The sequence below is a fragment of the Leptidea sinapis genome, chromosome 9 (genome assembly GCF_905404315.1).
Source record: "Leptidea sinapis chromosome 9, ilLepSina1.1, whole genome shotgun sequence".
NCBI lineage: Eukaryota > Metazoa > Arthropoda > Insecta > Lepidoptera > Pieridae > Leptidea > Leptidea sinapis.
Window position 1 is genome coordinate 6,347,494 of NC_066273.1, and position 487,587 is coordinate 6,835,080.

The window sequence follows — 487,587 nt, forward strand, 5'->3', positions numbered from 1 at the left end:
CTTGTAGGGGGCCTACCAACACTGTGTCTTCCGGTACGTGGTCGCCATTCGAGGACTTTACTGCCCCAACGGCCATCTGTCAGTCGAACTATGTGCCCTGCTACTTTGGTTCTCCTATGGATCTCCTCATTTCTGATTCGATCTAAATATGTATAGATACATATAAATAATGTCAAGTAGGTACATGATGAAATAGTTTCGGAGGAAGGATAGAAACCCCCTTGTCTTACATATTTAACTAAAATCAATATAATTTAATAAAAGTTCATGAATGGGGCCTTTATACTTTACTAGCTGACCCGGCAAACGTTGTTTTGCCATATAAAGTATAATTCACGCGATAGTTTTATAAGTAATAAAATATTGCCTATATTATAGCCTGTACATCATTTTGTTCTATTGTCAATAGTTTTTGCAGCGCACGCAAAAATAGGTTTTCGATTTTACACCTTGTGTTACAAAATAGCAATTTTATTACGGATCCCTAATTTTGAAAAAAAAAATAGCCTATAGCCTTAGCCTATAGCCTATAGCCTTCCGATAAATGGACTACCCAACACTGAAAGAATCATTCAAATCGGACGAGTAGTACCAGAGATTAGCGCGTTCAAACAAACAAACACTGGAGCTTTATAATATTAGTATAGATGGGCGACTAACTGACTCGACAGACGTTGTTCTGTGCATAATAAATAATCTACGGTATTTTTATCAATTTGTCAATATTATTTCATAACATCAAGAATTATTTCGTAAAATATGCTCCCTGTTGTTGTAATGAAATTGTTCCTCAGCAGAACTGTCTAACCGTGCGTCTATACAAAACAAATATTGTAAATAAATATAATTATGGATCCCAAATCGAAATAAAAACTATCCTATCTCTCAAGTTGGACTAAACTGCACTCCATGAAGTAACCCCCATTAAAATCCATTCATTAGTTTAGGAGTTCACTAGAAACAAACATCAGGACACTGGATTTATGTATATTGAGATATATTCCGTATTAATCTTTCTTTCATACTTGTACGAATATAATTATTCAAATAAATGTAACTAAATGGGTATAAAGGTGTTCAAACAAAGAAAAAATCACTCTTTCGCTTTATAAAATTTTGTATCTATCGATTTTTATCTTTTAAATTATACCAACTAAGTAATTACTCACAATACTTGGAAAAATGGTTTAGCTAATTAGCAGATAACAGTTTGTGACCAATAGTCAATTAATAAATACTTATTATGTCTCTCATCAATGACTATGACTCATCTTGGCTAAATAACAATTTGAAGGTAATAAGAAATAGCAATTAACTTGATGACTTCATCAACTAAAATGTTATATTGAGTGATTTTATCATTATATTGAAAAATACTCTCATGTTACATGAATTTTGGTAAATTAAAATAAAAGTAAACATACCCGTTGATTATTTAATAAGCTAGTTTTAATACATACATAATGACAAATATATTTATAGACAATCGTTCATTTTTATAGTTTTGCACCTTATTTGCATTATCATGAGAGAGTCATGAGATGTATTTAGGCCTGGTACACATTATGTTGCGAGACGAGTCAAAGACAAGGAGGACCATAGACTTACAATATAGCGTTTAGACAAAGAAAGTGTGGAGTAGAGAGAGAACATTTCTTATGGTGATACAGCAAGAGAACTTAGAATAATGACACTATTTCTAAGCAATAGAGGATAAAAAAAGAAATAATAAAGATAGAACAGTAAAGCCAACCTTATTGTAACTGTAACCGATTTTCATTGACAAGTCGTAAACAGTCAGCCACGCTTGACATTAGCTCCTTAGTAGTTTAAATATTAAACCACTAGCTAACTAAGAAACAAATCAAAATTTGATAGTCATTCGGCCCACCAGTTTTGATTGTCGTCTGTACGAAAATTTAGTTGGCAGGATAATTTAATAAGGCAAAAGTGTCAAATTTACCGCCATTTTTTGCGCGCGACTTTATCCGCTTTAATTTAATTACTTTGTTTGTGACCCCATTGGAATGAAACATTCATTACACAAGTGCAAATCGCATAAGGCGTTTCTGAGATTAGCATCCACAAACAAATAGATAAAAGTTAAAAAAACTACTATTTTGTTAAAAATACAGAAATATAGGTAGGTACCACAGACATAGATCCAAGTAGATAACGCAACTCCCTCCGTCTGTATGACAACCAAGCGTGCCCCTTTTTTGTGTACCTACTGAGGCGTCGTTAAAAATGCCAGTGCACTGAGCTTAACGTTTAGCCACTCACCTCATCGTTAGTTGACGTTTTCAGTACATCAATAGTCGTTTTTTACTAAAATCGGCAATGTATTATAAATCATAATAAAAAATAAAATAAAAGCGTCAAAGGAAGAGCATTGCTCCTCTTTTTGACACGCGAAGTACATACACTCGCGGGATCTATTTAGATCCTAGTCTGTGGTAGGTACATTGATTTAAGCTAGTCGGTTACGCAACGCAGAGTATTGTGTGTGAGGGCGAATATACTCGCTCGCAGGTTTGCGCGTTGTTCAAACAACGTTAAGATAACGTTGTTTCGAGCATGTTGCATAAGTTTTTACACGTGTGGGCCGGGTAGACCAGTGGGAGACTCCTTTGCACGGATGCCGGCTAGATTATGGGTACCACAACGGCGCCTATTTCTGCCGTGAAGCAGTAATGTGTAAGCATTAGTGTGTTTCGGTTTGAAGGGCGCCGTAGCTAGTGAAATTACTGGGCAAATGAGACTTAACATCTCATATCTCACGGTGACGAGCGCAATTGTTTCTCAGAATTTTTGGGTTTTTTAGCGGCATTGCATTGTTATGGGCAAAACACGCAAAGATCCTACATCGCCCTGCGCGTCCAATATAACAATGCCTTCAGGGGTTTCATCGTATCTGTAATGCGTTGGGGATGTTTGCGACGGCGAAATTAGATTGTTTTATCGCAACTGTGCGCAAAAGATGTGGTTCCCTGGTGCGCAAAATGAGGGGCAGCGCCAACGGTATCCTAAAGATCATTGGTAGTAGGCTACACTGCATATATATATTATATGAGTCACCGTTGCTCTATCTCAAATGGAATGAAAATAAAGTGACTCAAATAATTGTAATAAGTAGTTAAGATTAAGATATTTATTCTCATAAAGAATCTTACAATTCACTTATATGAGAACTAAAAATCTAACAAAGTTGTACTTAATATTCGCATATGTCGAGAAACGTATTGAACAAGACGGTAGATCGCATTTGCATTGGGCGTAGATGTAATTTGTGCCAATGTTAATGAGTACCTACTTCCGTAACAATCGTAAGTTTAAAAACAAAAATGGATTGTTTTTTTTTATTAGTCAACTTATTTCCTTTGAATTTGAATTTAAAAGAGCGCAAAATACGTAAACAAGTTATCTTCTTCAATTATTTTCCACTTCTCAACACTTAAGTAAACGTCACCTTATTTGTATGTAAGGACGGATGACTCACAAGCAATGTGACACATATTTAAATTTTGTATTTTTAGCAGGAAAACAATAGAATATATACGATAATAAGATGTCAACAGTATTTTGACGTAATGTTTAATGAAATGGGAATACCCATTAACTTTCAATATACTGACAAAGAAATCGTGCGAGTGAGAATAACATCTAACGGAAATACAGGAATATAGAAAACGACATTAGACCCTCAGTATTTTGAATATGGAACCACTAACGCAGACATTGACAAATATACAATTCTAGAACATTCGCTTTATGTGCCTGTGTAGTAGTATGAATTACTGACTTCAACTTGAGTCAAAGATTGACGGGTGAAGAGCGATTTGACCGGTCGCGGTGTCGTATCAAATCATGCTTTATGCCAATAAATCGAATAAGAAAATTTATACCCTTGAATAACAATTAAGGCAATATTGTTTATTTTTCAGGCGAAGGAGTGAGATGTTGGTCCTGCTCTACGGACCTGGACCCAACCAACCCTGAATGTAACGATCCCTTCCTGCCTGGACAGACCTTAAACCCAGGATACTTCCGTCTGGAGAACTGCGATGCTAACGCTGGGGCCACCTATCCATACCTAACATCTTCCAAAACGGCTTGCAAGAAACAGAAGAAAATTGGTACGTACACGCAATGATATTTAATCGTTGTCAATCACAGACCTGTATAAATACATACCACTGGACAGGCAGTTTCCTAAGTTTGACGGCAAATTTTTTCTGCCTATTTGAAGCGCCACTCGCCAGCGTCCAGAGAACTAATTTTGACGTATAATACAAATGGCTGTGAGAGAAACGAAAAAAAAAGAAAACAGTACTCTGAAGTATATTTGCATTTTTAATTAATTTCGTTCCTATTACGTGTTATTTATAGTTCAGGAATCAACGTTATAAAGTACACATTTGTTTTTGTAAATATGTTTCCCACCGATGGTTGTTTAGCTGAGATAGTCGGTCATCACTAGTTTTAGTACCGCAGACTCTCACTATGCCCAATAGCGCCATAATAGCGAATATCAAACAGGCACAAAAGTATTTTGACAGCCGCCAGTCCAATGGTAACTAGTAGAGGTCAGTGGTTACAATATATTTTATACATAGCCTCAGGACTATTGGTGGCATATCTCACAGATATCTCTGAGCCACCGCGCGCGCGTATTGGTCAAGTCAAATAGCTCGCGTAACATATTTCCGTCCCTTATCACGAAATCACTAAAAATATCCAGCATCCGAGAGGAAAGATGTTACACGAGAGAAACTGCACGTCATGTTAGACCAGTTTTAGGTGTTTATTACTCACAAGACAAAATTACTCGCTATTCCGATGCAAACTACATATTATTATACATGTACGTGAAACGGAAACAATTCTTTTGTTCATATATAATTGCTCCGATTACTATTGTCGTCATTATCTATATATAATCCATAAATTCAAAAACTTTGTACCTGCTCGATGGACATTACGCACGGAGCAGTGAGAGATTTGGCATAATAAAAGCATACATAGAGAAGTGCAATAATTTAGTCATTTTTAAAGTTATTTTTTACATTGTTAAACAAAAGTCAACATGACAGATAAATCCCAAATTTTGACAAACTAGACTTACGACCAATGGGCCACCTATTTATTGTATTTATAACTAGCAGAGTCCAGACTTTACTCAGGTCGACTTTGTTAAGCCTTACGTTGTTTATATGCACAAGATTTTCTTGTCAACATAAGACGTTAACTTTAGCGTAACACCCGTTTTGTTAGGGCCCGGCCACAACACTGCGTTGTGGCGTCGTATCGTAAAACTACGACGCCGGCCTGGCCCTTAGTATTATGTAGACTGGTTAATAATTTAATAAAGTACATACAAGTAAACAAAAGCTTTCGTTTTTTGAGTTGATTTTCTATTTTGTAAGTCGTATTTGCATTTGTAAAAAACATCGTAAATGTTGTTTTTGTGATACGACGCCGCAACGTAGTGTTGTGGCCTGACCCTTAGAGCGCTAGATGCGTCGAGTCTGGAAGCACAGATTCGAATCGTCGCGTCAAATTTTTGTACAACTTTGAACATTATGGATATTAACTATAAGGATCTTATATTGTTGTAAAAATTCCGTATTCTGCCATTAAAATCATTCCTCTCGTAACATTTACAGGTTATTATAATATCTTATAGGTAGACAGATTGTAAATTGTAATAAACTCAGGGTCATGCATACTACGTAGTGAACGCGTTGAGTAATGGACACTACGTCCTTGTGTAGCATAAGTAGTAGGTTTCGTAATTGTGTATAATGGCCAACATTTATGTACCTAGTAGCAAAGATTACATAAGTACCTACATAGTAAGAAAAATCTGTGCGGAAAATAAGAATTAGAGGAGTTTTAAACAACTTAGGATCGCGATATCTAGGCGTAAATACTTTATGTTTCGTTGCACTAATTATAGGTTTTTAGAAAAATATTCTTTCTTACTATTTCATCCGGCATATTCTTAAAAAAAAAACATGTGAGCTATTCACACGTGGTAGAAGTGAAATCTATAAAATTTTAGTTTCAACCATAGTCTATGGTGTCTATGTAGTAATACCTCGAGCGCATGACGTTAGGATATATTAAGATATACTCTTGTCATACATAAGACAATCTCCTCTTCAACTATGATCGCCTGGTACCAAAACACTGTATAATACTTCCTATATCATTATCTCGCCAGCTGAATCCTATACATTTACCTGTATGTATCGTCTCGCTTTTTCGTTTCATCGAGTTTCATATTACAACGATTCTAAAGAAGTTTCACTTCAAAAACATACCACGTAAAACATATCATGAGAAACATGGCATCAACAAAAACAATAGAGTACCTACCTAATTAATATAATTTGAAGGAGCGTTCAAATAAACATGATCTAGGTACATTGTACGCCCACACGAAGTAACCTTCTCACCGCCAAATGTTGCGTCACGAACATTACTCATCGTCATATCTGTACATAATGACCTGTTTTCTCACATTACAGCGTGGAACAACTAATAAAGGAACTAATAAAACCCTAATTTACACGAACGCTCACGAACGATAAAAATAGCTCGTAAATGTAAACGCGACTGTCAAACAAAATCGCGGACGGACAAATAGAATCAGCTTTGACAAATTATGGAAATTTAATACAACATATTGATATGCGTTACGTAGTATTTCAGATTTAACTTTCTAGAAATTATACGGTCATTTTTCAATTCAAAATATCAATAAAAATGTTTCAAATCAACTTATTGTTTAACACTACACTTTGATTTCTTTTAAACAGTTAATAGTCTAACATTTAATTTTACATTGAATATTTATAATTGCATACAAAAGTTATAATTAAAAATGTCTTCATTAACATAATAAACATCCAAAAAAGCAAAATTATATCTTACCGCCTAAAACCTACTTAAAGAAAAGCGCGCAATTATTAAGACTCGAGAAATCCCCGGGAAAATCTTCTCGTTCTTCATTTAATTAGAAATTAGTAAAAAAAAATACAAAATATTCACAATTACAATGAAGTGATAAAAATTAATTATTATTTACCGCAAATAAGAAGCTCCAACCCATTTTGTGTTCTAGAAGTGTGATTTTTATACCACTTTTTAAAGGGCGGCTAACGTTCCCACGTTGGCTGTCGTTCGACCATAATAATATGGCTACCAAATACGAATACAAATCACATGACTAATGGTTACAAGTATTTGTGCCCATGTAATATTTCTGTTTACTTTTTACCTAATCTAGTACCGTTTTTATGAAAATAAGGGATGAGACGAGCAGGATGTTCAGCTGATGGTAATTTATACGCCCTGCGCATTACATTGCAGTGCCGCTCAGAAATCTTGAAAACCCCAAAAATTCTGAAGACACTACAATTGCGCTCGTCGCCTTGAGACATAAGATGCTAAGTCTCATTTGCCTAGTAATTTCACTAGCTACTGCGCCCTTCAGACCGAAACACAGTAATGTTTACGTTAGTATTTATACTGCTTCACGGCAGAAATAGGCGCCGTTTTGGTACCCATAATCTAGCCGGCATCCTGTGCAAAGGATCCTCGCATTGCTAAATCCTAATCTAGTACCTAATATTTAATCCACATATATTAATTTCGCATTTTATTATTCCAGTGAACGGTCAGCTGGTTGTATCTCGTGGCTGCACATGGAAAAGACAAGACGACTACTCTACCACATGCCCTACCACGTCTAACGGACCCAATGAAGTCACAACTTTCTGCGAAACTTGTGATTATGATGGTTGTAATGGAGCCGGTGCTATCACCACAACCCTGGCAATATTCTTAGTTCCCCTCAGCGTTCTACTCTTTAAGTAATCATAAGTAATTAAACCATAAGACCTCGTGCACTAATGATTCATCTAATACGCCAATTAGGTGCCCACCGTTGCTACCAAGGCCATTCTAAATATAAAAATTACAACGACTACATGTACACTAAGAAAATGTTGAGTTAAAAATATAATTTCCGGGCTCAGCCATAAAATTGATCGTTAAATTTCAAACGTGATAGCAAAACTGCACGGTTGCTTTTTTAGACTTCATTGGTAAAAATAAGAAAAAATAAGTTTAAATTTTGAAATAACAAACAACTATTTGTTGTAATAACTATAATCTTAACTGTACTATTTTGAAGAAAGAAATGTAACATATATTTTGTATCGTAATTACAATCAGCTATCTATACAAAACCATAGACTAAAAATATTTTTTTTTTGTAATACGAGATATCAATGGTTCTATTCAAATAAATAAAATGATACGAAAATATCAATAATACAGAATGAATCAGGAACAATTTATTATATTTAATAAATGACTGGTTTATTTCTATACACTCGATTTTTTTTCTTTATTGAACGAAATCATTGCTAATTTGCTTTTTAAATTTTAAATTTAAACACACGGGGAAAATGCCGCGAAATTGCCGGAAGCTTGCCGATCTACAGTGTACAGCGAGATCCGGAGCGCGCCGATCCGGAAAGGTTAATCTAAATATGTTTTGAATCTAGATATTATTACACTACGAAAATGATTTAACACAGTTATATGGGTATAATACTGATGTATCATATGGGTTTAAATGCCATCTGAACAAATATTGTTCATTCAAGACAGGTTTTCGCTATATAGAGTTCACACTGTTTACCTATTATCTGTTATATTTCCAATAGGTACTATGTCCTCTGTAACTGTATAATTATATTATAATTACCTAGATATTACATTTTTTTAGTGCCTTCGATTCAAGTAAAATATAGTATTAAAGTTTATCTTTAAATTTAATCTTAAAAATCTCTGTCTATTTTTGCACCTAAATTTTCAACTAACAAAACTAATGTGGGAATTCGGACAATTGTTCTTTCTTCTATTTCTTATCTCTTTGTATATAATATTTACTTTAGAAACTAAATTCGTTATTCTAAGTTAATGATAGTGTGGGATAGGTTTATTAATAATATTATTTTATATAGATTTAATGAACATCTTTTAACTTGCAATCTCGTTATGTTTATCTGTAAAGTACAAATTTGAAACTGTTCTTGCTAATTTTGTTTTAATAAAATATTTCACATCATAATTGTTTTATTTTACTATAATAGGCTGAGTGAAACATTTGTTACATATATTTGTTTATGAAAATAAGGGACGAGACGAGCAGGGCGTCCAGCTGATGGTAATTGATACGCCCTGCTGATTACAATGCTGTGCCACTTAAATTCTTGAAAAAATCCCAAAAATTGAGCGGCACTATAATTATTGCGCTCGTTACCTGGAGGCATAAAATGTCAAGACTTGCCCAGTAATTACACTAGCTACAGCGCCCTTCAGACCGAATAACAATAAAGATTACACATTACAGCTTCACAGCAGAAATTGGTACCGGAAATTTGTAAAGTGAGTACTTAGTTTTATCTTACAAACGTATATACGTGCATACGGATCACCTGATGTTAAGTGTATAGGCCGCTAGCAACACGAGAGGAATTAATGTAGCGTAAATGGCCTTTCATTAGAGTGTACTCACACTTTCAGGTTTTTTATGTAAGAGGATGTTAATAGTTAATACTACGTTATAAGAGACGGGACTGCCTAAGTAAAAATTGAAATTAGGGTATGTTTTTTTTATGATAATAAGGGTCGAGACGAGCAGGACGTTCAGCTAATGGTAATTGTTACGCCCTGCCCATTACAATGCTGTGCCGCTCAGGACTCTTGAAAAACTCAAAAATTCTGAGCGGCACCACAATTGCGCTCGTCACCTTGAGACATAAGATGTTAAGTCTCATTTGCCCAGTTATTTCACTAGCTACGGCGCCCTTCAGACTGAAACACAGTAATGCTTACACATTACTGCTTCACGGCAGAAATAGGCGCCGTTGTGGTACCCATAATCTAGCCGGCATCCTGTGCAAAGGAGCCTCCCACTGGTTCCGATATGCACTGCGAGCACTGCACAGCGCTATCACTGTAGAAAAATTCGTTCCGTTATGGACTGCCAGTATACTGCCGCAGTACCCTAGGGAAATATATGACGTCATAAATCGCCGCCATATTCTACTGTGAGCACTGGCGTTTTCGAGGTAAGGTACTCGCAGTACTTTGATCACGTGATCAGTCAAAACCACTCGAGTGCCTAAAATATTAATAAAAATATGTTTAATTTTACAGTACTCCAATAAAAGTTTTTTTAATGAACTAGAAAAATTTAATACACTCATTTGAATGCTACGTTAAAAAATGCGGCTGACAGTACACGGGATTGCGTTCCGTTTTAAATAGTAACCAATATAAGTATAAAGGAACGGCTTCACAGTATAGTAAATTGACGTCACACTGTACAGTGGTCGCAGTGCATATCGGAAGATACCCTTAGTTAAGTATGAAACGTGCAGTCATTTGACATGGTAAGTTTGAAATAGTAATTACAGTATCGCGATTGGACACGAAGTGTAAATTACACTTCTGTGTAATCTGGCCAAGTTTGAAAGCGAACAGCTGCATAAAACTTCGGCGGATTTGCGGATTTCGGCTTCGCTCTCCTTTATGTAGATTATAGCCGCCATCTGTCAATCTGTCAGTGACTGTACGTTTCATACAATCGAGTGAATCGCTTTTGAAGTTATACTTCTTTAGGCGCGTGATGATGAAAATGATGACAGTGAAATTTTAACACAAACGTACCTACCAAAGTTGGTTTCTAAATTTTTTCTGACGTTTGCGTCTTGCGATATTCGTTATTTTTTTTTTTGGTTTCTTCGTCCATTATTGGGATAGGCAAAGGGTTCTAGCCCGTACAGCCGTATTCGTTATTTAATAATGAATTGTCAAAGCCATCGTTGCAATATTTTTACAATATTGTTCTTTCTACAAACGTAGAATAGCACGAGGAATAAATAATTTTAAGGATTTTTGCTTTGTTAGGCAAAATAGTAGTATAACATCTTGCTTGCATATAGATGTACTCACACACCTATTTTTTTGAGAGTTTCTCTAGGCTGTAAAGGGCCTTCAATACGTAAATCTATTTGCCTCCACTCGAAAAAAAAAAACGGGCAAGAGACATCCGTGTTGGGAAGTCGTGAGGAAACCGCCCATGAACAACCGCAAATCCAATCAAGAGAAGCGTTGCCGTCCTATAACGTATGCTTCAAGGTTCTCAGTCGTATCACTTAGGGGAACTGCAGTCGGATAAAGTGAGGGAGGTAAGAAATTTCTCGCAACACTCACGGCTGTAGAAGGCCGGACATCAACATGATGCAGGATGAATTTCGCAATTCAACGGTACTATTAACCGTAATTAAATGTATATACTTACGTTTATTATAAAGCTCTAGTAGTTATATCTATAAATAAATGTTAAAAATATTTTATTAAGAAATGGATCTGTCGCAAATCCTGCTAGGTACTACTCCACAGCTACATATCTAAGTGATCGGACAGCCTTCGACTAGATTATGATGATAGCAATAAGAATGACAGTATAATATATTTAATTAAAAAGAGCGCAAAAAAATAATGCTGGGAAAGTTTCTTCCGCTGTTTTTCTCTTTCAGAGCATCATTTGTTTTCGAAGCGGTGGTAGTGTTGAACTGATATCAAAAAGAATTCTAAAGGAATCAATTTTGAGAAAATAAATGCCTTTTATATCTATCCGAACAACTGCTATGAGCACTCCCGTGATAATTGCACACTGATTGATGACATTATCGTTGGTCATTCGAGCCGCTATTCGTTGTATGCGGTCAAATGGAAGAAGCTGGTACTAGAGTAAAAATGTGTAAACTGTTTATTTTAGGGCATGGTTGTCATCTGTAAATCAAAGCCAATCTGGCTTTCAAGAAAATGGAGTTCATTGATATAGCGACACAATACGTCCACTTTCCCATTTCTGGCCATAAATGAAGTAATTCTTCTCATCTCTGGTCTGGAGTATTCCGTATCAGTTTGAGTTTCTTGACCACAAGCAACGCAAAGCTGCTCGAATTCATAACTATTTTACTGCCCAGAGACGTCTTTTAATTTTCAGAACTGACTTAGCCTTGTCCCCAAATTCCACAATCGCACTACACGCCACAGAGCAAGGTATCATGTTCAGCATCTGCAGTGTGTAGCGTTCCTTCACTGTACAATTTCTAAGAAAAATTCTTCCACGTAAAGCCCAACTGTAGCATGAAAATCCTTGCTCAGTGTTCCCAGGTACATACAACGTGGGTACCTTCAATCAAACTATACTATGGGTATAGTTATGATGAATTTCACGACTTCGAATATTGATTAGCAGATCTGCTAAAAGAATGTCAAACGCTCAAAACCCCATTTTCATACAAATTACTAGATGATTTTTTCACGTGTTTACTGATTTTATGCATTCTGCCTATTTATTTTTCTTTTAAGAGACACATGTTAACCAATATCCCACCTTCCCTCTAATGAAACTCACATGCCGAATTTTACGTAAAATTAATCATGTGATAACGGATCACAGCTCCATTAGCAAACATCTGATGATAGGTGTCACCAACAGTCTATGCGTAGTCCAGAGACACATAGTTTGGGAGTGTAACAGCCACAGCTGGGGTCACCAAGTACTCTGCTTGAAGTGATGGTAGACATAAAGGTGATATAAACTATCTTGAGGAGTTGGTATGTTGATATAACTCACCCACCCAAAGGAAAGCAAACAATACAAAAAGCATACCAAAAAAGAAAAACTGATCCAAATCAGCTAAGCCAACTTTTAGTTCTAGTGACAGTAAAAATAAATTAGGATATCATCCCCACCTGAACATGTGGCGATCCTCCACAGTGCGGTTTTCAAGGAACTTTCTTCCATGTACTACAAAGCTGTGGAATGAACTTCCTTGTGCAGTGTTTCCGGGAAGATACAACATGGGTACTTTCAAAGAAAGCGTGTACACCTACCATAATGCTGGCAATGCTACTATGATTCCTCTGGTGTTGATCACTTAACACCAGGTGACGCGTACATTCATTTGTCCACATTTTCCATAAAAAAAAAAGACTAAAAGAAACAGATTTTTATAACCAGTATCATCAGTAGTAATCTTATAGATCAAATTTCAATAAAAATATATTTCAAATTCAAAATAGTATATTTAAAAGAACTCTTAATAACTACATACATGGACGAATTTTCAGTCTTTGAATATGGCTCTTATAGAGTATTTGTGCAAAGTCTGTGAAATTATTTATTTTCAAATTAAATAATTTATGAATTGCCTCTATTGATAATAAATTATTATTACAGCAATTATCCTTCTCTATTTTCCGTATTTCATGAGTTGATTTCATTTCGATGAGTTGATTTAATATAATAATGTCTTTTATGCCAAAGTTTCAATAATAATTTTAGAAAACACAAGGGTCTTATTTTGAACATCCTTCATATAATTCCTTTAAAATATATAAACAATTGGCCCTTGAAAAATTTTTATGCGCATGATGTCTTCTTTACAGGAGATATTACAAACAGTTGTTTTTTTACATTATATATAATGCAGTATGTGAAATTGTGACATGCAATTTCAATTAATGCAATCATATAAAAATGTTGAAATAAATGCCATCTTGGAAGTCAGAAAAGAATTCACATGATTACTAGCAAGGCAAGCTAATAAGTACCAAGTTCCATAATTAGGGCAACAATTGGATAGATTTATTGAAGTAGGTGTTACTTTGCGGAAATCCATAATTATCCAAATGTTTTGAGTTCTCTTTATTGTTAATTCCGCTAATATTTGTACTTTAAACAATTCGACATGTGTTTCGACTCAAACTCTGAGTCTCATGCCAGATTTTGGCGTTATCCTGAGGAGGCCTTGTGTAGAGGCGAAACACGTGTCGAATTGTTTAAAGGACAAATATTGTCGGAATCAATGCTAAGGAAAACTCAAAACATTTGGATAATTGGATAGATGTTTTTCAAAGACTGTCACTAACTTTGTTGTGTCAGACGTTAAAATACAAGAACAACTGGTAATCCCCATTATAATTACTAAATAGAAAAACTTTAATAATAATGATTAAAATTACAGTATGGTTGTTTCATAGCACCAACATATTGATTTTCAAAATTCGATAATAACTATGATTTCTTAGTCAAGTGTGAATTGGCACATCAATAAAATGTACTGAGATGATTTTTTAGATGGACTTTATAAGTAAAATTCAAAAATTTATTCAAATTATGAAGAAAAAATGTACTCAGTTGGCTTATATTGAAAATTAAATTTACAGTTATTGTTATTTTGGGTTTACAGGAAAATATTTTTTAGATATATTTTATTGAGGGTCTACTTAATGACACTTTAATGAATACAGTTTAACAATGATTGATGGTTCAAGTAACAAAATATTATAGTATGTACATGTATCTGAAATACCTGTAACTATTTTAAGGGTGACTTATCCATACCATCTCTAAGACAGCATTATCAAATAATATCTAATATTATCTTTAAGTGAATTTTAACACAACCACATTTAAAACTTAATTTTTATGAGTCAAAGTTACTGGGTCCAAGCAATATTTAGATCTAAACCAAACAACAAAATGACAAAGCAGTCAGAATAGATACACATAATGATATTTTGGAGAAATTCAGCGATGCTGAGTTGCATCCATCCTTGCTTTTACAGGTGCAGTATTCCTCAAAGATATTGTAAGTACCTGTCCTCATGAGACAAAACCTTTCATCACCTTGAATACCAACTTCTCCGAGATAAGCACAGTCTCTGAAATAGTGCCACTCTCCATTTACTGGAACACAAAAAACCAAATAATTTACAACAATTAAATAGTCAACTATAGGCTCTAAAGCCACCCATTACTTAAAATCTAAATACTCTATAAGTTGAAGTAATTACACACTACTACAAAACTATGTTATACATATTTTCTCCCTACATCTGAATAAATTTAAGTATTTGAGCTTTCTAATAATAATAAAATTAAACTAAAATGAGGCCTGAAACAGATTACTTTCATCAAAAATGTCAAGAAGGGTAAGAACATAACTATCATTGTGGCTAGAACAGTTATATGTAACAAAGTCGCCCGTGAAAGTAATGGGAGGAGGGTGCATAAATTAAAAGGAAAATAATATCTGCAATCACACTCTAATGGGGATGGGAGATAATAACCACCATACATAAAAGAATATACTTCTGTTAAATATTGGCATTAAACTAGGCTAAAATAGCTCTATTTATTAATATGTTCAATAAGTACATATTAATCGCAGGTCACACATCATAATAACTACCAACTGACCTTTTTATCTTTACTACATTTTTCAAGTAGTATTATTAGCAGATTCAGTTATGACTTTTATACTTGATTCATCACCATAATATTATGTTCTGTTTTATAATTATCCAATTGAAAATATACCTTTTTGTCTAATTTTTCGGCACATAGATGGCCTTATTCCTACCAAATGTGACAATCCTCTTTCTTGATCACAATCGGTAATTGGTACGGTACTATTATCGAATGGATCGGCGCATTTTGGATCATTGCTTGATCTGCAATTCCAACATTTGATACTAAGACCTGAAAATGATACATTTTTTATACAAATCTTTGATACGCAAGCGTGGGCGTTACCGGACAAAAAGGGAAAGTTACACTTACCGACCGATATATAATTTAAAATAAACATAAACACAAATATGTACTTCAGAGCCATTGCGCAAAAGAATATAATACCATTCAATAGTTATTTAGTATAGGTAAGTTGATAAGTGGTAATAAGTATGTATTTCAAAAAAATTATGAAAGCAATAACAATACAATCTCAAACTGACAGTAGACCTTTTTTTTTGGTTCTGTTCGTCCATCTGGACAGGCAAAGGGGTCAAAAGCCCATACAGCCAAGTCTTCATTTTTATTTTTCTATTCTTCAGTCTTCACTTTACACAGCTTGTTCAAAGTCAAGCTAAGTCTTTATATCATCTTCATCTTCAAACATAAATAGTACAATTTCATATAAAAGTAGTATTTCGTGTTCTTCATGTTTCATTTTCTTCATATACATATAGGTTCGCATGAAAGGCCGAAGCCAAGTCTTTTATTGATAATATTTTTGTTTCAATGAAGATCAAGCTTAGCCCGGGGTTTAATAATAATAAACTTTTATGATATAATACTAAAATATAAATCTCATATACGTTATAAGAAATATATGTACATGAATTATAAGTAATAATGATGAATATTAGTTGAATATAATTATAAGATAATATGAAACTAATTTAAGGTATAACCACAAATATAATATTTACATTTATACATTAAAATTTACATTATAAACACAAGTCCAATAATAATTTATGGACGAATATGTTTTAAGTCTGTGTAAGGGATTGTTTCAAAAGCCAAGCCGTATTTTCAAATTTCGCCTACCGTTGAAACTATAAATTTGTAAAGGCCTGGACACACCTGTCATGCAGCCTTCCGATCCGACTCCGGTCCGATATTGCTTAAAGAATCTGATCGGTGCGGGATCGGAAAGGGGTGAGCACACATGTCATGCCCACTTCCTGCTCTTTTCAGATTTGACACTCAGTCTACTCAAAATCGCCAGTTGAAACGGTTGCGAATATATTGCGCGAATGTTGAAACATTTTAGCAATCGTGATTTAGCTATTGTGGCTATCTGTTTAGATGAAGAAGATCGACTTAATGCGAAGTCTTCGATGAAGAGTAGTGGAAAACGTAAATATTGGGTTCATGATGCGTGGAAAACACGAGACAAAGAAGGAGAGTTTGCCACACTTTTACCTCACCTGTTGGACGACGAAACAAAATTTTATCATTATTTTAGAATGCCGATGGATACATTCAATCGGTTGGAACTTCAACTCCAAGAAAGATTAGCCATGCAAGACACGTATTTTAGAAAAACTATCACTCCTAGACACCGTTTGGCTACATTTTTAAGGTAAGATACTTTGTAATTTACATAGTTGTCGAATCATCCGTTTATAAATGCCGGTCACTTAAAATCTGTTAACAAGCCTATCTCTGACTCTGTTTAAGATATTGACATGACACTTAAAAATTAGGTAAAATATTAAACGTAGTTATAATAAATTGTTATTAAAATTATTCAAGCCTTTTTAAGATAGTGGCCATTTTACATCAAGATATTGTCATAAAATAAAATTAATTACAATCATAGTGTGTCAGTAAATCTTCATAAAAAATGGTTCAGCCGTAACAAACTATAAACTATAGGGATGTAAAATGCTTGCTAATCCCCTTCACACCTAAGTGTATTTTACTTTTTTGAAAGTGCTTTTTCCTTTAAATCAACAAAGTACTATATTGCGGCAAAGCAATAATCATTGGTACAGGGACAATACATTACTGTTTTTTACTGGAATCAGAGCATAGTAGACACAAGGAATTTTTCAAAAGAGAATTTATTAATATGTAATTACATAGTTACATCAAAACATAGATTTATTAAAGTTGAAAAAATGTTACGTTGGTGTACGTGTCAGTATTGACAGCAGGAGATGATGATGTTTGTGGTACACCACTCGAAAGATGTCCATCTAAACACGATCCTTCTTCTTCTGACAGTGTGAAAGATGTTGTGTCAGAGGACACATTCCTTGTAACAACCATAGCAGTTTGTCGGTTGTTATTTTCACGAAGCTGCTCTAGTTCATACTCTTGAACAATATTAAAGATCTTCCCTTTGGCAGAATGTAAGCGCAGAGGATCCAGTGATTTCAGAGATGCAGCAATTCCAGACAAAAATACATCAACGGGATGCTGTTCGTCATTGTCACTAGGTTTTTTTTTCTTCTCAGCTTCTTTCTCAGCCAATAAATATGCCATTAGCTGAGATGATGAGATGAGATGCAGATTCTCCAGGTTTCATTTCGGTATGTGGGAGCTTTCTTTTGCGTTTTGCAGATGGAGTCCTGTTGTCGATAGAAACTCGACTAGCTGATGGAGTTCTAGGTGGTAGCAACGACTCGGATTCTGCAGTCCCATCAGAGACATACTCATTTATATCTGCATTTATATCATTGTTTAGGTTCTGCATTTGGGGGTCATCAGTGGGTTGGGTTTCATTATTTTCTTCCGCTTCATCAGGAATGTTACCTATACCTTTCCGCTCGGCGAGGTGAGGAATCAGAAATTCAAGAATGGTCTCAAATTTGTATTTATTTGAAGATATAGCCGCCTGTCCAGATTTGGTTTTCCGTTTTTGTCTCGCTCTTCGCAGACTGTCACGAATTCCGTTCCACTTCTTTTTACTACTTTTTTTTTCAAAAATGTATAATTAAAACTATTATAATTAGATAGCATCATAGCAGGAAAATAAAAAACCTTATTAAATTATTAATAATTATTGATTAAATATAGTTTGTATGTGTATTAGTATAAGTTGTTTGTTACAGGTTTCTTGCTACTGGAGATTCTTTCAAGACCATCTCATTCACTTACAGAATGGGAAGAAGTACAGTTGGTTCCATTGTTCATCGTACAAGCAGAGTTGTAATTGAAGTACTTTTAAACGAAGTAATGCCAGCTCCGACAGAGGACAGGTGGAATGAAATAGCAATCGAATTTTGGGAAAGGTGGCAGTTTCCCAATTGCATTGGTGCTTTGGATGGAAAACATGTGACAATACAAGCTCCAAAAGCATCAGGAAGCCTCTATTGGAACTACAAGAAAACATACTCCATTGTTCTTTTAGCGCTAGTTGATGCTCGTTACAATTTTATTTTTGTAGACGTGGGAAGCTACGGAAGAAACTCTGATGGTGGTGTTTTGGCGAATTCCAATTTAGGTAGAAAACTATCTCGAAACCAACTTAACATCCCAGACAAAAAAGGCCTCCCAGGAACAAACATGGAACTTCCCATGGTTATAAGTGCCGATGAAGCTTTCCCCCTCACAAAAAATATCATGAGGCCATTTCCTGGAAAGAACTTGTCTAACGAGCAAAGAATTTTCAACTACAGATTGAGCAGAGCTCGAAGAATGTCAGAAAATGTCTTTGGCATTATGGTGCAAAAATTTCGAATGTTCATGAGGCCTCTCCAAGGAAATCCTGACAACATAACAAGGGTAGTTCTTGCAGCATGTATCATACATAACTTCATTAGAATTAACGAAGACTACAAAGTGCCAGAAGTAAGTGACAATACTGACACAACTCCAGTGGAGAAATCTCGTCTTCAGGATTTTCCTCGTCGCCGAGGAGGGGAAAATCGTGAAGCATTCAATGTAAGAGAGCAGTTTAAGCAATTCTTCAACTCTGAAGAGGGTAGTGTGGAGTGGCAAGAACGCCGGGCTTTAATAGGTTAATAAGTTAGTTGTTCTTCCTTGGAACTGTTCGAAACTATGAGTATTTTATAGCTCTTCTTGTGTTACTTACAACTAAACATTATGGTTTTATATTTTAAAAAATTTGAAAATTTGTGAGAACCTGTGTACAATAAAGAATATGTTTGAAACTTACTTGCACAAAATCAATGTGTTGAATTAATTATAATGCAAAATAGCAAAACAAATTGAAATAATACAAGTACAAAAGATAGCAAAAATTTGCCGAATTTCAAGCCGTTATCTTCAAAATTGCGGCCGGTATCGCGTGACAGACATACGGACAGACAGACAGACAGAAAGAAAATCCAAATGCAGATCGAGTCTACTCTCTAATCATAGACTCACTTACGTTCGTCAATTACTATAGATAAGAATAAATACCGGGTGTTTCAAAGGTCAGTTTACCAAACTAATTGAGGTAAACTGATTTATTAAACACAATGCTTTCGTAACTAATGTTGCACAACCTGTTTTTGAGCAATGATAAAATCAACTGTGAAGGTCATTGTTAACATTTTTATATTTTAACTCGGTAAACTGACTTTTGAAACACCCGGTATATTCCTAACGAATAAATCCCTTGAATATTTTCGGAATTAATTAATTAATTTATTTTAATTCACAATTCCAACAGGAAACCCCTTCCCTAGAAGTGGAAGTGGATTTAAATATTGTTATTATGACAAGATTTTAATAGCTTAGTTTAAAACACAACAACTTAACAATAAATATACAAATGTTTTTACCTTCTACATTTAGTTTCTTCGCAACTTTTTTCCACATAATGTCCTTGTACTCCGAGTTTCTATATTGCTCTTGTGCCTGATCATGGAAACATTCGGACAGTTTCAATAAGCTCCTCCGCTTTTATACCCGCCATTTCACTGAATTTTTCTTTTACTCAACGAGGTATAGACAGAAAACTTTTGTACAGCCTATCGAAAGTCGAAAATTGCGATTTGCTCGATTGTATGTAACATGCAGTCATTGATAGATTTACAGATGACGGCTATAATCTTGTAAAAAACGGAGATGGCCGCAATCCACTACGTTTTATGCAACTGCTCGCTTTCTAACTTACCCGGGTTATACTTCGTCGCCAATCGCCATAATGTAGTCTGTAATTAAATACTATTTCAAATAAAGGGCGCTGGTGTGGAAAGCTACTTGCGTCGACACTCTGGCTCCTTCTCATGGCCAAGTTACATCAGTTGGTGCTGGGGTTGCTGCGTCGACTGCCGAAGACAGCAAGCGTCGCAATTATGTTGGTATGGTGTCGAGACACTTGGCCCGTGGGGCCCAGAGGCGCGGAGAATGTCCAAAATACTATCTTCGCGCCTCAATAAGGCTACTGGAAACCCAAGCGCTGGCAGCTATTTCGGTCAACGGATCAGCCTTGCTATCCAACGCGGTAATGCTGCCAGTATTCTTGATACGCTTCCATGTAATGATAGTTTTAATTTTATGTAGTCGTAGTATTGTAAATATAGTTATAAGATTTGTTTTATTAATAATATATTTAAAATATTAAGTATGTAATATAAAATAAAAGAAATAATTTCAAACTTATGTCAAATGACTGCACTAGCACAATTTTGCTTAATTTATCTAGTCTGTGTTTGGGCTTGCCGGGCTGTCGCCTGTCAAAATGACATCCGTAATCCGTTTACAATAGCCAAAGAACAATAGCGCTGGTTGCTGTTAGGTGTTTACTGTTGTGCTTTTGAAATTTGAATATTATTCTCAAATTTCAGTTTATGTTTTTGAGTGTTTTTACGCAAATATTACCCTTCACTTCAATTAAAAATGAATAGTCCTATTATATTCATGTTTACCGTGTGTTTAATACCAGTAGGTGTGTAATGAAAGCAAATAGAAAATAAAAAAATTAACATAGCATTTGCAATTATTAATTTAACAATTAATTTTACTTTATTTTTATTTCAGTTTTAAGTATAAGGTGTTATCAATGTGCATCATCTGAAAATCTGGCTGAAGATACATGCGGTGCTTACAATAAATTTGATACAGAGAGTCACATAGCTGTGGAATGTAACAGTGACGAATCTAACATGCCTGGCTCCTTTTGTATGAAACTAACACAACAAGGGTCAAAGGGATTCATTTGTAAGTTTATTCTTGAAGTATTTTGTAGGTTAATTTCTTGACCTGCTGTACTTAGTTATTAAAACCCTTAGATATTTAACCCTAAATAATATTGCTCATGGAACAGCAGTACTAAAAAGTTTTAATTCACTTGATGGTTGGTTTGTAATCATAGCTGCCAATACTGTGGAACCAGACCAAAGGTTTGAAAGAACATTGCCATCCTTTGAGAAGTTGTACATAGTTTGTGTACACTGGTTAGAATAGAGGTTTCTACCTGTGTAGTTAAAATAATAAAATTAATCTTTCCATTATAGTAATTGGTATATGTCCATATATGTATTATTACATTTTAAAGAACATTGTAATGACATAAAGTACCTGAATCAAATACAAACTCTGAGCCTGAGATCTATAGACTGAGTGTGATGAACTGCAAACTTTAACCTTTCCACATGGGATGTGCCCGCAGGCACTGGAAATTCAAAAAACAGAGAGAGCAGCAGTGCCCCAAGGCACTCTTTTACCTCACCCAGTTTTCACCCTTATTAGGTGTACAAGATGGCTTATTTGCCTACGCAATTATGAACGAGTGAAGTCTGATACACATTACGATCTGTTATGATTCAAGGCCAATATTCAACGTCATAGCTTTATGGACGTAGCATTTTTGTGTTCACTTGTTCCTGGGCGGCGCAGCGAGCGTTTGTTATCAAGACTTTGCACGAAGATTGTTCTTTGTGTTTATTTTATAATGAACATATAATGTTCATTACAAAAACATAAAAGGAAATAAATAAAACAAGTAATTAACATTGAAAAATCAACATTTATTTTAAAATATACCTATTTTTACACTTATTGTCGAATGAAAAGTCTGTGTGAAATAAAATAGAAACACAATATGAATAATTTATACATGGTCTTATAGCTTGTTTCAATAGCCTTCAGTGACAGTCACTCAAATCACCCTAAATATAAGCATTTTATAACTACACATAAAATAATACGCACGGGGGAAAACGCTGCGCGAGCGCCGAACACTTGCGGATCTAAGGTGTACATTGAGCGGCGGAGAACGCTGATCTGGAAAGGTTAATAATTATGCATTGGGCTGTCTTAGCTTGTGCTAAGCATAATTTCAGCTGTCAAATAACTAAGTCTAAGTATGCTCTATAGATTTAGAGGCCTTAATGCCCACTCTTAGGCTAAGTAAAATAGATAGATCATTATTTTATAGACTTCAATTTATATAAACCTTCCTTATAATGTATTGAAAACGTCTCTCAACAAGTTCAAAGCTTATATCAAATAAAAACTACAAAGCTGTATGTAGAGGTATTTTATGAAAATTTTACGTTATTATTTTCACAGGCTTATCATGCTTGTGGTGACCTTTTAAGAATGGATTTTTAGCTTCCCTATAATTATATTATGTTTCAGGGATGTGATGGCTGCTCCATATGTAATGCTCGAAAACGGGTGTCACTTGTGGGTGCTAAATGTTCCTATCATTGAGAACCTTGCTATTGTTGTTAAATTTAAAGCTATATTTTTTTAAATAGTTCATCTTCTTAAAAAGTGTTATTTATTACCTACATGTATTAGTAATGTTTGAGTTGAGTTTGAAAATACAAGAATAAAAATATATGTTATAATATTATAAAAGATGAAAGGTTCAGCTAAACAATGAGGAATTGTGACGAAGAAATTTGAATGTTTCAGGGGATGGTAGATGGCGGCAAGTGATAAGGCGTTGTGCGTCTGTTGCTGAAACTGGAGTGACAGGAGTTTGCAACTGGGGAGTCAGTGAGAATGGAGTATATTGGGAAGAGTGTTACTGCACATCAGATGAGTGCAATAGTTCCATATCTATAAAATCATGCATGGTCATGGTAATCTCTGCAATTGTGACTGCATTTTATGCAAATTGGTGACAAAATTGTAAATAATAATTGTATATGTACAACTTATGTGAATTTTTAATAAGAAATTATGTAATTAAGATTAGAGATTTGCAAAATAAGAATCAAACATAAAAATAATAATATAACAAAAAATATTGTTAGTGTTTAATCAGTTAGACATTAGAATTGATGACATTGTGGCATACAAGATTGCTGCTGCCCAATAACTAGCTGTATAGTTTATTATAAAATATTTATGATGACAATCTTATATCTTTGATGATAGTCAAGAGTAAGTAATACCACAAAATAATATATGATACTACATAATGCATTGGAACATTAATTATGAATATTGTTAACTCTATTATTCTAATGTGTTTTTAATTATTGCAATCTGATGATGTGTCAAATCCGTCCGAAGTAATTAATTCTGTCCGATATTATTTAAGATATAAATATAAGTTATACACAGTTTTAAAAATTTTACTGCTATTTATTAGTTAATATCCGGACGACCGAGCCTTGCCATTTTTAAGAATGTACAAAACTTGAACAAAAAAAAAACTAATAGGACATCTGGATTCGAACCAGGGTCTTCTGCTTTCCGGATCACCCAATGTCCCATCTGAGCTATAATAGTCTTGTATATAGTGGTGAAATTTACCTTTGTATTCTAATGTTTTGTAGCTGTTTCTCATTCAAACATGGATAAAACCATTTTTTTTAAATTGAAACCTAGCTAGATCGATTTATCACCCCCGAAATCCCCTGCATACTTAATTTTATGAAAATCGTTGGAGCCGTTTCCGAGATTCAGATTATATATATATATATATACAAGAATTGCTCGTTTAAAGATATAAGATATATTAAAGTTGCTTATTATTAGCTTAGCTAGGGACATTAGCTTTCCAATTTCAATTTATTGTAATTCCATGAATACATTAGTTAAATATAACATTTGGAGTAATTACTATAATTTTACAAAGCAGTATTATGAATACCCTGTTTGGGTGTCATAATTTGGTTTTATTTATTTTTATTTGAGTCGTTAAGAAAATAATTTTTTAGCATAGTAGCACTTACAATTTTTTTAATTTCCTTGCGGTTGTCATACTGATTCATTACGTTTTGAGTATTGTCTGGCATATTATATATTTTTATAGACGTTATGTAAAGTCTCGAGGTTTGCAGTTGTTAAATGATAGCTCAGTTTGAACTTTTTCTAGAATGACTTATTTGATTGTTATATGAAACTTCACATATACACTTGATCTATAATTATAATATATACTAACATCAATAACAATAGAACTATTCTAGTTTCTAGCTTCCAGCTTATTATTACAAGTTGCTAGCCTTATAAACAAAAACAATATTAAATATAGTCACAATATCTAAACAAATACTTAAGTCGCGTGTTAAGTACATACATTCTGGTACTAGCGTCATCTATAGGCAAACAATGTAGACATTCATAGTGCCGATATTGATTCTGCGCAATCTATCTCGAACAGCAGTATTAATTTTGATTTGCAAGGATTTGTTAATTAACGAGGTTGTTCCTAATATTTGTTGCTGTTACAAGTGATTTTTGTATTTAGAAACAGACAAACTTCTTAACACTGCAGTCACCTTATATTATGTGCTGGAACTATTTAATAGTTATTACATGATAAAGCTAGCAACTCCAAACAGTGCAAAACTTGTGATTATAGAAATCTAAATAGGATGGTACTAATAGCCAATATTTGCGTAAATATAAATCACCTGACAGCGAGTTTTGCTTCGGTGTGAAGGGCGCCATTACTAGTGAAATTACTGGGTAAATGAGACTTTATATCTTATGTCTCAAGATGATTATCACTTAAGTGAGAATTTTTTGTGTTTTTCAAGAATCCTGAGCGGCACTGCATTGTAATGGGCAGTGCGTATCAATTACTATCAGCTAAACATCCTGCTCGTCTCGTCCCTTATAGTAAAAAAAATCCCATAAGTAACTTCTTAAGTGTAGTATTATGAGTTATCTAATAAGTCACATAATCACACTATAATCACAGCTTAGCATAGTCTCTAAATGTTGTTTATATTATGTTAAACTGATATTGAACTGTACAAATACTGTTTCTGTATTTTCGACTTGTATTTTTGACCACTTGTGTTATTGTAAGGTGGTTAAAAATATTATTTTCAACTTATAAAGTTATCACATTATGTCAATCGTTTGAGTGATTGTCTTTTCAGATATTTGTGAATAATAATCGAAATAATATCAAATGCGAGATATTCTGTATTTTTTATACTTATTGAATAAAATATTATCACATATTTGTTTTTTTTGGTTTAAGATTAACTTAAATAAAGTTAATCTCCGTTCCGGAGCAAAATTATTGACTGACCGAAGTAGTCATAGTATTATTTGTGTGAACGCTCGCGAACTGCGTCCGAACCAAATACGATATTCCAAGCTGCGTTCGAGAACAGAGGCACCGGGGCGGTATGATAAGTAGCCGGGGGGTGCAGCAGGCATCCAGTATAGTTTGTAGGCTTGTTCAGCTATCAGTTACTCCCAACTTAAGGGCAGGTTATCCCGTTTTTGCCACTTTTGGAATTAATTTTTGATAGGTAAATAATAACATTCAGATACTGAAATAAATATAGATTTTAGGATCCACTCTTTCATTTTACAATGTACACGATACAATACAATTTTCTCTATAGAAAAATATCCAGAACGCACTTCGATTTACAGTTTTTTTCAAGCCAAATTCCCTTCCCAATTAGTCGACAGAGTGCAACGTGGGCACTATCCGACTTCATTGATAGCTATGAAGGAGTGACTGAGCCATACTTTTGTGAAAAAGGTATTGAACATTGGCATAAGTGTTTCAAGATACCATTCTTGAGAAGATAGTGTAGCCTCATAGCAACACCATGTTCAATAACCAAGAATGGTACTTTCAGCAAGACTCAGCGCCGGGTCATAAAGCTCGGTCTACGCTGTCTTGGTTGGAAACGAACATTTCGGACTTCATCAGAGCTAAAGACTGGCCGTCGTCTAGTCTCGATCTTAATCCACTGGATTATGATTTATGGTCAGTTTTAGGGAGTACGGCTTGCTATAAACGCCATGATAATTTGGAGACCCTAAAACAATCCGTACGATTGGCAGTGAAGAATTTTCCCATGGAAAGAGTGCGTGCTTCTATTGATAACTGGCCTCGACGTTTCAATGATTATTGCAGGATGTATTGCAGGCAATGGAGACAACTTCGAATGAGCTTTTTATATTTTAAATTGTTTTATGTTTACGTATTAAACTAACACACTGTAAAAATAATAAATGTTATTTGCAATAAAAAAATTGTTTTAAAAGTAAACCATAGTGCCGTAAATACAAAAACAAAGGTTTTAGTATTTATGGCAAGACGAAGATTTATATAGTATTTTCAATAAAAATATTTGATTTTATTAATAATTTATTTGTGCACAATGTGAAAGTAAGTCTCCGTGTTTATATGTATAGGTACGTGAGGTCTTGAATAAATTGTGAAAATTATGTCCAAACTCTTTAGCTACAATATTGATTATATTAAAACAAAGAAATAGTTTGCATATCTCTTGTTTTTTAGAAATGAAAGTCTTTTCAACCGACTTCAAAAAACGAGAAGGTTCTCAGTAATAATTTATTTTATGTTTGTTACCTCAGAACTTTAGACTGGGTGAACCGATTTAGATGATTCTTTTTTGTTTCAAAGCTGGTGCTTCCCGGGTGGACCCATTGCAGTTTGGTTCAGATCCAGTTCAGTAATTGTCGTAGTCGAATATGATGATCAATGGAACTCCTTAACGACTTAAAGTAAGGGTGCCATCTGTGGCAGAATTTCTATCTGTAACCAAATTGCAATGCGCTTACGTTCATTGCTGCATTGCAAAATTTAGTAGATCTACACATATTTAGGCAATTTATTATTTAGTGTACTTCAGATTCACTGAAAACCAAAAAAACAACCGACTTCAGAAACACTATTTCAAAACAATAGAAATTATATGCACTAAAAAGTATAAAAATAATCGTATTTTTATACAGATTACAGTCTAATTATGTAATAAATCTAATTCTAGTTACGATTATTGCTATTTTTTATTTTATTCCTTTTAAGTACAATGGGTTCCAACTTCCATCCTAATATTATATTTTTTTCACTTTCAATCAATTTCAAACGCTTCGGCGCTGACCTATACAGATTTATGATTATAAATTGAAAATAATTGAATACCTACTAATTATAAATATTAATTATCAACTTTCCCACTAGGGGTGAGACGTATTTATCGTCACAGGTATTAGAATATCACTGGTTGTCGCTGTGACAAGATATCAAAGTAACAGTGACAAGTATTAGGAGTATTTTGTAACAACTAGTATTTTATAACACCTAGTATTTTAGTTACGACTGTTATTTGAGTAACACCTGTTATTGAACAAGTATTTGATAACTAGTATTTTAGTAACAACTGTTACTGAACAAGTATTTAATAACAGCTAGTATTTTAGTAGCAACTGATATTTGAGTAATACCTGTTATTGAACAAATAATTAGGAGTATTTAGTAGGTGTTTTTTTAACAGTATTTTGATACAGCTATAATTGTGTGATTTGTAGGTCTGTTATATTATTTTTAATTCAATAGGTAATAAAATAGTTATGGTTCAACTATTCTTTTAAAATATGTGGGATAAGAAAAACCCTGTTTACTTTTATTGTTTACTGAATATTTTTCTTTTAGACACATTTGTAAATAAAAGATACTTACAGCACTTTCATACATTTATTTAACATACTATTGTTAAGATATGATAGGTAGGTACCTAATTAAAATATTGAAGTAAATTTCAAATGGAAGACCCTGTCTCTGATATCATTTTTCGTAATCGTATTTATTCACAGTTCTGTTGTGCCTACGAGCAGGAAAATACGGCTCACCTCTTCGAAAGAAAAAACCTTTATTGGTAATTTGATAGTACCAACTGAATAATATATTTTTATGATGTTTATTTCTACTTTATTGTTGAATTATTCATATGATAAGGGCACATTTTAATTGTGTACTAGGTAAGGATCACTGTTTAAGCATAGGTAGTATTGAAACATAATGAATACGAAAGTATAATGATTATTTTTATTACATCAAAACTATAAAAATAATTAATTTGTCTGTACAGCTTTACCTAAACAGAACTTTTGAAATTCGAAGTTACCACAAGAGAAAGTACTATGTAATACGTATAGATGGCGCTAACAAGTAAACACCAAACAACGAAAAATATACGCCTCAGTACAGTAGCTAGTATATTATCACATTAGTAGAATTAAAATAACAGCTAGTATTTTGTTACAGGTATTTGTCGCTGTTACTTTTGAGTCACAGTCACCGTCATACCTAGTATTACATTTTGCCTAATACGTCTCAACTCTATTTCCCACAATTAAGTTTTATAATTTATGTATAACTTGGTAAAGTGATACACCATCATACGTATCACTCTTCAAAAATACTACACATAGTGTAAGCTATATCCATGTAAGAATGCTTTAAAATTTAAAGTTGACCTACAGCAACTGAAACTGATTTAAATATAATCAGGGTGATTGAAAGGATTGCTTTCGCCATCTATGGTTTCTCAACGAAAGTGCAATCAATCGGCTTGTTCTGACTTCTGTCCATATTAATATGTTCGGTCACTATAGTTAGTTATATTTATATTATACTAGCTGACCCGACAGACGTTGTTCTGTATATTATAAATAAAATAATGTTTTTGTATGAATTTGTCAATAATATATCATAACATCAAAAATTACTTCGTAAAATATGCACCCTGCTGTCGTAATGAAATTGTTTCACAGCAGAACTGTCAAACCGTGCGTCAATAAATTCTCTCATAGAAATTATATATGGACACATCAAAGGAAAAACAAATTTGTTGTTTTTATTTAATTTAGCAGCATTTTCCTATTTATTCACCTTTTAAACCTTCTCTGGACTTCCACAAATAATTCAAGACCAAAATTAGCCAAATCGGTGCAGCCGTTCTCGAGTTTTAGCGAGACTAACGAACAGCAATTCTTTTATATATATAAGACTAGCTGACCCGACAGACGCTGTTCTGTATATAATTAATAAAATAATGTTATTATATGAATTTGTCAATAATATATCATAACATCAAAAATTACTTCGTAAAATATGCACCCTGCTGTCGTAATGAAATTGTTTCACAGCAGAACTGTCAAAGCGTGCGTCAATAAATTCTCTCATAGAAAATATGTCCATACAAAACAAATATCATAAAAACAAAATTGTTGTTTTTATTTAATTCCGAACACTTTCATATTTATTCACCTTTTAAACCTTCCCTGGACTTCCACAAATAATTCAAGACCAAAATTAGCGAATTTGTGTAAAATAAACATAAAACAAACAAAAGGAATCCTTTTTTTAAAGAAGCAAATAAAAAAAATGCATGGTATGAATGAAATTTTATTATTTTCAATTAATTACACATGATGTTGGTTACTTACAAAACAGAGTTTTCCTGAAATACTGGCTATTTATAAGGACACACACTTATGATACAGTCTGTTAATCAATTTAAAGCTTTCTGGTAAACTATATTTTTTGTTTTGTTTTGTGGTGCGTAAATAAACAAAGATGACGGTTTTCCGACGCGCGAATATGCGACGTATAATTGTCCATGCGCGGTCAAGTTGATTCCACAAACTTCCAACGACTGGCCTTGCGATTTATTTATGGTCATCGCAAAGGCCAGACGTACTGGAAATTGTAAACGCTTAAAATCGAATGGTGAATCCGTTGGAATCATTGGTATACGGGGGATCAAGACGTCCTCTCCTTTGTATTCTCCCTTTATGATTGTTGCCTCAATGACGTTATTCATCACCATTTTCACAGCCAGTCTTGTTCCATTGCACAGTCGAGGTTGATTAATGTTACGCAGCATGATAACAACTGATCCTACTTTTAACTGCAAATTATGAGGTGGTAACCCAGGCAATTCCAGTGATTTTAACAACTCCGTGGAATAGTTGACTACGTCATCCTGGTTCATCACGGTGTTGACTGATTTGAAGGAAACAAGGAAGAAAATTCTGAATTGTCGCATTGAGATCGTCCGCATCTTTATTTTTCGCCGCCAATTGCTCGTTCACCCAGCCAATTATGGTAATTCAACTGGTGTGCTATATCAGGGCAAACACGCTGAATAAGCTCCTCTTTGAGTCTGTGATGTGACAGAAATCTGTAGGTAATCTGAAGACACTGGTCAAGGTGTCCACTGCAACTTTATTATTTCCAATGTCTAACAACTGCTTCGCAAACACATTTGCAGTTTCATCTTGTTGCAAAGATACTTGCATGTTAGTTGTTAATTGGAGTGTCTTAAGTAACGCCACAAATATGACGATTTTGGGCATGCGATTAGTTCATCAGCAACAGTTGATCGGGGAATAACTGGAAGAGTCTGACGAAAATCATCTGACAACAGAATCATGGCTTTTTTTTATGGTATAGGAGGACAAATGAGCGTACGGGTCACCTGGTGTTAAGTGATCACCGCCGCCCACATTCTCTTGCAACACCAAAGGAATAACAAGAGCGTTGCCGGCCTTAAAGGAAGGTGTACGCGCTTTTATTGAAGGTACCCATGTCGTATCGTCCCGGAAACACCGCACAAGGAAGCTCATTCCACAGCTTAGTAGTACGAGGAAGAAAGCTCCTTGAAAACCGCATTGTGGAGGACCGCCACACATCCAGGTGGTGGGGATGATATCCTAATTTGTGGCGTGTCGTGTGAAGGTGGAATCCCCGTGATAAATGCGGCAGAAGACACACAATGAAGCGACGTCTCTACGCAATGCCAAGTGATCCAGCCGTTCACAGAGCACCTGGGTCCCCGACAATTCGGGCTACTCTAAGTTGCACGCGGTGAAATGGGTCGAGCTGATATTAAGGTGCGCCAGACCAGAGATGGCAGCAATACTCCATGTGTGGCCGGATCTGCACTTTGTAGAGCGCTAGAATGTGGGCCGGCTTGAAGTATTGCCGTGCTCTATTAATGACGCGTAGCTTCTTCGAAGCCATTTTGGATTTGCCCTCCAGATGACCACCCCCATACTGAGAGGAGTCCCGGGAGATCTCCTGCCATTCACGTTGACCCTCTGAATTCTATTGTTTAGATATGAAGTCAGAAGATCGAGCTCAGTTCCTTTTATGCCATAGTGGTATAGCTTCCTGACCAGCGTTGAATGTTGAATACAACCAAAAGCCTTAGATAAATCACAGAAGATGCCAAGTGCATTCTGCGATTCCTCCCAGGCATCAAAATATTCTTGATTAGCTCAACAACTGCATCCGTTGTTGAACGTCACCTAGTAAAGCCAAATTGTGTCAAATGAAGTAACTTATGAGAGTTAAAATAAGTAAGCATTTGGCTTAAATTTATTTTTTCAAAAAATTTACTAAGGGTCGGCAAAACCGACACAGGACGATAGTTATTCGAGTCAGAAGAGCATCCCGATTTAAATATTGGTGTAATTTTACTATGTTTCAGAAGGTCAGGAAACACGCCACGATTAATACAATTATTAAAGACTATTGCAAGATACAGTGCTATGTCATCATCATCAGTGTCGAGAGACTCAAAAGTTATAGTTATTTCTCCAGGGCTAACAAAACTAAAATCGAAAGTTTGTTGGCATTCTCTAACATTTTCCAGAAGAAGTGACTCAGCAACACTGGTGGAGGATAAGAGTGCTTGTCATAGAAACTGGAATGTCAGCAAAAAAATTCTCAAAAGCAGAAGCAGCTTCCTGCTGAGATTAAATTATAGTATTGTTTATTGATAGATTGTATTCAATGTTTATGTTATCGCGTTTATCACATTCCAAGTCATCTTTATTTTATTCGGTGCATTTTTAATTATCTGTCTGATATACTTTGCAATAGAACAAACACTTTTAAATAATTTAGAGTATTTTTTAACATACTCGAGAAAAGATGCATCATGAAAATAGTGAAGACACCGGTCAAGGTGTCCACTGCAACTTTATTATTTCCAATGTCTAACAACTGCTTCGCCAACACATTTGCAGTTTCATCTTGTTGCAAAAATAATCGCTGAAACTGCAAGTTAGGTGTTAACTGGAGTGTCTTTACGTAACGCCACAAATATGACGATTTTGGGTATGCGTTTAGATCATCAGCAACAGTTGATCGGGGAATAACTGGAAGAGTCTGTCGAAAATCATCTGACAACAGAATCATGGCTTTTTTTTATGGAATAGGAGGACAAATGAGCGTTCGGGTCACCTGGTGTTAAGATGAGGTAAGATGAGATAAGGTTCTTCATGATTATATTATAATGATCACTATATTATTCATATAGCCTTTGTCTGCTCCTATGAATACCAGCTGTTGCCCAATCATTAAATGACAAGAGACCACCTGATTTGACTGTCTTAGAAGTAAATATAGAAGCAAACTCTGTTTTAATTATTTGAAATAACATATCATACATTTTATTGGGATTAATATTATATTTCAATAAATCAAAATTTGAGAGTTTAACTGACACATTCACCTCTATATTTCTCCATTCGCCTATTATTCACAGGAATCAATCATTGCCAATCCCAGAAACTAAGGAGCGTAAAGGATCTGGTGGTGGGACCAACTGTGGCAATTTTACTTTCCCTCTAGCACAACATATCCAGTAGATTAATCGCTGTATTTTAACGACTTACAATATTTACAAATTATTGTCATTTCCCCAATTGTTACCGATTTGTCGGCACAATAATCTATTTCCGGATCATAGTGGAATGCAGCTGGTCTGCGGAATCGCTCAATTTTATTATGTCGTGCTCGGTGTTGCTGTGTTTGATGTGCACGAACTCGTTGCATTCTAAGCCTATCTAGTTCATTGTCACGTACTACATAACGCAATTCTGACATAGCAATACGACTATTTTCATGAGCTGTCTCTCTCTGGTCATCATTGAGGTTAGCACGTGAGGTAGCTCTTCGCACATTGGATTGACTGCGACGACCTAAGTCAGGTCGCCTTCTCCTCGGCATCGTTAATTTTAATCAATTAAAGTGCGAAAAGTTTTCGCGTACTTAGCAGTAAAGATCAACAAAAAAGAGAGCACATAAGTTTAAATTTTCACAAAGGCTAACCGAGTTAAAGAAAGTTCTCGCGCACGTAGCGGTAATCGTCACTCTTTGTCTAATTTATCGATCGAATGGATCGACATATCTTTGTTGTCAAATGTTAAATATTATGGTTAGGTTCAGAAATTTAATTTATGACAAAATTAAGATTTATCAATCTCCATAAAAATAATCTGATAAATAGTTAAGAACTGTAGTTAATTAACCAATTAAAGTTAGCTAAAATTAAGTTTCTTTTTTACCTCCGGAGAAAGTAAGAAAGATTAAACAAATCTAATTAATTATACATTTTAAACTATTCTTAAAATAGAATAGAATTTGCCCTGTACTTTTCCCGGGGCGTAAAAAGAATAGGGGAGTCCCAGGCCCATGGGTGTCGTAAGAGGCGACAAAGGGCTGTTTAGAAGTGGGAGAGTCACGCTGCCGTCTTTTGACGTCAGCACAATCGGGCCAGACTCGTCCGGGTTAATTACCACACTCGCACAGAATACCGGCCTAGTGCCGCTATGTTTCGCATAGGTTAGTGTCGAGGACCGGTGGCCATCCCCCCCCCCCCCCCTCCACCCGAATATGACAGCGGAACTAAAAAAGATTTTACCCCAGGAGGGTACCGGCTCTACCAGAGTTGGAGAATCCCTCCCCGGGCACTCTAGCTCGGGCTGCCCTTCGTATTCTGGGGAGGGCACAGAACCGCGCATGACCAAGGACAAACGAGGCAGTATCACCACGGTACCCCGCTCCACACTCAACGTGGACTTTTGCAATATCAGGGGAATTCACTCCAATTTAAACGCCGTCCACCACCACTTTGAGACGGCGCAGCCGGCCTTGTGTTTCCTTACTGAGACGCAGATATCTCGACCTAGCGATACGTCATATTTAACGTACCCCGGGTACAAAATTGAGCACAATTTTTTGCCTCATGCCGGGGTATGTGTATACGTTAGGGAGGATATCTGCTGTCGCCGTCTCGGCAATTTTGAGGGTAGGGACCTGTCCACTCTCTGGCTCCGCGTAGATTTAGAGGACCGCTTCCGCATCTATGCGTGTGTCTACAGGTCCCATAGTGGTAACGCAGAAACCGATCATCTCATGGGCTGCGTTCAAGCGGCAATTGACGACGTACTTGCACAGATCCTCTCCGCTGAAATCGTAGTCTTGGGTGTTTTCAACGGGCACAATGCCGAATGGCTTGGATCACGTACCACAGACTACGCAGGGCGATCTGTACATAATTTTGCATTGGCGTATGGTCTGTCCCAATTGGTTGAGTCGCCAACGCGGCTCCCGGATGTGGATAGCCACATGCCGTCCTTATTGGATCTTCTGCTGACTACACATCCCGATGGTTACCAGGTCTTTGTCGACGCCCCTCTCGGAACGTCCGACCATTGCCTGGTCAGGAGTGTAGTGCCTATCCGACGCCAACATCGCAGACCACCAGCGACCCGCCGCGTTTGGCACTACAAGTCAGCAGATTAGGATAGGATGCGTTCCTTTTCTGCATCCTACCCTTGGGGCAGGGTTTGTTTCCCTTCGGATGATCCTAGTGCCTGCGCCGTTGCAGTAGCCGATGTGATACTACAGGGTATGGATATTTTTATAAAAAACTCTGTAGTACCCATCGGTGGCAGATCACAGCCCTGGTTCGATGCGTCAGTTAAAGCAGCATCTGACTGCAAAAAACAGGCGTATCGACCTTGGGTTGCGGCGCTGGGCACAAAGGATCCGAACTGCACAGTTCTTAAGAGGAAATACAACCGTGCCTCCAGATTTTTTAAGCGGCAAATCGCCCGTGCAAAGTCAAAACACGTCGTCAAAATCGGCGAGCAGCTTTCCAGTTACCCGACCGGAACACGCAAGTTCTGGTCGTTGTCGAAAGCTGCTCTTGGTAACTTCAGCCGGCCGTCCATGCCGCCGTTGCACATGAGGAATGACACCCTGGCCCATACGGCAAAAGAGAAAGCCGATCTCTTGTGCACTCTTTTCGCCTCTAACTCGACTCTTGACGACAACGGAAAAACACCGCCGACCATCCCGCTGTGTCAGAGCTCTATGCCTGAAGTACAGTTCAGACAGAAAACTGTTAGGCGAGCTCTGTTTTCGTTGGACGTCAGGAAGTCGAGCGGGCCGAATGGCATTTCTCCAATCGTGCTTAGAACGTGTGCCCCTGAGTTGACGCCGGTGCTAACGCGTTTATTCCGGCACTCTTATTCTAAAGGCGTAGTCTCTGACTCATGGAAGTCTGCCCTTGTCCATCCGATCCAAAAAAAAGGAGATAGTTTGGATCCGGCAAACTACAGGCCTATTGCTATTACCTCCCTGCTCTCCAAAATCATGGAGAGCATAATTAGCTGTCAGCTCTTGGTATACCTAGAGGGTCACCAGTTGATCAACGACCGACAATACGGGTTTCGCCATGGTCGGTCGGCAGGTGACCTTCTGCATACACATAGATGGGCTGCAGCTATTGAAAGCAAGGGGGAAGGCCTGGCAGTTAGCCTGGATATAGCGAAGGCCTTTGATCACGTATGGCACAAGGCGCTCTTCTCCAAACTTCCATCATTTGAGCTTCCCGAGTGCATGTGCAAGTGGACCTCCAGCTTCCTCACTGGGCGTAGCATACAGGTCTTTGTCGACGGATATTGCTCGAACCCGAAGCCCGTGAATTCTGGAGTGCCCCAAGGCTGTGTGCTGTCTCCCACGCTGTTTCTTCTGCATATCAATGATATGTTGGACACCTCCAACATTCATTGCTATGCATACGACAGCACTGGTGATGCCATATACACGGGCCATGCAGGTCTCTCTCGGGAAATCGCCGACCAGTGCCGGGAGAAACTTGTGTCTTCTATCGAGTCCTCTCTCGAGAAGGTCGCGGAATGGGGAAAATTGAACCTTGTCCAATTTTACCCCCAGAAGACTCAAGTTTGCGCGTTTACCACTAAAAAAACCCCATTTGTAGTATCACCGCTCTTCGACAACACTTCCCTCAAAGCCTCGCCTAGTATCGGAATACTGGGCCTCGAAATCTCGAGCGATTTCCAATTTCGTGGTCATCTGGAAGGCAAAGTCAAATGGGCTTCAAAGAAACTGGGCGTCATTAATAGAGCACGGCAATACTTCAAGCCGGCCCACATACTAGCGCTCTACAAAGCGCAGGTCCGGCCACACATGGAGTATTGCTGTCATCTCTGGTCTGGCGCACCCCAGTATCAGCTCGATCCATTTGACCGCGTGCAACGCAGAGCAGATCGAATTGTCGGGGACCCAGTGCTCTGTGAACGGCTGGATCACTTGGCGTTGCGTAGAGACGTCGCTTCATTGTGTGTCTTCTACCGCATTTATCACGGGGAGTGTTCCGAAGAGCTGTTTAAGCTGATTCCTGTCGCCGAATTCCACCTTCGCACGACACGCCACAAGTTAGGATATCATCCTCACCATCTGGATGTGTGGCGGTCCTCCACAGTGCGGTTTTCAAGAAACTTTCTTCCACGTACTACAAAGCTGTGGAATGAGCTTCCTTGTGCGGTGTTTCAGGGACGATACGACATGGGTACCTTCAAAAAAAGCGCGTACACCTTCCTTAAAGGCCGGCAACGCTCCTGTGATTCCTCTGGTGTTGCAAGAGATTGTGGGCGGCGGTGATCACTTAACAACAGGTGACCCGTACGCTCGTTTGTCCTCCTATTCCATAAAAAAAAAAAAAATTATTGCAGTACCATATTACTTATATAAATTTACAAAATATCTGTTACAAAGTATACGTTGGTTTAAAGTAAGTAACTTTAATTTTACAAGTATTCTGGCCTCACACTAGGATTCCCTGTGTCGTGAGGTCCAGTCTCTTCCCGTTTAATAGTACAAAATAAAAATAAAATAAATTTGCGTGTATGTGTGTGTATGGATGTGTGTGTATGTGTTTGTGCTAAGTAAGAAAAGAAAATTGCTAACGTTGGTAATTATACCAATAAGTATTATACCAGTAAGTTACTTATAACTTCTTGGTTTATTGTTGCTTATTGTCTTAACCAAACGCAGTTGTAAAAAAGTAATATTTGATTGGTTAAAAGTTTTAAATTACAATGATACAGAAAATCTTATAAATGTACTGAACTAAAAAATAATAATTAAAATTTTATAAATTTGTAGAATTTTAGTTCTAAAAAACAATAATTAAAATTCTTACCATGAAGTGCCTTTCACTGAATGGCGTTTGGATCGCTAATGAAGAATGAACGAAATTAAATTGCGTTTCGAAACCTAAAATGATATGATTTTAGCGGTTTTTTTGCGTAGAAAATACTAAAAATACATTTTAAAATTGCGCAATTGCGTCAAATTATAAACCATTAAGCCCTTTTTTATACTTATTGAATAATAGTAATAATAAATAAATATAGTTCTTTGAATTACAAATTAAATGTTTTGACACCTACATGATTTATAGACTACAACACTACAGCCGATATTAATACCGTATAAGTAACATAATAATAATTTGTGCTGCAAAAGAGAAATTTTTGCGCTATTTACAACCTAGTTCCTAATACTAAAGAACCATAAGATACTTATGAGAAAAATTTAAATAAATAAACAATATAAGTATTCTTGATAATGTTCTTATGTTCATATGCACAGGAATTTGCTAGAAACTGCGACAATCATAATGTTAACACGAGGAATAAACATAAACTTGTTGTGCCTACTAGTTTGTAAGTCTTCGATCAAAAATAGCTAATATTTGCTACTGTTGATCGAAGTTGTATGTCTTTTATTGGGCGATGTATATGCTTTTACAACATGATCCCAGAAAATGTACGAAACAAATGTGTTACGAAATATAAAATAATTATTAAAAGCGTTTCTTTGGTAAAGGATATTATAACATTAATGATTTTATAAATGATATTACAGACTGGGAATGGAGCCAACACACTCAAGCTATTTACTTAAAAATGTTTATTGTACGATATTATATCGTTACCATATTATCATGAAAAAAAACCCGCTGTGTTTCTTACGCCCGTTCTTCTCAGGTCTGAGGCACACTATTTTGAATGTGTGGTAGTTTTTGACGTTCAATAAGTTGTTGTTTTTAGCGTTAATTATGCGATTTCCAATTTTGAATAAAAATATTTGAATTTGAATAGTTTCTCTATTTTGTAGTAGAAGATCCTGTTCCTGTGGAGGTGTAAATTAACGTCGAGCTTCTAAAACAACCAAAATAAAACATCATGAAGTTATATGCTTTTTTTTCTTTTCGTACATCGACTTAACCCAATGACTTCATCTACTTGAAAGTTTCGATAAGTCTCATTATACTGTATTGATACTAGTACATAGTACCTACCAGCGCATGGGTTTCAGATAATTTGGAATATTAATTTATTATTTCACTTGTTAAAGTTTTGAGAAACAAGGATTTTTATAAGCACTACGTGATCAATAATAATAATTAATAGCAACTGAACAGCAAGTAATGGGAAACCGTTACTTAATAAAACTTGAATTTTCACCATTAAATAGAATAACTGGTTTGCAATTACAAAAATCTGATTCTTTGGTGGCCTCATCCAAATATCCATCTTATCTTCCACACTGAGCGCAGCCAACAGGTCGTTGTCGACGCTGTAGCCTGTGAACCTAAGTTCCCCAACGTTGTGGGGTGTCTTCTACAGTACCAATGTATGTATTATTTTTCCATGTCTATGTTCCCTTGGTACTAAAAATGCCTTATGGGCTCTGACATCGTCAGCCATTGCCGGAAGAAATTTGTATCTTCTATCAAAAATATTTTAATGAGAAGTGGCAACAAACTCTTTTAAATCAATTTAAAAAAATATTTTTTGATATTATGGTCTATGCAAAATAAACAGAAACAACCCCAAGCATTAGGTACTGAGAACGTACAGACGAAGCATCGAATAAGACAAAATGTATAGTAATAATGGTATTATACTAACATTTTATGACCATTATAGTCACTGACCTCTACTAGTGGTATTTATACAGGTCAGTGATTATAGTACTTACCTATTTCACAAAATATAACAACAAAATCCAGTTTCTTGTTGTCAGGGTCATCCATTCACAAGTAGCGCAGGTTTAGGGCCTGGATCGCCGATGATCGAGCATCATCCCTACTGTCACTCTTTAAATGACATCATGATTTTGTAGCCCAACCCACATGTATGGAATACACTAATATTTATTAAACTTTAAACACGAATTCCTTAAAATGTGATGTTTATGGCTTGGCATGTTTTTCAGGAACTACGTCTAGATAGACTATGACAGTTGTGAAAACGTCGAAAAAAACAGACTTTCGAACTGACCTCTATTTTGAGCAATTCACGCACACTAACACAAAGTGTCATACAAATCGCGAGTCTAAGACGTAGCTTTTCACGCACACTAAACTAATATTACTGGCCTGTTTTTATCGGTTGTCTAACAGCAAGAGACTCTATCTAGACGTATTAATTATCTAAAGTACAAGCTACAAAAATTGTTGATTCAAATTCAAATTCAAATTTATATATCAAACTCTATTGATACTTATACACTTTATTATTAAGTAGCTTTGATATATCAATTAGAAAGACTCAATTAACGTTGAGATATTTTTGATAATCACTAATCACAAATTTTCGTTTCCAATTTAAGTTGAGTATTTTTAGAGGTGCTGCAAACTCTTCGCGTTGTGTCGAGATGGCCCTACATTATGTTTTTACATTTTTACGAGAAATGTTCTGAAGAGCGGTTTAACCTGATTTAACCACACGCCACCAACTATATCATCGCCTTAAGCACCTGGATGTATGACGATCTGAGGATTATACCTTAAAAACCCTATTCGGCAGTGATCACTCACCATCTTGTGACCTGTATGATCGGTTTGTACTCTAATTCAATTTAAAAAGTTCCATTTGACAGGTATATAGAAAAAAAAATATAAGAATTGTATAAAAATACAAATTATCTTGACCCAAACTAAGCATAAGATCATACATAATACTCGTATGTTATGGACGCAAGACAGAGATATTATATATTTTATACAATATGCATACTAAACATACATATATATAAACATCCATATTCATCATAATATGAATATCTCTAATATATAAAATTCTCGTGTCATGGTGTTAAACATTGAACTCCTCCGAAACAGCTTGACCGATTCTCATGAAATTTTGAGTGCATATTGGGTAGATCTGAGAATCGGACAACATCTATTTTTCATCCCCCTAAATGTTAAGGGTGGTCCACACGAATTTTTTTTTAATTTTTTTTGAAATTGGTTGATTATGAGTCAGCATTAAAAATGACCTACAACTGCAAATTTTCACTCATCTACAATCAACAGTTACATTTGTATCGCGATTTTAATATCGGCAATACAACGTTTGCTGGGTCAGCTAGTTATATTATAAATGTTTACACCTACGGGGATTCGATCCCGGGACTTGGGGGCAGGGTTACTAGACACTGGCCTGTATGGGTCGTAGAAATAAATTATTATAAATAATTTCTAACTCCTCAGATGAGAAAAGTATTTTCGCATAAATTTCTTATTTAAAGCATATTTTGTTGTTACATTTGAATCACGTATGAACCGATAGGTATTAATACCAATATTTTAAAATCCCGATTGGATTCGGTGAAAATCGTGAAAATCCGACACACTTCGTTCTTGACGCAAATACATTAAATACTGAAGCGTTTAGCCCGTTCCTGCTTACGTTTGTTATGCATGTGGGAGCGAGAGGGATGATTTTCATTCCCATTGAAATTGAATAGAGTCCCGGTGAGGCTCACCCGTATGAGCCTTCAGGCAGTAGCCAGAATGCCGCGGAGGGAATGTGTTTTGCAGTGTCGTCCATGACATGTTTTATAAAAACATAACGTTTTAATTGATGTGTCTCACGCCTTCGAACCTATTTTATACAGTGTTTAGACTTTGTGTATTCAAAAACTCTATGATTTATTTGTTGAAGGAATAAATTTGTTTATGGTAAGTTTATTGTAAAATTAAATACAATTTTCTTTTATTAATAAAACACTCGTCAATTAGATACGGTCTAATAACAATGGAAATATAAAATGAGACATAAAATATTTTTTTATGAGTATATTTAATATTTTATGTTTGTTATTTAATGTTTTAATATTATGCAAAATAAAAAGAGATAAGTTTATGAGATTTTAGGTTTCTAAGACATTTAGTTGCTTTATCTCGATTCCCTATTAGCCTCTTGACATTACGTAAGAACTTAGCAAAATTATTTACACAGCCTATTTTAAGCCTTAAAGGTTAAACTGAATTAGATTGTAAATTTTCTTATATGAAAATTTTAATAACCTGTACTCTTTGTCAGCTATGATTTTATTATGTTATAAATAGATATGTTGCCATCTATATAATTACAAAAATATAAAATAAACAATATAAAATATAAATATGTTTTGACTAAAAACATATCTTATAGGTCGTATTTCATACAATTTATGAATAACTTGTTGCTAATGTTGATGAAAAACGCATAAAGATTATTCTGCGCGAGTCGAGATTGCGCCTATCGTATCCCTTATCTTTGCTATTCTAAAATATTCATTAGTTTTAACGAGCGATTATTGTTAGTAATGTTTATCAAACTGCTATTGCTTACCATAGATTTAAAGGATTAAAACGCGTGTAATTGTAACTGTGATTTAACATTATATTTTTGCGTAAAAGTTACATTTTTATTATTATTTTAGTTAACCCGACGTTTCAGGACCTTTCCACATCTCGTTTTCAGGGAGGACCTTTCATAGTGTTTTATTTAAATGTGTAACACTCGCGTTATATCAAGAAAATATTAAGCTTACCATTGCTTGCGATGATTTATATATCTCTACTAGCTGACCCGGCAAACGTTGTTTTGCCATATAAAGTATAATTCACGCGATAGTTTTATAAGTAATAAAATATTGCCTATATTATAGCCTGTACATCATTTTGTTCTATTGTCAATAGTTTTTGCAGCGCACGCAAAAAATGGTTTTCGATTTTACACCTTGTGTTACAAAATAGCAATTTTATTACGGATCCCTAATTTTGAAAAAAAAACATAGCCTATAGCCTTCCTCGATTAATGGACTCCCCAACACTGAAAGAATCATTCAAATCGGACCAGTAGTACCAGAGATTAGCGCGTTCAAACAAACAAACAAACAAACACTGCAGCTTTATAATATTAGTATAGATTTATATCTCTTTACAACATGATGATATATAGTATGATAATTTTAAATTTTAATTGAAAATTTCGTATAGTATTTGTTTTAATCTTAATGTATATATATTACGTGACACGTTGTTTGTCCACGATGGACTCCTAAACTAATGAACGGATTTACATGGGGATTACTTGATGGAGTGCAGTTTAGTCCAAATTGAGAGATAGGATAGTTTTTATTCCGATTTGGGACCCATAATTATTTTTATTTCCAATATTTATTTTGTATGGACATACTTTCTGTGAGAATTTATTGACGCATGGTTTGACAGTTCTGCTGTGAAGCAATTTCATTATAACAACAAGGAGCATATGTTACGAAATCATTCTTGATGATATGAAATATTGTTGACAAATCCATAAAAAACATTATTTTATTTACTATGTACAGAACAACCTCTGTCGAGTCAGCTAGTAATATATAAATGTTGCTTAAATTCAGTAAGTTTTCGTTATTTTGGTGGTTTCTAACTAAGTCATACCAACTGGACCAGACCTTGAATGTTGAAGGGAATATCAAAAAAACAAATTTGTTTCTTGTTCTCTTGTAACAGACTAGAGGTCAGAAGGAATTATTTTTATTACTTGACCAGTTGGGATACTTTTGCTGTGATAACACATAGGATGGACCGATTTTCAGGATATTTAATTATTTGGATTTCAAATCTAAATTAATTAATATAAAAAAAATGTATTTTTTACGAAATTCCACCTTCGCACGACACGCCACAAGTTACGATATCATCCCCACCATCTGGATGTGTGGCGGTCCTCCATAGTGCGCTTTTCAAGGAGCTTTCTTCCTCGTACTACGAAGCTGTCGAATGAGCTTCCTTGTGCGGTGTTTCCGGTACGATACGACATGGGTACCTTCAAAACAAGCGCTTACACCTTCCTTAAAGGCCGGCAACGCTCTTGTGATTCCTCTGGTGTTGCAAGAGAATGTGGGCAGCGGTGATCACTTAACACCAGATGACCCGTACGCTCGTTTGTCCTCCTATTCCATAAAAAAAAAAAGAAGAAAAAAATACTTTCTAATAATGATAATCTCCGGATCTACTTAACTGATTTTAAAACTTCTGTTACCAGGAAAGCCATATTTTTTTGAAGGCCATAGGCTATAGAACATAAACACGGTTGAACACTAAAATCAATTTAGGTATATTATGGCAAAACAAAGTTTGCCGGGTCAGCTAGTTACATAAATCTGAATATATTCGAGTGACAGTTATAAAGAGACGACAGTTAATTCTAGTCGGAGGCAATAAGTGGCCAAGCACCAACCAATTTGGGTCAATTAAAAGTGAATCATTTCTTAATAGAGCCCACAGTAAACAACATCTACTTATTTTATGTCCAGAGATAAGAGAGTTGTACGATAAATAATTACCCTCGTTTTCAAACCTATGCTTTTTTTTATTAGAAACTAGTAGGAACTCCTGCATTTTTGTGCCCTATGCATGAATACTTCGCATATTGCAGATTTTTTTCCTACTTACTGACACGTATCCTAATATTTTGGATAATCCTCACTATATCTTCATAAATTATAGCCTATGTGTTATTCTGATCTATAATCTATATTGTTGTCAGGTTTCATTAAAATCCATTCAGTAGTTTTTCTGTGAAAGAGTAACAAACATACATCCATACATTTTTACAAACTTTCGTATTTATAATATTGAGTAGGATAATACAGAATGTATGTCGTTTAAGTGGTAGCGAATATTTGATAACATATATATATTAACTAGGTGGTGATCGGTGAACTTCACTTTAATATAAATTTAAAATCTTTTTTTTTTATTATGTTTGTAAACGTTCAATTATTACAATAATTATTTCGTTCCCTGTTCTTGTAATGACAATGATAATAATGTCACAACAGAACTGTCAATTGTGCCTCGGAAATTTATCTCATAGAAATACAGAAAAATAATTAAAAATTAAAAAATATAAAAACCTCGTTTGATCCTTGAGAGATCTCAAGTTGTATCAAACTGTACACGGTGTGCAAAATTTGATTAAAATCGGTTGAGTAGTTTAGGAGTTCATCGAGGATAAACAACGCGACACAAAATATATACATATAAAGATAACACAGACTATAAAAGTAAAAAGTTGTAGAAATTTACTTTTAATAGTTTTATTGCAACCGTCATCCATGAAAATGACACACAAATTCACTGCATTATTTGAAAAATAACAAAAATATACACATTTACCAGTGGCAGGCTCCTTTGCACCGGAAGTCGGCTAGATTATGGGTACCACAACGGCGCCTATTTCTGCCTTGAAGCAGTAATGTGTAAGTGTTTTACATTACTGTGTTTCTGTGGTCTGAAGGGCATAGTAGCTCGTGAAATTACTGGGCAAATGCGACATACCATCTTATGTCTCAAGGTGACGAGCGCAGTTGTAGTGACGCTCAGAATTTTTGGGTTTTCATAAATCTTGAGCGGTGCTGCATTGTATCAATTACCATCAGCTAAACGTCCTGCTCGTCTCGTCCCTAATTTTCATAAAAAAAATACAAGTTAAAGCCTCACATTTAAGGTTCTCCAAGGAAAGTCAGCAATTTCGACTTGTCAACTTATTCACGCTTGGCGTGGAGAGAGGATTTGTGTGGCGTAGCAGAAAAATACCCGATTCGTGTTGGGTTGCGGAGTATTATCAGGACCAAGGCCAAATGCCACGGTCATAGTCATGCACGATGCTTACCTTCATTGTCACAGTTACAAATAACGTTGTTAAGGTGATATGTGATATGTACCTATGACTGTACTTATGTAGAAGCTGTGGTTACTTATTAGCAATGGCATTGTATATTGTATGGCCACATACACATACACACACATTTACCTCTATCCATTGGAATTTCAAGCTTTTTAGTCACTGTGTAAAAGTGGAATCCTGGTGACAAGTAATACAGGTATTTTATTACCTACCACAGGAACCAGCGATCCACGACCAAAACTTATGTATCCCCTGTATTTTTAAGTTTTCCCTATATTGTAATTTTGGTTGTTGGTGAGAAATAAAAAGTTTTATTTATTTATGGATATACACGTGGTTTAAGAAATTCAAAATAATTGTTAAAAAACGTTTATGTGGTATAGGTTACTTTAACATAAATGACTTTCATAATGATACCACTGATTGTAAATAGAACGACCTCCCACAGGCTATTTTAAATAATAAATTCTATTGTACGATTTTACATTAAAACCATATTTTTATTAAAAAAATTAAGCCCGCTGAGTTTGCTGCGCTCGGTCTTCTCTGGTCTGAGGCATACATTTTGGAATGGGGGTTGACTTTCAATAAGTGGTATTATATCTTTTTTTGAATAAAAATATTTGAATTTGAATTACGAACTCCTACGACTCTATCGCCAGTAAGGACGTTCTGTTTTTTTTATAGTGTTCAATAAGTCGAGCTTTGTTTGAAAAAAATTGTACCAGGTATCATTCAATCTATTCAGAATAGCCTCTAGATGATTTTGGAAACTCGAAAAAAGAGAAAAAGATATTAATAATTTACTTTCCTTAGGTTCGGGCATTGCTGGTGTCTTAAAAATCTAATTAAGTGTTTTAAAAATTTCTATTTCAATAAAAATTCATGATGCAACTTAATTATGCATTAAGTTTTCTTTGTTTCTTTGTATTTGTCTTAATTCCTTAGGATTAAGGGGATAGAAACCTAAAAAATATACAAAAAGAGGAGGGAATCTTCAACTCCAACAATAACACCGATATTTGTTTCTTCCCGGAGCGGTGAAAATTTGGTGGAAAACGGGTACTTCAGCAATAAATAGTAGATTGCTAATCAAGTAAGAATTGATTATTTTACCCGTGTTAAACACTTTACTTTTCATTTCGAATATGAGGAAAATAATACTAGTTGTTTATCTAAACTATTTATTGATAATATATCATAATATTACCTAGTAGTACCTATTTAAAATTAATTGTCAAATTAGGACAATTTATGTCGACTTTTTAAATATTAAATATGGACCTCACTGGCTGTTTAGAAAGTCACATGGCCGCAGCATTTTTTTAGCAATTAGGTGTTTTTTACATAAAACTCTTCACATCTGAAAGCCGTTCTATTTTTGAAGTTCATTCCGGCCCTTAGGTGGGAAGTAATTTGTATGAGTTTTTCCCTCTCTATGGAGGGAAGCAGTATTTTCCACCCAATAATCAGACCAAGACAACATTACTTTCCGAGTATGAGAAATGAAAAAAAAATAACATATAAATAAGAAAATCAATAAATTAAAACATTCAGGCTCTTACTAGATAGATAATATTAATTCGCTGGCAGAAAAAAGCAGAGCAATTTTCAAGTAATATGCAATAGTTAATTAAATTACTTTCATACCGCACTGTCATTCGCATATTCTCAAAATCGTCCAACGTGCCGCATTCCACATCTCTATAATACATAATTTCCAGGATTAGATATTTTCTATCTAACCAAAAATAAATTCATCCAAAATATTAAATATATATTATCAAACAATTACGACAGTCAAAACAACTAATGTTGTGATTACATTTCCGTCTATAAAATTCTCATCATAATACCCAAATGCCCCACATATATACACATACCCACACATACCCCACATACCCACACATCCCACACACACACACGTAAGTAAACTGAATGTTAAACGTACTCAATTTGTTTTACTTGTTTCAGTTTATCTTTAGGATGCTATTTAAGAATTTTGTCTTGCCTAAATAATATAAAATCTCTGTTGGCCCATGTTTTTTTATACATTACTTTAGCAAATAAGTGATATTTTGTGCTATAGATTTTATGAAAAAAATAAAAAAATGTACTTCTGCTGAAAATGATCGCTAATTGAAATTGCTAACTCTCGAATCTAATATTTTTCTTTGTAGTTTTTCTGATGGGCTTCGGAATTAGTAGGGCTCCGCTGGAAAAAATGGATAGAATTAGTTTTTATTACTATAATCACTTTTATCCATTTATCTATTGAACATAATCTAATATCTTCCTAAAAGGATAGCAACGCTCCTGTGATTCATCTGGTGTATCAGGAGAATCTGGGCGTCTCGGTGGATACTTACTGCCTTATTCATAATAAAACGCTTTTCGAAGGTATAAATCTATATAAGTTAAGACGTGTTTTAAACCTATCGAATGTTCGATAAAATTCCTTATTCATATTCGTTAGATAAATCTCGCATAACTGATACGTCTCTATAGTACGCAATGTTGCCATTTCTTACAAAAAAACATGATTTTAACTACTTTAATGAGAAACTGTCAATGGAAACAGGCATCTTTTCAATATCAATGGTTTGTCAAGTCGATGTCAAAATAATTTCAAACTTCAAAAATCAAAAGTTTTGAAGTTTGGTTGTCAATCTATGACGGATATCCTCAATCCATCAACAACTTTGAGCGGGAAGCTATTTAACACATTATTTAACGAACAGCTGATCGATGTCGGCCATGTTTTCTACGTTCGAGTGCTTAAAATAGGTTTATAGAAGGGTCCTAGCTACTATAAGTCACGTCAGTTTTATCGAAAATATAATGAGCGTTTTAGCTCTAATATGCGATTATGAATACCATTTTTTAACAAGCGTATATTAGCGATGTTTTAAATCTCCGCTAAGTCATTATGAGTAAGACACTTAACATCAGCTGCTAACGCTTGTTTGTACTCCTTTTCAATAAAAAAATAACATTATCAATTAATTCAAATAGAGGATTCCTTAAAGTCCAACTGATTTCTAAATGATGAAATTTTACTAACCAACATTGACTTTATGTTTTTTACCAACAAAATAATTAACTTTAGAAAACTTTTTTAGCAAAAGTACGAACAAGTTGTACGCATTGTTCAACTGTTAATTATAAAATTTCATACAATAACTCAGCGAACATTGTAACCAAGGCATCGTACACCAAGGTGCCGTAATAAATTCATGTTAATTAACAGATTAAAAGTCTGCATTGTTCCTTGTAATCAAAATGAATATTTCCATCGTAATTTTCATATTATGTAGTCAAGTCTTTATTCCCACATACCTACTTTTCCTTTGTCCTTAAGACTTGTTTGGGTTTTGTAATCCAAGCTTGCTTGTTTCAGGATTACTAAATAGATATACTGTATATCTAAAAATACTATGTTACTATAGAATATATTGGCATCATAAAAGTAGGGGTGTTTTTTTTACATTTAAGTCGGTTCGATTCCTAGACGAGGCAAGTAATTTTTAGAAAATCTTTGAATGCAGAATTACTAACTTTTAAAAATAACATAAAGTCTTCTTTCAGTAAAATAGCCTATCTTCGATATTTAAGATACTTTCCCTTCATGTCCCGTAACTTTGGGACACCCTGTAGAGCATAGTTTACCGAGTATATCGTATATTTTATTTTAATGCTCTTCCTTCTTCTTCGTTGTTATTTTTATTTTAGTGTAAAATAAATATATCTTGATAGATGGGTGCGTCTTATAACAATTTTAAAAATTATAGTAAAAATGATTATAGAAAATTATTTAAAATATGTTAAGTATTGCCAGTAACCCTAAAACATACCTACATTTCACCATCGCACGACACGCCACAAGTCAGGATATCATCCCCACCATCTAGATGTGTGGCGATCCTCCACAGTGCGGTTTTCAAGAAGCTTTCTCCCTCGTACTACAAAGCTGTGGAATGAGCTTCCTTGTGCGGTGTTTCCGGGACGATACGACATGGGTACCTTCAAAAAAAGCGCGTACGCAAGTGGTGTTGCAAGATAATGTGGGCGGCGGTGATCACTTAACACCAGGTGACCCGTACGCTCGTTTGTCCTCCTATTCCATAAAAAAAAAAAAACATAAGTACCTCCTTATTAGCCATTAGTAATCATGGCAATCAAGAACATAACCCATCTCCAATTAAATACAAAAACGATACTCGGTCGATATCCACTGGTAAGTTCAAGGTATCTAGAGTTAATAACTACTACAGTGATCGAGCTTTGAAAAAACGCCTACCGTGTTTATTAAACATTTTGCCTCAGGTCATCAAACTAGAAAGCAATAAGAGAAAATTTAAAACTCAACTTAAGAAATATTTATTGTCAACACTGCCTTGAAATTTGATTTTTATCAATATCTGTTAATTACACTTGTATAAAATTATCAATGTACTAATATTCTTATAAGCATCAATGTATTTATTACAAGAGACTTGATCCTGCAGACAAACTGTCCACACTGTTTTGCGGGACTACTCGTATGTGAGCTTAAATGTCTTCCTTTGAATGATTAATAGTTTAAATAAATAATTATGTATAACGGCGAGATTCTTTTTACCTGTTTGATTATTATTGAATTTGATTTCACTTACAAGTTTGTTATTCTCATTAGTCCCGAGAGATATTGGCATGGCTGGTGTTAGATTTGTACCAAGTGTTGCTTTCTGCAAAGCAATAAGTGCCGCTGATTTGCAGCATGTCAGTTATATACAGAAGAAACTGTGTGGGGAATAGCACGTAGTCTTGCAGGACCCCACCGTTTATTCTATTACTAAGACTCTGCCGTCTGTCTGTGTGTCAGTTAATTGAATCTTATAAGCCACAGCATTTTATTAATCATCATTAGTAGGACCTTTTGGTGACCCAATGTTTGATGTTGGGCTCTTCCGTTTTCCTCCATAGTAGACTATATTGTGCCTGTCTCATCCAACCTCTACCTCCATGTCGTCGGATGTCATACCAGTATTACCGTCGTCTGAACCCTGTTTACTGCTAACTCACCTAGAGATATAGTCAACTCAAGGACACTTACCGATTCTCATAATGAGGCCGATCCACGTCCCCTTTTTCTATGCTATGATTGGCATGACATTTCTAACTTTTGCCTTACCTCGGCCAGTCATTAAGTTTTCAGTCGCGCAGGGTGTTTCCAAAGAATTGCTCTGACCATGTGCATCTGCACGTCTCCTACTTCTGGGTAAAATAAGGAGGCCTTTGTTTCTATAGGCTTGCCTGAGCATCTATTGCTTGAAGATTTTAATTTTGAGTTATATTGGTGAGCAAATCACATCGAAGCAAATCGCAACAGCAAGAGAGCTGAATTTTAAGGGAGAATGTCTACAGATCGTATTCGTGTGTAAGTTCGATTCACACTTCACTGGTTTTTGACATTGAAACCCATTGTTCAATGCCAATAAGGCCAAGCATGTAGCACCTACAGTCAGGAGGAGCCCGTTTATTTACTCTGGCCCTAAAGATAACCAGATTTTATTTTTCTGCAAAAATAATTCGTATTCACAGTACTTTATGCTTTACATCGTTGCGTGATTGATGCGTTAAGGATCACTAAATTAATAATATTAACATAAGGCCAATGCCGTCGCTTCTTGCTAAAAAAAAATGAATGCGCAAATCTGTGCGAATGTTTTATGCATATACCATGAAAACAGGCATGTATTTCAAACATCATCATCCATTTTTCCCCTTTAACATTGATCGGTATGGATAAAACCTAGATTATCTATTTTTAATACGGTACGCACTGAATGCCCACCACGTTATTGAAGAATTTTGCTCGCATGAGCAATGACGAGTGAAGCAACTCATGCCAGCAACTAAATGTTAACGCTTCATTGGACATTCAAGTTTAAAATAATAGATACCTTAATAAACAAGTTATTTTTGAGTTATAAGGGATTCGGTAATTAGGTCAACAGGTAATTTGAGTCGTGACCGCAAAAAGACTAAGAGTTCGAAGAAGTTAACTTTCTTCTGATTCTACTCGAGCGTTAAATACCTTTATAATTACATTAAATATATTCCTAAAAGACTGTGGAGTTCCGTATGCTTTGCAGTTAATTTATATAACATTAACATGATAATAACGCTAAATTTTAAGTCAAATATTATGAAATTAATATTGTAGTCTTATAATGCACCAGTTCGCGCCAAGGACCAAAACTGGGACCTTTTTAAAGTTAAAACTTCTTTATGCGCTTTGAGCACTATACCTTGTGGTATTGTATGGGACTGAGGTGTAACGTTCTGCTGTGTAACTCTCGTTTGGGTAAAGTCCGCTCGAAGCAACTAAGCAATAGTTATCAATAATTTCGAGCACAAGAGTTTTAATTCGAACGATCGAAACTCAGAAAATAGTCAGGTAATAGAAAAATAAATAACTTCATGAAGTTATACTAAAAACCAATGAGTTTTATTATGGCTAATAAAACTGATTGGTTGACTAAAATACTTTTTTCCAAACCAAATTTTAAGTAACTGAAAATCTATGTAATAAATAATGAAACATTTGTATTAATTCAATTTTACTCCGGACCTTTCTAGAACTTTATAACGATTGCAGAAAATTAGATTCAAGCCATAAAAATGTTTGGCATCATAATGTGAAAGTTTTAATTGTGTAAAATGTGCTCCGCGGCTGCCTCTTCATACAAATAAATAAAATTGATGGGTCTGTTAGTAACATCACAATTAAATCATTGAACTATAGTTTTTATCTACGATATCAATTCTGTCTTTCAGTTTGGTTCAGCTGATCCCGAGATGGCGTGTCCGATTTATACGGAACTTTAAACCTGGCTTTTTTTTTAGAAAATGAGATAGTTTTCCGCGAAAAACATTCAAATTTTTAAAGTTGTAAACAAAATCCGATTCAAGTATAAAATTGCCACGATAATTAAATGTACGCGGGAAATGTTGCGGGCGTTTGCTTGTATTTAAATAATACACGTTTATTTATATTACAAGTTTATTTTTTTTGAATTGATTTGAATTTGAATTTTGAATTTATAAATTTAGAATTGTAATTGTTGTCCTGATAGTTTTGAATAATAGTTTTGTTTTGTCTGCACACATATCGAGCTTATAAATGTAAGTACTCATTTATATCCATTACTGTATTATATTTCTACGTTTCATTTTCAAATAAATTCGAACCAAAGTAAACATCATTAGAATAAAATAGCAATTCAACTTTCAAAGTCATAATAAAAGAAAATACAACGTTATTTTCCTAATAATCCTACCAAGGAAGATCTTTGGAACTTCCTCTTTTACAAAGTTTGACTTGAACATCCAAATCTCAATGATTATCCAAACTTCGTAAATCAAGTCATCGTATTTGTGACAGCTAAATCTTTTGCGAAGTCGTTACGCATCAAATGAATTGTTCATGGGAATCGAGGTCAAATGTATTGAATATTTATTTTATTTTTTATGGGAGTTATTAACTCCCCGTTATATCCAAATGTTGTGAGTTTTTTTAGTGTTAATTCCACCAATATTCGTCTTAAAACAGTTCGACACGTTCCACCTCTACACGAGGCATCCTCAGGACATGTTGACTCGCCAAACTCTGGCACGAGACTCAAAATTCGCATTGTTTTAAGACAAATATTGGCGGAATTAACATTAAAGAAAACTCAAAACATTTGGATAATTATGGATTTCCGCAAAGTAACGCCTACTTCGGCCTTGGAGACTCGAACCTCGGACCGGCTGTGTGCTTGTGGGTAGGAGAGAAAATCACTAACGATCTACATGTAGTATGATCTGATAGTCCGATTGACTTTAGAAAAAAGAGATCACACTCGGCAAGTGCGGTGATGTATGTGTGTGTGTATGTATATGTATATAAGTAAGTGTGTGTTGGTACGTGGTTTTGTTTATTTGTGAAGTGTGTTTGTGATTGTGTATGTGGAGTATGTCAGTCCGTGTGCAAGTATGAGTGAAGTGAAACGGTTACAGGACTCGTCCTGTATTAACTACGTCTCGTCGGGTATCAAAACAATGTGTGTGCTTGGTTTTTTCTAATTTGCGGGCAGCTAGCCATCGTCAGAGTGACGAGTGCCAGCGGTTTGCTGTGTTTGACGGTGTTTGAGTAGGGTATTGTATTAACGTAAAGTGCTGAAACTAAAATATTGATACAACAGAGTGGCATGAGTTTCTTTCCACTACTCACCTAAAGCTCACCTTTTCCGAAGTGGTGGGTCATGGTAAAACACTTATCATGTGTCTATTTTGTTGGCCTAAGTGAATAAACGAATTTTTGTTTGTTTGTTTTGATTCAAGCTGATGACCGCAATTGCAACTTTGTGTTGTCAAGAATCATGATGTTGCAATGTATAATTGGAGGAAGTATCGCTTACGATCATAAAAATTTGATTGGTCTCCACTGCGCTCCAGCTAGATAGCGCACTACCTAAGAACAATAGCTTTTTTATTGCGGCAACTATTAGATGCTTGTGTGCGTGGCATCTTGACACTCAATGCCATCTTTAAAATTTTGTAACATACGCTTTGTGTTATTTTATATCGAAATTAATAAAATACATAATTCTTACTGATGATATGTGATCCCAGTGTCTTTCTTATTTCTTGTAGTATTATTTTTACATAGTTTTACTACGCAACCCGGTATTTTAGTTTCAATTATAGAGTAAACTGTGGCATGTCAACGTCATACATTGTTCGAGGCTGGCTCGAGTACATCCACTCGGGCATAGTATTAGTTGCCGCACTTTGCCACTACGCCTGAGGTATCTAGTTGGAGCGCAGCGGAGAACAATCCTTAATCTAGGTTAGCAGTCTTATTGCATTAGACATACACGTAGCAAGTCTGCGAGTGGCAGATGCAATAAGGTGCAATCGAGGCCGTATAATTTTTAATGGTTTTGTATGCGATGTGACTCCAATACTGTCAGCATACAAAACTAAACCTAACCTAACCTTCCTAGGTTATAGAAATATTTTAAGGCGATATTAAATGTCAGCGACCTTGAGCGATATGAGTTCATTTAACGGTCGCCCGCCCGCCATCTATGTAACAAAGTAGACAAAACAAAAGCCTGGACCTAATATAGGTAGACGAAAACTAATAATAACTAATAGGTGAAGAATAGGCAGACAGTCTGTCTGTGCACGTGGACGCTCTGACAACGTCGCAGTTCACACAGCATCATTCATAATGAAGCGACTGTTCATATTTTTGAGCAAAATTCTTGCGTGGATCACGTAGCATTTTGTGACATTTTTACAATTACAAACTGTTTATATTCTCACAATCCCTATTATTGATTACTAATCTCTAGAGTGTTCTCTAATCTCTAGAAGACTTAAGGGTATGTGGTAACAGAATAAAGTAGTTTTCATACCTCTAAATGCTATATTTTCACCATAAAACTTGTCTACAAACACCTTGTTTGCGTGTTTTCACCTTAAGTCCTAATTCCTTGCGGGACGGCTGATGCCTCCATATTACCTTACATTGTAACGTACGCTTGCAACGCTGCGGATATTCAGGTACTTGTACAGTACCTAATGGTGTGAAAAATGACAAATAGCAATAATTTAAAAATGGCTTACCGATTGTTATTTTTAACGCTCACTTCTGGGATTAATTACACAAATTAAATTTGAAAACAAGATTTATGAACGATGCGGGGCTGGAACCCGCGACCTCTCGCGTTTTGTGCTCGCACGCAAATTTTGTTTTCAAAATTTGTGTAAAGGCTTACCGATCCATGTAATATTTTGATTGGTATAGTTTCAGGTTGTAGAATACTGAAATACACCATATTTGATAACGATTTTCGATTAATACTAAAGTCAATACCTACTCGCTGGTAGTCGGAACATTTATTATAAAAGATCTCTTAACTATTCAAAAATGTTTACTAGCGCGAGATGTGATTTGACTGGAATCAAAATACGTGTGATTTAAAGCAGATAAATAAAGTGTGTTTGACCACAGATTATTATTTCCCTTATGTGATGTCAAATTTCAATGAAACCAAGGGAAGAAGGTTAACAATTACTACGTTGTAGTAAGTAGGCATGAAGCGAAGTCAAGGGCCTCAAAACACCCTGTAGGAGTATTTCTCACGAGTGTCTACCATGTAAGTACTTTTCTTACATATAAGGATAAACACAAGTTATTTTAATTTTAGAGAATAAATTGCAAATATCAGTTTTATAAATTGAACGCAAAAACCAACTTGAAGTCGTTTTGATAATCTTAAAAAATTATGACTGAAGTAAGGCTTTTTCTAAAAATTGTTATTGGCCAATACAGACAGATTGCCAATATATTCAACGTCCTTATAAACAGCAAATGAAGAACGCTGATTTCAATCTCTTCCACTTGCATAATTGCACGTAACAAACGACTCACTTTCGGCCCAGTTGTCAAAAATACGAAGACACTTTCAGAGAAGATACAGTAGAAATATATTTATTGTTACAGCTGATGTTTTCATGTCGGAATCATTAGTGCAGACATAAGGAAGGGCGCTGGTGTGGGACGCGACTTGCATCGACACTCTGGCTCCTTGTCATGTCCATAGTTATAAAAACCCCATTTGTCGTATCACCGCTCTTCGACCCTTACAGCCTAGTATCGGAATTCTGGGTCTCGAAATCTCGAGCGATTGCCAATTCCACGGATGGCCGCAAATGGCTGGAGAGCAAAGCCAAACGGGCTCCGAAGAAACTGGGCATCATAAATAGTGCACGGCAATAGTTCAAGCCGGCCCACATTCTAGCGATGTACAAAGCGCAGGTCACATATGGAGTATTGCTGTCATCTCTGGTCTGGCGCACCCCAGTATCAGCTCGATCCATTTGACGAATTGTTGGGGACCCAGTTCTCTGTGAGCGGCTGGATAATGAGCATACGTAGAGACATCGCTTCATTGTGTCCTCTACCGCATTTATCAAGGATGTGTGGCGGTCCTCCACAGTGCGGTTTTCACGGAGCTTCCTTCTAAGTACCACAAACCTGTGAAATGAACTACCTTGTGCGGTGTGATATTCTGTTAAATTTCTGCCAAAATATATTGTGCATGAATTATCCAACTGTTTTGACAAAATAGACCATCCGATTCTATTGCAGAAATTATTATTAGTTGGAATTCGCAGATGTTTGTACCGCTGGTTTTTGTTATATTATTATTATTTATTGGTTTAATAAAAGTTTTAAGTAATATAGTGTTTCAACTCTCACTGTCATATTATAATGAAAGACTTAATTAATATCCATCAATTACTAGAAAATTTATTAAGAAAAACTATAAATTATGAAATTTCTTAAGAAAATACCTTATTGTTAGATTAAATCTTCTAATTTTTTTATAAATTTAATTAATATAAGTCGAATAAATTAGATAAAAAACTAATGAGACGTCGAACGGATTCGACATTCTACGGTGTAGTAGATGGAAATTTGAGTGTAGGAAGCGTATTCTATCCATGCAGTCGAGTTTATCTTAAATATTTATGTAGAATGCAGCTTTCTGCAATAAAATTTACACATTTGCCATTTGCGTGGCTTGACATTTTCTATAATAATCTTACGATTCTCTACCATTTCTTTTCGTTATTGAACCCTTCGCTCTACGACCTCTTCTTTTACAAATATTATTTCACGAGTGGAAGGCTCCTTTGCACAGGATGCCGGCTAACTAGCCCATAAACTTATGGGTACCACAACGGCGCCTATTGTTGCCGTGAAGCAGTATTGTGTAAACATTATTGTGTTTCGGTCTGAAGGGCGCCATATCTAGTGAAATTACTGGGTAAATGAGACTTAACATCTTACTTAATACTAGGTGACCCGTTGTACGCTCGTTGTTTAAAAAAAAGTTTATTGTTGGTTGAAGACAGCAAGCGTCGCAAATATGTTGGTCTCAGTGAGTCATACATCTTTGTGCCGTTTGGTGTGGAGACACATGGCCCGTGGGGCCCAGAGGCGCAGAGATTGTACAAAGTACTACGAGTGTATCTTCGCGCCCCAATAAGGCTACTGGAAACCCAAGCGTTGGCAGCTGTTTCGGTCAACGGATCAGCCTAGCTATCCGACGCGGAAATGCTGCCAGTATTCTTGGTACGCTTCCCCGTAATTATTATTTTAACTTTATGTAATAATAGTATTTTAAATATAGTTTCAGATTTGTTTAGTGCAAACTATACTCGAAAATCTTAAGAAAGAATTTCCGACACTGAAGTTTGATTAGGGTCACGATGAAATGAACGAATGAAATGAACGAATTAAATGAACGAATGAAATGAACGAATGAAATGAACGAATTAAACTTCTTTATCAGTCCCGCTCATGATCAATAATAATATGAGTAGACAAAGCAATCACTAAGTGTTCATGTGGTAGAAATCCAATTTCCTTAATGCACTATGCACTCCCTTCTCGGCCCTTTGACGTAACGTCAACAATATTGCATGAGCAAGACGTTTTACGTAACATTATGAATAATTGCCTCACGTTCTAAAAGCCATATATTACACTAGTTTCAATAAAAAAAATCAAAATATATTGATATAAAATTGAGTTACTGTCAAAATATGCAGCTTCTACTTCGGAAATAAATTCTGAATAATGCATATTATTTGCATATTCGAATGAACAGATGTTTTTTATCTCTGTATTTTGTAAGTATAACGAAAAAGAGTGGCCGTTGAGTTCCAGTGGGAGGCTCCTTTGCACAGGATGCCGGCTAGATTGTGGGTACCACAACGGCGCCTATTTCTGCCGTGAATCAGTAATGTGTAAGCATTAGTGAACACAGTAGTGTTTCGGCCTGAAGGACGCCGTAGCTAGTGAAATTACTTGGCAAATGAGACTTAACATCTTATGTATCAAGGTGACGAGCGCAGTTGTAGTGCCGCTCAGAATTTTTGAGTTTTTCAAGAATACTGAGCGGCACTGCATTGTAATGGGCAGGACGTAGTAATTACCATCTGCTGAACACCCAGCTCGTCTCGTCCCTTGGCATAAGAAAAAAGTTTCTTGTATGTTCTTCTCACGAGCTCAACTTTTTCTAAACATATGGTAAATTTAGTAATTAATTTAAAAGAAATATTTATATTGACGATTCGAAAGCGCTTAATTTAGGCCTCATTGAATAAAGTTTATTTGACTTCGACTTTGACTTTGAACCACAGAGTAGGGATAGATATTTGGTATTATAACACGTAAGTATCCATCCCTACTCTCTGGTATAACATTATATCTAATATATAAAATTCTCGTGTCATGGTGTTAAACATTGAACTCCTCCGAAACGGCTTCATCCCCCTAAATGTTAGGGGTGGTCCACACGAAATTTAATTTTTTATTTTTTTTTGACATTTTTTTTTAAATTTGTTTGATTATGAGTCAGCATTAAAAAATACATACAACTTCAAATTTTTACCCATCTACGATCAACAGTTACTTTAGTATCGCGATTTTAATATCGGCAATACAAAGTTTGCTGGGTCAGCTAGTAATATATATATGTTATACTTAAATTGTTAACGTTTAACGTTTAAATGAACCAATTGGTAGTAATTACGGTCTGGGGACAATACAATTAGCATTGGTGTTACATAATTAAAGTGTGTTGTAACCTTAGGTTAAGGATTGGTGTCCGCTGCGCTCTAACTAGACACCGCAGGCGTAGTCGCAAAATGCGGCAACTAATACTTCCCCCTAAGTGGACCTTCTCGAGCCAGTTTCGAACAATGTGTGTCGTTGACGTGCCACATATTCTGTTGAGCTATGCTAATAGTTGACACTAAAATGCCGGGTTGCGTATTAAAACTTGAAAAAATAATACTACAAGAAATAATAAAGACACTGGGATCACACAATTCTTAATGGTTAATTAACCTGACTAATAAGCTAGGTCGCGGGTTCGAATCCCGGTAGGTGCAAGTTTATATGATGAACTAGCTGACCTGGCAAACGTTGTTTTGCCATATAAAGTATAATTCACGCGATAGTTTTATAAGTAATAAAATATTGCCTATATTATAGCCTGTACATCATTTTGTTCTATTGTCAATAGTTTTTGCAGCGCACGCAAAAATAGGTTTTCGATTTTACACCTTGTGTTACAAAATAGCAATTTTCTTACGGATCCCTAATTTTGAAAAAAAAAACATAGCCTATAGCCTTCCTCGATAAATGGACTACCCATCACTGAAAGAATCATTCAAATCGGACCAGTAGTACCAGAGATTAGCGCGTTCAAACAAACAAACAAACAAACAAACAAACACTGCAGCTTTATAATATTAGTATAGATATGTATGTTTGTTTCCGTGTCATGGATGTTTTATATGTTTGTTTAAGTAAGTATATTGTATCAAATATATCGTTGTCTTGTTCCTAGAGTACAGGCTATGCCTAGTTTGGGGCAAAATAATTTGTGTAAAAGTGTGTTAATATTATTATTATTATTGTATACATAGTATACGCCAGCCCTATTTACTTAATGGCTTACCCGATGATATGAGAAATTCCCAATAAAAATAATTTTTTAAGTTTTTTAATTAAAAATTCTTTCAGAAAGTCTTCGTTAATTAAATAATGTGCGACTATACGATCCCCCAGTCAATCCGTCTAGACGGCTTTGGAGGACATTGTTCATTTATCAAGGGTTATATGTGTGAACATACTTACTAAATAATAAAATTAATATTATAAGTACTTTTACACTCATTTCTTTAATTTTTAAAAATATTTATTTTTAAAAAAAAGTATATACACTGGCCTTCAAAAGTAAGTATCACACTTTTAAAATTGGGATAACGTTTTAAGTTCACAAGATATACTTTCGAAATAAAAAGGACTCCAAAGAGATTAATTTTGTACATAGAAACTTTATAGTCGCTAACCTTCTCTTAAGAATTGGCTGAAAAAAAACTTCAAAAACAAAACCATTCCTTTTTCAAAGTGGACGTTTCCGAATTACAACTTTACCATTCACATTTTTCTTTCTGTTTTAAATTTTTTTCAAGATCGATGGATCTTGTTTTTAAAATTTATGCTAAAAAGCACATAACATTTATTTATCATGCCTCTTTCAGTTGAAGAATGTGCTAGGATCATGGCTTTTCTGGAACTAGGCATCAGCATGCGTCGAACTGCAAGAATGGTGGGTGTGATGGTACGAACGGTCCAGAAGGTAAAGCGAAGGTACGAAGAGGCTGGACACCATCTGAGGAGACCTTGTAATGGCAGACCCAGGTGTACCAGTGCCCCAGAAGATCGTTATATTATTTCCACTGTGTTAAGAAATCGCCACCAAAATGCAGTTGAAGTCCAGCAACAGCTACTTCAGACACGGAGGGACTACATTAGTGACAATACAGTGAGAAGAAGACTTGCTGAAGCAAATTTGAAACCCCGAAGACCAGCGAGTGGCCCAAAACTCGAGAGACAGCATCGAGTAGCGAGACTGCGATACGCCCGTGAACACATGCAGTGGGATGAAGAAGAATGGTCAAGAATTTTGTTTGCAGATGAGTCTCGATTCTCCCTTTACACTTCTGATGGAAGGCGAAGTGTTTACAGGCGACCTGGTGAGCGATGCCTTCAAGCCTGCATCTCAGAAAGAGTCCAATACGGTGGAGGCAGTGTACATGTATGGGCTGGCATATCTTCAGAAGGTCGCACAGAGCTAGTAGCCATAGAAAATTGCACCCTCATGGGCAAAAATATGCTCAAGAGATCCTCAATGAGTATGCAGGGCCGTATGGGTGATGGATCGATGCTGATGCATGATAATGCGCGGCCACACACGGCTCATATCGTACAAGAGTATATTCAGGAGGTCGGTATCAGCGTGATGGCTTGGCCATCAAGAAGTCCTGATCTCAACCCGATTGAACACGCCTGGGATGAGCTTGGGAGGCTAGTCAGAAATCGCAGACCACCACCTACTACCCTCAGGGCACTAAAGCAGGCCCTGGTAGAAGAATGGGAAAATATTCCCCAACATCGGCTCCGAAACCTAGTGTTCAGTACGTAAGTATCAGAGCTCGAGGAGGCAATACCAGTTATTAAAAATTAAATAACATGTAATATATTTGAGTTGAATTTTTTTACACTAAACTAAATATGTCTATTTTCATTGTTTTATCTTTTTTTAAGTTAAAAATGTCACTAATGTATAATTTTAGTTTCTATGAATTAAAGCCTATAAAATTTGCAACAAAACGTTTTTAATCTTAAATCTCTACCTTCTATAGTTAAGAAGAAAATTTAATTTGAAAAGTGTGATACTTACTTTTGCAGGCCAGTGTATAATATTTTTTGGAGACTTCGTTCTATAGCGATATAAAGTTCACTTTTTCAGTTTTAATAAAACTCAAAAGTTTTAACTCAATATTTTATTTATTTATGACTAGTTGACCCGACAGACGTTGTTCTGTATAATATAATAAATAAAATAATGTTTTTTGGAATGGAAAAACAAATATGTTGTTTTTATTTAATTGCGAGCATTTGCCTATTTATTTACCTTTTAAACCTTCCCTACAGGGAACACTTCCACAAATAATTCAAGACCAAAGTTAGCCAAATCTAGCTCCTTGAAAACCGCACTGTGGTGGTGGAGGTCGCCACACATCCAGATGGTGGGGATGATATCGTAACTTGTGGCGTGTCGTGCGAAGGTGGAATTCGGCGGCAGGAATCAGGTTAAAAAGCTCTTCGGAACACTCCCCGTGATAAATGCGGTAGAAGACATTATAAATTGCTCAAAATGGTTTCTTTCCATTGACTACAATGCATAACTTTACCCGTCTCCCTAATGACCTTACTTTATTTAATATCATGACAGGATTTATCATCGATAGAACATCAACAAAAAAAGTACAATTTCTAACAAAAAGTTTGGTGAGTTTTCTTCCGTGTAAAAATAATTAAACAATCATTTTTAGAAATACATTTCTTTGCAAAGATTAGATCAGCAACAAAGTCCATTGTTCAAATAATACAGGCTGTAATTTTTTTTTTCGATATTACATTTGGGTACGATTTGCGCCAAAAGTTCAAGAAATTAAAAAAAATTATGTAGTTATTGTTTTCTTATAAATCGAGGGCATGACTCCTTTCAGGCTTTTCTCTAATACTCGTAGATTCCAAATATACAGTCAGTATATGTAATGTATTTTAACAAAAATACTCACCGCCTTACAAAATAAATGTAAATTAATACGTAAAAGCAAGAGTTATCGAGTACAATAAGATGCATCAATCCACACACACCCTAAATAAATAAAGGTATTTTGCGAGCATTTTAATATCGATAATAGCATTTAATTTTAAAACCTTATTATAGTTTTAAAATTAAAGAGTTTGCAGAGTTTCTGGCGACGCGTCCCAAGTCGCCGCCACAAGCAGTGAATATATGAATGAAAGAAAATACTATTTGAAGTAACAAACAAAGAAGTCATTCACCTGTTCATGGCAAGTTTAATAAAAAATTGTTATAGAATACTTTAATGCTGAGCACTACAGCAGTTGTGTTCGTCACGTGGAATTGTAGGATTCTAAGTTTCAGTAGTGCAATTATTCCATTACTATCTACAAGTGTCCAGGCATCTTTTTTTGTTTCGCCACATGGCGGCAGGAAAACGAGTTCGAGAACGAGACCAAGCTACAAAATATTTACAACATACCTAAGCATAACCTTAAAAAAGATAAAATAAAAAAAAAAACTAAAAAACACGCATTGTTTGAAAAGATAATGGTTGAAAAAATTCAAAATTAACATCCATTCCTGCCTTAATGTCGACAGATAAAAAAACTATTTAAATTAATATAAATCTTATTTTACAAATTGAATAATGGAATAATTTTGTCAAATTAATGTATTGTCATCGGTCCTCGATATATCTACGAAATTTGAACGAAATCTGACCGTTTGAGTTGGGTCAAAATTGCGCCCAAATCAGTCGGTTACAAACAAACATACATACAAGTGGAGATAATAAAAAGGATTTAACCAGAATTGTTACACGAAGAGCTAGTCATATTGAGCTGCCAATAGTAGGTAAGAAGTAATTATGGAAAAGAGACAATATATAATAACCTTTGAGGGAGCTCAGAAATATAACAACCTCAGACATAAGAAATGCCAAAACATTGATTTCTTTTAAGATAAGCATTCAATTGCATATACTCAATAATTATTAAACGTTTCAATAACATAAGTGGGTTGTTATAAGTTTTATCTATTTGCCTCACATTCTATACCTACCATAATCATTGTTTGTAAGTACCTTAATTGTTAAAATGTTAATTTCTCATGTAAATGACAATAGGTCTTAATTAGAATAAAGTTATTTAAATCTAACCTAAATGGTATTTATTTATTATTTTACTTTAAAAGTCCTAACACAGTAAATTCTGTGATTTTCAGTAAAACCCAAAGTTTTCCGACTTTTAAAGATAAAAGTATGAACATATCTGACATCATCGGTCATTTTGAATAGGATTAACATGATAGACATTCATATGTTGAAATAGACATGACGTCGGTCGTCGATTAAATGTGGAAATTGGTTTTGACCATAAGTTAGAAACTGAATGCTCTAGATTTTGATACTCGAAGATGAAGAATGAGTTAGGTTTGTTCTATTCTTTGCAGCACTATTAGTGTCTTTGTAGATTGTTTGAAAAATAACTTATCCACGACTCGACGTTCTGGAGTTTCCTGATTGAGCTATTTCAAACTGGTTTATGTTCCCGGGGATCTAGTGACGTGAATCAAACCAGACCACAGTCTATATTATAATAAACCTTACGATACAGAAATTGGTAGAAACAAGAACGCGGGTAGATTCAGACATATGCCAATACTACTAAATACTGCCAATAACTTTGCTCGGACTTTTACGGATTTTAAGCCTTGAATTAATTAAAAATATATCTGTTTATACAAATATCGTAACAAAACTAATCTTAGCTAATGCAAATAATCACTCCAAACTAAACGTAGACGAGAGAGAACACAAACTCAATAAATAGCAGCATATCAAGCTTTGCTCCAACTTTGAAGATCACTTCACAAAGTTTGCTGGAAGGGAACCCGAGTTTCCTACACATTCATTTTGGTGCTAATGTTTAATGTGATACTAAAACACTCACCCGTAAAACAGTGTATTCACAAAATACTTCATTTATCTCGAGATGTCTGTTGGTTGCCGAACTGATGTTAAACTTATTTTAGAGCTATTTTCATTTATATATAAGTAATTCTACTACGAAAAGCATCTATTTATGATCATAATAATATTGTAATTACAGTAGGTAGAAAAATGGTTCACTTTTACAATAAATGATTGTCTTTCTTCATAACTAGAAAAAAAAACAATTCAATAGATATTAAAATCCCTTTAAACATACGCAAAGTTTAGAAATTATTTATGCACTAAGTTGTTTATTTTCTTTTCTTGTCGCACTTTGTGTCAAGAAACGTCAAGAAACGGCACACGAAGGTTGAAATATAATCCAAGAAATCTTCGTTTTCATCCAAAACTCAGGCTCTTGGAGAAGAGATAATTACCGGCTATCCCCTTTATTCATACTGTTTGGACGGTCACACTGGTGGCCTTTTTAAAAAAAGCTAAAGCTTTTTGACTCCCGAATTACTTTAATTTCCACACACAATTTTATACAGAACTTACTCACAAGACCGAGTGTAGCCAACTCCCCGCACCGCGTGGCGGTTATCGCTTTTATATAAAACTTATATGATAACTCGGCATTTTACCTTATATGACAACTGTTCATAACAATACGATTCCATTTTTGTTCACCTAAGTAACCTTTTATTATTCTAAGGTCTGAGGCATACTTTTTCGAATGAGTGGTAGATTTTGACTATCAATAAGTGATATTATATCCTATTTTGAATAAAAATATTTGTATTTGAATTGAATACAGTCCACTCAAAATTCCCTGATACAACTATCATACTATAGTTGTGTTATTATTACTTTTTCGACCCCAAAACTGAAAAGAAGTAATGGAGAATTTCGAATAAGAATGACTTATTGGGTATATTGGGACAGCTTCAGATTATTAACAGCTAATTACTGACAGTAGAAGGTAGTAATCTCTATCTGTAGATAATATATTGGGAACGGTCGTTAGCTAGGAGTTAGAGCTCAGCCATGTACTAGTAGATTGTTGTCATAATGTAGACTACATACCTTCTCTCCAAATAAATAGCTATTTTGTGTAATAAGGAACCAGCTTTTATGTCTGTTTCACACAAACCTATTGTCCGTATGTGGTAAACTACTTGTCTAGATGCATTTAGGTACCAAACTTAATATTTGTACCTAATGGTTGTGAAGTATAATTATGTTTTGTAGTAGTATTATGAGTATGTAGTAACTAGTTATATATCCTATCCCATAGTGCAGCAGAGCCTTAAGCTCTCACGCTGCGGTATAGCCTAACGCAGCACTTCGCTTATCAGTCGGCCCTTCCGGGCGACTTGTTATTATAACAGTAGCTGGTAAGATAGTTTTAAGTTCCATTCTGCATTTATATTTTAGTAATTAAGAGCAGTCTTGCATCAAACTCTGTAAGCTCCGGTCGTAAATAATAAACTCTTATTTCGATTCTAAAATATTAATTTAAATTTCTATTTTTAAAAACCCAATCGCTCGCTCCCGAAATCTAACTGGCGCAGCCGGTAGGATTGCCAGTTGTTGCCTTCGCGAAAGTTACGCGTGTGAAAACTGTGAAAAGTGGAAAGCTCGTGTAGAATAGTGTTTCGCGAGTGGTGACTATACATAGAGTTGTTGTTACTTAACATCAAGGCAATCCTCGAACCAAATAAATTAGTTTAGATATCGCGTAAGATAACGCAAGTGAGCAGAGATGGTGCTAGTTTATAAGGCGGTTGGACAGTGGTGTCTACTCCTGGCGATATGGATAACGATGAATCAGGCCCTTCAAGCAGTAAAGATTAATCAAAATCCTGGTATTCTACCCGTGAAATTAGGTCAATCGTATAAACAGCACGATAAATGGTCAATAGTTAAAATAATCAACCTTAGAGGCATTAGTATTCGATCCGATCATTCTTTCAATGTCCAAAAATATTCTGAATTTAGTAAAAAGATACACCCGAATAAATCATGTGCAGATGAGTTCATGAGCCTTAAAACACAAGTAGAATATATTCATAATGAGACTCTAGAAAAATTACGAGAATTAGTCCCTTCCAAAAGATACAAACGTGGGTTAATAAATCCCTTAGGCTCTATAATCAAAGTAATTACCGGAAACCGTGATCACGAAGATGCAGTTAGGTACGATGACATAATTAGTAATATTCAAACCAGAGAACAAGCAATCTCTAACAAATTTACTGTGATATCTGATATGTTGGATCACTTTCTGAACTCTACCAAGACAATTGATGAAAACACTAAGAAAATGAATACACGCATAAAACTAATTGAAAATCTTGTAAAAGATTTTACAGGCAAGGATAATCATTCCATCTATATGACTCTTGTATCTGGATTACTTAATCAGTTTATAGTAAACTTTAGAACCATCTATGTAAAACTTAGTGAAATAGAAACAACCTTAGCATTCAGTAAAGTGTCTGTTTTACACAAGTCTGTCATTAATTCTGCTGAATTATAGGAACTGTTGAAACATATTAGCAAATATGATAACTTGATGTTTTCTGTAAATGAAAAAAAATTATTGAATATAGAGGAATCATTGTCTGTAAAATCTTACTTTAAGCATAACAAAATAACGTTTATTATTGAAGTTCCACTTATTTATAATGTTACTTCTAACTATTATAAATTGTACTCCCTCCCTATGTCCAACGATTCTAATAACCACACATTTATTATTTTTCCTGAATTTCCATACATATAAGTAGAAGGTGTTCGATACCGCCCGATAGAACAACCGTGCCAGGAGATCACAGCTAAATAATACCTCTGCTCTGAAAATAAATTCGTTCAATATGCGGAGGAAAAGGTGTATCGAGCAACTCATGAAGTACCACCATAACCTACCACGCTGTTCATCACGCCAGGTAGAGTCTGAAAACCTGAAAATTGAAAAAATCGCCCCAAATAGTTGGAATATTACAAAATCATATCTCAAACTTATGACAATGAAGATTCAAAGGAGCGTATACGAGGAACATACATTATAACCATAGGAGAACAATGCGATGTCGGCCCTTCCGGGCGACTTGTTATTATAACAGTAGCTGGTAAGATTGTTTTATGTTACATTCTGCATTTATATTTGAGTTATTAAGAGCGTCTTGCATCAAACTCTGTAAGCTCGGGTCGTAAATAATAAACTGTTATTTCGATTCTAAAATATTAATTTTAATTTCTATTTTTAAAATCCCAATCGCTCGCTCCCGAAATCTAACTAACTTGTACATGGTTTGTTTACGTTTTCTTTTGAGACCAAATAAAATATTTGTATTTGTAGTTTGGATGTACGCTTTATAAAGGACTAATGGTTATTATTAATTTTGTGTTACCTTGAATGCAATTAATTTATAATGACGCAATAATTAATATAATTTGCACTTAAATCTACATTCAATTAGCAATAAGATTAGAGGTTTTAGAGGATAAGATTGACTGAACGAATTGTTATTCTTAGTCTAAGGGGAGAGATGTTACGACTAGGCGTAAACTCTTATTAATATGATTCGATTAGATCAGAAAAGGGGAGATACTTACCAAGGGTAAGGTCAAGTGTACCAGCAATTAGAGGTCTTTTAAGAAAGCGTTCATAATAGGGAATGAGGCTTCCGAAATTATTTTAGGATTAAGAAAATGATATATATATATTGGTGCATTGAGAAATACGATGCTGTTATATTTCTTATAACTATCATTAGTTTTAATTTTTATCATGCCTTTTTGATAAATTTATGAAATAGCACTTTTGTATTAGACAGAACATAATATCAATCCAGTTCGCTAGAATGAAAGGTAAAAAAGTGGCTGTGACATACACGGACAGACAAACAGACAGACATGACGAATCTATAACGGTTTCGTTTTTTGCCATTTGGCTACGGAAACCTAAAAATATAGTAATGCCTTGATTTGTGTAAATAAAGTTATTTTAGTAGCTAGTAAAACACCTAGATGTCTTACATTTAGAATATTAATAAAATTCTTAAATTCTTGAGAAAATAAGAATCATCATTATTATAAAATGAATAAGCACTGTCCGCGGCGTGATTCTTTACTGAAAAGAACTCCGTGTATAGTGGTTTTAGTGCAGAAGACACCAACATAACACTGGCTATCAGCAGACCCTCCCGACATTTGGACTAGGACTTCCAATCTCGGTATTGCGGGATATCGATCCCGCATTTCCTTCATTTTCAAGTCCTGCATCATTATGCAATTTCAGTATTTCGAGTGCGGGACCCGCGGGATTTGCGGGATTAACTGTTAGTAAGTAACGTACAAATTTTGAAAGAAGCCATTGAGTGTCAAGATGCCACGCACACGCATCTAATAGTTGCAGTAATAAAAAAGCTTTTGTTCTTAGGTAGTGCGATATCTAGTTAGAGCGCAGCGCTGACCAATCCTTAATCTAAGATTCTAAATTACTACGAATGTAACGCGTTCGCGTGGCGGCAAAAGCTAATATTTATATAATCTTATTCAACTGATACTTTAAATATTTCTTATTATTTTCTTCTAAAACAGCCATTTGTTCGTTATATAAAGTCTGTATAAAAATATTCTCAACAACATCATTTACCTTATCTTTTCAACTTAAATATAAACTTGCTTCAAAGAGCGCCTTGATACTTCGCTTATTATTTCGAGACAAAGTTAGCTTCTTTCAACGTTTCTGTGCAAGTGGGTCACTGTGGTTTGTTGTATGGACAGGTGCCACAACTGATTCTTTCATAGATACTAGCATAAAAGAAACCGCAATAGCTCAGATTCAAAAGTTATGTTTTATAAATTCTTATCTAAAGTGCAATTTCACCTAAGGGGGCGTCCATAAATTACGTGAGATGTTTAAGGGGGGGAGGGGGTCGAGCCAAATCTAATCTAATCTTACGTTGGAGAGAGGGGGGAGGTCTTAGCAGATATCACGCAATTTTTTTCTGATTGAAACAAAAAAAAAATATACTATTTTGATCCATTTTATCATATGTACATGTTGGTTCCAATAGTCTCTCTTGAGACCGTGCATGATTCTCCATGGACTGAATTAGAGTAGATATTCTTTTTTAATTATCAATAGTTACGATTTAAGTTAGTATTCTATTGTTAAATTTTTATTATACTTATCAGCTCTCAGCAATATTGATTACTAGTCTTAACTAGTCATAAATAAAAGCACGAAGCATTTTTTTTTCTTTTTACAATAACAATGCAACGCGTTTACGTAACCCCCATTAAGAAAAATCACACGTGAGATTGGGGGATGGGGGAGGGTGTTGAATAAAATCTCACTACATCTCACTAGGGGGGAGAGAGGGACAGAAATTTCAAAAAAACACCTCACGTAATTTATGGACGCCCCCTAATGCATTTGTAGGCTGTAAATGTTTTATGGCTGTTCTATAAATATAACCATTAAGTAACTATAGATTGTATAGTACATGACTTCTAAACCTTATTAAATTAGTCGTTGAGTTTCTTGTATGTTCTTCTCACGAGCTCTACTTTTTCTGAGCATATGTTAGGAATTTAAAACAAATATTTTAAGTTTAAGCCTTAGTCTGATAATTTGTTATCAAAATACACCTTATGTATGTTCCAACAAATATTTATGGGACTTTCACTGGACTTTTTACTTCACACAATACTATATAAGTTATTCTATTACGACCGTTCCCAATATTCAGTCTATCTTTTACTTGAGATAAAAATCGTAACGGTAACTCAGGGTGTTACCGTACACGCTGTCTGTCAATGGGACGACGATAGCTTACCAGCGATAGAAGTTTGTATAAAAATTTCAATTCACGCGACCCAATATAAGGCGATATAAATGAGTTATCGGGTATATTGGGACAGCTTCCGATTATTGACAGCTAATTACTGACAGTTGAAGGTAGTAATTTATCTCTATCTGTAGATACTATCAATCTATTGGGAACGGCCGTAGCAAGTTATTTATATATGCCTAATAACCCTTAAATCCCAAGCGATGGAAACTTTTTTGGTGAACGGATCACCCTTATTATCTATCCAACGCGGAAATGCTGCCAGTATTCGTTGTCCAGTTCTTACTGTAAATACTTCATGTAATCATAGTAAGTATTGTAAAAGTTATAGGCTTTGTTATGTTGGTAAGCACTCCCTTCTTTTCTTACTTTGTTCATTACCAAACAAATAACAAAATCATTTTTCAATTAAACCATTCTTCTGTCTTGTAAAGCACATTGGAAATAGACACAATACAACATTTCCGGGATATAAATGAAACAGTTTCGACCGAGTTGTCACGGAGGCACTCTCGTAGAAGGTGTAGTATACTTGGAAACGGCAGTTGTCCAAAAAACACACAACCTTTTCCTTAACCCCTTACACCTTTATCCTAACAACTTAGCCGGTACAAGTTAAGAACAAACCGCAAGCCGCAACATCAGATGTCGTATGGCGTAACACACATTCCGTCAAGTAACCGCACGCGAAAGTTGAGGACTTTTTTATTTTGATTTAATTATAAATCCAGGAAATACTTGTATTCCTGTTGATTTGCCGTCGTGAGATCATAGTGATTTCTTCGTTAAGTGTCCCGTGAGATATAAATTGTGATTCGCCAGCACACTCTGCCCTGTACTTTCCCCGGGGCATAAAAAGAATAGGGGAGTCCCAGGCCCATGGGTGTCGTAAGAGGTGACTAAGGGCTTTTTAGAAGTGGGAGAGTCACGCAGCCGTCTTTTGACGTCAGCACAATCGGGCCAGACTCGTCCGGGTTAATTACCACACTCGCACAGAATACCGGCGTGAAGTAGCGGCCTAGTGCCGCTATGTTTCGCATAGGTTAGTGTCGAGGACCGGAGGCCATTTCCCCCCCCCCCCCTCCTTCCCCAACAAAGATTATGAAAGCGGTCCGTAAAGAGATAGTACCTCAGGAGGGTACCGGCTCTACCAGAGTCGGAGAATCCCTCCCCAAGCACTCTAGCTCGGGCTGCCCTTCGTATTCTGGGGAGGGCACAGTACCGCGCATGACCAAGGACAAACGAGGCAGTAACACCACGGCACCCCGCTCCACACTCAACGTGGACTTTTGCAATATCAGGGGAATTCACTCCAACTTAAACGCCGTCCACCACCACCTTGAGACGGCGAAGCCGGCCTTGTGTTTCCTTACGGAGACGCAGATATCTCAACCTAGCGATACGTCATATTTAACGTACCCCGGGTACAAAATTGAGCACAATAGGGAGGATATCTGCTGTCGCCGTCTCGGCAATTTTGAGGGTAGGGGCGTGTCCACTCTCTGGCTCCGCGTAGATTTAGAGGACCGCGTCCGCATCTATGCGTGTGTCTACAGGTCCCATAGTGGTAACGCAGAAACCGATCATCTCATGGGCTGCGTTCAAGCGGCAATTGAAGACGTGCTTGCACAGATCCCCTCCGCTGAAATCGTAGTCTTGGGTGATTTCAACGGGCACAATGCCGAATGGCTTGGATCACGTACCACGACTACGCAGGGCGATCTGTGCATAATTTTGCATTGGCGTACGATCTGTCCCAATTGGTTGAGTCGCCAACGCGGCTCCCGGATGTGGATAGCCACATGCCGTCCTTATTAGATCTTCTGCTGACTACACATCCCGATGGTTACCAGGTCATTGTCGACGCCCCTCTCGGAACGTCCGACCATTGCCTGGTGAGGAGTGTAGTGCCTATACGACGCCCACGTCGCAGACCACCAGCGACCCGCCGCGTTTGGCACTACAAGTCAGCAGATTGGGATAGGATGCGTTCCTTTTTTGCATCCTACCCTTGGAGCAGGGTTTGTTTCCCTTCGGATGATCCTAGTGCCTGCGCCGTTGCAGTAGCCGATGTGATACTGCAGGGCATGGATATTTTTATACCTAGCTCTGTAGTACCGATCGGTGGCAGATCACAGCCCTGGTTCGATGCGTCAGTTAAAGCAGCATCTGACTGCAAAAAACAGGCGTATCGAACTTGGTTGCGGCGCTGGGCACAAAGGATCCGAACTGCATAGTTCTTAAGAGGAAATACAACCGTGCTTCGAGATTTTTTAAGCGGCAAATCGCCCGTGCAAAGTCTAAGCACGTCGTCAAAATCGGCGAGCAGCTTTCCAGTTACCCGACCGGAACACGCAAGTTCTGGTCGTTGTCGAAAGCTGCTCTTGGTAACTTCAGCCAGCCGTCCATGCCGCCGTTGCACATGAGGAATGACACCCTGGCCCATACGGCAAAAGAGAAAGCCGATCTCCTGTGCGCTCTTTTCGCCTCCAACTCGACTCTTGACGACAACGGAAAAACAGCGCCGACCCTCCCGCAGTGTCAGAGCTCTATGCCTGAAGTACAGTTCAGACAGAAAACTGTTAGGCGAGCTCTGTTTTCGTTGGACGTCAGGAAGTCGAGCGGGCCGGATGGCATTTCTCCAATCGTGCTTAGAACGTGTGCCCCTGAGTTGACGCCGGTGCTAACACGTTTATTCCGGCACTCTTATTCCAAAGGCGTAGTCCCTGACTCATGGACTCTTGTCCCTCCGATCCAAAAAAAAGGAGACAGTTCAGATCCGGCAAACTATAGGCCTATTGCTATTACCTCCCTGCTCTCCAAAATCATGGAGAGCATAATTAGCCGTCAGCTCTTGGTATACCTAGAGGGTCACCAGTTGATCAACGACCGACAATACGGATTTCGCCATGGTCGGTCGGCAGGTGATCTTCTGGTATACCTAACACATAGATGGGCTGCGGCTATTGAAAGCAAGGGGGAAGGCCTGGCAGTTAGCCTGGATATAGCGAAGGCCTTTGATCGTGTATGGCACAAGGCGCTCCTCTCTAAACTTCCGTCATTTGGGCTTCCCGAGAGCTTGTGCAAGTGGACCTCTAGCTTCCTCACTGGGCGCAGCATACAGGTCGTTGTCGACGGACATTGCTCGAACCCGAAGCCCGTGAATGCTGGAGTGCCCCAAGGCTGTGTGCTATCTCCTACGCTGTTTCTTCTGCATATTAATGATATGTTGGACACCTCCAACATTCATTGCTATGCAGATGACAGCACTGGTGATGCCGTATACACGGGACATGCACGTCTCTCTCGGGAAATCGTCGACCAGTGCCGGGAGAAACTTGTGTCTTCTATCGAGTCCTCTCTTGAGAAGGTCGCGGAATGGGGTAAATTGAACCTTGTCCAATTTAACCCCCAGAAGACTCAAGTTTGCGCGTTTACCACTAAAAAAACCCCATTTGTCGTATCACCGCTCTTCGACAACACTTCCCTAAAAGCCTCGCCTAGTATCGGAATACTGGGTCTCGAAATCTCGAGCGATTGCCAATTCCGTGGCCATCTGGAGGGCAAAGCCAAATTGGCTTCAAAGAAACTGGGCGTCATTAATAGAGCACGGCAATACTTCAAGCCGGGCCACATTCTAGCGCTGTACAAAGCGCAGGTCCGGCCACACATGGAGTATTGCTGTCATCTCTGGTCTGGCGCACCCCAGTATCAGCTCGATCCATTTGACCGCGTGCAACGCAGAGCAGCTCGAATTGTCGGGGACCCAGTACTCTGTGAACGGCTGGATCACTTGGCGTTGCGTAGAGACGCCGCTTCATTGTGTGTCTTCTACCGCATTTATCACGGGGAGTGTTCCGAAGAGCTATTTTACCTAATTCCTGCCGCCGAATTCCACCTTCGCACGACACGCCACAAGTTAGGATATCATCCTCACCATCTGGATGTGTGGCGGTCCTCCACAGTGCGGTTTACAAGGAGCTTTTTTACACGTACTACAAAGCTGTGGAATGAACTTCCTTGTGCGGTGTTTCCGGGACGATACGACATGGGTACCTTCAAAAAAAGCGTGTACACCTTCCTTAAAGGCCGGCAACGCTCCTGTGATTCCTCTGGTGTTGCAAGAGAGTATGGGCGGCGGTGATCACTTAACAACAGGTGACCCGTACGCTCGTTTGTTCTCCTATTCCATAAAAAAAAAAAACACTCAAGCGAAATAGAAGAACCCAGGATCTCGCAGAAGAGGTGAGTACCGGCTATTCCCTTTAATCCAATGATTCCTGTTCTGTTCACCTGAGTACCCCTTTTTATTAATACAGTCCACGCTAAATTCCCTGGCGCAACCAATACTAAAAGTATAAAAAATATTTAGCTTCTTATTAATAAGATCAATCATAGAATATCAAACATTAATTACAAAAGCGAGACAGCTGTGATTGATATTTCAGAGAACGGAACTATGGTAAATTGGGGCTTACTGTAAGGGAAGTGTACTTCCCTTTGGCACCGCGCATCACATCTAGTTATTAGATAACGTTACTAGTTAGCTTGGCTTACATCTATTTATTTATTTTCATGTAATCGGCGTATATGTACAGCTATATATAATGTACAGCGTCACAATTTAATAATACTTATCGATTTGCTCAGTTGGAAATAGCGCTCGGAGGTCGTGGGTTCGTTCATAAATGTTGGTTTCAAAATTAATTATTTGTATAAATACATATAATAGGTAAAGCATAACAATATAAAATGGCCGTTATATTCGAGTTCTCGACTGTCGAAAATCGCTCACCTGATTCCTGATTTTCGCACATCACTTAAACAATGTTTTTCTGACGACGTTAGTATAGAGATTCATTAATCTATGCCTATATTCTTAAACGTAAGCAACACCAGTGGGAGGCTCCTTTGCACAGGATGCCGGCTAGATTATGGCGGCGCACAACGGCGCCTATTTCTGCCTTGAAGCAGAGTGTCTTCTGTCGAGCGCAATTGTGGGGTTAATCCTGAGCGGCACTCTATTGTTATGGGCAGGGCGTATCAGTTACCATCAGCTGAATGTACTGCTCGTCTCATTCCTTATTTTCATAAAAAAAACAATAGTTAGTTTACAACTATTCACCAATATGGGTACCACAACGGCGCCTATTTGTGCCGTGAAGCAGTAATGTGTAAACATTACTGTGTCGCTCTGAAGGGTGCCGTAGCTAGTGAAATTACTGGGCAAATTAACATCTTATGTCGCAAAGTGACTAGCGCCGTAGTGCCGCTCAGAATTTTTGGGTTTTTCAAGAAACCTGAGCGGCACTACATTGTTGGTAGGGCGTATCAATTACCATCAGCTGAAGGTCGTGCTCGTCTCGTCCCTTATTTTAATAAAAAAAATGTATATTTTTATTACCAGTCGAAATAACTAGGAATCTATAAAATAATACTACATTATGCTTACAAGCTACAGAGAGATTGCTTCCAAAATTGCTGTAAAAGTGTATTTACATAATAATAGAACTGAATAATGCATATAACGATGAACAACCTGAAGGAACTGAGCTTTGAAGGTTTTTGCAAATTTTGTCCTTAATGAATAATTCTCGAGTATTATAAAGACGTCGAAAATATAACTTTTTAGTAATCAACAGATGTCCGGGCTGTGGCGAATAGTTACAAGAGTTTTTTATTATGACAATAAGGGACGAGACGAACAGGTCGTTCAGCTGATGGTAATTGATACGCCCTGCCCATTACAATGCAATGTTCAGGATTCTTGATAAACCCAAAAATTCTGAGCGTCACTACAATTGCGCTCGTCGCATTGAGACATTAGATGTTAAGTATCATATTCCCAGTAATTTCACTAGCTACGGCACCCTTCAGACCGAAACACAATAATGCTTAACACATTACTGCTTCACGGCAGAAATAGACACGGTTGTGGTATCCATAATTTAGCCGACATACTGTGCAAAGGAGACTCCCACTCATAAATAATACGCAGTCAGATTTTTTCGTACTAGGAAATAATAACACGTAATAAATAATTTTAACATGAAAAATTGATAGTTAAGATTAAGGGCTATATTACATCCGAAACACCACGGTAGCGCAACCAGTCGCCCCTACCAGCAAAATTTATACAGATGTATTCAAATTCAAATTGAAATATTTTTATTCAAAATAGAATGTGACATCACTTATTGAAAGTCAAAAATTACCTCCCATTCCAAAAATAATGCCTCAGACCTGAGACGAATGGGCGCAACAAACTTAGCGGACTTTTTTTCTTAAAAAACTATGTTTACTAAGTAATATCGTACAATTAAACTTATTATTTAATAACCTGAGGGCTGTCGCTCTTTTCCCAATCTGTGGTATTATTAAGAAAGTAAACTTTACCACACAAATGATTTTTAACAATTCATTTGATTACCGTAATACTTTTGTTTTGAACATTTTCTGGGATCTTGTTGTATAAGCATATACATCGCCCCACAAAAGACTTACTAACTCAACTTAGCAGAGTAATAGGCATTATAAGTTTATGTCTGTTTCTGGTGTTAACATTATGGTTATAACAGTTTCTAACAAATTCACTTATGTGCCTGTGAACATACATTACATTATCAAGAATATAAATAGAGAGTTACTCACCTGGTGTCCGTTTTGTTGTGCAAACCCTTTGGTGTCGCGACAAGCTCGGACCCGTCATGACTCTGGTGTCTGTATGGTGTCTAGTTTGGTAGCTTACGGACACCACGGTGGTGGTATGGTGAAATATAGCCCTGAGGCTGCGTTGCATCATATTAGCTGTTATAGATTAGGTTTAAGTCAAATTTAACGTTAACAGTAACACTGAATTTAACATAGACTACGCAATGTGAATGCATCATCGTTCCCTTAAAATTGTTAAAGTTAAAAAGTGAAATATCAAATCAAAATCGAAAAATTATGAAATTGACTTGCAAATCTAAACAATTTGTTATGTTTTAACGTGCGTTCCGTGTGAGCGCACTATCAAAATATTGGGGTTGAGCAGGTTATGAACTGTAAAGTAGATCCTGTAGATGAAGCCACAACCTGAGAGTTGAACAAAGCAATCGATTTTATCAATGATACGTCACTCGAACGGTTAGCTCAGTTGGTTAGAGCACAGGCACGGAACGCCGGAGGTCGTAAAATATTGTTTTCAAATTTTATTTGTGTAATTAATCCCAGAAGTGAGGGCGTATAATAATTGTTCAGGTGTTATAAACTAACGAACAAGGAGGCCTCCTCTAATGAGAGGTCATTTAATACTTCTGCGCATTCAAACTCACCGTTCCAGGTATCGTTGTGACTCTTAAAACCAGCACACAATTGTCAAAACGAGTAAATGTTTGCGCTACGGTTTTTATGACTTCACTCGTTCATAACTGCGTAGGCAAATAAACCATCTTGTACACCTAATAAGGGTGAAAACTGGATGCGGTAAAAGAGTGCCCCGCGGCACAGCCGCTCTCATTGTTTTTTGAATTACCAGTGCCCGCGGGCACGTCCGATGCGGAAAGGTTAAGTCAACAATAACGGGTTGCACTCCGGGAGTGCCGGCAGAAGTGAAAACTTGAACATTAACGTTGTGCAGTTTTGAATATTTTGGAATGTTTAGGGAATAATTTCGCACGAATTACTTTATTTATCAGTATAAAGTATGTGGTTAAATACAATATTCATTAATTGCGCTATCGTACACGAAAATGACAATTTATATTATATAAGAAATTTAACACTTCAGAACTATTACAATTATCTTACATTTAAATTTTGATATCTCAGAAAAATCAACTTTCAACGACTGTATTACGAAGTTTCGCTTAGGTCACTTGGCCTGACGCGAGTTTAACATTGTATATCCTTGCCAAGAAAATTGCTCAACGCCGCTGAAGAAGTTTTCACATCTGTAAAGTTATTTTTGTATGACAGAAAGGTACAAGACGAGCACTACGTTCAGCTGATGGTAATTGATACGCCCTGCCCACTACAATGCAGTGCCGCTCAGTATTCTTGAAAAATCCAAAAGTCTGAGTGGCACTACAATTGCGCTCGTCACCTTGAGACATAAGATGTTAAGTCTCATTTGCCCAGTAATTTCACTACGGCGCCCTTCAGACCGAAACACAGTAATGTACTGCATTACCGCAGAAATAGACGTTGCTGTGGTACCCATAATCTAGCCGGCATCCTGTGTAAAGATGCCTCCTACTGGTAAGTTGCTAGAGACTTTAATTGGTATTTGGTGATGATGTTCCATCTTGTAGCTCTATGTAGGTATTCCAGGATCAGTGAAATCAAACGTGGACTTGATCATCTCTATGGTCACCCGGTAATTTCGTAATTAATATTGATACCATACGACAACAGAAGTTCATAAAAAAATACATATCAGCAAATTCGTACTGTTTATTTTATTGGCATGAGCCAAGTGCAAAATATTTCGCACAAGCAAAGATTCGGATGCTATGCACTCGATGGATGCACTATAATTAAACGGATGACCAGAAACCACTGCGTATAGAGTGGTGTAGAAAAATGATAAAAAATATAACAGGACAATCATGGCCTGGATATAATACTGTTACAGGTGACGAAACCTGCCAATGAAAATTTTGAAACGTCGAAACATTGGTAAGAAAATTGCTCCTTTTTTTCGACCAATAGATACTCTACAGTAACGCTTGAAAAATAAAAGACAGTCACTGCAGATTGGTTTGTAGATCGTCCTTCATTATGACAACGCATCTCACATCCCTCTATTTAAAAATATAACATATTAACAATTGTTGAATTATACATATTTGAGTGCTGTATGTTTGTTCGAAAAAATTTTAGCGAATTCAGTAAACAGGAAAACACTAAACTACAAGTACCTTGCTGTAGAACTACATTATTTCAGAGAAACTGTTTTTGTATGTGCATAAAAATCTATTATCATGGGATTATAGATTTTTATGCACACCCAAAAATAATAAGAGAGGTATCGTCAAATAGGAATTTCTCATCTAAATTGAAAATATACCTTAGTAAAAACTGCTTATATTCATTAGACGAATATTTTCAACTAAAAACTTTACTATATACTATATAACACTGCTACTAATCTTTTGTTAAATTGATATTATTGTTACAAATGATTGAGAAATGTATTTTATAAAATTTGCACATCATAAATGTGGCAAACATGTACTTTATAATATTTATGTAACATCAATCTAACATTTTTATGCAAATAAAAACTTTGACTTTGACTTTGAATACATCTCGTAAATGTAACGAGTATGTTTTGAAACTCAAATATTGAACTGTTGACGTGCTGTTGCTTTCGAATAAAAAGCCCTGAAGAGACGCTGAATGCGTTTATAGAGGCCATTCACGACTCTCCTCAGGAGGACTGGAACAAATGCCAACCTTACGTGAGTCAGTAAGAGCAGAAAAAATATTGTATACTGAAGGTCAAATTCTCTTTCGCATGAGCTGAAGTTACATAGCGGAAACGCAGTGTTGGTAGGTCCCCAACAAGATGGACCGATAATTTGGTAAAGATCACCGGAATGCGTTGGATGAGGGTAGCGCAGGACCGATCGTCGTGGAAATCTTTGGGGGAAGCCTTTGTACAGCAGTGGACGTTTCCAGCTGACGATGTTGAAGTTGCTCAGTTATGAGTAGCCATAGTACTTTCTTTACAAGTACTCTATATTCTGGTTTCGTTGGTACTATGCTTAGTAAATTAGGGGCAGTGGCAGCAGAATCTTGAGGAGGATTGCAGACAGGCCTACACCCGCAGGTGAGGGAAGGCATATAAGCCTAAATATTTATCGAATCTTAACTAACGTAATTTTAGAAAATAAGTGCAGTACCTAGTAACATTTATGGACAAGTCTATTTTGTTATAACATCCCCTAAGTTGCTGAAATGAAGGGAATGCAATGTAAAACTTAATTAAAGTAATTATTTTTGTACTCGACTCTACGACCCTGCAAAGTAATTGTTATGTTAATTAAATAATTTGTATAGACCTACTGTTTTATGCTGTTCACATCCTCTTTTATGCTTAAATAATTATTGTATTTTGTGTTTAGATGTACAAGTAAAGTATGAACCTATATATCTGGTCAATAAAAAAAGAAAATGGTCTTTGTTTGAGGCATAATCACGCCTAAACCACTGATCGTATCGACATGAAACTACCACCATTCGATGCGAAATTTATCCTAGATGGTTTATGGCTACTTATTTTTTTTATTGTATTTGTATTAAGATGAATAAAATTTAATTTATTTCCTTTTGAAATTGGCCCAGCGAAGCGGGCGGGAACGGCTAGTATATTATATAAATTTGAGGTTATAGTAATATTGGGGCCAACATGTTTTCAGGTTCATGGTAATCTAGTTTAAGTAGCCATGTTAGTATTTCTTTTAGCATGAAGAATATGTTTCATTAATCACTAATGGTATGATAAACAATAATTAATTATCATAATTTTTATTATCTATAATTTACGTTCTATTCCTTAATTTAAAATAATATATAGATCGTACGAAACGGACAATACAAATGCATTATTTAAATTATAACTCGTTTTTGTTGATCATTGTTATAGAATGTGTCATAGATATAAATGCATTTTTATTACATCATCTTTAGAGAAATAATTAAAAATGCTCCAAATAAAATAAACATGACTTGGAAAGTTATTAACTGGGAATCTGGAAGAGCGAAAGACTGCAAGTTTGAATATAATCTAATAATAAACAATACAAAAATCCACTCTGAGCAGGAAGTAGCTTCTGCTTTTGAGAAATTTTTTTCTGACATTCCAGTTTCCATCTCAAGCACCCTTGTCTCCTCCACCAGTGTTGCCGAGTCACTTCTTTTGGAAAATGTTAAGGAATGTAAACAAAATTTCAAATTCAGTGTTGTTAGCCCAGCAGAAATAATTAAAACTTCCAGATCCTTAGAAATGAATAAAACTGCTGATATATGGGGCATATCTTTAAAAATAATAAGTTCTGTTATTGACGTCATAGCACCATATATATATAGCACTAGTTTTTAATAGCTGTATTGAACATGGCGTGTTTCCTGACCTTCTGAAGTATAGTAAAATTACACCAATATTTAAATCGGGACTCACTTCTGACCCGAATAACTATCGCCCTGTTTCGGTGTTGCCGACCCTTAGTAAAATTTTTGAAAAAATTATTTTAAGCCAAATGCTTACTCACTTTAACACTTATAAGTTACTTCATATAAAGCAATTTGGCTTTACTAGGGGACGCTCGACTACGGATGCAGGTGTTGAACTTATCAGGAATATTTTTGAGTCCTGGGAGGAATCACAGAATGCACTTGGTATCTTCTGTGATTTATCTAAGGCTTTTGATTGTGTTCAGCATTCAACGCTGGTCAGGAAGCTATGCCACTATGGTATAAGAGGATCTGCACTCGATCTTCTGATCTCATATTTAAATAATAGGATTCAGAGGGTCGAGGTGAATGGCAGGAGATCTCCTGGGACTCCTCTCGGTATGGGGTACCACAAGGGTCTATTCTTGGACCCTTCCTCTTCCTAATTTATATAAATGATCTACCTAACCTTTCTTACTTACCTTAAATTCACCACGCCAAATGTCAAAAATGTAGATGCGAATATTTTATTAAATGGAGAGGTGGTAAAACCAGTGGAATCTGCTATATTTCTTGGCATTACTCTTGATTCCAAATTGCAGTGGGGCCCCCATATTGAAGGATTGGCGAATAGGCTTAGTTCTGCAGCATATGCGGTTAAGAAAATTAGACGGTTAACTGACATAGATACGGCGAGATTAGTATACTTTAGTTATTTTCATAGTATTATGTCCTATGGTATATTGTTATGGGGCAGTGCGGCCGATATTAATACTATCTTTGTGCTGCAGAAGAGGGCTATTCGCGCGATTTATAACCTAGGTCCTAAAGAATCATTAAGAGAAAAATTTAAAGAAATAAACATTTTGACTGTTGCTTCTCAATACATTTTCGATAATGTTTTGTATGTTCATAAGCACATTGAGGAATTTTCTAGAAACTGTGACATTCATAATGTTAACACGAGGACAAACATAAACTTGTTATGCCTACTACTCGGTTGGGTCGAGTTAGTAAGTCTTTTGTTGGGCGATGTATATGCTTCTACAATATGATCCCAGAAAATGTACAAAACAAATGTGTTACGAAATTTAAAAGAATTGTTACAAAACGTTTGTGTGGGAAAGGTTATTATAGCATAAACGATTTTCTTAATGACACCACGGACTAGGAATAAAGCGAACACCCTCAGGCTCTTTAATTATAAATGTTTATTGTACGATATTACATTGTAATCCATATTTTATATTAAAAAAAAAGCCCGCTGAGTTTCTTGCGCCCATTCTTCTCAGGTCTGAGGCAGTCTCTTTTGAATGGGTGGTAGATTTTGACGTTCAATAAGTGATTTTAAATCCTATGTTGAATAAGAATATTTGAATTTGAATTTGAATTTAAGCGAGCAATTCTTGTATATATATCTGAATCTCGGAAACAGCTCCAACGATTTTAATTAAATGAGAATGGCATCTGGTGTACCGCCCTATTAAAAGAATGTTTTGGGTTTATATTTTCCCAACTTTAGTATTTCGCAACTGGCTCTTTTTTCAGTTTTTCAAATATTTTTTTAAAGTAGGGGGAAGAAAATAATTAAATAAATCTCAATTTACAAACAGAAACGGAACGCCATTATTTAAATTATTTTACACCCATTTTCGGGGATGCCCATCGATTGTTTTAAATCTTGCAAGACAAAAAAATAAGGCTGAGTCTATTGATACGGGTACTGGACAAATAATTTATTATTATTCGTACATAAGTCGGACGAATAATTTTATTTTAGGCTGTTGCTATTCGTCCGGCAACTGGACGAATGAATTTAATTAGTCGTCCGATTATCGGATTAGAGAGAAAAATGACATTATTGAATAAAATTTGACTGTTCTAACATAACCATCAATTTGGAAAATGTCTTTAATTGTCCCCATTTTTAAAAGTAGTGACAGACATAATATTAAAAACTATCAAAGATATCGGTCATCCTAAAATTATTTGAAAAAATAATCTATGACACTTTATTTCCTTTATTACGACCACTAATTATTCCACGGCAACATGGATTTGTAAATAAACGCTCGACGGAAACTAACCTTTGCGATTTTCTAGATGAAGTATTGGATGCCTTAAGCAATGGATTCCAGGTACACAATTTATACCGACTATTCAAAGGCGTTCGATAAAATTTCGCATGCCCGACTATTATTTAAACTTGAGCGTATCGGTATTCAAGGAGACCTTCTAAGATGGCTGGAGTCGTATCTCCGTAACAAAACACAAGCGGTAGCTGTTAAAGGATTTATTTCTAGTTTTGTCCCTGTTACACCTGGCGTTCCTCAGGGCTCTCACCTTGGCCCATTGTTATTTAACATATTTATTAATGATGTTTTGCAATCTTTTCAAAATTCTAATATTTTTCTTTATGCGGATGACACCAAAATATTTAAAAAAATAAAATAAAAACAGGACTGTGTTGAACTACAAAGCGATTTAATTGAGTTAGGAAACTATTGTTCCGCTAATGACTTATACCTCAATGTTGACAAATGCTGTATGATAACATTTTCGAGGAAAATAATTCCAATTTTATTCAAATATAAAATAAACAATGAACCCCTTAAAAGGGTGTCAGAAATAAAAGACCTTGGGGTAACGCTAGATTCGGCTCTCTTATTTGAAAATCATATAGACAATATGACAGCAAAAGCTTATAAAATGCTTGGTTATATATTCAGACAAGGAAATGACTTCAAAAATATTCATACTTTTAATCCTTTATATAATGCTTATGTCAGACCATATTTAGAATATGCCTCGACTGCTTGGAACCCACGTTATACAAAATATATAGATGCTATAGAAAGTGTACAAAATAAATTTATTAAAAGATTAAATTATAAGTTTCAAAATTATAATACTCCTCAATTTAATTACCTATCTTTACAACAGCGTAGAGAATACAGAGATCAAGTTTTCCTTTTCAAAATATTACATGACTTAATTGATTCCAATCGTATTTTAAGTAACATTAAACTTAACTGTCCAAAACATTATACACGTTCTATAGATACATTCTTAATCCCAGAACAAATTATACTAGCAATTGTTTTATTATAAGAGCATGCAACACTTATAATAATAATTATAGTCACTTAGACATTTTTTATAGCAGCTATCCAACTATTACTAAAAAAATTAAAGAATATCTTAAACATTCTTAAAATATGTCCAACCGATAAATTTGATAAATTTTGTTTCATTTGTATTTTTGTGTCCTTTTTTCGCCTTATGTTTAATCTATACTAATATTATAAAGCTGCAGTGTTTGTTTGTTTGTTTGAACGCGCTAATCTCTAGTACTACTGGTCCAATTTGAATTATTCTTTCAGTGTTGGGTAGTCCATTTATCGAGGAAGGCTATAGGCTATGTTTTTTTTTCAAAATTAGGGATCCGTAATAAAATTGCTATTTTGTAACACAAGGTGTAAAATCGAAAACCTATTTTTGCGTGCGCTGCAAAAACTATTGACAAAAGAACAAAATGATGTACAGGCTATAATATAGGCAATATTTTATTACTTATAAAACTATCGCGTGAATTATACTTTATATGGCAAAACAACGTTTGCCGGGTCAGCTAGTTGTATATAAATTCGTTATATTTTGTATTATATTCACTCCTACTTTGTTTAGATTTAAGTGGAAACTTTATTGGCTTGTGTAATATAAATTATGTGTTACAATGTGTATATAACTTAAACTGTTTGTTTTCCAATAAATAAATAACGTAACCAATTTTAATGAATTGTAGTTGATAGAGCTTTGGTCCACGATTATAGTGCTACCACTCTTATAACAACGTAATACACAGTTTTCAAGAAAAACCAATATAAAAGTCTACCCTCCCCCCTCACTAATTTGTTAATGGCGGGAAACGCCTATAATTTGGTTCTGGCACTCGCCGGCCGCTGCCTCGGCACGCTACGCTCGGCTCGTGCGTTGTTTTAACTGTTCTAACATAACCTAACCTAACCAATTTTTATAAATCATAGTGATAGAGATTTGGTCCATGTTTATAGTGCTATTAATCTTATTACAATACACAATTTTCAAAATAACGAAAAAAAATTACAACCGCTGAACGGGTAAACACTTAAATAAAACACAGATCATACATTTGAATAGGTAATTAAAAATCAGACAAATGTGTTATTATAAGTTTTTTAATAAAAACATAAAAAAGGAATCATAATATTAAAACCACTTTCCGACTGAGCTAGGTCATGAAATAAGTAAATAAAAATTCACGGAAATGTTGAAAAAGTTTACGTTTTAATTTAAAAAAAAATGGAATAAATGTACGAATAAATATAATTTATTCGTCCAGTAGCCGTACAAATAGTCACTTCGAAAAAATAACAAGTGTCATGTCAAACTGAAAATCAGGGTATTTGAATTTCACATTTGCAAAAACGTGAAAGTCTATTTACTAGCTGTTTTATGTCGTGTACTGTGTGTTTTTTGAAACATTGGCTTATTTATTACTACATCTTTTCCCAACGACTTTGAGTTTAGTTTGTGCTCCTTCGTTCAAAAAACTGTACAGTTTGCGAAAGGACGCTTATTACATTGCTTTGATTTTGCGAAAAGAACGCTGTGTTGTGTTAATTTATTTTGTGCTGTGATTGTGGAGTCGAATCTGAACTATTGCAGCAAAAATGCCGATCGTGCGTATGAGAGAGAGCAAGTGGCAGCAAAAAATTCAATTGTTGCAGATGGTACTCTTGGGGACCCTGATCTTCGGTCGACGCAACATACTTATACACTCAGAAGAGTTCCAATTATTTGCTTCAAACTATGGCCGACTTGATTCTTTTTGCTTGTGGCACCTATCAAATAAAGCAGGCGCGTGTCGGTGAACATTTCGGGTTTCACGGTATTTACACATTAGAAATGAGCTGTGACCCAATACCTGGATTGCAGGGAATAAATCCAATGCTGCTTCGGGCAAAAATAAAGTCTCGCCACTCTTCAGGAAAAACATACTTTGTTTTTATTGTAACTGAACGAGGTAATCGTGGCAGAGAAGCAATAATAAGTTATTATTGCAACTGCATTGTAGGGCTGAGAACTGTGGGGTGTTGCTCCCATGTGATGAGTATCATCTGGTACCTGGGCTATGCTCGCCATGAGGGAGTGACGCGACCAGCTAACTTCTTGGATGACGTTATTTTAAGAGTGTAGTTGATTGAAAAATCGCCACTATCCATACGTTTCTATACTACATGTAGATAAGAAATGTCTCAATAAACACCATTTAATGAAAAAGTTGTTTTTGTTATTCAAAATATGCAAGTATACTACTTATGTTGTAGTAGTAGACTGCCTGGGAGTTCTAAAGTATCATAGAACATGAGAAAATTGAGGTTTTACACGAAGAAAACCGCTGTTGCTAGTTGAGTGGTAGTATGTAACAGACTACAAAAAAGGAGGAGGTTTTCAATTCGACGCGTATATATATATTTTGGTTCAATTATGTTTTTTGCTTTTTTATCTGACCGTTTATTTATACATATACATATGTATGTACGTGTGTATATTAGAATGATTTTGTTTCAATTATTTGTGTAGGTATTGATCTCTAACAGTCAAGCAAACGGGGTCGTAACATAACCCAAAAACTTCTTAAAAAAACAAACTTAACTTATGACTCCCAATTTTATAAAAAAAAGAAAATTAATGCCACATATTCTTATACAATGATTTATTAAATGTAAATATTTCATGTTTCAACACGACTTTTTTTTGGTGTACGAGACTTCCACTGACACCTGCCATTCGCCTTTACTATACAGGTAGTTTCGGGGGCGAGAAATCGATCTAGCTAGGTTTTAATTTAAAAAAAAATAATTTTATCCGTGGAATAACATTTGAATACAAACGTAAATTTCACATCTATATACAAGTCGCTTTAATCGCTCAGATGGGACATTGGGTGATCCGGAATGCAGAAGACCCCGGTTTGAATCCAGATGTCATATTAGTTTTTTTTTTTGTTCAAGTTTTGTACATTCTTAAAAATCCGAGCAACACGGTCGTCCGGATATTTGTAATTTATCTATGAAATAGAAACGAAATAATTGACCTATATTACCTCTGTAGAGACGAAACTATCATTCTGTGCAAATATTAAGAAAAGTTTAATCAGTATCAATTACACGACCCACCTATGTGGGTCTGGTAATTGGTCTGGGCTATCCCAGTCCCGGGTTCGAGTCCCGGTAGGTGCAAAAAATTATATGATGAATATGGATGTTTTTTTCTGAGTCATGGATGTATATGCTTAAGTAACTGTATTATTTTATTAAATATATCGTTGTCTTGTACCCTTAGTACAGGCTATGCCTAATTTGGAGGCAAAATAATTTGTGGAAAAGTGTGTCAATATTTATTATTAGTAGAGATATTGGGTTTAAATGCATATTCAGTATACAAGAGACAAGTGTCATACAAAATATTGTTGAAGATACTTTTCTATTATACTTTTTGCTACGTTACTTTATATAGTCAAATTTGTAACAAAAATATATTAATTTCAGTTCCACGTAAAATAAAAATTTGGACTTAATAATGTGTTAAGCTGCCAAAGCTAAGACGTAAGTGAAAAAAATAACTACGTTTAAAAAACCGACTTCAAAGACTGAAAAGTATCAAATAACTAAAAATTTAATACTAATACTACTAATAATAGCCGTACACAAAAAACAATTAAATCATCGAAATATACAAAAATGTTCATAAAATGAAAACTACTGGACCAAACTATGTAATATTTTTATGGGACCAAATGGCATTGAACTAAAGAAAAATTACTTAAATCGGATCATGAATCTCATGATCAAAAAAAATTGATAGTCTCGTCCTTTTTGAAGTCGGTTAAAAATAACATTTTAATAAAAACGTTTCCACTTTACTGTATCATGTTGTTATAGATACGTAATACGGGACCCGATACGTAAAGTTTTTCGAGAGCTCTCTCCTCGAGAAAACTTTTTCTTGTTTCAAAGGTTATATTGTAGGAAACTTTTAGTATATGTTGTTGTTACCGATTTTTGTTTCAATACACTCACCAAATAGATGCCTCGCGACAGCGTGTGCTTCCATCTGCTACGGAACAAATGCTTTTCGTATTTCTTTTAAACTTCTTTTCACCCATATTTGATTTTTATTTTTTGGTTCATATGTACCTTTACCATTATGACATTTATAATTTGTTATGCTTTTATAGTGATAAGCCTCACTTCTAGGATTAATACACAAATAAAATTTGAAAAACAAAAATTTTATGAATAATGCGGGACTCGAAGTTGAGCAGGTTATCAACTGTAAAGTAGATCCTGTAGATGAAGCCACAACCTGAGAGTTGAACAAAGCATACAAGATTTTATAACGATACGTCAATCGAACGGTAGCTCAGTTGGTCAGAGCACCGGTACGGAACGCTGGAGGAGGAGAGTGGGTTCGAGTCTTATTTTGGATTAAAAAGAATCTTCACTTATTTAAATGTAAAATACACCTACATTTTTTTTCAATGTTATTAGAAATCAATTTATTCATATAATTAAATTAAACAAAAACATTCATTCTATACTTATTATGAAAAAAATCAATTGAAATTCAAATATATAGTTTCCGAGATGTAAAGAATATTTGTCTCATTTTCGTGATTCGATCTGCGTTTATAACATTGACAAGCTCTAAAAGAAAATCGTAAGGCTTAATGATACAGTTTTATGACAAGACGCGACATAAATACCAGAGAATGTATCTCTCATCAAAACTCTTTGTTTTATTTTGACATAACTGAATTGATGGTTTTGTAAGTAGGTGGTAGGCACTAAGGGCTATACTTCACTGGGACGCCACGGTGGCGCAACCAGTCGCCACACCGCACTAAGTCCGTAAGGTACCAAACTAAACACCATACAGACACCAGAGTCATGACGCGTCCGATCTGGTCGCGTTACAAAATTGGCTGCGCAACCAAACGGACACCAGGTGAGTAATTCTCTATAGAGCTGTATAAATTTTGTTTTAGTGGCGACTGGTTGCGCCACCGTGGTGTCCCAGTGAAACATAGCCCTAATTGTCTGATGTCATTTTATGATTAGTCATGGATTCCCATCGTCTTTATGGACAATCGGGCTGACAGCGTAGATTAATATAAGGTTTACGTACGGGTTTTACTAATGGGTAGGTAGTAGGTACAGAACCTTTATAGTTATAATACGAATAGCTTATACTTTTCAATACTAGGCTAGTTCAAGGAGCCTTGATAAGTGATAATATTTCAGAACTAAAATTAACCTAAAACCACAAAATCTTACCTCTAAAATGCCAGTTACATCTAATAATGAACTATTAATTTCTATAAAAAAAAGTTTTTTGATGAATGAAAATTGTGACTTGCGTCATGATTACGAAAAGTTCGAAAAGATACTGTGAACTAAACAAATTCTTTATCTAAGTACTAAATAAACGAACAGTGAGTGTTTTAGTATCACATTAAACATTAGTATCAAAATGAATGTGTTGGTAACACGGGTTCCATTCCAGCAAACTTTGTAAAGTGATCTTCAAACTTGGAGCAACGTTTGATATGCGCGCTGTACTTTATTGACTTAGAGTTCTCCTCGTCTACATTTGAATTGGAGTGAATATTGACATTAGCTGAGAATATTATAAATCGATATAAGGCATTTTACAATGTAATATCAATAAGTAGTAGTGGGAATTTATGTTCATCCGAAGCCAAGCTGGTAGAAATAGTTGCGGTGGTTTTACCGCAAACCACAGGTAATCTTAGATATTATTATTTATAATAAAATTAAATATTGATACAAAACGTATCTTATAACTATATTTAAAATATTACAATTAATTAAAACTATCATTACGGGGAAGCATACCTACTAAGAATACTGGCAGTATTTCCAAGTTCGATAGATAGGCTGATCCGTTGACCAAAATGAACCGCCAGCGCTATGGTTTCCAGCTGTAGCCCTGTTGACTATTGAGGCGCGTAGATAGTAGTTTGTACATTCTCCGTGTCTCTGGGCCTCACTAGCCAATATTTTATTTATTTGAAGCCGATATATCGATCCAGTGGCATGAAACTTGGTCACGGCAGGACTGCGGAGGCGGCGACAAAACTCTTGACAACTAATAGTTAGTTTCGGTCTTTGATTACCTAATTCATGAAACCCACAGCAAATAACGATGTTTATACATTCAGGTCTTTCATTTTATTTGTACGGCAGAGTAACATCACTGGATTCCATTCTTGCGCTAGTCTTAGACAATACTTATTAATTTAATTAAGGTGGGAAAAATGAGATAAGAAGTGATTTGGTACCAGGCGATCATAGTTGAAGAAGAGATTGTCTTATGTATGATGCGAGTAAACCTTAATATATTGTGACGTCATGCGCACGTCGTATTACTACATAGACACCAGGAGAACATAAATATGGTAGCGGTGATAGTAATGACTATCATAGCGGTTGAAATCATGTGTCATCCTAGCAACATGTACCAGGACTTCATATTATGCTGTTTAGAGGAACATTCACAAAGCAGGTTTCACTTCTGACATGTGTACTTTGTATCAATTTTTACCAGTATTTAATTACTATATTTTTATAATCCAATTAGAATTTTATTCATCTCAAGAGAATTCGAAGAGAATCAAATCACAAGGTGATAAATGATGTTTATATTGGGTGGTCCCTAACTCGTTTATGTTTAACGTGATCAAAAACATGTGACCTAACAAAGTAATTAACCTTTAGCTTCTAAGGCTGGCCTAACACATCCGGAATGGCTCTCTGGATTCATAATCTAAATTCCAGCACTTTGGCTCACATATATCTTGAAAATCCAAAATGATCAGTTGTCGCGTGATTCCCGGCACATGCGGACGTCTGTATGGAAAAGGAATTAAAACTAATCACATTGCTTAAAAAAATCAAAATCTGATTTCAGTATGTGCCGCTCTTAAATTATAATTGTGGGTTTCTTCGGAAGTAAGTGTTCAAAGTTGAAATTCGATAATTGAACAAAACAACGTGAAAGGTTATACAAAGTTCGTTAGTGAAATACTTTGTGTAATCTTCTTAACTAATTAATCATGTTTGATATTATCTACATGACTTTCTAATTAGCGCTATAATAGCAAGTATTGAACATTATTTCTTATGATATATAAATGAGGTTAAAGCTTCATAAATATGATGGAGCTATAATGATGAAGTTCGGCTGACGAATCAGGGCTTTGTCGGTGTGAGTTTTGCTGTTATTATTCGAAGATTACTTCTAATGAAGTAGACTTCTCAGACATTATCCGCCGGGCATTTGCTGCTCTGAATATACCAACCAGCTCTTTTAGCCAAATGGGATTACCCGCCACGATGGCAAGCGTCCTGAAGGAATGACCCTGGTGGCTTAGGCACGGGGAAGGGTGCTTGCGTGAGACCCAACTTGCGTCGACACTCTGGGTCCTTCTTATCAGCAAGTGGCGTAAATATGTTGTCTCAGTGAGCCGGCCATCTTGACACACTTGGCCACACCCAGTGGCGCGAGGCATGTACAAAGTACTATCTACGCGCCTCAATAGGGTTCCTAGACATTCTAGCGCTAGCTATCCTAGCTATTTAAGTCAACACATCAGCCTGGCTATCCAACGCGGAAATGCTGCCAGTATTCTTTGTACACTTCCCCGTAATGATAGTTTTAATTAAATGTATTCATAGTTTTGTATATATAGTTATAATATTTGCTTTCTTTGAATAGTCATCTGTTATTGCTTGACCAGAGCCGAGGTGACACCACGAAGTGACACTCAAACAGTTATCATAACTTTTCTACGGGTAAGCTTCGATTTATGGTTCCCTATCACTTCTAAATAGGGATTTACTAGAGTGTCGTGGGCCAAGACCTATTTGATTGTGAAGGTTAGATGCTAAAAAGAAAAAAAAATAATGATGTTATACCCTTTCACTGGTAGCGTGTACACTGTACAGATTTTCAAAAATGTAAAAAAAAAAACAGTTACAAAGAAATAGTCAACATCATCAGATATTAATAGTGTATGCGCCCCACGTGATTTTGATTACGGAAAAATATTAATCTGCCGCTTTGCATGGTGAGGTTGGCCATACAAAGATGAAGAAAATAGGAAAAATATTTTTTTTTCGCGCGCATCAGACATTGAGAGGGGATGTGAAGCGAACCCTCTTGTAGCTCCTATTCAAAATACTGATGATTTGGACGTGACATTTGGTCATGTAGTAATGACAAATTTTTAAAAATCATGACCTTGAAATACGCAACCGTTTTAGATTATTATACAGATGGTTCATATTAATGTCCTTGCCATCCTGACCTGACATTTATGTGGTGGAATTTCCTTAACGTTAAGGTTTGAATTTTTTTATTTCATTATTTTTTTCTTTTAAATATTGAATGTAATGCATACAATATAACATTTATAGTTTGATTCCGAGTCATGGATGTTTATATGTATTTATGTATGTTTAAGTAAGCATATTGTATTAAATATATCGTTGTCTTGTACCCATAGTACGGGCTATGCCTAGTTTGAGGCAAGATAATTTGTGTAAGAGTGTGTCAATATTATTATTATTTTTATATTTATACAGGCAAAATTGTAACGTTTTTGTAGAAAAATAGTAGTCGTTTTTAATATTTTCTATCTTCATCTTCAGTGGAATCATCTTCATATTCGATGTTCGTTTCGACTAGGTCGTCTTCATCAACACCAAAAAAAAAGGTTATTATACTTCAAAATCTTTCACGCATTTCATAAAATTGTTAGTTTTGAAATAAATCATACCTAAATCAGGAGTATTTTCTAGAACATCAGGTATAAATGACAATCTCATTTGAGGCTTCGTGAAGTTGATTACTAAATAAGTAATTCATAGGTGTGCAGGATGAAGATTTTTTAAAGAAAAGTATTTTCAGTTTCGAAATACGATTTCCAAGTGTGTTTTACTAAATAGTGACTATAACGAAAAATAGAATTAGATATATAAATAGTTGCTTTTATTTTATAATTTAATTAAATTACTTTTTATTGAACGCCCCACATATTTTTTTGTATTTTCTTTTACAGAAAACATACTATTTGGTAAAATTTTTGTCAAATTATTTTTTAACTTTTTGTTTGGAATGCAACTTACACAAAATATTAAAAGCTATCTAAAAATACATTTGAGAAAACTGCATTTATATCGGTTTAGGCTTTTACTGAGATTACCGTGCACAAACTGAAAAACATACTATTTTTTTTTAATTTATTGCTCTTCGCTACATCAACGTGTTCTTCCTACTCAGCAATATAATACAGATTATGTAAAATATGTTTTCATAGAATATTTAAAGCTAAAACCTTTAACAGTCGTTCCCAATATACTATATACAGATAGAGATAAATTACTACCTTCTGTCACTGTCAGTAATTAGCTGTCAATAATCTGAATTGTCCCAATATACCCGATAAGTCATTCTTATGGCCTTATATTGGGACGTGTGAATTGCAAATTCCATTCCAATTTTAATTCCACGCTATCCGTCGTCCCATATTACATTACATACATACATACATTACATACAAGGTGAGTTACCGTCGATAAGTTTATTGAGACAGAAAAGTCAACGATAGTTACGATTTTTATCTCAAGTAAGAGATAGAATGAATATTGGGAACGGCCGTAAGCAGTGTCATTACAATCTATCCAACTCATTCCAATATTACTCAGCATAGTTGTATTGCAGAAACATAATAAAATGTCTGGTCCATTAGCTGCAATGGATGTTGGTTCAGTCGTTAAATAAAACCTTAACGATATTCTTTTAAGACTTGTCAATGTCGTAAACGCCAATCTTTACTTATTTCCTTCATTTATGAAGAAAGATTTCTAAGACAGTCGTATGATCGTAAAGCGTACAAGTGGTAGATATACCCACGCTTCTTCTATCGAAGAACCAGTTGTGAGCTAGATTATGAGTACCACAACGGCACCTTTTTCTGCCGTGAGGCAGTAATGTGTTAGCACTATTGTGTTTCGGTCTGAAGGGCGCCGTAGCTAGTGAAATTACTGGGCAAATGAGTCTGAACATCTTATGACTCAAAGTGACGAATGTAAATATATCACTAAAATTGGGAAATTTTGGGTTTTTCAAGAATCCTGAGAATTCTGCTTGTGGCAAGGCGTTTCAATTACCATCAGATGAACGTCCCTCTCGTCTTGTCCCTTACTGTCATAAAAAAAGATCATAAAAGATCGGGACAACTACGTGCTATTAGAACTAAAAAAGCTCTATAAGGACACAAATAAAATTATCGCCAGAAATGAAGATTTTCGCTGGGACTCTTTCGCGTATAATTAGATTAGATCTGAACATTGGTGCTTCTTGTCGCGTTTTGGCTTATATACAGGATATGCTCTAAAATCTAGATCAATCCATTTAGTTAAAGAAAGCGGCACGATTTAAATACTTGAGCGGTCCCGATAGTCGATACATGGATGAAAAGTAAACATATAACATTTCCAATGATGAAGCAGTACTTAGAAACAGAACAAGAAAATGATAAAGACTACGCAAAGCTTAATTTTTATAAAAAAGGAGTAGTCTTTAGATAAAGTGAATAAGTGTATAGTATATGTATATAGTGCAAGAGACAATATCCTTTTTATAAATGTACCTGAACTTTCAGGCATGACTGCCTGGTTACAAAGCCAAATTGGGTATTTCTGTTGACTTGTTAGCCAAGCCTACCCAAGCTTGGCTTCCGAAGTTAATAAGAACTGAACACAGGCCTTTTAGAAGACATCGGAACCCTTTGGACTACAAATTATGGTCAGTTTCAGAAGACATGGAAACGACATGCTGACATCAAGTCACTTAAAAACTCCAGTGTCTCAGAGGCTTTTCCATAGAAACTGTGCGTAAATCCAAGAATTCGTAGCGAGACGGATTAAATTCTGTATTAAAGCAAAAGCTACTCACTTCGTATAATAGAATTTTTATTTTATTTTACTGCTGACACTTCATACATATTTTTTTTTCAATTATTTATTTATTTTTATTAAAATTATATTAAGTTAAAAAATTTAGAGGTATTTCTATTTGTAACAGAACTTATGGTCAGACTAGATTGTAGTTATAGTCGTATTGAGGAAGCAAAACACCAAGAAATACAACATTTTATAAAAATCGTTGGAGCCACACACACAAGTATGCAAGAATTGCATTTTTTTGTAATACCTAGGTAACACTGAAAATGTATAGAAAATGAAAAACGGATTAATGTAGAAAGTTGCCAATACTTTTATTGTTTTTCGAAGTAATCTCCGTTCCTCTCTACACATCGTCGCATTCGATGGAACCACTGAGAAAAGCAGCTGATTCTTCCTTAGGGGTCTCTTATATGGCATTATCGTACGCTTTCACCGCATCTTCAGGGCTCGTGTCAAATACAGCATTTGAGTCAATGCCGTTGAACTTATATAACATTTGGCGACACCAGTCCATGCGAAGGTGTATCTGGTCGTCGGTTAAATATCGGGAATCCATCTGGTACAAAGCTTCCTGACGCCTAAATATTCGTGTAATATTTTTTGAACTTGACTCATACCAATGCATAAGCTTGCCCGTATCTGCTGATAGGTCACTCTCTTATCTTCCTCTATTATGCGTCGCACAGCACTGATGTTATCTTCAGTAGTCGCTGTTAAAGGACGTCCCTCACGCGGATCATCATTGAATTCGTTAAACCAATTGTAAATAGTGGCACGAGATGGGGTTTCATTAAGAAATGCTAATCGCAGCCTATCATAGCTTTTTTGTTGAGGAAGCCCACAACGAGTCATAATAAATCATTTACCGAAAATTTTCTCGCGTTAGGTTCATGTTCACGTGAACCAAGAGTTTTAGATTTGCCGCCAATTCACAAAAACAAATGACAAATGAATGCAATATACTACATTAGGTTACCAAAGAGTTTTAAAATTGAAATTCAAAAAAGTTTTCAGTAGCAATGTTTGTAACTGGCCAGTTCTAAACATTTTTAGTGTTACCCACGTAAAACACAAATGAATACACCAGTACCAACTAATTCAAATACATTTAATATTTGCATGATTACTAAGGGGAGGAGTATACCAATGAGGCTTCTTTGCACAGGTTGTCGGCTAGTTTATGGGTACCACAACGGCGCCTATTTCTGCTGTGAAGCAGTAATGTGTAAGCATTATTGTGTTTCGGTAACTTTTTTAAATTGAAATTTAAAAAAAATTCATTAGCAATGTTTCTAACTGGCCAGGTCTAAACTTTTTCAGTGTTACTCGTACCCGCGTACCACAGAGCATAGATGGATGCCTGTAACCTGGTCTTATGGTCATCAACATAATGTTTCAATTGTGAATTTTGTAATTGAAAACTATAACCGATCATGTCATAGTCAGTAAGTTATTATGTGTGCCTATTGTTTTTATTTTTTGTTTTTCCCTTGCAAAACAATATCTTTGTTTGTAATCAATGTATGGTAATTCGGACACCCTTGGGGAAACATGAAACAGTAAAGTTGTCGTTCTTGAACAATTTACCAGTGAGTGATCTAGTATCACATTAAACATTAGCATCAAAATGAATGTGTAGGAAACTCGGGTTCCATTCCAGCAAACTTTGTGAAGTGATCTTCAAAGTTGGAGCAACGTTTGATATGCGCGCTGTACTTTATTGGCTTAGAGTTCTCCTCATCTACATTTGAATTGGAGTGAATATTTACATTATCGTGCGTTACAATGTATGTTTCTTGTCATTATATTGTCTTTTTTTATTTTAAGGCTTGTTTCTTTTTCCCTTCAAAATGTTGATATGGGAACGATGCTACAGAAGTCAATAATCTCATCTGTGTATCAATTACCATCAGCTGAACGTTCTGCTCGTCTCGTCCCTTATTTTCATAAAAAAAAACACTCACAGACGGATCTGTTTTGTTGCAATCAGGGTGAATTCATGAAAGTCGCGTTATTTATAATATTATGTTATTAAATTTAAATTTAAACATGTAATGCATTGGACTATTCTTTAATGATAGTGTGTATTTTGATATAAAAAAACTAGCTTATTTCAGCCACCCTTTGATATTGCTCAATCTAACAGATCTAGATAGAAGTAAACCGAAAAAATAACTTCTCTCCGTAAACAGTAGTTCTTGCGTGATTCCGTCTGAAAAAAAAACATTAAATTTTATTACACCAGGTGACCCGTACGCTCGTTTGTCCTCCTATTCCATAAAAAAAATTGAAAGTAAAAAAAACTACCACCCATTCCAAAATGAATGACTCAGACACTACAATTACAAATCTCATAATTATTACTTCACTTAATGTATGAATATGGTATTAGAGGGCAACCGTACTGGACAACTGTTGTAGATCAACTGGCTTGCTGATCGTTTACAACTTACTGAACAAAGAGGAGGTTAAGTTGTCAGGAGGCAGATTAGAGAGAACCAACATTATCTATGGAATTAAGTTTTAATATTTGTAACAGTAGTAACAGTAGTCATTTGTAACAATATCGTATTAAATAGATATAAGTCAACCTGTTAGCTCAATGGATCTTGGCCTCTGACATCGAAATCCAATTTCAGTAGGTACCAACCAAAAGGTTTGTTTGATGAAATATAATATAATGATAATATGCCTAAATAATGGCGACGACACTTGAAGTGCTCATATTAGCTAAGAAATGGAAGGTGCAATATTTTAGCAATATCATACTCATGAGATGTATAAGCTGATACAATTCATTATCCAGGGCAGGCTGCAAGGCATACGGAAACCAAGGCGGACATAATGAATGTAAGACCTGAGAGAGTGGTTTGGCGTGAGCTCTGGATCCCTGCAATCTCCGCCGAGGAGAAGGCATTCGAACAAGAGGAAGATTGTTACGTAACGTATTATGCTTGCAATAAAACTTTTCTATTGATCGAAACCATTCGAATGCAGCAAAAGTTTTGAATCACGATGCTGTTGGAAAGCATTGCAATCTAATAGTCATGTTATTGAAATATAAAACTTTTACAAGACATGGTAAAATTTTCAACTTATGTATATGCTGATGTTGAGTTTTATGGATATTGTAGTTTCACAGGAATCTAAATAAGAAGTCAATTAATATGTTATAAGTGGTAATTACTTAGGGGACTACTGCTAAATATAAAAACGTAATTTTCTTAAGAAAAAGCTTAAAGCTTTCGTAACGTTTCAGACATTGAGGGACAAAATTAATGTAGTAACTACTAAAAAATTAAGAATCTTATAGTGAACAATTAGTGCCATATATTTTGTTTAATAAGACAGAAGTTCAATTAAAAAAGGCTTTCCGATGAAATTTTATATTTTAATTGGTTTAGCTGCAGGTTATGGAAGACTTTCTGCAGTTGAACTGAAATAAGCCTGATATTTACTCGTTGTTTCACTCGTTGGATATATCTATGAGTCACATGCGGATATCAATTCTAGATTTTTATGAGTAGCTTGATAATAACAAATACACAATTTATTCATTCATTTGATCACAATTACACACTGACTCACATACACTTCATCATAACTCTCACACCTTACCAGTGGGAGGTACCTTTTTTTGCTCCTTTGCACAGGATGCCGGCTAGATTATGTGTACCACAACGGCGCCTATTTCTGCCGTGAAGCAGTAATGTGTAAGCATTACTGTGTTTCGGTCTGAAGGGCGCAGTAGCTAGCGAAATTACTGGACAAATGAGACTTAACGTCTTATGTATCAAGGTGACGAGCGCAGTTGTAGTGCCATTCAGAATTTTTGGGGTTTTTCAAGAATCCTGAGTGGCATTGCATTGTAATTGGCAGAGCATATCAATTACTATCAGCTGAACGTCCTGCTCGTCTTGTCCCTTATTTTCATTAAAAAAAGACCTTACTCACAACACACCCAACGCACACATACATCTTATTTCTTAGTATACATACTTCTTATATATATATCTTAGTAATTAGAATATGTTTGATTGTCTGCAAATAATGTAATAAGTATTAATAAGCTTTGGAAGAGCGGAGTCTTCTAACACAGGCGCTTAAAAGGAGGCTCCAATCATGAGTATTGATTTGTTTACATACTTAAAATACATATAGAAATGATGCCCGGATGATTTCGAAACTCAAGTGGCAGTGGACAGGGCACATAGCCGTTGGAGCAGTAAAGTCCTCAAATGGCGACCACGTACCGGAAGACGCATTGTTGGTAGGCCTCCCATAAAATGGATAGAAAATATGTGCAGCGCAAGACCGATCGTCGTGGAGATCTTTGGAGAAGGCTTTCGTCCAGCAGTGGACGTCTTACGGCTGAAATGATGATGACGCAGATGAAATATTACCGTATCTGCGTGGTGTGTGATTCCCTGAAGAAGTCAAAGAGTAAGTAAAAAGTAAACTGTAAGTTAAATTAATATTTACGGTCTAGTGTAAGGAGAGATGAAGCGCTCGTATGGCTTATTTGTCTCTAAAGGCGAAGAATAAGCGGAAAACACGCAAACATGGTGTTTTAAGACAAGTTTTGTGGTGAAAGTATAGCATTTCGAGCTATGAACACTACTTAATCCTGTTACACATATCCTTAAGTCTTATTTGTAGGTTGCTAATGCTTGCTGTTGGTTATAGTTAACACTGCCGAGCCTTTTTGAACTACCATTTTTCTTTGAAGTTAAACAAGTTTTTTGGCATGGCGTGACGCATTTTTTTGGTACTTCTCTCAGAAAAGTTATTCTCATAGCTTGTACTTTTTTGTGTAGGTTCATTTATTCAGATTAGTAGTGAATAACGAGGATTGTATGATGATATGAATACTATACTATGAACACTACTTAATCCTGTTACACATATCCTTAAGTCTTATTTGTAGGTTGCTAATGCTTGCTGTTGGTTATAGTTAACACTGCCGAGCCTTTTTGAACTACCATTTTTCTTTGAAGATAAACAAGTTTTTTGGCATGGCGTGACGCATTTTTTTGGTACTTCTCTCAGAAAAGTTATTCTTATAGTTTGTACTTTTCTGTGTAGGTTCATTTATTCAGATTAGTAGTGAATAACGAGGATTGTATGATGATATGAATACTATACTATGAACACTACTTAATCCTGTTACACATATCCTTAAGTCTTATTTGTAGGTTGCTAATGCTTGCTGTTGGTTATAGTTAACACTGCCGAGCCTTTTTGAACTACCATTTTTCTTTGAAGATAAACAAGTTTTTTGGCATGGCGTGACGCATTTTTTTGGTACTTCTCTCAGAAAAGTTATTCTTATAGTTTGTACTTTTCTGTGTAGGTTCATTTATTCAGATTAGTAGTGAATAACGAGGATTGTATGATGATATGAATACTATACTATGAACACTACTTAATCCTGTTACACATATCCTTAAGTCTTATTTGTAGGTTGCTAATGCTTGCTGTTGGTTATAGTTAACACTGCCGAGCCTTTTTGAACTACCATTTTTCTTTGAAGATAAACAAGTTTTTTGGCATGGCGTGACGCATTTTTTTGGTACTTCTCTCAGAAAAGTTATTCTTATAGCTTGTACTTTTTTGTGTAGGTTCATTTATTCAGATTAGTAGTGAATAACAAGGATTGTAAGCATATAAACTGTTTTCCACCCAAGAATTTTGAAAATATTGGCTTTTTTACATAGATGGCGGGCCGGCAGCCGTGAACTCATATCGCTCAAGGTCGCTGGCATTTAGTGTCGCCTTAAGAATAGTGATTGGTCCACGTCAGTCGAATTATCTATACATCATTGTCTGGTCCGTCGAGAATGTTTAATTTAGTACGAGTACCTCTCATTCTGTTCTCACATAAAAGCACGACTTAATATCGTTTCTATTGAATTGCAGCGTAGGACTAAAATAGTAACGCTGATGCCTAGATTGACACAAAAAATGAAAATAGGTCAGCAGTCGATAGCAAAATGCAGCGTGGAATTGTGATCAATTTATAAAAGTCGGAAATAGCATAAATCAGAATGAAAGCCAATGTTGCCTACAGTCGGCTGAAAATTAATTTGATGTACTTACTGGAAGAATAACTAGTTGGGCCGTAGATATTATACAATTTGAAAACTTCTATTTTTTACCATTTGAATTTAAATTTGGAACGCGTTTATTATTTCAGACCGAAACACAATAATGCTTACACATTGCTGCTTCACGGCAGAAATAGGCGCCGTTGTGATACCCATAATCCATAAGCCAGCATCTTGTGGAAAGGAGCCTCCCACTGGCCAAGTTATAAATTTTAAGCATTATTCAAACTTTATATTTTACATGACCAATTAACATTAAGTAAACATATTGAAACAGTATTCAAATGAACATGAATAATATTTTAGCACCTCGAGCAAGCATACGACGAACCTTATGTCGTAGCGAACCTCACGCCCAAAAATCCTTTACGAGCCGCGGTTTGATCCTATTCCTGGGTATACAACTTATGTACAAAAATATAAAACAAGACATTTAGTACCTTACGGACAAATACTGGTATTAGTAGCTAATTAACTAAGTTATTGATTGTTTTATGAATTATATATACTTTTCTTTTTTTTTTTTTATTAACAAAATTAAATAATACTTAAATTATCCATTAAACAATTTAAAATAAAACAAATATTATAACTATATTTAAAATACTATGATTACATTATATTTAAACTGTCATTACGGGGAACCATATCAAGAATACTGGCTGCATTTCCGCGTTGAATAGCTAGGCCGATCCGTTGACCGAGATAACTACCAGCGCTTCGGTAGCCCTATTGAGGAGAGAAGATAGTACTTTGTACATTCTCCGCGCCTCTGGGTCCCACGAGCCAAGTGTCTCGACACCAAACGGCACAAAGACGTAAGACTCACTGAGACCGACATATTTGCGACGCTTGCTGTCTACAGCAGTCGAAGCATCACCCCCAGCACCAATTGACGTAACTTGGACATGAGAAGGAGCCAGAGTGTGGATGCAAGTTGCGTCAATTTCTAATTATAAATATCATTAAGGTCACAGTCGGCAGGCAGGGTGACCATGATACAAAGGTACCTCTCTGGGTGGCCAATATTTTCCTTTGATAGAGGTACTTGGGCTACATTTCATAAGTAAGGCGTCTGATATCGGCAACAACGGGTCATGCGAGCTGGAAATCAGGCGTCGCATTGGAATAGCCAAAACTGCAATGTCTCAATTACGAAAAATATGGCGTGATCGTAGCATCTGACGCATAACTGAAATGAGGCTAGTCAACACTCAACAATTATTTTTCCATCTTTAGCTATGGAGCTGAGATATGAACACTAAAAAAGGCCGACAGAGATCGTATTGATGCTTTTGAAATGTGGTGCTAGAGGAAGCTGCTTTTAATCCCTTGGACAGCATTCCGCACCAACCAATCCATCCTTACACTCTAGGTATAAAAAACAGACTCTCATCATCATCAGTAGAATCTTAAAGATCTTTGGACATATCGCCAGAAAAGATGGGCGAACAACTGATGGCTACCGGGAAGGTAGACAGAAGACACCCCAGAGGTCACAGCCCTATAAGATGGTTTGACCAAATCCGCACATCTCTGGATACCGGACTTCATAACGCTCTGCACGTAGCCAAGGACAGAAGCAGATGGCACGCTATTGTCAAAAAGTTAAATCCTCAGAGAAATCACGAGCGAGATGGAGGAAGGCGTCTGAATAAGTCTGTGATGAGCTTTTGTGCTGATGAGCCCAAGGACCCATCGTCTCCATCCCAAAGGGAACAAACATGTATCCATCACCGAGTGATGTATATTATTTTCTCCGCATTCTGTTTTTAGCAGTTTCCGCCGCTGCATGTGACTGTGATGATGATGTGAATGAGATGTTTATTTAAATAAAAATCTTTAAACTAAATAATAAATGTAAGTGTACGTTTTAACAATATATCGCGTTTAATTTAAATTCCAGGATTTCATGTGTAAGGCCAGAACGTGTCCGGAATTTGCGGCTGGCGTCAATACTCAATTCAACATTCGGGACATTCGTAATTCGGGAGACTTGTAATATTTTTTTCATATGGAAAAATATGCAAATTTCCCTGCGTGGATCGCACCTGTTGCTCGATAGGGTTTATACGGGTTGCGATCAATATACATACACATAATAATATTAATTATCGTTCTCATATGCTGGTTGTTCCTCCACTCAGCGGAATTCTAAGAACTTTATTTTAGGTGCAACCAAACTGTAGGCAACACCCTACACAATGTGTCCAGAACGATGCGTGATTCCTCTGCTGTTGCAGTTTTAATACACAGGAATAATAAACTTCCAGATTTCACGGGGAGTGTTCCGAAGACCTGATTCCTGCTGCCGAATTCCACCTTTGCATGGCACGCCACAAAATAGCATAACATCCCTACCATCTGGATCTGTAGCGGTCCTCCACAGTGCTGTTTTCATGGTACTGTTTTCATCGAGTTCTATCTTGAGAGGGTCGCAGAAATGGTTTCAATTAGAGTTAGCACGTTACCAAGAAAAACACCTATTAACACAATATCGTATCACCGCTCTTCGACAACACTCATACTTGGTATTATAACATACCTATTTTACAAAGATAATATGATAATCATCTTGTTTATTTATATTTCCTGTGCGTGAAATTTGTTGAAACCTCGAAATTTTATATTCACCTCAATATGCATAATTTAGCCCTATGTAAAAACACATTCATGTGACCCATTACAGCAAGCTCTCCCAACTCTTGCCTTTGAAGCTAGCTTAATGAAGTACATTCAGAGCTTTAAAGTACTAGCCTACCTGTAATTTAGAATCAACAAAATACTTATGAATATTAACTTTAATTGGAATAAAAATTCTATTTTATTTTTGTTTTGCATAAATATTTATTTATTTATTTATTAAATTCCGCCAACAAGGTATACACTAATATAAACACAGTATAATACAAAAACAATAACATTCACATGGTAAGTGATGCCTCAATTATAGACGAAAATGACATGCTATTCAATTAAATTAAGCCACAAAATAAAATAAGAACTATAAATTATTATATATCTATGAATACAATATTAATATAAATTTACACAAAAAAGAAAAATAACGATTGAGGTCATCCCTCCCTTGAAAGAACCGTTTTAATATATTTTTTAAATTTATGTAAGTTATGATCAAATATGTCGACTTCATCGTGATGACTATTATATTCCCTGGTAATTCTGTTTAAGGGAGAGAAATAGCCTAAATTAGATCCTGCATAATTACAGAGAAATGGATTATATTTCTTACACGCTCTCGGTTGAGTTTTTGGAACAGCGAGGTTTAGTTTCGATATAAGATGAGGAGAATCAATAATATTATGTAGTAATTTAAAGAGGAACATACTGTCGAGCAAAGTTCTACGGGACTTAAGTGAGTTAAGGTGGAAATACTGCAGTCTACCTGTATAAGAAGGAATTTTTTTCGCTAGATTACAGCTATAAGATAAATGCCAGAGAAACCTCTTCTGAACTGATTCTAAGCGTTTGTTATATACATCGTAATGCGGGTTCCAAACGACCGTACAATATTCAAAAGTGCTCAGCACTAGAGCATTATAAATGGTGACTTTGTTGTGGGCCTTTTAAAGGGCTTGGAGTTGCGTAACACAAAGCCTAAAATCTGAAAGCTTTTTTTAGTAATTGCATCGATATGGGAATTAAACCTTAACCTGTTGTCGATGATGACCCCTAGATCCCTAACGAGGTTCACTTCAGCCAAAACAATAGCATTAACATAATATGTTCTCGTGGGTAAATTATTTTTTTGTCTACTAAAGCGGATTACGTGACATTTATCAGTGTTTAATCTCATTCCATTTTCCTGACACCAGATTACTAGATTATCTAAGTCATTTTGAAGAAGAAAAGCTTCATCGGCCGAATTAATTTCTCTGAAAAATTTAAGATCGTCAGCGAATAAATAAAACCTAGAATTTTCGAAGCAATTGTATATGTCATTAATAATTAAGTTAAAAAATAATGGTCCCAAATGGGAGCCTTGTGGGACACCTGACAGAGTAGTAAAAGGCTTAGAAGAATAGCCTCCAATGACAACAGAAGATTTACGGTTAGTTAAGAAAGACTTGCACCATTTTAAGAACATACCGTCGATTCCAGAAGAATAAAGCTTGTAAATAAGTAGTTCATGGTTAACTTTGTCAAAAGCCTTGCTGAAATCGGTATAAATAGTGTCAATTGAATGACCATGATCCATTTCCTCAGACAGATTACCGACAAAGGACATAAGGTTAGTAGCTGTAGATCTCTTTTTCATAAACCCATGTTGTTGAGTTATAATAATTTGTCTTAAATGGAATGACAGAATTGGATACACCAGAACCTCAAAAACTTTAGCAAATACGGGTATTATTGTTATAGGCCTATGATTTATGACGTGCTTAGGGTTGCCGCTCTTAAACAATGGCAAAACAAGAGACTCTTTCCAAGCAGATGGAAATACACCAGTACCGAGAGATTTATTTATGATAATAGTTAGAGGCAGTGCTAAAGCACTAGGACATTTGACTGCAAAGACTGACGGAATTCCATCTGCACCGGCTCCTTTTGTAGTGTCAAGTCTTTTTAACACTCTAAATACTTGAGATGTTGTGACGGAAAGGGCCATTAAGGTATTGGTTGCAGTCGGCTCATGAGACCCAGTTGGAACAGAGATGGTATCCATGTTATAAATAGAAGAAAACTGTGAGGCAAATAACTCACACATATCGGGGCCATTTGTTGCATTTTTGTTGTCTGAAAAAATTTCAGCTGGAAAAGTACTGCTATTACCTCTTTTTTATTTAATGTAAGTCCAGAATAATTTAGGATTACACTTTAAACATGATTCTAAGCTTTCCAAATATTTTGCATAATTTAAATTCTGTAATCGTGCGCAACGATCCCTCAACATTGTAAAAGTTAAATAGTCTCGAGGGTTGCCGTATTTACTGAATTTCATTCTAAATTTATACTTTTCTCGCAAACTGTTGATTAATGTAGTAGAAAACTATACAGGATAGTTATGCTTATTGCGTCGTTTGTATTTAAGAACATGTTTCGATATCAGAGTCCTCAAAATTTTGTAAAATAATGCTAACATATCATTAATTGTTGAACAGTCTTTGAACACAGTATTCCAGTTTATATCATTGATGTCACTTATAATTTTAGTATAATGATGTCACTTATAAGTTCAGTCTCGTGCCAGATTTTGGCGAGACAACACGTCCTGAGGATGCCCCGTGTAGAGGCGAAACACGTGTCGAATTGTTTTAAAGACAAATATTGGCGGAATTAACACTAAAGAAAACTTAAATAATTTTAGTATAATCCGCTTTGTAAAATTGGAATCTAGCATCACACTTTGTTTGTAGATTCTCTGAACATTCAAGAGACATGTTAACTACAAGTGGTGGATGCAGCGGATCTACTATCGATAGAGGGTTGGAGCACACATACAATTGTGTAATAGTAAAAGAACTGAGAACAAGATCTAGAATTTTGTTTTTTATGTTTGAGTGATTATTGTTTTGAACCAAATTATTGAGCGATAAAAAGTCTGTAAATACATAATGAAGTAAGCTGTTTGATGGCATAGGTAGGAGTTCATTTTCAGAGGACCGACACCAATTTAGACTACTTAAATTAAAGTCACCTAGTATTATGAATTTTCCCTCCGGGTTTTCCATTACATTACTAGTGTGGTTAATAAAATGCTCAAAAATATGTAACTGGACTGGAGGTGGTTGATATGCACCACAGATATATAAGTATTCTGTCTTGTTTTTAGCGTTTCGCAACTCCAAACCTACCCAGAGATCTTCACAGTTAGATTCGTACTCATAAATTCGATGGGATTTGAAACATTTTAAAACTGCGACTAACACACCTCCTCCTTCTTTACCTTTGTGTAATTCGCTACTTTCACGGTCGCGTCTGTAAAGTATGTATCTATTATCAAACAGGTCATTATCTAAAACACTGCTATTAAGCCATGTCTCCGTAAAAACTATAACATAAAAATTTGAACAAACAACGTTATTGAAAAGCTCAATGGTTTTGGTTCTTAATCCTCTAACATTTTGATAATAAAAACTAATATTTTTTAAGGTGCCCTTAAGTAATTATAATAAATCAACTTTAGCGGAACTATGACAAATTATTTAGAAAGTCTATATTCTTGATATGTACATACTTAGTTTCGTCGTTCTTGCGCACAAAAATTCTTCCGTCACGTACCCATACATATTTGTAGTTCAACTCCTTCGCTTTTCTACGTGTCATTGCGTGGAGATACTTATTCTCAGGAGTGAGATGCTCAACCACAAAAACAGCAGACTTCTTGTTTGCTCCAATGCCCAGATGACTACTGTTCAATTTGTCATCCCTGTTAAGTTTGTTAAATTTACTTGTAGCTGCAAGAAACTCATCCCGGAGGCGCGGACTGCTGAATTTTACAAGTATGGAGCGAGGACGAGGATTCTTGCTGTTCTGTTTAGCTAGTCTAGAGAAATAATGGATATTGTTATCAGCGATAGGACAACTGATTATATTACCAAGTTGCTGGATTAACTTAATAAGATTCTCCTCACTGTGCTCTGGAACGCACTGTATTTCCACATTAGTTGAGCGAGATTGTTGATCTAGCTGGGCTATACGTGCGGAGAGTAGTTGATTATCAGCGTGTAAGGCTTGATTCTCAGTGTGTTGTAGATTAAGATCACTGCGTAGTAAGGTAACCTCCTCCGTCCTTTTATTAAACATTTGTAATAGTTCCTCATATTGTTTATTAATTGATTTAGCCGACTCTTCTAGTGCCTGAATTTGTAATCTAAAGGGTTCCAATTCGGTCGCCAACATCTGCCTAATAATGCACGGTAGTTCCTTTTTAATAGCACTAGAAAGACTTTCTTCTATTTTTCGTAATAAATTTTGATCCACGGAACACGTAGCATTTGGTTGTCTAGCGTTTGGCGAACAGCTAGAACATATCCACTGTGCTCTCGAACGAGTATCGCCACTATATTCAACGCAATCAGTGTGATATTGCTTACTACATTTCGTGCATTTTACTCGTTTTTGTGTAACTAATATATGTAGTTACGAAACATTTGGCACAATCTAAAGGCATGATGAGATTCTAGCAATGCAGTAAATTCAATCCTTCACAGTTGTATTATTAACTTATTATAATATAATTATTATATACAAAAACAAAATTATTTTCGGCTGAGATTCGAACCCGGTTCAGGCACGTAGCGTCACAAGTAATCGCTCTAGGTATCCACCACGCCACGAGGATCGTGACGATTAAATTAAAATATTCGTTCAGTACTTGAATAAAGAGTGAGTGAATGAACGCTGGACTGCTACGACAAACCAAAGACAGAGTTTTTTCACACTACCCACAATTTTTTCTCACTAAGAACCACAAAAACAATTTTGTAATCTTAAAAATAACTGTAAATTTAACTTTTTAAGAACCACTTTTCCACCACTGTTTACTTTAGTTGTAATATATTAATATTTTCAATTTCTAAGTTCTAATATCAGGATTTGACTATTTTAAAATTTAAAACAACACGGGGCTTTCACGGAACGCGGTATATATAAATTATTTCAAAATTTTCTTCACTACACAGCCTAGCGAAGCTCTCTTAGAAATAGCGATTCCCTCGATTTTATGAAACGTGTAGTCATTGATAGATTGACAGATGACGGCTATAATCTAGTAAAAAATAGAGATAGCCGAAATCCACTACGTTTTAAGTAACTGTTCGCCAATCGCCATACTGTAATTAGTACTATTTCAAACTTATGTCAAATCACTGCACGTTTCATACTAAACGAAATTTAAATTTTTACTTAAGCAGTCCCGCCTCTTATTACGTAGCATTTACATCCTTTTGGACTATCCATTCATTACCATAAACTTTCTAACTTTCTCTTATTATTGTCTAATATTTCTTCACATGGAAATTCGAAAAAATGTCCTTGTAAAGGAGTTTATAATCAAGCCAGCCGTCCAATGACGTTCTTTACATATGGACATACAATTCGCAGTCTCATAGCGGAACGGCAAAAGTGTGCTTAAAGACAATGCAATCACACTTTTCTCCTTAGTCGAGTGTCAACTGTGTATAAATCAACAAGTCTAAGTGTGCTTTAAAAAAGTGCTCAAATAATATGTTAAAATGGTGCAAAAAAATGGTGTGACTTATCACCGGCAAGTTTATTTTATTTATATAAGATGAGTTGGAAAAAGCGCACATTTTTCATTAAATATGGTACAATTCTTGACAAGTATTCACATTCCTTCTTTTCCCGCTTGTCTGAATGAGACAAATGAAAGGACGCGACAAGCACAGTCAGAAATGAAAACTATATATTCGCTCTTTTTTAAAGGCCCAGTGACAAAATTGTATTTTGTGTTCGGAAATTAATTTTTTTAAAGGCCCTTAGATCTATGATAATAAGATAATGAAAGAGAATTGGCGCCAGTTGGTAGAATTTGACAAACCATTATCGAGTGTCATTTGCTTGAATCATTTCCTCGAGGCTGATTTATGTATCACGAGTAAACGCAGAAATGTATAGATGTAGTATGGCAGTCAAAGCTTATAAAGCTCTGTTCAAACTGAGGCTAATATCGCGCGGGACGCGGGACGGAAGTCGCTCGCGCCTATTGTGTCAGCTAAATTGTATGGACGTGTTCAAATTGACGCGAGTAGTCGCTCAAGTTGAAGCGAAACAAGAGCGAGACGCCCGACGGGATTGTGTTATCTCAATCTCAACAATGCATGATGATTCTCCAATGAAGAACCAAAAATGACAAGCGGGAAGTTTGAGAGGCTAAGCGAGCGAGCGAATCGCTCTAAAACGCGTCCCGCGACCCGCGCATTATTCGTCTCAGTTTGAACAGAGCTTTATGGTGTAATTTGTGGCAGATAGTGCCATATTTCGTGTTTTTTTGTTTTTGTATGACGTGAACTGTTAGAACTATAGAACTGTATAGAACGTCATTGCTTACGACCTAAGTTTTAAAGTGTTGTATTAAATCATAATAGTTCCAAATTATACCGATTTCTACATTTAATTGGCATCGTAATTTGGCGACCCTGGAATCTGGGCTTAAAATTATTCTATAATGGAAATCGGATCGGAAATTGTAGAAAACCCCGAGAGGGAATTCTAACTTAGAGAATATAAAAGCCTTGACGTTTTGATGTTCTCAACGATACGTCCAGATTTCGTCTTGTCTCTTTTATTACATTTATGAAGACAGAGACAATAATATACTTTATTATACGTTTTGCTTGCGTTAGTTCGTCATTATTATGTGATAGCTCTAATCAATACATAGTTTACGAATAAAATAATTTACAGCTGCTCTTTCAAGAGTGAAGCGATTATAATAATGATTTTGTTAAGCCACTTTAAATGTTAGATATTAAGGATACCGCTCAGAATAGCTTAATTACATTATATCTGAGCTTATCGGTCGCACACACAGCTGAGCAGCATAATCAAAGCCGTTCAGTTGAAGCTAAACTTAATCTGTTATCGATTTCCATAACAATAAGCTTAATAACTGCCAACTAAGAGCACTCTGTCGCAGCCATAGACTTAGAATATATATAGACTGAACACAGAATACACTGGTACAAAATATTAACACGGGAGTGTGTCAGGGAATAGAAATAAATACTCCCCTTAAAGGAACGAGCCTAAATTTGTGTTCACTTTTCGAACTTGCCCTTCGTCGGACTGCACCGAGCACCAGTTTTCTTCTATCTTCTTGTCCTGAATCACTTTCAACTTTTCACTACTTCTTCTCTTCCTTTTTTTCCCTTTTTACTTCTGAGTGTGAACTAAGCCATGCTTAGTGCGGCTTATATACCCCCGGATCTGTTCTATATTCAAAATGATTCTCTTCTATTCCATCTTTAAATTTAAATTGTACTAGAAATTTCTTTTAACTATTTTTATCCTGTTTACACATTTTCCATACCTTTATCTGTTCGATATGATGCTGAACTTACTAGAAATTTCCTTTAATTTTACAAAACCCAAAGAATACCTTACACTGGTAGGTGTATCGAACCCGGGTCTACAGCGTCTGAAGTAAACACTTTTCCGCTGAGCTACGAGTATTGTTGACGGAGCTGTCGAAATAATCAATAATAATTTTCTTTGAAGTTTGACAACTCTCGTCTTGTACGTCGAAACGTTGTTATACACCTGACAGCGGAATGCGTAACTAATTTTGATTTGTCAAAATTATGTGCATTAGGTAGTTGAACAATATTCAAACAAATATAGCTACAAGAACACAACAAGCATAAATCAAGAGATCATATACATGTAGACAACATTTGACAAACAATTTCATCAGAAAAGTTCGTTACAAGTTTTGTCTACGACAAATTTTATATTTTTGTGTTTCGAAAACATTACATACAACTTGTATTTGAAATTTGTATGAAACTCGTCAAATACATGTATAATAACTTGGTGTAAACGAGGGGTAAGGAGCTTATGAACTGTAAAACAAAATCGGTAACAGTGGATTCGCTTTCCTTTTCTATCTTGTTATATCTCCGTTTAAGACGTTTTTCATTCTCGCAGTCTTTGTATATACCCTAGTGTTTTAATTAATAATTCAAATAAAATAATATTACAACCTGATTATATGCTTCACTGATTACAACAATTTTTTTACATTTCAGTTTGATCAAAAACCCATTGCTCTATAACAAACAGGTAAATGGCACTAAACTTTTAACAACTATGACAAATTATTTCTTAACATGTTGCCAGGAGGTGAATCTTGGTCCCCCTGAAAACGTTGCTGCAGAAAAAAAAACAAATGGTATTATTTACTAAAACAATCAATAAATTCACTAATTAATAATAGCGTTTTAATACTCTAAAAAGTATTTTATTTAAATGTGATACTTTCATTAAAGTCACTGTAAACAATTTCCAAAGTGTCCAAATCGGAATTTATTTTATACTAAACTAAAGGCTAAATACGCTCTTAAGCCTTGCGTCGACTACTGCAGAAACGCATCGAATCGAAGCGAGTCGCAATTATTCCTAGTGCGTCCATCTCTGAAGAACCGAATCGAATTGTTCATTCATCGTTTATGCGTCATGGACAGCTCGGAGTAAGAGATACTTTTATTTCAAATGTTTTTTGATGAAGTGGAGGAGAAAAGAAAAAGGAAACGGCGTGCGTGTACACGACATCAATATGAAAAGAAATAACTATCGAAATAATAAAACGACGAAAGGACGCTTGTCTGCGTCGGCTGCGGTGCTCGAATCAAGACATTCTGCTATTCCTTCGACTTGGCTCGGCGAGCCAGTGAACGCGGGCCTTTACATCACCAGTTTTAAAATCTGGTTGAAAAACTTTTTATTCCAACTGAATATGGTTATCTTATTCGTCCTGAAATGTTCATATTTGTACTTTCAAAAATATAATGGACTTTATGTAAAAAAAATCTGCTTGAAATTTTATAGCGCTAATATTAATTAATACAATGACTTGTTGGGCTTGCAGATTTTTGAGTTGAAATTAATATCAAATAACTGACAATTGTTATGTCTTGAACATTTATAAATATCAAGCAGCTAATCAATCCAACCTTCCGCCGTTTCTTGCGCCGCTTCTTCTCTCTCAGAGCGCCACTTGTTTACGAAGCTGTAGTAGTATCTAGTATGCTAGAAATGACATCAAAAAGAATTCTAAAGGAACAATTTTGAGAAAATAAATACCTTTTAATCAAAGCGTTTTCATGATCCAAAAAGTTTTTTTACTTAAAGCAATAGGTATTTGCTGTAATAGTTAACAAGTTTATGCAGGTTGCAAATTTTACTACTTTCGTTATTAAATCAATTTCAACGAGGCTATCTGTCTAGGCTCTCATAAAATTGTTGAATAGAATTTGCTTATTTTCTTTTTCATTTGTCTAGACGACATGTTTGCTCTTTGAGCGACATAATAATTCAGGTTGTATAATCGGTCTATGTATTATATGTTTTTTATATTGATCCATACAGAGATAAACGTGTGATTTTAAATGATCTTTATCAACTTCATTGATGAGTGTCATTATTCTTATTTATTAATTTTGCCCTGTGCTGCCCCGGGGCGTAAAAAGAATAGGGTAGTCCCAGGTCCAAGGGTGTCGTAAGAGGCGACTACGGGCTTTTTGAAAGTGGGAGAGTCACGCTGCTGTCTCATGACGTCAGCACAATCGGGCCAGACTCGTCCGGGTTACTTACCACACTCGCACAGAATACCGGCGTGAAGTAGCGGCCTAGTGCCGCTATGTTTCGCATAGGTTAGTGTCGAGGACCGGAGGCCATTCCCCCCCCCCCCCCACAAAAATATGAGAGCGGTATTTAAAGAGAAATTACCCCAGGAGGGTACCGGCTCTTGTAGAGCCAGAGAATCCCTCCCCAAGCATTCGCGCTCGGGCTGCCCTTCGTATTCTGGGGAGGGCACAGTACCGTTTATGTCACAGGACAAACAGGGCAGCAACACCACGGCACCCCGCTCCACGCTTAATGTGGACTTTTGTAACATCCGGGGAATTCACTCCAACTTAAACGCCGTCCACCACCACCTTGAGACGTCGCAGCCGGCCTTGTGTTTCCTTACGGAGACGCAGATATCTCGACCTAGCGATACGTCATATTTAACGTACCCCGGGTACAAAATTGAGCATAATTTCATGCCTCATGCCGGGGTATGTGTGTACGTTAGGGAGGATATCTGCTGTCGCCGTCTCGGCAATTTTGAGGGTAGGGGCCTGTCTACTCTCTGGCTCCGCGTAGATTTAGAGGACCGCGTCCGCATCTATGCGTGTGTCTACAGGTCCCATAGTGGTAACGCAGAAACGGATCACCTCATGGGCTGCGTTCAAGCGGCATTTGATGACGTGCTTGCTCAGATCCCCTCCGCTGAAATCGTAGTCTTGGGTGATTTCAACGGGCACAATGCCGAATGGCTTAGATCACGTACCACAGACTACGCAGGGCGATCTGTGCATAATTTTGCATTGGCGTATGGTCTGTCCCAATTGGTTGAGTCGCCGACTCGGCTCCCGGATGTGGATAGCCACATGCCGTCCTTATTAGATCTTCTGCTGACTACACATCCCGATGGTTACCAGGTCTCTGTCGACGCCCCTCTCGGAACGTCCGACCATTGCCTGGTCAGGAGTGTAGTGCCTATCCGACGCCAACGTCGCAGACCACCAGCGACCCGCCGCGTTTGGCACTACAAGTCAGCAGATTGGGATAGGATGCGTTCCTTTTTTGCATCCTACCCTTGGGGCAGGGTTTGTTTCCCTTCGGATGATCCTAGTGCCTGCGCCGTTGCAGTAGCCGATGTGATACTGCAGGGCATGGATATTTTTATACCAAGCTCTGTAGTACCGATCGGTGGCAGATCACAGCCCTGGTTCGATGCGTCAGTTAAAGCAGCATCTGACTGCAAAAAACAGGCGTATCGAACTTGGGTTGCGGCGCTGGGCTCAAAGGATCCGAACTGCAAAGTTCTGAAGAGTGCGAAATCAAAGCACGTCGTCAAAATTGGCGAGCAGCTTTCCAGTTACCCGACCGGAACACGCAAGTTCTGGTCGTTGTCGAAAGCTGCTCTTGGTAACTTCAACCAGCCGTCCATGCCGCCGTTGCACATGAGGAATGACACCCTGGCCCATACGGCAAAAGAGAAAGCCGATCTCGTGTGCACTCTTTTTGCCTCCAACTCGACTCTTGACGACAACGGAAAAACACCGCCGACCATCCCGCGGTGTCAGAGCTCCATGCCTGAAGTACAGTTCCGACAGAAAACTGTTAGGCAAGCTCTGTTTTCGTTGGACGTCAGGAAGTCGAGCGGGCCGGATGGCATTTCTCCAATCGTGCTTAGAACGTGTGCCCCTGAGTTGACGCCGGTGCTAACGCGTTTATTCCGGCACTCTTATTCAAAAGGCGTAGTCCCTGATTCATGGAAGTCAGCCCTTGTCCATCCGATCCCAAAAAAAGGAGACAGTTCGGATCCGGCAAACTACAGGCCTATTGCGATTACCTCCCTACTCTCCAAAATCATGGAGAGCATAATTAACCGCCAGCTCTTGGTATACCTTGAGGGTCACTAGTTGATCAACGACCGGCAGTACGGCTTTCGCAATGGTCGGTCGACTGGCGATCTTCTGGTATACCTAACACATAGATGGGCGGCGGCTATTGAAAGCAAGGGGGAAGGCCTGGCAGTTGGTCTGGATATAGCGAAGGCCTTTGATCGTGTATGGCACAAGGCGCTCCTCGCAAAACTTCCGTCATTTGGGCTTTCCGAGAGCTTATGCAAGTGGACCTCCAGCTTCCTCACTGGGCGCAGCATACAGGTCGTTATCGACGGTTATTGCTCGAATCCCAAGCCCGTGAACGCTGGAGTTCCCCAAGGCTGTGTGCTATCTCCCACGCTGTTTCTTCTGCATATCAATGATATGTTGGACACCGCCAACATGCATTGCTATGCAGACGACAGCACTGGTGATGCCGTATACACGGGCCATGCAGGTCTCTCTCGGGAAAACGTCGACCAGTGCCGGGAGAAACTTGTGTCTTCTATCGAGTCCTCTCTCGAGAAGGTCGCGGAATGGGGTAAGTTGAACCTTGTCCAATTTAACCCCCAGAAGACTCAAGTTTGCGCGTTTACCACTAAAAAAACCCCATTTGCCGTATTACCGCTCTTCGAGAACACTTCCCTTAAAGCCTCGCCTAGTATCGGAATACTGGGTCTCGAAATCTCGAGCAATTGCCAATTCGGTGGCCATCTGGAGGGCAAAGCCAAACTGGCTTCAAAGAAACTGGGCGTCATAAATAGAGCACGGCAATACTTCAAGCCGGCCCACATTCTAGCGCTCTACAAAGCGCAGGTCCGGCCTCACATGGAGTATTGCTGTCATCTCTGGTCTGGCGCACCCCAGTATCAGCTCGATCCATTTGACCGCGTGCAACGCAGAGCAGCTCGAATTGTCGGGGACCCAGTACTCTGTGAACGGCTGGATCACTTGGCGTTGCGTAGAGACGTCGCTTCATTGTGTGTTTTCTACCGCATCTATCACGGGGAGTGTTCCGAAGAGCTGTTCAACCTGATTCCTGCCGCCGAATTCCACCTTCGCACGACACGCCACAAGTTAGGATTTCATCCCCACCATCTGGATGTGTGGCGGTCCTCCACAGTGCGGTTTTCAAGGAGCTTTCTTCCTCGTACCACGAAGCTGTGGAATGAGCTTCCGTGTGCGGTGTTTCCGGGACGATACGACATGGGTACCTTCAAGAAAAGCGCGTACACCTTCCTTAAAGGCCGGCAACGCTCTTGTGATTCCTCTGGTGTTGCAGGAGAGTGTGGGCGGCGGTGATCACTTAACACCAGGTGACCCGTACGCTCGTTTGTCGTCCTATTCCATAAAAAAAAAAAAAAAAATTAATACGGCTTTACTCACGTTATGTCGGTGTCGGTACCGACTAGTTTCGGACCATTCGGAGCTACATCTGGGTGAGTGTAGTGGGTTCGCGAAAACGTCCCGTCTCGTGCTGCCGACTTGTGCTCGTAGTGCACGGCTGGACACGGCGGGGTGTGCCGGTGGTGATTACGATCACTGACACTGTGTCACTATTGGTGTCCACGGGTGCACAAAACGTACTCACAATGTCCACTACGTGATCATCGGCACTATGGGTCTTATTGCGAGACGCGTTTTGTAACACTGGTTTCCAAGTTGGAGGCAGAGCTCAACCCTTATCTTTATTAAAATTAGGTCGACGGCCGATTTCTATGGCTTCCAATAGCTTGAGAGACACAAAGTTTTTATTGCGAGCCAATACTTCCACCCTATCGAACCTACTATAATGTGATGTGTCGGAGCTTAGAGCATGCTCTACCACTGCCGAGGTGTTGCTGTCTTACTTAACTTTCGTACAGTGCAGATATGCTCGGTACGTCTACGGTACCCACACCGATAAAACGTGACTAAAGCCGTAAATAAGTGTATAATGTCTCACGAAAGTTTGAATAATTTAATGAGTATAATTTATCATAAATTTTCCACATTTCATTATCAATTTAATAAAGTCTAGTGAAGAAGTTCAAAAATGTTTTAATTCTTGATAAAACTCTCATTTGATTTGTAATGCCGTCTAGAAAAATATTGTCGAAAGTATGTATTAGCTTATAAAAAATTGCAATTGTTATTAACAAATAAAGATGAAAAAAAGATAGCTGATACCAAAGATAGGGGATACACCCCAGCGCTTGCCAACCATCTGTGAATTCACTAAAAATTAAGAAATTTACTATGGACTTTGCCTAAGTAAAGTATGTCATTAAATTAATAATATTAGATCTGTACAGAAAAATTGAAATTCGTTTTTTTTTAATTTAACATATTTATTTACTCAAAATAATTACAATTGCTGCCATCTAATAGGAAGATCATTTATGCCTTTGTGATAGAACTGTGGTGATCTAGATTCGATAAAATGTGAAAGCATTTTGTACTGCCTGTTGAGAAGAAAACTTTTTATCGCGTAGAAAATTGTCCAAATCAAGAAAAAAATGGTAGTCCGTTCTAGCAATGTCTGGCGAATACGGAGGGTGGTGAATCGTTTTTAATTGCAGTTCCTGTAGAGGTGCAATTAAACGGTTTCTCGTGCTGTATGAGGTCTCGCGTGGTGAATGGTGAAGATCGATTTATGTGTCGGGGCTGTTTCACTGCTAGTTTTGCTATCATTGTTCGGAGTTAGGCACAGTAGACATCTGCCGTTATTGCTTGACCAGATAGAAAAAAGCTATAGCGAATAACACCATACTGAGACCACCAAACATTTACCATTACCGTTTTATTGGTAAGTTTTGTTTTAAGGCACTGATGCGGCGTTTGTCCTGGGGCCAGCCATTGCATTTTTCCCTGTTATTGTAAAATATCCACTATCATCGCATGTCACAATTCGATTCAATATTCTTTCATTTCTGTATCTATTCAACAAGGCAACATAAGTTTCAACACGCGTTTCTTTCTGCAGATCAGTCAAATTATGAGGCACCCATTTTTCATAATTTTTTATTTTATTTTTTATTTTGACGTAAATGAGTCACATTTGTGACAAAAAAATCGGCTTCCATCATATCTTTCAATTCATGTTATTTACCTTTCCGGTATTCCACGTGCTTCAAATCAAAGTTTTCACCACGAAAGCGTTTAAACCAAAATCGCATGATGCTTTTATTTACAGTCACCTCTCCAAACGCAACATTTACATTGCGAGCTGTTTCTGCCGCGTTAGTTCCGCGTCGGAACTCGTATTCAAAAATCACTCGAATTTTCGAAGTATTCATCTTTCTTGTATAAGCTGAATATCAAAACAACTGAAAGTCGATAGACGAATTTAACATTTAAAAGAAGAACTACATAGGTACCATGTGAAAAAAGTTTAACTGAAAAATCTCAAAACATAAAGGTTCTATGTCAATACTATATATGTATAATTATAAGTATATTAGTTATAAGTGTATCTTAATCGTTAATTCCGCTAATAGCCTAAACACATGACCGGACTTGGTACGACCGAAATATCGGATGCGGTCCGGTAGCGGACCATATTCGGTGGTATGTCTCATTGTCCTTCGCAAATTATTATTACTACCGTCCTGACAGTATACGATGCTGGACTAATTGGTGTGAGGCGCCTACCGGACGGTCCGATGGTCTGGCTGTATTTTTAGGCTAATTTAAATAAAACAAAAAATTTGTTAATCTACATGCAGAATGTACATACCACCCACTCGCACGGCCTGGAGTAATGTTTAATTAGGTAGTTGATTAATTAAAATAATTGTTTTCAAAGCTTGGTCATTGTAATTTTTTTTTATGAAAATAAGGGACGAGACGATCAGAACGTTCGATATGCTCTGCCCATTACAATGCAGTGCCACCCAAGCTTCTTGCAAATTCTGAGCGGCATTGCAATTGCCCTCGTCACCTTGAGACATAAGATGTTAAATCTCATTTGCCCGTAATTTCGCTATCTACGGCGCCCTTCAGACTGAAACACAGTAATGCTTACACTTTACTGCTTCACGGCAGAAATAGGCAACGTTGTGGTACCCATAATCTAGCCGGCATCCTGTGCAAAGGAGCCTCCCAATGGTAATGTAATTGTAATACAATTGAGATTGTTTCAGGTAGATCGCGAGTCTTCGCGGATGTGTTCCAGAGATGCGAGGAGCAGGGGTGTGCGGTGCTCGGCTGCTGCCCTTCGCTATCATACTGCTGTCAGTACCTGCGCTGCGAGCGACCAACACCACTACATACCGAGTAACTATGCCCTATTATATTTAGACTGGCTATAAATACAATTCAAAATAAACAAAATATTACATTTGAATTTGGAATCTGTCTTTTTTATATTATTGTTCATTGAGATATCTCATTTTGGCGCCAATATATTGTACAATATTTTGCGATATTAAAATGGAGTGGGGTGATAAAGAGAACCGAATCGCTGTGATTGCATTACACAAAGTAGGTATAGAGCCAAATTCAATTTGTAAAACTCTCCATACCCTTGGTATTAGTAAAATGTTTGTGTGCCGGGCTATTAAAAGGTACAATGAGACCTCCTCTATTTGTGACTTCATCAGAGCTGAAGACTGGACATCGTCCAGTCCCGATCTTAATCCGCTCAATTATGATTTATGGTCAGTTTTAGAGAGTATGGCTTGCTCTAAGCGCCAAGATAATTTGGAGTCCCTACAACAATCCGTCCGTGGCAGTGAAGAATTTTCCCATGGAAAGAGTGCGTGCTTCTATTGGTAGCTGGCCTCGACGTATAAAGGACTATATTGCAGCCAATGGAGACCAGTCCGAATAAGCTTTTTATATTTTTAATTGTTTTATTTTTATATATTAAACTAACAATACTACTGTCATCACCCTTTGACAATAATCCCCTCAATTCCTCATTGATACTTGTATCAGAATCGATAGATACAAAAATAACAAAATAGATGCGAAGAAACTTGGGGAACTTTAGCAAAACAATACTTCATAATAACACATGTAGTAGTAGAAATGTCATCGAATGGCGACCACGTACCGGAAGACGTAGTGTTGGTAGGCCCCCCACAAGATGGACTACTGATCTGCTCAAGATCGCCGGAGTAGGTTGGATGAGGGCTGCGCAGGACCGATCGTGAGAGCGATCTTTTGGGGAACTCTTTGTCCAGCAGTGGACGTCTTCCAGCTCAAATGATGAAGATGATTATGATAGAGTATACATTGCTCTTATCTCTCGCGCATCACAGAATCAGTTTCAAACCCAATGGTTTGCGGTCCACTGATCGAGAATTGCTCAAAGTGTCGGGAATACAGTACTCTATAAACCCTTCAACCCCCTGGCGTTTTGGTGAGACGTCTTGCCCGTTAATGGTTGATAATAAAAATATTGATCTTCTTCTAAGACATTCTCAACCAGTTTGGTATAGACCTCCTTCAGATTGCACCATTTTTGGCATTCGTGGTCTACCTCAAGGAACGCTTCACGAGCGAATTTTTCGGGCTACGTGTCATGCCCACTGCCACTTCAGACGTGGACGTACTCCAATGATAGCATCGGTGATCTTACTTTCCTATCTAAGTCATTTGTTTGTCTCGCGTTCGCGTTTCTATGAGTTTCCTCTTTATATTTAGTTATACTCCTATACCAAGAATATTTTTACGATCTATTGGTGCTGGTACAATATACTGATCAAACAACCTAGCTTTCTGTTCAGGTGTAAAACTTTGTTTACCATATACGTGAAGTACTTACACTAAGTCGTCGTAGGCGAGTATTGACTACCCAACTAACTTTTCAAATATAATAATAACTCTCATAGTGCTACTTGAACCACGAATCAAATGCATCTAAAAAAATTACCCACTGCATAAGTAGTTTTTTTTATATTAATTGTAGCCTACATTACAATTGCTTTATTTATTAGTATAAAAGTACTAGCAATTATGTACTTAAATACAATATTCATTTATTGCGCTATCGTACACAAAAATGACAATTTATATTATAAAAAAATTGAACACTTCACTTTTTCCAATTATTTTACATTTAAAAGTCAACTCTCAGAAAAATCAACTTTCATCAATAATTTCAACGACTGTCTTACGAGTCGATCAGGTCATGACGTGACGTGTCCTGACTTGAGTTTAACATTTTATACACATCCCAAGAAAAGTGCTCAACGCCGCTAAAGAAGTTTTCGCTTCAAAAATCCGAGGGACGCAGAATGAAAAATAGGCAGACCTACCACCAGGTGGATCGACGAAATAATTGCCTTCGAAGGAGTACTCAGGACCCGATCAACAGCCGACAAATTATTGTAGAAGGCAAAGGGGAGGCCGGGATAACATATAAATAGATATTAAATATGACTAACAGTTTTGTATAATTAAAAGTAGTTTAAGGCATAAATAAATAATTCAAAATTTATAAAAATTATATTGCTGAAATCACCCTTGTTAGTGAAGCCTTAAATATGAATGCATATATTTTACTGAGCAAAACCAAGCAAAAGCTCGCCACGAAGGCTTTGTCGATCTAAGCCGTATACTTAATGATATATCGCTGACCGACTTTAAGCTGGTATTTATAATACGGCGTATAAATTTAAATCTCTTTGAGATAGTGCTGAATTCAAGATTAAATAAAGTTACTACCTATTTTAGATTGTCGTGGAAAATTTCATTTTCATAAGTCTTAGATTTTTTTCTATTATTTGCATGCCTGCTTGCTATCTGTAAATAAAACCCATTATTCGGTTATTTTTATACTCTTTATAAATTATTAGAAGAAATTAAAATAACTAAATCAAACTAAAAGTAGTTTTTGTAATATCACCGATAACATTGCAATAGTTACACAATTTTGACTATAGATGAATCAACACCACCTAGATAATACAAAAATATCGAAACATGTTTAAATCTAGATACTACATATACATATGTAGGATCTGTCTGTAATTACATAATATTTTTCTGAAATTTCGCGATAAATAAACATGTTACGGCTAAATAATTTTCCGATTTTCGAAATTTTCGCCTGTCTGTCCGTCCTTTTATAACTCAAGAACGGCTTGAACGATCTTGATTAAAATTGAAAAAGAAGAAGAATAGCAGAGTTGGAAAAGGTATTGGGGCCTATGGGTAGTAATGAAATACAAAAACCTTCATATATCAACAAACAGCAAATTATTCAATGTTTGGATTCTACCAATCTTCATGTATGAACATAAAAAAACATCTAATAGAATTGTTACGTTAGCAAGTAACAAAGGAGAGAAGCATGATAGGAGCAAAGAGGGGGAGAATAAGAAACATCAACATTAGGAAAAAGATCAAGGTAAAGGACGTATCCATAAAATACAAAGGCTAAAATGGAAGTGGTCGGGACACACGGTCAAAGGAAAGGTCTAATGAAGCAAAATAATTACGCAAGAGAAGGAAAAGGGACAGAAAACAAAAAAGGAGGGTCGATAATAGCATAACATAGGAAACATAAGAAAATTAGAAATTCATGTGTAATTTTAAAGAGTTGCGCTTACAGTTTATGAAAGACTTTGGTGTTGTGAAAGCTGTGACCGCTACCTTTGTCAGACTCACAGAGGAGATTATAATGTACGAACGTCAGGCTGAATGTAGATCTATCAATATCGTGGCGGACAATAAAGCCACATTTCGATCTTTTAAATATTAACACGCCGAGATTTAGATAGAGTAGATTTTAGTTCACGCTAACGGAGTAGTAGGTATAACGCACCTCTTGACACCTGTTGTTGCGGATGTCCATGGGTGGTTGCCTCTTAAGCATCATGCAATGCATCATCAGAATTATATATACATATTTAAAGATTCAATGATGTGCATAGAACAAAGAACAATACTTACCAAGATTTAGAAAAAAATAAATTCCCAGCGGGGATTGAACCCGTAATCTATAGTTCCATAGATATACATAGCAATCGAGTCGAAGATGGGTTTGCCAAAATATATCTCAGTATAATTTTAGTTTTTAGTTATTATATTTTATTTAATCTATATATATAAAAATGAATTGGTGTTCGTTAGTCTCGCTAAAACTCGAGAACGGCTGGACCGATTTGGCTTATTTTGGTGTTGAATTATTTGTGGAAGTCCAAGGAAGGTTTAAAAGGTGAATAAATATGAAAATTCTCGGGAAAAAAATTATATAAACAAAAATTTTGTTTTGCGATTGATGTGTCTCCCGTCGTTCAGAAATAAAATTGAAAGAATAATTTAAAATAAATAACTAATTTGATTTTATATACCTTTCTTTCTAAATGATACTAAGCACTTCTTGGCCAACATTTAGAAATATAACAGCTGTTTCCCGATGACATCCATTTTGCACACCCGTAAATGATTAGCCTAGATAATTATAAAATAACTATATAACCTGAATATTATATAGTCTGAGAATGAAATTTTAAATATTAATTTTGTTATTACTTTATATAGCAATACAACGTTTGCTGGGTCAACTAGTCGCTTATAAAATTCTCGCAAAATACCTTTATTTATTTACGGTGTGTATGGAAGATGCAACTACTGTACTCAACAATTTTTATTGTGTTTCAATTTACATTTACTTTTTTGACTCACTCGTGTAAGGCATTGACTATTTGACGTTTGGGGATTTTTGTTGCATCACTTAACATATTATATTGTAATTCAAATGATATGTAAAACGATGAAAATGTAAATGTTGATTTAAAAGAGTGGCAATGAGTGTCTTGCCAGTTCTTCTCATCAACCCTGTACTAAGTGGTGGTATCAATATGGCGGTGGGTTCAATTAGAAAAAAATACATTCATAAGTGTATTTTCCGTGACCAATATGAATAAAGTGATTTTGATTTGATTTGATTTAATATAACATGTTTGTATATAGCTTCAATGATATTATTTATAAGCCACACTTTCACATAATATTCAGTCCAGTGCACACCATCAACCTCTATCCGACCCATTTTTATTTTCACTTTATGGAGCGATGCATATCATCAATAATAAATTCACTTTGTAGGAAACGAATTTTAAAGAGAAAACTTTTGTACCGTCTTGAACGATTTTTGATAGGGAAAGTTAAAAGTTAAAGAAATCCGATATTATTGATTTATTGTCTTACAAATTCTAGTTTTTTTTTGAAGTGCGATACGAAATTGTAATTTTTATGTAGTATACCATATATTTTTATGTAGTAAAGAAGTATATCTGAGAGTAAGTATATCTGAGAGTGAGATAGTTATAGCCTAGCGATACTCTCTAAGAAAAAAGCGATTCACTCGATTGTATGAAACGTGCATTGACAGATTAACAGATGACGGCTATAATCTTGTAAAAAAAGGAGATCCACTACGTTTTAGGCTCCTTTGCACCAGATGCTGGCTAGATTATGGGTACCACAACGGCGCCTATTTCAGCCGTGAAGCAGTAATGTGTAAACATCACTGTATTTCGGTCTGAAGGGCGCCGTAGCTAGTGAAATTACTGGGCAAATGAGACTTGACATCTTATGTCTCAAGTTGACGAGCGCAGTTGTTGTACCGCTCAGAATTTTTGGGTTTTTCAATAATCTTGAGCGGCACTGCGTTATAATGGCCGGGACGCATTAATTACAATCAGCGTCCTGCTCGTCTCGTCCCTTATTTTCATTAAAAAAAATTTCATTCAAACTTAGCCGGATTATACTTCGTGACCAATCGCGATACTGTAATTACTACTATTTCAAAACTTATGTCAAACGACTGCACGTTTCATACTAAAGTAAATTTAAATTTTTACTTAGTCCCGCCTCTTATTAGCGTAGTATTAACATCCTCTTTGGGTAGTTATATAAATTCTCTCAGGGCAAAGAAACCATTTCATTTCATCATCATCTTTGAAGTCTCCCTGTATTTAAGCCGGTTGCAGACCGAAAACTAAGCTAAGCTAGGCTAAGCTTAACTAGAAATAAATAGCGTGCACACCAACAGCTAAGCCAAAGCTGACTGACAAACAAGGAACACTGGACAGCACTGGTGCAGGATGTGCAAAGGGTGTGCGGGGTAGTGGGAGGGGCTTAGCTTAGCTCGTGTAGCTGCGCATCGGCATACACAACTAACTTAGCTTCGCATATTTTAGTTAGCTCACATAGCTTAGTTTGCGGTCTGCACACAAGTATGGAAAACTGCGTCAGCTATGCGAGCTAAGCTAAGCTAACTTAGCTTAGCTCTTGGTCTGCAACCCGTATTACAATAAACTTGATTGCGGTGAAGAGCATTAAAGTATCAAGTACTACATGCACTATGTGAATAATAAGACTAAGTTTGGGTTGGACTTAGTATCCCGTACCACGAATTAGGAGGTAATAAATATTGTACTTAATAGAGCTTTAGTCCACGATTATATTGATACCACTCTATTACAAGGTAATGCACCGTTCTTAAGCTTTATCAACTATAATTTATAAAATTGGTTAGGTTAGGTTATGTTAGAACAGTTAAAACAACGCACGAGCCGAGTGTAGCGGACCGCGGCAGCGGCAGGCGAGTGCCAGAAACGAATTCTAGGCGTTTCCCTTTCTTTCCTCCCCATAAAAATGTCCCAATCCTTAAAAATGTCATAATTTGGGGTTAGGTTATAATACTTATAATGATTTTTTGTCAGGAACGGTGCATTCCCTTGTAATAAGAGTGGTAGCATTAAACTCGTGGACTAAAGCTCTATCGATTACTATACATCATAATTCGTGTACGGGATACTAAGTTTTAACCCTAAATTTCTCGCTGGTAACCTGATGAGAAGTGGTCGCCAACTTACCATGTCCTCTTGCAGCATATTCTGATAGCAATAGCTAATTTACGTAGAAAGGGAGGTAAGGGGTAATACGGAAGTAAGGAGTAGGGGTGGCATAGCCACATACCAGATCAGAAGAATCTTCAGCAACTTTGGCAGCAAAGCAGCAAATATCCCCAGAACATAAAGTTGTAGTAGGCGACGGGAACCTGCAGCTATTTTTCCCAAGAGAATAGTCATGCAAGTTATCACACAGGAATAAAACTTCATAAGAACCACAACTCTGTCAAAAGAGTATTCATCGAGAAGAAATGCAATCAGATGAATGTAGAACCTTGACTCCTCAATAAAACATATTAATAACATTTTGAAGTAATTGCTAACGAATAAGTACAAAGCATTGCCTTAAAGAAATTGCTTTAAACTCTCTCTCTAATATTATTATTCATTTTTCTTTTAAACAAAAACATTATATTATAAGTTTTTATAATTTCTTTCTAGTAATATTAAGGTGTTTTGAACATGTACATGAGTTGCATTCGTTTGTTTTATCAAACATATCATTCATCTTCTCGCGGGAAATAAGGACCCTAACAAAAAAATCAAGGAATATCAATTTTACTAGAAACAACTTTTATAAACAAATATTTGATTAGTATTTTGAACATTTGACTTCGCCTCGTGTGATAATAGTATCACATTAGTGTTTTAATACCTAATTATCAACAGTTGCATACAAGACTTTATCTATACCCAGAATATGAATCTCTAAAAGATTCTGAAAAAGTTAGCTTACTGCTAACATTAAAACACCAGTCCTAGTAGTAACCTAATATCATTCATTACAGATTATATACATATAAACTAAGTATTAATGAAACAATTATTTATTTTAGTAGTAATTTACATTTTGTATGGTGCAATAATTAAAATTCACTCGAATAAAATGTTCTTTTGCAGCGTTTAAAATGAATGAATAAAAATGGCAGGGATTAGAATAACCTACTATTTTTTACGGCGCGCGACTTCTGGTAGTGTGGAACGCGCGTAAACGAAAATGTTCTTTTTTTTTTAAATTCATACAGATACCAGGCATCGAGCACTAAGAATGTGGCTGTCTGTTGAAATTCTTTGCGCATGAGGGGATCGAAAAAAAAAACAGGAGTGGTGTTATGAAATTCAGTACAACATTACAACACTCGTTTGGATGACGTGATGGTTATTAGAACATTGGGTGTTTTAATGTTGGCAATAAGCTAAGTGTTTCAGAATCTTTAATAGAGGATTTAAAGCAAGGGTGTAGATAAAATAGTAAAGTTTGCTCTGTTTCAAAATAACAACATTTTATTAAATACTTACCTACGCTAAAGCTTAAAAAGTATATAATCACAATAAGCGGGTATAACTTATCTAAAAGGCCGACAATGCTCCTGTGATTCGTCTGGGTGATGAAGGAGAGTGTGGGGAGCGGTAATCACTCACCATCAGGTGACCCGTAGGATTGTTTGTCCTCGTCTTTAATAAAAAAAAACATCCACTTTTAATATTTTTATAAACTGTTTCCCAAAAAAAATACAGACAAATTGACTACCTCTTCCTTTTCTAAGTGAGTTGAAAAACACAAAAAATGGTGTCAAAGCGCATTCCTGCGGTGGGGTGAGAACAGTAAACTGAACTTCAAATTAGAAAGGAGAGAAGAGAGAAAGTCCGGCGCGACCTTTCTCTCTCATCACGTTTCACACTTGGCCTGTAGTCCCTCTCTGGTCCACTGCCCCGAAGGAACAGTTAGGGACACAGTCAATCACAAGTATAACAACATTAGCGCATGGTTGTTTACGCCTTACCGAGGAATGCTGGACACCGATACTAACGCATTTTTAAAGTAATATGAATCAACTTATAAATAAACTCTGTCAGCGCGATTCAGATTTTTGAGGGTAGTTGAATTTAAGTGACGTCATTGCGCAATGTCTGTAGCCAATGACAATCGAGTTGGATAAGTGGACGAAGCAATCGTGCTATCGTACTAAGAATTTAAAAATATGAAAAGTTTTATAATATTTATTTATACTCGTAATTCCAATTCATGTGAATGTGAATTCAAACGGTGGATGTTTGTAAATTAATATTTCCTGTTTTATGTGAGGTATCAAAAGAAACGGTAAATAATGGTGAGTGTTGATGTTGGATACATTACACTGTCACCATTTAAAAACAATTTATTTTAAGGCTGGGGACTGAGCCAATGGCCTTGAGGAATCGAGCGGAGCTAGGTTACCTAGGTTTCGCACAAGATCGCCATAGTTTTAATTCAGAATTAGAAGCATTTTTAATTTATTACAAACATAGTAATATTTTCTTCAGAAGACTACGTCATGTTAAATAGTATTTATTGGTGTACAATTTCCGTACAATTTTTATCTAGATTGAATTATTAGAATAGCTGCAACTGTAAAAGTTAAGTGTGTTTCACTGTCTATAAGAAATAGAAATATTAATAAAATATGAATTTTCTTTTCGCATTCTGTAGATATATAATTATGTTTTGTAAAAATACAAGCTGTATATAAGCCGTCAAGAAATGGTTTCAATTATGCGCTATTTTGGCGATTCCTTGGGACAGCTGCCTTAAGATAAATTTTTACTATTCAGTATATGAATCATGTTTTCGTTAATATTTTGATTTCTAAACATTGTTGCCTGTTCCAAATAAAACATTGCATACAGAATAGACTTTTGAGATAGGTAAGTACGAAATCCATATGTATGATGAAGTAATGGAGATATGATAATAATAATTTGACATACAGACATGACAGACATTTACATAAGTTATCTTGCCCCGAACTAGGCATAGCGAATGCATGCTATGGGTGCAAGACAACGATAATATTTTATACAATATACATAAATACATATGAACATTCATAACTCGGAAACAAACTTCCATATTCATCTTATAAATGTTTGCACCTACCGGGATTCGAACCCGGGACCTCTAGCTTAGAAAAGATGTACAGTGTAGAAAAGGTCTTCATTTGAGAAAAATAACAAAATGGGATCTTATTGGGCAAAACATAAAACATAATTTAAATAGGTGCGCTCCACAATCAACACCAATAAAGCGTAGAATATATTATTTCAATATCAGATGTCACTTTTATGGATTAAAAACTAATACTGTCAAAATAAATTAACAAAAACTCTCAGGTTAAATAATAACATATTCAAAACAGGGTGAGCACCTAGCCAATTCCTTAACAGCTACGACAGATATATCTATTTAGGTGACACCCCAATTATAGTTGCAAATCGAGATCATGTAAGAAAAACGGACATAAACAGAGCATTACATACGTTTTAGCAAATTAATATTAAAACATTATTAAATAAGAAAAGAAATAAAGAAGAAAGAGAGAGGAGAAAAATTGTAGTATATTAATGAAGTAATGTAAAAAAAAAAATGTTAGTATTTTAAAATTTTAAATTACTTAAAACTATGATTTATATCCAATATAAGATTTTAAAATCGCTTATTGAAATTAGAATCTAACAAACCGTTTGATAATAATATCACAATAAATTAATATTCCATGTAAAATACATAAAGAGATAAATTTATTCTAGTATGTACAAATAGTCACGTTATTTGAAACAGTAATACGGCTAGCTATAATAATGTAGCTTATTAGCGCGGAATATTCCAATGAGCTGACGTCAATTATTTAGCTCTTCACTCGTGCATAGATAATATGGACATTGTTTGAGTTTATAATAGCTATGCTACTTCTAGTCATATTTGTTTAATATATTTATAATTTTATTTAATTATAACTGGTTATATTAAAAGATGGGATTAAAAGAAGAAAGAATAATATAGTTAGTATGGTTCTCGCTCTCGATTTATTTAAGTCATATCTGCAGTTCAAATTATAAAAACTCAATGTCAAAATCATCAAATTTCAAAGCAAAAGCCATTATTTATTTGAAACCAAAAACTCAAAATTACAAAGCTTCTAACTGTCTAAGTAATGGCTGCATTTTAAAAAAAGCCAAAGATATAAGAATAAATAAGACCTTGAGCTAACCCATGTTTTGCTGACCCATGCTTCACTAAGCACTAAAAAAATGAAACCTGTAGCAAAACATAAACTCAAAATTACAATGGTGATGACTCGACTTGAAATTGTAAAAACCAAATGTCATGAAATCATCACTTAAGCCGCTATTGGATTATAATTAGCGTGACAAGTAGGTGAGATGGCTGAGGCAGACTCGAACTTGTCATATTACATATTCCTTGGCGAAGCAAAGCTCATGTGACATGTGCTCAAGCTCAATTACTTCCGCCCGACCCCTCTCTCAGTGCAGATTCGATTTTTGTCAGTTAACATTAAAAACCTGTAATTTTATTGGTTATAATGAGATGACTAGAGGGGGTAGTTAATTAACCCACTTCAAAAAATTTTCAACAAAAAAAAACCGACTTCAAAAACACTATTTCAAAACAATAGATATAATAATATGCACTAAAAAGTATAAAAATATTTGCGTATTTTTATACAATCTAATTAATTAATCTAATTCTAGTGACGATTATTGTCATTTTTGGAATCGGTGTCCTTCCGCCGCGACTCGCTGTCGCCTCTCGCCTCCTCACAACTCAAGCACATCTCACCTTTAACTATGTGTGTAGTTACAAATCTATCTTGGATGACACCGACTTCAAAAATTACAATAATCGTAACTAGAATTAGATTAATTAATTAGATTTTATAAAAATACGTATTTATTTTTATACTTTTTAGTGCATATTATTATATCTATTGTTTTGAAATAGTGTTTTTGAAGTCAGTTGTTTTTTGTTATTTTTTTTTATTTTATTATTTTTAGTGAATATGAAGTACACTAACTATCAATTCAATCATGGATTCCGTAATCAGAATCTAACCAAACTATCTTTGAAGTATATCCTTTCCTATAAAAAAAGAATCATCGAAATCGGTTGACGCGATATTGAGTTATTCGTAAATTTATCATCCACTTTGCTATACGTATGTATCGCAAATTTAAGACTTCTATGGTTTTCTCATGGATGCCATATACAGATCTGGACCAAATTACAATGGGACCACACGAGAAGCACCAGCTTTCAAATAAAAGAATTATCAAAATCGGTTCACCCAGTCGAAAGTTTTGCTCTTAATAGTGATTTTCATTATTATAACACTAGAAATAAGGGATTGCTTGTAACTAATTCTAGTAGGCTTCATAAGATACATAATAGCTTTAAGGGTAAATGTATACACTTCTACAATAAAGTCCCAGCCACTGTTCAGGCATTGTCTATAAATAAATTTAAATGTTTTATAAAAAAATGGCTCTGTCGTAAATCCTATTACTCCACTGCTGAATATCTAAATGATCGGACAGCCTGGGACTAGATTGTGATTATTTTATAGCAACTGTACAATATTGTATATTTTTATTGAAAAGAGCGCAAAAAAAAAGAATGCTGGGAGAGTTTCTTGCGCCGCTTCTTCTCTCTCAGAGCGCCATTTGTTTCCGAAGCGGTAGTAGTATCTAGTAGTATAAGAAATGACATCAAAAAGAATTCTAAAGGAATCAATTTTGAGAAAATAAATGCCTTTTATGCCTTTTTATGCCTTTTAACAAACACCACACTAGGGGTGGATTGATTCCTTCCCTAAAATATGGTCGAAAGAGGGGATGGCGGGTCCATGCGTCATACTCCTAAAGAGTAGCCGTTGGCACAAATAAAATTATTACGAACAAATGCAGACTCCAAATAAATTTAATAACAATATATTAAAATAAAATAAAAATAATATTCTCTAGAATACTTTAACTAGACCTTTTGTTGGTGGATGGTAATGTATACCATAACGAAAGTATAATACATTTTATAATATCATAATTATTTTTGTTAGAATAGTCATATTGAAGTAGGCCCTCTTCAAAATTTCGTAGCTGAGTTAATTGTTTTAAAATATGTTCGATATCAGGTTGTTGTTGTTTAACGATATTTTTACTGAGATCTTGTTATCGAATATCATGTTCCTTGGTCGAAAGTTTGTTTTGACTGTGAAGTGTTTTAGTTAAGTTTAGTTTCTTTTCACTTTCGGTATGGTTTATTTAGATGCTAGGTTTTTTAGATCTTGTCGAAGCGGGTTGACAGACGGACACATAGTGAGAGGAGTGAGGTAGTTATTCAATGAGATCTAATTCCTAGCCAACGTACGTAACAGATATGTTTGAAGTGTTTAAGCAAAAAGCAATCATATATCGTGAGCTTATAATGTCAAATAATAATGTCAAAATATTAGTAGGCAACTATTAGTCTCACACTGGACGGGGTAATAATTCAACAAAGTTATGATATCATTTGCCTAGTGCAAAGGAAACCATATTTAATTGAAGCATGTAGGATGGAAATTATGCCTCGGCAAACTTTATTGCTAAAGCAAATTGGAAAATTCTGTTGTGCATGCATCGCACCATGAAATTTGCGTGCAGAATTCAGAATGGAACATCAATTAATTTCTCTACTGTTAAAATATGTATCGTTGGATTGTATCTGCTATGTTTATTGCAACCGACAGTAGGCTCTTTATTTAACAACAAGTTTATATTTCATCCACATTACCAGAGGAAGATAGGTATTAAATAGATCGTGTCAAATAAAAAAATATTAACAAAAAACAACTGACTTCAAAAAAAGCTATTCCAAAACAATAGATATAATATGCACTAAAAATTAAAAAAATAAATGCGTATTTTTGTACAATACTAGTTATTTTTGGAATCGGTGAAGCACCAGCTTTGAAATAAAAAAATTCATTACCCAGTCGACGAATTGAAAAGCTCCTTCTTATTCAGTTGGTTAAAAACTATCGAGATACTAATTGTATAGATATTGTTGCTATCAAATCATTATATACTTCTTGACTTGAACATGAGAACACACTTAAATATATCTACATTAATACAATAAAATTTCAGTTCACGTATTTCCTAGAATGTAACATTCGAATGATGTCTAAACTTTAAGTCCAATCCCCAATCAGTATTCAATTCGTTAGAACGACATCGAAATGGATGCCTGTTTGATCACGTATGATCATTGTATGATCACGAACAGATTGAACATTTATGGAAACAGTAATACTGATTGATGACTCGTAAAAGTACCGATGTTCATATAGTAATCATATTTTAGCTATTTCAGTTGATAAGGCGTAATGATTGCGTATTCATTTGATTTAAATCCCCCGCGCGTTGGAATAGGAACGGGCCTTGTCATGTTTATATCTGCCAAAGAGGATGTAAATACTACGTTATAAGACTGCCTGAGTAAATATTGAAATTTATTTTCGTATGAAACGTGCAGTGATTTGACATAAGCTTGAAAGAGCAGTAGGTAACTAATTACAGTATGGCGATTGGCGACGAAGTATAATCCGGCTAATTTTGAAATCGAAACAGTTGCTTAAAACGTAGTGGATTTCGGCTATCTCCGTTTTTTACAAGATTATAGCCGTCAGCTGTCAATCTATCAATGACTGCACGTTGCACACAATCGAGTGAATCGTTTTTTTCTTAGAGACTTTCGCTAGGCTGTCCTCTGCATTACGACAGCATTCAGTCGTCTGTTTGCAACTGGTTTTGTATTTTTAATTGGTGATATATAAAATGTAATCTGATATCACTATGACTTCACTAACATAGCGGTATATCCCAAACTCATCTCACGGGACCTTACTTCTTAAAACATGAATTATTCCATTACTAACATTTCTAGCTAAATTAGTTATGAATATTCACATTTCGATGTTCAGATGTACGATTATCGCGGCTTTGGACTTTGGACAATTTTATTCAAAATTTGATATAATATTTCTTATTGTAAGTCTAAAACAAATCTCTTAAAACACTTGAAAAATTTATTTTCAATATTTTTGCAAACCATACCTCACCCTCTCGTGTGATGTCACACCTCGATGTGCACAGTTCAATTATACCTAATATCAGATGTGCAATCTGAACGTTCCATCACTTATTCCCATGAAAACGTAAATAACTGAGATGGGTATAGACTTTTAGATAACTATCCATTAATGGAAGGAAATAGATTTTTGCTTGTTAATTACTTGAAGCAGTTAACAGAATAACGCGTTTATCAATAGGACTAGATACAAAAATATAGTAGTTAAGTAATTAGTAATCAATAGATAGAGATTTATTTTTGATTTGTTGATTGTTAGAAGTAGTTTACATAAACACACATTTAATCACTACATATTATAAATCAAAGTCCTCGGCCACGTCTGTCTGTCTGTCTATTCACGATAAACTCAAAAACTACAGCACTAATTTTCATGCTGTTTTCACCAATGGATAGCGTGGTTCTCGAGGAAGGTTTTAGTATATGATTTGTTAAGTTTTTGTGTATATGAACGGAATTTCTTGGAGGTGTCGGGAAGAAAAGCCCCCTGGGAGCTTTCAACAAAAACGCTGTCTAAACCCTATGAGATATAACAGAATAATGTATGGTCGAATTGTGTATCTTATATAGGTCTACAGAAAAGTCTTTGATGGTATATTTCTATCTATTAAAGATAACATACTATATTTATTTTATTTTTTCTTCTATTGATAGAACAGCGTCTGTCGGGTCAGCTAGTAAGAAAAAATCTGTATTAATAAGTTATTAGTGTTACTTATCTTTAATCTTAATTCCAAGTATATTTGAAAGACGATTAGTTTGAAAGCCTTTGTAAGATTTATACTAATAGGATTTAAATATCACTCTTGCAGTGCTCCGATTTGAGTGCGGTTTTCTTTGTTTGCTATTTGAATGCCAGTTTGATCCTTCAGGGGTCTGAGTGGGTTGGAAATCTTTCTAGTCTTTGAAAGATTATTGGTTTGTTTTACAAACGATGAGGTATTCTATTTAATGTTCTCTAGTGGTTAAAATTAATATTAAATCAGCCCTTTATAATTGTCTGCTAAGTTTTTCTCAATGTTGGCTGTCATATTGTAATCACAATATATAACCTGGAACCACAGTACCTAACGCTTCGGGATCCGAATTGGCAAAGAAATAAGTTATGAAATTGGATGAGGGTGATTTCTATCTTAGAGTGCCTTATAGATCGATGGATCGAATTATATTAAACAGCTATTATATAATAATTGAAGCTATAATAAATAATATAATAAATCTTATATGCTTTGTTCTACTCTCAGGTTGTGGCTTCATCTACAGGATCTACTTTACAATTGATAAACTGCTCAACCCCAATATTTGCATATTAGGAAATTGACTTGAGATGTCGCTCTTGCAAATCTAAACAATTTGTTGATTTTATGACAATACGTCACTCGAATGGGTAGCTCAGTTGTCAGTTGGAAGAGCAATCGCACGGATAACGCGAGAGATCGTGGGTTCGAGTTCCGCATCGTACATAAAATTTTGTTTTCAAATTTTATTTGTGCTATAATAATAATTATAAATGTTCCGTATGGGCGGCAAAAAACTAAGTCATGGAATGGTTGTTGCGTTGTCTTCATTGGCTTTATCAGAATTCTCATGACTATATCTTGTGACCCCATGTATAAACAATAGATATCTGTTCATGGAGAATAACAAAAAAAAAGTTTAACTTGTTGCAACAAATATTATTTCATTATTATATTTTGGACAGCCTTTCCAGTGATTGGTTTTTGTTTTTTTTAGTATTATTTTTAATTAGAATAAGCTTACTGTGGGACAGAATGACCTGAAATTAAGAATTATTAGTAATATTGCTGTCTCGCTATATCTGTGTGAATTTTCTATAGATGCATCAATGAGCACTTCATTGCAATTACAATCAGTTTTTATTTAAATTACCAACATCTCAGTACGTCTGTAAGGTATCTACAGCTTTCCCTAAAACTTACCGAGCAAAGAAGGAATTATGACGTGGTCTACTATAGATATCTAGTCATCAGGACGTATCATTCTCGTATTCTTCATCTACTGTTAAGGATCCGTGCACATCATCCAACGGTTCAGTTATCAAATGTGGATAATCTCAAATTTTTCAGTATAAACAATATATTTTTTCTTGACACGTGCCTAGTACGGTCCTTTTTTATGTAAATGGAGGACAAACGAGCGTACGGGTCACCTGGTGCTAAGTGATCACCGCCGTCCAAATTGCAACACCAAAGGAATCACAGGAGCGTTGCCGCCTTTAAAGTGTACGCACTTTTTGAAGGTCCCCATGTCGTATCGTCCAGGAAACACCGCACAAGGAAGTTTATTCCACATCGTTGTAGTAAGTGGAAGAAAGCTCCTTGAAAACCGCATTATGGAGGACCGCTACACATCCAGATGGTGGGAATGATATCCTAACTTGTGTGTCATGCGAAGGTGGACTTCGGCGGCAGGAATCAAGTCCTCACTCACATCCAATATATTTTTCAGGAGGAGTTGGAGTCATCTCTTCGCCTTGTCCACGCGGTCGCCACGGGGGCTACCGGTGCCCTCTGCGTCACCCACCACTACGGCAGACTTCGGGCACCTCTGCACACCACCCGTTGGGACTCCATCAGAGCGCGAGCTGATCTCTCAGCACATATATTGCACCAGCTTGGATTGGAAAAGGATGGTTAGCTAGCAATGCTTGCATACATAGGAATTTATATCTATACGTAAAGTAAAATTGATAGTGTTTTTAATATCGAAGGAACAGCTTTTTAGTATTGAAATTGAATGCATTGTTATGGAAAGGGCGTATCAATTACCATCAGCTGAACGTCCTGCTCGTCTCGTCCCTTACTGTCATAAAAAAAATAGAAAATTGTTACTACACAGTTCGTATAGTTGAATCGATATTTTTAAATTTTAACAAGACTTTCATTGGAAGATAGCTCACAAGGAAGGAGCATTGATGGTGAAAGTATAGGTGTTCCCCAGTATTATGGATATATGTTAGTTAATATAGGTTTTATTAATACTACTTTTTATTTTAAAACATCTAAATGTTTTACTATCGACTATTTTGTATTGAGTTTTATGTATATATTATTATTAAGACCCGACAGACGTTGTTCTGTTCATAATTTATATTAAATGAAGATTTAAGAATTTACATAAAAATAATCTGATAGATAGTTAACAACTGTAGTTAATCTATCAACTATAGGTAGCTAAAATTAAGATTCTTTTATCCCTCCTGAGAAAATTAGAAAGATATAAAAAATCTAAATAATTATTCATTTGAAACTATGCTTTCAATTGGATTTCTGAACGACGGGGGACACATCAAAGGAAAAACAAAATTGTTGTTTTTATTTAATTTAGCAGCATTTTCATATTTATTCACCTTTTAAACCATCTCTGGACTTCCACGAATAATTCAAGATCAAAATTAGCCAAATAGATCCAGCCGTTCTCGAGTTTTAGCGAGACTAACGAACAGCAATTCATTTTTATATATATTATATGATTATTTACTATATGTCGAGCGCACTGTATCTCCAGAGTTAAACGGGCACCGCTGAAAATCAGTGCTGTGTCATAGCCACGGCCGTGTCACAGATAATCCTGAGTCGGTGACCCATTTCCTGCACTGCACAGGAACATTAAATCTATTACTATTTAAATACGTTCTTTTTTAGTTTGTTTGTACTTTTATCTTTTTATATTAAGTGTATCCTTTGAGTGTTTGGTGAAATAAATGTTTTTCTTTCTTTCTTTCTATGTTATGAGAAGTAACTAAGAATAAATGTTTCTTTTGATAATTTATTTGGGCTCCGGAATAAAAATCGTAAAAAAAACTTGTATTTCTCGCGCTAAAGACAGTAGCTGCTTTAAATTTTTATTTTAATCTCGCCACCCTTAGTACATACCTATCACCAGTGCAAGGCACCTTTGCACAGGATGCCGGCTAGAATATGGGTACAACAACGGCGCCTATTTCTACCGTGAAGCAGTAATGCGTAAGCATTACTGTGTTTCGGTCGAAAGGGCTCCGTAGCTAGTGAAATATACTGGGCAAATGAGACTTAACATCTTATGTCTCAAGGTGACGAGCGCAGTTGTAGTGCCGCTCAGAATTTTTGGGTTTTTCAACAATCGGCGGCAATGCATTGTTATAGACAGGGCGTATCAATAACCATCTGCTTAACGTTCTGCTCGTCTCGTCCCTTATTTTCATAAAATAATACCTTAGTGTAACAGCTGGTAGGTATATTTCCAAAAGTATGTAGCGCTGGTCAACTCTTTTATTCGTTTTATGAGACTATAAAGTTTCTATTATAATGTTACCATGTACCATCTATTGAAAGTTATATAAAAGGCTTAGATTGAGGATTTGTCTCCCCTGCGCTCTAACTAGATACCGCACTACCTAAGAACATTAGCTTTTACGGCAACTATTAGATGCTTATGTGCGTGGCCTTGAAACTCAATGGCATCTTTCAAATTGTGAATTAATAAAATACAAAATACTTTGCTGATGTTATGTGATCTGTCTTTCTTATTACTTGTAGGTATATTTTTACAAAGTTCTACTACGCAACGGCGTTTTTTACGGTATTTTAGTTTATATTATTAGCAAATCTTAACAGAACATCCGGCATGTCAACGTCACACATTGTTCGAGACTGACTTCAGTACGCCTACTTGAGCGTAGTATTAGTTGCCGCACTTTACGACTACTCCTGCGGTATCTAGTTGGAGAACAATCCTTAATCTAAGGAATATCCGTTTTGTAGTCAGCTTTTAAACGTGAATCCTGTTTGTTTTGAAGAATATTATTTTCGTCTTTGGCACTGGTAAATCATTCGAATATTGTATTTATTATGGCATTAAGAAGAAAATTGTATTTCCTCAGTTCCGCTTCCAATTGACCCCGTTCGTGCCTGAGGCAAGTAAAATGATTATTTGCCTCTTTTCAATGTTTACAGTTTGTGCTAGCGATTGTTTTTATGGCTTTGTTGTTTTGTTTCAGACCAATTACATCGTCTTTTCATTATTTTTTAACCTACTTCAAAAAGGAGGAGGTTATCAATTCTATTGGTATTTTTTTTTGTGATTGTTTGGTGATTCTTCTTTAGTTTGATGCAGAATGTTTGCCATTTGGTCCCATAAAAATTTGACATAGTTTGGCAAAATAGTTTTTATTTACGCCAGTTAGTCCTTCATTTTAAAATGGGTGGTCACCTAAAACCAATGTGCACATTACACACACCACAGCTGGCAAAATAATTTCCAGTGAATCCCCTAACAAAATAGACCCTGAGCCAGACTCAGCGTGCGTTGGAGCGAATGTATCGAGGAAGACATTAGAAAACTGTGACAGAGTGACATGTAAAGTAATTGTTAATTAGACCACGGTCCGAGTCTCTTTTATTAGTCCTAGTCCAAATACGCTGAAGGAGTATGTAAAGTATGTATTCTACATAAATTTGTATTCGTCGTAACGATATGTCGCAACTAGCGTTCAAACGTTTACCATTGTATTTCCTTTGTTGCTCCTGTTCCATTGAATGTGATAGGTCAACACAAACAAGAACTGAGATGCAAATTCCCTGGCGATGTCGAAGGTCTATAGGTGTCGAATAGTTTTATTCTCATATCACTACACATGTATGTGTGTTTATATTCTTAATTATATTCACTATCGAGTATTTTGATGATTTCCATTCGATTTTTATTATCGTCTATGCGTACGCAATATAAGCGCTAATCTTTGCATATTCATATTGCAATGGAGTAACCCAATCACGTGTTTACACACGAATGGGGTACTCCATTGCAACGTGTTTGCAAATGACAGCGATGTCTGAAATTGTTAACGTGACCTGTACAGCGCCCCTGGTAGTTATAATGTGAAACTATTTTTGAATATATATTTTAAGGCGACCGCTAGCAATTCTTTTATAGGAAAACAACCTATGAGGATTGGTCGTCGCTGCGCTCAAACAAAATACCGCAGGCGTAGTCGCAAAGTGCGGCAACGAATACTACGCCCAATCGGGCGTACTCGTGCCAGTCTCGAACAATGTGTGACGTTGGCGTGCCACATGTTCTGTTAAACTGTGTTCTGTTCAATTGTGTAATAATTGAAACCAAAATGCCGGGTTGCGTAGTAAAACTTTGTTAAAATAATACTACAAGAAATAAGAAAGACACTGGGATCACATAACAATCATCAATAAGTATTTTGTATTTTATTAATTTAAATGTGAAATAACACGGAGCGTATGTTACAAAATTTGAAAGATGCCATTGAGTGTCGAGTAAGTGTTCCATTGTAAGTGAAGCGTTGATATCAACAAAATGCCTAATGCTTGATGCTTAAAGTTGCGTTCAAAGCTTGAAAAGTCGTAAGACTGCTATTCAAAAGTATTTTAAACTATAAATGTATTTTATTTGTAATTAAATAAACAAAAACCAACTTGAACAACTTTTCAAAGTTCTTCCACTATTAAGATCGCTATATTATCAGTGAGTCACATGGATTGTTTAAATACTAATATTATTATATTTTAATATTCCTCAACGTCATCTTCAAAGCTGACCACCGGTCACCGGGGACGATCGTGACCAAAACTCTACATAAAAAGAGAAAATAAACCAACAAATCTATAAAAAACAGATTCAGTGTCTACCTACAATCTAAAAACACTATCGTCATACATAAACATGGTGAAATAATAGAAGCTATGAAAAACGTAAAATTTGACATTATAGGCCTATCATAGGTAAGACGTCTTGGGCATGGAATAGAAAACTACGGGTACATAATACTTTGCTACACTGGAGAAACAAAAGGACAATACGGAGTCGGCTTTCTTGTCGAAAAACATCTAAAAAAAATACTTAGAGAGCTAAATTCTAATTAATTTTAGAAAAAGTAGCTATTCCAAATCTAAAGGTTAGGTTTGGTATAGCCGTTCTGATTCTGAACATACACAATTACAATACAACAATATTAATACAAGCTAACGCAGTAACTGAATCAGCCAAGGATAATGATATTGATAAATTTTATAAGGCCCTCAATAAAGCAATGAAAATAGCAAACAACGATGTCTCAGCAAAGGGTGACTTCAATGCGAAGATAGGTCAACCCAAGTTGAACCAAAATAGAGTTTAAATACAAAATAATGTACTTTCGGTCGCTTTTATATTTCCCTACAATTAGAATGACTTCGTGAATACGAACATGTTACACGTCTACATAAGTCCGCTGACGCAACCACCACAATCGAATCGCTGCCCGCGTGAAACTCGCCTCAATTTGAACAAACCTTTAGTAAATCAGACTTTATATTACAATTCATAAATTCAAACCAGAAGACTCAGAAAAAACGAATATGCAACGTTTACCTCTATCAAAAGCTGGAATAGATATTAACGTTCAACGTTGAATTTCTTGTGAAATAAATTTCTGATTGGTTGGTGTTTTTTGGCTTTCAATAATTGATTCCATATGCTGTTTTGAATGTAAATATTTGAATTTGAATGCATAAGTTAAAATTACCGGCAACTTAAACCCACTGGGCGACTTACATCACTAAACATTTCAGACGTGCTGATGGCAGTGTCTCAAGGTTTGGTCATGGGTTCCGTGGACCGTACTGTGGGCTCTCGTGCTCTGGCGCTCAGGTCTGATGGCGCAGTCAACAGCGCTGTTGTGTGGGAGCGATTTGGAGCAGAACCTGTCCCGGTGATGTCACCTCCAGCAGAGAAGCCTCCGGACCCTGAGTATCCTTGGTAAATGTAAAAACATAAATTAATCTAAATGGGTGTGCAGTTATCTTAAATGCTATAAATGTTTTTGTAATTCCTCTAGCTTCCTTCTACCTGGGAGGCTCCTTTGCACAGGATGCTGGCTGGGTTATGGATACCACAACGGCGCCATAACTAGTGAAATTGCTTGGCAAATGAGACTTAACTACTTATGTCTCAAGGTAACAAGGCAATTTTAGTGCTGCTCAGAATTTTTGGGTATTCTAGAATCCTGAGCGGCACTGCACTGTAATGGCCATGACGTATCAATTACCATCAGCTGAAAGTCCTGCTCGTCTCGTCCCTTATTTTGATTTAAAAAAAATTCTTTGCATGAGAGCATTGACGGCTGTGATCTTGCCAGGCATTTAGTACCGTGTAAACGCCTCGATTGCTTGGCCATATTATATTTACTACTACCGACATACTTGTGTTCTGAAGATGTGAATTCCACCGTTACTCCATACTCAATAAATGAAATATCATCCTCTCCATCTGAACGTGTAGCGTCCCTCGATAGTTCAACAAAACTGTGGAATGAGCTTCCTTGCGCAGTTGATACTAAATTTTCTTCAGCATTAAAGAACTGAAACCTAAAAGGCCAACTACATTTTTTATACCACGATACTACAGCGCGTTGGGTATGTTTGCTAAGGCGCGCGTAGATTGTTTTTACGCGACTATGCGAAAACAGTGTTCCGGTAGGATCCGAGCTAGCCCCAATGGTATTTTGAGGGCATTTTCGCACAGGTTCGATTCGATACCTGAACCACTGCTGTATTGATACAGCTTACTCTGACAAGTCGGCCCTGTCCGAGGTTAGGAAGGTTTAAATTTTAAGATATCTTCTACTAACAGTAGGTTTTAAGTTATTTTCTCAGAGTGCCTTTAAATTTTTTTTAGTTTCATTTGTAATTCTTATTGTGTACAAATTATTTAAGTTTTCTTTAGTGTTAATTCCGCCAATATTTGTCTTTAAAACAATTCGACACGTGTTTCGCCTCTACACGAGGCATCCTCAGGACGTGTTGTCTCGCCAAAATCTGGCACGAGACTGAATCAAATGAGCCGGAAGCCGCTCTTTTATACCCTCGCCCCATGAAATGACGCGCTGTGATTGGTCGGCTGTTGTGACGTATTACCCCCGGAAGAGACACGTAACAAAGGTGATGGGACTAAATTTGTTTGTTCATTCAACAATGTAAACATATTGTTATTTTTGTGTTTTATTATTTCTAATTGCTCTAACACATTTAAGCGAAATCCTTTTTCACATGTATGCAAAATATTAAAATTATTATTGTTTCCGAGTGAGTGACCTGTATCAATTAAATGTTTCGCGAAGTTTGATTTTTCGGGATGATTATTCGTAAATGCGGCAATATGTTCCTTTAATCTAATTTCGAAATTTCGACCTGTTTGACCTATATATACCCCGTTACAAGTGTCACAACTTAGTTTATAAACGCCGGATTTTTCGGAATTATTTAATCGATCTTTGCCATTACATATTCGACTGACATTGTGATTCGTTCGGAAGGACACATTAATATTGTTTTTCCTAAATATTTTAGCTATTTTATCCGATATTGGACCAATATATGTCAAACTACCTACATATTTAGTATTTGATTGTGGTGGGACGGGATAAAGTTCTGAATTAATTAAACGTTTTTGTTTATTTTTAATTAATTTGTTCACTAACTGTTTTGTATAGCCGTTGGAAAACCGCGATTTGGTATATTGTATTAAGTAAGAATTAAGAAACACGTGTCGAATTGTTTTAAAGACAAATATTGGCGGAATTAACACTAAAGAAAACTTAAATAATTTGTATAATTATGGATTTCCGCAAAGTAACGCCTTATTCAATAAATATTCTTATTGTGTGTAAGCTATTTCTGTATATTGTGCAATTTAAATAAAGGATTCGTCAGATTTTATTTAAATTACTTTAGAATTAGTGCCAGGAGCTCACTCCTAGAGAAAACCCTCAGGTTATTACTTAAAAAAAATCAACAAATTGTTATATCGGGTATAATATTGATAATAATAATATTGACACACTTTTTACAAAAATTATCGTGCCCCAAGTTAAGCATATATAGCATGTGTTATGGGTTACAAGACAACGATATATTTAATACAATACACTTACTTAGACATACATAAATACATTTAAACATCCATGACTCGGAAACAAACATCCATATTCATCATATAAATGCTTGCACCTACCGGGATTCGAACCCGGGTATGTCAAATCATTGTCCTACATTAACAAACAATTTACAGGATTTCCAAAAACTCGTTGTTCAATAAAATTAAAACAGGTTCACTTAGCCATTTATTGGAAAATATTTATAATTTCGTGTTTCTTTTTTATCACGTCAAGTTAATCTATAACAACAAATAACCAACTGTACTCGATTGCGTTATTTATGACCAAGATCATAAGATATTCTAAAGAAACTATCATTCCCATGAAATACAAAGGAATATGCGCATATATTACTTCCGACATTCGACATTAATATTCTCGCAGGATTATAAATTAAAAAAAAGATATAAAAATCATATGAATGTACTAGTAGATGAACTATTTAATAAGTTTCTTGTAATACTATCGAAGAACAGAACAATATTAAAACCAAAATACTATCCATGTTATAGAAACGTTAACAAAAACACGGACGAGTAAAAAAAGAAGGACTCCGCGCCGTGATATTAGCAAGTGAAGCACCGTTATGCTAGTGTGTGTGCGGTTACGGATGATACTAGTTACACAATTTTTTCTTCCTTAAATAATCATATATGGCTACAAATATTTATATTGTATCGTTTTTACACTTTTTCACAACGCACTACGGCATTTTTAGAATATTTTATTGAGACGCAAACTGATCTGTCACAGACGATGACAATTCTCCTAATGGCCGCCTATAGGCCTGTAGTAGTGTAAGTGTGTGCGTGGGGCCTATGTATTTACACGTTAATCGGCTAGTTTTGGTGCTACACTGTTATGTAAGGTGACACGGGGTCCTTATTATTTTAACTAGTCCGTGAACAAAAATAGCCAAACGACAAACAATTTCAAATAGGTTGAATGAAAGTGATTTCAAATAACATTTTTTGAAACAAGATAATATCAAGAAAGTCCCTTATTTAATTAGCATTTATACAAAGGGATTGTGGAGCTTTTTCACAAATTCGCCACATATGTTTCGGAAATACTTCAAACGTTTACCCATATCGATAAAAAGTTTTAATTGGGTAGCCTTTGTAAATAATCCCACTTAAAAAGTTATAAAAAGGCATAAAAGGCTTTTATTTTCTCAAAATTGATTCCTTTAGAATTATTCTTGATGTCATTTCTAACACTACCAACGCATCGGAAACAAATTGCGTATTGTAAGAGAAGTAGCGGCGCAAGAAACTCTCCCAGCATTTTTTTATATTGAGATCGAAATAATCATTAATTGGATTATATGAACATAACAAAAATATTATTATTTCGTACACAGAACATTTGAATGATACAGCAACTCAATTATGTACATACAAAAAAACTTTTATCAGAAGGTGCTAGAACTAGTATTAACACAGATTGCTAAGAATTTTCTTCCAGTAGAAATACAGAAAATAGTACTGGTATTAAATATTTGTAAGAAGTTCCAAAACTTTTGCTCAAAGTAGCAAATAAATATTGACACAACAAAGCTATAAAAATCTTTGAGATTTATTCTAAAATGTTAACTCAACTCAAAGTACCATTGCAGAATAATAAACATGAAAATACTGTAGCAATAAACTCGAAACTTTTTGTATATCTTTCACTGAAACTTGATTGATATTCAGTAAAATGTCAAAAAGTTTCTTATAAAATACATTATAGTATAGTCTAGAATATAGTTATATTTACTATAGGCGTCGAGATCCTTATAAGGCTTTTTAAGGAGATAGCAAAAAGGTTAATCGAAATCACAGGAGACCGAAGAGCTGACAGCTTCCTCGGACAAAGAATTAGTCTAGCTATTTAAACCTTTCCTAAAGGGACTCCTTTTAATACTATAATATTTAAGTTATCATATTATATTTTTGACCTACTTGAAAAGAGGAGGAGGTTCTCAATTCGTCAGACAAAAAAGATAAACAAAGATAGTTCGGTGAGAATTTGGTTAGGTTCTGATTACGGAATCCATGACAAAGTAACGGAACTCTTCAATTCTTAGGAGCAAATTAACGATACTTGGCCGAATCTTTTTTATGCTATCCGGATATGTAAGTCATCTACCATAACATAGTTATGATCAAGTCATTGTCGTAGTCGAATATGATGATCAATGGGACTCCTTAACGACTTACAGTAACGGTGCGATCTGTGGCAGAATTTCTTACTGTCTGTAATCAAATTGCAAAGCGCTTACGTTCATTGCTGCATTGAAAAATTTAGTATATCTACACATATTTAGACAAATTGTTATATAGTGTACTTCAAATTCACTAAAAATCAAAAAAAAACAAAAACAAAAAACAACCGACTTCAAAAACACTATTCCAAAACAATAAATATAAAATGCACTAAAAAGTATAAAAATAATTGCGTCTTTTTATACAATCTAATTAATTAATGTAATTCTAGTTACGATTATTGTTATTTTTGGAATCAGTGTTATCCAAGATAGGTTTGTAACTACATACAGTTTAGATTTTACATACATTAGATGTAGATTCTGCTTAAAATTGTAATTATTATATATATCATGTTAGTTAGTTATTTAATGAAATGTGCATTTTTTTAATTTTTTTTAGATTTTTTTAAAAGACCTCACGAAAATTATATAATATTATGAAGCTGTTCAAGCATGTCCTCTCCCCGGGCGTTGTTCGTACGTGCACGACACGTGGTAATGTTCGTGAAGTTTTCGGATTAGGTTCGCGCTGCTACGGCACGGGTATGTTCACATTACCGGGGCTACGGTCTAGCATAATTAATCCTTTATCGGAGGAAATCACTTACTCCGTTTACAATATACAGACATAGCATAAAGGCACAGCTGCAGGGGCATAGATAATTTCATAAGTAATTTAATAAGATCTTGACCAGATCGTCGGTCCATCTTGTGATGGATGTATGTCGATGATAAAATAATTCTAATAATTATTCCAGTGGGAGTCTCCTTTGCACAGGACGACGGCTAGATTTTGGATACACATCGGAGTCTATTTCGGCCGTGAGCCAGTAATGTGCAAGCATTATTGTGTTTCGGTCTGAAGGGCGCCGTAGCTAGTGAAATTACTGAGAAAATGAGACTAAACATGTCTCAAGGTGACGAGAGCATTTGTAGTGCCGCGCAGAATTTTTGGGTTTTTCGAGAATCCTGAGCGGCACTGCATTGCAATGGGCAGAGCGTATCAAATACCATTAGCTGAACACCCTGCTCGTCTCGTCCCTTATTTTCATTAAAAAAAAAATACTTACTACACTTATGTCAAACACTCGTTTCCCGCATTGCCATAACTGAGTGGCGTCCTTGGCCATTGAATATTTTGAATAAAATAATTGGATACAGTAATAATATTTTTCAGGTATGTTTCAGCCCATGAGAGTGAATCTTTGAGATCGCCAAAGTTTATGCCTTCTCCCCCAGGCACCGCAATGGAGGGCTGGTGGACTTATCCCTATTACAGTTGCGAAGCGAAACGATGGCTTCTGTCTTACACTGTTCCTGTTTCGTCAATACGCGGGTAAGAATTTACTCGCAATACTTAAGCGGCTAAATAAGATTAGGATAGGAAACAGTAATTGTGTTTGCGACCACTCATGAAATAATTTATTTATTTATTCAACAATTCTACAGCTGTGAAAGCTCCAAATTATTATATTTTTCTCGAAGTTATAGCTAAGAATATATTATAATAGTATAAGTACGGAAGTCCCACTCCGCAAAATCAATTAAAGAAATAAATACTCTTGCGGTCATACAATAAGGTGTAATTCAGGTCGCACAGCGCTACTAACCTTCATTTTTATTCACCTAGAAATTGCCTCTCTTTCTATCGCGTTCCTCTTACCTCTTCTGACGACATTAGGGTTGACTTCTTTTGCTGAAAATGTACCTACCTAGTATAAGGTCAACTTATAATATGACGACCTGTATAGCCGAATGGTTAGCAATCCTACTCTACTAAGCTAGAGGTCCCGGGTTCGAATCCCGGTAGGTGCAAGCATTTATATGATGAATATGGATCTTTGTTTCCGAGTCATGGATGTTTATATGTATTTATCAATGTTTAAGTAAGTATATTGTATTGAATATATCGTTGTCTTGCAACCCATAACACAGGCTATATATGCCTTATTTGGGGCAAGATAATTTGTGTAAAAAGTGGGTAACTACTCGCTCATGAGCCCCTACTGGCTAGCCTACTCTGTAGAGGCCGCCGCACGTACTTACGATTTCGATACCTACACGGGGAGTTAGACAGGCCTGTTTATAGCTGAATTGCGAATAAATTCTTCGAGTTTTCTGAGAATTGGTTAAATTGAATATGTTAAATTATGAAATAATGTTCTCTTTCAGGCTAAAAGGTGTCGTGTCATTGGACATAGATATATCAAGTCTAGAAATAAATCAGTGTGAGTCTGAAATCGCAGAGGAGAATCATAATCAGATTTATTCGTTCCACGGAACACATAAATGTCCTAATGAAACTACTTATGTGAGTATTTGATGTGCTTCCGCGACATTTCTGTAAGATATATTATGTTTGCTTAGATTAGAGTTAGTCTAGATACCGCACTACCTAAGACCAATCAAGCTTTCTTATTAAGGCAACTGCTTGTTTGTGTGGCATCTTGACACTCAATGGTATCTTTCATTTTGTAATATACGCTTCGTGTTATCTTACATTGAAATTAATCAAATACAAAATACTTACTGATGATACATAACCCCAGTGTCTTCTTTATTTCTTGTAGTATTATTTTTACAAAGTTTTACTACGCAACCCGGCATTTTAGTTTCATTTATTAGCAAAGTTTAACAGAACATATGGCACGTCAACGTCACACATTGTTCGAGAATGGCCCGAGTAAGCGCACTTGGGCGTAGTATTAGTATTAATCGCCGCACTTTGCGTCTACGCCTGCTGTATATATTTGGAGCGCAGCGGAGACCAATCCTTAATCTAAGCTGTTACATACATGAATGTTTGATATAATTTCATGACGTTTGAAGGTTTATTCGAACATCATCTTCTGTAGGTTGGATGGGTTTGGATGTGTAGCTCATCCAATTGTGTATGTGAACAACATATTGATGTCTACATAAAATATTATGAAATTTTTAGTCCACTAATATTTTAAATGGTGACTTCAATGAACGAGCTTTTCTAAATATATCTTCTTTGAATCACAATAATCACATTGATCAACGGATTATTTCTTCGTTGTTATCATGATAAACAACCAATAAACGCAAATAAAAAATGGAAGCGGTCTTGTCATACTATCTACCGTTGATCACTAGCGCCAAAAATTCATACAATTAAATTACAATATACTAAATTATCACTGCATAAAATAAAGAGTGTTATACATATTGAATCTAATGATATTAGAAATTTCTTTGTCAGTTACATTTTCATGTACGCACAACCCTATTTAAGTAAGTAAGTATATCTTTATTTGGAACAAACACTACAAATACACGTGAACATTTACAAATAATATGAAAAAACTTATCTAAAAAATTACTATAATATGCCTAATCTAATTAAAACTAACATACATGAAAAACTAAAGTAAGGCTTATTCTATATCAACATAATAAGGTGGTGTTTGCAGTGTTTTGTCCCAAAAAGGTTTGCTACTCAGCATATTAGTTGGGTATCACCCAACACTGATTTTCAGTAGCTACCTTCAATAAGGCGGCCGTCGCGATTACAGCCACAAGTGCTTCCATTATTAAATACAATAATTATGTAATAAATAATAAATAAATAAATGATAGTACTCAAAACATAAGGTAAAAAATAATATTATAGTAGACGGCTAGGTCGTAACAGTTATTAATTAGATATATATTTATTATATAATATACTAGCTGACCCAGCAAACGTTGTATTGCCGATATTAAAATCGCGATACAAAAGTAACTGTTGATCGTAGGTGGGTGAAAATTTGAAGTTTTATGTATTTTTTAATGCTGACTCATAATCAAACAAAATAAAAAAAAATGTCAAAAAAATTATAAAAAAAAAATTCGTGTGGACCACCCTTAACATTCAGGGGTAAGAAAAATAGATGTTGGCCGATTCTCAGACCTACTCAATATGCTCACAGAATTTCATGAGAATCGGTCAAGCCGTTACGGGAACGAACATTGTGACACGAGAATTTTATATTTAAGATAAAATTCTCGTGTCCCGGTGTTTTTTATTTACGTGATTGGTTCTTGGTATGACATGATTACGGTAACAAGGGTAACTGGTTCGCGCGTTTGACATATTGTCAATGTTTGTCAGATCTATGGACGATGTATGCGTTATGTATGAGGGGATCAGTCATGATAAAGAAATGAATTTTTGAACTACACATATTAGCTAGATTACTGTATACCTTCCAAAAAAGGCGTACACTTTTCTAAAAGGCCGGCAACGCTTCTGTGATTCCTCTGGTGCTACAGGAGATATGGCCGGCGATGGTTTCATTTTAATTTTTGACGATTCAATTTTTAAATTATAAATGAATTGTCAATAATAAACTCAATTTGATGTTTCACCAAATGTTGATAAATATTAAAACACAAAAAGAATGCACACAAAATTACTAACAAAATTGATATGGTTAAAAAGAAAAATATAGAGAAACTTATTGTTACGCTCAATATATTTTGATATCAGAAATATTTAAATGACACACTTTACTACAAGCATTTAATTTATATATCGTTAAAAATCGTAAGTTAAGTTACTGGCGAGATGAGTATATCAAGCCGTTTCGTCTTGCATATGGGTGCTTACAAACTCTTGAAAAACTGATGCTGTGTATTTTTCTAAGGAATTAAGTATGTCATCAAGAGAAATCGTATTGCCATCGTGCCAAATAAATACTCCTCATACAAAATGGTAAAGCACTTTTAGAAAACATCGTGAATTCCATATTGGATAAATAGAAGTCTTTTTTTAAATTGAAGTGATTACATTTGAGATGTCTTTTTAGGTATCAGTAATCATTTCCATGTTTCTAATTGAACAGCTTTTATCCATAATCTTCACGAACCATGTCTTATAGTAATCTAAATTAAAAATAACGTGAAATAAGAAAGGCACTAGCACGTAGTCAATTTTATATAGGTAGATAGAAAGAGTCGAAAAATTTGAACATTACCGAAAAACAAAATAACACAGCGGAATACCATCCCACAAAAAAGCAAAATTAAAACCAAACCTGTTAGTAACTTTAAAAATTTTAGTAAAATATTAAAAAGTTTGTAAAATGCGCTACTACAGTATGCATAATGCCGTCCCTCAAATAAAGTACATTTTATTGTATTTCTAAGTAATTGGTCTACTGACACCTGAAAAGTGATTCAATTCCCCTTGAAACGACGAGGTACATACGGTACATTATGTAAATTCGGTAGATTAGGTACATTCGGTAGATTCGGTACATTAGGTACATTCGGTAGATTCGGTACATTCGGTAGATTCGGTATGTTGTATACTGTATAGGATTAATGCTAGAAAATGTTATTTGAATGCACTCAATTTGTTGGAATACTAAAATTGTAGGGCCTATTATAATTGTGTGACAATGACTTTTGAAATAATGGCTGTGTTCCGATATGCACTGCGATCACTGCACAGTGCTATCACTGTAGAAAAAATCGTTCCGTTATGGACTGCCAGTATACTGCCGCAGTACCCTAGGGAAATATATGACGTCATAAATAGCCGCCATATTCTACTGTGAGCACTGGCGTCTTCGAGGTAAGGTACTCGCAGTACTTTGATCACGTGATCAGTCAAAACCACTCGAGTGCCTAACGTTTTATAAACAATACCTACAGTTTAATCCCAAATATTTTTAATTTGACAGTACTCCAACAACAGTTATTTTTTAATGAACTAGAAAACTTTAATACACTCATTTGAATCCTGCGTCAAAAAATGCGGCTGACAGTATACGGGATTGCGTTCCGTTTTAGATAGTAACCAGTATAACTGGCTATAAAGGAACGGCTTCACAGTATACTAAATTGACGTCACACTGTACAGTGGTCGCAGTGCATATCGGAACATACCCAATATCACAACACCTTGGGAATGACGTCATCGCCCCCAGACTATTTCGGTATAAACCATTTGAGTTTGATTCATAAACTTATACAGGAACTGAATATTATTATTTGTATAATTATTTTATTCATTGGGCCTTTCTATTGGTGTTGCTTTTTTAACTTTATTGTAGCGTGGTTTTATAGGGATTATACAACCTTTTTCTGACGGAATTATATAGGAACTCTTTTTAATGACAATAAGGGACGGGACGAGACGAGCACGACGTTCGGCTGATGGTAATTGATACGCCCTGTCGATTATAATGCAGAGCCAGTACCGTTTAGGATTCTTGTAAAACCCAAAAATTCTGAGTGGTACCCATAATCTAGCGAGCATCTTGTGCAAAGGATCCTCCAGTTTACCAGTGTAAAATTAAATGTAACATCTGAAAATGCTGTTTTTCTTTAAACCCCAAATGGTGTAATAAAAAGCGTTATTAAGTATAAAGTTGACAAAATTTTATTCTTTAATATTTTGAAAGACTCGAATGAATATCAGGCTCAAATAAATTTAATGTTTGCATTACATTGTTGTGGATACAGATTGGTGTTCCGCTGTTTGATTGATAGCTGTGCTCGTAGGCAACTAATTTGATCGTGTAAAGCGATATCATTCATTATGTCAACGAGAATTGCAGAATATAATTCAGCGACCACGGCTAAGTTAATATTGTTATGTTTAAATGTTCCACCAACTTTTGTAATGTTTTTCAATTTTCATCGACAACAGTCTTTTAATGATTCTTTATAAGAACGTACGTTTGATGTGTTTTTTTTTTTTTCAATAATATATTTGCTATTTGCAAGGCCTTTTCCTAACGTGAATTACAAAATATTTTAGGTAATCACGACTCCTATCAACTTTAGTTCCTCTGATAACATTATCATGTGGAGGTCACGATACGCCGATTAAGTAATAAAATGAAATTTTTACAAAATTACTGGCTGACCCAACAAGCGTTGTATTGCCACATAAAGTAATAAAAAAATACAATAATTAAAATTTTTGGGTTATAAAAAATTGATGACGACCGATTCTCAGACCTACGAAATATATCGATCAAAATTTATTGTGCAACAATAATTATTATATTCGATTGCCATCTTACACCATATTGCGCATCTGTGGATGGAACAGAATAATATAAAAATCGCGATACAAAAATAGGTGTTGGTCGTAGACGGGTGAAAATAAGTTGTATGTATATTTTTATGCTGAATCAAAATAAAATAATAATAAAAAAATATTTAGGGGTGGGTCACTTTCTCAGACCTACCCCATGCACACAAAATTTCAAACAAATCGGTTTAGCCGTTTCGGAGGAGTTTGGTAACAAACACCGGGACACGAGAATTTTATATATGAGATTTTATTTTGCAAAATTACAGTTACAATAACAGGCGTTCCAATTCTTTAAATGTGTTTTAAATAATTGAAACAAATAATACAACAATGAATTAAACAAAAAGAAAATACTAAGAACCTCTCGTCAAAGCAGCAACAAGTAAAATGCCCTATATGCGTGCCCTTCATTTTGTCCTTGATACAACTAATAAATTAAAGGGAGGGAGTTTTAAAAGGGAGTTTTCAAGAGGGGGCAAATGGGCAAGATTCCGATGTGATGAGAAGTGGCAAGGCAATCGCGCATGGACTTCCGCAAAACCAGGGGTCATGAGATGCGTTACCGGCATTTAAGGTGGGAATATATATAAGGTATGTGGGATATGCTCCGAGTTTGTAGGTCCCTGAGAAAATTATTAATTACACGCCCAATCTGAATATGGGTCAAATTAAAAAAAAAACTTTACAATGTCCTAAAATATTATATACTAGCTGACCCGACAAACGTTGTTCTGTAGATAATAATAAAAAGTACTATTTTATGGGAATTTGCCAATAATATTTCAATGCATCAAGAATTATTTCGTAAAAAATGCACCCTGTTGTTGTAATGAAATTGTTTCACAGTGGAACTGTCAAACCGTGCGTCACTAAATTCTCTCATAGGAAATATGTCCACACATAACAAATATTGAAAATAAAAATAATTATGGGTCCCAAATCTGGATGTGTCCTCCACAGTGCGGTTTTCAAGGAGCTTTCTCACACTACAAAGCTGTGGAATGAACTTCCTTGTGCGGTGTTTCCGGGAAGATACGACATGGGTACCGTCAAAAAGCGCGTACACCTTCCTTAAAGGCCGGCAACGCTTCTGTGAATCTTCTGATGTTGCAAAAGATTGTGGGCGGCGGTGATCACTTAACAACAGGTGACCCGTACGCTCGTTTTTCCTCCTATTCCATAAAAAATAATAGAAATAAAAACTATCGTATCTCTCAAGTTGGACTAAACTGCACTCCATGAAGTTATCGCCATTAATATCCGTTCATTAGTTAAAAGTCCATTGCGGGCTATAATTTTTATACAGACGACCTGTATAGCCGAGTGGTTAGCGATCCTACCTACTAAGCTAGAGGTTCCGGGTTCGAATCCCGGTAGGTGCAAGCATTTATATGATGAATATGGATGTTTGCTTCCGATGGTTTGCTTCATGGATGTTTAAATGTATTTATATATGTTTATATGTATTTATATATGTTTAAGTAAGTATATTGTATTAAATATATCGTTGTCTTGCAACTCATAACACAGGCTATATATGCTTAATTTGGGGCAAGATAATTTGTGTAAAAAGTGTGTCAGTATTATTATTATTATTATATATTTTAAGATAATTACAATTCCTTTAGCATCCATTTTCCTGTCAGGGAATAGTTAAATTATCTGACAATCTGTACCTAATTAAATTTAAATACAAATTGAAGTATACATTATATACTGCAACCGACGCAACAGAAAAATAAGTAAAAGCGTAAGAGAATAATAGGATTTTAGTATTTAATGTGCGTGATGTTTCAGTGTGAATATAAACCTAACCGTGCGGTGAGCACCCGTCACTCAGGCTGGGCGCGGGGCTCATACACATGTAAATGTCGACCAGGGTTTTACTCTCTTCAGCATCCCGAAGGATTCAATGGATCACTCGTTGAAGGTAGCATAATAGTGATAGATATAGAGAAAGCACAATTGGTTTCATTTTTTTTATTTCTTTTGTAAGAAACAAATGATTATCTATTATAAATAGTGATTCTTTTTTTAGTGTGAATGCATCTGGTGATCTATAGATATTTTCTGTGAAAGTACGAAGAAGAGGAGAATGAAACCACCGAGCCATTGAGCTATTTAGCCGTAATAATTCATCATCATGATTAAAAGAAAAATTGAAATTTATAAATTTTCAAACAAACAAATTATACACTTAGAAAACAAAAAATCAATCAGGCTGTATAAATACCACAGGACAGGCTGCTCCATATGCTTGACAACAAATTTTTTGTGCCTATTTGAAGTGCCACCCGCGAGAGTCGAGAGAACTAATTTTGTCGTATAATACAAATGGTTGGGAAGGAACGTACAATACTCTGCAGCATGTTTGCATTTTAATTTAATTTGGTTCGTTGTCCATGTTATGTATCCTTCAAGAATCAACGTAATAAACACATTTTTATTTCAAATACTTTCCCACCATCTATCGATGTTTGCTGAGGTTGTCATCACTAGTTTTAGAACCGCAGACTACGCTACATGGCCAACAGCGCCAAAATGGCGAATATCAAAAAGGCACAAAACACATACCGCTACGACGCGGCGTGGAAGACATAAATGTCAGTGCTACGATAGCTCGCGGCTACTAGATTGCTAACAAGATGTTTCAAAATGATATTATGGAAAATTGATTTAAATATGTGAATTATGTATTTTTATTTTTTTATGATTACGCTTAAGTAGTTCTACCCGTATGTTCATTTAATGTCGCCATTGTAGCGCCACACTGTACAAATATAATAATAATAGTGTAAATTACTATATTAGTTTTGGCTCTTTCTGATCACGTTCTTCTCGTTGAATCGAGCTGAATTTACCTGAACTAGCGTTACATATCTGAGCGTGGCAGCTCAGTCTCATTCAATGCCCACAAAATAAATTTCTTAACGCGCCTAAAGAAGTTTACTCTCTGAACAACATTTGCATATATAATATAATGATACGTTTTCTTCTCACTAGACTAACAAACTAATTTCTTACAGTTGCATATCAGGAATATGAAGAAAACAATGTAGAGGATTGGAGTGAGCCGTACGAATGTGCTCGTTGCCAACCAGGCTGCGATACTTGTCGAGGTCCGGAGCCGTGCCTGGCAACATACAATTGGCCATTTCGGTAAATATTACAAATTCAAAAATCATTTTTCGGCCATGTTTGCCGAGGCCAGAGTAACGGATTTCTTTGCGATCATGAGATCGCGTATCGCAACATTCTGCAGCCGGTTACGAGAATCCAAGAATGAGATCCTGAGCTCGCCGGCCGAGAGTCCGGCGTTTAATTTTTATATTTAATTGTATTACTTATACTTTAACTGGGTGCATACCTTTTAATAAAGATATTATTATTTATATCTAAGGTCACAAAAAATCACTAAGGAAAAGTGTGAAAATTATTGAGAAGTGGCGAAAAACTTATCACCACTTATTTAAATAAGTAAATACCGTTGATTTCCCGTTTGCAATGAATTATTAATTAATACCGATGGTAAGTTTTTGCGAATGACGCATTCGGTAAGACAATGTCGCCTATACCAGTAGAGCCACACTCAAATGATGGAGGAAATTATATAAACTGTTCTCTGTGATCAAACTAGTGAAATAGAAGAGTCCGTTTACTTTAGAGACGGCTTTAGAGAAGCATGTGCTTTTGACAATTTAAAAAAAAAATAACAAAAAAACCTATATAATATATTATGCCAATCTTATATTTAGCGATAGCCGTACTACATATAGCTAAACGATTCTAATTAAACATTGTATATTATACTATGATTCGGTCTGAAGGGGCGCCGTAGCTTGTGAAATTACTGGGCAAACGAGACTTGACATCTTATGTCTTAAAGTGACGAGCGCAGTTGTAGTTCCGCTCACAATTTTTGGGTTTTTCAAGAATCCTGAGCGGCACTGCATTCACTATCACATGTCACTCTTACCAAGTTCTTTATGTTTATTATTAGTTATGTTTCTAATTTATTTTGTAACGAGATTAATTTATTTCTTTGTTTAGAATATCGCTTCTTGTCATATCGGTGAGCTGTGCGGTTATGACTGTTTTGCTGACAATATACACCAGGCACCATCGACGAGTCAAGGTGTTTCGGGTCGCAAGTCCCGTCTTCTTGTCCATAACCTTACTGGGATGTGCTATTATGTATATGGAAGTAAGTAGCTTTCATGATTAAAACAAAACAACTTATGCGTTATTTTTAAAGTGATATGAGGACAAAGTAGTGCACGGATGTACCTGATACTAGAGAATAGGTATATGCATGATTTTTAAAATTCTTAAATTTGATTTTTACATCCTAAAAGTCCTAAAAGACTGTTTTATCTATATTTAAATATAAATATTGATAAAACAGTATTTTCCGTTTCCGGTATTACAACAGTAAACATCGAATTCTTGTCACTCCGTAAAGTATATCATATTAAAAATAAATAACGATTGCGTGTGGTTATATCACAGTTTTCACACAGTGTACATTAGTGCAGCGAAGAGATCTACTAAATTAGTTGCACATATTTCCCCGAAATAACCGAAATAAAAGAAGATTTGTAACAACAACATTGGGAGGTTAGTGATTTTAGTAAACACAAATTGATTTTAGTAGGCTTCAGAAAATTGATTGTCATTATTAAATTGTCAATGTTAGCAATGACAAGCTCAAGCCACAGATAAACTTGTATACATAGACGACATTAGCTGTCATTGTGCTGCCACTACAAATAACACCTAACGATCGTAGAGGGAGTACTCAGTCTACGCTAATTATAAAGAAAAGCGTTTGAATTTTTACCGTCGCTGAATATGGACGAACAATTTCAACAACTTTTTGATAAATTAAAAAATGAAATGAAAATTCAATCCACGGAGGTAACCGCCAGTATAACGAAAAAAAGAAGAAGTTGAAGGAAATATATATTGTGGAGGACTATTCAAAAGAAGTGTTACAAAAGAGAAAGGAACTACAGCCAAGACTATAACAAGAAAGGGACAAAGGAAACATAGCATATTTAAAGTACGATAAACTTATTGTCAAAGAAAATATATCCAGTAGGGATAAAAGAAAACGGGAGGCAACTACTTCGCCAAAGACTGAGCCTAGAAAACAACAATCCGTTTCAACAAAAAGGTCGAATGTCCTAGATAGCATGATGAAGGGTAGATCTAACTCTCTTCCGAAGATCATATCATCAAATAACCAATAGCAACTAACTACCGGAAATCGGAAAATGGAAATAGACACACAAACAGAAAGCACATTAATAAAACAAAATCCTCCCCCAAGCCGACCGGTCCTGGTGGGGAAAAAGACCAAGACCCTCTAAAGACAAATAAGTTCAGATAAAGTTAAGATAAAACAAGAAACAACCTGTTAATTGCAACATTAAATCTAAGATCCCTAAGAACGCCAGAAAAACTTATAGAATTAGAAGAAGCAACAAAATATTTAAAATGGGACATCATAGGTTAAAGCGAAGTTAGAAGATTTGGTGAAAGTATACAAGATTATGGTGACTATATTCTACATCATAAAAGAGAAACTGCAGGAATGTATGGAGTAGGATTCTTAGTTAAAAAGAAACTTGCAAGAGGCATAGAAGAAATAAAAGGTGTTACGGAGCGAATTGCTATCTTAAATATAAAATTACCACTGCAAAATGAGAAATATAGCATGTGGTCCATAATACAGGCCTATTCATCAACCGAATCATGCAGAAAAGATGATGTCGCAAAGATAGATATATTTTATAAAGATTTACAAGATGTCTTAGAAACTTCACATAAGAATATTATTTTAATGGGAGACTTTAATGGACAAATTGGACAGAGACATTTAGGAGAGCAATATACAGTAGGAGAACACGGGATGGGTAAACGCTCTAAAAATGGTGAAAGACTGGTTACATTCTGCATGCAAAACAAATTAAGCATCTTAAATTGTTTTTATAAAAAGAAGGAGAATAAAAAGTGGACATGGCATTCTCCTGATGGAAGCTACAGAAATGAGATTGATTTTATAATTACAAATAACGCCAAAGTTTTTAAAAATATCTCAGTTATTAATAAATTAAACTTTAATACAGACAACAGAATGGTTAGAGGTGCTATATCTTGCACATATATAAGAAAGAAAAGAAGATACCAGAAAGAAGCAACAAGCTTAAATTGCACGGGTAACGCCAATAACCTTCTTAAAAATTTAAATAATCTATTAGCTCAAGGCATTAATACAGAAGATAAATATGATCATTTGGTAAAATTAATTAAAACTGAAACTTTTAAAACAAATAAAGAAAATAAGACAGTAATTTCGGATAAAACAAAAGAATTGTTGGATGAAAGGAAAACCTTATTAGTAAACAAGAAAGACAATAAGATAAAAATAACTGAGTTGAGCAAAAAGATTAATGAGAGGATACGAAAAGATAGAAAGGTGAGAAGAGAAACAACCTTAACAAAATATATTGAAAAGAATGGTGGAGTAAAGAAGGCTTTCAAAGAACTGAACAATAAAAAGGATTGGATGTCAAGTTTAAAAAAAAATTAACGGAAATCTTACTAGCAAGAGACCAGATATCCTGAGAATCGCTACGGATTACTACCGGAAACTTTATAGCAGCAACCAAAATGCAAAAAGTGATCGTTGCTTCAAAGACTTTACAATCACAAAACCAGTGCCTAGCATTTTTCAGAAAGAAGTAACAAATGCTATTAAAAGCCAGAAATTAGAAAAAGCTCCAGGGCCAGATCAAATCACTAATGAGCTCCTTAAAACCATATCACCAGTTATTACACCACACCTGACAGATATTTTAACAATATAATGGAAACTGAAATGATACCGGCCGATTGGACGAAATCTACAATAATTTTGTTGCACAAAAAAGGAGACAAAGAAGATATTGGGAACTACCGTCCTATAAGCCTTATGTCCAATATTTACAAAATTTTCTCGAAACTATTATTAAATCGTATCTCACCCATTTTAGAAGAAAATCAACCTAAAGAACAAGCAGGCTTCCGGAGTAATTTTTCAACTGCAGATCATATACACGTATTAAGACAGGTTTTACAAAATTATAACGAGTACAACAAAATATATTTCATAGGATTTATCAACTTCAATAAAGCATTTGATTCTCTGGAACATGATTACATTTGGGATGCACTGCGAAAACAAGGAGTAAACAACAAGTACATTCGTCTTCTCCAAAATGTATACCTGAACAGTACTGCACAGGTCAAACTGGAGACAGCCGGAGAAGAGTTCCGCATCGAGAGGGGTGTCCGTCAAGGCGATCCTATTTCTCCTAAGCTCTTCACAGCAGTCCTAGAGATGATTTTCAGGAACCTAGAGTGGGAATGTTTTGGCCTAAATATAAACGGCGAAAAATTGAACCATTTACGATTCGCAGATGACATCGTTCTATTTTCGGAGAGTGAAAACTACCTAGAGCAAATGTTGCAACAACTTGCAAACGAAAGTGCTAAAGCCGGCTTGCAAATAAATGCGTCCAAAACGAAAATCTTGACCAACTCATCCGGCACAGCTGGTCCGATAGTAGTTAACAATGAAACAGTAGAATATGTCACAGAATATATCTATTTAGGACAGTTAATAACCCCTAGAAATAACATGAAAAAAGAAATAGACAGACGCATTTGTAATACATGGAAAAGATACTGTTCTTTGAGTGAAATTATGAAAAACCCCGAAATATCTATAGGAATGAAAAGAAAAGTCTATAACACGTGTATACTCCCATGTCTAACATATGGATGTCAAACTTGGGCTCTAACAGACCATCTCTCGGAAAAAGTAAAAGGGTGCCAAAACTCCATAGATAGAAGCGTAATTGGAGTTTGGAGACGAGACAAAGTAACGTTAGAAAACATAAAGAGTCAGACAAAATTCAAAAACGCACACAAGCTCTGTCAAAAGCAAAAGTGGAAATGGACTGGACACATTCTGAGGGAAAAGAAAGAGAAATGGACAAACACCGTTACAGAATGGTATCCAAGAGACGGGAAACGAAGGAAAGGTAGACAGATTAGAAGGTGGGAGGACGATTTTAAAAGAATAGCAGGACCGGACTGGATGAGAGTAGCCAGAGACCGAATAAGGTGGAAGTCTTTAGAGGAGGCCTTTGTCGAGAGACAAATTACTAGTTAAGATAATTTAAGTTTTTTTTATAAGAAAAAAAATTAAGTCACTAGTAATAATAAAGGCTATTTTATTTTATTTATATTTATTTAAAACAGTCTTATTGAATCCTATTAATATTATAAATGTGAAAGTTTGTATGTCTGGATGTATGTTTGAAATTCTTTAACGCTACTGATTGGATTTTGATGAAACTTTACAATAATATAGCTAACACACCAGAATAACACATAGGCTATTTATTATTTATAAAACTATCACGCGAATACTTTATATGGCAAAACAACCTTTGCCGGGCCAGCTAGTTAAAAAATATATATTATTTCTGGGCAATATACATATTCCAACAATTCAAACGCGCCATTTTGCGCGGGGTTTCTGTGACGTCAGAGTCTATATCAACATGTTTCGGAGGATTCAGCGTGTTTCGGAGAATATGTGAGTGTATGATAATATGTTGGTGGTTACTAATCCGGAACCTTTATTTATTTTACGTAGAGAAACCTATATTAGCACAATGAGCGGGCACGGGGTAGGTACTTAATTTACCTATATGGCAAAGAAACGTTTCCCGGGTCAGCAATTGTATTTGCTATTTCAATTAGAGGTCTGCAATAACATAGTATAAAAATACTAAAATAGAAAATCTCGACGCTTGGGTTGTCCTGTATTTCTATTTTATTTTTAATATTGCATTACTTTTATTAAAACTACAGTAAATGTATTCTTATTTGCCACAATAAATAAACTATGACTATTTCCAGATGGCAGCAATATTCCCAGTACTGGATAGATATTCGTGTATAGCTACAAAGTGGACTCGCCACATGGGGTTCTGTATCACCTACACCGCTCTACTCATGAAAACTTGGAGGTAAGTATGTGTGTATTGGTACTTTATTTTATTGAAGTTACGTATACTTCTTTAGGCGCGTTATGAAAAAATAATGAGGGTGAAATTTTAAGATGCGCGCGCATCACTGTAACACAAGAGTAACAAGTTGATGTTGGTTATTAAAATATGTCTTTAAAACATTGACAAATGCCAATTTTTGACATTTGACACATTTCTGACAAATAACATTGCTTGTTTGTTTTATTTATGTAGAGCATTTTTTTTTTCTCCTTTTGGCAAAATGTAGAGCATTAGTAACAAGACTATTTAAATAATTTAAAAATTAATAATTTCTGAAGTTTGCGACATTAATTTTTTTTTTTGTTCTTTGTCCATTATTAGGACTGGCAAAGGGTTCAAGGCAATACAGCCGTATTTATTAATTTAACATTCTAAAAGTTCTAGTGAAATGTTTAAATCAATTTTCATTTCTTCGCTAAATTTTAAGAGCTTGTTTACGAGAAGAGAAATAACAGCCAATTTGCCGCCGTGAGCTACGTTTTCACTCTTCGGGGTCAAAGTACGTTGTCTAAACAGACTGTTTTCTTTCTAATTCAATTTTGATATTTATTTTCTTTAAAAATTTCACTTTTATAATTTAGGGATATTTATTTCATATATATGCAAACCATACTGTATAAGCGACTCCTTTCTTCGTCCCATAAAAATCTTTAAAGAACTAAAACTCTCTCATCCCCAGGGTATCCCTGACATATCGTGTGAAATCAGCCCACAAGTTGAAGCTGACAGACAAGCAGTTATTGCAATGGATGGCACCAATACTGCTGATCATGTTGGTTTATCTCGGAACATGGACCCTGTCTGCGCCTCCTGATGCTGAAGTGGTACGAACTTGATTTTGTACTATAATATTTTCTATGGTGAATTTAATGTTAAGCTCCTCTGAACCTCAAATAAATTTTATTTTTGTAACTCCGTTAGAAACTATACATAGGTACTTACTATTAATATTCTTTTGTTTCAGATAACAGACAATAAAGGTTTAAAATTTAAACAATGTTCTTACAATTGGTGGGACCACAGCTTAGCTATAGGTTTGTTTAATTAAGATATATTTCTCGATTACATGATATATTATATTCACTGCATACAAGACACGTTCAGTCAAATTTTGTCAGAGTTGTTGCATTTACTGTAATTTGGAAAAGGCTGGTTTAAATAATATAATATATAGCTAACACATAACAATATCCAATTTAAATATGGAACTGTTAGAAAACAAAAAGGAAAATTATTTAAAATACAATAATTGCCCCTATAAAGAGGTAGCCTTATAACGATAGTAGGAATATATTTTCATAACTATTTTTGTTCCCAACTTCCAAACTGTCGATAATAACTCATTGACATTTTACAATTTTTTGCAAATTAAAAATTAATTAAAATCCATCAGTTATTTACACTTTGATCATTGCTGGGATACAATTATGGCTGTGTTCCCAACTTCCAACCTAGATTGGAAAGCTAGGTTGGAAGATAAGTCGGCAGAATTTTCAAAGTTGAATAATCCAGCGCGTCACTGCGTTGTAGTGAGAAGTCATATTATGTCTGCCATCACCTTGCTCGTCTCGTATGTATCAAAATAATTTCAAACAGAACACAGTTAATAATTTTATATGTTTTAGGAGAAATATTATTTCTGCTGTGGGGTGTCCGAGTCTGCTACAGAGTTCGTCACGCTGAGAGTCTCTACAATGAAGCGAAGCTCATATCATTTGCAATTTACAATATCTTCACTGTTAATTCATTGATGATTGCATTTCAGTAAGTTCTTTCTAACGTTCTTTTCTTCTTCCATTCTCGGAGTATCCCTGCGAGATCGAATCAGAAATGAGGGGATCCGTAGGAGAACTGAAGTTACCGACATAGCCCAAATGACTGCGAAACTAAAGTGGCAGTGGGCAGAGCACATAGTTCGACGGACAGATGGCCGTTGGGGCAGTAAAGTCCTCGAATGGCGGTAACGTACCGGAAGACGCGGTGTTGGTAGGCCCCCCAAAAGATGGACCGCCGATCTGGTCAAGATCGCCGGAATACATTGGATGAGGGCTGCGCAGGACCGATCGTCGTGGAAATCTTTGGGGGAGGCCTTTGTCCAGCAGTGGACGTCTTCCGGCTGATGATGATGATGATGGTGAAGTTCTTATCAATTTATATTACTTAAATACGAATAATAGTAGTAGGATTTCTTTTAGTTTTACGACTAGGTGAACACTTTGCAAAAAATAGGTATATCTATCCCTCTGAGGTAATGCGAATGTTTAAATGCTAAATTCTTATGGGACAACAATCCACTTTGCAAGCTCTAGAAGCCATAATTGCAAATCGTATTTTTTTTCAGTTAATGAAATTTTTTATAATCATGAAAATTCCCCGTCTGGGTGTTTGTAATGTTTTCCATAATAATTTCTAACAAAGTGTAGATTTTAATTTTGGTTTATTAACGTTTTTCCTTTTCAGTTTACTTATTTTGCCTCGGGCTGGTCCAGACATTAAATATCTTCTCGGGTTTATAAGGACGCAGTTATCAACATCAACAACTGTACTCTTGGTATTTCTTCCAAAGGCAAGTATAATCATCTATGTAGGTGTATCAGAATAATATAAATTAGTTTTTTTTAAACAGAAAGATGTAGTAATATATACAGAGAAGTAGATAATTTAGAGAACACATAATACGCAAATCTGTAACCCACTTACAACTAACTAATACATACATAACAAACAAAGTAATACATTATCTAAAAAAATATCAACTTTACTTGAGCGGGATTTTTTTTTTTTGAGATATTTACAGGAATTTCTGAATTAAAGTGCTCAAATATTTTAGCCACATCTAGTTCACGTTATTTTATCGAATCTTCATTAACTTTAAAATAATTGTGTCCTTCTATTTTACTTCTTAATTAGTATTTTCCACGCGGCTTTTACTTTATTATGGAAATTTCATCACTACTTTCATTTATTGCTTTTTGACATTCTTCATTCATTATACTTATATTGTTGAGTAAAACTTAATAACTTCTGACCATGTAAAGAATGACTACTAATCAGTACCAGTGTTGTTATGGATATATAATTTCGGATCCGGATATGGATATGGATATTGGTAAAATATAATATCGGTTTTGGTTACGGTTATGGATATTATGTCGCATTCCAGCGGAGTGCACAGTTAATTCGAACGAGTGTAGTATTTAGTTAGACTCCGTCCTATCCGAAACTATCCAAAACTTTTGTTTCGGATTCGGTTACGGTTACGGATATTTTTTTATTTCGGGTATCCGATAGTATCGGTTACGGTTATAGACATCCGTAACAACACTGATCAGTACTTTTCGATATCCATAGGTGTTACGCGTAGTACGGGGTACAGGAGACACCTGGGACAGCAGAGCGCGTGCCAGAGGAGTGACAGCTTCATCGTCCTTGAATGGCATCGGCCTTGTGCCAGATGACCCGCCTGATCTTTTCCAAGAAAACGAACAACTAAAGGTTACAACCGCTTTAATTAAATCAGTAAAAAGTTCGTTACTCCAACAGTACCTTTGTTTTGCGTAGGTTTATTCGGCCATTGAATGCTCAAACAAAAGGTATCGTGTAGAAATTGATATACGGATAAAATTGGCTCTAATTTATCTATTGAGTCGTCGAATCGTATGCAAATCAGATAACCAAGCGCGGTTAACGTTGATGACGTTAACGATTAAACTTAAGAATTTAAATTGCCACAATGGAAACACCCATAATTCCAAATTTGGTGAAGTCGCGTTTGGGCCTTCATTTGTAAATCACTCCAGTTCTCGACCATTAAATGAAAACCTTATCAACAGCACACTAAATATAAAGACATAAAAATTCAGTTCTCATCATGTAAGCCTTCTTAACATAATAATAATATGTCATTCATAAAGATAACTTTTCCAGGAGGAAGTTCAAAAGCTAGCTGCACAGATTGAATTCATGAAAATAGTGCAGATGGAAATGAACAACCGGCACCTGCGACCGAAGCCTGGTGGATACTTTTCGGCAAACACAGCGATTCCTCAAAGTCCAATGCATTCTAAGACTGTTAATATTTCACAAGTAAGATATTCAACTCAAAACCTGAAATAGAAAATATCCGTAAAGTAGCGTTTTGATATCAAATTACAAAAACGCAGGCAGCTATTTTGATCAACGGATCAGCCTAGCTATCCAACATAGAAATGCTGCCAGTATTCTTGGTACGCCTTCCCGTAATGATAGTTTTAATTTAATGTAATATAGTTATAAGATTTGCTTTGTTTGAATAATTATAATATTTTGTGAACAAAAATATATTATAACATTCAGGAGTTCATTATAATGGTGCTTAAAAAAATTGTGGACTGTTATTATTGTTTCGTTCGCTGAGTCGTCTCAGGACGAGACATCTTTTTCGCAGAGCATGCCAGCTTAAATAATTTATACGTCTAGATAGAGTCGCTTGCTGTTAGGCAACCGATAAAAACAGGCCAGGAATATTAATTTAGTGTGCGTGACAAGCTACGTCTTACACTGGCGATTTGTATGACACTGTTAGTATGCGTGAACAGCTCAAAATAGGGGATAGTTCTAAACTGAAATTGACGTATAAACGACCTAAGCATGCCGGCTAAACAGGATGATAGACTACAGTGCTGCCTTTTCTGCCGTGAAGTAGTAGTGTGTTGTTACGTTACGAACAGCGCCATAGCTATGAAAATTACTGGGCTAATGTTACTTAGCATATTATGTCTCAAAGTGACGAACGCAATGCCACTGCATTGCAATAGGCAGTGTGTACTACCGTTAGGTGCGCAGCTTACTCGTCACTTTTTCTCATAAAAAGGTTGATAATATTATTTTTATAATATATTTTTTCTGCCTATAGATATTATTTTGGGCCATCATCCAAAAATCATCCAAGCTAGGTCCATTGCTGGCTCAGTACCTACGTTAGGAAATAATTGATTAGAAACCTACTCTTAGATATTTACCCACACATATTCACACAGTATCCTACCATATTTTTATGAAATCGAAGAAACGCCAAGAAATTAAGGATGATCGACTTACTTTGCCTCCGCAGATCTCATCCGTACCCGCAAAATCTTTAGTACCCCGTCCCCGCCACCGACTGTCACCCCGTGGGACGGTCACGCATGAAGTTATCGGACTATAGTCACCTTCAATTGTTTATTTTTTTGCTTTGTTGCAGGAGAACACGGATTGGGTTGGACCCGTTTGACTGGTAGCCATCAGTGACGGCGGGTGGTCGTGGCCAGGTCCCGCTTCGCGACGGGTCCTCACAACTATAGATATGAGACCTCCTGCTTTTGTATAAATTTATGTATTTTTTAAAAACCATCAGGGATAATAAGAAACCTATATGAAATTAATGAAACTCCATACTGTCACTGACACTGTCTCGTCAACTTATAGCGCAAGTATAGTTGAATTTAAAGTTTGAATTTGGGTGGTGTAAAGACCGTTGACTTTCATCTGGTAGGTACGTGTACGTTTATTTGACGCCGATGAAGGAAAACTTTGTGAGAAAATCTACACACACCTAGGAAGAACTTTAATATTTGTATAGAAAGTTCACCAACACGTACTGGGCCCGCATGGTCGACTAAAAGCTACAGGCTGAAAAAGAGCTTGAACCCAAGGCCGTCTTGATGAGGGCACAGTAGATGTCAAACTGCGGAATATAATATGGCCCGAGACTATCCATATCTAACGTTATAATTTTATTATATATGATCATACAAATTATTACGTATGTCAGTATCGAAATTATACATTTTTAATAATATCCAGAGAACACGCATAATCTATATATAATACATCAATAATTGTTGGAAAGTTCACTGGTGAAAGTGTGAGTTTTAAGATTTATTAATATTTATCATAATACTATTTGTTTCCTATAAGTACATTAGTAAATAAATAAATATATAATACATCACAGCAATGGCAGCGCAAAGAGATTAAATGTCTTTGGGAAAATAAAGATAGTAAGTCCACTACCAAGTTACTAAAAGTAAAAAGATTGCTGTATAATTTCGATACCTATATACTATAATAATAATATGAATTTGCATGCATAGCCGGCGAATATAACCGAGTTTAATTTTACACTTACACTTAGAGTATGCATGCAGTTTTGGGACAACCATTCAGATTTATTTGATACACTTGGAGTTGGAGCTATCTACTTGATTGTGTGTGTATGACACTTATTTAAACTACTGTGAGCGGTACACTAACTACGGGCGACGAATTCTATACAACGGAAGAAGAAAGATTGCACGGACTGGTTTAAACACTGTTAAAGATGCATAAGATAAAGCCTGTCGGTTACGCATGCAACACTTCAACTGCATAGCATTGAAAGTTTATAAAAGATCATGCAAAATTTAAATGTATAGGTATAGCATTGTTAGGATATTTAGGGTTTTAATTTGATATTTACCAATAATCATTAATGTAGGTAAATAAATGTGGTAGGTAGGCAAGAAATTTGTTGGTTTGTGAAATACAGAAAAATGTTATACCTACTTTTGAATAAAGATAATATTAATTATTATTGACAAAGCTATGACGTAATCTCAGACGTAATATATCTAGTATGCTGCCAGTTACGAATAGTGAATAGAAATAATTGATGTGTATTAACCATGTAAAATAGGCAGTAGATTAGTTTGTTTAGGTAAAGAAAATTTGATCTAGTCATTTTTAGTCCATTTTTTAGCCTTGTGTACCAGGTTTATTCTTCATTAAGCATAATAATTATTAATTATTAATAGTTACCTTATACCTACCTACACAATAAGACTTAGGTGTCAAAGTAACTACCTACATGAATACATATTATTATTAAATGAGAAACCATTTTTTACATATTTGTTTATGTCTTAAGGTTTAGGTAAGTACCTAAGGTACTTGTTATAATACAATTTATAAATTACAAGATCAGCGAGACAATTGTGGGTCCGTTATACAAATTAAATCTAAATCCACAGAGACATTTATAACACTTACATACATAATTTAGAATTTTAAGATATCAATTATTCAGTACCTACCTACTAGGTTTCGCCTGCTATGTCTCCATAATATTCAAAGATACCTATTTATTTTTTACCCGAGGACACAGTGCTACTTGGGTAGGTATGTTAATAACAAAAAAAAATCAATGAGTTTACCTATGGCAGTTCATGGCAAAACAATGTCTACCTACTGGCAAAAGAACTGCAAAGAAAAACCCAGCACATCACAAATTTATTTTACAGGTTAGAATTACAATAAGTACCTATGTCAGTTTTTGTTGATTGACTATGTTGGGCTGAGGAGTAAATAAGTAGGTATATCTACTATAAATATAGATAGGTCTTACTCTATCGCATTCTTTATGTACCTATATTTGACCAGACAACTTAAATTAAATGAAATTCAGAGAGACAAAATATACTACTTACTGTATTTGAAATGATGTAAATATTCTCAAAGAAGTTAAGTTGGTAGGTACTAACAGAAAATTTTGCTGATTTTAACAGTCCTTTATGTAAGTACATAATTACTTACTTTTAAATTGTGAATAAGTATATAGGTTTGGTATCTACTAGCAATGTTATGTTTTCAGTAGCTTTAATTTTTTGAATAATTAACCTAGTAGTTATCTACCTTTATTATGTGTCTCGTAAGTCATAATTGGTTAGGTAGGCATCTTTAAGTACAAAAATCTATGAAAAGCTATATATATCTATAGATCAAGAAGATTCTATAGGACGTTCAATCAAAATTGTTATTTGTTTAAGACTTTAAAAAAAAATGTTCAATGAAGTAGGTACTTCTTAGGTATGAAAAAAATCTTTCAAAACAAGATAATAACGAACTATGAAATCTACATATAGAGAAGGCCTTTGATAGCACATGGCGCTTCTCTCAAAACTTTCATCATTTGGGCTTCCCGGGTGTTTATGCAAGTGGACCTCCAGCTTCCTCACTGGGCATAGCATACAGGTCATAAATGGTTATTGCTCAAACCCGAAGCCTGTAAACGATGGACTGCCTCAAGGTTGTGTGCTATGTCCTACACTTGTTTCATCTGCATATCAATGATATGTTATACACCTTCAACATACATTGTTATGCAGATGACAAGTAAACCAAATGGAAGCCGAATATCTTCTATCCTTACATAAACAAAGACACACTCTCAAGCATACATACAATATTAATACAGTTAATATTTGTTTAGTTGAAGTTTGAACTAAATTAGTAAATTTATTTTACTGTCAGCTTGTTGTCACTTACCTTCATTACATTCCCCATGACACAGGCAACACCTAGTGGGGGGGTCAGTATCAAATATTATTGTATATAGGTTATGTATTTTTATGAATGTTTTGTATTTATAATGTTCTATCAACAATTTTAAATGCAGATCAATTTTGAACTATAAAATGGACCCATCAAAAAGAAGATATACCTACCTATTGTTCCACAAATTATTTATATATTTTTATTTTCGTAACTATAGTAAAATATCAATAAATAATTATTATTCAGCAGCATAGGTGCATTAATGCTCATTATTTTTGTAAATTTAATGTTTTAATGTAAAATAACTATTTTTAAGTGATAAATGTGATATAGAGTTTATATTATTAACTTATTAAGATTTATAAATTATTTTATTTTTTAGTAAGAGTGTAAATGTTATCCTGGTTGATGTTGTGCCAAATTCAAAACCTTTTGAATGTAAATTTAATTTGTAATAATATATAGAAACTAAGATGTAATTTCAAGCTTTGCAAAAGTGCTCTATGTGAATCTGTTAATAATTTATAAATAATATAACTAATGTTATTGTTCTATGCTGTTTTAGGTGATGTATGTTTTTACATGAAAATGAATAAATAACTGTTGTCAATTTGTTTAATTTCAGAATTCAGTTCATTTTAGTGTGTCATTTTCAGTGGTGCCAACCTAACCACAGATTTACACATACACATAATAATACCATAAATAATTATACCATAAACTAAATAATTAAATAGGTAATTGGCTATGTCAGCAGAGTTGTTCAGTTGGCATGAAAAATTTGGCCTTAGCATTGCATATTTCTGCATTTTAAGAATTAAAAATAAAATAAGTTCAAATATCATATTTTGGTTCGGAGTCTCAAGGATACTCAGCAGTTAATTACCTATTTCCGAAGTTAGCTTCTTAGGCCATTTCTATTCTTTCTTTGACGCCAGTGGAGCTCTCTCACTGCTGATATAGAATGAGTATTCAGCCAAACAAATGTAGTCAAAACCAAAGTAATAGAATGGTATCCAAGAGACGGGAAACGAAGGAAAGGTAGACAGATTAGAAGGTGGGAGGACGATTTTAAAAGGATAGCAGGACCGGACTGGATGAGAGTAGCCAGAGACCAAATAAAGTGGAAGTCTTTCGAGGAGGCCTTTGTCGAGAGACAAATTACTAGTTAAGATAATTTAAGTTTTTATTTATAAGAAAAAAAATTAAGTCACTAGTTTGAAAAGGCTATTTTATTTTATTTTTATAAGTATTATTATAAATTTTTATTATACATTATATAGAAATAATAAGGTATCAGTTACATCTAGCTATGGAATATCATTGTTTTTGTTTGTTGAAGGCACTAATGCAGTTATGAATTGAGTATCACTTTGCAAAACCTTGAGTAAATTGTCTGTGTTGGATAAATTTTTCTGAAGCAGATCAATGACTTCTATATCTTTTCTAGAAAGTTCATATAATTTCTGGACTGATGCCAATTCTTCTTCCTCTGCTATTAACAATGATTCCATCATAGCCCCTCTCTGAACTATTTGCTGAAGATTACTTACTTCCTCCTTGAGCTTTTCAAATTCTTCATCCGTAACTTGATCAAATTGTACTTCATCTTCTGGTAAAAGGATGTTGTGTGGTATTTTAAGTAACTTTTCTAATTCATTATCTATAATATCAAGTGAGGGTCTAGTTCTCTCACAATATAGATGGATAAGCTTGTTACATGAATTTGTTAATGTTTGTTTATCCGTATCGTTTAAGTTTAGGGCACTCTGCAGGGCAGTTACCATTTCCATTACACCACCTGAAATTTTTTCTTCCACCATTTTTCTAAGCGCGATTTCAAATCTTTGGCACCCGAAGCCAAAGTGCTGAGTCTCATATTCTTCGTCAGTTCCTCCCGTCCAGGGTTCAGTTTGAATCATTCTTATTACAATTTAACTTATGACAATTAAACATAGAATTAGTGTGTGTGTGTCTTACACAACAAGATACGCGTCCTAAACTATAAATTAGTATGCACTATTTATGAACGAACTATATAGCGGTTGACATATTTTAAAAATTGATTGCAACATGCAAATCGGCGACTAGCGATTTTTTATTATTTTCGTCCAATATTAGGACAGGCAAAGGGTTCAAGCCCATACAGTCATTTCTTCGTCGTTTATTATGCTTTTTTTTCTTTTAGTTTCTTCCCAATATCATGTCAAGTCCGATCATATTTTTTTAAAAGCCGTATCCAAGTCTCTTGTTTTGTTATCAGTTTATCAGACCGAAGCCAAGTCTCTAGTTATATTTTCCCGTCCAGGGTCTCAAACAATTTAATGTCATTTCAGTGTTAATACATAACTCAAGCGAGTTTCGCTTCTGTTTCTGACTTTCACTGTCATGTTTCAAGTCAATGTCATGTCGAATGTCGATATAAAATATACGAGATATGAATATAACAAATAGGTAACAATTTATTATTTACTAGATTGCTACGATACTATTATTAATTATATGCTACTAATAACTATTTAGCTATACTACTTAGTACCTAAAAGGAAACTTGCCAAATGCTGGACCAACTCTCATGCAACTTGGGTTTCAGGATGGTGCGCAAGTCATGGGAGAAAATTTTTGAGTATTGGAGGGAACCTGTTGCAATAGCTGTCTTCGCACAGGCATCTGCATTTTCGTTACCAAGAATGCCTGAATGACCTGGAATCCATGCTAAAACGATGTTAATATTGAGGTCATAGCATTCTTTCAAAGATTCCCTTATTTTAAATATAATTGGAAAATGACTTTTAGACCTAAATGGATTTGACAGTATTGATTGAAGGCAACTTTTGGAGTCTGAAAGAATAATAGAATTGTTCATGCCATGAGCCTTAACAAATAAAATTGCTTCAAGAATGGCAATTGATTCCCCAGTGAAAACAGAAGTGATAGATGGGCAGCTGTAACTGAGTATAATTCTTGTTGAAGGAATCAGCACCAACAGGGCTCATGTCTGTTTTTGAAGCATCAGTGTAGATTTTATGCCAATTTTGAAAATCAGAGTACATTATCTGAGAAAAAGTTTCTCTCTCAGTACCAAAAGAATCAATAACTTACATAATATTTACATTGTTAATTATTTTACCTAACTTACATGTACAAAATCATCAGAATACAGTTAAAACTAAAGTTGTTTCTTATTTATATATACTAAATATTATTTATTTATATGTTTTCAGAGTGAAGTCTCTTCTCTTATGCAAACCTTCACCTTTAAAATTAATAAAATACTATTATTTATATGTGCTACCTATTGATAGGTTTTAAGTCAGTGCCAAGCCCTAAACAAAATATACCTAATATTATAAACAGGTTACATAATGTTTTTATTTAGGTTGTCTGGCCTTGCGTGTCTGTCCGCTTGTGTTGTTTTTTCTAGATGAAGTTATCATGCTCAAAGTCATGCGTGGCGAGTGTACCTTTATTACATATTTTGGCTTGGCACTGACTTCAAAGCTATCAATATGTAGCACATACAAATAATAGTATTTTATTAATATTAAAGGTAGAGGTTTGCATAAGAGGTGTATGAAATTAAATTTTTAATTATTTGATACTTTTCAGTTTTTGAAGTCGGTTTTTTTAAACGTAGTTTTTTTTTAATTTTTACGTTTTAGTGTCAGTGAATAATAATATGTAATCAACTTGAATGAAAATCTCCAAAAAAAGCCGTACACAGAAAACAATTATGTCATCCAGGTAGACGAAAATTTTTAGATAAATGTTCATAAAATGAAAACTACTGGGCCAGACTAAGTAAAACTTTTATGGGAAGAATTACGTAAATCGGATCATAAATCTCAGAGTAATCGGTGTACATACATAAAAAACCCGATCGAATTGATAACCTCCTCCTTTTTGAAGTCGGTTAAAAAGTCATGATGCCACTTCTACTAGTTTTTTCTGTTCTGTGGTGCCGTACGTATAACTTAAAGCCATTTAAATTTGTTTTGATCACCAGTCTAGTGACCATTGCGTATGTGACTTATAGTACTGCTAAAGCGGAAAAAATTATATTTTTGCTTATATTGTTCATTTCCAAAAACGCATTTAAATTAGAAGTAGCAAGGATTGCGTTGCTGATGGCTGTCAAAGCCGTAGCAGTGAGAAATCAAATGAAGAAAGGTTATTATAGTTCTCAGGCCTATTGCATATCTTTGTCAATATCAGTGACTAACTGACACTGGTTGTACACCGAACTTTGATGATAACTAACAATTTTATAACATTGGTATTGCGTATCACATTCGGTGGATATCCAGTTACGGTGATTAAGGATGCGTTTACGAATCCGACAAAAATAAGATATTTTTCGGTAGAGTTTGTGATGAAATTAAACTAAATCTAAGAAAACTAAAAATTGCCACAAATAGATTACGTCTTTATCTCCAATTAGCGGGAAATTTTTGCTTTGATATTTTATGTCGTAAAAACGATTATCCGTTACCTATTCACACAAAATTGACGAAATGGGTCTTCATTCAGGATCAGTTTTCTGCTACTACTTACATAATTTTGTCTCTTAAAAATTACGTAAGTACATAAAAGTACGTAATATTTTCAAAAACACGGGAAATAAATTAATAAATATGTTATAAATCATCTCAGAAAAAAAAATGAATCGTCTAAAATTCATATATTTTTCTGATAAGCATGAGCTTTAAAGTGTGATATCAAGCGTTATTTTATTGCGCAGCAAGATCTATCGAAACAACGTCAGTCCGCGCTCGGCCGCCGTCGTGGGTAGACACTGTGTCGGTTGTAAGCAGCAGCTCGTACTCGGAAAATTCGCTGTACGAACATGAATATTTTTTATACGCTCTACAATACTATCTTTGATACTTTACATATATTGTACGCAGTCAGATTTTCAAAAAATTCTGTTTCTGTATTTTTTTAAAGAATTAGTGATTTATAAGTTTATCTCTAAACATAAGTTGAAAGGTCTATATTAAATCGACATCCAAGATGGCGCCTATGAAATTTACCAACTTCTCTTCATGGGTGTCATTTTCATGGTTTTTGGGGTCAACGATAACGAATATCGGATCAAAATGTAAATCCAAGATGGCGCCTATGAATTTTACCAACTTCTCTTCATGGGTGTCATTTTCATGGTTTTCGGGATCAACAATAACGAATTTCAGGTCAAAATCAAATTTCAAGATGGCGCCTATGAAATTCACCAACTTCTCTTCATGGGTGTCATTTTAATGGTTTTCGGGGTCAACAATAACGAATATCGGGTCAAAATCGAAATCCAAGATGGCGCCTATGAAATTTACCAACTTCTCTTCATGGGTGTCATTTTCATGGTTTTGGGGGTCAACAATATCGAATATCGGGTCAAAATCGAAATTCAAGATAGCGACTATGAAATTTACCAACCTCTCTTCATGGGTGTCATTTACATGGTTTCGGGGTCAACAATAACGAATTTCAGGTCAAAATCGAATAAGTTCCAGGATAAATATGAAATATCCACATATTACCCATCTAGCAGATAGACTCAGCTCTGCGGCATATGCAGTTAGAAAGATTAGAGAGTACACAAATGTTGCGACCGCTAGATTAGTGTACTTTAGTTATTTTCACAGCATCATGGCATACAGTATATTACTATGGGGTCATGCTGCTGACATTGATATAGTGTTTGCACTGCAAAAGAGAGGTGTTCGTGCTATATATCAGCTTGGTTATAGACAGTCTCTCAAAGAAAAATTTAGAGAAATAAATATTATGACTGTTCATTGTCAGTACATTTATGAAAATTTAATATACGTTTACAAAAATCGTCACCTTTTTGCTCTTAATAGTGATTTTCATTATTATAACACTAGAAATAAGGGATTGCTTGTAACTAATTCTAGTAGGCTTCATAAGATACATAATAGCTTTAAAGGTAAATGTATACACTTCTACAATGAAGTCCCAGCCACTGTGCAGGCATTATCTATAAATAAATTTAAATGTTTTATAAAAAAATGGCTCTGTCGTAAATCGTATTACTCCACTGCTGAATATCTAAATGATCGGACAGCCTGGGACTAGATTGTGATTATTTTATAGCGATAGAAATGACTGTATAATATTGTAAATTTTTATTGAAAAGAGCGGAAATAAAAAAAGAATGCTGGGAGAGTTTCTTGCGCCGCTTCTTCTCTCTCAGAGCGCCATTTGTTACCGAAGCGGTGGTAGTAGTATCTAGTAGTATAAGAAATGACATCAAAAAGAATTCTAAAGGAATCAATTTTGAGAAAATAAATGCCTTTTTATGCCTTTTCATAAGAATTAATAAAAATAATGATTAAAACCATACATTTCTTCTCAATAACTATCTTTTATTTGTCTAAATTCCTACATGACTTATAGTTTATTTATTTATTTATTGCTCCAACAGGGTGAGCACCAATACAATTCCTTAATAACATAGATATAACTATTTAAGTGACACCCCAATTATGGGTGCAAATCGAGAGCAATCAATAAACAAACACAAACAAAGCATTACTTACGTTTTAGTAAAATAATAACAATATAAAAAATATATATCAGAATTTCAATATTTTAAATATATTAAATTAAGACCTAGGGAAAAAGAACTCAACAAATAAATCATTGTTAATACATTAGTGACTAAATTGCAAAATACGACATATTACACATATAAGCGAAAGCTAGTACATAACAGGGTGTGAGGACATAACAGAGTGCAGTATTTTTCTTTTGTAGGTGTGGATGTGATCTGAGAAGATATCAATAGCTTGGTGTCTTGTCGACATCCCACCACCCTTAATATAATTATCATCGCCATTGACAGTGCAGTTAGTTAACAGTGTTGTAAGTACTTGTGATTCTGTTCAAACGAGAATGGAGGCCCAGATTCAACCGATTTATCTAACATAGGGTTTATAGTGGGGTCCGTAAAGAATGTGCTAGGGGTCCGCAGCAGCTCAGTAAACATAGAATATTATACATAATATTTATTTTTAATAATCTGCTCTAACAGAATATAATGATTTATATTACCATTAACTATGAAAAATAATTTGAAATAATTGAATTCCTGAGTACAAAACCAGATTCAGTATCAGCTAATTCATTCATGTGGTCTGTATTTTCTTCATCTACTGTAGGTGCAGGCTCGTCAGTGTCTTCTATAACATCATTCAGGTGAATAGAGGTTGTGGAGCACTGCACAAGCCACTATAATATTGCTCACAGTTGTCAGCTTGTTTCCCAAACCCCTTTGTAGACATGGAAATCGCCTTTTCCAGATGCCAAATTTTCTCTCTACAATATTACGGGTCTTAATTTGTGCTCTGTTATAGTGCACTGTTGGCGCATCTTCTGGGGTAGGTCTTATAGGGGTTAACATAAATGTTAAAGAAGGATAACCATTGTCACCTACTAGTCTACCAGTTAAAATGTTTTGCCTGTATTTCATGTGCACAAAAGACATTTGAAAAATTCTTGAATCGTGCATGCTGCCTGCTCATCTGGCTACAATATCCAAAAATGTCATTCTTGGGCCCACAATTGCCTGTATATTAATTAGTGTTTAGTTGGTTATCTATTCATTAAGTTATAATGATACCTACATGTTACCCACATAAACAAGAACTTACTTGAACATTAATGGAAAAGTAAGATTTCCTGTTATGATACACCTCATGATGTCGGCATTTAGGAGTGGACACTATCTTTACGTGGGTGCAAGCGATAGCACCATCTATCCCTGGTAGACCAGGCCAGCGTCCATGCCTTCCATTTCTTGGAACATTTCCCTGTTTGCCATGGCTTCAGCTCCTTGAGGAAATTTGATATATTGCTGGATGAGTTTGGCTAGCAGTTCAGACACTTTGGGAATGATATTCGACGCGGTTGGTTGTGATACCATTAGCAAAACGCTGCACACCGTCTAGAAATAACAAATAGTATATTGGCTAAATATTTATTTCACATAAACATTGTCATGATTATAAAATGATTCTTTAGGTTCATGATAGGGAAATGAGGCCGTGGCATAAAATCTCAACGTCAGTAGTACAGCTATTTCAGGAGCAATCGGTAGGCCTCTATTATCTTGTTTTTGCAAATCGTTCTGTATGAGAGACACAATAAAGAACACAGATTCTTGATGAAACCTGTACTTTTTCTTAAAGTCACGGTTTTAGAAAGGATTACTGGCATCTCTGATATACCGCTTAGGCAAACGAATCCACCTAGGCCATAAAATATCTTTATAATATTCGAAATCAGCAATAACTTCGTTTATTGACATGTTTTCGCTTCAAAATAATTATTTTTCAGTGTTAAAACAGCTACTCAAGTCGTGGTCGAACCGCACTTGACTTGACAACTCAAAATACGCAATTACGCACTTGAGATGCGTCTTAAGCGCCGAGTTTGATTTATGGAAGTTTTTTGACAACTCTCAGCTGAGATTGAGTTTGAGTTTAGTGACTCAAGTGCAATTTATTAATAAGAACAGAGACTTGAGCACGATCTTGAGCTCACGCTCGAAGCTGAGATTCGTTTATTAATACGGGCTTACGTATTAACAGATCAATCTCAAACTAGAACTTGAGTGCGTCTCAGATGAGACTGACTTGAGGCGTGAGCGACGCCTCAAGTCTGTCGCTAATTAATAGACGCTACTTGAGTTAAACTCGGCTGAGATTAGTCACAAGTAGCAGCTGGAGACGAACTCATGTTTCTTTGTTTTTTCTCGGCCTAATTACCAAAATTGAGCCTAATTTAATGAGTTGAGAGTGAATTGTTGGCAACGTTTCGATATTTACAAATTTAAGACAATGTTTATACTTTATTCAATTTTAAATGAATAATCTCATTATCGAATTCAAGAATTTATCTCATTTTAAGTCGTTTGGTAAATTATCAGGCATTAATGAAACAACAACGAACAAATAGCTACCTGACGCTAGACGTAAATGACAGGACAAACGGACGACATTCAAGTCCTACAACATCGGTTTGTTCAAAATGCCACAAGAAACAAATCGTTGTTATTGCTGCGAGAATACAAAATAATAGTTTAAAAAAACACGCTATATAAAATTCAAGTAAAAAATAGAAAATAAATTTAAATTGAAAATAGTGTAAAAAAATATATTTTATTGTACAAAAAGCGTGGAGGGGTGTAGAAGAATTATTATTTTAATAATATCTTAAAAAGCACCCCACGCTTTATGTATAATAAAATATATTTTTTTCCACTATTTTCAATTTAAATTTATCTTCTTTTTTTTAAACTCTTATTTATGTTTCATTTTTTAGTTAAATTTTCTATAAAAGCGTATTATTAAACCTATTAAGTACTTTAACATCAATTCCTGCCTTATCGACTATAGACCTGCCTAATCTGACCGTTTAAAGTGGGTAAAATCGCGTCTAAAGGAGTCAGGTACAAACATACATACAAAGATACAAGTGAAGCTAATATAAAGAGTATAAAAACGATATGGTTTGTTTTGATGATATGGTTTGTCTTTTCCCCTACGGCGAAAAAGTTACTTATGGAAATTTAAAAAAAGTATAGCTCAGTAGTGGAAAACATACAGACGGGCGGGGCTACGCTTAGGAAAAAAAATGAAGCGTGGGATTCCATAACCCGGGAGTTTAATGCAAGCCTCCTTACTGTGCAACACGTCAGTTCACAATTTTTTTTAATGCCATGAACATGGAGAATGGAGAGGTCTAACCATAACCTAAATTAGTAAATGAATGCAATCATTAATTATATAAATCATTAAGTATGTATAACAATGAAAAGACATCAATAAATATTATTGTTTTTGAAGATGATGAAACCTGTACTTTTTCTTAAAATCACGGTCTTCGAATGTACTACTGTCATCTCTGATATACCGCTTAGGCAAACAAATCCACCTAGGCCATAAAGTATCGTTATAATATTTAGCAATAACTTCGTTTATTGACATGTTTTCGCTTCAAAATAATTATTTTCTGGGTTAAAACAGCTACTCAAGTCGTGGTCGAACCGCACTTGACTTTGGCAACTCCAAATACGCACTTGAGGTGCGTCTTAAGCGCCGAGTTTGATTTATTAATATGAACGTTTTTTGACAACTCTCAGCTAAGATTGAGTTTGAGTTTAGTGTCTCAAGTCCAATTTATTAATAAGAACAGAGACTTGAGCACGATCTTGAGCTCACGCTCGAAGCTGAGATTCGTTTATTAATACAGGCCTAAGTCCAAATATTTTCCAGCATATGGCCTCATCATATTTTCACTGAGGCCAAATGCTTCATCACCAACAAATGTATAGTTCAATGGTTGTCGATTACCGACCTGTCGTGGTGAGGGGATATTTAATGTCTTTGTGTGTATTTTATTACACAGTTCACTTTCTCTAAATATTGTAGAATCGGATGCTTTACCGTATGCCCCAACATCCACGAACGTAAAAAGTAAATTCGAGTCGCAAGTTGCTAGAAGTACTATTGAAAAAAAATTTTATAGTTAAAGTACAAGGAGCCGGTATCGAATGGATGAATAATTCTTATGTTTCCCATCTATGGCGCCTAAACAATTAAGAAAATTAGTATTTTGAAGAAATCCGCTGGCAATTTCATTCCACATGTCTTGGGTCGGTTCTGGAATACAAACGGCTTTTAAATAGTTCCAAATTAGTTGACATGTTTCTTGTACTATTTTTCTTGCTGTAGTGGCCCCACGGTGGTAAGAGAGTTCAAAATCCTCAAACGAGCATTCAGTTCCTAGATACCTGAAACAATGAAGTATTTTTTTGTTGTTACAGTAATTAAATTACAGAGGAAGTGGAAGAGTCTTCGTGACAGTTTTAATAGAGAAAATGCAAAAAACAAGAACGTTGCGAGTGGTTCGGCAGCAACAAGCAGTAAACAGTACATTTATTTCAATCATCTATCTTTCTTGAATTCCTTAAAAGAAGTGAGACCGCCTACCGATGTTACTAATGCAACTAATGATGCGGAAACACCTCGTCCGAAAATAACAGAAACATTAATATAAAAAGGGCCGAAAAATCGGAAAATGAAATTCTCAGAACACTTTCGGAAAATTTAAAACGTAAACATGATCAAATAAGCGACCAAAATGACTCCGATAAGCAATTTCTGATGTCGCTGCTTCCACACGTAAAAAAAATTTACGAAAATTGTAAACTTGATTTTCAATCAGAAATATTACAGTTAATTAGAAAGTACACGCATAATCTAAATTATGAAACCTATTCGGCACAATATTATGGTTATTCTTCAGGAAATGACAACATACACTCGATACAAGAAGCTTCTACATCTGCCCAGCCTTCTCCACTTCATTCACATTATTCCGACAAGTCTATGCTTGCCATGTCATACTCTACACAAAACGCTTCTACATCTATCCCGTCTTCACCTATAATTCAGCCTTCTCCAACTCATTCATATTATTCTGACCAGTCTATGGACAACAGTTCCGTTATCGAAGACATGTTCCGTGATGATGACGAGTGATACCAAATTATAATAAACACACAATAACTAAATACAAATATCTACGTGTGTTATTTGTTAACTAGCTATTCTCTAGTAGAATAAAAAATGCATAGTGATTATAAATAAAGTATAGATTATTTTACTATAGTGTTCTGTCGAGTTTTATGCTAGTGATTATTTCCACTTACCTTAATGTGATAGCTAGTCTTTCCGCAGGTGCGATGCTTTTCCGCATGTTGGTTGGTAAACGAAAATGTTTGAAAAACTTTTTAGGATGGTTTAGAAGATTATCGAAATGTTCGTTGCATTTGTGTACATTCGTTAAAATTGGATGTATCCAATTCGGTTTCGTCTTCTACGACGACGTCTTTTTATCAAAAGTAGCGTAATTAAACCTTCTTCGTCAGAGTCCATTAGAGTGATACTGCACGCAAGGGTTAAAAAAAAGTAGCAGCCACCGACCGCAAGTGTCGACCACCGGCCACAAGTGGCTGTCGCGCGCTTCAGCTACCTTTGTAGCCGCTTCTAGCTTCTCGTGACGGCGTTTGTGGCTGTCGCGTGTGGCCCGTGTGTGGCGACCCTAAGAATATAATGTTCCAGGTTAAATATGAAATAAGAATTAATAAAAATAATGATTAAAACCATACATTTCTTCTCAATAACTATCTTTTATCTGTCTAAATTCCTACGTGACATACCGTCAAATACGCCAACTTTGCCTGTTTTTTTATAGTCGAATAAAACATCCTGTTTTTCTATAGGAATGTATAGATATTTTTATTTTTTTAGGTGTATTACGATTATACGAATACATTACTTATAAAATTGTAAAAATATATTACAAGTTAAAACGATTTTTCTTCGATTTTGAATACGGGCAAAGTAATCTGTGTTTCTTGCCAACATTGCCCACGCCTATTTTTTGACGAAATTTAAGTCTTTTTAATACGTAATATAAATCACAAATAGAAATATATGAAAACTAGGCCTAGGCTTGATAGTTTTATATGTAGCTTAAGCAGTTTTGTAATAAAATCAGTGGGCAATGTTACTTAGCGAAAAAGCGGCAAATCGCCCGTGCAAAGTCAAAACACGTCGTCAAAATCGGCGAGCAGCTTTCCAGTTACCCGACCGGAACACGCAAGTTCTGGTCATTGTCGAAAGCTGCTCTTGGTAACTTCAGCCAGCCGTCCATGCAGCCGTTGCACATGAGGAATGACACCCCGGCCCATACGGCAAAAGAGAAAGCCGATCTCCTGTGCGCTCTTTTCGCCTCCAACTCGACTCTTGACGACAACGGAAAAACACCGCCGACCATCCCGCGGTGTCAGAGCTCTATGCCTGAAGTACAGTTCAGACAGAAAACTGTTAGGCGAGCTCTGTTTTTGTTGGACGTCAGGAAGTCGAGCGGGCCGGATGGCATTTCTCCAATCGTGCTTAGAACGTGTGCCCCTGAGTTGACGCCGTTGCTTATTATCCGGCACTCTTATTCCAAAGGCGTAGTCCCTGACTCATAGAAGTCAGCCCATGTCCATCCGATCCAAAAAAAGGAGACAGTTCGGATCCGGCTATTGCTATTACCTCCCTGCTCTCCAAAATCATGGAGAGCATAATTAGCCCTCAGCTCTTGGTATACCTAGAGGGTCACCAGTTGATCAACGACCGACAATTCGGGTTTCGCCATGGTCGGTCGGCAGGTGATCTTCTGGTATACCTAACACATAGATGGGCTGCGGCTATTGAAAGCAAGGGGGAAGGCCTGGCAGTTAGCCTGGATATAGCGAAGGCCTTTGATCGTGTATGGCACAAGGCGCTCCTCTCTAAACTTCCATCATTTGGGCTTCCCGAGAGCTTGTGCAAGTGGACCTCCAGCTTCCTCACTGGGCGCAGCATACATGTCGTTGTCGACGGACATTTTTTTTTTTTTTTATGGAATAGGAGGACAAACGAGCGTACGGGTCACCTGGTGTTAAGTGATCACCGCCGCCCACACTCTCCTGCAACACCAGAGGAATCACAAGAGCGTTGCCGGCCTTTAAGGAAGGTGTACGCGCTTTTCTTGAAGGTACCCATGTCGTATCGTCCCGGAAACACCGCACAAGGAAGCTCATTCCACAGCTTCGTGGTACGAGGAAGAAAGCTCCTTGAAAACCGCACTGTGGAGGACCGCCACACATCCAGATGGTGGGGATGATATCGTAACTTGTGGCGTGTCGTGCGAAGGTGAAATTCGGCGGCAGGAATCAGGTTGAACAGCTCTTCGGAACACTCCCCGTGATAAATGCGTTAGAAGACACACAATGAAGCGACGTCTCTACGCAACGCCAAGTGATCCAGCCGTTCACAGAGTACTGGGTCCCCGACAATTCGAGCTGCTCTGCGTTGCACGCGGTCAAATGGATCGAGCTGATACTGGGGTGTACACCAGACCAGAGATGACAGCAATACTCCATGTGAGGCCGGACCTGCGCTTTGTAGAGCGCTAGAATGTGGGCCGGCTTGAAGTATTGCCGTGCTCTATTTATGACGCCCAGTTTCTTTGAAGCCAGTTTGGCTTTGCCCTCCAGATGGCCACGGAATTGGCAATTGCTCGAGATTTCGAGACCCAGTATTCCGATACTAGGCGAGGCTTTAAGGAAAGTGTTCTCGAAGAGCGGTGATACGGCAAATGGGGTTTTTTTAGTGGTAAACGCGCAAACTTGAGTCTTCTGGGGGTTAAATTGGACAAGGTTCGACTTACCCCATTCCGCGACCTTCTCGAGAGAGGACTCGATAGAAGACACAAGTTTCACCCGGCACTGGTCGACGTTTTCCCGAGAGAGACCTGCATGGCCCGTGTATACGGCATCACCAGTGCTGTCGTCTGCATAGCAATGCATGTTGGCGGTGTCCAACATATCATTGATATGCAGAAGAAACAGCGTGGGAGATAGCACACAGCCTTGGGGCACTCCAGCGTTCACGGGCTTGGGATTCGAGCAATAACCGTCGATAACGACCTGTATGCTGCGCCCAGTGAGGAAGCTGGAGGTCCACTTGCATAAGCTCTCGGGAAGCCCAAATAATGGAAGTTTTGCGAGGAGCGCCTTGTGCCATACACGATCAAAGGCCTTCGCTATATCCAGACCAACTGCCAGGCCTTCCCCCTTGCTTTCAATAGCCGCCGCCCATCTGTGTGTTAGGTATACCAGAAGATCGCCAGTTGACCGACCATGGCGAAAGCCGTACTGCCGGTCGTTGATCAACTGGTGGCCCTCAAGGTATACCAAGAGCTGGTGGTTAATTATGCTCTCCATAATTTTGGAGAGTAGGGAGGTAATAGCAATAGGCCTGTAGTTTGCCGGATCCGAACTGTCTCCTTTTTTTGGGATCGGATGGACAAGGGCTGACTTCCATGAATCAGGGACTACGCCTTTTGAATAAGAGTGCCGGAATAAACGCGTTAGCACCGGCGTCAACTCAGAGGCACACGTTCTAAGCACGATTGGAGAAATGCCATCCGGCCCGCTCGACTTCCTGACGTCCAACGAAAACATAGCTCGCCTAACAGTTTTCTGTCGGAACTGTACTTCAGGCATGGAGCTCTGACACCGCGGGATGGTCGGCGGTGTTTTTCCGTTGTCGTCAAGAGTCGAGTTGGAGGAAAAAAGAGTGCACAGGAGATCGGCTTTCTCTTTTGCCGTATGGGCCAGGGTGTCATTCCTCATGTGCAACGGCGGCATGGACGGCTGGTTGAAGTTACCAAGAGCAGCTTTCGACAACGACCAGAACTTGCGTGTTCCGGTCGGGTAACTGGAAAGCTGCTCGCCAATTTTGACGACGTGCTTCGATTTCGCACGGGCGATTTGCCGCTTAAAAAATCTGGAGGCACGGTTATATTTCCTCTTCAGAACTTTGTAGTTCGGATCCTTTGAGCCCAGCGCCGCAACCCAAGTTCGATACGCCTGTTTTTTGCAGTCAGATGCTGCTTTAACTGACGCATCGAACCAGGGCTGTGATCTGCCACCGATCGGTACTACAGAGCTTGGTATAAAAATATCCATGCCCTGCAGTATCACATCGGCTACTGCAACGGCGCAGGCACTAGGATCATCTGAAAGGAAACAAACCCTGCCCCAAGGGTAGGATGCAAAAAAGGAACGCATCCTATCCCAATCTGCTGACTTGTAGTGCCAAACGCGGCGGGTCGCTGGTGGTCTGCGACGTTGGCGTCGGATAGGCACTACACTCCTGACCAGGCAATGGTCGGACGTTCCGAGAGGGGCGTCGACAGAGACCTGGTAACCATCGGGATGTGTAGTCAGCAGAAGATCTAATAAGGACGGCATGTGGCTATCCACATCCGGGAGCCGCGTCGGCGACTCAACCAATTGGGACAGACCATACGCCAATGCAAAATTATGCACAGATCGCCCTGCGTAGTCTGTGGTACGTGATCCAAGCCATTCGGCATTGTGCCCGTTGAAATCACCCAAGACTACGATTTCAGCGGAGGGGATCCGAGCAAGCACGTCATCAAATGCCGCTTGAACGCAGCCCATGAGGTGATCCGTTTCTGCGTTACCACTATGGGACCTGTAGACACACGCATAGATGCGGACGCGGTCCTCTAAATCTACGCGGAGCCAGAGAGTAGACTGGCCCCTACCCTCAAAATTGCCGAGACGGCGACAGCAGATATCCTCCCTAACGTACACACATACCCCGGCATGAGGCATGAAATTATGCTCAATATTGTACCCGGAGTACGTTAAATATGACGTATCGCTAGGTCGAGATATCTGCGTCTCCGTAAGGAAACACAAGGCCGGCTGCGCCGTCTCAAGGTGGTGGTGGACGGCGTTTAAGTTGGAGTGAATTCCCCGGATGTTACAAAAGTCCACATTAAGCGTGGAGCGGGGTGCCGTGGTGTTGCTGCCCTGTTTGTCCTGTGACATACGCGGTACTGTGCCCTCCCCAGAATACGAGGGGCAGCCCGAGCGCGAATGCTCGGGGAGGGATTCTCCGGCTCTACAAGAGCCGGTACCCTCCTGGGGTAATTTACTTTTTAGGACCGCTCTCATATTTTGTTTGGGGGGGGGGGGGGGGGAATGGCCTCCGGTTCTCGACACTAACCTATGCGAAACATAGCGGCACTAGGCCGCTACTTCACGCCGGTATTCTGTGCGAGTGTGGTAAGTAACCCGGACGAGTCTGGCCCGATTGTGCTGACGTCATAAGACAGCAGCGTGACTCTCCCACTTTCAAAAAGCCCGTAGTCGCCTCTTACGACACCCTTGGACCTGGGACTACCCTATTCTTTTTACGCCCTGAGGCAGCACAGGACATTGCTCGAACCCGAAGCCCGTGAATGCTGGAGTGCCCCAAGTCTGTGTGCTATCTCCTACGCTGTTTCTTCTGCATATCAATGATATGTAAGACACCTCCAACATTAATTGCTATGCAGATGACAATACTGGTGATGTACCGTATACACGGACCATGCACGTCTCTCTCGGGAAATCGTCGACCAGTGCCGGGAGAAACTTGTCTCTTCTATCGAGTCCTCTCTTGAGAAGGTCGCGGAATGGGGTAAATTGAATCTTGTCCAATTTAACCCCCAGAAGACTCAAGTTTGCGCGTTTACCACTAAAAAAACCCCATATGTCGCATCACCGCTCTTCGACAACACTTCCCTAAAAGCCTCGCCTAGTATCGGAATACTGGGTCTTGAAATCTCGAGCGATTGCTAATTCCGTGGCCAAAGAAACTGGGCGTCATTAATAGAGCACGGCAATACTTCAAGCCGGCCCACATTCTAGCGCTGTACAAAGAGCAGGACCGGCCACACATGGAGTATTGCTGTCATCTCTGGTCTGGCGCACCCCAGTATCAGCTCGATCCATTTGACCGCGTGCAACGCAGAGCAGCTCGAATTGTCGGGGACCCAGTACTCTGTGAACGGCTGGATCACTTGGCGTTGCGTAGAGACTTGTGTGTCTTCTACCGCATTTATCACGGGGAGTGTTCCGAAGAGCTGTTTTACCTAATTCCTGCCGCCGAATTCCACCTTCGCACGACACGCCACAAGTTACGATATCATCATCACCATCTGGATGTGTGGCGGTCCTCCACAGTGCGGTTTACAAGGAGCTTTCTTCCACGTACTACAAAGCTGTGGAATGAACTTCCTTGTGCGGTGTTTCCGGGACGATACGACATGGGTACCTTCAAAAAAGCGCGTACACCTTCCTTAAAGGCCGGCAACGCTCCTGTGATTCCTCTGGTGTTGCAAGAGAGTGTGGGCGGTGATCACTTAACAACAGGTGACCCGTACGCTCGTTTGTCCTCCTATTCCATAAAAAGCGATTATTGCTCATTTCCATACAACTTCTAACAAACTGTTGTAATTATTTAGGGTTGTCGCACGTTAGTAATGAGTCTCGAGTTTTGGAGAACATTTAATTTTTTTTTTTTATTTAAAAAAAATATATATTCAAAACATGTATTTAGAAAAAAAATGTTTTCTCAAAGTTTGACAAACTACGTAGGTACCCTGTTTTTCTAAAACTATCTAAAAATTAGAACGAATAAACTATATTTAGTGAATTCAAACGTGGCGCTGTCAAACCATCCTTATTTAGTGAAATTGTACCTTGTACCCGGCGGTACACTAGTAATCCATTCAGAATATAAGTTTGTAGCTTTATACACTACATACAAGAGTAAGGATTGGCCACTCGCTAATACTGTGAACATAAAGGATATATTCCTTTAGTGGAATTGGCAATCCTTTCAGGATATCTTACCCCGCGTCGGAATATACACTGTGATGATCCTGGGTCATCCGAAAGATTAGTTTCGTCAAAATTGATAATGTTTGTTGCTGGGATGTCTTTCAAAGTTATACTTAAATTTGCAAAATAATCAGCTATTTCTTTTGGCCCCTTTTCCGCTCGTGCTTTTGATTTATTTTATGTCATTCTTACTCTTAAGTTATTAGCATGTTTAGCTAAATAGCTTTGCACCCATTCATCTCTTGGAATTTTGAACATATTCTCTCGAGAATTCTAAATATTCATAAACTATTAGTTTAAGATCCAATTTAGTGAGTGCGTAGCCGAAATCGCTAGACGCTTGTAAGACTCGCACAAGTTTGTTTTTTTCCTCCTCTCTTAAATGCGTAGGATGTCCAACAGACTTCGAATGCAGTTTCTTAATTTTGTTTACAATAGTGCGTCTTGGGATGCCAAATTGTAGTTCAGCATCTCTTGAAGATATTTGATTGGAAGAAACTGCTTCACAAGCTAGCTGTAACATTTCTTCCGAGTAATTTTGTATCCAGGAGATCCTATTACGCGTCTTGATTTTCGCTATCTAATTCTAAACTTGTGCTTGTTTTTTCTGTAATGTAAAATATTTAAATGAATGGCACACTGATGTACATTATTTTGAAAAATCCATATAAGCTTACAACTAACAGTTTGCATTATTTTAAGCACCCAATGTGAATAAAAAAAACTTAAAGAGAAAAATTTAATAGATATTATATTTATAAGGCAGGGAGAATGTTTCCTTACACAAAAAATATTGAAATCAGACATTATCATTGATTATACATAAAAAAAAATCGATAAATTGGGAACATTAAAATGAAATTTTGACAACCCTACCTGCTTTTTGTTGATGGGCAAAATTGACAAGAATGGGTCTGAACAGTTCAGGGTAACTTTGCCCTCCGTCCTAACTGTTGTATTTCAAGGCATAGAACACTGAAACCACGTTTAAATGCTTTTAAATTGTAATTCTTTATCATACAGGACAATAAACTTACCTGCGTTTTCGCCATGACATAAAATTCACCTAAAAATAACGGTAAAATTTGCCCGCAACAAAACACACTATGTTCGACAAGTCCTGACAGGTGACTGAACGAAGGCAATGCTTAGTGTTGTTAGACACATAATCTACTTTCTCCCAATTAAAAAATGTTTCGATTAGGGTTTCCAATCCCACACCATTTTCCAATCCCGGGAGATGCGGGATCCGCGGGATTTGCGAGACTGAAAAAAAGCGTGCATGCGATGCAAAATAGGATAGTCTGCGTGAATTATTATTAAGTTATTAACTGTTTCGTATTTTCGTGATGTTTATTGATACATCCTTTTAGAATAGAATAAAAATTTAAGGGAGTGTTTTTTATTCTTAACTTTACAAGCCCTTAAAAGGAATACCGCCCACAAGTGTGGAAGCAGAAAGGGCATTTTCTGGCCAGGCAATAGAGTAAAATACGCAGTAGTTTGGCAGACGACAGTTTGGAATTGTTGTATTTCCTTCGCAAATATTTTCAGTTAATATTTTAATATTATAGCTTTTAAGCTGAAAAACTAAATAATTAAGTAATAATTTATCAGTTTAAAATGTGTTTTTTTTTTTGGTTGATTTTGTAATTTTGCGTTGCGTATTTTTTGAAAACGATTTGTTTTGTTTTGCTGTTTTTCAAGAATTTGTTATTGTTTTTTTTTTGTGAAAAAAACCAGTATACTTTGATTGATCTCATTTTAATAGTAATATGTACGTAAATTACTGTGGAGTTGATAAATTCATTGTTTTAAAATGTGCATATTTTCAATATGCGGGATCCCGCAAATACCGAGATCCCGCGGGATTGAAAATTCGTAGTCCCGCAAATGCCGAGATTGAATACAGGCCGCGGGATTGGAAGCCCTAGTTTCGATAAACCTATTTTTTTTTCGATTTTGACATATTTGCTTAGAAACTGCTTTTTGGGCAATGTATTGTTAGTTGGCAAAGATGGCGTATTTGACGGTATAGTTTATTTATTTATTTATTGCTCCAACAGGATGAGCACCAATACAATTCCTTAATAACTTAGATAAAACTATTTAAGTGACTCCCCAATTATGGGTGCAAATCGAGAGCAATTAACAAACGCACACAAACAAAGCATTACTTAAGTTTTAGCAAATTAATAACAATATAAAAAATATATTAGTATTTCAATATTTTAAATATATTAAATTCGACCCACGGAAAAAGAGCTCATCAAATAAATCATTGTTAATACATTAGTGACTAAATTGCAAAATAAGACATATTTAAGAAGAATAATTTACTAATTATTTGTACTATATCATTTAAAAAAATAATTATTAATCAACAGACAACAACAGACAGAATTATTAATAATTATTTTTTACAGACAGTCTGTTGATGTTGAAAATTCAGCCCCCAATCCTATTTTTTCCCATTCCGTAGACCCACAAGTGTCCCTAAGTCCTCAGTTCTTAATCCCATATCCTCAGGACCTGTGATCTATGAAGAATGGCTTGAATGTGAAATGAAAAGAAATAAAATGCTTTATTTTTATATAATGTTTTAATTTTAACAAAATATAGAATACTTGGTAAACAAACTAATATTGATAAGAATTTAACACCACACACAATAAAAAACCATTTTCAATTAAAAATAGAAAAATTAAATTGTGAAAAATGGTATATTATTCAGCACCGTAAAACGGGGTGATTAGGGATCCAGGGGCGAATAGGGATAAAATCAAATTTGAACCTGACACGAGAAATTAATTTGCTTACCATAGATTACTACATACTTTTTGGAAGAAAATCGTAGTAGAATATGTACTCTCTAGGCTGGCAGCATTTGTTTAAGATGAAGTCAAGCAATTCGGCGTAAAATTCACTACTGAAGTTGTTGCTCTGTTACCGGTGTTTTTTTGTGGTTCTAAACTTTCGAGATAAATATATTTTTTTAGAACTATTTGAGCTAGTTCAGTTTTATTACGGTATATTAGTTATTTCTAGAGGTGGCCTAAACTGTTATAATTTTTCAATGAATTATACTGTTGTGTTATATTTTCCTAACTGTTGTTGTAAACTGTTATAATATATATTAGATGTTATAAATTTTAGATAGGTAGATGGTATTTTTTGTTGTGCTTTTTAGAAAGCTTTTTCTTACCTGTGTAGGTACCTACACAAAACAATCTTATCGACTAATGAGTTAAAGAAAGTATTAACTAAACGTATATTTACACTATTCACAAAACTTTTATTTTTACACTAACACAGTCTTGTCTATACATACCTACATTACATAAAAAAAATAACTCAAGACGTATTATATATTTCACATATCCATTTAATTTGCTATTCATACTATACTTTTTAAAAACATTTTACTTCAAAATGATAATAATAATTTTCAAAACACAACTAGCAGTTTGTCAATTTAAAAAATTGCAAATAATGATTCTCATTGGAAATATAATTAATGACAGTGTTGTTTTAACCAAAATGTTATTTATCTTCGTCTCATCGCAAGTCAAAATAGCTCTAATGTTTATAGCAAGAGTGTTTACAATACTTTTCAATCTAAAACAACAGTGTTATAATTTTATATTTGTTCGTCGCAAGTAAAAATTGCTTTTATTGTGATATGCGAAGTGTTCACATTACTTTGATTACATAAAGGGTGAGTACAATTTAAGCGCTTATTTGTAAATTTAACGGTTAAAAGTGGGTGGAGATACTTTTTATAGAAATTTGAGGTGAATAGGAACGCCGAATGGGGTGTATGGTTAGTAAGTCATAAAGGGACGCCATTTTTGGTTAATAGTGACGAGCTTAGTGACTCAATGGGAATGTAGAAGGGTCAATAGGGACAGGGTTGTCACCACAATGTTCTTGTTTTTTATCATATAAATAGTTACAAAATTAAATATCGGCTTTAAACATGCAAAGATTATTAATACATGATAACTAAAAGGTAAAAAATAAATTATGACGAGTAGTAATTATGAGGGGGTACAACACCTTTACAATTCAAAGAAATCGTTACTTAAGATGTGGATATATAGGAAGAGCATGTGTTATGATAATTCTAATAAGCACAAGCTCAGCTTGGATAGTTACATGGTTCCATTAAGAAGTTCCTATGCCCACCTTCCGACTTAACCACCAGATAAGTTTGATGGTACTATTGTGATTCCATGTGAATTTGGTTAGTTATAATATATTTTTAATGCAATAGGTAGACAAACGAGTTTATATTTGTTGAACAATAATAAGAAATAAGTGCAATTCTATCATTAAATCTCTTTCTTTTTTCAGATAACATCTATTTTTGGACAACGCCGCGTGATTACCAAACTAGTCGAAACACAAATTATAAAAAATATGACGATTCTGTAATAGAAATGGCACTACACGAGTACAATAGCTCTAACCTTTCCTTTAAAGATGTTTCACGGAAATACGATATACCGAAATCAGTCCTGCATTGACACAACACCCGTGTCATGAAAAGACAAGGAGGCCAAACTGCCCTAAGCCGGGCTGAAGAAGCGTACTTAGTAGAGTACGTAAATGTATGTTCAGAATGAGGATATCCTCTAGAACCCATTGATTTTAGATTGCTGATAAAAGGAAACCTGGATAAAATGGGAGTTGATATCAAAAGGTTCAAAAATAATTTGCCAGGTCCTGATTTTATGTCATGTTTTCTTAAAAGGCATAAAAATAAAATTAGCAAAAGACTCATTAAAATAAAATTTGTCATAATACAAAGAGAGCAAGAGCAGCCGTTTCACCAGGAACCATCGATGAATATTTTAGAAAACTTGAAACGTCTCTTCGAGGCACACCACCAGCTAACATTGTTAATTACGATGAGACCAAACTCAGCGATGACCCAGGACGTCAGAGTGCTGGTTAAGAGAACAGTCAAATACCCTGAAAGGGTAATGAACCATACAAAGGGTTCCACATCTCTTATGACTTCTGCAGCCGACGGCACTCTTCTACTCCCATATGTTGTATATAAATTACAAAATATGTACAATATGTGGCGGCAAAATGGACCTAAATATTGTAGGTACAACTGCACACCTTCCGGCTGGTTCGATGGTAATATTTTCCAGGACTGGGTTTCAACTATTGCAATGCCGTATTTCAGTGATAAAATTGGATCTAAAATTTTTATAGGTGATAACCTGGCCTCTTATTTATACTTAATATAATAATTAATATGTTAATTATAATACTTTAAGTATAGTATGTTGATTATAAAAAGATTTTAATACTTCTATAATGTTGATTATTACAGTGATTTTATATTTTTGAATTCATTTGTATTATTTAACCTTAATTTTTTTAATTTTACCCGACTGCAAAATAATGGTAATATTTGACCTTGCTCTGTGACAACCCGACTGTTTTTTTCTATTGTCCCATAGCTGATCCCTATTAACCCCTCTAAGAGTTTAAATAGGGATGGGCAACATTTTAAGCTATCATGAGTAATTCGTAAATTTTATAAGTTCTTTCTACATTTTATCTTATAGAGATAGTTTTAACACAAGTTTTTAAATATAAATAATATAGGTTTTATAGAAAGAAATCAGAGAAAATGTCATCTAAAATCTTGTTTCGTCCCCATTGACCCCGTTTTACAGTACATGTCAGCTTCATTTACTATCTTTCGGCCTTTGACATAACAAACTAATGTAAATTATATGTTTATAATTTTATTGTTACAATATTATGTTATAAATAAAATGCTATAGTAACATTTTTGGGATTTATGTCATATAATTAACAAATAATGATTCTTACATTATAAACATTATTTGTTAGCTCTAAGAACAACATTGCCCAACAAAAGACTTACTGACTCGACTTATTTGGTAGTAGGCATAAAAAGTTTGTTTCTTCCTGCTGTTACATTATGATTATTAGTTTCTAGCTAGTTCCCTTACATGCACAATATACACAACATTATCAAGAACATATTGAGATGTTCTTGATAATGTTAAGATGATACAGTTAATAATACAGTTAATAATAATATTACTCTATTATTACATAAATAAAATATATTCAAATTATTGCATATTGTTCACTATTTTCCCAGCTTTTACTGTGTCATAGAAAATTACCCTGTGTAACAACAGGCCTCACGAACTCTGATGCTCACACAGTATTTTTGACCATGGTATTGAAGTTGAGTGTAATATTCTTCTGATGAACTTGGAGCAGCAATTAAAACAGGTGTCATCCAAGTGCATTGTACATATCCAGAATCACCTAAAATATCAAAATATATAAAATAGCGTTTATAAGCTGAACCAGTTTTCAATAAAAATATACACCTTATAAACATTGAGTCCATTATATATAAATCTTTAACAGTTAATTTGTTATATTTAAACATACCTAATAACTAACAGCATGCACGATTTCTTTCCCAAAGCCATAAATGTCGTACTAGTAAATCATTAAAGCCAAGAACTCATTGTCATTCGATTTGCAAAAGCGCTTTTCTTCGGCAAATGCCGTAATTATATACAGGTACGAATATAATTCTCCCGGAATAAACACAATCAAAAACTACAAAAGTCTCAACTTAAATCGGTGTTAATCACTATAATCTGTAAAAAATTTAGCAGTTCACAAAATAATAAATTATTATCACTTTGGTCAATTTTAAAGGTTACCTAGACAACATTCGGTGTTTGTAATTGATACACTACCGGTACCGCACACATGAATAATTTAACATTGCAATAGCACACTACATTACAATTACACGTCAAAGAAGGATAGTAAATGCAATTATCGCAAAAAAATCATAGAATTACATACCACAGTTAAGAAATCATGAATTATAACATTTTATTTGATTTCATTATTTATCTAACAAAATAATAATGTTGCCATGACAACGCCGATCGCCGCCAAGCCGAACATAGATTAACGTACAGAAATGACAAAATATTGATGCTGTCTGTTGCGGGATGATCGAGGTAAAATATTTAGGAAATAATGTAAAAAAGTCATTGTTGCAGTGAATTAATAAACAAGTGCGTATATAGGTAGCTGAACTATCAAACTACTAAAACAAGTTTTAGGGTAGGTAGCAGATGTAGACAGTGAGAGCTACTTGTTTACGTAGGAGTTTTTTCAGTATATCCCTTGCTAACTGCAGAAGAATCAATGGTTCATTTTCTTCTTCTCCCATTACCTTATTGTAATAAACCCTCAACCAAAAGACATTAATAAATAATATAACATACAAAAAATAATAATTGTAATCTTAAAACTTTTTGGGAGCCGTTGTTAGTAAAATTGTAAAAATGAGACCCTTACTGTAGATACCTTTCGGTTTTGTTTTGGTGTCTGTATATTTTTTTATTATAATATATATTAAAAATTAATATCATCAATGTGGCTATATATTATAATCAATATTAAATTATTTTTTTATAAAATCAATGATAACAATATAAAAAAATATATTAGTATTATCTACCTAATTTCAATGCAGTTTTACTACTTTTTAGCTTTAATAATCATTGGTGATGATTTCCTTGCTTATTATCACCTGTTGCCAGACTGCCGCGGCCAGCACCATCACTTTTTAGCTTTTACTACTTGAACTCATGTATGAATCGTAATTTAGGCATAAATCACGGTGTACGGTAAAAAATCATATCTGATGAATTAACTGTATCTTTTCTATACAAATACGAAGCAATTAGCAAATTAGAGTTATCTCTTTTCCACTTGCGATAATTGCATTTACTATACTTCTTTGACGTGTAATCGTAATTTAGTGTGCTATTGCAATGTTGAATTATTCATGTGTGCGTTAGTGTATCATTTTAATACACCGAATGTTGTCTACGTAACCTATCTATACTTTTAAATATCATTGGCTGACTGTATATTTTAATTGGCATTGATAAGTGTGTGGCGATTGCATCCACATAAGTTGGAAACCCAGTATTATTTCGAGTGCGAACTGATCACATAAGAGAGAGGGAGACAGATATAGACGCCACCCACTTGACAACAAAGGACGCGAGTGGCGAAGAGAGACGCTAACTTTATACCCGCGAGTGTCATAGGCTTTAACTTGCATTATATAAATTATAACTAATAAGTCACGTAGCTAAACTTTATTCTGTTAATATTCACGAGTGCAAACGCAATAAACAAAAGTAAAGATCAAGTCGGTGGTTTAATTTACAAGCCCCGACACGACATTGGTGACCCCGACGTGATATGCAGAGTAAGAAACGTAGATGCTGATGCCGTCTACATCCGAAAAACTACAAGAAGCCTGGAGCCGCTGATATCTTTATAACCTGGGTCGCCTACAGTCTGGATTTTTATTGTTGCAATGCCCAGTCTAAGATCTAGCAAGAGCCCAAGCATACAACTGCCTATGGATCTGTTTCTTGCGTAAATAAACATACAAATCTGGTGAGCAAGCTCATTAACAATATCATTGCCGTGCAAGTTGTGTGTTAGCTACCTCAACTCATTTCATCGGGATACCTGGTTCACGAGGTGTTGGATTCCCTTGCAAATACCACAGTGATAGTTACAAAGTGCATTTATTATATGGTGATGCACAAAGTGCAAGTGAAGTATACCTAATAATCAAATGACCATAACTTTTTGAATTGTTTCCCCCTGTATTCAGGAACAACCTAGTATTTAGTTTTAACATCAGTTTACCATAGCTCCAACTTATGTCTTATAACTTAAGACTACCTTTCAATGTTTGATAATTTTAAATTAACTGAGGTGTTGGTCTATAACAAATTAAAGGTGAAGTTATTTAAATATACTATTACTTTACATCCAAGGTTCAACTTATGATTAAGATAAATTGTTGCTATCAAGAACATAATATAATTATTATGTTATGTTGTTGTTATTGTATAAGTTAAAAATAACTAACAACAAGTAATTTAATAATGTAATACTTAACCTCAATTATTCAATTTCAATATTTAAGGTTATTACTGAAAATTACTGAAAAGTAATGAAATTCTGAAAAATTGTAACCAAAAAAAGTACAAATTTGACTTCAATATATACTTAAACCTGTAATATATACTTAAAACTATTAAACCTAACTATTGTTGTGATAATTTCATAAGTTGGATTTTGAATTAATCCATTTTATCTGTTTGCGTTATATGATGTATGTTTGGCAACTAAATATATTGCATGGAAATTTACTTTATACTGTAACGTAACTTAGTGAAGATTTGGTTTATATCTGGGTAAAATTATTATTATTGACATTTTTCTGTCTGTGTTCTGTGGTTATTGGCTACTTGTATTAATAATTTATTATATATTGATATACTTTATTTTTTAACTATGTTGCAGAAAGAAAGCATTTTAAAACAGAAAGTGATGGAGGTTGAACAACAGCTTGCCCGGGTACAAACACCAAACACAACTCCTAGCATTGCCGGTGTGTCCATAAAACTACAATTTTTTTGTAGAAAAGCCTGTTATTTGGTTTGCGCCGGCAGAGGCACAGTTCCAAATTTCTGCCATAACACAGGATGGCACTAAATATGGGCACATATTGTCTGTATTAGAGGCCCTAGTTGCTGAAGAGGTGGAGGATGTAATAGGAAACCCACCAGCAGAAGGCAAGTATGATTCCTAAAAAAGGAACTTAGCAGACGCTTGTCCGACTCAAAGGTACAGCGTCCACGACAACTGCTGATTGAGGAACAACTTGGAGACCCAAAGCCTAGTACATTTCTCTGCCTCCTAAGATCCTTGACTGGCACCTCTGTTGGTGATGAATGTATCTTTCGGGAATGAGAATGTCGATCTCCCTCTCAACAAAGTTGCTGAAATTGCAGACAGCATAGTTGAGACCTCACATTCCCCTTCAGCAACAGTTCCCTCAGCTACTGCCTCTCCTGCTGACAATCCAAACCTCATGCGCCTCATCGAAGATTTGACTAGGAAGGTTAATGCCCTTGCTACACGTAACAATATACAGTCTCGGCATCCCAGGTCAAGTTCAAGGGTCAGGGTACAGTCCAGATCCAGGTCCCAAACCGGTGATCTGATGTGTTGGTATCACAAAAGGTTTCGGGAAAAGGCAAGTAAATGTGTAAGCCCTTGCGCTTGGGAATCCAAACACAAGGGAAACGCCACGAGCAATCAATAGTGCCGGAAACTGATTGCACCTTAACTGGCCGCCGTTTATTTGTTTTGGACTCGGAATCAAGACGTCGGTTTTTTATTGACACTTACTCCGATCTCTGCTGTTTCCTACGCCAGTTCCTGAAGGGGCGGTACCAAGCATCCAATTATGAGGTGCGCGCGGCAAGCGGTAGTTTAATAAAAACTTACGGCACCACCATTATTTGCCTAAATTTGGTTCTCTGCCGAGAATTCAGGTGATATTTTGTGATAGCGGATGTTAGCACACCAATCATTGGTGATGATTTCCTTGCTTATATCACCTGTTGCCAGACTGCCGTGGCCAGCGTCTCATAGATGGCAGCACTAAGCTTTGTACACCTGCCACAATTGCTCAAGTAAACCAAGCCAGCGTTAAGACTGTTTCCGCTGAGGATTCACAATTTAGCAGGATCATGCAGGAATTCCCTGACATCACTCAACCACCGGGTTTTCCAAGGACTATGAAGCATTCGACAGTTCACATTGTCATTGCCGATGGGCCACCTGTTTCTTGCCGCCTTCACAGACCACACGCTTGACCACCTGGCCCGCATATTACCGTGAACTTCTCGCTGTATATGAAGCTGTGCAGCATTTTAGACATGTTAGAGTTGCAGCATGTAACTATTTACACGGACTATAAGTCATATTTAATTTATGCTTTCCTGGAGGAGCGCTGCGAGAAATTACCACCGGTTAAACCAATTAAACCAGTTGTCCTTCATCTCCGAATTCACAATGGGTATCGTGCCCATTAAGGGGAAGGAGAATATTGTGGCTAACACCATGTCTCGCGTTGAGTCGCTCTCTCTTGAAGAGGATTATGCATGGATGAGGAACTACGGAAAATGCAGTGTGAGTCATCTCTTCAATTGGAAAAGGTATCAATACCCGGAACTGATGTCACCATTTACTGTGACACTTCCACGGGCAAGTCAAGACCTTATCTTCCAGAGTCTTTTCGACTACCTGCTTTCCAAAGACTACATAACCTCAGCCATCCTGGTGGGCATGGAAGCGTTCGCCTGGTAGCTGATCGCTATGTCTGGCCTTTGATCCGAAAAGGTTTCACGGCATGTCCCATCCCCTTAGAGTGATTTTCTCATGCCGACAGTACGTTTTCGACACATACACATTGACATCATTGGCCCTCTTCCGTATTCCAATGGGTTCTCGTACTGAATTACGGCAGTGGACACGTACACCCGCTGGCCGAAAGCCTGGCCGATGACGTCCTTTACATTAGAGGAGAGGTTTGGCGTTCCCAATATGTTGACAATCATCAATTAAAGGCTGCTTTGATGTGTCACGATGAAACATGGTCCAAGGCACTCCCGCTGGTACTTCTTGGTATGATGTCAGCTCTTAAAAAGGACCTAAAAACTTGTGCTGCCGAAATATGTAACTTGTTGTGTCGCCGGAAGAAATACTAGTGACATGCTAGATTTTGTGACGCAATTGCGGATCAAAATGGAGTCCATTAGACCTAAACCAGCAGCTCGCCACAATAAGCTTTCCTCGTTTGTTTTCAAGAACCTAGCATCCACAACTCATGTCTTATTGAGAGATTAAACTGTGAGACATCCTCTACAACATCCTTACACAGGTCCTTATAAGATCTTAAATAGAAAGGATAAAACAATAACGTTGGATGTACGTGGCAAGCAGCTTACCGTTAGCATAGACCGCGTCAAACCTGCCTGTTTGGATTCACCACCTACAGATAAAACAACCACAGGTCAAGAAGATCCTCTCTTTATGCCTCCAATATCCCCTCCCACTCTTTCAGAACCCTCGACAGCTGTTTCTCCTGCTCCTGTCATCACGAGGACCGGGCGGAAAGTAAAATTTAGAGATATTCTAGTAGACCAGTGCCGAAGCCTTTGAAAATTATAAAAAGTGAAACACAACTAATCCTAGTTAATACTAGGATGAAACGCATTGGAAAAGGACGAGAATATAACAAAAATTAAGGGAAAAATAAATTACGTGCGATCTGAGGTCGGGAAGTGGAAAAGGGGGGGTGTTTTAGGGTAAAAAATGGTTTATCTCGATTTCCGACAAAACATCAAGTCCTCAAACCTCACAGTTTATGTGAAAAATTCAAAAAAACAAGTTTTTGGTTTTTTTTATTTTTATCTTTTACAAAAAAAAATTTTCACTAAATATTGTAAAAAGTGACCTTTTTATGTCCCAAATACACTGTAATTTATTTGAATTGAAATATTTAATTCTTCACCTTATTTTGACTCAAATATCGGAAAAGAACCCTTATTTTCAATCAAAAATTTACCCATCCAAATATCAGCTTTTTTCAAAAAGTTTATGTGCTTTCTATTCGTTGAAATCTTTACTTTCCAATGGTGTAAAAAAAATATAAATTACAATAGTAAATGTTCGGAAAATTTATGGCCATCAAAAGGCATTTCATAAAGAATTCACACCTGTTATTAAGTAGCAGCAGAAATATGGATTTTTGAATTTTTCACATAAACTTTGAGCTTATGTAAAACAAGTGTAAATACAAAAGTTGTAGATCTCTTTGTCTCTCTTGTAATCCTACAACTTTACCGATCAACTTTTTGCCATAGGACTTGTAGTTTTGCCGGAAATTGAGATAAACCGTTTTTTACCCTAAAACACCCCCCCCCCCCCCCTTTTCCACTTCCCGACCTCAGATCGCCCGTAATTTATTTTCCCTTAACTTTTGCTATATTCTCTTCCTTTACCAATGGGTTTCATCCTACTATTATTTTTTTTTGGTTTCAAAAATTATCGACCCTGGTCTATAGTTTTATAATTATAATCTGTGTTCGTATACATTATTTTTTTCATCTCTTATATTCATTACATTTTTTGTTGTTCTTTTCGTGTATCTTTTTAAATAGGCAGATATACATTTAATTTTTTTGTGTGATATGTTTTTAATATTGTTTAATGTTATTAATGTGAATTTTCTTAATATTGTGTAATGTTATTAATGTAATTTTTTTTAAATATTGTGTAATTAATTAATTTTTGCTTTCCTTGTGCAAGCTTATTCTCTCCGTTGGGGGTGGTGTGGCGACTGCATCCACATAAGTTGGCAACCCAGTATTGTTTGGAGTGCCAACTGATCACATAAGAGAGTCATAGGCTTTAACTTGCATTATATAAATAATAACTAATAAGTCACGTAAATAAACTTACTTTTGTTAATATTCACGAGTGCAAACGCAATAAACAAAAGTGAAGATCGAGTCGGTGGTTTAATTTACAAGTTTCCCGACACGACAAGTGATTTTATAAAATTATTTTTGTTATGTTATGGTACTTTATTATGTTTAATTCATTAACATTCCCAATCATCTGTTGCGTATGTGACATTATGTCATAAAAAGGCATTTATTTTCTCAAAATTGCTTCCTTTAGAATTCCTTTTGATATCATTTCTAATATACTAGATACTACTACATACGATTTAATTCCGTGAGGGACATATTATAATAATGATATGACATCACCCTGAGACAACTACAGTCAAAACTATTGCTATCTGAAAGGTGCACGTGGCGTCTACTTCTATAGAGTCAATATTCTAAGGTATGTTCTTTTAAATTAGTGATGTGGCTGTATAAATGACAGATTTTAGGGAGTAGAAAACATTATTTCAATGTCTTTGTTGATAATAAAAAATAATCAACATTAATTAAGCAATCACTATCAACACCCAAAGTAAAATAAGTTTGAGGACTTAACACTTTGGAAGAGAGTGTGGCACGTTTATTTAGCAAAATTTTAAGACCATATTATTTTCTTACATGGCATCCCTGATATATTTTGACACGCATAAAAATATACATAATCAGTGTTATTCTGTAATCGGCCAACCTGTCATATGTCAACCTCACCGTTGTCAATTGTCATATTTGTAGCTCTAAGTTATCAACACGGTAGGTAAGTAAGATACAGACAACTTTGAACTTAATGTCATGCCTCACCAGTTTAATATTCTCTGCATCTGAATTCTGATTCAGAGTTTAGAATTCAGTATCAAATACAAACAGGATTTGAGTGTTTGTGTAGCTGAGGTTTGTCGTGCATTTTAATGTTTTTGTGGAGCATAAACATATTAAGTATTGTCATTATCTATCTTTTATGAATTAATGTAAACTTTAATCGGAATATAACTATTTTATAAAACAGTTTCCCATTACATTACTGTTAAATTGTGTTATTTCAAAAACGCGAACTTGTTCACGTTGGCAAGGTGTGTTTACAAAAGTTTGCATTTTTTGCGCAGTGTTTTGTTTTGTGCATTTTATGTAGTGGTGGTGAACTTGTTCGAAATTATTGTTTTTTTTTCTGGATTTGAGGTATGTACATAATGCGATTTGTTTTCGTATATATTTACAAGGAATCCTCTTAATTTATTTTTATAATGTCGTGCTTTTACTTTTTAAAGGTTAACAACTTTTGTAAAATTCATTTAGTTTAATAGATATGTAATATGTTAACTGTGGTTAACTATTTCTGTGAAATTTGAAGGTCTTTTATTTTGTGTTCGAATGTTTTGTACTTTACTAAATGTAACATGTAGACTATTTTATGAATAGTTATGCTGTAATAATACAATATTATTCTTATTATTCACGATAATAACCTTAAAAATACTAGTTATTTTTATAATATTTGAAATGACGTGATCTGCTGTCCTGTTAGTAATTAGAATAAGATTTTTAATATACCTAGGTATAACCATTTTTGATAAGCTATATTATCTTATGTAAGTAGGTATTACAAATGCTCAAGGCTAACAAGGCTTCATTAATAACGCTTTTTTAACACAGGTTTTTTACTGTTTTACTATAAAACAAGACACAATGCAATATTTCAATGTAATTCTTTTACCGCTATATGTTCTACTGGCGTGAAAAGGATTGATTGACATGCTACGTCCCACGGACGAGTAAAAAAAGAAGGACTCCTTGTCACCTTACATAACAGTGAAGCACCAAAACAAGCCGGTAAACGTGTAAATACATAGTCCCACGCACACACTTACACTAACACAAGCCGATCGGCCGCTATTCTGGGATTTGCCATCGTCTGTGACGGATCAGTTTGCGTCGCAATAAAAATTATTTAAAAATGCCGTAGTGCGTTGTGTAAAAGTGTAAACACAATGCTATAAAAGTATTTGTGGCCATATATGATTATTTAAGGGAGCAAAAATTGTGTAACTGGTATCCCCTGTAACCGCACAAACACTAGCATAAAGGTGCTGCACTTGTTAATATCACGGCGCGGAGTCCTTCTTTTTTTACTCGTCCGTGGCCACGTCCATGCAGTTTCAATTTTTTTTGAATACTTTTAATATTATGTCCATATATAGCTACCTACTGAGGAGACTAACAAAAGCGGGCTGAAAATATGGCACCTCACTGTCACGATTTATACCTACTTTGTAAATAACTGTAACGGAATTCGCAATCCGCGCCCACCGGACCGTTCAAATCCGATCGTGAGTTATTAACTTGCCGCGTAGAGAAAAATATTCTTTAGTGCGAGTTGGACAGGTATACGAAGGGTTCCGTGCCATCGCAAAAGCTATTATAACACTAACTACCTTTTGAATACCTACTTGTGTAAAATGGCGGCCACTTTGGAATTCGCAACAATGTTTAAACAATTGTTAAGATATACGGCATGCATAATAATTATTGTATTAATTACAAGGCTTTAAGCGAAATTATTCATATTAACACATTTATTGTAATGTAATTCCAAGGCGGTGATATGGGTTATAGGTAATCAGTTAAAATAAGACGCCCGCGCCAGGAGCCCCCATTACGCTAACTTATAGCCTAAACACATGGTCGGACTTGGTACGGCTGAACCATCGGATTGTCATTAAAATACTTTTGTGCGATTCATACGACATACCATCGAATATAGTACGGTACCAGGAGGTCTACTCGCAAAATCGACAACGATTTATTCGGAACGATACGATAATACTCCGAATATATCGCACCTACCCTAACTCCAACAAATGTATTCCATATAGTTTATCGTAACAACATCGTAACTATAGACTAATATTTTGATTTTTTTACGATGTTAGAGCGAATGAATTATGCGCAAACCTTGAAAAACTAAATATTATCTGTGCTATGTCGCTGTTAATTGTCAAAAGTCAAAACATAGTTTAGGCACTAAGGACCATGCCAGACTCTGCACATACTCTGCAAATAAAAAATACAAAACTTGCGGATAACAAAATGTAAAAAAAGTACCTCAACCCTTCTCGTCGACTTCTTATTTATCAGGCGGCCATTAGCATTACTTTCTACGCATAAACGATCAACAAAATGACTTAAATAACTTGGTAGTAAAAAAATCCTGTTGAATAGTGAATCAAATATAATTATTTTAATAATATTTATTAAGTATGTATATTGTATGGTCAATATATCTATACAACTTGAAACGATAATAGCAACAACAGCCTAGAAGGTGTCGGTGAGATTATCGTAATATTGAAGTTTGATTATTTGTCCAATTCGAATATTCGTTTCTGACATTTTCAAGTTAGAGTAGGGTTTGGACCGATAATATCGAAAAATTTTTCGTCCGTTCAATCATCGTTTCGACATTGAATACGATGTAACTAAGAGTAGGATTCGACACGACTAATGCCACGATATATCGAGTATCGATTTTAGGAGCAGGCCCCGAGAACGCGTCCGATAGTTCGGCCGTACCAGATCCGATCGTGTGTTTAGGCTATTAGCCTTGTGTGTTATGATTTTTACACATCAGCGCAACCTTAAACTATTTGTTGTGCCGACCTATGCCATATGATAAGAATGTTACAAACTCGGCTGGTCTCTTTTTAAGATAATGTTGGATTGAGTACGTTAAATATTTATTTCATTAAATACCCTGTTGGCGATTATCCCATTGCAAGGTGGCAAGTATGGGCAGCGGTTCAATACATTCATATGCGTACGTAATAAGAGGCGGGAATGCCTGAGTAATAATTGAAATTTAGTTTAGTATGAAACGTACAGTGATTTGACATAAGTTTGAAATAGTAGTTATTACAATATTATGGCGACGACGTATACTCCGGCTAAGTTTGAAAGCGGACAGTTGCTTAAAACGTAGTGGATTTCGGCTATCTCCATTTTTTACAATATTATAGCCGTCATCTGTCAATCTATCAATGACTGCACGTTTCATACAATCGAGTGAATCGCTTTTTTCATAAAGAGTTTCGCTAGGCTGGTCGCTCACAACGCTCTCGTGATTCCCTTCTTGTGTGATGTTAAAAGTGAGTATGGTCACATCTACCAACAGGTGACCTGTATGTGTATGCTCTCCTCTTTCATTAAAAAATAAGCAATACTTATTAATGGATTAAAACACCAGTGGGAGGCTCCTTTGCACAGGATTCCGGCTAGAGTTTCGTGCGCCGCTTCTTTTTTCTCAGAGCGCCATTTGTTTCCGAAGCGGTAGAGTGTTGTTGAGAGACGATTAAAGAATTAATGAATTTTGAGACAATAAATGCCTTTATGCCTTTTACACTACCCAGCAAGACTTACTATTTCGACTTAAGAAAATTTATTGAAGTAGGCGTGGCGTTACTTTGCGGAAATCCATAATTATATCCATAAAATCTGGCACGAGACTAACTTTGGCGAGACAGCACGTCCTGAGGATTCCTCGTGTAGAGGTGAAACACGTGTCGAATTGTTTAAAGACAAATATTGGCGGAATTAATACTAAAGAAAACCCAAATATTTGTATTTCAACTTAAGTAAAATCTGCTTTATTTGGATATTATTGAATTCCAGGTGCCACACACTTTCAGTCCGTCTTCTCTATTAGATTTTGAATGTTTTATATAAATTTCAATCGCTACACTTACCACCCTTACCACGGATTGTTTTAACATGGTACTTATTAAAATATACAAAATATTTAATCAGATATTGTGATATCGGCGGTACCTACCTGTCAAACAGGTTCGACCGACTTGCATTGACCCGAAAGTCGAATATCGAGAACGAGTTAACTAAAAGACAAACGCGTGCCAAATTTTTATGTTTTCATTTAGACCAATGACATTCTATATATACCTATACGCATACTAGCTGACCAGACAAACTTGGTTCTGTATATAATAAATAAAATATTGTATTTTTATGAATTTGTCAATAATATTTCATAACATCACGAATTATTTCGTAAAATATGCTCCGTGTTGCTATAATGCGTCAATGGAAAATATGTCAGTACTAAACAAAAATTAGACATTAAAATAATTATGGGTCCCAAATCGAAATAATAACTGATCCTATATCTCAAGTTGGACTAAACTGCACTCCATGAAGTAATCCCCATTAAAATGCGTTCATTAGTTCAGGGAGTTCATTGAAAACAAACATCAGGACACTAGATTTATATTTATACTAGTTGATGCCCGCGACTTCGTCGGCGTAGATAAAGGGTTTTTAAAAATAATAAGCAAGTTTGGAATTGAAGATTATCTCATATTCCAGTTCCGTTTCCCGTTTTCGCTCCCGTTCCCAACATTTTATATGAATCGTATTTCGATGAAGATTGCTATGATAAATTTAACCTACTATTGGTATCGCTATAGCTCATCGACGTGAATTATAGTTTTTCACAAATCCCGCGGGAACCTTGGTATTTTTCCGGGATAAAATGTAGCCTATGTCCGTTCCCAAGCTCTAGTCTATCGCTGTACCAAATTTCATCAAAATCGGTCCAGTAGCTCTGGCGTAAAAGCGTAACAAACTTTCATTCATATATATAATATTTGTGGGGATATTATATTATTAGTAGGGATTAAGGGGATAAAAATATAACATCATTGATACACGCAAAAGCTTAGCTACGTTATTCTAGCTTTGTATTTAAAACACTTTATAAGATTTTCAAATAAGTAATCATTTATTTATTTGACTTATAGTAGCAGTAGGATATTTACCACAATATTTACCCAGATTTGAGCATCGACTCGGTCGCCTTGTGTTCATGAAGTTTGAAATAACTTCGAAACATCAATAACCCTGCAATCATGTTCCAGTATGGAGTAACTATCAATAAAACGTTTCATACATTGTTCAGTAATTTCTATTAAATTCTTTAAAATTCTAAAAATCTATTAAAAATTTAAGAAAATTGATTGAAGTAGTCGTTACTTTGCGGAAATCCATAAGTATACAAATGATTTGAGTTTCCTTTAGTGTTAATTTTTTTTTATGTAATAGGAGGACAAACGGGCGTACGGGTCACCTGGTGTTAAGTGATCACCGCCGCCCACATTCTCTTGGAACACCAGAGGAATCACAAGATAAGAGGAAGAGCGGTGATACGACAAATGGGGTTTTATTAGTGGTAAACGCACAAACTTGAGTCTTCTGGGGATTAAATTGGACAAGGTTCAATTCACCCCACTCCGCGACCTTCTCGAGAGAGGACTCGATAGAAGACACAAGTTTCTCCCGGCACTGGTCGACGTTTTCCCGAGAGAGACCTGCATGGCCCAAATACGGCATCACCAGTGCTGTCATCTGCATAGCAATGTGTAAATTCCGCCAATATTTGTCTTTAAACAATTCGACAAGTGTTTCGCCTCTACACGAGGCATCCTCAGGACGTGTTGTCTCGCCAAAATCTGGCACGAGACTCAAAGTTTTGTTTTGTTTAGTGGCGGAATTAAAACTAAAGAAAACTCAAATCATTTGTATAATTCTCATTTATGTAAAACCGACACTGTTTACTGATGAACTAGGAAATTGTAAAAGAGATAAGACTGAGATAGTACACTCGTGATTACATTATTATATTAGTGAAACAAGGTTATCGCTTCAATCATTAAAATTAAACGTTTCAATGTATTAAAATACAATAATAAACGAATATATTATATTATAATGTACGTGATATCCTTGAATGTCAACCTTGTATTCTATGCTAGAGGTAATTAAGCATATTTTTGAGTGTTTATTATCGCAATAAAAACCGCTGCTGCTCGGGGTGATGAGTGGTTTTGCTCGTTTTCGCTTTCGATAGAACTAGTCGGGCCATTATAACATTATGTAAGCCGCGACGGATGCCTAATTGGTTATATATTATTATATGCATGATTTTTAAAAATATTCTAACATCTTGACTGTATCCAAATGATTTGAGTTTTCTTTAGTATTCATTCCGCCAATATTTGTCATTAAACAATTCGGAATTGTACAAATCCCAAAAATATCCCACTAACTAAGGTATTAAAACACTTAATAGGGGCGTACCAATCGTATATTCACCAGTTACATAATAAGTAAGGTCACAGTTCTATAATAAACTTAGATAATGCGTCCTTGATGGCTTAGGGCGACATCTATGAACAATATCAAACTGTAATCGATTACAAACCCTAACAGGAATTAACACTAAAGGAAACTCAAATCATTTGGATAGTTATGGATTTCCGCAAAGTAACGCCTACTTCAATAAATTATTTTGACTGTACCTTCTCAATATATTCTTGATAATGTAATGTATGTTCATACGCACATACGTGAATTTGCTAGAAACTGTCATAACGATAATTTTAACCAGAACAGGAACCAGGAACAGACATAAACTTAAATTGCCTCGGCTATGTCGAATTAGTAAGTCTTTTGTGGGGCGATGTATATGCTTTTAGAACAAGATCCCAGAAAATCTTCAAAACGAAAAGAATTACGTTATTCAAAAGAATTGTTAATAAACGTTTGTGTGGTAAAGGTATAACATAAATGACTTCCTTAATGATACCACAGATTGGCGATGGGCTTTTAGAACAAGATCCCAGAAAATGTTCAAAACGAAAAGAATTACGTTATTCAAAAGAATTGTTAATAAACGTTTGTGTGGTAAAGGTATAACATAAATGACTTCCTTAATGATACCACAGATTGGTAATGGAGCGACCGCCCTCAGGCTATTAAATAATAAGTTTTATTGTACAATATTACTTTCTAAACATATTTTTGATGAAAAAAATAGCACGCTGAGTTAGTTGCGTCCATTCTTCTCAGGTCTGAGGCATTCGTTTTGTAAATGGGTAGTTTTTGACATTCAATAAGTGATGTCACATCCTATTTTTAATAAAAATATTTGAATTTTGAATTGAATTTAAATTTGATTTTTCACATCCAAAAACTTATCAAACACATCAAATTATTGATAAAAACATTCTTATTGAATTAAATACTAAATATTCTTTTCGGGAAATATATTTCGGCAATTTAAATTTTGCGCGGGGTTTCTGTAACGTCCGCGTCGGAGTCTACATCAAGAATCTATATTGTACTAATAAATGTATGGCTGTTTTTTTCTTTCGGTTAGATATACTGCGAAAACTACTGAACCGATCTTAATAATTCTTGTACCATTAGATGCAGCGTATTTCGAAGATATGATATGTTGGTGATTACTTATCTGGAACCTATATATTATATTGTGAGTTAGAAATACCATATAACCAAATTTGTAATAATTCTGGTGAAATATATTACATTTCGTGATTTATAAAATAATTGAATTGAATTGATAAATCGTCATCAGATAATAAAAATAATAAAGAATATTTTTATCCATTAAAAACTTACCCCCTTATTCATAATGGTCCGCTATTTCTTCTCCTAAAACCTCGACCTTTTTCGAAGTGGAGGTACAAAGCAAAATGGTGAATGGATTATAATTTTTGACATTTTATAAGTATGTATCACTAGCTTTTATCCGCGACTTCGTCCGCCTACAATAATTACTTTGGGCAGCATTTTAAATTTTTTAATATACTCACTGCAAATAATACACATATAAACTGCTGTGGTTACATGTAAGCTACAATTTTAGAACTTTCATCGCACAGGTGTAAATTCTAAAAACGCTAGAACAGATATTTATTTATTTTTTATCAAGTGCTTAAATATACGTTTCATGGCGTTATCTTTGATAATGGCAAACTTCCATACAAACTTCTACCTTTATTTCAACCCCGCCAAGCCTTTTATTCGCGATAAAAGTTATGTCCTTACCCAAGCTCTTGTCTATTACTGTACTAAATTTCATCTTCATCAAAACCGGTTCAGTGGTTTAGGGGGTGAAAGGGTAAGAAACAAACTTAAATTAACATTTATCATATTGACATATTAACAGAATCGAGGGCAGCGTGTGTTAATCAGTCCTAACTCCACACATCGTATTCAACTTTCGGTGATGGCAGACGTCGATAAAATTACAGCGCATCCCTTAGGCAGCACTAATTGAGCGCAAAAATATTTGTTATTGAAGTTTTATGCTGCTACTTATAATCTCGTTCTCGGGTACTGCTAACTTAACGTAAAAAAATACTAATGCTATCTTTTACAACGGGGGTTGAATGTATACGGGGTATATTTATCGATAATTAAGACTTTCAACACAATCCCGGTGGGTGAAAACATTTAAATGTGATAATGGATATTTGTTTGCAATTTATGCACGTTAGTTTGTATGTTTATGTATTGCACATAGTACAGTCGTTCTATCGCTGTGTCTTTCATTACCGTCAGCTTACTTATTCGTAAATTAATTAGTTCCCAGTGATTAGTTTATTATTGAATTTGTCAAATCTTTAATCGATTGTTAAAGACTTGTACTTATTAAGTTTATCATTTTTATCTACACCCATGCTTTAAAACCTCTATTAAAGATTCTGAAACAGTTAGCTTATTGCCAACATTAAAACACCCAATGCTCTAATAACCATTACATCATCCAAACGAGTGTTGTAATGTTGTACTGAATTTCATAACAACACCCCTATGTTTTTTTTTCGATCCCTTCATGCGCAAAGAGTTTCAACAGACAGCCACATTCTTATTGCTCGATGCGTGGTATCTGTATGAATTTCAAAAAAAGAACATTTTCGTTTAAGCGCGTTCCAAACCAGAACGCCGCGCGCCGTAAAAAAAAGTAGATTATTCGAATCCCCGCCATTTTTCTTCGATATATTTATTGTTTTGTTTACAAAAATGAGCGATTCATTTTAGACGCTGAATATTCGAGTGAATTTTAATTATTTCACTATATAAAATGTAAATTACTACTAAAATAAATAATTGTTTCATTAATACTTAGTTTATTTGTGTATAATCAGTAATGAATGATATTATGTTACTACTAGGACTGGTGTTTTAATGTTAGCAGTAAGCTTACTGTTCCAGAATCTTTTAGAGGATTCATATTTTGGGTGTAGATAAAGTCTTGTATGCAACTGTTAAAAATTAGGTATTAAAACACTCATGTGATACTATTATCACATTGATGAATCCACATTCGTGTTTATAATACCCCTTATTACACAACAGTTGCATAAATAACTATTACAGACCCATTAGATTTAAGCTTCTTTGTTAGATAAACTGCTATTATGCAAGTGTAAGCAATGCACAGAATCCGTTCCTTTTAATCTTATTTTTAGAAGTGTTTGTACAAGGCGATCAACAATGTTGACTGACAGCAGTTTTCTTCAACACATATTGACGCGGCTTTTAGCGTGAAACGATTGCCAAATTTCAAGTATCGCAAGATTGACAAGAAGTTCCTATTTTCTTACTTAAAAGATGATCACATAAACTGATTTTTTCTTTCACCTTCCTCACTCACTACTTAAAGTAGTGTCTGAGGTATTCTTCGCTTCACAGTGGTTTTAATTTCCCTCCATCTTGCTTAGATTAGCCGGACCCGCTCGCTCCGTACTCCCTCGCGTGTCTGTAATTTTTGGCACCTGTTAGTAAAGAAACTTCTTTATCAATGTAAACCTATGGGAAATGTTTGAACCTTTTACTCCCTAGAAACCCAAACTCAACGATATCATATGAAGCTTTCTCATCAAGACCTTTTCAACTCATAAAATAATATTATGGGGGTCTATTCTTTTTTTTATGACAAAAAAGGGATGAAATGAGCAGGATGTTCAGCTGAGCAGAAGGTAATTGATACGCCCTGCACATTATAATACTGTGCCACTCAGGATTCTTGAAAAACCCAAGAATTCAGAGTGGGACTACAGCTGCGCTCCTCACCTTGAGGCATAAGATGTTAAGTCTTATTTGCCCAGTAATTTCAATAACTACGTCGCCCTTCAGACCGACACACAGTAATGATTACACATTACTGCTTCACGGCAGAAATAGGCGCCGCTATGGTACCCATAATCAAGCCAGCATATTGTGCAAAGGAGCCTGCCACTGATAATATTTACGTCTAGATAGACTGTGACAGCTGTGAACACGTCGAAAAAAGAGCGCCGAACTGTGAGCGGGTATTTTCAGCAATGCACGCACACCTGTGCATCCTGTGCAAAAAAACAAATAGTAATATGGGTATTTAGTTTAATTTTTAGGGTTCCGTGCCTCAAAAAGAAAAAACGGAGCCCTTATAGGATTCCTTTGTTGTCCTTCCTGTCTGTCCCTTTATCTCGGGAACGCGTCAAGTTGAAATTAAAACAATATACTCAAGTCTACCGTCTCTTGGAGCTGTCAAAAATTGCTGGAGTTGGAAGATGCGGGCGTTTATGACGCAAAAATCGTTATTTCGACACTCTCAAGGGAATTAAATTTAATAGGGTATTTTCCGTTAGCCTAGAATTGTGATATTATTGTAATACCGTTTTATGCTACAATATATACTTGCTAAACATTTTAGCTAAGTAAACTGGATAAGCATAAAATTGGATTGCTTCAAGTTTTTTTTAGCCAATTTTTTTTCATATTTTGGAATCCTAGTTAAAGGCGCTAACTTTTGATGGCACTTGAAATGGCACTCTAATACATTTTTTTCCAGGAGTCTTGGCTATAGTCGATATATTTTGTAAATTTTGGATTCATAGTTCGGCTAAAAGTTTTTATTTAATGAAAATATGGGACGAGATGAGCAAGACGTTCAGCTGATGGTAATTGATGCGCCCCATACATTACAATGTAGTGCCGCTCAGGATTATTGAGAAACCCAAAACTTTGCTCGTCATCTTGAGACATAAGTTGTCAAGTCTCATTTGCATTTGTAATTTCACGAGCTACGTCGCCCATAGACCGAAACACAGTATTGCTTACACACACAGTATTGCTTACACATAGGGCGTTGTAGTGCCCATAATCTAGCCGGCATCCGGTGCAAAAGAGGCCTCATTTGGGGCAATTGCAGTAATTTTTGATTGTAATTAAAGATGTAATTGTGACACGTTTGAAATTGGCAAAAATAATCTAATTAATTAATCTAATTCTAGTTATGATTATTGTTATTTTTGGAATCGGTGTCCTTCCGCCACAACCCGCTCTCGCCTCTCGCCTCTTCACGACTCAAGAACATCTCACCTTATAACTATGTATGTATGTAGTTACAAACCTATCTTGGATGACACCGATTCCAATAATCGTAACTAGAATAGGATTAATTTATTCGATTTTATAAAAATACGCAATTATTTTTATACTTTTTAGTGCACATTATATCCATTGTTTTGGAATAGTGTTTTTGAAGGCGGTTGTTTATTTGTTAAATTTTCTTTTATATTATGATTTTTAGTAAATTTGAAGTACACTAACTAAAAATTTGTGTAAATATGTGTAAATGTACTAAATTTTTCAATGCAGCAATGAACGTAAGTACTTTGAAATTTGATTACAGACAGTGTTCCGTTACTTTGTCATGGATTCCGTAATCAGAACCTAACCAAACTCTCACCAAACTATCTTTGTAGTATATAATACTAAATATATATATATATATATATATATATATACTAAAAACCAACAAAAAATAATCATCGAAATCGGTTGACGCGATATTGAGTAATTTGTAAATTTATCATCCACTTTGCTATACGTATGTGTAACAAAAAATTACAACGGGACGACTAGGGCAAAAGCACCAGCTTTCAAATAAAAAAAGAATTATCAAAATCGGTTCACCCAGTCGAAAGTTTTGAGGTAACAAACATAAAAAAAAAACCACGAATTGAGAACCTCCTTCTTTTTTTGAAGTCTGTTAAATACATTACTTAACCACAATAACTAAAATGTTTAATGCCCATAATATCTAAAGAACACGGGATGGTTTATTTTTTCCTGATTTTTCTGATAATGTTTACTATCTAGCCTATCGTCCCGTTTCGTCTTGACGGTGATTTTGGGACACGCTGTATAGGGAAAAAATCTAAAACCATATATTTTAACACATACATTTGTAATTAAATAATAAATTACGGAACCGTCGATGTGCCAGTCCGACTCGAACCTGTCCGACTTCTAGTAGTAAGAAGCAAATAAAATTTGAAAACAAAATTTTATGGATTATACGGGACTCGAACCCACGACCTCTGGCGTTCCGTGCGAGTGCTATGCCAACTGAGCTAACCGTTCTAGTGACGTATCGTCATAAAAATCTTGTATGCTTTGTTCAACTCTCAGGTTGTGGCTTCATCTACAGGATCTACTTTACAGTTGATAACCTGCTCAACCCCAATATTAGCATATCAGGAATGGAAAAGAATGTGCTCTGATAAACAACTTGCCAAAGGAATAACCGTTCTAAACCGATTTATTAAACCAAATCTAAATTTTCAAAATCCGTAGAGTTTCGGTTTAAGGTAGAATAAAACCGAATGATAAGTTCTGACGTATTTAAACGTCAGATTATATTACATATACATCACCAATTATACCAATAATTATCAATTTGTTTAATTAGGGCATTGAGTGTTTGTTATTCAAATATGCAGAAACGTCAAAAGTCGTGTTAATGCCATTGTGTGCCGTAGTTCATTGACCTCGATGTCTGTTTGTTACTAGTCGCTAGCTCCGAGCTAGATTAGGCTGATTTCGAGATAATAAGAAAAAACTAGGTAAGTAATATTGCAAACCAACATTGTCCATTGTTTACGAATTTTACATTATATAAAGTAACGAAATTTACCATTTACATACTTATTCTCTTATCGAGCTCTTTTAATATAATATCTAGGTACACCGTTGTACCCCACGCCAAACTTCTAGATCGCTCCGACGTTGGTGCTAATAGTTGCGCACTAACAAAGTACAGGGTCTCGGAGGGGCATTTCGGGGCTGAATGTATATCTGCGCAAACATGACGTGCGCGTGGTAACTTCTGAGCGATTTCATGATGACAAAATATTTGATTTTTTGATTCTTTGTTACAATTTAATTCAAAAACTACTCGTTCGATTTTAAGAATTCTTTCATCGTTAGAAAGTTACATCTTTGCCGAGCATATACGAAAACATACTGTATATTTGGTAAATATTTGCCTTTCGCAAATTGGAACATAGTAGGTAATCCAAGGTATCAAAATGTTACCTATAAAATTATTATTTTGTTTAATAATTAATAGTACTCATGAATAATTTAATTTAAGCCAGAATAATAGTTTCTTTTTTAATTTATATCTCTGTACTAAATTTTATCAAAATTGGTTCGGTGGCTTAGGCGTGAAAGAGTAACACACAAACTTACATTCACATTTATAATATGACAGGCATTATAATGAAGACAAAATTTGTTTGAGAGTGAAAAAACTTAACGTATCAACACGAAACCGCTGAAGTTGTCGTAGTTGGATACCATTTACCGTTTGCCATTTTTTTTATTTGACTCACTTTTTCCACTTTTTACTAATACTTTAAGATTGAGTTACAACGAAATTTGCATCGGTTTAGCTAGTATATTATACACTGACCTCTACTATATACCACTGGACTGGCGGCTGTCGAAGTGCTGTTTTGTGCGAGAGTCTGCGGTACTAAAACTAGTGATGATAACCTCAGCTAAACAAACATCGATAGGAAAACTGTTTACAAAAAAAATTGTGTACTTCATTACGTTGATTCCTGAAGTATTACTAACACGGAAAATAACAGAAATTAACTCAAAATACACAAATAGTGTATTGTACGTTTCTCTCGCAGCCATTTGTATTATACGTCAAAATTAGTTCTCTGGACGCTCGCGAGTGGCGCTTCAAGTAGGTACAAAAAATTGCTGTCAAACATATGGAACAGCCTGTCCAGTGGTATTTATACAGGTCAGTGATATTATAAGTATGAACTGCCTAATTAAATGTTGGATGGAAGCCAGCATGAGGTTAACAATTCACCGCGTGTAACTTTCGAAGAGATGTTACTGAAATACGATGATATTATAAGCTTTAGTTATTTGTAAATTCAAAATTTTTATTTAAATTTATCTATTTTTGTATTTTTATCCAGCCACCACAAGTAACGCTCGTTCACGAGCATGACGCATGGATCAGCCATCGAATCTCTCATACTAAACTGAATTGCGAACCAATACTATTGCTACATATCTAATTATACATTAAAAGTCGTCGAATTCATAAGCTAAGTGTTTTTTAAAATTAGTATAGGTTTTATCGCTTTTTTTTGACAGTTGGTATGCACGCCGTTCAGACCGAAACACAATAATGCTTACACATTATTGCTTCACAGCAGATATAGGCGCAGTTGTACCCATAATCTAGACGACATCCTGTGCAAAGGAGCCTCCCACTGGTAAATAGTTGTGATTATAGTGAAATTATTGAATATATCATATTCTATTCAAGTGGATAGTAGATATGTGTATTATTATATTTCTAAATAATTATTTGTACCAAGATACATTTATAAATTGATTTCTTTTATATTTTTAACTTATTGAATCAGAACAAACCGATTTGATGCGGTTACAAGGTTGTAACGGACAGAAATACTATTTACTTAACGGCACTGTAATTCCGGATAAAAAAACTTTCCCAGTATCTTTTTATTAATACTGAAAACGAGGTTTTTTGCAGCGTTATTTCAGAAGATTCTCGTAAGAACAATGGGACAGATTATTGGTCCTTTTTTTATGGAAAAGGAGGACAAACGACCGTACGGGTAACCTGGTCTTAAGTGATCACCGTGTCCCACATTCTCTTGCAGCACCAGAGGAATCACAGGAGCGTTGCCGGCCTTTAAGGAAGATCTACACGCTTTTTTGAAGGTACCCATGTCTTATCATCCCGGAATCACCACACAAAGAAGCTCATTCCACAGATTAGAAAGCTCCTTGAAAACCGCACTGTGGATGACCGCCACACATCCAGATGGTGGGGATGATATCCTAATTTGGTCCTTGATAAGTTTGCAAAGTTTCAATTCAATCTGACATTTAATCACTTCTTCTTATACAAATGATTTAAGATTTCTCTAGTGTAAATTCCGCCAAGATTTGTTTATAAACAATTCGACACGTCCTTCGCCTCTACACGAGGCATCCTCAGGACGTGTTGTCTCGCCAAAATCTGGCACAACACAGATCATCGTGTAAAGGCGACGCACGTGTCGAATTGTTTAAAAACAAATATTGGCGGAATTAACACTAAAAACTTAAATCATTTGTATTATTATGGATTTCCGAAAAGTAACGCCTACTTCAGTAACTTTTCTCTTCTTCTTAGTCGTTCCCTCACTGCTGAGGATCAGAGGAGGTGACTCACATTCAATTGGTCAACGAGCTGTCTCCATCGGTTTCGTTCCTTCGGCTGATGGAGTGCGGCGCTCATAGCTATCTTCAGATTTTTCGAGATTTGATACGACCACCATTTAGGAATACCGTCATTTTATATTCGGTGAAAATCGTGGCCAATGTTTCCGTTACATATACAGGTCAAGCTTATAAAAAGCGTATAAAAATATTTTTATCCCAACTTAGTTAAGTATACATTGTATAGCCGAGTAGTTAGCAATCCTACCTACTAAGCTAGAGGTCCCGGTTTCGAATCTCGGTAGGTGCAAGCATTTATATGATGAACATGGATGTTTGTTTCCGAGTCATGGATTTTTATATGTATTTATGTATGTTTAAGTATATTGTATTAAATATATCGTTGCCTTGCAACCCATAACACAGGCTATATATGCCTAATTTGGGGCAAGATAATTTGTGTGAAAGGTGTGTCAATATTATCAATATATATAATTGTATCATTAGTTCAAGCATTATTATTGAAAGACCCTACACATGCGAAACATCTTAACCTGAATCGGAGGCGTCCTCACGCTTTTCTTGGCTACTAATAATATTATGACAATAATAAACGCACTAAAACTCGGAATAATTCCAGAATGTGTGTCAAGTGTATATAACGAAGCACAACGTAAACAATTTAATATCGGGCAACCTTTACGACGGCAATAACGTCGCTGTTAGAAGTGTCTTAAGTAACACGACCGATTTTATTACGTTTCCGAGTCGCTCGTTTACGATGTATTTAGAGATTTAAGGTGACTCGTATGGGCACTGATAATATTACTCCGTAGATACTTATTATTTTATGGGCATGGTTCAGTTAGAGTGTCTAGAATTTAACAGAACGCGGCCAAACCAGTGGTGACAGACAGGCGGCAATCAGTCCTCAATCCTGTTGCCAAATTCCACCTTCGCACGACACGCCACAAAAAGGATATCATTCCACCATCTAGATGTGTGGCGGTCCTACACAGTGCGGTTTTCAATAAGCTTTCTTCGCCGTACTACAAAGCTGTGGAATAAGCTTCCTTGTGCGGTGTTTCGAGTGCTCTTTGAACAGCTAAATCATTTATTACGGGAAGGGTTCCCAAGAGTAGTTTGACCTGATTTCTGCCGCCGAATTCCACCTTCGCATGACTCCCCACAGATTTGGATATCATCCCCATCATCTTGATGTATGGCGTTCTTCCACAGAGTGGTTTTCAAGAAACATTCTTCCACTTACAACCAAGCTATGGATTGTGCGGTGTTTCCAGGATGATACGACATGGATACCTTCAAAAAAGCTCGTACACTTTTCTAAAAGGCCGTCAAGGGTCCTGTGATTCATCTGGTGTTTCAAGAGAATATAGGCGGTGGTGATCACTTAACATCAGGTGGCCTGTACGTTCATCCTCCTCTTCCATAAAAAAGAGTTTACTTCTATTGACGCGCCAAGATGTGGACCACAAAGGGGATTGTAAGCCCAACGTCTCGATACACCTGTTCGCCTGAAAGACACTCCTCGTGGACAGGCGCACTGCCTCCTTTTAGTTTGTCACTCCTGAACCACGATCTGCTTCAGGGAAATATCCCATGTTCCACAGGAGTGGTTCAAGAACACCCAGACCCCTGTGGGATACCGCAGGTCATGGACGTGACAGATTTCCATCTCCTACAGCTACGCTACGAGTTAATGTAGCACTCCGTTATACAGGAGTACTTCCCTACTACTGGCATACTATAGATAGATAGAGGGATACTATTGAATGTCCAACGACACCGCCAACAGAATGCTTCTACAGCTTGCTAGCTCTTGGGTCTCGGCTCTTAGGCTTAGTCGGCCACGTTAAAGAACAAAGCAGCCGCTGCGACCGAAAATTCAGAGCCGACCTTGCCCAGATCTCTTACGATTTGCGCAAACAGCACGCTTTAAACAATTTACCCGCCACGTCCAGCAATACAAATATAGGCCTGTCGGTTAGCCCCAGTTTGGTGAAGTACCCAGCATTCCGCTCTTCCAGCAGTCAGGGAACCGTCCGGATGCCTGGCTCGCGTCGACCAATTCGGGGATTGGGACCAGCACTAGGGCCAGTCGGTATTATCGAATCAAGCACTTGTAAACGAAAGAGAGCGCTTACACCAACACGACCGTCATCTTCCGATGAAGCAGACATGATGAGGAAGGCAGTCCGCAGTCTGCGGTGCGAATTAATACAATCTACAGTGCAAATTAATATATTCATTAAAACACATTCTAAAATATTCGAAGAACTTGATGGGTTGTGATTTTAATTCTGCAAAGAAAATAGAAATAATTATATTTTCAGTATTTACTCAGTTGTTTTCTGTACATAATCTTTTCATTAACACGGAAACCATTGACGGAAACACATGTTGCTGACGTTGACGTCGACGAATTATATTGCGGTGTGGATTTTCTAAAAGGGTTGCCGTACTGTTAAAATAAAGTATTGTACTCCATATCATGCAGACGGTCTCTATAATCTATTTTTACCCGTGGGAGGCTCTTTTGCACAGGATTCCAGCTAGATTATGGGTACAATAACAGCGCCTATTTCTGCCGTGAAGCAGTCATGTGTAAACATTACTGTGTTTCGACCTGAAGGGCGCCGTAGCTAGCGAAATTACTGGTCAAATGAGACTTAACATCGTATGTCGCAAGGTGACGAGCGCAATTATAGTGTTGCTCAGAATTTTTGGATTTTTCAAGAATCCTGAGCGGCACTGCATTGAAAGCAGAGCGAATTAATTACCATCAGTTGAACGTCCTGCTCGTCTCGTCCCTTATTTATATAAAATAAACTATTTCTTCTAATAAAAGTTTGCAACCCTAAGTGTAAGCACATGTACACGTCCGAGTTACTCATCCGGGTAGTTCTATCCGCCATCGGTTGACTAGCGGCCGTTTTCAATAACCTATTTATCCTTAGTTTAACTTACTAGAGGTAGACAAATCTATCCTTTTACGCTTACTTAGATTTCAATAGCCTATCGACATAAAGCTATATTGGACATAACTATGGATATATAAGATCTTGTTATTAAACGGTGACAGCAATGTATCTGTAACTAGAGATACGTTACTGAAAACGGACGAAAAGTGTACGCGTAGCGTACAATCCGACACAAATCTAAACTGCCATAACTCGACAACAATTTGAAGGTTGACCTGTGTAATCTTTGTTAACTCACATTAGAGGAGGAATAGTGCAGTAAAGTCTTAAATCGACATTTTTTTCGGAACTTTAAATTCTCGATCATATTTTCAGTTTTTATGTAAAATAAGGATACAGAGTCAAAACAGCTTTTTGGCGATACATTTTTTTTTCACCCACAAATCTCTTTTGAACATTTATCTTTTATGTTCATTCATTTCAAAAATTTTTTTTCTTAATTTTAATGATAAAAAATTTAAGTCGAAGAATGCAATTTAAGTTGAAGAATGAATTTTGACTCTGTATCCTTATTTTACATAAAAAACTGAAAATATGATCGAGAATTTAAACTTCCGAAAAAAGTGTCGATTTAAAACTTTTCTTTACTGGACTAGAAACACGAAATACGACCAATGCATACAAATAATCGCATCAATAATGTATCATAATATATTCGTGTACCAATTTAAATATTAAATCAATAAATTGTTAAGAAACGAAGGTCATGGAATGCGAATTACAATTAGTAATCTTATCACTTCTGGTTACGTAAACGGCACACAATTTGAGAGGGTTCTTATCAACTAAATTACTTAACCGATAAAAATCAATGTAATCAATCAATATATTGTATACAAAATGTTATGTTAGTTACATTACATTAGATTTACGTAAAAGTTACATTTTAAATTTTATTGTTAAAAATAGTTACAATTATAAGCCTGTTAATCCTTTTAAAAGAGTTTTAATTAAATGTGTAACACTCGCGTTAATTAAAGAAAAAAAATCAATAATGCACGTAAAAAATACTTCGTCTTCAATAGTATATATAGTACCTATCTCAATAGTATGTGAAATCTTTTTAGATGTTAATTGTATTTTTTATAATCATAGCATTTAGGGTCTAGATGTATGGTAATCAAGCCAAATGGAGCAGCAAGCAAAACCGACCCGTGAGTCATAAAACTATAACTATATATATACTAGCTGACCCGACAGACGTTATTCTGTTCATAATAAAAAAAAACTTTTGCGGGTGGAATTTCTTAAAATCCGCTCTTAGCATACCTCTACTCGACGAAAGGAATTTTCGTACCTAATTTCAAGTCTCTACGCCTTATGGTTCCAGATATATATATATAGTAACAAGCGACTAAACTAAAGACTATAACCCTTCTGTGAGCAGCGCAGTCGGGTAAAAAAGGTGTTGAAAGCAATCATTTCTACAGAGTGGATTAATTTGTGTGGGTGTTGTTTTGTCCATTCTCATCTATCAGTGTGACAAGTCGTAGATAAGATCGCGTTCGTGTTTGCCATTTACGTCATCATACGCTAGGAACCACTCACATGACGGCTAATTATTATAATTGCAGTGTGACTGTTACGTCTACAGTGTTGATAATGGAATCATAGCGACATTTTCTTATACGCGATGAGGATTCATCGAAGGATCCGAATATAATTTATCATCGTTTTTTTTTTGCATTTTTAAACATATTTTTAGCTACCTACAAATAACCCCAATTTGCTGTTAGGCAAGGCGTGACAAGCTACGTCTTACACTGTGTGTGACATGTGTGTCACTTTGTTTTAGTGTGCGTGCATTGCTGAAAATACACGCTAACAGTTCGGCGCAATTTTTTCGACGTGTCCACAGCTGTCACAGTCTATCTAGACGTAAAAATTATCATTGGCAGGCTCCTTTGCACAGGATGCCGGCTGGATTATGGGTACCACAACGGCGCCTATTTCTGCCGTGAAGTAGTAATGTTGTAAGCATTATTGCGTTTCGGTTGAAGGGCGCCGTAGCTAGTGAAATTACTGGGCAAATTAGACTTGACAACTTATGTTTCAAGGTGACCAGTCTAGTTGTAGTGCCGCTCAAATTTTTTGGGATTTTCAAGACTCCTAAGCGGCACTGCATTGTAATAGGCTGGGCGTATCAATTACCATCAGCTCAACGTCCTGTTCGTTTCGTCATTTATTTTCATGAATAAAATAATACTAATTCAATAATATAAACAAATACCAATTCATAAACACAATCTTTTATACGAAAAACCCATAGTAAGCAATTCTGAGGCTTCCAGGTACTACTGACTAGCTGGAACACGACCTGGTATGGTAATTTATAGTAAATTCGTATACGGCGAACATTTTCACTATCCCAAATATATTGACAAATTCAAATATTTTTATTCAAAATAGGATGTGATATCACTTATTGAAAGTCCAAAAACTACCACCCATTCCAAAACGAATGCCTCAGACCTGAGAAGAATGGGCGGAACAAACTAAGCGGGTCTTATTTTTTTCATCGAAAAAATATGTTTACAAAGTAATATTGTACAATTAAACTTATTATTTAATAGCCTGAGGGCTGTCACTCCATTCCCAATTTGTGTTATCATTAAGAAAGTAATTTATGTTATAGGTATAATATAATAATATATGTTATATGTATACCTCTACCACACAAATGTTTTTTAACAATTCTTTTGAATAAAGTAATACTTTTGTTTTTGAACATTTTCTTGGATCTTGTTGTAAAAGCATATACATCGCTCTACAAAAGACTTACTAACTCGACTTTGTCTGTTCCTGGTGTTAACACTATGGTTATGACAGTTTCTGGCAAATTCACTTATGTGCCTATGAACATACGTTACATTATCAAGAATATATTGAGAAGCAACAGTCAAGATGTTAATTTCTTTGAATTTTGCTCTCAATGATTCTTTTCCTATTTTTCAACATTCATATAACGATTCGAAAGCCTTTATTCGCCGAGGATAAACTTTTATTACTCTACATTGAGAAAACAACTTCTTTTTCATGTTCCTTTCTACTGCACGCACCGCACGTAACTTGGATCTGTTTTGTGCCAAGTGAAACTTGTCTTCCATCGCTGTAAATACATTCCCAATCCCGGATGTTTCGTAGCCATTACATCTTTCTACTTCCAGCATCTTGCCCTCACTTTGCCCATTATAAATTTTAAACATGGCCTACGCCAAATCTAAAGCTGCTCCGTCTAATGAATGTTTTTGTTATTTTTCTTTAGAAATGTCGACTTTGTAATTTGACGTAGTTCCTGAAAAACGTTCAAGCTACAAACATCACATTTTAAGGAATTCGTGTTTAAAGTTTAATAAATATTAGTGTATTCCATACATGTGGGTTGGGCTACTAAGTCATGATGTCATTTAAATAGTGACAGTAGGGCAGCTATTTTTTGTCAGTCCGTTACTATGACTCACGTGACCATTTTTGTGTTCTTAACTCAATTTCGACATGATTGTGGTTTGGAACGTTTTTCTGAACTAGTGTGTCATCACACAGTTAAAACTTCTCACTAGCATTGTATGCACATGATGGAACAGCATTTAGAAAATTTCTAAATGTCGTGTCTCGACGTATTCAGTTCCATCAATTGTTACGCTCGCCTGAACACTTACGGCGTAATGAAATCTTGCCTTATCTCCCTTAGCGTGTTTGTGTTGTATTCGTCATAAAAACCAGACTGTATGTCTTGAGAGAAGTTTTTAAAGATCCCTCTTCATATTGGCTGAGTGGTCTCGCACAATTTTGTTTGAGATTTTTGAAGTGTTTAACTGCTGTAGGGCCGGGCATTGAGCACTATATTTTGTGGGCTTTGTAACTACACCCTCGGTCAGCATATTTGTATTTCGTAATATTAAGGCGGGTGGGAGGCGAGTGGGAGGGTCCTTTGCACAGGATGCCGGCTAGATTATGGGTACCACAACGGCGCCGTTTTCTGCCATGAAGCAGTAATGTGTAAGCATTACTGTGTTTCGGTCTGAAGGACGTAGCTAGTGAAATTACTGGGCAAATGAGACTTGACATCTTATGTCTCAAGGTGACAAGCGTAGTTGTTTTACAATAATCTTAAGCGGCGATGTATTGTGATGGGCAAGGCGTATTAATTACCATCAGCTGAGCGTCTTGCTGGTCTTGTCCCATATTTTCATAAAAAAATGTAATGGTAAACAAAATAATCTTATTAGCTTGGTAAAAGAATTTTTAATTTCTTGGCCATTTTAAGATTTCGGTTGCATACAGAAAACTGCTCATAGTAAACTCGATAAATTCGGATGTAGCAACAAATCACCACAAATGTAACATAAGTGAAATAATCCTTTGATTGAGTGCGGGGATGATCATCTGCCTACCATCAAGTACCTCTCACTCACTCTCCCATAATTCAATTCGAAAAAAAAACTACGTTTAAAAAGAAAGACTTCAAAAACTGAAAAGTATCAAATAACGAAAAATATAATTTAATACACCTTTACCTTTAATATTAAATATCCGGACGACCGAGCCTTGCTCGGATTTTTAAGAATGTACAAAACTTGAACAAAAAAAACTAATAGGACATCTGGATTCGAACCGGGGTCTTCTGCTTTCCGGATCACCCAATCTGAGCTATAATAGTCTTGTATATAGTGGCGAAATTTACCTTTGTATTCTAATGTTATTGTAGCTGTTTCTCATTCAAACATGGATAAAACCATTTTTTTTTAAATTGAAACCTAGCTAGATCGATTTATCACCCCCGAAATCCCCTGCATACTTAATTTTATGAAAATCGTTGTAGCCGTTTCCGAGATTCAGATTATATATATATATACAAGAATTGCTCGTTTAAAGATATAAGATAAGTGCTCTAACCAACTGAACGGTTAGCTCAGTTGGTTAGAGCACAGGCACGGAACGCCGGAGGTCGTGGTTTAGAATCCCGCATCATTCATAAAATTTTGTTTTTTTAAATTTTACTTGTGTATTAATCCTAGAAGTGAGGGTTATCACTTTAAAAACATAACATATTGTTTAAAATGCTATTATTTATATGTGCTACCTATTGATAGATTTTAAGTCGGTGCCGACTATTTACTGTAAATATGTTGGTATCCCCAATTCGAATCTAATGTGTATATAAATATCAGTTGTTGGTAGGGTTGCCAGCCGTACTCTAAAGTAGAGTATTGTACTCTATATCATGTAGGCGTATTCTATAATCTATATCACTAATAGAGTATGCTAAAATACTCTTTTTTACACAATATTTACTATACTAGTGCCAGTAATTTTATTTTTATAATTATATTCTATTTAGAAATATAAAGTGAATGATACTCAGGGGCGTGCATATCATATAGACAATTTGGCAATGCCTACCTCGCTATGAACCTAAATAAATATAGCATTACCCCCATATTCATAATGCTCCGCTAACTTTAAACAGCCGCTTTGGAGTGTTTTTTCTCATTCTGACTTAGGTCAATAGAAGAAGACAGAGTGAGAATTACACACTAATAAAATTATTCCTTACACTAGATACTAAATACTTACGGTAAGCAATCTTTTCATATTCCAAAGCTCAAATACGACTAGTTAGATCCACAGTACTTACCTTACTAGAAAACTGATGATACTCTTATAATATGTACTCTATTTCTTCTAATAAAAGTTGGCAACTCTAGGTAGTTGTAGGGCTGAAGGTAAGTAAGTACGTCAGAAGTGAAAATTTCCAACGTTGTATCTTTTAGTTTTTTTTGTTTTATATTAACCCCCTTATTCATAAGGGTCCGCTAACTTTAAACAGCCGCTTAGGAGTGTTTTTTCTCATTCTGACTTAGGTCAATAGAAGAAAACAGAGTGAGAATTAGCAATGCTTTAAGTTAGCAGACTATTATGAATAAGGGGGTAAATATTTTAGGAAGTATTTTGTTATTAGAATTATTTATTTGATAAAGTTTATCTACAGCCCTACTTTAATCTCTGGCGTCCCCAGACCCCAGTGCCTCAACAAGTTTTCGCATCTTAATTGCATATAAAGAGAGGTACTTAAATAATTGATTAGCTCAATTATTCTGAGTGCAAGCTATTACTCGTTGAGTATAGCGTGATAAAGATTCTTTTTGCATACCGCCTGAAAGGAGGGTAAGTAATTAAATTTGTTCGCGGAGTCATTCCATCGTTAAAGAACGGTTTCTTCTTAAAACAAGTCTGAACATGTTAAATTTGTAAAGCTAACATTGTATACTTTTTTTTTGTCAAAAGTATTTTTTTTTATGAAAATAAGCGACGATACGAGCAGGACGTTCAGCTGGTGGTAATTCATTTGCCCTGTCCATTACAATGCAGTGCCGCTCATGATTCTTGAAAAACCCCAAAAACTCTGAGCGGCACTACAACTGCGCTCGTCACCTTGAGACATAAGATGTTAAGTCTCATTTGCCCAGTAATTTCACTAGCTACGGCGCTCTTCAGACGGAAACACAGTAATGCTGACACATTACTGCTTCACGGCAGAAATAGGCGCCGTTGTGGTGCCCATAATCTAGCCGCTATCCTGTGAAAAGGAGCCTCCCACTGGTAAATGTATATGAGAATTTGTTTTTTGTTGAATGTTGAAAGTTTGGTTGGGTTTATTTCCCGCTATTGATTTTCGATAAATTGGTATAAGGTGTTTATGAAAACCTCGTCTTGCGATTTTGTGTTAAAGCGACAGAAGTATAGCGAAACTAATTTGTGCTATGGCTACTACAAAAGCTGCTAAAACCCTATAAAATAATGATATCAAGAGAAATTTGGTATTTCGTTTGGACGCCGCGAGTCATCCAAAAGATAGAACTAAACATAATGTACGGGTTGAACCACGGGCTTGAACATTGCACCTCACGTGGCGCCCTGTCAGCGGCTTCTTAGCGCGTGTCGTATTTCAAAATTTTATTTATAGATAATGCCTCAACAGAGGCTGGTACTTTATTATTAAGTGTACACATTTACCCTTAAAGCTATTATGTACCTATCTTATGAAGCCTACTAGAAATAGTTACAAGCAATCCTCTATTTCTAGTGTAATGAAAATCACTATTTAAAGCAAAAGGTGACGATTTTTGTGAACATATATTAAATTTTCATAAATGTACTGTCAATGAACCGTCATAATATTAATTATTTCTTTAAATTTTACTTTGAGTTTAACTTATGAACATAATTAATCAGCACGGCAATCATAAAACCGTACACATAATATCGATTTGGCGATGAAAAAAAATAAAAGATTTCAAGACGACTTAAGTAAGAGCAACAAATCAAATAGAACTTAGACGCTTATAGCTCGGAGACCTCTAAGCGATATACTTGAAAATATTTGGTGGGCTTTCCTTGTCACAAGTCCTGGTCTCAAGGCGCCCAAACAAACCTAGCTACAAGCCTGGACTTAATAACGGCTTAATATGGCTATGCTGTCTGCTCTAAACAATAAGCCTAACTCAATATGAAAACAGAGCTAACATAAAGAAGACTGCCCATCTCCCATACATCATTGAACTCAAATTTTGATGAATCTGATGAAGACAGTAAGAAATATTGCCACAGATCGCTCCCATACTGTAAGTCGTTGAGGAGTCCGATTGATCATCATATTCGACTACGACAATTACTTGACGATAACTATGTTATGATAGATGACTTAAATATCCGGATACTATGACAAAGATTTGGCCGAGTATCGTTACTTTGTCATGGATTTCGTAATCAGAACCTATCTCACCAAACTATCTTTGAAGTATATCCTTTCCAATAAAAAAAGAATCGTCGAAGACGGTTGGCGCGATATTGAGTTGTTCGAAAATTTATCATCCACTTTGCTATATGTATGTATAGCAAATTTAAGACTTTTATGGTTTTGTCATAGATGCCATCGTCAGATCTGGACCAAATTACATACGGGAAGCACCGGCTTTCAAATAAAAAAAGAATGATCAAAATCGATTCACCCAGTCGAAAGTTTTGAGGTAACAAATATAAAATAAAATATGGACGAATTGAGAACATCCTCCTTTTTTAAAGTTAGTAAAAATTAATAATTTTTTACGCTATATTTTATTTCTGTATCAACTGGGCCTAAAATGGTCAGTCCCCTTTAATAGATTCGTGGCTAAATGTCGAAGATAACTTAGCCCAATAAAAAATAAATTCACTTTCATACCTTATTACTATAGTAATGTTTAGTATAAGAATCATATAACAATGTATATTGTGTGGCTATAATAGTGTTTTAGTATGGCCAATGGTCGCCTTACATTTTCTAGAAGTCTCAGAAGATCATGCTTCATCAATTCATTTATATATTGTATTCATATTGTGGGTGGACGCAGCACGCGCAGTGTTTCGTAAATGTTCAGAATTCATTCATTATTTTGGCCGGCATTCTTATGATACAGAATTTAGTTGAAAATGTTATCCATTTGTTATGTTTTTATAGTGATAACCCTCACTTCTAGGGTCGCCAGAGGTCGTGAGTGCGCGAGTCCCGCATCATTCATGAAATTTTGTTTTTCAAATGTTGTGTGATAATTAAGTGACAGTTTAGCATAATGTTTTGTACTAGTCTTTGATCCGAACTAATGTTCGGTCCTTTTATTTATTTAATTCAGAGAGATCTCCATATATTATATTAGTAAATATATTAGTAACAATATATCTTATGAACTATGTTAGTATTATTAGTACAATATATTCGTAAACCTAGAGCTGATCCAGATCCAGAGTTTCTGGAAGGAACAGTCAGCTCTGGCAGCAATCGTCTTTAGGATGCTGTAACTGCTTACACGTAGACGCTGCAACATGGAGACCGCTTTTTTGCGCATTATGGCATGGAACCATCCACAGATGCATCAGCAAACATTCCAGAAGAACTACAACACCACGGTAGCCCCAACAGCTTTTTTTAATGAAAATAAGGGACGAGACGAGTATGACTTTCAGCTGATGGTAATTGATATGCCCTGCCCATTACAATGCAGTTGCCCGCTCAGGATTCTCGAAAAACCCTAAAAATTCTGAGCGGCACTACAAGTGCGCTCGTCACCTTGAAACATAAGATGTTAAGTCTTATTTGCCCAGTAATTTCACTAGATACGGCCGCGGCGCCCTTCAGACCGAAACACAGTAATGCTTACACATTACTGCTTCACGGCAGAAATAGGCGCCCTTGTGGTACCCATAATCTAGCTGGCATCCTGTGCGAAGGAGCCTCCCACTGGTAAAAGCCTCCTAAACGCATAATTATTTGTGACACGTAGAACGCTATAAGCCCCGCGCGAATAGGACACCCACAAGCAGCTCGAGTAAAAAGACTGGCAGAATGCTTTGAATAATAGCACTTTAATATTTTTTGTGCTTCGTGCAAACCTGCTGGCGAGCATATTACTCCTCACTGACATCGTTCTACGCTCCCGCCTATATCATAGTCATCTCTTAAGTCATTCGAAATTATGTGACCTAAACATTGAACTTATCAACTGTCTTTAGTAATCTTTATTATTACACAGTATACTGTGTAATAATAAAGATGGTATGACAGAGAGGTCCGAGGTACACCTCGGACCCCTCTGTCACTCACACACGCGTTGAAATTTAAATCTTTAATATTCACGAACCTCTATCAGGACTTTTTTGCACATAACCCTATATCAACATGTTCACAATGAAACAACGCTTATGCTGATATAATTTTTTTATTATTTTTCTATTATTCTATCAAGTAAAAGTAACAGGCATCGACATACCTGTGACCCAGTAGTTCGTCCAGGTATATAATAGACAACTCTACGACTGCACATTCTGACCCTCTTATTCATAATAGTCTGCTAACTTAAAGCATTGCTAATTCTCACTCTGTCTTCTTCTATTGACCTAAGTCAGAGAATAAACACTCCTAAGCGGCTGTTTAAAGTTAGCGGACCATTATGAATAAGGGGGTATATGTTTTATTCTTTAATTTCAGCATAAAATTTTCTTATTATCTTGATGTTGCAACATTTAATGAAAAATCAAGGCAATTGGCAACCCATTTTGAATGTATTTTCTAATGCGATAAATTTATTATAAAATAAGTTTTATTCTAATATTAAATCGGCGAATGTCGATTTCGCTTCGGATGTTCTACTATACTATTTTTGTGGAGGTTAAAATACTCGGAATGTGAGATTTAAGTAGGAGCCAATACACTAACCCTTCACATACGCTTAGCTGAGCAGGGTCACCCAGTTGCCAGTTGTAATATATGCGGAGATCGAAGAACAATGTTTAACATAGTGACGTCATAAGGTTACGTAAGTTTATTCATATAAAATATAAATTGTATTCCTTTGGAAATCCACTAGATGGAATGAATGTTAGTATGTCAATAATGAGTTAATTACTTAAACATGTAAAATTGAATTAAAGAAACATCGTAACTACTTCGTTTGGATAACTCTTCTACTGTTTGATATATTTCTCTTTGAAATGAAAGCTTCTTGAGCCACGCTGCTCATTTTATTCGCGGATATTCTTTTTTTTTTTATGGAATTGGAGGACAAACGTGTGTACGGGTCACCGCCGCCCACATTCTCTTGCAACACCAAAGGAATCGAAGGAGCGTAACAGGCCTTGAAGGTCGTATCGTCCCGGAAACACCGCACAAGGAAGCTCATTCTACAGCTTTGTAGTACGTGGAAGAAAGCTCCTTGAAAATCGCACTGTGGGAGACCACCACACATCCAGATGGTGGTGATGATATCCTAACTTATGGCGTGCCGTGCAAAGGTGGAATTCGGCGGCAGGAATCAGGTGAGACAAAATCAATGCTAGTAGTGTTAGAAGTGACATCAAAAAGAATTCTAAAGGTATCAATTATGAGAAAATAAATGCCTTTAATGTTAAGTTACCTGTCAAGCAAAATTTGCCAGAACTATATATTCACGATTATAATATTTAATAATAGCAGAATAGGCGTCGTTGTGGTACCCATAAACTAGCCGGCATCCTGTGCAAAGGAGCCTCCCACTGGTTAATAATGATAATCTACTGGCAGCGCACAATGGTCTCGATTCTCGGATGACCTAGCCACGATATTATTGATAACATTAATCACTGTTTACTCATTCCTTATATGTGTACGTCAAAGCACTTCATGAACTACGTCACAACCCGTGTGATGGATGACTGATAGTAAAAATTAATACGTAAATATCTCTACTCTATAGTGAAATACATAATATTTAGTAATATATATACTTAGATTAAGGATTGGTCTCCGCTGCGCTCTAACTAGATACAACAATGTGTGTCGGTGACGTGCCACAAGTTCTGTTAATCTTTACTAATAATTGAAGCTAAAATACTGGGTTGCGTAGTAAAACTTTGTAAAAATAATACTACAAGAAATAAGAAAGACACTGCACATATAAGTAATTATTTTGTATTTTATTAATTTCAATGTAAAATAACACGAAGCGTATGTTACAAAATTTGAAAGATGCCATTGACCATAAAGAAGCTATAGTTGAGACCAATCCTTGTATATGTATATTTTTACGACTGAATTAAATACTTCGATATACCTACAATTTTTATATCGAAATACAGCTGAAGTAATAAAAAAGACTTGACGAGCATGAGGTTCACTTGATGGTTAGTGTTGCCCATTAACTAGTTATCAAACCCAAAAACTGAGCTATTGCGCTCGTCACTTTGAGACAAAAGATGATTAGACCAGTAATTTAACTGGCTGCGGCGCACTTCAAATTGAAACCCAAACAGTGCCTGTACACTTCTTCTTGACTGCAGAAATAAGCGCCGCTGAGGTGTGTATGTAACGGAATCTTTGAACAGGATTTTCGACCCCTTCAAAACGAAAAAAGCAAAAATAAATAAAAGTTAGAGTAAAAAACAGGTTTTTAAAGAAAACCAAACGAAAAATTAGATAATATTTTTTTTAATAAGCATTAAATAACATAAAAATGTATTTTATTGTAAAAAATAGATAAAATCTTAATTTTTTGCAGTTAGAACGCTTTTATTACGTATTTATTATAAATTTGTATGATGTGAACTAATTATTCGTCCAGCTGTGCTCGGGATCGAGAGCTTACAAAGTAATTTGTTCCCGTGTCAGCTTGGGAAACATTCCTGAAAGGCAATTGAAGTTATACTGGGAGGGATTAGGGTTAGAGGAAGCCTCGTGGGATCGATATGCTGATACTGTTATTAGTCTTACTGCTTTGAAAGTAGCTACTTATGTAATTGAATACTGTGAATAGAATTTTAAAACTAATAATTTTCCTACAGTAGACGTTACCGTCTATACAAATCAATAATTTTTAAGTAATTTGTAGGGTTCTGTATTTATATGTCTCTAAATAATACTAATCACCGGACAAGTGCGTGTCGAACTATTGTGGAAATTGTTCCGTAGGATAAATTTTCTTTTTTTACAGTTTTCGTTTCGTTTAATACAGGGTGGCACAATAGAACGCGCATTTATAAGGTATTGGTTAAAAAAATAATACTACATGTATTAATACGTAATAAATGGAGTTTATTTTTGTAGTTTTTTATACTTCTATAGGCGCGTTATGAAAAAATGATGAGAGTGAAATTTTAAGATGCGCGCGCATCACTGTAACACAAAAGTAACAGGGAAGTTAGTTCCTTAAATTTTGTGTTGTTTGCGACATTCGTTATTTTTTTTTTGGTTTCTTCGTCCATTATTAGGATAGGCAAAGGGTTCAAGCCCGTACAGCCGTATTCGTTATTTAATAATTAATTGGCAAGGCCATCGTTGCAAGATTTTTACAATATTGTTCTTTCTACAAAAGTAGAACAGCACGAGGAATAAATAATTTTAAGGATTTTCGCTTTGTTTGGCCAAAGAAGTAAAACTTCTTTCGTGCATACATAAGTACACACACACATTTAAAAAAAAATATAGTCGAAATAACGGCCCTCTAAGACGGCACTCATGTAACGAACGAAGATTATTGAAAACTCTCTTCAATAATTCTGGTGTGATTGGTGCCATTTCTGCTGCTTGATGTTCCTCGAATTGTTCATGTAAACATTATGTTTGAGGTAGCCCCACAAGAAAAAGTCAGGAGGCGTTAAGTCCGGGCTACCTGGGGGCCATAGGACATTACCTCTTCTGGAAATGAGGCTTGTTGGGAACATCTGTCTCAAAACCGCCATGGAGTCATTTGATGTGTTACACCGTCGCTAGCTCCATCTTGTTGGAACCAAGTCTCCGTTTTTCTTGATCTCAAAAGTGCTGGAGCCAAAAATCCTTTCAGCATCACAACATAGCGGTCGGTGTTAACAGTGATGTTTCGTTCTCGTGAATCTTCAAAAAAGAAAAGACCAATAACTTCTTTGCCCGAGATTGGTGTCCATTCTTTTTGACAATGTAATGGTTTTTGGTGATTCATTATTGGGTTTTAAATGCTCCAATAACGACAATTTTGGTTTACGAACCCATTTAGATGAAAAAGAGCCTCGTCAGAAAAAAGGATATTGTCGAAACTGGAAAATGGACAAAGCATTTCTTTAGCAAATGCCAACCTTGCTCCGACGTCGAATGAATTTTTTTTGGAGAGCAGGAAAATACATTTACGTATTGAAGATCCAGAAATGGGGCCCATATGTCAGGCTCGGGTGTAAACACCCCCTACCGACTAAAACCTCCTCTGTGCTGATAGCCCTGATGGCTTTTACAGCGAAGCCGGGCCTTGGAGGCTGAAAAGGCAGCTCACAGGTGCGGGGAGAGAGAAAGAGAGAGGGAGATACCCCAGTATTAACTTTCATCGAGTGCAATGCAGAGATATGACGATCGATCTCCAAATAGAATATTTTTCTTACCATCTGGATGTGTGGAAATCCTCCACACTGCGTATTTCAATAAAGAAGTGGTAAGAAACTCATTGCCACACTTTTAAATGACTATTTACGGCTTCAACGTTTCACAAATCATTTTAGTTATAATCTATGTACAGTATTGAAACAATAAATAGAAGTTTAAAAAAATCTAATAAAACACACTTTTCATAAAAAAATTGTTTTATTATATAAATTTAAAAATAATTTATAAAAGCGTGTTTTGTTACTTTCTTAAATTTGCACTTCATTTGCATTGTTGAATTAGTAATTCTCCTTGGTATTCGAAAATTTCAAATTAACATCAATTCCTGCCATATAGATGAAAATTATATAAATTACAAAAATTTTGGAAAAATGGAATTATTTTATCAAATCAAATTCATGTATTGTCATCGGTCCTTGATAAATCTACGAAGTTTGAACGAAATCTGCCGTTTTAAGTGGGTCAAAATCGCACCTAAAGAAGTCGGTTACAAACAAACAAACATACATACGAAGCTAATAAAAAGCGTGTAAAAGTAATCAAACGTCAAATACTCAATGACTTCACGAGTATGTGTAAAATAAGTGTAACTTAATAAACTAAAGATCACATGACTTATTGAGTACAATAGATGCACGAATACACACACACTCTAAATAAATTTCGTGTCATGTTGTTTGTCCGCGATGAACTCTTGAACCGATTTTAATAATATTTTGCACCATGTGCGCAGTTTAATCCAACTTAAGACTCCAACTTTAGTTTATATTTTAATTCGAGACTCTTGATATTTTTTAATTTCATAATTTATATCTGTATCAACAAATATAGGAGATAAAATGACGCACAGTTTGACAGTTCTGCTGCGACATTATTTCATTACAAGAACAAGGGAAAAACAAAATATTATTGTAAGGATTGAACTTCTATAAATTTCATTTAATTTCTAATACCACTTCCGCTTCGGAAACAAATGGCACTCTGAGAGAGAAGAAGCGGCGCAAGAAACTCTCCCAGCATTCTTTTTTTTTGCGCTCTTTTTAATGAAATATACAATATTGTACTGTAATTTCTATTACTATAAAAGAATCATAATCCGATGCTGTCCGATCACTTAGATATTCTGTGGATTTACGACGGAGCCATTTTTTTATAAAAACATTATAAGTTTTTTTTAGGTGCCTGAACAGTGGCTGGGACTTTATTATAAAAGTGTATACATTTACCCTTAAAGCTATTATGTTTCTTATGAAGCCTACTAGAATTAGTTACAAGCAATCCCTTATTTCTAGTGTTATAATAATGAAAATCACTATTAAGAGCAAAAAGGTGACGTTTTTTGTGAACATATGACAATGAACACTCATAAAATTTATTATGTTTCTGTTATTTATATTTCTTTGAGAGACTGTCTATAACCAAGCTTAATTAAGTAACACAAAGATTTTAATTTTTTTATGTGAAATTGTTTATATATGTTTAGGTGAAGCGAAGCTCACGGTCACACATTATTTATTCATGTGATCACCAGCTAGTAAAGATATATTTAATACTTGCTGATCCGACAGACGCTGTTCTGCACATAATAGATAAAAACTGTGTTTTATTAATTAGTCAATAATATTTCATAACATCAAGAATTATTTCGTAAAATATGCTCCCTGTTCTTATAATGTAATTGTTTCACAGCAGAAAAATCCGTTCATTAGTTTAGGTGTTCACTGGAAACAAACATCAGGACTCTGGAATCTATATACATAGTACCGGGACGACCGAATCTTGCTCGGATTTTTAAAAAGTTACAAAACTTGAACAAAAGAAATTTAATTAATAGGACATCTGGATTCGAACCGGGGCCCTCTGCTTTCGGGGTCACCCAATGTCCCTTCTGAGCTATTATAGTCATGTATATATTATAGTGGCGAAATTTACCTTTGTATTCTAAATAATAGCAGTGTCCCATTAAAACACGGATAAAACTAAATTTTTTATTAAATTGAAACCTAGCTAGATCGATTTCTCGCCCCCGAAAATATATGTATACTATATTTCAATCTTATTAAAATTATTGGAACCGTTTCCCAGATTCAGATTATGTAATATATATATACTAGCTGCCCCTACAGACGTTGTTCTGTAAATAATAAAAAAAATACCGTTTTAAAAAAATTTAAATTTGCCCATTATATTTCAAAACATCAAGAATTATTTCGTAAACAATGCCCCCTGTTGTTGTAATGATATTGTTTCACAACTGTCAAACCGTGCGTCACTAAATACTCTCATAGAAAATATGTCCATTCAAAACAAATATTGAAAATAAAAATAATTATGGGTCCCATATCGAAATAAAAACTATCCTATCTCTCAAGTTGGACTAATCTGAACGGATTAGTCCAACTTGATAGACAGGAGGTCTTAGTTTAGGAGGTCACTGAAAACAAACATCAGGACACTAATATATGTATATGATAACATTAATTTTGACAACATGAAGCAGTATGCCATAGTAGAATCATTCAGCCATCATTAATTACATTAATAAATAAAACAAAATTTTATTTAGGCCAGTCTAAACGTTATAAATCGCAACTCTATTCTTACAAAATAAAATTCCCACGAATGCCGTTTCCATTTCATTCATTCCAAGTGATACGAATTTAGCAGTTGATTTATATTACGCCTAATGCTCTTATATTTCAAATTAGCATCGCGTTGTTAGCCATGTCTTATGTAAATAGCAAGTGTTCGCGCCTCGCGTAATAGTAAAGTAAACACAAGCCGTGAGTGGTAATGGCCCACGACCCGTGACCTGAATCCCTTAATACTTCATAATGTCTCGATAAGTAAAGTAATCTTCATTAAGCCGCTCAGTACTTTATATACTTAAATTGTTTATAACTTTATTAGTTGACATCATTGACTTACTATCAACAACTAGACTCAGAAGCTAAACTCTGCCTACGTGTCTATTAGGCAGAGTTTTCGTTCAGCTGTGTTTTGACCGCGTTTTGAATACATCGCCGCGCAATGATAGTGTTCAGTGAAAAACTGTCGAAATAACAGCATATCCAAATTTAAAAAGGATTGAGTGTCGTATTTTAGGTAAGTGCCCCTTTAAATTAACAAAACTGTGTACTAAACTGACGTCTTTAATCATTTTGCTAAAAAAATACATTTCATTTGCTAAAACAAAATGTTCTTGCCACGTGTTCGCGTGACGTCGTGTTACAACTTTTAATTATGGTATACAATAGACTTTCAACATTACTGCCACGAAATAAGGTGTAAAGTTGAAGTTATTTTGTATTTTAATTTTTGCTTACATCCAATTTTTTTTTTCATTTTACTTAAATAAAGAACTACTAATAGTTTGAAACTTTACTAACACTTGAAAAAACACAATTTTCTATTGTCCGCTATTATTTTATAAAACAAAACAGCGCATATCCCCATTTTTGTGATAATGTTTCACTTTGAGATCTCGCATCATACCGACAGCGCCATATTACTTGCTGAGGCAATACGGCACAGTAAGTGACTAGAATCCAGTGTTATGATTGTCAATGATAAATAGAATCTTATCAAATGTGAGTTACTCATTCTGCGGGGTTAACTGACTGTTTCGCGTTTTATTTTCATCGCTTCCGTCATTTTGTAGGATTCCACACACACACATGGCCACTGGTTGTATTATTTGAATGTAATTTCAATAGCTATATATCATGTGTTTTAATAGAGCTTTGTCTGTTTCTTAGATTCTCACGAATAATTTAGTTGCAATTTAGTATAACGTTAATGCGTCTTAGTAGTGAGACGCTGTGCGTTTTATTACATGCTTTTTATTAGCTTCACCTGTATGCATGTTTGTTTGTAACCGACTCATTTGGGCACGATTTGGACCCACTTTAAACGGCCGGATTTCGTTCGAATTTCCTAGATTTATCGAGGATCGATGGCAGTAAATTAATTTGATAAAATTATTGTTCAATTTGCAAAATAAGATTTTTTGTTAATTTATATAATATTTTCATCTTTCGTGTATAAGTCAGGAATCGATGTTCATTTTAAATTTCAATCATTATCTCTTTAGTCAAAGCGTGTTTTTTTAACTATTTCTATTTTGTAGGTATTCATTGTGACTGAACCGTTACGCTACTTAGATATAAAATAGAAATAGAAAAATCTTTATAAGTAATAATTTAATGCCACACACTTATCTTATCTATAAATTACATCTTACAATACTAAATCACATTAGAGAAGAAAAATAAAATTATATACATTTAATTAAAGAGAGATTAAAAATAGCAATATAATATTTAAAATGTCAATATTTATATGAAACAGGTAAAGAAACTGTGCGGCGCGTGATTCATTAATCATAAATTCATCATAAAAGGAGCTGACTCAGTACTAAGTTGTGTTGAGGTTTTTTTTTTTCGAAAGGAGTAAAATACATTTACGTATTGAAAACCACGAAACGGGGCCCATATGTCGGGCTCGGGTGTAAACACCCCCTACCGTGGTAAAAAACCTCCTCTGTGCTGATCGCCCTGAAGGCTTTTTCAGCGAAGCCGGGCGGGGGCCTTGGAGGCCGAAAATGTAGCTCAAAGGCGCGGGGCGTCTCGGAAGGAGACTCGAACCTCGGACCGCCTGCTTACTAGGCTGGATGGAGAGAAGATCACTAACGATCTAATATATCTGTTAGTTTTGAGTTTTCAGCTACCCCTCGTGTCATTTGGAGTAGACAGTAATTATTGTAGTCTTCCCATTGGACTTCACGGCCACATTATCTCTGTACCTCGCTTGAACGTGAAGCCTCCTCCCGTTCCCCTTCCACCTCCTCGCGCTCGTATCGTTACGTCAGTACGGTTTTCAGTTTCATTACCATTAGGTCATTATTATTTATTATATGTCGTGATATTTTCGTGCTACCAATGCTTTGTTTTCGAAGTTTTCATTGTATTTCCAAATATTTAGTTACCAAACAAATATTTTCACACAAAAATTAGACCTTACTAGGTAATTTTGATATCCATTAAAACAGTACTTCCAAAGGTACTAATTATGAATGTTGCCATATAAATGATACAATTATTTTACCTTCGTCTTCAAAACCTGTGGAATTTGTATTTGAGCCTAATTATCCATCATTAATTTAGTTAACCATACACCTGCTGTCAGGTTCTGCTGTGGACAAACCCGAATACATATTTATAATAAACAAAGCGAAGCTATGAAATATTTTTCTTAATATTATAGTGAAGTGAATATATGTATTAAATATATTTTTTTTGTTGTTCCAGGTAATGGCCTCATCTGTTTCCTATATACCTACAGCAAAGTACGCATACATTTAGTTCTCGCTACTAACAGGAAATATTATAGATTTGGCATTAGCTTATCATTTTCTTGACATTATTTGACATTATAGTTCACGATATATGATTGCTTTTTGCTTAAACGCTTCAAACATATCTGTTGGCTAGGAATTAGATCGGCTCCTTGCCAGTACCGACTTACGTAGAAGCTACGGACCCTTAGCAAAAGCACACTTAGAATTTATTGCATTTATCACGAGGAGTTTCGACGAGCTGTTTGACATCATAGAGCAACAAGGCCCACCGGTGAATCCTACCGCCTTATCCTACTTCTGGGATTTATTACACAAATAAAACTGAAAACAAAATCTTAAGAACGATGCGGGACTCGAACCCGCGATCTCTCGCGTTCCGTGCGAGTGCTCTTTTCAACTGAGAGAGACCATTCAAGTGACGTACCGTTGATAAAATCTTGTATGCTTTGTAAAACTCTCAGTTTGTGGCTGTTTTCAGTTTTAATTGTGTGGTTTGACATACATAGAATACTGCAGTATTTCTCCTTTCAAGATATTAAATGAAATAACTGGTTTATGGTTAAGACCACAGCACAGATAAAACCTCATCAAGGCGATCTTTATAATACGAAATACAGATATTTTTTCCAATAATCCAAATCCAATAATCCAATTTACACAACATGCTTAATTAACAAAATCCAAAACAATGGCGTAAATTGTCATTCTCACGAACAAGCAAAGACATGTTGCCTTTTTATCTTTAATTTGTTGGGAAACATTTAAGACCTAAATATCGATAACGTTTTTCGGGCGTAGTTTGGGGCTTTAATCCGCGGAAATTGCTATGAGGATTGGCTGCTATCTGCATCCAGGCTGACACAAAGAATCAGTTCCGTCAGAACAGTAATTGTAGTGAAAACACGCAATACGAGTAGGTAGCCAATTTGATTGTAAACATATCTACATTGTGAAATGTCAAACAAGTATCGGCTCAACAAGTTGTGTGTGACAATGTCAACACATTTCGATACATTGGTAGAAAATGGAGTTTTTAACATTTTATTATTTATTTATTTATACTATTAATGATTTCAAAACAGTTTGGACAGTTTGTCTGCAGGATCAAGTCTCTCGTAATACATTAATGCTTATAAGAACATTGATTTTATACAAGTGTAATTAACAAATATTGATAAATATATAATAAAAAAAAAATCTAATTTTAATTTTAAGGCAGTGTGGACAATAAATATTTCTTAAGTTTACTTTTAAATTATGTTTTACTGGTTTCTAGTCGGATGTCCTCAGGCAAGCTGTTTAATAGATACGGTAGGCGTTTTTTCAAAGTTCTATCACCGTAGTAGTTATTGATTCTAGGCGCAGTAGAAGACCCAGAGAAAATTAGAGGGCATTGAGATGCCGCAGATCTGGCGTGGGTAGATTAGTCTAAAAAGGCAAAAAAAATACACGAAAATACTCTAGAAAAAACATATTCTCAAAGTGGCGGTGAGCGAAATAAGGTTGAGAAACTATGATCTACAAGATCTACTTTACAGTTGATAATCTGCTCAACCCGAATATTTCCATATTAGGAAATTGACTAGAGATGTCGCTCTTGTAAATCTTAACAATGTGTTATGTTTTTTTTTAAAGTGATAACCCTCACTTCTAGGATTAATACACAAATAAAATTTGAAAAACAAAATTTTATGAACGATGCGGGATTCGAACCCACGACCTCCGGTGTTCCGTGCCGGTGCTCTAACCAACTGAGCTAACCGTTCGAGTACCGCCTCGTTATAAAATTCTGTTTGCTTTGTTCAACTCTCAGGTAATTGTTTTGATGAAATAAATATGTTAAATTGAAACAAAAGAATTTTCAATTTTCCAGTACGAATCGGCAATTTCATTCTTGAACCACATTAACATGCTGATCACAATGACGAAGTACCGGGCACAGCAAGTGTACCTTAAAGAAGTATAAATTAAATAGCAAAAAATATGTGTTCACCTCTCTCCTTCAAACATGGTGCCTTTGTTGCATTAAACCTGTGAGGTAAAGTCATTATTGGCCACTCAATCTATCTATATATATAAAAATAAAAATGAATTGCTGTTCGTTAGTCTCGCTAAAACTCGAGAACGGCTGGACCGATTTGGCAAATTTAGGTCTTGAATTATTTGTGGAAGTCCAGGGAAGGTTTAAAAGGTGAATAAATAGGAAAATGCTGCTAAATTAAATAAGAACAACAAATTTGTTTTTCCTTTGATGTGTCCATACATAATTTCTATGAGAGAATTTATTGACGCACGGTTTGATATTAGGGTGCATATTTTACGAAATAATTCTTGATATGAAATATTATTGATAAATTAATAAAAAACATTATTTTATTTATTATATAGAGAACAACGTCTGTCGGGTCAACTAGTGATAAATAAAATTCCTATACTTAACAATTGTTTATATTATAGCTAAAATTACACCTTATTGGCAGGTTTCATAACTGTTATAGGATCAAATAATGCTTGCATGTTCATTAATAGGGCAATCACAACTTGTGGGTTTTCAATTAGAACGAAGTTATACATTGTGGACGGATTTTAGACGACAGTAAAAATTAACATCTAAATCTTGTTTAGTTATGAGCTTCCTTGCGCGGTGTTTCCGGGACGATACGACATGGGTACCTTCAAAAAAAGCGCGTATACTTTCCTTAAAGGCCGGCAACGCTCTTGTGATTCCTCTGGTGTTGCAAGAGATTACGTGGGCGGCGGTGATCACTTAACACCAGGTGACCCGTACGCTCGTTTGTCCTCCTATTCCATAAAATAAAATTGTTATTATAAGAATTCTATGTGAAATTATGTAAATAGTATGGAGAAGCATATTGAAGTTAGAATGAATAGCTGATGAGGTTACAGAATATAAAAGCAGTTTTCCTGTTATATATTTAGATTAATTAAATCATATTAAAATACTCAATAACAGCTACAGGTATTTAATAAGTAAACTACAAATTTAATATAAATTAGCCGCTTAGAATTTTCGGGTTTTTCAAGAATCCTAAGCGGCATGCATTGTATTGGGCAAGGTGTATCAATTACCATCAGCTGAACGTCCTGCTCTTCTCGTCCCTTATTTTCATTTAAAAAAAATGGAGAAAAGAGGGATCGGTAATTGCGATATACTCTATTAATAACAGATAGCCCCGATCTTCTATGGTCTTTAACAGAGGATTTGTCGGTATATCTATCTAATGAAAGCAAAGTTTGATAAAGACAGCGTATAATTTTTATTCTATAGAAACGAGCCGATGTTTAAAATCATTGATCGTCCCTCAGGGGTCTATCCTAGGTCCCTTATTATTTACTCTGTACTCAGCGGATGTGGTTCAACATAGTAAATATTGTAACTTTCATATGTATGCTGATGACATACAAATTTACCTATCTTTCAAGCCATATGATATAGAAGCTTTCAGTAAAATTACCTCGGACCTTAATCGTATATTTGACTGGTCGAAATCCAATGGATTGCTATTAAATTTAAATATAAACGAAATATATGATTATATGTACTCGGCATCAAGTTGAAAAAGTAGTTACTGGAAAACTATACATAAAAATTAATAATGAGCAAATAGCGAGGGTAACCGAGGCCCGAAATCTTGACTTCGTCATAGACGAAAACTTTCGCTTCGAAAAATAATATATACTTCAGATTGTACGTAGTTGCTTTTATAGACTTAAAGTACTAAACCGCATCAGAAACTCAATAAAGAAAGACCGACGTGTACTCTTCTGTGAATCCTTGATTCTTTCCAAATTTAAGTATATGGATGCAGCCTTATTAGAGCGAACTAAACGTGTCATACAACATATTCAAAACGCTTGTGCAAGAAATTGTTTCTCCATCCCACGGCGAGACCACGTTTTTTCCTTATTTGAATAGAGAATCTTTATTAAAAATGGGGAGTCGTATGCACTTTGCTCGTAACAATTCGGTATCATAAAGAACGAATTCCCTATTTACCTATTTAAAAAGCTAAAAAATGGAGAAGTGACATTCCACATAATACTCGCGCTTCGCACGACACTAATAATACCCATCTTCCACACTCCGGTGTTTCGTGGTAGCTTTCGCTACGCAGCCACGAAGTTATGGAATAACCTGCCACTGAAGCCTATAACACTCGGGGATAATGTAGCTTCCCAACAGTGAAAGAATTATTTAAATCAGTTGCGGAGCCTATTCAATGCAAACAAACAAACAAACAAATATTTCCTCTTTATAATATTAGTATAGCTAGTTATTTTTTCACGCATTACTTACTAGCTTTAGCCACGATAGCTTGCACGAAAAAAATCTAGGAAGTTCATAATATCAGTCTTAGGAATATACGTCCTAACATTTGCTGAGAACTTTCCTTTTTCCGTATCGCGCTGCTGCCTCGTTTGTTATCAATCTAAGTTATTAAAATAATCCTTCCATGTTCATATAGTATTACAATCTATCTCTATTTTTATTGGTTTTTACCATTTGTATTGTTATCTTTTCTTTTATTCATTTAATGTTAAATGTTCATATCTATTGCATTTGTGGAAAAAATTTATGGCAGTTTTCGCAAATAAAGATTATTATTATATTGTGCCGCCATTAACATGCCTATTTCATTAGGCAGAGTTCCGTACATCCTCTCACTCATATACCTCCCCATAGCATAACTAACCCTTCATCATATGCCGGTTTTATATCTATATGTATTTTGTATTTGTATCTCGGGCTTCTCCCCGCTTAAATTCTTCTATCGTCTGGCTTAAGGTAAAATCTGGACTCGTTTGTGAATAGAACTTGAATCTAAGCCTCGAAAAACTTGGAGCTTCGATGTTACCTGGAAGAAGTCAAGGTCTTGTTTGAAGAAATACACTGCTAACGATAAAACGAGCATCTCTGGTCACAGTTTACCGTTTACGTCCGTATCCTTCTAGTCTCGTAAGCTGTGCGGTTTGAAGATCCTCTTGACAATTTGATTTATGACATATTTAGAGACTTGTAATGTCGGAGCCAAATGTTTGTAGGCGTGCCCAGTTTCAATTAAAGTAAAAGCTGTAGCAACTTGAGGAGCACTTAAATCTGACATCTCAGCAAATGGAATTCGTAAATAGAAACGTTATGAAACTTTATATTTTTATAGGATTTACTAGCTGACCCAGCAAACGTTGTATTGCCTATATTAAAATCGCGATACAAAAGTAACTGTTGATCGTAGATGGGTGAAAATTTGAAGTTGTATGTATTTTTTAATGCTGACTCATAATCAAAATATTTGGCGTGGACCACCCTTAACATTTAGGAGGATGAAAAATAGATGTTGTACGATCCTCAGACCTACCCAATGTGCACTCAAAATTTCATGAGAATCGGTCAAACCGTTTCGAAGGAGTTAAACTACAAACTCCGCGACATGAGAATTTTATATATTAGATTTATGTTTGTGGCTAGTACACACAATAAATACAGCAAGAAAAAGCTATGCTATTTTTTGCGTTCCGCTAAATTTGGGTGTGTATATTTAGGGAACTATACGTCGTATTTTAATGTTCTAAATAGAACATACTATAACTATAAAATCAAAATTTAGTGATATTTTTCATTATGACTCCGCTACCGTTACGGAGTTATTTGCACAGTGCTAGTAGGTAAATAGGAAACCGTGCCATTTCATGAGAGACCGTTGTACTAGCTGAAAACGTTCAAGGTTCGAGCAAAGCAAATATCATGTTTGCTCAGTTCACTTCAATGCCATTCCTTACGTAGGTACATTGCTTCAGGGTTCAAGGGTTAGGGTTGGCGAGTACTGTTTTAATCTATGGGATTTTAGCCATTGGTGTATGATTGTCCAAGTTGATTTTTAACTTGTAGTTTTACAAATAAGCGGTGATAATTTAACATTAGGTGATCCGGAATTCTTAATAGTACTCCAATGTCATCGAAAAAAAAAATTGCACGCCCCCTACCCTTTGTGTCTAAAATATCAATTGAATTGTAGTTTACGAACCGCGGGTTTTGCAAGAAATTTCTTGCCTCGCACAGCCACTTTGTGGAATTAATTACCGGCTGTTATTTTCCCGAACCGATACGACTTAAGGGACCTTCAAGAAAAGAGCATACTCTCACCTTAAAAGGCCGCCAACGCCTGATGTAGCGGATGTCGATGGGCGGTTGCCTCACGTCTCCCCATCCCGTGAGCATCTTGCCCGTTTGCCCCCTCGTATATAAAAAAAAATTGTAGTTCTTACTGAAACAGGATCTGAAAGTACAGAATTACAGAACTGTCCAACAGAATACCTCAAGCTCGCACCTCATCTTATGAGTCATGTCCATACAAAACTAGCAATTTTGATTGTTTTACATCTTTGGTATTTCATTATTTTAATTCTTTTTGATCACTCCTGTATTGAGACGAAAATATATTTAAATAAATATTACAATCAGAGAATTGTACGGACTGTTGTTCGAATTCTCGATTTTTTTTTTCTATACACATGCTTCAATAATACCCAATTGAAATGAAATGCTTTTTAAAGTATTAAAACATCGTATTATTAATTTCGTCTTGATGAAGTTTTCTACTTCTGTCATGAAGCCAGTTTTGCTAGGCCGTTATAATATGCTCTGACTCAGATATCTACAATGTATCTATGTTTATAGACGTTAATGTCACCAAGCGGTGACATAAATCGGCAATAAATAGTCTATACTAATATAAAAAAGAGGAAACATTTATGTTTTTGTATGTATGTTTGTAAAGTTATCACACAAAAACTGCTATACCGATTTCAAAAATTAATTCACCATTAGAAAGCTGCATCTTTACTAAATGACATACTTAGGCTTTTTTACATTTTCATAAAAAATAAGGATCCCTAATGAAAATGCAATAATATAACCATTGATGTGAAAAAATTTTTCATCAAAAATCTGTTATTGGGTGCGCTGCGGAAACTATTGTTGAACTAAAAAATGTTCCACAATATTATAGAGCTCATCAATATCTACATAAAAGTCCGTAATTCCATCAGTATCCATCCCTACTCTGTCGTAATTCCATATGTCCAACTACTGTAGTTATGCCACTATAATTACTTTTTTAACATTTTAAAAGTTGATAAAAGTGCCGACCATAATCAAACCATATTATTCATACCATTATATTTATTCTTATCCCATGATATTTTAAAAGACCATTTTAATACCTACCTGTAAAACACTTTTTAAATTTTTAAAATCTGACATGGTATTCAACAGATATAACGAATTTAAAAATGTCTAAAGAAAATAATGCAATAATGAAATGATAATTAAGTAAAATAAAACATTTATGTTCACAAAAATAAATCTATACTCCGACTTAATAGACTTTCCACTACCACGAGATCGGTATCTACGCGAGTGTAACTGCGGGACATTGCTAGTCTTATAAGAGTATATAACTATTAACTATTACAATAAAACTCAATTTCGCCTCTACTCGTGTTATTAAAATTTGTAATTGATACCGACTGGTCTTAATGGAAGGGAATACTAATTGTGGTAATATTTTCTTCAGACGGAGAGTGAAGCCGTTATTAGATATATCATGTATTGTTAACTATAATGTAGTGCTGTTTATATTTTTTTATTTAAGAATATTTCTTTCCAAAATGGCATATTCTTTTGATTACTTCTCATTGTATTCAATTATTTGAATCCTTATATATTAAAAATTAATAAATAATCACATTACGCAGTATGAGGGAGAAACTCGCATGGAGTTTAGTAAATGGCAAAATGAACAAATATAAACTATTTTCTATCTCTAACACTCTACTTTAACTCTATACTACTAACTACTTATCTACTTAACCTATTAATTAATTAATCATTGAATCCGAAATGATTACATTCGCATTTAAGGATTTGCGAAAAGTAGTTTGGTAGTTTTGGAGTGAAAACTTATTTAGGCGAGCTGAACAATTTGTGAGTTTTTTATGAAAATAAGGGACGAGACCAGTAGGACCCCTGCCCATTACAATGCAATACCGCTAAGGATACTTGCAAAATTTGAGAGATAAGATGTTAAAGTCTCATTTGCCCAGTAATTTCACTAACTACGGCGCCCTTCAGACCGAAACACAATAATGTTTACACAATACTGCTTCACGGCAACAATAGGCGCCGTTATGGCACCCATAATCTAGCCGGCATCCTGTGCAAAGGATCGTCTCACTGGTAAATAATATAATTAATAATAATCCGTAAAACATGGTAGCGGTGAAATCACCAGGAGACACATGAGCGTTGCCCATGTAAAAATAATTCCAAATTAAGCTTAATAAAATAAATTGTATGTTCAAATATATTTCCCACATAATAATTTTGATATTTATTTGACTCAAAATATATCAAAACAAAAAATGCCTGCAAGCCTTCTTCGATAGTCTTAGCCGACCAAATACATAATAAACTCGTCCATTACACAGGAAGTACAAACATGGTACACGCGTGCAATGAATCACTGTCGCTTACTTGATAGATCCTTATACATCCCTTGAACAAGTAGTCCCTAAAGGAGTGCGCATCGGGAATGACATTGAACTTATAGCCAACGTTATATTTGATTCGGAAAGAAATTTACTGTTGATAGTAATGTCACAATTTGCAATTGTATTAAAAAACATAGCCGACCCAGCAAATGTTGTACTGCCATAAAAATAATTAAAGGAACTTTTTTGAGCTTTAAAAAATAGATGTTGGCCTACCTGATGTGCACTCAACTTTCATAAAATCGCTTCTGCCGTTTCGGAGGAGGTTGGTAACAAATACCTATAATATATATAATAGTAAAACCTATATTAGACTAGCTGTTGCAAGCGACGTCGTCCGCGTAGATAAAGGGTTTTTTAAAAATAATAAGCAAGTTTGGAATTTAAGATTATCTCATGTCCTATTCCAGTTCCTGTTCCCAACATATTATATAAATCTTATACCTACTAATTCTCTAGAAATAGCTCATCGATGTGAATTTTTCCGGGATAAAATGTTGTCTATGCCCTTTCTCTAGCTCTAATCTATCGCTGTACCAAATTTCATCAAAATCGGTTCAGTAGCTGCGGCATAAAAGCGTAACAAACAAACTTTCATTCACATTTATAACATTAGTAGGGATTAGTTGGGATAGGGATATACACGCCACCTTACAGAGCGGGAAAACTGGTGTGATTGATACCTCTAATTTTTCAAAACGCATAATAACATTTCCAACCTAGTCAAATTGATACGTGGGTATTATTAAAGGAAAAAGAACAGTATAGCGGTAAATCTTCTATGTTAAGAATTTCAATTAGTTACGTACGTGTGAATACCACGTATTATATTATAATAATATTCTTTTTCCGTTAAAAGATATATTTTAATATATCTTTGAAATATAGCTTCTATCAAAAATCGCACTTGAATTCAGATAAATGTATAAACTATATGAGTTATATGTTGATACCTAACTATTTAGGTGACCGATAGTCGTAGATTAGGGGACATTGAACTTAAGGTCGATATACTATCAGTTTTATATTCTGGTTCAGTTACTTTTTAACGGCTACATCTCATAATTTGCGATAAATAGCTATACTTAAGAATAAATTATTGTATAAATTGATCGTTTCCTCTTTTAAATTGCGTTAATAATATGTAATATTTCTATCGCCTATTTCTGTCGTGAAGCAGTATTGTGTAAACATTACTGTGTTTCGGTCCAAAGGGCGCCGTAGCTAGTGAAATTACTAGGCATAAATGAGACTTAACATCTTATGTCTCAAGGTGACGACCGCAATTGTAGTGCCGCTCAGAATTATTGGGTTTTTCAATAATCCTGAGCGGCACTGCATTGTAATGGGTAAGGCGTATAAATTATCATCAGCTGAACGTCCTGCTCGTCTCGTCCCTTATTTTCATAAAAAAATATTTAGTTGAAACTATCAGAATTATCATTACAATAAGACCCACACATATTAATTATTACCACAGTAATAAAATTAAATTGATGTTAACACATTAGATTCCGTATTAGACATCCTACTAATATTATAAATGTGAAAGTTTGTATGTCTGGATGTATGTTTGAACTTCTTTAACGCAAAATCTACTGAATAGATTTTGATGAAACTTTACAATAATATAGCTTACACACCAGAATAACAAATAGGCTATAACTTATAGAACTATAGTGTGAATTATACAAAATATAAAAGAAGTGTGATTGTTACTAATGAATACAACTAGCGCCATCTCTTATCAACTAGCAAGCAAAAGATCAAAACAATTTATATGGCAAAACAGGGTTTGCCGGGTCAGTTAGTTTATAATAATAGACCCCTATTTATAAGTTTTAAAATTTATAAAGTATGAAATTTCCGATTTATTGTAGAAGGTACCTCAAATTGACATAGAACCTTCATGGTTAGAGATTTTTGAGTGTAACTTTTTTCACTACATAGGTACCTATGTTCTTCTTTCTTAAAACATTTTATAAAAGTTCTTCTTTTATAAAATGTGCAACATTCGATTATAGACTTTCAGTTGTTTTTTTTTATTCAGCCTAGAAAAGAAAGATGGATGCTTATAAAATTCAAGTTATTTTTGAATACGAGTTCGGACGCGGAACTAACGCGGCAGAAACAGCTCGCAATATAAATGTTTTATTTATTTCAGATGTACCAACAATAACTCAACATTAACAATTGATTTGCACTTACATACTAATTCTTGGTTGGTTATTCTAAATTAAGTAACTTAGTAATAAATCTTAATTCTAGAAACTATACAATATAAATAATTATAATGTGGTAAGTGTGAAATTATAAAAAATAAAAGTAAGAATTAATAAGTCATTAACAATCTAATACAAACTATTACGTACCGTGGTCGTTATTTTTTCTAAAACTTTATTTCTATATGACTTAAACGTGTCGTGAAAAATGTCAACGTTATGATCGTTGATATCATTGAATGTTGTAGATATTCTAATGTTGCTTTTGGAGAGGAACTGCTAATGAAGGTACCGTGAGATTTTGGTTTAAACGCTTTCGTGTAGAAACTTGGATTTGCAGAAAGAACTACGTGGCAGACGCAAGTGAATAACAATGAATTGAAAGAGATGGTGGAAGTAGATCCGAACCAAACTACCCTGGAATTAGTGGCATGGCTTAACGTTACCTTACCAAGAAGATTGAGTTATTAGACCAGTGGTTGAATACACAAATAAAATTTGAAAACAACATTTTATGAACGGTGCGAGTTTCGAATCGTGCTCCTGAGCTAATCGTGCGAGTGACGTATCGTCATAACATCTTGTATGCTTTGAAGCCACAACCTGAGAGTTGAACAACACTGGCACCGAACGCCTGAGGTCGTGGGTTCAAGCCCCGCATCGTTCATAAAATTTTGTTTAAAATTTTTATTAGTGTATTAATCCTAGAAGTGAGGGTTATCACTTTAAAATCATAACAAATTGTTCAGGAAGAAGCCGAAACACCGCGAGGTCGAGGGATCGAACCTCAGCCGTGGAATATTTTTACAGTTACTTAATAGTTCTTAAGTGTTAATTTTTTTATGTAATGTAAATTTTTACTATTTTTGTGTACGATAGCTCAATAAATGAATATTGTATTTAACCACATAAATGCTTTTATACTCATAAATAAAGCAATGGAGTTTAACCCGTATTTTTTTATTATTATACTTAGTTTTTCATTCATCTGTTGTACAAAGCCATTATGGTGAATCCGAAATTGTTGTGGAATATTTCGATTGAGCGACACATTCACTTTGCTAGTAGCCTTCCTCACAATTGAACGCGGTGAAAGTCTACATTATTAACATTAAATAATAACAGTACAAGAAAATATATGAGCTGCGCAGTTTTAATGCGCAATTTCTTTGTTTATTGTTTTATGTGTGCATGGATAATTATCGTTTATTATCTGTGTAATAGTGGTTATTTTGCCTTTACTGTAGTTGTTGTTTGTCTTATGGAATAGATGTGACAATTAAAGAGTCAACGTCGTAACGTCCCACGCTTAAGTATCGAATATATTCTTGAAGGACAATTCTTGTGAATCTCTGTTTATGTTGTTTTGTCGAGAAACATTACAGACTTAACAATTTGTTATGTTTTTAAAGTGATAACCCTCATTTCTGGGTTTAATACACAGATAAAATTTGAATACAAAATTTTATAAACGATGCGGGAATTGAACGCACGACCTCTCGCGTTCCGTGCGAGTGCTCTGAGGAGTGCGTTGGAGTGACGTATCGTCATAAAATCTTGTATGCTTTGTTCAACTTTTAGGTTGTGGTTTCATCTACAGGATCTACTTTACACTTGATAACCTGCTCAATCCCAATATTTGCATATAAGGAAATTGACTTGAGATGTCGCTCTTGCTAGTCTAAACAATTTGTTATGTTTTTAAAGTGATAACCCTCATTTCTGGGTTTAATACACAGATAAAATTTGAATACAAAATTTTATAAACGATGCGGGAATTGAACCCACGACCTCCGTTCCGTGCGATCTCTCTCCCAACTGAGCTAACCGTTGGAGTGACTTTGAACAAAGCATACGAGATTCGAATCTCGCATCGCTCATAAAATTGTTTTCAAATTTTATTTGTGTGTTATAGACTTGGATTAAGACTGGATACCGCAGCCGTAGTCGCAAATTGCGGCAACTTATACTACACCCGAATGGGCGTACTCGAGCCAGTCTCGAACAATGTGTGACGTTGACGCGCCACATGTACGGTTAAACTTTGCTAATAATTGAAACTAAAGTGCCGGGCTTGCGTTGTAAAACTTTGTGAAAATAATACTACAAGAAATAAGTACTGGGATCACATATCATCAGTAAGTATTTTGTATTTTATTAATTTCAATGTAAAATAACACGAAGCGTATGTTACTAAATTTGAAAGATGCCATTAAGTGTCACGACGGCACGCACACAAGCATCTTTACAAATAGCCAATACACACTACAATTCTTAGCTAGTGCGGTATCTAGTTGGTGCGCAGCGGACACCAATCCATAGTCTAAGATTATAGAATTAAATATCGGAGTTTGGTACTTAATTACTAATAGCACTGTACACTTAATCTATTAATAATTTCAATTAAATATGCCCATTTCATCTCGGGAACTAATCATAAAGGAATTAGGAACCGTCTTAAATGTCAATCTATCTCTTCAGAGTTCAGCCTTAATTGCTCAACCCACGGCTCAACTAAGTAATCAAGTAATCCTGTTTGGTTTACATTCCATTAGTTCTAATGAAGTAATTACGGGATACGGACCCTTTTTTACCTAATACCTGGTTATTCCTTAAAGTTCTGACCAAATAATTTAAAACTTATCAGCAGTGGTTTTTTTTTTATGGAATGGACAAAACAGGGTACGGGTCATATGGTGTAAAGTGATCACCGCCGCCCACAATCTCTTGCAACACCAGAGGAATCTCAGTAGCGTTGCCGGCCTTTAAGGAAGGTGTACGCGCTTATTTTAAAGGTACCCATGTCGTATCGTCCCGGAAACACCGCACAAGGAAGCTCATTCCACAGCTTTGTAGTACGTGGAAGAAATTATATCATATATCATTATTCTCGTCCAGTCATCATAATTCAGCAGAACCAAATTTAGTGAGTCACATAAAACAAAATGGACAAACGAGCGTACGGGTCACCTGGTGTTAAGTAATCACCAGATTACGCGCTTTTTTTGAAGGTACACACGTCGTATCGTACCGGAAACGCCGCACAAGGAAGCTCATTCCACAGCTTTGTAGTACGTGGAAGAAATTATATCATATATCATTATTCTCGTCCAGGCATCATAATTCAGCAGAACCAAATTTAGTGAGTCACATAAAACAAAATGGACAAACGAGCGTACGGGTCACCTGGTGTTAAGTAATCACCAGATTACGCGCTTTTTTTGAAGGTACACACGTCGTATCGTACCGGAAACGCCGCACAAGGAAGCTCATTCCACAGCTTTGTAGTACGTGGAAGAAATTATATCATATATCATTATTCTCGTCCAGTCATCATAATTCAGCAGAACCAAATTTAGTGAGTCACATAAAACAAAATGGACAAACGAGCGTACGGGTCACCTGGTGTTAAGTAATCACCAGATTACGCGCTTTTTTTGAAGGTACACACGTCGTATCGTACCGGAAACGCCGCACAAGGAAGCTCATTCCACAGCTTTGTAGTACGTGGAAGAAAGCTCCTTGAAAACCGCACTTGGGAAAGGGTAACTTGAATTTCAGAATACTGCGATCCATAGCTCGTTGACAAAACAAAAATTATTTTAATTAAATATCTGATAATAGGAAATATATATTTACGTTGAAAGATTATTATCTAACGTGTGTGAATTATTATAATTACTTGACTTAAATTATAATAATCTTTGACCCCAAACAGCTTGAATCATCCCAGAAAACGGCGTACCCCAAAGGTTTCCACGACGATCGGTCCTGCGTTGCCCTCATCCAACGTATTCCGGCGATCTTGACCAGATCGTCGTCCATCTTGTGGGGGGCCTACCAACACTGCGTCTTCCGGTACGTGGTCGCCATTCGAGGACTTTACTGCCGTTTCGCAATCGTCTTGACTATGTCGGTTACTTTGGTTCTCCTACGGGTCTCCTCATTCCTGATTCTATTTCATGCTATGGATACTATTTCATGTTATCGATACAGAAAGCATCGAATTGCACGCAATTCAATTATTTCTAATGAGAGTTAATAAGCTCTTGTCCCACCGGAAGCGACATAGGGAGCACCTGTTAAATATTTCCTCGCATTAAACGTACAAGAGATACATACATACATATATACGGATTACCTATGAGATTATATAAATATATTTGAACTTGTCCCGAACTTCTTAAGCTTTTGCCATTCAATGTTCTTGCCAGGTCTTTCATCCTACATACTCCTAGAACCAATTGGGTTTCACAGAATGCGTTCTTAATTGGAGTCTCACATTAATGTCGACCTGTTTTCGCACTCATCTACTGCGTCATTTAAGAATAAGTTAAAACAACAATTACTGTCCTTACCTTAAACCTTGTATCTTTATTCATTATTATATCCACTAGTATGTCTGTCTGTGTCTTGATTTATATAATATTGTGTATTCGCCTAAATATTCTATTGTTCACTTATCTTAACGTTCTGTTGTCGTGCCTGTATAATTGTATTCTTTTGTGTTCTCCGTGAAACTATTTTAGGATATATCCAATATTGTAATTTTTATATTTTATTTAACTTAATTTTTTACTTTAGTGATGTATCTGTTTGTTTCCTTTATAAATAAATAAATATAACGTGAGAATCGAAGATTATATTAGTTCATAGAATAAGAATATACTAGGGTAACCTGACGGCTCAATAATTCGGGATCAATTTTGATTTGTCAAAGTGTGGTAGTGGTTTTTATAGTCAAAATACTACGGAGCTAGTGCGTGGCTGTCTGTTTACGACTTGTCAACCAAATCGGTTACAGTACGTATAGATTCACTCAGATATGTTACGCTCGTTTTGGTAAAGTAGAGCAAGGGAGCGCGATCGTTTATACAATTATATTCATTGTCTCCTCCCAGAATTTGCCGAGTCAACATCTCCTGAGGATGCCTCGTGTAGAGACGAAACACGTGTCAAATTGATTAATACAAAATATATTAGCGGAATTTACACTCAAGATAACTCAAAAAATTATACATTGTCAATTTATTATTTTACTAACTGACCCGAATGACGTTGTTCTGTACATTATAATAAAATACTGTTTCTTATAAAATTATCAATGATATTTCATAACATCAGAAATTATTTCGTAAAATGTAATAATGAAATTATTTCACAGCAGAACTGTCAAAGCGTTAGTCAATAAATTCTCCTATAGAAAATGTGTCCATACAAAACATATATTGGAAATAAAAATAATTATGGGTACCAAATCGAAATGAAAACAAGCCTATCTCTCAAGTTGGACTAAACTGCACTCCATTAAAATTAAAGTTCAGAAGTTCACTGGAAACAAACATCAGGATACTGGATTTATTTGTATAAAGATGATTATAGAACAAAACAATTGTTTTATTTCGCATTATTAAACTGGCTTTGATGGAGTTTTTACTTATGTCGATCTTTTATATTTCTTGTCTGAACTATAAACGTTAGGCTTATTCTTCTCATTTCAATAAACAATTTCACCAAAGATTAATACTTCTGCTTATTCGTCGCCAAACAAAATTATCGCTCGGTCGTGTTCTGAATAATTCCCTTTGTCATGTGACGTAGTCTGAATACCGATATATTTGGATAACTCCACGTTGGACTTACCGTTACCAGCTGTTACTCATCGGGTCATATTATGTACTTATGACTAATTGTTTGACTTTATTATTAACCTACAAAGTGATTCTACTATATCTGAAACCGTTGTAAACTAATTCCACACAGGACATCACATGAAAATGAGAATGAGAGTGTGTGGATTGATGCATCTACTGTACTCAATAACTCTTGTTTTTACATGGGGCACACTAAAAGTTTTTCACTGCTAGCTAATCGGAACTATTCCAATTTCGAGTGTTATATTTTTTGAAACGTTGCAACCTTCTTAGTAATAAAAAAAAAAAAAAATTGGCGGGAAATCATTTGTCAATTGTTTTTTTTTCACACATCAAAGTTCTACGTACTCAACGAAAATGGAATTAAGTCGAAAAGATTTTAGAGCGATGATATTTTATGATTTTAAATGTTCTCTCTCTCTGCATGACTGTGCCGCTCGTCTTTAAAATGCTTTTGGGAGAAATGCACCTTGCTTGAGCACCGTGAGGCGACGATTTGTTGAATTTGAGAGAGGTCGGGTTCTTTACATGATGAATTTCGTGAAGTGCGGCATTCCACTGCCGTCAACGAAAATAATGTGGCTACTGTTATGCGGCTAATTGAAGAAAACCCGCGGATTACCTATGAGACATTTCTAGGACTATTGGGGATTGGTATGATCCACATTCAGAAAATTTTACACGAAGAATTGAAAGTTCGGGAACTACTACCTATTGATAGGTTTTAAGTCGGTGCCAAGCCAAATGTAATAGTAAGTTCTAGTTTCTTCTTCTCATTAAAACTCAACCCTTTCCGAAGTGTAAAGAAGTGGCGGTGGAAATAAAAAGAAAAGAAAACTTTTAACATTCCTAAGTGTCATTTCCGTGACCAACATGAATAAAATGATTTTTATTTTATTTGAAATGTTTCACGTTAAAATGTGTTATAACAGATGACCCACTCGTTTCGCAATAAACTTTTTACTCCGCACAGCCACTTTATGGAATCATGTGCCGGCTGCTGTTAACTCGATACGATTAGGCCCATGCCTATACCCTTCATCCTTTAGCTTCTTCTTATATAAAAAAAACACGAGTTTTGCTCCGACAAACATGCCTACAAAGTTACTGGCTACATTTCGTACGTTTGTACACAAAATTTCTTTTAGTTTGTGCATACAAATTCGGTGTCCTCATTTTTATGACCGCGTTAAAATCGTAGAAGTTTGATGGTGGATTGAAGTGAAGTTTTGCTTGAATATTACAGGTGGCTAAAAGCTTAAATATTAGAAGGAGAACTGAATACACCTGTATTCGACTGTTTTTGCTCGAACCCGAAGCGCGTGAAGAGCGTGGAGTGCCCCTTGGCTGTGTGCTATCTCCGACAGTGTTTCTTTTGCATATCAATGATATGTTGGACACCGCCAATATAGATCGCTATGCAGACCACAGCACTGGTATTGTCGTATACACGGCCCCAGATGGTCTCTCTCGGGAAATCGTTAAGCCGTCCCGGGAGAAATTTGTGTCATCTATTGAGCCCTCTCTTGAGAAGGTCGCGTAATGGGGCTTAATTGGACAAGGTTCAATCCTCATGACCCGTAAGACTCTAGTTTGCGCGTTTACCACTAAAAAAGGCCTATTTGTCGTATCACCGCTCTTTGACAAACACTTCCCTCAAAGCCTCGCCCAGTATCGGAATACTGGGTCTCGATCTCGAGCGATTGCCAATTCCTCGGTCATCCGGAAAGCACAGCCAAATTGGCTTCGAAGAAGCTGGGCGTCAAAAATAGAGCACGGGAATACTTTAAGCCGGCCCACATTCTAGCGCTCTACAAAGTGCAGGTCCGGCCACATATGGAGTATTGCTGTCACCTCTGGTCTGGCATATCCCAGTATCACGATCCACTTGACTGCGTGCAACGCAGAACAGCTCGAATTATCGGGGTCCCAGTGCTTTGTGAACGGCTGGGTCACTTTTAGGCTATTTATTAGGTATACAGTAGTTTTATATAATGTCGATAATAAATTTGCCTTTAGATCACATATCCAAGGGTAAAAAATTATTAAGTAATTAACGAGGGAATAGCCCTTTATTTAATGAGTGCCTTAGATCAGATATTTTGACAAGAAGACGAACTACTGAATGCGTTTCAAACCATTTAAGAAGTTTCACTTCAATAATTAAAAAAAATATTACACGGATTTATTCAGCGAAGGTGGGTTGAAGTGTTGGAAAACGTCTTAATCAGGAATTTACTACAAATTGACCGAGTCAAGAGACGAAGTCGACTAAGAACTGGAGAGCTTTCATGAAAGGATCGATGACAATGCCAGAAACCATGTATGTGTGTGATCATCGCCAATTGGAGGTCCATTTTTTTATGAAAATAAGTGACGAGACGAGCAGGACATTCAGCTGATGGTAATTGATACGCCCTACCCATTACAATACAGTGCCGCTCAGGATTTTTGAAAAACCCATAAATTCTGAGCGACACTACAGTTGCGCTCGTCATCTTGAGACATAAGAATTATAATTGATTGATATAATATAATTGATTGAAAAAGCAATATTAAATAACATAACATAACTGAGTTATTATTACATATATTTATTTCAATAAAAAAATATTAAATCCATTGCGTCTCCTCGCTATATTTTGTCAAACATAATAAACATGTTACAATCAGATACTACAATTCTAGTAAGAATATACACACCCAATCAATATTAATTACGTATATTGGAAAAAGATAATTGTATTTAATTTGTTCAACGGAACAGAGTAATCAAGATTGTTATCGGCACAATTAAAATATACGTACGTAAGTAATTGGTTAGGATATGTATAAGAAATGTCGTAAGCAATGGCTTACTACGAAAATCAACTATATCACCTTTACCGTAAAGAAAACCTTCAAAATTTCCCTTTGAAAATAATATTATGTAAACAAATGTATGTTTCAAGATTAACCACATCCAGAGGGGGTCAGTATTTGACAAGCATTTTTTTTGGAAAAAGAGATGTAAAGAGACTGGATGGTAAGTGATCTGCGCACTCTATTGCAACACCAGATGAATCACAGCGGGAGTCTTAAGTAGATGTTTGTAAAACTGGGAATCGTAAAAACAGTTTGGACCCATTAACCGAACCATTGAGAAACCGAATCGATTTTAAGGAGATTGATAACTGGTGATGAAATGTATTAAACTTCGCAGACTGTGGCAAAACCCGTGTTTGGTCAGATTGGAAGGGCATCGTTATTCATTATGAGCTTTTAGCAACGGGCAGAACCATCGGCTGGGACTCTAATTCCAACAACTGATGAGATTAAAGCAAAAAATTTAAAGAAAGCGGCTGTATCAATAGAAAGGGTGTGGTCTTTCATCAGGATAATGTTAGACCAGTGGAGGCTGCTTTACACCGGATGCCAACTAAATTATGGGTACCACTATGGGGCCTATTTCTGCCGTGAAACTGCTTACACATTACTGTGTTTCGGTCAGAAGGCAGTAGCTAGTGAAATTACTGGGCAAATGAGACTTGACATCTTATGTCTTAAGGTGACGAGCACAGTAGTAGTGCCGCTCATAATTGTTACGTTTTTCAATAATGAGCGGCGCTGCATTGTAATGGGTGGGGCGTATCAATCACCATCAGCTGAACGGTCCTGCTCGTCTCGTCCCTTATTTTAATAAAAAAGACCACACACATTTTTAGCCACTCAGCAAAAATTTAATTTTCATATGAAATGCGAAGACATTTCGTCCCCAATCTTATATACAACGCTTATTTCTAAGGGCTTTTATCCTGTCATGCATGTTATCATCCACGTGCGTACCACCCGCATCGTATTATGTTATAGGTACATGTGTTTCCTATCACGCGTGCTGCCTCGCGCGCGGAACGCGGATTGGTTGCAGGTGGGACATTGTCTTGCGTGTTGACAGGAGCGCTCGTAATAAACTCATGCCAAACCAGCACCGCGTGGAAATTAGCTTATTAGAAAAGAACAGATTCAAATTGAATCTGTATCTCTGTTATTTTAATGTTACTAGCTGTCCGGCACACGTTGTATTGCCATATTAATTTAAAAAAAAAAAAAAAAAAAATTAGAGTATGAAATATAGATATTGGCCGATTCTCAGACCTACCGGATATGCACACAAAGTTAAATAGAAATAATTTCAATCAGCATTTCGGAGGAAATCATAACAAACACGGATTTTATATATTAGATTTCACGTCTCAGACACGGTTCAGTCATCAAGTACATGTAAATGTTACAAAATATTACGACTAATGCAATCCTAGAAATTTAAAATAGACAACAGATTATTGTTTTAAGATTTTACCAAAACTTAATTTATTTGTAAACTTAGATATTTTTATAATAGCATTTTTTACAAGAGAAAGTCACTGGATATGCAAGGCGGTGGTCCTGTGCTGCTCGGAATTCTTGAATGAATCCAAAATTGTTTTAAACCAACTACAACCACTAATTGTTACTAATTTAAAAAAATCAGCCAATCTCTGGCTGTTCCACTTCCAACTAACATCCGAAATAGCTTGGTAGATTTTTGCCGCTCTATCTCGGTCAGATAACTCATTTTATGGCATAAAGTGTTAGGACGTTTTAGACCATAATTTCAGTCAAAAAATTGAGTTTCACGCAAAGATATTAAAATCCATAAACTTGTAAACAAATCCATCCGATTGAACGGCCTGGTTGGAAGAACATACACACAAAATTTAACGTTGAAATCACGTCTCATTTTTTAATGCTTTCTTTGTATTAAGCGCCATCTGTTTTCAACTCTACGAAGCAGTACTCACTGTTAGTTTCATCTAAGCTTATTGTGCAAGAAGTTGTTCTTGTCAACTATAGATGTCGTGATGTTATATCCATCAACAAACATTTTGAGGATCACAACAAAGGAGAATATTGTTAGCTTTATTACTAACTTAAATACTATGAAAAGAAGACTATTTAAACCGTATGTAGTTCGAAAGTGCACAAAGGAGCCTCCCACTGGTAAATCTCATTCATAATCCCACTGATTGTGGTATTGCCCTTTCCTAAAACTTACATCTACACTAGCTAAATTTTTGGCAGTTCATCCACACTTCTTGACGTTAAGAAATAATGTGACATTCTAATAAGTTATTTCTTCCCACAGGTGACAACTTCAAGCTGGCCTCGTCGGGCTCCGGAAGCCCGGCGCCCCAGCCGGTGCAGTGGCGGGTGAGGAGGAAACCAGGTAAATATAATGTACAACTTAACTGATCCCAGATGTCGGTCGGTCGGGAAATATAGTCAAAGTCAAATAAACTTAATAAATAAGGCTAATAAATAAATTAGGCTTTAACTAAGCACTTTCGAATCTTCACTATAAATATTGCTTAAAAAATTTTGCGATTTATGTACATGATTATCAAATAATTAGTTTACGATCTTTGATACTGGTAACTTATTTAATCTTATTCTTTGAATTAAAAAAAGATCAGAAAACGTACTTGTAAAGATTTCTTCTGCTGAGTCGACTAAATACAATTATACATTTATTTTGAACTTGAACAGCTTGAACCTTAAAAATTTGCCTTTTTCGGACACATCTATACATTATTACAATATTATATTCTTCCATTTTAGCAAACTAACTTATGCATTTGTTTGTATATTTCCAAAATATAGTGTGCATATTATTTTAGCGTAGGTTCTAGACGATACAACACAAAGTAACAAGTTGGAAAGGTTACATGAAATACCAATAAATTTATCTTAACCTTCCTCACGAAACAATCTATTTAAGTGTGGAAAGTAAAACGAAATATTTTCTGATGCTACAGAGAAATTCTAGCATACATCGTCGGTATGGAAGATTTTGTTTTTCGGTGAATTGAAATACGTGTTGCTACCTATAAGTAGACTTTTTTAGCAATCTACATAATAAAAGAAGTGGATATAGTCATATCGATTCATATTTATAAAACATCAATCCCGATAAGTATGCAGCCATTTTAAAAACTATGAGTTCCACAGTTTCTATAACTCTCTCTCTTTCTTCTCGTTGAAATTCTTGCATTTTGAAAAATAACACGCATAAAACTACAGATTAACAACAAGAGAAACCATAACCATACCATTCGCTATGCTAGTCCCTAAGGGTAACGGAGGACCGTAAATGACACCAATATGTTGGTGAAAATGAAATTTAAGTTTATAGACTCAATTGTACCAAGAGTTATTTAAAACTAAGGGTTCTTAGTGAATTATTAATTAATGCAAGATGGCTCGTAAACCGTTATTTTTGATGGAATAGTAGATGAAGAAGCTTCTGGAGTCTAGGTGGTGGTCTCACCTGATGGTAAATTCGCTCTGTGTCAACGCCAATGATAAAGCATACGTTTTTAACCTTTTATGTGAAAGAAGACGGTTTTCTTGAAGGTTTCAAGGAAGTTCATTCCATCATTTGAATATACGTGGAAAAAAGTTCTTTGGAAAATGCTGTAAAGCACATCAGATAGCGAGGGTTGATGTTGAAGTTGGTGGTGTGTCGAAATGTTCGACACGGCGACAGGAGTCAGGTAAAACAGATCATAAGCTATGCGAATCCGATGCAGTTCAGTTTAGATACCCAAACTGAATCACTAAAATTCGTACCATGAAGTGCCTTTTACTGAATGGCGTTTGGATCGCTTATGAAGAATGAACGAAATAAAATTGCTTTTCGAAACCTAAAAATGATATGATATTAGCGGTTTTTTGCGTAGAAAATACTAAAAATACGTTTTAAAAATGCGCAATTGCGTCAAATTATAAACCTTTAAGCCCTTTTTAATACTTATTAAATAATAGTAATATAAATAAATATAGTTCTTTGAATTAAAAATTAAATTTTTCCTTATGTGTTTTCGTAAAAATAACGAGTTATGAACGCCCCCCATTGATGTTTGATTTGACAGGACCACAGAGTATATATTTTTTTAATTTGTTCTTGCGAACAGGCTATAGAACGGGCCCTTACTGCCGTCTGTAGTATTTTCATTTTTTTATGGTATGGTATTTATTTTCAGTATTTTGTTTTACAAAAAAGTCCAATAAAGTATTCTCATCTCATCTTTACTCAATAAAATTTTTCTTTTCTATGTTTTCACTATTTTTTAAAAGTTATGAACAACACGATTCACATTCCTCTAAGGAAGTAGCAACTTTTTTCGAATCGGTCACTTTACAAATAAGCTATCCAGTTAGGTGGAATAAACACCTCATGGTACGAATGAATGAATGAACTAAATCAGTTTGCGATTCAGATCATTCGATTGATATCATTTTTGACATTAAATTGACACCATTGCGATTTAAACAGTTGATTTGACGTCAACCTAAATCAGATAGATCTAATCACGTCGTGGTACGAAATAGCAAAGCAGTTCATTTTAGGTTGTCAATTGAATCGCAATAAGAGTTCATGGTAGGCCCGCAGTACTGTCGACGGCCTAATCGACATGAAATCGTGGAAGATGTGTGAGTGAAGTCAAACATCATGCTAATTGTCAAATAAATCTTCTACTGCCAGTATTAGTTAGGCTGGGGATAATACATGGAACGGCGGAGGATGCAATAATTCCGGAAAGGGTCGAAGTATCTGCGGGGTTAGCTGACCTCTCACCCCACCAAAGAATAGTGCTTCAGACCATACAACACAGAGGAAAACTTTATCAAGGCAAGGCAATGATACGAAACATGAGCATTTTTGTTGTTTATTTAAAAAAAAGTAACAAAAGTTGCAATTTACGTTCTATAATAATCTTAATATATATAAATTACGTGACACGTTGTTTGACCGCGATGGACTTCTAAACTAATAAACGGATTTTAATGGGGATTATTTCAACGAGTACGGTTAAGTCCAACTTGAGAGATAGGATAGTTTTTATTTCGATTTGAGACCCATACCACACTAGACATATGTATGTCTGTTGTGCCCATACTTATTTTTAATTCGAATATTTGTTTTGTATGGACATATTTTCTATGATAGAATTTAGTGATGCACATATTGACAGTTCTGCTGTGAAACAATTTCATTATAACAACAGGGAAAATTTTTAACGAAATAATTCTTGTTGTTTCGAAATATTATGGCTTATTCCTATAAAACAGTATTTTTTTTTAATTTCTACAGAACAACGTCTGTCACGTCAGCTAGTTATTGTATAAATTACTCTGGTAAATTTTGCTCTCAGTGATTGCGTTCCTTTAGTCGACTCAACTCGACGAAATTAAATTTATCATTTAAATTTATTTATCAAAATTTATCTTTTTCCATTATTTTGAAAACGATTACTACAAGTCTGAAACAGACAAAATGTTTACTATCAATATCTCCCTTATTCCCAGAATGAGATGCAGCAATAACATTTTTATGATCTTGTTATATTTTACAAAACCGTTAAAGGCTAGTCGATAGTAATATCGAGTAAATCATCTGCTTTATGGTTTCCTTAAAGTGATCCAGTAAATAAGCCTCGTAAAGATGGCAGAGCAACTTCATGATTCATAAAATCCTTTATTGCACTATTGTAGGTTTATTGTGCAATATTAATCCATGTGCAACTTCATAGGCATTGTTTGAAGGCAGTGTACTCGTGATTACATAAATATAAAAATGGCTTGGTTGTACGCATGTTGATATTTAATTATTTCTGAAAGTGTATTTGGATGATTTCATGTTAATGAAGGTTATCACATAAACATTAACTTTTACTAACTTGCTTTGGTATGTGACTGAATCTTCGAAGGTAATGTTTGACCTATTCAAAACGTAAGATTAATTTGGAATTTTTCGCACTTAACAAGGATAGATGGCCAAACCAGTGGAAGGCTCCTTTGCACAGGATTCTGGTTAGATTATGGGTACCACAACGACGCCTATTTCTGCCGTGAACCAGTAATGTGTAAGCATTACTGTGTTTCGGTCTGAAGGGCGCCTTAGCTAGTGAAATTACTGGGCAAATGAGACCTAACATCTTATGTCTCAAGGTGACGAGCGCAGTTGTAGTGCCTCTCAGAATATTTGGGGTTTTTCAAGAATCCTGAGCAATAATTGAAATAGTCTGTCCGATTATTCTTACCAGGATCTTCAGGTTTTTTTATTTTATACCCGGTGTCTTCAAGGCGATTGGTTAGTCATGTGCACACCAGAAATTAAATTATTATCGTTTTAACAAAAAAAAAACAAAAAAAAAATTAAAAAGCTATGAAACATAAAAGACATAAAAGACTAAAAACAGAAAATAATTTTCAATAACTTTAAATTAGGAATATTGTGATTAATAAATAATGTATTTTATCGTAATAAAGCATGGGACAGGAAATAAAACCGAAGCTATACAAATAGTGTGTTATCATAGAGAAATGTTACGTATGCTACTACTATTCAAGTAATTCCGATATCAAGAAAGTGGTGTTAATTAAGTTTAGGGATACCTTTACATAGACGTACAAGATATATAAATATAGATAAGAATAAATGAATAAGAGTATGTTGATAAATTTCTTATATAATAATATATAATACTTCACAATGACATTTTTTTTTATATGAGAGGGGGCAAACGGGCAAGAGGCTCACGGGATGGGGAGAGGTGAGGCAATCGCCCATGGACATCCGCAACAACAGGCGTGTCAAGAAATGCGTTGCCGGCCTTTAAGGTGGGAGTATGCTTTTTTCTTGAAGGTCCCTAAGTCGTATCTGTTCGGAAAGACCGCTGCCGGTAGTCGATTCCACAAATTGGCTGTGCGAGGCAAGAAATTTCGAACTAAACGTGCGGTTGTGGAATGCCAGACGTCTACGTGATGCGGATGGTACTTTGCACGTAATGTCCGGTGGTGGAATTCGGCTAAATTTTCTGAAAATGAAACAGTACATTGTTCTCCAATGGGAGATTCTTAACGAAGTTGCAATTTTTAGGCACAAGACAAAATAGAGCAAAGCACAAGACAAATCAATACTCTTGAGCAGTAGAACCCATCTTTTCCACAAGTGGTCACAAGTTAATCAGTGCTTTATCCATACTATCTATACTAATATTATAAAGAGGAAAGATTTGATTGTTTGTTTGTTTGCATTGAATAGGCTCCGCAACTACTGAACCGATTTGAATAATTATTTCACTGTTAGAAAGCTACATTATCCCCGAGTCTTATGGGCTATATAATATTTTCAAAAAAATTAGGGATCCCTACTAAAAGTCCAGTAATGTAACCCAAGGTGTAAAAATACGTACGCGAACGACGTCGCGGGGTAGATATACTATATAACTATATACTTTCGAGGAAAACAATAGAAAATTATTTTAATTTTAGCGAATTGTAAATATAACTACAAAATTGAACGCAGTATTTTTGACAGGGCCTACAACTATATTTAAGAAGCTGTCCGTAGACTGTTTTTTTTGTAACTGGCCAGGCCCAAAACTAATGTAAAAAAAAGGAATGGATTAACATACATTTTCCGCTCGCTGCACCACTTTAGTCCTTGGATTTAATATAAATATATATATAACCTTTGAAGGCACTTTTCAAGTACTTTTGAAATAGTTAATATACCTGAATGGTTTAATTCGGCGACATACATGTCGGTATACAGGTTATTAGGATAATCTTGCCTTACCCTCTACTACTATGTATGGGACATTTAAGGTCAGGGAATGTTCCTAAGAACAGACGAATTATTTAAAGATTTTAGAGAAGGCCGTACTGGTATAATTTCGGTTTCTTTAGTAGTTTATTTCAAATGAAGGAGTGGTTTGAACTATTTGAAATAATCAATGGCGATCAGTTGCGTAAACATAACAAACGTTAGACCCCACATGGTGAGAATAATTAAACAAATGTAGCTTTTGTTTATAATAATATTATTTTAAAGTAGAGAGATTATAGAGGGCCATGGGGAGTTATACTAGAAGTACTAATAGTTATTGAGATATGAGGTGATGTGGAAGTAATGAGCGGGCAGATGAAAACCTCATAATATAATATGGATGTGTATGATGGATATATTCCACGGTCAGATGGGAGATGTAGTTAAAAGTCATAAGTTAAATAAGATAGTTAAGTTAATAATAATGTTAAATTTTCGCAACAATTAATATTAATGTCCCTTGATGTATTATTTTAGTATGTATAGGTACATATGAAGATTTTTACAACATTATAAATATATAATATAAAATCAATAATTCATAAATCTTTAAAAATAATAAGAATGTTTGGAATTGAAGATTATCTCATGTCTTATTCCAGTTCCGGTACCCGTTTTCGCTCCCGTTCTCAAAATATTATATGAATCTTATTTCGAGGAAGATTGCTAGTGCAAACTTAACCTACTATTGGTACTGTTATAGCTCATGGACGTGAATTATAATTTTTCACTAATCCCGCGGGAACCTATGATTTTTCCAGGATGAAATGTAGCCTTAGGTGTCAGTTCCCAAGCTCTAGTCTATCGCTGTACCAAATTTCATCAAAATCGGTTCTGTAGCTCCGGAGTAAAAGCGTAATAAACAAACTTCCATTCACATTTATAATATTAGTAGGGATATTCCAAACTTGTACTAATTACATATTATATAATATTAACAACCCAGTCGGACTGTATAAAACATGAAAATTGCAAACGAAACTGCACATTTAATTAACGATGAATTTTAACTGGAAACGCAAATCGCAACCCTTACTTATAAACTTTTAATTACATCGCCTCGAATTGCTGTCATAAAGCTAATGGAAACATGTCTGACCCTCGGATCGAGCCAAACACGCCTGTTACGTGAACATGAAGTTATTAATACCCATTCATTATGATGCCTTTTAATACTAATAGCAGCGCTATGAAGGATACCATCTTGTAATTTATTTTATTCCTTTGAGTACAACATCGCGTGTTCCGAATTGCGATGTTTGTGAGATCCTTGAATAGGAGGGCAATTGTGTTTTGAGCTCTTATTTATACTTGCTGATGGAAAATTCTGGAAAGGCTTCGTGGAATGTTATTGTCAATGGCAATCCATCTTTTAGTGCGAAATTTATGATCGATGGAGCAAGATGTTTTCGACTGTGGGAACGTTAACTGAATTTATTTTGTGTAGGTGTATTTCATGATTGATTGATGTACGCACTATTAATTTTACGAGACTGCTTTTAGGGCCTTGTAATTAAAAGTGTCACAGTATTAATTATAAGGCGTAATATGCTAAACTCTAGAGCTAGGAATATCTGTTTAGGTATAGATTAATAAGTGAAGTCACATCCTATCTATATATATATATAAATGAATTGCTGTTCGTAAGTCTCGCTAAAACTCGATAACGTACGTACACCTTCCTTAAAGGCCGGCAACGCTCTTGTGCTTCCTCTGGTGTTGCAAGAGAATGTGGGCGGCGGTGATCACTTAACAGGTGACCCGTACGCTCGTTTGTCCTCCTATTCCATAAAAAATCGGCTGGACCGATTTGGCTAATTTTGGTATTGAATTATTTGTCGAAGTCCAGAGGTTTAAAAGGTGAATAAATATGAAAATGTTCGGAATGAAATAAAAACAACAATTTTGTTTTTCCTTTGTTGTGTCCCCCGTCGTTAAGAAATCAGATTGAAAGAATAGTTTAAAATGAATAACTAATCAGAATATTTGTATCTTTCTTACTTTCTCGAAAGGTAAACAAACTCAATTTAAGCTACCTTTAGTTGGTAGATTAGCTACAGGCGTTAAATATGATGGAAATATAACGTTTGCTGGGTCAGCTAGTTTTGAATAAAAAAATTTGAATTTGAATTAGAGTTAAATTATTATCTATAATTCATCTTCCCTCTGAAATATTACACATTCAGAAAAGACTATGTAATACTTGGTTTGCCTTGTACGTACAATTAAGAATTCAACAAACATTTAAAATTACCCTCGATCCTTTTGTAGCGAGTCTTCATTATTCGAACTAGCGTTACATAGCCGAGTTTGACTCAGTCTTATTTAAGGCGAAGGGTAAGCAGAAAACACGCAAACAAGGTGTTTTTAGACAAGTTTTGTGGTGAAAATATAGCATTTGGAGCTATGAACACTACTTTATCCTGTTACACATACCCTTAAGTCTTACTTGTAGGTTGCTAATGCTTGCTGTTAGTTAAACTTAACACTCCAGAGCTATTATGAATTACCAGTTTTGTTTGCAGTTAAACAAGTTTTTTCTCGGCATGATGCATTTGTTTAGTATACTGCTCTCATAAAAGTTGTTCTTATAGCTTTTACTTTTTTGTGTTGGTACATTTATTAAGATTAGTAGTCAATAATGAGGATTCTAAGGAATTAAACTGTTTGCGCCTGTTAAAATGTTAAATCTTCGACGCAAGAAGTTTGAAAATATTGGCTTTGTAACATAGGAGCCGTGAACTCATGGTTCGCCGGCATTTAGTGTCGCCTTTAACCAACAATTAAAGTGCACACTTCACAGCAGCTATATAAGTTTTTACTTAAAAAGTGTGTGTGTACTTATGTAGGCACACAAGAAGTAATACTTCTTTGGCCTAAAAAAGCAAAAATCCTTAAAAATTATTTATTCCTCGTGCTATCCTACGTTTGTAGAAAGAACAAAATCTTTGCAACGATGGCTTTGACATTTAATTATTACATAACGTATACGGCTGTGCGGGTTTGAACCCTTTGACTACTAATAATGGACGAAGACACCGAATAAAAAAATAACGAATGTCGCAAACGTCAGAAAATATTAGGAACCAACTTCACCCTATTACTTTTGTGTTACAGTGATGCGCGCGCATCTTAAAATTTCACTCTCAATTTTTTCATAATGCGCCTAAAGAACTATAACTTAAAAAATTTTGACTAACTATAAATTCTATATAATAACGTCGCAATTTTGGTGTTGGGCTATTGTAATTGACAACTACTAATTACTTTTGCTCCGTATTATGTAATTTTGTTTGCTGAAGGCACACGGGTATTTATAGTTATTTATTGCAACTGTTGTGTAATAAGGGGTATTAAAACACGAATTTGGGTTGACAATAGTATAACATGAGTATTTTAATATCTAACTATCAACAGTTGCATACAAGATCTACACCCATAATATGAATCCTCCATAAAAGATGCTGAAACAGATTACTGCTAACACTAAAAAAGCCAGTCCTTGTAACAATTATATCATCCAAAGGAGTGTTATTATGAAAACGAATGATATAATATTGTACTGAATTTCATCACAGCACTCGTATGGATGATGTAATGGTTATTAGGACATTGGGTGTTTTGATGTTGGCAATAAGCTAACTGTTTTAGAATCTTTAATAGAGGATTTAAAGCATGGGTGTAGATAAAACTAATAATAACATCAATGAATGAATGAGTGAATGAATAAGCCTTTATTGCAAACAATGTAAGATTCATACAATATATATAGTCTAATCTAATCTAAATAATATTGTAAACTAAGTAATATTCTAAGCTAAGTAATAATAATCTAAGTAATATTCTAATCTAAGCAATAATCTAATATAAGTGATATTCTTAATCTTCTACATCGTTCGCTTGTCTTCCGACATAGGCCTCCTCCAGAAATTTCCACTGTGATCTGTCCAGAGCAGATCATCTCCACGTTGGTCCGGCCACTTTTTTAAAATCATCTTCCCATCTACTGGGTTGTCTTCCTTGATTTCTTTACCCTTGTCTTGGATACCAGTCTATAATATTTTTTGTCCATTTGTCAATATTGCTTCTCAAGGTGTGTCCTGCCCATCGCCATTTTAATCTTTTTATAGTGTTGTCTATTCTTTCTAATTTCGATTTCTTCTTGATTTGTGTTAGTCGTACCTTGTCTTTCCTTTTGATCTTTAACATGCTTCTTTCAATGCTTTGTTGACACACTTTAAATTTTTCTTAACAAAGAAAAAAATATGCAATAATAATCATTATATCTCAAATAGATTTATAATACGCCATCAACAAACATCGACGTTAGTCTAGCTTACACGGCATTAATTTTCTGCTCTAAATTGTTTCGCCAATTATTGTGTTTATAGGCTTCTACTAAGACCTTAGTTCAAGTGCTCTGACGTTTCCATTTGGCGCGGCATTTCGTTACACATTTTAATTGTTCGCCTGGAGCATTAAGTCTCGAGGACGTTTACGACTAATTCGAAACGATTCATAAGTCCACCATTCAATTTTGTTGCGGGCCTTCCTTATAAGTACTAGCCATGTCAATTGACTCTGCCTGTTTTGTATTCTAACGGCCGTTCCCAATATTCAGTCTATCTCTTATTTGAGATAAAAATCGTAACTATCGTTGACTTTTCTGTCCCAATAAACTTATCGACGGTAACTCACCTTATCCGTACACGCTGTCTGTCAATGGGACGACGTATAGCTTACCAGCGATAGAAGTTTGTATGGAAATTGCAATTCACGAGTCACAATATAAGGCTATAAGAATGACTTATCGGGTATATTGGGACATCTTCAGATTATTGACAGCTAATTACTGACAGTAGAAGGTAGTTATTTATCTCTATCTGTAGATAGTATATTGGGAACGGCCGTAAGTCAGTTGCATTTTTATGTCATTTATATTAATTATCGTTTAACGTTTTCTTTTTTACACGCTTGTTATTAGTTACACCTGTATGTATATTTCTTTGTAACCGGACTCAGTTGGGCGCGATTTGAGCGACCCAATTTAAACGGCCAGATTTCGTTCAAAATTTGTAGACTTATCGAGGACCGATGCCAATACATTAATTTGATAAAATTATTCCATTTTTCAAACTAAAGATTTTTGTTAATTTATATAATTTTCATCAATCGCAACCGATAAGGCAGGAATTGATATTAATTTTAACTTTCAACCATTATCTTTAACCGATTTATCTAATACTAGGATATTTTCGAATACCAAACAGAATTTTTAGTTCTTTAGCGTGTTTTTTTTTAACTATTATATAATACTAGCTGACCCAGCAAACGTTGTATTGCCGATATTAAAATCGCGATACAAAAGTAACTGTTGATCGTGGATGGGTGAAAATTTGAAGTTGTATGTAGTTTTTAATGCTGACACATAATCAAACAAAATTTAAAAAAAAAATTTTCGTGTGGACCATTTAGGGGGATGAAAAATATATGTTGTCTGATTCTCAGACCTACCCAATATGCACTCAGAATTTAATGAGAAACGGTCAAGCCGTTTCGGAGGAGTTCAATGTTTAACACCATGACACGAGAATTTTATATATTAGATTATTAACGTTTAATACATAATTGAGTCATCGGTCATCTGTTATTAAAACGACACCGTTATAGCAAGCAATAAATTTCTCAACAGTAAATATTGCTATAGGTACCACCATTTTAATGATGATTAATCTATCTCATTCTAATAAATGGAGAAATTCCCTTCGTGGGCTTAGCTGACTGACGTTTCAACGTAAAGTATTAAAGGGCTCTTAAACTTGTAAAAAGTTTCTTGTTTTGTATCTAAAACTAATTATAAGAGTTTTTCAAAGTTTTAAATTTGGTGTTGAGGCCTTGCTAAATACTATAGAATTAAAATCTGTTGGCTTTATTACAAGGCCACCACCGATATGAACCGTCCGGAAAAGTACTACTAAAGCTAGAAATATGTTGTGCAATGAATGGTAGTGATTTTAACAGAAGTCCTTTCTGTATGTATATGAAATATTGGCAGTGAGGACAGAAGTAAGAATAAATAAAACCCTTATTTTGATTGTGTGTGCCAATATTTTAACTAGCAATTGAAATAAAACCACCTTTCGGTTTGATGTAATGGAGAGATGAATGTATGATCTGGCTTAACGGTTAGGAGTTGGGCCCACAAAAGGCTTAAAAGGCATTTATTCTCTCCAAATTGATTCCTTTGGAATTATTTTTGATGTCATTTCTAATAACTACTAGATAAACAAATGGCGCTCTGAGAGAGAAGAAGTGGCGCAAGAAACTCTCCCAGCATTCTTTTTTTTGCGCTCTTTTCAATAAAAATATACAATATTGTACAGTCATTTCTATCGCTATAAAATAATCACAATCTAGTCCCAGGCTGTCCGATCATTTAGATATTCAGCAGTGGAGTAATAGGATTTACGACAAAGCCATTTTTTTATAAAACATTTAAATTTATTTATAGATAATGCCTGAACAGTGGCTGGGACTTTATTATAGAAGTGTATACATTTACCCTTAAAGCTATTATGTATCTTATGAAGCCTACTAGAATTAGTCACAAGCAATCCCTTATTTCTAGTGTTATAATAATGAAAATCACTATTAAGAGTAAAAAGGTGACGATTTTTGTGAACAGTCATAATATTTATTTCTTTAAATTTTTCTTTGAGAGACTGTCTATAACCAAGCTGATATATAGCATGAACAGCTCTCTTTTACACATAGTTTTCTTTAACACATAGTTGATACGAGTCTATATAAAAAATCGACGACGCAATTATTTTTCTATTCTATCCATCTATTTTCCTATAAATGCAACAACGACGCATCGCTTTCTATGAATAAATCTTTATTTGTACCAATAACAAAATACATTTTTTTTTTTTGCCTTAAATTACGCTCTACCCCCAAACTAGGATAGCCCGTCCCAGTTGCGCAATGTAAAATGTCGAAGAAAACATAATGATGTGTGTGTGTGTGTGTGTGTGAATTTATAAAAAGTTAATTTCATAAAACAGTCTACGTACAGCTATTGTAGTACGAAAATTATTTTCCCGAGAATAAGTAATGGAGTTGTCAGCTCGATTATATCGGGACATTATCGAGACGGTGGCCAGAGTACTCGGTGTCATTAAACTTAATAATGGCCCAATTTGTAACCTCGGTCTAGCTAATATATCTTGTGTATCACCGCAGGTATCACTAATGGTTGTAACATTCATTGTCTTCGGAATTAAGTGCGCTGTTCATGTTACTTGTTCCATAACTCCTCGATTTTATATTTATATTTTAGACGAAGGGTGAAAAGGGTCATCTGAGTAACGTTTATGCTATGTCGTTACAAGGTTTTTTTTTAATACGACTTTATGCTTATTTCTTAGCTTCTTTGTATTTTTTATTGTAGGTACTAATGTCAAAGTCAAAAGTCAAAGTTTTTATTTGCATAAACATGTTAGATTGATGTTACATATATTGAGTACATGTTTGCCACATTTATGACGTGAAAATTTTATAAAATACATTTCTGACAATACAAAAAAATCATAGTTACAATAATATAAATTTAACAAAAGATTAGTAGCAGTATTATATAGTATATAGTCAAGTTTTTAGTTGAAAATATTCGTCTAATGAATATAAGCAGTTTTTACTAAGGTATACTTTCAATTTAGATGAGAAATTCCTATTTGACGATATATCTCTTATTATTTTTGGGATGTGATTATAGATTTTTATGCACATACACAAACTGTTTCTCTGAAATAATGTAGTTCTACAGCAAGATACTTGTAGTTTGGTGGGGTCCCTGGATGGGAAAAGAGAAGTTAGTTAATATATTATGATACAGCCTTATTAATATATTATTAAGGCTGTATCAGCCTTATATATAACATTAACATTAATTAAATTAACGATTAACAGTACATTGCTTTATATACTAAGAATGATAGTGAAGCTTGTGGGCACGAGACGAAGTCTTAATACATCCAAGTAGGTGAATCGCCTTTTTCTCTTATGATCCAGTGTGATTTATACTACACCTACGTGGGAAATAAGAGACATATTATTATGATTATAATAAGCAAATCAAAAATGTCAGTTTAAAAAAAGCTAGAAATATATTTAAAGACTTCTTTTCTGTCTTGCTCTTGACAATCTTATAAAAAAATGAAAGGCTGTTACATACTGGCCATTTTTGTTTTCCGTTATAATGTTCGTAAATGAAGAAATAAACGAACACGCTAGTAATGCATTTTGTTCTATTTTTTGCCCCTATATTTTTATAATACGATATAAATGAAATCGTTCCGTTTGTCACGATTGATGCGGTAAATTTTGAAAAATGGACATGGCGGAAAAATACTTAAAATATTTTTCGTTCGAGATATGGGCTTCTAATTACACACTCAAGCTTTTTCTTTACCTTTTCCGAACTCGTGCGTTCTCTTTCCCAACTGTCAAAATAATGTCTATTAAAATGAACAAACCTACCACGAAGTTTAAAAAAAATCATAGAAGTTTTTATTATTCATACAAATATTTCAAAAAAGAAGCTACTAATTTGTTTCAATATCAGATTTAATGATTTGATTCAATGAGTTAGGCCAATTCCATCAACTAGCAAACGCCATTGTATAACACCTTGGACAAATATACATGAACAATCATACGAAATTAATAAAAGTTTGTCTCAAACAGTAAATATGCAACCTAAAACTTCCCCAGTTAGTATAAATTAAATTGCTTCATTATAACTTTTATAAGAAATAAATGATTAGTTAGTTGAGTTTATTGTGTTTTTATTATTCTATTAAATTGCTTCATTTTTTCGCAACTGTATTAAAAATAGTTTTCAGTACACGTGCGGAACCGTCATTGCAACTTGGTCGGACCTTACCCTAGGCTGCACCTCGGCTCGATTAGACATTTGTCGGAACTCTTTGCAATGACAGGCTTTCCGCTCTTGTAATGAAATATACTATTATGCGCAGCCTTTTTTTATGCGGTTATTACTTTGCTAGACTTATATAATTTGTACATAAAAATATTTATTAAACATATTTAAAAAAAAAATGATTACTTTCATGTATTTCATGGTAAGAATTCAGCATAAAACAAAAAAAAATATGAATTACTATCAGTTTAAGAAGTTTTCTGCTTCATTAACCACAAAGTTTTCTCTTTACCGGAGGCAATGTTGCCCGCCCACATGAAAACTTTCTCCCGAACTACCTTCTAAATAAATACTACGCTTACAGGCTGTATTTACTTGGGATTTGTAAAGCTTTTAGCTAAATAAAACATTTTGTAAATAAATGTATTGAAAGACTCACGTGTAATCTCTCGGAGTAAAAGTTGGCAGAGATTGGCATATTCAACTCATTTCATTTCATGTAAACCTCTTTTTCACGCTAATCTGATCTTATCGTGTAATTAAGGTGGTTGAATGGTTGAAAGGTTGAATTTAAGTGAAAAATTGATGGCTGATCCATTAATTCTAGTAATATAGCCATGCCATGTTGGCAATTAAATCATAATGAAATCTGTACTCGAATTTTTGTATCGGTACTCTTCACCCACGACAAAGAGTTCGAACTCGACCAGTGGGAGGCTCCTTTGCACAGGAAATTGCTGCCGTGAATCAGTAATTTGTAAGCATTATTGTGTTTCGCTCAGAAGGGCGCCGTACCTAGTGAAATTACTGTTCAAATGAAACTTAACATCTTATGTCTTAAGGAGACGAGCGCAATTTTAGTGCCGCTCAGAATTTTTGGGTTTTTCAAGAATCCTGAGCGGCACTGCATTCTAATGGTCAGGTCAATTACCATCAGCTGAACGTCCTGCTCGTCTCGTCCGTTATCGTCATAAAAACAAGTTTATATAAAATCCTGGCTAATCCTGGATTTCGATCCAGCTTGTAATAAAAATGCGTTATCAGAACTGAACCAACACGAATCAGTGAGATTTAACTTGAGTATAAAATAAAATTCGGTTGCAAGATTCTCCTGTTCACTTCTGTTCGCCTGGTAATACCTACATAATGTATAACAAATACGCACTGTGCGAATACTGCTCGTGCAATTATCCCCCTCTTTTTTGTCACGTACGCATTTTACTGGTGAACTCACTTTCGCCCCAACATGTCAAAAGAAACCTTAACAAAGCCTACAAAATTTTATGACGATACGACACTCGAACGGTTAGCTCAGTTGCAAGAGCACTCGCACGGAACGCGAGTGGTCGTGGGTTCGAGTCTCGCATCGTTCATAAAATTTTGTTTTCAATTTTGATGTGTGGATCAATCCCAGAAGTGAGGGTTATCACTTTAAAAACATAACAAATTGTTTAAAAGGAACCTTGTTAAGTTAAGGCACTCATAATCCTCATTGTTATTGTGAGCACATTTTTACTCCAACGTTTTATTTTTACTAAATATTTTATCACCCCAAATCACTCTAAATTTATGTACCTATCCTTTGAACGTACACATATTATACGGTTGTGTGTTAAACATTGTTGGCCGCCTTTGAAGCTGTCGTGTTGCATGAATTTTACGAGGTGACAGAAATCAAATTCCTGCTCGCCTAACAACCGCAATACCGGTGACGCGACTAGATGTTGTTTTTTACGCTTGAGGAATAGATTGTACACAAAGCAATCATCGAAGATAATAATAAGTTATTCTTCTTCACAGTCGTCCTCATTGCTGAGGATCGTGACTCCACCTAAGTTTGTCTCCAGCTTTCCTCCATCTGTTTCGGTCTGTCGCTTGGTGGAGTGCGATGCTAATGGGTTGGTTAGTCTGCTCGGATATTTGGTCAGACCAGCGTCGGGGGCTCCGGCCTCTTGGTCTCTTCCCCTTCGTACACATCGTGCGAGAGAGAAGAACATCTCTAACGGAGAAACAGACAGATGGACATGGAAAACGAATCTATTGTTACAGTAACAGATTTTGATGTACAAAACGTACACAGTCAGGCACATGATGTCCTTAGTGTTTTGACTACTAAACCACTTTTACAAATCAAAATTGTTCACGCTTTATCTTGTTGTGAGGACGTCTTAGATACTTCAGTATTTATAACTATTTGTATATGGCTACTGCACGGACTAGAAAAAAAAAAGGACTCCGTGTCACCTTACATAACAGTGTAGCACCAAAACAAGCCGATTAACGTGTAAATACATAGCCCCACGCACACACTTACACTACTACAGGCCGATAGGCGGCAATTATTAGAATTGTCATCGTCTGTGACAGATCAGTGTGCGTCTCAATAAAATATTTTAAAAATGCCGTCGTGCGTTGTGAAAAAGTGTATAAACGATACTATATAAGTATTTGTGGCCATGTATGATTATTTAAGGGAGAAAAAATTGAGTAACTTAGTATAACCCGTAACCGCACACACACTAGCATAACGGTGCTTCACTTGCTATATCACGGCGCGGAGTCTATCTTTTTTTAATCGACCGTGGGCTATTGTTGATGAAATTATGAAACAAAGGTTACATTTGAAAAAAGAAAGAACTTGGTAGAATTGTGTTTCCAGTTACTTTACCACTGTTTTATTCTGAATTGTAAACTTCTTTAGCGGCGTTGAGCACTTTTCTTGGGATGGGTATAAAATATTAAACTCGCTTAGGTTACGTGGCCTGAGTGCCAAGTGTGAGATTTTTTCACCCATTCGATCGTGTAAAAGTTAACTACTACTTTCACTAGATGGTGCTCTTTCCACGCCATACATATCGAAGTTAACTTTCACGCGATCGAATAGGTAAAAAATATCACGCTTGGCACTCTGATCAAAAATTCGTAAGACAGGCGTTGAAATTATGGTTGAAAGATTTATACTTCTAACTAATTATAGTTCGCCAATTTCAGCTTAGTAATCATACGGTCATAGGACAAGTGGTTGAATCATTGTGATTGCGAAACCGAAACACCGCGAGGTCGAGGGATTGAATCTCAGTTGTGAAATATTTTTACAGTTTAATTATTTGGTTTTTAAGCTTTGTCATTAGCAAAGACTCTCCTAGATAATTATACTTGTTTCTTTGTTACTTATTATTTTTTTCAAATTAATGTTTTTGTTTTATCATTTTTTTTCTTACTTCAGTTACCATAAACCTCTTGTATCAGTTTTAGAGATTGGTGATGATGATTCTAGTAATGAAGATAGTGATGGAGTCGTTGAAATTATGGATGAAATTTGATTTTTCTGAGAGATAAACTTATTAATATTGTTTTAACCACATAAATGTTAGTACTTTTATACTGATTAATAAAGCAATTCGACTGAAATTATTCCCGAACCATTCCAATATATTCAAAAATGCGCAACGTTAATGTTCAAGTTTTTACTTCTGTCGGCACTCCCGGAATGAAACCCGTAACTTTTCCATGTCAAAACCAGTGAATCTAACGAAGAAATTGGATGCATTTCAAGTCTTTATTTTGATTTATTTAGAAAAAGTGCAGCAAGACAATGATACAACTAATGATAAACAGTTTTGGCGCGTATGAAAATAGCTAGGTTTATGTACAACAGAAAGTCCGAAAATTATCGCGGTCAAAGGTTAATCAGGCTTCAAAACTGTAGCAAAACCGGGGTAACTCGCAATAAGGAAATTCAAATTTAAAAACATAAGTTCACTATTGAAAGCCAAAAACTATCACCCATTCCAAAAGGTTATGCCTCAGACCTGAGAAGAACGTGAAATGCTGTATGTACGGTGGGATTTAAAGGGCATTGCTTATAATCTTTTACCACCGGGCAGAACCATCGATTGGGATCTCTCCTGCCAACAACTGATGAGATTAAAGCAAGAAGTTGAAAGATATTCCCTGGAATTGATGTTTATTTCGCGTATTTTATTCTACTTTTATCGTTAATTTTGTTAGTATTGAAGATTTTTGATAAAGTATCATTTTAGTTTGCAATTTGATATTGTCAACTACATTTTTAAAATTATTAGGGTCGATATATGCAAATAATGATATTTTATTTAAATCGTAAGGGTTTGTAATGCATATCACATATAGGTTTACTAGGGATGTGCCAAATTAATTTTAAATTTCGGCGCCTTCAATCTAAATTTGGTTTTCGGCCGACATTTAAATGCCGAACACTCAAATCAAATTAATAAATAAGAAATGAATTCTTTCATTCCTATTAAAGAAAACATTTATTTATCTTATATTCTAATCATGGCTATTTATTTGTTAATCACTCCTCTTATTATTATATTGCTAATATTTAAATCTTACTCTTGTATTCTATGGTGTATTTAACCTAATAAAATCGGTGTATTTGTAGGGCCATCGGACAGAAGTGAAAACCTTTTAGGCACGCTGAGTACTTCCTTTCGTTGGTAAATATTTTACAACTAACTTCTTCATAAGTATTATTATGAATTATATTAGTGTAATATAAATAAAATATTTTTTTAAAAACGCGTGTACTTGTAACTGTGTTTTTACATTAGATTTTTGCGTAAAAGTTACATTTTTATTATTATTTTAGAACCCAACTTTTCAGAACCTTTCCAGATCTCGTTTTCAGGGGGACACAAATTAGTTCAAGTTTTTATATTTAAAACCGACATTAGTTTAAGTTTTAGTAGGGGGATTTAGGTTTTTTGAAGGCCATCGCCTCAACCAGCCATTATACTAAATATACTTTATTTGTAGTCTCATGGCTTGATGAGAGGAGTCAAGCAGTTAAGTCAAGATATCAGGGTAAGTAGCAAGGCTTTCGGAATAGCATCTTGTATACTTTTTTATATCCTCATTTATGGTGGGAGGGCATATCCTAATATTGATGTTTCAAACCAGCCCGCAACAATGTTTTGTGCTTTTTGCAGACATATTATGTAGCCGTCAATAAAAATTTAGTCGTAAGTACATAAGAGGAATTTTGGATTTTCAACGAATGTTCCCCCGAAGTTCGTGTTTGGTTTATCCACGTTCGGCAATATCAAAGACGATTATTTCTAATATTTTTGCTTTCTGTACTTCATCTTTACATGATGGTACGTGGTAGCTACACTTAATATATGCCAAAGCTTTCAAACTTACAATGTTTTCGTATTTATGCCGTAAAATGTACTAACCTGTTGAATTTTCCTATTTAAATACAGGTCAAATGCGATGCGATAGTAAATAATATATATGGTAGTATGATGTGAAATGTATTCTTAAAAGTATGTCAGTTTTTAATACACTAGAGCTGACGATAAAGTAAAAAGACGAACCTATACAATGTCTCGCGGAGCTTTTAAATTATTACGCAAGAGCACGTAGCAACCGCGTGCTTTGAGGTAGGGTTGTCTCAATAAAAAATTCAAAGCCAAAAAAAAATTTACATTTTTAAAATTATAACACTACCTTGGAATTTGGAACATGTCGTTTTGTTATTTCAATTATCATTGTGTTTTCTCATTTTCTCGATAATCTGTGTTAAATAATCTTGTGCTTTTAAACTTGAATGGGTACATAAAGAGAACTGCATTCCAATTGCATGTCCATATTGAGCCATATGAGTGTTGTGTGTTTTCACTGTAACCGTCATTATTTCATGACTATTTTACAGCTAAACCAGTGATGAAAGTTTGCATGCTGGAGTGGTTTTTCATTGTAAATGTTTCTGTAAGTGTCGTAACTTCTCACAGGATGACTATGCCAGCATTTTTCACAACAGATCATTAAATTTGCTTCACATATCCGTTTTAAACAGGGAAAATATTTCCACTTTCGATATTTTGCCAAAGCTTTAAAACTAACTACGCTGCAACACTTGATACGGGGGCTGCGTGATGTAAATTCCTTATTCACTTTCCACTTTTCTCATAAAGATTGAGATACGGTGAAGCGTGGATTAATATACTCTGGTGTTAAAAAAGCCATTTATCTTCTTGTGCGGGTAAGATGAAATTTAATTGAAAATTTATAATTGTTTCAGTGTTTTAACAAGAACCTTGTTAGTCATACAAATATGTAATACTATTAGGAAAAGAGGCGTAATATGTTACTAGTACGCCAAAATAAAGGCGATCATCAAACATCATAGTCTGTCGTAGTTACTTACAGGTAACGGAGATTAAACCACTGTTTTTTTATTTCTGATTTTTTTAATTCGTTTTAACTTGGCAACACAAGGTTTAAAAAATATTAGATACAAATTAATATTAATGTAATTTTCGGTGAGTCAGCCCTACGTTCTGTATATTTGTTGCGATACCTATACTTCCAGTGACGTCATGCATTAGATCAAAATATGTCTAAAGAAAATAGGTAGGTATCTCAATCATCTATCGTGTGCTGCAATAACATTGACTCACTCGTCAAAGGGCCTCAAATATATCACCGTTGATAACTATTTCAATAACCTTTCTCAATAACTCCATAATTCGGTCCGCCTTCCATTCGCTTCGGAAATCAAAATACAATGGAGTATTTTTTTTTATGAAAGAGAGGACAAACGAGCGTACGGTTCACCTGATGTTAAGTGATCACCGCCGCCCACATACTCTTGTAACACCAGTGGAATCACAATAGCATTGCCGGCTCTTTAAAAAGTGTACGCGCTTTTTTTACATATACTATATATGTATCATCCATAATTATCGCAGAGCATTGCCAAAAATTTCTTGCCTAGACAGTCACAATTTTGTTCCATTTCTCTTGGCCTCTTATCATGTGTCCATTGCCATTTGAGTCTTCTGATTTTGGATGTTATGTCCATGACTGATTTTCTGATTACATGGCTTTTTTTTAATTATAAAAAATTTAAATACAAGCTACACTCACCCTGATGAAGAACCTCCGAATGGTCTGAAACTAGTTGTTCTTCTGAGTTCTGAGTAAAACCGATTTGCGGCCGTTTTCAATAACGTACCTCTTGTTACGGATACATTGCTGTCACCGTTTAATGACAAGATCTTATCTATCCATAGTTATGTCCAATATAGTTATAGTCCAATGCTTTATGTGGATAGGTTATTGAAATGTATGTAAGCGTAAAACGATCGATTTGTCTACCTCTAGTAAGTTAAACTAAGGATAGATAGGTTATTGAAAGCGGCCGTTAAATAGATAAAACCTAACAAAACATTTGATTAATTCTTATCTCTAATGTCGAAAAGTTTCCTCCCTTTCCACCTATCCGTCATAAATATACAAGTAATATAATTAAAGGTATTGAAACCACACCCGAAATCTCATTAATACTTCGAATCATCAGTCTTAATTACCAGAACTATATGAAATCATACAAGTTATCGATAAGCTAGTACTAAAGTATAAAACTATTCTAGAACTTTCTGGCCCACTTTTCTTGCCTGAAAAACTTCTTGTTCAGGCTAACAACCTCCACTGCTACGGGATGGGCATTCTGTTTAGTATTCCCCACATATGGGAGCCTTATCTAGTTCAGAATTATAAAAGATGTGGTGTTTCAAGCGTGAAGCCCTAACTTTGTTTAACTTAAATCTGGAAGGATTCAACTTCAACGGTACGGAGATCTTAGGACTTAATAAAAGTTTAATATACAGTAAAAGCTCCTTATTCGCGCTTCTTTTATACGCGTTTTCACTATACGCTCGGATAAAAAAATGTGACTCAATTCCTATATTAGTGGCAGAAGATTTCATTATTCGCGGATCTAATCGTTGCATACATAATGAAAAGGATTCCAATAGGTATCTAATCCAATATTTAACATTTTAAGGGGCTTTTAAAAACTGCGAAGCAAGAAAAAATTACAAAAATCTACCATTTCCTAAGCCTAAAGATAATAATTAATCAACATAATTAAAAACTCCAATTAAATTGATTTTTTTAAATATATATTCTTTAGTTTCTCACCTAGGAACGTATCCCCGTATGAAATACTCTTCCATATTCACGATTTCTGTATTCCTGGTATATTTACGGAACATATATCGCGGGAGTAAAGAGTTTTTACTGTAGTATGAAAATCTGTCTGCGATATATATTAAATACTCTTTAAATACAGAGCTTCACATAGATTTCTAATTACACGCATTTTATTAGCTTCACCTGTATGTATGTTTGCTTGTAACCGACTCATTTGGGCGCGATTTTGACCCACTTTAAACGGCTAGATTTCGTTAAAACTTGGTAGATTTATCGGGCACCGATCACAATACATTAATTTGATAAAATTATTCCATTTTTCAATTTGCAAAATAAGTATTTTAAATAATATATAATTTTTTCATCTATCGTCGATAGGGCACGAATTGATGTTCATTTTAAATTTCCACTATTGTCTTTTCAACTAAAGCATGTTTTTTAGTTGTTTTTTAAAACTTTTTTATTATTATTCTTGCTTTATCTTTGGTAATATTTTTTTTTGTGTATTTCAGATTTTATTTGTTAAAATATAATACGTACATTTTGTATTTTATTAATTTTAATATAAAATAACACGAAGCGTATGTTACAAATATTTGAAAGATGCCATTGAGTGTCAAGATGCCACGCACACAAGCATCTAATAGTTGCCGTAATAAAGAAGCTACAGTTCTTAGGTTGTGCGGTACCTAGTTGGAGCGCAGCGGAGACCAATCCTTAGTCTAAGGCTTATATGTTATTATTAAAATTATTTATCGTGTAGTGTACTATGCAAACAAAAGCCTGTTCCACTGAGACTGTTATAACGTAAAACTTTGCTTAAGAAATGACCTTCCATGTGTGCGATGTTTTAGCCGAAGAACATCTGAGGTATAGAGCGAGGGTTACGTTACAGTAACTCAGTAGTATCGATCAGATGTTTGTTTGCGTAAAGCGGTCGCTCACCCAGCACATGTTGCCGCTGACACCAATCCCATACGTTCCCTCAGCCAAAAATACGTTCGTGAATGAACGAAACACGCCAATTTCTGAACTGACGTCCGTGGAAAATTTCACATCCGGCATGTGTTCCAGGCGGTTCGGTGCTGCTACACGATTAAGACTCTTAAATGTGATGTGGTATGAAATGGATTTGCATATCAGTGCACACGGAGGAAAACAATTTAGTAAATGCATCGCGTCTATTGGTAATACGGTGTTGTCCATAATGTGATCTGATAATTATTGATGTTTTAATAAATTGTAGGTTTTGGGCAGTTGCTCAACTAACGGCCGTTCCCAATATACTATCTACAGATAAAGATAAATTACTGCCTTCTACGACAGTAGAATTACTGACAATTAAGTTGCAGTCAATAATCTGAAGCTGTCCCAATGTACCCGATAAGTCATTCTTATCGCCTTATATTGGGACGCGTGAATTGAAATTTCCATACAAACTTCTATCGCTGTTGGGACAGAAGTCAACGATAGTTACGATTTTTATCTCAAGTAAGAGATAGGAATTCTTACAAACATATGGTTAATATCAAAAAATAGACATTTGTTTGTTTTCAGGGTTTCCAACAGGAATCCTGTTACTATGACTCCATTGACCGTCCCTCGTCCGTCTGTCAGCAGACATCTCATAAACAACAATAATAGTTAGACTGCTAAACGTTAGCTTCGTTTCGACTTGTGTATTTTTTTTATAAACATAAGGGTTGAGACGAGCAGGTCGTTCAGCTAGTGGTAAGTGATACCTATTACAATGCAGTGCCGCTCAGGATTGTAGAAATACCCAAAAATTCTGAGCGGCACTACACCTTGAGATGTCAAGTCTCATTTGCCCAGTAATTTCACTAGCTACGGCCGCTGCGCCCTTCAGACCGAAACACAGTAATGCTTACACATTACTGCTTCACGGCAGAAATAGGCGCCGTTGTGGTTCCCATAATCTAGCCGGCATCCTGTGCAAAGGAGCCTCCCGTTGGTATTGCTGTGTTTCCTTTCAAACTAATCGTCTCAATACATTAAATATCATCTAGTGTATTTCAACGCTGTTTTTATATATAATGTGCATAGAAAAGACAAAATTTGCATCACGTATTTAGACACCATCTGATATACGGATCTAATACTGGTCTAGTGTGTATGTTTGGATGTTTGTTTCGCTGTTATCACGTCAAAACGGCTGACTGGATCTCTATGAAATACGAGACATACATACATTATTAGCTGGGTTAACATACAGCTACGATATGTATTGTTAATTTAAATTATTTGAAAAAGCGCGTACACCTTCCTTAAAGGCCGGCAACACTTCTGTGATTCCTCTCGTGTTGCAAGAGAATGTGGGCGGCGGTGATCACTTAACACCTGGTGACCCGTAGGCTTGTTTGTCATCCTTTTCCATAAAAAAAATGTAAATGTTATTAAAGATGCTGTGGTAATGGAAGTTTGACTCTTATGTCATAGACTGTACGGTCGAAGTGACATACATCTAAATTCAGTAGAATTGTCAATTTCAAGAATGTTTTAGATTCGTCACTTGTGCATTGAAAACTGTCTCTGTGTTTTTTTTTATGCCAAAAAGGGGCGATACGAGCAGGACGTTCAACTGATGGCATTTGATACGCCCTGCCCATTACAATGCAGTGCATTTCAGGATTCTTGAAAAACCCAAAAACTGAGCATCACTACAATTGCGCTCGTCACCTTGATATATAAGATGTTAAATTAAATTTTGCCAGTTATTACACTAGCTACGGCGCCGACCGAAACACAATAATACTTACACATTACTGCTTCACGACAGAAATAGGCGCCGTTGTGGTACCCATAATCTAGCCGGTATCCTGTGCAAAGGAGCCTCCCACTGGTAAATGTGTGTGTATCTCTTATATTATAACTATTTCGCGATCCGATTCCTCTAAGCTTCAACTCGGTTGATTACCGGACGATTTTAACGCGCGAATTTTACGAGCGCGACTGTGTATCTATGCGTATTACTTTACGTCTAACAAAAGAATGCTTATAGTTAGGATATTTTCAGTGAATGTATCTGAAAGCTATCGAAACAAGACAAATCACCATGCATAAAATACTCATATTGTTTTTATATTATTTTACGCACACGACACAATGTTGAAAAACCGTTATATTTTAGAATAAATGAGTATTTTCAATGAAAACAATTGATTTTATTTATAAGTGTTTGTATACTTTGTATGTTCTTTCTAAAACAAAACTTAAACATACATGCTTTTATAGTAATAATTAAAGATATTCATTCCGAATGTCTAAGAAGAATCCTATGACCTTGATCGACCTTGGAGTGCGAGATCGCTTGTGCGTGATATAAAATCTAATTATGCTATATTTGGACAAAATAACTACTGAAATATATTAAACGATAGCTTTTCAATTAAAGTGAACATACTTCAACATATTCCAAAGTAAATAAATATTAAAAAACAGAAAAAGGAAACAACGCTTCAAAGTCCTTATTAAATTTGAATTATATTTTAATATTTCAATTCCTTATTTCAATATTCCTTCCGCCGAGGAAATGTTAGCTAAGAACGGATTACGATATTCCACCCGCAAGAGTTTTTTTTTTTATTATGAACAGAACTGTCAGGTCAGCTAGTAAAATATGAAATTGTCCATTGTGGAACAAATATGGAAACCTTTTGATTTCCAATTCGTTACACAAATAGCGAAGTTATGAGGCAACAAGCACACAACACACGATAATATTATCACCTCCTGTTTTAGGGTTCGGTAGCCAAATGGCAAAGAACGGTATGGATTCGTCATGTCTGTCTGTTTGCCCATCCCTATGTCACAGCCACTTTTATACGAAATTATAAGAACTATATTGTTGAAACTTGGTAAGTAGATGTATTCTGTGAACCGCATTAAGATTATCACACAGAAAATGAAAAAACAATAAATTTTGGGGGTTCCCCATACTTAAAACTGAAACTCAAATTTTTCTATCTATGGATAATTCTTCAATAATCATATTTTTTTAAACTGAATAGTTTGCAAGAGAGACACTTCAAAAGTGGTAAAATGTGTTTCCTTCATGTAGCTTCTAAAATAAGATAATGATAAAACTAAAAAAAATATATGATGTACATTACCATGCAACGAGATCTAGTAAGTATTTGTTTTTGAATACATCATAAATCGTAAACCTATAAGAACTTTTATATTATGTTACTTGTACGGAACTCTTCATGAGCGAGTTCGACTCGCACTTGGCCGCTTTTTGGATGTCGGGTAATAATAAAGCGGTAATTGTTACAGGATTACTATATAAAGCATAATATCATATTAATGGATCATTGTCTCCTCGCTACTTGAGAGGCTGTGACAGCTATTTATTTCGAAACTTAATTAAAGCCCCGTCCTTGAAATTGACGAACAGCCTCTAATAAAATATCCTCATCTTTGAGTTACGTAATTAGTTGACAAGGATTTGTAGGTTGGGCGTCATTACAGACTACAGACGCTTATAAAAATGCAAAAGATTTAATTAAGTATTTGACAACCGTATACATATTCATGGTGACACTTTATTCAAATATTGTGAGCCTTTTTGAGTGTAAATTTCGCTAATATTTATGTTCAATCAATTCTACACGTGTTTCGCTTCTACGCGAGGCAAATGAGACTTAACATCTTATGTCTCAAGGTGACGAGCGCAATTGTAGTGCCGCTCAGTATTTTTGGGTTTTTCAAGAATCCTGAGCGGTACTGCATTGTAATTAGCGTATGGACATCCTAAAACGTTCCAAGCCACAACCATCATTTAAAGGAATTCGTGTTTAAAGGTTAGTAAATATTAGTGTATTCCATACATTTGGGTTGGGCTACTAAGACATGATGTCATTTAAAGAGTGACAGTAGGGCTGCCATTTTTTGTCAGTCCGTTAATATGAATCACGTGACCAGTTTTGTGTTTTTAAATCAATTTCGACATGATTGTGGTTTGGAACGTTTTTCTGTAATTACGTCCAATTATAGATAGTAATTATTTTATAGCAATTGCAATGAGGCAGTACAATATTGTATATTTCTTAATAGCGCAGTAAATAATATTGGGAGAGTGGCTTGTGGCGTTTCTTCTCTCTCAGCGCGCATTTATATCTTGAAACGGAGGTAGTGATTTATTTGATGTCAAAAATCAATTTTAAGGGAATCAATAAGGAGAAGAAACTTTCTTGAATCGGCAGTTGCCGATGCAAGAAAAAACTTAGAAGTGTTAGTATAAAAATTTAATATCATTATATTTAAAAACAAATAAATTGTTTATTGCAATTTATTTTTGAAACTTATTTTCAATAATATCAAGCAAAAACACTATTTCAACAATACTGTGCATTATATATATATATATATGCACAGTATATATATGCATTGAACTTTTCACTAATTCCATTCAATTTCTCTTATAATGTTGCACAATACGTCAGCTGTATAGCTACTGATATACTGCTGCATTTCGGTATATATTTATCACGTGCTTCAGCCACGTCGGTGACGCGAACCCATTAGATTTTCCCCTACCAAAAATTGCCCAACGCGGCTAAAGAATTTTCAAATAGCTCAAAATTAGACTTACGAATTTCAATTATTTTACCACCACTTCTGAAAAGTTGAAATAAATGTGAAGAAGTAGCAAGAAACTAGCATTTATATAGCGACCTGGCAGCTTGATAATCCGTTCTTGTTAGTGTATTTTATAATTTAAATCTAGATGTCATTGACATAAATCGATATTTATTTATTTCAGAGTCCATGATTTATATATAAGGTCTGCTGTAGAACAGAATATGTCCGTCAAGATTAAATAAACTTTAATCATCAATACACGAGCGACATAAATCTGATTAGACCGCCTGAAATCAAACTTTCCCGATGTAAGTAGGACAGATTTTGCGAATGATTCTAGTCGATTGAAGGTTGAAAAAGCAAAATTAAATGAATCATACACAGTTTGTTGAAGAGAGTGAAATGTTAGGTTTGTGTGGTTTCTTAGTAAAATTCATTTCAGTTAATAACCTAGTAGTAAGTAAAAGTATATGAGTTGAATAAATTATGATTTTTTCTAGTTTTATGTTTCTGTTATATAGAATACCTACTAGCTGACCCGACAGGTTCTGTTCTGTAGATAATTAAAAAAAAAATACTGTTTTATAGAAATTTGCCAATAATATTTCAAAACGTCAAGAATTATTTCGTTAAAAATACTCCCTGTTGTTATAATGAAATTGTTTCACAGCGGAACTGTCAAACCGTGCGTCACTAAATTCTCTCATAGAAAATATGTCCATACAAAACAAATATTGAAAATAAAAAATAATTATGGGTCCCAAATCGAAATGTAAACTATCCTATCTCTCAAGTTGGACTTTCTTCTTGGCGGAAGGAATATTCCTACCAAATTTCAAGTCTCAACGCCTTATGGTTCCAGAGATATCGTGATGAGTTAACACATGAGTTTTTCAACATAAAATCGAGTCAATTCAGAAAGTATCATATCCTGTAGTGTGATTTAAGAAAAGATGATAAATGGTATTGGAATTATAATGATAGGTATATCACGGATTGCGACTATAAATATTTAAAATAAATTTATATATATTTAAAGTTGCATATTTCAGGTTGATTCTGTTGCGTTTAGAATTTATTTTTCATTTCATATTTTTTAGTCAGTAAAGTGATGGAAATGAAATAGAAAAATTGTTCTAAATATTAATTTACACATATATACACATACATACTCATGCCTTGTTTCCGTCGGGGTAGGCAGAGACAACAAAACAACACTTGCTTCTACGAGTATCCTTACAAACCTCACGTGCTTCCTCTGTATTAATTACTCTTTTCATACATGCTGGTCTGTTCCGGATGCTTCGAACCTTTGCTTGTGTCAAAACGTTCTCAATTTTGTCGAGGAATGTTCTACGAGGTCTCCCGCGACTGACTTGCCCACACACACTTGCCTTATATATTTGATAGGTCATTCTTTGTTCACTCTTTCGTTCGACGTGTCCAAACCATTTAAGCATTCCTTTCTCAGACCTTGTCACAACATCTTCTTTCAGACCACATAATTCTATCAATCAGTCACACATACTAAGTGTGATCGCATCTCAACTGCGTTAATTCTGCTTTTATGCTTCTTCTGCCATACCCAACTTCCGTATATTAAACGTGGCGACAAGCACTCTATTATGCACCGCCATTCGCGCCTCTTTAGGCACAGACTGGCCGTTCATAAAGGCATGCAGCGCTCCATTAGCACAGCTTCCCGTAGTCACTCTCCTTTCAATATCTCTATCCTTCAATTACACAAATAATGTTAAGTAAGAACTGTTAGTAGAATAATGCAAAATTGATTGCTTAGTTTTATTTTTAAAGTATTTATATGGCTAATGCTAATAATCTTTGATTATTATGATTAATACGTTTTGATATTTTTTATCGTAAAAACATAGGGGCACGAACTTGTCGATAGGTGACGCTTCTTTCCGCCCTAAATGTAGGTACTGAGTAAAACATGCGAAATTCAATTTATCTGCTTAAAAAAATACTGCTTCTTTGAACTGCTTCGAAGGCCAGCCAATAAAGCTAACGTTCTGTTAAAGGGGTCAAGAGTTTCATGGAAATAATAAAATATAATTATTTAATAGTGTAAGTTGAAGGGAAGGAAAGTCGTAAACAAACTGCCGTTCTAAATAAAGTAATTACAGCTCGGGAGCTATCTGACAAATGACATTGAACCCTTTACAAATTGTAATAAGAGCAAGAAGTTTAATAAACAACGCCTATTAATATTTACATTTGATGTTAGGCCTTTATTGAGTGATTATTAGACTAGTAATATTTTAATAAATTAATTGCAATTCTTTGCTGTTTTAAAATAAAATTTGTAATAAGTAAAAGCCGTGACATTATAATTGATCGGATGATTGTCAATCGACTTCATTTCTTACAATTTAACGGCCTGGTTTTAGTGACATGTAATGCCACGGGTACACTATAGTGATATAGTATGGCAATGATATCTTGACAATTTCACTGGTCGTTAGTTCATGAGGCCATCTCTGATTGGTCTGTTTCTTATATTTATTGTATAGTCATTATTTTTAAGTTATGCATTAGTGTAATCAATTGATATCTAAGTGAATCGGCTCATGGTCACTAGTAAGTCTCAAAAATAAATTAAGATTATTGACCACAACGCATGAGCCGAGCCTAGCGTGCGCGATGAATCTGTTCTGTTAATAGAAAAAAATAGTGTATTCGGAAGTAATGTAGTAAAAAGCTATTGGAAATATGTAGTTACGTATTTCTGTATAATTTTATGATATGTAGTAATAAAATGATACGGATTAATACATTATTAATCATAGCTTTTATATAGCCGCTTTATAATTGCCATTTTTTTTAAGTATTAACATGTATATAGTATGTTATCCTTAAGAAACAGACATATGCCATCATGTACTTTTCAGTAGACCTATATGAGATATACAATTCGACTATACATTATTTTCTTATCTCAAAGGGCTTAGACAGCGTTTTCGTTGAAAGCTCCCAGACGGCTTATTTTATCCGACACCTCCAACAAATATCGTTACTGCATACAAATATCTATACAAGAACTTAACAAATTATGTACTTACACCTTCCTCGAAAGCCATGCTCTCCATTGATGAAAACAGCATGAAAATCGGTGCAGTAGTTTTTGAGTTTATCACGAACAGACAGACAGACAGACTCGGCGGAGGACTTTGTTTTATAATATACAGTAATTGATATCGCATAAATATCTGTTTTGCAGTTTTGAGTTTATATCGCGCATTGTTAAGACACTGCTAAACGATGCTCTATGGTTGGAATTAATTCTAATTTGTATTTAATTATGTGAATCTGAAACTTGCTATCCGTATTAATGAAAAATGCTTAATAACCCTAATAATAACGACGAATTTTTTTTATCATTAGACCATACCCAGAATTTAGAACGTCCCTAAAACCTAACTCGTTTCATATTACCTAATCTATTTTTGCTAATAATGATTAACCGTCAAACTGGCACAAATATATTATGTTATAAGTATAGCCTCATACCATTATAGACCATACATCCTTTCCTATGAATCATTAGTCGGAAACAAACATTCATAGTACAACCTTCTGTTCCTGCCGGAACTCCGCCTTAATGGTCAGAGTGACAAAACATGAAGCTAAAGCCTCCTCTCCACTATCGGGGTTGATCGTTACTTGTATCATCGTCTGCCATCGGCAAGTTAATCGTTGATCATCGTGTAAGCAGCCACACGATCGTCCTTATTGAGCGGCACTCCTTCAAGATGGATTTTTTTTTTGGAATAGGGGGCAATCGAGCGTACGGGTCACCTGTTGTTAAGTGATCACCGCCGCCCACAATCTCTTGCAACACCAGAGGAATCACAGGAGCGTTGCCGGCCTTTAAGGAAGGTGTACGCGCTTTTTTTGAAGGTACCCATGTCGTATCGTCCCGGAAACACCGCACAAGGAAGTTCATTCCACAGCTTTGTAGTAGGTGGAAGAAAGCTCCTTGTAAACCGCACTGTGGAGGACCGCCACACATCCAGATGGTGGGGATGATATCCTAACTTGTGGCGTGTCGTGCGAAGGTGGAATTCGGCGGCAGGAATTAGGTTAAACAGACGATCGTGCTCGTGTGTGTTCGCCGATTGCGGAGAGGCGCCATAATAAGCGGTCAAGTCAACAATCAACAATAAATATATGTAGTTGAAAAATGGTCCAATAGATACACATATTAGGGTGACAAACGATGCAGCACTTGCCAAAGCCGAAGTAACTCCATTTATCTGACTTTTGGCTTAGCTGTGTTACTGCGGTAGTGTATTCCAAGCAAAAAGTTAAATTGCGCATTGTCCTACTTAAACATAATTGACCTATATGCGTTATTTTTCATTATGAGAGGTAATTTAAACTGTTGGAACGGAATGAAAAAAATAATTTTCTTTGCTAATATTTATATTACGCGATTCGCATCCATATTCATTTTCGTTACTTGGATTGTTTTAGTATATTAATGTTTATATTACTTATTTGTTAAAGTATGAATAATTTAACCGAGTGCAGTTCACGAGAGAGTTAATGAGGCTTAGTATTCAGTTCCATAAAACTTAATGGTGGTACTGCAACGATACTGCAATATACAGTGTGATCTCTGTTACGCCGCTCTGAAGATAATATTAATAGAAACATTAAAGAACTACTTCTAACAGTACAATTTACTTTTTTAACTCCCTCGCGCGTCCTCCCGCCGTGGCCCCGCTCTCGCCTCCTCACGTCGCGCGTGCGACACAAGCACATCTCACCTATAACTAAGTATGTAGTTACAAACCTACCTTGGCTGACACCGACAATAACATACGTATTGAGAACCTCCTTTTTTGAAGTCGGTTAAAATGTTAGCTACTTCTATGTTTCGTCTTAAATTAACCATCTATTGAACTTACCAATAGAATCATACCTACCTTCAAACACATGTTTTAAACAAATCGTATCAAAGGTCACTTCTTGATTCCTTACGCAGACTTCAGTTTTGAACCAAACGTTGTGCACGTTTAGTTCAAAACTAAAGTCTGCTCGAATTTTTTTTTTCAAATACATACAAGTGACTACCCGCGTCTTCGCCTGCCTTCGGTTTTGGCAATCTTTTTACATTATATCTGATTTTGATCACATTGTAAAGAAGGCTTAGTGATCTCTTTTAACACGCCTTATCTGGTACGGAAAGTTCCATCTATTTTGAAAAGCCGGATCAGGCAGATTATATTAATTATCTGATTCTTCTTGATTTGGTTTGATTAAGAACACATTTTCGCTGAGTATTTAAAAAAAAATGTTATTTATTTTATGGAAAAGGAGAACAAACGAGTGTACGGGTCACCTGGTGTTAAGTGAACACCAGAGGAATCACAGGAGCGCTGCCGGCATTTTTTAACAGCTATAATATAAACGTTTCGTTGTAACTTGTACGTTTTGGCTACGTCCTATGATTTAGTAAACCACGTGCATCGGATTTATTAAATATTCATAAATAACTTTGACGCAGTAAACCATGAATAGATCAGAATTTGTATTATGCGCCGATATAATTGTGTGATAGACAGATAACATTGTAGCTCGTAATTTTGTCTAGAGCCATCCACCAGGTGACAGGGATTATATATTTACAGCCGTTTTCAATAACGTACCTCTAGCTACGGATACATTGCTGTCACCGTTTAGGGCCGTTTCCAATATTCAGTCTATCTCTTACTTGAGATAAGAATCGTAATTATCGTTGACTTTTGTTGTCCCAATAAACTTATCGACGGTAACTCACCTTATCCGTGCACGCTGTCTGTCAATGGGACGACGTTTAGCTTACCAGCGATATAAAGTTTGTATGGAAATTGCAATTCACGCGTCCAAATTTAAGGCGATAAGATTGACTTATCGTGTATATTAGTTCAGCTTCAGATTCTTGACAGCTAATTACTGACAGAAAAAGGTAGTAATTTATCTCTATCTGTAGATAGTATATTGGGAACGGCCATTAATGACAAGATCTTATCTATCCATACTTATGTCCAATATAATTATAGTCCAAAGCTTTATGTCGATAGGTTATTGAAATGTAAGTAAGCGTGAAAGGATAGATTTGTCTACCTCTAGTAAGTTAAACTAAGGATAGATAGGTTATTGAAAACGGCCGTTAACCTAGCTGACCCAGAAAATCTTGCATTTCCTTATAAAGTAATAAAAATAATTAAAATTTTTGGGGTATAAAAATTGGGGTAAAAAAAGCAACCAATTTTCAGACCTACCAAATATATAGTACATATAATTAATTGTACTACAATAATCATTTTTTTGGATTGCCATCTTGCAACACTGTGATATGGTCCGTATCTGTGGATGGAATAGAATAATATTAAAATCGCGATACAAAATAAGTGTAGATCGAAAATTTTGAAGTTGTATGTATTTTTTAATGCTGAATAAAATAAAAATAAAAATATTTGTCAAATAAAATAAAAATAATCTTTAGGGGTGGTGGGTACCCTTATCGTTTATAGGTATGAAAAATGGATGTTTGTCGATTCTCAGACCTACCCGATATACACACAAATTTTCAAACAAATTGCTTTAGCCGTTTCGAAGGAGTTTGGAAACAAAAACCGGGACACGAAAATTTTATATATAACATGATGAGTTATTTGAGTAGGTATTTTGGAAAAACTAATTTCAAGAGGTTACTTAAAGCTTAGCGCAGCCAACTGAAAAAGTGGTGAAGGCGAATATATATTAAGATGAATTCACACCAAATGCATGCCAAACTAAGTAGAGAGGAACAATTTCTGAAAACAATGATATCAGATCATTTATACGTCTAGACAGCTGTGAAAACGTCGAAAAAAATTGAAGTTAACAGTTAACCTCTATTTAGAGCAAAACACGCACACTAACACAAAGTGTCATACAAATCACGAGTGTAAGACGTTTCTTGTCACGCACACTAAAGTGTTAAACCTGGCCTGTTTTCATCGGATTTCTAGCAGCAAGAGGCTATCTAAGACATTGATATTATAATTTTACGGCCTTACAAATAAACTTGGTGTAGTTATAACTGACGATAAACAAAGAAAATGCAATACAATATCGTTGACAACACTGTCAATACAATAATTTTGAAGTTTTTCGAATGACATGCTGCCTTGCAAATAAACGCGGGAAACGTTATACGTCCGAACAATCCATTCGTAAGCAAAATGTCTATTTGTAAACATTTTACATATTCTTGGTTTATACTTAGTTATAACTTTATGCCAATTTTATTTGTAAGGCCGGTGATGTTTATTGTTGGGTAGGTTCTCACTTAATCTATGAATATCTTCGTGTCCATGAGATGATTTTTAATTTTATCAAAAAACACTGAAAGCACGCTTAGCTTTCGCAATACGAGAAGTTTAAGGAGCTGTATAATTTTATAGTGAGTTTTGCCGCTATATATTATATGCTACGTGCAGGGGCGTGCATATTAAATATGCAATTAGGCAGTGCCTACCTCGTCATAAACCTAAATAAATATAGCACTAGTGCTAAAGTTGATTTAGTTTAATTTGGTTCCGTTATTTTATAACCAAACTTCTATCGAACACCCACTCATACATTTTTTCCTAACGCTAGATACCAGACACCTACGGTAAGCAATCTTTGCATATTGCAAAGCTCAACTACGACTAGTTAGATCCACGTACCTTACAAGAAAACCAATGCACGCCCCTGGCTACGTGCGTAGCTACGCCGTAAATAATCTCCGTGTTAGAATACATTTTTATGATCAGCAAGTCACAACGACGCGGGCGGTTCGAACCTCGCCGACCAATGGCAATGTGTTTTCGAAATCATATGTACGACGTTCAATGTTTTATATTCAAATTCAAATATTTTTATTCAAAATATGATATAAAATCCTTTATTGAAAGTCAAAGACTACCACCCTTTTCAAAAGCTCCAAAAAAACTCAGTGGGCTTCTTTTTTTTTATAAAAGTAAGGTTACAATGTAAAATCGTACAATAAAATTTATTATTTAATAGCCTGGGGGCGGTCGCTCTATTCCCAATCAGTGGTATCATTAAGAAAGTCATTTATGTTATAGTACAAACATTTTTAACAGTTCTTTCGAATTTCGTAATACATTTGTTTTGAAAATTTTCTGGGATTTTGTTGTAAAAGCGTATATAACGCCCCACAAAAGACTTACTAACTCGACTTAGCCGAGTAGTAGGCATTATAAGGTTTATGTTTGTTCCTGGTGTTAACATTCTGGTTATGACAGTTCCTATCAAATCCACTTATGTGCCTATGTACATACATAACAATATCAAGAATTTATTGAGAGGCATCAGTCAAGATGTTTATTTCTTTACATTTTGCTCTCAATGATTCTTTAGGAGCTAGGTTATATATAGCGCGAATAGCCCTCTTCTGTAGCACAATGATGGTATTGATATCGGCAGTACTGCCGCATAGCAATATACCATAGGACATAATACTCTGATATTATATTATAAGTCGGCAGTACTCTTGCTATTCCTCTGGTGTAGGGCTCCGGTAATAACATGCTATTAGGTGTATGTATACTCATTTGTACTCCAAAAAAAAATCAAATTCCAAATTTCTATATTTGATAGTACAATATATACAAAATTACTTATAATCTACTTATTATAGCAATTTACAATTAAGCCTTATATAATGTATGAATCTGAAAACTTATTTCTACAACCCTATCCTACGTGTTGAGGGATAAAACTTTATTATGCTTAAAACTAATATATGTATTAGTTTTGTTTTGTGGGGGAAAATCCAGAGAACCATTTGTACTCTTCTTCCATAAAAAAAATGATATAGTACTAGCTGATGCCCGCGAAAGCGTCCGCGTAGATAAAGAGTTTTTAAAAATAATAAGCAAGTTTGGAATTGAAAATTATCTCATGTCCTATTCCAGTTCCGGTTCCCGTTTTCGCTCCCGTTCCCAAGTTATTATATGAATTTATTTCGAAGAAGATTGCTATGGCAAAGTAAACCTACTATTGGAATAGTTATAGCTCATCGACGTGAATTTAAGTTGTTCATAAATCTAGCAAGAACCATGCATTTATAATTTTTAATTTAATATGCGAGCGGATAAATTTAGTTTGAATATATCGACATTCAAAAAATACAGGCTTTATTTCCAGAACTTGTTTGTATTATTTATTGTTATGTTAGCTTATTAAATTGAAATTCTGATAGTTACCGATTTTATGTACACGATCTCAACCCTGGCTAGATAGCCACTTCGAGGTAGGCGTCTATTAAATATTATCAAGTTATTCTTATTCATATTCATAAAATTGATGTAATAATTTCCTTTTTTTTGTTTATTATATAATAAATTTTGGATAGTGTTTTTCATTTCAGGTAATTTCCATGCCCTAAGAAAACTAGATGGATACCCGTCAAGTAAGTAGTTTATTACGCTAAGATTATTTATATATCCAAAACGGATACAACAATTAATTTTTTTCTTAAATTAAATAAATTATTAAATGTTTTTTTGTTAAACAATATATCAGTAGGTACGTTGTACTAACAATGATTTTGTTTACCTATATATATTAAGTATAGTTTTAATTTTATCTTCTATAGCAACAATTTGTATAAGAGCTAATAATATCTCCAAAAATAAAATGTACAATTGTTACAGCACGTATGTAAATGTATGTTTTTTTATGACAATAAGGGACGAGCATGACGTTCAGCTGTTGGTAATTGATATGCCCTTCCCATCACAATGCAGTGCCGCTCAGGGTTCTGGAAAAATCAAAAAATTCTGAGTGGCACTAAAACTGCGCTTGTCACCTTGAGACATAGGATGTAAAGTCTCATTTGCCTGGGCAGTAATTTCACTAGCCATGGCGCCCTTTAGACCGAAACACAGTAATTCTTACACATTACTGCTTCACGGCAAAAATAGGCGCCGTTGTGGTACCATAATCTAGTCGGCATCCTGTGCAAAGGAGCCTCCCCCCCCCAAGTAACATACGGTAATAATGGTTCATAAAAAATACGCTATCCTCTTTAGAATTGGGTTGCAGGTAAGTATAAAAAAGTAACCTTACTTAGTATTAATTAAGTAAGATACGAAGAAACGAATGAACTAATTAAATACGTTCTTATAAGTGCACCCCGGTGGGAAATATTTAAGGCTAAAATAGACTGCGATTAATTTAAACCCCAGACAAATAGTCTGCAATGGGCAGAGAAGCTGAGCTGTCAACACGAAATAGGATAACATTTGTCAGATTTACATTTCATTAGAAAGTTAGTGGTTGGTGATAAATTGATAGTGGTACAACAGCAGAAATAGTTAATATCAATGCTTATGGCTTGACAAATATTCAATTTCGTACCAGCTACGGATAAGGACATTTACTAGATCAAGAACTAGCTAAATCTGATGCATATATTTCTAGGAATGAAACAAATTATATTCTTGTGAACTATGATAAAAAATTGTGTATTGTGGGTAAGTGAGTCAGAACAGAAGTAAAAAAATCTCCAATAAAGTTTATTTGTGTATCAATATTATGATAGAATATAACAATATTATCGGAAGACTCAGTGTTGGTCCCCACGAGATGGAATGACGGTCTGGTCAAGATCGCCGGAATACGTTGGATGATGGCAGCGCAGGACTGATGATATGATATGAGGAAAATAAAACTATTTGTTTATCTAAACTATTCATAGATAATATGTAATAATATTAGTTCCTATTTAATATAAATTGTCAAATTAGTACAATTTATGTCCACTTTTTAAATTTTAAATATGGTACTCACCGCGTAATTGTTGCGGCTTATTCCGCTCAAAGAAATTTGCGCTAAGTTCACACTGGCTGTTTAGAAAGTCACATGGCCGCAGCATTTTTTTTATTAGTTTTTCTTTTACATAAAACTCTTCACAGCTGACAGCAGTTGTATTTTTAAAGTTCATTCCGGCCCTTGGGTGGGAAGTAATTTGTATGAGTTTATCCCTCTCTGTGGAGGGAAGCAGCATTTTCTACCCAATGATCAGATCAAAACAACAATACTTTCCGAGTATGAGAAATGAAGAATATATTAAATATAATAACTAAAACAATATAATATTAACAGGTTACAAATAATTCTATAAATATTATCATAACTGAATGTTGGTACTAATTGGAATGTCAAATAACCATTAGGTACATGTGGTTGTAAAAGCAGGAGATATAAATTCAGAATAAAATAAAAAGGAATACCTATTTTGTAAATTTATATGTGATTATTATATTATTCGTTTTGACAAAACTACAATGCAGTCTTTATACTTAAAACTAAGAAGACTATTGCATGAGTACCGCATGCTAGTTGCACAAATAGGACAATGTTTTCTTTGGGCTTGTTAGACAAGAATGCTGTTTGAATTACAAAAATGTTGTAGAGAATGTGAAACATGCCCACATTTAAAAAGGAGTGCTATTTTTAGCTAGGTTTTTGAACTAGGAAATCCTGAGATGAGACGGCAACATAATAAATGGTGTATACAAACAAGAAAGTTTATATTGTATGCAGATTAGACTGCGTCAGAAGTTTTTTTTGAGTAAGTACATCTAAAAAGTTAATTTTGTTAGACAAAAAACAAATCTCCTAAAAGAATGAGCTTGATATCTTGATAATTAAGCTGGCGAATGAAAAAAAAATTTTTCGACGACTTACAATAAAAATAAGTTTTTTTTCAATGCATTTTAAATGGGAAAGAGGACCCCCCATGTGCCAGCTCAATTTTCAAGATATCGAGTTCATATTTTAGGAGGTTTTTTTTTGTCTAACAAAGAAACTTTGTAGATATACTTAATCAAATAAAAATTCTGACGCAGTCTAATGCAGATACGTTATCTTGAAAAATGTAGAAGCTCAGGCCCTTCGGAAGGCCCTAGTTAAGCCGTATATTTCGGCAGGCTGTCTCCAAGTAGGGTGATGTCTATTAAGCAAGATTTATCGCCATCAAAATACAAACATGTCTATTGAACAAGATTTGGACTGGTAATGAATATGGGGTCTTGGCAAAAATTAAAATAATAAATATCAAAAATTATGAACGATTAACCGATTGACTACCTAAACCACGTCTACGTAGGCGAAGTCGCGTGCAACCGCTAGTATAGTCCATATAACTTGTATACAAACATGTGACGGACCGGTAGTGTTTACGTGAGCGAACTCATGGTCAGGGTACTTATGGTCTCGGTAAGATGACTGATGAAGCGATGTTTATGAATGCAATTGCATCGTTGTTTTCGAGTTGTTTATCGGTTGGTGGGCGTACGCGTGTGTGCGTGACGGATGCGCGTGTGTGCGCACGTGCAGCTGTGTGGGTGTCGTCGTCGTCTGGTGAGTGACGGGAGAGTCGCGACTCGCGAGGACCGAGGTACGGCGGAGGCCCGAGAACTCGCCGGCGCCAGTCGATTTCCGAGCGCCGTGGGATTCTCGCGTTCTACGCCGCGCTACCATATATCGCGATCACAACTTTGTGCACTGGAAACTTTCAAAGTTATTTATCTCCCGTATCCCGCCCTGTTGCTATCCCGGCTGACGGCTATCAGGCGAGCCGCGTGTGCAGTGCTACCGATCCCGTATGCGATATCGGCGTGTTTTACATTCGTTCTATTTTTGAATATTCACTAAACGGTTCGCTTCTTAGTTTTCGAAACGCAGCCCGACAGTCGGGTTAACGGCCCCAGTGTGCAACGCCTCTTGTGTTTTTGTTAACGCATATTTGTTTTGTTAATAACAACATCTGTGGATACCTCGACACGTTATAACCCGTAAGTAATAAACATTACCTAGTTCTAATTTGAAACGCAAATTCCCTGAGCCACCTGTTGATTAGCCAAAACGCATATTAATACAACCAAGTCATAAATAATACAATTGTATTTAACAATATGTTTATAGTAAAACTGTGTGCGATTAGATTGAGTATGTGTGCGTGTTTGTAAAAGTATTATTTAGTCCGTCGCGACTGTAAGTAGGTAGGTACATACATACATTGTTCTGTGATTCTATTAGACGTGTTCAATATACACACACACAAGTACCATAATATGTATTATGATATGAATGAAGTTTCTCTGTCAACAACTAGGTTGTACCCAATTATTTCATCAGGTCAGATGGTTGTTTTAATTGGTAGTCCAACTTGTTTTTTTTGCTTAACCATAGATAAGACGCGCCGAATGGATTTTTCAAGTATCAACTTATTGAAGTAGTTTACAATAAGTTTAGTTATATATATATGTTCCATTATAAGTAATTAGATTGCCTGGCTTTGATATTTTTAGTGGCTTTGTGTAAGTTATCTAGGAGATATAATTTATTCATAACTAGGATTTTATGTTTTGTTGTAAGTACTTTTGTTTGTACTTGTGGTCTTAATATTTTTAGCTCTATATCCTTATCAGAAGTGAATACAGTAGGTATATAGCTATTAAATCGATATTCGTTAACAAGCACTTAAAGATATTCTTTTCCCTTTCAGTGGTTTAATGTATCAGTTTTCTATAAAGTACCTAATTCCAATTTTTTCCGCTAGCCCTTTGAAATACTACTTGTTTTTAATTTATTTTGTTATTAAATAATCACATTTATGTATTTCTTTTGTTAACGCCCCCTATGATTCAGCATATCTATTTATTTATTTATTATAACTAGCTGACCCGACTGACGTTGTTCTGGACAGAATAAAAAAATTTCGTTTTTATGAATTTGTTAATAATATTTCATAACATCAATAATTATTTCGTAAAATATGCTCCCCGTTGTTATAATGAAATTGTTTCACAGCAGAACTGTCAAAACGTGCGTCAATAAATCCTCTCATAGAAAATATGTCCATACAAAACAAATATTGGAAATTAAAATAATTATGGGTCCCAAATCGAAATAAAAACTATCCTATCTCTCAGGTTTGACTAACCTGCACTCCATGATGTTATCCCCATTAAAATCTGTTCATTAGTTTAGGAGTTCACTGGAAACAAACAACAGGACACTGGATTTATGTAATATAGGTACTAGCTGACCCAGCAAACGTTGTTTTGCCACATAAATTGTTTTTAGAGTTAGACCGTTTCTTGGACATTGCAACATTACATACATTTTTCTAAAGTAAAAGATTTTTTCTAAAATAAACGTAGCCTAACTTACTCCTTATTACATCAGCTACCTGCCAATAAAAAAATCGGTCCAGCCATTTCAGAGATTAGTCGGAACAAACAGACAGATAGACAAAAATTTAAAAAAAATATTTTGGTGTATGTACCGTATATATATTCATATACATGTAATAAGAAACGGTTATATCAATATTACAAACAGACACTTCAATTTTATTTATATGTATAAAGATTGTACCTATGTATCATAGCTGTGTTTACTGTATCTTTCAATTATTTATATTCCATTATCACACTAATGGTCAAATCACAGCGGCGATAACGGCCCTTTGCTGATATTATGATGTAGATAGGTAATCTATATAATACTAGCTGACCCAGCAAACGTTGTATTGCCGATATTAAAATCGCGATACAAAAGTAACTGTTGATCGTGGATGGGTGAAAATTTGAAGTTGTACATGTATTTTTTAATGCTGACTCATTATCAAAAATTTTTTTAAAAAAATGTGTGGACCACCCTTAACATTTAGGGGGATGAAAAATAGATGTTGTCCGATTCTCAGACCTACCCAATATGCACACAAAATTTCATGAGAATCGGTCAAGCCGTTTCGGAGGAGTTTAACTACAAACACCGCGACACGAGAATTTTATATATTAGATGTAATATGTATACAATACCTACAATAGATTTACAAATTAGAATCAAACTGTGTTTTGCACTTCGTGGTCACATTCATTGTGTGATGTGTATGGTAATGGCGATTTAATAATCATAAAGGCATAAAAGGCATTTATATTCTCAAAATTGATTCCTTTAGAATTCTTTTTGATGTCATTTCTAATAACTACTAGATACTACTACCGTTTCGGAAACAAATGGCGCTCTGAGAGAGAAGAAGCGGCGCAAGAAACTCTCCCAGCATTCTTTTTTTGCGCTATTTTCAATAAAATTTTACAATATTGTACAGTCATTTCTATCGCTATAAAATAATCACAATCTAGTCCCAGGCTGTCCGATCATTTAGATATTCAGCAGTGCAGTAATAGGATTTACGACAGAGACATTTTTTTTATAAAACATTTAAATTTATTTATGAATAATGCCTGAACAGTGGCTGGGACTTTATTATAGAAGTGTATACATTTATAACACGTCCAAATTCGATACGAGCTAGAACTAATGATGGATATGAAATGTTTGCCAATTGCGTTGTCGCTCACGGCACCTGAGTGCTGATAACCCAAACTTCTGAACGGCATCGCTATTATGTACGTTTACAAAAATCTAGATACATTTTTGAATAATAGTGATTTTCACATTATATAAATCTGTTCAAACTTTCAGACTTTATAAAACTGATCACTCATTCATAGGGAAATACACAAATATATAATAAACTCCACATCATATTACTGAACATAGGGTATATAAATTTAAGCTAAAGTTGAGGAATATATAGACGTGAAGGAATATGTAGAAGTGAGGGTTATCACTTTAAAAACATAACAAATTGTTTAGATTTACAAGAGCGGCATCTCAAGTCAACTTCCTTAATAGTCAAATATTGGGGTTGTGCAGGTTATAAACTGTAAAGTAGACCTCGTAGAAGAACCCACAATCTGATAGTTGAACAAAGTATAAAAGATTTTATTACGATACGTCACTCGAACGGTTAGCTCAGTTGGAAGAGCGCTCGCACGAAACGCGAGAGGCTGCGGGTTCATAAAAGTTTGTTTTCAAATTTTATTAGAATATATATACGATAAAAATGAATGGATACTATGAGAACTGTAAAGGGAGGATAAATCTTGCCGTGTTGCTTGCCGGTTCTTCTCAGAACAAGGCTTCCTGGTAGTCTATTGAACGGATGGCATCAAACTTGACTTTAATGAGCGTACAAATTGTAACTAAATGAATAAAGAAATTTCATATTAATTCATTGTACTATTCCCCTTGGTATATGTACGACCCCTATAGCCCAGTGGTTAGTGACCCTGCCTACTGAGCTGGAGGTCCCGGTTTAGAATCCCGGTAGGTGCAATCATTTATATATGATGAATATGAATGTTTGTTTCCGAGTCGTGGATGTTTATTTGTATTTATATATGTTTAAGTAAATATATTGTATTAAATACAACTAACACACACAAAGGTTCTGGGAACTTAAAAGGGAAGTCCTTCAAATACTATTTACTAAAATGCTAAATAAATAAATACATCGATGTCTTGCACCCATAGTACAGGATATGCCTAGTATGGGGCAAGATGATTTGTGTAGTGTTCATTATTTTTATATAAGTCCTGTAGCCCAACAATTTAAGGCCCGTATTCAAGGAGCTGTTTCCATACGGAATCCGTGACTGAATGTATCGCACACCATGCCGCCATTGGTTGAGGTCGCGTTTTACTCTCAACACTTCAAGGTCAAACAATTTTTTTGCTCTTGAACTGCCTCTGTCACAACTAATTTGCACTTATACGATAATATGAGTAGGCGTATTTCTACAATCTATACCATATTTCGTAAAAATCAATTTTATTTTGCTATTAAAATGACAGTTTGGAAAAAAAAATTGCGTATTATATATATGGGTTTTTTTAACAGGTGTCCACCATAATTCACTAAATAATGGACGAATTGAGACCGGGTTTCGTTTAAAATCTTTTGAAATAACATCAACTACGACTCGTATGCCTAGTTTATAAAAAAGTAGCAGTTGTAGAGACTGCCAGTAGACGTGAAAACTTTGGACTTTTAATATAAAAAATTCATTAATTTAGTATTAGTGTCTAGTATATTAGAAATGACATCAAAAAGAATTCTAAAGGAATCAATTTAGAGAAAATGAATGCCTTTTATGCCTTTTCAATTTATTTTTAAAACTTATTTTCAATAATATATTATTTATCATACAAAAATACTATTTCAACAGTCAACAATGCATTGTATAATATACACATTAATCTTTTCAAGAATGTGTCAAGATGATTCACAGCTTAGAACGTGTTGTGAATACTATTTATTTTATGATGCGAGAGCTATTTAACTATTGATCAGGGATTTAAAAACACATAATTCACACTACCTACGGCTTGTCGACAGAGAGATGCGGTCTGGTCTTCACTATTTAACTGGCGTCCTATGCAAATTAGTGACTTACTGATAGTTCTTTTCCTTAGGAATATATTTTTAAACATCTGAAAACCTTAAACTGAAGGAATAAGTACCTACTGTAAAAACCCGACACAAAAAGCAAGGTTTCGTGCAGTTTTCTTGGTAATATATTCGGAATATTTGAAAATAAATCGGTATGTCTTTTTTTCTGGTATATTGGTCGGATTGTATTGATATAAATTACTAAACAATTTCAATCTATATGGTAGTCAAATGATCAATAGTAAAGTACTTGCCAGAAACTGTTAACAAAAGTTTACAAACGCTGTACGAGTTAGAAAGGTTAAATAAAGGGTTCAGTAAATACAGTGGGAATATATTTAAGCTCCTGCCTCCTTTTGTCCGGATTTCGGGGTTTCTGTATACCGGTAACTGTCATATATTTTGTTTAAGTTTTGTTTTTAATGTTTGATGACTCCTCCACTCCAGTTTGGTATTTACGTTGTATGTTTTGTAATAGTTTCAATCAGACAAAAAAAAACAGTAAATTTTTGTAGAAATATCTTTGTCACTTACTATATCAAAATCTGATTTGAAGGGAAAACATACAGTACTGATTTAGCTCCAAATAAGATAGCTACTATATAATATTTAAGAAGAGTGAATAAAATCATAAATCCAAGCATATCTAAACAAATTTTGTCTCCGATTCATCTGGTAGGTACACACTTCGCTCGTGAGAAGTATTTTTATAATAATAACAATTGACACACTTTCACACAACATACCTAGCGGCTAGATCCAATTTAACATATTAGGCTAAGCTTGGCTATTTTGTATATAGGCACGTAAATGCATATAGAGGAGGCTTCATTGCACAAGATGCTAGCTAGATTATGGCACCTTTTTCTGCCGTGAAGCATGTGAAGTAATGTGTTTGCATTACTGTGTTTCGGTTTGAAGGGCGCCGTAGCTAGTGAAATTTATATTAGTTAAGATCACAACATAACAAGTTTACATCTTATGTCTCAAGGTGACGAGCGCAGTTGTTGTTTGGTTTTTCAGCTCAGAATGTTTGGGTTTTCAAGATTCCTGAGCGGCACTGCATTGTAATGGTAATGGCGTATCAATTACCAGTAGCTAAACGTCCTGCTCGTCTCGTCCTTTATTGTCATACAAAAAATAATGAGACTACATCTCTTAGTGACGAGCGCAATTGCGGTGCCGCTCAGAGTTTTAGATTCAATCAAGAATCGTGAGTGGCACTTCGTTATAATGGGCGGGGCGTATCACTTACTGTCAGGTGAAAGCCTTGCTAGTCTCGTCAATTTTTATTAAAAAGGAGGGGTACTTCGCACCTCGCGGGATACACCCAAGTATCCAAATACTCCGAGAGTATCCAACATAGTATTTACATCCTCGTTGGTATCCAAATGCATCGACCTATATATTGTGTATTTCACACATAATGATTCTGTGTGACACATGTTTGCAAGAGAAACAAAAATCTCTTTTTATACGCTCTATATTAGCTTCACTTGTATGTTTGTATGTAGACGCGATTTTGACCCACTTTATACTGCCAGATTTCATTCAAACTTTGTAGATTTATCGAGGACCGATGACAATACGCAACAATTTGATAAGATTATTATAAATTCAACTAAAAAATAGAAAATAAATTTAAATTGAAATAAGTGTAAAAAGAAATATATTTTATTGTAGAAAAAGCGTGGGGTGCTTTTTAAGATATTATTAAAATAATAATTCTTCTACACCACACGCTTTTTTACAATAAAATATATTTTTTGTCTACACTATTTGCAATTTAAATTTATTTTCTATTTTTTTTGTTGAATTTTATATAAAGCCTGCTTTTTATTTTTTTTTAAACTATAATTTATGAACTGCATTTTTAAATTATTTTTTTATACGTCCATGAACACCAAAAACTAATATTCTAATATTGTCGCATCCAGGTTAGTTTAGTTATTTAGCATCAGGGCTACTATTAACTGTGCTAAGAGTTCGACAGAAATGTGTGTAGATTTTTGAAAAGGAGATGAAAACTATTTATTCACTGACCAACAAAGCATCGTTCAGTAATAAAAGTACAGTGAGGTCGGAGTTTCATAAAAAACTACTAACGCTTGGAAGTATAATTAATTACCCGTTTAACTACAGATCCAAATGAAGTGGTTTCAATTGCGAAAAAAGCTTTTTTCAAATACAACTTATGATCATTACAAGTAGACGCCCGCTAATTTTTCCGACTACATTCCAGAATATTGTTGCAACTAACTAACTAACTCTTTTACGAAACAAACATTTACAAAAGACATTTTTAATGATATACTTTCTGCTTTTCGGTATAAACTTCGGAAATTGTGATATGTTGCTAGACAGCAATATAATTTGCTGTTCACCAAAAATTATTCATTTAATGTAATATTTTAGTTCTACCGTATTTAAGTAAAATAAGTTTTGTTCGTTTAATTAATTAATTTTCACTTTATAGAAACTAAATTATATAATTGTATTGGAGTTAAAGTTTTATTCATACATACATACATACATAAAATCACGCCTCTTTCCCGTAGGGGTAGGCAGAGACCACTTCTTTCCACTTCCTACGATCCTTACATACTAGTTACGCTTCGTTCACTTTCATTTTTCCTTTCATACATGCTCTCCGGTTTAAGGTACTCTTGAGCTGGCCTTTTTTCAAGACGTCCCTGATTTGATCTTGAAACGTCCGCCTAGGTCTACCCCCTTCCAACACTTTCATTCACACTGGCCTTATACATAGTCTTACTCAAAAGGTTGACGACAGAACTCTTCACCACTGAAATTCTAGATTTGTATTGGTACTACTTGGTATACTCTCTTCAAGTGATCCGAAAACCAAAGAATAGGACAATTTGAAAAGCATGCTCAACTTTCATGTATGCCGATATAAATACATGCAGCCTATACATGTTCGATTAAGCATATTGTTTACATGTTGTGGTTTTGTTTATATAAGAATTAACCGCGTAATGTACACCGGAGCAGTTGATATTGCAAGTTATGACAAAATAATAATAAACTCAGTTACACCCAAGTCCTGTAATTTTATACATTTTTCCGCTTGGAGACTGGGATGCACAAATATTTTGAGGTTTCATTTATTTAAAAATATTTATGTGAGAAATACACAAAAATATGAACAAACAAATTTAGTCCCATCACCTTTGGTTACGTATCTCTTCCGGGGTAATACGTCACAACAGTCGACCAAGCACTGCGCGTCATTTCATGGGACGAGGGTACAAAACAGCGGCTTCCGGTTCATTTGATTTAGTCTCGTGCCAGATTTTGGCGAGACAACACGTCCTGAGGATGCCTCGTGTAGAGGAGAAACACGTGTCAAATTGTTTCAAATCAAATATTGGCGGAATTAACACTAAAAAAAACTTAAATCATTTGTATAATTATGGATTTCCGCAAAGTAACGCCTACTTCAATATTTTTTTTTTACAAATATATTATTAAATTTGGTAGTAGGTACTCCAATACCATCTCTATCAATTATACAAATGAACTGTGACTATTATAGCTATAGGTGGGATTGGCATCAGATTCAATTTATTCGTTTAGAAACTACGATGCCACTGACATACACACAGACACGTTAAACTTACAACACTCTCCTTTAGCGTCGAGGTTAAAAAAATCATACTATACATGTATAGTCTTTAATAATATATACTAAATGAAATTATACAGTTTACCATGTTGGAAAAATATATGTTATAACTATGTGACTATTGATTTATATGAGACGAGCCTATCACCTCGGGTCAGTGAGGTCATGCGATAACATAAACTCAACATAAAAGGTTTTTGTATGAATGGCTTGTTACTAAATGTATTTATATACATATATCGATTGCAGTTCTAACTGGTTTCAGCCGCAAACATTCAAAATTCGAATAAAACAAAGTTTTAATTCCACGAAGTGGATCTTTCTAAATACTTTCACCGTAATCACGAGACATGTTTGTACTATTATTGTGAAATAGATTTTTAAATGCGATAATCTGAATAGCTGTCATAGTACTCGGAGATAGTCAAATTATGCTTCATTATAAATATACTAGAAGTCAGGTGTGGGTTTTATAACAAGGTAGGCACTGTAGATCTAACTAGGCGTAGTTACACTTTAGTCCGACAGTACGACATAAGTTATATGAAGCGCTGCTTGCTTCGTATATGCAATTTTAAGAGTACCTACCGTAGGTAATAAATTAACTCTTAACACTAGTGCTATATTTATTTAGGAACATAAGGAAGTAGGCACTGCCTAATTGCCTATAATATGATATGCATGCCCCTGCTAGAAGTAAGTATTTTTTTTCTCTGTGCTAGGAGTGAGTATTTCGCTGGCTATAGTCGATCACACTGAAACAATCTATAAAAAAACATAGATGGTAAAATAGTAATAATTGCAAATAAATACAACAAATAAGTTAATTATATTGTAAACAGATTGTTTTATTATATTGTTCATCATTCATTTGAAAAATCTAAACTTTCAAAGCATCTGTCTTTTTTTCGACGTTGAAACTAGTCTATTTTTCGTCATTTGTCAGCAATCATAAGCATTAGAATGGTGTTTAAATCATTGAATTTAATGAAGGATAATGGATGATATAACATTTCCATTTTTGGCGAAAAACAAACAAGAAATACAGGTATTAAAGAAAGAGATACATCAGACGATGGTTGGCAGTTTTCATAAATTATTTACAATCAATATCCATTAGGTACATAGAATTGGCAAAATACTTATACAAGATTATGGAATTGCCTGTTTTTTTTTTTATGGAATAGGAGGATAAACAAGCGTACCGGTCACCTGGTGTTAAGTGATCACCGCCGCCCACATTCTCTTGCAACACCAGAGGAATCACAAGAGCGTTGCCGGCCTTTAAGGAAGGTGTACGCGCTTTTTTTGAAGGTACCCATGTCATATCGTCCCGGAAACACCGCACAAGGAAGCTCATTCATAAATATAATGATTGTTAGTAAATAGAATGATAATAAATTAATAATCCATAAATTTAAAAAAGTTTTTATTTAATTTTTATTGCCATTTATAACCTTAATAATGCATTGCGCAACTAATAATCCACGGCCATTTTTTACGGAAGAGGGGACATACGAGTGATCACCGCTGCCCACATTCTCTCATTCCAGAGGAATGACAGAAGCGTTGCCGGCCCTCTTGAAAAATGTAAAACATAAATCATTTTCAATAATAAGATACTTCGAACGTTAATTTTATTTAACTCAATTTCTTACACTTGAAGGTTATTTAAATATTTCATTCGAATCAATCACGTGTATTCAATCCATTGATTGAGACAGACTCAAATAAAATCATAAGCTTCTATCAGTAACTCTGCAGAGAATCAAATTGTCTCCAACGCGAAAAGCCAATCACTGTATCGAATCCTTGTACATATTTGTTTTGAATATCTGCGTAGATTTTGTTGGAATTTCGTTAGATTTTTTTTTCGAGAGGAGGAATACATTTACGTATTGAAGACCCCGTAGCGGGGCCCATATGTCGGGTTCGGGTGTAAACACCCCCTACCGACTAAAATCCTGATAGCCCTGAAGGCTTTTACAGCGAAGCCGGGCGGGGGCCTTAGAGGCCGAAGGAATTTCGTTAGTGTGATTGCGTGGGCGGATGCGATATCTAACAAAATTTGTTTAATGAGTTGTATCGTTGCAAATGTCTCAAACATTTTGATCAGACGACCGAATGGCCTTAGACAGATTCATTTATATATTTTAAACATCACAAAATCCACAGAACTTAAATTAGGTTATAATAATACTATTTTATAGGACTTACATCTAATAACGGATTCACAATATTTATAATAAAACATGATATTATGCGTGTGTGTGTGCCTGTGCGTATGCGTGTGCGCGCGTGTGTGTGTGTGTGTTTGTGAATTAGTCTAAATTTAACCTTCGTTTAGATTTTTATTAACAGTCCTTTTAAAGCAGCCTTTACTGTTATTAAAAAGTTCAGTACTGTTGAATTGCTCTGCTTCATGGCAGAAATAGGCGCCGTTGTGGTACCTATAATCTAGCCGGCATCCGGTGCAAAGGAGCCTCCCACTAGTAAACGATTTTTGATGACTCACCAATACGAGTAGCTTATGCAATACAGAGAATAAACATATTATAGGCATAATAATATAGTCGAACTTACTGGACGCAATTTAAAATTATATATTCATAAAAAAAAACCATTCGAGAAAATTACCTTTATAGGTATAATTAAATTTAATTTTAACTAAATGATTAACCAACATTCAAACTCTTACAAGACTCCATAGGATGGTAATGTGCAATGTCATCTTAATCTTATCTTATCTTATTTATTTGTTTTATGAAAAAGTGATCACCGCCGCCCACATCCTCTTGCAACACCAGAGGAATCACAGGAGCGTTGCCGGCCTTTATGTAATGTAATTTTTGCTTTACGCTCTTAATCTCATGTATTTTTTTGTAACAATCACTTCATCACTTCCAAATTAACATCTATTCCTGCCTTATCGACGATAAATTTTTATAAACTAACAAAAATCTTATTTTGCAAATTGTAAAATAGTGTTATTTTATCAAATTAAAATCTACGAAGTTTGAACGAACTCTGGCCGTTTAAAGTGGGTCAAAATCGAGCCCCAATGAGTCCGTTACAAACAAACATACATACAGGTGAAGCTAGTAAAAAGCGTGGTAAAAAATTGTTTGACAATCTCTAGCAGGGGCGTGCTTTAGTTTTCTTGTAAGGTAGGCACTGTGGATCTAACTAGTCGTAGTTGAGCTTTGGAATATGAAAGATTGCTTACCGTAGGTGTCTGGTATCTAGCGTTAGGAAAAAATGTATGAGTGTGTGTTCAATAGAAGTTTGGCTATAAAATAACGGAAACAAATTAAACTAAATCAACTTAAACACTTGTGCTTTCTTTATATTATTATATTGTCGTTCACGAGCATGAACTACAATACAAATCATACAATAATGATTACTTAAACAATTAAGATTGAACAAAATATCTATTTTATTAATAAGTATTCCAACATTTACGAGCTAGTTAGCAAAACATATTAATATGTACGTCAACTTCATATCATGCGGATGTTGGAACATAAACTGTTTAATGGCTACGGAGAAAAACAGGCGCAGATAAACAGAGAACCGACTGAGGCATTGTTTTAGATTCGTGTACTATATTTAGTAGTGACATCAACACTTTTATTGAATTGGAATAGTACATTTCTTAAAAATAGGATTACTTTGTTGATTGAATGTACAATGCCCTTTTCGCTGATCATATTAGAATTTAAGTTTTTGTTTTTTTTTTGAGAGGAGGAAATACATTTACGCCGTAATATGTCGGACTCAAGTGTCCGCGTAAGCGGACCCCCCTTACCGAATAAAACCTCCTCTATGCTGTTAGCCATGGCTTTTACAGCGACATAGGACATGGGCAGTGGAGGCCGCAAAGACTACGGCTGTGTGCTTGTGGGACGGAGAGAGAATGAAAATGAAGATGAAAGATGAAAAGATGAGAAGAACACACTCGCCGGCGAGTGTGCTGATGTTTTGTGTAATGTATGTAAGTGTGTATGTATGTGTTTATGAGTGTATGTATGTATGTTTGTATGTATGTAAGTAGTGTAAATGTTTGTGTGCATGTATGTTTGTGTTTGAGAATTTATGTTGAAAACACCATGAAATAAATGAACCTATCGTCCGGATTTCAGATGGCGTCAAAATTTACCTGTTGCGTTATACAGTGTATTTTGACAGTTATGAAGAAAGTGATCACATATTGAAACTGACTAACTAACTTGTAACTATGTATTATTACCTAGGATATTAAGTACACTATCTGATGATCTTATAGATATATATCTAGAAAGTAAAAATTCCATAGTAAAGCTAAAAATATTCTATATAGAATCTAATAAACCAGGAATACCTATGAAGTATATTTTAATATTACCACTATTTGTTAGTAAGCCTTAAGTAATGAAAATAATTATTCTAATGCGAACTTACTGCTCGCATAGAAACTTTAGAGATTTTGCGAGTATGTCTTTATTAATATATATATATATATATATTAAGATAATTTTGTTCATTAAATAAAAAATTAAAAAAAAAAACTGTTGGAATACTGCCCTATATCACCCGTGTTCCTTTGGAGCCAATCGACCTTATAAGCTATACACGCCTAAGAACGAACGCTTTCAGACACTTTAAAAAAGTGTGTGTTTGTTAATATGTACGCACACAAGAAGTTATTCTTCTTTGGCGTCACGGATGAGTAAAAAAAGAAGGACTCCGTGTCACCTTACATAACAGTGAAGCACCAAAACAAGCCGGTAAACGAGTAAATACATTGCCCCACGCACACACTTACACTAATGCAAGCCGATCGGCCGCCATTATGAGATTTGACATCGTCTGTCAGATCATTTTCCGTCGCAATAAAATATTTTAAAAATGCCGTCGTGCGTTGTGAATAAGTATAAAAACGATACTATAAAAGTATATGTGGCCATATATGATTGATTAAGGGAGTAAACGTTGTGTAAATGTAGTGGTCCTCCTATCTGTTTCAGTTCATTCTCCCATCGTACTATCTTCCACTATTCCTCTTATCTCCTCAGGCGCTTAGTTTAAGTCTATTTAAATAAAGTTTTTTTGACTTTGACTTAGAAGTTTGTTCGAGTGTTAAAGTGTTGCGCTGCTACTTTATTTACCCAATATATTAAGAAAATTTATTGAAGTAGGCGTTATTTTGCGAAAATCCATAAGTATCCAAATGTTTTCTTGAGGGTTAAATCCGCCAATATTCGTCTTCAAAGAATTCGACACGTGTTTCGCCTCAACACGTGGCATCCTCAGGAGATGTCGACTCGGCAAACTCTGGTACGAGACTCAAAGTCAGTCAGTCAAAGAGACTCAGTCAGACCAATATATTACTTAATCTCTCCCTGCTACGTACGTCACAATATTAAATTAGTACTGTTTTAATACATTAATTGTGTAACTACATCAGTACGGAACCCTCGTCGCTTGAGTTCTACTATGATAAAGCATTTGTGATACTTTAAGAATGTAGTTTTCTTTTAAGTATATTTATACGTCCTAAAACAACGTAACCCTATTTTTAATTAAAATTACAAAACTGTTATAAAATGTTATTCTTGCACAACTTCATAGTTGACTTCAACTTCAAAAAAAATGGCAAATGATAATAGTATCATTACTATTATCATTTGCCATTTTTTTTTCAATTATTTCTTCTAAATTACAAAATATTATGATATGAATGTGAATTATGATACCTGCGTCCTTAAACCTTTTGACGAAGGCGAAGGCTAGCCTTTAAGTTAGGGAGGGATGCCGGATCTGAATCACGGGAGGTGCAAAATATTAATATATAGTATTAAATATCATATCGTTGTCTTGCACCTATAGTACAAAATTTGGGGCTAGATATAGACACTAGATACTATGATTTCATATCGCATAACGATTTACCAGTGGGAGGTTCCTTTGCACAGGAAGCCAGCTAGATTATGGGTAACACAACGGCGCCTATTTCTACCGTGGAGCAGTAATGTGTAAACATTACTGTGTTTCGGTGTGAAGGGCGCCGTAGCTAGTGAATTTCTGGGCAAATGAGACTTAACATCTTATGTCTCAAGGTGACGATCGCAATTGTAGTGCCGCTCAGAATTTTGGGTTTTTAACGAATCCTGAGCGGCACTGTTGTGGGTAGTGCGTATCAATACCCATCACCTGAACGTCCTGCTCGTCTCGTCTCTTATTTTCATAAAAAAAAGATATGCCAAAGTCCTTAGATAATTTGTACGTCTAGATAGACTATGACAGTTGTGAAAACGTCGAAAAAAAATAGACTTTGAAACTAATGTCTGTTTTGAGCAATTCACGCACACTAACACAAAGTGTCATACAAATCGCGAGTGTAAGACGTAGCTTGTCACGCACACTAAACTTATTAGTACTGTTACTTGTTAAACTTATTACTCCTGGCCTGTTTTTATCGGTTGTCTAACAGCGAGAGGCTCTATCTAGACGTATAAATTATCTAAGCCAAAGTCGATCATTGCATTCAGCGGTTTCTTTATACGTTTCAATTAGTGTTATCTCAAACATGCGAAATGCTTATTGATTAATTTAATTACTATTAGTATAATTTCGTTATCTTATCGCATATGCTAGAAGTTGACAAACTTTCCCTTGTTCTCGGGAACTGTATCTTGATACGGAAAAACGTGAACAGTGTTCATATTGATTCAACTTAAATAACTGTACAAGTAAATATTATTATGCTCAGGCAATCATTATTCATAGTAAATTTTCCACGGTTTGTTGATTGCTGTGAGAGTATAAATATGTAATTTTGCATTAATGTTATCAATGTACCATTCCGCTGTACGAGTAAGTGATACGAAAAGTACTTTTGTGCGTTGGTGCTGAAATCTCATCAATTTAGTTTAGAGGCGCTTACTATTTTCATTACTAAGACAACGTATTTTTATGATATATTGTTATATGTTAAAAAAAATGGCTCTGTCGTAAATCCTATGACTCCACAGCTGAATATCTAAATGATCGGACAGCCTGGGACTAGATTGTGATTATTTTATAGCGATAGAAATGACTGTACAATATTGTATATTTTTATTGAAAAGAGCGCAAAAAAAAGAATGCTGGGAGAGTTTCTTGCGCCATTTGTTTCCGAAGCGGCAGTAGTATCTAGTAGTTATTAGAAATGACATCAAAAAGAATTCTAAAGGAATCAATTTTGAGAAAATAAATGCCTTTAATGCCCTTTATTGTTTTTCAACGTTTTTTCGCACATGCATCTATATCTGCAGTTACTTTGGTTTTTAAGCGTTCCGATTTGCCGAAAATAAAGTAATCGTTTTCCTACCAATACTTGAACTATTTTAACATTAATTGGCAAATCTTCAAAGGAATAACACCCGTCCCGCTGATTGGATTTTTCATTCAAAGGTTCACAGCAATGTAGCCAGGCTCAATTCACGAAACTTTATGTACACAGTCAATGACTCCGTCTATTATATGTTTTTAATATTTTACGGTACTTATTTCTGGTGATCTGTCAAATCCATCGGGAGCAAAGCATTCGAATCTTCAGTTGTAGGTATTGCTGTGTTTCAACCACTGTTTCACTCTGTACACAGTATTTTCATTAACACTTAAGGCGAAGAGTAGGCAGAAAACACGCAAACATGGTGTTTTTAGACAAATTTTGTGGTGAAAATATAGCATTTCGAGCTTTGATCATTACTTAATCCTGTTAACCATATTCTTAAGTCTTGTTTGTAGGTTGCTAATGCCTGCTGTTGGTTATAGTTCACACTCCCGAGTCTTTTTGAACTACCACTTTTCTTTGCAGTTAAACAAGTTTTTTGGCATGGCATGACGTATTTTTTTAGTACTAGTCTCAGAAAAGTTATCCTTATAGCTTTTACTTTTTTTGTGTAGGTACATTTATTCAGATTAGTAATGAATAACGACGATTGTAAGCATAAACTATATTCCACGCAAGAATTTTGAAAATATTGGCTTTGTTACATAGATGGCGAGCCGGTGGGCAAGGTAGGAAGTATTTAATCGATGGGACAACGATTTGGTTTCGTGAAGTAGTGGTAAAATCATGCTACCGTTTCTATAACATTACGAAAATGTGACGAATGTAATCATCATTAGGTCTGAGGTCAATATTATAAGTATCAAACCGTCTATTCTAATTCGTATTATTCTTGTTACTGGTTGGCCTTATGAGCAACAAGTAAGCTAAACTCCTGTCTGTGTATATTAAAAAAATTAAGAACATTAACAACAAAAAATATAACAAAATTGGTAAAGTGTGAAATGAACTAAAACAGTGAGGTTTCCGTATCATCGTGAAAAGTATAACACTATGTCAGTACTTTTAATACGTTTGTACAGTTGTTTTTTCATTAACACGGTGGCCATTTTGGTATATTTGCCACTTAGTTTTTTATATTTTGTTGTTATTGCAGGAATAGTAGGTAAAACAGACAATGTTAAAATTTCAGTTGTTTTTGTATTTGTGTATACGTATGTATTGAAGGCAGAGGTATCCATTCTCTAGGCGTGCGGAACTCTAAACGAATCAAATAATACATATCAATCATAATAAATATAGTTAAGTGAAGTTTATCTATTTAATTGAATATTATGTTGAAACCAGATGCTGTTATCTCGACCGTACATCGATGTCGTGGTGGCGCCTCTTAATTGCTCAACACACAGACAAATAATTACTATCAGTTGCGTGCTTACTGTGCCCCGCCTCCTACTGCCTACTCAAATACGCAATTACTCGTGTACGACGTTTACATTATCCATAAATAGGGATTTCTGTAAAACTAGCCGGCTTGTTTATTTCAATATCTATTGCCGGCAAGTTTTTTATTTTTCCTCAACATTTGCGTGGGTGCTATTAATCATTACCTCGGGAGCTCTCAAAACCAACAAAATAGAATCGAGATCATGTTCTATTATTCCATGCACGAAATATTCAAGCAGCATTTTGAGCCCGCTTTGAGTACTCTAATTTGTTCAAAGTAAAATTGTTGGCCCATCTCGACACTCACTGAAGAGCACCGCGATAGGATTTTGATATTGAACCGGGCGTTTTACTGTCGGCTCACCGACGGTATCCCCCTGCAGACGTGTCAGTATCACCGCGGATGCGATGCACCGACAGCTGTTAGCTATAGTGAATACCATCCCTCAATGATCTTTGCAAAAACAATGTTTTTTTGGTTAATCCGTCCCACCGGTATTCTATATTCTATTTAGTCTACGTTCCTTTCAATTCGGTTTTGTATTAAGCTAATTCTTCCGTTTTAGTTTTACTGAATTAGTTCCGTACTTATTAAGGATGGTTGAGTTATGTTGATGAAATGGAATAAGACTACGATTAATGTTACTGTTAAGGTTACTGGCCGAACCTAATATTGTATATATCACTTTAACCGATACCTGCTGATTGTCCAGAGACAATTGATGATCATGACATAAGATAACAGAGGCGTTTCTATGATACATTGAAAAACTTTATTTAAATTAATTATGCTATCCAGAAGAATTAGTGGTTTCATATTATAAACATAATAGTAGTTATAACCTCCTTAAAAACAATCACAATTAACAAAAAAACAAACGACTTCAAAAACACCATTCCACAACAATTGATATAATATGCACTAAAATGTATAAAATAATTGGGTATTTTTATACAATTTAATTAATTAATCTTATTCTAGTTACGATTATTGTTATTTTTGGAATCAGACACCTCCCGCCGCGGCCTCACTCTCGCGTCTTGCCTCCTCACGTCGCGCGTGCGACTCAAGCACATCTCACCTATAACTATGTATGTAGTTACAAAATACAAACCTACCTTGGCTGACACCAACTGGCAATAGCACCACACGAGAAGCATCAGCTTTCAAATAAATAAAGAATTATCAAAATCTGTTCACCCAGTCAATCTCAAACAAAAGTTCTCAAACATAAAAAAGTCGACGAATTGAGAACCTCCTCCTTTTTTTAAGTTGGTTAAAAATTACGCAGATGTCCTTAATTATACGTTGGGTCAATGTAATGGATCCATTTGTTAACGCAAGGTGAACTAGAGGTATATTACGCATTATACATTTCTTAGTTGTACATAGATAGTGAAACTTCATTCATTCATAAACAAATAATAATCAGTATTATTCTGATTTTGATCCTTGAAAAATATTATATGAAATTTGTTAAATTCAAATTCAATACACCATACACAGTGCGATTTTCAAGGAACTTTCTTCTGCGTGTACCTATTTATTTTATGTTATTTTTTATTAACAAATTAAATAAAATACGTATCAAAATTCTTGTACATACATAAACTCATTCGAGTTTTATGGTCTCGAATTACAAAAGGTCGTCGGAATATATAATATTATTTCAATTTGAAGTGTAATAATTAATTATAAAAGAAAAAGGAAACAACTTAAAACTATATACAAATATTAATTATGTAGAGAAAAAAAAAAACAAAACAAAAGCATAAACATTTAGGTGTTAAGACATAATTTATGAACAACATTACAAACTAAATAATTTACAAATACCCTCAATATTAACACTAAATAATTTTTTGCTCAAACTTCTTTCCATGGTATTTCTAAGTGCAGTCATGTATACTTTCGATGTAAGCCCGTACTGGTTGACCGGGTGGTTTAACTTAAAGCTTGGTAACGCTTCTACGAATTCTCCCATTTTCGTAAGGAAAAATGGGCGGCTGTGATCACTTCTCATGAAGTGGTCCTTTGGGACCTTGTAAATTAGATAAATAAAAATATTTAATTACATATTAAAATCCACTTCTCTGTGACTCGAAAACAGCTGAAGAGATTTTTTAAAAATTGATTAGCCTATCTTCAGATAAACCTAGTAGCCGAGGCTATTACTCGTATATTACCTTTGTGCTGTCACTAACAAGTGGTAGAGATTAGAGAGACATTTTTCGTCTCTCTCGTCAAGTCCGTATTTAATATAATATGTTTTTGCACTTTTAATAAAAATCTTATACAATAACATAGCAAATTTTACCACACATACCATAGCATTAGATCATTAATACGTCTAGAATCTAGACTCTAGATAGACTATGTATGATAGCTGTGAAAACATCGAAAAAATTGAACTTAGAGTTAAACTCTATTTTGAGCAATTCATGCACACTACCACAATGTGTCATACAAATCACGAGTGTAAGACGTAGCTTGTCACGCACACTAAAGTATTAAACATGGCCTGTTATTAACGGTTGTCTAACAGCAAGAGACTCTATCTACACGTATAAATTATCTAAGAACATAGCTTTGCGATAGCCCACCAAGGTTTTAGCCATACCTACATATACCTTCATGAATTCATTATTTATACTTACGAACTTTTGGCAATTTATCACGTTAAGCTTGATAGATTGCTTGTTTTTCGAACAATTTTACAAAGTGAATGATGGAAAAACTGAATCCTTTATGATTTGAATAAAAATGTCATATATCTGCTTAAGCGCAAGCTAAATCAATGATATAGCAATAAAGGCATTAGAAAACACACCATTAAATCGCTAAGGTGAACGACCTCGGCTGCGAACCTCGACGCTCTGTCTGGAATAGTAATTGTTGTTGTTCACTTCTGTGCTTTGAAATTTAACTTGTAAAGGTATCTTTAATTCATTATTGGCGTCTTTGAAAACTTCTCACATCGCAGTATTACACAACGCTATAGCTTAACTTATACAATAATATTTTGTTTCTTCAGTTGCTTCACTCATTGTCAAGCTTCTTGAGTTGAGATTGTCTATGAAATAATATTCATGTTTAATGCTTAAAATGTGTTATGACCAATTTAGAATTTTAGAATTACACATTTAGAATTGAAAATCATCAGAAAATGTTGTGTAACTCATTATGTCATATAGTTTAAATTTTAACAAATACCTTAGCAACATTTTTGCATGAAAATTTGCGCTTGCAGGGAAGGACAAAATGTGCGCAGATTTCCTAAAACCGCAAAAAATTACATGAATATATCGGTCGATTTAAAAAAAAATTGAAGAGAAAAACAAACCAAGTTTGCCGCCGCCCCTATCTTGCACCACCGGAGGAAACGCTTCTCAGTAGCTGATCTTTTTAGGAAGGTGTACGCGCTTATGTTTTGAATGTAGTCGTGACCGGGACACATTGTCCTAGATTAATCATTCCATAGTTAGGTTGTACGTGGTAATAAGTTTCTTGAAAACAGCAATGTGGAGAAACGCTACTCAACGAATACAAACGAAGGTGGAATTCAGTGGGAGGAATCAGGTCAAACAGCTCTTCAGAATATTCCCCGTCACATATGCGGTATAAGATACAAAACCAACGTATCAATGCAACGCCAAGTGATCTCACCATTCATGCTTGTTTTTTTTAGAAAAATGGACCCTTATTCAAGATTCTTCTGAAAATAATGTTTATTTATTTATTATTACAAGGAAACAACAAACACATCACAAGAACTGAACAATATAGGAAGAGATACAAAATATAAATATTGATGCGTTGCTAACCTTACATATGGTTTCATAGATACAATAATAACAAAAAGAAAATCAAAGGTCATAATAACAAAGTCACAAACGCAAACATTTACAGAAATAAGTAATTTGATTAAGCGCATTGATACAAAAGATCTAACGGAAAATACCTGGTATATGTCAGGAATTCAGAAATATAAATATAGAAATTAAAAAACTTTCTTATCAGAATTATCTTGAATCTATAGTATACTACGCAACAAAGGAACTGCTAAAATAACACCCTCCTGAATTTGGTACTCGAACTATAAGTAGGAAATAACTATTCAACTCTCATTGTTACTAAATTCCTACTACATGCATTGAAAATTCAATGACTTGCCACGTGTGTGTTGGGTTTTTATGATTGTGTATGAGCCAAACCAATTTAATCACAACTGATTTCTTAAATTTTTTTTTAACAATATGGTTTAATAAATCATCAATTTCAGCATATATTTATTTTTCGTCGGTTGACAAAATATGTAATATACATGCTAATCAGCTTTTCAAATTCGAAACACGTTGACCTATCTTATCAAGCCGAGCCTCCAAGTTGTTGTTTAGTACTACGACAGCTACCTAATCAATTATTATCTTTATATCGTATAATGACGCCTTATGTATGTTGACAACAACTTTTTGTAGCGTTCACTTGTTTAAAATAATTGTTTTGTGCAAAATGTTCGTTGTTATGTCTCGTTCCAACCATCATTGGTAATCATCGAGTTAAGCAAGCGTCACAAACCGAAACATGTAATAACACTTCAGGGCCGTCTGTAAACGGTTTATCGTTTCTTTATTCGCAATTAATTTGTTTAAACATTAATATCTTAAAGACAATTTCCAAACAGAGAATCCGTATAATCGTTAATAAGTCTAACACATATATCTGTCGAAATAGGTTCTTCAGATCTATTACAAGCTGAGTACAAGCAACATAGATTAATAATTCTTCATAACATGTTTTCTATCGACTCATAATATTTACTAAACTTGTAAATTTCATTCGCTATAGAAGTATCAACACGAGTATATTACTTCTGTAAAAAGTAATGAATTAGTTCTGGTAACACGTGCCCATATGGGGAGCCAGTCAACGGAACTAGTTTTTGCGTCGAGGGAATCAGAAGTACCTACGCTTGCAGCGTCGCTGAGATTCCACTGACTCATACCAATGTATGAGTCAGCGCAAACAAGAAAAATTACTTCAGAAACACTGTTATCAATCTTTTATGTCTATTCAGATTGGTGCCGGCTAGAATAATGATTGTAGACACGATTTGTTGAAGTGTTGATTACTTAAATTTAAATAATGCCTGTGCTAGTTTGTAAGTCTAAGTTCTCTTTGATCCTTATCTATTAATGTAACGGGCCAAAACACGTTTTTATTTAAGTTTCTTATCTAAACTATAACCCACCGTTTGTTTTAATAACCAGTTTTTTTATTTTCCTGATGAATTGATCGATCGTAGAAACAAAGGATAGATTATTTTATGAATTACCAATCAATACTTCCAAATATTGATCAACATTGTTATTAAAATTCTTTCCGTATTGTTCCATAACCGTCATGAGGCAATAAAACAAACTTAGGCTGCATACTGAAGACGCTTGAAGTTTTTATGAACGGAAAAGTAAATCAAGTTTATTAGTAATATGATTAAATGATAATATTAGAGACTTATGAAAATTATTTATTACATTCACTGTCAGTTTTAATTGGGGCACAATGCAATTGAAATACAATGTATGGGATCATTATGCTGTGTCGAAGCAGAAATTGCTAAATTGCTTTATTCAAAGCTAAGATAATGATTAATTAAAAATTGTGTAATTATCTTAGGCATTTTTTAAATTTTATAAACAAAACTATACTGCATATTGTAATAGGTCTTAACGGTATGCATTGGCATTGGCCGACCGTAGATGTATTATATAACCTTTATTTGCAATTAGGTATTTAAAATGAAGGTTAGGAAAAGGTCGATAGAGCTAATAACAAGTTTTTAAGTAAACAAATCTCTGTAGATAAAAGGCCTGTTTGCATTTGAGAAAACCGGAGTCAGGTTATACAAGAAAATGATAGTGCAAAACGCTTAGTCATGATCTACCGTTTACAAGTAGTGTAGGCGTTAACTGGTTATAAAACGCGTGTGATGTTCGTAGGGGATTTTTATTTATATCGTGATTGACCTAGAATTGTGAATTTCGGCCCTGTTATCTAGTATTGGGATTTTCTCTTAAATCACAAAGTATCTACTTATGAACAGAAATATTCTTAAGTTTCTGCATGGTTTTTGTGCAACATCTATCAATTCTACCAGGCTATCTGACATGGTCATTAAAATCTATATTATATAGTACATATATATATGTTCAGTACTTTCTTAGGCATCTTGCGCACAAGGAGGAATTGTGTGCTATGAAATGGTCAAAGTTTGAACTGAAAAGAAGTGCTATAATGTTTATTACAAGTTTATTAAATTAAAGAATTAATTCATTGTTTCCGTGCTAACTAACAAAGTCAAATCACAAGAAACAATATCGATTTTAGCCGAAAAGTGCGAGTCATTCTCGAGCATAGAAGATTGATGAATGATTAAAGAAAATAGGCTAAATGTATAAGAAATATAAAGTGAACGGTATACTGTTTATGTATACTATGCACCTATCAATATTATTGAGGCGCTAAAAGGCTTTGATGTTCCAATAAATTTGTAAATTGAATATTGAATGTCGAAGAGACGTTTAAAAAACGCCTCATCTACGCACGACCTTTGCAGCTATAACTGGGTCGTTTGCAACCCATCCACAATTCCACACACGGACCACACATGTGCCCACATCTCATTAATTCTATCGATACGCCCTCACTAAAACATTGTGATACAAACATTGCCAATGTTTTACTGCCCTGTGAAATGACTACTGTGAATAATGTTACATCACTGTAATGTTGAATGTGATCGAACTGTTCTACTAGTGTTTTGTGGCCATTGAGTCCGCATGATGCTTAGAATTATAAGTTCGAAACGTGGATATTCATTTTATATTTTATGAAATTGCAGAACAGGGCAGTTCACCTGAGTGTAAGTGAACACCGCCACTCTTTCTCACATTCAACACCAGATTTATTGCAGGAGCGGCATCTTCAAATTAAATTAACTCAAATAAAAATATTTTTATTTCATAGGTAAATCATATTACACTTGCAATATGCCATTTTGTTCATACAGTTCATTCAGAATGCAGGTTTCCATAGAGAAGAATGAGCAAGAAACTCTGAGGTCTAAAACTTAATTTCAAAACAGATTAGTTATTACAAGTTCTTATTTTTAATGCAATTTACGAATCATTTCAATATCAATATATGCAGAGTGACGGAAAAAAAATACTCAAACGTCAAAAACTAAACGGCTTAGACGAGTAAGTTAAAAAAAAAGTAAGTTCATAATTATAAACACAAGGGTGTATGGGGTGCTATCTCATATTGATCTGGTAAAACGTCATTCTAACGTTAGAAAGTTCTTTGACACGTTGTCATCGTCTCAAAGGATGAACATAACACCAGATGGTGAGAATGGACAATTTTTTGTGGGGTGTTGTGGGGATTTTGTGGGGTCTTGTGCTGTGAGTTGGAATTTGGCAGCAGTAATCTGATCAATAATTATTGTTATAGTTGCGTTAGAAGACATTATAATGAAGTGACGGGATGGGATTTACCCGTATACAAAGTACTAGAATCCCGATAGTTCTAGCAACGCTAGGCTGTTGATTAAAAAAAAAGATATTTGTAATCCGAATTTCCAAATCATTTAACGAATCTGTATTGCATAGCGGAAGAAATATGTCTCAACACACACAGATACTTAGTTTACAATATCACACGATACACGAGCTTATAGACGACATATTCAGTCTCTGACGCGAGTGATTTACAGAACATTATAAATGCATTAGTGTGATAAATATCAGCAACAACATTTCACGTACACTCTATTAAATATTTCGATAAAATTGCGGTAAGTCGAATATGATGCGGAAGATTTATTGCTCCCAGGAATTACTTTGATACTGCTTAGAGTTTTTGTCGCCTATTTCCCGCTTCGAGGGCATGACCTCGTGACGTCATATACCAGATGAATGAACGGCCGCCACCCTTCTCCTTAAACCCCACACAATGGCTAGTTTCATGTGAGTTGAGTTCGGATATCAAGCCACAACATCTGTTGTCTGGGGACTCGTTATTTGAGTCTGCTGTCTGGAGTTCTATAAAGCAATTGAAACTATTCGCTGAAACGTTATTTGAAAACAATGGATTTTGTGCGGAAAGTTTGAAGCGGTGGTATTTTCCATTTAAATAATATATATTAGGGTGTGAGTCGCGACGAGTTTTCAAAGTTTCGGCACGAGAATCGAAGATGAAATACGATGCTAGAACTAGAACAGCTGTTTACACTTGAGCATGTTTTGGAGACTGAAATTGATAATTCTAATAATGTGATGTTTTAAACCTAAAAGCAAGCCAGAAAATATAATTCCACTTATTTTATCAGGAATTGTTACTGTCTATGCAAATAGGAGTAATTATTGTTTATTGATCGTAAAATGAAGGTTCTCACGCGTGAAATCAATATCAAAGCTCTGCGGCACAATTAAGAGCATAATTATGCTTGCATCAAACGTGCCTTTAAATTTCTCTTATAGATTCTTTTTTAGTTGCAAAAATACATAAATAAGATAGAATTTGTTCTTAAAATCTACTAAAAAGTCGTTTTTACTTTATGAGGTTTACGAAAAATTTGTATGATGTTTCTTCAATGGCATTTGATAGATTGAAACATTTTTGATCCAATTTGCCTAAATAATTAAAAATAATAAAGTTGTTATTCTCGATGGTACTTTCAAGCTCAAAATTATGCATCTTTCAGTATAATGAAATTAATTTGCGCAACGTGAAAATGTCAAACTATTGAACTGATAATCTGAATTAGAACTTGTTCTTTTATAACGTGAGAGGAGTAATGATAATGCTGTTATTGGGTAAAATGCGTATTTTAGTCGTTTTTTGGTTGTTGGTCGTTGTTTATATCATGCTCTTCGTATAGCTGTAAATTTTTCTAGTGATTCCTTGATAAGTAGTCTGTGTTGTTACAGATAAAAATTCTTTCTTCGACATTTTGTCCATACATGAAATTTTATTCTCATATTATGTTTATAAGATTCATAGCGATCTGTTATTCAAACATTGAGCTATTAATTTCTCTAACTGTAGTCTTTTATATAATCTAAATTGATTGTTAGGTCCCATATGACTTATGATGTTCTTCTTCATTTTTTTTTTTCCAATTCGCATGTATCTTGATTTTGTAATTTTAGTTTTGTTTTATATTATTGTGTTGTGACACCTTCTTCTACCATTTGTTGAACATTCAACTCATATTTTGTTAATATTCAATATATTTGAAGCGTATCAGAATGTAACAACTACTGGTTGTCCTATAAAGAAATAATAAGTCAAGCATCCAGTGACGCTTACATTTTTGAATGATCATTTAACACTGGCTTTTGTAGTCTTTTTTACTCTATGTTTTTACACCTTGCTGCTTTACCGTTCTAACGCTCAGGTTTATATGCGTACACTTATTGCTATAGTATTGTGGTTTTCTAAGGACAATTAGTAGTATTTAGTATATTAGAAATGACATCAAACAGAATTCATGCCAATTCATGTTTCTTAGGCGTACGTCAATTTTTGCTTAGATGTGCTTTCGCCACGTCAGTCGTCTTGTGCATACCGAGATTCATTTGGATTATAAGGCTAAGGTATAGTTTTGATTGTCACTGGTTTGTCTTTTAAGGGTGAACGTAACATGACGTAGACCTGGTTCAATATACCATTTACTAAATCATCAATCAAATGCAAAATAAAACACAATTATTCTGATGTGGGTACTGAACAAAAAAATTGACATATAGCAGGTATTTCTATAGGTCTAAAAACTCAAAACTATTAATGTTACCTTAAGATATTATAGTTAGCTATTGTACGAAAAAGGTATAATCGAATTCATAATGTAGCCATCCGCCCTTTCTTGTTATAACAAAGGTTAGCCTTAGTAATGCTGCATTGTTTATTGTAGTTGAATTCCAAAATATTTACTAAGTCTATGGTACTGTTTTTGTAATTGACCTAACTGAGCCGGTCTGTGACCGTATCCTTAGTCGGTGAACTACCTACCTACCTGTTTAATTCTCAAATATTTTTTTCACAAATCTACTTATTTTGTATACAGTTTCTGGTTTATTTGGCATTTTTTTCTCACTGTACTTCTTATTCTTAGTAGTAGGATATGATATACTTCTAAAATATTATTTACTTAAGAGTTTGCTTTTGTTCATTTCTGGTGGGCTTTTATTACTCAATGCAACAAAAGAGATCGTACATTTGTAGTGTTTTTGCTACTTATGATGGAATATTAGTGCTGCGCCCCATAAATGCACATTGAAGTCATAGCCCCAATGAAACACTGACATATAAACTTCTACTTTCATATTCTTGTAGCAAATCTAAAAAACAGTAACACAGCTTCATTTTTTGCGCGTCTATCTTGAGATTGATTGGAGCACTTAGCTAGTTTAATGTCGACGACCTACCTTTCTACGTATAATTTGTTTTTGCCTTTTTACTTCGGGGTTATGAAGGGGATTTTTATATTATTTTTTGTTTCTTTTCTTTGCAGTTAATGTCTGCTGCACCCGTGTAGTGCATGCTGAAAGTGGTGATGGATATGGAATGACCTTTAAGTGGTATTCCTGTGATTAATGTGGTAATGACCAATTGGTTTAATGTAAGATCTATTAGTGACTAGTGTCGAACAGTGCTAGTGATGTGATTCTACGTAAGTGTCCTTGTATGCCCGTTATGTTCACGAAGCACGGCAGAACCCCAGAGCGGTGTTCTCACCTCTCACATAGAAGCAAGAAGAAAAAGGCACCCCCGCACACACCCTGGAAATACTTGATGAATTGCCCACTCGTTAGAAAATGCTTCGGTATAGTATTATTGGATTTTTTATGCTATGGCTAGTTTTTATATAGGGCCACTAAGATTCTTGTAGTGTGGAATGACTCATATAAAATCTAGGAGAATGAATAGAAATCTATTATTAAATAACTAATGAATTGATAATCCTGAAAAAACTTTTCATGAACTAATCCTTTTCTAAAAACAGCGTATATTGATTGCAATAATGAATCTAATTACTGAGAAACTTTATGATAATTTAATTAATTCTTTTATTTTTATGCAATTATAGTTTTGCGATTTACGAATCCTGATTCATATGTAGAATGGCTTGCTCTTCTATAAAGTGCTTTATGATACAATCTCCATTTTTATGTACGACTTGTAAAAAGTGTCTGTCATCAGTCAGACCGTAAAACTCAACCCCGGGCTAGCAGGCATTAAAGCAACAATGTTGTAATCCTTGCAACAATGTAGTCCCTATCCTGTATTGTAAGTTATTACAGTCTCCTTCTGGAAGATTACATTCACATGTGTAAATATTTGACACGCTATAGATTGAGATTATACGATGTAAGGCTGAACTAGGGCTGTCGACCGTAGTGTAAAACAGAGTATTATACTTTATATCATTTTGTTGCACCTACTCTATAATCTGTAACACTGATAGAGTTCAAATTCAAATATTTTTATTTAAAATAGGATGTGACATTACTTATTGAAAGTCAAAAAACTACCACCCATTCCAAAATGAATGCCTCAGACCTGAGAAGAATATGTTTACAAAGTAATATTGTACAATTAAACTTATTATTTAATAGCCTGAGGGCGGTTGCTCCATTCCCAATCTGTGGTATTATTAAGAAAGTCATTTATGTTATAGTAACCTTTACCACACAAAAGTTTTTTAACAATTCTTTTGAATAACGTTATACTTTTGTTTTGAACATTTTCTGGGATCTTGTTGTAAAAGCATATACATAGCCCCACAAAAGACTTACTAACTCGACTTAGCCACGTAGTAGGCATCATAAGTTTATGTCTGTTCCGCTGTAGTATACTTGTAGTACGCTGAAATATACTTTTTTTTTTACATAAACTGACTCTTAGGCACATGCTAGAGATACAAATAAATATAGAACATAAAAAATACTTTCTCTGATAAAATAAACCTGGAGATCCAATCTCAGTCACAAGTGGACAGTTTTAGAAAAAACAAAGTTATTTTATTATGCCTATTACTCGGCTAATACGGGTTAGCAAGTCTTTTGTAGGGTTATGTACATGTTTTTACAACAAGATCCCAGATAATTTTCCCAGATTTATGATTGACATGGGTATGTATCGGTATATCGATAGCGGTAAACTACGACACCTCTAATGAAGAATGACAGTATAATCACGAATGATATAAATGCCCAGATTTAACATGTCCCTGTCGATGTTCAAGCATGTATTGTTCGATAACGCCGACAAATAATTATCTTGATTGATCTTAGTGATTTTTCAACTGGTTTTGGCAGGTTTATTAATAGATAACATTCCAAATCACTCAAAAACAACCATTTACCAGTACCATCTACCAGTGGAAGGCTCCTTTGTATATGTCGGCTAGATTATGTGTACCATAACGGCGCCTATTTCTGCCATGAAGCAGTAGTGTGTAAGCATTATTGTTTCGGTCTGCAGGGCGCCGTAGCTAGTGAAGTTACTGGGCAAATGAGACTTAACATCTTATGTCTCAAAGTGACGAGCGAAGTTGTAGTATCCTTCAGAATTTTTGGGTATTTTAAGTAAGTAAGGGCAGGGCGTGTCAATTACCATCAGCTGAACGTCCTGATCGTCTCGACGTTTAAACAAGACAGCCACAGTTTTAAAACAGCTATGAAGCATTCAATGAAAATCTATCTTTGCATAGGCTGTTTATGTTCCAACCGATCAGTTGAGCAACTAGTCGGTCAGCTAGTTGAGTACGTAGTTTTAACAAATGATCGCACCTCGACGGTGTAGCCGCTAGCGAGTGACGTTTGTATTACGTTACATTAGCCACCGGCTCGACGAGACGTACTCCGCAACCCCGCCGATACAGCCAAGAGCGCTATAACGAGATTTTAATGCTTTGACTTGCAAAATTTATTACCACTGGCGCCGTGCTATGTCTTTGGGGTTTACAACTTGTTAATAATTTGCTCAGCCGTCGGTAATTATTAAGGATTTGATTTGAGTGATGGATAAGTTCTTATTGGATTAGAAGCACATCGTGGTTGTGAATATTTAATGTGGTTTGAAATAAATTTATATTATCATTAGTGGTTGACCACTACGGTATGTTAGGCCGACATAGAATAGTTGTAAATCTGTATCACTCAATCGATTGAATTATATAATATTTAGCTGATGCCCGCAACTTTGTGCGCGTAGATTTTTAAAAATAATAAGCAAGTTCGGAATTGAAGATTATCTCATGTTCTATTCCAGTTCCAGTTTTCGCTCCCGTTCCCAACATATTATATGAATCTTACTTCGAGGAAGATTGCTATGGCAAACTAAACCTTCTATTGGTATAGTTATAGATCATCGACGTGAATTTAAGTTTTTCACAAATCCCGCAAGAACCATGGATTTTTTCCGGGATAAAATGTATCATATGACCTTTCCCAAGCTCTAGTCTATCGCTGTAGCTACCAAATTTAATCAAAATCGGATCAGTAGCTCCGGCGGCGTGAAAGCGTGATAAACAAACATACATATTCACATTTCGTAATTAATTATTTCAAGCAGCACAACTGTTTAACTCAAAACTGTTTTCCAGTCGGAGGCTCCCTTGCACAGGATGCCAGCTAGATTATGGGTACTATAACGGCGCCTATTTCTGCCGTGTAGCAGTAATGTGTAAGCATTTCTGTGTTCGATCTGAAGGACGCTGTAGTCAGTGAAATTACTGTGCAAATGAGACTTAGCATCTTATGTATCAAGGTGACGAGCGAAGTGGTAGTGTCGCTCAGAATTTTTGGGATTTTTCAAGAATCCTCAGCGGCACTGCATTGTAATGGGCACGGCATAGCGTATCAATTACCATCAGCTGAACATCCTGCTCGTCTCGTCCCTTATTTTCCCTTATATTGAAAAAAACACAGGACTTGTATAACTCCAATAATTTACTGCTGAAGTTCACTAAGTGATCGTCCGCAGATGCCTACAACAGAAACATTATAAGACATTTTAGAATGAGTATTGATTGGTACGTTATCTTCTTGACGTATGACGTTATCTTGACGTAAGACGCGCGTTTTGAATGTAGAACGTGTGTTCTGACGTAAAAGAGAGCTACTGAAAATTAGTATTTGTTTATCTTTTAATTTAAACCTACGCAGTCTCACTTTTTTGTACCTAATACAATTGAAGTGTTTTTAAAGTAGGAGTGCAAATTTTATTTGTGTATTAATCCCAGAAGTGAGGGTTAGATTTGCAAATATTGGGGTTGAGCAGGTTATAAACTGTAAAGTAGATCCTGTAGATGAAGCCACAATCTGAGGGTTGAACAAAGCATACAAAATTTTATGACGATACGAACGCGAGAGGTCGTGGTTTCGAGTCCCGCATCGTCCATAAAATTTTGTTTTCAAAATTTTTATTTGTGTATTCCTAGAAGTGAGGGTTATCACTTTAAAAAACATAACAAAGTGTTTAATTTCCTTTATCATCAGCCGAAATACATCCACTCCTAGACAAAGGTCTCCCCCAAAGATCTCCACGGCGACCGGTCCTACGATGCCCTCGTCCAACGTATTCCAGCGATCTTGACCAGATCGTGGGTCCATCTTGTGGGGGGCCTACTAACACTGCGTCTTCTCCTACGTGGTCGTCGTTCGAGCACTTTTCTGCCCCAACGGCCATCTATCCCTCGAACTATGTGCCCTGCCCACTGCCACTTCAGTTTCCCAATTATTTTTTCTTTTTTCCTTTTTAGGTTCTCAAAAATATGTGATGTGGTTCTGATCAACCTCAAGCAATAAGAAAGCGTACAATATCCGCTCGATATGAAATTTTAATATATTACATATGTTACGTGTAAATCAATGTTACGATAAGCAATGCCACGTGTAGAAAATTTATATGGTAAGAGTCGAACGTGAAGGTGTTGATAACACTCCTGTTACATATCAAGTAGTTGAAAACGTAACGGAAGCAGTTATAGAAAAATGAAATGTGTGAACTCATTCAATTGTACGTGACTTCAGCAGGTATTATAATAATATTATCTTTAAATAAAACACTTTTAAAGGATTAAAATTCGTGTAGTTATAACTGTGTTTTTACATAAGATTTTTGCGTAAAAGTTACATTTTTTATTACTACATATTTTAGTTAACCCGACGTTCAGGACCTTTCCAGATCTCGTTTTCAGGGGGACTGCAGATGAAGTGAGTCAAAGATAGTATTTGTCATAGTTCTCATTATGAAGTTTAATAATAAAAATGTAAGCTTTACGCAAAAATCAAATGTAAAGACAAAGTTACAATAACACTCGTTTTAACCATTTTTGAAGAGATTTTTTAAAGGTATTATAATATTATATAGGTTTTATATTTTAACAGTAACCAATATTCATGAACTGTTTTTTTACATGAACTGCCAACAAATATATCATGACAAAAAGTTACGACTAATAAATGTTTAAAAAAGGCCTGAATTCCCTTATACTTACTTATAAGGAATTATGAAATATACTTGAGCAGTCTTGGAAACGATTCTAATGAAAGCAAAACTATATAATTTAATTTTAGCCCAGAATCGACACTACATTTCTGACCCGATATAAGATAGGTATATTCAAATCAAATCAAAATCACTTTATTCATTTAGGTCACGGATGTGACACGTACGAATGTCAAAAAAATCTACTAATTCTAATTATTTTATGGAACATATTACAACCTAAAGAAAAAAGCAAATTTTTGCGAATTCAATTTATATCTACGTTGAATGCAGTAAATTACTTAGAAATAGTAAAAGATCGGACGAAATGTAAGTTATAGGAGCTAATTTAATCAACGTTCTTTTTTAATTGTTCACATTTTCTTAGTTTCATTGTGGCCTTTTATTGCGAAACGATTATATATAAATTATATTTGAAATTATAACACAATGTGTTGTGGACTGTGCTGCGAATTTGTATTGCTGTAAATATTAAGGAATAATTCAATCAAACATAATACTTTCAAATATATTATCAGATTGACAAAATGCAACGCATCTGATATAAATGTCAACATTCGCTAAGTTTTTCATAGTAGTGTCATATGATTGCTGATTCGACATTCACAAGGAAATACTCATTCAGCTCTCAGTATCTATCATATCCCTCAACTATAGGTACCAATGTCAAACAGTCGCAAGTTTTTCACAGTAGTGTCATAGATTGCTGATGGAACTGACTTCAGCTTTGTCAAAGGCCGGCAACGCTCCTATGATCCTCTGGTGTTTCAAGAGAGTGTGGGCGGCGGTGATCACTTAACATCAGGTGGTCACCTGTACTCTCGCTTGTCTTCCTCACCCTTAAAACAGGCAATACTCATACACCTCTACAAAAATATTGTCGATTGCATCTCCAAGTCTCAGCAATTGTCAAACCAGATACAAGGTACGGCGAGATGATCTACCGCTCGACAAAATCAACTTAGCGATTACAATAGCGATTAAGATTACGAGTTCGCGTGGAATAGTCATTAAGTATTATCAGACCGGCTCATTTAATTCCGAGCGCGTTTGTCTCGCAGAGTCGTAGGCCACGGCTTACCCAAATGAATACATTAATGATGGTTAGTATGCGAAGCTGGCTTCTCAGATTGCGTTACCTTGTCGCCTTGAGGTACTTATTGCATATTGCAAAGACCACTCGATAACGTGCTATGGCAACGTGTATCGTGTAGCGAACTCTTTTTTCGATTGGCTGTTGAATTTATATGCACGTGTAGTGTTACACAGTATACAGTGCGAAGATTGAATAATAACGTCTTTTGTTAACCGACTTCAGAAATGAGGAGGTTCTCAATTCGATCGGTATTTTTTGATTACGCTGAGGTTTATGATCCGATTTACATAATTCTTCTTAAGTTCGATGCGGAATAGATGCCATTTGGTCCCATAAAAAATTTACATAGTTTGGCCCAGTAGTTTTCATTTTATGAAATTTTTTGTCTACGTGGATGATAGAATTAGATTTTTATTTTTGAAGTAGGTTTTAAAACGTTGTTTTTTTTTTTGTTTATTACCTCCTATGAATATATAATGTATAATGAAATAGTTGTTGATTTTATTGCTTTAGGGTTTGACTAGCAATGTCCCGCGGTTTCACTCGCTTAGATACCGATCTCGTGGTAGTGGAAAGTCTACTAAGGCGGACTATAGATTTATTTTTGTTAACATAAAAGTTTTATTTCACATAGTTATTATTTTATTAAGGCATTATTTTCTTTGGTTCATATTTTTATTTTCCTTATATTTATTAAATTAATATTTAAAAAGTATTTTGATAAAATATCATTTTGTGGGATAAGGATTAATACAATGGTATGAATAATATGGTTTGGTATCGCGGACTTGTATGTTGATACGTTTTTTAATACCGTAGAACATTTTTTTGTTCTATCTATATATATATAAAAACGAATTGCTGTTCGTTAGTCTCGCTAAAACATGAGAACGGCTGGACCGATTTCGCAAATTTTGGTCTTGAATTATTTGTGGAAGTCCAGAGAAGGTTTAAAAGTTGAATAAATAGTAAAATGCTGCTAAATTAAATAAAAACAACAAATTTGTTTTTCCTTTATTGACGCACGGTTTGACAGTTCTGCTGTGAAACAATTTCATTACGACAGCAGGGTGCATATTTTACGAAGTAATTTTTGATGTTATGATATATTATTGACAAATTCATATAAAAACATTATTTTATTTATTATATGCAGAACAACGTCTGTCGGGTCAGCTAGTCAGCAAGAGTTTCCGCAGGCCGCGTACTGTCAGAACTAATGGCTAACGGCCGTTCCCAATATACTATCTACAGATAGAGATAAATTACTACCTTCTACTGTCAGTAATTAGCTGTCAATAATCTGAAGCTGTCCCAATATACCCGATAAGTCATTCTTATCGCCTTATATGTGGACGCGTGATTCGCAATTTCCATACAAACTTCCATCGCTGTAAAGCTATACGTCGTCCCATTGACATACAGCGTGTACGGATAAGGTGAGTTACCGTCGATAAGTTTATTGGGACAGAAAAGTCAACGATAGTTACGATTTTTATTTCAAGTAAGAGATAGACTGAATATTGGGAACGGCCGTAAGACTCCTTGGCTTATCGTCAACAACAAGCACTACTCGAGCTTGGCTGGATGTCAACGTTTGAGACTTTAGAAGAGCGGAGTTCTAACCCTCGTCTAGCCCAGACCTGAAACCCTTGGTCTTCAAACTATGGGCAGTTTTAGAAGACAAGGTCTGGACATGCTGACATCGAGTCGCTTAAGAAATCCCTATTAAAAATAATGACAAAAAATCCCATGGAAACAGTGCAGTGCAGTCCTGGCCATACAGATTATAGGCCACCATTATTTGTATATTTTATAGAAAAAGAGCGCAAAGAAGGATGCTGGTAGAGATTCTTACGCCGCTTCTTCTCTCTCAGACCGCTTTTTAATTTTTTCCGAAGCGTGGTAGTGTTGGAATCAATTTTGAGAAAATTAATGCCTTTTCTTAAAGCCAAAGGTACTCATTTCAAATTCCTTTTATTTATTCTGAGACTTTAATAAATAAATAAATCAACAATTTATTAAGGTTATATTTTCTCAAAAAAAAACTGCTATATTTATTTGTTAAGAGTTTTTTTTTTATGAAAATAAGGGACGAGACGAGCGTTCAGCTGATGGTAATTGATACGCTCTGCCCATTACAATGCAGCCCCGCTCAAGATTATTGAAAAACCAAAAAAAATTCTGAGCCGCACTACAACTGCGCTCGTCACCTTGAGACATAAATGTCAAGTCGCATGCCCAGTAATTTCACTAGCTACGGCGCCCTTCCGATCGAAACACAGTAATGCTTTTACACATTACTGCTTCACGGGACAAATAGGCGCCGTTGTGGTACCCATAATCTAGCCGGCATCATGTGCAAAGGAGCCTCCCACTGGTAAAAATTCTGGCCAGATATAGTAGAGAGTATAATATATAGTATGTAGTCAAGTTCTTGTTTACGATCGGTAAATAACAATTAGGTCATTTTAATATTAATAATGCAAAATATTAAGTGTACTCCATACAGCATATTAACATTTATATGTTTAATGGAGAACTTGTTCACAATATATACTTAATATATTTACTTTGGACTTTAAACTTCGTGATGTAAAAAAAATTCCAAAGTCCAAATAATGAATAATTAATATTTAATCTCCGTCTACCAAATAAGTAAATTAAATTAATTTATTTGGTAGAAATCCGGTGTGTGAAGAATGCCTAATGAAGTTCTGTGCTTATTACCCACAGTTGTCTCGTTTTGCAATATTATTTATAATTATACAGTTAAATGGACATTGATAATATTTATTATTCGACGGAGCTATAGGTACGTTATTATACACTATCTTTTATATATAAAAATGAATTGCTGTTCGTTAGTCTCGCTAAATCTTGAGAACGGCTGGACCGATTTGGCTAATTTTGGTCTTGAATTATTTGTGGAAGTGCAGGGAAGGTTTAAAAGGTGAATGAATAGGAAAATGCTCGGAATTAAATAAAAACAACATTTTTTTTTGATGCGTCGAATTTATTGACGCAACGGTTTGATAGTTATGCTGTGAAACAATTTTATTACAACAACAGGGTGCATTTTTACGAAGCAATTCTTGATGTTATAATATATCAATGACAAATTTATAAAAAAACATTATTTTATTATATACAGAACAACGTCTGTCGGGTCAGCTAGTATGTTATAATTTTAAACAATTACGTACAATACAGTTATTACGGAAAATAACTTAAACATGCCTTAGACACTTGTTTTGTTAAACAGTGTCTAACTATTTGAGCAACGTCTAGCAAAGATAGAAGCCGCTAAGCAACAGAAGGACACGGATTTGTAACAGAATCCGTTTAACTAGTTTTAGTGACTAGAATTAGATTATTAATTTGATTGTATAAAAATACGCAATTATTTTTATACTTTTTAGTGCATATTATATCTATTGATTTGGTTTAGTTTTTTGAAGTTGGTTGTTTTTTTTAACCGACTTCAAAACAGTAGGAGGTTCTCAATTCGTCGGTTTTTTTTTTGTTACCTCAAAACTTTCGACTGGGTGAAACGGTTTTGATAATTCTTTTTTTTATTTGAAAGCTGGTGCTTTCCGTGTGGTCCCATTGTAATTCGGTCCAGATCTGACAATGGCATCCATGAGAAAACCTTAAATTTGCTATACATACGTACAGTAAAGTGGATGACAAATTTACGGATAACTCAATATCGCGCCAACCGTTTTCGATGATTATTTTTTTATTGGAAAGGATATAAACAATGGTTACAAACCTATCTTGGATGACACCGATTCCAAAAATAACAATAATCGTAACTAGAATTAGATTTATTAATTAGATTGTATAATAATACGCAATTATTTAATACTTTTTAGTGCATATTATATCTATTGATTTGGTTTAGTTTTTTGAAGTTGGTTGTTTTTTGTTAAAATTTTTGTTTTATCTCAATCTATACAAAGTGATGTAACAAAAGTACTCAAACGTCACAATATATGTGTAAGTAAAAAAATGCAAAGCACTATTAAAAATGTATATGAGTTATTGAGTACGGTGGATGAGTCATCAACACACTGTGAATAAATAATACGAGAGTATTATGTAACTAGATATATATACGTTTTAGTACTTTATGTTGTAAATCTATTGATTGGTAAGTAACCTTCAACGAATAATGTTTGTCTTGATTTTCTCTCAAAGTACGCGTTTCAATCGTACACGCGTAACCTCGAAGCCATTAATTACAATTTGTGCCACAATCGTGACTGTAGTGTAGTGCCTCACACCTTCTACGTTCAATTTTCGGCCCGACCTCAATGCCCCTGATCATGAACTTTCGTTCATACTCCATTTTTCACACTCATCGTAACACGTAAGAGTTAAAATAAATTAGACTGAACAGTTTCACCAGTGGGAGGCTAGATTATGGGTACCACAACGGCGCCTATTTCTGCCGTGAAGCAGTAATGTGTAAATATTACTGTGTTTCTGTAAGTGAAATTACTGGGCAAATGAGATTTGACATCTTATGTCTCAAGGTGACGAGCGCAATTGTAGTACCGCTCAGAATTTTTGAGTTTTTCATTAAAATCGTCCTTTATTTTCATAAAAAAAAGTGATTTATTAATTAGTAACAGTAGAACTCGCAGTAGATTCCGAATACACCTTCGCACGACACGCCACAAGTTAGGATATCATCCCCACCTGGATGTGTGGCGGTTCTCTACAGTGCGGTTTTCAAGGATCTTTGAGATTGAGATTGAGATTTCGGTAATCACTTAACACCAGGTGACCCGTACGCTCGTTTGTCCTACTTTTTCATAAAAAAAATCCAATAAAATGTCCCTACTCTAAGAATGATCTCCATTATTTGTTATTTTACCAGGTTTTCGTTACCGTTACAGCATGGGCGCACCGTTATAATATTGTATCACTTTAAATATTATTTAAAATTATTAAATGTATGTTATGGTGTCACGTGGGAACTTAAAAGAAAAAAAATGTCGTTGGAAATATTTTTATAGTCAACTAGTTAAATAGTTGTACTATTGTCTTGCCAGTCCGTTTTCATAAATAACGGCATAAAAAATTTATTAATTGGCCTACAAATTTTACATCAAAATAAAATTGTGCGTTTTGTTTAAATTAAATTCACAACAATATTATTCTTCTACTTTTGTGAAATTATCACGTTGAAAATGATCATAAAATTTAGAATTATATTCAAGTACATCTTGAACTTTGAACCAAATATTTGTTTTAGTACCTATTTGTTTCTAAACAACAATTTATATTATCTGTCTTATTCATAATGACTAAGCGGAGATTTAAAACATCGCTAATATACGCTTGTCAAAAAATGGTATTCATAATTATATTATATATTAGAGCTAAAACGCTCATTATCTCTTCGATAAATCTGATGTGACTTATAGTAGCTAAGACCCTTCTATATACCTATTTTAGCACTCGAAGGAAACTTGGCCGATATCGATCAGCTGTTTGTTTAATAATGTGATCAATAGCTTCCCGCTCACAATTGTTGGATATCCGTCGTAGATTGACAAACGACAGACTTCCAAACTTTGATTTTTGAAGTTAGAAATAATTTTGACATCGACTTTTGACAACTGACAAACCATTGACATTGAAAAGATGTCCGTTTCCATTGTCAGTTCCTCATTAGTTAAAACCATGTTTTTTTGAACGAAATGGTAACATTGCGTACTACAGAGACGTCTTAGTTATGGGAGGTTTATCTAACGAATATGAATAAGGAATTTTATCGAACGTTCGATAGGCTTAAAACACGTTTTAACTAATATAGTTTAACACCTTCGAAAAGCGTTTTATTATGAATAAGGTAGCAAGAGTTTAATAACCAAGTGCTGGTGCATATTTTTATTATATTGATGACAACTGCTAAATACTTAGTATATGGCGAATGACAATGACGAGGAAAGAACCTCTGTATTGTTTTTAAAAGGTGTGACGTCACTACTGTTGACGTGGTAATTGTTGATCACTGGTGATCACTCATAATTTGATCATAGAAAGAAAACTGCTCTAGTATTTGACCACCTTCATATATTATCCACAGGGAGCGTAACGACATCCCAGAGAGGTCCGGACCGTACGACAGCTTGAGCACGAATGCCTCGAGTGTCTACACATTAGACAGTATGGCCGTATTTATAGGGCTCGGCGCACGTGCACGTGTTTTCGATTAATGTTTTTTTAACAATAATTTCACATATAATATACGGAACTAATTTCAATTAAAATTATAAAACTCAATAATTCTCGTTTTTATAATGTGTGTGTTGTGTAGTTTTTGCGCCGATATATGTAGATTATATTATATATTAAAATTAACACTGAAGTTAAATAGCATCTGGTTAATCAACAGTGTAGAGCTCTTCCATCGACGTAACACAGTGATTGAGTACTAAATATGTAATTGTGTGTGTATGAACAGTGCAGTGCACATGTGTGTATCGGAATGTAGTGAAGCTAGCGCCGACTGGTGGCCGCTCATGGAGGTAAAACGGTAGTGCCCGTATGGGGCAGACGGCGAGTATGTGCCGCGTTCACGGATCATGTCTTCACCACAAGAAAAGTAAGTTTCTAGTATATACGGTATATTTATTCTTCTTATTATTAATGAGTATATATTAATAATTAAGTAAGAAGTCAACTTGAGATCATTTCCAAATCAAAACAAAAAAGTAAACACACATAAATAGAAAAGGACTCTGTCAATCTTGCCATGACCTTTCCATCAACAGTATATACCAACTCGGAAGTAATAAACTTCCTATGTGTTAACAACTATGACAATTTTTTTTTCTCGACTTCTGTTTATGTCAGTCCCCTGTAAACTTTTTCTAGATATAAATGTTTCGGGTTAAATATTCAATAAAAGGTTTTAAAACACTCATTTAACTACTTTTAATATGTATGTGGGTTGTATGCGAATACTGGTTGTAAACATTGAGTTACACGCGTTTTAATCCTATAAAACGTATTTTATTTAAAGCCATAAAATGCTGTACAAACCGTACAGCTAGGGAATTCAGAATCGATTTGAGTGGACCAAGTGTGTTAATACTGCTATATACGACGTGTGTACAAAATTGGTAAAATCATTGACTTGGGGAAATTATTCTTGTCACGTCTCCCATTGCACTAAAAACGATGTTAGCTGAAAGAAAAACTGCCAAGTCGGCCAGACGATGATCCTATGAAATGTGACAACCCTAATTTGAACTTAAGGCAAAGAGTAAGCAGAAAACACGCAAACAAGGTGTTTTTAGACACGTTTTGTGGTGAAAATATAGCATTTGCAGCTATGAACTCTACTTTATCCTGTTACACATACCCTTAAGTCTTACTTGTAGGTTGCTAATGCTTGATGTTAGTTAAACTTAACACTCCAGAGCTATTATGAATTAACCAGTTTTGTTTGCAGTTAAACAAGTTTTTTCTCGGCATGATGCATTTGTTTAGTATACTGCTCTCATAAAAGTTGTTCTTATAGCTTTTACTTTTTTGTGTTGGTACATTTATTAAGATTAGTAATCAATAATGAGGATTGTAAGCAATTAAACTGTTTGCGCCTGTTAAAATGTTAAATGTTAGACGCAAGAATTTTTAAAATATTGGCTTTGTTACATAGGAGCCGTGAACTCATATCGCTCAAGGTCGCCGGCATTTAGTGTCGCCTTAAGTTCGCATTTCTCCCCATGTTCCAAGTTAAGGTTAGAGGACAGCTTTAAGGATACATTATTATTTAAAAGCTTCATGTTCTTTGTTCTCTATAAGCACATAGTGGTAATATGTTTTGTAGTACTGCTTTTTCTACATTTAACACTTTTTGATCGTCTCTCCATCAATTATTTTTTCAAATACCTTTTCAATACCTTAGTTTAAATCTTTAAGCTTTTACAACTTATTTTTAAGCACATCCGCCCAAAACCATTCATCTGTGATCGTATTTACTTTTGTGACAAGTTTTAACTCGTAACAATCAATTCAATCCGCTTTTGTAAAGGTTTCCATAAATTCCAAACTGTAAACTTTTATTTTGTTATGAATAATGTAAAGAATGGTGCGACTATTAAAATATGAGAATGAAATACAATTTTATGAGCGTTTCTTTGTAACATCGTGGAGACTACTTCTTTTGTTCCAGTGCTTCAGGATGTTATAATAATAACGTTATAATAGTAACATGTTAGGCATTTTAGTTAATCGGGAGTAAATTTTGTTTTGGCTGATAACAGTAACGGATCATCTTGTGGCAGCTTTGTATGTAGGTAGTTAGTATAGTATGTAGCTGGTTCCCTAACGGCTCTTCCAAATATTCAGTCTATCTCTTACTTGAGATCTTGAGATAGAAATCGTAAATATCGTTGACTTTTCTGTCCCAATAAACTTATCAACGGTAACTCACCTTAACCGTACACGCTGTCTGTCTGTATGGAACGACGTATAGCTTACCAGCGATAGAAGTTTGTATGGAAATTGCAATTCACGCGTCCCAATATAAGGCGATAAGAATGACTTATCGGGTATATTGGTACAGCTTCAGATTATTGACAGCTAATTACTGACAGTAGAAGGTAGTAATTTATCTCTATCTGTAGATAGTATATTGGGAACGCCCGTAAGCCAACAAAGCTGATAGTTACATCATTTTTTATCATTTCATTCTATGGGCATCAAATAAAATTCCTTTTCAGAACTAAGATCTTCATATGTAGTACGATTTTATTACATCATTGCATACATGCCTAGCGGGCGTAACTATTAAAAAATTAACGATAAACAGTGATAGTGATTGATGTCATTTTCTTTTAAGATTAAAGAAAACACTCTAAAACAATTAATCACACTCATTCACCTGATCATCACGAAACTAAGGGAAAATTACAGCATCGCCCAAGGAATCTTCCACAGAGCATAGTTAAATTTAATGTACATAAATTTTAAACTCAAACATGGCTATCGCCATAATAAATGTTAACGAAAGGTAATGAGAATGTGTAACTTATTTTCGTATCGCTATTTTTAGCATTGAGCATGTCATTGGAAGTTCAAATATTTCTTACTTATTGACTTTAAAAAGAATTATTTAACAATTCATGAATACCACAGAGTATATTATGTATTCATTTATTTATTTAATAAGTACAACCACATTACACATATCGTTACAAACTAGTCTTACATATTACAGGGTATTGTGTCAGCCATGTATAACAATTACGGTGTACATAACTTTGTCAAATAACTATGAGATACTAATAATACTAAATGATATTAAATTTTTAATAATTAATAACAATAATATAACTAAATTTTGAAATTCTCCCAAATCTTTTGCTTAAAACTATATAAAGAGTCATGAAACACGTCCAACTCGAACTCTTAACCGGAGACTGTAAGCCAAGATTTGATCTACAGGGCGGGGTATAGAAAATTTTGGATAATTTAGCTTTTGGATACTTGTAAGGGGCCTTAAGTGCAAAGCGACTGAGTAGGTCACATTTTACTTTATGGTTGGTAATGGTGTTATAAAGAAAAACTAAGTCATACATTAAAAATATTTATTTATATATGTATATCTTGAGTGCGTGTGTATGTCACTGAACTCCTCCTAGACGGCTGGACCGATTTTGATGAAATTTTTTGTATGAGTTCAAGGGGATTCGAGGATGGTTTAGATTCACAATTGAACTACCTCCTAAACGGCTGGACCTATTTTTCTGATTTTTTGTGTGTTCCAGTGAATTTGAGGTTGGTTTAGATTCTCGATTCCGTCCATATAATATAATTCTCCTGCGCATGTGTATGTACTCCACCTAACAGCTGGGCCAATTTTTCAAATTTAAGACGTATGTACAGGACAACGTCTGTCGGTTCCACTAGTCATATGTAAAAATTTAATACGAAGCTATGCGAATGGTCGAATTTTATCACCGGACAGGATAATGCTTGCGTTGTCTATCTGCCAGGGATAACTGTAAATAACTGACAACAACCTAGACTAGAATCCACAAAATATGCAAATGATTCAGCGCTTATATTCCAATAGCCCAGTAACTAGAGGAAATGTTACAATCCAACGAATCAAGTAGAACAATAGAATTTAAAAGAAATGATCGAGTACACTTGGGGGACATGAAAAATAAAACAAATTTTAAGAATGCACAATACAGTTACCATTGGGAGGCTCCTTTGCAAAGGATGCCGGCTAGATTATGGGTACCACAACGACGCCTATTTCTACCGTGAAGCAGTAATGACATTGCTACTGTGTTTCGGTCGGAAGGGTGCCGTAGCTAGTGGAATTACTGGGCAAATGAGACTTATCATCTTACGTCTCAAGGTGACGAGTGCAGTTGTAGTGCCGCTCAGAATTTTTGGGTTTTTGAAGAATCCTGAGCGGCATTGAATTTTAGTGAGCAAGGCGTATCAATTACCGTCAGGTGAACGTCCTGCTCGTCTCGTCCCTTATTTTCATAAAAAAATACAAAAAATTAAAATGCGGAGAGTTAAGTCATATTATGATAAAAGAAAAGATAAAAAATGAGCAAGGCTAATGACTAATAGAATGACCACCACGAGGCTAGCAAGGTAGACTGACTATGAGTTCGGAAGAGGAAAACAGGAGAATAGCGTATCGGTTTTCTAGACTCGAACATGATAGGACAGGATAGAATGGAAAATATATGTTTAAAAGAGGCTTTGTGGGATCACATGCTGTACTAAACTAACGTTTTCCGATATTTATTTAAAGGCAATTATTATTTCAATTTTTAGAAGCATTTAAAAATTTGTTCGGCAGTTAAACCTTTTTATTGTAAGTATTTTATCTAAATAAATCAATAAAAGTGGATAGAATTAAATTCATCCTAAAAACCGATCCATCTCTTGATTTTCGGTGACGGGTAAGTTTTTTTCACTTCCTAAGTGCGTGTGCGTCAATCCACTGTACCGTGGCGGACGAAATTGCCGCGTTGAGTTGCCAAGGACCACTATTACATATTTCATAATAACGAATTACTTTTGTTTGTAAACCAAAAAGGTAATTAATTTAGTAATTCTTGTAACTGTTAATTAAAAAAATTCAATGAATTAATATTCATATCAGCATGTCTTTTATGCATGGAAAATTTAAACGTGAACACCTAACTAATAGTATAAATGCGAAAGTGTTTTTTTTTTAAGTGAAATTTCTAATGCGACTTTCAAAAATGTTGCGTTAAACCTTTAACGCTACCAATGCTATAGAGTTCATAGTCACCCACAGAGAAAATATTTTATTTATTTATTTATGTAATGGTGCACCAACTGATACATCATACATACAAAAATTAAGCAAAGAAATAATTTAAATGATCACTATTGAAGGTAATGTAGATCCAATTATAGGCAAACACATCTTGGTCTTATTCATAGGAATACAAAGGTATGTGTAGCAAAAAGTAAATTAAAATAAACGAATTTTATACACAGATAATACATTTTGTATTATCTATATATATAAAAATGAATTGTTGTTCGATAGTCTCGCTAAAACTCGAGAACGGCTGGACCGATTTGGCTAATTTTGGTCTTAAATTATTTGTGGAAGTCCAGAGAAGGTTCAAAAGGTGAATAAATATGAAAATGCTCGGATTTAAATAAAACAACAATTTTGTTTTTCCTTTGATGTGTCCCCAGTCGTTCAGAAATGAAATTGAATTTTTTTTATTATTTTTATTTCATTATGATTCAGCATTAAAAATACACACCAAATTTTCTTATATTATTCAGTTCCATCGACAGAATTCCTATTTCAGTGGATGAAACAGAATAATAGGCAAGATGGCAATCGAATATAATAATTATTGAAGTACGATACATTTTATGTACGATTTTATAATATTTGGTAGGTCTGAGAATCGGTCGTCATCTTTTTTATACCTCAAACTTTTTAATTATTGAAATTTTCTTATGGGTCTTAAATTATCTTGCTGGGTCAGCTAATATTGTAATAATTTTATAAGATTAAACGTGGGAAAAAATGAGAAAGGAAGCATTATATCGTGCTTTGGTACCAGGCGATCATAGTTGAGATTGTCTTATGTATGACGCGAGTATACCTTAATACATTGTGACGTCATGCGCACGACCTATTACTATATAAACACCAGGACAACATAAATATTGTAGCGGTGATAGTAATGTCATCCATAGCGGTTGAAATCATGTGTCATCCTAGCAACATCTACCGGGACTGCATATGCAGTTTAGAGGTTCGTGCACAATGCAGGTTTCACTTCTGTTATGTGTACTTTATACGCACACAATTTTTTTGTTTATTTGTTGTCGTGACACGGCACACAAATATCATTTATTGAATTAGACGTTATTCTGCTCAAATTCATAATTATCTTCATGTGATGAGCGGTTAATTCCACTAAGATTTGTAAGTCTACATGCAAAAACTCTGGGACGTGAATTCGGCGAGTCAACAACTCCTCAGGATTCCTCTTGTTGAGGCGAAACACGTGTCGAATTGATTGAAACAGAGTTGCCGATCACATTAACTTTTACACTCTAGTTTTAACGTAAAATAAACAATTAACAAAAGCGACTTAGCGTAAATGAAATCTGTTAAAAATAGAAATTAAAAGCTGGCATTACTGATGGAAGTATGCGAACGTCTTAAGACGTGCTCTAATGTATCGCACCGGAATAATATATTGAAATCCTATGACAGTGTATGAATATTGAAGCGTGTGTTCACATCTTAGGGCTGTTCGCAATATGTCAATCAGAATATCTAAAAAAGTAACATTCGATAAATAAGAAAATCAAAGTGTTTTCGATTTCGTTACGTACGTAGTTATATGTTATCGAGTTCGCATAATCGAATTCAATGTTTTGCGCAAACAAATTGACGAGTTATTTGAACTTTGACCTCGCGGCTGTCGCTGTACTTGTTGTCAATATGTCAATTACAACAATCAATCGTGTGATTTTTCAATTGTTTTTTTTTATATATTTGATAGTCTTTCTACGTTCAGTTTTTGCGAGCTACTACTATTGGAGTGTCAGGATAACTCCTATGAATAACTTAAGGGCATAGTTTAACAGAGCTAGACTAAAATCTGACCAATTACTATAGATATTTTAGTGAATATCCCTACTATTATTATAAATGTGAATGTAAGATTCTTTGTTACGCTTTCACGTCGAAATCACTTATCCGATTTTGATGAAATTAGTTACAGAAATAGACAAGAGCTTGGGAAAGGACATAGGCTACTTTTTATCGCGAAAATTTGTCGGGGTGGAAATTTGTATGAAAGTTCGTCACTATCGAAGATAACATCATGAAATCAATAATTGTTCTAGCGGTTTTAAAAACTTAGACCTGTGTAGGGATGAAAAAGGGGGATGAAAGTTCTATAGTTGGTAGCTTATAAAAATGTATTAACCACAGCAGTTTGTAGTGTATTATTTGCAAAGTGAGTATATTAAAAAATAAAAATGCGGATAAAAGCTAGTACACGATATATACAACAGCACCTAAATGAAACAGATCCACAAACAAGAGACAATTATTTAATCCATTGCGTCAGTAGTAAAAAGAAAAACATTGTGGTACAAAGTAAACTATCCCCAGAGCAAATTAAACATTAATAGTAGTTTAGAAGGCAAACTATTCAAGTTAGATTGCCAATCCGACAGGCCACCGGGTCGATTGTTTTACACTTAATCAGAGAGAAGTATCTCATTGGGAGGGAGTTAATGGAATTAGAAAGCCCACATAATGGATATTCTCGACATGTTGCTAATGAAGGTTCCATATTGTAGTTTACACTTAGTTTACAAATTTGCGGTTATAGTTAGGTTTTTGATGTAATTGAAGGAAATTTTGCGGTCATATTATTTCCAATGGACGGAACTTTGTAGGTATTTATATTATTTCTACATCGGCAAAGTTTCATTTTATGTATTTTGTGCATATGTTACTGACGTCATTTAGCAACGGCCATCTTGAACCGAATGGATAGTTTAGACTCTTACCGTCAGATTTCTGCTTATTGGTTTCATTGTGTCCGTGTATATTTTCCAAGACAGTGACATATGGCGCGTGGCCAGTTTCCGTCTTTCTATATATCCACAAAGACTCCAAGTGTCATCTGATGTTTGACAGATAAAACCTGTAAATATATGATGCTTATAACTTGTATCAGTGAGAAATAATATAAATCTATATACAATAATAGAACTGTAGGGCATATATACATAATGTTATCGCCAACTGGATATTTATTAGAAAAATGTATGAAAATCCATTTCGTAACGGGTTCCTAATTTTTTTTGTTCCTGAATTTTTTAACGAAAAATTATCTCTGGACAGTGACAATTAATTATATGTTTTAGACTATGTAACAACCCTTCAAATTATGCCTCCCTATGTGCATAGGTATAATTTATTTTTATATTTAACTAGCGGAACCAACAGACGTTGTCCTGTACACGCGTGCTAAATTTGAAAAATCGGTCCAGACGTTAAGAGATCACTAACATACGCAGGAGAATAATATATGGACTGTATTGAGAATCTAAAAAATCATCAAAATCGGTCCAGATATTTAGGAGGTAGTTCAATTGTGAATCTAAACCATCCTCGAATCCTCTTGAACACACACACGTACAGAAGAATTATATATATAACGATTATTGCAGTATCAAATTGCCTATTTAATTGCAGTATCAGATTCGGTGCCCAAAGATGTCAACTAATTAAACAAAAGCATTCCTGCATGTCAGTTTTAGGTTATACAGCATCTATGGAGCTAAAATTCTCATCGCGTAACGCTATATTAGATACTAGCTGACCCGACAGACGTTGTTCTGTTCATTATTAAAAAAAACTTGGAATTTCGTAAAATCCGTTCTCAGCTGACCTCTACTCGGTGAAAAGATTATTCCAACCAAATTTCAAGTCTTTAGCTCTAATGGTTCCAGAGATATCGTTATGAGTGACTATATACGTGGAAATCTCTTATATGTATATAGATTGTACTATGAAAAGATACCATCACATATTGTAATTTTGTTTCATTGTGAAGCAAAACTCATTCATTATGTTTTAATTGAATTCCAGTGTTATCAACTATAAGTTTTCTTGATAACTAAATAAGCATAAACTCGCTAGTTCAGTTTGGAAGAGGTAAAATCGTAAGCTCTTAAAATAAAGTTTATTTTACTCTGACTGTTGTATAATAAAGTCTCAATTAATGTCCCTGAGTGAGCTCTAAAGTGTCCGGAATGAGATTCCATTTCGTTAGAGAAATATGGCTTTGTACTTTGAATTGATTCGTAAATAGCGAAAACTCTCTATTGAGGTTCCGAACTTCTACAAATGAAACATTTATGAAATATTGTATAGGCTTAGAACTTTATCAACAAAATATAATTAATTCATATTAAGTACTGAATACTACAAATATACTCACCATTTCCAAACGTAAATTTAATATTTAAGGTCAAATTAAGGTAATTGGAACGTCAGTTTTAAGTTTGGGAGAGTTTCTTGCGCCACTACTACTCTCTCAGATTGCCATTTGTCTTCGAAGCGGTGGTAGTGTTAGAAATGATATCAAATAGAATTCTAAAGGAATCAATTTTGAGAAAGTAAATGTCTTTTTATGCCTTTTTAATGATCAGTTTTTTCTAACTTTAACAGAGCTATCATCCATATAATATCACGTTAGTTATCAGTAGTAGACAGGGCATTGTTACTCAAAAAGCCTTATTTATACAATTTTTTTTGTATAAATAAGGCTTTTTAATTTAATTTGTACAAAAACGGGTAAGAGGCTTACAGGATGGGGAGAGGAGAGGCAAGCGCCCATGTACATTCGCAACAACAGATGTCAAGAGATGCGTTGTCTGCCTTTAAGGTGTGAGGATGCTCTTTTCTTGAAAGTTCCTAAGTCGTATCGGTTCGGGAAAACAGCAGGCGGTAATTGGTATATTTGTCTAGTTGTACTAATTTGTGGTCCATTATAATATGAAGAGGAGTAGCTGTATTTGTTAAGTTTAAAATATGAGAAGCTATTTTGAGAAACAAAGAAGCATATTGTGGATTTGATGTTATTGACGTAGTGGCCGTTACATAAATGGAAATATTTAGATTATGCAGTCATGTGGAGCAGATTGACTGGACAAATTTATGAATAACAAGATTACAGTTATGTGGAACCCAGGGAATATCAGGTGACCTAAAAAAGGGTCAAAAGATGAGAAGCAAGAATATGAAGTTTGATATGAAGATCAGAAGCGAATGAATAAGACCGTGGCAAATGCAGGTCCATTATCTGTCTTCTTCTCTTTTGGATCGAGAGCTTGTCATGAATATAATATATAGGATGTAACCAGACAAATCTTATAATACCTACGTCAGAATACGTAACTGAATGATGGCTCTTTTTAACTTTTATATGTTTCTTATATAGAGACTATTATCTGGGGTGGTTTACAATTATATTGTATTTATATTCATATTATAATAAACATATTACATTGCAAACATCGACGACGACTAACAACAGGCAAATACTTACAAATCAATCAAAAACTTTGATAACAATATATAAGTTAGGTACAAAAATCTGTTAGGCTGTAACGAATCCAATTAAAAACAATTTATTACTAGACCGGGTTCGCTTCGTTGCATGGTTATCACGCACAGAGGATTTAAGTTTTGAGTTGATAGTGTATTTTTTTCCAACATTCCAATGCAGGCGCTGCTGGAAATCATTTGTATTATTTTTAAATATTATTTCATCGATTCTGTGTTGATGAGATGTTCAACAAGGCATCGATGATATAATATTGTTCAACAATATTACAGTAGTAGTCTCGTGTATAATATTGTGAAATAGCAAGATCTTATAAGTAGAAAATATGTGACCATTTAAGAGAAGAACTAAACTAAAAGGATTGTTTGGTAATTCCAAATCAGACATCTAAAATATGTATATATATTAAAGCTCTTTCATCCCCACCATCTGGATGTGTGGCGGTCCTCCACAGTGCGGTTTTCAAGGAGCTTTCTTCCACGTGACACAAAGCTGTGTTACGAACTTCCTTGTGCGGTGTTTCCGGGACGATACGACATGGGTACCTTCAAATAAAGCGCGTACACCTTCCTCAAAGGCCGGCAACGCTCCTGTGATTCCTCTGGTGTTGCAAGAGAATGTGGGCCGTACGGTCGTTTGTCCTCCTTTTTCCATAAAAAAAAGTAACAAATAAGAGAGTTAAACAATATGCAATAAATCCATATCAATAACGTGTCGCTGTGGTTTTTGTTATTTCTTTTAAAATAAATGACAAGTATAGGGGTCACATAATAGTAGGTGACCATGTAAGGCACAATACCTCGACGATGAATTATCGCTAATGTTATTAACCGCTTTATAACTCGCTAATGTTAATATTGCCATTAACCGGTTGCCTTTAAAACAATGATTTGTCCACGAATTTGATCTCCATCACCAACTGCACATATTTTGTTTAATTTTTTAGTATGTTTATTATAATATAGTATTTTTAGTGCATCATCGTTATCATCCTCATCAGCTGAAAGACGTCCCCTGCTGGACAAGGGCCTCTTCCAAAGATCTCCTCGACGATCGATCCTGCGTCGCCCTCATCCATCGTATTCCGGCGATCTTGACCAGATGTCGGTCCATCTTGTGGAGGGCCCACCAACACTACGTCTTCCGGTACGTGGACCATTGGAGGACTTATCTGCTCCACCAGCCATCCGTCCGTCGAACTATGTGCCTTGCCTACTGCCACTTCAGTCTCGCAATCATTTGGTACTACTACGGATCTCCTCACTTCTGATTCGATCGATATCGTATAATTAGTAAAATATCCTCTAGCATTAGCTCTCAATGAATATCGAACTTGTGATCCATTGTTCGCAAGCAAACATAACGCTCGATCATCATTGTCGTCAAAATAGTTTGATGTGAATGCGTCAATGTGTGGGCGGCGAACATCCAGCGTAGAAACAAAAGAAATTTATGTCGACACTGCTCTTTGTACTTGCTTCTAACGAGGGCCAGTTGCTACAGCTTACTAATATTAATCCACAGCTAATATTTATTTGACGTGTGTGGGAACTATAATGAATTCTTTAGCCCGCATATTGTATAGAGTAACTGGATGATCGAGCCTTGCTCGGATTTTGAAGAAGGTACAAAACTTGAACAAAAAAAAAACTAATAGGACATCTGGATTCGATCCGTCGTCTTCTGCTTTCCGGATGACCCAATGGTCCATCTGAGCTCAGGGGCATGCGTTGGTTTTCTAGCAAGGTAGCCACTGTGGATGTGGAATAATCAAAAATTGATTTCCGTAGGTATTTAGTATCTAGAGTAAGGAATTTTTTTATGAGTAGGTGTTCAACAGAAGAGTGGTAATAAAATAACGCAACCAAATTAAATTAACTTGTTAAAGTTAATTTATTTAGGTTCATAACGAGGTAAGTACTGCCTAATTGCCTATATGATATGCACGGCTCTGTCTGAGCTATTATAGCCTTGTATATAGTCGTGAAATTTACCTTTGTATTCTAATGTTACTGTACCTGATTCTCATTGAAACACGGATAAAACTATATTTATTAAAATTGAATGCAATCCTAGGTAGTTCGCTTTATCGTCCCCGAAATCCCCTGTATACAAAATTTTATGAAAATCGTTAGAGCCGTTTCCGAGATTCAGATTATTTATATACAAGAATTGCTCGTTTAAAGATATAAGATATACAAACAATTGTTTGATCTAGCGGACTTCAAAGGTGAATGGAATGAATTGCGTAGGCTATATTTTGATCGTACGGTATTCTCAAAAAGTCTTTCGCTTTTCTTAGATATTCACATAAACAGTTTCTCTGAAAATATGGATGAGGCCATGAAGTGCAACCCACACGTGTTCTACATTGCGTTGAGGATGTCATTGATATTATTGAAGTAAAACTTCTTTAGGCGCGACTACGAGGTAACTGGACGAAAATGCAACGGAAGTCGGTTATGGCAAGATGGCGTCACGGAAGTCGGTTACGGCAAGATGGCGTCACGTTACTGTACCATCCGGTTTTTAGTTTCTTTTTCCATTAGAGCAGGCAAAGGTTTCGAACCATCGTCATTTTTATGTGGTAGTTAATAATCTAACCTTCAATTTCAGTTATTTTCCCAAATGTAATAAATATAAAAATAGAATCCCAGGAACATTTTACTCTTTTATCAGTAAATAAGAATAAAAGTGGAAATCAAGAACCTGATAATGACTTGACCTGTAAAAAGTATAAGTGTTTTTTTTTTAATGAATAATATCAATACAACTGTATCATTCTATGTAAAACAAACAAAATGTCACTTGTTAAAATAATATAATTATAAAGTTTTTTTTATTCTACGTTGAGAATGAAATGCCCACTTTGCTCAAAAGATGAGTTTATAACGTCAGCGATTCCGAGAAAAAAAATAGCAAAAAATAGCTCTTAAGCAATACGTGAGTGCTTAGTTGGTAATACGGCTTTAATTAATGTATTTATGTATCTGTTAATTATTCTTATAATATATTTTATTAATTATTATTAAGTATTACTTCAATCGTGCGTAAATATTACACGCACTCATTATTTTATAATTACTAACGTCGATTGTTGATCATTTGACCATATGATAATGACCCTGCAAACGTTGTAATGCCAATTAAAGTAAAGAAAAATAATCAGTGATTAAAATTTTTAGGTTATAACACGACCGTTTCTTAGACCTACCTAATATATCGTGCATAAAATTTATCATACTACAATTTTTGTATTCGATTGCCATCTTGCAACCCTATTGCCGATCTGTGGATTAAAAAACAGGAGTTGATCGTAGAAGGGTGAAAATTTGAAGTTGTGTGTATATTTCAATGCTGAATCATAAAAAAAAATATTGTCAAAAAATAAAAAAACATATTTAGGACTGGCGTCACCCTTATCATTGAATTGATTGGGTATGAAATGTAGAGTTTGGCCGATTCTCAGACCTATCCGATATGCACACAAAATTTCATATAAATCGGCTTAGCCCTTTCGGAGGACTTTGGTAATAAACACCGCGACACGAGAATTTTATATATTAGATGAGCGAAATTTCGTTGGCAACAGTCAGCCATAAAAGTTAGATTTTTATTATTATTTTAGTTAACCCGAAGTTTCAAGACCTTCCCAGATCAAGTTTTTATCTTGAAAACGAGATCTGGATGGTATCTAAAAAAATCGAATGTAAATCAAAGTTACAATTACACGCGTTTCAATCTTTTATAAAGTGTTTTTTTTTTATGTGTAACACTCGCTTCAATCAAAGAAAATACCACAGTATGATTGTTATCATGGGTACTGTAAAAATCGCTACTGGATACTGTTGATATTAAGATCCCTATTCCTAATGTGGTATTTTTTTATTATTTTTCCTAATCTATATTCCGAGGAGAACCAAAGTGACCGACAAAGCCCAAATGATTGCGAAACGAAGTGGGCTGGACACAGCTCTACGGACAGATGGCATTTGGGGCATTAAAGTTCTCAAATGGCGACCACGTACCGGAAGACGTAGTGTTGGTAGGCCCCACGTAAGATGGACCGACGATCTGGTCAAGATCGTCGGAACACGTTGGATGAGGAGCAGCACAGGACCGATAGTCGTGGAAATATTTGTAGGGGGCTTTTATCCAGCAGTGGCTGTCTTCCGGCTGATGATGATTCCTTATGTTGTATGCGAAAACGTTCGCAATTTATAAGGCTTTATGATAGTTCATGTGTGTATCATTAAGAAAACTATACAAATGATTTGAGTTTCCTTTAGTGTTAATTCCGCCAATATTTGTCCTTACACAATTGGACACGTGTTTCGCATCTAAACGAGGGATCCTCAGGACGTGTTATCTCCCCAAATCTGGCACGAGACTGAATCAAGTGAGCCGGAAGTCGCTCTTTTATACCGTCGTCCCATGAAATGACGCGCTGTGATTGGTCGGCTGTTGTGACGGACCCCCGGAAGAAATACGCAACAAAGGTGATGGGACTAAATTTGTTTGTTCATTCAACAATGTAAACATGTTAATTAATTAACAATGTTACATTAAAAAACCTCTTAATATATAAAAGCTAAAAATCCTACCGTACTTTATACCTCAACACCTTCCCTAGATTTACTTCTTTTGTGGTTTCGTTGAACCAATAAAATCGACGACAAAACGCTGAGCGTAATAAAAGTGTCGTATTCCTTTGCATTGTTTCTCTAAATAAAATGCCACTACGCGACTCGTTGCAGTATAACGAGGCATTTTATATCTGCGATTTTGTGCAAGGATTTAATAATACGGCGTGCCATTTGTGTCATATTTTATACGATAAAAGTCAAAGACATTCTTACGGCTTACTAGATAAAATCATAAAATATATAAATGTTAAGTTGCGTAGTTTCTCGAATATGAAAAAAGTAATTATAGAGTACAATGTGCATATAAAACTTAATATTACATTAATCGTAAAATTTTTCGTTTAATTTATCTACTATATTTTAAAACAAAGTACTTAGCCGCGTCTGTGTGTTCGACAGTTAGCGATAAACTCAACTACTGCACTGATTTTCATGCTGTTTTCACCAATGCGCGGTTCTTGAGGAAGGTTTTAGTATATAACTAGTTAAGTTTTTGTATACATTAACGATATTTATTGGAGGTGTCGAAAAAAAGTAAGTCGTCTAGGAGTTTTCAACGAAAACGCTGTTTAAACCCTTTGAGATATAACAAAATAATGTATAGTGGAAAAAATATAGGAACATGTACCCACTATTGTAAGCATTACATTTGCACAGCATTTTTTTATGTTTTTATAACCGATTTGAACGCGGTTTTTAATGATGTATTGTAGTCCCCTAATAGGCTTAACACATGGTCGGATTTGGTACGGCTGGACCATCGGACGGTTCGGCGGGCGGCTGGCACCAATTGGTCCGGCGTTGTACTCGGTACGGCCCGCACGTTAATAATAACAATTTTATGCGATAGATTAGTGCGAGATACCCTCGAATCAACCGCGTCCGATGTTTTTACCGTACAAAATCCGATCGTGTGTTTAGGCTAGCTAGTTTAGGAAGTAAACAATGTTCGATATTTTGTAATGTGAATTGTGAATGGGTGGTAGTTCTTGACGTACTTTAACTTAATAGATTTTTGTTCATTACGCTCGCGCGTCACTAATAAATTTGTAAGTATTTAGTACATTTACAATTTTCGGCCATTTTTCTTTTAGTGAGTACCTTATAGCACAATTGCTTTTTAACCGACTTCAAAAAAGGAGGAGGTTCTCAATTCGTTGGTATTTTTTTTATGTTTATTACCTCAAAACTTTCGACAGGGTGAACCGATTTTGAAAATTCTTGTTATTTGAAAGCTGGTGCTTCCCGAGTGGTCCCATTGTAATTTGGTCCAGATCTGACAGTGGAATCCATGTGAAAACCATAAGTCTTAAATTTACTATACATACGTATAGCAAAGTGGATGATAAATTTACGAATAACTTAATATCGCGCCAACCGATTTCGACGTTTCTTTTTTTATATAAGCATATATAAAGCATATACTTCAAAGATAGTTTGGTTAGAGTTTGGTTAGGTTCTGATTACGGAATCCATGACAAAGTAACGGAACACTGTCTGTAATCAAATTGCAAAGTACTTACGTTCATTGCTGCATAGACAAATTTAGTATATTTACACATATTTAGACAAATTGTTAGTGTACTTCAAATTCACTAAAAATCATAAAATATTTTTTTTTTTTTAACAAAAAAACAACCGACTTCAAAGACTATTCCAAAACAACATATATATTGGGCACTAAAAAGTATAAAAATAATTGCGTATTTTTATACAATCTAATTAATTAATCTTATTCTAGTTACGATTATTGTAATTTTTGGTGTCGGTGTCATCCAAGATAGGTTTGTTACTACATACATAGTTATAGGTGAGATGTGCTTGAGTCCTGAGGAGGAGAGAGGCGAGAGCGGGTTGCGGCGGAAGAACACCGATTCCAAAAATAACAATATTCGTAACTCGTATTGCGCACGAACTTAATATCAAAGTATAGTTAGATTATACGCGTTTTAACCTCATTTTCTTTTAGTTGAAGAGTTACTTCAATACCATATTGACATTTAAAAAAAATTATGGATAAGTAAGAATATATAAACCAAACATTATTTTTCTTGCATTATTTTCAATGAGTTATTCTGTATACATAGTTATTCACTATGAAATAATAATTATAAACAGAAAGCCTGACATTCATTGAAGCCGAAAATGTATAAAGCTAAAGCAATTTCCGGGCTATTATCGCGACTCGTCGTTCGCAATTTTGCCCTGGGTTCAAAGCCCTTTCGAGCAGGACCTTCAGCTGATTAATTATTACGCCCTGCCCATTACAATGCAGTGAAAAATCCAAAAATTCTGAGTGGCACTGCAATAGCTCGTCACCTTGAGATATAAGATGTTAAGTCCCATTTGCCCAGTACTTTCACTAGCTACGGCGCCCTTCAGACTGTAACACAGTAATGCTTATACACTTACTACTTCACGGCAGAAAAAGGCGCCGTTGTGGTACCCATAACTCAAGCCGGCATCCTGTGCAAAGGAGCCACCCACTGGTAAAGTGGTAGTGTAAATTTCTTTGCAGCTACTTGTATATTAAATACCTCACGGTGTTAGCCTTCACCGTAAAGTCGACGAATGAACCTACATATAAATTTGAATAACGAAAATACATTGCACCCGGCACGTGTTGGATCAGATCCTTAGGCCCTTAAGAGATGTATTTTGATAACAAATCAGATTTCGTTATTTCCATCTCCTCTCCGCTTAGCTTCGGTGGAAAAGGATCAAGCGGGGAGAAGATGTCTCATTTTTCTAAAGAATTTTGTGCCGCGTCGACCGTTTAAGCGGAGATGCGTGTAGGCGGGCGTAATGACGTCTTCCATTCGTAGACATCACTTGACTGATGATACGAGCTCGTACAGCTCACTTCTCCACTCCACTTAGGTGGAATAAAAATAGGACAACTTCGCGGCTTACTCGTCTCTCTCTCCACTCTGCTTTGGTGGATTCCGGTGCTAACGCTTTGCGCCAGCGAATTTTAATCAAAGCTCTATTCGCGTTAATGTCTAAACAACGAAGAACTTAATTAGTTATTCACAATAATCTGCTGACGATTTCTTGTTAATATTCAAAAGGGAATTTAAATATAGAATGTTTGGGCCTATTTTGTCAGGCTGAGATTCAAGAGATTATGTAAAGTTTATTTATAATTGATTGATTGCTTTCAAACTTCAATCAAAATTGTTGGCTTCAATTAATTTTGATTCAACGTCTTTTTTGTTACAGAGCCAGAACGAACAGACGAATAACGTTCAAAAAGTTATTTAGAAAATCATGTCATATATAATTTTACTAATAATAATAATTTCGTTTATTTCAATGATTGCATACTTATATACATTTTAGTGGTTGAGACTTAAGACAGTAAGTTGTCTTAGGACACTTGTTTTGGCAATATCTTGCAACTTCCTTAGCGGATACATAATAAATAATATAGATATAAACAAAAATGATTAAAAAACCAAATTTTACAACTGTCGCACAATTAAAACAAGTCTGAAAACTGTGTGTGTGTGTGAATGTGGGTTTGAGTTTGGACCTTTAATTGGGTAAATAATAATAATTTATACAAGGGTAACTATAAATTGCTGTACCTATATTCTGAAGCTTGCCTCATTTTATAATTTAGTTACTCAGGATTCTCTTATAGAATACTAGCTGCCACATTGACAGATGCTGTTCTGTCAATTGAAAAAATAAATTATGTACATAAGTATTCGGGAACAATGTAGTCTAAAGCCATCGGAAATTAATGATTTTATAATATGTAGTAATAATGTGATAAGGATTAATATCGTATTTGTGTAAACAGTTTTTACATTACCGCTTTATAATTGGCAATTTTTTAGTATTGAAATGGATATAGTATGTTATCCTTAAGAGATATACATATGCCTCGCAGACTTTTCTGTAGAACTATATAAGATACACAATTCCACTATACATTATTTTGATATAGCTCAAAGGGAACAGCGTTTACGTTGAAAGCTTCCAGACGGCTTATTTTTTTCCGTCAGCTCCAACAAATATAGTTAATGTATACAAAATATATACAAAAATTAAACAAATAATATACCTAAACCTACCTCGAAAAATAGCATGACAATCGGTGCAATTGTTTTTGAGTTTATCGCGAACAGACAGACAGACAGACGCGGCGGAGGACTTTGTTATTATGGGCCCGCGCAGAAATATTAAACCTATGAAGTAAACAAAATACATGTTCAAATTTCATAATAATAATAATTGTTTTATTTTTTCCAGTTTTAAGAGAAATTGACTGCATATTTCACTAATTCTTATATATTCTATATGCTCGATCTTTTTTTAGTCATTAAAAATTAGTGGTATATTATTCTAAGGATTGGCATTTTTTTATCAATGTAGATTGATTCATCAAATACATATTTAAATATTTTGATGCTAAAATATCACATCAGAAATTTTAGTGTTTATGAAAACGATAAGGAATGATGAAACGTAGCAGAGTTTGAAGCATTTGCATAACTCCAGAATGTTGGGACACAAAACGTATTTACATAATAAAGGAGACTTCCGTAGTTATCACATTGTGTTGGCACTTAGGAATTTGTATTCTTGTACCTACATGTATATATCTTTACATATGAATAAAATTGGAGTTAATTATAAGCTTGGTATTAATTTATAACTGTGAATAAACCAAGAATGTGCAAAACATTTACAAATACTTAGATATTTTGCCTATGATTGGCTTAAAACGTTTCTCGCAGTTTAAATTCTCTTTGGTTTCTCGCGTTTATTTGCAAGGCTGCTTGACATTCGGAAAACTTCAGAATTATCATTGTATTGACAGTGTTGTCAGCGATATTGTCAACATTTTACATATTCTTTGTTTATTTTCAGGTATAACTTTATATCAATTTTATTTGTAAGGCCGTATACAATTATGTTTATGAAGATTATTTGTAGTTTTAAACAATTATCTTAGAAAATAAGTAATTTTGTTCACATAAAATTTAAAACGCAGAAACACATCAGTTTCAATAACTAGAAAGTGTTGTCGCGAGTTTAATTATCATTTGTGTTAATAGATACAAGTTAAGCATCGTAGCGTGCCTCTAGCAATTACTACCTATTACTAGCTGTTCTGTCTATAGATAACTGTAATATGCTTATGTATATTATTCTGTTGTATACACTACAATACATCTTCTCAATCGGTCACTCTTGTCAGAGTGGTCGTGGTTGCCAAGATGATGCAACATTAGTCGCCGTTGGTCTCCCCAGTTATGGGTCGCACTGCCTCCCTCGCGATGCTCCTCCAGTTTTGATGGTTTGCAGCGTTGCGGGAGCACTCCACCACAGGTGTCTGGGTCACTGTTTGGATAAGGTCCGCCCATCGCGTGGGTGAGCGTTCTCTCGTTCTTTTCCCCTCCACCTGGCCCTGCACTATCAACCGCTAAATCGATCCTTCATTTCTGGAGATGTGACCAAAGAACTTCAGAAATTGTACTTGCACTGTCGAATATAGCCGTTCTTTTATCTTCAGTTCGTTTAAGATGGAATTGTTGGTTCGGAAATCACTAAGGTATATATTTTGCGGCGGTCTTGAAGTCTAGGGGACCAGGTTTCAGTCCTACAAAACACAAAATCCTCCGCCGCGTCTGTCTGTCTGTTCGCGATAAACTCAAAAACTATCAATTTGTTAAGTTTTTTCATACATTTTTGTATACATTAACGATATTTGTTGGAGGTGTCGGAAAAAAAAAAGTCTTCTGGAAGATAATATCGAAAACGAGTTTGAGATATAACAAAATAATGTATCGTGGAATTGTCTATCTTATATGGGTCTACAAAAAAAGCTGGCATATTATATATTAAGGATAACATACTATATCCATCTTAATACTTTAAAAAATTGGCACTTATAAAGCGGCAATGTAAAAGCTGTTTACATAAATATGATATTAGTCCTTATCATTTCCGATGGCTGTAGACTACATTATGAAGTATTTTTAAAGTGAAACTTTTATTACATCGTCTCAAAATTTTTCGTGTGTGTGTTGTCGCGTGACGGTCGGGCGGCGCCTCTAGTTCGCAGCAGATGACCGTGTAGTGTATAGACTATGACTGCCAGTGAACAGTGCTCCACGTTATTTTGTTTGTTTTTAACCAGGGCTAAGACACAGAGTTCAATAAAAATATTAGTTGGAGACTTAGTCTACTTTTGATTATTTCCCATTATCATTCCAATTTTCCAAGTATAAAATTAAGATTGATAAAACGATTTTTATATAATAATGGAATATTATTCCATAATTTTTTAGTTAAATGTCTATAATGTGAAAAAAAGCTTCACTTTACCGTGGTTTCATAAGTCGGCTATTTATAATAAATTAATACTCTAAATTAAGATAGGACGGCAAAAGGTTAATTTGGTTGTTGAACTTAAAAGATGAATTTAATGAAATTTCGTAATTATGTACCAATGTTTTTAATTTAACTAATTTTGAAATAAAATTATACAGAAATGTATGTTCATCTATTAAATTTTATTATTTTGCGAGGTCACCTCAAATGAAATCGACGAGTTGATATAACATTGTTGCAGCAGCATTTACACATTAATAATGTCCATTAGTTAGTTGTTTTGGGATTTGGTAGACAAAAACATATATTAAATAAGTACTGCTTCATAGATTACCCATTATTATGAGTTTCTAAGTTTTATTTATTTATGCAGATAAAAAATATAATTCAACTTACTTTCTCATCTTCACGAAAATCATGGATGGGAGGCAAACAGGATAGAATTCCATCCAATGATATTATAATATTATGATTAGTTATATTTTATATACAAACAAGCTGACCCAGCGAACGTTGTATTGCCATATAATTTAATGCATATTAATAAAATTGTAATTATAAACTATACATCAAAATTTATCGTACTACAATTATTGTATTATATTGCCATCTTGCAACCCTATTGAGGATCTGTAGATAGAACAGAATAATATAATAAACGCGATACAAAAATAGGTACTGATCGTAGAAGGGTGAAAATTTTAAGTTGTATTTATGTTTCAATGCTGAATCATAAAATTAAAATAATTGTCAAAAAAAAAATAGTGAGTTACCATTTAGGGGTATAAAAGACAGATGTTGGCCGTTTCTCAGATCTACCCGACAAACACAAATTTTCAAACAAATTGGTTTAGCCGTTATAAGAAGATAAAATAAATAAATCCCATTCAATTGATATAAAAAGGATGGCGTGATAAAAACACTAGAAAATATAATTATGAGGTGTGTCGTCGGATATGGCCGTGTATTTTTAGATTTAAGATTGATGCAACGTTTTGCATTATTTGATCACAAAAGAAATCAAGTGTGTACATACACTGTTGTGTGTTACAATATTTATAACGATACTCTGTGTGGCTAAAGAACGAGACAAATTACCATACATCGAGATTTCTGATAAATTCTTCGCTCTCGTCTCGAACACCATCATTCTTTTATGTTCCCATATTTTGATGTTTAACGAATGTCACTAGATTGGTTTGAGAAGTTTTTCTAACTGTAGACAATCTCTAAAATTTGATCTGACTATTTGACGAGGGCGACAAAGTTACAAAGTACTTTTGCACGCTTTTCATTAGCTTCACCCGTATGTATGTATGTTTGTTTGTTTGTAACCGACTCATTTAGGTGCGATTTTGACCCACTTTAAACGGCCAGACTTCGTTTAAACTTCGTAGATGTATCGAGTACCGATGATAATACATTAATTTGATAAAAGTATTCCATTTTTCAATTTGCAAATAAAAACAAAGATTTTTGTTAATTTATATAATTTTCATCTAGCGTCGATAATGCAGGAATTGATGTTAATGTTAAATTTGAACCATTATCTTTAACTGATTTATCTTATATTAGGAAATTTTCGAATTCCACTGATAATTTTCTGCTTTTTAGCGTGTTGTTTTAGTTTTTTTTAAACTACTATATATAATATTATTAATATTATGTTTTTATAACATTCCATATTTTATGTACCTACCATACTAATATTTTATATACACAATCGATCGATCTCGACGAGACCTATTGATACATTCGAAACACGAATTGTGCGCGCTTATAACATACATCTGCTCTTTTTTAAATATTATAATATCATCGAAGCTAAGTATCACATCTACTGTTCTCTATAACTGTTTTCAAATCTACCAATTCTTACGGGGATATTCTAATGCCAGTGGGAGGCTTCTTTGCACAGGATGCCGGCTAGATTATGGGAACCACAACGGCGCCTATTTCTGCCGTAAAGCAGTAATGTGTAAACATTACTGTGTTTCGGTCTGTAGGACGCCGTGAGTGAAATTACTGGGCAAATGAGACGTAACAACTTTTGTCTCAAGGTGACGAGCGCAATTGTAGTACCGCTCAGAATTTTTGTGTTTTTTAAGAATCCTGAGCGGCACTACATTGTAATGTAATCAGTTAAACGTCCTGCTCGTCTCGTACCTTTTTTTCATAAAAAAAATGCCATTGATGTTTCAATACTTTAGTAAATGCCTCAGGTACTTGATCAATTAATGTGAAGCTAAGCTACGAAACCGTCGCCTTGTAACATAACGATATCCTCATTTGTGATAGCTATTAAAAAAAGGCAATGACATCTAATTGACGTTTAACAACATTTTATAATTTTAAAAGTGTATACAATTTGTAATGATATGATAATGGATTATAAATATTTCTGTAACTGCTTTAATTGGAGAGAAACGAAGGTGCCGAGTGCGTATGGTTTCCATTTCAATTATATAAACATTAACTTCTTCATCTGTATTTATTTATTTATATACTCATATGCTATTACTTATGCTTTGTCCGCAATAATCTTCAAACTGACAGAACTCATGAACATCTTTAGCTAAATACTACAAGTTTGGATCGATTTTCAATTGAGATCCCCTTATTTTCTTTGTGGAAGAAAGCTTGTTGAAAACCGCACTGTGGAAGAGCGCCACGCATCCAGATGTTGGGGATGATATCCTAACTTGTGGCGTGTCGTGCGTACGTGGAATTCAGCGGCAGGAGTCAGGTGAAACAGCTCTTCGGAACACTCACCGTAAAATACAGTAGAAGACACACAATGAAGCGACGTCTCTACGCAACGCCAAGTGATCCAGCCGTTCATAGAGCACTGGGTCCCCGACAATTCGAATTGCTCTGCGTTGCTCGTGGTCAAATGGATCGAGCTGATACTGGGGTGCGCCAGACCAGAGATGACAGCAATACTCCTTTATATATAATACAAATAGCCGTATAACCACAAAAATATTAATTAATAATTATAATAAAAAAGTTTGATTTTGCGCATGCATTTGCGTTCGCCACGTTCTACTTTCCCACACGTTGACAAAAGCGTGCGGGAATGTAGCTGAGCGTGCGGGAATGTGGTGAGCGTGCGGGAATGTTTGAAAATAATTACAGTGGTCGAACTTTGCGCAACTTAATAGGAAAAATAGTATACGATACAAGTGCGCAAAGTAGGTCACTCCCGCACGAGCGAAGCGAGTGCGCACTATTGCATAAAGGTAATGTCAACACTAAATACAATTAAAATACAGAATACATTTATCTTATAAAAAACTATTTGAAACAATAGCCTTATTAATATAACATGGAAAAAGAGTTAATATGGGTATCATTATGCGCCTGACCAAACAGTTCGATCGCTTGTACTCATTGACTGTATAATAAAGTTTTCTGAATAAAATTTACTTAATGAATTTTAAATCTATTTAAATGCATCTGTATAATGTGTTTTGGAAGGTCTTTGTAAAACCTCACATTCTGACTTAATGAGTCAGGAGAATGACACTTTGTACTTATTTTTACCAGTGGGAGGCTCTTTTGTACAGGATGCCGGCTAGATTATGGGTACCACAACGGCGCCTGTTTCCTGTGTTTCGGTCTAAAAGGCGCCGTATCTAGTGAAATTACTGGGCAAATGAGATTTAACATCTTATATCTCAAGGTGACGAGCGCAGTTGTAGCGCCGCTCAGAAGTTTGGGTTTTTCAAGAATCCTAAGTGGCACTGCATTGTTATAGGTAGGGCGTATCAATTACCATCAGTTGAACGTCCTGCTCGTCTCGTCCCTTATTGTCATTAATTCAATATCATCTTCCCTCCCCCAAAGCATTATGCTGTAAGACAATGTACTGTGGAAATAACTGAAATAGACGCGTGGTTTTTATGTCTAACAGAATGCGGATTTTCCTGACTGCAAAAGTATCTGAAATTAGTCTATTAACAAACGTCTGAATATGGCGACTTAGTGCAGTTTTTTACCTTATGTAATTGCAATAAATTTCGTGGAGTCTACAAATGTTAATTTCTCATTATTTAAATTATTGTTTGACACATTTGAAGGGCAAAATTGACGCATTTGGTTTTATTTTTATTAAGTAACTTACCCTTACTTAATCAAATCGCTAAATATTATAAAAAAAAGTCCTCCACCAAGTCTGTCTGTCTGTTGACGATAAACTCAAAAACTACTGCACCCATTTTCACGATGTATTCACACTGTCCAATAGGATAGCGTGGTTCTCGAGAAAGGTTTTAGTATATAATTTGTTAAGTTTTTGTATATATTTACGAAATTTGTTGGAGATATCGGAAGAAAATGCCTGTCTGAGACCTTTTAACGAAAATGCTTTCTTTTGAGATATAACAAAATAATGTATGGTGGAATTGTGTATTAAGATCCATAAGACCTATATAAGTATTGGTCTACAGAAAAGTCTGCGATGGCATATATCTGTCTCTTAAAGATAACATATTTACAAATTATTTCGGGTTAATGTAATAGTTATTTATGCAACTGTTGTGCAATAAGGGGTATTAAAACACGAATGTGGATTTGATAATAGTATCACATGAGTGTTTTAATACCTAATTATCAACAGTTGCATACAAGACTTTATCTAAACCCACAATTTGAATCCTCTAAAAGTTTCTGGAACAGTTCGCTTACTGCTAACATTAAAACACTAGTCCTAGTAGTAACCTAATATCATTCATTACTGATTATATACAAATAAACTAAGTATTAATGAAACAATTATTTATTTTAGTAGTAATTTACATTTTGTATAGTGCAATAATTAAAATTCATTCGAATATAATGTTCTTCTGCAGCTTTTAAAATGAATCACTCATTTTTTGTAAACAAAACAATAAAATATCGAAGAAAAATGGCGGGGATTCGAATAACCTACTTTTTTTACGGCGCGCAACGTTCTGGGAGTGTGGAGCGCGCGTAAACGAAAATGTTCTTTTTTTGAAATTCATACAGATACCACGCATCGAGCAATAAGAATGTGGCTGTATGTTGAAACTCTGCGCATGACGGGATAAAAAAAACATAGGAGTGTTGTTATGAAATTCAGTACAACTAACAACACTCTTTTGGATGATGTAATGGTTATTAGAACATTGGGTGTTTTAATGTTGGCAATAAGCTAACTGTTTCAGAATCTTTAATAGAGGATTTAAAGCATGGGTGTAGATAAAAGCCGTTTGCACACCTGTATGTATGTTTGTTTAAAACCGACTCATTTGGGCGCGATTTTGACCCATTCTAAACGGCTAGATTTCGTTCAAACTTCGTACATTTATTGAGAACCGATGACAATACATTAATTAGATAAAATTATTCCATTTTCAATTTGCTAAATAAGATTTTTGTTAATTCATATAATTTACATCTATCGTTTTGGCAGGAATTGATATTAATATAAAATTTTAAAAAGCGTGTTTTTTAGTTTTTTTTTAACTACTATTTATCATTTAATAATTTAAAGAAACCTTAAAATCTTACTGACAATACGTGTAAATGTCTCGCAAGCTAGGATACACCCATGCTTTGCGAACGGTAAGGATTTTTGGTTTCAAAAAGCGAGTAATAGCTTTAACCTCGAGCAGGATGTGTTCCAGTGACCTTCCGGCCGATTTATTTGTTATGTTTCTTGTAAGTGAGCGACTGCAGTACTGAATGTGTTCTCTGTTGTTGCAGGTCTTCAGCTGCGGAGTATAGAAGAACCGCCAGGTGGCGCGGGCGGGGGCATGCCCGCGCCAACCTGTTACGACGCGCAGTGTGCTCGCACAGAAGCCTGGCTCGACGAGAACCAGGAGTTCGTCCATGATTATTTTTTAAGGTCAGTTATATTACTTGTTATTATATTTAGGTCGTACAAATAAAACGTCTTAACGTCGAAACGTCTTCATAATAAGCGCTTTAATAGAATTTACAGTTACTTCTCATATTACTTCAGTTAATGTACGGATATGGTATTAGAAGGCAACCATACTGGGCAACTATTGAACATCCACTGGCTTACTGATCGTTTGTGTTAAACGCGTTACTGATCAAAGAGGAGGTTAAGTTGTCAGGAGGCAGATTAGAGAGAACCAACATTGTCTATGGAATTAAAGTAAAGTAGACTTATGGTTTTAATATTTGTAACATTATTTAGATGATTTTGTTAGGTAGTATCAAAGAGGATGCAAATACTACTTAATGAGAGGCGGCGATGACTGCCTTAGAAAAAATTGAAATTTATTTTAGTATGAAATGTGCAGACATTTGACATAAGTTTGAAATTGTAGTAATTACAGTATCGCGATTGGCCACAATGTATAATCTGGCTAAGTTTGAAAGCGAACAGTTGCTTATAACGTAGTGGATTGCGTCTATCTCCTTTTTTTTACAAGATTATAGTTGTCATCTGCCAATGACTGCACGTTTCATGCAATCGTGTGAATCACTTTTTTATTAGAGAGTTTCGTTACCTGGATAGTATTAAAATATAATACAATTAGTCCCAACTATGAACCTTATTACCCAGTATACCCCTAATACATACTGATCCCTATATTTTTTAATGAAAACAATTGAGTCCACCAAGGGCGCGGCGTACTGAATGCTCATTGGCCAGTCAATAATCTTAACATATTAATAAAAAATAGTGACAGTACTGGTTCACGTGAAAGCATATATGATCTCTGTTCTTATCTTGATTCTGTTATCTGAAAGCATCCACTCTTTACTGGGCCTCTATGGCCTAATATAACCCATACCTTATAAACATAGATGGTCTGACCGAAACATAAAAATTGTTAATATTTTTGTAACTTTATTAATTTAATCACTTCCGCCGTCTAGGAAACAGTTGAATAGAGAAGAAACGGTGCAATTAAAACGCATAACGTACTTCTATTTGACCCCGATAACACTAAACTGGGCCCGTGACCCTGATACATACAGGTGTGGTGGCAGTACTGCAACGGACAAACACTGCAAATACAATTAGTTCTACTTTTATGTCAATAACCTATTAACATACCACGGTATTATTCTAGTTATGTACAAAGATATGATAGTGAAATCTATTGAATTTCACTCCAGAGCATCTTTCTCCATCATACACTATATTAACGCGTTGTTTCGCCTCCTTTCTGAATAATCCGAAAATGGTCCATTTCGAGCTGCCAAACATAAACGACATCAAATAATTTTTTTTGTGACAAAAAGGGACGACACGAGCAGGACATTCATTCTGATGGTAATTGATGCGCCCTGCCCGTAGTGCTGCTAAAAATTCTTGAAAAGCCCAAAAATTCTGAGCGGCACTACAATTGCGGTCGTCACCTTGAGACATAAGATGTTAAGTCTCATTTGCCTAGTAATTTCACTAGCTACGGCGCCCTTCAGACTGAAACAAAGTAATGTTTACACATTACTGCTTCACGGCAGAAATAGGCGCCGTTGTGGTACCTACCCATAATCTTGCTGGCATCCTGCGCAAAGGAGCCTCCTACTGGTAACATCTTTATTTTCCAATCAAATCAAATCATAAATTTACTATTCGGTATTTAATCAAGATTCACATGCTGTGAAACATTCAGACGGACTAGAAAAAATGCCCTACTGTAAAAAGTTCAGTCGCATGGTCCAAAGTCCGAGAATTCTCATTTTTGAGACATTTCATGAACAAATTATAAGATAATTCATACGATACAGACGAAAATATCTTAATTTTTTTATTACATTTTAATATAATTACTGTCTAGACAGGTTTCGTAGAATATTGATTATAATTATCAAATGTTTTTTTTTATGAAAATAAGGGACGAGATGAGCAGGACGTTTAGCTGATGGTAATTGATACGACCTGCCCATTACAATGCAGTGCCGCTCAGGATTCTTGAAAATATCAAAAATTCTGAGTGGCACTACAATGGCTCTTGTCTCCTGGTCACATAAGATGTAACACAGTAACGCTTACACATTACTGCTTCACGGCAGAATCAGGCGCTGTTGTGGTACCCATAATTTAGCCGGTATCCTATGCAAAGGAGCCTCGCACTGGTAATATAATTTCGGCCCAATATAGAATTAAAACAAACTGCAATTTCTTGTATGGATTAAAGATACGTGCTTCGCTCGACTTTTGCCAATCGGATTGCCCAGCTGTGATCGCTGTACGTCAGTGGTTGTAGGTACATTGTACACCACCAGATACCGAAATTAAAAATAGGGCAAGTCTAAAATCCTCAACATGGGTTCCGTATCGATGGAAAGAAAAAATTAACAAAAAAAAACGTCTTCAAAAACACTATTTCAACACAATAGATACAATGTGCACTAAAAAGTACATAAATAATTGCGAATTTTTATACAATCTAATTAATTAATATAATTCTAGTGCCGATTATTGTTATTATTACCAGCTTTCAAATAAAAAAAGAATTATCGGAAGTACTGACCGGAAGAATCGGTTCACCCTGTCGAAAGTACTGACATAAAACACATACCGACGAATTGAGAACCTCCTCCTTTTTTGAAGTCGGTTAACAAAAACAGAGTTTGCATAATATAATAATTGTAGTTTAACAGTAAGTTCATGGTACGCTTTAAATTTATGACTTTGTGATATTTTAATTGTTCACAGAATTTTCACGTGGTACATATGACATGAAAACCCATAAGGATTGTTGTGCGATTGTCACGAATCGACCAAACCATAGTTTTACCAAGACGTAGAGATTATGGCAAATTATCAATTTTCATACATTGGGCAAATTTATGAAATATGTTAATTTAGTTATATTTCATAATATTAGAACTTTTTTATGAAAATAAGGGACGAGCAGGACGTTCAGCAGATGGTAATTGATACGCCCTGGCCATTACAATGCAGTGCCGCTAAGGATTTTTGAAAAACCCCAAAAATTCTGAATGGCACTACAACTGCGCTCGTCACCTTGAGACGTAAGATGTTGAGTCTCATTTGCCCAGTAATTTTAGCTTTTAACTGTCCTTGCCTTACTTACAATAGTAAATACGTGCACCCCATACATATGGGCTAGATATATAAAGTACTAGCGGACCGAACAGTCGTTGCCCTACACATTGTACACACGTCTTAAGTTTGAAAAATCGGTGCAGCCGTATAGGAGGAGTTCACTAACATACACATGGGTAGTAGAATTATTTATGGACTGAATTGAGAATCTAAACCATTCTCTTATTCACTGGAACTCACAAAAAATCATCAAAATCGGTCCGGCTTTTTAAGAGGTAGTTCAGTGACAAGCACACGCACACAAGAAATTTATAAAATATACAAAGTATTATATAAGAAATGTAAATCAAATCAAAATCACTTTAGTCATGTAGGTCACGGAAATGACACTTATGTATGTCAAAAAAAATTCTAATTGAATCAACTGCTACTTCGTAAAGGGTTGAGCTTATGAGAAGAAGCAAGAAACTCATTGCCACTCTTTTAAATCAAAAATAAAATTATACGAAGTCATGATATTTCAATAGAGATTACTTTATGGAGTGCAGTTTAGTCCAACTTGAGAGAATTTATAGTTTTTATTTCGATTTGAGACCCATAATTATTTTTATTTCACATATTTGCTTTGTACGCACATATTTTCTATAAAATAATTTATTGACGCACCGTTTGACAGGTCTTCTGTGAAACAATTTCGTTATAACAACAAGGAGCATATTTTACGAAATAATTCTTGGTATAATGAAATATTATTGAAACATTCATAAAAAACAGTATTTTATATATTAGATGTACCGAACAACGTATGTCATGTCAGCTAGTAACATATTTTTTTTATTATTAGCTAGTAACAGATTGCCCTGAGCAATAGGTTATAAAGTACATTTACGTTATTATAATAAAGTTATTACAACCAACGGATTCTGTACTTTTCCGGCCTGGAGCGGTATTCGCCGCACTCGTCGTCTATTGGACACTTTATGAGATTGTCTAGCTGCGATGGCTTGAGAAGTTAATTCATTCATTTCCTTATTGCATTCTTTGTTTACCGGAGCTTGTCTGCTTGCAATCAAAGCTCTGGGCGTATTGCATTTCACTTTATTAACTGAGATATTAAAATCTTCATTCGGATATTCTACGAGGTATGCAAGTAAATTCTTGACTTGGTAATTGTATAAGATATTTTAGGAAATTTACTATAATGGAGACATATGCTAAGGATGCGTTTTTATCTTGGTGTTTCCATCTATCATTACTACAACTCTTGCTACAAAAGTCGACGGGTTAAAGGTAAAAAACGGTTTATCTCGATTTTCGGTAAAACTATAAGTCCTATGGAAAAAAGTTGAATAGCAAAGTTGTAGGTAATTAAAATGATTTACAACTTTTGTATATAAACTTTTATCACATAATCTCAATATTTATGTGATAAGTTGAAATAACCAAGTTAAATTTTTAGGTTTTGTTTTTTCTTTTACAAAAAAAATTCATGAAATTTGGTAAAAACTTTTTTGATTTGAATTATTTATTTTCTCACCTTATATTGAATTTATATCGAAAAACACCCTAATTTTCTATCGAAAATCATCACGTCAAAATATCAGCATTTATAAAAATATCGTTGGGCTTTTTGTTCGTTGAAATCTCTACTTTCTGATTATGTAAATAGTACGGTAAATGAAGAAATCTCGAATCTGATATTTTTTTTTAATCATTAATGTACATGTACCATTTTGAGCTATTATTTTTGGTAAAACCATTTTCAGAGGCTTCAGCCCTGGTCTATAAACTGTTATTTAAGTGAAGACTTGCAGAGCCTGATTTGTATGGTATTAAATGAAACCGAGCCGGCACTGAAGTTCAAGTAAAGAGAACTGGTGTCAGAAAATGATCCAATTGAAAGTCCAAAAAATTTGTGAAAAGCCAAGCTTCAGTTAAGAGTATTCGTTTCATATATTAGTTACCACATACCTGTTCTTTGGTTGTAATGTGTAAATTAAACTTAATTGACACGTATGAGTTAGGCACGCGAATGTTCCATCCCAGCATACTTCACAAAGTTAAGTAAAGGCCAGCCAAGTATGTGGAATGTTTAGTTAGTTAAGTTGTAAACATGCGTCAGTTACCAAGTTTTACAGTATTGAGACACAGTTTACATATTATTAATATAATATTTCCATAGTTTTTACTTACTGAGGAAAATATATTAATAACATTGATTAAAATACTTATTTATTATGCCTAAAGTTTGCGAAAAGATAATGTGCAATTCAAATTATTATGGTGCAACTATCGTCTAAAATTTACTAATTGTTTTTATTAAACAATTTGGATGAAACGTTAACACCTAATAGTTAAAGTCCTACTTAATTTTCGATCGAAAATGCTTTGACGACGTTTACAATTTCTACCTCAGATTTATGGGCTCAGTTTCTAACTTTAGTACCAATAGTTACAGCATCTGATATATCTGACACAGCAACGGTCTTGGAGATGTGTTACGAAAATATTCTTCATTATTTATTTTTAATTTTACTTAAAATAGTAGTAATAACACATGGTATTTTCTTTGATTACGGCGAGTGTTACACATTTAAATAAAACACTTAAAAGATTTATACGCATTTTTCATCCGTCTACAGCAAATACCACCTCCGAGGCAATAAATGGCGCTAAACTTCATAATGACAACTATGACAAATACTATCTTTGACTCATTTCATCTGCAGTCCCCCTGAAAACGAGATCTGAAAAGGTCTACTAAACTAATAAAATAAAAATGTAACTTTTACGCAAAAATCTAATGTAAAAGCAGTTGATATTACACGCGTTTTAATCCATTAAAAGTGTTTTATTTAAGTAATAACACATTTCACATGTATCTATATATCTGTTTTGGTAATTATCTGTTTGTCGGAGACGTTTAAATTGTATGATATGGTGTATCAGTCATGTCGGGAGACCGTGTATTCTTCATTTCGACTACCCGGATTGTATTTAACTCAATCATCGTCTTCCTTGTTTATGTCTCTGTTTGTTCGTGTGCCCTCATCTCCGCGTGGTTTCTCGGTCAAGCATCTCAACTGCCGCCAAACAGATCCACAAACATCGTGTAGTCTTTTGTAAAGTTGAGTGTTATTTGTGTACAGGAAAGCGACACGTCAAGTGGTGGATGCGTGGCTGGTGTCACATGCGACGCCACCCAGCGCCGAGCTCGCGTCTCCATCCCGAGCTGGCTCCGGCTCTGGGGCGACTACACCCGTCAGGTAATGTTCATACTCTTCTATATACGATAAGTTCAAACAGTAAGTGGTTTCACTTATTTCTAAACTTTTCAGTCAATTATTTCCAATTTTCCCAACAAAAGTTAACTAGTAGAAGGCTCTTTTGGAAGCCTGAACACTTACGCTAACGGAGTTGATCAAACTACTTGTAGATCTAGAGAGCGAAAGATCCTACGTAAGATAATAGGCCCCATCCTGTCTGAAAATGGGGTATGGAGAGTCAAAAAGAACGCCAATCGTCTCCGCTGGCTCGGCCACGTAGAACGCATGGGAGAGAATCGTGGACTGAGAAAAGCATACTCGGGACTTGTATGGCGACGCCCAGTAGGTCGCCCTAAGTAAAGGTGGAAAAACCGTTTTACGGTTAGTTATTTATTTAAACTCTATTTTTTCACTAATTATATCTATACTATTCTTCAACCCCATCGAGCATTCCACTCTGCAATCCAATCAATACATTAAAAAAAGATCTTGGTTAGAAAAAAATAGAAAATATTTTATTTTCATTTCAATGATAGTTGACACTTATTTATGGATATCAACGCGAGCGAAGCCGACATTAAGGCGAAGAGTAAGCAGAAAACACGCAAACATGGTGTTTTTAGACAAGTTTTGTGGTGAAAGTATAGCATTTCGAGCTATGAACACTACTTAATCCTGTTACACATATCCTTAAGTCTTATTTGTAGGTTGCTAATGCTTGCTGTTGGTTATAGTTTACACTGCCGAGACTTTTTGAACTACCACTTTTCTTTGAAGTTAAACAAGTTTTTTGGCATGGCGTGACGCATTTTTTTGGTACTTCTCTCAGAAAAGTTATTCTTATAGATTGTACTTTTTTGTGTAGGTGAAATATATTCAGATTAGTAGTGAATAACGAGGATTGTAAGCATATAAACTGTTTTCCACGCAAGAATTTTGAAAATATTGGCTTTGTTACATAGCTGGCGGACCGACAGCCGTGAACTCATATCGCTCAAGGTCGCTGGCATTTAGTGTCGCCTTAAAGGATAGTTTCGGTAGGAGTAATGGACGGTTAATATTAGTTTACCTATTTAAATTTATCAATATACGGTATTGTGGAAATCGTAAAAACACAGTCTGTGATAATTGCGACAGCCCTACACGCCTAGGGATGACACCGTGCACTTACCCGGCATGTCCGATAATATTGTAATGTGCGGATTATGCGGAATTTGAAGATTAATTAATGCGAACTAATTAGCAGAAGTCAACTCATGGGATTTCCCAATTATATATAAGCTAGTTAATGGACAGTGTTGGCAATTAGTCATAGCTTATCATTTAATTTAATTAGTTGGACAATTTGTATGATAATGTCTAATATAACCGTTTAAGCAGTGTCAACAAAGTGTTTATCTTCATCCTTTTGTCAAATGCCACGTCATAATGTTAAAATATGTTCGTAGCACATACATATTATTTTATTAATATTAAAGGTAAAGGTGTATTAAATTAAATTTTAAGTTATTTGATACTTTTCAGTTTTTGAAGTCGATTTTTTTAAACGTAGTTTATTTTTATTTTTTACTTTTTAGTGTCAGTTAATAATTATAATATATAATCAACCTGAATGAAAACTCCTAAAAAGCCGTACACAAAAAACAATTAAATCGTCGAGGTGTACAAAAATGTTCAGAAATGAAAACTACTGGGCCGAACTATGTAAAATTTTTATGGTACCAGTGAAAAATCTCAGACTAATCGGTGTACATCAATATTATGTCTTAGAAATAACTTAAGGCCATGGACGTATAATAATATCGCTTTAATTCTAAAACTGGAAATCTGAACACCTCCCAATTATTTTCGGCGATGCTCACATTCTACAAAGACGGTATCTTCAATACATAACATTATATCGAATATCTGAGATGCAAATTCGATTAAATACAATGAAAGATAAATACGCTTAGAAGTATATATATAATAATATATATTATATCATGTTATGTATAATAATCAAAAGAAATTATTAGTGGTCATGGACTATGCTTAAAATGGTTATTGTTAATAATTCAGATAATAAATTGTTAAATTATTCTAAACAAGTTGTAATTAGGCAGTAAACACTTTTTAAATAATGTGATATGTTATCTCATATTATGTGGCTCTACATAGTCAGCAAAGAGGATGAAAATACTACATAATAAGGGGACTGCCTATATAAATATTGAAATTTAGTTTAGTATGAAACTTGCAGTGATTTGACATAAGTTTGAAATAGTAGTAATTACAGTATGGCGATTGGCGACGAAGTATAATCCGGCTAAGTTTTAAAGCGAACAGTTGCTTAAAACGTAGTGGATTTCAGCTATCTTCGTTTTTTACAAAATTATAGCCGTCGTCTGTCAATCTATCAATGACTGCACGTTTTATACAATCGAGTGAATCGCATTTTGCTTAGAGTTTCGCTAGGCTGATTCTAGTAGGTTCGAGTCTGGTCAAAAAATGTAAAATGATTTTTAACCTAAATCTTGCTATTGTGTATTAACGTGGTTGTGGTGTTAAAATGAACTTAGCGTAACTTGTCCACAGGAAGATATCAGCACACGAGTTTGAACGCGGCGGTCTGTTGAAGCCTCTGGTCACTACTGTGGATGGGACCCCCACCTTCCTGGGTGACCAGCCACACGCGACCCCCTCCAGACCTCAGCGACGGTCGCGACACGAGCTCAAACAGTTGGACGAGAAGGAGCTTATATTTGAATTAGTAAGTTTGAACTTTGATCCCTTACACCATTTTTAATTTTTGATGATCATATTCAACTAATAACGCCTAAAGTAAGCCACTGTCGTAATATTCTCCGTAACGTGACGATTTTCGAGGAGATACTGATTATTCGATACTGTTACAAGCAGAATAATCACGGGTTCAACCACTTGGCACCCCCGATGCCTTTTACTGAAGTGTAACTGCAATTAATTACTATTAAGGTAAATCTAACTAATATACCTCTAATTTGAGCATTGAGAAAATTGGAAAATGACAATATTTTTTGCAACTTGAACATTCGTAAATCGTCATTATTTGCCCTCACTGTATATTATAACTAAGCTAAGTTTGACCAAGCACATTATCCAAGCAATGTTAGGCAGTAGGTTAACTTGCCTTCATTATAAAACTTTATAAATTGTGTCAGCTTGATGTGTTAACAAGCGCTACCAACGTCATGAACTGCCATAAGATATCCCAATTAATAATTACATTTATTAAACTACTTACTGTGTTAGTAATGTTATTTTATATAATTACCACTATAATAAGAAATAACTATGATAGCATATAATATTCAGATATTTAGTTAACTTGATTCGTGTTAAGTAAGTTGACACTACAGTAGTGCCAACTAACAGTTGGTAGCATCACTACGGTAGACTGTCGTGCCCTAAAAAAGCCAGAGCGCTAAGTTCGAGTAGACATTACTTATTGTGAATTCTAAGGGGTAACGCTGCCCAAATTGTATTGAGTCAGTTATTATAATAATTATTATTAGTAGAAACTTTAAAATACACATATATCAATTTTAATTGCGTTTAAATTACCAACCCCTTCTACAATTGTAAGATCCGCACTCCTTGGAGCCCGTGTATAAGAATTGAAACTACCACAGTTTCATTCATCATCAATTTATAGCAAATGATTACTACCGCAATTATTATTATACAACTCACTACTATTAAATCGCAGCACTGTTATTCGTTGCCTCGTCTCAATTCATCATTAAAATATTCGAATTGTATTATAAATAATGTGTCACGTGACCAGCAACGTCATTGCATGCCATCAGATACACTTACCATTCGACAAACGAGACCAGTTCGTTCATTTAGTATTATTTATTTCATTTTGCTGTAATAAATAAAAAAATCCTTCGAGTTACATTATTTAATACAGCCAAATACTCATCTCTCATATGCGATAAGCCGTTTTGACATGAAACAATTCCCCAATAAATACGAGACAAATTCATAAGTTATTACACAGATTTTGATAAAATTTATAACCTAAATATCCCAAGTACATAAAGGCGCCTGTAATTAATCGTAGCGTATCTTACAGTACAGTTAACATGTGTACCAATTTCGGCCTCTGAACCGGGAGGTCACTGATAATGGGGGTCCCCAGTTGATAATAATTATATGTAAACATATCGGTCGGCTCGGAATGTTGATACTTGTTTGGTTGTGCTTGTGTTGTGCATGTGTGCTGTGCGTACGGATGTGTCTACACTGTTCAGTGTGTGTGTAAGCCGTGCCGTATCGCTGTCTGGTTTAGTGCGTGTGTACTTTACTGACTTTGTTGATCTTGAGTCAGCGATCGTTTCATTATATAGTTTTCGTTTTGTTATATCGCAATCTTGTATTAACTACCTACATTAATAAGAATAAATTTGGAATGACACTTCTCAGAAGAAATGGATCAGGTGTAACGTTAGCAAACGCACATTTTTAATCAGATTTGGAACTCATTAAATAATTCTGAATCAAAAAAGTCATAATCTGTACAATCTTGAAGTTTTGAAAAATGGGTGCATCAGGGTTTCATGGCAGTTTTATAGTAAACCATCCAAGTTATAATTCAAGAGTCATAACTTTTAGTCTTCTATTGGCTGTCAGCGGGGTGAGCCTCGTGGTCCAGCAATATTTAGACTGGCCATTCATTCCGCCATCACAACTTATTGAAAAGGAGAAACCAACATACATACGGGTCACCTAATGGTATGTGACCACTGCAGCATATACTCACCACCACTAGAACAATCACAACCTACCTTATAAAGTGTGGAATAAACGGTATGTGTTCCAACTAACTTTGCCCGCGTCTTGGGCCTACCTATTAACATACCACGATGCTTGAGAACCAAAGTCACCGACATAGCCAAATGATCGCGAAACTGGAGTGGGCAGACCACATAGTACGACGGACAGCGGAAGACTCAGTGTTGGTAGGCCCCCCACAAGATGGACCGATAATCTGGTCAAGATTGCAGGAATACGTTGTATAAGGGCAACGCAGGACCCATCGTCCGTCGTGGAAATCTTTGGGGCAGGCATTTGTCCAGCAGTGGAAGTCTTCCGGCTGATGATGACCTTGCTTCCTTGAAGCTCCAAATTAAACTTTTAAAACATCAAAATAAATCCAATCAAAAGAAACAACAAGCCTTTAAACTCGTTTTTTATTATATCGGCAGCCACATCGGGCAGATCTTACGACCACTTGCAAAGCAATCAATATTGTTGCCATTGTATAATTTAAGGTTGTAAAAAATAAGAGTACCCTTTCCAATATTTTCATTATGTCACTTAATTTTATCCAATTCATGTAGCCTTACTAGAAATAACAAAATAACGTCCATTTAAAGCGAAGTTGTTTATAAAGTACCAGGGAATAATAAATCAAAGGATACATTCATGAAATAACAAATTAGCAATGTTGTTACTTCTGTTACGGTAGGCTTCAGATGTGAAGGATTTGTAGCTGTTTCATTTATTTTTCAGGCCGCGGGATTCGTTTTATACGATACTAGAAAATAAATTCAAATATTCTTATTCAGACTGAGCAATAATTTGATTTTTGGTATATTATACCTTAGATTTTGTTACTTGGATAGGTACTTCGTGAAAATAAAATAACGTTCTAAAGAATATAAGGTAACAAGGGCAAAAATAAATTATATTTTTCCAACATACAGTTCGTAAGTCGGTTTTAGTCTTAGATTAAGGATTGGTCTTCGCTGCGCTCCAACTAGATAAGACCGCACTCCGAACAGATCCTAAGAACAATAGCTTTTATTACGGCAACTATTAGATGCTTGTATGTATAATATAATAAAATACAAAATACTTATATATATAAGTATATATGTGTGTGTGTGTGTGTGTGTGTTACATTCACCGAGTGAATCTCCCTTATAAAAGTTTTTACTTCAAATATATTTTAACTTTATGAATGTTTATTAGCGGTCTTTCATTGTGCACGGGTTGGTTTGTGCTTCGAACACTGCAATTCAGTAAATCCCACATGTGTTCAATGGGATTGAGATCCGGACTGTTTGCAGGCCAGGGCCTCCTCTAGGGTTTCTCTGGTGGCCCTAGCTGTATGAGCGCGAGCATTATCGTGCATCAGATGGAATCTTGCGCCGATTCTCTGTGCATATGATGAGACCACTTGTGTGTGCTACATTCACCGAGCGAATCTCCCTTATAAAAGTTTTTACTTCAAATATATTTCAACTTTGTGATATTATAATAATGATGTATTGCATCTGACTGAAAAATAAAATAAATCTCATAACTATATTTACTGTATTACATTGAATTAAAACTACTGGCAGCATTTCTGCGTTGGATAGCTTGGCTGATCCGTTGTCCGAAATATCTGCCAGCGCTTGGGTTTCCAGTAGCCTTATTGAGGCGAGAAGATAGTACTTTGTATATTCTCCGCGCATCCGGGCCCCACGGGCCAAGTGTCTCGACACCAAACACCAATTCAATTATGTTGTGTCTCAACAATCTGCGACAAAATGTGTTATGTTTGAATGTTAATGTTATGTTATTGAATCAATGAATTTTGCTCGTGAGATGCGTCGCAGTAGTGGAAAATTAAATATATTGTACGTTGCAGTTTTCGCAGTGATAATAAAGGTGACATCAGTGTGAACAGCTGTTGTTCGTAATTGTTTTACACATTTTTCGCGTATGTTAATACGCCAAGGTCCTTGAAACAAGTTATGGCTGAGTATTGATTACTATGGCGTATTTTCACTATGGCGTATATTCACTATGGCGTATTGAGCCTTAAAATCTTTTTTTTTATTTATCCACGATCATTTATAATGTCCATCTAAATATGATAGTGTTTTATTTGTCTTAAGTTTTGTAAGTCCGTTTTTTAATAAACTGTTATTTCTTTCATGTTAAATTAAACATATTAAGAAATACTAACTTCGGACTATTCGGAGATTCCTCTCAGATTCCTTTTAGAGTTCTCTCTTAGGATCATGGTAAGTCCGGAGGTAAAGTCTACAGGGTACGTGTGTTTTGTGTTGCATAAATACTTGAACTCAGAAATGAAATATTATAAGTAGTACATAATCTGTAAATATAATGTGAATTTATTTAAATAAAACAAATCTTACAAATGTAGTTACAATACTATGATTACATTAAATTAAAACTATCATTACCGGAAGCAAATTCAAATTCAAATATTTTTATTCAAAATAGGATGTGACACACTTATTGAAAGTCAAAAAACTACCACCCATTCCAAAATGAATGCCTCAGGTCTGAGAAGAACGGGCGCAACAAACTCAACGGGCTTTTTTTTTCATCAAAAAATATGTTTACAAAGTACATCGTACAACTAAACTTATTATTTAATAGCCTGAGGACGGTCGCTCCATTCCCAATTTGTGGTATCATTCAGAAAGTCATTTATGGTATAGTTAGTTACCTTTACCACACAAACGATTTTTAACAATTCTTTTGAATAACGTAATACTTTTGTCTTGAACTTTTTCATTATAAGTTTGTTTGTTCCTGGTGTTAACATTATGGTTATGACAGTTTCTAGCAAATTCACTTATGTGCCTATGAACATACATTACATTATCAAGAAAATATTGAGAAGCAACAGTCAAGATGTTAATTTCTTTGAATTTTGCTCTCAATGATTCCTTCCTAGCGTACCAAGAATACTGGTGGCATTTCCAAGTTTGATAGCTAGGCTGATCCCTTGACCGAAATAGCTGTATCTGTAGTAAATTAAATTTTTTGAACGATGCGGGACTTGTACCCGCGACCGTTCGAGTGACGTATCGTTTATAATATCTTGTATGCTTTGTTCCACTCTCAGGTTGTGGCTTCATCTACAGGATCTACTTTACAGTTGATAACCTGCTCAACCGTCGATCATAAAATTTTATTTTCAGTTTTATTTGTTGAACCTAAGCAAGGTTTTCCCTTCGATAAATTAGCAGGCGAAATAACGATCGGGTAAATCTCGATATGATAGGCTTGCATCCCATAACAATCGAATCACAAATCATTCTATTGAGTGACCTAGAAGTGAAATTGTCACCCAGTACAGCGAGGACCCTGTTAACTAGTTGTTACTAAATGTCACGTGTCTGGGAATTTCCCCGAAAATTGTGTTGTACACCCGAGGGAAGGCTAAAGTGAACGCTTATCGAATCACGCCAGGATAAAAGGTTTACGTCCTCTCAGTACGTTCCTACGGCTACAGCTTGTACAAATACTTTTTAAAACTCAGGTTGTTCTATAAAAAGGCATAAAAGGCATTTATTTTCTCGAAATTGATACCTTTAAAATTTACTTTGATGTCATTTCTAAAATACTAGACACTACTACCACTTCGGAAACAAATGGCGCTCTGAGATTAAGAATAAGCGGCGCAGGAAACTCTACCAGCTTTCTTTTTTTTTGGGCTATTTTCTATTGTCATTGCTATTAAATAATCATAATCTAGTCCCACTAGGATCACTTAGATACTCAGCTGTGGAGTAGTAGGATTTACGACACAGTAATTTTTTAATAATACATTTAAATTTATTTATAGATAATTCCTAAACAGTGGCTGGGACTTTATTATGAAAGTGTATACATTTACCCTTAAAGCTATTATGTATCTTATGAAGCCTACTAGTATTAGTTACAAGAAATCCCTTATTTCTAGTGTTATCCAGTCATTCTGGCCCAAATTCAATTTGAACTCATTTTCATTGAGGCTCTTTGAGATCATTAGCGTTCGGCGTGTGGGTGGTACTGAACTTGTAAAGAGCCTCCTTACTTGATGAAGTAAATGAGTGATTGATGAATTTTATCTCTCAAGAGGTGTCATTTACAATTTTCCATTTAGATTTGAGATCGTTGTTTTTGAAACTTTAAATAATTAGTAGGTAGGTACGTTATTATTTATTTGTTGGTTATATTATTTGGTTATCTTTTAATACTTATAGTTAAGAGCCCATTTCTAGGATTATTTAAATAATTTATGTCGACGTGGCAACAGGATATTAATTAATTACTATGGTCGCTTGGTGTAGTCTTTGTCCTTCAAAGTTTGTTCCACGAAAATTAAAACTTTGTATGTTGAATTTATAAATATCTACACCTATACATTTAAATGACTGGGTGGTGATTCCTTATGAAAAAATTATGATGGGTTCCATGTTCTATCCCTGATTTTGTTTTTTATGAAAGTAAGGGACGAGACGAGCTTGACATTCAGCTGATGGTAATTGCTCATTAAAATGCAGTGCCGCTCAGGATTCTTGAAGAATCCCAAAAATTCTGAGCGGCACTACAACTGCGCTCGTCAGCTTGAGACGTAAGATGTTAAGTCTCATTTGCCCAGTAATTTCACCAACTACGGCGCCTTTCAGACCGAAACAAAGTAATGCTTACACATCACTGCTTCACGGCAGATAAAGGCGCCGTTGTGGTACCCATAATCAAGCTGTGCATTTCATTTTCGCTAAAAGCTAAAAGTGGAGGTAAACATGATTTGGAATAAACTTTACTCAATTTCATTAGGATACTGTTGCTCCAAACTATTTATTACAGTATAAACTGTTCAATACTTTGATCTCGGCGTGACTCGAGACTTTGTTGGCGCTGTTTCTAATCCCTCATTAATTTTATTTAGCATACGTCACCATTACTCAACCGTATTAGCATATTGTGTGCGACGGCATTCGTGTGTTCGGAGGTGAGTGGTGTTCATTGACTGCGCGCTTGTAGCTGTTCCGCATGTCTGATTCAATATTCATCAATGTTTAAACTCACATGCGATATATTACATCGCAGCGGGTCACCGGGTCCTGACATTTGGGTCTTTCTCGCAGCTTTCTTTGAAAAACGAGCATGTGGGAGACGTGTTCGTTTGTCGTGATGGAAAAAGAGGATTCTCAATAGCTCCATTACCGGCCTTTGACGTGGAAGTAAAGTCCAAGATTGAAGGTGTCGCATTGTTTCCGAAGTAGTTCCGGCACACGCAGATAAAAGTTTCTTTTGAAAAGCGTGGTTGTGGAATGCTAGATATCAACGTGATGTGAGTGAAATTTCGCATTTTGTTGTCCCGGTGTGGAATTCGGTTGCAGGACCTATGCGGTTAGAAATTGCAGAGGGACCCCGCATCTGTCCCAACGCCATAGAATCTAGCCGCTCTTCGTTGTATGCGGTCAAATGGAAAGAGCTTGTACTGGAGAGCTCCCGCCCAGAGGCGATAAAAGTACTTAATCTGACGCCGAATTTGTTCTCTATATAGTTGCAGTCGGTAACTTGCTATCTTGCCTTATTGCGTAAACAAGCTTTTTAGAGGCCATGCTTTCCTTCCAAGTAACTATGGAGCTGACATATAACATAAAAATCATATATTTCTTATCACTATTTTTACATAGCTTATTGTTTGAAGTGTTTTTTTTTTGAGAGGAGGAAATACTGTTACGTATACCGTTCCGGGGCGTAATATGTTGGACTCGAGTGTCCGCGTAAGAGGACGCCCCATACCGACTAAAACCTCCTCTGTGCTGTTAGCAGCCCTGGCTTTCACAGCGAAGTAGGACGTGGGCCGTGGAGTCCGCAAAGACTACGCAACAACAGTCGCGGGGCGTCTCCTAAGGAGACTCGAACCTCACACCGGCTGTGTGCTTGTGGGAAGGAGAGAGTTTTATCCTATGTATTAATTAAGTGCCTATCGCAATGGTAAGTGACGTGTACCGTAAGTGACGCCTGCCATACATAGCGGGAGTACCAAGTAGGTGAGTGTATCGCATCGTTGAATGTGTTCACTTATTGTCTGCTACAGGGAATATATATGTGTACCATACATGTATATCAAAATAATAAAAATGAAACAGATTATAAAGAATATTTAATTAATAGATACTAATTTACAAGCTCTGTGAGTCTTTGTCGTTAAAATAAAATCTTTCTAGCGAAGAATTAGAGATGAATATTGATCAGACAATAAGAAACATATGGCATTATCAGTCCTGTACGTATTAGTAGGCGAGTTCTCTCCGCCCAGTGCGTTCTCCGTACATGATGTGATTAAAGATTGTTTGTTGATGTATTACTGATGAGCTGTTGTTAATTTTGCGCATGACTTCAGATAATTTACAATTATGTAACAGCACGATCGCACCCAGCACGCTTCGGTTGAGTTTCTGGACTATTCTTGGGATTAAGGGTTCGGATTAAACAATTACTTTATCCACCTTTAAAACTCTAGTGGATTATTATAAAAACTTGGATTAGAAATCGACGCATATTTTTGCATTACATTTATTATTAAATCTTTAATACATTTTTAAATAATTCCCAGCTAACTTTACCAAAGTTATCTTGTTTAAGCTAGATACTATTATGTATTTAAAAACAATCGAACACACTTAGTTAAAGTATTATTTTATTTTTATGAAAATAAGGGACGAGACGAGCAGGACGTTCAACTGATGGTAATTGATACGACCTGCCCATTACAATGCTCAGGATTCTTGAAAAATCCAAAAATTCTGAGCGGCACTACAATTGCGCTCGTCATCTAGAGACATAAGATGTTAAGTCTCATTTGCCCAGCAATTTCACTAGCTACGGCGCCCTTCAGACCGAAACACAATTATGTTTACACATTACTGCTTCACGGCACAAATAGGCGCCGTTGTGGTACCCATAATCTAGCATCCTGTGCAAAGGAGCCTCCCACTGGTAAAAATTAATTATTATTTATTTTATTACTAATATTTCCAATAGAATTTAGAGAATCTAAGAAAGAAAATAACTATAAAAATGGTGAATGTTTTCTCCGAATGGAAACCCTGTTACTGGAAAACGTAAAGTTCTCTACCACAAGTTCGTTTTGCAGTCTATTTCCGTACTAATTTCCGCTGGAACATGATTATAGTATTCCTTGGCAAGTCAAGTAAAACTGTCTATATATTTGAGCAAATATTGTCGAACTACGATGTGATCGATATGTAATTATTACATTAGCAAGTAAGTGAAAATAGCTTGAATTGTGACGCGTAACGAATTGGAATACAAAACATAGTGAATATTCATATGATATTTTTAAGTTTCTTAATAATATCACATGGTTTATTGATTTTGTATACCATTTGTAATAACACTAACGGACTATAACTGCCAGTAAGTAATAGACATAATCAATGAAAGTTTGTTTAAACGTAACTAATATTAAAGGATATTTAATCTTATATATAAAATTCTCATGTCGAAACGGCTAAACCAATTTGTTTGAAAATTTGTGTGTAGATCGGGTATTTTTCATACCCCTAAATGATAAGGGTCATCCACACTTAAGTATTTTTTTTTTTCTATTTTTTTTGACAATTTTTAAAAGCTTTATATTAGCTTCACCTGTATGTTTGGATGTTTGTAACCGACTACTTTGGGCGCGATTTTGACCCACTTTAAACAGCTAGATTACGTTCAAACTTTGTAGATTTATCGAGGACCGATGACATTACACTAATTTGATAAAATTATTCAAAATATGATTTTTGTTAATTTATATAATTTTCATCTATAGTCGATAAAGCAGGAATTGATGTTAAAGTACTTAATAGTTTTAAAAATACGCTTTTATAGAAAATTTAACTAAAAAATGAAAAATAAATAATAGTTAAAAAAAACTAAAAAGCACGCTTTATATAAAATTCAACTAAAAATAGTTTTTTTTTTTTCAATGTATTATTTATTTTATTGTTATTTTATTTCTTATTTATTCAGCATTAAAAAATTACACACAACTTCAAATTTTCGCCCATCTGCGATCGACACCTACTTTGGTATCGCGATTTTAATATTATTCTATTCCATCAACAGATAAGCAATAGAGTTGCAAGATGACAATCGAATATAATAACTGTTGTAGTACGATAAATTTTATGTACGATATATTTGGAAGGTCTGAGAATCGGTCGTCATCTTGTTTTTATGCCACAAAAATTTTAACATATAAATGAAAAGTAGTTTTCTTTGAAGCCATACTCTACTAATTGTGAGAGACAGTTTCTCCTGTAAATAAATAAATAAATACATGAAAAGCAGCTCAATCCTTCCAATTTTAATGTTGTGTTTCTATATAAATAACGCTATCTGTAATTCAAGTTTGGTTTGAAATGTTTTTGTGTTTGTGCTAAAATTAAAAGGGCTGCTGGTTATATCACTAGTCTTCACTAGAAGAAGCCCTTCAGCCAGCATAATTATTGTTGTCTGATTAAGAAGAATTGATACAGATAATTGCCGTTGTTAGGTTTATGCAAAATAAAGATTTTTATCTTATAAAAAACGGTTATTTGAAAAACTAAAAGACCCAACTGCGTTTCTGTGAAATTTGGAAATAAGAAACCCTAAAACAAGAAAGTCGACACCTCTAAAGCTTAAATACATCGAGCCGTTCAGGCTGCACAGAGCATGCCAAAAATTTGAATTTGGCGCTCAAATTTAGATTTTTTTTATTTTGTTATACCCAGTGTAGCTTTCATAGTAAATACGAATCTAGCAACTTAGCTAAAATCCATAGAGCCGTTCAGAACTATACACATACATACTCTCAAAACCTATAACCCTATTTCTTGAGCAGTCGGGTCATATAAAAGCATTTTTTTTAGTCGTGTTTTTCAAATATATAAATAAAAGTTAAATATTATATACAAAAAAGATGTTTCTTCAAAATAACATCAGAGAATGATATCTAAATGTTTTGATTTTGGATTTCTTAATAAGTTATGTTGAAAGCTAAGTTGCTAAGTTAAGCTCAGTTGTGCAACACACAGCAAGCTGTTGTTATTATTTCATATCTCGCTGGTGCATAATGTAGTTTGCAGTGTTTACGTAAACAACGCATAATAAATGTATTTTCAATAGCTTCACTAGTGTTTGCATGAGCAGCTGTGTAATTATATGCTGAGGCTCCATCACCATCAACGCATTTTGGAATCTTTGCCTTTCACCAGAGCCGCTGCAGATAATCAGAATCACCTGCAAATATTTAACTATTGAGTGTGGGTTAAATAGTTATTTATGCAACTGTTGTGTAATAAGGGGTATTAAAACACGAATGTGGGTTTATCGATAAAGCGCTATTAGTGTGGAACGCGCGTAAACGAAAATGTTCTTTTTTTTTTAATTCATACAGATACCAGGCATCGAGCAAGTAGAATGTGGCTGTCTTTTGAAACTCTTTGCGCATGAAAGGATAAAAAAAAAACATAAGAGTGTTTTTATGAAATTCAGTACAACATTACAACACTCTTTTGGATGATGTAATTTTTATTAGAACATTGGGTGTTTTAATGTTAGCAATAAGCTAACTGTTTCAGAATCTTTAATAGAGGATTTAAAGGGTGTTGATAAAATTATTTACATCCTAGACCATCATAGTGCATTAATATAATGAAACAAGCACAGGTGGGTAATGTTGGCTAAACTATTTTCCGCGAGGAAATTCCTGTACGTGGATTTTATATTTAGTCTTTTGTTGGAGCTGCTTATAAAGGAATACGAAAGCTTTTCTATGGCGTCTTTGTTATGGCGAAATCTATTTATAAATTCTGTTTCACTTATGTCCATACGATTTATTTTCTTTCTAAGTTAGCTCTACACGTGATTTCCTTACAATATTATTATAATATAATATGAAAACTTATTTACCATCGTTGTGATTTTAAAGTCGGTGAAACGAAAAAGCGACAGTAAAAAGAGACACATAATTTCAAAGATGGGAGAAAATGAGATGAGAAGCATTATACAGTGTTTTGGTACCAGGCGATCATAGTTGAAGAAGATATTGTCTTATGTATGACGCGAGTATACCGTAATACATATATTCCGACGTCATTCGCACGGCGTATTACTACATAGACACCAGGAGAACATAAATATGGTAGCGGTGATGGTAATGTCTTTCACAGCGGTTGAAATCATTTGTCATTCTAGCAACATGTACCAGGACTTCATATGCAGTTAAGAGGTTTATGCACAATGCAGGTTTCACTCCTGACATGTATACTTTGTACGCACGCTTTTTTTACATTTTTATTATTATTACATTATATTTGTAACATTTCTTTGATATAAACTAGTTTACAAGACCTTTATATTAATATCATTTTAAGCGAGACTGATATTAAAACTTGATCTTATTAAAACTTAATATTAATGCTCGTTAGTTTACGGTCAGGGTGAAAGGCACCGAATTCAAACCACTGACAAAATACAAAGGCGTTCTCATATTTCAAGATCGTGAAAGACGTTTGCGAGCATTTGTTTAATCTGCCATCGCAATTTATCCTCCCGTCCTGATAGATGTACGAAATGATTAATATTTGATGGAAAACTGGGTCATCCGTGACCGAGATAATATGACGAGGGAAGTACCTATTATTAATAGAATTTTGGGAACATACAACATTTCTTTAAATACACTAACTTTCTGATGTGTTACAGACAATTGGTCCCCAAAGAGGATGTAAATACTACATAATAAGAGACGGGACTGCCTAATTAAAATTGAAATTTAGTTTAGAATGAAACGTGCAGTTATTACAGTATTGCGATTGCTCCGAAGTATAATCCGGCTAAGTTTGAAAGCGAACAGTTGCTTAAAACGTAGTGGATTTCGACTATCTCCATTTTTTACAAGATTATAGTCGTCATTGTCAATCTATCAATGACTGCACGTTTCATACAATCGTGTCAAGAGTTTCGCTAGGCTGTTAGTCCCTACGGTCTGGACTAGTTCTATATTAGACAAGATTTGACATTTTATTACAAGTATAAATAGTAGCCATGTCGTGCGCTCGAAGTATTCGATACAAGTAATTAACATGTATTTATATATCTCATTTATATCAAATATAGTCAATCAATATCACAACCGATGATATAAATTCATAGATTAATTACTTTTGTTTTATTTTTTCAAAATCGAATAGGTAATATCAATGAGGAAAGAGATTTTTAAAAATAAAATAACATTCATTACCTACGCGCAAGATAATCGCCAGCAGTTGTAAAAGTCATTTTAAATATTTATTTTAACCATATTAATCATTTATTTTTAATTTCTGCCCAAGCCTTAATATCACTTAAGGTAAATACCATACAGTCTTATATAAGCTTTTCCTTCTAAAACATTGACAAGAAATACATTCCACTGCTTTTTGGGGTAGATTGAAAAATTGATCTCTTTTTATATATTATATTATAAAGAGGAAATATTTATTTCTATCTATATATGAATTTTGGTTTGTATTGTATAAACTCAAAAACGACTCGAATGATTTCAATTCACCATCGACTATATAATCGCGTAACACAGCTCTTGGGCCTTACGTAATTGAAATAATGTGAAAAAGGTAAACATTGAAGCAATCGCTGGTTTTTAACACTGCTGTTATTTTTACTTACTTATACTTTTTAGCATATAACTATTCTTTAATGCGTTTCTTTGCGTCTCCCGGCGCGAGAATGAGTCCACCCAGCGCCTTTCAAGTGGGCACCAGAAGGCGAGGAAGGAAGGATGCCCACATGCCGATCAAATTAAGTCTGCTGTGGGCGGTCCATTGAACGAGAGTGCCAGGCTGTCAGCTAGTAGGGAAAAGTGGCGAATCAAATCTGTCCCAAAAGATGTCACTTCGTGATGACCACTACCACTCTGCCAAGCGTGTCACGAAGAAGAGCCTCAACCTACTGACATTCACCTTGAGTATATCCCGGGTGGATCCCGAAAGTTCCATTCCAATTGGTTCGTTATTTTTTGAATACGGATGCATTTTTTCGATGATTACTTAATGCAATAAGCTTCAAATAATCCAAAAAAATGTAGATTACAATTATACTGGCACCAGTCCACCAAACTGAAGCTGAAGAGTGAAGACTGGTGCCGACTTTCATTTTATTAATTTGCTCGCAGAAACAAATATAGATATTTACAATTATCATACTAAAGCTTAGCAATATCTATTGTAATATATGGGTCTTCTCCGTCTTCATGTGACTCTTCACTAGGAACTGGAGGTTCACCGTCAGCCCAGTGAACTATGCCACATCTTGTGTCATGCGAAGCAGGTTTTCCTACACTATCGATATTTAGCCACGGTCCAATAGAAAAAGAAGTAGAAATATGTTAATTTGCCATAGGGAGAGACAATAACATTAAATATGTTATTGTTATATTATATACAAATTAGACTTAACATCTTATATCTCAAGGTGACAAGCGCAATTGGAGTGCCACTGATGAATCCTGAGAGGCACTGCATTGTAATGGGCAGGGCATATCAATTACCATCAGCTGAACCTGCTGCTCGTCTCGTCCCTTATTTGCAACAACACTTGTTCAGCGTCAATGTCTTTAAACGTCATGAAACTATACGTTCGTAAAGGGGTTATGACATGGGTAGAAGAACTGAAAAGAAACTCCCAGCCCATCTTTTAATTCATATAACAACTTAGTCTATTTAATATAATATTATACAATTTCAGGTGGCCAGAACCAGAGAGGACCCCATACATCATTATCCTCTATACATAATCTAGTATACTATAGTAAGCCTTCTTTGTCAAAGAAGCTTTAATATATTTCTTGAATTTGTGCTCAGTGAGTCATTGTATATACTTAAATGGGTAGCTACAGTTTAACACAATACATATATTTTGTTTCAGGTGAAAGACATCTGCAATGAGCTGGAAGTGAGGGTACTCTGCCACAAAATTCTCCAGAACGTCTCCATCTTGTTGGATGCAGATAGAGGCTCATTGTTCCTCGTTCAAGGAGAGAAGGCGTCCTCACCTAAGCCACAGAATGGCAGGTAACTTTCCTTGTATAATAATATGATTTATGTCGGTAGATCTTAAGAGTTAAAAAAGATCACATTCATTAGATAATCCTATTGAACGCTATTAAGGCTGGTCACGCTCATGAAATCGGTGATCACTTATTACCAACGACGACCCGTATAGCCGAATGGTTAGTGACCCTGACTACTAAGCTAGAGGGCCCGGGTTCGAATCCCGGTAGGTGCAATTATTTATATAATAATAATATTCATCATATTGATGTTTGTTTCCGAGTCATGGATGTTTATATATATTTATGTATGTTTAAGTAAGTATATTGTATTAAATATATCATTGTCTTGTACCCATAATACAGGCCATGCCTAGTCCGGGCAAGATAATTTGTGTAAAAAATCATTTTTTACTTTTTTTATTTTTTTTATTTTTTTAAATATTTACACAATAAATAAAAATAAAAAATAATGATTTTTTTTGATCAACTAATAATCTGTAGATCATAATATATGCTTGAAGTAAATTGAATTTAAATTAAGTTGAATTTTTTTAACTAAAAATTACTGACCAAATGATTTGAGTTTTCTTTAGTTTTAATTCCGCCAATATTTGTCTTCAAAAAATTCGACACGTGTTTCGCCTCTACACGAGGCATCCCCAGAACGTGTTGACTCGCCAAAATCTGGCGCGAGACTAAGTCTCGTCAGTCTCGAACATTAAAGAAAACTCAAATCATTTGGATAATTATGGATTTCCGCAAAGTAACGCCAATAAATTTTCTATTATTCAATTATTGGGCTATTGATATTTAACTTGAACTAAACTAGCGCAATTGCAGTGCCGATTTTCAAAAAGTTTTACAAGAATCCTGAGCGGCACTGCATTGTAATGGGTAGGACGTATCACTGCCATCAGGTTAAGGTCTTGCTCGTCACGACACTATTTCTCATTAAAAAAAGATGATATCATACTTGAAAAAGAAACTTTGATAGAAAGATGGTGGAAAATAAGTTTATTATAAAGAAAATATGTTCATAATTAATTTTAGTGTCTAAAAAATTTCACGTCTAAAACAGAATGATATTCTCCAATATGTTATATCGAAAATAGACCAATGTATGCGACAAACCATCCTATATTATATGAGCAGGTCTCATAACCATACCACGGTATTATATTTCATACAATGAATAACATGTCTCTCAAAGCTCTTCTTATATCGGATTCAATATCTTACACGTACAAAATAGGAATTATGTAATACTAGCTTTTACCCGCGACTTTGTCTGCGTGCAATAGTTTCTTGCATGTTTTAATATACTTACTTTGCAAAGAATACACATAAAACTGCTGTGGTTTATACATTTTTATAAGCTACAAACTATAGAACTTTTATCCCTATTATATTGAGGTTACTTTAACATAAATGACTTTCTTAATAATACCACTGATTGGGAATTGAGTGACAGCCCACAGGCTATTAAATAATAAATTTTGTTGTACGCTTTTATATTGTAACCATTTTTTTATATGAAAAAAAAAAGCCCTCTGAGATTGTTACGCCCGTTCTTCTCAGGTCTGAGCCATACCTGCTGGAATGGGTGGTAGTTTTTGACTTTCAATAAGTGATTTTATATCCTATTATGAATAAAAATATTTGAGTTTATCTTTATAGATTATGCCTCACATGTATTGCGACAAATACTACGAATCATTTCTCGTAATAGTCTTGTCTGAGTTCATAATAATAGCTGTGATAATAGGGAAAACACCGAGAACACAATATGTAAGGATGGGAAATTAAATGTCGTTCGCAAAACCGACTGTTTGTGATTAATTAAATATTGTAACGCGTGAGTCCTTCCTCACACGTGGGATCGTTGTACAATCAAACGATATAATTCTTCTATTAAGTACTTTATTATTTTATTCTTTTTTATATTACTTTATTCTTACTTAACATTATTTTAGGCCGAAGGCCGACCGTTCTAATCTCACTTCATGATCTATTCTCTCCCAGGCTAGCTTAAATCTCTAAGAATAAGCGATTCAGTCGATGTATGAAACGTGCAGTCAATGACAGATTGACAGATGACGGCTATAATCTTGTAAAAAATATTTTAACAAAAAAACAACCGACTTCAAAAACACTATTTCAAAACAATAGATATAATATGTACTAAAAAGTATAAAAATAATTGCGTATTTTTATACAATCTAATTAATAATAGATTTATTAGTATAGTAGTTACGATTATTGTTATTTTTGGAATCGGTGTCCTTCCGCCGCGACCCGCTCTCGCCTCCTCACAACACAAGCACATCTCACCTATAACTATGTATGTAGTTACAAGCCTATCTTGGATGACACTTAATTTTTGAAGTCGGTTAAAAGAAGGAAATAGCCGAAATCGTTACGTTACAACCAACTGTTCGCTTTCTAACTTAGCTGGATTATACTATCGCCAATCGTCATACTGTAATTACTACTATTTTAAACATATGTTAAATCACTGCACGTTTCATAGTAAACTAAATTTCAATTTTTACTTAGGCAGTCCCGCCTCTTATTACATAGTATTTACACCCTCTTTGTTCTCTCCTGTCTATTGGATTGTTTTATTGTTAAGGATAAGATTTCCTTATTACACTATATTACGTATGTTTTATTACTTCTATTTTGAGTGCAAACACTCAATATGAGAATTGAGAGTTTTTTTTTTATAAATTTAAAAATTATTAATTTAATTCAATATTGGATTATACAATGACTTGTAAAAATCTTTAGAAATAGAAATGTGTCGACATTACTTTTTCCTGGGCCTGAGAAGAACAGATCCAAAAATAATACATTGATCAAAGAGATCTGGAATCCTAAGTCTATTCGACCTAATAAAATTAAGAAATACTTTTTTCTTAAAACATAACACATACTCATAACATACATAGAATATATAACAGTAACGATGACTTTAACAAAGACTGTGTTGTACCTTCAACTTGCGAAATATCAATTTAATATCAAATATTTATTTGAAACTTTTGTCAGGCCGCTATTTAACTTTAACAATAGCTAACCGACGAAGATTGGTGGGCTACGATTAACAGTTAAAAGTTATGACGTCATCTAAAGTTCATCAAATGGTGCAACGAATTTTTTGCTTAGCCGGTACTTTAACATGTTAGTTATTGCTATAGTTAGTTGGTGTAACTCAGCCCTACTTTTTATATGGTTCGGCGAGTCCTTACTCGTCTAATGGTCACATGAGAATTATTAATCCTAGAACTTAAGCCTTACTGTAAGTTTCTTGATTATCATTAAATAATACCACAAATTATGTGTATGGTATATTGTTTTCCAAAGTACGAGTATTATTTTTCCACAAACACGCCTTCGAATTCTTTGAATCCATTGTATAAATCAATTGCTCCAATTTAGCTTCCAATATGGACGCGTTCATTTTTTTCATTAGACCAGTTGAAAAGTACAAATGTACACCTTTATCATGTTCTATCCTAAATCAAGGTTATATAAACCACCCTAATATAAGTAACAAAAGAAGAAACACATTTTATGCGGGACATCTACAGGGTAAAAAGGAAATTTCGCTCGGCGAAGGACTCAGATATAAAACGATTTAGTGTCTCCAGACCTTCGTTATTAGACCGTGACAAAGGAAAAAAATCGGAAGTCCTACATTGAACACAAATGAAGTATGTCCGCCCTGTGACCACTCATTTTGTTGGCTTAATAATCCGCTCTCAGTCTTGATTGACGATTTTCACTTCTATTGTGGTTGTCTACTAAACAAGTATCCGGTTTATATATACATAATGTTCTATATATTTTTTTTGTATTCAAATTTAACTATATATGGTTATTGGATACGTTTAGAACAGTTGAATGTTATGTTGTTGTAATAATAAATACTTACCTATAATATTTATTATTTTGATATAAAATTTCTAATTCGGTCATCGAAGAATTATTTAACAACTTATTTTATAATCATCATATTTTGTACTTCTGGCTTAGATTTGAAATGAACTAATCTGGCATTAAATATTAACATGATAAACTTCTTATTTTTAAATGCGAAGTGGGATGTGTTTTTTATTTTAGAGACTTCGATCATATCTCCCCAATTGAGGTTACTGGTGCACCGTGGTCATCATAATCTGCGTCAGTCATGGTTTGGTGAAGGCTGTCTTATCAAGGGGTCACAAAGCTCTATTTTTGTTTAAAAAGAGCAAAGCTTCAGCGAAAGAGTATATCGAGAAAGTCTTAGATCGTGTTGTGAAACCTTTTAGCGATGCGCCATTAAAATGTACGTTGGACTTTCGAGCAAGATTTTGCACTTGGTCTCAAGGTACTAACTACCTAATCTTGGCTGGAAGGCAAAGCTCCGGACTTGATAAGAGCTGAGGACTGACTCACGCCTAGCACAGATCTGAACCCGTTGAACTAAAAATTATGGTCAGTTTTAGAAGACATGGCCTGCTCTAAACGACGCGCCGTCATCGAGTAAAAATCGAGTCAAATTTAAAGTCCCATTAGTGGCTATAACCAAAGTTAGACATTCAAATTTTAATTTTATTTATTACTGACACATTACTAAAGTAAATAAATACAAGTAAATTTTATTGAGACATTATGTCATAAGAAATTCATTTTTATCTGTATCAGAACTTATGGCCAGATTAGGTAGATGTTTCATTTTGTGATATTCTGTGATCGGAGTTTGTAAAGCGAGACAGTCCAAATCTGTTTGTTTATTTATTTTGTATAGATAAGATGGATTAGTTGGAACTTGGATATTAGATACAGATTTTGGCTTCAATAAGATATACAAGTGTGGAATACTTTGTAATCGATTATGTGCCTACTGTCGTTACCTTTAGTTTGATTGCTATTTGGCTGACATCCAAGCTATCATTCCCGTACTTTGGCTTCCTTTTAACACCATCTGCTAAATTATCATTTCATGGAAAAATTATTCTTACCAGCGTTGAATTTATCGTTCGTGTCGTCTTTACTAAGACTTCTATCTAGTAGTTCTATCTAGTATTAGAAAATTCTCAACATCGATTTAAATTCATTTAAAGTTATAATTGATATGAATGACGTTGTTAGGTGGAGTGCATCTTTTTCGTCGACGACATTTCTAGTAGCAGCCTTTATTCTCATACTCGCTTTAATGTTATTGCTTGTGGCAGTGTCGTGGGGTGGTTCGTTTCCTTTCCTTTAATGTGGTCGAGGGGAGCGGTGGCCTGTCATGCTCGTAAACTCATAATATATTTTGAAGTCCTCATGTTTATAAAATTTATATCCTTTACAGTGTGTTGATGCATCAACTGTTTTCAGAGGTACTTAATAATTCTTCAAGTGCTTTTTTTATAATAATTAACATTTTTATTCTTGAACTAACATAAATACTATTTCAGTACTTTATTTCATCATTTTGTAGTAGCATAGATTGTAAAATGTTGAAGCTGTGAATATTTATTTTAAAAAGAGTGGCAATGATCTATTCTATAAAATTAGAGGTCATTAATGCTGCATTTTTCTGAAGTGATGGCTTATGATAAAAAATTATATCAACTTTGAAATTCACAACTATCATTTATTGACCTACATGATTTTTTTTAATATTTTTGCACTCTAACCTAAACATCGACTACTACTAAGTCTTGTGCTACTATTGTTTGAAGATTTTATTATTAATCGTGTGTTTTTTTTATGTCTTTGTTGTCTATTGTTAATGCTCTAACGTATCTTCATCTATAATCACCTTCAATAACAAGTCAACATATAAATAATTCGCTCGCGTGTAACAACAAAAACATTATATTATGAAAAATTTTATTTGCGGCTCGAAGTAGTAGTAAAATATCTAGTTTACATATTTTAGCGATTGTCTGGAAAGTGTTCACAAATGGGGTGTGAAAGTGCTTCACAAGACTCGTAACATTTATAGGGACAGCCTTGTATTACCAGATGTTTGGCGTATTACATTAAGGGTCCGCTGTAATCGAGTCTACGCGGTTAATGAGCCGGGGTTCGTATAACTTGCTGAATTTTAATATGATACTTTACACGACAAGAATTCAGCTTTTTTTTTAAATCTTATTTTTACTGCAATATGTCATAATAACATTTCGCTGGACTATTAAGTATTTGTATTGGTGGCCGGGAGCAGAAGAAACCAGTAGGAGGCTCCTTTGCACAGGATGTCGGCTAGATGGGTGGGTGTGGTAACAGCCCCTATTACTGCCGTGAAGCAGTAATGTGTAAAAAATACTGTGTCTCGGTCTGAAGGGCGCCGTAGCAAGTGAAATTATATTATATTATGAGACTTAACATCTTATGTCTCAAGGTAACTAGCGCAGTTGTAGTGCCGCTCAGAATTCTTGTGTATTTCAAGAATCATGAGCGGCACTGTATTGTAATGTAATGTAATCAGCTGAACGTCCTGCTCGTCTCGTCCATTATTTTCATTAAAAAATCCACTGATTTGCTCAAAAATTATTAATTATTTTTCTGTTCACCTGTTTATAACTGAACTCACCCAAATGAAACAATTAAAAAAAAAAAATGTGTATGCCGTTAAAGAACCGTTGCAGTATTTTAATATTCGAGTTTGAGGCTGTGCCCCATAGTTGTATTCCGTATGTCCATGTCGGTTTAATTATGATTTGTATAGAACAAGCTTATTTCATAGTTTCCTTAAGGCCGTTCCCAATATTCTGTCTGTCTCTTACTTGAAATAAAAATCGTAACTATCGTTGACTTTTCTGTCTCAATAAACTTACCGACAGTAGCTCGCCTTATCCGTACACGCTGCCTGTCAATGGAAGACGTATAGCTTACCAGCGATAGAAGTTTGTATGGAAATAGCAATTCACGCGTCCCAATATAAGGCGATAAGAACGACTTTTCGGATATATTGGGACAGCTACAGATTATTGACAGCTAACTACTGACAGTAGCAGGTAGTAATTTATCTCTATATGTAGATAGTATATTGGAAACGGCTTTTAAACGACAAAACTTCAGCTTTTAAACTTACATAAAGGACAAAGGTGATAGATAATCTTATGTGATATTTTTTGAACAGACTTCAAAAACAGAAGGAGGTTTTCGTTTCGACTGTATTTTTTTTTAATGTTTGTTACCTCATATCATCTCTGTTTCTTGACCGATTTATAAAATTCATAGGCATACTATAGTGTTTTTTTTCAAAGGTAAAACAAGCATATTTATTATACATAAAGTAAATATACCTACAGAAAGCCGTTGTGGTACCCATACTCTAGCCGGCATCCTGTGCAAAGGAGCCCCCCACTGGTATATCCTCCTTTTCTATAAAAAAAAGCCTTAATATGTTGAAGTTGTAGTAATATGACCACATGTACATTAATAAAACACGACCTTATGTAATCTAATCGTCGTTTTTCTTGCTATTGGAATTCCCAATAAAATCGACATAAGGAAATTCTCGTACGCGTTAGGATTGGTTGGGTGTATTTTCATTTACTTTTCCTTATAAGGTTAAGGTCAGGGGGAGAGCGCCTCTCCAGTCGCCACCCTGTGCGAGGAAATCATGTGAACGTATGGGAGCTTGGGAGATGACACGAGTATGTGGCAGTATCGACAATGTGTTCATTTGAGATACAGTCTTAGAAGCCAAAAAAGTTAGTCTTAAAAAAACTACTCTGAAAAAAACCGACTTCAATAACTGAAAAGCATAAAATTACTAGAATTTTTTTTTCTCTAACTGAGATTACTTAAAAACTAGGGACATGTATGTGTCTCCCATTAAGCTTATCGCCTGTGTTTGGGAAGCACAAATAATATAAATTACGAATAAATTCGAAACAGCTAACCGCAAAATGTGATCGAGCCGTAATACGTAATTCAAATAATATGTAACCTGAAGCCATTTAATTAAAACAATTGCTAAGTAAGTTCCACGGGCAGTGTGACTACGTAGTTGCAAATGCCAGCAGGAAAATAGGTTCAAATTAGCTGTAGTTGAACTGTAAATTCAATTTTAGTCAGGTATGGGTATTCTCGGATACCAGATGCTGCGTAGGTATTTGTTTAAAATGACTGTTCAATAAGAGTGGGATTATATATGGCTGAACTACAAATATTGAGTTATTAGTTATTAGTCTTGCCACCGTTGCTCACGCTTCTATTTCGTTTCCATACTCATGGAAGTCAGGCATTATCCATCCAATTCCTTTTATACAGGCATGTTATATATACAGCGTGTTTTTTTAGGCCGGCAACGCTCCTGTGATTCCTCTGGTGTTGCAAGATAATGTGGGCGACGACTCTTGTACGCTCATTTGTCCTCGTTTTCCATTAAAAAAAAATCTATTTCAAATTCTTGTAAGTTTTAGTATGTAGGAAATGAAGCCGAGTGATTTAGTTAGCTGTTAATTTGTAAAGTGTAGAGCGAGTTTTCGATCTCAAAGTTAAGGTAGTTGGAGTTAGCAACTCGTGAACTACATAATTTGAACTAACAGCTCTCTGTACTTTGACTTAGTAAATCTACGCTCGAGGTAAGTAAGTGGCTCTGACAGCTGTATTTTCTTGTGCTGTTTGTGAGATTAAGGCAAGCTTTTCCACCGACTTCAGTTACTTTAAATGTAAGTTAGTTTATAGTTGAATTGTTATACACCAAATAATCGAATTTCATTGCATGTTCGTGAACGTATGTAGGTTTTCCGTTGTGACCGCTGCTGAAGTTGCATGCATTAATGTGGGTAGAGTATGAAGACAATTAATTAAATTATCATTACCTACGATTAATGACTGGCACGTTTTACTATTAATTTCTAAATTTGGTAGAATAACTCAATAATAGTTGTGTTAGGTAAAATATTATAGGCACGTGGCTGCCTATTAAATAACATGAATGTTAATTACATAAGTACCGACGGGGCACGGAACCGTTCGAAAATACAATGTTCGCAAGTACTTCGCCTTTCATTTGTGGATTCCAAGAAAAGAAAAAGTAAAACTCTATTAGCGTCGAGCTCGTTACTAATTAGTAATCACCTATGTAATAAACCAATTACTTATATAAAATACAAATTATTATTATTTTTATATTGTTAAAAACGTTTGTGTGGTAAAGGTTACTGTCTTTCTTAATTATACCACTGATTGTGAATAGAGCGACTTAAATGATAAATTTTATTCAAATAAAGCAAATCTAAAACTATATTTACAATGCTATTAAATTACTGCTACATTAAATTTAATTGTACGATTAAAATGTTTTTATACAAAAAAAAAGAAGTACGCAGAGTTTGTTGCGCTCGTTATTCTAAGGTCTCAGGCATACCTTTTGGAATGGGTGGTAGTTTTGGACTTTCAATAAGTGATTTTATGTCCTATTTTGAATAAAATTTTTTGAATTTGATATTATTTTTATGTTGGTATAATATTTGCTATTCATGACAACAGTAACATGGTCTTAAATGACACTTGACGATAGATGAGGTAAACAGAATCGGCGCATTCCGTCGTTGTCCATAATGGCCAACTCGGTCCTTGAGGGCGGCGGTCTATTGTACACTGAAATAAATTGATTAGTGTCATTATTCCGAGCATGTCTGGAGCTCTGCTGTGAATCGCCACAAATCTCGCTGTGAGCACCGTCATCATTCACAAGGCCCAAGCTATCGTTAAGCCGGCCTATATCTCAGGGCTACATCCCGCTTTGTGTCTCAGAGTTATGACAATAAATAAAAAGATCTCCGCACTGTGTTTGCTAAGGATTGCGTGCAGCGCGTAAGTGGTTCCATTTTTATATTTATTTTATGTAATGCGAACTTAATTTATCCGTAATATTTCCCTTGATTAACGCGAGTGTTACACATTTAAATAAAACACTGTAAAGGATTAAATCGATTAACTGTAACTGTATTCGAATCCCCCTGAAAATGAGACCTGGAAAGGTCATGTTAACTAACGTCGGGTTAGCTAAAATAATACTAAAAATGTAACTTTTACGCAAAATCTAATGTAAAAACACAGTTACAATTTTATCTACACCCATTGCCAAGATTAAAACACCCAATGTGCTAATAACCATAACCAACATCATCCAAACGAGTGTTGTAATAAAATTTTGTACAACATTATATCATCAGTTTTTATAAAAACACTCCTTTGGATGATATTTTGGTTACGAGGACTGGCTTTTTTAATGTTAGCAGTAAGCTAACTGTTTCAGAATCTTTTATAGAGGATTCATATTATGGGTGTAGATAAAGTCTTCTATGCAACTGTTGATAATTAGGTGTTAAAACACTCATGTTATACTATTATCACACCACATTCGTGTTTTAATACCCCTTATTACACAATAGTTTCATAAATAACTATTACATGCATTTTAATACGTTAAAAAGTGTTTTATTTTATTTATACGGTTCCGAACGCAATGGGTACCCAACGGGAACTCTATCCTTAATATGGCCATTGTCCAGTAAAATCAAATCAATTAAACTAGTTTGTAATATTGTATTATGACGAGCAGTTTGACAAAAGACGGCACGTTTATAAATCCTTTTTGTTAATAATCTTGTGATTTTGGACATATAGCTACTACTACGAGTATATTGTTTTCACGCAACGATGCGCAATAGATGTGGTTCCCTGGTGCGCAGAATGAGGGGCAGCACCAACGGTGTCCTGAAGATGATTGGTAGCAGGGTAGACTGCAAATATATGAGTCACTGTTGCTCTATCTCTAACGGTATGGAGAAATAGTGACTCAAATAATAGTAATAAGTAGTTAAGAGTATATTTTAGTTTTTAAGACTAACTGACATTATTTTGAGTCTGTAGTTACTTTGAAATAAAGTTTTATTATTATTATATAGGTACCTAAGTAGTATTAGCACTGTTCACTGTTTTTAGATCAAACCTTATAATTATTAAAGTTCGGATTTTAAAGATTATATTTAGCAACAAATTACTGTAATAATAGAATTAAAAACATTTTAATCGACCACCTCGTACCGGTGCTACAACTTGAATGCCTGTATTCGTGATCAACTGACAACGTCATATTGGTGTTGTCAGTTGACTGTCTCTATTTGACATTTTCATATATTATTACAATAAGATTGATTATTAAATAAATCTTGCAAATTAAATGAAATCAACCAAATATAGAATTTTAAATGAATTTTAATTATAAATATGCTGGTAACGCTAACAGCTAGCATTTTGTTTACCAATGTACTAGCTTACTTAATATTCTATTGACATAATAATTCTATAGCTGAGTATTGAATAGCTACGTGTCTGTTGTAGTATTAATATTTGGACTGAAATACATTGTATCTTGATTTATTGTTTCGGAAAATTAACCTGATACAATAGCTGAACTAAGATAAACAATTCAAATATTAATATAATTTATTACAAGACTTTTTAGACTTTTATAGCCAAAAGTTCTTGTTGAAATACATTCATCTTATAAAGGGTGCGCCATCTAGCGTTTTAAATTCAAAGTACCGATTACTTTGACTTTACAATGTAGAATGATATTCATTTTTTGGTTGTAAATTAATTTTTTGTTTGACATTCGCAAAAGAGGACACAATATGCTTGAATAAAATTGGGAAATATTAAAAACTTACTTTATTTTTTCGAATAGGTAGTTTCTGACTTCCAGTGATATTTTTATTTATGAAAATAAGGGATGAGACGAGCGGGACGTTCAGCTAATGATAATTACAATGCAGTACCGCTAAGGATTCTTGAAAAACCCCAAAAATTCTGTGCGGCACTACAACTGCGCTCGTTACCTTGAGACATAAGATGTTAAGTCTCGCTTGCCCAGTAATCTCACTAGCTACGGCGCCCTTCAGGCCGAAACTTAATGCTTACACATTACTGCTTCACGGCAAGTTTTGGCGCCCATAATTTAAATTGTGGTAAGTACCCATAATCGAGGCGCCATTCAGTGCAAACGAGCACTCGTAATAATTTTATATGCATTGTATTTAGATTAAATTAAATATTCCAAACCAGAGTATATTGTATTATAATGATCTATCTTTTAATATTATACGGAGTTACACCTTCACACGACACGCCAAGGGTTAGGATATCATCCCCACCATATGGATGTGTGGCGGTCCTCCACAGTGCGGGTTTCAAGGAGCTTTCTTCCACGTACTACAAAGCTGTGGAATGAGCTTCCTTGTGCGGAGTTTCCAGGACGATACGACATGGGTACCTTCAAAAAAGCGCGTACACCTTCCTTAAAGGCCGGCAACGCTCCTGTGATTCCTCTGATGTTGCAAGAGAATGGGCGGCGGTGATCACTTAACAACAGGTGACCCGTACGCTCGTTTGTCCTCCTATTCCATAAACAAAAAAGAGTAACATTTTCTAATAAATATATCAAATACAAGTTTTCTTATCGGTTGTGCACTCCAAATGTCATTCTATGTACAAAAGTATTAGTTGCAGATTATATACACGAAGCTTAACGTCTCCAAATAAATTAACAAGAATCTAGATAAGATAGCGAAATGCAAATTGAGTTTGCCAGGTGCAGGTAATACAAATGTTAAAGTAATATCTTATGTTAATGTTAACAATGAGTTGCATTTCGTGGATCATTTTTCATTTAAATAAAGAAACTTAGTAAAATGAATTTAAATTATTATATGTTTAGATACTCACTTTGTTTCAATGATTTTATTAAGGCGCGGTCATACCTGAATATCCATAAAACTTGGTTTCTTAGAGATTCGATTAAAATATAACACAATGAAAATATTCCAACGCAAAAATACAGTGCACAAAGAAGGGCTTCAAGAAAAACATAAACCGAATAGAATATTTATATATAATTTGATATATCCAATAAAAAATTTCTAGTCAAAAATCTCTGAATTTTTAACAACATTCGTTGTTTAAAGAATTTGATAGAATTAGTACTTCTCTAAAACTTAAACCGAAAATTATTCAATTTCATATGTAAATTTTGAATAATCAAAAAAAAAATGAGTAAAATTAATGCCCATTTGCAGCATAGCCACATGATCAACACAAATATTGGTTGTAGCGTTTACAATCCTAGTCAGTCCGCGCCTTAATGGAAGAGGGGGACAAATGAGCGTGCGACACCTTATGTAAAGTGATCACCGCCGCCCACAATCTCTTACAACATCAAAGAAAGTACAGAAATGAAACTCCTAAACTAATGAAGGCATTTTAATGGGGATTACTTCATAGAGTGCAGTTTAGTCCAACCTGAGAGAGGATAGTTTTTATTAATTCTAGTACGGACATATTTTGTATGACAGAATTTATTGACGCACAGTTTGACAGTTCTGCTGTGAAACAATTTCATTATAACATCATTTTACGAAATAATTATTGATGCTCTGAAATATTATCAAAATATACATAAAAAATAGTATTTTATTTATTATGTGCAGAATGTCTGTCCAGTCAGCTAGTCAGTATATACTTATATGCTATATAAAGTAATAAAAAAATTTCAATAATAAAATTTATTGGGGTATACTACCGTGCCCTCATAACTAGTTTTTCTTAACGTTAATCATTGGTGTTTACAAACTTAAGAAATTAATTTGCTCCCGATGTTTAAAAAGGAATAAAAGGCATTTTATTTTCTCAAAATGATTCCTTTAAAATACTTTGTGGTGTCATTTCTAACACCACCACCGCTTGGGAAACAATGCCGCTCTGAGAGAGAGAAGAAGCTTATTTTATATTAATTGTTATTGCAATTTTCAAAGAACACCATAATCGGAATGAAAACCACCGATCGATTCACTGAGATTTATTTTATTGTTGTAATAAGTGAATTACTTAAAATTGACGATAGAAAAACTTCGTTTCTAAGTATTTATAAAGGGGCTGAAGACTATAATAGAATTCCAGACGAGCCAATAAAAGTGCACATTGATAAATAGCTGGAATACTTTACGTAGAATGTTTGGCCATAACCTAACGGTATGAAACTGTAATTTTCTTATAATCAATATTGACTTATTTAGGCGTTTTAAATGCGTTTTAATGTTAACCAGCATCTATGTATGTCATACGAAATAGGTTATGAAGACTGTCAAAAAATACTGAAATCAATTTGATGACCATTCTTTTTAGTTCAAAACCGAGAAACGCTGTAAATTTTGTTATACTAGCTAAACCAAAATTCATTTATATGCAGATTTTTGGGCCAGGAATCACTCCAAAGTTTCGTTACAGTCCGTTCAATGGTTTCGGAACGCATTCGGATTAAATATACAAACATTGATTTTTATTTATATAGATAAATAGTAGTTCTGTACTTTTATTAGTGATTTTGTACTTTTTTTTATTGGTGAATTTGTACTTTAATTGGAACAAACAAACTGTTCCGTTACTTTCATTCTTGTCCTGTCATATTTGAGGGCCTAATGCTCTGCAATGCGTTAGCTGGGAGATTTAAAAAAATATATATTCGGGACTGATCGAACCTTAAAAAATTTTGTAAAACGTGAACTACCATGTAATAAAAATTATTGAAATGAAGCTGTCTTCAACTTTAGATGTGCTACAAGTAGCACATCTAAAGTTTCTAAAGCAAGCTTCTAAACTACTGGTGATATATTTTTCGCTCTAGAACGAGAAAATAACTATTTTATATTATGAAAGTTAAACTATATAACTTTGACATACGGACGGTCCGTGTGCGAGCGACGGGAGCCTGACTTTCACACGAAATATATTTGTTTGGAGTTCGAGCGTGAATCGAGATAGCTAAATCCGCCCAAACGCTCAAGAACGTTGGCGTGATCCTAAGCCTTAACCTCCGCTATGCTCACACGTCCCGCGCGCCCGCAGGCTCCACCTGCTCAGCTGTTTTGGCGCCAAACCCGGCGCGGCCACTTGTGACGCGGCCATTATGCGGTTTATGTTATAATCAGTCCCCACAAATTGAAATACCCAGCGTGCCTATAGAAGTTTCCACTTAAAAATATTTAGGATTTAATTTTTTTTTTCACTAAAAATCATTATATTCACCAGGTGTTTGGTGTCGAAGCTTTTCGACGTGTGCTCGAAATCAACGCCAGAGCAGATGGAGCAACTTGAGGAGATCAGGATACCTTGGGGAAGCGGTATCGTGGGCTACGTGGCTGAGAGTGGTGAACCTGTTAACATACCTGACGCCTACAAGGTTGGTTTATCTTAAAATACCACTACTATTACTATATGTATTTTTTTTACTTTTATCTACACCCATGCTTTAAATCCTCTATTAAAGATTCTGAAACAGTTAGCTTATTGCCAACATTAAAACACCCAATGTTCTAATAACCATTATATCATCCAAAAGAGTGTTGTAATGTACTGAATTTCATAACAACACTCTTATGTTTTTTTTTATCCCTTCATGCGCAAAAAGTTTCAACAGACAGCCACATTCTTATTGCTCGATGCGTGGTATTTGTATGAATTTCAAAAAAAGAACATTTTCGTTTACGCGCGCTCCACACTACCAGAACTTCGCGCGCCGTAAAAAAAGTAGATTATTCGAATGCCCGCTGCAAAAGAACATTTTATTCGAGTGAATTTCAATTATTGCACTATATAATAATAATAAAGCCCTTTATTCAGACCAACTTAATATCTATTTACAAAGTATTATCATGTTAAATCTATGAATATAACAAATTTATTTTTATTTGCTAAAATAATCGTAATATATCCTATTCTAATACTTAACTTTTTATTTTTTACTTAACGATCATTTGTTGTATGTATTCCGGTGTTTCAGCAAATAACACTATATCGCCTGCGAACCTCAAGTGTGTTGGGAGGCTCCGTCGACATTGATTCCGAGGTTTTCCCAGTTAAGGCCCCTAAAGATTGTTTCGAGAACCGCTGAGAATTGCTTTGGAGATAGAGGGTCTCCTTGTCTGACTCCCTTTTGTACTCTGAATGGTTCACCTTTCTTTTCTAGCTGGATTCTTGCGGTACTATGACTATATACATTTTTTATTAGACTGATATATTTTTGTTCGATTCCTTGTTCCTTAAGGGACTTCCATATCTTTTCGTGATGCAAGGAGTCGCGCTGATAGGCTTTATACTTGTCTAAGATCTGGCGGACAACATGAATGTGATCGACTACTGAGTAGCCTTTCCGAAAGCCCGCCTGTTCGATGGGTTGATGCTCATCTAGTGTTCCTTCTATCCGTTTTAAAATTATCTTGGCAAATATCTTGGCTTATATATATTAGACATGAGACTGATTGGGCGGTAGTTTCCGATGTCGTGTTTATCTCCTTTTTTATATAGAAGGATAATGTTTGATTCTGTCCATTGTTGTGGGATTCTTTCTGTGTCTATTATATCATTAAACATTTCCGTGAGGATCGGAGTGATTACCTGCTTATTTTGCATTATGATCTCGTTATTTATACCATCTGGTCCTGGTACTTTCTCTGTTTCTACGTGAAGAATTTCGAGAATATCTGAGGTCTCGGCCAAATTCATTTCTTCTGGCGAAGTGTTTTTGTATGCATATAGATCTTTGTAATAGGATGTTGCAATTTCCAATATGTCATTTCTCTCGTAGTTCCATTTTCCTCTATTGCTTTTCATTTTTACTACCCTGCAGTCTACCCTAGTCTACAGATTTAGTTAGTTCCTTTTGTGCTTTTTTTATATCACCCGGTTTTATTATATCTTTTTCAATAGTATCCATTCTATTTCTGTTCCTATCTATTCTTATGTTTTTATTTATTTCTTTGTTAATTTCTGTCAGATTTTTTCTTCTGTCCTTTGCATCTCTTGTGTTGATTAAGTGGCTCCTTTTTTCTAGCAATTTAATAGTGGTAGTTGTTAGCCATTGCTTGTGTTCCCTACTGGAATTTGCAGCGTTTTTTGTTTCAGTTATAATAATATTCTCTATCCAGTTGTATTTTTCCTGTCTGTTTAGGTTCTTTGTATTTTCTTTAAAGTTTGTGAATTTCTCTCTCAGGCTGGCTGATAAATGTTCCATTTTATATTATTGCACTATACAAAATGAAAATTACTACTAAAATAAATAATTGTTTCATTAATACTTACTTTATTTTTATATTTGCAGTAATGAATGATATTAGGTTACTACTAGGACTGGTGTTTTAATGTTAGAAGTAAGCTAACTGTTCCAGAATCTTTTAGAGGATTCATATTCTGGGTGTAGATAAAGTCTTGTATGAAACTGTTGATAATTAGGTATTAAAACACTTATGTGATACTATTATCACAATCTAAAAAACTACTAAATACTAATAGAAATAAACTACTAAAATCCACATTCATGTTTTATTACACAACAGTTGCATAAATAACTATTATCTGTTATATTTTATATAGCTTCGATCAGTAATATAAGTATATACTTCATTGAGTCTTTTGGTGCCACTAACAATTAAATCTAGGTTAGGTATGGTAGTTTCATATAAATATTAGGTGATACATACTATATGACATACATAATATTTTCATGTTTAAATCATTAGACTAAAAATTTTAATGTCATCTTATGTAAAAAGCCTGTTAATTTAATTTGCTTTGATGCCGCTACGTATATTTTGTAATTTTAAATTTTCCCGCGTTGGCTGTATGGATACCTGTGCCATTCCTTGGAGGAAAAAAGAAACCACTCACCAGTTATAAGTACTTATACAATACATTTCCCGCCCGTTTAAGCGGCAACTCGAAAACTAGTGGTATTTCTTTGTTTATTTATAAATTAAATTACCAAGTCGTAGAAAAAATATTTTTTGTTGTATCACTAGGTCGAAAAACGCTCGTGGCGTTCATTGCGCAACCCGCGCCACTCGCGTTTTTTGACCCTTTTTATGCAACTGTTGCATAAAATACTATTATTCTTTTAAACGTGAGTTGTGCTATATGAAAGGCAATTCACCGTTGCTTCTCACCACATAGCTCCAAGTTATGATTTCTCTGGTGTTAGAAGAGAATCTCAGGTGATCCCTATGTATACTCATTTGTCACCTTCCATAAAAGACATAGGATATAAATACCCTTTTAGCTCATTATCAGCTTAAGCTCGTTTGAAATAGGAATTTTAAAAATGGATACCTCTAGTTCGATATGGCAATTATGATCAGGTCCGCCTAGCTGCTTGCGTAGCGCATTATGATCCCGATTTTTTTCCATTTATACCGCTCAATGTACATCGCACAAAGGCATACAATTGGTGTCAATGCAGCATCTTTCATCCTTAAATGGATGTATATAGCAAATTATTATTAATTATTCAATAAGGATAAAAAACATGTAGGAATAAGTATAGGTATTTAGTTATGGATCCTTTGATGCGCTAAATTCTTTCGGTCTTTATTTCAATAAAATTTCATTTTATTTTGCAATAATGGTATGTTTTTAATCTAAAACGTTAGGATAAATTAAATGAACATTAATAACGTAACAGTTGTTCTTTATTTCTCGTAACAAGTATCCTATATCAAGTTTCCCTTCATTTTCATAACGTTTTCCTATTACGTTGTGCTTATATCGCGAAAGATCATAAATTGTAATGCGAGCATAAGTCAAGAAAGACGAATAGCTTCAACGATAAATTTAATACGCTAAACTTGTGTGAGATAAATTGTCTTTCACAGTTCGATAGGTATTCTATAAGTGAAAATGATAGACGCACCTCACGGTTCAACCGATAACAATTTTGGGTGATATTTGCAGCGTTATAGAGCTCTGTTGGGTAATAAGTTATTCTATTGAAAGTAATTCTTCAAGAGTGAGCATTTCTTTCGTCTGATGTTTATCGATATATAAGTTGGCACAGCTTTTGATGAATGTGTCTGGCATGTTGAGTAGTACAAAAATATTATGTAACATTAATTGTTTACCCGCAACTACGCTATGTTTGCATTTATAAATATTGTAATCAGAAATGTTCAGTTATGCAATAGTTATAAAAATTAGACACTCAATAATACACTCCGTGAGTGCCAGTAGTGGGAGGCTCCGTTGCACAGGATGCCGGCCAGATTATCGGTACCACAACGGCGCCCATTTCTGTCGTGAAGCAGTAATGTGTAAGCATTATTGTGTTTCGGTCATAAGGACGCCGTAGCTAGTGAAATTACTGGGCAATCGAAACTTAAAATCTTATCTCTCAAGGAGAACGTCCTGGTCCTCTCATCCCTTATTGTCATAAAAAAATCTTGAACATTAACGTTGTGTATTTTTTAATATTTTGGAATGGTTAGGGAATAATTTCGCACGGATTGCTGTATTTATCACTATAAAAGTACTAGTATTTGTGTGGTTAATAACAATATTAATTTATTGTGCTATCGTACACAAAAAATTAAATCTAATATTATATAAAAAAAATTAACACTTCAGAACTATTACAATTATTTTAGATTAAAAAGCTTATCTCTCAGAAATATCAACTTTCATTCATAATTTCAACGGCTGTATTACGAAATCTCGGAAAAGGAAAGGAGGGAGGTCACGTGTCCCGATGCGAGTTTAACATTTTATACCCATCCGAAGAAAAGTGCTCAACGCCGCTAAAGAAATTTTCACTTAAAAAATTGCACTGATTGATAACTATTACAAACAATTTTAATTTCGCGTTTTCTTATGTTTCAATGTGCTAGGATTACTTAAATACATAACAACGAAAACGACAGATAAATTTAAAATAATATATATAAAACTCACCTTTCAATGCAAAATAATCGCTGCTCAGTCCGATTCAATTTATTTGGAACTACTGAAACGAACGTAAAGTAATTAATTCGGAAAATATCAATTACCTATAGAATAATATCCAATTTGTGTCGAATTGAAATTACAATTACGTTTGAAAAATATTTTGCACAAATATATTTTATTTAAAAGAATTGCAAGAGTTTTGGGGCAGTGCTATTCGTATTAAAATTAAAAGTAATTTTAATTGTAGTAAAGTTGTTTGTTTTCATATTATATTCTAACATGATCTGAGTTGTTGTCATTTACTTAGAAACTAGCTTAATGATGTTAAAATATTAGTGTAGGTACTCATATAATACCAAATTTATATGATAACTAGCTAACTCTAGTAGTAGTAGATAAAAAAAAAACTTTTTCATAGAATTTTGCCAATAATATTTCAAAACATCAAGAATTATTTCGTAAAAAATGCTTCCTGTTGTTATAATGAAATCGTTTCACAGCAGAACTGTCAAACCATGCGTCAGTAAATTCTCTCACAGAAAATTAAAATCGTTTACACCGATCAAATGACACACTCTAAGCTTGTTGGTCTACTGAAACGTGACATTGGCGAGTTGTGGTGCCCCTTCCACAGAAGCCACTAGAAAGAATACAATAGAATAGAATGTCCATACAAAACAAATATTGGAAATAATTATGGGTATAAAATAACGAAATAAAAAGTATCCTATCTCTCAAGTTGGACCTAACAGCACTCCATGACGTAATCCCAATTTAAATCCGTTCATTAGTTTAGGAGTCCATCGCGGACAAACAACGTGTGATGTAATTTATATAATATATTAAGATAATAAATACTTTATTTTAAATACTCAATGGTACATACAATACAATGTGAGTTTCACTCTTATGAAATGCACAGGTAATAGCTATAGACTGAGGCTGAGATCTATAGACTGTACTAAGATTTGTTCAGACTTAGCTGAGTGTGATAATGCATATAGAATGCGAACTTGACTTTTTAGCATTGGGTCCTCTTACCTAACAGTCAGCTTAATTTCATCTGTCAAATGACTATAACAACGAAATTAAAGATTATGCTAAGCCCACTCAGCTAAGTATTACATACGTAAAGTCTGAGCAAACTCTAAGTACGCTCTATCGATGTTCGCTTGAGAGCCTAAAAGGTTTTTTTTATTTACAAATAATACGCAATTAATTATACCAAGTTGTATTTCATATTAATTAAAAATTATTTTGATATTAATTAATTATCTTACATAAAGAAATCAAAGATGATGAAAGATGACTGTTTATGTGGAATTTACTTTATATCAGATCTGTTCTATAATTATCGAGGTCCCTGAGGAAATTCTGATATTATTGCACTAGGTATATTAATAAAACCTGACCGTTTCTAAGAATATACGGACGGCTGGTTTCAAAAATAAGATAAAAATATGTTGAAGAGCTCTGTTCTCTGTTTGATGATTCTTCCACGGTTATTTTTGATGGGATATATAATTAATCAAGATTCATCAAAAGTTTAATTATCTAAACGGTTTGCAATCTACCTCTATGAAAGACATTACTATCACCGCATACGTCAACCGCATGATGTCAGAATGTATTAAGGTATACTCGCGTCATAAGACAATCTCTTCTTCAACTATGATCGCCTGGTACCAAATCATTGTATAATGCTTGCTGAATCCTATAAATTTACCTGGCTGTATCTCTATTGTCTCGCTTTTTCGTTTCATCGAGTTTCAAATCACCACCATTCTAAAGAAGTTTCACTTCAATAAATATAGTTCAACTGCATTGAGCGACCCCCGGTTAATCGAATTTTTGTAAGCAAATTATTAAAACCTTATAGACATGATTATGTCTACTGACTAGTTGTGAAATCTTGCTGACTTAGTGATTCTTTTCTTGACTAGCAAGATATACTAGGGAATTAATATTGATTAAATTATTGTTGACAGCTCGTAATAAAGGTACTTTGTTAATGTTGCTGCCGGATTTTTACCAATTAAAATCTTTGTGTGTTGTCCATGTTTGCTGTCTTTGTAACAATCAAGCTTTTAGTGTCGTATTTTTGTTCTGAATCTTTATATATATAATTATTGTGTGCGTGTGTATGTCACTGAACTCCTCCTAGACGGCTGGACCGATTTTATTAAAACTTTCTGTGTGTCTTCAGGTGGATTCGAGAATGGTTTAGATTCACAATTGAACTACCTCCTCAACGGCTGGACCGATTTTGATGAGATTTTTGTGTGTTCCAGTGAATTTGAGATTGATGTGTGTCTTCGGGTGGATTCAAGAATGGTTTAGATTCCCAAATAAACTACCTCCTAAACGGCTGGACCTATTTTGATGACTTTTTGTTCGTTTCAGTGAATTTGAGATTGGTTTAGATTCTCAATTACGTCCATATAATATAATTCTCCTGCTCATGTGTATGTTAGTGAACTCCTCCTAACGGCTGGACAGATTTTTCAAATTTAAGACGTGTGTACAGGACAACGTCTGTTGGGTCCACTAGTTATTTTATTAAACTTCAAGTCATTGAATTTCTTCTGTTGATAGCGTCACTATCTTAGAAACATTCCCTTGTACATTTTTATTATTTCCACTTGATTTATATTAAAACCTTTTAAAAAGATAATAAGTTACATTTATATGATAATTTTAATTTAATAGGGATATATTAATTTCATGGTAATATTACAAATCATACCTCATAGTAGATTTCTTAACAAAATTTATTGAAGTAGGCGTTCCTTTGCGGAAATACATAATTATCCAAATGATTTGAGTTTTCTTTAGTGATAATTTCGCCAAAAACTGGTATGAGACTGCAAATTTGCAGTTTTTGGCGACTCAACACGTGTCGAATTGCTTAAAGACAAATATTGGCGGAATTAACACTAAAGAAAACTCAAATCAATAGGAGATTTCTTAGTTTTTTTTTCAGTTTTATATCATAGCCAGCCTTATACAAACTCGAGCTTAACATCCAGATACATCAATCATGTGCCAGATGGCGTTAGAAAAATAATTGTTAGTGTAATATCGCGTGTTTTCACGAACGAAATAGAAAAACTTAAATGCTAAATTATATCTAAATACAAAGATTGATGAACACATTAGAGCCAATTGCTCGTTTGATAGTATTAGAGCAGTTTATTCCTCTCCATCGCTAATTGATTCTAGAAAGCAATTAAGCATCTTATAAAACATAGACTAATGAGGTAGTAGATAGCTTCTTAGAAAAGGAAATTGAAATATAAGTAAAGTTTACCAATCAATCATAAACTTCTCTAGATATGTTCATAACATTAAACTTTACCTACCGTAAATGGAAAATTATATTTATTTGGCTGCATGCATAATGAACTACAACTGGAACGATCATATTTAAGAGAGCAGAAGATAAATGATGACAGGCTCTACGATATAATGGCTCCATAAATAACAACATATACGGAAAGGTACGGAACGAGGAAGGATACGGCTAAGCTGTTTGAGCTGAATAAAAGGTCAATGTATTGTCATACGTGAAACGGGAGCAGGAATTGTGGCGGAGATGCGGAGACATTTTGTGGCGACACTGCATAAGTTTAAGATAATGTATATTGTATCTACAATATGTTACATTATCTTTATATTGAAAATTCCTATTGAGGCGACATTTCAGAAACGCCATTAGAGGATATTGATCTTTACAACTAAAGTGACGGAAGGGGCTAATCGCCCTCCTGAATATAGGGCATCAATACGTTACCACATTAATATGATCTAAGCCCTAACGTATCACAAAGAGATTTAGATGTAGAGTACCACATTTAAAAGAACATTTAAAGTCCAAAGTGTGGGCGCACTGGCCCATTGAGTCAACATCACACACAGCCTTTGAACAGCATCGCAGTTTGATTTCCCACGATTTTCCTTCATGGTTCGAGAGCTATTCATATAAATTTGAAATTCGAAAACACATTGGTACATACCAATTATGGGGATTCAACCGGTGCTTCTCATATGAGAGGCAGACGTATCTGGATTATTTATCTTCACTCTCTCTCTTTAAAGTGTTATAATACTTCTGGTCATTAAGCTAATTTGTACTAACGTTTCGTACGTTACCATTAAAGCTTGACGACTCGAGGTATACAAAAAATTGAGACTAAATCTCACATTCGAAATGAATGAGCAATAAACGCTGAATTTGTAGACATTGTTTTGTATGACCACATGCAATCGAGTGATGTTACAACTCGTCACTACATTGTTGGACAGTCCACATGAATAATTCGTGTGGTGGCTGCAGGATAAATGTCGACCCATCAATCTTCACACTCCATGTGTTCACCGATACGGGGTTTTATTGGCTGAGGGACAAAGTGAGAGTGAAATTGAACTCGAAAATAAATGGTCCCTTACAAGATACAGACTTGATAATTCCTTACGTTCATTCGTTTGATTATTAAAGGCCGTTCACAATATTCAGTCTATCTCCTACTTGAGACAAAAATCGTAACCATCGTTGACTTCTCTGTCCCAGTAAACTTATCGACGGTAACTCATCTTATCCGTACACGCTGTCTGTCAATGGGAGGACGTATAGCTTACCAGCGATACAAGTTTGTATGGAAATTGCATTTCACGCGTCCCAATATAAGGCGATAAGAATCACTTTTAGGACAGCTTCCGATTATTGACAGTTAATTACTGAAAGGAGAAGGTAGTAATTTATCTCTATCTGGAGATAGTATATTATGAACGGCCGTAAGAAAGATTAAGCTGCTTAAACTGGCGGACCATGACGAGCCTAACTTAAGCACTAATTGTTGATTCAAATTTTTTTCAAATTGAAATTAGAAAGACATTTCTTGATACCTGGGTAGATGGTAAGTATCATAGAAGTTTTGTTTTTCTCACGTGCTCAAATTAATAGGTATAAAAATAATTTTAATTGATTAAAATTATTAATTAAATCTTCAATTATAGTGTCTGTAAATTGGTTTATTTTGAAAAATAAATTTTAAATTTTATATAAATTATTTTTTGCTCATTTATTCATGCAATTATTGCTCAGCTTGGTTGAATTGTGTGAATGTAAAAATTATACGCATTTTTGAATTAAAATTGAAAGGGGGCAGCAATAATTATGAATCGTTGGCTTAAACGCTTTAATTTTAAAGGAACTTTAATGTATTGTTTCGAACGTCTCGGCGAAAAGAGTTTCCCAAGAGTCATAGAATTCCAAAGGTACTGCTTTATCGAATCTCGACCTTACTATGTCATACGCTAAGGTCGACTTTGACATAACTTTTACGTAAACAACGTGTTTACAAGTTTATTCTTTCTTGTTTATTATTATGACTGTTCAACATGATTCGAGATGCGTTACGGTTATATAACATGGAAACGCACTTGATTAATTATTGACTGATTAGTAACTGAGCGATTAAATTTTACATTCATTCAGCACGATATAACAAGCGATACAACTGTTAGTGTGTTAGGGTAGTGACATGTTAAAATACCGGTTAGTCACTAAACAATTTTTAGATGACGTCACAACTGTAACCCTTAACCGTTACCATTCACTCTTCGCTGGTTAAAGCTATTGTTAATGTTAAATTTCAGATAATATTCGATATTGCCTTAATATTTCACATTTTAACTTCAACTTTGCCAAGGAATACGATGATGTAACACATTGCGCAGTCTATGTTAAAATCAGCGTTAGTGTTAACGTTAAATTTAGCTTACACCTTAACTATAACAGGTAGTACGATGCAACCCGGCCTTAGTGTGTAACGAGTTACTGATTTTACTGACTTCTGGGATCCGATAAATTATTTACGGAATTATACTAGTGTTTTCTGAACTCTGTAGTCTAGTAGTAGTTGTGGTATTAAATAACTTATGTTGGATTGTCTTTTAATTAATTTTCACTTAATTTTATACTAATTATTATATTGTATTTTATATATTAGTTCTTTCGTTTTAAAACAAAATCACAATTAAAAGTTACAAGCGTTGCCTGTAAGTAAAATTATTTAGTTTTATTTTGCTATGTATCTTTTTAAAACTCACATTAAGGCCGCTATCCCAAGAAATAGCCAAAATAGGGCAAAATTGAAACCATTTTTAACGTCTTATATGAAGCTTTTATTTTTACATAAAATAATTATGTGTCTACAGAATACGAGAAGAAAATTTATTTTTTCTTTAGAAGTCTGTCTTTAATAGACATTGCGAAAAAAATAACCAAAGTACCCCATGCTTATTGAATGATTAACATGTAAAAGTTGGAGCCATGTTAATCATTCAATCTAGATAAAAATTGTACGAAAAATTATTAACTGTTTACTAATAGTATTTAAGATGACATAGTTTTGTTATTTTTGTAAAGAAAATTGTTTTTTTTGTAATAAATTAAAAATGCTTCTAATTCTGATTTAAAACTATGTTGATCTTGTACGAGAGAGGTAACCTAGTTCCATCCTGGAATCCGCAAGGCCATTGGCTTGGTCCCCAGCCTTAAGGCGACACTAAATGCCGGCCTTGAGCTATCGCTTCTTGATTGATTGAGTTCAAGGCTCCTATGTAACAAAGTCAATATTTTCAAAATTCTTGGGTCGAAAATGTAACATTTTAACAGGCGCAAACTGCTTAATTGCTTACAATCCTCATTATTGATTATTATCTGAATTAATGTAAGTAAAATCTATAAGAACAAGTTTTATGATAGTAGTATACTAAACAAATGCATGATGCCGAGAAAAAACTTGTTTAACTGCAAAGAAAAGTGGTAGTTCATAATAGCTCTGGAGTGCTAACTTTAACCAACAATAAGCATTAGCAACCTACAATTAAGACTTAAGGGTATGTGTAACAGGATAAAGTAGTGTTCATAGCTCCAAATACTATATTTTCACCACAAAACTTGTCTAAAAACAACTCAGTCCAGCCATGTGGCATTATTAGTTAGGAATAATTGAAGCTAATAAGGCTTTGTCGACTTTGCGTAATTAGCTAAGGTTAACAAAGTCTTATAAAATATTATCTGGCAACAAGCGCTAACCCGAAAATGTATTATTAAACTTTTGACCGATAAATCTAAAGACCTATTATAACTTTATGTGACTTGATAACTTTAAAATAACTTCATTTTGTTCTTGACCTTATACATGAGAAAATAATTCATTTTCAATGTTGTTTGTATTCTAGATAATTCGAGCGTAAGGCCCTCATGTAGGGATGAACAACTTAAGCCATGGCGTGCTTTTTATTAATACCAGAGACACATATGTGAAATATGTTTTTTTTTGCATTTGTGTGCATATTGTACGTGAAGGATTAATTTGTGAATCACCACAACACTTAAAATTCATTAAATAACAATTCTTTATGTAAAATCCACTGGTATATTATAATTAAAAAACTTCTTAGCTGTCTTCGTAACGCTATAGTAAAAATCAAATAAACTTTATTTAAATTAGGCTTAAACTATGCGCTTTTGAATCAACACTACAAATATTTCGTTAATTTACTGAATTTACCATATGTTCGTAAATAGTTGACCTCGTGAGAATAACATGTAAGAATCTCAACGGCCACTCTTTTCTATCAAATAGAGTATTTTTCAATGGCTGTAATACACATAATAAATTAGTTTGTAAGGTGCTGCATCCAGTATATGAGACGTGTTTAAAAAATATAAACGATATCATTAAGAGTAATAAAGAATTAACTGTATAAATATAAATTATTATCGTATATTGGGTGCATCAACCTTTAGAGCTTGAACTCATATTTCGTGTAAGGATGCTTCGTGAACATGATGGTCGTGATTACTGTCACAATTTGTAATTGCATCCAACAAATACAATGATTGATTAACTATAACAGGTGGCACCTTAGGATCAACTCTCTATACATATATTTTCTATTTTTGTTAAACTATTATTTATTTAAATCTATTGTTAAGAATATCATTCAAACTACTAATAAGTAAATAAAATTTTATTTCTTCTTCCATTGCGTGTCGATATTTAGTTTTCCTGTTGTTCCTGATTGGTATTCAAGTGTAAAAGTAATGATTTATTGTTTTGCTATGGATAATGTGTGAAAGAATACTCTTTGTTTTTAAATTCTTATAAATGACTAGTTAAAGGGTTGTAACGCTCGCTCTCACTACTTCTGGTTTTGGGTCCATAAATAAAATCAAATAAATGAATTGTTTACACAAATAAAATTTGAAAACATAATTTTATGAACGATGCGGGACTCGGACTCACGACCTCACGCGTTCCGTGCCAGTGTTCTTCCAACTGCTGCTGCTCTTCCAAATTTTGTTTTCAAATTTTATTTGTGTATTAATCCCAAAATTGAGAGTTATCACTTTAAAAACACAATAAATTAATTGAATTGTTTACATTGGAATCATTCACTCTCCCAGAGGCGCGGACAGAAATTACTGACCTCGAAAAGCTTTCTTCTTATTGGTACTCAAAACCCGGCCCCATTTCACTACTGCGATCTGATCCTAAAATTTCACATCTAGGTCGACCTTTCCCCACATTTTCATTCGCTCTAAAAATATATGCAGCCAATAAACTTTGATTCTTTCGAAATCACGGAATCGCCTCAACAATTCGTTCACAACAACTTTTTTTTGAAAAAGGGACAAGATGACGTTCAGCTGATGGTAATTTGATACGCCCTGCCCATGACAATGCAGTGCCGCTCAAGATTCTTGAAAAACCCAAAAATTATGAGCGGCACTACAATTGCGCTTGTCACCTTGAAACATCAGATGTTGAGTCTCAAGAGATAGACATATACCCTCGCGGACTTTTTCGTAGACCTATACAAGATACACAATTCAACCATACATTATTTTGTTGTATCTCAAAAGGCTTAGCCAGCGTTTTCATTGAAAGCTCCTAAATATCCTAATCTATTTCCGACACCTCCACAAATATCATTAATTTATACAAAAATGTACACAAAAACTTAACAAACTATATACTAAAACCTTCCTCGTGAACCTCGCTATCCATTGTTGAAAACAGCATGAAGATTTGTGCAGCAGTTGCACTCGCGAACAGTCTGACAGACTGAGGCTGTGTTGGACTTGTTTTATAATATGAAGTGATGGAATTAATTTAATGGAGACATGGAATTGAAAAACTCAGTAGACAAACAGACCGTTACTTAATATTGAGACGCCAAGATGGAGTATGAGTTTGCTCAATACATTCTTACATGGAGTTATATACAAAAGTGGTTTCTATGGCGCCTCGTCGTGGTTGACTCATGTAAGTGCTCAATTGCGACTCGTTGTTACAAGGTCGTTCTTGTTCGCGGATTAATTCATCAACTTATCATGCTCCAAATCTGACGTCATCAGATAAACTTCTAGAAGTTACAATTAATTCGATCAGCGTTGTTTTCTACTATTAACGTCCTTGACTTTGTTTGAAGTAGCTTTTTCATCTAGAGATGAACGTATATTGACTACATGAAAGATATCGTCCATTTCAGGCCAGATCTCTTTAGGAACCATATTATGCGTATAATTGCTGTTATACAGAGATCTCACTTAAAATGCAATAAGTGATTAAATCTAATAACTTGCTACAAATAAAAAGTTAATCCTTTTTTTTTGATTTTCTACAAAATGGTGCCCTGCTATAAGCTAGACTGGGTTGTGTACACTGACCTGTATAAATACCACTGGACAGGCTGTTCCATATGTTTGACAGAATTTTTTTGTGCCTATGTGAAGCGTTACTCGCGAGCGTCCAGAGAACTAATTTTGACGTATAATACAAATGACTGCGAAGGAACGTAGAATACTCTGAAGTATTTCTGCATTTTTAATTAATTTCGTCCGTTTTCCGTGTTATTTATACTTCAAGAATCAACGTAATAAGGTACACAATTTTTTTTGTAAATAGTTTCCCACCATCTATCAATGTTTACTGAGGTTGTCATCACAAATTTTAGTACCGCAGACTCCCGCTACATGGCCAACAGCGCCAAAATGCCGAATATCAAACAGGCACAAAAGCCCTTTGACAGCCGCCAGTCCAGTGGTAACAGTAACCTCAATTTTGTTTCGACGTTTTCACAGCTGTCAAAGTCTATCTAGACGTATAAATGATCTGGCTTAGGCTGTGCTTTGATGAATCATTCTGTCACGATTGACGACAATTAATTATATTTATAGGCGTATAGATTGAAGTTCTGTCGTTTCCGTCGTGCGTTGTAATTGTATGAAGAGGAAATGAGTATGTTATGTGTGTATGGAAATGACATAGGCTCTGAATGTCGTTGTTTATGCTAAATGTTATTGTATGATTTTAAGGAAGTATAATATCGATACATGAACGGATAAGGATTAGCATAACAATATGATATTTAAATGCTCGACGAAGATTCGTTTTGTGTTCTATGTATTGTGATTTATATGATTTGGTTGATGATGACAACATCTTGAACTGAAATCAACATAAATGATTTAGCATTTATGTTGCGATTAGATAGAAATATGTAGATTGGGTTTTTATGATGAAACTCAAACTTTTATTTCAATGGAGTCAAACTAAGCTTTTTGGTTTCGTTAATAAATTTTCTTCCATATGTTCGGATTGAAAAAAAACTATTGAGGAGAACGTACAAGAGACTTAATGGCCACTGTTATTTTATAAATAAAATATGTAAGTAACAAATTATTTTGCATCCAATAAACGGATAATATACAGGTCATACCATATCGTATACGTACGGACAGATGGTCGGTGGAGCAGTAAAGTCCTCGAATGGCAACAATGTACCGGAAAACGCAGTGTTGGTAGGCCCCAAATAGGCCCCCCATAAGAAGGACCGACGATCTGGTCAAGATCGCCGGAGTACGTTCGATGATTGTAGCGCAGGACCGTCAGTCGTGGAGATCTTTGTCCAGCAGTGGACGTCTTCCGGCTGATGATGGTTGTGATGATGACACGAAAAATTTAGCAAAAGATGTCCTAGAACTCGATTTGGATGAGTTCAGTTGAAGACAGATGAACAGAAGAATAATTATTGTAAGCAGAGTGAGTTAGTTTTAAAAGCTCATCGTGTTATCATTACTGCACCCTTTTATAGTTTTATCACGTCGGAATTTATTATTCATCGATATGTTTTCATGGGTAAAAGTCACAGGAGTCCGGGCGAGTAGATGGCCCTCCAAATGATAAGCAGTCTCAAGTAAGATCATGTGATCGTATCAAATCATAAAACGATTTATAGTTTATCGGACCGTGATTATAACAGTAAAACATCCAGAGATTTAAAAATGGAATGTCTCATATATCACCCCATCATTTTTTTTTCTTTCTCACGCTTTTCAAGGAGCTTTCTTCCACGAACTATAAAGCTGTGGAATGAGCTTCCTTGTGCGGTGTCCGGGACGATACGACATGGGTACCATAAAAAAAGTGCGTCCTTAAAGACTGGTAACGCTCCTGTGATTCCTCTGGTGTTGCAAGATAATGTGGGTGGCGGTGATCACTTAAAACCAGGTGAACCGTACGCTCGTTTGCCCTCCTTTTTCCATAAAAATAAAATGAGATATGTTCGAGAGGGCAGCGGCTCATTTGATGGAAGGTGATAAACAAATCCTATTTCGGCCTTTCAAATGAGAGCAAGTTGTGGGCTTGAAGGCAGTTGATTCCATCAGAAACAACCTGAAAACCGCTGCAGTATAAATGCACTGCTATATATTGGCAGGCATTAAATTCTAAATTAAATGTCGCTTCAAATACTCTATAATTGTGATTTTCCGCAACTGGAAGAAAACACTCGTAAAGTTCAACTATCGGGTTCAATAATAACTCTCAGTTTCAGACAAAAGCTATCATTTGTATTGGCTCTTTTATTCATTTAAAAGCCTTTCCACAAAGCAATTTGTGCGAGAGTAAAATTAATTAACTGGAATCTAGACGGGAGTTGAAGTGAAGTTCGACTAAACAATAGTGAAAGTTTAACTTTGTCGGCGTTAGGTGAAGACATTATATTGTAATAAATGCTTTAATATTATTAAAGTGTTATTTGAACTCGTCGAACGATCTAGACTATCTAATGGGGCCATATTTTTATGAATTATATGAAAAATTTAAAGTCTTTATTTAGAGTACGATATACTATTTTTTTTATGTTATTCAGGGTCGAGAGGAGCAGGAAGTTCGGATGATGGTAATTGATTCGCCCTGCCCATTAAAATGCAGTGTCGCTCAGGATTCTTCAAAAATCCAAATTATTCTGAGTGGCACTACAATTGCGCTCGTCACCTTGAGACATAAGTCTCACTTGCCTCAGACAACTAATTTGACCATTAATTTAGTGAAATTAGCTAGTGAGCTACGGCGCCCTTCAGACCGAAACACAGTAATGTTTACACATTACTGCTTCACAGCAGAAATTACGCGCCGTTGTGGTACCCATAATCTAGCTGGCATCCTGTGTAAAGGAGCCTCCCACTGGTGAAGTAACACTATGTATTAGTCAGTGTGTTCGGCTTATTATTACTTAAGTGACAAAAGGACAGAATCTTAATATGTATGATATATTTTTGATAAATTTTCCAACGGCCCCTGATTGTTGTTAAAGCCTTCTGAGCTTTATTAATGCATAAGACCCACAGTACTAGAATACTTAGGAAAGCTGATAGGTTAGTGACTAGAGTCGTTCCGCATAGCAATTTATTTCAGAAAAATTGCTTCTGGATGGGCATGAACATTTTCAATAAGATCCCTGATTCATTTAAGTTGTTACCTTTTTCAAGATTTAAAGTATCCTTACACAGTTGGCTTCTTCAAAACACATTTTATTCTATAGAAGAAATGTTTGACCACAAAGAGTAAAGGATTTTGACATTGCATTCTAAGTGGATTATTCTTATCTTGCATTTAAAATTTTTTTTTGTATTTTATAAAATTATAACTTTGTGTTATATAAAATAAATTAATTTTTATTGTAATAAAATTTTTGCCTAAAACCAAGTTTTGGTAATGGCTAAATAGTAGATACTTTAAGCTGTTGTAAGACCAAATTTGTACCACCCTATTAAATAGCAAATAAATGAATATGTATATGAATTATTATAAGCGCGAGATTTTTAAGTGTCTAAGTAGTCAGGTGTGAATAGGTTCCCTCACTATATTTTACTTCACCGTTTGAGTTTCAAATAAACGTATTTTCGATCTAGAAAATCGAATGAAACGCAAAGTTGACAACCTTTGTTTAGTGATGTTTTAAATAATCTTATATAATCAAACTTGGCATGTACTATGTAACCATACTGAGGAAATTTCAAATTCGCAAAGTAAGTCCGAATAGTGATATAATAGGGAAATACGATAGTCCAAATAGTGAAATTACTGGGCAAATGAGACTTAATACTCGTATCTTACGTTTTAAGGTGACGAGCGCAATTGTAGAGCCGCTCAAAATTTTAATTTATTTAATCCTTTAAATTAATTAATCCTGAGCGGCACTGCATTGTAATGAGCCGGGTGCATCAATTACCATCAGCTGAACGTCCTACTCGTCATGTCCCTTATTTTCATAAAAAAATGGTAATTATAATAAAGAGATAAACCTGTGCCCTACTTAATCGGTTTTAATAAACACCTTAACATGATATTAAAATATATCTAAGAGCGATCGCGGTTAAATTAATATAAGGCGCAGCTAATATGAGATGAAATTATTAATAATTACATGCTGTGATAACTCGGGTTTCTTATTAAGTTTGAGCTGGGTTGGGCTGTCGTTTATTTGTACGTATAGTATTTTGCTCTTAATAGTTATTTTCATTATTATAACACTATAAATAAGGAATTGTTTGTAACTAATTCTAATAGGCTTCATAGAATACATAATAGCTTCAAGGGTAAATGTGTACAGTTCTACAATAAAGTCCCAGCCACTGTTCAGGCATTATCTATAAATAAATTTAAATGTTTTATTAAAAAATGGCTCTGTCGTAAATCCTACTACTCCACAGCTGAATATATAAGTGATCGGACAGCCTGGGGGTTGATTATGATTATTTAATAACAGTACAATTTTGTTTATTTTATTAAAAAAGCGAAAAAAATAATGCTGGTAGAGCTTCTTGCGCCGCTTCTTTCTCTCAGAGCGCCATTTGTTTCCGAAGCGGTAATAGTGTCTAGTATATTAGAAACGACATCAAAAATAATTCTAAAGGAATCAATTTTCAGAAAATGGCCATTTATGCCTTTTACAATATCTCGTACTTCGTTATGAAAATCGATTAACATAGTTTGGTTTCATATTTATAACTTTGTATCCTTGATGCATACAGGTATATATAACATGCATACAAAAAGGGCATAGGTATCTTAAAGGTAGGTAAATGTTATAGGATGATACAAAAAAAAAATTAGTTTTCTAAAATGGAGCAATTATCTGGGATTATAAGATCGTGAAGATCTAATACACTTTGCAGATCAACACAGCTTGAATTTTTATAAAAGAGAACGGTAGACTGGTTGCCTGATGTTAAGTGATCACCGCCGCACACTGTCTCCCGCGACGCAAGAGGAATCATGGGAGCGTTGCCGCCTTTTTGTAAGTTCAACGCGCCACGTATGTTTAAGTAAAATATACACTATGTGATGCAGTAACTGGAAGCTCAGCTTTTTTAAGTTTACCTTCACTAAACTTTTTTTTTATATTTTTAAATAAGTATTGTAAATGTGAACGGGCAAGGGGCTTACGTGATCGATAGTGATGGCAACCGGTTTCCATTCCACCTTTCCGTTGCCGGTCTTTTGTTGTTTTCCTGTAAAATATGTTAGAAGATTTCTACTTTCTACCTTCTAACATATTTTTCTGGATTTCTACCCAGCTAAAATATAAACCCTGCGTTTCTAGAAATCCATCTTACTGGTTACGAAAATGTCACGCCCAAACAACTAACGGTCGCGCCGAGCTTACATCTGGACGCAACCTTAACTGTACATAATAAAATCCTAACGAAGTATAAACGTACGTTGAATAATAAAATTACTTGCTGGAATTTACTTTGTATAATTCTTGTCTATTTCTCTGTAATTACTGGTATAACATTTTTCCTGCTTTATAGCATCCACGCGGACGACGTCGCGGGCAGCAGCTAGTGTTTGATATAATTTAAATTTTTCTCACGACCGCATACTTTGTTGAAGCGATGAAAAGCGAAGCGAGAAAATGGATGACTTCGTTAACTTACAAAGTACATTTTGTGGCTGTACTGGGTTTTAAGAGTTTAATCCACAATTTTATATAGTCTGTTCGGTGTATGACGTCAATATAGTGTCGAGGCTGTGTACTTACCATGAAAACATTGAGGACATGCTTGTAAAATGCGTGTGAATTTTTTTATTTGCGTAATCATTTAATGTAGTTTACTTCTTTTGCAATAGTATGTTTGGCACAAAAATACGGACAAACAGGAGCTTTTTATGGTTTTCTTAGATATACTTTTGAAGAGTCAGAATTTGGCGCGCCAACGTCTCTTGAGGATGCCTCGTGTAGAGGCGAAACACGTGTCGAATTGTTTGACGACGAATCCTAATGGCATTTACAACCAAGAAGGCTTACAACAATTGGATATCCAGTTTATTTTGTTTAAATATCGCATCGTTCATAAAATTTTGTTTTCAAATTTTATTTGTGTATTAATCCTAGAAGTGAGGGATATCGCTTTAAAACATAGCAAATTGATGATGAAATTATTATAAATAAATAATGTAGCGATATATCCCATCACTATATACTTTGTTAAAAATTGTAATTGCGAAATAATTGTTACTTTATTGTTATTTGTATGGAAATTCATACAATTCTAAAATTGTCCTCCGAACCATTTACGTCGTTATGTTTACGTTTAGACAACCGATAACAACAGGCCATGTATATTAGGTAAGTGTGCGTGACAAGCTACGCCGTGTACACTTGTGATTTGTATGACGCTTTGTGTTAGTGTGAGTGAATTGCCTAAAATAGAGGTAAGTTTTAAATACTATTTTTTTGACGTTTTCACAGCTGTCTTACGGCCGTTTTCAATAAGCTATCTTTACTTTAACTTACTAGAGGTGGACAAATCCATCCTTTTACGCTTACTAACATTTTAATAATCTATCGTCTAACATCTAATCTATATTGAACATAACTATGGATACATAAGATCTTGTCATTAAACGGTGACACCAATTTATCCGTAACTAGAGATACGTTATTAAAAAATGCCGTTAGTAGACGTATATAAAGCTATTTCTATCTAGACGTATATAAATAAACTATGATGTTACATTATATAAAGACTCCATACACATGTATTAACCAGACATAATACAGTTTTCCCCAAGACAGCTTCATGATAAGCACAATCCGATATCTTGAACTACATTGGCTTCTTGTAAGTTTTCTTGGCGTTCGTTGACTTTTCCATTAGTTTCTGTGTAACATTTGTATGCAAAGTTTCCTCGAGACGTTTTACTTTAGAGCGGATAATATCAGTTTCGTTTTTAGCAATTTTGATGCAGGGATTTTGCTGAATAAACTTGTTTCGTACAAATTGGTAACAAGTTGGAATGAGTGAAATTTTTATTATTTTCATGTTTTTCCTTCGTTTTTATATTAGCTTAATTTTTTTTAATTTTTGTCAAGAAATACTGTACTATTTTTTGCTTTAACACTGCAATCTTGTGCAAACTATAAAATTTTTGTGAATATTATATTTAAAAACAAAATTTTTTTGACATGACATCAACATGACAGTTGAACAAGGCATACAAGATTTTATGACGATACGTGTTATAACGTGATAGTTGGAGTGCCAACTGGTTAGCTCCGTTGGCAGAGCACTTGCGCGGTAGTGAGTTCGAGACCCGCATCGTTCATAAAATTTGTTTTAAAATTTTATGTGTCTATTCTTGGGTTGTGTAGAAGTGAGGGTTATCACTTTAAAAACATAACAAAATTGTTTAGAATATGACATTATTCTTGACCCTGATATATTATTATCGTTGCATACATATACAGCCTCACCTATACAGCTGATAATATAGCATCGGTAAAAAAAATTAATAATTATTATCAGGGCGTAGCTACCGCTGTATCTGCCGTATCAATTATATATCAATTATATTTTTATTATTTCGGAATTGACAAAAGTCAAAAAAAATTAAAGTTATTTTTCCTGCATAAAGCGTGCGTTCAAAAGTGGGCCATACCCTAGATCAATCAGACGTTTCACTATTGTCCATAGAGCCAGAAACTTTAGAAAAACTAAAGTCATCATCAGCTAGAAATGATTTAAATCAGGTTGCTGAAAAAAGGCAAGGAGAGTGTATATATAATTTGAATTGTTTGTAAAAATTTTGGAAAAATTGACACATGGATAATTATGATGCATAAATATATCTTTTAATTTTATGCAAACATTGTTTTTTCTTCTGTGAGAAATCTTTACCCTTCATAAGGGCCCCCGAACAAATTTATATACGAGGCCCCGTCAAGGCACGCTACGCCACTGATTATTATGTATACGAAAATATACAGTGTGTTTTGTCCTCCTATTGCATAAAAAAGTTACACAAACGCGTGGCTATTTACTGAAATCTTACACTAAAAAAATCGTACTTAATATGACTGCTATTATATTTTGTCAGCAATCGCCCGTGACCACACTGATTGCAGAGACAAGGAACCGTCCGGTCAAATACAGCAAACAGCCGATAAATCAAGGGTGCGTTATTGATACAGTGGCCCGGTAACTATTAATCACTAGTTTAACAATGTATTCTTTCTTTTATACTCTGAACTAAAAATACTTGGCTTGCAATTCGATTTAAAAACAGTAGATTCCATACTATATAAGGAAAAACTTCAATACAAATAACATTACAATAATTTGTTCTATATTCATATTAAAGAATAAAACATATATCCCCTTATTCATAATGGTCCGCTAACTTTAAACAGCCGCTAACGAGTGTTTTTTCTCATTCTGACTTAGGTCAATAGAAGAAGACAGAGTGAGAATTAGCAATGCTTTAAGTTAGCAGACTATTATGAATGACTTAGGTCAATAGAAGAAGACAGAGTGAGAATTAGCAATGCTTTAAGTTAGCAGACTATTATGAATAAGGGGGTTAATCTTAATATATATATTTCTTGTGTGCGTGTGTATGTCACTGAACTCCTCTTAGACGGCTGGACCGATTTTGATGAAACTTTCTGTGTGTCTTCAGGTGGATTCGAGGATGGTTTAGATTCACAATCGAACTACCTCCTAAACGGCTGGACCGATTTTGATGATTTTTTTGTTTGTTTCAGTGAATTTGAGATTGGTTTAGATTCTCAATTCCGTCCATATTATATAATTCACCTGCTCATGCGTATGTTAGTGAGCTCCTCCTAACGGCTGGACCGATTTTTCAAATTTAAGATGTGTGTACAGGACAACGTCTGTCGGGTCCACTAGTATATAGTATAATTCTTCTGTACGTGTGTTGACAGTGAACTCCTCCTAAACGGCGTGACCTATTTGAATGAATTTTTTTGTGTGTGTTCAAGTGGATTCGAGGATGGTTTAGATTTACAATTGAACTCCCTCTAAAACGGCTGGACCGATTTTGATGATTTTTTTTGTGTGTTCCAGTGAATTTGAGAGTGGTTTAGATTATTATTTAGATTCTCAATTCAGTCCATATATCTTCGCCAATGTTAGTGAATTCCTCATAACGGCTGGAATGATTTTTCAAAATGAAGACGTGTTTATAGGACAACGTCTGTCAGCGTTCGCTAGTGTTCTTCTGTCTTTGAGGCTCAATCACGCCTAAACCACTGATCGTATCGACCTGAAACTACCAATTCGATGCGAAATTGATCCTTCATTATAATCTTATCTATATATATAAAAATGAATTGCTGTTCGTTAGTCCCGCTAAAACTCGAGAACGGCTGGACCGATTTGGCTAATTTCGGTCTTGAATTATTTGTGGAAGTCCAGGGAAGGTTAATAAATATGAAAGTGTTCGGAATTAAATAAATACAACAATTTTGTTTTCCTTTGATGTGTCCCCCGTCAACTTGAGAGATAGTATAGTTTTTATTTCCATTTGGGACCTATAATTATTTTTATTTCCAACTAGCTGACCCGACAGACGTTGTTCTGTATATAATAATAAATAAAATAATGTTTTTATATGAATTTGTCAATAATATATCATAACATCAAAAATTACTTCGTAAAATATGCACCCTGCTGTCGTAATGAAATTATTTCACAGCAGAACTGTCAAACCGTGCGTCAATAAATTCTCTCATAGAGAATATGTATGGACACATCAAAGGAAAAACAAATTTCTTGTTTTTATTTAATTTAGCAGCATTTTCCTATTTATTCACCTTTTAAACCTTCTGTGGACTTCTACAAATAATTCAAGACCAAAATTTGCCAAATCGGTCCAGCCGTTCTCGAGGTTTAGCGAGACTAACGAACAGCAATTCATTTTTATATATCTTAGATAGATACTAGCTGACCCAGCAAACGTTGTATTGCCGATATTAAAATTGCGATACAAAAGTAACTGTTGATCGTAGATGGGTAAAAATTTGAAGTTGTATGTATTTTTTAATGCCACATTATAAAAAAATAAAAACAAAAAATTTCGTCCAAAAATTAAAAAAAAAAAAAATTAAGGGTGAACAACCCTTATTACTTAGGGGTATGAAAAAATTCTCAGACCTACTCACTATGCTCACAAAATTTCATGAGAATCGGTCAAGCCGTTTCGGAGGAGTACGGGAACGAACATTTTGACACGAGAATTTTATATATAAGATTTATTTTGTATGGACATATTTTCTATGAGAAAATGTATTGACGCACAGTTTGACAGTTCTGCCGTGAAACAATTTCATTATAACAACAGGGAGCATATTTTACGAAATAGTTCTTGATGTTATCAAATATTATTGACAAATTCATAAAAAAACAGTATTAAATTTATTATGTACAGAACAACGTCTGTCGCGTCGGCCAGTTTCCTAAAAAGGCCTCTTGTAACTTAATCAAGAAGGACTTTAAAAAGTATCGAATAGAAATAGAAAAATCTTTATTTACACTAATTTAACGCTATTATTAAGATAAGTGTGTGGCGTTAAATTACATCTTACACTACTAAATCACATTAGAGAAGAAAAAATATTTTTATATATACTTAATTAAAGAGAGAAAAAAAATAGCGGTATAATATTTTAAATAACAATACTCATATGAAACTGCGGCGCGTGATTCATTGCTAAAAGGAGCTGACTCAGTGCTATGTTGGGTTGAGTGCTTGAGACACCAACATATCACTGGTTTTCAGCAGCCCCTCGTGACATTTGGAGTAGACAGTAATTATTGCAGTAGTACTTTCCATTGTAATAAATTCGTAATAAAAATAACCATATACTTATATATTATATTTATATAGGAATAAGCGTACAATTAATTTGAAAACCGAAAAATAATTGGTAGATGCGTCGGGTGAGGATCAAAGGTAAAGAACCGAAATATGGTGCAAGGTCTTTCACCTTTTGCGCCACCTGCACTTCAAACTGCTCTAACCTGATCGCGCTCCCTGATTTGACTTGCCTTACTCGAACGAATGTTACATAGCCGAGCGTGACAAACCAGTCTCATTTAAAACCCACAAAATAAATGGACCAGCGCGCTAGAGAGGTTTTCACGTCAAAACAAATACATTCAATTCACAAGGTTCCGTAGCCAAATGGCAAAGAACGGAACCCTTATGGATTCGTCATGTCTGTCGGTCTGTCCGTCCGTATGTCACAGCCACTTTTCTCCGAAACTATAACAACTGATGAAACTTGGTAAGTAATGTTTTCTCTAAACTGAAACTCAATTTTTTTTCGAGTTTCTGTTTACAGAATACATTGCCCCACATGTGGGACCCATCTATGGATATAGGACTTGAAAAGTGATATTGAGGTTTCTAATATCAATTTTTTTAGAACTGAATAGTGCCCGAGAGGCACTTCTAAAGTGGTAAAATGTGTTGGAATGTCCCTGGTGTCTTGGGCACGGAGAATGGCGCTGGTGTGGGACGAGACTTACGTCGACACTCTGTCCTCCTTATCATGTCCAAGTTACGTCAGTTGGTGCTGGGGCTGGTGCTTCGATTGCCGAAGACAGCAAGCGTCGCAAATATGTCGGTCTCAGTGAGTCTTACATCTTTGTATCGTTTGGTGTAGAGACACTTGGCCCACGGGGCCCAGAGGCGCGGTGAATGTACAAAGTACTTTATTCGCGCCTCAAAAGGGCTATTGAAAACCCAAGCGCTGGCAGCTATTTCGATCAACAGATCAGCCTAGCTCTCCAGCGCGGAAACGCTGTCAGTATTCTTGGTACACTTCCTTGTAATGATAGTTTTAATTTTATGTAGTCATAGTATTGTGAATATAGTTGTAACATAACATCTTCCAACCATAAATAAATATATAACAATACATAAACATATTGCTATTTCAAAAAATAGTTTTGGGTGAATGATTCTCAGATTCAAACATAATCTACTTAAGTGCTGATAATTGTGTAGGCGTTTAATTGTATTACACTTCATAAATACTTACTTAAAAGCTTTCGTTATCTTCAATGGGATTAGTGAAGGGATTATAATGTTGTTTACTTGATTTTAAAAATATCTTATCTTAATGGAAGGCTGTCCATCAAACAAGGCCTATTGTTGTATTATATTTATACATTTCTGCGGCTTGAATAGAGTATTGTACGAACTTCGCGTGGTAATACAATTAAATATTACTATCTATTTTGAAAATATCTTATTTATGTAATATAGTTGGTAATTATTTATTTGTGAATCCTCTTTTTTCTGTGAACATGTGTTTGTGTAAAACAATAATATAAATTGCAATTTTATTCGTTAGAAGCAAAAGTGATTCTTAACGAAATTAAATTTTTTTATTTTTATAAAACACCAAACCAAAATCTGCGTTATTTTATACCAATCTTTACAGAACCAGAATAGGCATAACAAGGGGACTCCTCATTGGACTATGAGAGCATTATATAAATAAAATTTGTAACCAAAATTTATGAATGATCCGGGAATCGAACTCGCGACCGTTCGGGCTTCATCCGAGCGCTTTTGCAACTAAGCCAACCGTTCGAGTACGCATGTTTCGTAAATTTTGGTATATCTTTTTCAACCGTTTGTCCTAGAGGTCGCGGAGTGAGAGTTCTCTCGCGTTCCGTTCGAATGCTCTTCCACTCAGCCAACAGTTCAAGGTGATGTGCCGTTGATGAATCTTGTATGCTTTGTTCAACTCACAGGTTGTGGCTTCATCTACAGGATCAACTTTACCGTTGATAACCTGCTCAACCCCAATATTTGCATATTTTTGGAGAATTACTTAAGATGTCGCTCTTTCAAATCTATGTATATATATATCTATACATATATATAATCTATCTTCTTTTTCTATCTTTTTTCTTTTTTCTTTCTGTTCAGTATATTCCTGTACATATTATGTCCAATGCTATGTAGAAAATATACAATCATGAATTTTCCTTTCCTGCAATAGATAGCAAGGAATTATTATTGCAATAGTGATACAGCGAACACTAAAATAAATACAGATATTGAAAGCAATACCTTATGTCAACATTTACAATCGAACTTTATCTACTTATTTACGATATTAAGTCGAGTGTTTGTTTAAAGCTTACATAAACTAACAACACGGTCTGTGTTGAAAATATTGTGTCTGTATGAAATATTTTTATACGTCGATATCGTGAATGGGGCTCACTTCATAGTTTGAGATCATGTTCGTGAAATATTTTAACACTGAATTATTAAAACTACTAAATTATTTATTAATACGGCTCTACTCACGTTTTTGTCATACCGTGTCGGTACCGACTAGTTTCGGATCATTCGGAAGTCCACGTTCAACCTCTTACTGAGTAAGACACCGGACACCGACAAAAACGTGGGTAAAGCAGTATTAATAAATACTTTTAACACTGTTTATTGAGTGTTCACAAACAGCATCCATATCCCATTTACCAGTGGGAGGCTCCTTTGCACAGGACGCCGGCTAGATTATCGGTACCACAACGGCGCCTATTTCTGCCGTGAAGCAGTAATGTGTAAGCATTACTGTGTTTCGGTCAAAAGGGCGCCGTCGCTAGTCAAATTACTGGGCAAATGGGACTTAACATCTTATATCTCAGGGTGACGAGCGCAATTGTAGTGCCGCTCAGAATTTTTGGGCTTAACAAGAATCCTGAGCGGCATTGCATTGTGATGGGCAGGGCGTATCAATTACCATCAGCTGAACGTCCTGATCGTCTCGTCCCGTATTTTCCTTAAAAAAAATATCCCGTCATTTAGACTTAATGGCATTTTGATTTGTGATCTATTCTCACCTTATTATCGCCTTGAGCGGTGAGTGAAATGAATGTATATTGCACTGTACGTAAAATTTTCCCGGTCAGTAACAGTTATTGACTTCTTTGTATTAAATTACACTGACCAAGAGATGTTTCATTGATTAAATGAACACACGGATAGAACTACTTAATCATAATTATAAAAAAAAAAATCCAAAAATTAGTGTTAATAAAAATAAAACTAAATTTCAATCAATTGAAAATTAATAACCCTTAATTGGGTACAATTCACCTACGAGTTCTAAACGGGTACGGCGCGTGGGACAAGTAGGTGCCAGTGCTAGCGCTAATACTGAATTACTTACAGGCTATTGTTAATAATCAAATAATCACCAGTGAGAGCCTCTTTTGCACAGGATGCCGGCTAGATTATGGGTACCACAACCGCGCCTATTTCTGCCGTGAAGCAGTAATGTGTAAGCATTATTCAGTTTCGGTCTGAAAGGCGCCGTAGCTAGTGAAATTACTGGGTAAATGAGACTTAACATCTTATGTCTCAAGGTGACGAGCGCAATCGTAGTGCCGCTCAATATTTTTGGGATTTTTCAAGAATACTGAGCGGCATTGCATAGTAATAGGCAGGGCGTATTAATTACCATCAGCTGAACGTCCTGCTCGTCTCGTCCCTTATTTTATTGAAAAAAAAAAACAATCGATAAAAACACGCCAGGTACATTCGCTTAGTGTGCGTAACAAGCTACGTCTTATACTCGCGTTTTTTATGACAATTTGTGTTAGTGTGCGTGAATTGCTCTAAATAAAGGTTAACCGTCAAACCTCAATATTTTTCGACGTTTTCGCAGCTGTCACAGTCTATCTAGACGTATTAGTGATTTAAGTATGTCTCTTTGATGGCATAATACTTCAAAAATATTGCACAGCCGACGGGATAGTAAAACCAATGCATGAGTAGCAGAGTTGTATGCAGCACATATTGTGGGCGATTTTGTATTTGGCTAGAAGCCATATCGCCCGCCGCATTATGTTAACAAAACACATTGTCCTTAATACAATTTGTAGTAGAAATTATTATGTGTACGTACACAGTAAGACACGACCCTAAATAATTGAGGAAGGGTAGTCTGAATCCCAAATGAATTATTCTTTGTTAAATTTATATTTGCATATAAGTACGTGTTCTGTTTATGTTTAAATAAGATTATACAAGAATTTATGTTCTAATTTTTATTAATATCATGTTTGGATCGTTTCGTGTGGACGAAACTAAGGCGAAAGTTTATTAGGCGATGACTGATAGCCAAAGTCAAAGTTTTCTCTTGAATTTATTATGATTCATTGGTTCTGCTTTTCGTTTGCGATATTCATATTATATTCAGAGGTAATTACAAAATTACCTGACTTCAGGAACTGAAAATCAAACAACAACTACAAAATTTGGTCTGGTTTATGATCCCGTGCATAAATTCAAGATATTATTGTTCTACTCTCGTGACCACTTCTCTAAACAAAGAAATCTGAATTTACGCACTTTTTCCATGGGATATTAGTCACTGTTTCTTCTGGAAGTTTCGTAGGCTACTCGATTTCGGCGTGTCATTTAGAAGCAGGCTATGTCTTCTTAAACTGGCTATAATTTGTAGTCCAAGTGGCTCAGATTGGGGATAGGCAAGTTTTCATCACTGACAATGATATCGCTTTACCTACATTTTGTTGCATCACTTTGCATATATTGTAATTGAAATGATTTGTTAAATTAAATTGATAATGAGAACCTGTTATACCATTCTGTTTTGAAAAGAGCAACCTTAGAGTTTCTTGCTCGTTCTTCTCTGAGCAAATCTGCCTTCCGAACGAGCTGTATGAAAAAATTACATATTTCAAATGTAATGCAATTTACCTACGAAATATTCTTTTTTTTTTCTTGTTTTTTGTGGGATTGATTTAGGGCATGTCGATAAGCATCAAGCTTCAGGTCTTTTGATAATAAGTACAAGAGTTCTAAATAGAATCTTCATTACTCTCAATCAAATTTTTTTGTATCCCTATTAGAGTAATACACCGGGTAAACCAGTGGGAGGCTGCTTTGCACAGGAAGCCGGCTAGATTATGGGTACCACAACGGCGCCTATTTTTACCGTGAAGCAGTAATGTGAAAGCATTACTGTGTTTCGGTCTGAAGGGCGCCGTAGCTAGTGAAATTACTGGACAAATGAGGCTTAACATCTTATGTCTCAAGGTGACGAGCGCAATTATAGTGCCGCTCAGAATTTTTGGGTTTTTTGAGAATCCTGAGCGGCACTGCATTGTAATGGGCATGGCGTATCAATTACCATCAGCTGAACGTTCTGCTCGTCTCGTCCCTTATTATCATAATAATAAAAAAGAAATAAAAAAAACCTCTGCTCACAGAGTTAATCTTCCTGATTGATTGATTCCAGAAGTTCTCTCCATCCATGATCTGCAATCATACTGACTCACAAACGCATTATAACCGAGCATGACGGCTCAGTCTCATTCAGTACCTACAAAATAAAGTACTTAGCTCGTCAAAATAAATATACACTTTTATTTAGAAAATTTTGTATAATTTCTCTCGTTATATTTGCGATGGCGATTTCATTATACGGCTGGCATAAGTTGGGACTCAATTATCAGTCGCACGCTAAACACACTATTAATGATAGCCTTTGACCGGAGGCTGCCAAGTCCGTTAGACAATTAGGGAACTCTACACCTCACTATTTGGAACTGTTTACGTTTCCCGTTCGGGCCGCAGCTACCTCGTGATTACGTTGTGTATTGTAGTTTGTTGATTTTAGCCTCTGTTTGTGATTTGCACAAAGTTGAGAAGTTACAATTAATCAGAGCAATGGTTTATCATTGATAAACTCAAAAATTCTGAGCGGCACTACAATTGCGCTCGTCACCTTGAGACATAAGATGTTAAGTCTCATTTGCCCAGTAATTACACTAGCTACGGAGCCCAGTAATGCTTAGGTACACATTACTGCTTCACGGCATAAATAGGCGCCGTTGTGGTACTCATATTTTAGCTGGCATCCTGTGCAAAGTAGCCTCATACTGGGATTAAATTGAATTTGGTCTTCTATCTACCTCAATTTTGACATCTGAAGACCATCTTTAAATATGCGGTATTTAAATTCAAATAAAATTTTGTACGTATTTATTTTTGTATCAATTTTACACGAATCTCGATATTTTATGGGGAAAACCATGTAGGTAGCTAATAGCTACTTCCGAATTTACACACCAAGTCCTTTAATTTAATATAAATTTATTTTTGTGTTACTTGTTAGTTTATTTAAGATAAGTTAGGTTATTGAATATTATTATGTTTTTTGATAATATAAATAAATATATATTGTTTTAGGATGAGAGGTTCAACCACGATATCGACCAGCAGACGGGCTACAAGACCCGCTCTCTACTCTGTATGCCTATTAAGGATATCAATGGAGAAGTCATCGGAGTGGCGCAGGTAAAGGAGTTCAGTGTTTATTTATGTATTTTTACTTCACTATAGACTTCGGCAAGGATCGTAAGCAGCGCGAATTGATTCGCAAGTTAAAAATAAAATAATGTAAAAAATACGACAAACATTCTGAAAATATATTAAACCGTGAAAAATATAAAATAGTAATAAATAATGAACTAGTGAATTGGTCCATTTGTTAAATATCTGCAGTTAATATAATGGCTGAAATACAACATAGAATAAGCGAATTAAATTCCTACCTACATACATTAGCCATTTACGTGCCGGCTTAAGATATGCCAACAAGTTAATGTTGTAGATGATAGTTCAAATAACGATCTGCCTACGCATTAATGCTGGGATAGTGGTAAACGGCGTCAAATAAACGTATTTTTGTAATCGGATACCAAAACAGATTGGTACGTGGCAGGCACCATCGGTGGCAGTCAACGGTTCTATCTATTGCGTCACTGAAGCATTTAATTCTGCTTAAGAATAATTAAGAGAAAATTTTAAAGAATTAATTAATTAATTTAAATTGATTAATAACTAATTAATAACTTTTAAATTAATTGATGATTCCTGCCGCCGAATTCCACCTTCGCACGACACGCCACACGTTAGGATATCATCCCCACCATCTGGATGTGTGGCGGTCCTCCACAGTGCGGTTTTCAAGGAGCTTTCTTCCTCGTACTACAAAGCTGTAAGTGGAGTGAACTTGAAAAAGCGCGTACAGCTTCCTAAAAGGCCGGCAACGCTCCTGTGATTCCTCTGGTGTTGCAAGAGATTGTGGGCGGCGGTGATCACTTAACAACAGGTGACCCGTACGCTCGTTTGTCCTCCTATTCCATAAAAAAAAATTAAACATTTTGACTGTTGCGTCTCAATATATTCTTGATAATGTTCTATATGGTCATAAGCACATTAAGGAATTTGCTAGAAACTGTGACAATCATAATGTTAACACGAGGAACAAACATAAACTTGTTATGCCTACCACTTGGTTAAATCGCTTTAGTAAGTCTTTAATTGGAGGATGCTAATGCTTTTTGCAATGCAATTTGATCCTAGAAAATGTAAAAAACAAATGTGTTACAAAATTTAAAAGAATTGTTAAAAAACGTTTGTGTGTGAAAGGTTATTATAACATAAATGATGTTCTTACAGACTGAGTTGACTTACTTACTCTTACAGACTACTTGACTTCAAAAAGTGATGCGGTTATCTTATTTTGAGAAATAAACTATTTGAATTTGAATACATTAAACCTCATAATATTTAAACACAAAGAAACGGAAAATTAAAGGTTACTACGCAATCAATGAGTCGTGGTAAGAAATTTATGAATTTTGTTTTTAACAACATTACAGTTTGTTCATTAATTAAATTTGTGTAAAATTTAACTTTGGGATGATGTTTAAAACTGTATTATCTCACGTTGAATTAATACAAAAAGCGCTTGAGGGAACTTAGAGAGAATCACTCAAGTTTTATCGCCGCTTCCCAAGTTACGATTTTCTTGCAGAACTTTTAGATTACGTGTCGGAAAGAATTATAATATCCGAAATTAGATATATTTTCGGAGTCTTTTGTGTGTCAATCATACTGCTGTAAATAGATATTAATAATGTGTTCTATATAAAAATAGATTAACAAGTTCTTTAGGAAAAAAAATAATATGCATGCTTGTTTTTGCCGACATTAAAAACTTTTTTTTCTGACACGAGCAGGACGTTCAGCTGATGGTAATTTATATATCCTGCCCATAACAATGCAATTCCGGTCGGGATTCTTGAACCCCCCAAAAATTCTGAGCGGCATTACAATTGCGCTTATCACCTTGAGACGTAAGATGTTAAGTCTCATTTTCCCAGTAATTTCACTAGGTACGGCGCCCTTTAGACCGAAACACAGTAATGCTTAAACATTACAGCTTCACGGCAGAAATAGGCGCCCGTTGTAGTACCCATAATCTAGCCGGCATCCTGTGCAAAGGAGCCTCCCACTGGACTAGAAAGGGCTTACTAGTTTTCCTAGTTATTATTTCTCTACAAGACCATAATCCTATCTAATGTTTTACTTTTTATCAGGTAATAAATAAACAAAACGACGGAATCTTCACGCCGACCGATGAGAAAGTGTTCGCGTCGTATCTGCAGTTCTGTGGGATCGGTCTACGGAACGCAACGCTCTACGAGAGGTCCCAGCTCGAGGTGAAGAGGAACCAGGTGCTGCTGGACCTCGCCAGGATGGTGTTCGAGGAGCAGAGCACGATAGAGTTCATGGTGTTGAGGATACTGACACACACACAGAGCCTGATACGATGCCAACGGGTGCAGGTGAGATGACAACTGTGATGAGGTGTTTTAAGAGTTAATTTTAATTGTTGTGTTTAATATAATATTATATATGATACGAAATAAAACGAAAAACTGTTGAAGGATCACTTGGTAAAACAGAAACTGTTTTACCAGCTTGTTAGATCTACCCAGCACTCGATCCGACCGCCTCGCCTCGTGCAGTTACCACCTTATTGTATGGATATGCGCTTACTACATGATTTCCGTAGCGACACGGGAAAGCCTCGCTATCCCGCGAATACCACTGTCGTTCCAGAGTAAGGCGAGTCAATATTTCCTGAGGATACATCGTGTAGAGGCGACTTTAGTATCAAAATTACGATTAATCCGGTCGTTCGGTCAGGGGTTCACCGTGGTTCATTCTTTTGTTGAAGCCGCGTATAACCCTAACTGAAAGCTGTGCTTTTTGGTTTTTAAGTGCATTCTGCTTGTATACTAACTAATCTTAGCGGAATTTACACGATAGCTCATATCATTTAAATAATTATGGATTTCTGCAAAATAATGCCTAATTCAATAAATTTTCGATGAAAGACCTCTGCTCGCATGCTTGTTTTGCTTAAGGTGACACTAAATTCCAGCGACCATGGGCTATTGCTATGCTATGAATTCACGGCTGCCGGCCCGCCATCTATGCAACAAAGCTAATCTTTTACAATTCTTACGTGGAAATCGTAACATTTGAATAGGCACAAACAGTTTATATGCATACAATTCTCATTATTGATTAGGTTATGATCTGATTAAATGTACATACACAAGAAAAAAGTACAAGCTATAAGAATAACTTTTCTGAGTGTAGTGCTAAACAAATGCGTCATGCCGAGAAAAAACTTGAATAAAAAATGAAAAATGGTAGTCCAAAATAGCTCTGGAGTGTGAACTATAACCAACAGCAAGCATTAGCAACCTACAAATAAGACTTAAGGGTATGTGTAACCGGATAAAATAGTGATTACAACTCCAATTGCTATATATTCGCTACAAAACTTGTCTAAAAACAACTTGATTGCGTGTTTTCTGCTTACACCTTAACTGCGCATTACTTACGATTCTAGTGGATGGCATTCGGACCGCCAAGTTACAGCGAGTAGACACCAAAGTCCCGGCGCGGGCGATGCGGTGTTAGTCCGGTGCCAGGTGGCTGTAATGAGCTACAACCTTGTTTATTAAATATTACGGTCAACGAGCTCTGTTGTTAGAAATAGACAGTTATAGCTACAACCACTCAGGCCACAACGTTTTGACACTCGTGTTACTTAGTCTTGCCATAAATACTGAAACAAAGATAAAAAAAATCTATTGCAAATAACATTTATTTCTTTAACAGCGCGTTAGTTAAATACATAAATATAAAATATAAAAAAATACTTGGGTTTATTAATGGACGAACAGTTAAGATTTGAGAAGCATACACTCACTGCCGTCCGAAACTGTTTCTATCGACTTCAAATTTTATACAATATTCGGAATTACTTGAATGTAGGGACACGTATCAAGCTTTGTGAGAGTCTAGTTCTATCTAAATTCAATTATGCCGATGCAGTTATAAGTCACAGGCTCTTAGCAAGAACTAAAAATCTTATTCAGCGGGTACAAAATGCCTGCGCTAGATATTGTTTTAAAATCCCTCCTCGTGAACATGTCTCACCATATCTAAATAATGCTAAAATGCTAAAAATGGAATATCGGCGACAATTGCATTTCGCTACTCTTCTTTTTGGGGTTATAAAATACAAAATTCCAAAATATCTTTATACCAAGTTACGATGGTCTGCTGACACTTGCAAGTATCACACGAGAGCTTCTCCTTACCTGCTCTGTGTACCACCACACCGGGCAGCGGCATTCGAAGGAGGCTTTTGTTATAATTATTCTAAAATATGGAATGACTTACCTCCTCCCCTTCGTAATATAAATAGTGTTTATACCTTTAGAATTAAATATAAAACGTATTTGTTTACACTTCAGTTGGGCCTCTCTCAAAATAAATCTTAATATGTAGTTTAAAAAAAATCACGCCGCAAATCTCTTTCATAGTTTGAATGAATATATTTAATGTGTATATGTATATATGGATATATATGTTTATATATGTATGTATATATATATTTATATATTGGGCATATAAAATAAAAAATATAAAAAAACCATACCGGTTTTTTTATATTACACACAAAATTTCGTACAAATTGGTGCAGCCGTTTCGGAGGAATTTGGTAAGAAACACCGGGACACGAGAATTTTATATATTATATAATAAATATATATCTAATTAATAACTGTTACGATCTAGCCGTCTACTATAATATTATTTTTTACCTTATGTTTTGAGTACTATCATTTATTTATTTTTTATTTATTACATAATTATTGTATTTAATAATGGAAACACTTGTGGCTGTAATCGCGACGGCCGCCTTATTGAAGGTAGCTACTGAAAATCAGTGTTGGGTGATACCCAACTAATATGCTGAGTAGCAAACCTTTTTGGGACAAAACACTGCAAATACCACCTTATTATGTTTATATAGAATAAGCCTTACTTTAGTTTTTTAATGTATGTTAGTTTTACTTAGATTAGGTATATTATAGTAATTGTTTAGATACGTTTTTTCATATTATTTGTTATTATATTTTGTAAATGTTCACGTGTATTTGTAGTGTTTGTTCCAAATAAAGATATACTTACTTACTTACTAAAACAATTTCATATTTAAAAAGCTTATTCGAAGTGCTTCTCTTTATCACCCCACTCCATTTTAATATCGCAACATATTGTACAATGTATTGGCGCCAAAATGAGAAAACTCAATGAACAATCATATAACAATGACAGATTCCAAATTCAAATGTAATATTTAATTGTGACCGTATTTATGGCCAGACTATGTATTATAAATCTTTAGTATTTCCCGATAATAAAAAAATAATTTGACTGTTTGAGAAGAACGGTTTACAGTCAGAAGTAGAGAAAAAAAAGTGCTTACTTACCATACTAGTTCTATCGTCGGTGCCCGAGTTAGGAATGCGTAATATAATAATTATAAAATTAATTATTAATAATATCGTAGAGAGTAACAAAAGAGACGTAGGAAATTAAAAATAAAGCTTGCATAAACTTACACAATTTTTGCCAATCAGCAATTAAATATTTTATAATTAAGAGGTCTACACTTTATTTAAAATAACACACATCTACATAAAAAGCCAATTAAGATAAGAGATAGCCTTAAGGTTATCAACAGAAAAGACAATAACAGGGCAGCAAGATTGCAATTCATGTTACAGAGATTAATAACTTATATTTTTAATTGTTTAAGTGTGCATGTATAATTAGTATGGGCAGAAGTATAGTTACATTATAATTTTTATTTTATTTTTTATTTAAATTGAGAAGGCGTTTATTATTTTAGAAACTTCGATTTTTTCCGCCATTTCTGATTTAATTATAATTTATAAAGATGTGCTTTATGTGTGTATTAAATAAAATCAAAGTAACTGTTGCTATTTGATTTTTTTAAGTTTTTACTTCTATTGGTAGTCCTTCCGACTTCCTGTTTTTTTTTGGAGAGTTGGTTTTTCTCGTGCTCTGCTGAAGTTCTAATGAAATCTTTGAGGCCTTTTGCTTTTTAAAGGCATGATTCGCAGGGCGTTCAGTTAGAACTATCTGGATGTGTGGCGGTCCTCCACAGTGCGCTATTCAAGGAGCTTTCTTCCACGTACTACAAAGCTGTGAAATGAGCTCTCTTGTACGGTGTTTCCGGGACGATATAACATGGGTACCTTCAAAGAAAACGCGTTAACCTTTCTTCAAGGCTGGCAACGCTCCTGTGATTCCTCTGGTGTTACTTAACACCAGGTGATCCGCATGCTCGTTAGTCCTACTTTTCCATAAAAACTTACAGAGGCTTTTAAGAGTTTCTTTGATTTGATTTTGTCTCTTTTGAAGTTTGTAAAACTTCAATGGAACATAATATCGAATAGAAATATAAGTTAATTTTAACCGTAGCGTGTTCATAAAATATATCTAACACGATAAAATATTTAAATGTTGCAAATTATTGTTTATGATGTAAAGTTTAACGTAATTCAATAGTCCATAACTCTGCCGGCGATACTATCTCGTTCATAATCTCGTTATATAGCTCGGGGATAAGGTTGGTATTAATTAGCAGTGTCACTTGGACGTCTGTATGACGCCGGTAAATACAACATAAATACTGTCTAATGACGGCTGCTGTAACAAGTAGGGCGGTCACAGATGGCGCCACTGTCCTCTTGGTCAGACTAAGTGTGAATAACATAAATTTACACTGACTGACCAGCGATTGATTGGTTAGTGACAAGCAGTAGGGGTTTAATGGAATAGTAAGACTAACTATCGTATCAACTGATGGAAAGTGATCACCGCTGCTCATGTTCTCTTGTAATACAGAGGAATCACAGGATCGTGTTGCCGGCCTTAAATATGTATAATATGATCTGCTAATACTATGTTGAAAGATATGTCTCATAGCTGCGATGCTTAAAAAGATAGGTGTGACTTCTCACGTGAGAAGTTATAATTCTTTGGCAGATTAATACAATTACAGCTCCAAAATTTTTCAGGTACGTGCGAATATGTACTTTACATTTGTAGAAAACTTATTAATTTTATTTTTTATTATATTGTTTGTTTTTGTTTTTGTATGTTTGTTCCAAATAAAGATATACTTACTTACTTAAAATAAAGTAAATAATAAATACAGATAATAGATCCAATTAAACATAAACATACCCACCGTAAATCCCAATTCAAAACCATTTTGGATACAAACCTGGGTGTGTCTGAGTTACCTGCTGGTTACCTGTTTCATATAGTCACAGTGTCGCTTGAAGCAATACCTTAAGTCAAAATTTAGGTCTATATAATATATAACAATACTTCAAGCCGGCCCACATTCTAGCGCTGTACAAAGCGCAGGTCCGGCCACACATGGAGTATTGCTGTCATCTCTGGTCTGGCGCACCCCAGTATCAGCTCGATCCATTTGACCGCGTGCAACGCAGAGCAGCTCGAATTGTCGGGGACCCAGTACTCTGTGAACGGCTGGATCACTTGGCGTTGCGTAGAGACGTCGCTTCATTGTGTGTCTTCTACCGCATTTATCACGGGGAGTGTTCCGAAGAGCTGTTTTACCTAATCCCTGCCGCCGAATTCCACCTTCGCACGACACGCCACAAGTTAGGATATCATCCTCACCATCTGGATGTGTGGCGGTCCTCCACAGTGCGGTTTACAAGGAGCTTTCTTCCATGTACTACAAAGCTGTGGAATGAACTTCCTTGTGCGGTGTTTCCGGGACGATACGACATTGGTACCTTCAAAAAAAGCGCGTACACCTTCCTTAAAGGCCGGCAACGCTCCTGTGATTCCTCTGGTGTTGCAAGAGAGTATGGGCGGCGGTGATCACTTAACAACAGGTGACCCGTACGCTCGTTTGTCCTCCTATTCAATAAAAATAAAAAAAAAATAAAAAAAACTTCATGGGTTCGGATAAAATAACTCTCAGACTATTTTCCAAACGCGTGATATTAATCTAAATTATGTTATATAATTTGCACAAACAATATATTTGACATTGGCAAATTATTGATTGTCTCGCTTTTAAACATTTCACGGGATTCCTATTAACCCATGATTTAGGAAAAAATAAATATACTAACAAACCCAAATCCAATTATAACACAATCTAATACTTTATGTTCAATAGAAAGGGCGAGAAATGTGACTGTATATTATAACAAAATTTTGGCACTCAATTCCCAGCTCTTGGCTGATCTGTTAACCAATGACTGCACCCAACATTGTATCTGATTAATTATTGGAACGTCGCCAACACTCCAAATTGAGAAATACGAGTGAAATACGCTTCTGAAAAATAGAACGCCTTAATATATCGCGATTGTGTGAGCTTAGCCAAGATTATGTTATAGTTGAATGGAGATGTTGGCAAAAACTAGAAACGTATATTGTTGGCTTATGTGACCCTGGTAACTTAACAGATACAATAAATTGTAAATACATTGTGGTATTTTGGTATAAGAATAAAATAAGGCCATAAGGAGACCTCTAAATCTGTGGCGTTTGTGACTATCACCTAAATGGCTTACAATCGTATACGCGTATTTATTTTTGAAAGTAAAAACTTCTTTAGCCGCACTTTTTGGTAGGGAAATATGAATTGGGTTCGCGTCACCGACATGCTCGTTACTGGCGCACGCGATAAATAAATAATTGATTATTTAAAAAAAAAATATAAATATATATTATATTTGGATACTTTTTGGATGGGTGAAATCTCGTGAGTTAGCGTCACCGTAATGCGTATAGCAGTATATCTGTAGCTATACAGCTGACGTATTGTGCAACATTAGTGCTGTGTATATCTTGTGAAATTGAATGGATTTAGTGAAAAGTTCAATGTGTATATACTGTTTTGTTTGATTAATATATTATTGAAATTTTAACTCTTAATACTTAAGTTTTAAGTTTCACTTCTATCGGCAATCTCTACAACTGCCAATTTTTTTTAAATATTAACCTGGACTGTACATTAAATGTAATGAATATAATACAAAAGAAAATTCTTTATTGTACTATACAATAATTGTGACAATTTGTACATAAGAGTTATGGTAGCACAATTAGGCGACCTTATTAGGAGGTATGAGATATTTTTCAGTGTAACTCAACTAGGCAAGAAATTAACTTACTATAGTCGTTAACTTAAAAATCAAATATTCTTTCACACCAGTGGGAGGCTCCTTTGCACTGGATGCCGGCTACATTATGGGTACCACAATGGCGCCTATTTCTGCCGCGAAGCAGTACTGTGTGAGCATTACTGTGTTTCGGTCTAAAGGGCCCCGTAGCTAGTGAAATTACTGGGCAAACGAGACTTAACATCTTATGTCTCAAGGAGACGGAAATGTGCTACCGCTCCGATTTTTGTATTTTTCAAGAATCCTGAGAGGCACTGCATTGTAATGGGCAGGGCGTATCAATTTCCTTCAGCTAATCGTCCTGCTCGTCTCGTCCCTTATAGTCATAAAAAAAAGAATGGAAGAATGGCAAATAAAGATGATTTGAATTGATTATATTATGACCGAGTACAATGTTTTGTAAAACACTATATGTTTCTCGACTAATCTAGCCAATTCGATTATACTATTTATCTGTGTTTAGAAAAAAAAATATTTGATGTTGTGGGTATCTCAAATACTTAAAATGTTAAATTATTAGCACATTAATCAATGTAAATATATTTTATTTAATGCTAAAGTTATTTATGAAAACAATTTTTTAAAATCGTGTTAAATATGGGAATGAAAAATGATACAGGATTAAAGTCGGAAAGCTATCCGTCGGGAAATTGTGTATGGCTTTAAACTTTGAAAATGAGCGTCCGTTTAATTTTGTACTTTATATGAGAAATTATTTCTGTTCTTGAATCAAGCTGGTGTATTTTTAGAGTGTATCTATTTATATTAATGTTGTTTATATCTCACAGAAGTGATTTAACAAACGAACTGTTGTAGTTTCATCTAATTTAATACTTGCAACGTGATTTGGCTGTAGTTACTCCAGGAAGTAATTATTGGGACTGCGCGTGATTATTTAATTAATCACTCAAAATTTGTCACTTCATTCTATTGTGATTTTAGGTTTTGCGACCCGAAAGGTATATAAGTCTATAAATAAGACTGCATTTAGTACTCGAGCGACAGTCAGCGCTGACGTCGCTTCGGTCACACGGCGCTGCAACATTGAAAACATATGATCGCGTACAGTCCAGTGCTTATCAATTGCTACGCGCGTACAGCTACGTCGCGCAGACGGGAATCGTCGGTCGAGCTCGTCGGTCCGCTGACGCATTATGGCGCTAAATAACCGAGCGACCAACTGTACGCATGTGTGTAGCATCGTAATCAAAAATTGTAAACAAAAATTTGTTTTCTGGCAATTTCGAATATATTGTATAAATTTCTCCTTCAATTATATCTTCTCCAACTTTTATTCCGTAATCGTTTGCGTAATTAGTTCGCGCATATTAAAGAGGTTTAAAATGGATTCATTTTTCTTCTTAATTGTACACGCGCATTCAAGTTTGCTGTCAGCTGTGCACTAAACGCAACATGGTCAGGGCGTACGAATACACGCTACGTTCGACTGACGTCAGCGCTGAACGTCGGTCGAGCACTAAATGCAACCTAAGTCTCTGTCTGTCCATCGGTTCGTGTGCCCATCTGTCAGGTGGCTGTGTCAGTACCAGTTAGACAACCGAAATACAACATCTCTTTAATACTGGCTGATCCAGCAAACGTTGTTCTGCCATATAAATAGAAAACAGATCACCTAGCGGTATGAAAAATAATTTACGAGCGATTCTCAGACGTATAACATCCACAAAATCCACAATGGGAAGAATAGAATAGAAATGAACGACGAATGTTCATTTACAATATCCGTACGTGTCCAATATGTGTTCTGAATATAATATTTAAGAACTAGCACACACGTAGTCTTTCTATTCAAATCTTGTGTTTGAACAGGAATATGTGAACGTGCGAATCTCTCAACGCGTTCGATTTATTTTAAATCTCCAGCCGCGGCTTGTATACTTCAACGATCTGTGAAACTCTTTATGCACTGCTGTTTAATTCGACCAAGTTTAAATATTTCAGTTATTTGTTTTGTACGAAAAGACGTATAATATTGCGAGTGCTTTTTTTATAACAATAAGGGATGAGACCAGCAGGACGATACGTCCTGCCCATTTCAATGCAGCGCTGCTCAGGATTCTTGAAAAACCCAAAAATTCTGAGCGGCACTACAATTGCGCTCGTCACCTTGAGACATAAGATGTTAAGTCTCATTTGCCCAGTAATTTCAATAGCTACGGCGCCCTTTAGACCGAATCTCAGTAATGCTAACACATTACTGCTTCACGGCAGAAATAGGTGCCGTTGTGGTACCCATAATCTAGTCGGCATCATGTATATTTTATTAAAAACTCTTGTCGAGTTTGACTTGTATAATACGAAAAGACCTGAGAAGAATGGGGATGACACTTAGCGGAACTTCTTTTTTTTTATTTTAAAATCCTGAAGGCGGTCGTTCTATTCCCTAGGTGTGGTATCAGTTAGAAAGACATTTATAGTCTAGTAGACTGTATGTACCACACAAAGTTTTAAATATTCTTTTGAATTTCGAAATAGCTAAGCTTTTTGTTGTAAATGCATGTACATACACATCGCCCAACAAAAGCACTTTACAACTCTAGTTAACCAAGTAGTTGGCGTAACAAGTTTGTTTGTCCTGGTGTTAACATTACGAATATCACAGTTTTTATATTCATGTATCTTATATCTTTAAACGAGCAATTCCTGTGTATATGATATATATAATCTAAATCTCGGAAACGGCTCCAACGATTTTAATGAAATTTAATATATAGGTAGTTTCGGGGGGCGAGAAGTCGATCTAGCTGGGTTTCAATTGAAAAAATGTAGTTTTATCCGAGTTTTAATGAGAAGTAGAAACAATAACATTAGAATAGAAAGGTAAATTTCGCCACCATATACAAGACTATAATAGCTCAAATGGGTCATTGGGTGATTCGGAAAGCAGAACACCCCGGTCCGAATCCAGATGTCCTATTGGTTTTTTTTTTGTTCAAGTGTTGTACCTTCTTAAAAATCCAAGCAAAGCTCGGTCGTCCAGCTAATATTACATAAAATTATATTATCAAGAATATATTTAATTTTTTTAAAGTTTTTTTTTATTGAATCTCTGAGGACCAAGGTTTTTATATACAGCGCGAATATCCAATTATCTGCAGCTCAAAGTCAGTATTAACATCGACCGCAGCACGTATTATAGGCATAACGGAAACTAATACTGAAAACTTTTCTGTCTGTCCGTTGGTTCCAGCTTATCTCCGAAGTGGCTCGACCGATTTTGATCGGACTTCCACTGGCTGGAGAGCTCTATTTTGTAAGTTACGAAGCGATGCTATATTGTGAACATATGCGAACATATCGGTGAAGTCGGTCTTAACATATTCTACGGCATTAACAAATAGTACGCATAATCCGAATGTGGATAACAAATTAAAAATGAGGAACGTATCACGCGCATTGAATAAAAATTAAAGGACGAAAAAATGTAGGTACACACAATGACATGAGACAAGAGAGAAATCACTAAAATTATTTGTAGATAAAACCGTATCGTAACAATATAGATAAAGCATAGATAATTTATACGTCTTGATAGAGTCTCATGCAGCTAGAAAACCGATTAAAACATGCCAGGAATATTAGCTTAGTGTGCGTGACAAGCTACGTCTTACACTCGCGATTTGTGACACTCTGTGTTAGTGTGCGTTCATTGCTCAAAATAGAGGTCAGTTCTAAACTAAATTTTTCGACGTTTTCACACCTGTCATAGTCTATCTAGACGTATAAACGATCTAAGAGATAAAATAACAATACAAAGCTTAAATCACTATTTCTTTTCATATAATGTGAATGCGAACAATGCGAAAATCACGAAAATAGCGAAATTGTCGTGAAAAAATGCTTTGACAACATTCCTCCTTTGGCAGTGATACGAAAAAGCCCTGAATTCGATAAAGTAAAAAAGCGTTTGATAATGTCTTCACCTTACAGGCCGGAATATTATGGTAACGATAACACTTTTCTCTCGTGGAAAAGTTATTGGATCGTTTCCAAGAAAAATTTCATTACGCAAGAACAATAAAGAAAAAACAAGATTCCTTTTAATGGAGAATCTATTCTTGTTCCTATGAGGCGGAACCAAGGGTATTGTTTTACGTCATTAACTTTTTGTCTCATGTTCTTAATTAGTTGAACGAAATTTTTGTCGTTATAAGTTAAGTTGAGTTAACTTGAGATTTAATTGTATTTAAATATATTGACGCGATTTGAACTTTTTTATTAAGTACTAGCTGACCCGACAGACGTTGTTCTGTATATAATAAATAAAATAATGATAAATAATTTTATATGAATTTGTCAATAATATATCATAACATCAAAAATTACTTCGTAAAATATGCACCCTGCCGTTGTAATGAAATTGTTTCGCAGCAGAGCTGTCAAACCGTGCGTCAATAAATTCTCTCATAGAAATTATGTATGGACACATCAAAGGAAAAACAAATCTGTTGTTTTTATTTAATTTAGCGGCATTTTCCTATTTATTCACCTTTTAAACCTTCTCTGGACTTCCACAAATAATTCAAGACCCAAATTTGCCAAATCGGTCCAGCCGTTCTCGAGTTTTAGCGAGACTAACGAACAGCAATTCATTTTTATATATATAGATTGAGCAAATTATGTGAAAAGAATTGTATAAAACTTTTACGTCATAAATTAACGACGCAAAACCACATTACATTTGATAACCTGTTCAACCCAAATACGTCACTCGAGCGCTTGGCTTAGTTGGAAGAGCGCCCGCACGAAACACGAGAGGTCGCGGGTTCGAGTCCCGCATCGTTCATAAATTTAAAATTTTATTTGTTTGAGTTATTTTTTTAACTGTTATGTAAAATTATTAAATTTTCACATTAGACACAATTATAACAAGTAAGACAGGTTACAATACGTATCTAAGTCGCATGACATCGGAAAACGCTCTATTTCTGTCGAAAGGTTCTTTACTTAATATTGTGATTTTATGAACATAATATCGGACTTATTTATTTATTTATTTATTTATTGACACACCAACAGCATTACATACAAAACATTAAAAATAATAATGGTCTAATAGGTTTATAATCTGGTATGAATGCCAGTTACTGGTGCATACACCACTCTCATTGCAAGACATTAATTTAAATACAAAATACAGTTCGACCTACAAATTTAACAAGGATTTTAAGCTAATTACTAAAAATAATAGATACAATATAACGAAGAAATAGTTTGTTTGAATATCAACTAACATATTATTATTATTTACGAACAGAAATGTGCGGTTAGTTTTTTTTTTTCAGACTTGTCACTGTGTCATGAAAAATATCAAAATCTTTTATGGACTTAACTTCGATACGATGCCGAATTTTTACATGTTAGGAGATCAATTATATAACTAAATTTAATTACTTCTTTGTGTGTAAATTGTGGATTACGTTGACCGCGGTTTTTTTTTATGAAAATACGGAACGAGACGAGCAGGACGTTCAGCTGATGGTAATTGATGCACCCGGCCCATTACAGTGCAGTGCAGCTCAGGATTCTCGAAAAGCCCAAAAACTCTGAGCGGCACTACAATTGCGTTCGTCACCTTGAGACATAAGATTTTAAGTCTCATTTGCCCAGTAATTTTACTAGCTGCGGCACCTACCAGCGGCTACCGAAACACAGTAATGTTTACACATTACTGCTTCACGGCAGAAATAGGCGTTGTTGTGGTAATAATCCATAATCTAGCCGGCATCCGGTGCAAAGGAGCCTCCCACTGGTATGTGACTCTTCTTCGGCCGTTTTCAATAACGTATCTCTAGTTACGGATATATTGCTAACACCGTTTAATGACATGATCTTATCTATCCATAGTCATGTCCGATATAGTTATATTCTTAGTTATAGACTATAGTCCAATGCTATCTGTCGATAGGTTATTGAAAGGTAAGTAAGCGTAAAAGGATAGAGTTGTCTACCTCTATTAAGTTAAACTAAGGATAGATGGGTTATTGAAAACGGCCGTTAATTGAATATTTTACCTTTCTCGCTGTTCAAAGTAAGAAACAAAGTAATGAACAGTATAGGCCCAGGGCGATAAGAATTATACGTGTATTAAAACTGGACGTGTGTAACGAGAATATATGAATCTAGCTATTCTTAGGCACACATCGTGTAATGTATTTAATATATCAGAATTTTTGTTATTGTATAAAGTAACTAGCTGACCCGACAAACGTTGTTCTGTACATAATAAAGAAAATACTGTTTTTTATGAATTTGTCAATAATATTTCATAACATCAAGAATTATTTCGTAAAACATGCTCCCTGTTGTTATTTAATGACATTTTTTCACAGCATAACTGTGAAATAATGCGTCAATAAATTCTCTCATAGAAAATATTATGTCCATACAAAACAAATATTGGAAAGAAACTGATCTATTGCAACGCTCGTTTTTATTGGTACCAGGGGATCATATGTGAAGAAGAGATAGTGCTCTGTTCGCTTAATGAAAATTTTGGTAGCATGTCCAAATCTTGTGGAACAGAAAAAGGAAATCGTGGTTTATTGTATTTTTTACGTAAAGTATTTGCGAGTTATAATAATTATGGGTCCCAAATCGAAATTAAAACTATCCTATCTCTCAAGTTGGACTCAACTGCACTCCATGAAGTAATCCCCATTAAAATCTGTTCATTAGTTTAAGAGTTCACTGGAAGCAAATATCAAGACACTGGATTTATATATATTGAGATAGTTATCATAATATTTTGATTAAATTCAAGTTTTACAGACAGAAACGCACTTAATTCACATTCATTCATTCAATCATTCATCAAAGTTTCTAAACTTTAAAAATACAAAATGTATATGGACAAAAGTCATGGAGAAAAAGTGAAACATTTATATCGACTTATAAAGAAGCTCATATTTTGATTAAATTCCAGTTTTACAGACAGAAATGCACTTAATTCACATTCATTCATTCAATCATTCACCAAATTTTCTAAACTATAAAAATACAAAATGTATATGGACAAAAGTCATGGAGAAAAAGTAAAACATTTATATCCACTTATAAAGAAGCCATACACGATGGTCTGTAATGTTTATAGGAAAATAAATAAGGTAACACAAGAGTATTACTACGTCGTTGGTCGTCACATTGCATACAAATTATCTTATCTGCATTCATAAATCAAAGATTATTAATACATAATATGATAGTCTATCTTTGATTGCTGTTTACGATCAAACGAGGCGTCTTCTGATAAAGTATTTATTCCCATGAGTTGCGCAACGTTTCATATTTGCATCTTAATATTTGATAACCTTGACGCGTTACAGTGTGTTCTCGGTTTACTTAGCGCCCTCTGTCGAATTAATATAATATATTATACTTGAACGGTTCTCTTTGTTAACAAGATTAATTATTATTTGTGTCATAAGAAGACGAACCGGTTATATTTACGCAGTATATTGTAGATTGTGCGGAAGCAGTGGAGTATAATGATTTACAATGTTTGAAATATATGTCTGTCTACGAATAAGTGTTTTTGAACAAACAACAAAAAATCTGCAGAACTTTCAATAAATAAAACTTGGTATAAATAAATACCGTTGCATTTTTTGTATAGTATTAAATAATAATATTACTGTTTTTAATATAAAAAAACAAGGTTACACTAATTGCATTTTTAAAATTTCTTTCTCTCTGTAAATCTATCTGTACCAGTCAATATCGCTGGACCGATTTCCACCATACGCAGTCAATGATTGCTCTCTTCTCAAATGAATTACTATTAAATTTTATTTACTATTAAATGCTACTTCTATTTTAGATTCTGAACTAAATATAGTCGCTGTATGGAATCAATTACCGGTTGCAGTATTCTTAAACTATTACGATTTAGGGACCTCCAAGCGTAGAACGTAGGTTTAGGTCCGGTATCCACCAAAGCGGAGAGGAGATGTAAGCTGTGGATAGCGGAGACGTGAGCTGTAGGAGCATGTATACGAAAGGCCCGCGAACATGTATCTCCATTCTGCCGCGCCTCTTAATCGCTCGACGCGGCACACAATTCTAGAGAAAAAATAGGACATCTCCTCTCCCCTGCGCTTGATCCATTCCCAACAAAGCTAAGCGGAGAGGAGATGTGAAAATAACGAAATCTGATTGCTTATCAAAATACATCTCCTGTCCTTTCGGTTTTGGTGGATACCGGGCCTAAAGTCCGGCAACGCATCTCTCGGCCTCTGGTGATGTAGATGTACATGGGCGTTTGCTTCATAACTTTGCATCACTTGAGCTTCTTCGCCGTTTGCCTTAGATAAAAATCTCATCATCAGGGTTATATTGACATGTAAAAAAAACTACTCGAGCAAAGTTGTATTAAAAACTAAAAATTTGTTAAGATATATTTCATCTGACCTATAAAGTATGTCGACGAATAGAGCTGAAATTAAGCAAGCATTAAATGAGAAAGTGTTGCTCTTTGGTTTAACTTTTCCGCTTCTAAAATTAAGTGCAGTTGAAAACTTTAGCTAATTTTAACGAATACTTAATGATAATTAAACAGAGCAGAGATTTTTTTCCGTTTGTGCTTTAAGAGGAAGTGTAAGGCTGAGTTTACACTAAGAAATATATTTATTCTGGTAATCTTTTATCCAGATTAGATTCCTAATTTTTTTACCTCTACTTTTCTTCTTGTCTTTATTTTATTTTAATTGAGTTTTTATTTTAATTTCGAGTGGGATTTTGATAGGGATTGATCGACACATCAAGTTCGGTTGATAAATACAAAAATATAAGATTTGTGAACGGATTGTGTTGGTTTTAATATACGATACGTGAAGAAATATATACCGAGCGGGCAACAACTATGAGATAGAGCATTTAGTTATATTCTGTAAAAAGTGACGAAATAGTCAGTAACGTGATAGGAGCTTTTGTTAAGCTCCGAATAATATTCTGACATTATCGCAGGTAGTGTACGCAGTAAACTTATTTAATTGAAGATTAGATCATTAATATGTCTAGATAGACTATGACAGCTGTGAAAACGTCGAAAACAATAGACTTTAGAACTAACCCCTATTTTGAGCAATTCACGCACACTAACATAAAGTGTCATACAAATCGCGAGTGTAAGACGTAGCTTGTCACGCACACTAAACTAATATAACTGACAAGTTTTAAACGGTTGTCTAACAGCATGAGACTTACGGCCATTTTCAATAACCTATCTATCCTTAGTTTAACTTACTAGTGGTAAGACAACACTATCCTTTTACGCTTACTTACATTTCAATAACCTATCGAAATAAAGCATTGGTCTATAACTATATTGGATACAACTATGGATAGATAAGGTCTTGTCATTCAACGATAACAGCAATGTATCCGTAACTAGAGATAAGTTATTGAAAAAGTCCTCGGAACGCTTTCACGCGCCAGACGTGAGGCGTTATCAACAAATAGGATTACATTATAAATTCAAATATTCTCCAATTGTGCCCTTCGGCTTGACTTATTTATGGAAGTGGTATCGAGCTTTTTATTTTAGTGCGTATTTGGTATTTTATATTTACCGGTGATGATTTATTTGGTAGGTTGACTGATGATAATGGGGCAATTTTTTAGGGTTCTTAAAATTTTCTTGCCTGGCCTATTCTGGATGAGAAAATATTCCTAAAATTCATGCAGCCAGAGTTTTACCTGTACCTGATAACTTGAATGAAAGTTCGCTCCAGAAAGTAATCCCAGAAGGGAGGGATATCACATATATTTAGATCTGAAAGAGCGAGTCACAATTTCAACTCAATTTCCGAATTAAAAATTATTGTGGTTGAGCAGGTAATCAACTGTAAAGTAGATCCTGTAGATGGCGCCACAACCTCAGAGTTGAACAAGACATACCAAGAATTTAGAAGCATGCGTTACTCGAACCGTTGGCTCAGTTGTTAACAGCGCTCGCACAAAACCCGAGTGGTCGCGGGTTTGAGTCCTGCATCGTTCATAAATTTTGGTAACAAATTTACTTTGTATAAATGTTCGTCTGTTATTTATTTATTTATTATCTGCAATTAATTTAGCTTCATTAAAGATCATGTAACATCTATTACGTTCGGCAACAAATATTTTTGTAGTAATTAACTTGTCCATGTCCAATCAGTCGATGATTATTTTCGTCGAGTTGTGCGATGCTTTAAAAACTAAATTTTACATGATTATCGTATGTGTATACGGTGACAGCTATGTATCCGTAACTAGAGATACGTTATTGAAAACGGTCGTAGATAATTATAACTAACATCCTGAAGTAATTTTTCATTGTATCGATAAAAGTTGTGTCAAAAATTGTCATAATTATGCCCCATTCTTTCAAGTTGGTTTTGTCCGTCTCATTTCAAACAGCAATTCGTGGAATGTTCAGATCAAACTAGCTATGGTAGTACATATTGTGCCAAAAGGGAGCTCTGGATAAACCCTGCATAGATGAAAATGGCAAGATTCATCATCTTGCCTACAACTTGGAACCTATCTTCTTTTATTCATATTTGTAATATTTCTAGGTACTGCTAGTCCACGAGGCATCCAAAGGCAGCTTCTCGCGAGTGTTCGACCTGGAGGCAGGCGATGACGCCGAGCCCGGTACTCCACGGACTTCGCCCTACGAGAGCAGATTCCCGATCAACATTGGCATAACGGGATATGTGGCTACTACTGGTGAGGTAAGGTGATATTGTGAATTGAAATGTGACCTATTAAAAACATAACATTTAATTCAATTCTTGCAAAACTCTTTATTATTATTATACAGGTTTTCGGTTATTGTAGTTAAGTACTATTGGAGCATGTATCCAAAGGCTTTGTCATAAATTGTTACCTTACTTGTTAACTACCACTATTCAAGTTATCAATATAAGACTTTCATTGGTATTTAGTTAATAGAATAACTTGGTAGTCTCACACGGCTACACAACATAGTTACAGAGGAACGAAAATGTCACGAATAGCTTCGATTATAGGGTAGCACGGCTTGTGGATTTGTTTGCTTGTATTCGACTTGGCGTTATATATAGTTTAAAAAAAGTAGGCTATTATTATCTGACCTGATTCCTGTCACCAAATTCCACCTCCGTACGATACGCTTCAAATTAAGATATCATGCCCACCATCTGGATGTGTGGCCCTACTCCATAGTGCGGTTTTCAAGGAGCTTTCTTCCACGTACTACAAAGCTTTAAAATGAACTTCCTTGTGCGGTGTTTCCGGGACCAAACGACATGTACTTTCAAAAAATACGCGTACACCTTCCTTGAAGGCCGGCAACGCTCTTGTGTTTCCTCTGGTATTGCAAGAGAATGTGGTGGCGGTGATCACTTAACACCAGGTGACCCGTACGCTCGTTTGTCCTCCTATTCCATAAAAAAATCTAAAGCCATATTGTATCAGTTTGTGTTAAAAATATAGAAGAATACGAAATATTTTGTACATAAGGTTGTTTTACAAACTGTATGGTTAGCGCATAGTTTGTTGTGTTGAGCAAATAGTGTGTAATTTGATCTTGCACAAATTGCTTTATGATAATAAACGGATGCAGATATTTATGCAGTATCGATTTTGTTACCAATGCTTTTGATTATATCTACTAATAGATAGTCGTCATCGATTTATCGGAACAGGATTTTAGCTTGAGCAATGTTACAGATAGGTAGGATTCCCCGATTGCAAGCAGATTATCATATTTATCATTCATTTAATTACAGATCTTTTTAGATAGCGATTCCACTGTAACCAGGGGCGGGCAAACCATGTAGGCAAATAGGGAGTGCCAACCTCGTTAAGTACTAAGGTACTTTATTAAGATAAATGTAGCACTACACAAATAAAATTTGAAAATAAAATTTTATGAATGATGTGGGACTCGAACGCACGACCTCTCTCGTTCCGTGCGAGTGCTCTGCCAAACTGAGCTAACCTAGCCGGTTATCAACTGCAAAGTAGATCCTGTAGATGAAGCCACAACCTGACACTTGAACAAAGCATACATGATTTTATGACGATACATCACTCGAGCGGTTAGTTCAGTTGGCAGAGCACTCGAGCGGAGCGCGAGAGGTCGTGGGTTCGAGTTCCGAATCGTTCATAAAATTTTGCTTTCAAATTTTATTTGTGTATTAATCCTAGAAGTGAGGTTATCACTTTAAAAACATAACAAATTGAATGTAGCACTAGTGTTTAAATTGATTTAGTTAAATATGGTTTTGTTATTCTGCAACCAAAAACCTATTCAACACTCACTCATTAAGTTTTGTACATCCTTGCTATAAAACCGATCCACGCCCCTGACTGTAACATACCTATTCAAACTCTTTGGAGGTTATCTATCACCGTATTACGTAATGCAACTGTGAATGTAGAAATATTTATTCCTTAATCATAATATTTAATAGTTCTTATTCATAAAAAATGAATATAATTAAACGTTACAAATGAATTATTAAATATATATCGGCTCTACGATGAGTAGGTACTCGGCATAGCCTAAGCGAATTTGCACTATCTGATCCGGTACAGTGTTGATCGCGTAGCGTTCTGTCAATAATACGCATCTTACGTGCAGAAATATATTGCTTGTAATAAGGATGATTTGAGTGAATGTGTCAGAAGGCTATTGAAACAAGCTATAAGACAATGTAAAACAAACCACCTTTAAACAAAATAAGGGTCAGAATTTGGGTGCCGCACGGAACACTTGTTTTTGGTGTATCTGAAAAATCTAGTGCCCTTGGCCACTGCCGATTTGGGAATGACAATAAGGTCTAAGTCTTGGTAAATAGTTTGAAATGGTATAGCTTATTTAAACATAACCTCTGAAATATAAACTCTAGTAGAATCCATTTTTATAATAAACATGAAGCCAACTATAATAATTATGTTACAGACGGTGAACATACCTGACGCATACATGGACCCTCGCTTCGACCCGTCAGTGGACGAGGGTGCTGGCTTCAAACACAATACCATACTGTGCATGGCTATCAAAAACTCTGAAGGTCGCATCATTGGTGTCATACAGGTAAATTGCACCTTCATTATAATTAAAAAGTATTCTTCATTATACGGCTTTATACACGATTTATCGGTGTGGGTACCGACTAGTTTAGGAACTCCGAATGGTCCGGAACTAATCGGTACCCACACCGATAAATCGTAAAACGTAACAATTTCTCACGAAAGTTTTAATAATTTAAAGATTATTCATATTTATAAGGCGGTGTGGAGGTTTACGAAGCTGTAGTGACAGTTTTGGGAAGTAATTAAAATTTAGGATTACAGATATTTAATTCATATTATTTAAATCATAGATTCCCAGACGTTTTTTCACAGACCACTTTCAAAATTCATCTTGTTTTATGGACCCCCTTTGCAACTACTTTTTGACAATAATCGAACGTGGACAATATGTTAACAAAATCGATCTATCTGAATTTGCATGACGGTTGAGATACACATTCGATTTTTAATACGTACCTATTTACTCAAACATTACAAATATTTATTTTAATATGTTTAGGAAAGCCAACAGCTAGTCATATTTATATTTATAAGAATAAACAAACATAATTCATTCGAGCTAATAAAAGGCTTCCACATATACAATATACTTATTCTTAATACAATATATTGTAATAAAAGTATGTATATCAAATAAGCAGGTTAATACTTATTTTTTAGACACTGGCAAACACTCAACTCTAATTACATTTGTTTTTGAAATTTTGGTCGTCGATTCTCCCGTGGAGATTCGACATCCTCTCAGAGTCGACTGGGACCACCAATAATTATAATTTCTCCAAAAAAACGCATCAATTCAATACATTTTCTTAGTTGTGGAAAGCGAAAGGTTGAGCTGGTGTTGTTATGTTTTGATGGAACAGGAGTTACATCAACAACGGACGAATTATAGGACTTTGGTTCTCTTACGGATCTCCTCATTTCTGATTCGATCTCGCATGAAAACTCCGGGCAATAGCCCTCTCCAATAATTTGAACAGGTTGAAAACGTACCATATAGCAAATAGATTATTATACAGTTTTAGAGTGAAAAAAATCTGAGTGCTGTAAGCTCAATCACTATGCGTCAAGTCGATTTGTAACAAGGCTTACTATGTGTTATTGGTTTGTACTATTTTTGAACTTGCAAATGTATATTTCACAGTTTTCCCGTAACTTCCTACAACAGACGTTGTAAAAATTAATTCACAAATATTCAGCTGAATTGACACGGGCCCAATCGAATCCTTATGTATACGGGTATTTGTGGAAATCAGGTCTTTCCACACATTACGTAACCTGACCACATATTTGATTCAGAACACGACCTCAAACACTTCACAGTATTTAAATTACATCTACACGCGTAGCACATAATATTTTACATTGACTCGACTGGTAATTTGGAAATTCACTTAATTGGATTTAACGGATTTAATCATTTGTTTTTCATAAAATTACCGTGAAATTTGAACAATAAATTACACTGTAGCTGTATTAATTACTGTCAGCGTTAAATATAATTAAATTAATTAACTGAGAATTAAACTCGGATTGTTGCTAATTACCAACGAGGTTTGATTGATTACAATTATAAATCAAGTTATTTGTTCCGAAAGCTTGTTTCATTAAATGTGTTTTTTTTTAAATATGGTTCAATTACTTAACGCGTTCTTATTTCTCACATATTTGATTAATGTTTAATCTTTTCAACTTAAATTAAAGATTGGTCTCCGCTGCGCTTCAACTAGATACCGCAGGCGTAGTCGCAAAGTGCGGCAACTAATACTACGCCCAATTGGGTGTACTCGAGCCAGTCTCGAACAATGTGTGATGTTGACGCGCCACATGTTCTGTTAAACTTTACTAATATTTGAAACTTAAATGCCGGGTTATGTAGTAACATTTGTAAAGATAATACTACGCGAAATACGAAAGACACTGGGATCACATATCATCAGTAAGTATTTTGTATTTTATTAATTTCAATGTAAAATAAGGCTAAGCGTATGTTACAAAATTTGAAAGATGCTATTGAGTGTCAAGATGTCACGCAAGCAAGGATCTAATAGATGCCGCAATAAAAAGCTATTGTTCTTAGGTAGTGCGGTATCTAGTTGGAGCGCAGCGGAGACCAATCCTCATCAATTCATCTAAGCTTGTCAAATAATATAATAAAATTAATACAAGAAGGGTTTAAGAGTAAATTACTTAATCAAATCCTTATCGCGCATGAATAAGGTAATACCGATTGAAATATAATAACAGTTACTAATGGCGCCCGATTTCAAAGAGAAGTGGTCGAGATTAATATTCATACGACACCATTTTCAAGATTAAATAATCGATTGTATTATATACACTTGTCAATCGGCTTCATTTCTTACAATATAATGGCCTGGTTTTTGTAATGTTACGGATTCACTATAGTGATATTATTATAAATCTAGATATATTACAAATGATATTGGTAGTGTGAGAAGACATCGAGCGTTCTCATTGGTATTTTTTTTCATACGCAAATATTGCAGCTTGTACGCAATTTGAAATTATTGTTGAAATAGCAGTAAACAAGGCCACGCTCGCAGGCCGCTGCCGCGGCACGCTACACTCGGCTCGTGCGTTGTGTTAATTTGTTTTAAGGACGTAATAGTGAACATGGGGCCGATTCGGTTCTGGTATTCACCAGTAAATTCGATGATCTTCAGAAAGTAGTGATTACCATGATTTTGTCAATTAGCTCGCCGGAATAATGCCGCATTTCAAACTAATGGTTCTACAGAATGGTTATAATCCCAACACTAGGACATTGCGAAGTGCCGACACAATTAATGAAAAATTCAAATGCTTGTTGAACACAAGGTGGGATAATGTTGCGCAGTGCGGTCGTATGCGACAAAATAAAGGATTCGCCGTGCACGACGTACGAATAACAATGACTGTTAAGATATTTCTGTTTGTGTGTGGAAAACTTTGTAAGACTGCGAGGGCATCTTAAGCATTCGATAATTGTTGTTTGATACAGTAATCACGACCATAATTTTCACAAAGCATCCTTACACAAACAATGAGTTCAAGCTATAAAGGTTGATTTTAATTCTTTATTACTTTCCATGAAATAATTTATATTATTTTAACACGACTCTATTGGATGTTGTTAAATACTCTATTTCATTTTTTTTTACTTTATACGTACATATTATTTTAAATTCAGTAATTTAAAAGAAATATTTATTGTGACGATTCAGAAGCGCTTACTTTATTCGAATAAAGTTTATTTGCCTTTGACTTTGATAATCTCCTTGTGATCATTGTTTATGGGAAAAAGGTGACGAGCGCAATAGCGTCTGAAGACAAAAGATGTTAAGTCTCATTATCACAGTAATTTCAGTAGTCTTTTCAAACCGATACACAATACCGATTGCCCATTACCCTACTGCTTCACGGCAGATAAAAGTAATATAATAATATTGAGACACTCTTACACAAATTGTCTTGCCCCAAACTAGGCATAGCCTGTACTATAGGTACAAGAGAACGATATATTTATAACAATATACCTACTTAAACATACATAAATACAAATAAACATCCATGACTCGGAAACAAACAATTATATTCATTATATAAATGTTTGCACCTACCGGGATTCGAACCCGGGACCTCCAGCTCAGTAGGCAGGATCACTAACCACTGAGCCATAGGGGTCGACAAAAGTGCCTTTGTGGTGCCCACCTAGCCAGTATACCGCTCAATGAATCCCACTGTTAAAACGCTCACGAAGGCCAAAAAACGATACCTTTCACTAAGATTCCGCTATCCGTGCGACAGTCAGCAGAAGATTACTAAAATTGCTAACAGCATTGTATCTCTAATGATGGAAAACGTGTGTGCGCCGCACGGCGTATGTTGAAGCGTCTTTGAAACTACACTTTCGTGTACCGTAGGCCTGAGATAGCGAATTTGCCCGCAATGCAAATGAGAATAAAATGTGTATTTAGATCATTTATAAGTCTAGATAGTTTGTGACAGTTGTGAAAACGCCGAAAAAATTTGAGGTTGACTTTTAACCTTTATTTTGTACGCACACTAGCATTATTTTGACTTTAATTTTTACGCACACTAGCATTATTTTGTCTTTATTTTGTACGCACAGTAACATTATTTTGATTTTTTTTGTATGCACACTAACACAAAGTGACACACATACAAATCGCGAGTGTAAGCCGTAGCTTGTCACGCACCCTAAAGTAACAAACCAGGCCTGTTTTCATCGGTTGTCCAGCAGCAAGAGGCTATAGAGCCTCTTGATAGCTAGACGATAAATTATGTAAGAATGTGTATTTAAACGGTACATAGTGCTATATCCTATTTCTGTACGATGGTATGCTTTGTTTTTGACTCGCATTTGACTGGTTTTTCATATAAAATAATATTATATATAATTATGGTAAACATTTTTTGTTGACATTTGCAAATAATTTGAATACAATAGTAAAAAATATCACTGAATTATTAATGTGTAAGAATTTGAGTTTTTAATTGATTTCCGTCATTTCTAAAATTAAATATACAAATTTAATTTACTTGCCAAAATTAATAGACGATTCAGTATACGCCCCAGCGCTTTGACCACTAAGCCAACCATCCGAGTGGCACACTATCCACAAATCTTGATATGTGAAATTCAGGCATCGTTTGTAAAGAACATAATAATATTATAAAACATAATTTGTTCAGTTTTAAAAGAATTTCTCGTTTAAATTGTATAAAATAATGCATACGTTACAAGGTCGGTCCTCACAAATATATCTTTATGCGCGGTCACAAACATAACCATTGTACTGGAACGGTTATGTGTTGGACACTTTAATTTTATTCATCGCGGTTAAAATGAAGGTTTGTGGAAGTTGCGCGGGTCTCGTTACAAATGCGAGTCGAGAATTTTAACTTGAGCTCGATCACTCTTTTCGTAACATTTTATTATATCCCAGATGTTCATGACGTTATAACATCTTTTTTATTTCCTATCCTATACAGGGTGTTACAAAAGTACCCGTTAAGCTGAAGCTGAGCGGTCAGTTCTTCACATAACCATTTTATCAAACTTGACAATTTTTGAAGTCAGTACTTGAGTAAAATGACATCTTTGTATGTCAGTTAAATAAGTTACGTAGGCCATTTTTTCTTATTAAAATAAGGGACAAGACGAGCAGGACATTCAGCTAATGGTAATTGATACGCCCTGCCCATTACAATGCAGTGCCGCTCAGGGTTCTTGAAAAACCCAAAAAATTCTGAGCGGCACTACAATTGCGCTTGTCGCCTTGAGACATAAGATGTTAAGTCTCATTTGACCAGTAATTTCACTAACTATGGCGCCCTAACACAATAATGTTTAAACATTACTGCTTCACGGCAGAAATAGGCGCCGTTGTGGTACCCATTATTTAGCCAGCTTACTGTGCAATTCTTTGCACTACGAAAAGTCGTTTCTACGCAGAAGCGTAGAAACGACTTTTCGTAAGTTACTGAGATCTGTTGAATATTGTTTCAGCTCGTCAACAAATTCGACGACCTCCTGTTCACCAAGAACGATGAGAACTTCGTGGAAGCGTTCGCGATATTCTGCGGTATGGGGATCCACAACACACACATGTACGAGAAGGCGATCACCGCGATGGCGAAACAGAGTGTCACTCTAGATGTAAGTCTTGTTCATTCATCATCAGCCGAAGACGTCCGCTACTGGACAAAGGCCTCCCCTAAAGATTTCCACGACGATCGGTCCGGCGCTGCCCTCATCCAACGTATCTTGACCAGATCGTCGGTGCATCTTATAGGGGGCCTACTAACACTAGGTCTTCCAGGACATGGTCGCTATTCGAGGACTTTACTGCCCCAACAGCCATCTGGCCGTCGACTATGTTCCCTGCCCACTGCAACTTCAGTTTCGCATTCATTCATTTACCCTTAAAGCTATTATGTATCTTATGAAGCCTACTAAAATTAGGTACAACCAATCCCTTATTTTTTGTGTTATAATAATGAAAATCAATATTAAGAGCAAAAAGGTGACGATTTTTGCGAACGTATATTAAATTTTCATTAATTCATAAAATACAATAATTCCATTAATAATTGTCTTTTTGTCTATTTCGTATTTTTGATGCATGTTTTATTTTATTTGTTTCAGGTGTTAAGTTATCACGCTTCAGCCTCATTGGACGACGCGCACAGATTGCGGGTTAGTTAATTTATGTGCTATATCAACCAATATCAATTTCTTTTTAATTAATTAACGCTGTAGATTTACCGAAATATAATCTAAATAGCAAACTTATTACCGCTTTATTCATAATAAACTGCTGCTCGAAAATGTAAATCGGGCTCTCACCGGGGATCGAAATCCCTGTTTGGGCTCGGGGATACCCTGAAAAAAATACTGTCGTTCAAATTCAAATATCTTTATTCAAAATTGGATTTAAAATCACTTATAGAACATACATTTTCAAATTTAATTTGTGAAATACAACTGTGGGTTATCACATTAAAAAATTCAATTCAAATTCAAATTCAAATTCGTCATGACATCTTAGTCAATTTCGTAATATGCAAATATTGGGATTGAGCAGGTTATCAACTGTAAAGTAGATCCTGTAGATGAAGCCACAGCCTCTCGCCAGAAGCCAACTCGAACGGTTGGCTCAGTGGAAAGAGCGCTCGCACGGAACGCGAGAGGTCGCGGGTTCGAATCCCGTATCATTCATAAATTTTGTTTTCAAATCTAATTTGTGCAGTTAATCCCAGAACACTAACAACACTTTAAAAAAAACTTCATATTATGTTTCGTTCTTAGTCTTCTTTTTTACAAAATAATATGATTTTATCAAAATAATATATTACATATATAAAATTTATGCTTCAGACCTGAAAAGAACGGGCGCAATAAACTCTACGAGATTCATCTTTTTTATATAAAATTTCGTCGCAATAGAATTTCGTACAATATTTATAATTAAAATGCCTGAAAGCGGTCACCCCATTCCTAATCTGTGGTATCATTGAGAAACTCATTTATGTTATAATAACCTTTACCACATAAACATTTTTTATTCTTTTGAATTTCGTAAAGCATTCGTTTTGTAGTTCTAGTTCATAAAAAAAGTTATCATCAAAAGTTGATATTCCAAAAACCTAATCAAAATGTAACCCACGATCAAGAGTCTTTTCTCATAGCTGTGACTGCAACAGACCACAATACCTATACTTATATTACTTAGAGGCGCCTTTTAGAATACAGAACGAATTCCTCCATGAGCAACGGCTGGAAAACTTGGCGTTGCGTGGAGACATCGCTTCATTGTGTGTCTTCTACCGCATTTATCACGGGGAGTGTTCCGAAGAGCTGTTTAACCTGATTCCTGCTGCCGAATTCCACCTTCGCACGACACGCCACAATTTAGGATATCATCCTCACCATCTGGATGTGTTGCGGTCCTCCACAGTGCGGTTTTCATGGAGCTTTCTTCCACAATGCTGTAGTATAAGCTTTCTTGTGCGTTGTTTCCGGGACGATACTACATGGGTACCTTCAAAAAAAGTGCGTACATCTTCCTTAAAGGCCGGCCTAAAATGCTTCTGTGATTCCTTTGGTGTTACAAGAGAATGTGGGCGGCGGTGATCACTTAACACCAGGTGGTTTGTCCTCATTTTCCATTAAAAAAAATCGCAATCCCCAGGCCGGTATCCTTTTACTAATATGACGTAATACGTATTCATTTTGTATACATTATATAAAAAAATAATAGTTAAAAAAAAAACTAAAAAGCACGCTTTATATAAAATTCAACTAAAAAATAGAAAATAAATTTAAATTGAAAATAGTGTAAAAAAAAATATATTTTATTGTAAAAAAACCGTGGGGTGCTTTTTAAGATATTATTAAAAAAACTATTAAGTACTTTAACATCAATTCCTGTCTTATCGACTATAGATGAAAATTATATAAATTAACAAAAATCATATTTTGCAAATTGAAAAATTGAATAATTTTATCAAATTAGTGTAATGTCATCGGTCCTTGATAAATCTACCAAGTGTGAACGAAATCTAGCCGTTTAAAGTGGGTCAAAATCGCGCCCAAAGAAGTCGGTTACAAACATACAAACATACAGGTGAAGCTGATATAAAACGTATAAAATAGGCTCGTTGAAAGGTTATTAATAATTGATGGTTACGTATGAAAGCACTAGGCTCTTTATTATTTTAAGCGATGTGGGGTCGGATCAACAGTGTAAGTAAAGTTAATTTGTAAAGGCAGCCACCGGTATTATTTGTTTAGGGTGAGTTTCAAGATTTATTACAGCCTGTTAACGGCTGCGAGCGAAAATGTTAGTATTAGATTAACAGACGATACGTTTTCTGTTTATTCTGTTAAGTAGGTAAGATTTATGTGTTGACTTAGGAATTGTACATTTAATATTATTTAGTGTATGCGTATAATATATAGTTAAATAGTTGGATTAGAAATGATATTATTATCATTAAGCACATGGTATTTTTCTTTTAATTTGTAATTTATTAATAAAATTAATTTGTAATCTCTAATAAGATAATTTGATGCTTAAGACAGAAGTAATATTCCTACTTAGTTTAGACATCGCTAATACATATTAGCACTTATGTAACATAATATTTGATCGACCTAAATGAGCTATAATTATAAATTTACAACTTCAGTTAAATAAAATGTTTGCATAGTTTTACAAGATTGGCACTTTGAGAATAATACAGTATTTATACATTAGGATAAATTGAGGATATTGTTTGTATAGTTGAAAATATGTCTTAAGTTTGATTTTGTTATTTATCTTAGTTTAATTGTGTAACAGTAATTTGAAACCAACATTATAGTCCAACATATGTGATAGGGTAGTGTTAGCAGGGGCGTGCATATTGTTCAGTACTTGAACATAAATTAAATATGTGTGAACTTAAATGTATATATTAAAAACTCTGACACATTATTAAATACAATATTATGTGCAATAACTAGTATGGCGTGCTTGAAGGTTTGATACGGAATGAACGAATGCTCGGACTTCGAGAGCCGAAGAACTGGTTCCATGACTCATGGATCGTATCATTTGTAGAGTGAACTATAAAATATGAATCACAGGCGGTAACACATATCATATAGGCATTTAGGCAATGCCTGCATCGTTAAGGACCTAAATAAATATAGCACTTGTGTTAAAGTTAATTTTTATTTTTATTTGCTTCCGTTATTTTATGACCAAATTTCTATCTAATACCCCCACTCATAAAAAATTTCCTTACACTAGATACTAAATAGCTACGGCAAGCAATCTTTGCTTATTGCAAAGCTCAATTATGACTAGTTAGATCCACAGTGCCTACCTTGCTAGAAAACCAATGCACGCCACTGAGTGTTAGAACATTGTACGCTAGTTTGAGTCGACGGCCGATTCACAAGTAGCAGGTATTAATCTCGAATAAAAACAGTACTCAAGTCTCGGTGCTAATTACATATACAAATTTTAAAGAATATTGTTAAAAATAAATAATTACTTCTATCAAACACTTCTCGCCTACGCGGGCGCCTACTCTTACCAGACGCTTTAAAGCTTTAGAAAAATTCTCTTATATCTTACTCATAATCTTAAACTTGACTTTTAATAATAATATTATGATATGTATATGATGGAACTAATTCAATACTTTCGGTCAACAGCCAGAATAATAGGGGCCTAACATAGAGCGTCGCCATGCGTATGAACCCGACTTCATTATTCGTACGCTTGAGCGTAAGAAAGATACCTATGTACATGTATCTATTTCCGTGTCTCTTGCTGTAATTATACTTACTGTCTACTCTATCCTTTCCTTAAATGTATGTGTGTGCCTCTTGGCGTTTAGTGAGTGCATATGCTGTGGTATCGAATGAAGTCGAAAATAAATCTTTACTGAGAACCAAGTTTAAATTAAATTTATACTATATTACAATTGTTAATTTTATTTAAATTTTAATTAAAAACTAACAAAACCTCAAGTTTTTTTTTAGTTTTACAAGTTAAAGTCATTATTAATTGCAAAATCACTACCTTGCACCTTCTCTAGATTAAAAAAAAATCGAATACTTTAGTTACCGCAGAATTTTTGGATATATCATATGTTATCTCGTTATTTCACGGATTCCTATAAATATTGTTTGCAGACGCTAAGGATACCGTCTTCCGCGCACTTCAAACTTCACGATTTGGAGTTCGACGATATCGAGATGTCAGACGAGGAGACAGTCCGCGCCTGCCTGCGGATGTTCCTCGACCTGGACTTCGTGGAGAGGTTCCACATCGACTACGGCGTCCTGTGCCGCTGGCTGCTCAGTGTCAAGAAGAACTACCGCAACGTCGCTTACCACAACTGGAGGCACGCCTTCAATGTCGCTCAGATGATGTTCGCTATTCTCACTGTACGTTTGCCTCAATCATATTTTTTAGCCTAATGAACTCATTACTACGAGTCCGGTTGTCTATCTGTTAGTAGGGGCACGTCTCACACACACGCAATAGCAAGGCAGAGACGGCACAATAAATTGCCTCTTATTAATGAAAATGTTAGAGCCAGTAGAGGAAACAGTACTTATCCAAAGAAAAACGGCAGATTTTTTCTTTATTTTTCGATGTAGGCTGTATAAGTTAGAAATGAGGGTTATCACTTTAAAATCAAAACAAATTGTTTAGATTTGCAAGAGCGGCAACTCAAGTCAATTTACTAATATGCAAATAATGGGGTTGAGCAGGTTATCAACTATAAAGTTGATCCTGAAGATGAAGCCACAAATTGAGAGTTGAACAAAGCATACAAGATTTTATGTCGATACGTCACTCGAATGTTTAGCGCAGTTGGAAGAGCACTGGCACGATTCGAGTCCCGCATCGTTCATAAAATTTTGTTTTTAAATTTTATTTGTATATTAATCCTAGAAGTGAGGGTTATCACTTTAAAATAACAAATTGTTAATATTTTCATAATTTATCATTAGACTAAACATTTTAATGTCAACTTAAGAAAAAAACTTGTGTTATTTGTTTATTTTATACGACTCGTATCATTGTGTCATCCATTGAACCCACGCCACTCGTGTTATTTGACCCTTATTATACAACTGTTGCATAAAATACTATATGTCAATCATTATGACTTATGTTCAGGAAACCCAGTGGTGGAAGATATTTGGCGAGCTCGAGTGTCTGGCGCTCATCATCGGATGTCTGTGTCATGACCTGGACCATCGGGGGACCAATAACTCGTTCCAAATTAAGTGAGTGGCGATCCACATTCTATTTATGAAAGTTTCAGAAGGCAGAATAGTATTTCGAGTTAATTTGAGGGTATAGGTATGTACGTCTGCTATGCGTGCCTTTTTTGGTAAGGTTGGGTCGCTAATCTTGCCATCCCAACTCCTCAAGGAAGTTTCTCAAACCTCTGATGTCGCCCATGACCTCGGGGACAGTCCTCGGTGACCCCAGGTGTTTGGCCCGGTATGAGGCTACACTATGGCACTCCAGGTTGAGGTGAGTGGCCGTCTCTTCTATCTCCATGCAAGCCCTGCACAGGGGACTTACGGTGACACCTATATTAAACAGATGCTTGTTAAAGGGTGACCCATTATTACATGAGTTATCTAACGTAATCTTGATCGTGTGAGTTTCACCTTGCGAGAAAGCCTGTAAATCTATACATGGCAGAGTCTTTTTTGTCTGTCTGCATCCACTCATCTCCGTCCAGTATTTATTATGTAGTTCCTATGTGTGCTGCCTTATGACTTAAAACAAGAAGAAAACTAATATGAGGATATTATTACCTATCAATAAACGTAGCTTATTAACGATGTAATTTTTACATAATTGAAAAACAAATGGTTTTTCTTTAATTACGGTTTTAATATCTCTGATTAAAAATAATACCAAGCTAAGCTATTAATCGTTTTCAACCCATGCATTTGAATTTTATCATAATAATAATAATAAATTCTTTATTGCCATACAAATCATTACAAATATAAAATGAACAATTAGGATACGCGATGAAACAAAAGGCAAAAGGAAAAGGCTCAGCTTCACCTGACATGGAATAATGGATTTATGTTTCCATGCAGCGCTGTTTTTCAGCCATCTCCTCCTCCCTAAGGTGTTGAGCGGGAGTGGATGTATTGTGGCTCCCCGATTACCTACTTAAGCTATCTTTTTTTTATAAAATGTAATATTAGAAAAAAAAGTGTTCTGATTACCCTTGCAAGTGTATATAGGTGCGTGTGTGTATATGTGTGTGTGTGTATGTATGTTCGTGTGTGTTTGCGTATGTGCGTGAGTGTGAGCGTGTGTTTTGTCCGTACACAGAAAAAATCTTTTAGAGAAAGATATTTCCAGTGGAAGTGGTTCAATTTATCCGCAGCAAGTTGCTTTTTTAGTAGAGCAAAACGGTATTTTTTTTAAAGGACTCGATTCTCATTTGTTTCTTTAGAGGAGGAGGTAAGTCATTCCATATTTTTGCTGCAGAGAATCTGAAAGATCCCCTAAACCAAGCTGTTTTGTGCTTAGGGATTATCAGGCCGAGTTGTCTGTTTGCACGCAAGATGTGTTGTACGTTGAAATCTTTAACCCAACGGAGTTTTTCAAATAAATATTCAGGCTTTTTGTTCCAAATAACCTTTTGAGTTACACAAGCATAGTGAAGTTGTCTTCTTGCACTCATGTTCAGGATGCGCTTGCTGTTCAAGTAGGGAGTTATATATGCTTTCCTGGGTATGTTGAAACAAAAGCGTACACATGCGTTTTGCACTCTCTGTGCTAGCGGTCAACCTCGGCCCATAGACGGAGCTACAGTAATTGAACTGCGATAGTACCACAGTCTCGCACAGAAGTAAACGTAAATCTTCTTTAAGGTAGCTTCTAATTTGATACAAGGTCTTTTATTTAAAAACATGAGTATATCATATCTATATCATCACATCTCTATGATATATCTTTGTATCTGTCGCAAGTCTTTTATACATAGCTGTCATCATTATTATCCGGAAGACGTCCACTGCTGGACAAAGGCCTCTCCCAGAGATATCCACAACGATCGGTCCTGCGCTGCCCTCATCCAACGTATTCCGGCGATCTTGACCAGATCGTAGGTCCATCTTTTGGGGGGCCTGCCAACACCGCGTCTTCCGCTACGTGGTCGCCATTCGAGGACTTTACTGCCCCAACGGCCATCTGTCGGTTGCACTTTGTGCATAGCTTACATAGCTGTAATAAGAAAAAAATATGTTAACTTGGTATTCTAAGGCAATTTTCTTAAAATCTTACTAACCTATAAGTTTATAAACTGCGCTTTATTTTTCCAGAGCATCTTCACCCCTCGCACAGCTATATTCCACCTCGACCATGGAGCATCATCATTTCGATCAGTGCCTCATGATTCTCAGCTCTCCCGGGAACCAAATCCTGGCAAACCTGTCATCTGAGGACTACGAGAAGGTGGTCAAAGTCTTGGAGGATGCAATCCTATCTACCGACCTGGCTGTGTACTTTAGGTAAGCTATCCAGTTTAACAGTACGTTATCTTTTTCTGACATGAATAAAAAAAAATGAGTTCTTCCGATTTAATGTTAATGAATAGTCCTCGAAAATCGTCTATTTAAATATATATGATAATAATAATATTGATACACTCTTACATAAATTATCTTACCCCAAACGAGGCATAGTCTGTAACTGTGGGTACAAGACAACGATATGTTTAATAGAATATACTTACTACAACATACATAAATACATATAAACATCCATGATTGGAAACAAACATTTTCTTCATATAAATGAATGCACCTACCGGGATTCGAACACGGGACCTCTAGCTTAGAAGTCAGGGTCTGGGACCTTTCGGCTATATAACATGGTTGTCAATATACTTTGACTTTCATAAATGGTATCTATTATGTAGTAACAGATATTGACAAGGAAATAACCAGGTCATTTAGCCATACCAAGACGCTGAGATCAGATCGTGAGACTGAATGTTTTGGGTTAAATCCACCGAGGTGAACTTTCTCTGTTTGATCGAAGCTGTACTGATAGGATCATAAATAGTTAGAAAAAAAATCTTGTATAAAAGTTTTGATGCATTTGGAGTAATCTAGCACTTCTCAAGACCGTTCCAAAAGTACGGTAAGTATACATACTAAAACATACATAAATACGTTAGTTGACCCAGTAAACGTTGTATTGCCGATATTAAAATCGCGATACAAAAGTAACTGTTGATTGTAGATGGGTGAAAATTTGAAACTGTATGTATTTTTAATGCTGACTCATAATGAAACAAATTTAAAAAAATGTCAAAAAAATTAAAAAAAAAATCGTGTGGACCACCCTTAATATTGAGGGGGATGAAAAATAGATGTTGTCCGATTCTCAGACCTACCCATCGAATCGGTCAAGCCGTTTCGGAGGAGTTCAAAGTTCAAACTCCATGACACGAGAATTTTATATATTAGATATATATCATCCACGTGTGTATGTGACACATAACAGATGTCAGGAGTCAAGCCATATAAACCTTTTTTTTCTATAAGTATTGACGCGGAAAGGGTAAAGAGGGATGAGGGGACTTATTAACTCGACTTAGCCGAGTAGGCAATATAAGTTAATGTCTGTACCTGGTGTTAACATTATGGTTATGACAGTTTCTAGCAAATTCTCTTATGTGCCTATATTAAGAGATATGGTTGTGGTTTCAGCAAACGCAAGGCGTTCATAGAGGCGGTGAGTTCGGAGCGGTCGGTGTCGGTGACAGGTGCGAGTGGGCCGGTGTCGGCCTCGTGGAGCTCGTGCGGCGAGAGGCGCGGCCTGCTGCGAGCCATGCTGATGACGGCGTGCGACCTGGCCGCCATCACCAAGCCGTGGCCAGTCGAGCGCCGAGTGGCCGCACTCGTAGCCGGCGAGTTCTTCCGCCAGGGAGACCTGGAGCGACAGAACCTGAACCTCACGCCTATTGTGAGTCACAACTATAGCATTCATTTAATTTATGAAGTGAAAACTTGGCCACTTTTTTAGTAGAGAAAAATGATCCGGGTTCGCGTCACCGACATTTTTTTTATGGAATAGGAGGACAAACGAGCGTACGGGTCACCTGTTGTTAAGTGATCACCGCCGCCCACAGTCTCTTGCAACACCAGAGGAATCACAGAAGCGTTGCCGGCCTTTAAGGAAGGTGTACGCGCTGTTTTTGAAGGTACCCATGTCGTATCGTCCCGGAAACACCGCACAAGGAAGCTCATTCCACAGCTTTGTAGTACGTGGAAGAAAGCTCCTTGCCGACATGCTCATGACTGGCGCATGCGATAAATAAATAATTAAAAATATAACTATATATGGATAGATACTTTTAGGATGGGTGAAATCTCGTGAGTTAGCGTCACCTGACTATATAGCTATACAGCTGACGTATTGTGCAACAATAGTGCTGTGTATGTCTGATAAGTGAAATTGAATGGATTTAGTGAAAAGCTCAATGTGTATGTACTATGCATTGTTGAAATAGTGTTTTTGTTTGATGAATATATTATTATTGAAAATTAGTGTTTAAAATAGATTAAAATTAATAATTTTATTGTTTTAACGAAAACAATTATATACTACAAGTTCTAAGTTGTCTCTTCTATCGGCAGTCTCTACAACTGCCATTTTTTTATATATATTATACCAACTTCTACTTAGATTTAGATGTATGGAAAGTTAAAAGTTGCAAAAGATCTGAAAACTAAAAAGCATGCGGACGAGACCTGAAATTATCCTCGGTTATAATTATTTCTAAGCCATGGGGTTACTGGATGATAAGAAATCACTTGGCCCACTGCCCTTATATTTTTAATTCATATGTACTTTTATTCGACGCTCTTGCAGTGTGGAAATCTAGCGAAGAATTTAATGAATGTCAGAGCAACGAACTGTTAATTCTAATTCTAATTCTGAACTGATTAACTAAAGTTAATATTCAATTACGGCATGTGGTTTTATGATAGAATTCGTTGGCAGCAATCTGGTCGAAACCCATGATAGATGCAATGATATGACTCGATATCTCTACAAAACGCGTAGAGACCGTAGCGTTCACAGAATATACCAACGTGACCTATAGATGACCTACCTACATAAAACTTTACCAGTGGGAGGCTCCTGTGCACAGGATGCCGGCTATATTATGGGTACCACAACGGCGCCTATTTCTGCCGTGAAGCAGTAATGTGTTAGCATTACTGTGTTTCGGTCTGAATGGCGCCGGGGCTAGTGAAATTACTGGGCAAATGAGACTTAACATCTTATAAGGTGAAGAGCGCAGTTGTAGTGCCGCTCAGAATTGTCTTGTCCCTTATTTTCATAAAAAAATATATAAAAGTGTTTATTTTTTTTATTGACACACTATCACACACATTATCTTGCCCTAAACTAGGCACTGCCTGTACTATGGGTACAAGGCAACGATATATTTAATAAAATATACCTACTTAAACATACATATATACTAATAAACATCCATGACTCGAAAACAAACATTCATATTCATCATATAAATGTTTGCACCTACCCAATGCGAAATGTTTGCGAATTCAAACCCGGTACCTCTAGCTCAGTGGGGAGGGTCACCAACCACTTAGCTAGGCTTTATGGGTCTTCAACTTGAGACGGTAAATGGGGTAATTAAAGTGTAAACTGTTTCTTGTTCCAGGACATAATGAATAGGGATAAGGAAGACCAACTACCGGCTATGCAAGTGAAGTTCATTGATACGATTTGTCTGCCCATCTACGAGGTTAGTCTATGGTTATAGATTTTCTGACGGCACCCCATTACTCTATCTGCGGGCTGTCTCTATCGAACTGCAATAATTAGCTGAAATTAACATAGTCGAAATTCAGAGAGCTATTTATACAGATGAGATTTCGACAAATTTTGTAAAAACCAAAACGGCACATTCCATATTTCTAAATTGTGCATTACTAGTTGGAGGCTCCCTTGTACAGGATGCTGGCTAGATTATGGGTACCATAGCGGGACCTATTTCAGCCGTATGGCAGTAATGTGTAAGGATTATTGTGTTTCGGTCTGAAGGGCGCCGTGGCTAGTGAAATTACTGGGCAAATGAGACTTAACATCTTATGTCTTGAGACATAGTGACCATGAGTCACCTTGAGGTGACGAGTGCAATTGTAGTGCGGCTCAGTATGCTATGAAAGACCGTCTTTTTCTAGACTCTCTGTACTACAGCGTCTTAGTCTCAGATGTAATTTTATTTGAAGCCTTTTAATAAACAGTTAATTTACAGTTAAAGTAGTTCTTCATTTTTCATTAATCCCTTCCTGGAGACCTTCAACACTAACAACTCCGAATTGAAGTATATTGTTTGTCTGACTTACAGGCGTTTGCGGTGCTATCACCCGCGCTACAGCCGTTGTTGGACCGCGTGAAGAGCAATCGAGCGCATTGGATCGAGCTGAATGACCGCAACGAGAAGTTCGATTATGGCCAGGAGCTGCACAATGACAAGTCCAGCAACAGCTCTCACGTGGACGACACGGAGCCCTACGAGGGCGACAGCAGCGGCGCCGTGAGCCTCTCCTCCGAGACCAACTCCAGGTACGACAACCTGGAGAACCCTGTGGTGGGGCTGGTGTGCAGCAACGCCCTGATGCGGGACAAGTTCTGTCATATCAATGATGTCAACTAGGTGGTTAGGGCGACCAGTGGCCAACTGTCAGGGTGATTCTTCTGTCTATTAAGACGAGACAGTTATTCAAAGCAGAAGAAGCAAAGACCGGTAACGCTCGGACCAATCGTCTATACCAGTATAATACATATACTATATCAGATAGATTCAATGTTTAAGTTTATGGATAATGCGTCATTTGGACTGTCGACTTAGTGGTTAAAGCGCTGGGGCGAATCCCGAGAGGCGCGGGTCCAAATCCCGCATCGTCCAAAATACTAGTTTGTAAATTAAATTTATGTATTTAACCCAGAAGCGAAGGAAATCACTTTAAAAATAATAAATTACTTAGGAATGAAAGAATAACATCTAAAGTCAATTTTCTAATATGCATTTACTTATTTGGCTTAGTAGATGGCGCTGAAACGAGAGAGGAACTCACCAAGATTTATGGATAGTACATTATTCGGATTGTAATTATTATGACGGGTACACACGATATATATTTTATTAATTTGGTGCTGATATTTCGATCCAATTGCATGAATCGTGGTCACGGCGGAACTGTGTGGTTAAAGCGGTGGGCGTATCTCGAGAGGTGCGCGTTTGAATCCCGCTCTGTCCATAAATATTGGTATTTACATTAAATTTGTATATTTAATCCCAGAAGTGATGAAAATCATTTAAAAATAAGAAATTGATTCAATATTAATAAATGTAATATCGTTCGTATTATAACTTGGTTTAGGCAAAACTTGTATCCTTACTTGTATCCATGTATTAAGTGTTAATTCGGTCTGAACGGAAGAGAAAACGCAATATATACAGTAAACAATTTTATTACTTGTTTTCTTTAATTATTGTACCTATTTTGACGTCAATAAAAGAATCGTACAAGAATAATAATGTACATAAGATACAAAAGATGAAGTTACTTTTAACACTCACAACGATCGATTACTTATAATATACAACTACTAAATATTAGTTCATATTGTAAGTTATTATATCTATGTATAAATAACACGATTTTATATCAAATCTATGTAAACACTATCTTCAATTATTATTATTAAATAATTCTCGAAAATTGCTTTGAATAGTTTGCCATTGGCCGCGTATCCTTAAAGCCGAAACAGATGATCGATTAAAAGTAGATAGTTTCAATTATAAAATCTCTTATCTTTTTTAGTCGCTCGTCTGTGTTGTGCCTAAGTGTATTGTATGTAGTTGTAGTAGGTGTGCTTGCGATGTGGACTGTGTGATATTTTATAGATGATAATAATTTTAGTGGAATTAGGAATTCGCTTAGCGCCAGGCGTAACTTCGAAGACGTCGTTCCATTGATGCATTATTTTTGTAACTACACTACTTAGGTCTAACGTAACCAGCGATGGATATATAAATACAGTGATAGTTCTGATTCATTTACCTCAGTCATCTATTCCTACTACGTAATTGATAACACGAATGTTTTTCGTGTGTTCTAGCTATTTATGTCATTTACGATATCTCGTAAGATATATCCTAATTGAATTTAGGTTTATTGTTTCGGGGCCTAACTATATTAATTAATGTAACCAGAATACCAAAAAAAATTTTTCTAGTTAGGTCGCTCTAAATTATTGCTTATTCGGACCCGGATATGTATGGGGAATTGTTATTAGATATACAGTTATTGTAGCAAAGCTTATTTTTGTGTTAGTAAGGTTCGTTCTGTGTCCATAATTGGAGCAAATTTTATCTGTCGTAGTTCTTGTATGGACAATAAAACTTTGGGTCAGTGCTAGCGAAGTTGTGCAAACGGTGTTAAACTACGTGTTTATCGAGTTGAGAGATGTAATTCATTCGTTACTAGCTGGCCCATTTAGTTGATTCGTTTTGTAAATATCTTAAGTGAATGTTTAGCGATTTAACGTAATTGAGTACTTACTTATATATTTTGTTTTAGGTTCATTGCTCGCTTTAATAGTAGACAGGAATGTCTCAGAATAGAAATTCGGAAAGCGTCAATAAAATTAGTAAAGTTTGCTTCCAGCAGTTTGGCGGTCCATTTATATTTAGTTGGAACGTAGATTCTGTAAAATATAAAAGTTACATATCAAATTATCAGTAACTACTACAATGATAGTGAATTCCTTAAATCTTTATTTATAGTTTCGATGTGTTTCATCACAAGATGCTAAACTGTCTTTATTCATTGATTATCGGGTTACGAAAACTTTAGATGTAACGGCTTACGTATAAACGAACTATAACCACGTCTTGTCATCGATCTTATAATCCAGAGAGTCCGTAGAGTAACTCTGTACGATCTGTCATCACCCTTTATTAGACGTCTGTGTGAAAATCCACGCGTGTTGTTTATGTGAACGGCTTATTGTAACTCAATAGACTGCCACACATGTAGCTGCCGTGGCAGAACCACTATCGCCTGTAGATGCTATCCTGAACATGCCACGGCACAGTACTAGCACATGAGACATTTCATCCGGACTGTCAGTTTGATGTGATCGGTATCATTTTGCATTTCGCTACAACTAAACAAATTTTTAACTGTTTGTACGAAAACCGTGGAATTAAAAATAGTCTGAAGTGTGTGGACCGCCTTAAATATAGTGTTGTTATTGAATTGTGGTTAGATTAGACCATGTAACCATTCCAATTAACTTCTCATACAAACATTGTATAATTATGTCGTCTACTAACTGAAACGTCAATTATGATAAGTGAATATCAATCTTGTGTAATTAAAATTTGAGTTCAAAATCATTTGTGCTTGTGCGTGTTACGATATATTAGGTATAGTCAAGTAACAGTCTAACTTTATCTAGTTAATAACTACAGTTTATCTAATACCACCGTTTTTAAAGAGTTTAAACTGTTTACTAATTTTTATCGGGTTGATAAATTGTTGATTTAAAAAATGTAAATCTTTCTATATCGCTTAGACGCTTGATATGGAAGAAATAAATTCATATCTACATCCAATCCAACATTTTAAAATATCTAAGTAATAGGGTATGACGATTACAACACTATGAAATTTTGTATTTTCTAAAACTATATAAATCACATACAGTATGGATTGCATATCTATGAAATAAATAAAAATATAAGAAATACTAGTGCATAGAAGTAAAAAAGTGAAATTTACAAACAAAATAAATATTTAAATAAATTTAGAATGACTAAACTCTCTGTACTGACAATGTACATTGACCTCTGGAGCAAATCACGATTTCGGCTTTTGAAGTCACCTCAAGATGTGGCAAGGAGCGAGAAGCAAACAGTCGGCAACGTCGCTTTAAATCTGTTCGATGAACGACCAGTGACTTTGAGCTTGAAGCGCGCGGGATGGCAACATCGCATATTTGGTGTTCAAATATTCAAATTCATTGAATCATTGACCTAGTGATATTATTTGCTCAAAATGAAAAGTCTACATTTTGAACTAATTAGTAAATGCAATAACAAGTGTGTAGCCTCATTTAATTCATATATGCAAAATCCATACTGTATTACATGCACTCTGGCCGTACACTGTGCTTATGTCTAAATTAAGTACTTACTGTATTGATTTGATACCAACAAGTAGCAAATGTTGATTAAAACTTAAATATGATTGAAAGTCCGGTCGTGCAGCGACGAAAGCGATAGAACCAGTCCAATGAACGAATTTTTTGCTACGCGCCTGAAGTTCGATATATATTAAAACATTGATTTAATATATATAAGAAGATTATGCCTATTTATGCATAAAAGATGATTGTAACAGGTTTTAATCGTATTATATTTTTTGTATATTATGTATATTTTGTCATATTTTTTGCTTTATATAAAATCACAACAGTTTTAATACCCTCAATTAATGACCTTTGAAGTAACACCCTATACCTATTGATAATATTATATTACATTTCATATTTAATATTCTCCAACACTCTTTATTGAGTATAATTATTAAAACAATTCCAATAAATTTTTAAAATAAATCAATTTGCTATCGACAATTCGCCGTCGTTAAATATATGACCAATTTTTTTAATGTTCTTAACAAATATTATATTGAAGTAGACAAAACTATTTTGTAATTGGAATAACTCTCTCTAAGCGTTAGATTAGATAACTACAATAAAAATCTCAAATTATTGTAGTATGATGAATGTACAATGTTAACATAAGATTGCTGTAAGTATTATTAGTACCTAATTAGTAAATTTACGATCGTAATTCAATATGACGTATTGTATGATGTGTGGACTAGTTATGGAGGTTGTTTTGTTCCAAACAAAAATGTTATTTATTTATGAATAAACCAATTTTGAGAAATTTTGTGTTTGATTTTAAGTTTCTTTCGAATGTTCATAGACATCAAAATAAATTATGGCTGTTTACGGTCGTCCGCTTAAAGTATGACTAGCAACATAATATATTTGTACGAAATTATAATTTTCCAGTTATTGTAGGATTATATAGCTACGGTAAGAAAATGTTGTAGTAAAAATATTTGTTTTAGCCATTTTAACACCAGCCACATACCTATTTCGACATAGTCGCA

The 487,587-nt window shown here is 35.2% G+C and overlaps 5 protein-coding genes and 2 long non-coding RNA genes across 17 annotated transcripts; 5 read left to right on the forward strand and 2 right to left on the reverse strand.

The window, feature by feature from the left end:
- Positions 1–13,165: 13,165 nt before the first annotated feature.
- On the reverse strand, positions 13,166–15,893 carry LOC126966026 (uncharacterized). Its single transcript, XM_050809902.1, has 3 exons — positions 15,728–15,893; positions 15,485–15,646; positions 13,166–14,851 (listed from the first exon to the last, which is right to left on the reverse strand). Exons 1-3 carry the CDS (start codon positions 15,780–15,782, stop codon positions 14,628–14,630), a joined length of 441 nt encoding a protein of 146 aa, XP_050665859.1. The 5' UTR covers positions 15,783–15,893; the 3' UTR covers positions 13,166–14,627.
- Positions 15,894–16,531: 638 nt separating this feature from the next.
- On the forward strand, positions 16,532–19,426 carry LOC126966078 (uncharacterized). Its single transcript, XM_050809954.1, has 2 exons — positions 16,532–17,036; positions 18,514–19,426. The coding sequence occupies exons 1-2, from the start codon at positions 16,708–16,710 to the stop codon at positions 19,424–19,426; spliced, it is 1,242 nt and encodes a 413-aa protein (XP_050665911.1). The 5' UTR covers positions 16,532–16,707.
- Positions 19,427–21,130: 1,704 nt separating this feature from the next.
- Positions 21,131–25,791, forward strand: LOC126966027 (uncharacterized). The gene is made up of 3 exons (XM_050809903.1): positions 21,131–21,302; positions 21,395–21,574; positions 23,279–25,791. The coding sequence occupies exons 1-3, from the start codon at positions 21,254–21,256 to the stop codon at positions 23,488–23,490; spliced, it is 441 nt and encodes a 146-aa protein (XP_050665860.1). The 5' UTR covers positions 21,131–21,253; the 3' UTR covers positions 23,491–25,791.
- Positions 25,792–158,831: 133,040 nt separating this feature from the next.
- Positions 158,832–174,838, forward strand: LOC126965951 (probable G-protein coupled receptor CG31760). The gene is made up of 10 exons (XM_050809773.1): positions 158,832–159,024; positions 163,384–163,493; positions 164,215–164,359; positions 164,500–164,569; positions 165,161–165,299; positions 165,996–166,101; positions 166,887–167,030; positions 167,463–167,621; positions 168,757–171,061; positions 174,460–174,838. Exons 2-9 carry the CDS (start codon positions 163,384–163,386, stop codon positions 168,784–168,786), a joined length of 903 nt encoding a protein of 300 aa, XP_050665730.1. The 5' UTR covers positions 158,832–159,024; the 3' UTR covers positions 168,787–171,061; positions 174,460–174,838.
- A 17,931-nt stretch (positions 174,839–192,769) lies between these two features.
- On the reverse strand, positions 192,770–197,071 carry LOC126966044 (uncharacterized). Its single transcript, XR_007729648.1, has 3 exons — positions 196,932–197,071; positions 196,651–196,865; positions 192,770–196,521 (listed from the first exon to the last, which is right to left on the reverse strand). It is a non-coding gene; the product is annotated as an uncharacterized LOC126966044 (long non-coding RNA).
- A 1,048-nt stretch (positions 197,072–198,119) lies between these two features.
- On the forward strand, positions 198,120–203,684 carry LOC126966049 (uncharacterized). Its single transcript, XR_007729653.1, has 2 exons — positions 198,120–198,702; positions 199,624–203,684. It is a non-coding gene; the product is annotated as an uncharacterized LOC126966049 (long non-coding RNA).
- Positions 203,685–204,491: 807 nt separating this feature from the next.
- LOC126965935 (dual 3',5'-cyclic-AMP and -GMP phosphodiesterase 11-like) lies at positions 204,492–487,358 on the forward strand. Of its 11 annotated transcripts, none has more exons than XM_050809740.1 (20): positions 204,492–204,800; positions 263,916–263,996; positions 301,394–301,450; positions 371,821–371,962; positions 378,262–378,378; positions 380,956–381,130; positions 396,139–396,284; positions 411,350–411,500; positions 442,948–443,055; positions 445,146–445,394; positions 462,758–462,916; positions 465,133–465,267; positions 470,803–470,952; positions 471,442–471,492; positions 475,486–475,740; positions 476,483–476,592; positions 478,666–478,854; positions 480,061–480,316; positions 482,049–482,132; positions 482,739–487,358. In XM_050809740.1, the coding sequence occupies exons 4-20, from the start codon at positions 371,871–371,873 to the stop codon at positions 483,045–483,047; spliced, it is 2,736 nt and encodes a 911-aa protein (XP_050665697.1). In that variant the 5' UTR covers positions 204,492–204,800; positions 263,916–263,996; positions 301,394–301,450; positions 371,821–371,870; the 3' UTR covers positions 483,048–487,358. The 11 variants fall into 11 exon arrangements, with proteins under 11 accessions (XP_050665697.1, XP_050665699.1, XP_050665698.1 ...); XM_050809742.1 differs by having other exon boundaries at positions 301,394–301,408; XM_050809741.1 differs by having other exon boundaries at positions 301,409–301,450.
- The last annotated feature ends 229 nt before the right edge of the window (positions 487,359–487,587 follow it).

What these genes read in the sequence shown, in the direction of transcription:
- LOC126965951 (XM_050809773.1), top strand. Translation starts at nt 163,384, where the DNA reads ATGGCAGCAATATTCCCAGTACTGGATAGATATTCGTGTATAGCTACA. An exon ending in CGCCTCCTGATGCTGAAGTG is followed by an intron (nt 164,360 to 164,499) that starts GTACGAACTTGA and finishes CTTTTGTTTCAG; the next exon opens with ATAACAGACAATAAAGGTTT. An exon ending in GGACCACAGCTTAGCTATAG is followed by an intron (nt 164,570 to 165,160) that starts GTTTGTTTAATT and finishes TATATGTTTTAG; the next exon opens with GAGAAATATTATTTCTGCTG.
- LOC126966078 (XM_050809954.1), top strand. Translation starts at nt 16,708, where the DNA reads ATGTTGAAACATTTTAGCAATCGTGATTTAGCTATTGTGGCTATCTGT. An exon ending in CGTTTGGCTACATTTTTAAG is followed by an intron (nt 17,037 to 18,513) that starts GTAAGATACTTT and finishes TGTTTGTTACAG; the next exon opens with GTTTCTTGCTACTGGAGATT.
- LOC126965935 (XM_050809735.1), top strand. Translation starts at nt 332,516, where the DNA reads ATGCCCGTTATGTTCACGAAGCACGGCAGAACCCCAGAGCGGTGTTCT. An exon ending in GTCCATGATTATTTTTTAAG is followed by an intron (nt 371,963 to 378,261) that starts GTCAGTTATATT and finishes ATTTGTGTACAG; the next exon opens with GAAAGCGACACGTCAAGTGG. An exon ending in ACGACGCGCACAGATTGCGG is followed by an intron (nt 471,493 to 475,485) that starts GTTAGTTAATTT and finishes TATTGTTTGCAG; the next exon opens with ACGCTAAGGATACCGTCTTC.
- LOC126966026 (XM_050809902.1), bottom strand. Translation starts at nt 15,782, where the DNA reads ATGGCTCTGAAGTACATATTTGTGTTTATGTTTATTTTAAATTATATA. An exon ending in TTTAAATTATATATCGGTCG is followed by an intron (nt 15,647 to 15,727) that starts GTAAGTGTAACT and finishes TATCATTTTCAG; the next exon opens with GTCTTAGTATCAAATGTTGG. An exon ending in CCGAAAAATTAGACAAAAAG is followed by an intron (nt 14,852 to 15,484) that starts GTATATTTTCAA and finishes TTTGTGTTCCAG; the next exon opens with TAAATGGAGAGTGGCACTAT.
- LOC126966027 (XM_050809903.1), top strand. Translation starts at nt 21,254, where the DNA reads ATGAATAGTCCTATTATATTCATGTTTACCGTGTGTTTAATACCAGTA. An exon ending in CGTGTGTTTAATACCAGTAG is followed by an intron (nt 21,303 to 21,394) that starts GTGTGTAATGAA and finishes TTTTTATTTCAG; the next exon opens with TTTTAAGTATAAGGTGTTAT. An exon ending in AGGGTCAAAGGGATTCATTT is followed by an intron (nt 21,575 to 23,278) that starts GTAAGTTTATTC and finishes TGAATGTTTCAG; the next exon opens with GGGATGGTAGATGGCGGCAA.